The 429,023-nt window shown below is 39.1% G+C and overlaps 14 protein-coding genes and 5 non-coding genes across 25 annotated transcripts; 13 read left to right on the top strand and 6 right to left on the bottom strand.

Moving 5' to 3' along the window:
* Nucleotides 1–4,611: 4,611 nt before the first annotated feature.
* LOC134325704 (MFS-type transporter SLC18B1-like) lies at nt 4,612–10,886 on the top strand. The gene is made up of 14 exons (XM_063007946.1): nt 4,612–4,725; nt 5,268–5,363; nt 6,305–6,378; nt 6,515–6,662; nt 6,926–7,082; nt 7,292–7,428; nt 7,526–7,627; nt 7,905–7,996; nt 8,095–8,190; nt 8,417–8,491; nt 8,599–8,692; nt 8,785–8,834; nt 8,938–9,022; nt 10,773–10,886. The coding sequence occupies exons 1-14, from the start codon at nt 4,612–4,614 to the stop codon at nt 10,884–10,886; spliced, it is 1,434 nt and encodes a 477-aa protein (XP_062864016.1).
* A 1,817-nt stretch (nt 10,887–12,703) lies between these two features.
* On the top strand, nt 12,704–20,644 carry slc18b1 (solute carrier family 18 member B1). The gene is made up of 14 exons (XM_063008051.1): nt 12,704–12,782; nt 13,941–14,077; nt 14,191–14,286; nt 15,141–15,214; nt 15,366–15,513; nt 16,074–16,230; nt 17,257–17,393; nt 17,570–17,671; nt 17,769–17,860; nt 17,954–18,049; nt 18,168–18,242; nt 18,331–18,424; nt 18,507–18,556; nt 19,660–20,644. Exons 1-14 carry the CDS (start codon nt 12,749–12,751, stop codon nt 19,721–19,723), a joined length of 1,356 nt encoding a protein of 451 aa, XP_062864121.1. The 5' UTR covers nt 12,704–12,748; the 3' UTR covers nt 19,724–20,644.
* A 148-nt stretch (nt 20,645–20,792) lies between these two features.
* On the bottom strand, nt 20,793–42,107 carry ahi1 (Abelson helper integration site 1). 2 transcript variants are annotated; one of them, XM_063008050.1, is made up of 27 exons: nt 42,080–42,107; nt 40,187–40,240; nt 39,980–40,101; nt 39,053–39,597; nt 38,352–38,488; nt 38,065–38,254; nt 37,440–37,632; nt 37,236–37,328; nt 36,422–36,607; nt 35,927–36,079; nt 35,688–35,820; nt 34,647–34,770; nt 34,277–34,506; nt 34,075–34,181; nt 33,846–33,964; nt 33,081–33,211; nt 32,742–32,882; nt 32,461–32,639; nt 32,245–32,290; nt 32,051–32,088; nt 31,756–31,870; nt 24,999–25,054; nt 24,040–24,102; nt 23,781–23,943; nt 23,595–23,689; nt 22,930–23,009; nt 20,793–21,476 (listed from the first exon to the last, which is right to left on the bottom strand). In XM_063008050.1, exons 2-27 carry the CDS (start codon nt 40,194–40,196, stop codon nt 21,302–21,304), a joined length of 3,624 nt encoding a protein of 1,207 aa, XP_062864120.1. In that variant the 5' UTR covers nt 40,197–40,240; nt 42,080–42,107; the 3' UTR covers nt 20,793–21,301. The 2 variants fall into 2 exon arrangements, with proteins under 2 accessions (XP_062864120.1, XP_062864119.1); XM_063008049.1 differs by lacking the exon at nt 42,080–42,107 and adding an exon at nt 41,859–41,921.
* Nucleotides 42,108–43,714: 1,607 nt separating this feature from the next.
* Nucleotides 43,715–46,139, bottom strand: lft2 (lefty2). Its single transcript, XM_063008019.1, has 4 exons — nt 45,813–46,139; nt 44,612–44,846; nt 44,234–44,488; nt 43,715–44,135 (listed from the first exon to the last, which is right to left on the bottom strand). The coding sequence occupies exons 1-4, from the start codon at nt 46,075–46,077 to the stop codon at nt 43,805–43,807; spliced, it is 1,086 nt and encodes a 361-aa protein (XP_062864089.1). The 5' UTR covers nt 46,078–46,139; the 3' UTR covers nt 43,715–43,804.
* Nucleotides 46,140–51,837: 5,698 nt separating this feature from the next.
* cdc42bpaa (CDC42 binding protein kinase alpha (DMPK-like) a) lies at nt 51,838–94,246 on the top strand. Of its 2 annotated transcripts, XM_063008018.1 has the most exons (38): nt 51,838–52,322; nt 56,642–56,733; nt 57,817–57,900; nt 58,010–58,105; nt 59,629–59,777; nt 66,755–66,848; nt 69,146–69,346; nt 69,471–69,719; nt 70,122–70,201; nt 70,755–70,915; nt 72,899–73,021; nt 73,140–73,273; nt 73,661–73,903; nt 74,002–74,112; nt 74,834–75,081; nt 75,651–75,756; nt 77,525–77,649; nt 77,772–77,871; nt 78,045–78,193; nt 78,369–78,460; nt 79,025–79,101; nt 80,255–80,374; nt 80,455–80,535; nt 81,025–81,130; nt 81,226–81,362; nt 81,693–81,832; nt 81,924–82,005; nt 82,418–82,637; nt 83,266–83,328; nt 83,414–84,007; nt 84,392–84,489; nt 84,947–85,031; nt 87,425–87,548; nt 87,711–87,828; nt 88,100–88,279; nt 89,208–89,325; nt 89,478–89,641; nt 91,002–94,246. In XM_063008018.1, exons 1-38 carry the CDS (start codon nt 52,145–52,147, stop codon nt 91,131–91,133), a joined length of 5,454 nt encoding a protein of 1,817 aa, XP_062864088.1. In that variant the 5' UTR covers nt 51,838–52,144; the 3' UTR covers nt 91,134–94,246. The 2 variants fall into 2 exon arrangements, with proteins under 2 accessions (XP_062864088.1, XP_062864087.1); XM_063008017.1 differs by lacking the exon at nt 88,100–88,279.
* A 313-nt stretch (nt 94,247–94,559) lies between these two features.
* On the bottom strand, nt 94,560–116,983 carry fzd3b (frizzled class receptor 3b). The gene is made up of 6 exons (XM_063007468.1): nt 116,561–116,983; nt 103,108–103,304; nt 99,521–100,538; nt 97,821–97,969; nt 96,679–96,915; nt 94,560–96,535 (listed from the first exon to the last, which is right to left on the bottom strand). Exons 1-6 carry the CDS (start codon nt 116,810–116,812, stop codon nt 96,319–96,321), a joined length of 2,070 nt encoding a protein of 689 aa, XP_062863538.1. The 5' UTR covers nt 116,813–116,983; the 3' UTR covers nt 94,560–96,318.
* Nucleotides 116,984–121,000: 4,017 nt separating this feature from the next.
* On the bottom strand, nt 121,001–125,341 carry LOC134325414 (keratinocyte-associated protein 3). Its single transcript, XM_063007595.1, has 6 exons — nt 125,258–125,341; nt 123,517–123,701; nt 123,021–123,080; nt 122,681–122,878; nt 122,385–122,519; nt 121,001–122,222 (listed from the first exon to the last, which is right to left on the bottom strand). Exons 1-6 carry the CDS (start codon nt 125,268–125,270, stop codon nt 122,127–122,129), a joined length of 687 nt encoding a protein of 228 aa, XP_062863665.1. The 5' UTR covers nt 125,271–125,341; the 3' UTR covers nt 121,001–122,126.
* A 2,371-nt stretch (nt 125,342–127,712) lies between these two features.
* On the bottom strand, nt 127,713–176,658 carry ctbp2a (C-terminal binding protein 2a). Of its 3 annotated transcripts, none has more exons than XM_063007492.1 (11): nt 176,338–176,658; nt 160,613–160,758; nt 140,226–140,380; nt 138,860–139,004; nt 137,296–137,502; nt 135,841–136,055; nt 135,207–135,337; nt 132,449–132,576; nt 132,224–132,338; nt 131,049–131,119; nt 127,713–129,030 (listed from the first exon to the last, which is right to left on the bottom strand). In XM_063007492.1, exons 2-10 carry the CDS (start codon nt 160,668–160,670, stop codon nt 131,059–131,061), a joined length of 1,215 nt encoding a protein of 404 aa, XP_062863562.1. In that variant the 5' UTR covers nt 160,671–160,758; nt 176,338–176,658; the 3' UTR covers nt 127,713–129,030; nt 131,049–131,058. The 3 variants fall into 3 exon arrangements, with proteins under 3 accessions (XP_062863562.1, XP_062863563.1, XP_062863561.1); XM_063007493.1 differs by lacking the exon at nt 176,338–176,658 and adding an exon at nt 170,283–170,307; XM_063007491.1 differs by lacking the exons at nt 160,613–160,758; nt 176,338–176,658 and adding an exon at nt 154,084–156,232.
* Nucleotides 176,659–183,645: 6,987 nt separating this feature from the next.
* Nucleotides 183,646–191,207, top strand: adpgk2 (ADP-dependent glucokinase 2). Its single transcript, XM_063007352.1, has 6 exons — nt 183,646–183,880; nt 186,190–186,349; nt 186,826–187,016; nt 188,121–188,217; nt 188,352–188,488; nt 189,955–191,207. The coding sequence occupies exons 1-6, from the start codon at nt 183,682–183,684 to the stop codon at nt 190,623–190,625; spliced, it is 1,455 nt and encodes a 484-aa protein (XP_062863422.1). The 5' UTR covers nt 183,646–183,681; the 3' UTR covers nt 190,626–191,207.
* Nucleotides 191,208–194,354: 3,147 nt separating this feature from the next.
* psma3 (proteasome 20S subunit alpha 3) lies at nt 194,355–205,505 on the top strand. Its single transcript, XM_063006958.1, has 11 exons — nt 194,355–194,486; nt 195,466–195,548; nt 198,329–198,452; nt 200,494–200,595; nt 201,499–201,572; nt 201,698–201,770; nt 201,915–201,980; nt 202,078–202,124; nt 203,532–203,599; nt 204,945–205,009; nt 205,189–205,505. Exons 1-11 carry the CDS (start codon nt 194,466–194,468, stop codon nt 205,231–205,233), a joined length of 768 nt encoding a protein of 255 aa, XP_062863028.1. The 5' UTR covers nt 194,355–194,465; the 3' UTR covers nt 205,234–205,505.
* Nucleotides 205,506–213,170: 7,665 nt separating this feature from the next.
* arid4a (AT-rich interactive domain 4A) lies at nt 213,171–243,070 on the top strand. The gene is made up of 25 exons (XM_063007185.1): nt 213,171–213,212; nt 216,271–216,316; nt 217,500–217,610; nt 219,971–220,036; nt 220,340–220,430; nt 220,546–220,625; nt 220,708–220,802; nt 223,359–223,491; nt 223,605–223,684; nt 223,797–223,873; nt 223,971–224,119; nt 226,755–226,827; nt 227,032–227,126; nt 227,383–227,480; nt 228,672–228,948; nt 231,230–231,492; nt 235,311–235,490; nt 235,805–235,889; nt 237,524–237,710; nt 237,810–237,872; nt 238,379–239,587; nt 239,691–239,795; nt 239,905–240,111; nt 240,975–241,121; nt 241,219–243,070. The coding sequence occupies exons 2-25, from the start codon at nt 216,311–216,313 to the stop codon at nt 241,320–241,322; spliced, it is 3,981 nt and encodes a 1,326-aa protein (XP_062863255.1). The 5' UTR covers nt 213,171–213,212; nt 216,271–216,310; the 3' UTR covers nt 241,323–243,070.
* On the top strand, nt 226,369–226,450 carry LOC134325883 (small nucleolar RNA SNORD53/SNORD92). The gene has a single exon (XR_010014396.1). It is a non-coding gene; the product is annotated as a small nucleolar RNA SNORD53/SNORD92 (small nucleolar RNA).
* On the top strand, nt 227,222–227,302 carry LOC134325887 (small nucleolar RNA SNORD53/SNORD92). Its single transcript, XR_010014399.1, has one exon. It is a non-coding gene; the product is annotated as a small nucleolar RNA SNORD53/SNORD92 (small nucleolar RNA).
* LOC134325882 (small nucleolar RNA SNORD53/SNORD92) lies at nt 227,543–227,624 on the top strand. The gene has a single exon (XR_010014395.1). It is a non-coding gene; the product is annotated as a small nucleolar RNA SNORD53/SNORD92 (small nucleolar RNA).
* LOC134325884 (small nucleolar RNA SNORD53/SNORD92) lies at nt 231,674–231,755 on the top strand. Its single transcript, XR_010014397.1, has one exon. It is a non-coding gene; the product is annotated as a small nucleolar RNA SNORD53/SNORD92 (small nucleolar RNA).
* On the top strand, nt 235,540–235,621 carry LOC134325886 (small nucleolar RNA SNORD53/SNORD92). The gene has a single exon (XR_010014398.1). It is a non-coding gene; the product is annotated as a small nucleolar RNA SNORD53/SNORD92 (small nucleolar RNA).
* Nucleotides 243,071–243,475: 405 nt separating the features above from the next.
* Nucleotides 243,476–267,704, bottom strand: timm9 (translocase of inner mitochondrial membrane 9 homolog). 3 transcript variants are annotated; one of them, XM_063007188.1, is made up of 4 exons: nt 267,681–267,704; nt 247,882–247,937; nt 244,647–244,742; nt 243,476–244,519 (listed from the first exon to the last, which is right to left on the bottom strand). In XM_063007188.1, the coding sequence occupies exons 2-4, from the start codon at nt 247,918–247,920 to the stop codon at nt 244,385–244,387; spliced, it is 270 nt and encodes an 89-aa protein (XP_062863258.1). In that variant the 5' UTR covers nt 247,921–247,937; nt 267,681–267,704; the 3' UTR covers nt 243,476–244,384. The 3 variants fall into 3 exon arrangements, with proteins under 3 accessions (XP_062863258.1, XP_062863259.1, XP_062863257.1); XM_063007189.1 differs by lacking the exon at nt 267,681–267,704 and adding an exon at nt 250,894–250,917; XM_063007187.1 differs by lacking the exon at nt 267,681–267,704 and adding an exon at nt 248,555–248,625.
* On the top strand, nt 250,657–419,821 carry kiaa0586 (KIAA0586 ortholog). The gene is made up of 33 exons (XM_063007183.1): nt 250,657–250,774; nt 254,029–254,316; nt 254,408–254,469; nt 255,097–255,163; nt 255,250–255,319; nt 255,785–255,974; nt 256,736–256,945; nt 257,490–257,649; nt 257,828–257,992; nt 265,559–265,682; nt 315,574–315,805; nt 320,732–320,824; nt 323,242–323,465; nt 331,688–331,760; nt 333,567–333,827; nt 337,790–337,958; nt 339,637–339,825; nt 348,110–348,306; nt 352,615–352,713; nt 361,060–361,149; nt 364,132–364,316; nt 365,917–366,026; nt 366,961–367,145; nt 367,326–367,500; nt 370,264–370,435; nt 371,792–372,039; nt 372,246–372,322; nt 373,451–373,576; nt 373,841–374,027; nt 377,684–377,820; nt 378,227–378,299; nt 409,435–409,494; nt 419,393–419,821. Exons 2-33 carry the CDS (start codon nt 254,031–254,033, stop codon nt 419,527–419,529), a joined length of 4,833 nt encoding a protein of 1,610 aa, XP_062863253.1. The 5' UTR covers nt 250,657–250,774; nt 254,029–254,030; the 3' UTR covers nt 419,530–419,821.
* irf2bpl (interferon regulatory factor 2 binding protein-like) lies at nt 270,785–273,664 on the top strand. Its single transcript, XM_063007186.1, has one exon. It carries the CDS (start codon nt 271,036–271,038, stop codon nt 273,007–273,009), a length of 1,974 nt encoding a protein of 657 aa, XP_062863256.1. The 5' UTR covers nt 270,785–271,035; the 3' UTR covers nt 273,010–273,664.
* Nucleotides 419,822–429,023: the final 9,202 nt, after the last annotated feature.

Here is a 429,023-nt window from a genome sequence, read left to right as displayed (position 1 = left end):
TATCATCAATGACAGCTTGAAGTCTTTTGTGGTAGTTGTGGATAAGGCCCTAATTTTCTCAGATGGTAAAGCTGCACATTCTTCTTGGCAAAATGCCTCCAGTTCCTGTAAATTCTTGGGCTGTCTTGCATGAACTGCACAGTTGAGATCTCCCCAAAACTGTTCCATGATATTGAGGTCAGGGGACTGAGATGGCCACTCCAGAACCTTCACTTTTTTCTGCTGTAGCCAATGACAGGTCAACTCGGCCTTGTGTTTTGAATCATTGTCATGTAGGAGCATCCAAGTGCGTCCCATGCGCAGCTTCCGGGCTGATGAGTGCAAGTTTTCCTCCAATATTTTCTGATAAAATACTGCATTCATCGTGCCATCAATTTTGACCAAGTTCCCTGTGCCTGTGTAGCTCACACATCCCCAAAACATCAGCGATCCACCTCCGTGTTTCACAGTAGGGATGGTGCACTTTTCATCATAGGCTTTGTTGACTCCTCTCCAAATGTAGCATTTATGGTTGTGGCCAAAAAGTTCAATAACTGTTCCAGAAATGTTGAGGTTTGTCTCTGTGCTGTTTGGCATATTGTAAGCGGGCTGCTTTGTGGCATTGGTGTAGTAACGACTTTCTTCTGGCAACTCGAACATGCAGCCCATTTTTCTTCATGTGCCTCCTTATTTTGCATCTACACCACTTTTTTTTCAGAGAGTCCTGTATGTCAGCTGACATTATTTGTGGGTTTTTCTTTGCATCCCGAACAATTTTCCTGGCAGTTTTGGCTGAAATTTTTGTTGGTCTACCTGACCTTGGCTTGGTTTCAACAGAATCCCTCATTTTTCACCTACTTAATTAGAGTTTGAACACTGCTGATTGGCATTCTCAATTCCTTGGATATCTTTTTATATCCTTTTCCTGTTTTATAAAGTTCAACTATCTTCTCCTGTGAATACTTTGATAATTATTTTGCTTTCCCCAAGCTTGTAATCCAACAAAATCAGTGGCAGCACTGGATGAAACATGCAGGGGTCTGTCAGGAGCCCATAAACTCACTGACTTTTTATACACACACACGAATTACAAGCAAACAGATCACAGGTGAGAATTGGTACCTTTAGTAGCCATTTAAACCTGTGTGTGTCAGTTTGTGTGTATGTTATCATGCCAAAACTTCCAGGGTATGTAAACTTTTGATCAGGGTCATTTGGGTAGTTTTTGTTGTCATTATGATTTGTGTGTGTATATATATATACACACACTGGTGCTGGTCATAAAATTAGAATATCATGAAAAAGTTGCTTTATTTCAGTAATTCCATTCAAAAAGTGAAACTTGTATATTATATTCATTCATTACACACAGACTGATATATTTCAAATGTTTATTTCTTTTAATGTTGATGATTATAACTGAGAACTAATGAAAACCCCAAATTCAGTATCTCAGAAAATTAGAATAGTACTTAAGACCAATACAAAAAAAGGATTTTTAGAAATGTTGGCCAACTGAAAAGTATGAACATGAAAAGTATGAGCATGTACAGCACTCAATACTTAGTTGGGGCTCCTTTTGCCTGGATTACTGCAGCAATGCGGCGTGGCATGGAGTCCATCAGTCTGTGGCACTGCTCAGGTGTTATGAGAGCCCAGGTTGTTCTGATAGTGGCCTTCAGCTCTTCTGAATTGTTGGGTCTGGCGTATCGCATCTTCCTCTTCACAATACCCCATAGATTTTCTATGGGGTTAAGGTCAGGCGAGTTTGCTGGCCAATTAAGAACAGGGATACCATGGTCCTTAAACCAGGTACTGGTAGCTTTGGCACTGTGTGCAGGTGCCAAGTCCTGTTGGAAAATGAAATCTGCATCTCCATAAAGTTGGTCAGCAGCAGGAAGCATGAAGTGCTCTAAAACTTCTTGGTAGACGGCTGCGTTGACCTTGGACCTCAGAAAACACAGTGGACCAACACCAGCAGATGACATGGCACTCCAAACCATCACTGACTGTGGAAACGTGTTTATATAACATGCTGATAGAATCGACTCAGATGTGACCGGGTTGAATTATCTTTTTAAAGTAAATATTTCAATCAGCAAAATTACATCGTATGTATGATGCACAACGTTAATCATGTTATTTTAGGTCATGAAGAGCTTTCACGATGGTTTCTGTACGATTGTTGACGAATTTTGATGCGATGGTTGGTGCTTCGTAGCTCAAAGTCTGGATCAATCCACTGAGCTGTTAACTTAACGTGATCTTTTATATATCACACGATCGGATCGGCTACATTTAGGAAATATCGGCCGATCGCCGATAGCATATTTTGATTAAAAATCGGCCGATACCGATTCATAGCCGATCGATCGTTCCAACTCAAATTTGAAATATATCAGTCTGTGTGTAATGAATGAATATAATATACAAGTTTCACTTTTTGAATGGAATTACTGAAATAAATCAACTTTTTCATGATATTCTAATTTTATGACCAGCACCAGTATATCCTCCTGAGACCCAGCAATTCATTTTTGTCCTCTGTGGGGGACATGAGTCTGAGATCTCTAACTCAAGCACCATTAATGCAATCCATTTGATTACTAGTGTTCTGTATAACAGCAATTTTAACTCTTTCAAAACACAAATTTCTTTAATGTCCTTTGTAGTGGACAGCTGGACTTACCATCCCCTGTTTTTTGCCAATTTCTGAACAAGCAAGCATAGGGCTGGATAAGGCAAAGAGGATTTAATTAAGAATTTAATTAAGATTTAGAGCTGTCAGGAGATGAGGAAGAGGGCCAGACTGTAGAGCTGGGAGAAGATGAGGCCTGTTGAACCACAGTCCAATGACGAGGTCAAAAAATATGGGGCACTGCATTTGCCAAAATTGCTGATTGCAATACATGCATCACCATGCAGGAGAGTAGGAATCAAAGGAACAACATTTGTCAAATATATTAAATATAACATGTTTTTGTGTGTTTCAAAGACAAAATGCAGTTTAAAGAAAAAAACTCAGTATCCATTTTTAAAAAACTCTGAGATGTTTTTCTTTTCTTTCCAGTGTTTCAGGGTTTAGATGTGTTTCCTTTAGCAAACTGTTTTAATGTAGTTGAAATTAAATGAAATTTTAATTGAAATTTATACAAAAATAAATACAATATAATTACATTACACCATTTTTTGATCAAACAAGACCCGATGTCCACTACAAAGGACAGATGATAAAAAACAAATAACGTTGTTAAAAAATAAAGTTTTGTACTATGTTTCTTTCAACCACAATACTTAAATTATAAAAAAAAAATCGTAAATTTCAAAACCTTTTTTCTTCTGGGTCTCAGGAGGACATATAGACCATTTTCTCAGGTAAACCCACTACTTAAGGTGTCTATTTTTTTTTAAGAATATGTTTACGCAGTTTGTTTATCTGCATCTAGACATGTGGCATAATTCATTCAATAACAAAAAAATGGAAGAGGGATAAATACCTTCACCGTCACTGCATTGTACTGTACATTCATACATACATACCAAAAGAGCAGACGTGTTTTGTGAAGTAGTAAATTTACGTTTGTAAACTCATACTACTACACTTAGCATTCAGAACAATGTGAATCCTTCTTTTAACTACGCTAAAGCGACTCCTGAATGTTTGGGCTGAGATATCGGAGCATTATTGAAGAAAATCTTCCAGCTCTTTGAGAAACGTTATTTTAGCCAGGTGTAATAAAAAGAGGCAGGGTTTGTTGGAATACGGGTGGGAAACACGCCCACAGACCATACTTGCTGAAGTTGTTTGATTCCTGGTGTTGGGGAAACAGTGAATCGATTCTTCATAATTTCCTTTCAGACAGATTTTTAACAGCCATTATCTAGTTTTCAAATGAATTGTTGGCTTAGCCGGCCACTTACTCTTATTAACATAAAACTTGGGGATAAAACAACTGTATGGAACATTATGAGCTTACATGACCTGTTCTTAAAAACTAGCAATTCACTTTGTTTTTTGACTCAGAGCCTTGTCTGATTAGTTAGCAATGTAGTTTGAAGCGCTAATGATAGACAAGTTAACAATCTGGCTAGAAGTTTGAGGTATTGAGGGAGTTAGACTGCCATTGTGTCTGTTTTTTTTTCAATCTGTGCTCAAGTTTGAACAGAAGAATTTCAATATTTGGAATCGACTCCAAGGCTCACGTGTCGACTCTTTTTAACTATTAGTAAAACTGAAGAATCGACTCTTTGATTCCACTTCTGTGGATCTTGCTCTGGGTATTATTCGTCTGCTGTAAACTCTGACCGGCTGTTATTTTAAGAGGATCTCTTATTAGTTCCCCCAAAACAATACTGCGTTATGGATTTAGTAGCGGATAAGCTTACAGGTTTGTAGAATTCTCATTTCTTATTTTTAGCATGTTAAGTATTGTATTTTGTATTTTTGTTTTATTGCCTGGTACGTCTCCCTCTGATTTCAGGTTTGACAGTTAATCTTTTAATAATTTTACTTTCAGTAAATAATTAATTGACATTTTTACCTCCATAATAAAAATACCTAACATTTTTGCTTTCTTTTATTTGTGCATTGTGCGTATATTACACTTTTTAGATTGCTCCTCATCAGCTGACATGAGTATCTGGAAGATGAGCAGAAAACAGATATTAACTTTAATTGCAATGGCGTCCATAAACTTCAGCTCAATGATATGCTACTCAATATTGGCCCCATTCTTTCCACCTGAGGTAAAAACTATGTATTTTATTAATTCATGAATTCCTTTTTTATATTTATGATGGGTTTTAAATATGTAATTCCATCAAACCCTAGTAACGTTAAGAAATTGAAGATGGATGGGGGCATTATAAATAGACCTAAATTAAATCACAGTATTGCAAACGTGAACTATTTCCTAACATAGACATCTTAAATGTGTAAGAGCCAAAAAAAGGATGCCAATGCATTGCAGGGCATCACACACGCACATTTTTCCACTCACACCTTTTGTCATTTAAGAATAGTTAGTCCACCATCCTCATGTTTTAGAAGGTAAAAGGTAACTGAAGGACCTTGGGGCAGATGGAGAAAACACTTCTTACACACAGTGACCAAGGGCAAAGTGTATACCAGGTCCTCAGGATTCTGCTGTATCGTCCACACTACCTGTTATCCCATCCTACCTGTTTTTTTTTTTTTTGATTATGTAAAACAGAAATAATTAATTACTTAGCCTAAACTGTATGTTACATAATTAATCATTACTTTTTTATGCATTGTACTTGTGCAGGCTGAGAAGAAAGGAGTCAGTCAAGCAGTAATTGGTTTAATATTTGGATGCTATGCCTTGTGCACTTTGGTTGGATCGTTAATCCTTGGGAAATATGTAAGTTGTATTTAAAATGATTTGCTTATTTATCAGGTGCATCTACAAATGCACTTTGTAAGTAAACAGTTACAGAATATACACTGGTTATTTCACACAATGTCATCCACCATTCATCAATAAAAAGGAGCCAGCATAAGATTACTGCTTATTACAAACCTCATTTCTAGAATATTTGGGGCATTTTGTAAAGTGCAATATTACAGAAATCCGTGATATATTTTTCTTGAATCTTTATTTGAGTGATTGATTTACAACAAAAAGATTCCTAGTTTTTTTGCTAACCAACTAAATTATATATGTAAATATAAACAAATTTTAAAAAATGTTGAGGCAGAGACATGGTGAATCTTTTTAAACCCAATCATTTTTACAAAAAGCACATTTTTTTATTTGTTTGTAGATATTTTCATGGGTGAAAGATCATTCTCAGCACAGTACTGGCAATGATGTGGTAGTAGCTGGTTCACATATAATAGTTTTGGTCTGACTGCAAAATGTGCTCTAAACAAAAGAACCAGTGTTCTCTGGTCTGAAACTGATCTCTGATGATTAACATTAGGGTTATTCTTCAGCAGAACACCTGTGAGGTGTACCAACAGCCTAGCTGTGTCTAATATGGACCAGTAAATGGATACAATGTATAAGGCTTCAGCCAGCATTGCTTCACCTGATACACTTGAGTCATTGCAACAGGTCCAACTACCAGTGTTTATGTCACTGATGTAAACCACCAAAATGATATCTGGAAAGTGATAGTCCTACTGTGGTCAATTTACATTGATGGGTAGAGTAAAGTGGTTTTAAAAAACAGCAGTATACAGTCAGTTAATGTGTATCTACAAAATGCATGTGTATGGTAAGTGATTATTTAGGATCTTAAATTCTTCTTAACATTATGTAAAGGTATTCTGATATTCTGATCTTTCATTTGACTGTAGATTGTCCAAATTGGGGCCAAGTGTATGATAAATGCAGGACTGTTCATTTCAGGTGTATGTACTGTAATATTTGGGTAAGTAATAGCTTACTTTATCACTATCAGTGTATTTATTATTACTTAAATGAACATATATGGTTATTGTTAAATAGAATTGGGTAAAACTATTTTCTAAAAACTAGTCTCTGTTTTTCCCCCCTGTAATATACAGCTTTCTGGACAGAGCTCCAGAAGGAACCGTGTTTATAGTGCTTTGTCTTCTTATAAGATGTGTAAACGCAGTGGGCTTTGCTGCTGCTGTAACATCATCATTTGCTGTATCAGCAAAAGTCTTTCCCCACAATATAGCAACCATTCTGGTAAGTTTTAGTAACCACTTGGTTTCCAATATAGTCACGGTATTTAGAAGATAGCTGTGCTTTGTTTAGGGCAGACAATAGTGCCTTTAAGGCTTAAATGTTTTATTGTACACAGTAGTCCCCTAATCAAGCCTTCCACTGGTGCCTTATGCACCAAACCATGTGAGATTAAGAAAATGTCATGCTTTCCTTCATTATGATTTATGTTTACATTTTAAATAAAAAGTTTAAAAATAGATTCTGTTCAAAGTTCTTTTTTGCAGGGCTTTATGGAGGTTTTCACTGGAATTGGACTCATTTTGGGGCCTCCATTAGGTGGATGGATGTATGAGTCATTTGGATACGAAATTCCATTCATTGCTTTGGGAAGTCTTCTGTTTTTGGCTGTTCCATTAAACATGTGGATTCTACCGAATTTTGGTTGGTAAAGCATTTTATGAATACATAATGTTTAAAAGGTCTTACTCTGCTTAGAGAATTTAACTTTCTATGTCCTTTAATGAAATAGGCATTTATTAATGGCATGTTAACATACTACTAATAATAATTGTGGTTAGTAAGAAAATATCATTATTAAGTTTCATTAGTAATCATAAATACTATTTGTAATATTTATGTTCAATGGTCAGATGCTGTTGCCTCACAGGGCTCCTTTATTAGACTGTGTTCACGAGGGAAAATCATGCTCATCTGCTTTGTGGTGTTCACACTCAGCTCAGGTATAGGCTTCCTGGATGCAACACTGTCATTATATGCCATGGAAAAGGTAACATAATTTTACAACTTATTTTAGAAAGTGCTTTTATTTTGTATATATCCTCATCCTGTTGTAAAGTGTTTTTTTATTTTATTTCTGTAAACAGTTTAGCCTGAGCACTGGATCTGTGGGCCTGCTCATGATTGGTGTGTCATTACCTTATGGTGCTGCATCCCCAGTTTTTGGAATAATTAGTGATAAGTATCCAGTAAGCCAGTTTTATCTTTAAAGAGGGTGATTAGTGGTTAATAGTTTGTGCCAGTAATTTAACAATTTAACAGTGTCTCATGACTTCTAAAGGACCATTTCAGGCTCCTGGCCCTTTAATTAATTGCTTAGATACTGTACATGCCTTGTGGTTTAGGTGTACTAGTCTACCTACACTAACTTATATACACCAACTTCTTAGATTTGTGTATTTTTTTATTTTCAGTTAATTATTTTTACCTTAGTAAAATGTATTATGTTTTGTGTTTGTTTTGTAGTTTATAAGAAAATGGATGATGGTGTTTGGAGGAATTGCTACAGCAGTCAGCTTTTGTTTTCTTGGTCCAGTTCCTGTCTTGCATATTGAGAGGTCAGCTAAACACATTTTATTAAGCTTGGGACCATTTCGGTACTGGATTAAATAAAAAGTTATTTTACTTCATAACAAGCTTATTTGTTTTGTTCCAGTGATCTTTGGCTTACTGTTGTCATGCTGGTGGTCATTGGTTTTTCTCTGTGTATGACCTGCATCCCAACCTTCACTGAGATGCTCATTTGTGCACAGTAAGGGACCATAATATAGCACCAATACTGTTGCCTGCTGCAATATATACTGTAGTTTTAATAAGACAAGAAGAAGAAGTAATGTTACATTGAACCGGTTTTTAAAATTAAATTTAATTTACATCTATAACTTCATAATTAGCATTAATAAAACTATTATTTAAAATAAATTTCATGTAACCTAAAATAGACAGAGTGTAATTTAATGTGTCTTTTTTTATTGTAGTGAGAATGACTTTGAGGATGACTTGGGCACGCTTGGTTTGGTATCAGGACTGTTTTCAGCGGTGTGGTCTGCTGGGTATGTATCGAACAAGATCAATATTTTTAACCTTTGAAGACCATTCCAAAACTTTTTTAAAGGCTGTTTATTTTGTTCAAACTAAGATGCTCTTAATTTTGAAAAAGGATGTTCTTCGGCCCTACGTTTGGCGGCTTTATCACACAGAAACTAAGTTTTGAATGGGGTGCAAGACTTCAAGGAGTGCTCACATTAATTTCTGTAAGCAAAACTATTTAGCAAATAATTGCATCAGTTAAATAAATTCATTACATATGAGAATAACTTCTCTTTTTCCTTTATGCACTTTCTAGGCAGTCTTATTAACAGTACAATTAGCCAAAGAAGATATACCCAAGAAAAGGTTTATTTCTTTATTTAATTATTCTGTAATCAGTTATTACTGTAGATGTGTTAATATAATAATCTTAAAATGTTGATTCTGATGCTGTTGATGTTAATTCAAGGTTCCAGGAAATCAATGGGATTGAATTCAACTTGGCTACAGGAGAGAAATCTCCTCTTCTCAGTTCATCTTTATCATCCTCTGATGTATGATCTGCCAGCCAAAATGCCTGTCTGAACTTCTGATAAAATTTTATATTTTAAAAATGTCATGATCAAGACATTGAATTTTCAACTACTGTCGACAATAAGGTGCTTTTTTTTTTAGAATCTTTATTTATGTGATAAAAGTGTTCTTAGGTAGTTGTCTACTTGTACCAGAGTAAGGAAATGTTTACTAAGAAAACAGCTACTTAACAGTATGTGGCAGACTGTTGTCTGATTCTATTTATGATGTGCGCCATACAATTTCAGTAGGAGACAGATCTAGACTGCAGGCAGGTCAGTCAAGGCACTCTGTGTTTTCAAAGCCATGCTGTTGTAGTTTGTGCAGAATGAGGCTTGGCATAGGTTTGCTGAAATAACCACAGCATACAGTTTGGTTAATTTGAGATGAGCCTGACCCCAGAAAACTTGGTGGCATTTTTGCACAGAATGAATGTATGGCATTCTCTTGACAATTCTCTGAAGACGTTCGTCACAAAGTGATTTCTGACCACTCATTGATTGCAAAGACTGAGCCTTTGGTGGATCCTTTTACTGTATTTCAAATTATGATGCCCTCACCTGTTACCAATTCACCTGCTTATTGTGGAACATTTCAAAACTGTGTCGCTTAAATACTCTAAACTTTTCTTTATTTTGCTCTGTCCTTTTTAATGTGTGTTGCAGGTTTCAATTTCATCATTTGTTTATATTTGCAAAATACAATCAAGTTGTTTAACTAAAATGTTAACATATGTTTGTTTGTACATTTCTCTGTTAAGTAATGGTTCAGGAGAATGATTGAGAAAAATTTCTCAATTTTTTTCCAGAAATTGGGTTGGTAATTACTGTGTAGGTAGTTTCTGCAAGTTGTATGTGCTTAAGTACATGGGACAGATATATTACAGATTTTACAATATATTACTGATTTTTCTTTTTGCTGGAAGACAAAGTATATAATTTGTAAATATTACTTTATATACAGTATAAATATGTTTATATATTGTCTTACAGAATCATCTTTGGGTAAATTAAATATTTATGGTCTTCCTTAAATCATGTTGTCTACTGGTGTTCCATCGGCAAAATACACTTTATATCCAAAAGTATTCTGACCATTCAACTTTTTAATTAAAATCACGGGTGTTACAGTAATAAGGATTTCGTTTGTGATTTGCCACAATAGCATCACTCTTCTAGAAAGGATTTCCATCACGTGCTGCAACATTGCTCTTGGGGTTTTATTTCACTTAGCTGCATGATAATTAGCAAGATTAGGCAAAACTGTTGGGTCCAGTTGGCAAAAGGCTTGCCAGTTTATCCCCAAAGTAATTGTTTGTGCTGAGATCAGGACTTTTTACAGGCTACTTAAGTGTTTCTATTTTGCTCACGTTTTTGTTTGGAACAAGTATAATCCGTTTTGCGTCAACACACATTTTAGCGTCTTATGAAATATGTGTTTTCCCCAAACTGCAAAATTGCACATGTTGTGGAGGTAGTGGATATATAAGCTTTGTCTTACCTTGGAAAAACGTTTGAGGATAAGACCTTGTTATGCTTTAATTTGTAAAGCAAAAATGTGACTTGATTCACCACACACCTGTCTGGGTGCAAATAAACCTCTCTATCTCCTATGCAACTTGAGAGAAAGATTTGGGTAAATAATTTGAAATGAAAGTTTGGTACTAGATTACGTCTACCAAATGATATTAAAACCTGTCTCTGGCATTGATCACAAAATTTGTTGTTTCAGAAATTTAACAAGACTCTTAACAGACTATTCAGTCTGGCCCTAGAGGATGCCCCTCCAGACTTCCGGCACTTCAGTACAAAGGAGGTTCAATTGTTGCCTTTGGTTACTGCCTGAAGTTCAACTTCATGTTACACTCTTTTATCTCACCTAGTACACATTTTAATAACAAAAACAGAATTATCTAACGGAAAGGGTCTTCCCCAAATGTCTATCATTAATAAAATCATTTTGAATAACAGTATTTACTGTTGGTTTTGATATTGCAGTGCGTAGGTCGACAAAAATGTAATGTGTTGTTAGTAAATGCTTGTACATACTTATTGCTTAATGTGTAATTATATAAAGCAGCAAGCTGGTACCATGTGACAAAGATTATGAACTGTGCCCAGGCCTGATTAGGAAGTGTTGGACAGATTATGAGTAGGTAAATATTTCAAAAATACATTTCCAGTTCTTTTTTCCCCTGGTCTAACAAATACGAATCCTTTATTGTCATTGCACATTGTACTTGTACACTTTCACAACGAAATTGAAATACAACCCCCTTCTTGGTGCAAGAAAAACAACAGCAAACAATAATACTACTATATATAAATATAAAACAGCACTCAAACAAAACAGAAGCACATGTCCAATAAATGTCCAATTTAAATTTAAATTATAAGTTGCACATGTCTCATTAAAGTGAAATGAAATGGCACAAGACCCATTGAATGAAAGGAATGAAATGATGTGTCACATGTTTGTGTTTAACGGACCTATGGCCCTGTTGTAAAAACTGTCTCTCGGTCTATTAGTCCTTGTTTTGATTTGCCTGTCCCATTGGATTTTATTTGATGCACCCTTACTTGTGACAACGTTCTACAAAACAAAGAAGAGGTTTCACCAATAAATAATCTGGTTTCAGGATTACATCAGAAATTATACTAATTATTAGCAGATTAAAGTTCATTTCAGTAAGAGCTCTGGACTCCACAATTTTGGCAGCTAGCATCAGTTTACTTTTCTGTATTGATTAAGTAGACCACAATCTTAATGTCCTAGAAAATAAATCAAGAAGTGTGATGAAATGTCATACTTTACACTAAACATCAGTTGCTCATTTTTTTGTTAGATTATATGGAAACAGGTAAAGCAATCAGATTTCTAATCAGATTTTATCTAAAGTTTGTGTAGTGTACATGAACAATAATAATATGAAGCAAAAAAAAAACTAAAGAAAAATGAAATTGTGTACATTATTTGGATATTTAAAAGTATGAGAAAATACAGTATTTATGTAATTTACCAACTACTTGACATGCAGATAGGCAACAAATAAAGAAGGCATTTATTCTACATGTTTGATGAATTTTCTATTTTATTCTGATGTGCTGATGGTATGTCAGAATTTGGCATAAACAGCATGAATCCACAACCCCTACCTGCCTTGTGTTAACAGTTCCAACTGTTCCTGGTAGTGTAATAATGTGGGGAATATTTTTGACCCCCTAAATATTGTTGCTAACTATGAGCTTTCCTTTATGGACACGATTAGTTGATTTTCTATTAGCTACCTACAGCATTGATCATCTGCTGTGTCAAAAGTTATTATGAATTGGTTCTGTGAATATAGTATATATAATTCAGTGCACTTCACTAAAATCGAATAGAGCACATTTGGGATAATGTCGCAGCATTGATCAACATGAAGCTGACAAAGTTGTGTAATATATTCATGTCACCATGGTCCAAAATCTTAAAAGGGATGTTTGGGCACATTATGGAATCCATGCCTTAAATAATTGCATAAACAGGATTAAGCTGTTAATGAAGACACAAAAATGAATGTTCATATCCACTACAGTGTGTGGCGGTATAATTTCAACATGCTAACAATGAATCCACCGAACAAGAAAACAATACGTGTTTGTTTTAAATGGATAAGAAAACTTTTAGCCGAGTTTCTGACACGTTTTGACCTTTACTCTTTTATTATGACAGAAGAAAACATGGATTCAGTACCTACTGGTATGATTTTTAAAGAAATGATCTTTCATGTTTCTTTCTTAAAACGGACTACTTATAATAGTAGGGAATTACAATATACACTTAAAATCTCTCTTGGTTGTAAGAAGTTAGCATGTTTACCAACAGGAATTATTTATTTATTTTAAAATAGGAATTAGACCAGTCTAGGAAAGCAACGATTGTCAGTGTATCTGTCCGCGACATATAGTGCACTATTTACGGTTCTTACTATTTAATAAGTCTCATCTGAAAGTCTAATGAAGCATATTTAGAACTCTTATAAAATCTACAATGCATCGCTATAATGCACCGTTGGAATACTCGAAGCATGCATAATGGTTTTCAGTTTGAGAATGTCTGATAAAGGGAATTGTTTGTTTGACTTTAAGAACAACTCGCTGCGGAAAAGCAGCAGTATGCGCCTGGCCACGCAAGAAAGCAGCCATAGATACTGCAATATTAACGTTATTTTCGTGTCAAATGTCTGAAGAGCACAACTTGTTTAAACATGAGCTCACACGAGTTCACCTTGTTGGCGCACGGATATGTTGTGTTCGCACGCAAAATTCCTTGCGCACGCGCTGACGAAACTAACGCCATACTAATACTTTGGAGATACTAAAATAGTGAGACGAACATAGTCAAGTTACTTTTCTGGAACTTTTTGTTGTGTATTCCTTTTCTTTAACGGCTTAATCCCGGTCAGGGTCGTGGTGAGTTCGGCGGCACCAGGACATGGCCCTATGTGGTCTCACGCGCAGTGATAAACTGGCACCCTGCCCATTGTGTTTTACTGGCTTTAGCCTAACCTGGATACAGAGGGTAGTGACGTTAAATAAATGAATTAATGTATCAATGACTGAATGACTGCACTGGACATTTCATTAAAATAGTCCTTAAAACTGATAGAATAATAAAATAATAGAAGAAGTTAAACCAATCCTATTATTGCTTGTATCGATAGGTCAAAAGGCTTTGGGGGAAAACTGTCTTAATTCCCTTCCTGTCTTCTAACAACCTAAATTGGTTCAAAACAATGATTTGTATATAACCTTATAAGCTTACTTATTAAAGTACATTTAAAATAATTTTCAATATTAAATTATATTATGTGATAAGACATAGCTTATACCCCATAACTTTATCTTTTCCTCTTAGTTGACTCTTCTTTACCATCAAACACAAGTGCCTCAAAGATGAGCAGACACCAGATATTAACTTTAATTGCAATGGCATCTATAAACTTTAGCTCAATGATATGCTACTCAATACTGGGTCCATTTTTTCCATCCGAGGTAAGATTGTATTTGTTTGATATTACATTCACAGTATGCTATTCTTTAAAATTTGCTAAAATGTAAGGTTTCCTACTTAACCCTGATGGTCCTTTATAATCTACATTCAACAGGCAGAGAAAAAAGGAGTCAGCCAGGCAGTAATTGGTTTAATATTTGGCTGCTATGCCTTCTGCACATTGGTTGGATCGTTAATCCTGGGAAAATATGTAAGTTCTTTCCCATTTCTTTTTTGCAACAAGATTAATTGTTTGTTTGATTGCAGTGCTAGATTTGTATTTATAACATTTCCTGTGCATATATTTACTTCGAGTTTCTACAGTGTCTTCATACTTATAAATAAAAAGGATGTATTTATTAGTATAAAGTATAGAGAGATGTTTAAAAGATCACACATTCACTCATACATTTACTATTTAATCTACGAACTAATTGCCCATATTAAAGTAAAAAAATGCTTTAGAGTTATTTTATTAAAAAAATAAAATCTATAATTTTTAAAAATAGAGGTTTATTTATTACCTTGTCTTATTCACATATTCGGACCCTTTTGCGTCTACACTAAAATATTTGTCCATGTCTGAGTGGGCGATTGGGGATGGCCGAAGGAAGCCCTGTGGTTTATTGGCATTCTGTCCAGAGTATTCCTGCCTTGTGCCCACTGTTTCCCACTGGAACCAGACCCCCTTTGTCCTGGACCAGGATGATAAAAATGAAATGAATGTGCAATGACACTTGCTTTGGCAGACATAGTGCTTGCAGTTCTGTATAAAGAGTTTAGTTTTAGACGTATGACACTAGAGAATTTTTTTCATCATGTTTTTTCATCATGCCATTTAGCTCCAAGAAGGCTACCATATGCCTTTTACTTAACAATGGCTTCTGTCTTGCCACATGAAAGGCCTGATGAAAATAGTGTTTTGCTTAAGTTATTTAAGAAGCAGCACTCCTGTATCTGGGAAAGCATGGATGGATGGTAAAAGCTGTACTGCTGACATGCCAAACCAGATATTCGGATGAAAGATGGACATGAATTACCACAATTGATCTTTTTTGACTGTAGATTGTCCAAATTGGGGCCAAGTTTATGATAACTGCTGGACTGCTCATTTCAGGTGGATGTACAGTACTCTTTGGGTAAGTACTGGCATCCTCCTAATTAGGCTTTCTTTACATGTTGTGGCTTTATTATTACTCACATCAGCATTTGGGTGAAATGTTTTAGCTGTTACAATAATGATATTAAAATCATATAATCCTAATTTAAGTTTTTCTTTTTTTAATGTAGCTTTCTGGACAGAGCTCCAGACGGAACCATGTTTATAGTGCTCTGTTTGGTTATAAGATCAGTAAACGCAGTGGGCTTTGCTGCTGCTGTGACATCATCATTTGCTGTATCAGCCAGAGTGTTTCCCCACAATATAGCAACAATTTTGGTACGTATTTCTCAACACTTGTTTTTCAATGTAGCCATGGTGTCTAGAAAACAGACAATAGTGCTATTAAGTATATTTTATTATACATGTAAAACCACTTCAGTCCTGGAGGTCCAGTGTCAGTTTTAAGCTGTTTGTGCATACTAACAAATCTAGTTCAGCTTATAGATTGTTTTGTTATTAGCTTATGAGTTAAATAAGGTGGGGCAGCCCAGTAGTACTGCTGGTAGAGTGAATGTAACATGGTTCCTGGGGAACTTTTTAGTCTTTCTCACTCTGATTTGTTTTTGCATCACCTCTCAAATAATATAGAGGATAGATTGTCTGCTTTAAATTGTCCTTAGTGAGTGAGTGTATCAGGTGTATTTCTTCTTTGCACCAGCTTGTGTGCAGAAGCAGGAAAAACTTGAAACTCAGCAGGGCAGTGGGCCTCCAGCACTAAAGTCATGAAAAAGACTTACACCCTCCCATGTATTATACAGCCATGTGACATTTTAAAGTACATTCATTATAATCATTATCTTCGATGTACAAATATAGAATAAAATTGTTTTTTGCAGGGATTTATGGAGATTTTTACTGGAATTGGACTCATTTTGGGGCCTCCATTAGGTGGATGGATGTATCAGTCATTTGGATATGAAATTCCGTTCATTGTTTTGGGAAGTCTTCTGTTTTTGGCTGTTCCATTAAACATGTGGATTCTACCGAATTTTGGTGGGTAAAGCCTTTTATGCACAGTTGCAGTCAGAATATTTAACTTCCCTCCTTAAAAGGTGTTCTGATAGATTTGAATGAAAATACATAGCAAAAAGACTCAAGTGACCTTGGTGAAACATCCTTTTGTATTGATTATTTTGGTTAGTACTAACAAGCTTTAATTTTGTTTAATAGTTCCAGTTTTGATTTGTCACTTTATATAACCATGTATCAGAACTCTGCAGGCTTATGCAAAGTCTTTCTGAGTATTCCAGGTCAACGTATCTAACCTATCCTGTGGCGTGCATAGTGGCTTTAAGTTTGGTACTCTTGTGTTGTCTCAAGGTCTTGGAAATCTTCTTATACCCATAACCCTTTTGGTTCAGTCAAATTATCACCTCTTCCTTAGCTTTAGTGACAGCTTCTCAATTTGCCCTGGTTGCAACACACCCTAAACAATTGAATCTCTGGGTGGTGTTTATATAACACATCACAGCTAGCTAATTAATGGTGGTTATTGGGTTATTTAGTTTAACCAGAACAGCAACAGTTTAGTTTTAAGATCAGCAATATTATGTAGGGGTTGAATAATTGTGACATGACAGTAGTAACAAAATACCCTGGTACTCTAAAATACTACATAATTCATTTTCTTTGTTCATTTGTTGCTTTATTCAACTAAAACTCTGCTGAAAGGAGTTATAATTTTCTTTATAGAAATTTTCAATATTTTTGATTGCAACTGCATGTTTTCTTACTTTTAAACTTCTACTCTGCTGAGAGAATCTTGCTGACATACTTTACCTTAATCTCACAGCAACAGGGAACTTTCAGTAATAATAACTTCATCACCGCTTAAATATTTCTCTGTATAATATGAAGTGATTGCTTTATTTTCAATTTCAAGTGATTTAATTACTGCTGTAAATAAAATGATCATTTGTAACTTATTATCACCAGCTACAGTACATTACCACTATTACCAGTAAACTACTACCGTCTTATATGTAATGTGTGTAACTACATGTTATGTTTCTCTTTCAGATGAGGTTTCCTCTCAGGGCTCCTTCTTACGGCTTTGTTCACAAGTCAAGATCATTCTCATTTGCTTTGTGGTGTTCACACTTAGCTCAGGAATTAGTTTATTGGATGCAACACTCTCATTATTTGCTATTAAAAAGGTAATAAATGCTTCTTCAGTAAATGTTGATTTATGTGTACGTTAAAATAAGTGTATGCTTGTTTACATTTACATTTTGTCAACTGGCATTTGACTGCATTCTTATCAAGCCTTATATTGTAGCAAAACAAATCTAAAATGATCAATGTTCCATTTTTTTTTCATTTCTGTAAACAGTTTAACCTGAGCACTGGATCTGTGGGCCTGCTCATGATTGGTGTGTCATTACCTTATGGTGCTGCATCCCCAGTTTTCGGAATAATGAGTGATAAATATCCAGTAAGCCAATTTTATCTTTAAAGAGTGGCATCTTAGAGATTAATATTTTTGTTAATATTAAAATGTTACAATTGTCTAATTTGTGTTTGATTTGCAGTTCGTAAGAAAGTGGATGCTGGTGTTGGGAGGAATGGCTGCAGCAGTTAGTTTTTGTTTTCTTGGACCTGTTCCAGTTTTGCATATACAGAGGTATGGAATTTAACCTCATTTTAATAATTGTTTCAAGCTAAATAGTGTTAAATATGCAGTTGCACTGTTACAATACATTAATTGTTTCTTTAGTGAGCTTTGGCTGACTGTTGTCATGCTGGTGGTTATTGGCTTTTCTCTGTGTATGGCTGGAATTCCCACCTTTTCAGAGATGCTTACTTGTGCACAGTAAGAGACCATCATACTGCACCAATAGTATTGTTTTCTGGAATTTACTGAATATTTATTTTTGTTTTAATTAAGTTGTAATTGACCTTTAATTGTAATTGAAGTTTGTTTTTAATAGAGAGAATGGTTTTGAGGATGGCCTAAGCACTCTTGGTTTGGTATCAGGACTGTTTTCAGCGGTGTGGTCTGCTGGGTATGTATCGAACATGTTCAGTTTTCATGTCTTCTCAAATATTACCCAAACATTTTATTAAAGATGAGATGCACTTTTTTTGGAAAAGGATGTTCTTCGGGCCCACAGTTGGTGGCTTTATCACACAGAAGCTAAATTTTGAATGGGCTGCGGGAGCTCAAGGAGTGCTCACCTTTTTTTCTGTAAGCACAAACATCTCACAAATAACTACATTAGAAAAAGTTGTGCATTTCATATAATAATGCTTCACTTCTTACTCTCCAGGCATTCCTACTGATATCATATTTCATTAAAGAAGATATACACAAGAGAAGGTAATTAAAATGTTAACATACTTAGGTTTTTAACCATCATTTGAAAATAAAATATATTATTAGATTTACATATCCAGTTCATTCATAAAGTGGATTTGATTTTAAATGGATATATTTTCCATTTTAACCATCAATCTATGAATCATCCAAGTGAAAACATGTTATAGACTTTAATTAATTACAATTTAAAAACTGGAATCTCTCATTCACAAGTACTCAGATGTTTGCTGTGACACTTAGAATTGTGGTCAGGTGCATCCAATGAACTCCAAGGAACTGCCTGTGGGTCTTTGGGATTGAACTGTGACAAGGCATAGAACAGGACAAGAATATAAAACCGTTTCTAAGGCTTTGAGAGTTTCCAGGACCACAGTGGCCTGAATAATTTTTAAAGGGAAGAAGCTTGGCACAACTTAAACCTTCCTAAATGTGGCCATCTATCTGGACATTCAGGCAAGAAGGGCTTTGATCAGGTAGGATAAGAAAGAACCCAACTGTCACTCTAAAAGAGCTCTAAAAGTCCTGTGTGGGCAAGGGAGAAACTGTTGGATGGACAACCATCTCTGCAGCACTCCATAAATTAGGCCTTTATGGCAGAGTGGCAAGACTAAAACCACTGAAAAGACTGAAATTTGCTAAATGGCATGTAAAGGATTCTGGCAACATGGAAAAAGATTCTTTGGTCTGATGAGATTAGATTTAAAACAGGATTAAAAACAGGCACACAATTACAAGAGCCTGTGCACACTTATGCAACCACGTTATCGTGGTTGCATAAGTGTGCACAGGCTCTTGTAATTGTGTGCCTGTTTTTAATCCTGTTTTAAATCTAATCTCATCAGACCAAAGAATCTTCTTCCTTCTATACAATTTCACTTTGTTTTCAATTGAATTGCAGATTGTAGGTCACATTGAAGAAGTATATCTGAAATTATTTATTAGGTCTGATTTTTTTTACATTACAAAAACCTGGCATTTTACCAGTGGTGTAGCCTTTTCATACCCACTTTGTATGTATCGATGTATATAGTACAAGACATCTGACACACTTAATAATAATGAAGATCAAGTTGTCTCTGATACTATTTGTATTGTGTTTTAAGGTTACAAAAAACCACGATGACTGACGGCACTACAGGAGAAGACTCACCCCTACTTGGATCATAAAGAATGACAGTAACTCATCAAACTAGATGCAACACACATGCAATGATTCGTGAACATCACTTTGAGAAACCCAAAATATATGGTGTGCCATTAAAAACACAATTCAGGTGCCCAGGTGGCGCAGCGGGATATTCCGCTTCTGAACTCCTCTGTTCGAAACTCAGTGTTGCCACCTGTCGGCCGGGCGCCATCTAGCAGGCATAATTGGCAGTGTCTGCAGCACTCTAATTGGCTACTGTGTCTGCTAGGGGGGATGATCAGACTATGTGGGTGGGGGATGATCAGACTATGTGGGTGGGGCCTTCAAACGCTGTGCGAAAAGAAAGGGTCGGCTGGGATTGTGCACGTGTCGGAGGAGGCGTGAGCAGCAACATACCCTCCTCGAATGCAATTGGGGATCCCCAGCAGTAGAGAACAAATTGACTACACTAAATCGGGAGAAAATGGAAGAAAACGCATAAAAAAAAAAAAAAAAATAATAATAATAATTTATTTTTGAAATATTATATTTTGAATTTGATTGAAAAACAGACTAAAATTGTTTAACAGGGAAAAATAAAAAAGTAAAATAATGTGGTTGCACATGTGAGCACACCCTCTTATAATTGGGCATGTGGCTGTGTTCAGAATTAAACTATTTACAACTCATGTAGTAGTACTAGTAGTGGTCAGTGACACCCATCATCAATTACAGTGCACATTTTTCAGTGAAATTGTACAGATTATGATTCATCTTCATCTCTTTAAGTTAAGACTTTTGTGAACTGTGGGGGCTAACAGCAGGGTGCAAGCTTCACCTGTGAACATAGAGCTTTTGTCCTGGAATCCAGATCCCTTGGCACTGATTACTACCTGCTTGTTGCTATGGTGGAATGAATAAATGATGAATAAACTTGGAAAACTCTGACACTACAGAAGATACACATGATGTCATGCTTGACTTAATCATTTTCCTTGGTCTTACATACAGTCATGATGGTGTTACAGAGCAGTGAGGAAACTTTGGACATTGTAGAGTCTAAACGCTCAAAAATTAATGATCAAACAAGCAAATACTAGCAAACAAACATGAGTTTGAAGTTACATTTTAATGAGATGTTTCACAAGAGGACGTTTTGCGCATCAGATTCAGAACCAGTGGTGTTTTGCATCAATGTCACAGAGCATCTTTGTTTATAATAAATAAATAATAATCTAGGGCAGATGAAATGCCTTTATTTGTCATATATACATGAATACAGTACAATTAAATTCTTTTTCTGCATAACCCCCCTTGTTTGGAAGCTGGGGTCAGAGTTCAGTGTCAGCCATTGTACTGACTTTTCTTTTACTACAGTTTGGCATTATTCCTTTACGAACAATCTATGCTAATTATGAACACAAATAAAAAATCAAAATAAACAGGACAATAGACTTAAAAAATATAAAACTTACATTTGTAAAACTGATTATTAAAATATTAATTATTGAAAAAAAAAAAAAAAAACACCCTTGGCTAAAATTTACATTGAAGATATAAAAATAAGTATGCTGGTGACTACAATATGCATATCTTTTTCTTACCCTGAGCATTAAATATCACCCAGAATTCTGGTTTGTGGCATCCGGTTCAAAAGCATTGTTGGTTTGTCCTAATCTTGGAAGAGGCCTTTTCTTTCTTATAGATGGTACAGGAGTTTCAAGATCTGATGATGGATTCAGGGGCAAATCATGAGAGATCTCCTTTTTCTTCACCTTCTTTTTCTTTTTTATTCTTCAAATAAAAGTAGTGAAGACAGCAGGTCAAACAATGCAACTAAAGAGGCAATAGTTTATGGTTCTTATGACAAATAACATGGAAATATTTGCAGAAGATAAGAAAATTGCTGAAACATTTTGTTCTAAGCAAATGTCTTGATCCTCTAGGCACCTGAAGAATACAGATCTGGCCTATGCTCCATGCTTATTTTGTACATCAGACACATTATAAAAATGCCCCCAAATGCATTAAAATGCCAATATGGTACATATTGGTACATCTAACAAAATCCTAAAAAAACTTCAGTATATCCAGAATTCAGCTGCTCGCCTCCTTACTCATACTCGCTCCCGTGATCATATTACACCTGTTCTCCAAAAACTTCATTGGCTTCCCGTTGCTCAACGCATTCAATTCAAAATTCTTCTATTCACTCACAAAGCTCTCCATAATCAGGCCCCATCCTACCTCACCGACCTGCTCCATCAGCACATTCCCTCCCGTAGCCTTCGCTCTTCTGAGGCTAACCTACTGTCCATACCCTCTAGGACCAAGCACCGGACCTGGGGTGACAGGGCCTTTTCCATAGCTGCTCCATCTTTATGGAATGCTCTCCCCAAATACCTACGAGATTGTCCTGACCTGTCCAAATTCAAGTCACTTCTCAAAACTCATCTATTCAAAATGGCATTTAACTTGTAACAACACGAAATAAATGCTTTTATTTTTGCTATTCTTTTTAATAGTTTTTATACTTAGATCACGACAGAAATGTGAAGTCCTAGATCCTAAAACTTGTAAAGTTTTCAGTTTCCTGATTGCATGTGAATCTGTCCTGTTTCTGTCTAATTTTAAGAAATTGTTCTATATTTGTTGTTCTCTCTCATAATTTAGCTAATTTTTAATGAACTGTCTTATGCTGCTCTCTTTGTTTTTATCTTAATTATTCTTGATGTTGATGTACTATTTTGATTTTGTACTATGATTTGTATGGTGTATGTACGTATTTGTTTTGATTATTTGTCTTATGTAAAGCGTCTTTGAGTATCTTGAAAAGCGCTATATAAATAAAATGTATTATTATTATTAATATGGCAGGCTTGTATGCTAAACAGTAGGCATCATGAGTTTAGAAAGTAGAAATTAGGAAGTGCTTTGGTGGTGCAGTGGTCTAAAGTGTTAGCCCACCAGGCCAGTGTTACCAGTAAGATTGGCCCAGGTTAAGTGTTCAGTGGGCACAGGTGACTTTGTCTGAGGCAAGAAAGGCCAGATAAGAAGTAACCTCTTTCTGTTACACATACTGTGTGGTTGAGGCACAAGGATGAGTTGTGGAGAAATACAGAGAGCATAGCTGTGTCAAATCTGGCCACTGAAAAATGTCTGACTATCTTTATTTAACTTGCAAAAGTCTTTCATTTGTCATTTATACAAAAACAGGCCGTAGGCAGATTTAAGACTTAATTCCTACCTAGCAGAAGTTGCCTCAGCATCAGTGTCCTGCTCAGAAATGATCTTTAGCTCTCCAGATGCACTGATGGCTGCAGTCAGCTGCACAAATACAGGAAGAGACAGAGAGAGAATATAATTGTTTACATCCAATGTAACAAACCTGACTTGTTATAAAAGCTGTGGTAATTATGGTGAATTAAATTAGTGGTACAGCAAGGCATACAACATGCAGGGCTAACACAACAGTTGGTGCAGCGGGTAAACACAGGACCAAATCATAAGGATATCGCTAATTGGAAGAAATTTTATGACAAACTCTGATATAAACAACAAACATATTTTTGACTTCCTGTTATTGAGGAGGCCATGAAAAAAGTGTAATCTTATCCTGCTCCTGAACAATATCAAAGAATGTTTGAACTATGTAACCCTAGTCCGGTAAAACTGCCTCATATTTGTTGGCTATAATACAACCATGTTTGGTATTCTCCAAACATAAATCTGAATGGATAAAGAAAATATTGTAGAACCTTTGAAACCATAAGTTTTTTTTCCAGTGGTCCATCATTTGTGCTTGTTGTACCATGTTATCCATGTTTGTGCATTAAAACTTGGTACAAAACGTTTTGAAAGGTAGTTTATATACAAGGCAGTTTTGAGCAGCTAAAAGCAATGACTTTTTACCTTAGTTGGTATTGATTTGGTATGTTCTTGACTTATGTGCTCTGAGGGTCCAGGTTGTGTCTCGAAAGCCTGTGAGAGCTGTTCATCAAAATCCTCTGTGCAAAACAGGTCAATCACATGACAGATTAGAGCACATGAAACCTCATCTTCACCTGAAAATATTTCTAATAAAAAGGTTCAACACACTTTTATCAGCCACATAGGCAGCTGGAAAATAACCCTGCTCTCCTGTGATCAAACGTCCAAACCACCAGGTAATATTGTCTTTATACAACACAAGGATCACATCACCACGGCACATGGTCAGCTCATCAGAGCGCTCAGCACTGTAGTCATACAGAGACACAACCTACAGGAAAGAACACAGGGTTAAGTTTTAAATGCTTTACTTCAACGAAAATGAGGTCATTATAAAACATATTAAAGAAAGAGCTAGTATGTGTACCGTCTGCTGGACTTGTGTCCCACCAGTGTCGACTGGTAATGAAAAGTCATGATCCTGTAGGCTCTGGTAAAAACCAAAATTCCACATTAGGATGTTGCTAGCTTACATAATTAAAACAACTACAATTACCTTTAATGCAATAAATTTAAAACATTCAATCTAAAACATGGGTGTCAAACTTTTTCAAAAATATTTTAACATTAATAAAAATAAAGAAACCCAAAACATAATTATTTATGTACATCTCTTAAAGCTTCTATTTTCTTTTAGCACAGCAGAGAAACAGGACCAGTGCATATAAATACTGGATCTGTACACCAGACCATAAGTTAGGTGAATATCCCATTCCAAAACTGTGGACATTCACATAGAGTTGATTCATGCTTGTGACTAAACAAACTTTTACTCTTCTGGGAAGATTATGGACTGTAGTTGTGGAATTTAGTGTCAATTCATTTAAAGGCCTTGTGAGGTTGGGCACTAGACTTGAAATCCTAGCTAAAAATCAGTTACTTAATTTATCCCAAAAGGGTTCAGTTAAGTTGAGATCAGGTGTCTGTGCAGGCCACTGGAGTTCCTCCATACCAAACTTTTTAAACCCTGTCTTTATGGAACTTGCTTTGTACATGGTGGCAGTCATGCTTTAATAGGAGAAGGCCCTCACAATCTGTGCCACAATGTTTTAGTCCAACAGTTGATGATGTGATGTGTAGGATGTCACACAGGTGATGGTCTATCAGCCTCAACCTACAGAGCCTCCTTAATTTCATACTTGGTGTCCTAACAGATAAAGTGGATAAGAATAAGCTGATTCTCTAGTTTACAGTGTAGTACATATTGTGGTGTGTAAGTATTGCGGGGGACCTAGAAAGGTTTTGTAGGAAAAAAGCTGTGGGCCACATTTCACCCAAGCTGTACCTCAGACTAGATTAAATTAAACCAGAAAATTATCTTCTTACTTTTTGCTTCAGAGATGGAGCTCTTTTAATTGAATGACCAAAGGCAGCAGGGCCAACTGTGAAGATAAAAAAGTTAATTTGATGCAATCCCTAATAAAGAACATTTTAAAAAGCCAATTAAAATTTCATTAAAGGCTCCAGTCCCACTGAGGCCCAGCTGAAAAAAGGGGTAACTATTCATTTAGTTTTTCTTGTTTCCTTCTTCGGTCTATTCTTTTCTTAGACCTGGCCAATTGTGTCTATTAAGGCCATGGAAACCCATGCCATGAAGCTCACGTTTTTGTGATGATGTTAATGCCAGAGCAGGTTTGAAACTCTGCAGTTACTGAGTCAGCAGAAAACTGGAAACCTTTAAGAAACTGCTCTGTTACTTTCCATGGTCTGCCACTTCGTGGCCGAGTTGCTGTGGTTCCTAAATGCTTCCACTTTTCGATAATACCACTCACAGGTGATTGTGGAACATCTAAGATTATCTTGTTGTAATGGTAGCATCCTATTACAGTAACTCACTCGATTTTAGTGAGCTCTTTAGAAGGACCCATTCTTTCACAAATGTTTGTAAAGGCAGACTGCATTGCCAAGTGCTTGATTTTATAGACAAGTGTCCCAATACTTTTGTTCATATAGTGTAATCTGTATGGATAAACGTTTTATACATATTTTTATATATCTTCATGTTAGCTATGTGCTGTTTGTTTATTAGGATTTTAACGTCGTGTTTTACACTTTGGTTACATTCATGACAGAAACGGCAGTCACTCACAACACAAGGTTCATCAGTTCACAAGGTTATATTGAACACAGTCATGGACAATTTAGCATCTCCAGTTCACCTCACTTGCATGTCTTTGGTCTGTGGGAGGTAGGTAGCTGGGATTTATTGCCACGTCAGCACGATTACGGCTATATACGTGGCATATTGAGTTTTGGTTTCATATAAGGTTAAAAACGTTTGTAGAGGGCGTGGTGTGGCTTTGTACTCCCATCGTTTCTTTAATTATATAAGGTGTTCTAGTTTGACGTGTGTTAGGTAATTTTGTATTTTCCTTGGCGAGGTCTTTTCGAAGAGGTCTTTGATGTTGTCTGCACAGAAGTGTTGCTGTCTTTGTCGCTGCAGGCTAGGGCATTCAATAAGTATATGCTTAACTGTCAGGGTCATGTTGCAGTTCTGGCAGGTAGGGGGTTCATCTCCTGTAAGTAGATGTTTATGTGTCAATTTGGTGTGTCCTATGCGCAATCTTGTGTGGATAGCTTGATGGTATCGGTTCTCCATCCTGTAACCTATCGGTTTTATGTTAGGTTTGATTTCTTGTAGTTTGTTGTTGGTTTGACTGTCCCATTTCTCTTGCCATTTTGTGTTTATGAAGTCTTTTATTATTGGAAAGGTATCTGTGACTGGGATGGGGAGAAAGGTTATGTCCTTACTTCTGGCCGATCTGGCGATGTTATCCACTCTTTCGTTTCCCTGTATTCCACAGTGTCCTGGTATCCAACAGTATTTTATGTTGTATTGTTTATCTTCCAGTTCCTTGTCTTTGGTCACAATTTTGGTTATTATTGAGTTGTCTGTGTCCATAGAGTCTAGTGCCTGTAGGCAAGACTTTGAGTCACTGCATATAAGAAAGTCTTTGTGTTTCTCTTTCTGAATATATTCTAGGGCTATTAATATAGAATAGGCTTCGGCTGTGAAAATGGAGCAGAATGTTGGGAGACGGATGCTGTGGTTGTGTATTGCAGTAAAAAACGCTGCTGCGACGTGTGACTCTGTTTTGGATCCATCTGTATATATTGTTCTATGGTTTGGATGCTTTTCTCTTAGTTCAAGGAACTTTCCCTGATATTCCATTGGTTCTGTTCCTTTTTTCTTGTTTTCTGTGAGTGAGAGAATAACTTTTGGTTTTTGATGGTTCCACGGGGGGAGTGGTTCTTGGGATTTTGCAAGTGTATACATGTTTATTTTTAAATCTTTCAAATCCTTTTTCATGCGGATTCCTAAGGGTTGTATGAAGTTGGGTTTCGCCTCGTACATATGTTGAAACCTGTTTTCATAGATGGATTGATATGCCGGGTTTTGTTTGTTACAGTATGTTTTTATTGCATATTTTAAAGCAATTTGTTGCCATCTCATGTGGATCGGTGGTTCGTTTGCTTCAATGCATAGGCTGTCTGCTGGTGATGTCCTATAGGCCCCCAGGGCCAGCCTTAGCCCTTGATGGTGGACTGTTTTCAGTGGTTGCCAGTAGGACTTTCTTGTTGCTCCATAAATGTGACATCCATAGTCCAGTCTAGATTGTATTATTGCTTTGTAGAGTTGCATCAGTATGGAGAATGCAGCACCCCACTTCGTGTTTGCTAGTGTTCTCATTATGTTTAGACCTTTTTGACATTTGGTTTTCAGTTGTTGAATGTGGGATTTGAAATTCAATTTATTGTCCATTATTATCCCAAGGAACTTGGCCTCCGTTTGTACCTTGATTCCGTCCCCATCGAGGTAGAGTGCTGGGTCCGGGTGCATTGACCTTAGTTGGCAGAAATGAATGCTGGTGGTTTTAGTTTTGGATATTTTAAAGCCGTTTTGGACGGTCCACTTCTGTATGTTATCTATGGCGCATTGTAGTTTCCGTTCAATTGCTGGCATGTATCTTCCTCTGTAGCTTATGCATAGATCATCTACGTAAAGACTGCACATGATGCTGGGGTCAATACCTTGTGTGATATTATTGATCTTGATGTTAAAGAGTGTTACTGATAGTATGCTACCCTGGGGGACTCCCATCTCTTGTATTGTTGGTTTTGAAAGAGTGTGATTTACCCGGACACGAAAGCTTCTGTTTGTTAAAAAGTCTGATATTATTATAGGCAGTCTTCCTCGGAGGCCCATTTGGTGGATGTCTTCTAGTATTCCATGTCTCCAAGTTGTATCGTATGCCTTTTCCAAGTCGAAAAAAACCGCCACTATATGCTGTTTATTTATGAAACCATTCCTGATGTAGGTCTCCATCCTTGTGATATGGTCCATGGTGCTTCTACCTTTCCTGAAGCCACTCTGTAGACGATTAATGAGGCCGTTGTGTTCTAGGTGCCATACCAGGCGGTGATTAATCATTCTTTCCATCGTTTTGCATATGCAGCTAGTCAAGGCTATTGGCCGGTAATTTCCAGGGTCGGTATGGTTTTTCCCAGGTTTGGGAATCGGGATCACTATTGCTTCTCTCCAGGTGTGGGGTATTTTGCCTTCTGTCCAGATTCGATTTATGATTATGAGTAGGACTGTCAGTGATTTGTATGGTAGTTGTTTCAGAAATTGATAGTGGATGTTGTCTGGACCTGTGGCTGTGTCATGTGCTTTTTGAATTGCATTTTGAAGTTCTTCTATTATAAACAGTTTGTTGTAGGGTTCGTCATTTTCTGATTTAAAGGAGAGAAAATTGTTTTCTCGGGCAGTACGAATCTTTTGGAATTCTGGCATGCAGTTTTCCATGGAGGAATTTTTCTCGAAACTCCTTGCTAATGCATTTACTATGTCCTCTTCAGGAAGTAGTTGTTTGCCTTTTTCCCACAGATGGTGTATTTGAGGTCTGTTTTCTCTATTGTACATGCTATGTACCATTTTCCAGACTGCACCTATTGATGCTTTGGATTTAAGGTTAGACACGAAGTCTGTCCATGTTTTGGTTTTAGCCAGCCTTATGGTTCTGCGTGCTTGTGCCCGACTGATTTTAAATCTAGTGAGGTTTTCGGTTGTTGGGTGTTGGTTAAAAGTCCTGATGGCTTTTTTCCTGTGCTTGATGGCCATTTTGCATTCTTCCGTGAACCATGGGTTATGGTACTTCGATTTGTTTGCTTTGGATCGTGGTATTGCTTTTTTGGCTATTTCTGTCAGTGTTTCTGTGAACCATCTTACTGGAGCTGGTTCCTTGGATTCTAGTGTGTGGAGTCTTTCCTCACACAGATTTTTAAATAGTATCCAGTTTGCTTTTTTTAAGTTCCACTTGGGGATGCCCTGTTGTTTCTTTGGTGATTTTAGAGATATTATTATCGGGAAGTGGTCGCTGCCACATGTGTCTTCCCAGATTTTCCAGTCAGTGTATGGTAGTAGTTCTGGTGAGCTGAGTGTTAAGTCTATGGCTGTATAAACTCCATGTCCTGGATGTAGATATGTGTTTGAGCCATCATTTAATAAACAAAGGACTCTTGAGTTGATTAGTTCTTCAATTAACTTTCCTCTTTGTGTACTCTTTTTACTTCCCCAGATTGGATTGTGTGCATTAAAGTCCCCTACCAGGATGAAGGGAGAGGGGATTTGGTTTATCAGGGAGTTTACGTCTTGTTTTGTGACAATATCTCTTGGAGGGAGGTATATTGAGCAGATGGTTATTGGTCGTGATAGTGTCAGGCAGACCGCTGTAGCTTGTATGCTTGTTTGGATTGGAACGAGACTATGGATAATGTTGTGTCGTATTAAGATGGCTGTGCCCCCGGACTGTCTAAGTTTTGCCGGCCCAGGTGAGCTGTATGTAGTGTAGCCTTTAAGTTCTTTGTAGCTTGCTTGTTTTAATTGTGTCTCTTGAAGGCAGATGGTTGCTGGGTTGAGGGCTGCCGCTAGTCGTTGTACTTCTGCATAATTTGCTTTGAATCCTCTACAGTTCCACTGTATGATTAGGTCTTCATCTGTCATGTTGGGAGTATATGTACGTTTTGTTTTATTTTGGTCCTTGGTGATGGGCTCCGGGACCGTGATGTCATGGATTCTGACATCTCTATGTCTATTGGTGCTCTTTCCTTGGATTTATTACTTCCTTGGCTTGATTTCTGTGATGTACTTGTTTTCTTTTTCTGTTTGTGTTCTGTGTCTGTCTCTGTTGCTTTAGTGTCCTGATTGTTCATTTTTGGTCTGGGGTTGATTATTTCTTTTGTTTTTGTGAGTGGATGTGCTTTCTCGCCACATATCCATGTGAGGTCTGTCTGGGTCCCTTGGTTTACTGTGGCTTTGAGTGCTGCTGCGTAGGATTTAATGGGTTTGAATGCGGGTTGGTTTTCAACCATCTGTCTTGCTTCCGGGTATGTGATCTTTTTACTATGTTTCAACTTTTGGATTTCTTTTTCCCGTATCCATGTAGGGCATTCTTTTGATGATGCATTGTGTTGCCCCTGGCAGTTTGTGCATTTTGGAGTGTTTTCGCATCCTGGTCCATGTTCTGCCTCCCCACAGTTACTGCAAATAGCATTGCTTCTACAATTTGCTGCCCCATGTCCATACCTTTGACATTTGAAGCATCTTAAGGGGTTTGGTATATACATGTCCACTTTCACCTTTAGATATCCAATATCAATCTTTTCTGGGGGTTGTGGTTTGTTAAAGGTTAAGATGTAGGTGTTTGTTCGTATAGTTTGGTCTTGTTTTTTGAGTATTATTCTTTTAACGTTTATTATACCTTGATGCGTCAGTTCAGCTGTAATTTCAGCTTCTTCCATTTCTGCTAGTTCTCTTGTTCGGATTACACCCTTGCTGATGTTGAGGTATGGGTGTAGAGTTGCTTTGATTTTAATTCCTGCAATTTCATTTGCTCTGAGTAGATTTTCCATTTGAATTTTCTTGGTGCATTCTATTAAGATTTGCCCGGACCTCAGTTTCTTCACATTCTTGACGGTTCCTGCTATGCCCAAAATGCCTTTATTTATGGCAAAAGGGGAGAGTCTTGTCAAAGGAGGGTCTGTTTTTTCGGATTCCAACAGGACAAATCGCTGCCAACTGTCACTTGTTTCAGAGAACAATTCTGAACTTCTTTGATCCAAGTCGTTTTCTATCATCTTTCTCTTTGTAGTGTGTTTATCCATAGTGTCGTTTTTAAGATTCATCGTCCCTACTCCCCACCCTCCATGGAGCCCTACTAGGGGGTACATAGAGCCGCGGACTTCCAGCGGATGTGTACCAGGGATGTAGAGACGGTATACTCGAGTAGACTCTAGATGGTAATTTGCTACTCGATTGACCCTTCAGCCGACGCCTTCTGGGGCTCACGGATTACCTGACGGCATGTCCGGAGTCTCCCAGGGCAAGTCTCGACCAGCCGATTGATCAGAGTGGGCCACTCTGACCGCCTGTCTATGTGAAGTAGGAGCCAAAGTACTGTGTTGGGTTCTGGTAGCCGCAGCCACCAGTTCCCTCAAGCACCAGGATCTCTTCCTCCACAGACACAGGTCGCACCTCACGGCAAACAAGGCGTCCCATTTATTCGCCTCTTACGAAAAGCAAGGGAGTGCTGAGAACCTATTCTATTCCGGGATTCTCACGGAAGGGAAGGGGGTTGTCCTGCCTTTGAGGTGTCAGGATGTCTATGGTTGTAGATACCCTGTTGCCTTCAAATGGAGGATTAATCTAGGCTCCTCTTTGGTTGCACCTGCTATCAAGAAGCAGAGTAATCTCCGGGAGGGCCCGGTCTGTGGGAGGAAACCGAAGCACCCGGGGTAAACCCACACAGACACGGGGAGAACATGCAAACTCCACACAGAAAGGACCCGGACCACCCCACCTGGGGATCGAACCCAGGACCTTCTTGCTGTGAGGCGACAGTGCTACCCACTTAGCCACCGTGCCACCCAGCTATGTGCTGTAACATCAAAAAACACATTACATACATTACATTCATACAATCACATCTCTTGCATCAAAATAACTCAATTACCACTTGCATATAAAGCACATATAGTAAGACAAAACATTATAAACTATTTTGAAGGAGGTACATGAACATACAGGCTTGTGAGCTCAGTGAGGCCTGAGGAATGAGTTGGGCACCGAGCGAGCTGGAGAATTGCAGCTTGGAGTGAGGAGAAAGCAAAGATGGTGGAGGGAGAGACATTTGCAAGCTCTGAAACATAACAAGGTACATTAATTACATTTATGTTTTAGCTATGTTGTAAACTATTCATTCAGTACTTTTATCCATATAAGAGCAGTGGTAGCTCAGTGGAACATTTAAGTCATTTTGAATATAAGCATGAGCTTGGCAGAAATGTTAATGTAATGTAAATATAACAGTGCTACTTGCCTCCTGGGTTACTCCTCCTTTCAACTGAGACATGCTTCCTTAAATTAAAATAACACTTATGTCAATAATAAAAACAAATATGTTGCAAACACAGTAAATTACATGTACGTGATATAATTTAAAAGGATTTCGGAGACCATGATCATTTATTTTTCATATTCCTTACAATCAACATGAAATGTAGAACTACTTACCCTGATCATATGTGGTTTCCATGCCAACAGTATTGCGATATGGCTCCTAAAAGAGTGAAATACACAAAGTTTGTGTTTCAGTTAAACTCCCCATTGCTGCCTGCAGTTAATTCCACCACATAACCCCAGAGAGTATGTAGGTTAAATAAAAATCATCACATGGGTAAATCACCAAATGTACTTTGCAGAGGAAAGTCTTGCATTGTGTGATCTTACCAGGACTGAATCCAGTTTGTGTTTGACTCTCTGCATTTTTAAGGACATGCGAGCTACACTGGCGAAGCGGTCCATCCCAGAGGCAGAGGCATCCTGGAATGCTAAGAGCTCAGTCTGATTCCTCAATGTTGTGTCAGTCCTGTTTACCACCCTCATACTCTCAATCTCCAAATGGGCAACTACCAACAAACCAAACAATTAACAGATGTTTTGCCTTTTTCTTTAGATATAGTTCGTTGTTTAAATGAATGGTTTTTCAATTATTTACTAAAAAAACTCACCTTTTCGGTCATACTGATATAACTGAATTGGTTGACTTTGCCCAAATGCACAAAAGGCCACCATGTGTTCATGGGGATGAAAAGCCACTCCTCTGAGTGCAGTTGGGTAACACAGCTCAGAGTACACAGCCACTTGATCACCTGCATATGATCAGAAATCACAACCAGTCTTTTATGAACAGAATCAAACAACAGAATTACCTCATTTGCAGCCACAAGTACAGCACTACACAATCACACCATTCAAATCTCCACTTAATTCGCTGCTGAAAAAATCTCTTATTTTGGTTTAAGCTACAATCTGTGTGTTCATGCAACACCTCTGTAAAAGCTGCTTACCTGTCTCGGCATTCCACACATAGGCAAGCCCATCCTCACTGCCGGAGAAGATAAAACTTCCACATGGGGTAAAAGTGCTGCTGATTCTCTCCCTGTAGTTTGTGGCACCTATGTATTTCTTAACAGCAAGTCTATTAAAAAGAATTATAGTAATAACACAATAAGTAATAATAATAATGGCACAAATCAACAACAAATAGAGCAGCTATAACAAGGTATATGTATTCAACTTATTTTTAGCTATGCTCCAATAATCAGAATTGACTTATTTAGTACAGTACTTTTTTTACAGATAAGGGCAGTGGTAGCTCAGTAGTTAAAGTACTGGCATAGTAATCTGAAGGTTGCCACTGTTAACAACTTAAAAAGAGCAGATTTTACTACAAGCAAATCTTAAAAGTACACAAAAATTAAATAACATACTTTTTGTAACACAGTATATTTCCCTAACACTCACTATGCAAAAATAAATATCTTAATTCTCTGTACATTCTTAATATTTATAAACATTTGATATGTTTTTGATGGTGGTCAGTGCATTAGGAGGCTTTGGAGTAAGCAGACTTTTCAATTGCATGTGGAGCAACAAGGAATTTTAAAAAACTGGCCTTGTAATAAAGTGACAGGTAAACAAGCATGACTTATTCGGCAAATAAATTAGGCCTTGGCTCCTCATTTCATTTAGATAAACAAAGACGATAACTAAGTAAATGAGTAACACCCAAGGTGTCAGTGTAACCTTCCTAATAAAAAAAAATTAGTTACATTCTCAAATCCATCACTCTTAAAACGCTGTCCTTGGCATGGATCAGAAGACGCCTTCCATTTGGATGCACTTCTAATGAGTTAATAGGAACTCCATTCAGATCGCCTTCCTTTATTTCCTGTGGGAACAATACATTCGTCTTTATTGTGGTGGATACTTATATTACATAGTTAGGACAACACTGATTTAATCACTGAAGTAATCACTCTGTATTAAAGTAGATTTTACCCTCTCAAATCTCCAGAGACGTGTTGGCCCAAGCTGAGATCCATTTTCTACTTTAGTACTCCATACAATGATCAGACCAGCATTGTCTGCAGAAAACATCCTCAGACCTGTCTCAAAATTAACATAAATAATCAATTACTGATAGTAACTGATGATTTAATGATGCAATATTCATAAATTATGCCATTAAAGTAGACTCTACCTTCACTGTCAAAACAAAGTGCGTTTATGAAAGTCTTGTGTCCCTCAAACTCTTGAAGAAGCTGTCCATTCACATCTTTAGTGTCTAAGTTCCATACCCGAAGAAGACTATCATAACCCCCCGTGACCACCAGGTTCTGAGTACGAGGGTGATACTGGGCACAGTATACAAATGATGGGTGAGGAAGGATCTTCTGGGCCAGGCTTTGAAGTCTTTCAATGTCCCACACTCTGAGAGAAGAAAAAAGGATTAGATAATTACAATAATCCATTTGTTCACTGGTTATGTCTTTCAACACGTTTTTGTTGTTATTAACAAATCATTTCAAAGTTTCAAATTTTATCTTAAAAAGACTGAAGGAAGTGTTTACCTTACTGTTCCATCTGAGGATGCTGAGAGCAGAAATCTGTCATCTCTGGTCCAGCAGAGATCATAGACAATACTAAGGTGACCATTAAAAGACGCCTTGACTTTGCCTGAAGGGATCTCATATACTACAAAAAATATGCCATTAGCATTGCAGGTCCGAATAGTTACCCAGTAAAATGTCAGTGTTCAGTAAAAACATTAAATATCAGAGACTGTTTTTAGAATTACATTATTTGAATTTCTACCCAGGGCTTCTATAAAACTCAAATAACAATAAATGCAGCTATTGCAGCTAACCCTAACCCTACTTATTGCAGAATTCAATGAAGCAAATCAATTATTACCTCAAACAAAGATTTTTGTGAAGCAATCTTAAAAAAATAACTGTCCTCTTGGTTACTCAACCAGTTTGCCAAATCAACTGAAAACCAGTTTAGCTACTTGAACTGAATTACAATAGAACACTGAATGAACACACTGTAATGACACAGTCACAGCCATTATCTACAAATGAAAAAAACTCATAACAGTAGGTGGCCAGCAATGGTGGCAGGCTGTGCCAGGAACTGAACAAAGATCAATGTAAGGTGAACTAAAACTGAGCCATTTCATTGAGTTACGCAGCAAGAACACACAAACCGAGTTTACAGCTAAATGCTTGAAATGAAACAGAATTTCAAGTTTTCAAGTGATCTGGTCAAATTCCTGTCACAAGCAGCACTTTATGCTTCAAACTCAACCAAAGTGTCAGAAAAAGCAATTCTGCAAAAACACATATATAATATAATATAACATACATATACTGTATATTATACATTACATTATTTAATATAATGTGTTATACAAAGTGTTATGTTGCTACTAAAGGAGGTGCAAGCTGATTTTAAGTTAATGGGGGTATAACATTTTCCCTAAATGCAATATTGGTGTTAGATAACTTTGTTCCTTACATAACTAAAATTGTGTTCAAATATGCAATAACAGAGACAATCCCTTTCCACTGCACTCAATGGTAGATGTGAAGTGTGATACAGCTACTCACCTACTATAGGGAAAGCATCTCTGTCTGCACAAGCGGCAGCCAGAGCTCTGCCATCATTGGAAAACCGTAGAGTAAAACAACCCATATGACCTCCTCGAAATGACAACAAAGGTTTGTTTGGAATGCGACACACCTGAAGGCATAAAAAAATTTTAACAATCTAAAACATGATAAAATATAAAATATGAATAACATTTAACTTTGTAATTTAAGAATAGTGAATTATGACAACAAAATACCTGTCCCGGCATGCGACTCCATGTTACTGTTTCTGATTTGCCTTCCAATAATTGAGTGGAAGATTTTTGGGCAAGTTCAGTGTGGAGCTCACTGTAGGAGGTGCTGCCCCTCTCTTGTTGCAGAGCCATCATGGAGCGAATACTGGGGTCAACCTAGTCACAATAAACGTAATCTTAGGACCGGTTTGTTATTGGTACAAAATAGCAAACACTTAGGTAAAATCAATAGTGACAACAGTGATGCCTAAAGCAATTTAAAAAGCTGTAAATGGCAACAGTATCAATTCATAACACAACTTTTAAATCGTGTCACACCCATTTTATTCAGAATTAATACAAAGCTAAATCATAAGATGTTATGAAATCCATTCTAAAACTAATAAAACCGCCTTAAAATAAACACAAACAATTTTGTGCACACTTATTTCATCAGATGTTTTATACATATCATTAACAGCATGCAAATTTAGTAAGGCTTTAATGCTGTGCACTCACATGTTCAGGTAATTTGAGTCCTTTCACTGTGATGTAAAGTGTTGAGGCATATCTGTTTCTAGGAAACTTTGACCACCACTGAAACACTTCAACACTTTGGGGATTTTTCCTCACTCTGGGGGGAGGGCTGTACAGCTGGAGACGCAGTTTACTGTCAATGTTTAGCATGCCGTTGGTCCCTATGAGCTAAAATAAAAGTGAGAGATGTTTCAAAAAGGTTAGGATATGCCTATATTAAGGAACCATGAGACACAGTATATTGCAGGGCTATTCTACATTGTTGGCAGGTGGGCCACATTAAAAGCAAAGCATATGGCCCAGAAGGCAGACCTGAACACCAGCTTATTTATGCAATTATCCAATCAGGCAGTCATGTAGCCAGGCAGCAGCACAAAGCAAACAATAATTCAGACATGGGTGAGTACCTTCAGATAAAGATCAAATCAAAAAGCAGAATGAGGAAAAATGCAATTTGAATGACTTTGACAGTGCCATGGTTACCAAAAAGGGTGGATTGGGTATGGCATAAACTGTTAATTATTAGCACACTCTTGTTGTGTTGCATTTTATTGCATTACACTGCTGTTTCAGAAATGAGGTTCGTATGTTAAAGTAATCCACTATCAGTCTTTGTTTGTAACATTTTTTTTTTTAAAGTGAGCTGCATGGGTCAAAACGGGCTGCCTGTAGAATACCCCTGATTTACTGAAGATAGTGACAATAGCATTATCTATAAGCCCGACTTTCACTATTCAACTTGTAACCTCTAACAACTTGCAACTTGTAAGTTCTAATTACATTCAGTCAAAAGTACCTTTAAAAAAGCCCAGGCAATTGTGCGAAATCCTTGCACATGTGCATCAGACACGTTAGCTTTTGCTTCTTCCATGCTGATAAAATCAAGAACCTACAACAGAAGCTTTTTATTCATTTTCTATTTTGATGCAGCACAAACAACAGACAATACAGTAAACAGAACTAAAATGGTATTTAGGAAAAAACAATAACACTGGCTTACCTCAAAAAACAGAATCACTCGTGGAGCCTCATCATTACCATTGAGAAAATAATTAAAGCGCTCATTGAAGATGATTTGCTCCTCCCACTCTGGAACTGTTGATTTGTGTTTCTTAAAATCAAAAAGCTGAGTTATAATGGGAAGGATGTGCTCAACGTTCTCCTGCTCATAAAAAGATGAGACTCGACGATGGCTGGGTAAAAAGATTTGACAAAAGCACGAGTGCGTCAGTAAAACACTGTAGTAAACATCCAATAGTGAGGTGGTAGGTGATTTCTAAGGTAATGGTTTTGAAAGGCATACTGCTGAACTAAATAAAATGTCAAATTACCAAACCTACAATGCTGTATTTTAACACACTAGTGGGTATATAGTATATAGTACAGATCACAGTCAACCTTTTAGTTGGACTAATGCCTCAAATAGCTTAATCAAATGTCTTGCAATTCTTCTTGAAAATCAATAAAGCTTTTAGAGCGACTTATTGATTATATTATCTGACAATGAAAAAAAAGAGTTTGCTTATGTGTACACTTATAATTCAAACAGCCAAAACCAGGATAGAGTAATTAGTAGTTTTTAGATTTGTGTCATGCGAGTTAGCTAAAAAAAACAAAAGAGACACCTGTCTTCTTTCTTGACATACTGTCCAGTGAGCTCATCCACAACATGTACTTTAACCATGGGGTGAGACACCTGAAGGTCAGTCTTGAGTCTATCTGTCCGGTGAACGTAAACTCCAAGCACCAGGCTATCATCAAACACCTGCTTCGGTGACGCATCCGCCACCATCTGACTGTCCTCAACTGTCACTTCTGCAAAAGATAAATAAACACAATTCACTCACTCTATTAACTGAATCCAGTTGCATTAATTGCTGTAAACAGAATTTAATTGTGCTGAATTACATACCCTCTTTTCTTTTCTTTTTCCTTTTGCCTCTTGGTTTTACTGAATCTTCCTTCTCTTCTTTATTATCACCTTCATTCAATTTTGTTTTTATAGGAGATAATTCCCCCTGCCTTTGATGCTGTTCTGATGGTAGTTCCCTGTTAAGAGAAGCAAGGATCAGTATTATTATTATTATTATTATGAATAATAATAATAATAATAATACATTCCTCTATTATTTAATACTAACAATGAAATAGAAACACTGGGGAGGAATACTTGGTTAATTTTGTTGTGGGCTTGAATAATAGCTGACTGACTCCCTAATTTTCTGATTTGTTTGAGATTACAAGAAGATAATACACCTCTATATTATTGTTTTTTGTGTTATTTACAAACAGATCATGTTGGCACCTCTGGACTAACATTATGACACCGTAATAAAAAAACACTCATTAAAACTTTGAACATTACTTTTGCTCTTTTTGTTGAACTGCAATTGCTTGCATGGTATTCAGTCACAACTGTAACAGGTTTTGAATAAAAGCCTGCGCAGAAGCAATAGCAATTGTAGAAAGCAATATTTCAGTCAATATATCAAATGCAAATGTAATGATTTTGAGGCATTTAAAAAAATTGATTGCATGATGATTTCTCTTTACAGTTGATACAACAATTCCAGTTGTACTATCCTAATACAGACTTTCACACCTTATTCTTACCTTTCACCTCCTTCACACTCTTGTAGATTCTTCTTCTTTTTCTTTTTTTTCCCAAACTCATTGTTTAATACAATAATTTCTTGACTTTGAGACTCTGTTTCACATTTCTTTTGAGTGGACTTCTTCAGATGCCTTTCTTCTTCCTGAGTAATCTTTTGCTGATACTCCTGAAGAAGGTCATCTTCAGTCTCTCTCTCTCCTTTCTGTCCATGTGCATAATCCTTCTCTGTACTCTTCTCTTTTTTACTCTTTTTCTTCTGCTTCCCACCTACATCTACTTGTACATTAGTTTTAAATGTCTGATTATCCTCCTCTTCATTTGGAATGAGTGGAGGTAGGATCCTTTTACTCTTCTTTTTTCCAGAGGTCAGAGTGGTCTTGTCCTCATTCACATTACTACTTACGTTGACCTTCTCGGACACCTCCTCCTCCCTACGCCTATTTTTTGTGTACCTTGGGCTGCCCTGTGCTGGGTCATATGTGTTATTGAGAACGGTTTCATCTTCTTCAATATCTTTGGTAAGGTTTGTCCTCAAGGTCTGAAGCTAGAAAGGCACATAAAAGAGGAAAAAACTTAGAATTATAAAAGGTCCAAAGAGCTTTCAGAAAAATATATATGATTTCCACAGTGCTACAAAAATAAAACTTTATTTTTATGCATTTTGCACTATTATAGTTCACCTGTACTACTGCAGACCTCCAGCAGAAGATGTGCTTGCAGCAGTTATGAGAAATCCCTCAGGCCCACCCCTCCCCCAGGCAAGTCAATTATTGCAGAGTTGTGATGTCAGAACTAGTGAGTGAGCATGTTTTATCGCTGCGCTACCCGAGCGCCCATATAAAGCATTATTATATATTTATTTTATACACAGATTATACACAGATTTTTCTTCAGTGTACTATTTAATTATATGTATAACCACATACCACAACGTTCTCCTGTAACTCTTCAGCTTGTTTTGATTTCTTCTTTTCTGAAGGAGGGTTAGTATATCTTCTTAAAACCTCATCAAAACGGGTTCTCGTCCTTGCTCTCACTTCATTTTTACCTATTTGAACATGCTCTTAATTGTCAAATCAGTCACATATGCAAATAAAGAAGGTACAAGTAAATGTGAATTTCACAAGGCCTACCTGCCGGCATTCTTGAAGGTTATGCTGAAAATTCATGCTGTATCCGAAAGATTTCTAAAACAGACAATGTCACTTCTCAAATGATGCCGTTCCGAAATACTTATACCAAGCTATTATAAACATCATTAAATGTAAGCCAACAATTACGTTTAGGTAAATATTGACGGAAATATGTAAAATTTACTAACCTTTCTATATGCTCAATATCAATGTGAAAACTACCATAGCCAACATGAGATCACTACTGATCATATATTATTCTTCAGTTCACTATTCTCAGCACAGCCATGATGCTTACAGAATCAAGACATGAAAAAGTGTGGTGTTGGTAGGGATATATCAGGTGTAGCAGTGTGTTTATGGTTTTTGAACACCAGACTAATCTACTTTGTTAAAGCACATATAGCTAACTGTATTCCATTTACTATGCAAGGTAATATACAACTGTACTGTACAAGTCAACATTTCTCATGGGACAATGGCTAAATATTTATGTTTAGTGAAATAAAACGATCAGCCACAACATGAAAACCACTGACAGGTGAAATGAATAACATTGATTTTCTCCTTTATAATTTGTCATCAACACTGATTAACAGTGGCACCTGTCAGTGGATGGGACATAATAGTCAGCAAGTCAACAGTAAGTTTGGGCAGTATGACGGTACATTCGGTATACCGTCTTCGATTCCTCATACCGTACCATACCGTAGCATAGTTAATACAACAGCTGTAAGCTTTAATAGGCAGCAAATCATATAATATTTCTCTATAGACAGTCGAGAAAGAAGCTTTCAGAGCAATAATTAAAACAGTGAATTCCAGGTATGTCTTAAGGGGCGAAAATACTAAATAAATTTTATAAGCAAACTGGAAGCGGAGATTTTTAAAGTTGTCCACTTTTCTACAACAGACCTGTGGTCAAGTTGTACAGTGGAGTTTGCAAACGTCGTTTAATTTGTTAAAGGGAGAGCTAAGAGTAATTGTACAATACTTAAATAAACAATAAATATTGTATTTATTGCAACTGTTTCGTGAGTACTGATTCCATCATATATTGTCATTTTGTGGTGCCAAGCAAACCTTACAGTACTCAAAACCTTCATTATATACATGGTAAAATGAAAACTTTTTTATATTCTATGTACTTATGACAGTAGACTAAGCCACAGACATATAAAAAGTCCCAGTAATACAAAAAAAATATACCGTGATTTACTGTGAAACCGTCAGAACCTCACAAAATACCGTGATACAAATTTTTGGTCATACCGCGCAGCCATAGATTAATGTGTTAAAAGCAGGAACAACGAGCAAGCACAAACTGCTAAAAGAATGGGTCAGAATTAAACCTGCAATCAATAATGCTGCATTATTATTTCATGCTTTTGAACACACATTTTTTATTACAAGTCAAATGATATTGTGTGTACATCTGAAGCGGATAAATATGCTGAATGTATGTTAAATAACAAAAAATTTTTGCAATAAGGCTTGATCAATCTAAATACAATTAATTCTGACGTCATAACCAGAGCCAAGTCAAAGAAATCATGAGGTAAACTGGCTAATCAGCTATAAGTAATAAACAGTCAAATATTAAACAGTGGTTAGAACAGGTACCTATATTAGAAACTACGTATACACTTGCAAACTGTTTTACACAACAAACCTGATGTTTTATGAACGCGGTTTATTATCGCTAGAACTTCATCAGCTGCATGAATCACCGCTATCTCACTTCACGCTATTCATCTAACGGTAACGGACTAGCCAGCTAGCTACAAGTCAATTCAGTCCATTCTAATGAACTAATTGAATGTAACCGCCAGATTTCCATTATCAGTACATTTACAAACGAACAGGATCTGCTATTTTACCCACGTTGCTCACCTCAGAAAGAAAGCAAGTCTGTTTATAACATAGTAGCTGGGCTAACAGTTTATTAGCGACCAGGCTGTTGCGATGGTATCCAATAATAAACAAGTTTAAGTCCAGCCTCGTTGTGACGTCATCACCAGACAGTACCAATAAGATCGCAGCCTTTGATACACGTCACAGACGCGGAACCGTTTATTTATCCGACACATCGGTTCTCTCTGCTGGTTAAACCGCAATACTATTTGCATTTGCATTTTCAGCATTTAGCAGACGCCTTTATCCAAAGCGACTTACAACTGAGATTATACATTCCAAGCAATTGAGGGTTGAGGGCCTTGCTCAAGGGCCCAACAGTGGCAAGCTGGCAGATGCGGGGCTTGAACCAGCAACCTTCTGATTACTAGTCCTGTACCTTAACCGCTGAGCTACCACTGCCCGTCAATACTACACAGGCCAGATCCAACGTCCTGCAAACTTCTCTTTATTTTTTAATGATGGCATAAGTGGTTTTATTCCTTATTTTTGTTTATTTACTACACCTGGTATCCTTACTCACCCAGTTTATTTATAAACAAATGTTTTTTTTAATGATAAGTGGCCTATGGACATACTTTAAATCAGAAATCTCTACTACTTAACAAACCATTTTTGTTAATAAATGAATAGTGAACTTATTCTGCTAATTTTTCTGTAATTCTGTCAAATTATTCTGATAATTGCCGGTCCTAGCATCTAATTTATTAGTATCTATAAACCGTAAAGTAAGAGCTCTTTATTGGTCAGAAATAATAAAACTATAACTTAACTAGAGATTAACTGTTATACTGCTCACCATGAATGCAGTGGATGAACATACTTCTGTTTGTATGATTCATCTCTTATTCTCTCTAAACGGTTCATAATTAATATGGAGTCATAATCAGGTCCTTTGAAAAAGCAATTAACAAACAAATGTTCAGTAGCATACCTTGTTTAAAACATACTGTTATTATTGTCTCTAACAGTTTAAAGATTGAGCTCATGTATACCTACTCAGCAGCCCAATTATCCTGTCTTACCAGAAAAACAGAATGGTTTAAACACACACACATCTGAACTCAGAGGGGTGTCCATATACTGTACAGTCTGTAACCCTGTGCACAGTAAGATCCATTAAGACTTTGAGCTTAGCTTTGAGATTGACTGGTCAGTGGTCTGACCAGTCAATCTCAATATCAACCTCAATAAACACTTTTGGAATTATTAAAATGTTAATTGTAGCTTATAACATCCCAACACATCACATGCAGTGTTTTGTAGATTCCAAGACCTGGAGGATTTATGCAGTACTAACATCAAAGTAAAATGTTCTGTTTGAATCCGATCATGTGTTAATGGGTGGTTGACTGCAAATGTAAACATTAGTATGTCTATTGTAGTGGAGTGTTGTTAATTCACACCTAAATAATCTGAAGTGTTTCACTCATTTCTGAATTTAAAACTGCTTAACTTTATTCCTTTTTAAGCAACTGTACCTATTTGATTTAATTATGATGATGCTATCAAGGACATACAGGTGCTTCATGCTGTCAAAACTAAATAAATTTGATAATTCTATGAAAACATAAACTGCTTTATTTCCACAAAATATGTAGGTAAATCACACAGTGCTTCTTAACAATGCAAAATAAACAGGTGATTCAGGACAATATCATACATATTACTTTTCAAGTGCTTAGTTGATAAGTGAGAGCTCTTTCATGCTGTGGAAAGCATGTCCATAGAGCATCCACACTTTTCAACAATCATGTTGGGGAATTCAGCTACTTCGATTTGTGTATAGTCTCCTTTTTTCACCAGGTACATGACAGGCAATGGTGCACTTTCCACTACTGAACAGGTTCTTGGCCCATAACCATAACTGCGCTTTGGCTGCTTACATCCTCCTGCGCAGCGGAAAGCTTGGTATCCGGTAGGCTCCAAAATCCAGTACTGTGCCCATGACAGTTCCCGAAAGTTTATATAATACTCCTCCCGGCAGCATGTGGAACTTTCACCCTGAGATTGTCCTTTGCAGTCTCCCTGAGACCTGTTGAGATAAAGCTGTTAGTAAATGCACAGCTACACCAAAATATTTATACAGTAATTGCTATTGTTCAGTATTAATAACTGTTGAATACCACTTACCCATATTCATCTAAATTCAAGCTGTGTAGAATGAGCTCAGGTGCCCCAGCACTCTTGTCAAGGTTGTTTTCCACCATATTTTGCATTGTAAACTGGACTGTCTTTGCCATTTCAGCTGCGTACCTGCCAGGCCTTTCTCCTTCTATCCGGACCTCCAAATTCAGTGGGTTGTTTTTACTGTGTGACCTCGACCAGTAATGAACTGCTTGAGTAACATCAAAGCTCCTCCAGCCACCCTCGTTCAAAGGCACCAACCTGTCAAACATAAAAGTAGGAGAATTTTCTAAAGTTGTTCAAAGTATAAATTCGTGGTGGCACCACAGTTACTGTTTTTAATATTAAATAAGCTTGGTTGTTTGATAGAGCTGTTGTGCTTACCTTGAGTCTATCAGTGATGTGTGATTTGTGACACTGCACACCCAGTAGATGCTCACTCTGGCATGATGGATGGGTCTTTGTTTCTTTTTCTCTGCTAAAGGCAGTTTATGTGGGGCACTCTGGTAAAGTTTGAGCTCTGCCATGGCCACCTCACTGTTTTCCTGCAGCCTTGTCTCCATCTCAAACATCAGGCTCTGTCTGGTCATGTCAACATTTTCAGTATCGCCTGATATATCTGTGAAAATGTAGGAGCATACATTAAATATCTATAAGATTCCAGTTGTAAGATACACCTGCTTTGAGTACTTTGTTGTTGTTTTTTTTAAGTTTGTATTTTTATTTACTATTTTTCCCACTTCCCCCCCCCCCAATTTTATCCCCCAGTCTAGTCGTGTCCAATTTACCCTGAATGTATCCTCTATACTGATTCGACCCTTCACCGCTGACTGAGGACGCCTCCCAACCTACATGCGCCCCCTCCGGCACGCATAGTCAGTACAGATAGTGCATTTTTCACCTGCACGAGTCGAGTTCATACGCTTGACGGGCACTGTGCTCGGAGGCGTTATTCCCCCACCAGCGTTATTCCTCAGACCTGCGCAGGCGCCATCAGTCAGCCAGCAGGGGCCGCAGTTTCACCAGTTATGAGGACCTATGATCCGACTTTTCTTTACCCTCTAACCCTGAACAACAGCCAATCGTTGTTCTTGCCCAACCCAGTCGGAAAGGCAGAGCTGAGCTTCGATACGATTTATTCGAAACCCCAACTCTGGTGAGCTAGCGTACTTTATCGCTGCGCCACCTGAGCGGCTGAGTACTTTGTTTTAACCATTTTGTTTTACTGTAGCCCCCAGATAATTATATAAACGATTCAGTATTAACCAGTACACATTTCACTGAGAGAAAAAAATCTCCTTATCCCTAGGTAAAGCTTACAATAACTAATTGTGAAATGTTAACAAGGTGCCAACATTTTTACAAAAGATTGTCAACAACTGAACATGTCTAATTTAGTTAAATACAATTTTAAATCTTTTTGGTAATGTAAATTAAATGTTAAATTAATAAACTAATAAATTAATAAAGTGTTTCCTAATGCCAATATTTAAAGTAGATGACTAAAATATCGAATTTCCATATCTGTTTGTAAAAGACAAAGATCTTCATGACTACACACACTTGTTTAAAAGCATGAACTTACCTGCTTTACCACGGAGGCGCCTCAGGAGTCCCGCTAAACTGGGCATCGATCTGCGCCTTCTAGCGTGATGCACCCTCAGCATGGACACATACTTGTTTCTGATGTGAGAAGGCACAACCAGATTTTCCAGATCTCTCTTCTGGATGTTGGGCAGTTCTGTAAGTCCGAGTTTTTCAAGAATTGCGTCCTTCATGTTGTTAGTAGAGTAAGTGTGCGTCAGGCAGAAGAGAGTAGCGCACAGAAGCAGGTGGATGAGAAGCGGCATGTCGGAGTGCACTACAGGTTGACTGCTCGTTAACTGTAAATGTTTAAGACTCGCACCCGCCTTTTATACAGCGGGACCTTCTCTATCACGTCTAGACTACTTTACAGCCTCGGGGGTGGGGGTGGTCGAAGAGGGGGACATTAAAGATCTGATCCACTTCAAAGACGCTTCGCTAATTGTTACTTTGTTTTCTCACATGAAATATTGTAATATATTTTTTTATGCGCTGTATAGCTGCGTATCATGTGCAAATAACAACAGGTCCACAATGTATACTCTGTAGTTCTACGTTTTAACATAATCAGACTTATAAATCATTTCTTCTTTTTGCTTTTGTAGTTTTAATTGTATCTGTTGTTTTATCTGTCTCTGTTAAACAGATTCTGGTTAAACAAATTTACATGAACATAAATTAAAAAAATAAAATAAAATATGAAATATAAAAATAATAAAATAAAAATTAAAAAACGTAAAAATTCTGGAAGTATTTCACTTCTTATAAGGATCATGTTATTACTACAGAAGCATGCAGCGAGATTAAGCACTTGAGATGTGGATTGGAAAATATTTTTTAAAGGGGTGATTATCTTTTTCTGCTGTAAGATCAGTCAAACCTTTTTGGTCCCACAAAGGGGAGGCCTAAAGTTGGCTACAGTCTGCCTTGTGTATTCGCTTACAGGTTCACTGATAGCGTCCCAGGTCTCAGGATGGTCTGATGACAGATTTTCTGTCAGACAACTAACCAAATACACCACTGAACAGTTAATACTATTGACTAGACATGCAATTCATTACACAGACTGCACTGCCTGGTATGATTTCCCTGACTGATTCAAATCTAATTACACAAAAAGCCAGTGGTCTAACATTTTAATTGATTACAGAGGGCATATATTTTCTTATGTTGGCTACAAATTTTCCAATCTCCATACTTTAATTACTGCACATTTTAAAAGTTGTGTTAAAATTTTTCTTGGTACACTTATTTATAGAGTTTGCCATGTATCTGAACATAAAAAATACATCTCAGACTAAATGAATCATGGTGTTAATGTCAGGTGTAATCATTTGTTTAATTAACACATTTTAATGCCACTGTCACACCATGACATTAAACAGTGTACAAGGCACCAACATCAAACATATTTCCTGCTGCATCTGATAAATAAACCATTCTGATCCTGTGAAACAGTCCACTCCAAAGAGACTAGATGTGACTATAAACCAATTACTTACATTACTAATGTATGTAAAATGTGATGCATTATCACTAAACAATAATGTACTGTATGCAATACTGGCTTAGTATATCATTGTTGGGCCAGTGGTTTGTGAGGTATATACTTATATGCTTAAAAACATGCTTTTGAAAACAATTATAATAGTCTTAGGTGGAACATGATTTGTCTACATTCAGACAGACAGACAGACAGACAGATATTAGATTATTTAAATTCATAGTAAAAAGTATGCTTACTCAACTAAAGTATATCTAGTGTATCTAGTTTATTGGGTTTATATGTATTGCCTGGATGCTTAATGTGTTTTAAATGTGTTTTATATAGACTAATCTATAGGTTGTGGAATGCAATAGACTATTTAAATTTATGTAGCGTAATCTACACAACTCGATGATCAGTTAGATGATCTAGAAGAAAGGTGGGAATTGTCTGATTCTTCGTCAGGTGGAAAACAATAGCTCGGTGAGATAAAACAACGAAAACATAGCTCCTTTCTTATTTTTCTTTTAATCAAAACGCAATAAGTCCCAATAAACACATTAGACAATGTGTTAATGACGACTTGCATGAAGCTCATTAGCATTACAACATAGATCTATTAATAATAGGTCGACGATCAGGCCGTGACCATTTAAACCTGTGCAATCCCAATATTCACCTTCTGGATTAAACATATACTAGTCTATTCACTTTTTTCTTTTACACTGGGAATATTGATTGTCACCATTTAAATAAACAAATATTATTGCAAGCGAAAATTGCGTACCAGTTTTATGTTATGGTTTGCATTTAAAACAAACCGAACCAGGCGACCCCTGTAAATGTGCAATGTAACCAGCAGGTAGCGCTAATACACAACTAACAACGAACATGCGTGACAGCATGTCTATGTTATTGTCTTAACAAATTATAATATTTGCTTATTAAACAGTAGGGTTTGGGTGATTTGGATTCAGTCCTTGCTTTTCATTACTGACGCTTTGGCATGTTCTCTCTATGTTCCAAGTGTTTTTTTTCGCATATATAGACGACACAGGACCTGGGTTCGATTAGGTCACTGCCTCTGCTGAACTAATTATAATTTCAGTCTTTATATCATTTTATATTAATACATGCACGTATGCCATTATACAGAATCACAGTGTTTATAATCTTTACATACTGTTAATATAATGAATAATGTTATACAGTAATGTTAAAGTAACGATACACACCCAGTTGTTCGAAGATAGATAGGTGTAGGAACGGGTGGGTGATACTATAATATAAGATTTATAAGATGTACATGGCAGAATGTGCAAATTGTGCATAGGGGTACTTTAATGTACTGCTATGGGTTTTTACTCAGAGAGATATTATATCATTTGTTATAAACGCTAATTTTTTTAATAGAATTTAAACCAAATCCTTGTTTTGAATCAAAAAGTATAAATTAAGTTTGAATAAAGGAGTTTATTGATGGACAGCTAATTCACACGGATAGTTATGTACATGTGGCAGTTAACACCCTACCATGCTCCGTGGCATTTATAATCATCTTTGGCAGACCCAGTTAAACTCGATTTTGGATAATGAGTAGAGAAAAGATCCATGTGAGCTCAGATTAAAAGTAATATGGTCAGAAGAATCATGTATGGTCAGTGGACCTGTTATGCTTTGAAGAAGAAGGGGAATTCATTTTAAAAGCATGAAGTTAAATGAAGTATTACTTCAAATTCATATACAGGTCCTTCTCAAAAAATTAGCATATTGTGATAAAGTTCATTATTTTCCATAATGTAATGATAAAAATTAAACTTTCATATATTTTAGATTCATTGCACACCAACTGAAATATTTCAGGTCTTTTATTGTTTTAATACTGATGATTTTGGCATACAGCTCATGAAAACCCAAAATTCCTATCTCAAAAAATTAGCATATCATGAAAAGGTTCTCTAAACGAGCTATTAACCTAATCATCTGAATCAACGAATTAACTCTAAACACCTGCAAAAGATTCCTGAGGCTTTTAAAAACTCCCAGCCTGGTTCATTACTCAAAACTGCAATCATGGGTAAGACTGCTGACCTGACTGCTGTCCAGAAGGCCATCATTGACACCCTCAAGCAAGAGGGTAAGACACAGAAATAAATTTCTGAACGAATAGGCTGTTCCCAGAGTGCTGTATCAAGGCACCTCAGTGGGAAGTCTGTGGGAAGGAAAAAGTGTGGCAGAAAACGCTGCACAACGAGAAGAGGTGACCGGACCCTGAGGAAGATTGTGGAGAAGGGCCGATTCCAGACCTTGGGGGACCTGCGGAAGCAGTGGACTGAGTCTGGAGTAGAAACATCCAGAGCCACCGTGCACAGGCGTGTGCAGGAAATGGGCTACAGGTGCCGCATTCCCCAGGTCAAGCCACTTTTGAACCAGAAACAGCAGCACTGGACTGTTGCTCAGTGGTCCAAAGTACTGTTTTCGGATGAAAGCAAATTTTGCATGTCATTCGGAAATCAAGGTGCCAGAGTCTGGAGGAAGACTGGGGAGAAGGAAATGCCAAAATGCCTGAAGTCCAGTGTCAAGTACCCACAGTCAGTGATGGTCTGGGGTGCCATGTCAGCTGCTGGTGTTGGTCCACTGTGTTTTATCAAGGGCAGGGTCAATGCAGCTAGCTATCAGGAGATTTTGGAGCTTCCATCTGCTGAAAAGCTTTATGGAGATGAAGATTTCATTTTTCAGCACGACCTGGCACCTGCTCACAGTGCCAAAACCACTGGTGAATGATTTACTGACCATGGTATTACTGTGCTCAATTGGCCTGCCAACTCTCCTGACTTGAACCCCATAGAGAATCTGTGGGATATTGTGAAGAGAAAGTTGAGAGACACAAGACCCAACACTCTGGATGAGCTTAAGGCCGCTATCGAAGCATCCTGGGCCTCCATAACACCTCAGCAGTGCCACAGGCTGATTGCCTCCATGCCACGCCGCATTGAAGCAGTCATTTCTGCAAAAGGATTCCCGACCAAGTATTGAGTGCATAACTGAACATAATTATTTGAAGGTTGACTTTTTTTGTATTAAAAACACTTTTCTTTTATTGGTCGGATGAAATATGCTAATTTTTTGAGAATTTTGGGTTTTCATGAGCTGTATGCCAAAATCATCAGTATTAAAACAATAAAAGACCTGAAATATTTCAGTTGGTGTGCAATGAATCTAAAATATATGAAAGTTTAATTTTTATCATTACATTATGGAAAATAATGAACTTTATCACAATATGCTAATTTTTTGAGAAGGACCTGTATACTGTATATCAATCATCTACTCGAGCTTAGTGGCCACTTTCAGGATGACAAAGTAAGGATCACTAAATGGTTTATATATATATATATTTAAATAATATGCTATATTATATAGGTTACATTTCTATAACTCCAGTTTTTAGAAACTGTTTTGGTGACCCAGCGACTTTTTAGGTCACCTTGTTAATGTTTTTAATGTATTGGTCATCTTCATTGTACCTTAGTAGTAAATGGAAATGTAGTGAAATTATAGTATAAAGGCTTGTTTCTGTGTTTAAATAACCAATTAACTGGCATATAGAAGAAATCCTTGTTTCCTAACAAAATTCAAAATTATCAATAAAAGTACCCACGTTCAGCATCTCTGAATTTCCTCATAAAACAAAACAGCTGTTGTGCCTTTGTCGCCATGTTGGTGTGGAATTCTCTTTTGGCGGTATTTCAAATTACTCTCTACATCCTATATAAGTGCACTACATTAGCTGTGAAGTTTACACTCTATGTAGTGCACTATGTATCCAAAGGCGAGTGGAATGGGATTGAGCCTTTTCCTGCTGCAGCAGCATTCCCTGAATACAGTAGGACGGCTGCTGGGTTGGCGGAGGTCGCGGAGGGGAGAGGCTGGGATTTGGGGGAGCTTTCCTCTCCTATAGCGCGATGAGACACATGGACTATAATTAACATTGATTCCGGCGACATTTAACTGTGGAAAGAACGTGTGTATAAAGTCATTAGTATTATGGACTGTGCGTGCCGTCTGTCACAAAGAGGCAGCTGGAATTTTTTGAAGTTGTGTCAAGTTGGCTAGCTAACATGGATTGTAGTGCTATTGGCTAACTAACCTGTCTTTTTGTGTCAGTAGCTACTTAAGAAATTACTTCGGGGTTAGTCTAATATTCGCTAAAGTTGTTGTGAATATAGTTAAAGCAAATGATGGTGGTGTTGTAGTAACATGCGTCGCTATAGCAAGTTTTTTTAGTCAGCTAGTGCTTAGTTTACGAGTTAGCTACTTAGCATCGGACTCTGCAGGGTTTGCTAACGTTAGCTGGTTGTCATCACTGCAATTTTAATTCTTCCTGACCATACAGATTTCGAAACTGAATACATTATTATTTTAAACAATCACTGCTATTTTAACAAGCAATGACCTTTTATTGGTAAAGCGTGTTTACATTTCTCAGTTCAGCTCTTTGTAACGCGACTTCTTTCTACACGCTCTACGTTCAGTTGGTCTCATTTGCTTATAAACAAGCGTTTTTCTGTCGACTTGCGTGTCTTTAATTTAACGGTCAAAAGGAACAATGTAGTAAAAGTATTCACTTGGGGAAAAAACAAGCAAAGAAGTCTAATGTTAGCTGAAACTGCTAACAATCATAACACAATGATTTGGCTTTGTGGATAAATGGGATAATGAATTGTTTTATTATGGAACGTAGCTAACCGTTTAGACAGACGACCATCCGCTTTTAATGCCATAAGTTTTTAAGTATATTCTGCCAAATTTCGTTTGAGACAGGAATCACGATCCTCATTTAAATCATGTCGGGGGAAGTTCGTTTGAAAAAGCTTGAGACATTGTTCCTGGATGGCCCTGTCCAGTCCAATGGACAGTGTTTCAGCGTCGAAACGCTTTTGGATGTCCTCATCTGTCTTTTTGATGAGTGCAATAACTCACCTCTTCGCAGGGAGAAATATGTAATAGAGTTTCTGGACTGGGGTAAGTACATTGTTGACACTTTTGGAATTGTATGTGTTTATGTTTTAAGTTACCCTATTGAATGACTACACAATGTTAATCGTTAATGCAAAATATCCATTACAATACCTAAATTACGAGTGCTTGTAATATGCAAGGGATAATAATATCTGTATCGCAGCTTTACTTTAGTGTTTGTATATATAACAAAACCATTTGTTAAAAAAAATCTACCATCTACTATCTAGGATTTACCAGCACGAAGTTAGTCTGGAAAATGCAAAAAAAGTACAGTTTTATATAAACAACCTTTGTTTACTGGGCTGTACAACTGATCAGTAGACTTGACTCTTTTAGATAGTCTATATCTTGTCAGTTAATATAAAAGACTTTTACAGCATAAAAATGTCAGTAAGACATATTTCAATCAATACATTTGCAATAGATTTCTTTAAGCCATTTGGATATATAATATTTATGAGGTATGTTGTTGGTATATCCATCTTGTATCTGCAATGTGCTGCAAATTCAAAATACATATTTTTTATTTTATTACAGCAATAACATTGTCAATATTCTGCTGCACAAATGATCTTTGAGTTAATGCATATAGTGGATCAGTGGTTACACTTTTAAATTCTTTGAGCACCATTAGTCTGCATTTAAACCGAAGTCAAGTGACAACAAGCAAAAATGGAGCACATACAAAATATTAGCTTTGAAGGACTAAGTTTGTTTGCAATGAAGTTTTATTGTCAGTGTAGGAGCATAACAGCAAAGTGGTTAAAGAGAATATGATGTGTTGCTGTATATACCACCTGATTAAAGAAATGTGTCTGTTTCCTGAAAACAACTTAAAATATGTTGGATATTTCTCACAGCACTATTAACCTATAGCCTAAAATTAAGGAGTGTCCCGGTGCAAGCTGGAACATGCAGCCCATCTGTTAGCTAGATTTGGCATGACTGTCATGACTGTGATAGTCATGTGTTTTAGAGATAATTTGTCATGATTAACTAGACGTAGGTGATGCATTGTCTTGAGTTTAAAAGTGCTCAGAAACTTTCCAATTTGTTTATCTTAAAAAAATATGACTCCTTGGTAAAAGCCTACAGGTTATTGTCAGCGAAGTCATTTATGAAAAAGGCACTAGTATGTATTTTTTAAATACAAACTGACCGGTCATTTTAAATTTGTAAAATTAATTGATTTTTTTTTTATACAAAATAAAAATATAATTCCGATATAAACTTAAATGTCTTACATTCTTTGGTTATCACACAATTACTGATTGTGGATAGAGATTTATTTTAGACTTATTTTAAGTTATGTTTGTGTAGTTCTCACAGATGCATTGCAGACTATCTTTTTTTTATAGTATTTATAACTTGTTTTTTTTTTATTAACATTTGTTAAATGTAAAATTCTGACTTAGTGAACAGCCCCTGACATTATCTGGACTTTCAGGAAGGCACTGCAATGTCAACGCTCGTGTCATATTGCTGATCTTAAAACATGCTAGACTGTATGACCTAAATTTGGGTTGCAACCTGATTAAACCATTGTAATTTAATATTAACCCTTAATTTACTACAGCTGTGAGGTTATATAAAGACCACCCAGTGATTCAAGTGTTTGTGTGTTGCAACCATGGTAAAAAAAATAAGAAGCTATAACATGCACTGGGAGGAGAGCTCATTTCATTACACCCCAAAGTCGATTGGTATTTAAAGATTTCCACGACCTTAAACATTCTTAGAGACATGATTGAGAGTATTGTTTGGAACTTCTAAACTTATGGCACAGCTGCAAACCTGCCTGACTGTGGCAGAAAGCCCAAAAATTAATCCAGAGATCTTAGCAACCCCATTAGGACTTACAGCATGACTTGATGAAGGTTGAGACTAATATGCCAGTAGCAACCATAAGATGATTACTTAACAAGCAAAGCCAGACTTTACAAGGCCATATGCATTGTCTGCTTCAAGAAAGGCAGGCTTATGACCAGAAGAACACTATCTCTTCGGTCAAGCATGGAGTATTGATGTGGGGATGTTTTCTGCTGCAGCATGGATGGTGCCTGCCACCGCTGCTAAAAAAATTCTAGAGGAAACACTGCAAGCACACTAAAGTCAACCAAAACTTGTTTTAGGAATCAGTCCTGGAATAGCCTGGAGTGGTCTTCTCAGTTCCCAGGTAGGGCGGCTAAGTGGGTAACACGGTCACCTCACAGTAAGAAGGTCCTGGGTTCGATCCCCAGGTGGGGTGGTCCGGGTCCTTTCTGTGTGCAGTTTGCATGTTCTCCCCGTGTCCACATGGGTTTCCTCCGGGTGCTCCGGTATCCTCCCACAGTCCAAAGACATGCAAGTGAGGTGAATTGGAGATACAAAATTGTCCAGGACTGTGTTCGATATAACCTTGTGAACTGATGAACCTTGTGTAATGAGTAACTACCATTCCTGTCATGAATGTAACCAAAGTGTAAAACATGACGTTAAAATCCTAATAAACAAATGAACAAACAGTTCCCAGGTTTAAATCCCATAAATCTTTGGAAAGAAAGCAGCTGCAGCACAAAAACTTTAAAACCTTAATGAGCTGAAAGCTTTTGCTTGAGAAGAATGAATGACCATTTTACAAGAGAGCTGTCAGAAACTTGCTAGCATTTGCCATAATCACTTATTAGAGGTTATCAAGGCAGAATGATGTTCCACTGAGGGGTGAATGATGGTGCACATGGTTATTTGTTAACTCAAAATTGTCAACTTATGTGATCAAAATTGCTTTTATGCATCCATAAATGTTTTTCTTTAATTACCAAGACTTGTTATACATTTTTATTCAGTTATGTACCCATCACCATAATACCTTTTAAGGTGAGTGGGGTTGGGTTTACAGTACACTGCAACTGTATGCATTGATGCTGGTTTTTTTATACTTTGGTGTGAATGTTTATTTAAAGTGTGCAAATGTATTGGTATTAATAAAGAGAAATGAAAAATGAGCTGAAAGGGTTTAATTGTAGACTGACTTCTCTATTCAATTTTGTAACATTTGCATTTGTCACTCTGGCTTTTGAGAGATTTTTTTTACCCTCTGTGGAAGTTGTTTTACTCTTCCTATGTTCCTTTGACTTTATATGGTGTCATGTTGGATGGCAACCTAGGTGTATGTTTTCTTATTTTATATAAAATAACACAGTCTGACTACAAAGTGTTTAATGATATGCTTGATATGTATGTATGTATCCATGTATTTGCAGATCTGTAGCTAGCCATTGTGATTTGATTTGTTTTTAAACCTCAGGCTATACTGAATTCATTTCTCATGAATTTGTAATTTGCTGTATTTTAAGCCATGATTGTTTTTCATTAATTTAGTGCAATATTTTGAGTAAAGTATTTGCCAAGGAACTGTACTTTCTGGTCTCTAAATTGTCATGTTATTAGCATGTCATATTTTATCACCAGCACCAGTTTTAAGCAACTAATAATTTGAACATAAACGTTATAAATTACCTGGGCTCATGTACATTTTTCCAGGCAGAGGTAAAGGTTGAATCTTGCATTATTTTCTTGCACCTGTGAGGACTCATCCACTATAGATCCACAAATTAAACAAGTGTGCATTTGAAATAAAGTTAAGATGGGACAAAAATGATCATTGAAACAGTGCATATATATAGCCAATGATATTTTGACAAAAAGAAGCGTTGGTTAATACTAAACTGATAAAATACATTATTTAAGTTTCCTTAAGTATTAAGTATTTACGTTTTTTAAGTATCTCATTTACTAGACTTGTTTAAATATAAATATTCTGGCAATTATTTTAGATTAAAACCCAGTGAGCTAGCTTTCAAATGTTGTCCACCTCTGTGGTTCAACAGTAAATGTGCCAAAAGGAAATTCCATGTAACAATAGTTTTTTATTTGAGACTTTCCCCATACAGTTTTATCTGGATGCATAGGATATGGTAATTGTTTCATGTCCTCCGACTTCTACTCATAATTTTAAATTCTGTAGTAATACTGAGCCATATTCTTTAATACTTTATATGGCCAAAAGTATGTGGGTACCCCTTCTAATGATTAATTTCAGGTGTTTAAGTCATACCCATTGTTCTATTTGAATTCCCTTTTTGAATTTGGTGAAAAAATCATTATGCTTAACTTGCTTTTTGTCTGAAATTGATTATTTTTGCCATAATAACAATGGAATTACTTAAGAAATGTTTTACCCGTTATTGCTTAGTAAATGTAAATGCATAATATGGTAAAATGATGGGTGTTCGTCTTTTTACAATTAGCTACATGATAATTATTTTATCTCATTCTAGCTAAACCTTTTACATCTAAAGTAAAGCAGATGCGACTGCATAAGGAGGACTTTGAAATTTTAAAAGTAATTGGCCGAGGAGCATTCGGAGAGGTAAGCACACACTTTTTTTGTATACAAATGTAATCTGTCTTGGGCTAAGATGGGTAAATAACTTAAATGAATACACATTTCTTTTACTTTTTTCCACTTTATTAACCTATTTCAAGTTTTGCAATACAGATGGGCTGTTGGTGCGGCATCTTTTTTTCTAATGACTGTTGCAACAACGTTTTTGAGATGTTATGTTTTAGCAACTTTAATTTAATGATTTTTATTTCTGTGTATAAATCTAATCAATGTACCGCAGTGGACTACTATAACACAGGTATTTTCATGGCAGCCAAGCTTGCAAAATGTAGTTAACTAATTGGTAGAAAAAAAAGATGACATGTAGTCTGTTGTGCTTAAGCATAAAAAAAAACAGAAAAGGTTTTTGTTTGAAACTTCATTGTGGGTGTCCCAATTAATCTCTATTATACTTGTTATCCAATGCAAAATGTGTATAACGTCGCCTTTTGCATACCACACATCTTTTTATTTGCACTAAATTATAGCTCAACTGTAGCTGTTTTACTGTTTAAATAAACCTAATGTTAATCTTTTGCAGGATTCGTCGTTAAAACCCCCTACATGGATTTGTTCTTACATTTGTGCTTTGATTTATGTGTTGTCGTTTTCCCAACCACATCTGAAAGTCTTTTTGGGGTAACTTTAGGTCAAGTACCATTCCTAAATACTGACTCTACAGCTGTGAAACGCAATTAAATCTTTAAAAAAACGTTCCATCTTGTAATTTTTTTAATATATAAACATTTAACTAGCAACATTTTCTCTCCATCCAAATTTTATTGTTGTCTAAAGCCTTTTATAAAAATGAATGTATTTTGGACTGTAATGCTCCTTAAAATCAAATGCAATACAATGTGTTTAAAACTAGCATGACCTACTGTTTTTGCTCATTTGATGCTTTTTTGGATTTTATTTTTTTTTCATCAAAAAACTGGACACACAGGCTAATGTTTTTTTTGTATTGGGTTTCTTTTTAGTTAAAAAAAGGTAAGTAAATAAATTCTATGTTTAGATTTGTCTGGCTATAATGTACCAAGCTTTTTGCTCCCTGTTTGTATATTCCAGGTAGCAGTCGTGAAAGTGAAGAATGCAGACAAAGTGTTTGCCATGAAGATTCTTAATAAATGGGAGATGCTAAAAAGAGCTGAGGTAGATATCATTTGCTGCTATTGCAGCTGTATACTGAATGTGTTGGAATTTATAGGTCACATAGATTTCTCCAGAAATGATGCCTCTATACGCTCTGGTTTGTTTTTAGACTGCATGCTTCCGGGAGGAGCGAGATGTTCTGGTGAATGGGGACAGCCAGTGGATCACAACACTACACTATGCCTTTCAGGATGACAACTTTTTGGTGAGTTGAGAAATGGAGGCATTTTACAACAACATTGTTTATACAAGGATTTGTTGGTTGTGTTAACACCTTGGTGTAAGAAGATTTTATTCAAATCAGTACCATAATACAGGACTCTATAAAATGTGTATTCTTTTGTAAGTACAGTGATGTCTTGGACTGTTTAATTATAAAAACCATTGTTGAATGTTGTATAATCCTGTTTAAACACACAAGTTAATGCACAACTGTGTTTCCTGGTTGGAAACTAGAAAGAAAAACACAGTTTGACAGGAATGTCACTGCACTGTATTACATCCAGTAGTAAAAGCAGTCCAGGAAATGTCAGCATTGTAGTCATGCTTTGTAGCACCTGTAATAAAAAATTGCTCAGCTACCTCAAACTCAAACTACCATGCAAACTTCACTTCGAGTTTTTTTTTTTCTACTGGGCATTTATTTGATGAGTAAATTGTTGATCATTTAAATGTTTTCGTTTGTAAATGTGCCTAATTTCTTTAAAACAAAACATTTTATATGATTTTTAATACATATAATGATGTACATTACATGATTTTAATAATGGCAAAACTACATTTATTTATATGTAATCAAGCAAAAAATGAATGAAATTGCCTTTATCTTTGTTGCACTCTAGTTCAGTGGTAGCTCAATGGTTAGGGACTGGACTAGTAATCAAAAGGTTGGATCATAGCCAATAAAAATTATACGTTGCTTTGGATAAAAGCGTCTGCTAAATTTAACAAATGTTATGTAAATGTACTCTTTTTGAGTAAAGCAAAATTAACCTATAGAATAAAGACCCAACAGAATAACTTTTCTTTTTCATCAGTTTTATCATTAGTTTTGGCTGTGTTATTTTTGTTAATTTTATGCCTCAAGGTCAGCAAATGTGTCTTGTTAGTTAGTGGGTGTGCACATGCAGCTATATAAGACAAAAGCACTGCACAGATTAGCTCTGTTATTATAGTTGAACCATTAACTAAAATGACTAAAACTAAAATCACTTTAATATTATTACAACTGAAACCATGCCCATTGCAAACCTAGACAAATTTGCTGATGTAATTTGTGGTAGATACTTACAAAGGCCTGTTTTAAAAGGTGCCTCGACATTAATTCAGTAAAAAAATCATTGTCTTCTAAAAAAGTTTAAATAAATGAGAAGGATTGTAACTCTGCAAATGACTTGCATACCAATGCACACATCTGTCAGTTTTTAGACATTCAGACAAATTTCAGCCATTCTGTCTGCTGTTTTGAATAGTACAAGAATCATATGGCCCTAATAATATAAATACTAAAGTTTAAATATGACAAAATCTTGCTGTGTATGACCTGTCGTGCCGTAAGACCTGTGTGTTTTGTTATGTAAATCTTTTACTAATGCCACCTCTACTGCAAATAAGAGCAGGTGAGTGGGATATACAAGTACAGGTTGCTCAGTAACATGAACAATAGGTGTTAATTTTAATAGTCAGACACTAATATAATACAGCTCCTGGTATGCCTGTTTCTTTCAGTATCTGGTAATGGATTACTATGTGGGCGGTGATCTCCTGACATTGCTGAGTAAGTTCGAAGATCGCTTGCCTGAAGACATGGCCCGATTCTACTTGGCTGAGATGGTGCTGGCCATTGACTCTGTGCATCAGCTTCACTATGTCCACAGGTAAGACTTGTAGGTGGTTCTGACCAACCAAGGTAAATAGAAGTTACATGTAAACTTTACCTAGACATTGTAACATTTACAAATAACCACAAACATTGTGGCCTAAAGCAAGATTTTTTTCCCAGACAGCTGGGTGTAGTATTGTCTTTTGTAAGGTCCAGTTAGCTGCATTAACATAATTGTACACTAAAGCTTTAGTGTAATGTGGATTGTCTGAATCAGCTGAGATTTTATGGATCTACATAATCTAAGATGGATTAGCATTTCTGTGTGAAGATCTTTCATTTAGAGATTATGTTTTGAGGCACACAGATACTCAGATGTAACTTCAGTGCAGTTGATCTATTCTGGGCTGTTAATTGTATGCTGCTGCATCCAAGCAGATTTGTACTGTGTGGAGCTTGCACACTCTACGTCTCTAGAATTGTGCTAAACAGTCTTTTCCGGACAAGTCTGTTTACCAAAATGGTGATTACAATCTTAAATCGTGTAAAAGCTGGTTCATGCTTCGTCAGACAGGCTTCTGAGAATTGTCCAAAAAAACATGTTTGGAATTTTGTGGTTTTCTACAACAGGAATTTTTAGGAATTTAAAGCCTCAGGTTTATTTGAAGTCGCCAGTCACTGAAGAAGTGCGCAGCCCATTCTGACATTTCTGTTTAAGGGGATATTTTTTTCTAAAGTGCCTTGGAATAAGCTCAAGATACATTAGTAATCATACAGCTGTAGTATGTTCCCCAAGACGACATGTTCAGTTGGTGAGATGTAGTTATAAATAGCTTAATGTGAGGTTCTGATGTTTCCAATAACTTTACACACAATGCATTTGGTGCCCAAGTTCAAAGTTCAGAGCTTGTTTAACTAGTTAAATAATTCCTGAATAAATATTTCTGTGATGTTTGAGTAAACCTAAACTTGCATCACATTGTAAGTAATCCCTGTTACACAGTGCAATGAAGTCATTTTGTTATGAATGTTAAAGAGATTCAAAACTTTTTCATTTACAGAGGACCAAAAAACTCAATTAAAATGTACTTTCTTTTCCATTACTGACAGATATAGACACAGCAGATGTAAGCTCTTGTGTTAAGTGGTGCAATTGGCAACTTTATAGTCATTTCCAGTTTAAAATAGCAACTGGTTCATGGAGCTTGGTTTAAGTTTAAATGCATGGGCCAAAGGTTTTGGATAAATGTGTGAAAAAGCAACTTTGATTAAAGTGAGAAATGTTGTGAGAGAAACTGGAGGCAGTGAGAGGAATGCTGAGCTGGGGTGTGGTGAGCTGCAGCTGTGCAGGGTCTGTGAGTGTGTCCCCTGTCTTGAAATGCCGGGAGTTTTCTCAGGAATGAACAGTCCTTTAGCCCTAGTGTCTTTATGGGAGAGAAAGAGCACTCAAAGACTGTACCTCCCCAACCTGCACAGCTCACAGCCCTATAACCTCATTACACTGACCATCATGACCAAGTGGAGCCACGGTATTCTTTATATAGTTTATGCACAGCTTTTGTGCCAGATTAGCTTTGAGAAGCAGGATTGTGGGTAATGAAGAGATGAAATGCATTAAGGCTTAATGACCTGTCCAGAGGAAGTCATTTTTTGATTTGAAGTTGTGGCTTTATTGTACAGCTGTTTAATCTCTGTTGTTGTGACACATATGTGACATCAATATTGATTTAGCTGCACGTTTTCTAATAGAACCGTGGGGAGATGTTGTGGTAAGGACTCTGGTTGTTTTGGGTAATATTAAGCATTAACTGAAGTATGTTCCTTTTGCAACAAATAACTTTTACTCCTTATTTCGTTGTGTTAAAATTATATTTGTGTAGAATTTCTTGTTTGATGTATTTAGCTTAATATTGTTATTATTTAAGCTAATCATGATACTCTTCCACAATTAAACATTTTTTGAGCATATGCAAAGGTAACTTTTAGCATCAGTTTATTTCTTCAGTTTGTCCAGAATCAAATTACTTTGCTGTTGTATTGTAGCAAGGGTGGACAGGGTGATTTTGTATCCAGGTATTGTGTCCAGTTTTGTAAATATACTTGCCCAGAGGACAAGTTACTCAGTAAGCTGCTAAGGCAATCACTAGCATTTTGTCCTGTCAATCAACATTAACAAAGTCCTGCTCTGTATCGCTTTGCTTCTGCTAAACAAGTTTTTATTTAATATGCATGTTTAATGCGACGTCTCTGTTTGTCTCTTATAATAATTTCCATATATTTTTGTGGGAAATTTTCTCCCTTTTCCCCCAATCTAGTTGTTCCCATTCCCAATTGCAATTCCCTTGATGCATACACCACCCCTTACCTTGTCAAGGAGAACTGCACAGGCTTACTGCTTTTTTCCTTCTTCTTATTTATGATGATGTATTGTGGTTCTGTGCAACAGACACATTTTGCTTGCCCAGTGCCCCAGCTTATAAACCAATAACTTGTTCAAACCTGTAATAATTGTCAACCAAGACTTTCATCAGTAAGAATGATTTATAATTGTTTTGTTGGTAGCTCTATTATTTGTTGTATTTCCCAAAGAACCCTTTGTCTTTTAGTCATCATTCATTTTAATAATAGATATTAAGAATAATTTTTTGTCAAGTGTGTGTATATGGCATAATGTCAACAGGAAGGACATTTGATTCATTTTCATCAACCACTTTATTCTGGTTAGGGTCGCGGCAGGAATGAACAGGGTGCCAATCCATCCCTTCAGACAAAGCCAATCATGTCTGTGTAGACTCCACGCCAGCCAATACCGCTAAAATTTAATCCCGGGTCTTATTTGTTGTGGGCTAGTGTTATAGACCTCTGTGCCACCCCAGGAAGAATATATAAGGTTATATTCGTAAATGCAATTACTAATTAATCATCAGCTATCGAGCACTTTTAAAAGGCTTAATTTCTGGATTTGTAAAAATCACAGTTCAGTTATTTCTCAAAAACAAATTGAGTGTGTCATTCTCAAACCACATGTGTCAGAAGTGGTACACCACTTCCTCTTTTTTTTTTTTTTTTCAGGGGAAGTAATGCAGCATTTGCATGACATAAGCCTCCAAAGGTATTAGAGTTGGCTATTTCAACAGCTAGTTCTATTTAGATATATGCATTTTTAAATAAATAGTTTTTTCATACGTGAATAAGAAAAGAACTATAACACCAATTTAAGTAAGCAAGCATGAGTTTGAATATTCAAACATACAATAATAATGGAAATAACACGTGTTTTCATTGTGCGTGTCTGTGCAGCATTGGTAGTGTTGCTGGTTGTTCACTTCTGTTAGGGCATAGTTTTGCATTTGAGGCAGATGATCAATGCTGCTGTTCTAAGGGGAAATTAGTTACTTTTTTTCTGCTTCCTCTCTTGTTCTGTTTTCTTTACATTCATTGTGCTCCTACTGAAGTGGAATTACTGACCCTACATGTACAGAAACAGTCATTCTCACAAATGTTCTTTTATGACTATCTTGATCTATCTGTTTCCTATTTTTATTCTTTGTATTTCATACATCTGGCCCTTTATGGCATTGCAGTTATTGCTGCGCAATAGTCCAGGCTTAATTTGTCAGTGGGCTGATGTATTTGTGTTGATTCTGTGTTTAGAAAGCTGTAAATAAAGTAAAGGGAATGTGGTGGAAAATATTGTTCTGAGTTTTTGTAGAGTCTGTTGCGTACTTTATAAAGCAAAGGAAAAAAGGAAAAATTGTAGATAATCATAAGATTATTTTGAGAAAATAGAAGGAGATCAGGGTCATGCCAAAGAACAGAAGCATTTAGCTGATTTACTGCAAAAAATACATGGTTTAAAATAAACCAAGAACATTTTCCTCATAGGAATGTTGTTTCCTCTTAGTTGGTCATTTTGGGTTAAGTGCAGATTGGGAATGTGTGGCATATTCTTTTGCTCTCACACTCTTGGTCTCCTGCTCTAGGGACTGGTGAGAGAGTGGAGTGTCCTCATGCACAGTGCCCTGTCTGTGTAAACACTACTGTAAAGCTGATAAGGGCTTTGAGACACCTCCCATACATGCCACAATCCAGGAATCATACACACTCCTTAATTGGAAATCTTCAGAATTGCTCTCATTTCTTTGTTTTATTTTTGTCTTTAATATGAGACAGCAGATCTTACCTCAGCTTTTAGGCTACTGGCCATTTCATCCGTGCTAAGAATTCTTACACACAACACTACCTATTTTGTAGGTCTTTTTAAAAAGCTTCTTACTAATAAAACTGTACTGTGTGTGTTCTTCTGTTAGCTATGCCCTTGTTTACATGCTTCAGCATGCCGGACACTCTCATCCTGCTCTTTAGCCTGGCAGATGCTGCCAAATTTGGGAATGCCTGGCTGTGTGTGTTTTTTTGTGGTTGGCTCTTTCAGCCACCTCATTTATTCATCTTCTGTTATGAAGTTTGTAGGGTGTCCAAACTGTCCTCTTAAATTAATTTGGTTTCCTCCTCTGGGAAATGTCTATTGAATATAAAATTTGAAGAGACCTTTCTGACATTTAAAATATTTGTAAGCAACTATTCACCCCTTGAATAAATGTTATGGAAAAATATGTATAGCCGTATGCAAAGTATTTACGAAAAACTCTGTATAAGTAGAATTAAAAAAAAATCTAAATCTTATTGTAAAAAAATCTTTAATCTATGTAAGCCACAATTGTTGGCACACACAGAAATGATGTGCAGTTTAACATTTATATTTTATGTTTACCTGAATGATTAGATTTAGATTAGAATGCTTAAATGGTCAGCCTTTGGTATAAATGAGGTGAAACAGCGGTTCTCTGAGAGATCAGAGAATTCAGTTATATTTAATTAAAAAGTTAAATTGCACATTTCTAGAGAGATTCTGTATGGAGCAGTGGTCTTGAGTCACTTGCCATGTGTTCTCCAGTCTTACTAAGTATTCTTGGATAAGACTCTGAGGTGTTATTTTAGCAAAGGGATGCTGCACATAGTACTGAATGTAGGTACAATTATGGTGCAGACTTATGAAAATATGTTTTTTACCTGTGTAAGATTCAGTTTTTTAAAGTCAAATAAAGGATAGCTTTTAATTAATAAAAAATAAAATAAAATAATAAGCAACAAGTAATTTTTTGTATTGTTCATTTTGTTAATGTTTTGCAGAAGTCAGCCTGTGTCAATAAAATACCAATCTAGCATGTTTTGTTTTTTTATTGATCCTGTATTTGTATCATATTTATTGTTGTTAAACTATATCAGATGAAATAGTTTATTAGCAAAACTGTGGTTTGTGTGATGGCTAGTAGTGATGACATCTGCAGACACACGCTTTTCTTAGGATCACTGATCCTTGACCACACACACACACACTGAGTGACCCCGATTTGAGTACAAACACCTGCTCACCTGTGCCACCTGATCCCAGCCAGTCTTTCACCAGCTGCTTCACTGTGTTTCCTGCTGACACTAATGCACTCATGCACGTTTATCTTTCTGCTAATGAGCCCTTTGGTCTTTTTTACATTGCTAATTATAGGATCAACAGTGGACGATCAGTCACCCTTTGCTAATTTTGATGAATGTTTTTATGCCAATCTTAGGCACGTCATTATGATAGCAATAAATAATTTAACGATATCCTGCTCTATTACCTATTAATATTTGTTAGGTTTAGCACATGGCATGTAGGCTGTGTTAATTCCTAGCAGTGTATTGATTATTCAAATGTCACTGATTATTGTAGAGGCCTGCTGAAATGGAATTTATTCTGGGGTTGGAGGATGTTAAGTGGGTCTTTCCATTAACTTCTTTTGACTAAATGTGACCTTCCAATTAATTTCCTGTGATAGTTCAGTGGTTAAGGATTTGGACTAGTATTTAGAAGATCAATGGTTCAAGCCCTATTGCCGTCTGTTGCCGATTTTGAACAAATTGTAAACCATAAGGCTACAAAAAGCAAAGATTTATTTTTCCTACAGATGTCGTAAAACTTTGCGTTCCTTTGGAACTGGACATTGGAGTAATGAAAGATGGTTGATTTGTCTGATAAATCCTGTTTCCTTTAAGATCATGTGGACATGAATCGTTTACTTGTTGTCATATTGGTGTTCTAGAGTACTTTGTTTTTCATGTAGTTTATTTATTTCAGAATAATGTTATAATGTTCACTATTTTCAGTTCTGTAATTATTCAGTGGCCCACTACAGTATAGTTCAGTTTTTCTGTTTGTGTGTGAAATGCTAGTAATAATTAGAATTTGTCCTTTCACTGAATTGCATGTACACATGGCTCACTATTCTCTTGGGGTGGATCTCCATGGTCCATGTTCTAAAAAAAACTGAGGGAAAACCGACAAGGAGGGTAAAAGAAACAAACACCATATTTAAGCTTTAAGGCAATTTGATGTTTGCACAGCCTTTATAAAAATGTGGAAATAAATATAGTTACCATATAGTTACTCAATAAAAAAAATCAAAAATAGAAATGTATTCTGCCTTCTGATTTTAAGTTTTTTAACCTCGACAATGACGAGGAATATTATGTGGTACTGGTAAGTGTGTGTGATGGAGCAGGTCTATCAGGCATAGCAGTGTTGCTGGAATCATTATTTTTTGAAAACATAGTTTGGCAAACAAAAATCTATACCTAACAATGATGGTCGAAAGGTCAAGACTAAACCCACTCTGATAGAGCTAGAAGGTGAGAGAGGTGTCAACATACTTTTACCATAAATGTGTGTTACGGGTTTTTGAGTAGCACTAGAGCGTTTGCCATTAATTTAGAGGATTGTGAATCTCAGGTGAGACCATAGGCATCAGGGGCTTTAGGTTTGAGTCCCTTGCTGGTCCTGGCCATAGAACAAAGGTAATGTTTAACATGATTAAGCTTAGAGTACACAAAATACTAATATTGTGATTGTGCACCAGTAATGTTGCTATTGAGGTTGTAATTATATATAGTAATGAGTGGTCTTTTTTTTTTTTTTTTTTTTTTTTACTTTTGCAGAGACATCAAACCAGACAACATTTTATTGGATATGAATGGACACATTAGACTGGCTGATTTTGGCTCTTGTCTTAAACTCATGGCAGATGGAACGGTAAGAATGACGAATATGGTGGTAATTTGTTTGAATTTGAATTTGATTATGAATATTGTTTTGATAAATACACCTAACAATTCATACTCATGATACTTCTAAATTGTTTTTTTTTTTAATCTAAAATGAACTCTTTTTATAGTCTAATCAAGTAATCTGTTTTAACCTATTAGATTTTTATCAAAACTGTCTAAATAGTCTGTCCTGCTTTACATCCAGTGTGCATCATGGGTAAGGCTTGGCTCTACAGCTTTGTGGAGAAGCTTTACTTTCTTACCCTTACCCAATAGGCCTTTCTTTAAGGTCAGGGAGTCGTACCTGCTCTTAACATGTTGAAAGCAACATTCTGATTTATTAAATTACCTTTTTTTAAAGAAAATTAAACTTGAGATTTTAGGCAAGAATCAGTTTTGAAATACTTAATGTTTTAGTCAAAACTAAAACATTTCATTGTAATTTGCATTCACAATTCATCATACAATACTAGTTCAATTAAAAAAAGAGTATATAAAATCCTTTTACAATTACCTGACTCAGTATTAATGTATGTTTAGATTAATAGAGCTCACGGGTACATACAGTTTATATAAACAGTAAGTAGTTTTCTGATTAGGATTTGCTGTTGTTTTGTGATACATCACAGACAGCTCAGCAGGATATTCCTCTGTCCTCCGACAAGTCGAATGTGAGTGTGTACGTGTGGCTCAGCATGCTCACATGTGCGTGCTTGAAGCTGTTCACGTGTGTTGTACATGAAGACAGACATTAGAATTGACTCATTTGCTCACCACAAATTCTTCCACCTGCTCACATCTATCACAGGCTTCTCTTTAGCTGGCTTTTACTGAAGCTCAGACAGGGCCGCTTAAATTCAGAGCTTCCACTTTCTCTAGCTTGCAGCTCACAGGCCTGGCTGTTCTCAGTAAGAATACTTTGCTTTTCAGAAATACACATGAAGTGGAGTGAATGAACCAATAAGGATACATTTTATTGTTTTGACACTTGTATGTATGAAAATGTATTTATTAGCTCATATGGGCAGTGATGACTCAGCGGTTAAGGTACTTTTCTAGTAATTGGAAGTTCAGTGGTTCAAGTCCAGCCACCCTCAAGTTGCCACTGTTGGGCCTTTGAGCAAGGCCTTTAACCCTTGCAGTGTAATAAGCTACAATCATAAGTCACTTTGGACAATGGCATGTGCTAAATGTCATAAATATAAATGTAAATATGGTCCAGAGCTGAAATACAGCCAACTGTGGATATGATTAAGACAAGGGTATTGTTAAGATTGTTTGTTTTAACTAACAGCAGAAAGCTTTCTTGACACAAAACCAGATAGATGAAACAGATACTTTGTTTAATTATACATCACTTTATAACATCTGGCACTAAGCATATTATACTGTAAAATTACATAATCATGTAGCATAACTGTTGTTTTAGATTTTAGTCCTAAATATGCAGCTGTCAAATTTCCAGCAATTACATAATACAATAATGTCAATATGGATGCATGTCAATATGTTAACTTTGACATGCATCCTAACACATTGTGGAATCCATCTTACAAACAAATAAGGCAGCTTTGAAAGCATGGGGGAACTACCCAAATACTACCCAAAATGTAGTGGGAGAACTACCCAAAATATAGTGTTTTTATGATTGCGGTGTTTTTAGTAAAATTGTGTATGTTTTTTGATATTATCATTTTTTACTATGTTTTTTTTTAAATAAATTATTTATGCTTATAACTACATACTTTTGTTTATATTGTTAATCACACAATTAGGACACGATGTGTGTACATTTTAACTAAACATCATCCAGAAGTATTACATTTTTTTAAAAAAATTAATATTTCCACTTGTTGTGTATATATACGCACAAATACATATTTGTCCAGTCATTAGCCTCAGGATAAGCATTTCCAGTATGTCTACATAGTACAACTATTACTGATTTTTATTTGTAGTAGTATTTATAACAACTACAATATAATACAAAATGTTGGTCTTTACAAAGGTGTATGTTTCTGTTTTAATGCAAAGGACTTGCTACGATTTTAACAGCATAGTGAATAGTCTTTATGTCATGGGATGAGTCATACTGTCTCGTTTCTCATCTTTGCCAATATGGGCTGTAAAGTACCTTATTCCTCACTAGATCACGTTTATGGTCTTTGAAGACGTGTCACATTATTTTGTCTCTGGCTGTTATTTTACCGAGGTCCATCAAAGCTTTTGCATTTTTTTCTCTCTTTATTATGGTAATGATTTTGTCCTGTGTTATCTTCATAGGTGCAATCCTCTGTGGCAGTGGGCACTCCTGATTACATATCTCCAGAGATATTGCAGGCTATGGAGGATGGCAAGGGCAAATATGGCCCTGAGTGTGACTGGTGGTCACTGGGTGTTTGTATGTATGAAATGCTGTACGGAGAAACCCCCTTTTATGCAGAATCTCTGGTGGAGACCTATGGCAAGATAATGAACCACAAAGTAAGGAGTGTAATAAATGAAAAAATAAAATTGTTTGTTGAAGAGGTCATTATTGTGATCACTGAAAAAATACTTTATTAATATTGCCTAATTATTATTATTAACACAAATTATTTTTGAATAGGAGAGGTTCCAGTTCCCTGCTCATATCACAGAGGTGTCTGAAAATGCAAAAGACCTAATCCGTAGGCTCATCTGCGGCAGGGAGCACAGACTAGGCCAAAATGGCATTCAGGACTTCAAGCAACACCCTTTCTTTAGTGGAATTGACTGGGACAACATCCGAAACTGTGATGCTCCATACATCCCTGAAGTCAGCAGTCCTTCAGACACCTCCAACTTTGATGTTGAGGACGACTGCCTTAAAAACGCTGTAAGATCTGTTATATTTCCACCTTCATTCTTTCATTTTATTAATGAGAAAATTGTCATTATCGTTTAAATATGGGTATACTTGCATTGTAGGGACTTTTTAGCCATTTAATAAGCTACCTATAGATCAACTTTGTACATTCACAGTTATGGATTGTCTCTGTCATAAAGACCAAATTATGACAGGTGTATCAGTACCGCAAGTCACTAATACTACAAACTGCATCTGTGAATCTAATAAAATAGATTATACATACAAGATACCCAAAAATAGTGTAGAATGTTGGTGTGTCTATTTTGATATTTAAATAATGAGTCAGAGTGAGTCACATTTGTGTCATGTTAGAAATGTTACCAAATATTTTGCAGTGATTTATCGAAGCTAATATTTTTTTATGTTTAGGAGACAATGCCTCCCCCTTCATTAACAGCCTTCTCTGGACATCATCTCCCATTTGTAGGCTTTACCTACACCAGCCAGTGGTAAGCACTCCCTGCAGCTTTCTCCGGTGTTCTTTGTATTCGCCTTTGAGCTAAGAAATGCACTATAGCTAGACCTTTTTTCTAAACCAAAGAGCAAAGTTTCTTTTTTTAATTAGAGCTTTTAGTGGGGGCTTAACAAACCAATGTTGTCATGTGGTAAGTAAAGGTAAAGCAGATAAAGCCAAAAGTTGTAGAGATGTAGAGCCTGGGGCAGAGTTTCATGTTCCAGATGTTCTCCACTGTCTCCCTTAGTTTAAAGTTCCCCTGGGACATAAAATGCCTGACTGGATGAGCTACATTTTTAGTTAAATTTGTCCATATTACGCTATGGAAAAATTACTGTTGATGTACTGTGTTAATAAACAAGCACAGATTGTTATATAATCTTGATCATAACTCAGCATGCCTGGCCTAGAAAATATGCTATTTGTTGATAGGATATCAAAAAGCAATGTGAAGTTAGATGGCTTTAAATCCAGGTATATAGAGTACCAGATGTTGAGAGATTTGAGACAAAATAAGCCATGTTTGCCTGCTTGCCTTGTTTCTACAGCTCTCTGTCAGACCGTGGTTGTCTGCGTGAGTCTGCAGTGCCCATGCAGATGGATGTTTGTGTGCAGCGAAGCTTAGAAGAGAGCCTGGCCACTGAGGCATATGAGAGGAGAATCCGTCGTCTTGAGCAAGAGAAATTGGAGCTCAGCCGCAAACTGCAGGGTATGACTAAGAAGAAAAAGCACATCAGCTAACCTTGCATTTAAGCAACATACTACTGTTCATTTTAGTTTGCAAAATGAGTGATATAGCAACAGGGAGATGACCATTAAGATATTTCAAATTTTCTTGTAAAGCAGCAAATTCAAATGATTGGAATTGGACTGATGTTCACTGTGTCCACGGTTTGCCCAGTTCTCTGCTTTCGAAAACTCAGTTTCTTCTAGTGTTCTGGTTTACCATTACTGAAAGTATATAAAACCTTAACTGCATGATTAAATTTTAATTCAAGTTTTTTAAATAAATGTAGACGTGTGCTTGCGTGGTGCAGCGATCTAACGCGCTAGTACACCCCTGTAGAGTGTTCAAATCTCAGCAGATCATTGACAAGCTCCTCCCATGTAATTCTGGACTGACCTCACCTTTCTCAGAATCATTCTTACCCCACGAGGTGAGATATTGCATGGAGCTCCAGAGTGAGGGTGATTGACTGTGATCTTGTATTTCTTCCATTTTCGAATGATCGCACCAACAGTGGTCTCTTTCTCACCAAGCTTCTTGCTGATGGTCTTGTAGCCCATTCCAGCCTTGTGCAGGTCTACAATCTTGTCCCTGACATCCTTTGATAGCTCTTTGGTCTTGCCCATGGTGGTCGAGAGATTTGAACGGAAGAAACTGATTCTGTGACAGGAGTCTTTTATACAGGGACAGGACTAATTTGTGTGCCTCATGGGCACATAACCGGTCTGTGGGGGTCAGAATTCTTGCTGGTTGGTAGGGGATCAAATACTTATTTCCCTTAATTAAATACAAATTAATTTATAACTTTTATTTAATGTTTTTTTCTGGATTTTTTGTTGATATTCTGTCTCTCTCTGTTAAAATAAACCTTCCATAAAAATTATAGACTGTTCAAGTCTTTGTAAGGGGGTAAACTTACAAAATCAGCAGGGGATCAAATACTTATTTCCCCCACTGTATTAGTACATATTCTATCTATATTATTTTCATTAGTTATCTTTTATAATGAAATTAATAAAATTGACCAGTACTTGATTTATTTTTGTACAGCTTTCTTAAAAAAATTAACTATACAATTTAATAAAAACAACACGAAGTTTTTTATTAGGAAATTAATTATTTAGTATTAGTTCATGTGGGAAAACTACTGTGATCAGATGTAGTTGCAGCATTACGTACACCATGTACAAATAAGAACAATGGAATTATACTGTAATTACTTCTGCCAGTTTTTATTGCACAATTACAGATCATTAAAGTTGCAGGCATGCCCATATTAGACAAATCTGAAGCTGTTTCAGGCGGAGTGAAGCATTTTTCACCCAAGAAACTTTCTGCGCAAAGCACTGAGAGTAAAAGCAGTACTAAGCCAATGAAAAAAACTTTCCTTAACGCAAATAAGAATATTTTAAAAGGCAATGGCCTGCTGAATCTGGCGTAGTGGGCTTGCCTCAAGAGATACACTGCAATCAAGGCAGTCTGGGCTGTGTGTTTTGTCCTCCAGCAGCGCAAAGAGAAGATTTTATCTCTTGAAACTGATTCATGATTAAATCAGCACAATGACTGGAATTTAATTAAAAAGCCTGTAGCATGGTTCTTCAAAACAAACAGTAATCACTGGCTTGGTCTCAACATTTCAGTATATGTAGTCCAAGAACACACAATGTGAACAATAAATACAGTAGAAAACATTAAGCAGGATGGACATTCTAAGATTCTGTACAAACATGAACATAAGCATAAAAGCTTTATTTAATTTAACATTAGTTTAAGTGCTGTAAAGAACCAAGGTACAGCTATCCATTCAGTACACCTGATCTTGCTGGAAGTTTAGTGCCTTGCCCCTGAAGTGGCTAGTTACAGGAATAACTAGCATTTTATTTCTTTGTTGTTTGAGTGGATTAGATTATTCAGCTGAGTATATTAGACAGATTGTTTATATTCTGTACATGTGCTGCTTTTTAGAGTCCACCAAGACTGTGCAAGCTCTGCATTACACCAGTGGAGATTCGCCCATCTCCACAAACAAGGACACTGAGATCCGAGGCCTAAAAGAGGAGATTGAGAGTCTGAAAAAGCAGTTAGCAGGTAATCCAGCATTCTCAATGCTGTAGTGCTGTTACATAGGAATTTTCTTCTGCACTAATTTACAGCAGGAAAATGTGTCTACCTTTGGCTTTTTATCTTTATTTTTTTGTCTTTTTAGGTTCTGGCCAGTTGGAGCAAAAACTGGAGCAGACCAGTGTAGCCCGTCGAGATCTAGAGGAGTCCACCAAACAAATGTCCTCTCTTGAAAAACAGATTAAGACCTTAAAGCAGGACAAAGAAGACATGCAGAAGGTATAGCATTGTACAACAGAGGACAGTGTTAGCTTAGTGGTAAAGATACTAGACTTCAGAACTGCAGATTAGTGATCAGACGGCCCTTAACCCTTAGCTGCTTGCACTGTATTCAGTCACAATTCTATGCTCAAAAATAAAAGAATCTGGTAAATGCAGTAAATGTAAAAATTTGCCTTTTAGCCTTGCAATGTAATTTGGAGTATCCCTGGTTCTATAGTTTTAAACAAGCATTCTAACTGGCCCTATTGAGTTCTGTAAGTAAGAGCTGCATGTTTAGCTACGCTTTCACATATATCAGGACTGTATACAGTGCTCTATGTACTGATGTGATGGCTGTGTCTAAATACTAAGCCTAGCCTTTGACACACTGTGATGTTTGTGCAGGAGCTGTCGGATTCTGCAGAAAAGCTCAAAGCACAGGGGAAGGAGCTGAAGGAAGCAGAGAGCCAGAGGAAGCTAGCTATGCAAGAGTTTTCAGAGATGAGTGAGAAATTGACTGAACTCCGCTCTTACAAACAGCGTCTCACCCGCCAGCTCCGGGATAAGGAGGAGGAGATGGATGCACTCAACCAGAAGCTTGAGGCCCTGCGGCTGGATTTGCGTAAAACTGAAAGGACAAGGAAAGAGGTCGGTGGAACTCGCAGACGTTGTCACATCATAGTTTTATCAGATATTTAGAAATGCTATAAGGCTTGTCTGTGCGTTTGTGTGATTGTGTCTGTCAGATGGAAGCCCTGGCTGAAGAACGAGCTGCCGAAGCTCAGAAAGAAAAGAAACTGAGAAATCACAGTGAACAGTACAGCAGACAGCTGAAGGAGGAACTGGATGGAATAAAGGTTCTTTAACAATGTTCTCCCCACACACACTGATTTACCGCTTTAAATTGTCCATTCACTCATTTTTGTTAGGGGTGGGATATAAAACAGCAAACTTGTTTTGATTGTATTGTTTTAGGATTTAATGTCTTTTTAGTTTTTGGTTTGATATGTCTTTAGTACAATAATGTCATTATGCTCTATCTGGTATAAAAATAATGCAGATGTTAAAATGAAAATACAATTTTACATTTGTAGTCAAATGTTACACTGGCACTTTTTCTAACAACAGTCTTTCAAACAAAGGCAGTTAACAAAGAAAACCCAAAATTATTACTAACTGAACATATTTTGCAAATATCACACTGCTGTTGTCACTGATTTGCTTTTTTTAAACTTGAATGTAATGAGGTGAATAGGAGGCCCTTCGACTGCAACATTCCACTCACCATTTCAGCATTATAACAACAACTTAAATAACCAGCCCTGATGTATTATGTAATAAAATGTTACTGAACTTATTTAGAAACGAACTAGGCTTGTCTGTGGCCTGCGTCTTTTATTTAAATTACGTTTTGTTGTATGGTGCATATCAACAAAAAATCTAAATCAGGTGTTGTTGTGAACACAAGTGGCCAACCAGTCATTTTTTCCCTTGATCAATTTCATTCCTGTTTTTACATCCTTACATTACTTACTTGATTGATAACTGTATGTTGAATATATGTGTGTGTCGGAGCAGCAGAAGCAGGTCGGTCGCTCACCAGCTGCTGGGGTCCCAGATCAGCAGCAGGAGCTCAGTAAATTGCGTGCTGATCTAGAGAGGAAGGCAGTGTTCTATGAGGAGGAGCTATCTCGTCGGGATCTCCAACACAACAATGAGCTGAAAGCCTTGAAAAAGGATCTTCGTGACGCTGAGGCTCAGCAGCTGTCCTTACAAAAAGAAATTATGATGCTTAAAGACAAGTTAGAGAAGACTCGCAGAGAAAGGTACAGTTCTGCTAGTCTCAGAACTGAAAAATGTGTGCACATGCTTTACTTGCTTTACCATAGAGCAAAACAGGAAGGTTTCAAAATAATAATAAAAAATACTAATAAATAGAAAATTATATTTTATTCATATTTAAACCTGATAAAATTAGTAGGCCATGAACTGTTAAAGATTGTTTAGTGATAGTTGATGGTATGCACAGATAAAAACATTTTGCTTTTAATTCCTTGATTTAATTAAATTTTCAGTAGGGTTGTAAATTTCACACTCATTTAAATTCAATCCCACTAAAGACAGAGGTTACTTTATCCATGGAAATGAAGTTAAACACACTCTTCTTTTTACCAGCTTTTTTTTTTTTTTTTTTACCTTTTCATTTCCTGTTACAACAGCAATTTTCATAGCATGAGTAAATTAAACCCAAGTAAATTGAGTAGATTGACTGCTCGAACTATAACATTATTTTTTCTGCATTATTAAAATCTAACATTTAAATAACTTATTTTATTCATTATTGTGCATGTGTTGGTGTTTTTGAGCTTTAAAAAGGTTTTTTCACCCCCCACAGTCAAAGTGAACGGGAGGAATTTGAGACGGACTACAAACATAAGTACGAAAGGGAACGAGTGTTGCTTACTGAGGAGAACAAGAAACTTTCTAATGAACTTGAAAATGTGAGTATTCCTTTTCCCTCTATCTACCCCACTGTTTATGTTCTTATTCATTTATCGTTTATCTTGTTTGCATGCTTATTCACACATGTTCACTCAGTTATTTTTATTTTGTACTTACAGTCATTTGTTTCCCTGTTTCATCTTGCTTTACAATCTTGGTGCCCATATTACCAATGCCAGATAAAAGCTTCCTGTTCTTTTGATGTGGTCACAATAAATTTGGGTGAAATTAGAAGCATTTTCATTATCTTGGACTACTGGTATCAGCGGGTTTCTTTTTTGTGACATAAGTCAAATTCTATAATTGAACAAAGCACCTACAGTAAAACATTAAAAGTATATTAAAGGTCTCTAATGCTTGTCAACATCTATGACCATATTGAGACTTTTGCCAAATGTTTCAAAGATTTTTGGAACCTTTTAAAAATGATCTTAATAGTAACACTTTTACTAGTTTGTCCAGCTACTCGGGTTGATTCAGGAAAGTCTGTCAGTAGCTTCTGCTTGTGCAAGGCCAAGGAATATGTTAAACAAGAATTTGAAAAAAAAAAAAAACTTGTCCGTCATGCATCAAGGATGTAAACTGTTTGGAATAATTTGTTCATAATTACATTGTGTTGAAACGCTTCACTGGTTCATGACATAAACAAAAAATTCTCACAATTCCTAAGGCAGTAAAAGGTCCTACTTACATTGACAAACAGAACTGAGTCTTCATGTAGTAATTCATGTTTATGAATAAAAGCATGGATGACTGAGATCGGGGGTTTTAGGGAAAGGTTGGACACTATCAGGTGAAGTAAAATACTGCTGGTCTAACCTCCCATCCCATGTGAGAACAGTGCATTGCTTATACAAGCATTTTTTTCTTTTCTTATGGCTGACAGTTTTCTATATTACTGCAATCAAGAGCCATTACTAACAGTGTAGATTTACTAAATAAGAATACTTATTTCTTATACAGGATTTACAGGTCTTTTACCTAAAGGTAATATAAGCCATGCAGTCTGTAGTCAGTAGTTTATTCAGATGTGTGAGAGATGAGATGTGTGTTCTACATGTCTCATGTGGTTATAGAATTTATTTTGTGCTTACTGCCTTTTAGACATTTTACATTTTTAAATGGTGCCTCTGTAAAGGCTTTGCTAAGGCTGTAATAGTATTAAAGCTATTTCTAACTGATGACACTATGTTCAGATATCTCACACTCGCAGTCCTACCCCCCAGTTTTATTCAATACTTGGAGTGACTTACAAATGTAATTAAATACAATGCAAGCAATTTAGGGTTAAGGGCCAGGTTGGCAGCGATTGGAAATGACCTCGATGACCTGTGTAAATGAGTCATATGTCTTGCAAAGTAAACAAAAAAAAACCTGCGATTTTCATTCATTTCAAGTACAGTACCATCAAGAGCAGCAAAATAAGATTGGTTTTATTAGTGAATGTTTAATTGCACCACTAAGTGAGTAAACTGGTGTGCATAAGTATATTTGAACATGGCAAAAATGACAGGCTGGATGGGAAAATGACAAGGTATCTGGAAGATTTAAACCCTTTAAAGCATTAAGTTCTTTAAATATTTAAATATTCTGATAATGTGTACATATCCACAACTGCACGCTTTTTACTGCTGTAAAAATATAATAGTGATAATCAGATTTGATCATGTTGTTAAATACAATTAAAGGGATTAGTCAAAGTTGACTAAACTTTTGTGATGTCTCTAAATGTTGGTGCTAAATTCTTGGACCTGTCTGTGTCTACAGTTGATGAGCTCGTTCCAGAAGCTGAGCTGCAATCACAAGCAGCTAGAGGATGAAATGAAGGAGCTCGCTGATAAGAAAGAAAGTGTGGCTCACTGGGAAGCACAAATCACAGAGATCATACAGTGGTGAGTGAAAAACTGGTTTGTACACAGAAGCTGGGTGTAAAGCGTTGGGTAGTATGAAATTAAGCCATTCCGCCATCTAATTGTCATAAGAGGTAGTGCAGTTTTAAAACATTGTTTCACAGGGTCAGTGATGAGAAGGATGCACGAGGATACCTCCAGGCTTTGGCGTCAAAGATGGGTGAAGAGCTGGAGGGCCTGAGGAACACCAGTGCTCGCTCTATGGTATATTGATAATCTTTGAACTTTTGCCTGACCTAATATTTCTTTGTTGTAATGATTTATTATCTGAAAGCAGTTGAGGTAAGCTGGTTGGTGAAAATGAAGCTGCAGACCTGTTAAATTGTTAAGTATTATTATTTTAAATATATCATGATTGTATTTGTTTACTGTGCCAGGACATGCCGTGGAAAATGCGCCGTTTGGCTAAATTGGATATGTCTGCTCGTCTGGAGCTGCAGTCTGCATTGGATTCTGAAATCAAAGCCAAGCAAACCATTCAGGACGAGCTGAACAAAGTCAAGGCTGCCAACATGGCCACAGAATGGTAATGCTTTTCTGCTCTATACTGTAGGGCATAATGTTCTGCTTTCTGTGGGGTGACTTGATAGCAGTTAAAACAGTGCTAGTGTGCTAATGCTTAGTTAGTCATTAGAAATGTGAAATTATTATTTTTACCATTTATTAGTATACTATAATAAGACAGAGGTTTTCTTTTAAAGCAAACTCCAAGAGTCTGAGAAAAAGAACCAAGATCTACAGGCTGATGTCGAGAGACTGAAAAGAGAAACAGATGAACTGCGGTTGTCTAAGGGTAAAGTTACTTACCACAGTTTAACATTTAGGTTGTCTGTTTTTACTAAGGTTATTTACATACAAACAAATACATTTTTAATCTAACTAATTAAGTGCTTATGTAAGCTGCATTGTTTAATATCTTAGTCAACTAAGTAACTTCAACTGCTTTAAAAAATAAGAACTACACAAAATAGACCTCTGTTTTATCCAAAAGGTTACGTAAAAAAAAAAAAAAATAAATAAAAAAAACTGGCAGTGGTGGGGCTTGATCTAGCAACCTTTTGATTACTAGCCCGTTACCTTAACAACAAGTAAACAATAATCACATGATTATTGTTTACTGCACAAACTTGCAGAGCAAACAGCCAGGAACATGGTACTGCAATAATAAATAAAAGTGTAATGACCAATTTATGTTGACTTATGAGCATTATATAATCTTGGTGATCTGCTTATTGCCTGTTTAGGCATTGTTTTTTTAGTTTATTATAACCAAATCATACTATACGTTATACTGTACACATAACCCTTATTATTGTTTGATATGAATCTTTAGATGATCACATTCTTTGTCTTACAGGTATAAAGCATCAGGAATCACATAACTCCTTTCTTGCATTCCTCAATGCCCCAGCCTCTGCTGTGGATCACTTTGAGGTAAGTATTGAAACGGCACATTTGAACATAATAAAAGTGTAAAAGAGTTAGGTTTTTAAACTGTCAGCTTTTACTGCTTTTACCAGCTGTGCTTTGGGCTCCCAAATATTTTTTTCTTTTTATTTGTTTTGGGTTTCTGTGAACAACTGGTGCATAGAAGCTTCTAAAATGTTTTCAGAAAGAGTTTTTTGTAGATTTTCTTTTGCCCATAGTCTTTTTGTACTTACATGATCCACTTCTAATGTTTTTGTTTGTACTGAAGCGATCCCATGCCTGTGGCCAAGCCAGCAAAGGCAGACGTGTAAGCTCCAAGTTTGTATGGGTGGTTTATTGGGTGGTGGTGTTATTTTTTTTCTATTATTTTTGGTGTGTAGTCAGTGGCAGTGTGATATCTGGGTCATTTTTGTTGCTTTTTGTGTGCATGATTTTGCATTTCAATACTGCATGGGTGGGTTTGCATTAAAAGCACATCACCGTGGTCTGTCTTATTACCTGCATAGCAAAAAATACATTTATTGCATGTTGCTTATTTACCTGTATGCATTTTGTTGATACTGCTTTGTGAATGCTTATTTAAACTTGGACTCTTCCTAGTCAGTAATATATAACGTTATTTCACAGACAGAAAATGTATTTTTTCTTAAACCCTTGTTTGTAAGTTTGTAAAAGTGGAAACTTATTGCATGTACAAGCAAATACTTCTGCAGTCATTATTTTCATTTTACATTATAATGTGCAATTTTGCAGTACTTTTTAGTTCAAAGCTAAGAGTTAAATTTTTTGCTGTTTTTGTCATAATTTGGGTAGCAATTTTTATATAAATCAACAGCTTGGTTATTATGTGTGTGGTTGTGTGTGTTTCAGAGGGCAACATGCCTTTGAACACCCAATTTAGTTTTACATATGTAGAAATATGCAAATTTTAAGTTTCTGCTAAATGTTCTTGCTAGGGTTGTTCTTGTTCAGTGCTCGTTTAAATGCAGATTTTATATACATGTATTGGTTTTAAATGTATGAAAACATAAACTACTGGCTTAATGGTGTTTTAACATATATATTTATAAAATGTATTCGTAGGCAGGAATATTTAATATTTAAGGGAACTCTTAAATTTGAATAAAAGGGGTTTGTTTTGTTTTTATTGTTCTTTCAGGTTGACTCTATTGATACCTTTAGCCTGTCCAACACACCATCCCGAGATGGTGACCGAAAGTCCCAGGTTATGTCCCACTCTCGAAATTCTTCTGCCACCAGCGACATGGAGCCCCAAGAGGTGCCCCTCACACCCAAAATACAACCACAGCCAAATATGAGGTGTTATTGTGTAGTAATCGCTAACTTTTGCTCTTTCAGTGTGTAGATCCCCAGAGAGACACACAAACTCCTACCATGCGATCAGGAGGATATAGTCCCACTGGGCTAACCACCCTTAAGGTATGAAACTTTTATTGACAAAAGAAAAACATCCAGTTGGTTCACTCACGTTATACTGTATGTGTTTTGTAAATATAAACAAATTTAGAATGTGATGCCTTTAGCGCAGAAAGTTTGGACAGGGGCATGTTTAAATTGTACTATTTTGTATTAACTATATTGTTTTTGTTTGGGAATCGTGCATTATGAAATGTTCTTTTAGAACTAATTGACACTTCTCTCGTTAAGTTTAGTACAAAGTAGTGAGCCATGGCCCAAGTTTGCTTGCAAAGATTGAGCCTTTGGTGGATCTTCTTTTTGTACTTAATTATGATACCCTCATTTATTACCACTTTACCTGCTTACTTTGAAAAACATAAGCACTTAAGTATAAACTTTTCAACTTTTCTTATATGTGTTTCTTCTATGTTATTGAATTGAAAAGGAGTTTATACGTATAACATTTGTATTTTGTTTCTATTTACTGTCCCCACTTTCTATCCCTCACAGCCAAAAGCTCACCAGTTTGTGGTGAAGTCCTTCAATACTCCCACTAAGTGCAACCAGTGCACTTCTCTGATGGTGGGACTCATTCGACAAGGCTGCACATGTGAAGGTAGGGTCACTGTGACGAAGTACATAGAAGGAGTAGAAAACTGCTTGGCAAATTCAGTACCTACATACTTACATACTGTCTTTTGTTCCCTACAGTCTGTAATTTCTCGTGTCATGTAACGTGTGCGGACAAAGCCCCTGCAGTGTGTCCTATTCCTTCAGACCAAACTAAAGGACCTTTGGGTATTGACCCACAAAAGGGCATTGGAACAGCTTATGAGGGTCATGTTAGGGTAAGGATTTGTGCTGTCATGTGCTAAAAGTTGCTGTTGTACTACTGCCTGAATAAGTACATCAGCTGACTGAAATTAGTGTGTAAAGCTAGCAGGACTTAACTGATCAGTGAAATAAATAAAATGTTTAACCATTTTTCTATTAGCCTATTTATTTATTTTTATTCATTTTCTGTTAGCCTATTTATTTATTTTTAATATGTTGCTATTTCTTTGCTGGCACTTAATTAGCAAGCTTAATAATGTATTCTAAATGTATTGAAATGCTGTGATATTACCCACCTTTTGATTATATTGTGATGAATCCTATGATTTGCGGTTCCCTACCAGGTGCCAAAGCCATCAGGTGTGAAGAAAGGTTGGCAGAGGGCCCTTGCTGTTGTATGTGACTGCAAACTTTTTCTCTATGAGCTTCCAGAAGGCAAGGCAGCTCAGCCAAGTGTAGTGGTTAACCAAGTCATTGACATGAGGTCAGTCATTAGTGAGATGGGTTCAATGACCTCTTGCTCTCTTACTGCTTTCTAACATTGTTATATAACACACATTTTCTTCTTGCTGTAGGGATGAGGAATTTTCAGTCAGCTCAGTACTGGCATCTGATGTCATCCATGCTAATAGAAAGGACATTCCCTGCATTTTCAGAGTGAGTTTTGCTTTTTCAATAATTTTTTTATTTGAAATACATGGCCTGTTGGTCTGTCATAATTACAGTTCTGCTCTGGAATAGGAATGTTGGGTTTGATGATTCTTATGACTATAATGCTTTTACCTTAGGATTATTCTTTTTTTGGGGGGGGGGGGTTAGTTTGACTTTATGGTAGCACCAGCTTAAAATGAAATGGCAGGTTAATACAGAAAAAAACAAATGCATTTATGGTAATAAACTAAAATGAGTATTGTATTTACTAATTTATTTATTTATGTATTTATTTTTGGAGGGGGGTAGACAATGGTGTGTTAACAACTGTAAGAAACCTGTCCAGGAATTTTCCTGGAATTATAATGCACTGCTTGTTCTGGGGCTGAGTTTAATGCAGTATTTTTCTCTGCTCTAGGTCACGGCATCTCGGATGTCTACGTCTGGTGGTAAAAAGGGCTCTATCCTGATCCTTGCTGACAGTGATCAGGAGAAAAATAAGTGGGTGGGCTTGCTAAATGAGCTGCACCGTCTCCTAAAAAAGAACAAGCTGAAGGAGCGTTTTGTCTACATGCCTAAAGAAGCTTATGACAGCACCCTGCCTCTCATTAAAACCACCCAGTCTGCTGCTATTATAGGTACAGATTAAGTTAAAATACAGGAACCAAAAAAATTAATAAAAGCACTGACATTTTTATAGCGCTTTTTCACCAGCATGATGCCGGTGCTGCTTCCAAAATCCTGAACAGTGTGGTGCTTTTCCACCTTAGAATCACAGGTTTTTATTCTGACCCATAATTTTGCTGGTTTGGAACAAATCTCTGACGTAAGCAGCCAATAGGCTTGGGGCTATGAGGTTCTATCCCCGCCTTGCCGCCACTTACAACTAAAAGCAAGAGAACCACAGCAAAAACGGCAGTAATGAATCATCAGTGGTCATTTAGAAGCATAATTTTTAAAAGAAGAGTGTGCTCATGTTCATGCACTGTCCTCCGACTTCTGTTTCTGGAAATGTGATATAAGTAGTACTATATACAATGAATATTAGTAATACTGAAACTACTTACACTGAAATACAAAAAAAAAAACAAATATGTAAATAACTTTTACATATGTATAGATATGTTAATGTAATTAAGCTAGTTATATAGTTAAAGTAATTAACTAAATTAATAAAATTCCTTTACTAACCTATTTTTAATCTGCAGTTAAATTGTGCAAGGTAGAACTGGGTTTTGAATATTATTTGTATAATTGTTTTTACAGACCATGAGAGGATAGCCCTGGGCACTGAGGAAGGCCTATATATTGTTCATGTCACCAAAGATGGTAGGTTTAATAAGAAAGCTTTTTTACACTGCTGTACTGTACATTTTTCTCTTCATTCATGCATTTCCTTTACACTGTCTTACAGAGATTGTCAAGGTAGGCGATAGTAAAAAGGTCCACCTGATTGATCCGATTTCCTCTGAGCAGCTGCTGGCGGTCATCTCTGGCCGTAATCGCCATGTGCGCCTCTTTCCAATGGCAGCACTAGAAGACCGGGACACAGACTTCTTCAAGCTTCCAGAAACTAAGGGCTGTCAGGCTCTGGTCTCCGGCACAATGAATTATGGTGCTCGCACATGTCTTTGTGTGGCCATGAAGAGACAGGTCATTTGCTATGAGCTGAACAAGGGTAAAACACGGCACAGGAAACTGTGGGAGCTGCAGGTCCCTGGTGTGGTTCAGTGGATGGCATTGCAGGGCGATAAGCTATGTGTCGGCCACCAAGCTGGATTCTTACGCTACAGCTTGCAGGGTGACGGGCCTCCCATCAGCCTCCTTCACCCAGATGACCACACCCTGGCCTTCATAGGGCAGCTGGGTTTGGAAGCGCTGTGTGCTGTGGAAATATCCAACAAAGAGCTGCTTCTGTGCTTTAGCAGCATTGGCATTTATGTGGATTGCCAAGGCAGACGTTCACGCCAGCAGGAGTTAATGTGGCCAGCCGTGCCAACTGCCTGCTGTAAGTGCTGTCAATCCTAATAGCGTTATTCTCATTTTTTATTGGACAGAATTAAGATGGCAGCTGTGTATATTCTGCATGTGTTCTTTCAGTGTATGATGCTTATGTTTTAAATTATTGTAAGTGCATTTACATTTTAAACAGGATTTTCCCTCAAACAGCTTTTCTCTCCCATTTTTTTCAATGTGCATAATGGAGTCTGTGTTAGCAACAAAGTGAGCATTCGCTTATAAAGACTAGGTGTGGTGAATTATGGGATGGTGTGTTCTGCTGACAGAACATGCACTTTTCCCCGAGGTAGAATACAGGCTGTACTAAGCCAGATAAGTGTGGGCTATTAAATGATACTGTGTAAGTAATACTTTTTTGTTTTGTTTCTTGAAGGTTATAGTGCCCCCTACTTGTCTGTATATAGTGAGAATGCAGTGGATGTGTTCGATGTGAACACCATCGAGTGGATCCAGACCATTCCTATGAAAAAGGTAAACATTTATGGCTTGCATGGTAAACAAAAAATTTTAATTGAATTTGGTGGCCACAACACACTCCAAAAAGTTAGTTTGCCACTGTGTTCTTTAACCAATTGTAATAATTTGGGAACTGATTATACTAATTGTTGCAGTTTTGCAAGTGGATTGTTTGCCCATTGCCCATCAGCTGGTCGTGTCTGTTGTCTGATTCTCCTCTTCATGATGCCCACACTTTTTCAATGAGACATAGATCTGGACTGCAGGCAGGCCTGTCTAGCACACACACACACTTTAGCAAAAGTCTTACTGAGCCAACCAGGGAAATCCAAATATACACCTCTGCGTCAGTGCTACCTTGGTCACCCGTGCTGTGGCCACTGAAAAATGCTGAAACAATTGAACATAAAATTTCGTCTGCAATATCTAAATGCTAACGTCATGTACCTCTGTCTTGGTGATTTGGTTGCAGGTTCACCCGCTCAACACAGATGGCTCTTTGAACTTGCTAGGTCTGGAGACAGTACGGCTTATCTATTTTAAAAATAAGACTGCAGGTAAGAGCCCTAGCTGACAACTTAATGCTATTTTACTGAAACAGGATATGTACAGTGTATCACAAAAGTGAGTACACCCCTCACATTTCTGCAGATATTTAAGTATATCTTTTCATGGGACAACACTGACAAAATGACACTTTGACACAATGAAAAGTAGTCTGTGTGCAGCTTATATAACAGTGTAAATTTATTCTTCCCTCAAAATAACTCAATATACAGCCATTAATGTCTAAACCACCGGCAACAAAAGTGAGTACACCCCTTAGTGAAAGTTCCTGAAGTGTCAATATTTTGTGTGGCCACCATTATTTCCCAGAACTGCCTTAACTCTCCTGGGCATGGAGTTTACCAGAGCTTCACAGGTTGCCACTGGAATGCTTTTCCACTCCTCCATGACGACATCACGGAGCTGGCGGATATTCGAGACTTTGCGCTCCTCCACCTTCCGCTTGAGGATGCCCCAAAGATGTTCTATTGGGTTTAGGTCTGGAGACATGCTTGGCCAGTCCATCACCTTTACCCTCAGCCTCTTCAATAAAGCAGTGGTCGTCTTAGAGGTGTGTTTGGGGTCATTATCATGCTGGAACACTGCCCTGCGACCCAGTTTCCGGAGGGTGGGGATCATGCTCTGCTTCAGTATTTCACAATACATATTGGAGTTCATGTGTCCCTCAATGAAATGTAACTCCCCAACACCTGCTGCACTCATGCAGCCCCAGACCATGGCATTCCCACCACCATGCTTGACTGTAGGCATGACACACTTATCTTTGTACTCCCCACCTGATTGCCGCCACACATGCTTGAGACCATCTGAACCAAACAAATTAATCTTGGTCTCATCAGACCATAGGACATGGTTCCAGTAATCCATGTCCTTTGTTGCCTTGTCTTCAGCAAACTGTTTGCAGGCTTTCTTGTGTAGAGACTTCAGAAGAGGCTTCCTTCTGGGGTGACAGCCATGGAGACCAATTTGATGTAGTGTGCGGCGTATGGTCTGAGCACTGACAGGCTGACCCCCCACCTTTTCAATCTCTGCAGCAATGCTGACAGCACTCCTGCGCCTATCTTTCAAAGACAGCAGCTGGATGTGACGCTGAGCATGTGCACTCAGCTTCTTTGGACGACCAACGCGAGGTCTGTTCTGAGTGGACCCTGCTCTTTTAAAACGCTGGATGATCTTGGCCACTGTGCTGCAGCTCAGTTTCAGGGTGTTGGCAATCTTCTTGTAGCCTTGGCCATCTTCATGTAGCGCAAAAATTCGTCTTTTAAGATCCTCAGAGAGTTCTTTGCCATGAGGTGCCATGTTGGAACTTTCAGTGACCAGTATGAGAGAGTGTGAGAGCTGTACTACTAAATTGAACAAACCTGCTCCCTATGCACACCTGAGACCTAGTAACACTAACAAATCACATGACATTTTGGAGGGAAAATGATAAGCAGTGCTCAATTTGGACATTTAGGGGTGTAGTCTCTTAGGGGTGTACTCACTTTTGTTGCCGGTGGTTTAGACATTAATGGCTGTATATTGAGTTATTTTGAGGGAAGAATAAATTTACACTGTTATATAAGCTGCACACAGACTACTTTTTATTGTGTCAAAGTGTCATTTTGTCAGTGTTGTCCCATGAAAAGATATACTTAAATATCTGCAGAAATGTGAGGGGTGTACTCACTTTTGTGATACACTGTATATGGATTAAGTACTTATGATCAGATTCCAGTAGTTAGTTTAAGCAGTTTTGTGCTTTGAAGGTTCCTGCTCCTTTTTTAAAAGAGTGGGGTGGTAAAGTAAGCTTTAGATTTGTACAGCACTGAATTGTATTCCTCAGTAACTGAAAATTCACATGGTACATTTGGATTAATCATTAGTAACTGTTATTGCCATCTGTTAGAAGTGTGTTGCTGGCACTTGAGCTAAAGGTTTGGGAAGAATAGCTTTATTCCATATTAAAGTTTCAAAACAGGGGACAAAATGACTAACATAACATAATGATTTCAGGAAAACAACATAAACATGCTGCTTCTCTGTTATTTAATGAGCATGTGAAGTTAGTCCCATCTTGTAATGGACTGTTAGCTTTCAAATTTCTTTGTCTACAATCTACATTCTACGCACTGAAATAGTTCTGCTCATCGTGTGCACATTAATACTACTATTCCTCGTGTAACTACTGCCATTTTTGCCACATTAAGCTTTTTTTAACTTAGTGATTAAATAAAGTGCGAAATTTCCATCACAATGTATCATGTAGACATTGTTTACATGAATAAATTGCTTAAATTATCTCTTCTTTGTAAAAAGAAATTGTAATTTTGAATTTACCTTGAAACCTATTTAGAATAATTCACTATTAGAAAGTAAGGCTGTACTATGATCTCCTTTACAGAAGGAGATGAGCTGGTGGTTCCTGACACGTCCGATAACAGCAGAAAGCAGATGGTGCGCAGTATGACCAGCAAACGTCGCTTTTCCTTTAGAGTGCCAGAAGAAGAGAGGCTGCAGCAACGAAGGTAAAAAACCACCTACAGTATAAAACCAATCTACATATAGAACTCGCTACTAGATACAACTAATGAGACAATGCCACATCACTGCAGTACTTGCACATTACTCTTTCAAAATCTTGATATGCCATTTTTTCACCATTGTAACATTCTATAATTCTGCTTCAGAGAGATGCTCAGAGATCCTGAGATGAGGAGTAAGTTGATCTCAAACCCAACCAACTTTAACCACGTTGTTCATATGGGCCCAGGAGATGGAATCCAGATACTTAAAGATCTGCCAATGGTAAGATCATGGTAGCACTTGGGTCTGCATCTTTCTTATACCTTTCTTGCTTTCCCAAAATGCTCTGCAATTTATTTTTTAATTTTGGTATCAGGTCTGATCTTGGTGCTTATGGTTTACAAAAGCATGTTGGGTATATTTCCACACCTCCTTTCATTTTGTTTAGCTGTTATCACTGTGTAGTACATATGCATGCTTTGTTTTTCTCCATCTTTCTTTCTGTCACTCTTTTACTATTTGACTTCCATGCTTTCCTCACTCTCTGGTGTAGCCAGGTTCTCCTCTTCCCTCTCTCCGCCTGCGCCTCATCTCCATCCCCACCAGCTTTGAGCATGTCTATCACATGACGGTTACCTCTGCCGACAACTTCCTGTCCCAGGATTCCCCCCTCTCTTCCTACTCCCCATTACTAAGATCTGCTCCTGGGACCCCTGCCTCCATCTGCTCTCTGGTAGGACCAGGAAATGTCACATTTTATATGATTCCTCAAGTTCTAAATCCACTTAGGGTTTGGTTAACTTGGCAAAAATTATTTTCCCTTCTCCTGCTTTGAAAAAAGTGGTTATTGTCATATTTAGCATCATTAGCCCTGCTCTCTATGTAGAAGGGATAGTATTTCTATCTCCTCTCTCAATCAGCTAAGCAACTTAGCATTAGCAGCAGTGTAAAAATGTAGTGGCTGGCTTGTATCTTAAATGAAGGACATGTAAGCTTTAGAGCCAGGTTTACACTGTGAAAAGCAAGTGGTCTTACACCCACTACATGAGATTTTTCAAATATATCTTCTGGGTGTTCTGGGGCACTGCCATGTGCTGGCCTACCATTGCTGAGATCCAGGTTCCAATCTCATCTATGCTGTCTACTGATCTGGCACTTACCCAGACACATGGTTGGCTTTGTTTGTCCATTGGAGTAGGGACAGTGGCTAGCCTGAGATGACTCATCACTACTGCAATTACAGCCTCTGCTTGCCAGTAAAGGTGTCGTGCAGGGGGTGGTTGATCACAGATGGCAGTTGTTGGCTCTCCTTACACAATACTGCTGTTTGTGAGACCCTGCTTCTAGCAGATAAAGAAAAGCTGTCAATGGCCGTCCTCGGCCAGAGGTTTAAGGCGACAGCAGCAGGGAGCAAGGCTGCAAATTCCATTTGACTAGATTGGATGGAAAATAATGAATAATATAATATTATGGTGGCAATATTATGTCTTAATAAAACACGATTTTAAATGCAGAGAAATAAAGTTTGGAGGATTCAGAGATAAAAGTAAGATGTCCTTATTTGTATCTTTTGCAAGATAAGTTCAGCTTTTAAATGTATTTTTAATTGGATTATCTTGCTTGTATTGGAAATGTTTTTAATTCATGACTGTGCTCTGCAGAATGTGCGTACCCAGGAGAGCCGTGGAGTGCTAGGTGGATCTGTCAGCATCCCCACCATAAGCAAGGCTAGACCTGAAACTGGTCGCTCCATGAGTGCCAGCAGCGGCTTCGGTATACGTGAGTGCTGATGCTCTTGTATTCTAGTAAAAAAATTGGGAATGTCTAGAGCTATATGAGAAATATCTTGATAATAATGTATCTTATCTAAGAATAGTTACCAGTGCTAGTAAATTAAATCATTTTCAACCATTGGTATTTTTCCCTTTTAGGATCCGCTTCACAGAATGGCAGTGCTTTGAGACGGGAGTTCTCTAGTGGAAGCTATGGTTCCAATAAATGGCAGGCAATAAACTCACCTTCTGAAGGCTCGCTGTCTTCAGGTGGAGGCATGGACTGCGCAGGTGATGCCCCCCTCTCCCAGTTTGACAGAGAGGTGAGTAACACTATTGTGTTATAAATGATACAGATCTTATAAATGCCTTGCTATGAAAACACACTTCATCACTGTAGACTTTAGTTGCTGCAGAAGGCACTGACACAGTTAATGCACTTGTTCGTTTTAATCCATCTGCATAAGAAATCTTAGACTTTCAGAAAGCTGTTGAGAGGTAAAGTTTTCACATTAAATTTCTTTAGCTGTGTCCAAAATCGCATACTTCCATACTGAACAGTACCCGAAAGCAGTACGCGAGAGTGGTTAGTATGTCCGAATACGTAGTATACATTAAAAAGTACTCAAAAAGTCCCTGGATGACCTACTGCCTGGGCAGCCATTTTTGAGTATGCAAACGATGCACACTTACGGCCCGATAATCTATCCCACAATGCAACTGGAGCTGCAAAGGCGTTTGTAGCGAAGAACAAAGATGGCGAAAAGCAGAGTAAGACAAACATTAAACATGTTATGATTTAGTACAACCCTAAATTACATTATGAGTAGCTTTGTGGAGAACGACAAAACTAATTTTGAAATTGTTATAACTGTGGCGATGAGATGTCATGCATCATGTGACATTGGTAAGATGGCGGACGTAGTACGTACGAGGTTGCATGCATACTGTGCACTTGCGTACTGAAAGAGCTTACTGCTTTACCAGCCAAACGGTGTGCGCTGCCTCGAATCTAGTACGTACCTAGTAAGTATACGATTTCAGATGAAGCCTTTGTCTTGATCTAATCTGCACTTTGCAGCGGTGACAGGAAAGCAGTTAACACTGGTTACAGCTATAAAGCAGATAATTATTATTTTAAATTGGTATATTTTTGTAGAGAGTCTAAAGATACAATCAAAAATATGTGTAGGCACCAGTTTGCCAGTGTACACTGTCCCTCATTTGGCCTCAGTCCTATGGATTAGTTAATCTGTCTTGGGCAACATACCATTTGTCTTGGGTTGGGTGTTTTCTATACTTGTGAGGACCTCTGTTGAACAGTACTGACCCTGAGTTGCTTAACAGCTATCTGTAGGAGTGTGCTGTGCTGTGCTGTTCTGTTCTGTGTGTAGTTTCAGTCAACAGATGGAGCTAACTGACATTGCTATTGGTCCCAGTTCTCATTTTTTATGATTCTAGCAGCACCAGACACTGAAGCAGATGCTGAAGTCTCTCTGCTGTTGTGTTTGATTATTACTGTAAAGGCATGGCTAGCTTTCTTTAATAGGATTTAGGGCTTGTGTGCACATTCCTGGGCTCTCAGGTAATGAATGCTGGCAAGTTGTAATGTAAAACACGTCTGTTGTGAGAGGCAAGATTTGTAGCAAATTTTAAATCAAAATGTTTGTGCTCTTTTTATAGGACTCGGATTCCCCACGGCACTCCACAGCATCCAACAGTTCTAACCTGAGCAGCCCACCAAGTCCTTCATCCCCTCATAAGAGCAAGTGTCAGTCTCTGGAGCGCAGTACACAGCCAGGCTGGGAGACCTAAGACCAGCGTCAGCCATTTAACTTCCTCAGCTTGTCATCTGGACTATTATATAGGCCTCTGGATAGGCTCCTCATTCTCACTGGTAAAAGCTACTAGTAATAATGGCTTCATAGATAAGCAATAACGTAGAAGGCGTTTTACACACTGACTGCTGTAGAAGCAGTGTACACATGTGCATGTGTGTGAATGCACACACATCCATATCTATTGCAAAAGTAGAGCTGGTTTCTATAATGCACACAGGTTACTCAGCCTTTTTAAGCCATGCTTGGGTATCACTTTTATCAAGGCTCATGTTGCTTTATGAGAATTTTTTTTCGGTATTATTTGGCATTACTGTTTAAAAATTTACATATTAGGAATGATGTGATTTCTTATACTTCCATGACCCAGAAGAGGTAAAACACTAACTACGGTCAAATGCACCACTGACCACTTTCCTTTTGCTTATTAGGGGAAAATTATAAATCAAAGACACTTACAACCACTTCTACCAAGCTGCTAAAACAGTCAAGTGATCATCCCTAGCCTTAGCACAACAGTTAAACCAAACTTTGCACTCTGGTGCCACGCTTGTCTTTCACATGTAAAGCCTAAGTACACTAAAAGATGATTTAATAATGTACATAGACGTAAAGTATAATATATTATTAAAAAAAAAAACACTATTGTACAAAGTGTGACTTGGCTTTGAGAGTGTGAGTTTGACTTTGCGTGTTTAAGTTTTAATTACTGGTGCAGTCACTTCATTTAGCATGTTTAATGTTGTTTTATTAGCTAAGAATTGAATTAAATTCCTTGTGTGTGCCCTAGTGATCACAAATATCAGGTGGTGCAACGATGTAATGCACTAGCCAACTTTCACTGAAATCCGAGTTTGAGTCTCAGCTGTGCTATTACCAGCTGGCTCACACATGGGCACTATTGGTTGTGCCTGTATGGGAGGAAAAAGGTCAAAAATTGCTTGTCGCAATACAGTTGCAGCATCTGTGGTCTGGTTGCGCTAGCAATTGATGATCTGGAAAATGGATGATGTTGGGAAAATGCATGCATGTCCAAAGGGGCGTGTGATATTCTCAGCCCTCCACAGCTAGCAGCATAATTCCAATAATGAGGAATTGTAAAGGGCTGAAGAAATGCTAGTCGTGTATGCTTACATGGATGTGTATGATTACACATGAGAACATGTAAGAACATAGAAACACTCCCTTAGTCACCTTGTGGTGAATGTATTAAACTGTGTGGTTTTGGTTCCTTTACTGGAGCGGCAATGCCATTTCCAAAGATTTTTGTTGACTTATGTTTTGTCTATTTTTGTGTTATGTTCTGTTCGGTTTTATACTTGTTTTATGACCCACACAACAGAATACACACAAACCAAAGTTAGCCTGAAGTGTATGTACATGTAACATACAGTCTGTATGTTACCATTGGTCTGATGACACTAAAGTCACTGTTGTGTGACACTCAGAAAGCATGATAGAGTTAAACTTCTGCGTGTTTCTCCCTATTAGGAGGCAATTAAGGGCTTGAACTCACTCTCACTGGTGCATATATCTGCTGCCTCGACTGTTTCCTATTTCCTGTAGCTAGTTCTAACAGAAAGTAAAGGGTTGTACTTTATTTACTATGTCAATGGCAGGTTGTGAAATTAATTAATTATGAATAAAAATATTAAAGTGTTTAGGGAATGTATGGAGTGCAGAGTTAGGCTATCAAATACCTATTAAGTTTTGCATACCTCAAACTAGAGAGGCAAGCCATTAAATACAGTTTCAAACATTCATAAATATCTCTTTCATTCCATGCAATTATTAGATGTATCGTATTTGCAAGAGTTACGACTGTATTTTACAAAATTATTTGTAAAGCAATCAAGAGCTGATGATTCCTTTTGAGATATTTATAGGTTATGTTTACAGAGCAAATAATGTATGAGAGAAATGCTTCCAATCGCTAAATGTGCACCTTTAAGTATGAATTTAACTAAAGGATGTGTATTTACATATCAATATAGACTGCTCATGTTCTTAACAGCACAATGTCACATTTTAGACAAAACCTTTAACTGTACAATTAATAATTTGTTTTCTGTTAAAGTTCATTAAAAAAAAACTTTAGGATGCCTTTTAATCAAATTAGTATAACTCCAGATCTTTAAATAAACAAGGCCATTAAAAAAAAGCTCTGTGTACACTGGAGGTGCAAGTTTTCATGCAGTAGAAAGAGGATTTTCTATAACTGTTACACAAACATTATTGAATCGATTACTGTGGCACATTGTACTCAATGTTGATCTGCAATGTGACGTTTGGGGATCTCAGCGCTTTGCCTTTTTGGTATTACATTACCATATTTATTCCTACTGATATAAACTAATGCTCTCTCTGTGATGCAAGATGATGAGTGATTTTACCTTATGGAATTCAGGCTCTGATGGTATAGTATAACAGGACGCCTGTTAGAGATGTTACTCAGGTATGTTCAAACCAATGATTTCTTTTATTATGTTGAGGAATAGAAGGGGAGACAGAAACACAATCACAGACTTTCCCATGTTCGTCATTTTGTGTGTGTGTGTGTGTGTGTTTTTTTTTTTGTTTGTTGTTGTTTTTTAGGACTGTTAGCTACATATAGGCCAACAACAGCAGGAGGTGCCTTAATCGAACTCAGCAAAATGCTGGGTCAGTGTGGTAGGAATATGAAGTAGTCTCAAGGGAACCAAGGTCATGAAAAATTCACCTGCATTTCAGTATATTAACCTCTGTTTAATATGGCATATTTTAAGGGATTTTGTGTTATATTTTGTAAGAATATGTACAGTTTTGCATGTCAGGTATACTCACTTGTTTTAAAGTTTTCAAGGCTGGTTTGTTTTACATTATTGTATTGGTCTGTGTAGTGTGAAATCTTTGGATGTAAACGAAACGATGACCCCCACAGTGCGTTTGCTTTGTTTCTTTGATTTGTTTTATTTTTGGCCACACGCTTATTTAAGGTGAACTATTATTGAGTTTATATTTAACTAGCCACCACTCTTTTCACATTGAGATTTCATGCGCATTGACTGATGTATTTCAATAAAATGAGGAGCTTTTACAAACTTGAATTTACTTCTGATTTTGTTCTGAGTTTTGTTTTACCGATTGCACTTTAAGTAGAACATGTCAAGCCAAGACATGTTTAGTACAAATGGTTTAAATGATGTTTTCAGTGTGTATATAAAACAATGTGTGCTGGCTGGTTTTACACAACATTTCTAACGAGACATTTAGCTGAGATTTTTCGTATTAAACCGTTCTGTAGCTACCAGGCTAATCAGCTCTGTTTAAAATGAAATTAAATTAAAGTTTAAAATTTAATGTAAAAGTTTTTCCTCAAAGAAAAAAACAGCAAAACACATTTTGTAATTGTGAAATTCACCAGAAACTTTTATTTTAAAAAAAATAATAAAAACTTGCAAGACCATAAAACTAAAAGGATTTACTATATACATTCAACATCACAGCTAGCAACAATTAAAGTGCTAAAATTCTCTCTATAAACATAAAACAGAAGCATTACCATTAAGATTAGGCATAATTTACACATTCAAGGCAAGTAAACTGGAAAAGCAGTAATCAAACGTGGCCATGTTTTATAGCTTAGGTCCACAGTCACATTTTAGGCACTGAAAACCACAATAATAAATCTCTTTTTTTAAACGTAAACAAAAGCATTTGGGATATTAACCCCAACATCTGGATTAGCACAACTTGTTGCAGCTAAGAAATAAAAAAATAATTCAAACCAAACATTTATAAATAACTTTAGATTCGTTTTACGTATTCTTGTTCCAGATAAAATTATCTTAAAGAAAAGATGTTTTACTGTGTTGCACAAATACAAGCTTACAGTAGAAGCACATGTTGCATAATAAAGTGATCAACCAAAATATCAAGCAAAAAACAGTTTCCTAGGTGTTTACATATCGAGTGCTGCAAATGAACTGTCTCGTTTAAAACTACACTGCCCCATGCAAAACAGTCAGTTATTTTAGCGTTTTAAAATGTGAAGTGGGCTTAAAAAAAAGAAATGAACTGTATGTGCATGACATGCAGTAGTTTTAGGCAGTCGTATGTAGGAAATGGCATAAGCAGGTCACTGTTGAGGTAGCTGCAGCAGGGACTGTAGGGCTGTATTATGTATGCATGAGTGAGTATATGGGTTCACGTGCAACAACAAAGTGTGAGTTATTGTTATCACTAAATTTACTTAAACTGCTGGGTGCAGGAGTTCTTCTGAAATATTTCTGTCTAAACAACAAAACTGGTTCCAGGTTTGAAAAAAATCCTGTAGTGAACTTTTTTGGTGATTTTTGAGTTCTATTACACTAACCCACCAACACTGAGATTTGCACCCAGTGCTATCAGCCGGCCGAGCATCTATACAGACAAGGTTGGGGGTGGGGTGGGTGGCCGAAGCCTTGCGATGGACTGCCACAGTGTCCAGAGTATTCCTGTGTTGCACCCAGTGCTTCCCAGTTGAAACTGACCCACTGTGACCCTGACCATGATAAAGCAGTTGAGGGACATGAAGTGTACATGTTGAAAAAGCGAGTGTAAGATTAAAGCCCTCCAATGCTTAATAACATTTTTTATGTACTCATCAAATAATACAAGCATTCGCTTGTTAAGGTCACTTGTTTAGTTCCCTTCACTTGCATTACTTTATATTCTTGGCTTTGAGTATTGTAAGAACCCCTAAATAACAATCCTCTTTCACCTACCAGAATCTTTTGTTACTTTCAGGACCCCCTACAGATACTTCATCATCAGCACTTAAGACACTGCACTTCTAAATGTATGGATTTTGGTCCGTCTTTGCCACATTCCTACAGTCTGCCAGCAGGGGGCAGAGTACTACTGTACATTTGCTCACTTGAAAGTCTTTCACCCTTTATTCACAGTATCAAGAGAACCAGCTTTCACAAGTGTACTGTCAGATCTTCTGTCTGTCTTCACAGATCTCCTGTCTGTCTTCACAGATCTCCTGTGTTTCTCTCTGTTCTTAAAAAGTACTGCAATATGAGAATGTAGGAGATGACTCTTTAGCACCGTTTTTCTGTTTTAGCAGTACAGGAACTTTCTGCTTTGTAAGTAGTAGGTACAGTACAAGCCATCGCGTGTAAGCTAAGCTTTCTCGATCACACGCTCCTTCCATCCTCCTCCACTACACGGTTCATGCTAGAGCCGTGCGTTATGTTGGTGGGTGGAGCGCGGCTTAAGTCCCGCACACTACTGTGACGTGATTGAGTGTCGATCTGATGAAGGCTGCTGTGACGGGATAGCTGCTCGTTGAGGCGTGGCATGCTTCCGAATGCTGGGTGTTCTTCTATGCCTCTGTGACTGGTGGGAGTGTGCCTGTTGGAGGAAAACACAGGGGTAAGTTCAGTCCTCCCACACAGCACATGATCAATAGCTTTTGCAAGTCAGCACAACACATGAAATCAGATGTCATTTCTCAATGTCAGACATGCTTCGGTTGATTTTCTGTTGCGCCCTACCGGCCATCTCGTGAGCGGTGCAAGCTGCCATGGTAGCTGCTCATCTTGCTGTGAACGCTGCCTGCTTTGCTGCGTACATCGTCCAGCATGGCTAAGTGAGTGGAGGAGGCATGGGTGGAGGTGCCCTGCGTGGAGGTGCCGCGAGATTTGCGGATGATGGGCGTGTTGGGATCACGCAGCAAAGCCTGTGCAAAGTCGGGCTCCTGGAGAACCTGGCGACTGTCGTTTACCGCACTGCTGCAGAGGTAACAGAAAGACAACAGCTCATTTAGGTGAAAGAAATAGAAATTCTGTGTGTCAGTTATGAGGCTAACGTAAGGCATTTTTTCAGAGGACTGAGGAAAATTTGTTACAACATATGCATCATAATAGTCTGATGCTAATGCAGCCATACAGAACAATATGGGGCATGCACATTTTAATCACAATTTATGTGATTATTGACCTTCATTTACATAAGGCCTATAACAGACTGGCACCGTGTCTACAGTAATATATCTGTATATCTGTTCGGCTTTTATAGCTTCAAAGTTAAGTTTGTCTTGAGTGCATTCATACCTACATCTTTATGTGCACATCTGATATTTAGGGCACATAAGAAGTACATAATCTAAAGCCATGGCTGCAATATTTGCTATTTTCTTCTATTTTTGCTCATTTGTCACATTTGAATGTTTAGATCATCCAACTAATTTCATCGTAATAGAGATATAAAAGAGACAGTGAAAAAACCACCTCTAATGGTGGGAGCAAAAAAAAAACTACCCAACCAACATACTACCATAGTAAGGAGCAGACTGTCAAGTTAGTGCAAGATACATGGAGTCAATGCTGATTAACATGTAGCACTCAGGGATGCAAACCTGTCTTATTAGTCCAAAATGCTGTAATGTTTCTCTACTTTGGTGAATGTTTTCATTTGCTATGTCTTAAGACCGTTATGTCAGCAGCCTACTAATCAAATGCTATATGATTTATCTTGCACCATTTATTTTTGAAAACGCACAAACCCACCTACCAGCAAGTAAAAATCCAAGTTACTTGACTACAGCACTACTTGGTTTACAAGTTACTAATGTATGGAGTCGATGGAGTAACAAGTAAAGATCATAAAGAGCCTCTAAGTTGAAAGAAAAACGTACTCTTTGCGTTTGCGGCCCTGGAGAAAGCTGGCCCACTCGAAGCAGGTCTTCTTACTGCCTACCCAGAATACTGATGGGATGCCAACAACCAGCTCCATCAGGTACTTAATCAGGAAAAGAACCAGTTCAGGCCTACTGGTCTGCTCCACCTGCACACAGGAACATCCACAGAATTCCATTAAGTATCATCATTTAAGTGTTCTGATTTAGCCCAAGCTTATGTCCACCATCCACCTTACATGTAACCAAAGTCTGAAAAAAGAGCTGGTTTCATTTTCAATAGCCACTTTATCCTGATCAGGGTTGCAGCAGGTTTAGATTAACTGGGAAATACTCTCAAGCTGAAGCACCTCAGCCCTGCAAGTAACACCAGCAGAAATGGAAAAATAGCTAAATATTTTAATGCTCGTTGTCAGTTTTATCATGCACAATCTGTATTACAAGTAGGCACCAACAAAACAGCAGAAGTTAACATTACTATCTACTATCTATGGAATTTGGGTAATAAAAAGAGGTTCAATAACAAATTGTTACAGTAAAGTATTGCTTCATGGCAAATTGCATATGTCCAAAACTATATTCAGCCATAGTGTTTTATTGTAAAATGTACAAATAAAAAGCATTTCTAGCATTAATTTAGATCACTGTATTGCAATATGAAAATTTCAGTATTTCATACTGCAAGGGATGGAATTGTCACTCTGTAACTGTGACGTATTCTTTTTACAGCAAATAATAGTGTGTTTGTACATACACCCACACATATTGTATATAAAATATATACACATACATGTACATACATACAGTATTTTCATTTTCAATTTTATATATGCAAATTAAAATATTTCACACCAGCAGGACTTGAAGCTATCGCTAGGATGTTTATCACACACACTGTAGGGCATTCAGATATGTTGAGTCAACAAGAGGCTGAGATTAAATTCTCGAGCAGACATGCAGTGAGAGAGAGAAAAACCTCACAATGAGCAGTTCCTAAAATGTCTTACACACTGTAGTGAACTGACGCTCATGCATATAAGTGCTCATAATGCTGACTGAATTACACTATCACAGTTATTGTCTCTCTGAATGAATTGGAATCGTTGGAATCATTTGACCATGTACATCACCGTAAGGTTTTTCTGAGAGTAAATTGTTTCCTGTTTGCTGAGCACTAATGGATTAGTAGCTGTTGTGAGAAACCCTGTCTGACTACCGATAGTTCTTTCAGTATACAGATATACTAGAAATTCAATCTTTGGGCAGATGGATAAACATGGGCACATTATTTGTTAACCCAGCTTTAATGCCATCTCAAATTTAGGTGAGATATAAAACAAAAAGACATCTGCCACACAAGCTGAGAACTAGCGCTTACCAAGGCCAATTGATGTTTGTCTGTTATTTCTTGTTAAATAACACACTTGTAAACATGGTCAACACTACAGCTGACATACACACACAGTATGCTTTGCAACTGCATTACAGAAATAATTTGCTGTGATTGTAAATGGTATTATCTGGTACTGAACCCTGAATCACAGCTGCAATGGGCTAGTGTAAATTACTTCTGCACCACCCAAGCCCCCCTTGTTTCACATTATGAAGTTACTTTATTGACAATACTGTAGAAGTAACGATTAAGCTACTTTACTCTGAATACTTTAATTAGGAACCAACAGATGCAAGATGGTAGTTACCTGGTATGGACAGGGAATGTGATACTCTTTGCAGCGATCCTGTATCCAGGTGGTCTCCCAGACTGAGCGGTAGGCCTGCTCATACAGGTAGCATCCCAGCATCGTCAGAAGTGGCACCAGGTAAAGAACAGAAAATACTCCAATACGGATCATGAACTTCACCAACTTGTCCTGGTTCTCCTTCTCCAAAGGTATCTCCATTCGGATTCTGTTTAGAGCCACAATCCCCGCAAGAAGCAGAGTAACACCAACCAGCACATCCAAACATAGTGGAGCCAACACAAACCAGCGCAATGTGTGCACATCGTATAACCCCACGAAACAGACACCACTGATGTTATCCCCCTCAATCTTATTCATGGCCAGAAGAGCCACAGTCATCACACCCGGTATGCCCCAGGCACCGGCATGGAACAGCAGGGCTTTCTTTTCTATGGCCTCACTGCCCCACTTTGGTACAGCCGCCAGGAACCAGGTGATGGTGAGGATGACCCACCACACGCTGCCTGCCATAGTGAAGAAGTAGAGCACCATGAAAAGCAGTGTGCAGGCTTTATTATGTGAGCCTTGAGTCACAGTGGAGGCTTTATATTGGGCTGGACTGGCTGCATTACATGCCACATGCTCCTCCAGCAAAAACCCCAGAAAGAAAACCAGTGACACCATCATGTAGCACACCGCATAGAAGATAATGGGTCGTTCTGGGTAGCGGAAACGTGTCATGTCAATAAGGAACGTGAGAAAGGTGAAGAGTGTAGCGGAGAGGCAGATGATAGAGATGACCCCGATGAAGTAGCGAACAAAGGTGAGCTCTTCTCGTCTGAAGTACATGTTGGGGCAGGGTGGGGAGCAGTCCCGCACATCCAGGAATGTATAGCCCAGTTCAGGTTCAATTTTAAGCTCTCGAGGGCACCAGAAACCATAGTCTCTCTGCACTGTCATGGGTGATTCATCTGTAGCATTTGTAGTGGTCAGCAGGTCCACAGCACGAGGGTATGGCTGATCACAATCTGGAAACCTTGGAAATGGAGTACAAACATTACATTACAAACAGTGGTAGGGTAGGATTTCAGTTATTAGAATAAAAAAAATTATTTGTAAACTAGAAATATATAATTTTATAGAACATATATAGTTTTTTAGAAAGCATTCATGTCCATATAGAAGTAGCAACTAATTTAGAGACTTTTCTTTGGTTGATACTTACATTATTTAAAACAGCCACATAACAAATAAATTAATGTGACCATTGTATGAGATTGGTATAGACCAATGAGCCAAAACATCCTTACTACCTAATATGTACTGTCAAAACTGTATGGCCGAGACATGGACTGCACAAAGCATCTAAACAAAGACATCTGTGGTGTCTGGTACCAGGACATTCCTATCAGGTCCTTTCGACTTTTGTATGTTTTGAGGCGAATTGTCCTACAGTGTCAGTGACAGATTCACAAGTGCCCAGCCATCCACATGATCTTAGAGTTAACCAGCTTATGTTGTTTATTGCCACCATGGCACATATATGGCTACATACAGGGGTTGGACAAAATAACTGAAACACCTGTCATTTTAGTGTGGGAGGTTTCATGGCTAAATTGGACCAGTCTGGTGGGCAATCTTCATTAATTGCACATTGCACCAGTAAGAGCAGAGTGTGAAGGTTCAATTAGCAGGGTAAGAGCACAGTTTTGCTCAAAATATTGCAATGCACACAACATTATGGGTGACATACCAAAGTTCAAAAGAGGACAAATTGTTGGTGCACGTCTTGCTGGCGCATCTGTGACCAAGACAGCAAGTCTTTGTGATGTATCAAGAGCCACGGTATCCAGGGTAATGTCAGCATACCACCAAGAAGGACAAACCACATCCAACAGGATTAACTGTGGACGCAAGAGGAAGCTGTCTGAAAGGGATGTTCGGGTGCTAACCCGGATCGTATCCAAAAAACATAAAACCACGGCTGCCCAAATCATGGAAGAATTAAATGTGCACCTCAACTCTCCTGTTTCCACCAGAACTGTCCGTCGGGAGCTCCACAGGGTCGATATACACGGCCGGGCTGCTATAGCCAAACCTTTGGTCACTCGTGCCAATGCCAAACGTCGGTTTCAATGGTGCAAGGAGCGCAAATCTTGGGCTGTGGACAATGTGAAACATGTATTGTTCTCTGATGAGTCCACCTTCACTGTTTTCCCCACATCCGGGAGAGTTACGGTGTGGAGAAGCCCCAAAGAAGCGTACCACCCAGACTGTTGCATGCCCAGAGTGAAGCATGGGGGTGGATCAGTGATGGTTTCTGCTGCCATATCATGGCATTCCCTTGGCCCAATACTTGTGCTAGATGGGCGTGTCACTGCCAAGGACTACCGAACTATTCTGGAGGACCATGTGCATCCAATGGCGGTGCCGTGTATCAGGATGACAATGCACCAATACAGACAGCAAGACTGGTGAAAGATTGGTTTGATGAACATGAAAGTGAAGTTGAACATCTCCCATGGCCTGCACAGTCACCAGATCTAAATATTATTGAGCCACTTTGGGGTGTTTTGGAGAAGCGAGTCAGGAAACGTTTTCCTCCACCAGCATCACGTAGTGACCTGGCCACTATCCTGCAAGAAGAATGGCTTAAAATCCCTCTGACCACTGTGCAGGACTTGTATATGTCATTTCCAAGACGAATTGACGCTGTATTGGCCGCAAAAGGAGGCCCTACACCATACTAATAAATTATTGTGGTCTAAAACCAGGTGTTTCAGTTTCATTGTCCAACCCCTGTACATGGTATACACTTTTTGACAACAGAAAAACATTTTTAGATTATGTAAGGTTAAGGTGTTTTAGAAAGTCTACAATCTTTTTGGATGGGGTCTTTCCAAAGAGGTATGATCCTAGGATCCTAGTCAGCATGGGCACTTTGACTGGCCTGGGACTATGCAACCCCATACACCAAAGGCTGCGATGCACTTTGAACCACAGTAGCCCTTTCGTTGGTCCATACCAGATGTCATAGACTTTATTTCTTCTGGCATCCATACGTTTTGGCTATCCAACAACCTGTTCACGATTTGTGGCTTGTCCTTTCTCGACCTCTGTTGGTGGGTACTCACCATAGCTGCCTGTGACCACCCCTTGCAGTTTTGGAGATACTTCAACCAATTTGTCTGGCCATAACGATTATCAAAGTCACTAAAACCTTTATGCTGCCCATATTTGCTGCATTCAACATGTGTACTACGAGTAACTACCATAAGCTAAAATTGTGACGTGAACAATTGTTAAAAAAGGGTATTGCCATTTTTGGGAGAGCATCCTAATGTTTTGGCTCATTTGTGTAATTAATATAAACCCACTGTACAAGGTCTCCCTTGTTTAGAACAGATTAATAATATAATTGGGGAACTGGAAATAATTAGGGAATGGAAAACCATGCTTTAATAATGCTTTAATAATCATCATGATTTGGCTATAATCTGGTACCATGCATATTTCTTCCAAGATATCAAACTGTAATACTTTAGAGATTTTGGGTTTTGTCCAAACAGACAATTGATTGAAACTTTTAACATTAATTACATTACCTGCTGCACTCCATCTCATCAGGCCATGACACACCAAACATATCCATGAGCGTCTGACAGTCTTTCTTGGATTGGAGACACAGCTTACGGCATGGCAGAGACATTCGGCCATACTCGGTGCACACAGGGGCATAAAGCGCACACAGAAAAGACCTGAGGTCTGAGGAGCACTGTAGATTCACCATGGGGTGGAAGAGCTGCAAAGAAAAAAATGTACAGAGGGTCAAAATCTGCCAAGTACAGTGCGAAAGAATGACAGTTCTCATAAGACCTCACAGCATGACAGTGCCAGTTCAGCGAAACTAATGATGCCTGTCAGGCAAGTTTAGTGAGCTGATGCTTTGAAATGAAAATGATTGTCTAGATGCAGTTTTTGAAGCCCTGGCTGCAGAAGTGAATAGTGACTGACAGGAAGTTTCATCAGCACTGTTATCCAATGCCCATTCCTCTGGCTCACCACTCTGTGTTTGGCTCTGACTGTGCTTTTGTGTCGCCACGGAGGCCGGTGCACGCTGGGAGACAGAACAGCTGCAGAGCTGGGTATTAATATGTTAATCTCTCTAGGATGGAACAATGCCCTTCCACCTGGGGGCAGTCAGTACACATGCACTTCCTGCTGAGGTCTGGTTCTTTGTAAGTTGGCCTGCTAGCTGGGGTGACGGGGGCATGGAAACAATCCATTTCCATGTTTCTGGCCTGTGAGGACCATTACTTAAGGACCATTACCAATTCTTTCTGCAGTCTTTTAAACACTGGCACTATCTGCACATTTGCATTTTGTCTTCTTATTTTTAAATATCTCTTCTGCACTGTCCAATGTTAGTGCTATTGTAACACCAAAATTTCCTTTGGGGTCCATGATGGTTCAATTTATTTAACCCAGAAGACAATTTTATCATTCCTGGTACTATTTTTTTTAAATGAAGCCTTTCTGGTACTGCATTACCTATTAGGTTTGTGTAGGATTGTGCATTGATTCCACAAAATCTTAGGGAAAGTGAAAGTAGACCAGCTCCTGTGTTTGAAACAAACTATGAAACAGCAGCTCTGGTATGACATTTATTTTCTATTTTTACCCCAAACCACTATCGTTATAGTTGAAATTGTAAGTATAGGTGCTGATCTTTTGTTAAAATATTCAAATTTTAACTGACTGTTCTAACAAATGTGCATAAATGTTCACTATAATGTATGTTATATATGTATGTTGTAAGTGAACTTTGCACTTAAGAGTCCCAGGAAAACTCTTCAAAAGCCAAGAGTTCTAAAATACATTTGAACGTCACAGGATTGAAAAGAATTCTTTAATTATTAAAAGGTCATGAAATATTTATTTAGTCCCTGAAGTTACTAGATTAAAGCGAGATCAAAAGAATGACAAACTAATTCCTTTACAGAGCTACAAAAACCCCTCGGAAATGCAACAGTAATGGTCTATTGATTTGCTATTGTACTGCAATATAGAACTGCAGCTGGCATCATCTGTCTGCTCTGCAGACACATTATGTTGGCCGTGCCACATCTCTGGCCACTCAAGTTATACGGTCTGTAATTCTCTCCTTCTTGTCAGGTTGACAGGCTCATTTTACAGCAGTTTGCTGCTACTAAATGGTTTAGTGCAGCTAGGAACAGAATTACACACAACCTGCATTAGTTATGTCCAAGAAAGTGAGGTAGAGCTGCACAGATGGCTACACAAACAGCATGATACTTCACAAGACTGAACGTCCTTCTGTTTGACAAGTTCACTATAGTAAACACCCTTATCTATTCCAGCCAGCACTGGTCTATATAAAAATATATAATCTTGGTGTACTATCTAAACATAAATCTAATGTAATATATTTTACAGTCATGTACCCTCTTCCCTTACACACAACAACAAAGGATACAATATTGCATAAAAAAAGAGTTATGTTTTTATGTTTTACACTTTGGTTACATTCATGACAGGAACGGTCATTACACAAGGTTTATCAGTTCACAAGGTTATATCAAACACAGTCATGAACAATTTTGTATCTCCAATTCACCTCACTTGCATGTCTTTGGACTGTGGGAGGAAACCGGAGCACCTGGAGGAAACTTACACGGACATGGGGAGAACATGCAAACTCCACACAGAAAGGACCCGGACCGCCCCACCTGGGGACCTGGGACAGTGCTACCCACTTAGTCACCATGCCGCCCTTTTGTACAGTGGGGCCAAAAAGTATTTAGTCAGCCACTGATTGTGCAGGTTCTCCTACTTAGAAAGATGAGAGAGGTCTGTAAAAAATCCAGGAAATCACATTGTAGGATTTTTAAAGAATTTATTTGTAAATTATGGTGGAAAATAAGTATTTGGTCAATAACAAAAGTTCAACTCAATACTTTGTAACATAACCTTTGTTGGCAATGACAGAGGTCAAACGTTTCCTGTAAGTCTTCACCAGGTTTGCACACACTGTAGCTGGTATTTTGGCCCATTCCTCCATGCAGATCTCCTCTAGAGCAGTGATGTTTTGGGGCTGTCGCTGGGCAACACGGACTCCACAAATTTTCTATGGGATTGAGGTCTGGAGACTGGCTAGGCCACTCCAGGACCTTGAAATGCTTTTTACGGAGCCACTCCTTCGTTGCCCGAGCGGTGTGTTTGGGATCATTGTCATGCTGGAAGACCCAGCCACGTTCCATCTTCAATGCTCTCACTGATGGAAGGAGGTTTTGGCTTAAAATCTCACGATACATGGCCCCGTTCATTCTTCCCTTAACACGGATCCGTCGTCCTGTCCCCTTTGCAGAAAAACAGCCCCAAAGCATGATGTTTCCACCCCCATGCTTCACAGTAGGTATGGTGTTCTTGGGTTTTTCTTCTTCCTCCAAACACGACGAGTTGAGTTTTTACCAAAAAGTTCCATTTTGGTTTCATCTGACAACACATGATATTCTCCCAATCCTCTTCTGGATCATCCATATGCTCTCTGGCAAACTTCAGACGGGCCTGGACATGTACTGGCTTAAGCAGGGGGACACGCCTGGCACTGCAGGATTTGAGTCCCTCTCTGCGTAGTGTGTTACTGATGGTAGCCTTTGTTACTTTGGTCCCAGCTCTCTGCAGGTCATTCATCAGGTCCCTCCGTGTAGTTCTGGGATTTTTGCTCACCGTTCTCATGATCATTTTGACCCCACGGGATGAGATCTTGACCCCAAGGGAGATTATCAATGGTCTTGTATGTCTTCCATTTTCTTACAATTGCTCCCACAGTTGATTTATTCACACCAACCTGCTTGCCTATTGTAGATTCACTCTTCCCAGCCTGGTGCAGATCTACAATTTTCTTCCTGGTGTCCTTCGACAGCTCTTTGGTCTTGGCCATGGTTGAGTTTGGAGTCTGACTGTTTGAGGCTGTGGACAGGTGTCTTTTATACAGATAACGAGGTCAAACAGGTGCCATTAATACAGGTAACGAGTGGAGGACAGAAGAGCTTCTTAAAGAAGAAGTTACAGGTCTGTGAGAGCCAGAAATCTTGCTTGTTTGTTATTGACCAAATACTTATTTTACACCATAATTTACAAATAAATTCTTTAAAAATCCTACAATGTGATTTCCTGGATTTTTTTTTCTCATTTTGTCTCTCATAGTTGAAGTGTACCTATGATGAAAATTACAGACCTCTCTCATTTTTCTAAGTAGGAGAACCTGCACAATCAGTGGCTGACTAAATACTTTTTGACCCCACTGTACATATAATATTTTAAGATAAGATAATAAAAGGGGGCGGCATGGTGGCTAAGTGGGTAGCACTGTCGCCTCACAGCAAGAAGGTCCTGGGTTCGATCCCCAGGTGGGGTGGTCCGGGTCTTTTCTGTGTGGAGTTTGCATGTTCTCCCCATGTCTGCGTGGGTTTCCTCCGGGTGCTCCGGTTTCCTCCCACAGTCCAAAGACATGCAAGTGAGGTGAAATGGAGATACAAATTTGTTCATGACTGTGTTTGATATAACCTTGTGAACTGATGAACCTTGTGTAATGAGTAACTACCGTTTCTGTCATGAATGTAACCAGAGTGTTAAACGACGTTAAAATCCTAATAAACAAGCAAACAAGATCATAAAAGGTAGTACCAAACCATTAATCTTAAAACTTAGTCCTCTTTATCATATTCTTTAGCATTAAGGTTGATGTGTACCCCATTTTGGCAAACCAGGTTATATCTACTATCTAATACTGATTGAGTGTTTCGGTGCACTGCTGTTCTTTTTGTCTGCTTACTTGTGAATAACAGTACGGCACTAAGATGCTGCAGTCATAAAGATATGAACACTAGGACTTGCATTAAAGCTAATGGTTTTGCCAATCAATCATTCATTCTGACTGTCTGGGTTTAGCTTTAAATAACATAGTGAGATACATAGTGCTATTATCCACTTTCACTTCCATTATATAGATTTTTGTAATGCTACAGGACCGTCTGTATTAACTGAACACGTTGTGCAAAAGATACTATTTCATGGCATGTAATGTTTCCCCTTAACTGCTTTTTACTCTTTACTTAAGAGCTATGCTTTTAAGAGGCATCAAGTCAAGTCAAGTCAACTTTATTTATATAGCGCTTTTTACAATATACATTGTCTCAAAGCAACTTTACAAAATCCAGGACCAACAGATACAAAAACCCCTCAAATGGCTGATTAAATGCAAACCAAGTTCAGACCCTCCCTAATAAAACTTAATTACCACCGACCATTAAGACAATTCTCCAGATGTCTTATCTTGTTAGCTTTGCAACCTGGCCCCACAAGAACAACTCATCCCAATTACACAACTGCCACTGACACATGGCTTCTCTGGGACATGTGAAACTAGCCAACCTATACTCTCATGAAACTCTATGGTGCAGTTTAATGTGACTCCCACTTTATCATACACAGAACCATGAGACTCGTTACTTTTATTGATAAAGGGGACAAGGACATCATTCCTTTTACAAAGAGAGCCTCACCAATTATGCTCTCTTTGACTCCCAGTCGAAGGTGGCTTTGGGATACGACTTGATTTAAGCACTTGGATTAATTTAAATAGTTTTCTGATATGGTTCTAGTGTTTCAGCAATGCAAAACTGAATACTGCATATACAGCATATCACCATCAGTTTGTCTACCATTGCAACAAAAAATTTTCCCAATTTTAACCATTTAGAGAAAGCAGTTATATATTTATCTTGAGTAACTGATTTGTTTAAATCTTCATATCCACCTAAGCTACTGACATGATTTTAATTTTATAAACTATTACACTATAGTAGGTAAGTCATGCAGACACAGGGAGTATCTAAACACAGACAGTATCCAGAGTTTAGGATCAAACTCTGGCCCATGGAGCTTTGTGGCACCAATACTACCAGATGAGCGACTCTAAAGACCTTAAACACAATACTACAGTCCAAATTAAGACAAGTCTCATTTTTTTTTGTTTTGACAGTAATGTGTGAAATCCATGCTACCTTCATACTAGTCTGACCAGCAACAGAAAGCGGGTCAGAATGTAAACAAAAGCACTGAATGTCATTTTACATTCACATTGTGTAAATACACTTCCAGAGATAATGGATGGATTGAAAAGAACAAAGAACTCAAGTGGCTTTTATTTTTAGGCTGACACACTGCCATCTACAGTAATGTCACCGACGAATGAAAAATCACACGCCTGTGTTTTGTAAACAACGATTAAAGGTCTTAAAGTGCTAAATCAACAAAACAAGATTGCAACCAGAGAACTATTTACAGTGCTTAGATTAAGAGGCACTTTCACATCCATCAGCTTAAACCCAGGGGAGAAAACAATAAGGGCGCTACTTTTAGGAAACAGTAGCTGAGTAGACACTATAAACAAAATGCTACAGTAGCTCTAAATCTCAGAAACACACATCTCTAAGTGCTGTACTAGCATGAGTTTTAGTGATGCATGTTTTTCACCTTTCTCTTACAGGCTTTTAAAGCCCATGCCACTTGAATATTTCATGTGTGTTCTGGGTGCAGTAAATGCCTGTGTGCTAGTGTGTATGTCCACCATATTACTGGTTTGACAATTCGGCTTAGGCAGTAATGAGCAGAAACTGCCCCCCAGAGAAAAGAGTCAGTAGGGTTGATTCAGTCCTGATTCAGTCCAGTTCTGTTCTTTCTGTATATAGTAAAGGTTTGCCCATCAAATCTTTACTCTTTTAGTGAGATGCTTCGGTGAGTAAAATTACTCCTGCTTGAAAGGCAACCCCGTACAACTGCCATAGGCACGTGCATCACATTAAACCCTCTCTTATTCATCTGTCTTCACAAAGCTACAGTAGCTGACTGATTCTGTCAGTGCACTACACTACTGTGTGTGCAGAGGGCCTATTCGTAAAGTGGTACTAACCACAAGCCAAAACCCAGTGGGATTTCTACTGTTTTTACATTATGTTTGATTTATCTGTGTAATTTAAGTGTTTTTATATTTTATCACATGAATTGTGTCATCAAGTATTGGTTGGATGTTTTACTGATTAAATACGTTTTGAACTGATGTATTTACACTTGTTTAATATCTAATTACAATGTCTCAAAGCACATACTGTAGAGGTTTACATTATCAGATTTTTGGGTGCATTTACTTGCATTGTACATGTAGCATTTCCCCATCTAAAACAGGAGTTAATGAAGTACTTGATACAGTAAACATTGCTTATCTCTGGCACATATGGTGGTGCTGTGTATACTGTACTCTGCATTTACATTTGTAATACAGTATTTAAATACATCTTTTTCTTAAATACTGTTTTGCATTTACCAATTCTCCTCTTCTACAGTTTACATATTGCAGACAGTACTATTTATAACACTTAATATGATGCAGAGTTTTAGAAATAAACAGTTATTATAACTAAAGAACAGTGGCTTTGTTATAATGTCTTAAAGAACGGTCAGAAAATCACGGACAATTTACTCATATTCTATCCTGAAGTGCAGATGTAAGCACATCATTTAGTTTAATCTCTATGACTAAGATACTAACGGGTAATTAAACCTTTGCAGAGCCAAACCTGATTTTCTGCCTGCTATGCCCGGCATCGCAGACTAGAGAGGTGGTGCAGCGGGGGAAAGAGGGTGGCTTTTTGGCAAGCATGAAAAAGAACACGTTTGTCTTCTACAGATGCCAGCAGCCACTCCTCTTTAAACACTTCAATAGAGGGATTAAGTTCCTGCCTGTTTTTTTTTCTCTCTTTACCCCATGATTTACTCAAAGACTGAATAGGGGTTTACTCTTCAAGCTTTAAGAGTATGACTAAATGCTTTTAATGCTTCCAGGGCAACATAGACATGTTTTTGTGCATGATGTAAAATCTGAGCATTTATGCATCTATTTGTTCTAGTGGGAACCATGAAGTAGTGGAAAACATTCAGGTCAGATATCAGGTTACAGATGTGGCATTTGGTACTTCTAAGCCAGAAACTGGGAACGCAGAAAAAGAAAGGTCTGACTTTAAAATGCACCTAATCTATGAGTGCGACTACCATGGAGCTTGGCTCTAAATTGGGAATCTCTTTTCTTTCTCTTGGTTCTCACACACTGTCCCCCTTGAGCTCTGTAGGTGAAAAGTTGGCAGGATTAAACTGCTATTGGAAAACCAGTTTGCCAGCTTTTTCAGCGAGCGTATTTGCAGAAAAAGTAGGCTTCTCCAAGGATTAGATTTTCAAAAGAATCTGCATTTTCCCTACTGGGCAGTGCTTGTGTACCCCTGATTGGCATCTTTACATTTGTTTTATCTGTACACAACTGCACTCATGCTTTCTAAAGCTGTCAAGAGTGATATAATGATCCCCATGTACATGTCATAATGATTCTGAGCAGTGCGGGGGGTCCGATGATAGATTTTACAATAACTTAATCTTGTGAATCTGCAAAGAGTTCACACATTACCATGCTTAATTACAGAGCCAAATCCAAGACAATGAAAATTAGGTCATATTTTTTCAGTTTCAGACTTTTGTCCCTGATTTGGCATGGTGGCATGGCATCAACTAAGAGGAGCATTGCTTATAAAAAGCAATAAAAAAAAAAAACAAGAACGTTTTTCAATTCTCAGATTTTGAAAACTAATGTCTGACTTTTGTCTTTGCATAGTGATGTTTAGTGACAATGGTTCTCCCAAGTCCACAGGGTTATATTTATCTTAGCAGCATAGTGGTTTCTCATTTAGTCTTTTCTAACACATATTTAACAGTTGTTCTAGCCTTGCCCCCACACAGATTGAGATTTATCTGGATTATCTGGATTCACTATATCTTTTTACCATGTTATGTATGTCAGATGGTTAAACCTTAACTATTTACAATCTTGCATGTTAATTTTGCCAATTCTTTCATGAAATTTGATGCAAGGTGGACAGCCATCACCAATCTCTGCTTGCAATGACTAAGTCTTCACCTGTTACAAATTAATCTGCTTATTGTGGAATGTTTCAGTGTAACTCTTCTTTTGCTCCGTCCCAACATTGTGTTGCAGACATCAAATTTAAAATTATTTATATTTTAAATTGGTCAGCTAACCATCAGAAATCGTTAATTTGTACTTTTTCAGTTAAATAAGGGTTTAAGAAATTGAACAAATCACAGATTTAAATTTGTATTGCATTTTATGAAATGTCCCAGTTTGGGGGGTTCTGCGTTCTGGGTGTGGCACATGTGAATAGAGTTCCAGGCTTTGCTGGTATAGAGGGTGGATTATCTGGCAGAAAGCTGCAGATTGAGAAATAGCTCCTTAATGAAGGCGTGAAACAAGCAGGGACATAGCTATGTGAGGGACATGGCAACACTGAAGTAACTCTATTCAGGGTGGATGAAATGCAGCGTGCAGGGACACACAGAATAAAGCACAGCCTGTCTGTCCAACCAAGATAAACTCCATCTGCACCAACCGATTGGCTCCGCCTGTCCCTTTACACTCTCACACAATTGTGAAAAGATCTGCAGCCCTAGAAAGGTAGAATTGCCCAACGGGAAGTGATTTCCTTAATATTTGCTCTTTCTACATTCTTATAGAAAAAAAAGAAAGAGAGCAGGCAGCTCCCAGACCCCCTGCCTCATTCAGCAGTCTTTCAATCAGAAGCAGTCTCGCCTCTTTTTGACCAAGTCTTCCTGCACTCCACTTGCCTCAATGCAACATTTTCCTCCTGCCTTTCCACCAGTGCTGCCATGGCAACAACTGATGCAGGGAAAAGGCTGATTTAAAGAAGAGTCTTTGATGAGTCCTCATCCTCAGGGGTTGGAGGTCACTGGAAAAGACCACCTCCTGAGAGCACTACTGCATGTCCTTTTGTGTATGCACAATTAAGACCTGTTTCCATAGCTACACCCACAACAATGCCAGCTAAGAAGGGGAAGAGGGATCTTACATCTCATAAAGTGCTGAACTGTAAGCACAGCCAAGTTGAAATAGGAATCTCACGCAACATGTTTTAATTTGTGTTGCGTGAGATTCATGCATAAATACAATGAAAAACCCAGCCCAGCTTGTATGATTTCTACAGACTTTCTTGCTGCTTTACAAACCTAGCTGTACAGTGCTCACCATGCTGAACTTAATTTTTAAAGCAGGGTCACACACTATTCCTGCTGACTTAGATAAGTAACTTTCTAAACATTACAGAAATAAAAAGCATTGTGCAAAGATTATATACTGGCTAGGAAGACCCAGGGACCAAAAAATGCAGAATGGTTTATTATAAAATAAGTCTTATACGTAACCTTTTTTACTTTAGAAAGCATTATTTTTCATCTTTCAGAGCATGGTGCATTTGAATGTTTAGTCTTTGAATCATTAAAACTAAAAATGGAGTAAATGTAATACTGCAAAAAGGCAGAGATAGAGCATTAAAGGGCAACACAGTCAATCAAAATCATGTTATCCCTAGAAACAATGTAGAGTAGCCAGTCCACCTACTGGAATGCTTTAGAAGGTGCAAGATAACCACACATAGGCATACATATAAATGTCCAGTATTGCATACTGATCCTGGTAGATTAGGAGTATATCTATGCTTTAGGCCCTACTATATACACACATAACACATGGAGAACTATGTATACACATGTCAGTGTACCGATATATTAGATTTTTATCTAGTAAAAGCAAATTTAGCTCAAACTTAAACCCACACTTAAGGCCTACATATGAAACCATTTCTTGAGTGGTTGAGTTGCTTTATCTTCAGTAAATTCACGTATGTAATTAATTTCTTTCTTTCTTTTTTAACTAGGACGTGTTGGCACAAGTAAAATAGAAAATGAAAATACCCAATACAATGAAAGTTGTAAACATTACATTAATACCTGTTTGCAAACTTTTATGAGCACTTTTTCTCATGTAAAAGTAAGCCCAGCACCACCTAAAAACACAGGACGCAAGAGAGGAATACACTCCAAACAGGACACAAATCCACCACCAGGCACTACACACACAAACTCACCCAACTAACTTACACATTTAGAGCCAGTTTTGAGTAGTAGTATTTTGGGAGGTAAGAGGAAGCCAAACTACCTAGAGGAAATTCAAATGGAACATCTAAAATTTCTCACAGACAGCGACTTGAAGTGAATTTTAAAACCAACTCCTAAGGACACCGGTGCTTCACGGCACCCACACAATACACACCATGCTGCACCACTGTGTCAGCCCCTTATGAATACAGTAGGTGTTACTTCCTGTGAAAGAAGAACAGGCTATCAGAATAAAATCCAAATAGACAGATTCTCTAACTACTACTTTTTTTTATCAACAGAAGTTGAAGGAGTTAGTTATCAGTGCCTACAAGTCTATGCTTTGATTATCCCTGCTGTAATGTTACCCAAGAGCACACAAAGGCATGTCTTCCACACAAGTCTGTTATTACCAGTCAGTCAGAACTTATCTCTTTAAGCAGCAACTCAAAGTGACCTCATAGCTACCACAGTCCAGCTGCCCTGCTGCAACACCCTGCAATTAGCCAAACAAACACACTTTATTCTGCTGCTTAGCCATGCTTAAAAATGACTACTTGCTGTGTGACTAAAGGGCAGCAAGATATCAGTGGTCGATCTGTTATATAAAAAAAAAAAAAAAAAAAAAAAAAAAAAAAAAGTCACCATGTCAGCATCAAATTAGCTACGCAAATGACAAGCAGAACAAATACTCCAAAACCCTGATAACACCCATGTCCAGTCTTTTGAGGTCATTCTAAAGCACATAATCTTTTATCTTAGCTTTGTGCATGAAAAGGAAACTGTTCCACCAGTGATCCTTTGAGTTTGGATTTGTGGATCATGCACATACCTCAGCACAATCACAACAGATATGGTAACCTATTTATTCATATTTTAATACTAATTGTTGGGATTTGTGTAGTTACAAAATGGCAAAAAATATTTAAACAGTCCAAACATGGAAATGAGAAAAATCTAAATGTCTACCATGTTTGACAAAACAGAGATTTTGATTTTCTTCTTTTTAAGATTACTACTAATATTTTTAAATGCACCCTTTTACATGAAACAGTGACCTCATCCCAAGGTCTGGATAATTTATGTATGGTCAGATAATTCAAAAAGCAGCAACATGTCTGCTAGTAATAAAACAGCGGCTGAGCATTTTTCTTGCACAGCAGCCTCTAAGCCCATGGTGATGTAAAGCTAGTACGACTCTGAACAGCGTCATTCATGTCAGCTGATCTCGCCATTTGTATTCTGTTTAGTTAAACAGCATCAAAATGTTACCTGTGTTTTTGTGGAAGTTAAAATGACCTGATGCTGAGTGTAATTTCTATATTTTCTAGCTATTAAAAATTTCCATTCTCCAACTATTTAACAGCTATAAAAATCAATGGGCATCAGATAACCAAATGTATAACAACCCATTACTGGAAAGGCAATATCCATCTCTGATTGCATTTTCTGCACTGCCAGAGTGTGATATGGTATAGTGGTCCAGTGAAGTAGGGGGAGGGTTCATTTTCACAGGATCACCTTGGCCCTGGTTTCTCAGCATGCATAAAATCTCCAGGGTGATGTAATACAGATCCAGAGGGGATACTAAACCCTTGTGACAGATGGGCAGACGCGGGCCTCCTTGACACCCCATTCTACAGCAGGGCCCACATTACCATGAGCACAGCTATCGTCTGACAGTAGGCACTGTGTTGAGTCTTTAGAGGACAGCGCAGGCACCAGTGCTCTCTGCTGTGCTTAATTGACTGCTATAATGGCAGGAAGAGAATCACTCTGTACCTCCGATCAATCCAGCCATTGTGGGCCTAAGCACAGATTATCAGGCTGGTAGCAGTGGTGGAAAATGTTGGCTGGCACAATTTTCTCCTCCCACAATGCCCAGAATAAAACATCTTTTAATATTCAGGTCTTGAGCCAAGCACAAGATTGAAGGGAGAAAGCAGCACATTATGGTATACTGATGCCTGTAATTGTATTTATTTATAATAATTGTATTTATTTATTTATAAATACATCAGCATAAATTTTTTTAATGACATAAAAATATACATTTATTATGAGGCATATCTAAATAATCAGTAACATTTAACTTTCCCAACTTACTAGAAAAAAAAAGAAGCACATACTATAACTAGCAAACTCTTACATTTTTCCTTGGCCAAATACAAAGAAGAGGGGTATGTGTGCTACAAACCACTATTTTACAACTTCCTATGTTCTTTGAATTACCTATACATACATTATCTAAGTGTTTCGCAGCTTTTACCAGATGATCCACAACACTGATCAAAGCTGACCGCCCAGGCCACACACGTGCATGAATACATAGGAATAATAACCTAGTGCAAAGCCAAGAAAGGAATCACAATATTGAGAAAAAACTCATTTTTTTTTCTTAGCATATACACAGTGGGGGCCAAAGGTCAGAGACTGCTAGTAAAAAATATTTAGCATTTTTCCATCAAAGAATCTGCATAACAGTCTGAGTGAAAAGTAATATTTGTATTACGTGAACAGCAGCTGCAAACTGTATTAACTTAAATAAGATTCTGATGAGTAGATCAAATTCACATGCACAAAGACATCCGAGCATGTGCTTTAATGGAAAGGAAGGATAAGACCCTGACCTTTGTAAAAAGGAATTGACATTGTGTTACTAACTTGACACATTACTTAGTTTCCTTTGTGATATTTTGGATTTAGTCTAAAACAGGGTTACTGAGACTAAGGCTGCAACCCTAATCACATCCATCTGCACTAAACACAGTAAAACATTAGCGTTATGCATTGTTTAACCACATTGTCATTGCTTTTACCCACAGTATGCATTATTTAAGTGAGTCAGTGTAGAATGACAAGCTATAAGCCTACCCAACAACCAGCACCATGGCAACTGTTTTTCATCAACTGCTCACCCAGGACACTTGGCAGAGAATTAGATTAAAACAGATCACTTACTTCCATAGCAAGAGCGGCTGTCTGTTGGTCATAGTGGTTAAGTAGGTTGGGCATGAAGGTGGTGTTGTAGGGGAGATCCTGACACATGCGCAGTCCTATGGGCTCACAGGTAAACGTGCTGTGACTCTCCACCAAGTCCATAAGAATAGCTGAGGTGCAGGTGAACAGAGGGGCTAGCAGCATCCACAGAAGCCACATACTCCTGTACCATCCACCATGCACAGTCACCAGTAAATCCATTTTGAGTTCCATCCTTCATTCACAAAACCCAGCGTGGCGATACGGCCAGGGTGTGTAGAGTAGTCATGAGAGCTGATTTTTCTTCTGATCCACAACATCCACCACACCCAGTGACTCAGGGAGGTAGACTGGGCTGATCTGATGCTTCCATCCCCCTTGCCTGAACACTCAGGATGCTCTAATGAGCAACCTGTCTGTAACCTGCTGACTGGCTCACTTCACACTTTGATCAGCACTACAAGGAGCTCGCATTCATACAAGTGTTCAGCCTGAAAGAAGATATTGTCTGTCACTGCAGAGCTAATCAGGAACACAAGAAAAATTTATGAGACCAGCAGATCTCTTCTTTCGTTGCACCTGCAACATGAAAAAAACAAAACATGCAAAATATTAAAACTCAATTCAAAATTAAATAAATACATTCATACTACTACTGCTTTTGCAACTAATGTTTTTACTACTACTACTAACGACAACAATAATAATAATAGTAGTAATTATTATAACAAATTATTAATTATATTTTGCACTTTACAAAATTAAATGGTGAAAATAAAAAACAAAACAATGTTACTACTGCAATGTAATGTACTGTAAAAATAAAATAAAGGTAAATAAAGATACTTGGTAAAAAAAAACATTTGATCAATAACAGTAGAGACACAAAGATGAACATTAATAAATAGATATAAATATATAATATTATATAATAAATAGATGTTGATACAACAATCAAATAATTTTAATAAATAAGAGTTTGTTTATACATTATCCTTACATGATTTAACAGTATTAAATATTCCGCATTAATTAAATTAACTAAATAATAGCATAATACTAAATAATAAATATAATAAATACTAACATTGTTTAATATTATTTATACAAAAATTTTATACAGCTGTTTAAAGTGTTAAATAACAACTTAAAACTTAATTATTAATTAAAAGGATGTAATTTTATCATTTATTAGTGACAAAAACTAAATAAACTAAGACAGTGACAAAGTGCTAAGGTAGCTAAACTTAAAAGCTAAACACTGATAGTAAAAATAAAATAAATAAAATAATAAAAATCAATTGCCTAGATAATCGTCATTAATTAAAATGATGCTTCAGAGGCACTCATGGCACAGCGGTCTATTACACTAGCCCACCACCACTATCGGTCAGCCAGGCATCAACACAGACAGTTGGCTGGGCAAAAATGATTGGCGCCCTGTACGGGGTATTTCCCAAGTTAAACCAAGCCCTCTGCAACCCTGACCAGGTTAAAATGGTTGCTGAAAATGAAAACAATAAATCAAGCTTTGGCAAGCAAGGTTAACTGTCAAAGACTGACCATTTAGTTAAAATATGATGGCACAGTCACTTGCATTAAATTCATGATTGCATATTGTGCTGCATAATTATGTGTAAAACACTTATATAAAAACATTGACATACATTTCCATTACAGTTGTGTAAGTTATTGTTCATGTTAAAAATGCTGTTAAAATTATTTACAGTACAACAGGATTCTACAATGTTGTTCAGCAGTTGTGGTACATGCATCTGTACACACACACACACACACACACACACACGCACGCGCACACACACACACACACGCACGCGCACACACACACACACACACACACACAGAGAGAGAGTATCATCCCACTCGGTGCTTGTCATGTACGAGCTTAGTGAAACCCACCAACCCATCAACCACACCACCGCATCCCATCCCCCCCGCTACACGGTCATGCGCGCCCACACACACGTAACCCACCCTAAACAGCATTGCAGGGTGTCGCACAGCATACAGCCACATTTAAACTAAAAAATAAACGATGGGGGTGTCAGGAGGATATCTGCCATGAATATAAAATGTGCTTTTTTTTTTTTATTACACAATTTTTATTATACAGAAAATACTAAATACTAAGGTTGTCGTTATATTGTATGAACACACATGTTGTTTAGATCTAAATACATGCTAATTAATAACAATTATTATTATTATTATTAGTTTTCTCACGTCACTCTCTGACCGGCTGTTAAAAGCCCTCAATATTACCCCAACATGCACTTTCAAACATCAGCTCTCTCACCATGTACTAACATGTTCTCTTTATTTTACATTAAACACACAGTACACTCAGACAAGCTCATAATAACACGGTTATAAACGACAGCGAGAGACTTTACCTTTACTTGACATTATTTCTGAGTTTGTTGCTGTTATATGACAATACACCGCGTCTCCAGCAGCACCGCGGCAGCAGCTCCTCGTGCGCACGCGCGCGCACAGACTACAGGCAAATATAGCAGTCAGACCCGGTTCCAAACTCAACCGCAGCCATACAGCTTCACACACACGAAACCACTCATGAAATAATAAAAATAAATAACATTTAAATGTAACAGACTCGGTACATGAACAGCTACACACACAGCCACCGCTTGCTTTGCATACTCCTGCCGAAACTAGCCCTCCCCTATAGCGAAACCCTGCCCTCTGCTCACTGCGCATGCTCCCAAACAAGCGCTCGCAGGGGTAAGAGTTCATGCTCAGTGTTTAATGACTAACTTCATCTCTCTAATCAGCAATCCACCAAACAACGAACTGCACCTACAAGCAACGGTACTCTTCAATCTGAGTGTGAAGTGCATTAGTGAATAAAGGCCGGAATCTTGATCAGTCTTGTGAGTGAGGTTTAATAAAGATTGTGTCTAATTTAGAATATTTTTTATAAAACCAAGTTCCAAAAACAAGCCTATCCGCTGACACAAGGACACACAAGTTTTTCATTTAGTTCTGATCTTATCATACAAGGTTCTTTAAATATAGATGATTTCTTCAACTCTTCAAACACAATTTACAAAAAACAAATGTGAATTTAAAAAAATTATTTGTTTCGAACAATATACGTACGCAGTTTAGGGGATTTTTGATGCATTAAAGTTTCTTTTGCCATTTAACTTTGTGGCAAAGCATCCTGAAAACAATTGATTAATGGTGATTGACTTATTTTACAGTATCAGTTACAGTGAGCAACAAGCGTAACAAGTCTTGGAAGCTCTGTACACCTCTCAAAAAGCAATATCAAGCCCCAAATACATAAAATTGGTCATTGGTCATAAAAAAAACCCCTGCAACTTCACGCTGAAAAAATACAGGTCTGCCATAAATTTAAAGCTACTAGGACAGACATTAATAGCCAAATTAAATTATTATGCTTTAGTTTTGTTGTTTCTGGTTCATTGCAAAAATGACAAAATAAAAGAAATATTATTAGCTCAAAAGTCATCAGCACAACCTCAAAGCATCAACCAATAGGATGTTAAATCTTGGAGATAATTGAGTGTCCCAGCAGGACACTGACCCAAAACAATATGGGTTTTCTTTTTACCACTGACAAGTGATCACAGACTTATAGAACTTTTATTGGGTGCAGTTAAACTATCCCTATTGAGACCAGCACAAAAAAAGTTGCCTGCTTCAGTCAATTATAATCTATAACAAGAAATTAGCAGGGCATGCCACAAATTCAGTTACATGAGAGAACTTTCTACATATCAGAATTTTAATACAATAAGCTTTATGTATATTTTTAACATACACATTATCAGAAAATCTACCAAAACTTAATAAACAAGACAACCATGGGTTCCAGTCACAGAAAAGTACAGAAATAATGGAAAAATCCCTAAATACATGACAAGTCCACTACAAGAGTCTGCAAACCTTTGACTGTATTTTAATTACACATATAAGTTGTTACTTATAAATATTGGTCTTTGTTTTACTCGAAATGTCAAGAAGTTTAGACTGTTTTAATGATGAAATTTTTTCGAGCCAAGTCACACACAAAAGTCTAAGGAAAGTGTATGACTGAACAAATGAACCTTAACTATAAATGCATTCTCTAACACAAATGAACAGCAGATGGACATGAGTCAAGCAATACAACAGGTGCAGTGGAGTGAGTCAGGTCACTTCCATAACACCACTGAGAACTACACCCGTAGAGCAGTGGGAGGCAGATCTCTTTATACTTAAGTCGAGATTACTTACACACTTTTACATCTCAGGAGAACCAATCTGGTCTCTTAACCACAAATGAAACCAGTAATTAGAATCATTGTTAAGTTTTAATGAGAAATGTTAACAAACAAATATGTACTTTTAAGAATAAGTTAAACAAAGACAGCATACAGTAACAGAAACAGTAGAATTTATTGGAACAAAATCTGTTAATAAAGGAAATAAACAAAAAACAACAAGTGTAAACAATGAAATGTAAAAAAAACATGATTTCATTAAATTTAATATGGTCCACAATGCTATAACACAAACCTCTGACACAAACTTCACACTTTATTTTCACAGTATCAGTCATAGGTTGATGTCTGAACATTGAAAAACATCTGTAAGTATGCACTTTCATTATTAATTGCAACTTTCCTTTTACTCATTATTATTATTCTTAATACTTTAACACCTTGCACACCTACTCGATCTCTCATTTTGTCCCACTGTCAGAGAAATACTTGAAGTTAACTTTAAATTTATATTTTTTTACTATTATAAAATACATTTCTAAGTCTAATAGCTATATCCTTGGTATTTTAGCTTGTTTAAATACATTTAGGATAAAAACAATGCAATACAAGTCAGATTAATAATAAGCTATAAGTGATATTAGATGTCCCAAATCTTTTATTACACATGAGCAGATTGGGCAATACTGTACAGTGTTATGCAATGAGGGATTAGCAAGAAAACAAAACAGAATCAGAAATAATTTTATTAAAAAATGTACAAAACGTTTTGGACTAAAAAAAGGGGAAATTATAAAATATACTGTTAGAACAGATTATAATTTAGCAACTAATATAAAGACACATTAGCACACAGGAAGCTGACATGCTAATACTGAACTGAGTATTAGGCACAGTTACATACTTTTTAAATAATTATTAATTATTTTAAAACATTTAAATAATTATAATTATGCAAATTATAACAAAAGCTTCAGTCGACATGCAATCCAAGACAAAATGTATTAGTCCAGTCAAGGATCAACTAAAACAGTTAGTCTGCTACAAGCTTAGCTGCAGAGCTTTTCCAATCGTAAATGAAAGTATAAGTGTATTAGTAAATTCTGAGTCATTTAGAGTTTAATATAAACAGCTTGCCAAGCATTATCATCAGCTGACAATCATTATTTTTGTTTTACAATAGCTTTATTGATAGCCCACTAAAGAAAAAGGTCACAGGTATATTTCTATACCACAGATATGTTGGCAAACTCACCACAGCATTCTGATTGATTAATTTATGCCTGGTCAGAAGTGTGTTCAATGAGATGTTGGCTTGGAGCTGGAAATTCTGGACCTGCCTTTGATGTGGATGCCAAGGCATCCTCTTCCAGCTGTCACAAAATGCAATATCATAGGGCATTAAGAAAACAACAGCAAAAAAGCTATTTAACAAGCGAACAATAAAATAATCAAAACTATTTATCAGTACATGGGTTTAGCATTAGTCTAAAAATATTTTAAATGTATTCCTAAATCAGAGTATGCTAGTTTACCTGTTCTTTAAGATATGGGTGAGCACAAGGCCCAATGCCTCTCAAGGTAAGACCCACAATAAAGCACCACACAGACAGACCGGATTCCAATGCTGATAAAAGAGTACAAGGAAACCACAGAGCCAGAGTTGTATCCTAAAAGAGAAAACAAATCAGGTTAAAACTGTAACATTTCGTAAAACGTCTAATGCTAAGCATTGTATGAATTTGTTCTACAAATGTGTTAGTTGTTTCTTATTGCACAGAATTCTTATATGCATCAATACAGCTTATCAGTTACAAAAGATAAAACTCACATAGATGCGAGTGGTATCAAAAGGGCAGTTGGCAGAGATAGGAGAGCGAGCATTAATGGGCCCATTTGTGGAGTTGCATCCCTGCATAAGGACGTTACCATCGCCTTTAATAGTGAGGCTGATGGCCAGCAGCAGTCCAACACAGCAGGCAGCAGAGAGTAGTGCGTTTAAGCAGGAGCTTACCAACAGACCCACATGCTGGAGAAACAGCAAAGTTATTTTCACTGTAACATAATTCTTATACTGAACCAAGAACCACTGAATCACAATAGCAGTTGAGTAAATGTTCAAAACAAGAATGTGGACATGTACAGATTAAAATTAAACAAGAGATACTTACCAGTTTAAAATTGGTAATGTTCCTTGATACCAATATTGCAACAATTCCACTTGCAATGCTCTGAAAAATAAATTAAGATATTACATAGTATGATATTTTATACAACCAATTATCTTTTATAACCAGAGTGAATAGCACCCATTCAAAGAACAATAAGCACAAGTTGAAAGTAAACAACAAAATGACAGGCCATCACAAGACATTGCACTTACACTATCGCCTTAAGTGCACTACAGATACAGACTTGTTAGCATGGACAACCTTTCATTAAGCATACAGTGCATACAAAAACTGGAACTATATGAGCATGGTAACAGGGTAAGTAAAAAAAAAAAAAAAAACTGTAAGGGCAGTATAGAAGAATCCAATGTTTACAGATTCAGAATTGCATAGTTTTTGTTTTTTTGAGGTTGTCACTGAAGAGCAATCATGTTCATTTGCTAAAACACAACAAACAGATCTCACAGAGTACAACATATCTCAATATTAAACCTACCAGCAGTCCTGATGTCACAGCTATGATGTTGGACACTGTGTATTCTGTAGAGATTTTCCCACTGGGTTTAGAGATGTGCCGTAAAACACTGCCATGAACAATGGCACCCAGGATAAAATTGACATGACCCACAACGATCAGTGTTAGTCCTTTGGTCATGAGCCTCCCTGGGCCTTTCTGCTTGTCTACAACACATTCAGTAAAACATTTACTGTAAATCTGCATTTTAATTAAAACATTTAGCTTGTCAACATTTGTATGTGTGGTCCATGCAACACTACTTTACACATGTTACCTTTATACATTAACGCATGATAACTGTAAGATTGGGTTTATTATTTATTTACAGATATAATCTGAGCTGAATCAGATGGCGTTAGATTAAAAACATTAATGTATACATAAATATACATAAATATACAGTCAGCCCCATTTTAATGGGTACCCATGGTAAAAATGGGTAAAAAGTTAACAACATTTATATTAACAAATTAAATTACATACAACCATGTTTATAATTTACATTTTACTTAAGTGGCCATACATCATGATGTACTATTTTAATACATTTATAACTATTAGACAAAAGTGAGGTGATTATAATACCCATATCCCTGTAAGAGCAAGTTTAAAATAAACAGAGCTGTGATATACCTTTCCAGAAATTTAAAAAGCTGTTTTTTCCTGTCCACATTTTTAAACGTAAAATGTTTAGATTAACTGTAAAATAAAATATAAATTTTTGGAAGTGTCAATTCAGGCTTAGCTGTTTTAGTTGATTTAGTAGATTGAAATGAGTTACACAGGAACACGAACAGAGAACCACCTTTTTTCTCAACCCCAACAGATCGCCTGGCAGTTACACATCCAACATGAAACCTCAGTTTTAATATAATATAATTTATTTATGCACAGAAAAAAATTACAGTCATTAAATAGTATAAACAACATGGCAGTGAAGTTAGTAGAGCGGGTGCCACAAAACATGAGTCTGAAGGACCTAGTTTTGATCTTGCAGTCACTGTCTGTGAGGAGTTCGACATGTTCTTCCTGTCAGAGTTGAATTCTTTACAACTCCCAAAATGCAGAAGGTGGCATTTAAATTGACCAAAGATAAGTGAGCAACTGTGTTACCCTACTAAAATGTATTATTGTAACTCTCCTGAACTGTAATAAATGGATCATAATAGTGATCTACAGTCTTATACAAAAGTTTGGACACCCCAGGTTAACCCACCATCTAAAGGGATCAAACTTTCACATTTAATGCACAAGCATGGTTTCTTTGATAAACATATTGTTTAAAAATTATAATACAGAAAAATCACAATTTGCATCAAAATGTTATTTAAATCTGTTACCTGTAAATAATTCTCCTGAACATATTATTACTTAAAAAAATAAATAAAAAAACCTATTGCATAAGACTGCTTTACAGTGTTTTGTATTGTTGTGTCTATTATTGTAACGGTTTTGTAAAATATAAAACGATTTTTGTCTGCATTTGCTGTTAGAGACTAAACATTACACTAATAAGTACTGTTGTTAATAATATAAATAGTTATTAAACTGATTAATAAGCGCAGAAGAATGTTTTGTGCTAACAGTTTCTAATAACCGTTAAAAGCTGTAAACTTGTTAGCTCTAAAGTCCGACACTGCTAATGAACCTGAATTCTGACCTGCTGTTTGCTTGTAAACTTACTTATTATTTAGCTCAGAGTAAATGTATTTGTTCTTACCGAAGCCACACATCTTTTCCACCAAACTCAGGTATTTTAACTAAAACTTAAAATCTTCTCCTGTACCAGCTCCTCCTGTACCCGCCGTTTCCTACATCCGCCTACCGCCCATCTGCTCACCTGTAACCGGAAGTTGGCGGGGCCTGTGGTTAAAGGTGACCTGCTCGGTTACATTAACGATCAGACTGAAGATGAACAGTTCTGTAGTTTAGAGCTTCTGCTATAATCCACATTATCTATCAAAATACCCGGTCTATGTTATTATTTTATACAGACTTATATGCTTACCAAAAGAAGACACTTAACGGAACACTATGCAATCTTAACAACAAGCTCACAGAACACTATACAGCATTACTCTCAATTTATTTCATGTATAATAAGGGGAAAACACTTTTATTATTTAATATTAAATATACTTCCAGTACATATGTCCACTTTAAATGTCAGACAAAATGTCTTTAAATTTTGTACTTTACACATGTGAACAAAAATTTTGCATTTATAAGCACTAATAAAAATGTTTAAATACAGTTATTAAAAAAGGTATTTAGAAACTGTATAAAATTGTACTCATAGATATACACTGCCTGGCCAAAAAAAACCACCTGGATTTAACCAAGCAAATAGGTAAAAGCCTCCCATTGGATAATTACTGCATGGGTGATTATGTTTCAGCTGGCAACAAGTTATTTAATCCTAACTGATGCAGTGAGTAGCTTCTCATTTGTTAAACAACCATGTCGAAAGACACATCCTGTGGTCGTGAAAAAGATAGGGTCAAATTATTGGCATGCATATACTGAACGACCAGGTTATTCCATCAATGGATTTTCTCTTCCCTGATGGCACGGGCATATTCCAAGATGACAATGCCAGGATTCATTTAGGGAGCATGAGACATCATTTTCACACATGGATTGGCCACCACAGACCTGAACTCTCAATTTGAAGAAAAAAAAACTGTAAATGTATCACTTAGAAGATGAATTGTACATAGAAATCAATCATTCATTGTTTAGTGACACTCAAAATACTGAATGTGAGGCAGGAACACACTAGACCCCTGCACTAATCTACTAGCTTCATTTCACCTATGGGGCAATTAATCAAAACCAGTTAATACTTCAAACATGCACAAATCTTGAAAGACAGCAAGCAGAACAGAGGATTGAACCCAAGACTTCAGACTTCTGTGCCGCCCTAAAATATCTTTTTTTTTTTCTTTTTTTAATAAAAAAGTTACATAATCGCACTGCTGTTGTTGATTGATGTGACTCCATGTGACTCATATTTAAGTCTACATTGTAGTGTAGCTATAAAGAACCAAACCTGTACCACAGCGCCTCCTCATGGTTTTCACGTTACGTGTTGGAAAAGTCATCTGAAGGTCAGACCACAGCAGCAGAGAACAGGCGTTCTCATATCTGCTAGACTGAAATACATTAGGTTCTCAGTATTAAACATAATTACATAATTGCACTGCAATTAAACATGATCCTTTAATTATAAATGTTGATTCATTCATGCATCTACAGTAAATGCTCGATCTTGATCAATCGTCTACTTGGAAACACTAAAATAGCTAAAAATAAAATAACGCTAAAATAGAGAGCACCACACTCTCTCATTTACTCCCTTACATACAACAGGAAATAAAGTAAAACAACTTGTCCACCTACTAACATTTTTTAAGAGGTAGGAGAGGATCAATGCACTATATGTGGACACAGATAACACACCAAACCTCACACAGTACCAAGAGGTGAATATTGACTTCAGGTTTTAGGAACTGGACGCTATGGGTCACCCACACCTACCTGCTGCACCACTGTACTGCTTGCAAATGCAAGTGACCAAAACTTCAATAAACCCTCCCCAAAATACTTGTTTTATTTAAAATAGTTTTGATTTATTTGTGCAAAACTCACATCAGATACAATTTATAGCTCTCAATTTAAATATATACCATAACCCTCTAATTTCTCTACATTTAAATCACAATGATTTAGTGAATTAATAATTTAAATAAATGCAGCTAGAAATAATCATATTTATGTTTTTGTTCTGGAACTTGTACATTTTCTTATCCCATTTGATGGACTCCACCGACCTGGCTTATAACACGTGCTAATGGAAGTTTTTCCACAAGGGGGGAGCTCTGTAGTAGATTTTGTGTTAAAACTTGACCCTTTTCTACTCCACCGTACCGTATCTTCTTAAATCTAAGATCTAACATTTAGTGGTTGATTCCAATGGCAAGTAACCCGTACTGTACTCAAATGCTTGTACTAAATTTTGTTACCAAGTGTACCAACGTAGGCTGTAAGAAACAGTGCAGTTGATTGGTAAAATGCATTCGTCATAGAAACTACACAGAAAAGAGAGAATACAAGAACCCTCTCCAGAAATCCAGGAAAATCATCTCATGAAAGACAAACACCAACAGCCATGGTAAAGGTCGGAATGGCATTTTGTATTTTATTTAAATTGTTGTGGATGTTCGTAACAAGAAACAAACACTTACTGTTCAGTACACGTTCTGGCAAGAGGGCATAAGAACAACAAAATAAATTTAGGAAGTGTGTCACCACACTCCCAAAATGTAACCTAAAGACTATGCTTCATGAACTATCCAATACAACTCTAACAGCGACATCAAAATATTTTTAATGTTCGATCTATAAAAATATCAGAAGAACAGGTTAGAGAAACGGAAGTGAAAATAACCCAATGGTAATTTTATTTAATTTTTCATGTCAGCATCAAATTTATTTACTGAATTGTTATTTGATTCCTGAGACAGATGGCACTAGACATTTTTGTGAGCTGCCACTGATGATCTTTAAGAAATCAAACACACACAAAAATGTTTGCACTTAATTAAACTCAGCATGGGGCAAAATCTGACATGTTGAAACTGTCTAAACGCCTACATGAGTACATTTTGACAGCTTAAAGAGCTGGTGGGTGTTGAACTTGTGTGCTTAAGTACTCAAGGTACAGATGGGTCAATAGGTCAAGTAAAAATAAGAGCTAAAGTTCATGTTAAGGTTATCGTTTCCTTTAGACCACCCTTCCAATCTTCATTTTTTATGATAAACACATTGTATAACAATATAAGTACTCATTTTAACAAGGAAAGAAATGAGACAGGTACTAATTTGGTTTCAAGAAAGAGACAACATAAAAAAAAAAAACAAGAAAACAAACAAAAAGGCTGACAAACTAAACGCATCTATAGGTATACATAAAACAAGTGGTAAAAAACAAGAACTGACATGTGATGCCAAACCAGAGATGACCAGAAAAAAAGACTATAGACTCTGACCACCTGTATTTGACCAGAAATTTATGTTCCAAAGAGACCAAAAACATAAAAAACAACTTGTGGAAGAACAAAGGCCTGAAACAAAACACATAACTAAGATGAACAGTAAAAAAACCTCTCCATGGTGCATGTTCCCATTGTAGCTGCTGTAGCTGTAACTGCTGTCTAGTTCACTTCTTTTGCTCCTTGGTTTGTGGTTAAACCAGGGAACTGTGCTGTCATTTGGTCAGAAGCAGGAGCTATATGAACGCATCCCACAGTATGGCTACGGTCTGGTGGTGGGTTCTCTGTGCTCACATCGTGTGTGGGATTGGTTCGTGGAGAGTGTACGGTGGGGCTGGGAGCCTAGAGGCAAGGAGAGGGCTTTTGCACTGGACAACCCACCTGGGTTTCTTCCCTCCACTGGTCCTCCAGGAGTCATCCTCACCGGACTCTGGCGAGCCTAATGGAGAGGCAGGAAAACCCTCTCAGACATATATACATAGCCCTGAGAAACAATCTGAGCACTTTTTACTTTCTCTCCCCATTATCAATCAACCAAGACATATAGGATGAGTAAGTGAAGGTTATGGCTTTCTGTTTAACATCCTAAAATCATCCCACACTTTCCTTAAACCACATCAAAATGTTACATGACTTGCTTTTTGTGCTTACTGGCACTGTATGACAATTTTTTTCATTCAAATCAACAAAGTAAATCTCATACATTAGACCAGGGGTGTCAAACTCATTTTCACCGAGGGCCACATCAGCATTATGGTGGCCCTCAAAGGGCCGATTGTAACGTATCCTGCTGTGATTGCAGTCTGTTGTTTTTCTTGGAGGCTGAATTCTGCATTTATATTGTCCTCCTTTACCACAGACACGGCCTCATAACACAAGTGTCATTACACACCGGTTTTTCTTCCTGAAGTACAAACTTGTTTTCACTTTCATTACATTTCCTCCTTCTGCTTAATTTTCTTACTTATCTTCTTGTACATTTTGGGATTATGTGTAAATATTTCTTAACATCATCTACTGATGTGTCACTTTGCAGGTCACAAAATCAGCATTTATGTAGGATTTTACAGTGTATTTTAAGACAATCATTCTTCCCTCACTAATAGTTTATCCCCCTTGCTCAGCTAGACAGACAGACAGACAGCTCCCTTCAGAATACAGTCGGTTTTATTTGCTTCCCAGCTGTGTGATACACTGTGTGCATCAAAATGAAGTAAAAATACAAACAATAAACACAATAAAGAACTTAATACAGTACAAGCACACAGCTGTAGTCAAGTGTTACATCTGGTACAATATGAGCTTTAACCAAGCGTAAAATAGCACTAACGAGTTAGCATTTTGTGTAAAGATACTAATTGCTATAGTAACGGTAACAATTGTATTTAATTACGGTAAATTTGTAACTAAAACGCTGTGATATACTCACTAAACATTTACAAACAACTGAGAATGCCACTACTTACAGACGATGCTTCTGTATTATATTGCAAGATAATTATCTGTATTTATTTATTATTGTTTACATTACTGACTACGCTACTTCGCGTTCTCTTTGCCGTAAAAGTCACATGGCTTCTCAGCGAAGGTCAAAGTTAGTTGCCATGACTACGATGTCACCGGTTGTCTTTCAAAGGCGCAGGTGTCCCATTAAATTAAAAGTACGTCTCTGTAACTACTCGAACCATCACAACAATCGTACAGTCGTTTAAGCTCTCGGATATGGCCCGCGGGCCGTGAGTTTGACACCCCTGCATTAGACCGAGGTGACTACACCTCAATCTCTTCAGTAAATGTTTTAACTTGGCCAGGGTCACTGTGATCTGGTGCCAATGGTGGGGACACTAGGCACAAGGTGCTAATACACTATGGATGGAATGATCAAAGCAACACCAGCCTGTGAAAAGAAGCATCTGGGAGTATATTTGTAATAAAGGGGCTTGTTTGCTTGTATGGTTTTACTGAAAAACAAAAAGTGCAAGGAGGGAAAATCCTGGACAGCGCTGCTGACATTCAAACCCAGATCTGGTGATGAGCTGGCATGCTTTTTCAAACCCAGAGTCGCAACCCTTGGGTGGGTCGCAAGCCCAAAAAAAATGGGTCGCAGAGAAAAATAATAATAATTTAACAAAGGGATTTTATCAGGCATATAAACTGAACCTTGTATGAAACGCCCCTTTGTGGAGAGAATAAGATGCATTTTTTTGTGTTGCCTGGGTCACATAAAAAATCATGGACAAAATGTGGGTCACTTTAAAAATAGTGTTAACTGTGCTAGACCACTGCACTATGTTAACTTAGCTGCCAATAAGGGTTTTATCTGCCCACAGTGATAGAGGAACTATGCGGGGTAATAGGGAGGGAGTTTTGTCAGCAATGATCAAAAAAGTGGCAGCACAGAGGAACTGGTACAGAATGTTACCAGTTTGGCTCAATACTATTGACAGACTTATTTACCTGGTTAAGTTTAGGTATACATTTTGTCTTGCAGGCTGCCAGGAGATATCGCTGGTAGCGCTGGGGCAACTCTGTTGAGTGGAAAAAAAGAAATCTTAAATCAAATTAAGTCATCACAAAAAAATTAAATGGTAGGTCATTTATTGACATCGGTGTATTTTGGAAAGAAGGGTTTTATTTATTATAATTTACATTTGTATGTAAATGTAAATCTGTATCATGCGATTACCATGTAATTTCAATTGGATACCACAAATATGGCCAAAAATACCTGGTCGCCTGACCATCAGCTTAGTTGGGCATCACATTTCACCTCTATGTGATCTTTTCATCTATAACAACAGCCACTCTTCTGAAAAGGCTTTTCACATTGCTTTGAAGTATGTCTGTGGGAATTTGTGCCCAGAGCATTTGCATGATTGGGCACTGATATTGGTCAAGACAAACAGCCATGGTACACATTAAATGGGCAAAATAATGTGAACACCTTCATTATTACAGAATTCAGGAGTTTTAGTCACACCCACTGCAAACAACTTATTGTAAAGAAGCTCCTGTGGCCTACACAGAACCCTGACCTCAACCCCACTGATGAGTTGATTGTAAGCCAGGCCTTCTTGTTCAGCTTTAATGCCTGACCTCACAAACTTTCTCTTGACTGAATGAGCACAAATTCCCACAGACACGCTTAAAGTCTAGTAGAAAAATCTTTTTCAAGTGCTATGGTTGCCAAAAAAATTCACCTTCAATTCACCTCACTTGCATGTCTTTGGACTGTGGGAGGAAACCGGAGCACCCGGAGTAAACCCACGCAGACACGGGGAGAACATGCAAACTCCACACAGAAAGGACCCGGACCACCCCACCTGGGGTTCGAACCCAGGACCTTCTTGCTGTGAGGCGACAGTGCTACCCACTAAGCCACCGCCAGGTCATGCTCCCTACTTAGTGTATGTATATGTTTGACTTGAACTGTAATGTGTTTGGGTCAACAAATTTTGCACTAATTTTAGAGAAAGTGCTTAACTGATATTTATAAAATTCACTCTTGAGCTACATTTGAGGTAGCATGATTTCATTTCCATAAATCATAAAACATCAGCTTGGACAGAAAAAAGATCAGCAAGAGGAAAAAGGTAATAGTCCTCACTTTCTAATGTTTTGTACTTTGTTACCTGTATGCACCTCCGTTGAGCTCAGGGTGCACCTGTTGCTCCACTGCTCCCCATGGTGCACTGGGAATGAAGTACTCTTTGTTTACACAGTTTCTAAGGCTGTCTGGAATACGACCTGTGACCAGACAAAGGCACGGGCAATAAAAACGTGTCCAGGTGAGCCTATGAATCTTTTTATTGATGATTGGAAATGTATGCGTGTTAGTGTGTGAAGGAAGCAAATACCTGTAATAGCTCTTCTTATCTCAGTTGCGGCCGCTTCTCGCATCTCCAGCGAAGACTGCTCGCTGTACCAAGCTGTGTGAGGAGTGCAGATCAAATTGGGTGCATCTTTCAGTGGACCCTGATTAAAACTAATAGAAAAAGAGTTGGAGAGTTTATTTGGAAACATACTGATGTGTTTAAAAACGTGTTATTGTGTGGAGCTGGAGTCAGACGCAATATCAAAACCATTACCACCCTTGTATTCTTTCAGATAATTTCCCCCCAATGTCACTATCATTACAACTACTTTTCAGAGTTGTGGCAGGACCGGTTCTACCAGGAAACACATGAGGCGCAAGGCAGGATTAGCCTGGGCAGGGTGTGAATCAGTCGCAAGGCTTCAGCCATCACCCCCCGCATCCCAGACATAGTCTGCCAATCATGTATGTATAGACACAATAGCATTAATAAAATTCAAAACCAGATCTCAAAATTGGTTGGCTAGAGTACATTTACATTTTCGGCATTTAGCGGATGCTTTAATCCAAAGCGACTTACAGTTGTGACAGTATACAATCTAAGCAATTGAGGGTTAAGGGCCTTGCTCAAGGGCCCAACAGCAGCAACCTGGCAGTGGTGAGGCTTGAACCGGCAGCCTTCTGATTACTGGATCAGTACCCTAACCACTAGGCTACAGCTGCCCTAGTGTGCCCTAGAGTAATAGATCCCTGCATCACCCGAGCTTTATTGTTACTCAATCAATAAAGCAGAATTAATTGGTTAGCCAGTTTAACGTACTGAATAGAGCCAGGCTTGATTTACAACAGCCCTGTAGAATATAAATCTTACTTGATGTAGGCCTTACCATCAAAGCAGTTACCATGAACTTTCTACAGAATAACCATGCCAAAGTATGAGGAAAGTCCAAGAAAAAGGGGGTATCATTATCTCCAAACTGAGGACACTTGGAACAGTAGTGAATCTACCCAGCCGTGGCCAGTCTATTTTAACAAATAATAACAAATTATTTAAGAAGTCATAAAGTCTTCCACAAAAACATCTTAAGAAACATCAGTGATCATCTGACATATACAAAGAAAACCCTGTACAGCCCCAAAGATGAAAATAAACCAATTTCACAGTAAGAATACATTTTACAAACAGCCAAACATGGCAGTAGTGGTGTAATATCGTGGTGGTTCTTGGCAGCATCAGGAACTGGAAGACTTGCTGTTTATGATGAATACATAAAGAAAATGATAAATTCTAGTCTTTGGAAAGGACACTGGGGCATTTATCTGTAAAGCATAATTGCGCTATGCTGCAGTACAATGATTCACAACACAAAAGCGATTGAAAACAAACAGAACACAAGCTTCTTAGTGGTATAGTTAAAGTCCTGACATTAACCCAAATAAGAACTGGCTTGAATTAATCCACAAGGATGTAAAAGACTAAGATCCAATTTTTAGAAAGTGTAAAATTGCATTTTTTGCTGCTGAAGTTGGTGCAATCAGTTAACAAGCTAGGGAGCAATTTACTGGGAACAGCTTTTTTGATGTAATCCCACAGAAGAAACACCAAAGGACCGTGCAAGCAATTTGCTTTAAGGTTTCAGAAATAATTAGGTGACCTAAACTCCATCTATGTGTGTATAATTTGTAACAATAAAGCCATAAACTCTGTCGGCAACAAAGTTTAAATATTCCATGCAGTTCAAATTTTAATCAGTGTGTATCAGGGCCTTAATATGAGCAGAAAAACACTCCCCACACATGCAGTTTGTTTGGCTTTTAATTCCTTGTTTACTCTAATTAACTTTTTAAGCAGGGAAGGTATAGTCATGAGAGGCATGTATTAGACCAACAGTTTATGGTTTTACATACGAGTCCTCAATTTGACATTGTTCTGATTGAGGAATTCTCTCATTGAGTTGGTCATAGTTAGTCGCAGTGTTTCCCTGGTGTATTTAGGACATTCTGTCAGAACATGTCTTATGGTGATCGAAGGCTACAGAAGGAAGCCTCCTCTCCCTTTATCAGCTATGAGTGTGGGAGATGCAGCATCTTGTGTATAATACTTGGTTTCTACCTTTTTCTGGGGTTGAGAGGAAGGTGAAGATTTATTTCAGAGCATATTTCATGCAGCTTGTTGTTGGTTAGTGAGTCATATTCTACTTGCCACTCGTTTCGTATGTATGCTGTTATTAAAATGGAAATATATTTAGGTGGGAGTTTGAGATTTACTGTCTGCTCACTTGTTCTTCCTCTCGCTAGCTGATCAACTATTTCATTTACCGCTATCCCACAGTGCCCCACACATGCAGGCTGCAACGATTTGCCCAATACTCTCTACACCAAACAGCATGGCTCCAAGCATTCATTGCTCACCCAAATGGTGAAAAAGGTCATAAAAGGTTTAATGTGCAAGAAAGTAAGCAATTACATTTTATTTTAGATTTTTTTTCAAAGCCAGTACCAAAATACACTGTTTTAAGCAGTAGTATGACAGCCTAGTTCACCATGTATTTTAACTTATGTTTTATAAACAGGTAAGTCTTTTTTAGTAAGAGAGATTTTTAACATATACTAAAACCAGTACACCAAAGCTGCTAAGGTTACTCATTCTGCCCGCTCCCAAGCTGAAAGGTAACCACTGCTAGAAATGCTTGTCTGTCTTAATTTACACCACACACTGCAATCCTGCAACATTTGCAATTAACCTAGAAAGTTAAATAACACATCGCAGTAAGTATATGGGTAATGGAAACTAATCTCACCTGAATGGTTCTGACTCATGCACATCGAGAGCAGCTCCTCGAATTCTTCCTTCTTTCAGGGCCTGAGCCAGAGCTTTCTCATCCACTAGACCGCCACGTGCACAGTTCACCAGGAAAGCACCCTGGCGCATCTACAGCACAAAGTTTACATGATATCATCATCATCAACTAGGGTTTGACCAAGTACACTTATTGGCCACATTATTGGGAACTAGGACGTTTCAAAGTCACATAAATTCATATGTTTCATAAATAATAAATATATACTAAAATAAATACATATAATATATGGACATAATTAATATATAAATCATAGCAACTACTGATGCTTGCTGCTCCAGAGCATACGTAATAGTCTAACAGTTATTGTACTTTACAAATATTTTATTAAAAATATCAATTCTTATGTAAGATCTTTTAATTAAGCTTATTAAGCTGTTGGACAAGGATTTTATTATTCAGATGTTTAAGAAACTGCAAACTTGAGTTTTGCTCAAGAACTACCTTCCATGAGGCACACTAGAAATCAATAAATGATAATGAGGAGGGTTGATCAATCTTATTAGTGTATTGTGGCTGTCTGTAGTTTGTGTGTATTGTGTGTGCTTGTCTGTTATTGGTAATAGTACCCCACCTGTTTGATGGTAAAGTCATTAATGAGGTGGTGATTATGTTCGTTGAGGTTGCAGTGCAGAGATACACAGTCACTTTGGTAGAGCAGATCCTGCAGGGTGTACACTCTCTGTACACCCAGTGAGCGTTCTAACCCATCTTGTAGATAGGGATCATAAAAGATCACACTGAAGCCGAACACTTTTGCCCGAACTGCCACTGCCTGACCTGTTCTGCCTGTTCGACACAAAGACAAATACATAGAATTACTATTAGTAAAATTCATTTTAAAGTGTGTTAGGTTGGTTGGTTGGTTGGTTGAGTTTTATCGCCATTATAAGCTCTGTATTTAGAGCCATCTCTATGGCGTGCCATTTGTATGTTTTAAAACATTCTTATTAAAAAGGATGTTAAAACCATGAAAGGGGTTTTAGGAGATATATGTGCATCAAAACTGTGGAGGTTAAAATGACAACAAATGTTTCAATTTAATGCTTTTCAGAAATGTTAAAATCTTAAAATGAGTAGTTTTCCTAAAAATGACATTTATGTTCGATCCCATCAGGTACAGATTTCTGTCCTGGGTAAAAACTTTGCATTCACATAGAATATAGTTCATTGTTAGGGTAGTTGAGCAATAAAGGCACTTTGGGGCCTGTTCTCCTTTTAGTAGATGTCCATGTGTGAGTCCTGAATGTCCTATCTTGCATCGTGTGAGGGCTACTTGGTCCCCCCTCTTTTGGGTATAGTTCATTTTGTATGGTTGTACGCTTTGTTGAATTTTCCTGAGTTTGACATTGTCTTGTAAGTCCCAGTTCTCTTGCCATTTCTCATGTACATAACTCTTTATGAGGGGTCTTAGGTCTGTTGGTGGGATGTACATTGGTGTAAGTGTGTTAGGACACTTTCACACTGGTGTAGACCAGACCTGCGTGTGACATGTACACACTTCCTGAAACTTGTAACTAAGCTTTGGCAATACAAATGTCCTCATTTGTCATGCCAATAAAGCTACCTTCGAATGTACAGATGCTTTTGAATCCAGGTGCTTTGGACAGCAACAGACCACCTGTGGTCTACGGTTTGCACTAAAAAACTTTTGATTAAGTGCTAGCACTGAAGGCAGTAAGACAAGAACCTAACTTGCAACATATGCAACATGCTACCCATTCAGCAATAACCGTTTGGCATGGTTTAAATGTTAATAAAAGGACCAAAACAGCATTAATAAAATTAAAACCATTTCCCACTTTATAGTTGTCCATCAACCACCTCACTCAAAACAGCAGAAATATTAATTAGGATGCTATAAGAATGTAGGTACATCATATGACCAAGAGTGTATGGACCTGACCCTGAGTATGGTGGGCATCCTATCTGATAAGCAATAAAAACAAATCTGTAATGAAAATTTTCTCAACAAAACAAACTCAGATATTTATGGGTGCAGGAATCTGTCTCCGTCTAAGTCATATACCAAAGCCGATGAGTCCAAGCGTCTCTCCACGTATGCGTGCTGCTCCTGATGCCAGCTCTCTGATTTGCTCCACACTCTGAAACCGAGAACCATCCCGCAGAGCCTGGTACAGCCACGTGTTTCTTCGGTACAGGTTCAAGATGTGGCACAGCGTAGAGTCTGCCGTTTCCTCCACAGCCGCTGATGGGATATTACATACCGCAATGCCTGCAGGAACACACAAACAAACAAAAAAAGCATAAGCGTAGCTCAATGAGCAAAACATGTGAAAATGTGTGCAATCTTCGTGATGCAATGCCTTTTTTATGAAGCTGAACGTGTATCTGGAGTTCATTTAAATGCAATGGCTCATCATTTGCATTTTAGAGATACAAGACTTTTGGAAATGGAAATGCTGCACTTACAAATAGACTCGCTATTCAAAAATGCACAAGTCATTATTCAAATTGAATGTTACTTAGTATTGACAGTGAGAGGCAGTAGTGAGCCATCATCTGTTAACCCACAACAATGGATTCAGACTTCATTTACAAGATAAAATGGGGAAAAGCCTAATATTCCACCTATGCATACATTCTGTCCATGCAAAATCTAGGGTTTAATAAATTGCTTATCAGCTTATACACATGCATTCACCCAGCAGTAAAAAATAAAACCCATCAGTGGGGAAAAAAGCTATAGAAAATACAAAACATCTATATAAAAAGCTATATAAAACAGATTATGTTGATTTTTAACTGAAATTCAGAGCTTTGAAATTGATATTAAAGCAAGGATATGAAAATGGAACTATCCTTAATACAAAATGCACAGTCCCTATTTTGCATTGCATCATGCTGCAAATTTAATAATAATACAAAACTTAAAGAAAGGTAAAGAAACAAAATTCTTTATTGCTAATTAAACCAGCTGCACTTACTTTTTTGTAACACTTACTCACAAAACTTTGAAGTACAGTATGTCTGTGGGAATTTGTGCCCATTCAGTCAAAAGAACATTTGTATGACTGCGCACTGATTTTCAGCTAGAAAGCCTCAATTGATGTTCCGGTTCATTTCAAAGCTGTTCAGTTTGTCTGAGGTTTACTTTAAATCAAGCTTTTCTTCATTTCTTTATAGACCTTGCTTTGTGCACAGGTTCACAGTAAAGCTGGAACAGGAAAGAACCTTCCCTAAACTTGCTGCAAAGTTGGAAGTACATAATTTCCTTTATATAACTAATTTATTACACCTGTATAAATAAAAAGTGGTGTCCCAATACTTCTGTCTATACTGTAGTGTATTTGCACCTAGATTTTTTCACCATTTTTAAGCAGATGTTCATTTTTAGAAGGTGATAAGGTATTGTCAGCAACTTTAGGCAGAATGCCGTATCAAATCCATGATGAGTCATAGGCTGTAAAAGCCGTTTAAACCTTTCAAACCAAAAAGCTCCTTTCACTTTCTGTACTCCTACACAAAGCTTCTGAATAACGCAGCCTCAGAGCCGCACTATTCATACCCTGCTAAAGCTGTGCTTAAACTGAGCAAAACTTGACCTTGTCAAGATCTACAGATAGTCTCACCCATCTCTCCAGCCGCTTTAATATCAATGTTATCGTAGCCGCTGCCAATGCGGATGATAATTCGTAGTGCTTTGAACTTTTCCAGGTCCTCTCTTGTCAATGTGATGGTGTGATACATCAATGCTCCTACCGCCTCGTTTAGTACCTGCCAAAAAAAAATGCAAAACTTTATTATTAGAAACTCATACCCCATCATTATATGCTTCCTGAGGGAAAGAACATTCTGCTGGTCCTAATTAAGAAAACAAGGGAACAAAAGTGCGAGATAATGAAATTCTATATTCAAAATTTAGGGAAAGCTTACACAGAACATTTGTTAGTCTGCTTAATATAATATGAAACCATGGTTATTAAAAAGTAAAAAAAGAAGCTGCACACCAAGATGAATCATTTTAATGAACACACCCTTGATAGTCTGTGGAGAAATAAATATACCCAGTGCCATCTTAACACAGCATGTACATTTACGGCATTTACCATACGCCTTTGTCAAAATTGACTTACAATTATTACGGGGTTACAAGCCTTGCTTAAGGGCCCAACAATACCAACCTGGTACCTCAACCATTAAGCTACCACTGCCCAATAAATACAACAAAAATAAACAGAATAAATATGTATTTAATATCACTCTAGGGTGCTTGGGTCACACAGTGGTAAATTGCGCAGTTCATATCCCCAGTTATGCAGTCAGAACGTTTGTTAGTCTGGGTAATATGAAATGAAACAATGGTTATTAAAAAGTTTTTAAAAAGCTGCACACCAAGGTGAACCATTTTAATAAACACAGTCTTGATAGTGGTGAAAGTACATATACCCAGTGCTATCTTAACACAGCATAAAACGTATGTTATGTATGTTAATGTAAATACTGCCTTCTTGTAAAATTATGTGCAATATATAGACACTTGTTCTAAAATAAATGTCTGCTTTATTAGATCTAATGATTACATGCTTACTGAGGGAGAAAAGTTTCTACTGGTCATAATTAAGAATTCCTGAATTTTTTTTGATAGAAGAATAGTGTGCTGCTTGTAAAGACCAGACTGGTAAGTTTTATTCATGTAATGTTTATATTCAGAAAAGCTGGCAGTAATGAAGCTTGGCTTTGTCTAGTGTATTAGAACCTAATTATTAATTACAGGTAGTTTATTGGTTGATGTTTTAACCAATGGGATTTTTGCACAGGACCAGTTGTTTTTTTATTCATTAGAAAAAAAAATACTTTGTGTTGTACTTTGTTTATCTACACCATATTAAATATTAAATAATTTATTTTTGTTTGTGTCAGAATGAAAAACAATGACTTATATTGACCGATATTCCCCCCCCAAAAAAAGAGACATGACGTGTGTATACTGTGAACCTTCTCATGGATCTCTTGTGTGGACTGAGCATCACAGAAAGCAACGGTTGCTAGATCTTTAAGAATGGGCATCTCCACTGTGCAGTCTCGCCCATCCAGCAGAGCAATCAGCGGCCGGGGATGCATTAGGCCGTTCATGATCTGAGGCCTTATACCTGCAATAGAAAGACAAAAAAAAGAGATAGTTTTTAAATATTTGTACGTTTTTCAAAGGCACTTTACATATTAAACTGTATAAGAAAAAAAAAGACTAAGAACAGGAGAAACACTTAGCATGACTTTCCAGCTCGGCCTCTTGCCATGAAACTGGTCGTCATGGAGATTACTTGAAGAGAATTGTGAATATATTTAATTTAAGGGCATTTGCAAGAGTGACTTTATTTCCCTGTTCTTTCTCCAGTCTCTAAATGTCCATTCCTGAGCAGTCATTTACAATGCTATTACTAAAAAAGAATACTGTACCCTTTTAGATTAAGAAGCTGGCAGTAGATGTGGACCAAGTGGCACAATATTCCACAATAGAATCATCACACACTTAATGCTGCACACTCAACCATCAACATGTACATAAACACACAAATCACCAGATAAAACTCACAACCCAGTGTGGTGTAGATAGGTCCTGTAAATAAAAAATTGCCAACAAATTTGTCACTTGGTGGCCTTTATTGGAAATAATGTATAGTTTAATACTTCAAGTATTTTGGGGGGTGTGGGCTGGGCAAATAAAAAAGGTTGTAAAATGCCCCTTCAATATATATACAAGCTTACAGACACATGAGAATGGTTAGTGTTATTTTCATTTATATGGTGAAGATCTCTGTTACTACCACCAAGAAAGCAGGACCAATTATGCTCTATTAGGACTCCCGTCCATGCCTGGCAACAGATAACACCTAACTATTATTCTGCACATGAGCCCAGTCGAGCTTCTACATACAGACACAAGTGGCTATGTCTGGGGTGTCCTGTCTTGGGTGTGTTACTGCAATTCGCCCAGTGATTTCAGGGGAACAGGACTCACCATGACCATGACATAACTAGGATAAAGCGGTGGTAAAAAAAAATACAAGAAACTACAATGATACTTTAAATGACATGATAACATTATTTGAAAGTGTAGGGAAGATTCCCTTGCCTGCAATCACACTAACACAGTGCTCCCTCCAATGAGAACATTTTCCCTACTAAATGTGACTGAGCTGAAATACAGACATTTTTAACACTTTGTTAAACACTAATTAGCCCAATGCTGATTTATTATTAGCCTTAAATCTTTAACATAGGACAAGACATGGTACAACACTGAAGTTTAAAGAAATGACAGAACCTCACTATGATGGTAGAAGCATTTACAGACAGCTATGACTGTAAGTGTTCTTAATGCTGCAGGAGTGTGCTGTCAGAGCTAAAAGGTTTTTTGGACATGTGCTGCAGAGACAAATAGAGCCTTGAGTGGTTCGTTCTTAAACAAGCTAAGCTGAGCTGAGAGGGTACTCTTCACTAGTACCTAATCCAATCAAAAAGTATTACCTCCTCATGTGAAAGAGATCAAACTTCCAACGTCAAAAAAAAAAAAGAAGGAGCGGGAAAAAGAAGAGGATGGGTGATGAAGTACGCAATGCAATCGTATGCCCAAAACCACATGAACAATGAAGGAAATGAGCCGAAGTTTCCATGGCATGGACACGGGCTGACGTGTGTGTCTGATAGAGTGCATAAGCAAGATCTCGGCGGTGCAGGAGTGCTTTCGGCTCCAGCATACAAGAAGGCGAGAGAGAGTGAGAAGGAGCGAGCAGCTTGATTGAGAGCGGCAGCCAAGTGGCTTCACCTCACATCATATAGCCATTCCTGGTTACCTAGCAACCTAATTTCTTAGAGTATGCTGGTGGATGTCCTGGGAAAAAAAGTGCAGGAACTTGAACACACACACAAAAACATATCTGCCAGACTATATGACTTGCCAAGAGGTTGAAGGGGAATTAATATATACATTTAGTTACATGCCAAACCACCGTTATTCAAACCGTTTCTCATGCAGGATGGAAAGACTGCTGACAAACCTAAATCTACTCATATAAATAAGCTTGTACAAGTTTAAGATTAGATTATGTACTTTATTCAGTAAATGAATACCATCCATCCCATGCAGAAAGCGGGGTTCGTTATGCCATATTGGACTTGGCCAAGAGATGTTAGGTGATTGCTATGACATCAAATGGGCTTAAACTTTTTATTTCATTTGAGCAAATTGTAAGACTTTTTAGAATATCTGGTCTGTACTAAACTTGCTAACAAGGTTCCAATTCCCAACTGCAATTCCTCTGCCGCTTGCTTTGCTCCCGCTTTGACCAACGAGAGCCGTAGACTAGCACATGCCCTGACATGGCCACTACTTTTTGCCTGCCAGTGGTAGACTCTCCCATTGACCTGTACAGAGAGTCACACTATGCACTCTGCGAATAATCCCCCACTTGTTTTTGCATCGACAGTGCAGGACCTTGCCAACCTCTTTTCCTTAGGCAAGGCCAACTTGTCAAGATTAGACCAGTGCACCACCAAACTGTTTTTAAAAGGTAATGCAATTCATGCACATTATCATCTCAACATTGACAAGTCTTTTCTGGTAAGGCCTCCCATGTGTATTATTTTTTACCGCATTCCTTCCATTTACTCCTTGTAGTGGCCCAAATTAGATTATTAAAAACTAACAGATGCCTATTATGTGAAAGCCCCACTATCTACCTCATATACCTCAGGAAACAAACTTAAGGTTGATCTGATGTCCCACTAAGGATTCAGGGAAGACAAACATCAATGCGTCTCTCTGTACTGAGGTGGAATTAATAACTTCTAAATGTCCAAACAGCTTTAAATTTCTAAAAAAAAAAAAACACACAATCATTTTGGACACACTGTGCTTTTTTAACCTACTTAGTCCTGACCAGATTTTGCTAAACTGTGTTCTTACTGTTATATATTTTCACTACAGTAAGAAAATTTCTACCAAGTAAAAGACAATGCATAAGTCTAAGGCTAAATGCTTTAAGCGTAATGTCCAAAAAAATCCAATGTAAAGCTTAGTCTATTATGTTCTGATATTAAAGTAAATTTCTCCATTTTATTAAGAGAATTTTTTTGTTATCCACGTTTCCATCCAACACACATGGCAAAGCTAACATTGATTTATTGTTATGGTTATGTGTCAGCAGGATCTCTTTTTACCAGTCTATTTCAATTCAAATATTTTCTGCACTGTAGTCTATACAAAATCTATCTGAGCCTCATTCGTTTAAAATCATTACCAATTTGTAAAATAAAAAAGCATAGAAATAAACAAAGCCAAAGCTCATATCTTTTGTCACGGTCATGGTTTCATTGCAGCATGATTTAAAAGCAGTGACATAGCTCTATCTACAGCACAGCTAGTGGAGAATTTGCTGCACAGCAACACTGGTTTTTAGGGACCTGGGCTTGTTTCCTTTAAATTAACGGGCACCCTGGCCAGGGAATATTCATGCCTTGGGTTTAGTGTTACTGGGTGTTACCAAACTTGCCACAAACCTGACCAGGATGAAACATAGTGAAAATATGCTGATACGAAAATATACCATGTCCATCAGTTAAATTGGTCAGTTTTTTATTGCTGTTCATGATCATTTCAAACATATTTTGTCATATTTTACCAGACCTAGACAATAAGCATAATATCTTATACAAAATATTTAAGGTATTAAGATATTTAAGGTTTGTGGTTTTCACCTGATTTAGTCAAATGAGTTACCAATATTAAGTCATGCAGAAAAAGAAAAAAATCAGCATCTACATAATCTTCTATGACACTAGCGGGAAACATGCTCCTTGCCTGGAAACTGCTGCCTCCACATTCCTCCCATTAAGAGCTCAGTCGACCCCAACAAACGTGTCAAAAATGGAGGGTGGCGAGTGAGAAAAAGGAGACTCCTCTAAGTGACAGTGTCCTCAGGGAGATCTCTGCCCCATAAATCAGCCCCCTCCCCCTCTCACTGTCTTCACAGTTGTCCTCAATGGGTTTGGAGCTGCCCGCTTTTCCTGCTCTTCTACGCTCCCACCGCTCTGTTGCCTGGACCGACTCCCGACTTCCCCTCCTCTGTCTCTCTTTCTTTGTATCCAGTGTAACGTTGGAAAATAAAAAAAGGTACCACAGAAAAACCCACGGCTGGAAATAAAAAAAGCCTCCTAAAGCAGACGGAAGTCAAAACCAGGGCTTCTGCCACTCTCCTCTGGTCATGGCTGAAGTCACTCCTCCTCCTGCTGTTCTTCCCTATGGCCCTCCCCTCGCTCGCTTTCTCTTCAATTTAGGAGTTGCATTTAGAAGACCCCTCCTCTGTCTTTCTTTTCTTATTTAACCCTGATGTATCTTTTCTCGCTCACACACAGACGCCCCCCTTCTCATCTCCCAGTGGTACTTTCTGAGATCTGTTTCAATTCCCTTTATTGGCTAAACATGTTGCAAGCTATTACATGGTGTTACAATGCCGGCATTTATTAGAAGTGTATGTTTGTTTTCTGTGCACACTGTTTTAGGAGTTCACAAGAAATATGTAAATATTAGACATGCACATGCACACACACACACGAAGAAATCAGATTTTTAAGGCTTCAGTCATCTGATAATGGGAATACTTAACGTTTACATTAGATATCCTTTCCAGTAGAGAGGTGGTAGCACCTCCTTTTAAATGAACTGGATTTTACTGTAATATACACCAATCAGCCATAACATTAAAACCACCTCCTTCTTTCTACACTCACTGTCCATTTTATCAGCTCCACTTACCATATAGAAGCACTTTGTAGTTTTACAATTACTGACTGTAGTCCATCTGTTTCTCTGCATGCTTTGTTAGCCTGCTTTCACCCTGTTCTTCAATGGTCAGGACCCCCACAGGACCACCACAGAGCAGGTATTATTTGGGTGGTGGATCATTCTCAGCACTGCAGTGACAATGACATGGTGGTGGTGTGTTAGTGTGTGTTGTGCTGGTATGAGTGGATCAGACGCAGCAGCGCTTTTGGTGTTTTTAAACACCGTGTTCACTCACTGTCCACTCTATTAGACACTCCTACCTAGTTGGTTCACCTTGTAGATGTAAAGTCAGAGACGATCGCTCATCTATTGCTGCTGTTTGAGTTGGTCATCTTCTAGACCTTCATCAGTGGAGACAGGATGCTGCCCACAGGGCGCTGATGGCTGGATATGTTTTTGGTTGGTGGACTATTCTCAGTCCAGCAGTGACAGTGAGGTGTTTAAAAACTCCAGCAGCGATGCTGTGTCTTATCCACTCATACCAGCACAACACACACTAACACACCACCACCATGTCATTGTCACTGCAGTGCTGAGAATGATCCACCACCCAAATAATACCTACTCTGTAGTGGTCCTGGGAGAGTCCTGACCATTGAAGAACAGCATGAAAGGGGGCTAACAAAGCATGCAGAGAAACAGATGGACTACAGTCAGTAATTGTAGAACTACAAAGTGCTTCTATATGGTAAGTGGAGCTCATTAAATAGACAATGAGTGTAGAAACATGGACATTGACCTGATTATTACACCAAACTATGTTTTCTAAATTGGAGAACGACCAGTTATTAATTAATAATTGTTTAATAATCAGATATTTGCAGATATATGTTAATGAATAAATTAATAGTAAAACATTTGAAAGATTAAGGTCTTTGTAACAGGCACACTTGCAGTGGAGATTGGTACGTGGGTATGGTTACAGAACCATGCCATTCTACACTGCTATTTCGGGGGCATGGAAGCTCAGATGATTGACGTGTCAGTTTCTCTTAGACAGTCACCTGCACCTGTGTTTCTATTCATCATGGTTTCTTCCTCCTCATATGTCTTCAGCTGCTTCAGAAACTCTGCAACGAGTGCAAGAAGAGTGACTGAGGTGGCACCATCACCAACATCAGCATCCTGAGACCTGGCAAGTTTTAGATGCTGGGTGCACCATATGCAACAACTACAGAATGCATCTCCATCATTAGAGATTGTTGGCTTTGTCTCTGTTATTCATGCTTGTCCAATGCCACAGGGACCAAGTGTGGCATGCACTGTTTCAGTCACTAGTATTGCTGACAAGCTGAAGGACACCCTGGGATGTGTCTGTTCCCTCTTTCAGAAGAATTACTGGTGTGGGCATCAATTTAACTGGCTAAAGAGAAATCAACACGTCAGTCATCTGAAATTTTCATGCCCTCTCTGTCGACCATAAATTGCAAGGCAGAAGGGCATGGTTCTGTGACTGTTGCGCCACCCCCTGCAGGCTTCCATGGCAGGTGGGCCCATTACAGTCGTACAGCTTTGTCTTTCCCAGCATATGTTGCTGGCTTCTTCCTAAAATAGCTTAATGCTGCTAATTCTCTGTAGTAAACACTCAGCCCTCAAGTCACAAACCAGGATTTATAGCAAGGAGTATAGAAGTTACCACAGCTTTCAGATCCTTTATGGTATCGCTACTGGGGCCAATACTGACCTGAAAAATTGGAGCGGTATTGGATCGCATCAGGTATACATACACCTGACACCCAAAGTTCCCACTCTAATCTAGCTGCATAAATATGAAGCTTGACTCTGCAACAATCTATACTCTTTTTTTATTATTATTTATATTTTTTCCCCTCTTTTTCCCCCAATTTTTATCCCCCAGTCTAGTCGTGTCCAATTACCCCGAATGCGTCCTCTATACTGATTCGACCCTTCACCACTGACTGGGGACGCCTCTCAACTGACATGCACCCCCTGTTAGAGCAATGCACAGTCAGTACAGATAGTGCATTTTTCACCTGCACGAATCGAGTTCATACAATTGACGGGCACTGTGTACGGAGGGACACACCCCCATCAGCATTATTCCTCAGCCCTGTGCAGGCACCATCAGTCAGCCAGCATGGGCGGCAGTCGCACCAGTTATAAGGACCTATGATCCGACTTTCTTACCCTCTAACCCTGAACACAGCCAATAGTTGTTCATACTGCCACCCAGCCTAGTCGGAGAGGCAGAGCTGAGATTCGATACGATGTATTCGAAACCCCAACTCTGGTGAGCTAGCGTACTTTATCTATACTCTTAATGTTGTCCACTTGATTTTAAAACATAATGGGAATCACTTCCATTCAGCCACAAGAGCATTAAGGAGGATGAACCTGATGTTAGGCAATAAAGCCTGGCTTACATGCAGTGATGCAGTCAGTCAAGTCTATGCAAGCCAAAGTATTCCACATCAAACCTAACAAACCATTTTTTAAACCATAGACCTAAATCTGTGAATAGAGGAATTGACATGCTAAAACAGAAAAGAGCTTTACCATTACTGGTGGTTTAGAAACACACAATTTTCTTAAATGTTTCTGTTGATGTAGTATTAGGGTTTTCCATTTGCACATAGTTGGCACAATGGTCGCTAATCTCAGAGTTCTACTGGCATCTACCAAACTTGAATTTAAAGCATGGTTTGGTACTTTCAGAGCTCCAGGGTCTAATTATGTTGTGCTTTATGATGCTCAAGTCTTGTGTGTGGCTACTTGGCAATGGATTCCTAACACCATAAATATTTCAAAGAACAGTTCTGATGAAATTTGATTAACTTACTTGTTTGGTGCTACTCTGAAGATCACATTGCTCATCAGTATGATCCATTATAGGGCCATTGCATAACTATGATATCTTTACAGAGGTTTGCTTGATTTTAAGCATGTTCTAATAATGTGTTTTTTCAACATTCACTAAATATAATGCCTTTGTCATAGAGTATATACAGTACATACACATGTACAGTACAATTCAATTTTTTTTCTGCATATCCCAGCTTGTTTGGAAGCTGGGGTCAGAGCGCAGGGTCAGCCATTGTACGGCACCGCTGGAGCAGACAGGGTTAGGGGCCTTGCTCAAGGGTCTAACAGTGGCTGCATGGCAGAGCCGGGATTCAAACCCACTTTCTTCAAATTGATAGTCCAAAGCTCTACCCACTAGACTACCATTTGTCACAAAGGCTGTTACAGTAACAGGTACCAAACACCTGGAGCTTTTCCAATCTGTATTATTTAAAAAGTTTTTCTTGTGGTTTCGAAATGTAGCCTTCATCATTACAAGCTAGCTTTCAGCATGGTTAAATAATTTTATATATGCTGTATATGTGTGTGTGTCATAAACAGAATGAATGATCAGGACATGATAAGTGTACTCATATTTACACATACTTCCAATGTTACACACCATGGAGCTGCAGATGTGCATTCTCACATTATGAGCTGCTTCCTTCTGATTTTTTTGTTTTCCCTGCTTTAACCTCTGCTTAATTTTTTCATTCCCTCACTCATTCCTCCCATCCATGCTTACTGTGACAGGAGCCATCTGGCCTGGCAGACCAAAAGAGAACAAGAGCAATGCTAAAACACACATACACACACACAAAACACACGTACACGCAGCTGGACCTTGTTACCACGCAGCAGAGAAATCTGTGGGGAGGTGTTAAGAGAATAGCAGTGGGAAAGGAGTTACAGCAATAAGAAACACACACACACACACACACACACAAACACACAAACACACACACACACAGGGTTATGGCATGAGGAACAAGGAGAAACCAGCTGTGACGCTTCTAGATTACATTTCTTTTAAATGCCCCATAATGCCCAGAGGAAAACTCTTCAACAAAGTTTTTTAGCCTCAAAAGTTTTGGACTCATTAGTGCTCGGTGCTTTTGAGCAACTAACAGAAAACACCAGTTTTCACAAGCTTCTAAGTTGTTATGCTGGAAAATCATTTCTTGGGAGTTTTTTAAGGGCTGCATGTCAAATCACATAAAACCCACACTAAACAGCACATTCCAATTAGTACACTACCAATGGCATTGCTATTTTACAGACAAATTATATATTAGTCTAGTCTACCGTCTGGGACAGCCATTATTTGTCTGTAAAGAAATCTGCAAAGTAAAAATGTGCTAAATAACCTAATTAGTTGTCAGGCGTCTGTTAGATTTTAATGAGTGAGCATTTTAAAGTCTGCGTTATTGTGCGATGAATGTGTTAAACTCAGAGGTCTCGTCATCCATATGATTTATAATTTTTCAATTTATAATCACGAATATAAACCAATTTTAATAAGACTAGCATACAGAACATTATTTAATCACTGTACATTTACATTTAAATAGACTCAATTAGACATTGCTAGCATATCACAGATCCGAAACTTCAGTTCATGAAATCGTTTGATTGGCTGATTGAAATGGCTGCTGCTAAGGCAGGCTAAGAAGTCTACAATCGGCTCATGATGCCAGCTCTACCTTGCTAGGTGGAGCCGACCTCAATCTCCATGACACCATGACATTTTCTGACTATAAATAATTCACATCAGCCACTTGCCTACACAAGATGCCTGCATATGCATGCACCGTGTTGTGCTGCTCACTCAACATTTACATGTGCCACTGAGTCGCCAAATTCATTTCAAATTTCTGTTCAGAATACATGCAAAGTGGATTACCAGCAAGCACGGCATCCTACACTGATAGAGCATTCCTATTCAATAGCATTACACAAAAATGCAACTGGTTCACTGTGGATTCATGCTGTACATGTGTTTGTCACAGACAGAGAGAAAAATAAAAGGTCAGAAAGACAAAGAGGTAGCCCCGATTTCTGTGCGTTCAGGCGTCACGCTTTTTAACAATCCAGCAAACATAATTCCCAACTGGAGATTATATTTTGTTCATTCAGTTTGGCAGGATTATGTAGTGACCCACCTTTCGCACTTGGCCTTACCCGGCACAGATGGCTGGTGGGATTGTATGTCTATAATCCTTCTTCTCTCCATTTCTCACTCTTTCAGCTTTGGTTTTGAAACTCACAGCATTGAAGGAAGCCGTGGAGCTGAACATATGGCCAGTTGGCCACTGGATCTACTTTTACTGCCCGATTTTCCTTTCCATTCTCTTACTTTCTCCACTCTTTGTCTTCTATTGGAAATTTAATGTACTTCTATTTTTTTTAGATTGGATTAAGATGGAAAGAGTTGTAAATTTCCTCTAAGTTAAAGTTTACAGGCAGTAAGCATATGTGACTTTCCCTGCTACAACACAAATCACATGAAATCTTAATACAATTCTGGCTATGGAAGTTGAAGGCACTGTTTTTGTATTGCCATGTACAAGACCTGAATACAGCTATTTTTAGGAAAAGGGAGTAAATCAAAACATCCTATAAATAAGTAAAGTGTGTAAAGCAGTACAACTAAACCTCTATATTTACAAGCCACATTCACATGATATTAGATTTATTATATGGAACTGACTGGAGGGTCTTACTATATTTTCTAAAGCTTGACACAATCAAATGCACCATTTCATTAATTCAGACTACACACAATGTCAATCCACACAGACTCTTGGCATTACCCCCTGTAATCTAAAAGCCGTCAGTATGTGATAATCCCGTATCCCTCAAAGTAATGTACATGTACTGTACATACAGCACTGCAGGCCATACTGTGCAAATCAAACCAATATATGAAAACATTCAAACTGAATCTAAATCAGCAAGTATAATAAATAATACATACTTTAATAAAAAATAAAAAAAGCTCACGCACATACCCACACAAAGCTGTCATGGGGTACTCTGGTGTGGTCTGACTGCTACATGCATTGCCATGACTACATAATCCTTTCTTACTGGAAACACAAAGACTTTAGCCAAGGGCAGTCCCATGTGTCTATATATAAAGAATTAGTGCAAAAGGAAGTGGGAGGTATTTTAGATCATACTTAATGTTTTTACTGGTAAAGTGTGGGTTATTAAAATTCGAATTAATTAAAAAAGGGAAAGGGCACAACACAAAAATCCAGTAACAAGGTAAAAACGACTATTCTGTGTATTTCTGAATAATTACAACAGTTATTACAACATCAAAAGACTTTCCAAGAAGGATTTTTTGAAGCAGAACTGATTTTACTTGAAACTAAAATGTAATTTATTTTAGGGGAAACTTTTTTAAAGGAGAACTGTGACATTTGCCAGTGGAAAATGCTATAGGAAACCAAAATAGACTATCCTCAATCCAAAATAGAATATCCTTACCCTCATCAAAACCAGACCATTGACATCACTGTGTCAGTATCAAGCAGACACAATTACTTGACATCAAAGTATCAATGCTATTTATAGAAGAATATAAAAGTCTAACCTACATAATCAGAACTCATGGATGCAGTGAAGATAAAATGCAGTGAAGACAGAAGAAGGAAAATCTTATTACATTAGATAAAAGCTATATAAAGTCATTAAGTGGGGATGAGCCCAGACAGGGAGAGGACAGAAAATATAAGAGGTGTGAATAGAGAAACATAGACAGTAAAAAAAAAAAAAGAAACTTTAAACAGAAAATAATTTGAAAATTTGAAAAATTAGTTAGTGATTAATATGATGTTGCTTATTATGCAGATGAGGGAAAAAACAACTGCATCAAAGAGATCTAACAAAATGTTTCAGGCCCATGCATAGTGCATTTTGCCCACATAGTGATTTCATATTAGACACACATAGGCTGCATGGCTGGGAGAAGAGATCAACCCTGAAACTTCCACTGTAGCCGTCTACAAGTTCTATAACAGGCCTTGCATTCACTTCACATTCACTCTAAAAAATAATATACTGGATCTACTTAAAAAAATTATGGTAACAATTTGCATGCATTTTTCTATGTAATCTCAACTACAATGTTTTAAGTAAATGCAACAAGCCTCTCGCTGTTAAACTAGCTTAACTAAATTAGGTAATATCAACATGAAAATCTTTAAAACCATCACACAAAATTAATCTGAACCTACTTAATTTTAATTTCATTGTTTTGTTCCACAAACCCAAATAAATTAGGTTCCGCTGATATGAATATGCTGAATATTATTGTAATGTCGACACGATAGGAATCAGCTCTTTTACTGAATCATTGGACAGACACTTATTCATACACATATACATTCATACCACAATAGCACATGCTGATCCATTTCTCAGCATATCAGCAAAGTTGAATCAGTTTATCTGGACACAAATTTGTTGTAGAGAACAACAAACTCTACAACAAACTTGTGTCCAGATGAACTGACTCAACTTTGTGAATTTGTGTACCCGGATTATCCAGCATGCATCAAAGCATTTTTCAGCGTAGCCACACTGTTCCCAACGCTGGGCTGCACGGTCACGGTAGGTCTGGATACCACTGCCGCAAGTCCTTCTGGGTAAAGCTCCGCCCCTTCCCAGTATTTAAACATAATACATTCAGGCAACTCAGATATTTTAGTTGGCTCAACTCAAAATTGGTATGATGTTGTACTAAAGCAAAATAATGCGTTGAAAAGGTTAAAATTTTGAGTTAGTCTAAAATAATGTCTTTTAAAATTGCCCGAACTTAAAATTTTTAACAAATGTAACAAACTTATTTTTTTATGTTGAACTGACTTGTTATATTACGTTTAATTTACTAATGTGCTGAATAATTTTTTAGAGTGTTGAAAAGTCAGCAGATTTACTATAGCCATAAGACTCCAACTGTTTGTGTCTTATCTGTCCAAATGTTTGTGTCTTATTAAAGACAAACTTGTCAACTAAAAATTCCATTTAGGACTTTCAGAAGCAATTATGAAAACTATTTTGCTTTAACAGTTAACAGCACAAAACTGGATCTTAAAACATTTTAAAATATTACAGCTCTAAAACCTTGACGAGAGTAGGCATTCTACATTCAGCACAAGTATACCAACTGATGCTCTATATTTGTTAGTCTGGACCTACAGCGGTTCTTTACGTTTTTAACCTGTACATGTGTATGTAAATAAGATAAACATTTTCTAAGCATCCTAATTTACATAGTGATGTGCAAGTACTGAGGGCCACCTGAAAACATCTCTGACACAATTTGCATTTGTATACTTGGTCATATTTATATTTATTTATCGTTTATATAAACATGAAATTCCTATTTCCACATGACCTTACACAATCTTAATATACACTTTTCTGCATTGCTTAATAGCTTCTACATTTTTTTTTACTTTACTGTGCACTGTGGGTGATTAACATCCTCCCACCATCTAGCCAACATCAAGTGAAAATTGCTATGACATCAACGCCAAACACATTCAGAGAGAATTAAAGGCTGTATCCGAACCACATGCTACATACTAAATCATTTGTTTAAATAGTACTAGATGAAAGTACAAACTCTCTAACAAGAGCTCAGTGTGGTTTAGCAGGAACGATACTGTTAATCAGCTACCTAGCACTTTTGGCTGCATGTGTGATCAGTCAGTCCGACCTGATCTTTAACTTTTCAGTGTTACTGTAGTCATTTTGCAAGATCAAAACACAACCCAACAAAGGACGATCTGATCTTTCAGCACAATGTTCCCTCAAAGACTCAGTTTAAAACTTCTTGTTGACCAGTGCTAGAGGTTTTTAGATTTGACCATCCAGTCACATTCATCAGCCAGTGAAAAACATTGTAAGCTATGACTTTAAAGCTATTGCTGCAAATGGATCAAGTTTGTTTTTAAACAAAAAGCATTTCGCTAGCCTAAAGGTAAAAAAAATATAAAGTATAAAATGTATAGTGAACACATAAGCACATTTTAGTAACTATTCTGTAGCTTTTGTCTACATATTAAGAATCAAGAATGTAATTTATTATGTTTGAAAAAAAAATCAAGGATATAATTTACCATTAAAGAATTTATTTTAAAGAAGATGGGGAATAAAGGTTAGGGACAAGAGAAAACTAAAAGTTTGATTTACTTGTGTCTGGTGATGCCATAGTTGAAACAATAACTGGAGGTCCAGTGCGTCGAGAAAGCTTCTGATTGGAAAGGTTTGGGGTCTGTATGGTAGCTCCCGGCACAAGGGCACTCTCATGAGGTGCTGGTCTACTCTTCCGCATTACATGTGGGCTCTGGTGAGGATTGGGCACAGGTGACATTGTAGCCAGACTTCGATCCCTTTTCATAAGCTCCATAGGAACAGTGTAGTTGGTGGAATATGCCTTGGGGGCCTGCTGGAGTGGCAGAGGGTGCATGGAAGATGACTGGGGCACTCCAGTCAGTTTCGGTATTTGTTGAGGAATGCCATGGACAGTGGTTGACAATGCCTGCAATTGCATCCCTGGTATGTGAGATGGCATGGGTGGGCCAGCATGAGGGGTGTAAGGAGGCACTGGACTAGGCTGGACTGGCACCATTGCACTACTGAAAGCCCCTGGTGTCCTTGCTCCAAAATATCCACTAGACTCCAGAAGCTGCTGGGAGGGAGCGCTATTCGGTCTGTGAGAAATGACTTCACCCATCCTTGGAAAGATGGTCTGCATGGGGGTCAGGGGCTGCATATATTGAGAATCCATACTTGGAGTCATTGGTTGTTGGTGCATGTATAAATCACTGCGATGGGAAAAACTGTTGGATCTACCTCGCACTGGTGCACTAAAGTGCTGGGGGGTGGAAGGGGGGACGTCATGAGGACGTTTGCAACAGTTTGTCACGCGAGAAAGGACACGTGCCTGCCCTAGGTTAGGGGCAACAGAGCAGATATCATTCTCTTCCATGACATCCAACATAGCAGTGGAATCAAAGCCCTGTTGGAGCAATGATGTAATAGTACTCTCAGACAAACCTTCATTGCGTAGATATGCCAAAAACTCTGGGTCTACCATCTTTTTGGGGTCCACAGGAGCTTGAGGAGCAGTAGAAACAGAAGTGACTTGAGGTTGAGAAGGAAGCTGAGGAGGAGACAAAGCAGGAATAGTAGCTGTGCCTAAGGTAGTCACTGGGGCAGCAGTAGGTAAGGACTCATACACAGAATTTGTGGGTACCACAGGTTGCACATGCTGAACTGATGATGGAGGCTGTATTGGCTGTACTTGTTGCATTTGCTGAATCTGATGAGGTTGTTGAACTGGCTGCATTTGCTGAGGTTGTTGAACTGGTGGCATTTGCTGTGGTTGTTGAACTGGCTGTGGTTGATGGAATGACTGAACTTGCTGCATTTGTTGCTGTAGCTGCTGCTTAGCTTGTTCCTGTGTTTGTTGTTGTGCCTGTTGCTGCATAGCATATGGTGAAGAACCCTCCTGCTGCATACCTTGAGAAGCTGGATCCACCACCAGACAGGTGGCTGCAGGCTGATTAGGATCTACCGATGTCCCATTCAGGTCACTATACACTGAGTGCCCAGGAAGAGAGGAGGGTGGCTCGGAACCATAGCGCATAGTAGGTGGATCTATTCCATAGCAAGCAGATGATGTGTGGCTAGGAATTCGGTGCCCTTCCTGGACCATTTTTGCTACTGAATTGGAAGCCGGGGGGCCAGAGAGAGAGGGCTCTCTGTAAACACGAGCCATTTGAGCAGTAGGGGGTGGAGGAGGTAGTCCAGGACTAGGAGCAGGCAGTCCAGACCTGCCACCTTGATTCTGATCCCAGAGTGGTTGTGTCCCTGCCATTACTCCATAGTGAGAAGCTGACCGGTTAAGAGCGTGAGGCTGTTCTCGATAAAACCCATCAGGTGACCTGGGGATCACTGTAGAATCCTGCTGGTAAGGGTCCACTAGAGAACCACGATGACCCATGGGTGGACGGTCATAGAGGCTGTTCAGCTCAGGAACAGAATTCTTCCTCATGCCAGAAGGGTTTGGGCGCTCCAGACAGCTTGGGTTGTAAAAAGATTCCTGGTAAAAATACGGCTCCCGTTTTATATCCATGTCAGGTGGTCGCACGCTATATGATGGTTCATACCAGCCTCCTTCTGCATCCCCTCTGTAGGACAAAGAGTTCCGTCGATAAGTCATTCTGGCCTGTTGCTCAGAGATGCTCTCCCTACGCTCCCACTGACCCTCATTTCCACCCAGCCTGTCCCAGCTCTGGGAGCGGCCAATTGGCAGCTGCTTACTAGAGATCAACATGAGATATTGAGATGAACAGAACGATTGAAGCTTTTTGCTGTTCTCCTACCTTTATGTCAAACTGTAGAGGAAGGCAAAAAAGAACGCTTAAAAGTGTATCCTTTTTACTGCACGTTTAGCTGTCAGGTAGCTCCTCTTGGTAGGTGAAAGCTAAATAATTAATAAATGGGAAGTATTGCTTTTGGCAATACAAAGGTAAGAGGACACCAAACACTCCAACTGTAGATCAAGCAGCCTTGCTATTCCATTACGGATAACCAAAGTGACAAGCATAAACAGATGACGGGAAGAAAAAAGAGAACACAATGAGAAAGAGAAATTTTTCTGGGGGAGGATTGGTGCATGGTAGGCAGAGGATTGTGTTAATCCTGAAGAGATGATCCGCTTCTACTCTGGGACATTTTACTTGCTCTGATTGCTATGAGGGATTATAGACTAAATTAAGTCTGCTTAAATCCACTTCTGTGATTTCACATACACAAACACTTACACATTATGTAATTTTTACTTACACAGAGATGAAAATCATCCATGAAAATAATGCAGCTGATGCTACCCTTGACGACAGTACACACCTGGCTGTGGCGGATGATTAAGGATCCCCTTGGTACTGTATCCAGCAAGCATTAAGAAAGACAGCTTTTCCAGATTAGAGGGCGGGACAAAGAGATTGACTGAGGATTTAATACAAACATAATGCACCAATAACAAGCCCTTACGGAAAGATCAAATCCTGACTGAAAGTTAATCCAACAACCAGGCTAGCAAGGAAGTCAACAACTGTAAAGAATGACATGACTCCACATTCACACATCACAGCCCCCTAAAATATCCTGTTTTTTAGCAAAGTAACTGTTCCCAGCATCTCCCAAGCTATTCATATTAAAAAATGAGCACTATACTGCTGCTACTGCTTTCTTAGCAAATTAACTTGCTTAGATAAAGCTCACAGTTTTAAACCTAACAAAAGAACCATTTTATATGCTCAAAATACAGATGCACTCCACTGGTTTTAACAGCTGGTGGCTTTTAAAACAAAAGACTACAAGCAGATTTAAATATCAGGACATCATTTATTTACTAGGATTTTAACGTCATGTTTTACACACTTTGGTTACATTCATGACTGAACAGGTAGTTACTGGTTACACAAGATTTATCAGTTCAAGTCTTATGTCAAACACAGTCATGGACAATTTTGTATCTCCGATTCACCTCACTTGCATGTCAGTACATGCAAACTCCACACAGAAAGGACGCAGACCGCTCCATCCAGGAATCAAACCCAGGACCTTCTTGGTGTAAGGCAACAGTGCAACCCACCAAGCCACGGTGCCGCCCTATCAAGACATAAATGATGAAAATAGTATGGGTGTCCATGTTTGTTCCTGAAGTATATACATTAAATAGTTCATATTCAGTATACTCTACACTGATTAGGTTTGAGGTGGCTCCAAAACCTACCTGAAAACTGACCCGAACACAGAAAGAACATGACATATTTCTGTCAGTGACTGAAGACCTACAGTACTCACTGTTTCACCGCATTACTATAATTATTAATGATTTAAGGTCAAGTCAATTCCTGCTTCTGGCAACCATATGGATAGTGTATCTTAAATCCTGGCTTTACCATGCAGCCACTGTTGGGCCATTAAGCAGGGCCCCTAAACCTCTCGGCTTCAGGCATGCAATACAGTGGCTACCCCTGCAATCTGAACATAGCTTTTAGAAAAAGCTGGAATATGCGGATCACTGCTTGCTTTTATAAGTATAACAATTTTAATTCTTTGTGTGTAATGATCTGAATCCTTATGAGAAGTGAAATTAAAAGTAGGTCAGATTAGATCAAACAGCTTCAGAAGTTTTGATTCTACTGGAAAAATGTCCTGCTTCCCAACTGCTGAAATTATTTACCATTGATATGGGTTTATGAAACAAAAGACACTTTTTACTCATGTGCGTATAGGGGACAGTCATACTTAGAGACAGACCAACAAGCAATGTGCAAAACAAATTCTAAGGATAGGCATGAGTCCACACGTACACACACACTCACCCACTTAAGTGATTCCAGACCTCACACATGATTGCAAACTCTACTTATTTTAAAATGTTCTTTTTAATTATATTTATTTGTAATCTGATCAAATCAATAAAGCCTTGAACATATTTTATTTAATTCAATTTAAGACATTTCTGAGTTTCCTTCGCTTTGCTGGTTCTTGCTAAATGCACTGCAGACCTCATCAGGTGTTAATCAAACATTAAATCTGGTCAAATACTTTTACACCAAACATAGCAAACTATTTGTGAACAGGAAGTTGAAAGCACAGAGTTTTCTAAAATTGTCATTGCATGCTGTAGCCAAGGGGCCCAGCCTGGACACTAAAGGAATGGTAGTGTTCTCCTAAAATATGCTAAGGTTAGATTAATGTCAGAATGCCAGGTGTCTGTATTAGTCTTGTTTAGACCACCAGAAAACATATTCCCATGACATCTAAGTTAAATGGTAATGTTCCTCACACCGCTAATGCCAATGCTTGCACCTGAAACAGTTCTCGTGCTGAGTTTGCTTCTAGTTTGAGTTACAATGTTGGTAGTAAGTGTTGCAAGTCCTAAATTGTCCATACTTCACAATTTAGCACCTGGCAGACCTGTTCTGTAAGTTTGTGGCTTTTAACCTTTCAGCCAAGCTGATGCTGTTCCTTAACATTTCCACTCCACATCTTACAGCTGACCACAGTATGCCATTTCAATAAAATTTCCACCCAATGGAAGTTCTATGACAGTGCCACCTTAAATGTCTCTGGTAGTAGTATGGGTTATACTAAAAAGCTCAACGTTTGTCTATAATACTCAATGCTGACCAATACCGAACACTTCCTTTATGCACCTTGTAGTAACAGAAATTGCAAATTCACTAGTTATAATGGGTGTCTACTTACTTTTGACCATGTAGTTTATATATACAGATTATCATTGTAGACATTCTAATATGCAGGGCAGTAAAAGCAATGGTTTAAACAACATTCAGGAATGAGCTATTATAGTAAACAAGCCAGCATTGTGTTTTTCTGCTGAATAAAGCACACTGCTGATTTAATTGTCTCTGCAATTTTTTCTGGCCTGAACGCTTTGCCAACTGCAACGCCCTCTGGGTCTGTGTGCCACAGTCAAGTGGATGAGATCATTTTCCATTGTTATTATGCAGCAGTGAAAGTATATTTTAGAGAAAAGCCTGCCTTCTATCTGCAATTCTACCCCTTAGAAATCCATCTCTGAGGACAACATGAGGACAGATGTTTTCCCCACGGCCCATACTGCGACTACAGTTTCAAACTTATAGCTTTTTCATTTTGAGGATTACATCCAGATCCATTTTGCATTGAAACACTGTGTTTTGATAAAACCCTGTTGGTGCCTTACTTTGACGCACAATTCTTCAAACACGACAGCTTATTGTTTAATGTAGAATAACAACAGTTTGCAAAAACAGATCTCATTAGGAAGAATAAGGCGAGGGGATGAAAGGTATGCAGACAAGTGTATAATTCAATGCATGTCAAGCACCAAAAGACAACAATCATGTTTGGCTATTTTCTGTTTCACCGTCACACCAACCTATCTTCGTATGATCTATTGCTCTAGCATAACCAACCAAGTAGCATAAACGCTGGCCAATTTCCTAGACAGTCTATTAACACCTTAAGGAAACCAACATTTGTGACGTGAAGAAATAACTTCCCACTTTTCCACAAATTGCAACACATATGGAGAACTTTATAATCCATCATAGAAAAATGACATTCAAATTCTCCTCAATGAACTGTTTTGTTTCATTAGTCACAGTGGAGCTCAACTCTTTTTCATTTTTATGATGTACAGTGGCACACATTTTCCTTTCATGTGTTGGTAAATTATTAAGGTAAATCCTGTATGACAAAATTTTACTGCACAGTAAAGGGTTCATGAGCATGTACTGTTTGTAATAAAGCAGTGCAGTTCCTTTAAAACTACATTGAACGGTTCTATAGTTTTCCTTACAGAATTTCTTTTATTGAGTAACTAGCTGGTTAAACAAACATTTCATTGTATGAATGTACCGCTTTAGAGTTTTCTAATAGAGCAGATCATAGAGATAATCATCCCTGAGGTTCCCTGTGAGTGGATGTCATGTGGACACTATTACTGAGTAAACATGTTTTAAATTTCCTTCTTCTCACTCACATACATACACACACACACACACACACACACACACACACACACACACACACACACACACACACACACACACACACACACACCTGACATTGAAATGCAATGAGCCATACCTGCTAGCAAATACAAATGACTGAGAGTGCTCTCAAAACTTACCTTCACAAATACGGTCAAGCCTTTGGCGTTTTACTTTGTGTTTGTCAAGCAAAGCCATCACAGTGCTGCAACCTTCTCCAGCTGGACTAAGCCACAGAACACTAGTGCTCCCTCAGCCCTCCACAGGGCATGCCGTCCCCTTACACCTGCACACACCACATACAGGTCTATTTCAACAGAGTACTTCTTTGCTTAGTGTTCTGCTGTGTCTCACTCCCACACTCAGAAGAGGTCAATGTAGGACCTGCAATAATTAATATTCCCACAAGAGTGCGCTGTATACGTAATTAAGCATGGCATTAACTCCTGACCATCATCACTTCCTTTCTGTCATATTCACTAACAGAGAAGTGCCAGTGCCGACTTTCAGCTTTTTCAGTTTAATACTTCTAACATTCTAAAGGCCATTATTTGCTGACTGTTATTTTTGTCATGCTAAAGATGTCCTAGATTAAGAATGTTTGCAGGCAACTTGATTTTCATAAAATAATGAAAATAAGAGTCCAAGTTACACACATTTCACATTTTCCTGCTAATTACAGTGCCTTGAAAAAGTATTCATACCCCTTGAACTTTTCCACGTTACACCCACAAACTTAAATGTATTTTATTGGAATTTTATGTAATAGACCAACAAGTAATTGTGAAGTGAAAAGAAAATGACACATGGTTTTCGACATTTTTTACAAATAAAAATCTGGAAAGTGTGGCATGCATTTGTATTCAGCCCCCCCGAGTCAATACTTTGTAGAACCACCTTTCGCTGCAATTACAGCTGCAAGTCTTTTGGGGTATGTCTCTACCAGCTTTGAACATCTAGAGGCTGAAATCTTTGCCCATTCTTCTCTGCAAAATAGCTCAAGCTCAGTCAGACTGGATGGAGAGTGTATGTGAACAGCAATTTACAAGTCTTGCCACAGATTCTCAATGGGATTTAGGTCTGGACTTTGACTATTCATTCTAACACATGAATATGCTTTGATCTAAACCATTCCATTGTAGCTCTGGCTGTATGTTTAGGGTCGTTGTCCTGCTGGAAGGTGAACCTCTGCTCCAGTCTCAAGTCTTTTGCAGCCTCTAACAGGTTTTCCTCCAGGATTGCCCTGTATTTAGCTCCATCCATCTTCCCATCAACTCTGACCAGCTTCCCTGTCCCTGCTGAAGAAAAGCATCCCCACAGAATGATGCTGCCACCACCATGTTTCACGGTGGGGATGGTGTGTTCAGGGTGATGTGCGGTGTTAGTTTTACGCCACACATAGCATTTTGCATTAAGGCCAAAAAGTTCAACTTTGGTCTCATCTGACCAGAGCACCTTCTTCTACATGTTTGCTGTGTCCCCTACATGGCTTGTGGCAAACTGCAAACGGGACTTCTTATGGCTTGCTTTCAAAAACGGCTTTCATCTTGGCACTCTTCCACAAAGGCTAGATTTGTGGATTACACGACCAATAGTTGTCCTGTGGACAGATTCTCCAACCTGAGCTGTGGATCTCTGTAGCTCCTCCAGAGTGACCATGGGCCTCTTGGCTGCTTCTCTAATTAGTGTTCTACTTGTCCAGTTTAGGTGGACGGCCATGTCTTGGTAGGTTTGCAGTTGTGCCATACTCCTTCCAACAGTGCTCTGTGAGATGTTCATAGCTTGGGATATTTTTTTATAACCTAACCCTGCTTTACACTTCTCCACAACTTTATCCGTGACCTGTCTGGTGTGTTCCTTGGTCTTCATGCTGTTTGATCACTAATGTTCTTTAACAAACCTCTGAGGCCTTAACAGAACAGCTGTAGTTATTCTGAGGATAAATTACACACAGGTGAACTCTATTTACTAATTAGGTGACTTCTGAAGACAATTGGTCACACTGGATTTTATTTTAAAGTACAGGGGGGCTGAATACAAATGCACACCACACTTTTCAGATTTTTATTTATTGAAAACTAAGTATCATTTTCTTTTCACTTTACAATTAATTGCTACTTTGTGTTGGTCTATCACATAAAATACATTTAAGTTTGTGTTTGTAATGTGAAAAAATGTGGAAAAGTTCAAGGGGTATGAATACTTTTTCAAGGCACTGTAGATCAGAAACCACTCATGTAAAGACAAAATAAAAATGCCCCTTCCTAACGGTCTGTTATTGCATATACTGGTCACACTAAATAATTGTATTTATTTAACATAATATTACACAAATGGAACTATTTATTTATTTGGGTTTTTATGCCATGTTTAACACGTCATTTAATGGCAAAATAAGTATTATGTTTCTATTTTAACTTGTTTTTATATTTTGGTTCATTTTATATTTTACACAAAAGGAACTAAAATAAAAACACAGTATATTTTAGTAAACACTATTCTAATTATATTATCACCCATGAGAAATTACCTGCCTACCTGGTAACTCAATTGATCAGTTGCCCAAATTACTACGGCAAGCCAAGACAGGTTTATTTCAGCCACCCCTGTAGAACGCTCTATAAATTTTAAAATTAAATTGAAAATCTTTTCAAGCCAAGTTTCTACAGGAACACAACAATCTATGATACACTGAAACTTCAGAGCAATTCCTAAGGATCTAGGAGATCAGGACAGTAAACCATAGTCAAAGCCATTTTTATACCTTAAATCTATATCTAAATCTTCAATAAAATTCTAAACAACCCAGTCAGGCAGATTCCAGGAAAACCATCTAACGAACTGCAAACCTCACCATCCTCAGCTAAGGTCAGAAATGTCTTCTCAACATGAGAGACACTGGATCACATCAATCACATCAATGCTTGTCTTAACATAAAAAGCACACACCGATAATCCTAAAAGCTTTAAGGATCTCCTGACAAATCAACGTTTTAACAAATTAAAACTAGAGTCGTAATACATTTGGCAAAAAGCAAGTGAATCACCTCTCTGTTGTTTCACTGCATATGAAATCACATGAAATGAGTTTCTGTGCATATTTAGCAGTAAGAGAACCTACTTATGGGTCACTCTGAGGGAAAAAAAATCTTCCGATGGAAACATTCTCAAGCAAATAAGGATCTTGTACGCTTCAAGTGACCCTGAAAAATGATCAACGTGCAGCACACATGCACTCCGACACATTAAGCCATTTAAATGTGTCCCAATGTCAGCCATTATGCTGAAGGCCAAGTATCAGTCATACATAGCAGACAGCCCAGACATTCAGGCCACACTAATGGAGCCTTTTGTCATGACTCACTGACTGCAAGCTTCAAACTCATAACTTATCATTTTGACTCTGCATTGAATGTTTTATGCTTATTTGTATAACCAGAGCAAGTCATGTCACCAATGCGCACTAGACTATACAGAACCACATGTCAGACATAAATTTACATTCATGCCATTTAGCAAATCCTTTATTCCAAAGCAATTTACAAATGTGATGTGGTGCGAGAAATGCAAGCAATCAGAGATTAAATGCCTTGCGATAGTGGCAATTTGGTAGTGGTGGGGCTTGGACCAGCAACTATAACTACCACTGCACCTTCTTTATTGAAAGAGTGGGATGCATATAGAATAACAAATGCATTTATTTATTTATTTATTAGGATTTTAATGTTTGATTACATTCATGACAGGACAGGTAATTACTGGTTACACAAGATTTACCAGTTCAAGTCTTCAAAGTCAAACACAGTCGTGGACAATTTCATATCTTTAATTCACCTCACTTGCATGTCTTTGGACTGTGGGACAAAACCAGAGCTCCCGGAGGAAACCCACGCAATCAAGGAGAGAACATGCAAACTCCACACAGAAAGGACCCGGATCGCTCCACCTGGCAACTGAACCCAGGACCTTCTTGCTGTGAGGTGACAGTCCTACCCACTGAACCACCGTGCCGCCCTTTCTTTAAATAAATAAAATCACTTTTTACAAAATGTGTAGTGTTTGACTCTGCCATTTTACATTGCATAATGCTTTCTTTAAATATTTGATATATTGTAGTGCCACACTAGTCCCCTACATTAAAAAGAATATTTCACATACAGAACACTGCCTGAACACATCTTTGCCTCATAATACAGCTGCCAACACAGGGTTCATTGTATTGACATGTTTGGGAATGCATCCAAAAGTTGCTTTGACGGTAAAGTGGTGATATTTTGAGATCACAGCACAGAAGATAAAAATTATTAATGTCATTTCTATAGTTCAGTGAGAGGGGGGCAGAAAACACAAAGACATCACCTGTATCCGCTTCAAAGCGATCTCTGTGTTTTAAAGTGCTCTCACACAGCGCGTGAATTACAGCTGTCCCATTCACCAACATGCTGCTTTGATTTATCTGCACCTGTGAGCAGGTCTGTGAAAAACAATTACAGCATCATCGTATTTTTAGATTGACGTGTTCGCTTCAAGGCACTCGGGTGGCACAGCGGTCTATTACGCTAGCGCACCACCACTCGAACATTCCAGGTCTGAATCTCAGTGGTGCTATCGGCCAGCGGACATAGACAAGTGTTTCCCAGTGGAACCGGGCCTGTCGTGACCCTGACCAGAATAAAGAGGCTATTGAAAATGATATGACAGCGTTTGATTCACAGCTCCTACTGTGCCTAAGCATTACATTATTTTGAGGTTTATTCTAACTACTTTTGCAGTACATTTTTGCAGCTCTGCAACTTTGTGGGTCCTGATGTAGAGCACATTGTTTTCACAGTAAGTGCAGTCCTTCCACCTTAAGACCAACACATCTGTCAAAGTGATATCGATTCTTGAAGCTGTTTGGGGGATTTTTGTACTTGATTTTTTTTAATGAGCCAGCATGGATTTATAAATGTGTTAGAGTGAACATGCTGATCCTCCTTCTCTGTCAGATCATTCAACAGAGCCATACATCTTAAACAGATTTTATTCATGGAGCATTTGAAATGCCATCATCTCACCCACCATCTTCAATATGTGAGGAGTCAAAATGTCAGTCCTCCCTTTCCAACACTGAGAGGCTGAGAGATCAATTTATCCTACAGAATCAGCCAGCACTTTACAAAGATTGGTGCTTATTAATGCATTTATTTAAACAATTTAGTTAGTTTTTCCTTAATGTCTTCAGTTCTCTCAGAAATATTCACCATAAAAGCTAAGTAAAACACTTAATTGATCATCTTTATGCACAGTGTTTGTTAGTGTCTTTTAGATGGTCTTTCTTTTTCAACATGGGCCATTACACAAGACGAGCTGGACAGGGCCATGGAACAACATCAACCCAGCAGCAGGATTGATAACCTGCCAGAGTTGGCAGGTCCTCCACTGGCACCCCGTTCTCTTCGCAGATGAGAGTAAATTTACACTAAACACATGACAGATGTGAAAGATGGTGGTGAACGAATGCTGCCTGCAACATCATCCAGCATAAGCGATTTGGCGATGGGTCAGTGATGGTCTGGAGAAACTAGAAGGGATTCTCAGAGCTACTGTCAAACCTTATATTGGTGCTGGACAATGCCCAGGCTCATGTGACCAGAGTGTGTAGGCAGTTACTTGATGACAAAAGCATTGATGCCATTGACTGACCCTGACATTCGCAGAACCTAAATCCAATTGAGAACCTATGGGACGTTTTGTATCAGTCCATTAGATGCCACAAAATAACACCACAGACTCTCCAGGAGCTCACTCGTGCCCTGATCTAGGTTTGGGAGAAGTTCCCCCAGGACACCATCCAATGAGGAATCACCTCCTTGCAACAACCACTCCTACCGCTTGGTCTAGTGGTTGACACAAACAGCAGAAAATGAGTGTGTTCGATTTCCATTTAAGACTGCACGACTGGCCAGTGTTTATTTGTTTGATTAATTCCTTATATATATATATATTTTTTTTTTCCTTCCCCAATTTTTATCCCCCAGTCTAGTCGTGTCCAATTACCCTGAATGCGTCCTCTATACTGATTCGACCCTTCACCGCTGACTGAGGATGCCTCTCAACTGACATGCGCCCCCTCCGGTACGCACAGTCAGTACAGACTGCATTTTTCACCTGCATGAGTCGAGTTCATACACTTGACGAGCACTGTGCACGGAGGGCCACACCCCATCAGCATTATTCCTCAGCCCTGTGCAGGCCCCATCAGTCAGCCAGCATGGGCGGCAGTCGCACCAGTTATGAGGACCTATGATCTGACTTTCTTACCCTCTAACCCTGAACACAGCCAATCGTTTTTCATACTGCCGCCCAGCCTAGTCGGAAAGGCAGAGCTGAGGTTCGATACGATGTATTCGAAACCCCAACTCTGGTGAGCTAGCGTACTTTACCGCTGCGCCACCTAAGCGGCAGTTTGTTTAATTCTTAACGCCATGTCAGCTGCTTTGGCTATTATCATGGCTAAATAACAGATTCAGTCTTTAAATATCAAAGTAGGGGGTCGATTTGCTTTCTTTACTTGTGTGTATAGTGGTTAGAGTGTTTGTGTAACTATAAGAGTGTAGAGTTTATTTGTTTTTTCATAACTTGGATGGCGTTTAAGAGCTAGTGCTTCTAAGAATTTAAGCAGTTTTTGCGAGGGTGACTGACCAGTGTAAAAAAAAAAAGGCCAGCGGCTTCACACGTGTCGGAACATGCGGCAGAGAACTCCTGATATATTGCACTACTCAACATCCCAGTATTTACTGTTACCAGTTAGCTGTTTTCCTGATGGCAATCAATATATCCAATCAAAGTGTTTAATTAAGGCAACTATTGTAATGGTGAAACTAAGTGAGCAGTGTAAGCAAAGTATTTGAATACAAATAGAACAAATTAAACATTAGATCTTGTTTAGTCAGGCAACACTGAATATGTAAATTAAAGACAAGGCTTGTTAACCAAGTCAATTTGAGACTACAGCTGCGTGGAAACTACTGTATAGGAGTACAATAAAGATGCCACTACACAATGACCTCCTAGTGACATCCTGAGCTTAATATGTACTTAATTCCTTTTACCGTGAAAACTAAACCTCACAGATAAGATTCCTAATTCATTCTAATTTTATTATTTTAAAGCAAAACTAGGGGGGGGAAAAACCTGCTCCACTTAAGCATGCATGTTACATTTCCATTTCCTGATCCTCCCCTATTGTTTCAGTTATACAGAAAAAACAGTATTAACTATGAAAATGCTGAAGCATGGTTTGATGGCATCATTTTTCAAAGGAAGTGCTTCTACTTTCCAAAATAGAAAGAGCACATAAATAAATTTAGGACCACAGACTAAAATAAATGAGCATAGTTAAAATTTTATATTTCAATGACAACAGATCTGACCACTACTTAGTAACTGATGCTTAATTGCCAACCTTTTAAATAGCACGGAACAGACTGCTGCAAACTGGTTCTAAAGGGGAGGCAGGGTTTGTGTCATGGAGCGTTTTGTGCACCACTGATGCGCACATTTTTTTTAATTAAGGGGTTAATGATTTATACATCTTTTGTTCTATGATTACATTTTATATACAGCTCTGAATTTTCTTCACACTCCATCCATGACCTCTAAATTTTAGCTAAATTCAGTCCAGATCACTGGTTACCAACTCATCACTCATTCTCATTACTAGGACAAAGACTTAATTTTCCTTCTTTTTAAGCTCTGGGACTTTAAAACTGGAAGGGTTTCCAAACTTTTTAGTGCAGCATTACATAATACAAGAAAAAAAATCATGTAAGTCATTGGAAACAGCTATCTAACCAGTAATCACAATAATTTGTATTATAAGCTAAAGTTTAGGCCAAATGTTTTGTTCATTTTTCACCAAATGCACAGATCTTTTTAGGTGCAAATGTTTGTCAATAACATGAACTGTTGAGGCCTGTGTAAGTTAATACACCTGCTAAGAGTACATTTACATTTTCAGCATTTAGCACACGCCTTTATCCAAAGCGACTTACAATACAGTTACAGTATACAGTCTAAGCTATTGGGGGTAAAGGCTGTGCTCAAGGGCCCAACAGCAACAACCTGGTAGTGGTGGGGCTTAAACCAGCAACCTTCTGATTACCAGTGCCTTAACCACTAGGCTACTACTAGTATATGGAAAGATTTACTCCAACACGAATGAATTCATTCCAATTATAGATTGGGTACACTTAACAATCTGATGCAAATTTCAGTTTACATGCACACTACAAGTAATCGGATCCAAAACGATGTACTATCCAAAACAATGTACTACTTGGTGTATACGTTACCATGACAACAAGCAACATGTCTAGTCAGAGTAATTTGTTCTATAGTTTGTGTGAACCCACCGTCTCAAATACTTATTTACGCTTTACGCCCATCCATCCTGCTATTTTTTTAAGTTTGCAACATAAACTTCGGCTTTTTTGCAGACCAGTTTTTCCACTATGTTATGTTGAATTTTGTAAACCAACGCTATAATGCAAATGCACGTGCGCAGAACTGAAAATTAAACTTTCAGACTGGGAATGTAATCAGATACAGGTGTTTACTTGGCTATTATTCTTCTGTTTAACAGATTATTTCAAGAATTTCCCAACTCATTCAATCAGATAGAAATTGTATTCAGAATGGCCTTAATCAGACTAGTCTATTCCAATTGAGATGTATACATGGATGTATACTACTCTAATTGAGCTATTAGTTGGATTATTAACGGATTATGTACACGTGGCTACTGTTTTTTACCTTTTCAAGGTTCAGCATCTCACTTAGCCAGGTGATCAGAAAAGGCTACATACTTCAGTTCTTTGGTTGACCATGTAACCATGCAGACACCCTGCTGACTGGAATGCAGCCAGCAACCAGAAGGCCTGACTGCAAGCACAAGACTGCTGTGACTCAAATCTACATCCTTAATAAATGGTGTATTTGTACATAACAGGAATTTGGCCAAGAAAGTCATCTCTGGAATTTTAATGAAAAACACAATTTAAAAGAACAGACAGACGCTCAGAGAGACTGACAGCAGGGAGAAAGAACACTATTATGGAGGGCTTGAATCTCAGCCACAAAAGACATGTTGCTTCTCCTGAGCCTCCTGTGATTTACACTGTGCTTTTTCGACCCCTCCTTCGCTGAATGGAGCCAGCATGGCACTAAGAATCTCCATCTGTCTCCTACATGTAGGGGGCCGCTGACTCCGGCTGCTTCATTTTCTGTGTGTCAGAGTTATCAAAGAGATATTTAACTCTGTAACCCCAGATGCATCCCACCGCAAGCTAAAGAGCAAAAATCTGAGCTATAAAGACATTTTTGCAAAGCTACACATGGTATGTTGTCATTGAACCTGATGCCAAATGGGCCTGTGGTAGCCTAGTGGGTAGGGCTTTGGGCTATCAACCGGAAGATTGGCGGTTCAAATCCAGGCTCTGCTATGTAGCCACTGTTGGGTCCTTGAGCAAGGCCCTTAACCCTGTCTGCTCCAGGGGCGCCGTAAGTTGGCTGACCCTGCGCTCTGACTAGGGCTGCAACTATCGATTATTTTTGTAATCGAGTATTCTATCGATTATTCCAGCGATTAATCGAGTAATCGGATAAGAAATACTTTTGCTTTAATTAAGAGCAAACATAAATGGGTGATTCTTTAATTGGGGGAACTTCCCTAGGTTATAAATATGTGTTAAAAAAAATACTTTATTACAAAACAAATATTTTAGGTATTAAAAAGATCATTCATTGCATTACTAAAAAATTACATACCAAAATAATGATGATTTCCATTTTTTATGATGATTTAAACATCAATATTTCACTACTTTGGCCTTGTCCCCAACCCAGACTTTAATAACTTAAAAAGAAACCTTTTTTTTCATATTTGTACAACCTATGCATATTTTTGAGCAATATATTACTGTCCCCAGCATCATAATCATTACAGCAACAGTGTATGGTTTCTGTAGGGAATCTTTTATAGGTAACGCTCTCTCTCTCTCCATTCTGCAGTCCGCGCTATCAAATATCGGCTCCGTTTCAAATCGCTACTTTAATACTAAACAGTACACTGGTGCAGCGAGTGTGTACAAATAGGTGAAAAGTACCCGGATTAAGTACTGTTTAAGTGTGAGATTTGGGACGCAGCCCTCGGCTTCCTCACGTCACACAGCGTGAACGCGAGGTGAAAGTCCGTGCGGAACACCGTGAGCTGTATATCGGTGTATTAAAATAAACGATTTCTCGATGCTAAAAATTTGAATCGATGATTTTTAGTAATCGAATTACTCGAGTTACTCGAGGAATCGTTTCAGCCCTAGCTCTGACCCCAGCTTCCAACACCAGCTGGGATATGCGAAGAAAGAATTTTATTGTACTGTACATCTGTATATGTATATATGACAAATAAAGGATATATATATATAATTTCAAACTAATTACTGCACTGGAGGGCAATATTAAAAACAGTACACTGTAAGATACTGCCTTTCCAAACATTGATCTTATAGGACTACAGAAAGAGGATAAATTAACATGTACGAAATGAAAATAAGAAATTAGATAAATTACACTGTCAATTATGATACTTAAGTAGCTTAAAGATTCGCAAAATTCATCCTCCACTCAACCTTCTGCTCAATAAAGAGCACATTGCTAAATGATCTGAATACAAGCAGCCTGTAGTGCTAAATGGGCTTTTTAGTAACTGAAAAGAAACCACAGAATTTTAAGTGGCTTCTGCTTAAAATCCTTCAAACACATTCTGCTGCTGATAATCTGTCTTACTCAAATTTAGAATGCAAACAGCTCAAAAAAGCAAGTCCATCATGCTGCCCTCCCCCACCAACCTGCCGAAGAGGAAATCATAAATATTCAAGTGCCTGTGTTTACATTCTCCTAACTAAGCCATAATTTATGTCCATCTTCATGCTCTTGCTGTGTGTGCTGTGCCCCTGTGTGATGAGTTAGTGCCTAAGGGATGGCTAAAAAAAAAAGAGGCGTTCTGTTATCGGACAGGGACGGGGGATGGGGGGGGTTTAAAATCAAGGTCATGTCTTTTTTACCATGTGTTACCCATGTGATATTGTAAATAACACAGAAACCTACCATAGTACAATACTTTACACATATAAAGCTGTCTACTCCCCAGTCTATAAAAATAACAAATAACTGAACAGATCCTGCCATCCATTTACTTAATCTAGTAACTTGGGAACAGGCGTAATAGTGTGATGCGAATGCATTTTTCTAAAGCTTCAGTTATATTAATTATTCATTTTATGAAATGATCAATTTAAAAGATTGAATGAGCAGTGAAGAGCTTATCTGAACTGTGTGTTTTTTATATTATTTTTGTGAGGTGCCACTGGGATCCAGGGCTCAAACCCACAGCAATGCTGCTGGCTGGTCGGGAGTGTATACAGATATGACTGGCTATGTCTTGGGGGAAAGGGGGGTGATCATTTGTATGAAGTTAAACTGTTTTTGCATTTATTTAAGTTTTATGGGTTTTTTTTCTTTAACTTCGAAGCCTTTTTAAGATTAAAATAATTTAAGTGTCCATTAATTCAAAAACCAGACAGTATTAAGAACAAATGCATTTTATTTTTAATTGTCTAATTTTTATAATCTCAGCGAAATTTCTATTTTGATCTTTTCATTACTGTAATAGCACAGATGTGGTGCTGTTTGTAAGAAAGATGCTGCGTATGTTTTTACTGTTAATATACTCACTAAAAGTATAACAACTATTACTAGACTTAGGTGTAGCTTTTATTGTAAACTTAATTACAATAGGATTGATTGACTCGAAGTCATTTCAGATAAAACTGTGTGCAGATTAAAAGTGTGTACAGGTAAGTCCTGCTACCAGTAGTCTGTAAAATAAAACTAATAACCTAATACCTCAGTCTACTGCCATGACAACTGTTTGTGCAAACAATTCTGAACTGAACGTGTTGTGGATTGTTTAACTGTGTCCTAGTGATGCTGAGAGTATGCCGTTAAGCCCCGTCTAGTCCCACTCCCAATTCCCATTTCAACACCTCTATATAGTGCTGCAACAACTAATCGATTCCGTTATGGATTAGTCTGCCTATTGTTCATTCATAAATAACCTGGCTAAATATGAACATGCTGATCAATTTTCTTGGTAATGCACTTCAGTTGAGCAACGCAAGCAAGAAAAACTGATTGTAAATACAGAACAAATGAAAAGGATGAGTAGCATCACTGAGAGAATAACAGAGCTGAGATGAGCCATCATATCCCAAATAACACCCTATATTATAAACAGGGAGGTGACTTAGATTTTCACTAATAGTGCGGCTATTATTTAGAGCACACTGTATAGGATAATATGTGCAGACACAGCATATATATTCTGCTCCCTACAGCTCCAGAACAGCACTTACATGCATGTATACTTTGTGCTTATTACTGGCAGTCATTATTTATGGATTGATTATTTGTTGAGGAAGCATATTATTTAAACAGTATTTTAGCCAGTCAAGGTCGTTTGTGTTTTAAATGCCCAACAGCCTGCCAAATTTCTGACAGTGCTGCATCCACAACCCAGACTATGCTGTGTACAGAGGTTTATACAGCAATTTAAAACTTAGTTGTGAAGAATTACGATCCAAAACATTTTGTCACACCTTGCTGTACATTCTGCACAAATTGAATTGCCAGGTAGGACATGACAGAATTGATAACACTGCGGCTGTGCAGCAAGGGTTTCATTATTCAGCACCTGGAACACTTGGGATACAGTTAATAGTGTTGTCGGTTACACTGCTGCCACGCAGTTTGTGCTTGGTTATGCGTTTTGTTTTAGTCTGTATGTGTGTGCGCACCTTATTTGAATTGCATTGCTTTAGACGTTAACATTCAGTAGCCAGCCCCCCTGCATAAAACATCTTCCCACATGCCTGCATATGAATACAGTCGAACTGATGAACATTTTACCCCTTTAAAGCAAAACTAATGCCAAAACGCCAACCATTGTTTGTTTTATTTTAAGTTGTATATTTATTTAGGATGCCCTGTGTTAATTATGCAAGACATTTAGGGGCAGAAAAAAGTGCATGTTACAGTTGAATGAATAAACTTGTCTACACATGCTTTAAATGTTTGAGTGCAACATCTTTTAATATTTCAGTGCACAAAAATATATATTTTCAATGTAATTAAATTGATTAAAATAATTTTGTTAGAAAAATATCTTTTTTATAAAAAATAAACCAATTGCCGCTCAGGTGGCGCAGCGGTAAAAAGAAACACGCTGCAACCAGGGCTGGATTCTAAGAGCGTGGTATCGAATCCAGCCTTGCTTTACCGGTTCGAAGCTGAGTGGCTATATGAGCAACGATTGGCCGGTTGCTCATGTGGGGGGTGGGACAAAGAACCGGATGTGGGTCTCTCTCTGTCAGAATGCGATTGCGTTCTCTGCCGGCTGATTGGAGGCGCTTACACAGAGATGGGAGAGGGTGCCCTTAGGGTGTGTCTCTCCGCATGCAACGCTAGGTGGCGCCAAACTCGTCAATGTGTGGGTGGCAAAGATGCATCTGGCTGCTGTTCGTGTTTCGGAGGGGATACGGGTTAGCTTCAATCACCTCCGTCAGGGCAGGGTTCGGCATAGACAGAGAGGAAGCACGATGCTAATTGAACAATTGGATGCGCTAAAAAGGGGAGAAAAAGGGGTAAAAATGTAATAAAAATAAAAAAAATAAACCAATTGATGGATTCATCAAAAAAATAATTGACAGATTATCATTTTGCAACACTAACTGTATATGTAAAATGCAGAGCCTGCATACTCTTTCCTTAAGTATTTAATAATGATTCAATTAAAATTACATACTAACCCAAATCACTTATTAAATACATAAATAGAACATTGTAAACTGGCAGATTTAAAACAAGCATTGGTAATGATAAAATACAAAATATTTTTTTTAAAGTTGTACAGGCATAAATAAAGTTTTACTTCATCATACATGGTCCAGAATGTCAATCACATTCCAGATCAGTTAGCAATGCTGTAATGTTCCAATTTATTCGATGATGCCACAGAGCCAATGATTGAGCAATTAATACAATCCACTTTCTCAAACTCCCAAAACTTGCCAAAAAAGAGGGTCATTACCTCAATTAACCCTGAACACACACATGCATACACACACACACACACACAAGTAGTTTTAGATGGGAAATTACAATTGAAGATACAAATAAACAGTTTGCATTTGCAATTAATTGTTCTGATATTTGTTTAATAGCCTTTATAAATGTCTAAATAAATTGTGTACATCTTTTTACCATTTCTACCCATAAAATCCATTTTAAAAAAAATGAGAAAATCCTCGCACAAATAAAAAATATTTTCTTTTAAAAAATGTAAAACTATTGGCCACATATTTAAATTAATCTTGCAGTTTAGTTATAGAATAACAATGTAGTCTTGTTTTTTTTCTACAGCATGGATTAAGTTGAAACATTTTGCCAACTATATTTGGCAAACTTAACCTGCTTAAACTTGACTTAAAACTTAAGTGCAACACAAGGGTTTCCTTTCCAATCCAATATCCTGCTCACTTTTTTTTTTTAATGCAAACCAAAATAAAGATTTACAAACATTTAAGTCCCTGTAAAAATTTCTTGATTGCATAATTTTTCTGAGCCACATAAAGCATCAGAATTTTGCTGTTTAAGGTTTAAAGAAATATATGGAGCCATTTGCTCAGCGCAGTGGATCATGTACTTTCAGTTTTAGAAAGTCTATGAGCCGAATATGACACACCTATTAACTAGAGTTCCTGTGATTTACTGTAATTATGAGCAAAATATTTGTTGTTTAACACTGATGTTCACTGGTGTTCTTACCTTATTCAAGTACTACACAATAATTATTTAGGCTAATACAATACAAAAAACATGCAATGCAAAAAAATGAAAAGTCAGCTGAGAACAAACTAAAATCTGTTACTGGATTTTTTTTCATACAACAATTAATTATTAGCTGAAATGTCATAATCCCGACCTGCCCAAACATTAGGGCTCACAGCTGGGTAAAGCAAAGCATATCACCTCCTGCCTTCATGTTTAGCCTAATTAAACCTTTTGCAGTGGAATAAGTGGGGCCTGTAAGGGTGCATTGTATGGGGCACAAACAATCTGGGTCACTAAGTTTATTGGGCCACCAATATTGAAAATGGCTTCAGTTTACAACCATTGCAAATTTGTAGATCCAATAAATTCACCACATGCTTGTCCAGTCTCAATCATTCTTCAGAAACAGTCACAACGCATATGCAACTTTATAGTGATATTATAATCAATTGGGGCATTATTTTTGCACTGGTCATTATAGGATACTCAAAAAGAGCCTCACTGCACTGTTGTATTAAGTGTTATCTTTCACCAGCACATGGACACCTGAAACAACAAGATTTCTCCTCAAGCCACTTTCACATGCCTGCCACTACACTGAGGGACTTGCTTTAAGATTGGATAGTACTGCAAATCTGAGACATGATTCTTTGCCACTCATAGGTGACCGTGGACGGTACACACACACACACACACACACACACACACACACACACACACACACACACACACACACACACACACACACACACACACACACACACACACACAACTAATATCATGGGGGGGGGGAGAGGGGGAGGGGGGGAGAGGGGGGGGGAGGGGGGGAGAGGGGGAGGGGGGGGGGGAGAGGGGGAGAGAGAGAGAGAGAGAGAGAGAGAGAGCAAAAAAAGCGCGCTTCAAAAGCGGCCTGCAAACACAAACTTGTTCCTACCTCAGACAGAGATGCTTTTCCTGTCTTCTCTCCTTCTGAACCACAATTTCACGTCGTTTTTGTTTTTCAACCTGTTATTAAATCTGTCTCCAATACAAGGTTATGCAAACCTGGAAAATATGACAGAAATGTAACGCGCCGCGTATTAAAAACGCTCACAACTCCATTAGTTGGTCAGCAGGAGAGGTTAGTGGTCAGTGGTTTGGAGTGTAATGGCGACGCTGTGGTTTGAAGCTGCAGTGTTTGATGATATCCATTAGTAGCAGCAGTAGAACTGAATGTGTGGAGATTTGTTTCTGCTTTTCTTTCTGTCTGTGTGTGTGTGTGTGTGTGTTTGGAAGAGGAGGAGCTGTACACTTGAATGAGCTTCCCACCCTCGCGCCTCCTCATCTGCTTCGCTGCACAACAAACCAGTGGGCGGGGACTGTTCATGTGGGCGGGGACTGTTCATGTGGGCGGGACCAAACCGCTCTGCAGCCTTTCCACTGGCTGAATTTCCAATAGACTCCCCTATATTTGTACTGTACCCTATACATACAGTATCCCCTCATACACTCACATAATAGTTTTCCTTTTGAGTCTACAAAAACAATTCCTAATGCTTTTTTAACAGACAAAAAAGAAACATGTCTATTATGGAATGTTAAAGAAACATCCAACCAAATAAGAAAATTAAACCTCAATCCACAATACACAATAATGAAGTTATCTAGGTTAATTATAACCTGTTTTGTTTTTGGTCTGTTTATACTCTATGTATTTGGAGTTGATTATTTCTGGCCATCTAAACTGTATCTCCAAACTTTCTTTACTTCTTCACTTTACCTCCTTAACTGTTAGAGCAGCTTGTTTGTTTACACTGCTCACCCATTTGATACAGTGGCGGCTCCTGCGAAATCTCTCGGGGGGGGGGGGGCAATTGTTGCCATGATGGCCAAGGTGACCCATTCAATGGGTAAATTAAAGCTTAAAGAATTAACATCTTAAGTCATCTGCCAGTTTGCCCTCACAAATAGCTTTGAACATGGATAGAGACCAGCTTTACCATTAATCATAAAATGAAGTAAAGCCTTCACACTAACAATTTAATTCAGTCTTCATCAGATAGCATTTTATTTTAGGTGCAGCTGATCCAGAATAAAGATTGGCATCGGGGCTGATGTGCAATGAATAAAGAAGTACAATTAAACAATCACAATTCACACTTTAAAAATTATTTTACTTTTCTATGTAATTTACTTGTAACTTATATGATTCCCCCCCCTTTGTAGATACTTGCTTGATGTTTAAATTTGGTCTGGGTGGCCCTAATTCTTAATTTGCTAATTTATCCTGATTACTACGACGACTGAACGGCATTTCCCTTAATGACACGATGGAGTTGCTCCGAACTGAGGTAATGGTAGTCATGGTGACGAGATCGCAACACTAGGTTATGTGTGACGCAAGCACGTAAGGCGAGCCCTCCCGGAATCCATTCAGATTGAATTGCAGCGCCTGCAGTTCGAAGAAAAGAGCCTTAACATGAGAGTCTATGAGAGCAATCTGGGGGTGCTGTACGGAACACAACTCGACGCTGATTGGACTACGATATTCAGAGGCAAGACAGACTGTCCAGAACAGTCACAGCTGTGATAGAAAAATTTCTTCCCTATCACCCTTTGGTGGTGCGTCGCCCGATCGCCCTAAGGAACAAGCCGCCCCTGATTTGATTGTAGAGTTTATCTGTGTCCGATTGGTGTAAAGTTTGATTGGTGTAAACATTTCACTTTACCTCTTTAACTGTTAGAGCAGCTTGTTTGTTTACACTGCTCACTCATTTGATTGTAGAGTTTATTTGTGTCTGAGTGGTGTAAAGTTTGATTGGTGTAAACATTTCACTTAACCTCTTTAACTGTTAGAGCAGCTTGTTTGTTTATACCCCTCATCCATTTGAGCAGGGAGTTTATCTCTGTCTGATTGGTGTTTGATGTTGGCTGGCAGGGGCTGTGGATTACGTTAACTCAAAGAGGGCATGTACACACACTTTTGCCCTTTTCATGTTTAAAGCAGACGGCACAGTGGCAAGTGGGTAGCTCTGTCACCTTACATCAAGAAGGTTCTGGGTTGATTCCTAGGTGGAGCAGTTCAAGTCCTTTCTGTGTTGAGTTTGCATCTTCCTGTGTCTCCTCCCACAATCCAAAGACATGTAAGTTAGGTGAACTGAAGAAACAAAATTACTCATGACTGTGTTTGACATTAAACTTGAACTGATGAATCGTGTTACCTGGAACTACCTGTCCTGTCACGAATTACATTAAAATCCTAGTAAACAAACATGTTAACAGCGACATTTATAATTATTTATATTATTTTACTAAATGTTTGTCAAAAAATACATCTTTTTAAATAGCAATCATATGACATTAATACAATTTATAGCATATTTTACAATCTACAATCTGTTCAAACTTTTGTAAGGTGTACCAGGTATGCTCTCTATGATTATGATGTGCCCTCTAAAGCAAAAAATGCAATAATTTGTCATATTGAGCACCTTTCCAATATAAAAGGGTGTCGTTATGAAGTGCCCTCTATACTGTCCCAAAGGGTGCCTTTTCCATTATAGAAAATAGAATGTAGTGCTGTATAGGGTACTCCTACAGGTGGGAAAACATGATGAAGTGTCTAGTTAGGTGCTCCTTTAATTCAAAATCATTTCCAGTTTAAATGTTTATGGTGAAGGTGGTGTAAAGTAATCACAGTGATGTATTTTTCATCAATGGCTTTATCCTTGCCAGGGGACCAATCCATTGCAGGGCTTCGGCCACCCCCTACACTGACATAGCCAATCATGGCTGGCCGATAGCACTGAGTTTAAATCTCAGCGGTGGTGGACTACTGTAAAAGGCTGCTGTGTCACCCAATTGCCACAGATTGCTGTACTGATGGCAATCAACGTATCAAACAAAATTTCACCTTTAAACAAACCAATCATTGTTCTTCTATCTTACTGCCATAAAGATTATTTTAGCTAGAGACAATCATCATTTATTTACTTTAATTTAGCACTTATTCCTGGCCATCTCAGGTCTAATGCAACCAGGAAAATCTGGGCTCAAGGCAAAAACAAACCCTGCGCAGGCACCAATTAATCATAGGGCAACACACACTTACACAAAAACACACATAGGCAAATTAGAATAGGAAATTCACCCTCTGCATGTCTTTCCTTGCGGATTGAACTACTGTACATGGCCGAAACTCTAAATGATACACATTTGAAAATCATGTAATAAAAATACATAAAATGTTAACATTTAAAAACAAATATAAAATCTTTTAATTCATTAATTCATTTTTGAGAGGATGTCTGATATTAAATGGTTTTTTTTCTGTATGTTTCTGGTACTCATGGAGATTTAGAGTTGTGTACTGGATAGGTGTCACAATGAGATCTATCATATTATGGCATGCATAGAGCTGTACAGTTGAGAAGGTTGAAGAAAATACATGAATAGGTGATGAAGAGGTTAGCGACAAATTTATGTTAAAGAGAAAGAAGCAAAATTAAGAACATGATTATGAAATTCCATTTATTCAAGGATTCATTTATTTAAAGAGCCATAAATAAATATTTCTAAATATAAATAAATAATGAATAAATATTTCATTAAAATCGCATGTTTGTAACACACTCTTGTTTCTCTTCATATTGTATAAATCTTTCACCTTTTACTAAAATTGCATGTTTGTGTTTTTATTGTGTATTTTGCAGTCTGTGTGTTTTTGTAGACAGTAAAATGTTCAGTTCAGTAATTAATACAGTTAGTAAAACCTTTAAGAAAAGTCTTATCTTGTGTAAAGCCAATAAAAGCTTTATCTTTAAAAATGAACTATGATCTATTTCCAAGCCCTTTAACACTATTTTTCAACTTGTGGACTGACTGCATATGAACAGAAGAACTACATATTTAAAAGTGTAGCCTAAAAGGGGAAAAAGAATCCACTTAAATGAATGATAAATGTCAATGCTTGCAAAAATGCTTTTAAATAACCCAGATAAAATAAGAAAGGTCAGCTGGTATAAAAACTGTGCCAGATCCACTATGGTGACCTCACAGGAATAAAAAAAAAAAAATAATAAATAAATAAATAAAAAAAATAAAAAATAAAAAAAATAAAATAAAAAAAGTGAAGGACAGTGATTAAGTTGATAAGGCTAGGTTTATGTCTGATTGCTATTTTTGCTTATTTATCTATTCTAATGTGACTGCTCTAGATCTGCTCTTATTAGACATACACACGTTACTATTAATACCCCTGTCTAGGTCATTACAGGTCTTATTTTACAACCTTTCAACATTCTTACTTATTTAACATGCAACATGTTTAGCTTCAAGTACTAGATCTTTTACTAATTACAGCTAATCTGCTACTCTTTTATTATATTCTGTGCAATAACTTAAGTGTTTAACACCAGGCATTTTATTTATTTATTACACCGGTACCTCATCACTGCAAATTATGTGCAATATTTCCTACTAGTGTGTAGTGTATATATTTTTTACTTTACTTAACGTGTATTTTATGTCTGTTTACAATGTATGTGCAATAGTGCTTTTTTATTTTATTATTTTGTATTTTTTTTACTTAATGTATATCTTTTTTAAAACTTAATGTATATTTTGTCTTGAATATGCTCTTTTTCTTTCTTGTTTTATATTCTGCACATTGGAGCTTGGGAAACGCAATCTCGTTCAGCTGTGCACTCCTAGCTGTATAGTCTGAATGACAATAAAGTTCACTTTGACTTTGACTAATCTACTTTTGGACCTGAGGGAGGAACCCTATTTACACAACAGTGCAATAAAAATTTGAAAGATACTTTATTATTCAAATCTAATGAATGATTGTTGTTAATGTTAAATTAAATTAACATATATTTTTGCTAGACAAAATTGTATAAAATGGTTATTTGAAGCCTATTGTGAATAATATTTCATTGCCTCCTAGTGGAGATATATAGAAACTTCTCATGCAGCATATGTGTACAGTATTTAAGTCTCCATCTACTGTATATCTATTTATCTACATCTAGCCATATTTATCCATGCTGCGGTCTTTCTTTGTGTGTCTGCTTATGTTTCACTTTATTAATCCATCCATCTGTTTATGTTCATTCATTTTAGGTGTAAGTAAGGCCCCTGTTTTCTCAGTGTGGGGTATGTGTGTGAGATGTGAGGGTAACAGATTTGTGGATTATGCAATTATTTTATTAACTTACATTCAACATGTAATGTGACATTGATTTAAAACTTTCTCCAATAACAAAGCCATGTATCTATTAATTCTTACAACGAAAACGTTCAATGTATGATTTATAAATACTGAAAAAACATAATAATAATAATTTACTAATACAAAAGCAGAGAACACACTTTTCTTAAAGTCTATTAAGAAGCTTGTAGAGGCTTGCACCATGTTATAGCTGGTTTAGTGAGTGCTGCACAGCAACAAGAATGTGGACGTGGGTTCAGTTCTTACCTCTAGTCACAATATAAGAACTCCCTCAAGGTTTCTCGTGTCTGTGTGGGTTTATTTAGGGTACTTTTTACAACAATATTCAACATTCGTTTGACATTTAGCACTTCTATATCAGTGTTAGAAATACACCTAAGAAACACCTAATACCTACTCATTTTACAAATTCTTACACGGATAAAAATGGACAACACACTTCAATTACAATTTGTACAATGTTAAATTGTACATAACCATTGATCAGCCATAACATTAATACCACCTCCTGGTTTCTACACTCCCTGTTCATTTTATAAGCTCCACTTACCATATAGAAGCACTTTGTAGTTCTACAATTACTGACTGTAGTCCATCTACTTCTCTACATACCTTTTAAGCCTGCTTTCACCCTGTTTTCAATGGTCAGGACCCCCACAGGACCACCACAGAGCAGGTATTATTTAGGTGGTGGATCATTCTCAGCACTGCAGTGACACTGACATGGTGGTGGTGTGTTAGTGTGTGTTGTGCTGGTATGAGTGGATCAGACACAGCAGCACTGCGTGTCCACTCACTGTCCACTCTATTAGACACTCCTACCTAGTTGGTCCACCTTGTAGATGTAAAGTCAGAGACAATCTTTCATCTATTGCTGCTGTTTGAGTCGGTCATCTTCTAGACCTTCATCAGTGGTCACAGGTCGCTGCCCATGGGGCACCGCTGGCTGGATATTTTTGGTTGGAGGACTATTCTTAGTCCAGCAGGGACAGTGAGGTGTTTAAAAACTCCATCAGCGCTGCCGTGTCTGATCCACTCATACCAGCACAACACACACCAACACACCACCACCATGTCAGTGTCACTGCAGTGCTGAGAATCATCCACCACCTAAATAATATGTAGTGACCATTGACCATTGAAGAACAGGATGAAAGCAGGATAAAAAAGTATGCAGAGAAACAGATAGACTACAGTCAGTAATTGTAGAACTACAAAGTGCTCCTGTATGGTAAGTGGAGCTGATAAAATGGACAGTGAGTGTAGAAACAAGGAGGTGGTTTTAATGTTATGGCTGATGGGTGTACCTACTACAAACTGCATTGTTTATATTTATGTTATATGTGCTAATAAGTAAATCTATTAAAGTCTTATATGATTTGATTTGTTAATGTCAAAAATATTGTTATACACACATTAATGTTCCTTTATCTACTGCTAACCTTGTTTCTTTTGAAAAGTGTTTTTAATTTTTTATAATGATTGTATTGTGCAAGTCTCATTTGATTTCATTTATTGAAGGCAAACAATTTTGAATGTTTGAATATTAAACTAACTTTACCGCAGTTCATGTAAATAGACTGCCCTGAAAAACCATGGGTGGTAAAACATTAGAGTCCACAGTGTTGTGCACCCTGAGCAGAATTAAACGGTTAATCAAAACGAGTGAACGATACAAGCTTGTTGCTGTTTGGGTTTAACACTGTATGGAAACTACGGCTAACTCCATATTATTAGTCGTTGCCTACCGTCCAAGTATTAATTCAATTCAAAACGCTTTATTAGCATGACTGTTGAGGAGGTTACAGTATTGCTAAAGCATTGGAAAGATGTTTATATAATTATACAAAACTAAATAACTTTAGGAAAAATATTAAATTTTAAATAATAAAAAAAAGAACATAAAAAGAAAATTAGAATCAAGGCAATTATTATTAGCTCTTTTATTTTGACGGAGTTTGGACCGGATGTGACGTGTAACCACCCCTTAATCGGAGTGTTGTCCTGTCCAGCTGTCGGTTGGAGTTGGAGCTGGTTGGACTGGGTGCTGCTGCACTGTGGGTGATGTGTGTAATGGCGCTGGAGACGAGCTCTAGGCTGAAATATGGAACAGTTTTATCGTTCGCAGTGCTGCTATGTGCTTACTGGCTCCGCTCTCCACACTCAGTGCTGGATGAGAGACTGGGAGCTGTTCTCTCCTCTTTACTCCGAGCTGAACAGAAGGTGCACATGAACGACATCGCCAGACCCAGAGTCGCTATCGGTAACTATCATCTCTACTGCTGTCTGCTCATGCTGCACCATGCAGAAGTCTATACAGGAGCATTTCATCAACCGAAAACCTGAAACACTTATATACTATTGCTTTGCTCTCATTCATGTCGAGTCTCTACTCTTTAGATATACGGGTATTACCCTACCTTAATCCGATTAAAATTGCACTATGTGATTTAGTTGATTTGCAGACCTCTGGTAGAAACTAAATAGTAACCAAAACATTGACTTTGTGAATGACATGTCACTGCCTGGCTGGCCACCAAATTCCAAAGATCACTATCTACACTGCCTATCGATCAGGAGTCTGCTTACTGCGAAATACTTGTGTGGAACTAATTGTTGTTTGCTCTAAAACTACAGCAGTGTCATAGTAAACGAACATACAAGTGATTTAATGTTACAATTCCAGTTGTAATTTTACAGATCTTTCAAGACCAGTAATCAGTAACGTTGTAATTATCTGGACACTTTCATCTCTAACCATTTTATATATACACAAACCACAGTTAGGGATGCATTTTTCTGTTACAATTTCTTTTGACCAATAACCAGATGTAATTACTTAGTTAACTGATAACCAACAAGCTTACAGTGCCCCATCAAAGTGTTAAACAAAGTATCATTCATGCAGAACAGTAATGTGAACATAAACATCACGACTAGTTCAGCGTTATGAATGTTGATTTTAAACAAAGTCTATAGCAAACAGTTTATTCTTCTTCTTCTTGTTCCTTTTTCGATTACGGGGTCGGCATTTCCGGCTTCTCCCCGTTAGGGGTCGCAGGCGGGATTTGGCACATAACCCTCCCTATTTATCCGGGCTTGGGACCGGCACTACAATGCCCTGGTTTGTGCATCTAGAGGCTAGGTGTTTCCAATTAGCCTGGTGGCATGTTTTTGGACTGTGGGAGGAAACCGGAGCACCCGGAGGAAACCCACGCGGACACGGGGAGAACATGCAAACTCCGCACAGAAAGGACCCGGACCGCCCCACCTGGGGATCGAACCCAGGACCTTCTTGCTGTGAGGCGACAGTGCTACCCACTAAGCCACCGTATCGCCCCATAGCAAACAGTTTATTACAAGGGCTAATTAAACATACTGCTCAAATGATCCAGATATGGTCAGTATATTAAAGGACCTCCTGACAACATTATCGTAGTTATTGTGAATTAAGCAGAGTTATACTTTTATACTAGGGCATGATGCAAAATATCCAAATTCTTAAAGTTACACGCAGATCCACATGTGCAGAGATTAACATGCAGCTTGACTCAATACTGACCCTAAACCGGTTGTGATTTTAATATGCAACAGTTCCGTCCTTCAGATATAAATAATATAAAAAGTTTTGAAAAAGCCTGTTTTCCTATTTGAGTTAGAACTGTAGCACTAAGGGTGGATGAAGGTCTCGGTTCGGCAAGAAAACGTGCTCTAGCCCTGCTCTTAATTCAAATGAAGTGTTAGCCAATGCAAATGAATTTAAAGGAGAACCGACGGCATCAGCTGAACAATGCCTTGGAATGTAAATCATGGAGGACTTTACATGAATGGTCAATACCACCGACACAGTCAAGAAGGCTTAGCAGTGTCTCCACTTTCTGAGAAAGCATATCTAGCTCAACCTATCTTTACCACATTTTACACAAAGGGGTCATTGAATTAATCCTGATCACCTGCATCACCATCTGGTTCGAGTACTGCAAAGTTTCTGACTGTAAAGCACACAGTGCATAGAGAAGACATCTGAATAGTTTGTGGGCTTTTCTCTGCTGAACATGGAGGACTATATGAGGATCTATAAGAAACACTGCATTAGCAGAGTAAACAGTATTGCAGATGACTCCACTCACCTTTTTCATGGACTCTTTACCTTGCTGCCCTCTGGCCATAAAAACCGGAGCATCTGGCCCTGCGCTAACACATTGACTATAGCTTCTTTTCTCAGGCTATTAGACTACTTAACACCCATACAATCTAAGACTTCCCATACCCATAAGTTTTACATGCACTTAACATTTAGAGATATTTGCTACTAATGTCAACTTTCTGCTGTACTGTTTATTCCTTTGCTATAATTCAGTTTGCACATTCCTGTAATTCTTACAAAACGTTCTGTTCTGGTCTGTTTTGTCTAGCGTGTATCTACTGTGTTGTGTTCCTCGTGATTGTTGCACAGTGTATGGACTTCTTTGTCAGTTATCAGTTAATCATTAACATCGCCAGTTGGTCTAGAATATCAAAACACTATTATTGTAATCTCTCATTCCCTCGCTCTCTCTCTTTAATGATCAGGCTTTGGTGGCTGTGTGGACATTATTGTGGATGGTGTGACATTACTAAACAAGATCGGACTGAAGCCAGCTGATCAGCCTCTGCACCATGACTATATTGAAAATGCTGAACAGCTTTCCCAGAGCTTTGCCTACTTTTTTGCTCCTGGTGCAGCTTCAGAGTAAGTGAATGTAAAGCAGAGAATAAACTTTATCCTTATGTGATATTTAAAAAAATGTGTTTTTATAGTAATTTTAGAAAAAAACATCTTTATTACTTTGAGGATTTTAAGTGAACATTCTTTAGTCTTGTATAGGCATCATTTCTCTATATATAATTATACCTTAAGACTTCCAGTGTGTGTAGATAACTCATTCTATGACAGTAGTAATGTTTGCTTTACTAAGGCATGATTTTTATGTATTAATGTGTATGAAACACAGAGTTTTCAGCTGTAATTTAAATATGCTTGCACAGAAAAACAGGAACATTATAAATACACTGAGGAGTACCAGCAAGATAGGGCACTATACTCATACATTTTACAGTGATTTTAAACTGGTTTGTTTAAACACGAGTACCAGGACTTGAAGGTTGTGTTCCTTTTTGGTCTGCTTAATTGCTTAAGCTTCATTCTCTTTTCTGCCTGTCTTGCAGGAGGCTTGTGGTGAACGACACACTCTTCAGTCAGCTGGTGGAGGCCTCTCGAGAGTTGCCAGGGAACCGCTGGTCGGTTGGGGGCAACGCACCGGTAATGGCAGGTCGGATGGCCAGTGAAGGTTGTGATGTGCTGCTGGGGGGCAGCTTTAACACAGACTTCAATGAATACCTCTCCAAACATATAACAGGTCAGATAGATATCAGACCTCCTTTGTTTTTGGTCAAAATTCTACTATTAACATGAAACTTTAACTGTAACTATTATATGAGACTATATTGATTTTTAAGTGGGACTTAATTAGTGCAAAAAATGTTATAAATCATTTGTTTTAATAATGTTTAATGCAATGATGGGTCAATAATTACACAATATCCCAGTTTAGCTATATTAAAGGTCTTCCTGGCAACGTTATTGTAGTTAATGTGAAATAAGCAGAATTATAACATGCAGCCGGACTTTATACTGACCCTAAACAGGTTCATTGGTTCAGATTTTAATATGCAACAGTTCCCTTTTGAAAAGCCTTGTTTCCTATTTAAGTTAAAACAGTAGCACTGTACACGTTTGTACCCCAAAGTGGCGCATGTGCACTAAGGGTGGGTGGGGGTCTCAGTTAGCAATACCACCCACACAGTCAAGAATGCTTAGCACTAAGGACACTAAGGAAAGCACATCTACCTCAACCCATCTACAAAGGGGTCACTGAATTATTCCTGATCACCTGCATCACTATTTAGTTTGGGTACTGCAAACTTTCTGACCATAAAGCACAATGTGCTTTTAGTGAAGACAGCTAAAAACACTGCATCTGCAGAGTAAACAGTATTGCAAATGACCCCACTCACCTTGCTTGTATTTTATGTATTTTTTATGTGTTAATGTGTATGTATTTTTAGCTGTAATTTAAATATGCTGGAACACACCTCATTTGCCGAGTCAAATACTTGCCTTTCCTGCTTGCACAGAAAAACAGGAACATTATATACACACTAAGGAGTACAGGCAAGATAGGGAACTATAATCAACATTATACAGTGATTTCAGACTAGTTTATTTTAAAGGTCAAGAGTTTAATAGTTACACAATATTCCAGTTTAGGTATAATAATGAGATTATTAATTATCATTTTCTCCTGTTGGTTGACTCTTTTAAATGTAGACAAATAACATTAACATTTCTTAATAGAAATCTTTTGATATTGCTACTGTTGCTTCTGATCTTGCACCAGATTGATCTTTGTTGTACAAAGCTGTTTTTGTATTATATTACAGTATGTGTTTGTGCTTTGTAGTGGCTGGTAACACAGTGGAGGAACCAGATATACATCTAATCCTGGAGTATCCCTCTGGTTCTACTTGGGGACCATACATCTCTCGAAGGGCCAACAGGTTTGTAGCCCTTTACCTGTTAGGAATTAAATAAATTATGTTCATTTTAGGGCTTATGCCTGAAGACTTTAATCCAGGCAGTATTTAGTGCTGCTTAGCATCACTTATGTATTGATTTTGTTCACTGTTAACAGGTACATTGTCCACAGCGATGACCACAACCCGTACTTAGACTCTATGTATGAGTTTGAGAAGAAGCTCCATAGCTTTAAGCCTGACCTGCTGGTGGTGGGAGGCCTTCAAATGATGGACAACTTTCCTTTTAAGCAAGGTGAGCTTAGTAAGCTAGATGTTAACGAGATTGTTTTATGATGTGGATAGGGAAAAAGTCAGTATAAAAAACCTGTAAGATACATAAAATGAATGTGATCTCAGTCCTATCCACACAAAAGACATTTAATCATCTGTATCCCTACATGAATGTATTTGCATTAATTAATTAATTAATTAATTCATATTGATGAACTGCTTTATCAGGTCACAGTGAATCTGAAGCCTAATTGGAAACACTGAGCCCAAGACATGGATATACACTGGTCAGGGCTCCAGTTTATTGCAAAGCATAACACCCACTCACTGCCTTTATTGAGCATAAATTACCGATGGGCAGATTAGAGTAGCCAGTCCATCCGGCATGAAATTATGCCAAAAACCCACACAGTGACCAGAGGTGAAGTTTGAACCCAGGACTCCAGGACCTCAGAACCTTGAACTTTGTGGTACCAACACTGCCTGCTGGGCCACTGGCTGGCATATTTATTCACAAATGTGGAACACTTAAAAACAACAAAAAAAAAACCTTTTTTATAATCTTGAGACCCATGTGTAAATTAATGTATACTTTTACCTACTAATTATTAATTAATTATATTATACAAGGTTTTAGCATTGAACATAATAATGAATGGTTTTGTTTGGTAATGCTTTAGGTGTTAAAGATTAATGGTTGCGAAATGTAAAAACATTTAACAGAAACTGAAATAAGTTGGAGCAGCATGGTGGTGCAGTAAGTAGCGCTACTGTTTCATGGCAAGCAGTTCTTCTTTCTGTGTGGAGTTGGCATGTTCTCCCTGTGTTTGCGTGAGTTTCTTCCGGGTGCTCTGGTTTCCTCCCACAAGTCCAAAGACATGCAGTCAGGCCAATTGGAGCTACTAGAAATTGCCGAGTGTGTGTGTTTACCATGTAATGGACTGGCATCCTATCCTGTTGGCCAATGAATTGAACACACTACAGTCCTGACCAGGATAAAGCCATGTTAAAACAGACAGTGAATTAATGAAATAAGTTGGTAAAATATTGTAGCCATAGTGCTCAGACTTATTTCCCTGTGATCCTTTTGAAAAGTGCTTTTATTTGCTTTGGGAACAGAGTGATGCTTCATTACTTTGAGTACTTTCTGTTCGGTTGAAAACATCCCCTGAAGCAAAAGCCGGATTAACTGATCTTGCAAACATCTTTGTTTTTAAAAACAAGACAGTGTGCTTGATTTAGGAGGGTACTGAGCCAGATTTGTTCTCAATGAAAAACTTTCTATCAGTTACAGTAACAGCAGTTATATAACGATATATCTTATATCGTTATACAGTACCACTTTTGTAAAGTGGTAGGGAAAGTTACTTTCTCCCCTAGTATTGTACTATGTTTAAATCTGGAACAACATTTCTACATGGTGTTTCTTGTTATTTATAATGTAAGCTGTAGTTGAGACAATGAATAACTGCTAACAATATTTTTTAGGAGAACGTGCGGCTCTGTTGAATCACCTCGCTCGGTTACTGTCTTCAGCCTCTCCTCAGACCAGCGTGCACTTTGAAATGGCCAGCTTTGTGGATGAGGCCTTGATGTCAGACCTGTTGGAGCTTGTACTGCCTCAAGCTGACTCTCTGGGCATGAACGAGCAGGAGCTGCCCAACCTGCTGAGCCTTATGCATGGCAGCAGCGTGACTGTGCTGTCAGACCCCAACCCCCGTGTGGCTACCGTGTTAGATCAGATGCGAGAGCTGTACCGCCTTGTCAACCAGAGGCACAGAGAGGCTGGGAACGGCCGGCCCCTGACCAGACTCCATGTCCACACGCTGGCTTTCCAGGCCATAATAGTAAAACAAGGGTCCAAGTGGAAGAACACCATGTCAGCCACCGCTAAGGCCTCGCTCACCGCCAACAGGCACGTCTGTGGTTCAGCCGATATCGACCCCAGCAAGGCGCGCCTCATCATGGACGAGTCTTTCTCTGTGAGCAGGAGGGAAGGCAGCCAGAGGATTCCACTGGAAGAGTCGCGGCCTGTTTCCTGCTGGGTCGAGGAGAACTATGAGATCTGTGTGGCTCCTGTGCTTGTCTGCACAGAGGTGTATCAGACCGCTGGAGGAGGAGACAACATTTCCGCAGCTGGCCTTGTTCTACAGATCTAATTGAGAGCATGCAGCACAGTGCTTAAAACATCCTTTAAGATATGAAGTTGCAGTCTTAAAAAAAAATCTACATTTAGTTTTGGACTTCTGAAGTTTTTAGGGTTTTGGTTTTCTAATGCCATATAAAACCTTTAGATTTTTGTTTTAATCATGTATCATTTTATTTGCACATTTCTAGGGCCAGTCATCTCTATCAAAATGCTGGAAAGTTGGTAACTTTATTGTGTATTTGCTTACAGCTCATAAATGTGGTCAGACTTAAATAGCTGAACTGTCTAGGAAATCTATCATAATTTTACTTATTGCATGTCATCCTTTCAGTGAACTTTTTTATTTGTGACTAACATGCCAAATACAGACATTCAAACTGGTAGCAAATTGACGATTTACCCACTATTTTATTGTATCTTCCACCATTCCACCTCCTGCAAGAACATGTTCCTAACCTTTACTTGACTAAACACCTGTTTTCCGTTTTTAATTTATTTACCTTCTGTCATATCATGTGAACTATTTCTTTTCCTTTTGAATATAACTTGTTTTTAATTATGGCATAAAGAGCAATGTTTTTTTGAATATAAACTTGATCTTTCTTTTCTTTTTATGTAACTTTTTCTTTACATTTATGCAGTTATTTCTATTTTTGATGTGCCGTTATTACCAGCAATAATGACATTTACAAAATAAGTTTGTAAACCCTGTAGAATAATCTGATTCCTGCATAATTGCTGTTCATGTGACCCAATTTTTTTAGTCTTCTATTAATAGACACACCTTTTGCCTTAATTAATAACAAACAGTTGTCATTTTCTTTCTTTCTTTCTCAAACACATTGATTGGCACTCCAGTCCAGGTTGGAAACTATTGTATTTTAAAACTGGTAGCATCTTCTGTAGCAGTTATGTTTATTGTAGCTGCTGATTAAACTTGCAGGAGGAATTTAAAGACAATTCAAGCATTTCTTTAACCCTACATGGATTTACTTCTGTTGTTTATTTGCTCTTTTTTGGGTAATTATTTTGCGTCATTCAACCAGTCATCAGGTGGCTGTTACTCTGTTAATCGCCTCTAACATTTCTTATAAAATCAGAGTTTGGAATTTATTGTTCCATCTTTGCACTAATTTTTAAGACCTTAACACTAACAAAGCCTTGAAATGCTTCTTCCAACATGCTCCACATTTTCATTAGGTTTTAGTGTAGAGGTTTTTTTTTACATTTGTCAATCCACAGTACATTGATAAATTGACCAAACTGTAGATAGTTTGACTTGGAAAAAAACTTGCCTTTCAATGCTTTTGTAGCCTTTTCTGGCTTTGTGCAGCTTTTTAATTTTATCTTCAAATATACTCTGAAACAAATTCTTGTAGTTACCATTGAGGTTTTGGTGAACAGCAGAAATGGATTAGCCAAACATGTTGAGGTTTCTCATTTCCATACTCTCACTCATGCTTCTCACAACTTGCAAAACTAACTAAGCAAACTACCTCCTGTGCCTACAAAAGAATATCCTATGTCATATGTGTTGACGGCTATGTCAATGAATGTATTTTTACAGTCCGAGAGACTTTGGGAATATGCAACCCAGTCTGTGTGAACTATTGGGGGTGTGCTTAAATACTCAGCAGCTAACAGCACAGTGCATCTCAGGGATTAGCTGAGTCTGGGTAAACCAAGTAGTGGAGCAGCAGCCATGAGGATGTTTGTTGAACTTCCTAATTACTAATCACTCCGAAGAATATGTGAAGTGCATGAAGTAAAATGCAGTGGAAAAGTTGTGAGCCATATGTATGACTATGTACATATGTATATGGACATGGGTTATTGAGAAATGGCATCTCAAACTATATATCTAATTACAATGTTGTGAATAAGCCATGAGTAATTGAGGACATATGTTTTCTGTTTTTAAACTTGTGTAGTCTTTACTTCTAGGTGAATAACCTTGTCTAATCTTGGCTTTACGGTAAGACTTGTGGTTTTGAATTTTTTATCCTCATGTAATAAAATGTACATTCCAATCCTCATATTTTGCCATGTGTCTTTAGTCTGTAGAGTGAAAGAGAGCACATTAATATCATTATAAGACATTAAATTTAGGGTGGTGCTGAATTATGTACATTTGTTTAAAGTGGCTGCCATGAAACAAGCCATGTTGCACTAGGTTTTACTGGTAACTATCTTCTGTCAGGTCGTTATGATCCTGTTTGTTGTACATACAACTGTCAGATTATGTCCTTCAGCAATGAAAAGTTTAGTTAGTGTGCAAAATGTAGCATTAGCAGAAGTGCACATGTTACCTTTACATCTAAATGCTGCATAAATACATTGAATATACTGTATAAAACTATTAGACTTGTGGTGTTTAGAGAGCAATTTATTGTGCAGGCATATGAACATTGTGATTATTATACCACTGTTACTATTACCTTCTATACATTATACAGTTCTATAGATAGACATTTTGACTTAGGAACAGTTATTTGTCTGTATTGTTATCATTGGAAAAAGCTGTGGGTGCACAATGCAGCTGGTAAGAGTGGGGGCTGCACACCAGCATTGGTCTTGAGAGGATACTTACCATCTGTATAGTGTTTTGCATGTTCTCTTCTTGTCCCTTTGGATTTTCTCTGGTTTTCTTTCACTGCAAAAATCATGTAGAAGGTGAATTGGCTGCTTTAATTTGGTGCTAGGTGTGAGTGAATGAGTGAGTGTACATTGCCCTGCATTTAGTTGGATCTCTGTCCGGGGTATCCTTAGAATGCCAAAAGTCCTTCCTCCTAAAACCTTTGTTAAGAAATGCTATAGAAAACTGGACCAGTGACATTAGCATTTGTGTAGCAAGCAGTAACGCCGATGTCATGAGTATTAAAGGTTTTGAAACATGAACTGTCATTGGCTCAATTTTCTCTGGCTTCGTTTTATAAATGGTATTTGTCATAAATATGCACAAGGATAGGGCTTTTTTAATATTATACATTGTGTCCCACTGAGCTAATCTTAGTAGTTGTTTATTAGGATTTTAACGTCATGTTTTACACTTTTGGTTACATTCATGACAGAAACGGTAGTTATTCATTACACAAGGTTCATCAGTTCACAAGGTTATTTCGAACAGTCATGGACAATTTAGTATCTCCAATTCACCTCACTTGCATGTCTTTGGACTGTAGGAGGAAACCGGAGCACCCGGAGTAAACCCACGCAGGCACGGGGAGAACATGCAAACTCCACACAGAAAGGACCCGGACCGCCCCACCTGGGGATCGAACCCAGGACCTTCTCGCTGTGAGGCGACAGTGCTACCCACTTAGCCACCGTGCCACCCACTTAGCCACCGTGCCACCCAATCTTAGTAGTTAGCATTGTTCTTCAAAAATCTAAATAACTCACTTATATGTGTCATAATTATTAGAATATGTTTCCTGTTTGACAGGTCCATTGGAAAAAATGTACATTAATACAACTCAAATTTTACAAATGAATAAATTATAAAAACAGAATTATAATAAAGGAGCATAAAAATATGCGTATTTACCTAATTTCCTTAACGTTTAAAATTGATTTTATAAACTAAATCTACAAAGAAATAGGTCAAACTACACGTTTTAGAGTCAGTGGTTTAGTGTAATGAACATTCATTTTCACGTATAGGACTCGTGTAGCGAACAGCCTACGTCACAGCAGATGTTCATTTAGTGATTGGATGATATTGCGACCAATCAGAATGCTGGTTAGTGCGGAGTGACGGGTCAGGCGAAGCTTACCGCTAACATTAGCAGAGGCTGTTGCTATCCACTTCAGCCTTTTTGTTGTATAATAAAGCGGTAATAAAGTAAAAATGAGCTCTATCGGTACCGGAGTAAGTACATTATTTACACTTATTTCAGTAGTTTGAATGATTTAATTCATTATTAGACACACTGTTGGTTATTTAGTGAATGTTTTGGCGTGTCATTCTTGTAGCCATGACGGTTTCATATTGCTGTTAGCGGTGTTTAAGTTGGCAAGTTCAGTTCAAAACAATGTTTCACTGCAGTTTAATTCAATATCATTAACGGTTCATTTATGCAGATTTGATTTGATAGGTAATATGTGTGATTAGTGAGGTTTTTATCTCATTTTCAATTTTGCCTCTGCTGAGTCACTGCTTGCTAACAATGAAAAAGTGGCTGCAGTTATTGCACTTAAATGACACATTGGCCTCATGTCGAACACAACATAATACTAAATAGTGCAACAGAGCTGACCTTATATTTTACATGATTATTTTTATTATGTTAACATTTAGTTTAACATGCGTTCAGAGCTTCACATGGCTGTATTTTAAAAGTGAAAGTAAATCACCAATTATTTAAAATACTCTTACTTGGTGTGTCCTTATTCTGAGATTTGTTGCAAGACACCATAGAAAAGGTGTGTAGGGAAATACATTGTTACAAATCATCCATAAGGGCTTTCACTGTTGTTTACACTGTACTTTTGTGTTTGTTGTATTAATGTACAATAATTAATAAAATACTTACTAATGAACGCTCGATGCTACTGCAAAAAAGTAATTATATTAATAATAAAGTTGCTAATTAACGCTCTGCCAATGCATAAAAATAAAGTATTGTACCTATACATGCATTTGCTAAGTCTAAATGTCCTTTGAATTAAAATAAGTGTCTGACTGTAACTGTTTTGTTCGTTGTATAAGTTCAGTAAATAGCAATCCATGATGTGGTGATACTTTTTTACTTTGGTGTAAAAGAAGTTATAAATGCAAAACAATGACCACATGCCCTATGTAAATGCATATATTAACTATATATTTTTGTTTCTGAAATTGCATTTAGTATGATTTGTCTGCCTCCACCTTTTCACCCGATGGAAGGGTATTTCAAGTAGAGTATGCCATGAAAGCAGTGGAGAACAGCAGGTAAGTGTCTCTTTTGGCTAAGAAATTTTTATTTTTTATTTTTTTTAAGCCCTGGTCCTGTTGAACCCCCTTTTCCATTATGAAATTCTAATCCACTCTAATATGGTTAGTAAGTTTTCTGCTCCTAAAAACATCATGCTGGGGATACACACTAACTGGCCAAGTACTGATCCTTTTCATTTCTTTCACTTTTGTTGCTGTCTGTGTTAATGCTGCTGTCATGGATTAGGCCTAATCAGAAATGGTTTTCTACTTTCTACATTCAGCACCACATAGAGTACAACTTAATGGTTTTTAAATTCCATGTAGTGCAGGGTTTGAAAGTTTTTTCGGTACTTGCAACGATTGTTAGGAAGTTATTCTTCGAAATTCTTTTTTTACAATGTTTTTTTTTTTTTTTTTTTTTACCTTGGTTGAGGTTAAGGATAATCTTTGTGGATGGAAAGGCAATATGCAAAAAAGTAGTGTATTAGTCTGGAGTGGACTATGTCTTAGTTAAACCCAGTTAATTAGGTGAAATAAATTAGCAAAATTAAATATTTTGTTGAAGCAGCTGTATTGTTATTATTGGAAAAAGCTGTGGGTGCACAATGCAGCTGGTAAGAGTCGGGGTCTCACACCAGCATTGGTCTTGAGAAGATACTTACCATCTATATAGTGTTCGCCATGTTCTCTTCTTGTCTCTTTGGATTTTCTCTGGTTTTTTCCACTGCCAAAATCATGTACAACCCCTGGCAAAAATTATGGAATCACCACTCTTGGAAGATGTTCTTTCAATTGTTTAATTTTGTAGAAAAAAAATAAATCACAGACATGCCACAAAACTATCATTTCTCAAACTGTCAACCCTCTGGCATTAAGAAACAATAAAAAAAGAAACGAATATAATAGTTGTGGTCAGTCACAATTGCTTTTTTTTTAGATCAAGTAGAGGAAAAAAATATGGAATCACTCAAATCTGAGGAAAAAATTATGGAATCATTAGAAAACACTGCACCATTATTACTTTGTTGCACCACCTCTGGCTTTTATAATGGTTTAAACTCTCTGAGGCATGGAGTTAACTAATGACAAACAGTATTCTTCATCAATCTGCCTTCAACTGTCTCTTGCTGTTGCCAGATCAGCTTTGCAGGTTGGAACCTTGTCATTGACCATTTTCTTCAATTTCCACCAGAGATTTTCAAATGGATTGAGATCCGGACTATTTGCAGGCCATGCCATTGACATTATATGTTTTCTTGAAGGAAAGTTTTCACGTCCTTTGCCCTATGGCAAGATGCATTATCATCTTGAAAAATGAAGTCATCATCACCAAACATCCTTTCAACTGATGGAATAAGAAAAGCGTCCAAAATTTCAATGTGGACTTTGGCATTTATTGAAGACCATCTCCCCTGTGCCTTTACCCGACATGCAGACCCATATCATCAACAACTGTGGAAATTAACATGTTTTCTTTAGGCAGTTATCTTCATAAATTTCATTGGACAGACACCAAACAAAAGTTCCAGCATCATCACCTTGCCCAATGCAGATTCGCGATTAATCACTGAAGATCACTTTTATCCAGTCACCCACAGTCCACGATTGCTTTTCTTTAGCCTACTTTAACCTTGTTCTTTTCTTTTTAGGTGTTAATGATGGCTTTTGTTTGGCTTTTCTGTATGTAAATCCCATTTCTTTTAGGTGATTTCTTACAGTTCAGTCACAGACATTGACTCCACTTTCCGGCCACTTGTTTCTCATTTGTTTTGTTGTGCATTTTCTGTTTTCAAGACATATTGCTTTAAGTTTTCTATCTTGATGCTTTGATGTCTTACTTGGTCTATCAGTGCTTCCCTTTTACAACCTTCCCATTTTGTTTGTACTTGGTCCAGATTTTAAACACAGCTTACTGGGAACAACCAACATCTTTTGCGACATTCCACAATGATTTATCTTCTTGAAGGAGTTTTATAATCCTCTCATTTGTTTCAACTGACATATCTTGTGTTGGAACCATGATTCATGACAATCTGCTTTGTGCAACAGCTCTCCGAGGTGTAAGCACTCTTTTTAAACTGAAGAATAATTAGCAAATCTAATCTGCTGCAGATGTTTTGTTTTTAAACTGCAAATTACAGAGTGATTCCATAATTTTTTCCTCAGATTTGAGTGATTCCATATTTTTTTCCTCTACTTGATCTAAAAAAAGCAATTGTGACTGACCACAACTATTATATTTGTTTCTTTTTTTTATTGTTTCTTAATGCCAGAAGGTTGACATTTTGAAAAATGATAGTTTTGTGGCATGTCTGTGATTTATTTTTTTTCTACAAAATTAAACAATTGACAGAACATCTTCCAAGAGTGGTGATTCCATAATTTTTGCCAGGGGTTGTAGAAGGTGAATTGGCTGCTTTAATTTGGTGCTAGGTGTGAGTATTTAAATGGATCTCTGTCTGGGGTATCCTTAGAATGCCAAAAGTCCTTCCTCTTAAAACCTTTGTTAAAAAATGCAATAGAAAACTGGACCAGTGACATTAGCGTTTCTGTAGCAAGCAGAAACGCCGATGTCTCGAGTATTAAAAGTTTTGAAACATGAACTGTCATTGGCTCAATTTTCTCTGGCTTTCTGGCTCAATTTTCTCAGGACAAACATGCTTAGGGTTAGGGTTAAAATCACTTGCTTGAAGTACTAAGCTTTAAAATGATAAAGTTTAACCCTATTTAGACATCTCAGGTAAAGTTTAAAGTTTTTACAGATTCATCTGTAGCATGTTTGTTTATTGTTACAGCACAGCAATTGGAATCCGCTGTAAAGATGGAGTAGTTTTTGGTGTAGAGAAGTTGGTGCTGTCCAAACTGTATGAAGAGGGCTCCAACAAGCGCATCTTCAACATTGATCGTCATGTTGGCATGGTACGTATTTTTGATAAAGACGGGTACATGGCACTAGCTTTTTTTTTTTTATTATAGTTCAAAACAACCACTGACTACTTGCCTTTTACTAGAGATCCCAGATAATGATGGTATATACCTTGCTTATCTTAAAACTTGACTGACAATACTGTTTAAACAAATCAGGGTTAAGGGCCTTGTTCTGAGGCCCAACAGTGGCAACCGGGCTGTAGTGGGGCTTGAACTGGCAACCGACTTGAATCTTATCACTAATCCAGTACCTGCCCTGTTTAAACACAAAAATTGACTTTATATCTGAATTATTTGGGAAGAGCTGGTTTACACACCTGGGAATAAGGATCAATTTTAGAACAATCTGCCTATTAAAGCAGTTTTGCAGTGTTAGAAAAACCACAATTGTGGCATTCCAGGACCTTTTAATGACCAAAAATGATCAAAAGGCAGGACAAAAAGTGTTTAGAATATGTAATATCACAAGCACTTGAGCTTGAACTAAAGAGCCTTACAAAAGCTTAATAAAAACTTAAATAGAATATATCAAAATGTAAAGTTTGATTAAACATAGCTCTTCCTACATAGTTGTACTTCTGTATGCTATTCTGTATGCTATTCCTTGATGTAAAAAGGTAATTGTCCCATGCTAATGACCACTACTAAAAACTTTTATATTTTTTTTATATTATATTTTAATTTTATATACAGTGTTTTTAATTTTATAATTATTTAGCGAAAATTTATTATTAGTATTTTGTAAAATTTATTTTTATTAGATTAAGGAAAATATCCAGAAACACTAAGCGTCCAAATATTAAACCATTACCTACATAGTATTAAATTTGATGTTAGAACTCGCAGAACTTTTTTTTTTACTTATACACACAGCTAGTTTTTAGCTAGGAACTGCTTGTTTCTGGTCTTGCTACAGCATCTCAATTTTAAGTTCTGACTTTGATTGGGCCACTTTAAAACATGTAATAATGATTTCTTAGCTATTCAGATGTGAACTTGCTTGTTTAGTTTTGATTATAGTTCTATTGCACAACTTGATTTTACCTCAGTTTAAACTCATGGACAAAAAAAATTTACATTTACCTCTGAAATGTTTGCAGTAGTCAACCCCTTCTTTTCACCTGCAGGAGGCAGATTTACACAGGGATAAGTATAATTTTTGGAGAGTCTCCATTATTCCCTGTCTTATTATTAACCAGCCACAGAGGCCACATTTGCAGCAGCAAAAAGGATTCCTTTTGTCATCCTTCCTCAGACATAGTTGTGTTTGATAGCAGAGCTGAGATTCGAACTTGAGATGTTAGTAGTTAAGGTCTAGCATGTTTTACCACTGCACCAGCCGAGCGCTTGTTATTGGTAGTTTTTTTATTTGTCTTTGTAATTGAGTAATCCATGAGCCTTTGGAGAATTTGGCTGACTGATCCCATGTAGATTCCTTGTAGAAGCCTTTGAAATGTTGCACTATTTCAGGACTATGTTTAAATTTCTGTTTAGCACTTGTGAATTCTGGTTTATAGATGATGTCTTAGTGGTTCTGTAGAAACTTCAATGTAACAGCACATTTGCATCCTTGGACTGTTGTTTACTTAAACTACAGTAGAGTAGGGAAATGTTTAACTTGGAACTTTCCACAACAGCAATATTGGTGTTAGATAGTGTGTTACTTAAACTAATAAAATGATAGCAATAAAAAGTAATTTACTTAAATTACTTTTGTGTACTTTTTTTTTAAAATTGCTGTTAATGATGCATTTGTAAAGAGGGCAATTACTTTTTCCTTGCCACTGTTTATCAAATATGTTGCCATGTGTTTTACCTGGGATAAAAATATTAGCTAAATTTAATGTGAATGGTAACACTAGTAAAACTGCAAATGTGTAATCAGAAATGTGCATGCCATCCTTTGAATATTGTGATAAACTGGTGATTATCACAAGGACATGGAAGGAGTCCATGTTAGGTGGTCTTTTTTTTATTAAAAGTAGCTGAAATTTAAACAGTGAATACATTTTTTTTGTAATTTTTCCTTTAGGCTGTGGCAGGTCTTCTTGCAGATGCCAGATCACTTGCCGAGGTGTCAAGGGAAGAGGCGTCCAACTTCCGCTCCAACTATGGCTATGACATCCCGTTGAAGGTATTACAAGGCACCAACCAACTGCACTTATGTAGTAATTTTTTAAATACTATACTGATACAGTTATAACTGTTTTACTCTAGGTAAAATGGGTCTGAAAGTAATAAAATCATTGTTTGTGGGAGTGTCAAGGATTAATCAGTTATCCTAAACTTGAAAGACGTTTGAAAGTGTTTTTTGATTAATGCTGCCTGTTTAAAATGTCATTTAAATCCATTTGCATCAGTTGAGGGTTTATTTGCACTGAGAGTGAAGCTACAGAATCTCTGCTCTTGAGAGCTCAGACCTCCAAATTGAGATTTATTCACAGTTCTCTTCAGAGGAATTGCGCTACAATTGAAATAAAAAAACATGCATTTATATTATTTAAATCGTATAAGACAACTGTCACACATTAAAAAGCTTCTGTTTGTGATTGTAGCGTTAGTATAAAGTCACTGTAAATAACTGTAGCTATAGTAAAATGTTTAATGGTGGACTATAATTTCATTTCATTTTCATGTTTTACCGTTGCTCAATCCTGGTCAGGGTCATGGTGGGTAGCACACCCTGGACAGGACACCAGTTCACCGGGTCCACAATTATCCCCACCACCACAGCGCATCTGGTCCACAAACTTAAAGGCTTTGCTGTTTCGGCTATTCCCCGACCTCAGACATAACAAATCATGTCTGTATTTAGGCACACAATTTTAACCCTGGATCCCAGCGGTAGTGGGCTAGCGCACGACAGGATAAATAAAAAGCCAAATTATGTAAAGTAATGAAATATACTGAACATCTTGAGCAACCATTGTTTCTTGATGGCTTACACCAAGCTATAAAGGAAGATTTAGCTTCTAGAGGTTTTGTTCATGCTAAACATTTGATTCGTATGCGTTCTGTTCTTTTCTTTTTCAAACAGCATCTGGCAGACAGAGTCGCGATGTATGTTCATGCTTACACCTTATACAGTGCTGTACGTCCTTTTGGATGCAGGTAAGTTTGGGGCCATTGCCTGCATATTATTAAAGTACTGAATTAGAAAGGTTCCATGCTGTTATGGTTTACAGAGGAAGTTTGTGGGAGTAAAATGACAATTGCTTTGCGGTTTCTCCTTCTAGTTTCATCCTTGGATCTTATGATAAAGATGATGGTTCTCAGCTTTACATGGTGGACCCCTCAGGAATTTCATACGTAAGATTATGCAAACTGTAATCATTTACTCATAAATACATACTCATACATAAACTCTGAAATGTTTATTAAAGTTGAATTTATTCAGTATTTGTGGCATCTGTGTACATTTATAAAACCAAGGTTTTATTTTTGTATTTTTAGGGTTATTGGGGTTGTGCCATTGGAAAAGCCAAGCAAGCAGCAAAAACAGAAATTGAAAAACTCCAGGTAGGTTTTTTTTGGTTGTTTAACTGGGTACTGTGAGCTTGAGATTTTTTAGCTGCGCTCATTGTTTAACCTTTTTAATGTCTTTGTATTTCAACAGATGTCAGAGATGACCTGCAGAGAGCTGGTAAAAGAGGTCGCAAAGATGTACGTACTGTATATTTATTACAAGCTTACACAAATTATTAAAATAAAATTAAATGTTTTATTGCCAAGTCAGTTAGCAAGTTAGCAGTTAGACAAAGCAACCACTTTTACAGTAATCCCTCGCTATATCGCGCTTCGACTTTTGCGGCTTCACTCTATCGCGGATTTTATTTGCAAGCATGTCTAAATATAAATCGCGGATTTTTCGCTGGTTCGTGGATTTCTGCAGACAAGGGGTGTGTTCGAAAAGCTAGCTCTCTCTCTACATAGACGCATTTCACGTCATCCTGTGTGCGCTCCCGATAAGGAGGCTGTTCCAAATCCTAGATGCCTTAATATCCTCACTTCTTAACGTTTAACGTTATTTTCACTCAAAAACGAGTGAGCATCCGACGCTGCCTTATTAAGGTATTAGTGATCAAGGCAATTCCAGAATTCATTGCGGGTCGGGTGCTCTTCTCTCGCAGAAAAATAAACATGGCTGACGGTGCAGACAAACGAATGGAGTTCTTTTCAAACGTAAATAAAATATTACTGATTTTTAACTTGTATAAACTTGTACCGAGTGTTTTTATTTGCAAGTTCGGGCTTGTCAGGAAATGTAACCGTTATCGTTACATGAAGGGAGGTGTTATATTGACGTTAGCATGCTGTGCTACCTCAATCCATTGGTTTTAATGACAAGATGCTAAATACTAAAGCCGATGGAATCGGGTTATAAAAATAACCATATAAACACATGGTTTTTACTTCGCGGATTTTCACCTTTCGCGGAGGGTTCTGGAACGCAACCCCCACGATCGAGGAGGGATTACTGTATATTCTTCTATTTATGCATTTTCTAGTCTTATCTATTTACCCAGTTGGATCTCCTCCACTGGTGCACCTACCCTGACCAAGGAGGGCCGTACCTAACAGATGCCTCCTTCGACGTGTGCACTTTGCTAACTGCTTGTTTTCAATTACATTAGGCGGTTTTCATACAGTATCACTTGAGGATAATCACACAATGATCTCCATTATTCTCATTCGGCCAGCAGTGTCCATAATTGCAGCCCAGTCTTGTCTATGTAGGCACTGGCTGGTAGCTCTATGTACAAGACACATGCTCACTGCAATTTTGCTTTTTTTGGTGGGTGGTGACTGTGTCAATTAACACCAGGGGAAGTGCATACAATAGTGCTTCTACTTTTATAGAATGTAGATTCATTTTAAGAGTTTTCCCTACATGCGTGTTGTAGATAATAAATTACAGCTCATTACTTTGTGGAAAGGAACCACTTTTTTACTTCCAGTTGTAATAAAGACGTGAAAGAAATGCAGCATTTATAAGCACTTTATTATACAGTCGTTGTGTTTAAGCATAGATTATGTCTTCTAGCAGTGTTTCTGCTTTATTCCCTACAGAATCTACATTGTGCACGATGAGGTGAAAGACAAAGCTTTTGAACTGGAACTCAGCTGGGTTGGAGAAGGTAAGAAATAGACAAAATATTTATTCTAGTGTTGATATATCAATGCCATGGAGCTCATGAGTGGTCCTGGTTCCTCCAGAGCAGTGCAAATTATTTTCTTTAAATTAAAGGTGATGGAGAAACTTTTTTACTGTCTGTTCTCCAAATCATCTATAATAGTGTATTGACTCACTTGGTTGTAGTGGCCATGGAACAAGCATCCATCAACTGACATCAATTCAGAGCACCCATAGTCCGGGTCCTTTCTGTGTGGAGTTTGCATGTTCTCCCCGTGTCTGCGTGGGTTTACTCCGGGTGCTCCGGTTTCCTTCCACAGTCCAAAGACATGCAAGTGAAGTGAATTGGAGACACTAAATTGTCCATGACTGTTTGATATAACCTTGTGAACTGATGAACCATGTGTAATGAGTAACTACTGTTTGTCATGAATCTAACCAAAGTGTAAAACATGACATTAAAATCCTAAAAAAAAAAACTGTTTTTAGCCACACGCTTTAAAATCTCACATATGCAGCACTGTCAGTTAAAAGACAATCTAATACAGTTCATCTGTGAATGTAACTTTGACTTAGTTACTTGGTGTTCGATGGATTTGAGGCCAGGGCTCTGTGCAGGCCAGTCAGGTTCTTTCACACCAAACATGCCTTTATGGACCTTGCTTTGTGCACTTAAGCACAGCAATGCTGAAACAGAAAAGAGCCTTCCCCAAAGTGTTCCCACAAGTACAATTGCCCAAAATGTCTTGGTATGCTAAAGCATTAAGATTTCCCTTTATTGGAACTAAGGGGCCAGGACCAACCCCTGAAAAACACCAAACATTATGTTCTCCACCAAACATTACAGTTGGCACAATGCAGTCAGACATGTAACCTTTTCTTGGCATTCGCCAAACCCAGACCTGTCCATCAGACTGCCAGATAGAGAAGCGCGATTCATTACTCAACATAACACGTTTCCACTGCTTCAGAGACCAGTGGTGGTGAGCTATACACCTCTCTATCTGACACTTGACGTTGTGCTTTGTGATGCAAGGCTTGCACGCAGATGCTCGGCCATGGAAACTCATGCCATGAAGCTCCTGGTACACAGTGTGCTAAAGTTAAAGGCAGAGGAGGTTTGAAACTCTGCAGTTGAGTCAGTGCTGGTGACATTTATGCTCTGTGCACTTCAGTAACACTCCATCTGTGCTCTGTAATTTTATGTAGTCTGCCACTTCGTGGCTGAGTTGCTGTGGTTCCTAACTGCTGAAGTTTTAGAATTGAATTCAATTTTTTGTCCCAATACTTGTGTCCATATAGTGCGTTTGCCATCACATTTTAATAATACCAATATTATCTCTTAATAGTAACAAAAGGAAGACACGTGCTTGTACCCAAGGACATCAAAGAAGAGGCTGAGAAATATGCTAAAGTAAGCATTCTATTATTAATGTTCTGGATCTTGTTGTCGTCTCTAACACTGGTACTTGACCATAAAATCTACATTTGGTCCTTGATTGTCCAAATGTAAAGTTTATTGAACCTGAATCTGTGATTCGAACATCTCAGTTTATATTTTAGTTTACACTCTACATTGCTTTGTTTTTTAAGGAATCACTGGAGGAGGAAGATGACTCTGATGAAGACAACATGTGAACCACTTGACTTTCTTTTCACTTAATGCAGTGTTTTTCAATCCTGGTGAACCCCAACTATGCACATTTAAGTGGCATAAACTACAGCTTAAAAAGAACATTTTTAAACCTGGACTGTCAGGAAAAAATAAAAATATATAAAAACGTTCAGTTTCTTGACATTTGACCAAAATTGAGAAACACTGACAAAGTAATAACTGAGTGCATTTACATGGTTAATAAATGTTTGTTTCTTTTTATAACAATATGAAATTAAATTTAGAAAAAAAACTTTCCATTTGCCTGTTTGCATTTTTTAACTGCATGGGTTTGAACCCTCCTCGATATTAAACCACAAAAGTGCTACCTTCAGTAGTGTTGTGCTGTCCACTATCAATATTTTACAAATGGTTCTTGGACATTGAGAATGTGAAGAGTAAGTCACCCTATGCCCAGTCTTTCTGGATTGTCTCCAGACCCACAGTAACCCTGGTCAGGATAAAGTCTTTACTAAAGATGAACAAGGGACAATCTTAAGTAGTACACTGCAAGGACTTGAACCTCATGCTGAAAAACAGCAGTGCCAACCACCAGTGTAGGAAACTTAAGAACTGTTTACACTATTGGCTGATAGAAATGCCCATAATAAAACGTCGTTTGTAAAAACACAGCCAGTTTGAAAGCTGTTCTGACTTTATTCTCCACCTTCAGAAGCCATAGCTCTGCTTCTACAATTCAAACTGAGTCTGTTCTCAGACTTTTAAGCCAAAAATCACTCGTCAGTTTCTCTAGACCTGAATCTGGTTAAACACTCAGATGTTCCCACCAAGCAGTGTTCTGTTCTAACACTTTGTGGAACAGAACAATCATGCAACACGTTCAACCATGTATTTTTTGAGGTCATCATGCCAGAGCCTGGCAGCTGGGAATACACCTGAGAAACCATTTTCACACATGCACGAACAGACCCAGGTCTAGAACAAAAGTGAAAGACTGCCTGACTAAATACACAGAGGTGAAATTGTACTACACAGCTCTGGAAGTTGTCGACTTCGTAGTAAGCAGGCGTTATTGGCACAATACAGCTATAAAATAAAATTACACTTTTTAAGCAGAGTTAAAACCAACTTAAAGGCAAAAGTGTAATGTAGTCATGGGTTCTATCTTCATGCTGGGACATGGTGTAAATAAAATGACATTGCACACAAATCCACATCAGACTGTAGACTTCTCACTCCATACTAATGCAAAACTACATCAATGTGATTTTCATGTGTAAGAGTTCTACCATATATTAAATAATACAAATGCAAAAGGTTTTTTTTCTATTTGGGTTTAACTGAAGCACTCTTTCTGCAGCTGTAAAACAACTGGCATGTATCCACCAAGGGTGGGTCCGAAAGTGACACTGCTTCAGCATCTGTAGCACTGTTTTTAATTCAAATCAACTCCTAGCTGCTGATAATACATTTAAATGACAATTTTAACTGTCAGTGTTAATGGAACACTGCCTTTTTCAACACTATTTTCACATTAGCAGACTATTGTTAGAAGCTGTAATCAATAGACATAGCTTACCAGGATTAATGTTATATTTTAGTGCATGTAAAGCTTCCCTGAGTAAGCCAAATAATACACTGCCAACCAACATATTTACATTTAGAGCATTTAGCAGACACTCCTATTCAGAGACTTACAGAAGTGCTTCCTCAGTAAACATTTCCTTACTCTAGTACAAGCAGAATGATGCGAGAACACAAATCTGTTCAGACTCTGTTAGAACAAATGTTCAGACAGAATAATTATATTTGATAGATTAGTAAGTGCAGGGTAAGTTTCCAGTTAAGTGCTTGGTAAAGAGGTGTATTCAATCATCTTCTGAAGACAGCAAAAGACTCGGCTGTTTGATTAGACAGGTCTCTATCCTCCCTTACACCCAATTTTAGTTTAGATGGCTAATAACAAAGAAACAAACTGTAAAATCCACAATCTGAACAACACATGTGGATACCACATCTGTGCACCAGTTCATTCAGTGAATGTAATCTGGGTTAATAAGGGGGAGAAAGTGAAATGACTGTCATTGTTTGAAATAGAAAATAATCATGTTTGGAACTGATAAATTTAACAACTTTTGTAGATCACACTGTCAGGAATATGTATTTTTACATTTAAAACAGTATGCACTCATGTTCAGGTTTTATTTTGAAATACTACATACTAGTAAAATACTAATATGGTTTTGTATAGTACAATTTGCATAAAAATAATTACATTAAAAAATGAGAACTACATGGCCAAGAGTATGTTGGATGACATTGTTAATGCATGAGTATAAATATGGAATTTAAAAAAGTATTTTTAGGAATCTTATGTTTATTCAAGCTTCCTTCACTGTAATTTAACTTTAAATCAGCTTTTATGTCAATTAAAATTAGAATTGTAGATACATTTTCTAAAATATTCCTAGTATTTTATCATACAATGCCATGTTTGCAGTTGGAAAAAGCACTGCCTCCTTTCATTTGCATGTCGTGTTCTACAACTTTGCAACCTGTATTAGTTGGGCTGGGCTCAGGCACACAAGATGTGACAGCAGTAAGAAGTGAGCACAGTGCATGAACAACAATCCAATCTAACCGGATATGCCCCCAGTTTTAAAAAAAAGGTTGTTTTCAAAAATTTACTTTTGCCTTGCTAAAAAGTCCAATTTTATTTTATTTACATTTTCGGCATTTAGCAGACACCTTTATCCAAAGTGACTTACAGTCCTGTGACAGTATACAGTCTAAGCAATTGAGGGTTAATGGCCTTACTCAAGGGCCCAACAGCAGCAACCTGGCAGTGGTGGGGTTTGTACCAGCAATGTTCTGATTACTAGTCCAGTACCTTAACCACTAGGCTAAAACATCCCCATTTTATCACTCATATTTTTATATTTTTCTTTAGTTGTTTAGAATTGGTCCTGTTCATTGGCAGTGCTATTAATGACGTTTTTAAACTGTTTTGGCGTGAAAAAAATATTGTTTATATGTATAAATAGGGGTGGGTTTATAAAATCGATTTTTCGATTCAAATCAATCTTTATTTGAACGATCCAATATCGATTCATATAAACGCGAGATCGATCTTTTAAATACGCCCCTTTTTACGGTGCACACTGAAATCTGTTACCCCCTTTAATTTCACGTGACCAGCCAGTGTTTTTTCATGCAATGAGATCTGACCTGCACATCAGTTTAGCATGGCAGAAGCTTAAGTTATGACCACTACACAACTTTTTGCACTGATTTTTGCTCGGCGACGGGTCGGTGCTGGATTCGGGAGGAACTCGGTGTTCGCTCTGCGATCAAAACTCGGCTCTCAATCAATGTGAGAAACAGCGAGGGGAAACACAGGGGAGAGGTTGTAAACAGGTGGTGGAGCGCAATATAGTTTCTATCAGAATACATCAGCACACGCGAGATCGTTCTCTACAAAACAAAATATTTATTAACCTCCAACTCACTACAGAACGATCCATGCTGCTCGTGTTGCCAAATCCACTCAGATTCATTTATTTCATCAGCGCACAAACTTTGATCTCTCGCTACTTGTTGATGTGCATGTTTGGACGTGGTATCATTAAACCTTTCATCACTTCTCACGTGTGTTTTCGTGACAAAATGTAGTTTTGGAGAGCAGAGAAGCTCGCCTGGGATTCCCCCTGGTGATAGATGGTGTAGTGTAAAACTCCCCATCGCCGATCAGTCGTGTAGTGTGAACATTACAGCGACCAGGTGTTAATCAGAGTGTCGTGTAGTGTAACCTTGGCATAAGCTGTACAACAGCCAGGTGTATGTTTACATTACATTTACAATGTTGTAGCGTGTCAGACATATAAAATAATAATAAAAAATGAATGTTACCGTTTTCTGTTTTGGATTAATTATTTATGTAAACAAAATACACAAATATTTTTAATAATGAGTGTTCTTTGTACAATTATCCCATTCGTTCTCTGAACATCTGTACATATTTAAACAAAACCTGTTAATGTAACTCAAATATGCCTAAATGTGTTGAATCGAAAATCGAATCGATAATTGAAAATCGAAGATCGAATCGAATCGGGACCTTGTGAATCGGAATCGAATCGATCCAGGAAATTAGTGGCGATACCCAGCCCTAATAAAGACACTGTGTAAAAATGAAAAAGTGGATGAATAAACGTATATGGAATAAAAGACTAGTGGTTTAATACTTAAGTTGAAAACTGAGCACATGTAACCCTCTTCTTAACCTAATCAGTTAAAAAGTTAGCACAGTCACTGCAGAAAGCAAGTAAAACTTTTACTGTGGTTAATCCCGGGGTGTTTTTCTCTCGTTAGTCATGTTCAGTAATGAACAGGTAGCAGGAACAGTCATTATTCTGAACAGCTGTAAGCGCACAAACAAAACTGCAGAGTGAATAATACTGATCAAGTTAAAAAACACAAACCACTCAAACATAGATAAAGAGCAATATTAAGCATATGAAGAATTATTTTTACTTCCCCAAGAAAAAAAATCCCTCTGAACTTTGTTTAGTTTACCAGTGAAACTACTGATTAAATATTCCAGCAAAACTGCTGTGCCTGACAGATGAGAATTATCATAATACACGACTACCACCACACACAAACTACCCTAATGGGGCAGTGGTAGCTCAGTGGTTGAGGTACTGGATTAGTTATCAGAGGTTTATGGGTTACAGCCCCCACTGCAGGTCCTTAGCATTCAACTGGCTGGATTGTATTCAGTCAGAACTATAAGTGGCTTTGGATAAAAGCATCTGCTAAATGCTGTAAATGATACACACTATACACACAACCATGTCAATAACATGTTATTGTCATGAACAAAAAAACCTAACCATTAAAATACATTAAAGCAGATACCTTTGTTTATTTTTTATTTTTTTAAGTTTGTTAAATTCTATGTTGCTTGCTTCACAATTTGACAGCATGGGGTTAAATGATTGTAACACTAAGGCAATTCTGTAAAGCGTGTTTACGTACATTACACATTTTATACTAAAAGTAAAAGCACAAACGGTTCCACACTATTAAAAAAATCAGTATGAACCGAGAAAATGTGTATTTGTTTGGAAATTGTAGGGGTATATGTGGAAATAAATAACAGTGCTGGCCCAGTAAGCAGAAGATTGCTGGCACCACCACCTCTAAGCTGCTGCTGCTGCTGTTGGGCCCCTGAGCAAGACCAAAGTCACTTTGAATAAAAGTGTCTGCTAAATGTCAGAAATGTAATGTAAAATAACACTAGGCTGAGAAAGTGTAAAAAATATTATGATTGTTAAATATTTTGGAAGCTAATAACTAGTTTTTTTTCTAGGTTTTTCAGCACTTTGTGCAAGTGCTTAACCTGCTTGGAATGATCACTTGAGCTCTGGAGCAGGTGAAAATAAAATAAACACTAGTGGAAATGGCAATTTCACATCATTTTATTAAACATTTTTAATTTTAGCATGATTAACAAGTTGTGGTTTAAGAGACCTGTGTACAATCCTATTTAGTATGTCTACAAATCGAACTATCAAAAATTACAAATCAAATTTGTTCCCAATCTAGTTACCACTAATTCCCCCTTACTGCTAGTACAGCACGCCCCATGCTGACTGAGGAGGGCTGTGACACTATCACACAACTCCTCTGGCACATACACAGCTGCCAGTCACGACTTTTCACCTGCCTGTGGTCTCGTGGAGGGCTGCATCACATGCAAAGACACACATGATCCAGATCATCTGTTAAAGCAAAGGCCACAGTTGTATATCAGCAGAATTTTTACTTATCCCCTCCTCAGGTAAAGCCAATCACGCTTGCCAGGAGCTCAAAATTCTGGTGTTGGTGGGATAGCACATTAGGCGACTGCACTACCCAAGTGCCCAAATCGCTCTTTTCTATAAGAGAAAATATTCAACACAAAGTGAGAGAAATGCATTTTTTATTTATTAGGACTTTAGCGTCATGTTTTACACACTTTGGTTACATTCATGACAGAAATGGTAGTTACATGTTACACAAGTTTACAAGTTTATTATCAAACGCAGTCATGGACAATTTAGTATCTCCAATTCACCTCACTTGCATTTCTTTGGACTGTGGGAGGAAACTGGAGCTCCCGCAGGAAACCCACACAGACACAAGGAGAACATGTAAACTCCACACAGAAAGGACCCGGACCGCCCCACCTGGGGATCGAACCCAGGACCTTCTTACTGTGAGTCGACAGTGCTACCCACTGAGCCACCGCCAGAAAAAGGGTCCTTCTAATTGGTTATAGGCACATTGCTTTGCTTTTCACAGTCATACAGTTAAACCTTGCTCAACTTAAGCACATATTTAAAATACACAACTTATAGGCAACAAAAACTTCATATCAAAGCAACAAGTCTGTTGTCCATTTTTAATCAACTCTATATGTAAGGAGTGCAGGAATGCACATAATTTTGCCTAAAATGCTGCCAAAAATGAATTAAAGAAAACATTACAAAAGGATGATATGCCAAACAGAAAACAGTGTAACACACTAATGGAAATGAAAGGATTTCCAGAATGAAATGTGGCTCTTGTTAGTTTTATAACCTTGATTAAGCTTATAAATAATTTGTGAATTATGTGTGTGCAGATAATTCAATGTTATTTCAGCTTACTCTAAATCAGTACACTAAATCTGTCGTTCCGGGTATATGATGCCCAGCTTGCACATGACATTAGTCACATTTCCAGGTCTTACACTGTTTAAAAGTTACACCAGTCTAAACTCATGTCAAAGTAAATGCTGCTCTATTTATACCAAGTCATTCATGTTTTAGTAGCTTCTAATTTATAATACACCTCTGCTTTTTGTGGTTCTTGGATTACATGGCATAACATCATCTATATCATGGCAAAATTTGATTTGGCATAAGATAGTACTTTTAGGGTTCTTCTCGATCTTGGTTACATGTACCTTTAATAGGTGCAAATAAAATAGCTAGTTGAAATGGCAAGAGCAAAGTCAACAGCTATTAATGACTAACTATGCATAAAGAGGCCATACCCCACATTAACAACAACTAATTAGTAACACAAGTTGTCATATATATATATATGTGTGTGTGTGTGTGTGTGTATATGTATATATATATATGACATGTATGTATATGAATGGAAGCAGTGGGCTGTAGTAGTAATAGTATAGTATAGTATAGTATAGTATAGTACACTCTGTACAGCGTGAGTGTGTTTCTTCCGTTTACGTCAGAGGCTGATGACGCTTCGTTCAGACGCCATTACTCTCATAGCCTTCAACTGACCTTTTCTACACCGCCGTTATTAACCAACATTTTATCTGAAAATAGCTGCACTGAGTGAATAAGGGAACAAACAGCTTAAGTAGACTAATAACATGCTTAATACTCCCCTCTACTGTAGCCACACTGACTATAATATCGGACTTACCTTCAAAGCACAGCTGACAAGCGCAAAGCGAGAAAAGACCTGCGCTGGAACAAAATGGCGAACGCTAGCTCCAGTATGACATGCGCAATGAAAGGCTCAGCTTGATTTCTCCCTCTGAACGAAAGCGCTCACGTCCCTCAAGCCAATGAGCATAATGGGCGGGCTGTTTCAAAGAAGCATTATCCAATAAACACCAGGAACAGGCTTCGATCGAAAGCCGTCAGCCAATCCGATGCAAAATAGGAGCTGTTTTAATTGTACCGATTAGGCCGGAGAGTAAACCAATCCAAACGCGTTTTTCGTAGCGCCGCTTTCATATCGGCGAACCACGTCCGTCCGTCAGCTCTGTCCAATAGAATTAGCCGCACGGGGGAGCCAATCGTTATTGAAAGAATGCCACCACCGCTGCTGGAGTAACCAATCGGATTTCGAGAAACACAACCTTGGCTCAACAGCTTGTTATTTCGTTTATGCTGTGCAACCCAGACGAGTGGTGAGCAGACACAGAGGAGAGAATGTAAGTAGCCCTGAACACGACATTTCAGCACAACTAGTTTGACTGCCCGAGAATTCAGCATATTCTCCACTTTCAGCGCTTTAGAGAGCGGGTTGCTGAGTTTTCTGACTGGCTGTGTGTGAAGTGAGGGATTAACGCGACGGAGAATTGAATGGCAGGGACTAGCTGGTTAGCAGTGCTGCTTGCTAGGCGGCTTGTTTTCGCAGTGAAGGTAGAGCTAGCTCGCACGTTAACTGCATGTACACACTGAACAGCGCACAATAGCTCGTTACTAATCGCCTACTTCTGGATTTTTGTAGTTCGCTGTTTACATCACGGCTAGAGTTTTAGGAATCGAGCCGCCTGTGTTTCGACCTGCCCTTATATAGAAATCAAGCGAAAACTGTTCCATGTCCGGATCTAAATCTTCTCTACATTGTAATCAGTGATCGTGTGCGGTGTGTGGGTAAGTTCAGCGATGACGATGTGAGCATTTCAGTTCGATTATAAACTTCTAGATTGCCGATTGTTGTGTGAATGTTAGATCGTCGACTTCATTCCGGAACTAACGTTAGCTCGGCTTTGCTGAGCAACTTACTAGCCAGCCAGTCAGCCAGTTTAAACCACCGTGCTACAGACTAACAGGGTCAGTCAGCACCCACCATATTCAGATCATCCAGCGTGCAGCACGTCTGTAATCTGCTTTGTTTGCTTGTATCTGCGTTATGTTTGCAGTGACAGTTTGTTAAGGGGGAAATGCTGCTGGAGTTGTGAGGTAACGCGCTGAGCTTCTATGATGGCGACGTGACACACAGCTCAGCCGGAGTGAAGCGGGAACACAACACGCACTAACCTCACTCCCCTCCTTTCTCCTTCTCCTGTTTCCTCACTCATCTCATACCTCAGACACACCGAAAGTTCAGTAAAGCCGAATTTGTGTCTGATCGCCGCATTTGTGTGTTAAAAAGCACTTAGTTAAAGATCGCTTCACATTTAGTACTCTGAAGGGAGGGAGGGGGGAGGCGCTGCGTCGAGCTTGGAAAGAATGCGCGAGTAGTTGCTAGCCCGTTAGCATGATAGCATCTTCCTGTTGTGTGCTGCCATACCTGGCTAAGTATATCAGGATTATTGTAGGTTAAAATATTCAGGACATTTAAGTTTAATAAGGTTTGCTGACTAAGTTTTGGCAACATAACAGTGTAAAAAGTTCAGTGCTTTTTTGTAAACCTTCACAGAGGGGTTAAACATCTGGTTCAGATAGATTACATTCAGGCTACAATATATATATAATATAATATAAGTTCACAGTTTCACGTTTTTACAACTGCACATCAGTAAGATCACACACTACCTGCACTATCAGTTTAATCCCAGACCTGATGTATTGACTTTATTTTCAGGCCCTGTTTGTTAAAGTGCTTCATTTGAACAAAAAGTTAATGTACAGGCACTGTTCAGGGTTTGGGAATTGGTCATATGCTCAGGAGGTTCACTTTCTCTACTAGTAAATTGGCAGAAAAAAGTAGTTCGTTTATCTATCATTAATTTCATGATTGGGTAAGAATCAGTGGTTATTTAAACTTCCAACTTGCATACACATGTCATTGTGAAAGAGCGGACAGTGGTCAGAGGTATTATTTTTATTTAAGTTTAATTTTATTAACTTTCTAAGACATCAGCAACACATTTAGATCTAAAGTGAAATGTCATACATTAGTCATCTGCCCACATTTTTATCTTATCTTTAGCTTTAGCAATTACAACGACATTTCATGTACCAGGTGGCACGGTAGCACTGTCGCCTCACAGCAAGAAGGTCCTGGGTTCGATCCCCAGGCGGGGCGGTCCGGGTCCTTTCTGTGTGTGGAGTTTTCATGTTCTCCCCGTGTCTGCGTGGGTTTCTCCCGGGAGCTCCGGTTTCCTTCCACAGTCCAAAGACCTGCAAGTGAGGTGAATTGGAGATACAAAAATGTCAATGACTGTGTTTGACATTAAACCTGTGAACTGATGAATCTCGTGTTACGAGCAACTACCGTTTCTGTCATGAATGTAACCAAAGTGTGTAAAACATGACATTTTAAATAATAATAAATAATAACAGTTCATGTACCAGTCATCAATATGATATGGAATAGATTACTTTCCATGCCTGCTTACATAAAACGAGATCAGATGTAAACAAAAGAACCTGTGCTCAGAGCCTGACGAATTTGTACCACATTTATGTAAAAATTCCTCCACTTTTTCTCTTACTTTTATTTATGCACTTATTTAGTACCATTTCAGTGATGCTATACAAACAAAAATACACAGGGTTTGTTATGGTAATTATTTGTTTATTCATCTACACATAATTTATGTAAAATTCTTTGATAACGGCCTAGGAGATAGAACTCTAAACTTCTCAGAGTTTTGTTTTAAAATACTATGAACTTTTTTGTAAAGAGAGACAGCTGTGTGTTGACCCAGATTGCTCTAGAGCAATAAGCCCATGTTCAACTCTGCTTGGTTATGGGGCTTGTCAATTTGCTCCTTATTTACATAAACATGGCTCAATCACTGGTTGTTTCCACTTCGCCTCACCATTTTTCTTTTTTTTTTTGTTGTTGTAAATTGCCAACTCTGTATGAAAAATGGAGGACATCTGTGTGCTCTGTTGCATTGCTGCCAATGTGAATGTAGGGATAAGCACTTTTTGACTTGCATAAATTTGTATTGAATTGCTCCTTGCAGACATTAAGATGATTCACTCTGTTACACTCTGCAGATGTGATATTAATAACACTTTGATAATTGTTACAGTTAGTAGGATTGATGTCGTCCATTCTCCTAAAGTATTTAGACCAGGGTTCTCCACCTGCAGTACATGTAGTGACTTGCACTATTATGCTGGTGGCCTTTTATTTTTTATATTTAAATGCATCTGTGTGGACCACAAGACTGTTACAACCATGTAAAGGCTTGAGTGCACATTGTTTCTTGGTTGTTTTGCCAGTTATATACTCAAAGATGTGTTTGTTAAACTTTTGTAGATTCATTTTGCTTTATTAACATTTCCTATTCTTTCTTTCTTTTTCAGCTATCAAAACCAAGCTGGACTCCCTCAAATAACCATCACGATGAAGGTAAGTGGGTAAAGTCTTCAGATGAGGGCAGTTGTTTCAGACACCTCTGTTTAAACAACCAGGCAGCATTTGGGAACTTTTTTTATACCCATCATGAGATAAGGGAAAATTCATACTGCATGTTTGTTTAAAACCACATCATGTAATAAACAGGTTATAAATAAATGAGCTTGTTGTTTCTAAAACAAACACAACAGATTGAAATTAAAGTTTTTTCAGACATTGACAATTTCATTTACAGCGTTTAGGAGATGCCTTTTTAAAGGGACAATTGTTATTTATACAGCACAAGCAACTAAGTGTTAAGAATCTCGCTCAGAGGACCGACATTGGCAACTTGGCAGTTGTGGGAATTAAACCAGTGTTCTTCTGATCACTAGTCCATTACCTTAACCACTGAGTTACTACTGTAATTTGTGAAGATTTGTACATTATGTAAGATTTGGAAGATTTTATCACTTATTGTTTGAAAAAACATTGGCTTCAGTTAATTTCTCAGACTTATGAGTTGTACGGTGTCCCCATGAATATCCACCCCTGCAATTTCAGTTCCTACTTGCAGGTAGTTCCTGTTTATCAATTTAACATTTTTCTTTAAAGATTTATAACGCCTACTGTTTACATGTGCACACTTATGTATTAGATCAATTTAATGCTGAACACTTCATATACAGCAGTTTGAAACACGTAAACAGGAGACAAAGTTGCAAACAAACTTTGTTCAAACAAACACAATACATCACTACAGCTTAAGAAAAGTTTGTCTTCTTTTATGTCTGGCATAAAACAGGTTTGGGTCAAATACACAATCACTGGTTTATGCCAGTTTTAGTCTCTATGATTAGCTTTTCTAAAAAATTGTAAGGGATTTTGTCTCGATGGTTAGTTTAACAAAGTTTTATTAAGGCCGGACCAATCTTTGTTCGAAGTTTGTAAGCATATCTAGACCACTTACACGGTGTAATGATGAAAGGTGAATATAAAGCCTTGTTTGACATTTTGCTCGTAGTTAACTTTTGTAAAGACTTTTCCCAGCTGTTTAATCTTGTTTGAGACGATGGCTGTCCTTGCTAAACCAATTGGCGTTAATGCAGAGATTATTTCTAATTCTAAAATGAGACTTTAGCTGGTTTTCATGTTTTTTTTTTAATCTTCTGTTGTATTTTGTTTTCCTCCTCTATAGGTAGCAGATGAGCCTGCCTACCTTACTGTGGGGACGGATGTAAGCGCTAAATACCGTGGTGCCTTTTGTGAGGCAAAAATCAAGACTGTTAAACGCATGGTAAAAGTAAAGGTAAGTACTTAATATTGTACCTTACTTTGTAATCAAACAGCATTGTACAATTGAATCATATTTTATTATAATACACACCATATGGTCACAAGTATGTGCACAAGCATTCCAAACTTGAGGCAGTACTATAGAATTGCCCCCACCTGGCGGCTGTAAAAGCCTCCGCTCTTTTCAGAAGCCTGTCTGTGAGGGCATTTTTGTGAGGATAGGTACTAATGTTTAACAAACACCTGGCTTGCAATTGATTGTGTCAAATCTTTCCTAAAGATGTGCACTGGCACCGACATCTAAAATCTTCAGGTCACTGAAGTTTCTACACACCAAACTTGGCACAGCTTTGCCAGAAGCATATTATTTACTTGATGGAATGAACATCATACACCTGTTGGCGGTTGGTGGGGCTGAAACGCCTGAACTTAATCATTATATATAACATGTATATAACATGTTGGTTAAAATTGTTGCTAAATATGTCTTTTGATTGCTTGTTATTTAAAAAAGTGTGTCAGTAGGTTAAACAAACAGTGGAATGATTTGGTCTTGCTTAGCCTCCATCATGGTGGCTTAATGGTTAAATGTCACTGAATAACAGGTCTGTGTTTACTAGTGACAGCACTCGTGCAGACTTGTTCAGATAACAGCCGTGAATGTTTTCATTGATGCAAACATGCTGCACTTTGCTCTAGCGGTCTGTATGTGCGTAGTTGAATGTTGAATGTTTACAGTGTGTGCATGTTCAGATATGGTAATCATATCTGAACCTATATCTGAATCATCTATTTTGGTATGTGTACTATTTGATAACCATACATTGCTAGAGCTTACCTTGAGCAATGTATCAAAGTCGGCTTATTTTAGGAATGTTTTTATTCGATGGTCTGTTTGAGTGGATAAACTATGTTGTACACTTGCAAAGCCTCGTCTGACACTAGGGTTTTTATCTTCTATTTAATTCTAAGTAATTGCGATTAACTTTTGTGATTTTGGTTGTCTTTGTCACTTATGAAGAACTGTTATCAACATTAACATGAACACAATCTTTGTAAATTGAATTTCTGGTTCCTTGGTATAAGTTTACAAAGATGTGACCCAATTAAATAAAAAACAGTGCTGTTCAGTAATGTTGTGTATTTAAGTCAGTGTTGTAAAGAAGCATTACACAGACTGTGTACTTACCACGTAATAAAAAACTTTAAAGACCCTTTCTTTTTCATCTACCACTTTATCCTGTTCAGGGTTGTGGCAGGTCCTGTTCCACTGGGAAACACTGGGATCAAAGCAGGAATACCCTGAATTGGGTGCCAATCCATCACAGGGCTTCCTCCCCCCCAGACGTGGCGATTAAATCCAAAAATTCTGAAAGAGAAGCCCTTTCAGCACACTTCCAAATGTGCTCATTTGCCAGCACTGTTTGATTGCTAGGACAGACATACATGCTGTTACTTTCCCCCAGGAAGCCATCAATTTTAAAATGTTTCTAATTAAAATATATAGATTACCTGAAATAAGGGGGTGGCTCGGTGGGTAGCACTGTTGCCTCACAGCGAGAAGGTCCTGGGTATGATTCCCATGTGGAGCGATCTGGGTCCTTTCTGTGTGGAGTTTGCATGTTCTCCTTGTGCTTGCGTGGGTTTCCTCTGGAAGCTCTGGTTTCGTCCCACAGTTCAAAGACACAATTTAGGTGAACTGGAGATACAAACCTACATCGGGTCGTGAATGTAAACAAGGTGTAAAGCATGCCATTAAAATCCTAATGAATAAACAAACAAACCTGAAATAGGAATTCAGTCCTGTGTTGTTTTTTTTAAGCTCACTGTCTGATACAAGTGATTACCAACACCAGTTAAACAATTATGTATGACTCTCAAGCACAGTCTGATTTCCAGTGTTCTTTACAAAACAAACAGTATATATTTACCCTGACTATACACAGCTTTATCTACTAGCTGTTGTAGTAATAGTAGCTACAACACAGGGACAGCTGGTGTAAATGTGACTGAACATGCAAATCATCATACTGATGTCATTATTAAATCTTATATTGTTGTAGGACTGAATCTATATAAATTACCACAGATACTTGGTAGTGTATATGCAAAGCAATATTGTAATCATTGTGAAAATGCAGAGTTGAAACCAGACTGTGCATCTGTTGTTTAAAGCATGCTGGGCCTTCTGTTTAAAAAAAAAAAAAAAAAAGCCCTTTGGTGACAGATTATGAAGTGCCGAGTGTGACGGTTACACAATCCGATTACTTTAGCTTGACTGAACCTTGTTTCTCTCCTCTTCCATGCTCTCTGTTTTACCCACACCGCTTTTCCTCATGCTTTTCCTAATCCTGTGCGCTGTTACTGTTTTAGGTGGTTCTCAAAGGAGACAGTAGCTCACAAGTTGTGCAAGATGACCAGGTCAAAGGACCACTGAGGGTAAGATCAGCATCTTGTGATATTATTAATCATATTGTTGTGCATTGACTTAAAGTTCTGTAGTTCTGCTTGTATGTTCTGCTAGCTGTATCAACTTATTGTACATTTGAAATAGATATTTAGTGTAGTCTACTGGATGGAAATGTTCATAACTCAATCATCAGCCTTAAATTCTTTCTTTTGGCAGAGTACCTTACGCAGTTGCTTAACATTTATATTCATTACTTTTTTTCAAACATTTCTGCTTACTCTTCGTTTTTTGTGGACCAGATAATATGCATGCAGTATGTGTATTTCTATCAGGTTGGCTCTACAGTGGAAGTGAAGAGTGCAGAGGGGGTGATTAGCGAAGCCATCATCAGTAAACTCACTGATGCTAGCTGGTACACTGTGGGTAAGTACTGGCATGAGTACTTCTGTGCTTGCTTCTGTGGCTACTACTGCCATATGACTGCACCATCCTTATTTTCTTTTTTTTTTTGGTAAACAACTTGCACTTTTTCTCCTAGTGTTTGATGATGGAGATGAAAAAACGCTAAGAAGAACTTCACTCTGTCTAAAAGGGGAAAGGCATTTTGCAGAGAGCGAGGTACAGAACCACACTAGAGATTTGCTTTCAGCCATGTCAGCTATTTTTTATGACAAAAAACTGATGGATTTTTTTTATACAGACTTTGGACCAACTGCCCTTGACCAACCCAGAGCACTTTGGCACTCCTGTCATAGGAAAGAAGACTAACAGAGGGAGGAGGTCTTCACAGGCAGTGTGAGTATTCATCTCACTCAACCTTATGTGTCGGCCCTTCAGCAAGTTTTAGGAACTCTTGGAGGGAAAAAAAACAGTGGCCTTGCTGTAAATCACAGTAGGACAGATCACAGTTAGTTGGGTTGGAGTTCCACAGTTCTGTGGTTTTCTGGTTTCGGGACACTTTCTAAACCTCCTAATTAAGTTGTGGTGAATCAGATGTTATTGAGTGGGAAAATCAACAAACCATGAAGCCTGCTGGACCTTCAGGAATTACGTTGTGCACACTGACTGTATACGAAGGAACCTTTTCAGATTTAATGAACAAAATCTGGAAAACTGAATGCGTCCCAAGACCAGTAGTTAGCTAGCCAGCGCACGTTTCTCTGAGTGATAGGTTTTGTTTTGCCTGGAGGCTCTCTTTGTTCTCACCTTTTTCACTGTGTTTTATGCTTAATTTTTGCAAGTTCTAGTGCCTAGTTATGGCTTCGAAAGACAAGGGAAGTGGTAAGCAAAAGCTGGTGCATCTAGGTATTGCTGAAAAGTTTGAACTTATTAAGAAGGTGGAAGACGGTGTTTCTGTGGCTCACGTATGTGAGGAATATGGTGTGAAGAAACAGTAAGTGATATACGTAGGTCTAAGAAAAACTAAAGGAGTATGCAGTAAGCACATAAAAGTTCCATAGAGTCATACGTGCATGTTTATCACTTTTGTGGACCTTAGTGCTCTGTTTTCGTATGTTTTTGCACCCCCCCCTTGCTTTCACATCACTCACATTTTATTGACCAGTGCTCCCCCCTTTTAGTATCTGTAATGTACTTTGTTTTGTAATGACTGTCATGGTAAATGTATCATTATGAAGCCTTTATTTACTAATAGTTTTATTACTGTTAATCAGGCTTTCTTGTCAGTGCCTAATTATACAACGAAATAGGCAAAATCTTGTAAAAAGTCCTCCCAGATAAGTGAAAGCAGTTTTTTTGGCCTTTAATAAGCACACAGATTTTTGGGGCCACTGGTACTCCTTGGTTAGAATTGCACTGTGCATCCTTGTTCCTTAAAGTATCGAATTTTACAGATAACATCAGTATTCTTTTGTTTTTAGTGTGCCATTGTGTTTCTAAATTAAACTGAACATCCTAAAGGATCTCATGAAGACAATTATGTAATCAGGACAGTCCCATGTGTAGATTAAAATACAACAGGCTACAGTAGAAGGAATGTGTTAATACCAGCTTTAAATGCAGCAGTTTTGAATGACAGCTGAAAGTGCAGCAACTACTTTAATAGTACTCTGATGGGGGAGGGGTACAACAGGAAAAAAAGCTCAATGGGTGAGCAGGAGCAGTCACCCTCACCCACACATTTTGCTGGTTAAGGCAAAATAGTTTTGCCTCCACCACCTGTTGTGTATACACATGGTCAATACAATGTGCCCCTCCCGTAGAACAAATGGAACGGTGTACCTAACTGTAATGCACTGGTGTCCAACAAAGCAGGACGTGAAAGGACAGACAGCTGGTTTTTTTTTTTTTATTATTCTGTTTATGCATTCTCCCTTTTTTAGTCTAGTTGTATCCCATCACCTGGTTCTTTTTTTTCTACTGCTGCAGACCATTAACCTAAATAAAGAGGGCTGTATCTAATACACTCCTCTTCCAACACACGTGCAGTAATTATCTGCTTTCCACCTACATAGAGGCGGGTTCACACAGGGTTCAGAGACTGATCTCTGTATATCCCAGACTCTATGCAGGCGCTATCAACCAGCCAGCAGAGGCCGCAACTGCAGCAGCAATGAGGAATCCCTTTTGCCTACCCTCCCTCAGACACTGCCAATCATGTCTGTGTAGGCGCTTGGCTGGTTGATAGCAGAGCTGAGATTTAAACTCAAAAGCTTAAGACCAGAAGAAGCTGTTTGTTAGAATAGTGGTGGGCTTAGAGATTACCTGTAATGCCTGGCAATTTTCATTGTTGTGCTACATTCTGTAGTTTCATGAAGGTTCTTTCATATGTTCTGTCGGAGACTGCTTGTAATAACTGCTAGCTAAATAACAGTCAGTATTTAGACCTCTAGTCCAGTTATACTCTCAGAATGGACCACTTTACTGTATGACCATGTTTTATTTGAAATAGCTTCATGAACTACCTGATATTTTCCTAGGTTCAATAAGTGATAACTTTCAGCTTTTCACATATAATGCAGCAGACGATACAAATCACCTTATGTCATTTCAATCTATAGCAATTCCTAAGACTTTGAGTAAAATCTTTAATCAAACCAAAATGAAAACAATCCTCAAGTGTTCTGAAAGAGTTCTCAAGGGGTCTGAAAGAGTACATCTAACGAACAACACTTAACAAGGACTATAAACTGAAATATAAGAGTTACCTACCTTTCCTGCTGTGAATATAACCACTGTGTAAGCACGGCCTAAAACATCTAAATAATAAATGTCATTTTGGCGTTTTGTCCCAATAAGATTCTGGTGTTTTCATGGTACGTCAGGGTAACTCGGGGAAGGATTGAATTTCCAATTTAATGTGGTTTTTTTTTTTTTTTCTGGATTTCATAGTGTGGAGGATGAGAAGGAGTCTTCATCCAGTGAAGAAGAGGAGGAGGACAGACGGCGATTAAGTGATGATCTCTTGGGAAAGGTTGCTTGCATTCAGACAGGATCAGACGAAGCATCCTGGTATCATGCCCTGGTAAGCATCGACAGCCTTTAGGTCCTGCGTGTTTGTTGCACCAAATGCTTTGTAGTCTCCAGCTCTAGTCAGTAACTGATGTTTTGTATTTGACTTGTGTTTTTTCTCTCAAGGTGATCTCTCCCAGCTGCAACGATGACATAACCGTCAAAAAGGACCAGTGCTTAGTGCGATCATTTGTTGATTCCAAATTGTAAGCGAAACTTCCAGAAACTCACATGTGCCACAAAGCTGCAGCATTGTGAATTATCTAGCTCAGTTCTAACCATGCTTTTGTTTCACCTGCTGTTTTTTTTTTTTTGTAGTCACACCGTGGCTCGAAGTGAAATTTGTGAAGTGAGTGTGGATACCATCTCCAAGTCGGAGTTCTCAAACAAGAAAGGTACAGCTGTGCACCACCTCTGCATTGTGACCATTTAAGTGCTTCATGCGTGAAATCTAATTATGCAATTTATTATTATTATTTTTTTTTTACACAGGCTTTGAACAAGCGCTGCACTTCCTCCAGACCAAGCAGGTCCCTGATGCCTGGAAAATGGATATGAGTGAGATTCTAGAATCCTCCAGCAGTGATGACGAGGAAGGCAAGGAAAGCGAGGAAGAGGAGAAGGATCCAGAGCCGGAAGAAGTAAGTTGTTGGCTTCTTCGTAAATCATCCTTTGTCAAAGAGGACGATAAATAATTGAGTTTATTAATTGATTAAATAATTGATTATGTTGGGATTTTTCTTGGCTAATGGGACGAGTATAAGCAGAATGGTTTTGCTGTTGGTAGGTTGTTTGTGACCAACATTTTGTTTATATATATATATGATTGCCAAAGTGAATCACCATAAGCTAAAATAACTGATATCGTGATTTCAAAAATCGCATAACATGTAATAGCAGTCAAACAACCAGCAATTTATAATCTTTATAAAGTCAATATATGATTTAAATAAATAAATCTAAGCCTGTTGCCTGTGACTATAAGAATCTAAAGCTTCTGTTTCACAACCTGAGCTATCTGCTCCATTATTGTTGTGTTGTCTAAAAACATTTTTGCTGTATATTAATGTTTTTTGCCACAGTTCAGTTACTTTTATAACAAAATGCTTACTGAAGGGTGTTGGTGTTTTATCTGTATTTGTAAAATATAACATTAAGGTCTATTATACCAGCCTCAGTGGTGCTATTGCCCAGACATGATTTGGCTACGTCTGGGAGAATGACCAAAGCCTTGCGATGTATTGGCACCCTTTACAGGGTGCTCATTCCTTTTCTGCAGAGTTTCTCAGTGGAAAATGACCTGCCATGACCCTGACCAGGATAAAGCGGTTGCTAGAAATGAAGGGTGGCATTACATTTAATTGCAGTTTCCATTTTCTACATTGACATACATTTCATCACAGCTCAATTGTTCTTTATGTGTGATCTCTCAGAGGGATTCTGTTTACATTTTTCCTTCTCTCTGGTTGTTATTGTTGGAGTGCAGTAAGTGCACTTAAACAGTTGCAGTTACTTTTTTTAGCCTGTGTTCAAATATGTCTGCTAGTCAGCATTTGGCTGCACGTTGTAGACCAGTGCAGCGGATGGGTGTGTTGCATTTTGGCTAATGATTACTCTGGAGTTAAGTGACATTCTTAGGTAAAATTTTGCTGCAAGGCTGAGTGTGAGGCAATACTACAGAAGTGCTGAATTGTGCGGGTTGGACACGCTGTCCTGCAGTACCTTGAGTGAATCCAGTGAATAACCTCAGCATGCAGGACAACCCCCCAAAACCCCCCCTCCCCCCCTTTTCCCAAACTCGAGATGACAATGCTTCATTCTTCCTTCTCCCGGGCCTCTGCCTCCATGGCAACCTTCACTTCCTATGGTTAAGAAAGCTGTGGGGATTGGCTGAGGGCCAGTAGAGGTGTGGCAGCCGGGTTTGTGGGCAGGTCTGAGGCTCATCACAACAGCACTGCATGCGCTGCTGGTAATATGTGAAACTGATAGATCAGCTTGGTTTTGCATGAATTTAAATACAGTGAGAATAGTTGTTTCAGTTGTATTTCCACAGAAAGACTTTGTGGAGACGACTGATTGTTTAGGTTGCTGTCACTCTGTTATTTGTGAAATGGAAGCTTTAGTTTCTTATAGTCATAGGCAGTAAGCTTTAATTTATTTATTCAAATCATATCTTGCTCTCATAAAGATTATAAATTGTGCCGCCACCTTACAAAACTCTTACAAACTCTTACCCACCCTGACTGTGACGTGCATGCACCAGCTACATACAGCCACATTTGAAGTTTCTAATCTGGACTTTTTTTTAAATATGTACTTAAACACTGAAACTTTTATACATTAAAATTGCAACTGATTAAGATGTTTTGCATCACTTTGCACTCTGACTTTATGTAAACTCTCCTTATCTATAATAACAACACTAATAATAACACACTCAGGAAGAGCTTTAATATACCCACTTCTTCTTTATTCATTTTGATTAGCTTGTTTAGTTAGTGCTTGCAACAAACGGTCTCTTACTGACTCTGCTTAAAATCTACATTCTGATGTCTCAGCTGGTTCTCACTGTGTTCATTATTCTGTTCTACATTACTGCCATGTTCACTGTTATGCTCTGTTTATTAAATAATGTACAGTACAAAGACTTGTTGATATGAACATCAGTGATGTGTTTTACACTTTGATGGGATGCTGTAAGCCATAAGAAATTGGCATAATTTGATCAATTTACTGACTTTCTCTGTGAATGCATGTGATATAACAAAAACAGAGCTTTAATATTAGTAACGGTTATGGTTTATCACCTAAAGTAAGTGTTGTAATGCAGTCTGTTGATATATCAACATCTGACCTTATTTAAGCTGATGGATTAACTGGCATAATGGGTCAAACATGATGAGAGCAGAGAATGGTTTCGCTTACTTGACTGAAATCATGTGATGAAACATTTCTCTTGGCTGTCTGATTTACCCCTAAAAGTTGTTTGATCTTTTAAGTTTTGAGCTAAACTGTAAATGTTATTAACTGTAACTGTAATTTAATCCATTTACTGACATACTTTTACTGTGAATGCATGTGATATAACAAAAACAGAGCTTTAATACTAGTAATGGTTATGGTGCATCACCTGACTAGAATTTTTTTTTATCATTAAACTGGTGTTCTGTTTCTTTATCTTTTTGGCGTAACAGCAAATTTTCTATTTAGGTGTCCCACAGATGGTCAGCAGTTCATGTTTGAATAATACTTCTCAAACTTTTCTTGTGTCTCTAGCCTGATGATGAACCAGACCCAGAAGAGCGGGACCACTTTCTACAACAGCTCTATAAGTTCATGGAAGACAGAGGTACATACAGCCATCCACTCATTAATACTTCAACATATGACCATTTTGATTTTAACCCAGATCCCCACTCCAGAACTCAGTGTGTGCTTAGTCTTAACCTAGTAGTTATTGTGTAGTACAGTGCAGATCGAGTCACATTTTGCTTTTTATTAACATTGTGCTTCTTTATTGTAACGCTTTACTAAACCTCCACTCTCTCCATAGGAACACCTATTAACAAACCTCCTGTATTGGGCTACAAGGACTTAAACCTCTTTAAACTCTTCAGGCTGGTGTATCAGCAGGGGGGCTGTGACAGTGTGAGTGTCCTGTTTTTTTTTTTTTTTTCTTGTAAAACCTTCTGTTTGTATTTACATAATGTGACCATGTGTACCGAGCTGTCCCAGACTGGGGTTAAAAATGATGATCCTGAGAACGGTTTCGCTTATTCGACTGATGTTTAGTGAAGTCATGTTTCTCTTGGCTATCTGATTATCCCCCATGCATGAGCCATGAGTCTTAAGAATCTACAAATGACATTTTACGTTGCTAAAAATGTTACCTTATGTGTTACAGATTGAAAGTGGATCTGTATGGAAGCAGGTCTATATGGATTTGGGAATCCCTGTCCTGAATTCTGCAGCTTCTTACAATGTGAAGACAGCTTATAAAAAGTAAGTGTTGTAATGCAATTTGTTGATGTATTTAAGCTGATGGATTAACTGGCATAATGGGTCAAACATGATGAGAGCAGAGAATGGTTTCGCTTACTTGGCTGATATCATGTGATGAAACATTTCTCTTGGCTGTCTGATTTACCCCTAAAAGTTGTTTAATCTTTTAAATTATGAGCTAAACTGTAAATGTTATTAACTGTATTGTTTATTGTATTAACCTGGCTACCTGTGTATATGTTCTGTTTGTCTTTTATTTGCATAAATTACTTATTTTTATGCTTGGATTTCATATTTTATGTCTCGGACATGTCAATTTCAATGCCCCTGATCTGATCAGATCAAGGAAACCTGGATCACCACACTCCCCCCTCCAATCTGTGGTCGCTTCTTAATTAGCTGCCAGTGTTGAGTTGCCTAGCTCCATGTGACCCGGTTTGACCTTACCTTTCTCAGACACAGTTAGTTGTGTATGTTTGGAAGCCTGGCCAGGTCGGTGGTTCTGCTGCGATTCAATTTTCAGGTTCGAACACTGCAGTGGTGCACCAGCGTGTTTGACCATAATGCCACCCAAAGGCCCGGATCATTTAATAAGGCACTTTTCCATACATTACTGAATTGCAGGATTTATTAATAGAATTATGTCTTTGGCCCAAATGGCTAAAAACTGTTATGTTTGAGTCACTTCTGATTTGCAGGCACTTTTTCTGTTTGTCATAAGATTTACAGGAAGGGGTGGGCTAATCTAATTATTGGTAAAATCGGTCATTTTAATGGACTGGAAAAATAGTAGGAAAGGCTGTTCATGTCACTCGTTTGTGCTTTGCTTGTTTTAGTAGATTTGTCACTGAAACTTATACACAGTTAACTAGTATTTACATTTTATGTAAGTGAGTAGGCCAGTGTAATCCATAACAAAAGACAAAAATGTTTAGTCTCTTTGATTATTGTAGTCATTTGACTATATAAAATGCATTGATAACATTTTATGCACTTTCTGAACCAGTAAATGATCAGGTAATTTGGTAGTAAATGAATGCTAAAACATCAATTTGTGCAACTGCACTTTCTAATGCCTCCTTAACCAGGCAAGTTGTTTTAAGTGCCTGGCTGTGTTCTAGCCGATAAATGATGATGGACTGTATAAGTAAAAGAAAACACATTAAATAATTCCTGCTAACTTTTCTTTAGGTACCTGTATGGCTTTGAAGAGTATTGCCGATCAGCTCAGATCCAGTTCAGGACTGTGCACCATAACGAGCCTCGGCCAGCCTCTTTGTCAGTTGTAAAGAGTGCTGAACAGAAGGAGGAGGAGGAGGAGGAGCAGGAAGAAGAGGAGGAGGGTGAAGAAAAAGAGAACCAGTCTGAGCAGACTGAGGCTGAGCCTGAAGCGTGTAAGGACAAACCAGACGAAGATGACTCTGACGCAGAGGATGAGAAAAGCCACAGAGATATCTCTTCTTCCAGGGTAAGTGGTATGATGGTGCATTTCGGGTTTGTGGTGTTGCTGCTGTACTTTGTTAAGCATGGGTGGGACATTCAAAACACCTGGCAAAGGTTGTTTAGGTTATTAATTACAGAACAATATATCATTTAAAACAAAGTGGATCTGCATAATGCATGCTGCATGGTAATATTACTTGACAGTATGACAGTATTTTGTGATTAAGACTAAGCTTCAATATAGGGCATTCGAGGCACGGTGACTCAGTGGGTAGCACTGTCGCCTAACAGCAAGAAGGTCCGGGGTGGTCCGGGTCCTTTCTGTGTGGAGTTTGCATGTTCTCCCCGTGTGTGCATGTGTTTCCTCTGGGAGCTCCGGCTTCCTCCCACAGTCCAAAGACATGCAAGTGAGGTACAGTAGGGTCAAAAAGTATTTAGTCAGCCACTTATTGTGCAAGTTCTCCTACTTAGAAAGATGAGAGAGGTCTGTAATTTTCATCATAGGTACACTTCAACTATGAGAGACAAAATGAGGAAAAAAAATCCAGGAAATCACATTGTAGGATTTTTTAAGAATTTATTTGTAAATTATGGTGGAAAATAAGTATTTGGTCAATAACAAAAGTTCAACTCAATACTTTGTAACATAACCTTTGTTGGCAATGACAGAGGTCAAACGTTTCCTGTAAGTCTTCACCAGGTTTGCACACACTGTAGCTGGTATTTTGGCCCATTCCTCCATGCAGATCTCCTCTAGAGCAGTGATGTTTTGGGGCTGTCGCTGGGCAACACGGACTCCACAAATTTTCTATGGGGTTGAGGTCTGGAGACTGGCTTAGGCCACTCCAGGACCTTGAAATGCTTTTTACGGAGCCACTCCTTCGTTGCCCGAGCGGTGTGTTTGGGATCATTGTCATGCTGGAAGACCCAGCCACGTTCCATCTTCAATGCTCTCACTGATAGAAGGAGGTTTTGGCTTAAAATCTCACGATACATGGCCCCGTTCATTCTTCCCTTAACACGGATCAGTCGTCCTGTCCCCTTTGCAGAAAAACAGCCCCAAAGCATGATGTTTCCACCCCCATGCTTCACAGTAGGTATGGTGTTCTTGGGTTCTTCTTCTTCCTCCAAACACGACGAGTTGAGTTTTTACCAAAAAGTTCCATTTTGGTTTCATCTGACCACATGATATTCTCCCAATCCTCTTCTGGATCATCCATATGCTCTCTGGCAAACTTCAGACGGGCCTGGACATGTACAGGGGGACACGCCTGGCACTGCAGGATTTGAGTCCCTCTCGGCGTAGTGTGTATACTGATGGTAGCCTTTGTTACTTTGGTCCCAGCTCTCTGCAGGTCATTCATCAGGTCCCTCCGAGTAGTTCTGGAATTTTTGCTCACCGTTCTCATGATCATTTTGACCCCACGGGATGAGATCTTGACCCCAAGGGAGATTATCAATGGTCTTGTATGTCTTCCATTTTCTTACAATTGCTCCCACAGTTGATTTATTCACACCAACCTGCTTGCCTATTGTAGATTCACTCTTCCCAGCCTGGTGCAGGTCTACAATTTTCTTCCTGGTGTCCTTCGTCAGCTCTTTGGTCTTGGCCATGGTTGAGTTTGGAGTCTGACTGTTTGAGGCTGTGGACAGGTGTCTTTTATACAGATAACGAGGTCAAACAGGTGCCATTAATACAGGTAACGAGTGGAGGACAGAAGAGCTTCTTAAAGAAGAAGTTACAGGTCTGTGAGAGCCAGAAATCTTGCTTGTTTGTTATTGACCAAATACTTATTTTCCACCGTAATTTACAAATAAATTCTTTAAAAATCCTACAATGTGATTTCCTGGATTTTTTTTTTCTCATTTTGTCTCTCATAGTTGAAGTGTACCTATGATGAAAATTACAGACCTCTCTCATCTTTCTAAGTAGGAGAACCTGCACAATCAGTGGCTGACTAAATACTTTTTGACCCCACTGTAAATTAGAGATACAAAATTGTCCATGACTGTGTTTGACATTAACCAAAGTGTGTACATGACGTTAAAATCATAATAAATAAATATATAGGGCATTTGCTAGATTTGTACTAGCGGTATTTAAACACACCTGCTATGCATGCTACTCGCGCGTCCTTTTTAGACTTCATGCACACTTTGTGTTGTGGAATTGATTTTAAATACTATACTACTATGTTTGTATAGAACTACATAGTCGCATAGTAAAAAGAGAACTATGATTTTAATGCTAAGTAGTAAATCAGTTGCCGGGCTAATCATGTGATCTTTTGCCTCTCTGTGATTAGGGTCGACGGCGCTGTACAGTGACTCCTTCAAGAGCAGAGGTGAAGGAGTCCGTCAAGCCAGAAAAGGTAAAGGAGGAGAATAAGGGGGAAGAGCCACTTGTAGCAGAAGTCGTCGAAGAGGAGCAGAAGGAAAAAACAGAAGATCATTTTATCAAGCGGCGCAGCCGACGTCTTGAGGAGTCTGACAAGGACTCGGATGAAGAGGATCAGGAGGAAGAGGACGACGACGACGAAGAGAGTGAAAAATCCAGATTTAAAGAAAGGTAGATCATCTTTTGACATTACTTTGCTGGTGTTGCTGGATATAACGATAGATTTATGCTGCACATACCATAACCTGTGGGTTTAGCTTTAACTCCTAGTTAGATTTGAAAGTGATAATTTTTGTTAATGATTACACAAACTCCTCAGTTTATAGTAGCAGGACTATTTAAGCTCACCAGGTTCTCATGATGATACAAGAGAATGGTTTCGCTTATGTGACTGATGTCATGTGATGTCACATTTCTCTTGGCTGTCTGATTAACCTTGTTAATTTGAAGTATATCACCAATCATGATTAGAGGCAAATGCATTATTTTTAGAGCAGTGTAGAAAAATGGTTGTGAATGAAGAATGGGTTATGTGGCTATAAGCAAGGAGGTGGGGGGTAAGAATGTATAATGACATTGATAGCCTATAAAAGGCTGATGATATTTACACTATCTGCTAATACCACATATTTACATTGTCACACTAAATCACAGCGTTTTTTTTTATTGCAGTCTTACATGACTACACCATACGATACTGCCTTCTTACAAAGTATAGTTTTTGCATTTAAATTCCCCAATTTCATTTTTCTTTTTTTTAAAAATCATTTTTACCCCTTTTTTCTCCCACTTTAGCGCATCCAATTTCGTCCCATCAATCATCCTCTCACTAATGCTGGTCCCTGCTCCTGATTGGGGCTGACGAGGCTGCTCCACGCCTCCTCCGACACGTGCACAGCAATCGATTGTCTTTTTTTATCACCTACACTTGACGAGGATCACACATTCTGCCGCACTCCTTCCCATCTCCATGCAGGCGCCACCAACCAGCCAGCAGAGGGTGCAATTGCACCAGTTTGAGAGAGAGAGTCCCCCTCCGGCTTTAAGTCCCGCCCCCACCTGAACAACAGGCCAATCGTTCATGTAGCCACTCAGCCCAAGCCGGCAAGGCAGAGCCGAGATTCGATACCATGTATCCGAGATCTCAGCTCTGGTGAACAGCATGTGTTTTACTGCTGCACCACCTGAGCGGCCTAAATTCCCCAATTTCTAATATTTCTATAAGTCCAATATAGGGCTGTTGCGGTGAAAGAATTTCCCCTTGCGATATTCAACCTGTCTCAATATCGCGGTATGCGGTGATATCGGCATTTTTTTTTAGTTTTGTTTGTTTTTGAAAATTACTTAATTAATCTGGATTTTAGAGCTATATAAACAAGCTTTATTGTTAGGCTATGATTCGATATATTATTGCTTTATAATGACAAAGATGAGACAGCTTTAAGACCAATGAAATGCGTGTTTAATGTTAAATACAGAACAGAGCAGGGATGCGCGTCTTTTTCCTCTATTAAAAAAGGTTTAAATTTAGCTTCTAGCCTAGGCTAGATATACACTGTGAAACGAAAAAAAAAAGAGTTTAGGCTAAATATTTTAAACGCACATCTAATCAAAATATGGTAAAAAAAAAAAAAATAGAATAAAGAATAAAGTCTGTAAGAGTTTAAACCTGCGTTATCATGCACGCTAGAAGAATCAACATGTTCACCTGATGTGGTTTAGAGAGGATCTGAGTGGGGTAGTGATGTTCCCGGCGTTACCGATGTTACACTAATACACACGTGTACTTATCCTGCCTGGTTATTGCGCCACTATTAACTATCTATTTAGTAGGTATAATTAACATAACAATATATACTACATTTTAAGTTATTATTTGTTTCCATACATTTTTATTCAACGAAAAAATACATTTAAATCATTCCAGCAAGCCAGCAAGAGAATATTTGCAGGCTGCAATTCCATATTAACTGTCATTAAGTGTTTTAGTACACCACGGCTGTTTGAATATAGTCTAAATTACAAGTATTTTATTGAGTGTGAACTCAATTTAATCATTAATAAACTTGCCTATAATTCCTGTTGCGATTGTTTACATTTTAAAACACAAAGCCTGACACTCAGCAGCAACGCATGCGAACAGGTTGCGGGAAAATGATGCTCTTAGCTCATTTTCATTATGAATTCATTTAACATTTATTACGCCCGAATGTAAGCGTAAAAAACAAGATGGACCCTGCAACAATAAAAAAAAAAAGAGAAGAAAGAAAGAAAAAACGTGAATATCGCGGTGATGCGGTTGCTTGGCATGCCCTGCGGTTGGCTGGTCTATACCGCGATATTTCAAAATTGCGGTTAGCGCGACAGCCCTAGTCCAATATTACAGATTAAGTAGTGTTTATTTCCTGCTAGTTCAGATCTGTATTTGTGGTGTAGCTAGTATAAATAATCTAGTCATGATTGATGATGACACTCTTTGCATAATAACTTTAAACACTAGTGCTAGCGACTGTCAAAGTGAAATACTAGCATTATGATAAAACGCAAAAACAACAGTATTCTAAATGTTATGTTCTATATGTTACATGATTTCTTTTGGCTGCTCCCATTATGGGTTGCCACAGCGGATCATATGACTGCATATTTAATTTGACACGTTTTTACACTCAGTGCTCTTCCTGACACGCCTTCTATTTATCCAAGAATGAGACCAGCACTAAGGGTGCACTGATATGCCCTCCCTTTTCCCCAATAGCTAGGTTCATTGAACGCCACATGCCTTCTGTATTTGTGAGCACAGCCTGGGATACTAAACAGCTACTAAACTCAAGCACTCAGCATCATGGCTCTTACCACACATTACTCTTCGCCACACCAGCACACTTATGTTTTACACAGATAATAAAAAGTTATATTGAAACACTCTTATCGAAGAACAAAAATGTGACACTGGATTGTTGTTGTTGTTAGTAGTAGTAGTACTATTAACACTACCTTTGTATGACTAATTCACTACTACAGTGACTGTACAATAGACATTGCTTATCCAGTTACCACTGCCATGATAAGACTCTCTCCTAACAGCACATTGTAAATCTTATTAGTGTTGTATTATGGCCTTGCTAGTGGTTGTGTATGTTCTTAAATGAAGGCATCTGTAGCGTATCCATAGAGTATAACACAAAATGCTTTCTGGAGGTCGAGTGAAATAGTTAACATATCTGGGTTTTGTGTCTCTGCTGTGCAGCCTCTCTCAGTGGGTATTTATCAAACACAGCTGTATACATCTGAGCAAGGGCATCTTTTTATCTGCAACGACTTTTACTGTCTGGTTAAGGTGGTATCATGAGTGGTAAATGACTACATAGTGCACAGTTTGATCCTTTTAGGGAATCAGCAGAAGAAGTGTACAGATGTGCTAGTCTGTGGCCTTTTCTGGAAACATGGGTGTGGTGGATGCAGCAGGGAAATCTTAACAGGATTTGAACATGACTAATTCAGAGAAACAGAATATAAGGGGGTTATATTGTATTTTATATAATTTTTTTCTACATGTTTTACACAGTACCTGTGTACATTTCATAATCAAATACCGTCTGCACACACAGTGCAACAGTATTATGGGTACCAGAATTTTGCTTTAGCCCTCTCTTTACTGAGCTAAATTGTTTTACTTATTTGCTTTTTATATCCCAGGTTACATTTTGTTCACATAAATGGTGGGGGTTAAACTTAATAACCACATGGTTCATAGGGTTTGTGTCATAGGTGTGCCACCAACCATTTAAAAATCTTGCATCCCACCTTGAGAATAGCCTAAAAGCTTAAAACTCCTTCACCACCGTGGTCTTCCGGTGTGTTTTTCTCAGATCTAGACTCAACTAAACAGGATTGTGAAGTTCAGCATTCATTATTTGGCTGTCCGTTTTGTGAGCTGGGTTTGTTCTCTGGATTTGCTCCTGTTTGAGATTTCGTATTGTACTTAACAGAGATGAGAAGGAGGATGAAGACGGGGATGACGAGTCCGAGCACTCAGTTACTGGGACAAAAGTCAAAGTGAAATACGGCAAGGGAAAAGCACAGAAAATCTATGAAGCCAATATTAAGAACACAGAGAACGATGATGGTGAAGTCCTCTATCTGGTTCATTACTATGGGTGGAATGTGAGGTACGTCTTTTATGCAGTCTGACTTGCTTTAAAGTAACAGTGCTTGGGACTAACATGATGACATTAGAGAATGGTTTCGCTTACTTGGCTGATTTCATGTGAAGCAGCACTTCTCTTGGCTGTCTGATTGTCCTGGTGAATAGGTCAAATTTTAACTGGTTGCCATTATAACCCGTTGGTCACATAGAACACGTAAATGGCTCTTACTGCATTGACTTTGACTTTTGGATGTTTATTGTTACATAGCTGTTGATTGTAATGCTAATTTCTACTGCATTTCCACTACTTTTCTAATGTGAACCTCTGTTTGACAGATATGACGAGTGGGTTAAAGCAGATAGAATAATATGGCCTGTAGATAAAGGAGGAACAAAAAGAAAACAGAAAAAGAAGGTTAAGGTAAGTAAACAGAATTTAAAATCTTGTAGCTTTATGTGTAGCACACACGTGATTTTAAGGCTGTTTTTTCAAGTAGCTGAGTAGTTTGGGAGAGATGTTTGAGGTTTCACTCGATCAGAGACTAGTTATGTGTCCCTCACCAGCACAACTTAATTTCTATAGTAGTCATTCAAACCCCAATCTAATTTGGTTAGCCCAACCATTAGAAACAGCTAATGAGGGGGTGAGAACTGAGAACGGAAATATAAAGAATAATAAAAAGTTGGGGTAAGTGTCTCTTGCAGGTATCAAACCTGCTGTATACGGCTGTGCACAGAGTAGAAGACAGCTATTGTGTTCCATTTACTATAATTAATAAGCTCTAATTTGTTTTTCCATCACCTGTAATGTTACTCTATTAAGCACACTGTATGCTAAGAGTTGTGCCCTTTGAGACGGCCCTTTAGAGCTTGCTGTGTAAAGCAACCCTTTTCCCTCTTTTTTCTCCCCCTTTAGCTCATCCAATTGTTCAATTTGCATCGTGCTTCCTCTCCGTCTATGCCGAACCCCGCCCTGACAGAGGAGATCGAAGCTAACCCACATCCCCTCCGAAACATGAGCAGCAGCCAGATGCATCTTTGCCACCCACACATTGATGAGTTTGGCGCCACCTAGCGTTGCATGCGGAGAGACACACCCTAAGGGCACTCTCCCTCATCTCCTGTGCAAGCGCCTCCAAACAGCCGGCAGAGAACGCAATCGCATTCTGACGGAGAGAGACCCACATCCGGTTCTTTGTCCCACCCCCCCATATGAGCAACCGGCCAATCGTTGCTCATATAGCCACTCGGCTTCGAACCGGTGAAGCAAAGCTGGATTCGATACCACGTACTCAGAATCCAGCTCTGGTTGCAGCGTGTCTTTTTACCGCTGCGTGGCGAATGTCCAAATATTTGATGCTGAATTGTAGCATGCGGTCTTTAATGTGGTTCTGACATTTTTAGTATTTGGTTTAAATCCTTTGTAGACTGATAACTCTCAGCCTGATCCTGAGCTGTATGAAGCTCATTTTTTGCTCTGTACACCCTTATTTTAAGCAAAGGGGACCTCCACTAATGAGATGTTATTCTGGTAATTGTCCATTGTCATCACTGCAACAACACTAACAACTAGGAATGACCTGGAAGCGTGTTGTACTGATATGAGTGTATCAGGTGGAGCAGTGTTTTGGGTTTTTGTTGCTGGTAGCACCTTATTGTTAGTGCCTTAATGTTAATGTGTTCAACCCGAAATGCAAAGTTCACATCATCCAGTGATCAGAAAGTGTCTGAACCAGGTGGAGCGGTCCAGGTGCTTTCTGTGTGAAGTTTGCATTTTCTGTGTGGGTTTCTTCAGGGAGCTCCGGTTTGCTCCCACAGTCCAAAGACATGCAAGTGTAGTGAATTGCAGATAAATAGATACAAATAAACAAATTAAATAGTTCTAGTCCCCAACTGTACATGTCCCTGATTCACTCATACCTGGACAATCGAAGTGATAAATCTTGTCTACTCAGTATGGCGATCTTTTTCTAAGGTCTTTAAGTGTTTACTAAGCAGTAGCGAACACAGTGCTGTGGATACAGTGTTGTTAATCGGCTCTGGTGTTCCTAACAGAATAAAGATGATGACGAGAAAGAGGAGGACAAACTGACCAAAGCAGGTGTAAAACGTGGCCGACCTCCGCTGAAATCCACTCCTCCCAGCACTTCCCGCAGTGTATCCAAAACTCCCAGCAGTGAGGGCAGATCCAGCACAAAAAACTCACGTCTTTCAGAAACACCCACTCTGCCCAATGGCGAGGGTAAGTCATGGCATTGTGCTTCAACTGCCTTGTCATATAATCTTACAATAGCAACCTTTTGTTGTAAAATGATTCTAAATGTAAAATAATTCTTGACAGGAACTCCTCGGCGACGAACTCGGAGAACCTCGGAGATGTACGATTCTGACAGGCCTTCCAATAGTAAGACTGATAGCACTGTTTTTTTTTTTGCATTTTACAGTTTCCCAATTTAGTGTATCCAATCTGCTGCTGGGGACCCTGACAGTGTCCAAGGAGGGGGTGTCTTGACTGACACACACTCCCTCAGATGTGTGAGCAGTCTTACCAGTCTCCTCTTATTCACCCACACTTCGGTGAATTTGCGCATGAGGTCAGCTTTGCGTGCATAGAGCCACGCCACGATTTCTGCGTTCCTTCACTTCTGTGCATGCACCCTGGCGACCAAGGTCCTTCCACAGCCCCACCCTTTTTAGTCTGGTCTTTTCTCACACAGCAGACTGGAGACAAATTTTGTCAGCTGCAGGCATTAGCCTGTTATGCCCAGCCGACCGGTAGCAGAGCCGAGATTCGAACCTGGGAATTCAGAATCTCGGCACTGATGTGCTAGCGGACTAAGCTACCTTAGCGATATTGTGATTTTTGTGGGAAATGAAACAAATGCCTGTAAATCCTTACTCTCTTTGCAGATTCAGGGAACTCCTCAGACGACAGTGAGTGTGAGGATTCTCCTGAGAAGAAGTCTAAATGTGCGGAGATGACTGATCCTGCTACAGCACGAAAGCAGGAAGAGGAAGAAGAGCGACATGAGAAAAAAGAAAAGATGAAGGCTGCTCAAGCTAAGCTGGAATGTCCCACCAGCCCTCAGGAGAAACCTCACATTCCCCAGCTGAATGTCGAAGAGAGAAATGAAGAATGTGAGCCGGCCACGTCGCCGGAATCGGCAGACAAATCTCCCAAACCTAAATGGAAGAGGGCTCGTCCGAGGGAACCAGGGTCTGAGACTCCAGCTATGCTCTCTCCCTCTGCGGCTAACCACGTTCAGACCGAGGAGCCTGTCGCTTCTCCTCAGCAGCTTAAGAAGCCTCAGGAGAGTGAACACACCAGCCCCGCTGTGAACATGCCTGAGCCGACCGACTCGGACACTGACTCAGCCACTGAGGACATCACGCCTCCAGAAAGGAGCTCCATAGCCAAGCGCAAAGCCACTGAGCATCGGACACCAGACAAGAAAATTCGCCTGGATCACAAAGACGAAGCCAAAGTTCTCGCATCACAAAAGCAATCAGACATAGGGAGACTAGCAGAGGTTGCACTGGAAGCTGAAGACTCCTCTGCAAAACCAGTTCCACGATCTGCAGCCTTAGTTCCACCATCGGTAGAAGTTCCTACTGATGAACCGGAGGTCAAAACCGAAATGCCTTCTCTTACCAGAGAAATTCAGATAAGAGTAGAACCCCTTCCGGACCTGAGCACAATGAAGGAGGACGCGTCAGCTGTCGCGGAGCTGATGCCGCAGATAGGCTTAGAGGCACTGATGTGCCACGAGGTAGACCTAGATGACCCAGAAGAAAAGGAAAAACCATCAGAAGAGTTGCCAGTACTGAAAGAGGTAAAACCTCCTGCTCCCAATACTATTGTGACTCCTGTGCAGCCTCCGCAGCCCTCGTTCCATCTCCCTCCCAGCTTGGCAGCCACGGTACCGGTGCCTCGGCTATGCTCTCCTTCCTCTGCGCCCAGTCCAGACGAGTCCCACAGCACCAAAAGCGAGAGCGACGTCACCGTCGAGGCGGACAGCATGGCGGAGTCGCATGAGGGGCTGGGTGAGAATTTTGACGCCAGTGCCAGCTCAAGCAACTCCAGCATTTCCCTTCAGGAGAGAGATGCCAAGGACAGAGGTTGGTCACTGTACATGTTTCTTTGTGTTTACAGCCTGATACTGTTGGAGGTTGTGGAATGTAGTTTAACTGTTCACATTTAACACAGAATTTGTTGCTTTAGGTCAGAAAAGATTGTTGGATGGCAACAACACCTCGCCTGCTAAGAAGCAGAAACGCAACCAGAAACGGCTAAGCACTGCATCTGCTGCAGAAAAGAACGGCGCAGGTAAGGATACTGTTTACAATGGGTAACCAGAATCATAGATGGTACAGGGTTCATATGAAAGGACCAGTGCTGGATGCTGAACTGTCTTTTGTTCTTTGTTCATCTTTAGGTCACAGCAGTGACAGTGAAGACCTGCCTGGCATGGACACCTCTAATAAGCTGACTCCAGTAAAACACTCCAGCCTGGCCAAGGCTCATAAACACACTCGCTGTCCTGGCATTGCATCCCCCAGCAGTAAAGACATGGAGAAAGACAAGCACAAAGACAAGCAGTCCTTCCCCTCTCCACGCACACACAAATGGACGTTCCAGCTCAGTAAGTTGCACTAAACCTTTTACAGCTCACTGGAGGGATGTGCTCTTTTACATGGTTTATTTAGTTTAGGTAACTTTACTCAAATAGTACATAAATAATCACATAAATATTCATCTACCACCCTGGGTTTTAGGAGAACGGTTTGGATGTTTGAACTGTAAAGCAGCCAAAAGTCCAGCAAACTAAATGTCTCAAGACAACACAAGAACAGTTTTGACCTACCTTGCAGCCATGCAAATATGAAATAGACCAAAATATAAAGACAGATAAAGTAAACAGACAGAAACATAATATCTATTTTGCCATTAAATTTACACCATTTTCGGCATTTAGCAGACGCTTTTAACCAAAGTGACTTGTGTGACAGTATATTATCTAAGCACTTGAAGGTTAAGGGCCTTGTTTAGGGACCCAACAGCGACAACCTGGCAGTGGTGGGGCTTGAACCAGCGACTCTTTGATTACTAGTCCAGAACCTTAACCGCTAGGCTACATCTACATTAAATGACACACGTGTTAAACATGCCATTAAAACCCAATTAAATAAATAAATAAATAAATCTAAATGTGTCACAAAAACATGGTCCTGCATTGACAAATTTCAAGAACTTTAAAGTGACTTGGAGTATTGGAGTAAATTCAACATTCAACGAAGATTCTAAAATAATCACCAGTGCCATTCAAAGCAGTCTTGTGGTTCTTTGGTGCTATAAGCTATAATTTATGTAAGGTATAGTATAAAAGGCTTTTTTAGTGCATTTTGACCTTTACACAGCTGCTTCTTTAAAGCAGTTTGGCCTTTTGTTAGTAGCTGATTAGTAGCGGTTTTCTAGCTCCTAAACAATCGCTGTTTGATTTTGCAGATGAGCTGGAGAACATGTCGAGTGCTGACCGTATTTCCTTTCTGCAAGAGAAACTTCAGGAAATTAGGAAGTATTACATGTCCTTAAAATCAGAGGTGGCTTCCATAGACAGGAGGCGGAAGAGGTTAAAAAAGAAGGAGCGAGAAGGTAAGAATGTAGAAAAGATAAAAGTCTGTGGAGCTGATTTAATGCTTAATGATGAGTATGAACGAGCGCTTAACTAAACTTTCCGTCTGGTTTTTAGTGTCTCACACCACAGCATCTACGTCTTCTGGCTCATCAGACACGGGCATGAGTCCCTCCTCAGCCTCCCCCACCCAGAACACTGTCGCTGTGGAGTGCAGGTGATAAGACGGCACCCCCTGCCTTCTGTCTTTCTCCCTCCACTCTGCCCACCTCTGCCTTCTCAGCATCCTGCTGCCTCCATGGAGACGTGCATACTGACGAGCCAGAGCAAGCAGCCAAAAGCACTCGACTGCCCCGCCCCGTTGCCTCCTCCTTCTCCATCATCGTCATCCCTGATTCTGCCTTGTGGCCACTCCCACCTCCTGCACTTTGTAAACTGATCCTGCCTTGCGCTCTGTCTCGCTGCCACTTTCCAGGAAAACAAACTCCGCTCGAGAGAGGTGAATGTAATCAGAAAATGCTACACCCAACAACCGATATCCATCCAGACAGTTCAGCGGCACTTTCCTCTCTCAACAAGGCTCAAACAGAAAGCTCCTCGTGCAGCCGGGAGCACAGACTGGTTTGGCTGCAGTAATCAAATGGCTATCGAAGCATTTCTAAAATCTTAGATGAAGCTCCCTGTATAGGTATGGTCACTTAACCAGCTGGATATGGTTAGGAGAAGAAAAACAAACAAACAAAAAGGTCAATTTTGTGCGCTTGCTCCATCAGAACTGCCAAAGTACATGTTACAGCAGAGTGCTCTATTTTGGAAAAGTGGGACAAAGTCAATTGCAAAAGGGAATGTAGTTTACTGAAAACTGCAGCTGGTGTCTTCCACGTAGGTAGTGCGTGAAGTATGTGAGCACAGATGATTATGCAAAACTCTATTTTTGTTGTCTTTAAAAAAAAAAAAAAAAAAAACCCAAACAAATATGAAAGAAAATGTTTACAGTGGAACCCAAGACAAATGTTTTCAGTGGACTCATTTCCTTTGCGAGTGCATTTTGTCTTTTTATATGTAATTGCAGAGTTTTATTTTAGTATGAAAAATTTCGAAAGCTATATATCGCAGCCGTGAAATTATTTAATGAAATATTTCTAGGTCTAAAACTTTGTGTAAAATAAAGGTATTATCTTGCAACATGTTAAGTATATTTATTCAGTCAGTGGATGGAGTTTTCTTTTTCCAATATGAAAATCTTCCACTTTCTTTTTTTGTTTTTGGTCCATGGAATTACAGATAAATGAAAAAATGTTGTGGGAAGGTACGACTGTCAGGTCGTGATTGGATAACTACTGTGAGGTAAATTGTTCCCACTCTGTTTTCCACTCTTTACTATTTAGGCCCAAATGATCTCAACGTTTCTGAGACCTTTTTGGAACACTGTAACTTAGTGAGCCACTCTGTCTGTCTTCAGATTTTCTGTTACTTGTTGATTTGACCGGTTCATTCTCATGTTTCAACAAGTCAAGTTCTCAATCAATTGAATAAAATTTGCTAAATGGATGTGTGTTTAGCCCAGGGGTTTCTTACTAAGATGAATTCTTTTGTACATAGATCTTCCAAAACCATGTATTTGAAAAATACATTTTACACAAACTGTAAATGGTTTATATTATTTTTTAAACAATACATCTTTGTATATTACACTTTTTTCTATGTCAAGTTGGTAGAAGAATTAGCACACTTTACTGTACATAATAAACCACTGGTCATGAACAGGAGCCTAATCCAAGCCCTCTAGAAAAACCAACCCACTAGGATGTTAAAACTATTGGCAGTGATTCCTAAATAACGAGGACTTGCTTTATTTACAGATTCCTGGATGAAGGAATAAAGGTATTGGGTTCCTGAGCAAAGCCATTGTATCTTTATGTAAAATAAGCAGAGCTCTTTTCATTTCTAATAAAGCTTTGAAATATGATTGTCTTTTGTTTATTTGGAGCAAAATACTGGATCCTGACTCACAGGGTGATTATTATTGGTTCATGAGCAGCTAGGTAAGGGCACATCAAATGCCATAAATAAGGAGTTGTTGTGTTGTAATGGTCGGAAGTAAATTATTAAATCAGGTTATCACTCAAAGAAGTTGGCTAATGCCATTAATTAAATGTTTACATGACATTTTATGTTATTTTTAGTTTATAAACTATTGTTGTAGGTTTATAACTTTATGGTGAACTTTGGTGGAGTAAAACCAGTTAAGAGCCACTGCTATGAAGTAAAAAAAATCCCAGTTGGATTCCCAGATGTGCAGAAGTACAAAACTAACTGCATAAGCCAAACAGTCTTTACTGTCTAATATAAGAAGTTCAGACGTACTGCTTAGTGTCATTAAAGGGAGAAATACATAGACCTCATTCTATATGTAGCCAAAAGCATGTGGACACATGACCATAAACATTCGTTAGACATCCTATACCAAAACCATAGGCATTAATACAAAGATATCCACCCATGCTTTGTGAATATAGCATCCTGTACGTATTGATAAGGCTGTTTACAGGGTTTTCGAGTGTGGTTGTGTTTGATTAAATTTGTGCCCATTCAGTAAAAGTAGCATTTGTAATGTCAGGCACTGATTTTGTCTGACATTCAAATCTATCCCAAAGGTGATCAGTGGAGCTGAGGTCACAGCTCTGTGCAAGCCACACCAAACTTGTAAAACCATGTCTATATGGACCTCACATTGTGAACATAGGCACAGTCATGCTGGAACAGGAAAAAGCCTTCGTTTAAATGGCCCCCAGATCAACGACATTTATTTTATTTTATAGAATTGATGATTTTTCTACACCAGTTAGTAACAGGTGTGATTGAAATGGCCGAACTCATTAATATGAAGGATGTCTACATACGGTACATCAGGGTTTTTTAAGCCCTGGGTCGCAAGCCAAAAAAATGGGTTGCAGAGAAAAACAATAATTAAATAAATGAACTTTAACAGGCACATAAACACAAAATGAGCTTGTATGCCCCCATGTGGAGGCTTTACATTACACAGTGGGACCAGATTGCCACCATTTTTATTAATTGCATTGTTCGTGATGAATTGTTTGTGTTGCCTGGGTCGCAATAAAAATCATGGACAAAATGTGGGTCGCTTAAAAAACCTTCATCCGTTGCTGGAGCTGAAACAAACAGTAGGACGTCTTCCTCTGCCTCATCAGTTCAGTATGAAGCAGGTGCGGTGGAACTACAGCCTGAGGAGATCAGAGTCTGTACAACATAGGGGTTACTATCGAGGCTGAGCTAGTAATCCAGCTTTAGCTGCCAAAGCCTCATTCTGCTGGATGTGATACTCCTGGAAGCGCATGGAGATCCGCTGGGTCATTTTCAGGTACTTTTGTAGACAGCTTTCAGAGCATGTTGTCTTAAAAAAAGAAAAGAAAAGAGTATTTATTGCTAATTATATAACTGATAAAGATGGTCAGGGGAATACAAGTATACTTTGGTCATTTATTTGAAATATAAGTGATTAATTAAAAATATGTTCACACCTCCTCGGCTTTGACCTCTCTGGTGGTGAAGTCTTTCACACAGTCCATGAAGCAGTTTTCAGTCAGTTTGTTGTAGGTGCCAAGAAATTCCTTGAACTGCAAAATAAAACATGGCACATTGTTTTATAGCAACACTAGTGAGAGTCATGAAAAGCACTGCTGAATGTTTTATGTGTAGATAAAGTCTTTTTAAAAAGAAATATACACATTCACTTATGCCATCTTTTAATTTTACATTTACATTTTAGGGATTTGCAGATGCCTTTATCCAAAGCGACTTACAGTTCTGTGGCAGTATACAGTGTGAGCGATTAAGGGTTAAGGGCCCTGCTCAAGGGCCCTACGGCAGCAATGTTGTGGCAGTGGTGGGGCTTGAACCAGCAACATTCTGATTACTATTCCAGTATCTTAACCACTAGGTTCGGCTTGCCCCTAAACACAAACCGTTCAGAAATGCAGTTTATCCATGGTATGTTTATTATTATACAAGGGCCTTGCTCAAGGGGTTACCAGTGGCAACCTGGCAGTGGTGGGGCTTAAACCCGTGACCTTTCGATTACTAGTCCAGTGCCTTAACTGCTAGGCTACAACCAATAGTACAAGCACAATGTTTTCCTGTATTATGTAAGTGTAGGTGATTTGCACGGCAGGATCAGCTGATGTACATGCAAATAGGACATCAAAACCATAACTGATCTATTAAATAAAGAAAACATAGATTTAATGTGCTTGCTGTGTGTTAGACTACACATTTACACCATGCTAGATCAGAATAGGGAGGTGGAATAGACTCACTCTAAATTTACAAAAAAAAAAACTCTGGACTATGATGCCAAGTATACAGTTACTGCCTATATAGTAGTCTATTTGATGCCAAACACAATAAGCCCACTTCTACACAGCCATCAATGAAAAAAGCACTACTGCAAAACCACAGAAAATCTTTAGGTGTTGGACCATTTCAGAACAGCAGTGAGAGGGGTGCTAACCAATAAGAAACTAGAGAAGGATTAACACGAAATGTGTATGGACATAATTCACTGTCTACTGTCTACACACTTAGCAGGAAACAAATCAATAAAATAGTAAATGTATACAGTGTTTACAAATATCAGCAGCTCTTCTGTAGCAACTGCACTTCCCATTATAACATATACAGTTACTATTATGGATGCATTATGGCTTTGCTAAGGCTGGTCCACCATCCAAACAATGTACATGAGAGGAGCTGAGAAATCATGCATAGCAGCAGCTGGAATAATGGTTTCAATCACTGGTGTAATGCCTAATGAGTATTTCTCGATTTGTTAGGTTTTATCCAGTCAAATTCAGTCAAACAAATACAGATATTTACTGGTTAGTTTACTAACTGAATGAACACAGCACAGATGAATCTTTTCCTTTACACAAACACTTCTTGAAATTTTTTTTCACTGCTACTGTTCATAGACACTCCTGTAATTGCGGTAAGATTGACTAATTTAATTTACCCAGATACAATGAATACGATGCTTTAATGATGAAGGTTAATTAAATGGAATAAAGCACCATATGGAACACTGACCTTCAGGGAACGTATTTTTAAAAAACAACAGACTTGTTTGTTTACTTTCAAATTAAACTATATTAGATTAGATTCAACTTTATTGTCATTACACATGTACAAGTACAATGCAACGAAATGCAGTTTAGCATCTAACCAGAAGTGCAATAAGCAGAAAGTGCAGAATAAACAGTATTTATGATATACATTATTTACAGTGGGTAAATAGCAGTGGTATAAACAGGATCTATAAACTATACTATAAACAAGATATGTAGCTGAAAAACAATATACATATTAAGGTACAGATTAATATTAAGGTGCTATGCAGGTTAAAGTGATTAAGGTGCTATGGACACGATCAAGCAATGAGTATGTAAAAACATAACATAACATAATAAACAGATGTATACAGTATATATGAGATTTATGTACAAATGAAATATGTACCATTGAAATACAAAGCGGAAAAAGGATAAAAATGATAATGTTTGTAGTGCGGGGGGTGGGGGGGGGTGGGGGTTTAACGGGGGACAGAGTTCAATATGGAGACAGCTCTGGGGAAAAAGCTGTTCCTCAATCTGGTAGTCCTTGTCCGGAGGCTCCTGAAGCGCCTTCTTCAGAATAGATATATTATGTCTTCTCAACTTTTTACAAACCTCACATGTCCTTGTTTTTCACTAAATCCTTTTCTAGAACATGTAATTAAAGCTACATAAAAACTCAGTTTCACTGTTCAGACTCCCACCACACACCTCCACTTTTTGTTTATAACTACTTAATTCGTCATTAACTTATAATTTCCAACTTCCAGATATAATGCTTCCTCAACTTGTAATATTTACTAGCAAAGTCCAACAGCCGTCTGTTAGCCTGAGTTATGCAAATGACGCCATATCAACATGGCCGTTCACACCGTCAACAAAGTATCAATTCTCAACTTTTCAGTAAGTGTGCTGCAGTTTTTTTTCTTTAGATCACAGGCAGAATAGATTGTTACATCTACAACGTGATCACTGCAAATGGGTTAATAAAGCTGTGGTGCTTGAACAGACCCAACTCAAAGAAAGCTTTTTAAAAGCGTTTGTATTTTCCAACTTAGTAGTTTGAACCCACAGAGGTCGTAAATGATGATTAATTTCCAGTTTCTTTACTTTGGGTATATCGAGCTCCATGGATCTATAAATCCCACAGTTTACTGAGACCCAGTTTAAACCATAATGGGGCGGCACGGTGGCTAAGTGGGTAGCACTGTTGCCTCACAGCAAGAAGGTCCTGGGTTCTATCCCCAGGTGGGGCGGTCTGGGTCCTTTCCGTGTCTGCATGGGTTTCCTCCCACAGTCCAAAGACATGCAAGTGAGGTGAATTGAAGATACAAAATTGTCCATGACTGTGTTTGACATTAAACATGTAAACTGATGAATCTTGTGTAATGAGTAACTACCATTTCTGTGATTAATGTAAACAAGTGTGTAAAACATGACGTTAAAATCCTAATAAATAAATGAATAAATAAATCACAATGGTCTACAGTGCCACACAGTGGTCAGAGAAACACACTGACTATCATACCTGCCAAATGGTTAAATAAGAAACATTATATTTGCAGAAAAAGGATCTGATGTTTTCTTGTTATTTTCTCATGCTGTGTAGAAGACATTTATGACTTAAACCAGCATTATCGTACAGTACCTGTTTAATCTGATCCGATTCTGACACCTGAGCAGCCATAGTCCACCACTTTAAATCTGCAGATCAGAAATAGGCATGGATAATATTGCTTACATGACATGTAAACAGACACGACAAAAACAAAAACAAACATTCAATTTGAAACGGGTTATGCAGTCTGGTTCATATCACCAATTAGATTAACACAATCGGTCCTGTTTTAGCTGTTTCCTTTTCTTATAAATGCATTGAAGGAAAACAGTGCAATTAATCAAAGCTTTGGCTGTGCACTGCAACTTCTATAATAAAAAGAAAAACACATTGTATTTATATTTTATGCTAGATGACCCTAATAAGCTATTCACTTCACATCCATGTTGTACATCACTGTGTTTTGTACATCAGACAGTTCTTTACAACATTCAGGACATAAATCAAATAAATCGTTCACTATAAAAACATGAGAAGAAATATTGTACTCTGATTCCATTGAACTAAAATGATCATGTATAGAACACATCCAGCTGTCTGATGAGGAGCTCCTGTATGTAGCATAAAAGCTAAGCAGCAGCGGCAGCTCACATGTACAACACACAACTACCCATTATACATCATCTGATTGAGAATATCATTAATATTCGTTTATATGAGACACAGCACATCATTAGTATCAGTATCAGTACTAATAATGTACCTGTTAGGTGATCTGAGGATGAGACACAGTATAGCTTGCAGGTCTCTGAAGGACATGTGACGGTAAGTGTGAAGAATCTACCACTGCGATTGCGCAAGAAACACAGTGCTTTTTAAAATAACAGTCTTATGTTGTAAACATATTGAGGAATAAAAAATATGGTTGCAAACGCTACATACCTTTGTGATGGATATGTAGGTAAGTCATGGTTTTTGTGACCAAGTAATTGAAACACTTACTACTCTATCCAACAATTGTCTAAGATTGTCCAAATATCAAGCACTTACAAATTGTTTTGTTAGGGTAAAAGTTTTATACTTCATTTATCTTAATGCACGACCTCCTAATTCCTTGTTAATTCCTTTCTTGTTAACAACAACTTGATATACAGAGATGGAACTGGTTTGACTGCTCCTTTTAAAAACTGAACAATACTTTCTTGCCAAGCAAGGAATGAAAACCTAAACTGCAACCTAAATGACTAGATAATATTTGCCCAGGTAGTTAAATATAATTCACCCAACAGACACACAACTTTTATAAGTTTAAAGCTGATAGATTATGACTGAGCATGATCATATTCTTCACAGTGAAGCAAGCAGAAGAGAGAAAGAGAAAAAGAGAGAGAGAGAGAGAGAGAGAGAGAGAGAGAGAGAGAGAGAGAGTGTGTACATTGGTACACTGAGTTACACAGCAGTATCACACACACAAACTGCCCTACATACTGGGAGAGAAGAGCGGACTGATCACACACGCTGCACAATTTGTAGCAGCTTGTCACAATCTGAGGGACAACCAGTGAGGCCGACCACAAATTATTATTGATTTTTATTGATATTAGTGTTTTTTTTTTTATTTTGATTTATTTTATTTATTTTTCTTTGATCTTCTTTATTGATCATTAATAATCCTGTAAAGAACTTAAATTCTAGAGTTGTATTCTAATCTGTTTTATTTATTTATTTATTTATTTATTTATTTATTTATTTATTTATTTATTTATTTATTTATTTATTTATTTATTTATTCATTTTTTCTGTTTACTGTTTATTGTTTACCACTTTGGCAACAGTGTATCTAATTACAGTCATGCCAATAAAGCACCACTGAACTTGAACTGAACTTGAACTTGAGAGAGAGAGAGAGAGAGAGAGAGAGAGAGAGATGATATACATACTGTACAGTACAACGAAAATCTTTCTTTGCGTATCCCAGCTTGTTTGGAAGCTGGGGTCAGAATGCAGGGTCAGAGCGCAGGGTCAGCCATTGAACGGCGCCCCTAGAGCAGAGAGGATCTTGCTCAAGGGTCCAACAGTGGCTGCGTGGCAGAGCTGGGATTCGAACTCTCAACCTTTCAGTTGATGTCCCAAAGCTCTACTCTGCCATTTAGGGAAAATATACACCTCTTATCTTATGCTGCTACAGTATTTCTTGGGAGCTGCAGACAGCAGAATTTCAGTGGTCCATTTTTCTAACATTTAGATTTACATTTTCAGCATTTAGCAGACTTGCAGTACTGTGACTATATTGTCTAACTAATTGAGGGTTAAGGGCCTTGCTCAAGGGTCCAACAGTGGCAACCTGGCAGTGGTGGGGCTTGAACCAGCGACCTTTGGATTACTAGTCCAGCACCTTATCCGCTAGGCCACAACCGTCCCGTCTAACAAATATTTATAAGAATTATATGAGTTATGCAAACGAAGCGGTGGTTATTAATCCACACGAATGACTTTTGCGTTGTTAAATGGCCATCTTAAGAGAAATGTTGCTGGATCATAATGATGTGTTTCATTCTTTAACTGTTTATACAGAAAAGCTATTCTTAAGCTAACAGACCAAAGGTGTGACTGTGTACTTTTATTATGAAATCGCTGCAGTGGCAGAGCTGTTGTGGTGTTTAATTTCAGTTGTGTTGAACATTGTTGTCAGTAACAGTTGTTGTGGATGGAGCAGTACAGAGCAGTTTAACAGAGCTACAGACTGGAATACTGTAGTTGTACTAATACTGAATTATGTTCTGTTCTATTATACAGCTGGACACACTTAGCTCTCTCTCTGTGCTAGCACTAGCGTGTTTACTTCATGTACTAGTTTAAACAGACGCTGAGGAGCAGCGGGCTGTGGCGCCAAATTCAAAACAAATCCTGGACAAACCTGAATTAAAGCAGAGTATAAATGTTACTGACTGTGTAACTTGTAGCTTTTTACTGTGAAAATTGGGTAAGTTTAAACATTCTACTAACTATCTAATTATCTACCACAACATGTTATTGTTAGCAAGCTAGCCAACCTGGTAATTCTCCTCACCAGACATGTTACATACTCACAAAACACCTTACCTCATATAAAGAGTCAAACTGTGTATTTGTTCTAAACTTAATGTTTCTCATTTTTATTTTAATACTTGATAAAGAAGCTCTATTTATAAGGTCATGTTGTATCGAGTTTATGTGAGAACTTATAAAGTAATATTGTATACAGACACAAAACCTAGCTAACCTAAAAGTTCTTAGTAAAAGTTTAATAATGTGTGCATTGGAATCTTTGCTTGAACTATTTTAATGTAAACAATTTGTATTCCTTAAGCATATAAACTAAAGCTCTGTAAAATCATTAATGTGTAAAATAAAAAAAATGTATGATTAACCATATACCTCTAGGTCTATACATGCTGTGAACATTAATGCTGTTAAAATGCAACAATCCAATGTAATTATTTGTTAATGCCAGGGATTAAAACCTAATTACATTCCCCCCCAAAAAAAACACTAACGAGGACATATGCAGTGGTAGCTCAGTGTTGACGGTACTACAACCCCTGGCAAAAATTATGGAATCACCACTCTTGGAAGATGTTCTGTCAATTGTTTAATTTTGTAGAAAAAAAAAAAATCACAGACATGCCACAAAACTATCATTTTTCAAAATGTCAACCTTCTGGCATTAAGAAACAATAAAAAAAAAGAAACAAATATAATAGTTGTGGTCAGTCACAATTGCTTTTTTTAGATCAAGTAGAGGAAAAAAATATGGAATCACTCAAATCTGAGGAAAAAATTATGGAATCACTCTGTAATTTGCAGTTTAAAAACAAAACATCTGCAGCAGATTAGATTTGCTAATTATTCTTCAGTTTAAAAAGAGTGCTTACACCTCGGAGAGCTGTTGCACAAAGCAGATTGTCATGAATCATGGTTCCAACACAAGATATGTCAGTTGAAACAAATGAGAGGATTATAAAACTCCTTCAAGAAGATAAATCATTGTGGAATGTCGCAAAAGATGTTGGTTGTTCCCAGTAAGCTGTGTTTAAAATCTGGACCAAGTACAAACAAAATGGGAAGGTTGTAAAAGGGAAGCATACTGGTAGACCAAGTAAGACATCAAAGCATCAAGATAGAAAACTTAAAGCAATATGTCTTGAAAACAGAAAATGCACAACAAAACAAATGAGAAACAAGTGGCCGGAAAGTGGAGTCAATGTCTGTGACTGAACTGTAAGAAATCACCTAAAAGAAATGGGATTTACATACAGAAAAGCCAAACAAAAGCCACCATTAACACCTAAAAAGAAAAGAACAAGGTTAAAGTAGGCTAAAGAAAAGCAATCGTGGACTGTGGGTGACTGGATAAAAGTGATCTTCAGTGATGAATCGCGAATCTGCATTGGGCAAGGTGATGATGCTGGAACTTTTGTTTGGTGTCTGTCCAATGAAATTTATGAAGATAACTGCCTAAAGAAAACATGTTAATTTCCACAGTTGTTGATGATATGGGTCTGCATGTCAGGTAAAGGCACAGGGGAGATGGTCTTCAATAAATGCCAAAGTCCACATTGAAATTTTAGACGCTTTTCTTATTCCATCAGTTGAAAGGATGTTTGGTGATGATGACTTCATTTTTCAAGATGATAATGCATCTTGCCATAGGGCAAAGGACGTGATAACTTTCCTTCAAGAAAACATATAATGTCAATGGCATGGCCTGCAAATAGTCCGGATCTCAATCCATTTGAAAATCTCTGGTGGAAATTAAAGAAAATGGTCAATGACAAGGTTCCAACCTGCAAAGCTGATCTGGCAACAGCAAGAGACAGTTGAAGGCAGATTGATGAAGAATACTGTTTGTCATTAGTTAACTCCATGCCTCAGAGAGTTTAAACCATTATAAAAGCCAGAGGTGGTGCAACAAAGTAATAATGGTGCAGTGTTTTCTAATGATTTCATAATTTTTTTCTCAGATTTGAGTGATTCCATATTTTTTTCCTCTACTTGATCTAAAAAAAAGCAATTGTGACTGACCACAACTATTATATTCGTTTCTTTTTTTATTGTTTCTTAATGCCAGAGGGTTGACATTTTGAGAAATGATAGTTTTGTGGCATGTCTGTGATTTATTTTTTTTCTACAAAATTAAACAATTGAAAGAACATCTTCCAAGAGTGGTGATTCCATAATTTTTGCCAGGGGTTGTAGACTAGACTGGTGATCTGAAGGTTGCTGGTTCATGCCCCCCACCACCACCACCACCCAAGACCATAAAACCTTAACTGCTTGCATTGCATTCAGTCACAATTTAAAGTTGCTTTGGATAGAAGTGTCTGATAAATGCCATAAATGTAAAATAAACTAAAGTTCACAATTTTTTAGTGAATGGAATCCTGGTGAATATAGTTAGCTCTTCCCTTGCTTGATGCATACGTGAAGACATCACTGGTCCTGTATTTGTTTACATTTACATTTTCGACATTTAGCAGACCAAAGCGACTTACAGTATACAGTCTAAGCAATTGAAGGTTAAGGGACTTGCTCAAGGGCCCAACAGTGGCAACTTGGCATTGGTAGGGCTTGAACCAGCGATCTTCTGATTACTAGTCTGTTACCTTAACGCTAGGCCATGTCTGCCCCTAGTTTCCCTGTTTTCTGTGAGCCTGTTTTCTTTGCCTTTCCCCCCCCAAATGTTTACTGGGGGTAAATGTATCCATATTTTTCAATGTGCTGGTATCACACTTCTAAGATTCCTAAGATTGAAATTACAAATCAAGTGTTAACCTACCTGACAAAGATGAGTAAGCTACTAGTAGAAAGTATACATGTATTACTGCACTGTCGCCTCACAGTAAGAAGGTCCTGGGTTCGATCCCCAGGTGGGGCGGTCCGGGTCCTTTCTGTGTGGAGTTTGCATGTTCTCCCCGTGCCTGCGTGGGTTTCCTCCGGGAGCTCTGGTTTCCTCACACAGTCCAAAGACATGCAAGCGAGGTAAATTGGAGATACAAAATTGTCCAAGACTGTGTTCGATATAACCTTGTGAACTGATGAACCTACCGTTCCTGTCATGAATGTAACCAAAGTGTGAAACATGACGTTAAAATCCTAATAAACAAACAAACTTTGGCAAGCATTTTTATAAGACACATTTTCTATGTCTGACACTAAAAGGAACATATAACTAACATTCTATTGTTATATCTTTAGCAATGCACTCTGGCCCATCTGCACTAAATACAACCAACTTGGATGAGTCCACCTCCAGTTCTGATGCAGCAGATGTTTTAATACGCTCAACTAAGGTGGCTTTGGAGCAGGACAGACAGACAGACGAGCATAAAGGCATGGAGTCAGCGTTATCCTGCCGCAGTAATGTTAATATTCATGTCAGGAGACTGTCAGATTCTGCGCATAGTCCATGTTTGTTTGAAACCTCTGAACAAGGAATAACAAAGCAAGTGGTTCCACCTGTACTTCATGTAAATTTATCTACAGGTAAATGTTTTACTTTTTGTAGCTCTTCTGTAAATTCTGAGATTTATGTCTGTGGATCAAGCAAAACACATACAATGTCTTTCTTTTATAGGATCAGAAAAGCAACATCATATGAAATCCGATCAAGATCTTGGGTTTTCCAGGAGAAGTGATGTAAGCTGCACAATCAGCATGATATTTAAGCACTACTTTTATTAGTGAACTGTGTAGTTAGGGGCACTCCAGCTTTTTATAACCTAATCTTTATCTACTGTGTGTATGGACAGTTTCCACAGTCAATCATATTGACCTGTTTTTGTCCACTGAGAAAAAGAAAAATTGAATTCCTGTTTACTCAAAACACAACACTTAAAATGAAGAGCTATGAGCGATTAAGGATTCCATCAATAAACATTTAAATGTGTGACTTTATTACCACCAGTATCTCCAAACTAGACCTACTAAAGCTCTTAGTATGTCACAGCCATGAAGTAATGTTTATGCTGTTATGTAGTTATTCTTCTTTTAAACATTAATTCACCATCTCACGGCTGTACGGCTTCCACAAAGTCCATACTTTCATGGAGTGTCTAAACATCTCCTTGTAGACTTTTATAAGCGTGTTGTGTTGAAATGTATTTATTTTTTGGTCTGTGGCAACTGTATGTGCACTTTAGCTGTGTCAGATTAGGTTGAAAAGCGCTAGAGTGTTGTTTTTGTGTTACTGTGTATAGTCTAGTTTTGCATGGTTTATATGGATTAAATAACATGACTACAAAGGAGCAATGCTGGCTGTTTCAGGTTTCTAGAGGAGGCAGAAATGAAGTCAAAACACCAGGTATCCGAACACTGGACAGTAAACAAAAAGGTAATTTCAATTGCAGTTTATCTGAGACATGTAAGCACGGTGTTTGTCACATGGTTTGATTTTCTAACCTATTATAAACATTTCAGATCAAGATGTGTTCATATCGAGATACTCTGGTCACGGGAGAGGTGCTGTTGCTGCTGCGCTAAAGCAGAGGTATGCTTTACTCACATTCTCATCTGTAAGTAATTGTGATTATTACATTGATAAATATGAGTAGTTTTTGATGTAGAATTGTACGTATAGATTTGTAATAATAATTTTGATACATTTTAGTTTGTATATTTACATTTGCTGCATTTAGCAGATGATTTTTTCCAAAGCGCTGGTGTAGCGGCATGTATCTGAACCCCAGCCTGTCCTTCCTTCCCTCAGACATAGCGAGTTGTGTTTGTCAGTGACTTGAATCAGGTCTGTGCAGTGACGGGCTAGTTGTCTAGACCGCTGCACCACCTGAGTGCCCCTTGGAAACAATGGCCTTTTTGCACTACACTGAGCACCCAAGCATCAAACTTATTCTTGCATTGTCACAAAAGAGCTCACTTCTGAGTGTCAGTAACTGAAAATAAAATGATGTGTGTACAAAGCAGTTCAGCAATGTTTTTTCACTTCACCAAATAGATCTCACAGTGTAGCAGCAAGACGAGAGGTGAAGGTTCATTTGCTGGATTCAGGGCTTTCACAGAGCAGCCAATTGCAAGTTCCTGATGTGCAGCCGAACACTGCTTCACTATCAGGAGACGCTGGCACTGCTACAAATGTGGCAGCTATTACAGCTGCTGCCATTGCTGCCACAGCTCCACTGATTAAGGTAACGTACATTAGAATACAGATTATATTCTCTATCTACCAACTACAACATGTACTTACAATCTGTTCCTGCATATTTGTCACCTTGAATTCTTTTTTAAACCAACTGCTTCATTATGGCTAAGGTTAAGGGTGCCACCTTAAAACATTGGGCTTAAGGCAGGAACACATCCTGGACAGGATGCTGGTTCATTGCAGAGCAACACAGTAAATCACACATAATACTCTCTCAATTAATCTTAACTTTCTGCACATTCTGCACCTTTAAATCATTTTATGTAACAGACCTTACACACAGCAACCAAAATAGGAAATTAAACCCAGAACAGTATGAACCACATTGTGGGCTCTTGTGCAACCCTACTAAATGATTTTAGATAAGTGAACAAAACAGGATATAATAAATTAAGATAAAACGCAATATGATTTGTGTTTATTTAAAGGGATGAAGGTAATACATTTTACCCAGCCCCACTAAACTTAAAAGCCACCAGGATCTAATATTAGATGAGAAAAGAAGTCAGGAAATGTAAGGTGACAATCCAGATACTTTTTCCCCCTCCTTTTGGCTGCTCCTGTATATATTAGTCACCACAGCAGATCATTTTGGTCCGTATGCCTGATTTGGCTCGGCGTTTACACCTGATGCTCTTTTTTATTCTTGCTTGTGACCTGCACCGAGAGCTCATCCCCAAATTGTAGAGAGTAAAAATTGTGAAGAGAGTGTAGTAATTGTTTCTGTATCTGTTTTATGATTACCAGGCTCAAAGTGAGATAGAGGCTCGAGTGGCTCAGGTGGCATCTGAGTTACGGCGCCTCCAGGAGGCTGAGGGCAGAATGAACAGAGCATCAGAAAGCAGGTTGGGAGGTGCCCCAGACAGAGTGGCACAGCTGGAGGAGCAGCTGACTGTGCTGACCCAGCAGAGACTTCAGCATCTGGAAAGAATCCAAGGCCAGCAACTTGATCTGCAGGTGCAGTCTTGCCCATAATCTCCCACCTAAACTTCTTAGGCTTAACTTGTTTATTTGTGTTTCTATATAGATTGTTATCTCCCAATCGAATCGTATCCAGCCCATCATTTTACCTGCATGAGGCGAGTTCATATGGGGATCTGTTTTGTGCACACAGAGTCACGCACCTATCCTTTTATATCACATCTCATTGCGTTGGTGCCATTGATCAGCCTGCAGAGGCCACAAGTGCAGCAGTTATGAGGAAGCCTATTTGGCCATTGTCCTGCCCCTCACAGACACACAGCCAGTCATGTGTCTGTGTAAACACCTGGCCGGCTGATATCAGATTTGAACTTGAGAGTTTGAGATCCCAGAAATGGTGGGCTGGCGTATATGTGGCAGATTCTTACATATAGGTTTATCATGTACATATAGGACTATGCCATTCTCTATTTCTCTGGTGCTCTTACCAAGCTAGCACAGGTTAGCATATTAGACTGCCACCCTACTCGAGTGGCATGTTAATTATTTTTGCTTTGTGTATTATTTTTTTTTTAATTAGAATCGTCTCCTGGGGTCTGCACTGAATGTTGTGACATCACACAGCAACCCACCGAGACAATCCACACTTCATGGCGACTCCATTCCGACTGAGTCTGTACAGAAACCAGGTGTTAAGCTCACTGTTGTGGACAAAGCTGCTGGAGATGCTGGTTCTACAGGTATAATTGTATGATTGCAAAGACACTTTTCAATCAAAAGAAGTTCAAATCTTAGGGAACACGGTGTGAACCAAGTGATTGTCTCCTATACGTCTTGTGTAAGTTGTGTATGTGTCAGCTATTTAATAACCTAACTGGCCGTTCTGTTTTTTTTTTTTTTTACATTTCCATCAACAAGGTGTTCAAGAACAGAGGAAAGATACACCAAGAGGAAGAGAAAAATGTCCACTGGAGACACCAGCACCCCGTAGAGTCATTCCCAAGCCCACCTGTTGGAATTGTACAGCCCACAGCAGCCAGCAGAGCAGCACCAAGGCACACAAAGCTCCCAAGAAATACCACGGTAATTTGGGTTTTTCAATCTTTGGTTTTGAACGATGAGTAAGTGGCTAATTATTCCAAAGGGAAAGGGTTGTTGTAGTTAACTCAAACTAATGTACTGTTAGTGTAGTGTAGTTCCATATGGAAAGTATTTCTCCACAATATCCTGTCTGGGTCTTCAGGATTCTTTATGGTTATTAATCCATCTTTTGCTGACCATCCTCTTCCTCCTTCACTTTCAACACTTGTGGAAAAATATTTACATTTACATTTTCGGCATTTAACAGACGGCTTTATCCAAAGCTAAAGCTAAGTTAAGGGCCTTGCTCAAGGACCCAACAGCAGCAACCTAGCAGTGGTGAGGCTTGAACCAGTGACCTTTTAATTACTAGTCCAGTACCTTAACCTCTAGGCTACAACTGCCCTGTGTATGATAATGATCATACACATAAATGTCATTAAATTTTCATCAACCAATTTATCCTGGTCAGGGTTGCAGTGGGTTTGGTTTCACAGAGAAACACAGGGCAAATGGCAAGAATAATCTGAACAGGGAACCAGTCCATTGCAAGGCTCCCCACTCAAACATAGCCAATTATGTTTGTGTAGATGCCTGGCTGGCTAATAGCACTGTTGAGTTTCAAACCTGGATTTCAGTGGTGATGGGTCAGAGCAATAGACCATTGCGCCACCCAAAATAAATTGGTAATATACCAAAGAACTATACAAGAACAATCGATAAGATAATGAAACATTTAGTATTTAATGTTTGCTTGTTGAATATAATTTATTGCGATCATCTTAAAAGACAGAAAGACTGAAATTCTTTAATGAAAACAGTATACAAAACCTGCTTAAGACAACAGCACCAGGGAAAATACTACTTTTTTGATGCATTTAAATCTAAAACATCTTCTATAATTAGTTTTAAATGACTACGCAATCTATGTACCGCCGTATAAATAGCCTCAATGTGCTGATACGGCGATAAAATAAAACAAACAAATCATCTTAATAGAAGCCAATTGGCTAAAATAAAGTGTAATTATACAATAGTGTAATGTCGTGAGAAGCCTCATTGTGATCAGATTAACCAGCCAGTGAATCCAAGTGTAACTGAGATTCTAAACCTGGTTTGCTAATTCCAGGTTTGTTAAACCTGACAAATACACCACACAGCTGTTTCTACAGCTAACCTTTCTAAAACTAAAACATATATATGTAATTTAAATGTATATAAATAGTTCAAAATCACTGAAAAAACACAGTAAACCACAATAATTACCCTAATAACGTTCAACTACATTTAAACTGAAATCAAAACGTAAACTATCCAACAACTTAAACACTGAAAATACTGTGTGTAGGATTACAGTATGATCACTGTTACATAATGAAGCCATGCTGGATCACTGTTGCAGCTATTGCGTGTCACTGTGCTGTAACAGAACGGTTAAAATGCAGTGGTTACATTAGCGGGTTATTACCACGTTCTGCCGCAAACTTAAATGTGCTGTAGCGCCACTTGATGGCAGTAGCACCACCTCCAAATTCTAATCCCTGAAAAAACGAGCACAGAACCTGCAGTCTGAGATTTACTATTGCTTTTACTGTAAGCAAAAGTAATAACCATTCATAAGTGATTCATGCATTTCAGTATCTTTATGACTGTCTTGGTTATTGTCTAGAAAATACATTTTTGTTAGGTCTAAAACAGTCATAAACACTCAATTTATTCATTATGTATTAAATATATAAATTGTTTTAGTGCTCTTTTTTACATGTGAGTCATGTTTTAAACAAAACACAAACAATAACATGCCCATTGTGTGAAAAAGCTAGTTTATTATTATTATTATTATTATTATTAATAGTTTCCAATATACTTGTGTTGGAAATATTTCTGCTTGTGTTTGGACAAAAAAGGAAGTCATGCTCTTCAGTTTGTCACAAATTGCTTATTAACCCATAAAATAAGCTACTAAAAATAGCCCCTGGAGCTGATCTGGAACAGCTTTGTTTGATTGAAGGTGTGTGGTTGTCTCCTCTGAAGTAAACCTAATTAAGGGTAAAACATTTGTGTTGAACTAGGGCTGCTTAGCAGCTGTGTAAATACGGACAGTTGGTGCAGCTCATCTCAGCCCCGTTGTTTAGCTTCATGGCAGCTTCCTTTGAAAGCCTTGAGTGTTTACTCAAAACGTCTAAGACATGCTACTGCAGGCTGACCACAGGACACCGCCTGTATGCTTTCAGTTTTAGGCTTTAAACAAGCCCTGTCAAACCTGCACGTCTCAGGTCCACTGGAATGAGACTAGTGAAGGATTCATGGCAGCTTCTCAACCCACAGGCATTCTGTCAGGCTATATTCTTAGCAAATGTCCATTTCTTTTACCACCTCCAGTTCTATTCAATATGGAGGTAACAAGGATGCCAGTTGCATGCTCAGGGAGCACGAGTCATCGGCTGTGTCTCCCACATGCTTGTCTGGTTGAAGGCTGGAACAATTCTCTGTCTGAATCCAATATTCCTGTCTTCACAGCCTCCACACTCTCATTCTAGCACTGGATTGATTTTTAGAAGCAGCGGGTGTTGTTTTTTTCTAGCAGTTGGGATTGTGTGGGTTTGCAGAGAACTAATTGAACAAACGTGATTTGCTTGCTACATTGTAAAAAAAATCTTTAATTACACACTGAATGGTTCAAATACTCGGTTCTGTGACTGTCCGAGATGTCACATATGTGTGTACATTAAACAGAACAAAATAAATGCAGCCAGCAACTGAACACATGTTGGAGGGAACATGTGATGGTCTGATCTCTCTCTGGCCAGTGTGGAGGCCTGGCAAAATTAGATTAGAAAAAATATTAGTCTTCTATTTAACGTTTTTAGATGATGATTTTGTAACTCTTTTGTAACTCTGTTTGATTAACTAATGATTATTTGAGCAGCTGTTGTGGCATCACTTGTAGGTAGGCTTGTGTAATCTCTTTGACTGTAGTCAGTACGCTTACGCGTACGTGTGTGTGTGCATGTTGAGTCAGGAGAGAAATTCAGCATAAGATGTCTGTTGGTAGTGACTCCATTTTGTGACTGGTCTGCATCTGCCTGGTTGTCTTGGCAACCCTGCTATTTCAGCGGCTGGGTCGCTCGCTCATCGGCCCCGGCTGTCAGACTGCTCTCTGTTAGGGGACGGGGCTATTTTTAGTCCCGCTGCCTTTTGTTTCTCATACACCACCAAGAGCCACATTAAATCTGTGCTGCTTGAGTTATTATACGGGAATGATGGGTGAGGCAGGCATATAATAACTGAAGTGCATCTCAAGGATCTTTTAATATCTATATGTTATTAAGCATTGCCACCAACTTGGGAAATCACATGGTGGGAAATTACAACTGTTGCACTGGTTTAATTACTTTTTCACACTTTATTGTGTTGGGGATTTGATTTTGAATGGATATAATTGCTATTTTACCCTTTCATTTACACTCAATCACCCATAATGATGCAGTGAAAACATTGTTTTCCAAAATTTATTAAAAATCAAAACTGAAATCTCTTATTCACAAAAGTATTCAGAACATATACTGTGGCACTCCAGATTGTGGTAAGGTGCATCCTGTTTGCTTTAATTATCCTGCAAATGTGTCAAGAACTCAATTGCAGTCCACCTGTTGCAATCTGAAATGATTGAACATACCTAAGTCTTTAAGGGCCCACAATTTACACTGCATTGTACACCAGAAAACAAGCCCAAGAAACTGTGTGGATCTCAGTGATCAGATTGTGACAAGGAAACTGTTCAACCAACTTCGAGTGTTTCCAGGACTACAAAGACTTCGGTCGTTTTAAAATGAAAGCAGCTTGTCACAACCTATGTAAAGCTGTCTGCCTAGCCAAGCTGGGCATCTGGGCAGGAAGATTCTTGATCAGGGATGTAAGAAAGCAACCAAAGAGACAGCATGGTGGCTCGGTGTGTAGCACAGTTGCCTCACCCACAGAGAAGCAAGAAGGTCCTGGGTTTGATTCCCAGGTGGAGTGTTCCGGGTCCTTTCTGTGTGGAGTTGTCTGCCTGGCTTTCCTCCAGGAGCTCCGGTTTCCTTCCGAAGTCCAAAAACATACAAGTGAGGTGAATTGGAGATACAAAATTGTCCATAACTGTGTTTTACAATAAACTTGTGAACTGATGAATCTTGTGTAATCAGCGATTACCTGTTCTGTCAAGAATGTAAACAGAGTGTGTAAAACATTACGTTAAAATCATAATAAATAAAGCAAACCATAAAAGAACTCCATGAATCACGCCCTTATCCCAGAGTGGCAAGACTGAAGTGGAGTTTGCTAAATAGTATGTCAAGCCTTGCCTTTGGGAGGTGCCTGTGTCAGTGCACTCTTATGCTGGTTCCAGGTCCAGACAAAATAAGGAGGGTTTGCATCAGGATAGGGTAATCAGACCAAAAATGATCCACTGTGGTGACCCTTAAATAAAGAAGCAGCTGAAAGAAAGAGAGAAAGTAGTGACAGCAATAAAATAGCTGTATTTTATTTATTTATTTATTAGGATTTTAATGTCATGTTTTACACACTTTGGTTACATTCATGACAGAAACGGTGGTTACTCGTTACACAAGACTCATCAGTTCACAAGTCATGGACAATTTAGTATCTCAATTCACCTCACTTGAATGTCTTTGGACTGTGGGAGGAAACCAGAGCACCCGGAGGAAACCCACACAGACATGGGGAGAACATGCAAACTCCACACAGAAAGGATCCGGACTGCCCCACCTGGTGATTGAACCCAGGACCTTTTTGCTGTGAGGCGACTGTGCTACCCACTGACCCACTGAGCCACTGTGCCACCTGACAATAGCTGTATTTTAATGAAATAAAGATACATTATCTGGAAAGTATAACGTCATCTTTCATAATCCGTTATTTTTGCTTGTTTATTAATCTCCCACTGTGAATTTACACACCTACAAATACATGTGTCGGGAGCGTAACCATGTAATATTCGATCACACTTATTGTGTGATCAACACTAGGGATGCCCAGATGTGCTGATAATGAAAATGTCTTTAGTTTGATTCACTACTATGCACAGGAGCATCAGAAACAAAGTAATAAACTTTTTATCATACACTGCCTAAAAAAATGAATTATGTTTTAAATAACTCGGCATTACAGGAACTGGTTCAGTGCTGGCATGGTTACTGTGAGGATTTCAGTGTAGCGGCTGGTAGGGCCGGGCAGTGCAGTGACATAAACACTGTATGTAGAAATTTTTCTCCAGGAGGAGATTTATGTCTTTTTATAAACAGAGCTGTACTGGAAGCTGTCACATAACACTTTTGCTGATCCAATTTGCAGGACTGCTTTGTGTTGTTTTCATGTGTATGAAATAAGGAAGCCAGGCAGAAGAGGAAAAAACAAAAGATTTCATTCACTCAGGACTCCAACTAAACATCGCTTTGGTAATAAAAGGCACACCAGACACTGCTAAAAAAAAAAATCTAGCCTGAGCGATATTTGCTACTGTTTGTTTCTCCTGGCAGCAGCAGGCTGAGCAGGTCATCTACTGCCACAAATTCCAGCTCGTTTTGGGGGATCCCTTTGGCATTTCCAGCCCTGATCGGATCCAAATCTGAATGTCTCCTTTTTACACTAAATCCATGCACCTCTTTAACATTGTGAATGAAAAAAAGGGTGGAGGGCCTTTTTTTAAATTCTCAGCTTCCATGTCTCCCGGTAGGTGCCAGAGGGACTTTTTTACTCTCCACTGAGATGCCCTTTGTAAGGTAAATGGCAGGCTTTATTATTAGCATGTTTTCTTACCTGCCAGGACCTCTAGCATTGCCGTTTCGCCCCGGGGGGTGATGCTGTGCCGTGCATTGCACCACACTTGCACAAAAAGGCTTTTCAGCTTCTCGGCACAATCATGCACAGCTGGTTACTTAAGAGCTTTGCAGGAGAAAAATTGTCAATTGGATTGCTTTTGTTTATTGTATTTTGCCTTAAACCTGTAATATGGCTAAACTTTGTGCTAGCTGGTGTTATTCAGCTGTGTTTCCTCTGGGGAGGATCATTTTGCAGGCCTGTTATAGTGTTCCTTTTAACCCTGTGGTCTTGCTATGAGCTTCCACCTCTTGGGGAGGTGCCAGCTTTGTGCTAATCGCTCTCCATTGTTTACCCGTCTGTGTTTGGAATAATTGTAAAGGCAGTATAAAAGACAGCCTCTCGCTGTTGCTATGTGTCTGCCAAATTCCAGCTGATGTTTTGCAGCTGTAAACACTGTTCAAGTTTGTTCTCACCCAGCTGCTGGGAAAAGGGGGCTGAAATCCGTGTGGTAACGGCAGCAGCCATTTCAAAAGCTTAAGCAGCCGATGGAGTCTGTGTTAAACTCAAAAATGACTTTTTTTTTTTCTATTGGTTTTGTTTAAAACCGAAATATTATCGAATAGGGGTCATTTCCCTGCTTCTTTTGACCTGCCTCATCACTCATACAAGGGAAACGCAGTACAGTACAGGACAGAAACGGTCTTTGTGAGAAGAGCATTAGCGTGACATGTTCCACACATTGTTAAACATAGTAATCATTAAGCTTCCAGGCCTCCGGTTTCCTTTCTGGCTTTTCCTCGTCTGGCCTTACTGATTGTCAGACGCTGAGGTGTGGTGCCGAAGCCTGGCATGACGCTGTTGTTTTTGTAGGAGGAGTCTCATTTTTAGCCATCCTTTCGACCTTGAGGAAAGGATTATGGTCAGGATCTCCTTGGGAGCTGGGATAATGTTTTTGGAGCACTGAACAAGCCTTGTCCCATGTATTTATATAGTTTAGTTTTTTTTTCATCTGCATTCCAGAGTGCTGCAGGGGAACATTCTTCTTACAAATCCCTTTGGGCTTTAATGAACTCTGGAAACTGACCGGGGATATATTTTGCGCTGCCTTTAAAAACATCTGGGTTAAGGCTTTTCTCCTTAGACAAAAGCATTTTTTTTTTACCATTTACAGTCATCTACTGGCCGGCAGTAAGAATAATAACAGCTTTCACTGCCCTTTATCTAGCCTGACGTGTATGGCTGCACTAATCCTGTTTTATTTTCCTCCTTTTTTGATATGATGCTGATATCAGAGCTCTATTGTTTAACAACCTCACCACCACCAAACTGACTATAAACACTTTTGTTGCCAAGATTGCAGCAGGCGATGACACAATTTGTCTTTGTTCACAGGCAGGATTTATATTTTATTGCTTAATATTATTACATGTGTACAGCCTAATATAAGGTATAATATGTAATATAATACTAAAACCTGAATTCTTGCCGATCCTGTTTTTAAAGCCGGTACCTGCCCTGATATCTACGTATGTGTAAGATTAGTGCAACCCTACATCAGACGCACAGCAATCTGCATAAAACAAATGATTGACACATGTGGTCTGATTGCTAGAACCGGTGATCAGTGGAAACACATTTTACATTTGGTCAAGTTTGAATCCATGTTCATTCAGTGTGTATGTGTGCTCAGACTGGGTAAAATGCTTAGTGAGATGTGTTTTAGACGCTGTGTTTTTTCTTGCTTGGCAGGAAATGGCAGGCTCTGGGACCAGATCTCTAACAACCAGAAATCTACAAGATGGCCAGCACGGTCCGATGGAGTAAAGAGGGTTGCCATAGCAACAGTCAATGACAGCCAACCAGAGCATTTCAGGTAATGATAAATCTTTAAGGGAAAGAACTATACAGAGCGTTTATATGTTTTCTGCAACCACACTGCACATTTGTGTTATTTCAATAGATATTTTAGATGCAACAGCAAATTTGACCTGGTGATTGTCAAATTAATAATTGCAGGTGATATTTGACATTTGAATTGTTATTTCTATTAGTGTCAAGCAACTCATTTATGCTCACTGACCTGGCTAGGACCCTTGTTTCTTTTTAGAATAGCCTTCATTCTTTGTGGCATGGATTCCACAAGGTGTTGGAATAGTTATTTGAGGTTTTGGTCCCTGGTGACGTAATTTCATCATGTACAGATCTGTCAGGTGCATGTTCATGCTTCAGATCTTGTCGCCATCCCAAAGGTGTTCCATTTAATTTAGAGTTTGTGACCAGGGAGACCACTAAGGTTCACTTAACACAATGTCCTGTCCATGGAACCAATTTTAGATGACTTTTGCTTTGTGACATGGTGCATTACATGCTGAAAATAGACATGATAGGATGGGTCAATTGTGGCCATGCTCAGACAGTGTGTAGCAGCCAAGCAATGTTGGATTGGTATTATTAGCCCCATTGTGTACCAGGAAAACATTCCCCACAGTATAGCACTACCGATATGAACTGTCGATACAAAGCATATTAAGTAGCTTTTAAATATATAAATGCTACAGCTTATACACAAAGAGTATATGTGTGATTAGCACAAAATAATGATAGTGATTATGTAATCGGTTTAACAACATCTTCTCTGAGAGCCGACTTCACCCCACCCCCATTTCCGACACGTGTGCAGTAGCTGACTACCAGTGACGGAGTCTTACAGAGAGCCATATCACATTCTGAGACACACTATGTGCACCGCAAAACATTGTCTAAACCCACCCTCAGACACAGCCAGTTGTTTCTGTTTTGATGCTCGGCCAGGTCTCATAATCATATCATACGATAATTATATTATATTATTATTTTATACCATAATGAGCATAAAAATGGAGTGAAAAGTTACATCTTTTAAAAATTTACATGAATTTCTAAATTTCTTTGATGTAATGACAGCATGCACTCAAGCTGGTATGGACTTTACAACATCTGTTCATCCAAGTATGAGACCAGCATGATTTCACATCAGCATTTTAGGATGTTACTGATGCTAGGCTTACCCTGTTAAGTGCCCCTAAATATAAATGCTTGATGAGGTTTAGGTCAGATTACTGCAGAGTAAAGTCCGAGATAGTCAGTACGCCTTGATCTTTTTTGGTTGTCAAGTAGTTGTTACAAGGCTTTGAGGTCTGAGATTTGCTGTGGCTCTGCCTGATAAGAGGTTTAGAGATACAGCACCATGTCTAGAGTATAAATAACTACAATGCGTGTGCTAGTGTCTAAACTATCACACAGTCAGGGTGACAATCTGCCACCAGACTAAAATATTGATGTTCCTGGCTGATGTTGCAGGGCTGCCTGTGTTACACAGGGGTGAATAATTTCTTGGTGTTATTTAAATGTCTGTTTTTGCTTGGCAATTCCACCAATTCTCCCATGGCTTTATGTGCATCATGGCATGACCTGGGTTCAGACGAGCACGTCGTTAAAAAAAGCAGAAAAAGCTGCGGCCCAACATTTACCAAACATGGACATTCAGCAGAATGTGGTTGTTACTTAACGTAGGTTAGCTTGTTGCATGATTTTTTAAACAGTGTGAAAGGCTATAAACATTAAATAATTAGCAATACTAGATTGTGTTTTTATTTTGGATAGTATGGCATGACATTCAGCGTGCTTTTAAATATAACATGCAAACGGATTGTTGCTTATGCACTTCACGCCAAAGCACCCAACTGCCTCAGCACGATGCTTAGGGTGAAATATTTTCCAATAGCACTACAAATAAAGGCAACGTGATGGAAAGTCATGCATATGCAGTTTACTAAGCAATCTGTGTACTAGATACACACATATAAGGAGCCCAAGGGAGGCAGTAACTCACCGAGCTGCTCCAGCAGCCTCTAGTCCCCATGGCAACGGCAGGCGGTCTCTATCAGCTCCATCTGAGAATAGGTAAAGTAAATCTGTATGCGTTTGGCCGTCCGCCAGCGTCTCAAATGAAAGAGCACTTTGAATGGCTGCCAGGCTCGGAGGAGGAGAGGGGGCCTGTCAGGCCTGCTTAATGTTGGCAGTTTGTACTTGGCAGAGTTCGCCTTTTCCCAGAATCCCTTACTCTGGCAAGCTGCCAGCTGCTTAGCGGAAGCTGAAAGTTAACCCCTGCGACAGGCCTGGGGAAAGCAAAACAGTGAAAACTTTCTGCTGTGTATGTAAGCGAGAGAGAGAGAGGCAGTGAGGCACGGTGTGATCTACATGCTCGAGAGCGCTGCAGGGATACCAGAGAATCTCTCGGGGAAGGCAAGGGAAAGCAAAGTATCTTGTGCTGTCTGCACACAGAATCGCACTGCATGCTACTGCAGTGTTTTTCTTTCTTCCCTGGATGGGAACGAATATTTTTTGACTTGCATAATATATTTATTTAATCGTTCGTTTTCATTATTAGTGTTTTAAATGTGAAGCACCTCATTCACCTGGCCTGTAACCTACTCACACATACGCTCACATAATCACATTTGGCAGGCAATAGCTTCTTATCTAATCTGAGCTCTTGGCACTGTAGTTGTTTATTTTGTTGTAGTTGTTTATTGCTTTGAATCATTGCCACTGTGTCCTTGTTATGTACAACAAATTCGAACTCGCATTTCTTGACCTTAAATGGCAGTGGGTGGCACCATTATTCAATGCCTGCAAGACCCATTTTTCGTGCTGCATTTAACTAATATCTTGTGCGATTCATCATAACGTTCTGCTGCTGTGAATGTGTACAAGCTTCATTGCCTTACTCCTGCTATAGATTTTATTTACATTTATCATCCCTAGTAATGTCCATATATTGTTGATTTTGCTCATGCATCTCTAAGGTCTTGCATTTGGCCCAAAGTGCAGCTGAAGGATATGGCTTCATATGGATGTAAACCAACTCATTGCACATTGTCTGCCGTAGATATATAGTTAGAACATTAGATCTGTGATAAATGAGATAATGAGCTCAGTTCTTTAAAGCACGTTTCTTTAAATTTTTATAAGCTACACCTACCATACAGATTATATTTGTGGGTACACAATTACTGACTAGCCCTTCTGCTGCTCTGTATCAATCAGCACTGCAGTCATGGTTATGACATAGTGGTGAGTGTTGTACTTCTATGACTGTATCAGGTACAACAGTGTTGTTGGAGTTTTTTAAAACCGTTTAAGAACACATACCCTGTTAAGGCTTGTTGTAGGTGCATGGTCCTTTTTTGTCCACAGTGTGGGATAATCTTCCTCTGGTCTGTTATCAGTGACCGTTTATATATTTGGTTGGGGCACTATTATCTGCTTCACCTGATAAGCTCATACCAGAACAACACACACTACCATGCAATTATCCTGTTAGACTAACTGCAGTGCTGAGAATGGTCCCTTTGAAATAATAAATGGGGTACTGAGAGGGGGGGGCAAGTGTTCAGAACACCAGATCAGATACATCAGATACAGTCAGTAACTGTATATCCACAAAATTCAGCTTATCAATGAATGTACATACCAGATGGGTGTACCTAAGTGCTTGGTAAGTGTATATTTAAGTGTCGTCTGCAGTATGTGAACTCCTTTGATTGATAATGTGTGCAATGCTTTATTTTTTTTCCCACAATCGTGCTTTATTGTCACAATTTATTGTCAAACTGTATGTAGAATTGTATTAAATTTTTTCCTGATTTTGATCAAGGACTGCTAAGGCCATGTGTGGTAGCATTTTGCTCAGACTGGGCATCGCATTTGCTGCACTAATAGGTGTGGTTGACTTTGTAAACTCTTCTTTTCTGTCATGTTAAGCACTTTTATTGTCATATTTAGTGCAATGTATCATGTTTTGCGATGTAGAGCCTGATGTGGTTTTAGACGTGGATGTTGTCAGATGAGTGAGTTTAATGAGTTTAATGATATTATTGTTGTTGTCGTTGTTGTTTTGTTATTCGAAGCCAGTTGTTCTTACGTGGCCAGTCACAATATCATAGTAAATGGAAAATAGCATAAACATTAGAGCTAATAGTTTAGATGAAGGGTTTCAGCATTTTTACTTGTAGACTTTTATAACATTTACATTTTTTTCCAAAGCGACTTACAGTATACAGTCCAAGCAATTGAGGGTTAAGGGCCTTGCTCAGGGGCCCAACAGTGGCAACCTGGCATTGGTGGGGTTTGAACCAGTGACTTTCTGCTTACTAGTCCAGTATATTAACCACTAGGCTATAACTGCCCTTATAAATTAGTAGTAATGAGAACTTGAACTTTGACGTGTAAGTTGAAAGATCCCTGCCTTACGAAAAAGTGCTTTATTTATTTATAGATTTATTTTTAACCCCTGTGTAGTATTGACATTGTCCAAAGGGTCAAAAATGACCTGCCTTCACTAACCCCATAAACTAAAGCACTTTGATTAAATGTTATACCTTAAATCTATCTTTGTGTGTATACATTTTAGGTTGGAAAAAAGAGATAATTCAGGGGGTCTGCTGTTAGACCTAGTGTGGGTCATTTTCAGGTGGCCTTATTTATTTATTTATTTATTCCAGGACTTTGGTGCAACACTACACGAGTGCAAACTAAATAAAATAGAACAGTGCAAAAAAGACAAAGATTTATTATTTTAAAGCATTAAGACAGCACAAGGGACTGGTGAGTGAAAATACACGTGTAAACAAGGCGCACTGTAGTGGGAAATCAAAGCTGTAATCTGCTGAGGTCAGCACTTTTGTCTGCTTTCAATATGAAACGAAATGCGTGAATTACGAGCAGGTAACTCGTGCCGGGTGTGCTCGTGTGTACAGTGTGCTCCGGGATAAAAGGACCAGCCTGTTCTTCTCTACAAACGGCGCGTCTCGTATAAGTGAAACTGTGGGTCAGTGTGGCGTGTGTTGCTCGGTCCATTGAGAAGATTTGTGGGGAGTGGTTGGAGCATGCGCCGTCCGACAGCAACAAGTGGCACGTCGATTCGTAACGGAAAGGAACTGCGGAACGTGGTGCTGACGTCACCAGCGCAGCCAGGTGGCATTCCGAGTGAAGAGCGCGCGGACGTGGAGGCACAATCAAAATTCCAACTCCGCACGCGAGGCAGAATGTGAGGCGCGCCCGCAGATCCCGCTATCAAACTAACCCAGCTGCACTAACAAACCAGCCTGACCCAGACACACAGCGAGAGAGAGAGAGAGAGAGAGCTCCGCCGAAACATCCTAGACGGAGCTGCGTAAAGCAACATGTCTACTGCACAAGTCTCCTCGTCGAGGAGGCAGTCGTGTTATCTGTGCGATTTGCCCCGCATGCCCTGGGCTATGATTTGGGATTTTACGGAACCGGTGTGCAGAGGCTGCGTGAACTATGAAGGCGCCGATCGGATCGAGTTTGTCATCGAGACCGCGCGGCACCTTAAGCGAGCGCACGGCTTCCAAGAAGGGAGATCCCCTGGTCCAGCACCGCCGCCCACAGTGAAAGCACAGGCGGCTATGGCAGCTAAAGAGACCGTACAGATGAACCATGTGGACGCCTCGGCTAAACAGCAGCAGCAGCAGCAGCCCGGGCTGGAGCGCTATTCCCTGAGCACGGACAGATCGCGCTACGACTACTCAGCCATCGCCGCGCATTCTGGACGCCTCCCGAACGGCTTTCCGAAATCAGACGATGGGCCTCCCGAGCTGAACAGACAGAGCCCGAATTCTCGGCGCGGCCACGGTCTGGTGACAGTACCCGGACAGATGAACGTCCCACCCAACCTGCTTCCACAGACCATGCTGAACGGCCCTCCATCAGCAGCGGGCATCTCGCAGCACAGCCTGGCCGGTCGAGCCCCTCCAACAGCCAGCATGAGCACGGCTCTGTCGCTAGAGCAAGGTAAGCGACCTGGCTCTGTGTCCAGCACTGATCAAGAACGCGATCTGAAAGAGAAGCAGCGGAACGCCGAAGCTTTGGCGGAACTCAGTGAGAGTTTGCGAAGTAGATCTGAGGACTGGGGGAGCAAGCCCAAAATAGTAAGGGACACTTTAATTACACTTTCGAACTGCACGCCGTTCGATGTCAGGTTCAAGAAAGACCACTCGCTTTCTGGGAGAGTGTTTGCATTCGATGCCATCTCCAAACCTGGCATGGACTACGAGCTAAAAATCTTCGTCGAATACCCGAGCGGATCTGGGAACGTGTTTTCCAGCGCATCCGGGGTGGCCAAACAGATGTACCAAGACTGCATGAAAGATTATGGCAGAGGGCTATCATCTGGGTTTAAGTATCTCGAATATGAGAAAAAGCACGCTTCGGGTGACTGGAGACTCTTGGGTGATTTGCTACCTGAGTCGGTGCGTTTCTTTAAAGAAGGACTGGGATCTGAAATGCTCCCGCATTCCTACATTGACGCTAGCTGCCCGTTATTGCCCTCCTCGGCTCTGGTAAACATGCCACGCTCCATGCCGTCCGCCAGCGCGCTGAGATCGGGCATGCGCAAACGCAAAGCATCGCCGGAGCCCGACTCGGCTGACGGTGCGCTGAAGTTAACCGATGAGCAGCAAAGACAGCAATGGATCGCCAGTCAAAGCGAGACTATGAAACTAACCATGGCATCGGGCTCGTTTGTGGCCTCGCACGGAGGCCCTCCGCCCCTCGGGCCCGTTCACTCCAGCCGAGCCACTCCGCCTGAATCGGCTCCTCAGAACGGACAGTCTCCTATGGCAGCGCTCATGTCTGTAGCGGACACGTTGGGCAACGCGCACTCGCCGAAGGACGGTAACTCCGTGCACTCCACCACATCCACCAGACACAACAGCAGCAGCCCCGTGTCACCCGCGTCCGTGTCAGGACAGCGGCGCCTGGCATCCCGAAACGGGGATCTAAACATGGCCGGAACGCCCTCTCAATCCGCTTCACATCAAAACATGGAGCCTGCGCACCCGCAAAACATTCCCGACTCGCCCATGGCAAACAACGGACCCCTGTGTTGCACCATTTGTCACGAACGATTAGAAGACACGCACTTCGTGCAGTGTCCCTCCGTCACCAATCACAAATTTTGCTTCCCCTGTTCGCGAGAGAGCATCAAAGCGCAGGGAGCCACCGGTGAAGTGTATTGCCCCAGCGGAGAGAAATGCCCCCTGGTAGGTTCTAACGTGCCTTGGGCTTTCATGCAAGGCGAAATCGCGACTATTTTGGCAGGAGACGTCAAAGTGAAAAAGGAAAGAGACCCTTAAAGTGACCGTGCTTCCCAAACTCAAACCGACTCGAGTATATTATATACATGTATACATGTTGTGAATATTCAACTGACAAAGTAGTCCTATGTACAGACACCCCTCTCTTTTCTTCATATATTCAGTGTTTTGAAACATGGGTACAGTGGGCAGTGTGATGTCATAGCTAATGTGAAGGAGGAGGCTGTTTGGGCATGTCAACTGATAGCGTGTTATTTTGATGGCAGTGTTATAAAGGTACAGCTGGGAAGCACTTAGCACTCACAGTTTTATTTGGGCTCATGCACTTCTTTTAGAGTGATTCCCTCACCATCCCCTATCAAGTCAGACCTGTTTCCGAACATCATTTTGTCCTCATTCAAAAACGTTCAGCAGGATTGAGCAGATATGGTTAGATTTACACTGACAGTGGGTCTTTTTGTCTCTTTATATTTTGACAACAATGTCTCACTTTTATCTTGTGTTTTCAAAGTACAATATAGTTTCTTACGTGTTTCTCCAACATTTTGATTTAAAGGTGCACGGATGCTTATGAGTAGAGCAAAATACTGTACATTGACTTTAATGCTCTGTTTGTTTATACGTTTCTGTAGTAACAGAAGACTTGTAACGTGCCTTGGAGCTAAGTAAATTGTAATAAATTCATTGATATTAATATTTTGTCTAGTGTCCGTTTGTTTAGTTTGAGCTTTTACAGCATAAATATGGTTTTTAAAGACAGCAGTAGTAGACAGGAGTGAGTTTGTGCTTTGGTAAATGGTGCAGGTTTTAGCAGAAAAGCCTTTTTTATTTTTTATGTTTGGTGTATGGCTTATGTTCTAGTAAAAGAGGTGATACTGTACCTTACATTATTTTTAAAACCATTTTGACTAAAAGCAGATCATTGTTTGCTGTAGAAGCACAGTTTGAATTTTTAAGCATAACATTTATTTTTTTTGAGTACACACACAAATTAAGGGGTCAGAAATAAGCTGTTTACTTCTCTAACTAAACCCTTTCATTCTCTGTACTTAATTTTTTGGTGGTGCTACAATAAAGTAATTATTTTGCTAAAAATCTCTTTTAAATGTTTATATTAATGAAATGATTCAGCAGTTTTATCTGGCACTATCAAAAACGTACAAGAAAAAAACATTTGGTACAGAACATGGTTTTCTGCTTCAACATATTTCTAGCTCCTATATTTTGCTGTCCTATTTCCTATATTTTGAAAAAGTAATTGCACCCTAACTTGCTGAGCTGTTGATATTATTAATGATTTTTATCTCGCACATTTCACATCTCGAAATTACCAAAAGAAGTGTACACTTAAATGCAGTACACCGAGTTCAGTTTTCACATATCTGACAGTATCCGAAGCTAGTCCGTGTACAGAGCTAACATGACTGTGGTTGTCCTTTGGGGAAAATCAGTCTTTCGTGGCAACGGGCAACCAATCTAGTTTGGTATCTGTAGCATCGTTATAAGTGTGCACGCTTTCTCTGTCATGTGTGCTATTACTGCCTGCTTAATAATCAGTCCGATTCAAATATTAAAATGCAGGATGAATTATTTACATGCGTAATTTGTTTTGTTACAGTATTGCCAGAGCTAAATGCTTTAGTCTGTGAGTGTAGGCTTGTGAGTGAGGGGGGTGTGTGAGAGGGAGAAAAAGAGGGAAAGTGCTTGCACATGCCTGAGATGCCCCTGGGGAAACATTTCTCATTTAGAATTCAGCTGGTAGTCACGTGAGCCGTCAGTGTTCCTCTTGCATTGGCTGCCATTAGCACGGAAACCAGTTGGTGCGTGGCTGTTGCCATGACTCAAGCTAATGCTCTTTTTTTCACTCCCTCCTAACAGTGCCTAGTACAAACTGTAAGTAGCACAGTTTCATCATGGTAACTAGCCATGAACAGGCCTGCAGACTCAATCAGCAGGGACTTTTAAGGTTAGAACAGTACATATGCCATGATATATGATATGTTAACCACAGCGTTTTCTGCTTTAGCTTTACTAGGACTGTAAGCTTATAGTAATGGAGTAAAACAATTTTTTCACTTAATCATCCTTGTGCTAAATTATTCAGTAAATTAAATGTACTCCCCCCTTTCATTAAGTAGCCAAAACATGATTGCTTTTCTGGAGCTGCAAGGTCAGTGTTCCTAACAAGAAAGAAACTACCAGGTTAGTGATGTGCAGATTGCATACATAAATCATCTAGCTTCAAACAGTATTGCAATGCTAGCTTGGACTGGCTTGTTTATCTGGTTTCTGACTATATGTACTATGTATGTGTATGTATGTGAACATTCAGTCATATATATATATATATATGAGTTTTCTGCACAGACAGGGACGGAAAGCAGGACTAGCAGTCAGAACAATGTTCCCTGCATAAAAACAGACTTGTGCAGACATGTTTACACATTAAAGGTGATATATTGAATAGTGGTTGCTAATAATATTCCAATTTAATGTGTGTAATTACAAATGATTTAATATTCTGTGAGTGTACATTTCTAAAAGGCGAAAATGTAGTCCTAGGGTGAGCTGTCATACATTTTGCATGTTAGCAATCTATTATTAGGCATTATACCATCATACCAACGTATTGATGTCTTGACTGAATGTTCATACATAGAGAAAGAAAAAGGGGTGATTTATTAAAGCCAATTTAACTAAAGGCCTGCAGATCGTTCTTTGTTTGGGAAGCACAGTTTGAATTTTTATATCTGAAGCATAAAAAAATCATGTTTTTTTGAGTACACACAAAAATAAAGGGGTCAGAAATAAGCGTTTTGGTTTTCTAACTAAACCCTTTAGTTCTTTGTACCTTATCTTTTTAGGCGGTGCTACAATAAAGTAATTATTTTGCATTAAAAATTCATGTCGTTCACAATTGCATTTGATATATTATTTTCTGGTGTGCCATCTGCTGTTTGGAATGGTTATTCTCCTAGATTAAGGTCATTTTTGAATAAAAAGTTAAAGTGGTTAAAAATGTACATTAGGATTTCTAGACTGTTTTTGCATATTATGCCAATCCAGTCCATTCATGCTCTTACTTCATGTTGCATGTGCATTCATGTTTTCATTCAGCAGAAATTAGTTCAGGTAACTTCAGAATTCGTTTTTTCTAAATTGCAGTCTCAGTACATGATGATTTTTTTCTCCTGCTGTGCTTACAGACGTACAGACTGAAGAGTCATGTGGAGTGGTGCATTGCAGAGAGGGCACCAGCTGCTTTCAGTTGGATCTAAGATATGGTGACTCGGTCAGGAAAGACTGCTTTCTATTGTCATGCTGAAACATACGCGGATTAGAGGGCCACTGTCTGTAGCAACAATATCCTGGGTTTCGGCTTGCACTACGCATAGTCAAGAGAAACACAAACATCCCCAAGCAACCCTGTTAAGGGGGTGGGAGGGGGTCTTGCTTTCAGTTTGCAGTCTGTACAACTCCTTAGAAATTGGAATTTGTGTATGTTTTGTGTTTGAATGTTTTCCGTTTTCAACCGTTTTGCCATTTGTAACAAAGAGTTGTGTATTCCAGTACACGTATGATTAGGCTCTGTTTAGTTCTAGCCAGTGAAACCTGATAGGCACGCTCTCTGTACTCGGTACACGTCCGAACTTGTTGTCACTTTGGGAATGACCAATACATGGCAGGAACAACAGCACTGTGTCACTGATTTTTCTTGGAAAACATGCACCCAGTTCTCAATGGCGAACTGTTTCATACGTTTGAATCATAGTAACCCAATTTGTGATGTCTGTCTTCTTTCGTAATCCGGATCGCTCTCACCCAGCCTGACCCTAGCCGGTCTGTTTGGCTCGTTAGATCTCTGCTTGCGTTGTGAAATCACTGCAGTCTGTTCCTCTTTACTGGCCAGCAAAGCTCCCTGAGTACACATATACTCTCTCACACACACACAGCCCTGTTTTGAATGTTTTTCTCTTATTCGCTCTCCCTCCCCCTCTCCAAGCGAGGCTAAAGTTTGTTCCAGCGGATAAAAATACAGCCACTCCAAAGGTTACTCTGCAGTGCTATCCTGCACGGTTGCCCATGGTAACCAGCCTTGTTCACATCATTTATTCAGGAATGTGCGGACACCAAGAGGGGGGGGGAGATGGTGGCTCATGGTTAACTCTTTGAGTCCTGGACTGTTTCTGCTTCCAGTATATTAGCTTATGCGTGTCGTCGTACCTTTTATTTAGGCCTTGTAACATAAAAATATGGTTAGAAATGTTTAATAGGACATCTAGTCTCTGAGAAAAGCATTTAAAAACCTTTGCAACATTTAGCAATGAACAAGCCTGCAGATTCAATCACCAGGGACTTTTAAGGTTAGAACGGTGCATATGCCATGATATGATATCTTAACCACAACTTTTTTGGCTTTAGCTTTACTAGGACTGTAAGATTATAGTAATAGTGATAAAGAATTCTGTTTTTTTTCACTGTTTGCTTTTTTAAAACATGAAAAATCTACCACTCAACAATGCTTTATTGTTGGTGCCATGTTTATGTTTTTTAAATAATGCTTCTTCTTTTTCCAGTGATGGCACATTTTATTTATTGTGATGGCACATTTATTCATGTTACAATCTGGTTATTAAAAATAATGCACATTCTCTCTGTTCCCTCCCATTTCTTCAGCATTTCCCAGTCTCCTTTTCTCTCCGCAGACATGTTGTTTTGTACAGTCTGAAAAGGGTTCTTCCCATATTCTGTTTTTATTCATTGTGCCTCTGAGCACAGCCATTTATAGACAGTGATGTCAGCACTATCTTTCATGGCCCAGGGCCCCCTTGGCATATAATGTATGCAGTCTCAGATATTCCATTCCATCCCAGCAAATAAGACGGCAGCTGCTGCAGGCGTGTGCTTCCTGCCTCCGTCTGCAGATATTAAACCTGCAGAGACGAATTGATTTACTGTCTCACCCTACCGCCTTCCTTTTTTTTTTTTTTTTTTAAATGGGGGGTGTTCGGCTTTCGGTTGGCGCAGAGAAGATGGATGGTATGCTCCCTTCAGGTCGCTGCAAATCTAAATTTATAGCATTATTGTGAGAGTGTTTGTATTGCACAGCCTCATTGATTACTCTCTGAAAATATTAAATTAGATACTAACCATCAGGGGAGTTCACGATGGGGCTGTTTTTCTTTTTTTTAAAGAACGCTACACTACTGCATTTTAATTAGGTATGATGTGTAAGTCCTTCTTATATAACAAATTGTTGGCTCACGAGATGGTGCTTGGTTTTGTGTTTGACTAATGACAGCGGGTTGTTAGAAAGGGGGGGACGTTTTGGCTGCATTCCAGCCTGATGTTTTTCATTTGCTTGTAAAGGACTGCAGTTTCCACTGGAATCCCTATTTGCATTTCAAGGCCAGTCCCCCCTCAAGGGCCAGCCTGTTAGAGCTTCCTGTAGTTTCCCGCCCAGGTTGGATCGGGGTTGGGGTGGGGGGTTGCTGCTTTTTGAGTTTGGTAAAGGGGGAGTTGTTTTCAAGACATGGAAGCAGACTATAGGGCACCATGGTGACTGTCCTTTCTAAAAAGCAGCCACGCTGGATTGTTCAAGCCTGGTTTCACTGGACTAATCCAAGCTATTGATCCAAGGTCAGACGAAGTACCTGTCAAAGCATAGAATAGGCTTTGTATTAAATATCTGAACAACTGATGTGTCCATTTTCAATGTTTGAATGTAATAATGAATAACATTAGTGGCATTAATGGTTATTTATGTCGATAGTGATATCTGTGGTTGGTTAAACTGGATGCTGTATTTGGAGGACTTTGTTAGGTTGTTGATTTGTGTAAAGTGAGTAAGGAAGGGGTTAACTGTTCAGCTGGGGGCTGTACAGTTCCTGGCATCTAGGCTGGAGAAATGTAGCCTCTTTCATTCCTCTGGGTTGTTTACACTACTCTCTGGCAGCCATTTTAGACTCGAGTTTGGCTACCACTGGACGCAGAAGTGGACTCAAGTTTCAAAAGCTCCCGCAGTGCACCGAGTTCAGTTCAGCAGCTTGTCCTCTCATCAGTTCTTTTTTTTTTTTTGGATGGGTGGGGGGTGGTTGTTTTTTCCTTTACACAGAGCCTCCTTCATTCCACGAGCTGGCCTCGACCCACTATATCTGGCGAGCTTTATATCACCGCATTGTTGATCACGTTTCTCTTGCTCTGCATTTAAATGACTAAACAGCGATGAATCTTTTTGTGTTTTAGATTTACCTCGCCTAAAAAGGCTTCTTGTTCTTCTGCAAAGGTTCCTGCCCCTCTTTTTGTCTGTCTGTTTCAATCGATGAAGCCTGCAAGCCTGTTTAAAATTAGGAGCTGTTCACCACGCTACAAAGATCTCGTGAAAGCTGCTCTAGCTCTGTCGTACACTTTTGCTCAAATAAGAACTGAGGAGCTTACTGAGTTAAATCCATCAGTGTAAACAGGCTTAAAGCTGCCATAAACAGAAAACCTCCATCGACCATGTAAAAACGATCTCTGACAGAAAACAAAGCATCGTTCGTAATTTATGCTTTAGCTGACAAGATTATTATCAGCTGTTTTGGTGTTAATTAGTCAGGCCTTTGAAATGTTATTTTATTAAGCCGCCAGAGGAATCTGCTGGACCTTTTGAATAGCTGTAACTATATAAAACATACGAACCTTTATGCCAGTTCCAGGAATTTTACACTCATTACAAACATTCATTTACTTTTTTTTCCGTATTACTGCGATCATTACTTGCAATGTAGTAAAAAAATACAAATGAACCCTCATCAGTTCAGCAGATCTGATTGACCTTTCCCTAAATCAATAAGCTATTTATGCTTCTGTATTGCTAGCACGTATTTGTTAAAAAAGAATCTGTGAGCCCAAAGACATTATTGACGTTTCTTCTGCTATGATGAAAGCCGCAGGCGATTTATTCACAGCTTTAACTATCACTGCAAATTGTTTCCAACCTTATCAAACTGATTTTATCTCTGCGTTTCAGACCCGAGTTTATCTCTGATCGACCTTTGAAATCAAACCAGCAGTTTATAAGAAATTTATAAGCAATTTTATTTACTGAAATGTGTCAATGGACATAAAGGTAACCTTAGCAGTTGTTAAATAAGGTTGTAAAAAGGTTGTCTTCATTTAGAAAATTGAATGAAAAATATTTTGTCATGATGCGACTGGTTTAACACTTAGTTCTTGAAAAAAACCCTACCTGAACTGGGTGCTTGGGTGGAGCAGTAGTAAATTATGCTAGCAGTAAATTATGTAACTTGGATCCAGGGCCAATTGGGCATCTACATAGATACACGACATTGACTGTCTGAGAGGGAGATAACTGAGACATCCTGTCCACAGTGTGTCCCTGCATTGTGCCTAGTAATCATACTGCTCCGTATACTTGCTTACTGTTTTATTTTGTTGCTGCACCTGTGCAGCACAGACGTCTAGTCAGAGAGGTCTGGGTTCAAATCTCAGTGGTGGTATCAACTGGCCTAACCTTTACATATAGGCATGATTGGCTGTGTCTGAGAGGGGGAGGTGGGCAAAGCTCGTGATAGATTGGCATCCAGTTATTCCTGTCTAGTGCCCAGTGTTTCCGGGTGGAACTGAACCAGCCACGTCACTGACAAGGATAAGTGGTTGATTAAAATGAATAAATGCTGCTGAAAATGATGTCTTTGATTGAGATGTTTAATTGGTGGCTGTTTCAGATGTTTTTGTACCCTGCGAAGAAAGAGAAACGTGTCTTATTGACAGTAAACTGTTATTGTGAGTGGGAACAATATAAGACTTCATCTTATAAATTAAAGGCAATTTCTAAACTTTGATACGTTCCTTATTCTGTTTGCTTGTAAAAATGATCGTGTTGATGCAATATGAACACACACGTCTGCTTGTCTGGTGTCGGTATGAAATTACAGGCTGATTTATACCCAATTTATTCTTTTTTAAGTAATTAAAATTGAATGCAGTTTTAGGGAAAGATTTTGGCACTGCTCAGAGGAGTATTAGACTTCTGTAAACTGTAAAATACTGTATTGCTATCAAGTGTTGTTTGGTTACAGTAATTTATCAAAAAGATGAATATGTGGATGATTGGTGTTTGGGACACTGGATACAGAGCATCACCACAGAGAGAAGGCCTTCAAGCTGTTCTAGTAAGAACTCTACTTCTCTGTTCAAATAACCGTAAAGACTTCTTTTAAAACATGTTTTAAAAGAACAATCATAATTGCAGAGTCACAACCTGGAATCTTAAAAGATGTTAAAATGATTTGCCTTGTATTGCATTAGTGGTGGAACAGAGGTAATTTGGTTAGTCCCTAAATAATATTGTCTTAAACTGAGATATACACACACCTAGGAACTACCGGCGACTGCACACACATTGCCACCTCTGCTGCTGAGTGAGCGATGGCTTCACTGGTAAGATGACGATGGCGTACAAACAGACGTCGTCGCTCGACTTAGTTCAGACAAGATTCAGCAATCAGCAAGGTGCAGTCATACTTGCCTCCCCCCATCACCTGGGCTAAGTGTAAACGCCCTTTCCGACCCCCGGGCCCATCTGTGGCGTGAATGGTTGCTAAGATGGTGCTTCATTAAGAAGTGTTAGATGTGCCTCGGCTGTTACCGGATGTGCCAGACTTCCCCTCACACATCCATCTTTAACTTCAAACATTCAAATAACTTAAAACGGCTGGGAATTGCTTTTGGGATGTTTTTCTGCCGCATCTCAGCTGTGAGCCGTCATTCAGCGTGCTGAATACATTTAAATACCTGGAGCCATTTGATGCATCACTTGAAAACCATTGCTGAAAAAATTTTCTGTGCATCAGTGGTTTCTTCCTGTGTGAGAACTGTCAGTCTTTGTTTTGCGTTCATGCAAACGTGTGAGTTTTCATTAATTTAGCCCATTAAGACTCCTTTTAACTGCTTATGTGTTGTGACTTTTTAACTGGTAGTTACGTCAGTGAATACAAAAGGCAAGTGAAGTGGTTTAATTTCTGTCTAGAGATTTAACACATGGTGTTCTTGTGCTACTGTGAGGTGTCTAAAAATCGGTCATTACCAGTGCTGATGGGTTGAGTTTTTTTTTTTTAAACCTCAAATCTAAGCTGCTTTATCACAGTTTAACAGCAAAAAACTTAAATTCGTATTGGCTTGCCGCCTTCTGCTCTCTGTATCTCGGCATCTGTATGGTAGGTGGAGCAAAATCTACATTTTAATTTTTTCGTAAATCTTTACCTTAAAGAACCTTAGCATTTTCCTATCTTACGGCCAGCCTTGCTGTCCGAACTGTCATTACAATCTTCTAGCCAGCACGGCTGATTTGTGGGTGTGAAAACTCTATATGTTTGAACATTTACATTTTACATTTACATTTACATTTTCAGCATTTAGCAGACGCTTTTATCCAAAGCGACTTACAGTACTGTGACAGTATACAATCTAAGCAATTGAGGGTTTAGGGCCTTGCTCAAGGACCCAACAGTGGCAACCTGGCAGTAGTGGGGCTTGAACTGGCAACCTTCTGATTACTGGACCAGTACCTTAACCACATAGGTATGAGCCAGCAGCAAAGGCCTATCAATAATGATAAATGATGTCTATGGCAGTGTGTCCTCTCTGTAGTCATTTGTAGACTGCCTTTTGCTATTTTATTGGGATTTCTGTGAATAGGCGTAACATTTATACTGAATGGATAAAGGTTAAGTATTAATCTTTTACTATCTTACTGTAGACACCTTAAAACTTGTCATTGCCTGTACAGCAATTTGAAAACTCTACAAGTCTCCAGCCCAGAAAGTCACCCAACTGCTCACAAGATAAAGTACAATATCGGTGTCTTCATCTGTGTCCGGAAAAAACAAGGACGCTCTGGTGGCGTAGTGGCATAGTAAATCATGCTAGCCCACTACCGCTGAGACCCAGGGTTCAAATAAGTCGACTGGGCAAGGACACACACATAATTGGATGTCTTCCTTTCATTGTAGTTTTAAAAGATTGAACATTTTCTTATAAATATCATAGTTTAAGGACATTAATACATTTCAGCTTGCCTTAGCCCTTGGTGGAAAGTTCAGAAGTTACTGGACACCGCGTTATCTTAATGATGAGGGCGGCTCGGTGGGTAGCACTGCTGCCTCACAGCAAGAAGGTCTTGAGTTCAATTCTCAAGTGGAGTGGTCCGGGTCTTTTCAGTGTTGTTTGCATGTTCTCCCCGTGTCTGCGTGGTTTTCCTTGGGAGCTTCAGCTTCCTCCCACAGTCCAAAGACATGTAAATTTGTCCATGACTGTGTTTGACATTAAAGACTTGAACTGATGAATCTTGTGTAACCAGTAACTACCTGTCCTGTCATGAATGTAACCAAATTGTGTAAAATATGACGTTAAAATCCCAATAAATAAATAAAAAATTTAATTATTTTAATTTTTTTAATAATGTTGAAAGGAAAAATGTATAAAACATTACCACATTACCAATATGTAACTCATGGAATTTAAACATGTCTATTATTGAAGCTCAGGAGCACTTCAGTTTCAATCATCGGGGCTTTCCTTGCATGTTTGAGTGAGATGTTTAACGATGTGTGTTGTAATCATAATTACCAGCACCTTTTCTGACATTTCCTGTAAATGTCATGGCAATCTGGCGGAGAGTGCGGCTTGTACCTGGATGTTATCATTCAGCGAGTGTTTGGAGGACCGGTTGGTACTTTAAATAGAACGGCAACGAGAGAGCGCATGGCTTGATTGGCACTAGCAATATATAATTCAGCCTCAGCCCCCAGGATACGGGGCGACTCTGTGATCTGATTACTAATCAGCTGACATGGCAACCTCTCCCACTCCTCCTGCTGCTTTGTCCTCTAGAAGGGAAGAGCAGCTCACAGCTGTAGCACACAACCTGGACTATTCAGAGAGTAAAAAGAAAAGAAAGACTGTGAGTGTGCGAGAGAGTGATGGAGAGAGAGAGACCGGGAGAAGAGCCTGTTGCCATGGAAACGGCAGCATAGGGTTATGCTGATTGGATGCTAGGGTTCTATCGCTCACTCGCTCCTTTCTCAATACTCTAAAGATTTATATTTTTCTATTTCTGTCCGCTTGAATGACTGATTAATTTATACATTCTGTGCTCTGCGGTCCAAGGGAACACGGGGGCGTAGACATTCAATGTCTGATTATTGCAGCATATATGACTGAGGAGAACAGATTGGTAAATTTTTCTGTTTGATGTATGCTGTCAGCAGAAATGTAAAAGATGAGGTGCTCGTGTGCCATACATCAAAAGTTACAGTCGTGGTAGAATCCTGTTTACTGGCGCCACCACCAGCTTTTGTATTTGTATCAGAAATTTTTGGTGACGATCAATATTTTAAACTGCCCCCCTTCTTCCCTCTACAAACACCAAAACACAATATCTTCCAAAATATAAGAACAAAAATTCTAAATTAGCTCTTAAAATGCTTAGTTCATATACTCCGATCAGCCATAACGTTAAAACCACCTCCTTGTTTCTACACACATTGTCCATTTTATCAGCTCCACTTAACATATAGAAGCACTTTGTAGTTCTACAATTACTGACTGTAGTCCATCTGTATATCTCTGCATGCTTTGTTTGCTCTCTTTCATGCTGTTCTTCAATGGTCAGGACTCCTTCAGGACCACTACAGAGCAGGTATTATTTGTGTGGTGGGTCATTCTCAGCACTGCAGTGACACTGACATGGTGGTGGTGTGTTAGTGTGTTAGTGTGTGTTGTGCTGGTATCAGAGTGGATCAGACACAGCAGCGCTGCTGCAGTTTTTAAACACCTCACTGTCACTGCTGGACTGAGAATAGTCCACCAACCAAAAATATCCAGCGTCCTGGGACCACTGATGAAGGTCTAGAAGATGACCAACTCAAACAGCAGCAACAGATGAGCGATCGTCTCTGACTTTGCATCTACAAGGTAGACCAACTAGGTAGGAGTGTTTAATAGAGTGGACAGTGAGTGGACACGGTATTTAAAAACTCCAGCAGCGCTGCTGTGTCTGATCCACTCATATCAGCACAACACACACTAACACACCATCACCATGTCATTGTCACTGCAGTGCTGAGAATGATCCACCATCTAAATAATACCTGCTCTGTGGTGGACTTTTGGAAGTCCTGACCATTGGAGAACAGCATGAAAGGGGGATAACAAAGCATGCAGAGAAACAGATAGGCTTCAGTCAGTAATTGTAGAACTACAAAGTGCTTCTATATGGTAAGTGGAGCTGATAAAATGGACAGTGAGTGTAGAAACAAGGAGGTGGTTTTAATGTTATGGCTGATCGGTGTATATACATGCTATTCTGTATGATCTATAGTTTGGTTACAACATTTTTTAACCATTGGGACTCAGTAATGACTAAATTAGCTTCAGCTAATCAAGTGTTCAAGGTGTGTTGCAGCCATGGTGAAAACTAAGGAGCTGTGACAAAAGCTGAGAATTGTACCAAAAAAAGCAATGGGTATAAGAAGGTTTCCAAGACCTTGAACATTCCTAGAGACACCACTGGGGGTATTGTCTGGAGGTTCCAGCAAGCAGCAAACCTGCCTGGCTGTGAGAGAAAACCCTAAATTTCATCCAGAGGTCTCAGCAACCTCATCAGGGCAGCAAAGAAAAAATACAGTGTTACTGTGAAAGATTTGCAAGAGGACCCGATGAAGCTCAGTGACAAATGTGTCAAATGTGACAAGATTAATTAACATCAAAGGACTTTATGGCCAGACTCCACACCATCCCACTTTTGTCCAAAAAGAACAGCAGGGGTCAACTGGAATACTCCAAAATGAATCTGGTAGACCTGCAGAGTTCTGAGACATATGGATCAGCTGTTTGTCTGGTGCAAGAAAGGCGAGGCTTATGACCAGAAGAATATCCCAACTGTCAAGCATGAAGGTGGGTCAGTGGTGTGGATAATTTTCTGCTGCAGGAACATTCTTGACCATGTCACTGGCATTATGGATTCACATTTTAAGGAGGAATGTTTTGCCTTCTGTGGTGAAATTGAACCTTGGTAGTATTTTCACTTTCCAGTAACACTATGATCCCAAACAAACTCCCAAATCAACCTAAGCCTGGTTAAAAAATCAGTCCTAGAATATTCTGAATAGTCTCCAGATTTAAATCCCATTGAAAATCTTTGGTGAGATAAAGAAAGCAGTCGCAGCAGGAAAGCCTCCATGAGCTGGAAGCGTTTGCTTGACGAGAATTGATGAAGGTTCCACCAGAGAGGTGTCAGAAGATTGTTAGCACTTACTAAAATTGCTTATTAGAGGTTATCAAGGCAAAAGGATGTTCCACTGGTGTGGAGTGATGAGACTGGGGGTTTACCTTTTAAAGTGAGGGGGTTGAATATTTCCAATTGCAATTATATACCTGCCGGCCACTTTATTAGAAAAAATTATTCCATTAGCCATCCATGTAGTGGCAGGACAGTCAATAAAATCCTACAGGGGTCACGAACTTTAGTTAATGTTCACATCTACCGTTAGAAAAGGAGAAAATTCTGAACATACTGAATGCACTATTCTAAATTTACCTTTCTGACTTTATTTCACTTGTAGATATAAATACTAATGAGAATTCTTGTTGAATTAGTGTTATAGGTAGGGCCCTACAGAATCAGCTTTTAACTGCTTTACAGTTACATCTTGGACATTTTGACTAACCGATTGCTAACTGAATTGCCGTAGGATTACTAGGACCGCCTCATAGGGAAAATTAACCAGTAAACATGAGATACTTGAATGCCATCTTTTCCACAGCTGTGTATTAGGTACGGCCTTATTTATAGTATATTATATAGTGTCTTAGATAGTATAGTATATATTTTATCTAACCTACCTATCCCACCAGGCATTCTTGTATGCACCACATTGCCTCTGGACTCACCACATTCAGCAACCTTTAACTCACCTGGTCTTTTTATGCTGCAGCCAAACCGATGCGTTTTATCACTCACCCATGAACATTTGTGGTAATAGGAACCAGAGCTGTTTTGGACCTGAAATGACCCACAAGTCCAGGAAGGAATAGCCCAGGGTTAAGTCTGCTCATTAGAATTTAGATCCCACAGTGTATTTGTTCAAGATCATGTTCAAATTTGAGCCAGACAGTACACTCATACACTGCTTCATTCCTCAAGCTCATTTTCTCTCTCCGGGGCCACAGCACAAACAGCACAGACTCCATCATTTATCAGGTTCAAAATTTCTTCAGTTCAAAACACTGGACTGCAGCCAGTGACTGCATGTATGGGATGTTTACATGTCTAAGGAATTCGTCATTTCAGTAATACACAAGTACATTTATTCATCTTTAGCAACAGCTTTATCCTGAGCGGGGTCATGATTGGTCAACAGCCTATTCCGGAAACTTCCACAACGCAGGAATGCACCCTGAACAGGATGACTGTGTAGAACATCACACACTCACCAACATACTTAATGCATACTTGAAAGCTGCCAAATTTTAGAATAGGCAATCCACCTACTGGTATACTTTTGGGATGTTGGTAGAAACCAAAGTATTCAGCGGTGACTCAAGATAAAATAAAGACTAAGGTAATGTAACAATACACACAGATACTGGTGCTCAGGATCATACAGGGGTCAGTGAAGCTGTGTGGCATCAACGGTACTTCTTGTGTCACTGTTTGGCCATTTTCTTTCTCTGAGTACTTGTGGAGTGGGTCAGCAGGTAGTGACACACAGTGCAGTACAGTTTGTACTTGTTCTTAGCTTGGTTGTAAATCCAATTTAACATCCCACAAATAACTTGGAGGAGTGTAGATACGACTCAGCCTGCGTCATCTGTCCAAATTACTGTTAGTCCCTGTAAGTAATGAAAATCACAAGCATTAAAGACATTTACACATTCTAATCCATCTAATTCAGCCCTCTGACAATGCTGTTAAACGTTTGGCAAATAAATCTGGTTATAGTTTTTTAATTTCATTTAAATTTTTTACCACTGCTTTATCCTGGTCAGGGTCATGGTGGGCCCGGAATCACTGATATGCAGTAATACTCCCAGACAGTACATCAATCCATCACAGCCATGACTCCCCTTCCGAAGACATAGCCAATCATGTCCATATGTAGGCGCCTGGCTGGTCAATAGCACACTTGGGTATCCCATCCTGGTCAGGGTCGCAGTGGGTCCGGCTTATATTTATATATCACTGCGACCCTGACCAGGATGGGATACCCAAGTGTGCTATTGACCAGCCAGGCGCCTACATATGGACATGATTAGCCATATATATATATATATGTAGTGCATACTTGAATTAAAATTCTTACTTTTGAAATATTATTGCAGAGTCCAAAGACATTAGGTCAGGTTATGTGGAAATGGTAAAGTACCCCTAGGTATGAGTGTGTGTGAAGTGTGATTGCCCTGTGATGGACTGGCAAGCTGTCCAGTGTGTTTTCTACCTTTTGCCTAGTGAATTGTACCCACCACAATCCTAAATAGGATAAAACGGTGGCAAAACGGACAATGAATAAATGTTTATTTCGGATGGTGAAAGCTCATCAGTGGGGACAAACACTAAAAACCTGCAGAAGCACCTGGACACCATTTCCACTGAATGGTACTGCACTCTATCCAATAATTCTAAGTCTACCCTTGTGTACCTGACTCTACATCTGGTATTGTTTTTAATAATATGGCTCGTACAGATTAGCTCTTCTGTAGAACATATTTTACCGGACAAGCTAGGGTTGTGACCTGCAACATCAGTGCACAATGAATAAAATGGTGTTTGATGGATAGTCCATCACTAGGAGCACCACAGCAGGAGATGTCTGATCTGAAGCAGTGTAGGAAATCTGCAAAATTTGAACCTTAGCTCTTAATTCATGCTGGCAAAGTCAGCAGTTCATGTTTATGATTTGCTTGTTAAGATTCAAACTTTGAACTACTGTCAGGAGGACTCCTGCTGGTCACTATGCGATAGTACACACAGCCTTTTAGATTTGACATTTTACTGACATCATTTCTTCCAGGTATGGATGAGATTGTAATAGCAGGTTGCTTTTTATAGAAAATGACTTTTGCATAAACGCTTATTAAAGGCATAATCAACCAAGACTCATGTGGAATCTGATGTATACGTCTTCAGTATTTTAAAAGAAGTGTTTTTTATAAGCTGCAACATCATAATAAAAATCATCAGACTGGAAATGAAGTGTATATAATCTGCTATAATTACCTTAATGTATTTATGTTCCATAGCCTCTGAAATAATACATATGAAAATGAAAAATCTCTATAATGTTTAAGGATTAAGGCAGGTGGGATTTTTATTGCTCAGCTCCTGTACTTTTATCAGATTTCTTCATTTGTAGAATTTGGCATCTTCTCCTCATGGCAACACTTGTTACCATTGGATACTTAAGTTTGTCCTCTCATCTTTCAAAAACACGCTATCTGTGATTCTGTTGCTCGGTATTTGCTCCTGTGAGTAAGTGATTGTCAGTGAGAATGTGTTGGATGTCCTTTGATGAACTGGAGCCTGACCTCTGTGACCTTTTCAACTGTAACAACAGCCACTCTTCTGAGAAGGCTTCTCACAAGACTTTGAAGTATGTTTGTAGGAATTTGTGTCCATCTGATCAAAAGAGTATTCGTGTAGCTGGGCACTGATGGTCAAGAAATTGAAAATAAAAATTGATGGTCCAGTTCATTCCAAACTGTTCAGTGGGACTGAGGTCAGGGCTCTGTGCAGGCCACTGGAGTTTCTTTAAATCAAGCTTTTCTTTATGTCTTTATAGACCTTGCTTTGTGCACAGGGGCAAAGTCATGCTGGAACAGTCAGCTTATGGCTTGTGACCATCCATCATCATCATCATCATTTGGAACACATTCCAGGATTTAGGTCTAGAGATTGTGCTGGCATAACATGAGCTGCGTCCGAATGTACAGTGTATCACAAAAGTGAGTACACCCCTCACATTTCTGCAGATATTTAAGTATATCTTTTCATGGGACAACACTGACAAAATGACACTTTGACACAATGAAAAGTAGTCTGTGTGCAGCTTATATAACAGTGTAAATTTATTCTTCCCTCAAAATAACTCAATATCCAGCCATTAATGTCTAAACCACCGGCAACAAAAGTGAGTACACCCCTAAGAGACTACACCCCTAAATGTCCAAATTGAGCACTGCTTGTCATTTTCCCTCCAAAATGTCATGTGACTCGTTAGTGTTACTAGGTCTCAGGTGTGCATAGGGAGCAGGTGTGTTCAATTTAGTAGTACAGCTCTCACACTCTCTCATACTGGTCACTGAAAGTTCCAACATGGCACCTCATGGCAAAGAACTCTCTGAGGATCTTAAAAGACGAATTGTTGCGCTACATGAAGATGGCCAAGGCTACAAGAAGATTGCCAACACCCTGAAACTGAGCTACAGCACAGTGGCCAAGATCATCCAGCATTTTAAAAGAGCAGGGTCCACTCAGAACAGACCTCGCGTTGGTCGTCCAAAGAAGCTGAGTGCACGTGCTCAGCGTCACATCCAACTGCTGTCTTTGAAAGATAGGCGCAGGAGTGCTGTCAGCATTGCTGCAGAGATTGAAAAGGTGGGGGGTCAGCCTGTCAGTGCTCAGACCATACGCCGCACACTACATCAAATTGGTCTGCATGGCTGTCACCCCAGAAGGAAGCCTCTTCTGAAGTCTCTACACAAGAAAGCCCGCAAACAGTTTGCTGAAGACATGTCAACAAAGGACATGGATTACTGGAACCATGTCCTATGGTCTGATGAGACCAAGATTAATTTGTTTGGTTCAGATGGTCTCAAGCATGTGTGGCGGCAATCAGGTGAGGAGTACAAAGATAAGTGTGTCATGCCTACAGTCAAGCATGGTGGTGGGAATGCCATGGTCTGGGGCTGCATGAGTGCAGCAGGTGTTGGGGAGTTACATTTCATTGAGGGACACATGAACTCCAATATGTACTGTGAAATACTGAAGCAGAGCATGATCCCCTCCCTCCGGAAACTGGGTCGCAGGGCAGTGTTCCAGCATGATAATGACCCCAAACACACCTCTAAGACGACCACTGCTTTATTGAAGAGGCTGAGGGTAAAGGTGATGGACTAGCCAAGCATGTCTCCAGACCTAAACCCAATAGAACATCTTTGGGGCATCCTCAAGCGGAAGGTGGAGGAGCGCAAAGTCTCGAATATCCGCCAGCTCCGTGATGTCGTCATGGAGGAGTGGAAAAGCATTCTAGTGGCAACCTGTGAAGCTCTGGTAAACTCCATGCCCAGGAGAGTTAAGGCAGTTCTGGGAAATAATGGTGGCCACACAAAATATTGACACTTCAGGAACTTTCACTAAGGGGTGTACTCACTTTTGTTGCCGGTGGTTTAGACATTAATGGCTGTATATTGAGTTATTTTGAGGGAAGAATAAATTTACACTGGTATATAAGCTGCACACAGACTACTTTTCATTGTGTCAAAGTGTCATTTTGTCAGTGTTGTCCCGTGAAAAGATATACTTAAATATCTGCAGAAATGTGAGGGGTGTACTCACTTTTGTGATACACTGTACTTTCAGTACAGAAGTATGCAGTATGCACACAACACCGCTACGTACTACATGCGCCATCTTGCGAACGACAAGTGATGACGTAAGGACGTGATGACGTAATATCACCATAGTTACAGACTCATTACAAACCCCACTCGCCAAAATTTTGGATATTTATCGTGTTTTTGTTATTTATTCGTCTTTAAAATGTTTTATTTTATTTATCTTACTTACACGTGTGAACAGAGGACTCCGTTTTCCACTATCTTTTTTGTTTCTTATTCCGCTTTGAACTAGAGCTTAGAGTTAAGCCATACATCTATGTCTCGACATGTTCTTGTCACCTGGCCTTGATAATGTCATGGATCATTTTTTCTAGCATAGTTATATGCCCTAACATTGACAGTCACACAGGTTATTAAAGTTATCCGACCCAGTGATCACCAATAGCTAGGTGGCTGGCCTAATGTCCATAATTCCTGGTTGTAAATGTCATTTCCAGTCCTGGCACAGATGCTGCACTGTAGAGGGTGGCTATGCTGCCCCAACTCCCTCCTCCTTCACTGTGATTAATGAAGCTTCAGTGAACCCAGCTCTTCAGTCTGCCTCTGCAGGCTGCCTCCCGTCTTCCAGGCCCCAGCAGTATTTACTTCATCCAGCCAGATTTATATTAAGCTGCAGTGCATATTTATGAAGTGGACTCTACATTTTCACTTACAGGCTGGCTTTTCCATCCATTAAATGTCCGGTGCCTCTATATTAATCAAACGCCACCTTTTCCCAGTAGGAATCGACCCTACCATGCTGCAGTGAGTATTGGAATATGATTAAATGGCAGGGTGCTGGGGTTTTTCAGGACGTAATGACTGTAGTAGGAACCTCGTCTAGTACTGTGAATGAATGAGGCCATTCTAGCTGCTAGGTCTCCACAGTGGCCTGTTTGCTCTCTGAACTCTAACTTATTAGGTATATGGCTATTAGCCATGAGTGCTGGGCAGCATGATGTTCTAATTACAATGGTGCACTGTATTAATAATGTGATGCATGTTTAAAAAAAATGATGGTTCTCATTAAGTATCAGTGCTTTTATCCTTGAATTGGTGTCAACTAAAACAGTAGCTAAACAGTGATGTTAAAAACTCTTCTTGGACATGTTGTTTGATGTTCCTTCATCTTCAGCATCTCTCCAATAATGTGCAATCTTGCATTTGACAAAATCTACCCACCTTCAAGCAATCCTTGCCTGCACTATTTTCTGATGAAACATGTATGTCAGCTAGAAATTATTTGACAGTTATCATGCCGGAAAGCCTTAATAACATAAAGAAAAGATTGCATTAATCAAGAAATGAAACATTCTTTCTTTTCAAGGTTTTTTCACGAACATGGCTGTGGCTTGAACCCCATTTCTCTTGTCCTTATATAGTATGACTATAGTAAGACTTAAAAAATAGCAGTCTGAATATTTAGACAAATAGTCCTGCTATATCTCTAGGCTATGAACAACTGTCCTGGACAAAACCGTGCATCATGTTGAGATGAAAACAAACCCCCTCCTCTTAAAAACATTAACTATGTTTTACCAGTGACGGAAAGCGTCAGTCAGTAAACATTTATGCAAAATGTACAATATTCTTTGGATGCTCTAAACTATATTTCTGTCCAAATGCTGTGTAAGAAGGAAAATAAATACTACTCTAACAGCAAAACATCACTCCACCTATGAAACATGATGGAGGTAGCATGGTGATTTGGATGTGGCTTTACTACTCATAGTCTGGACACTTTTCACGAAAGTGAGTAAATGATTCCCACTGTTCTAGAGTAAAACAAAGCAATGTGTGTAATATCTTAGCCTAAACAAAGTTTTTTAAGACAAAACAGATGATCTTGAGAAGGACAGTGATTTACACGCTCACGCTTTTTTGGAGATTAAACCTCCTCACTTGCAATCCTAACTTGTACAGTTGACATGTATTATTTATGAACTGTGTTGTTGTTTGCACTGTGTTGATTGCTGAAATGTCAAAGAGTCAGATATTGCTAATGGATTAAAAACAATGCAATGGTTTTATTGTATCGTTTCTCCCCAAAAAGAAAAATATGCAAAAGAAAGTAATCGGAAAATCAACTCTTTTTGTCTTAAACCATTCATAGAAGAAGCTGTGTAATTCTGCTGAGACTGTACATTAATTCTGTTTAGTTTTGTACTCATTCATTCAGTCATTCATTCATTTTAGTAACTGTGTTGTTCTGAACAAGGTTGTGGTGTGCACACACTGGACGTGGTCAGTACATTGCATGGCAACCAACTCTCTTATTCACATGCACCTACAGGTATTTAAGAGTAGCCAGTCCAAGTAAGGGCATTTGCAGGGTATATGAAGAAAACCCACAAGGCTTCTCCTAAATAAGGAGTTCAGGACTGTGGGTGTACGGCACCCACACTGTCTGCTAGTTTATATAAAATGGCTTTGCATTCTAGGCACTGGTTTGTTAGCAAAAACCTCAGTAAGCTTAAGTATCTTTATATTTGAAACTTGATATACTGACAGGTTGGAACTGTGGTGCAGCAGGAAGAGCGTCATGGATCCAGGTTTTTTAAAATTTTCTTTATGCATTTTCTCCCCCTTTTCTCCTTTTTTAGTGCGTCCAATTGCGTCATGCTTCCTCGCCACCAATGCTGATCCCTGCTCTGATTGAGGAGAGCGAAGCTAACCCATGCCCCCTTCAACACGTGGGCAGCATGCCGTATGCATTTTATCACCTACACTTTGACGAGTGCAGTGCAGCTCAGCGTTGTGTACGGAGAGACACACCCTGAGAGCACTCTTTTCTCATCAATCAGCCAGCAGAGGTTGTAATTGCACCAGTCATGAGAGAGAGAGAGAGAGACCCCATCCGGCTTAGTCCCGTCCATATCTGAACAACAGGCCAATCGTTGTTTATGTGGCCGCTCAGCCTTTGCCGGCAGGTAGAGCTGAGATTCGATACGATGTATTCGAGATCCCAGCTCTGGTTCCAGCAAGTGTTTTTACCGCTGCGCCACCTGAGCGGCCATGGATCCAGGTTTAATTCTAGCCTCCAGTTACTGTCTGTGTGTCTGTCTGTACTGTTTTTTGTGTGTGTTTTTATGCATTTTCTCCCCACTTTCCTCCCGTGCACAGTGCACAGCCCTCCTCTTCTCGCCTATGCATTCTGCACAGGTGTCTCTTCTGCCAATCAGGGTCCTTAGGTTACACAGCGTATGAAGACCCACCCACCCACCCACCCACCCACACATTGTCCGGTCCCCACCCTGCAGATACTGTGGCCAATTAGTATTTGCTGCAGGCACTGCCAATTATGCCCGCCAGATGGCGCCCAGCTGACCGGTGGCAACATCGAGTTTCAAACCCTGGGTGCCAACATTTGTTTTTGAACTACAAAGTTTGTTACACTACTAAATTGGTGCCTCATCCAGAGTCACAGTCTTCTATTGTCTCCTAAATAGACTCTGGACTCAGTTCAACCCTGAGTTAGGTAAAAATTACCTTTCTCTGCTCTGTGTCCATGGGGATCATGTCAGGACATTGTGGATTCTTCTTATCTTTTAAACACAGTAGATGCAGAATAAGTCAGCTAATGCGTATTGCTTATTATTAGAAATGATCAGGATTATAACTAGAAATGTATATGGATGTCTGGCCATATTTTGGTCTGTTTACCCAGTCCCCACAAACACAGTCTATGTGGGAAACTGTTTATAATATATACAGTGTATCACAAAAGTGAGTACACCCCTCACATTTCTGCAGATATTTAAGTATATCTTTTCATGGGACAACACTGACAAAATGACACTTTGACACAATGAAAAGCAGTCTGTGTGCAGCTTATATAACAGTGTAAATTTATTCTTCCCTCAAAATAACTCAATTTACAGCCATTAATGTCTAAACCACCGGCAACAAAAGTGAGTACACCCCTAAGAGACTACACCCCTAAATGTCCAAATTGAGCACTGCTTGTCATTTTCCCTCAAAAATGTCATGTGACTTGTTAGTGTTACTAGGTCTCAGGTGTGCATAGGGAGCAGGTGTGTTCAATTTAGTAGTACAGCTCTCACACTCTCTTATACTGGTCACTGAAAGTTCCAACATGGCACCTCATGGCAAAGAACTCTCTGAGGATCTTAAAAGACGAATTGTTGCGCTACATGAAGATGGCCAAGGCTACAAGAAGATTGCCAACACCCTGAAACTGAGCTGCAGCACAGTGGCCAAGATCATCCAGCGTTTTAAAAGAGCAGGGTCCACTCAGAAACGACCTCGCGTTGGTCGTCCAAAGAAGCTGAGTGCACGTGCTCAGCGTCACATCCAACTGCTGTCTTTGAAAGATAGGCGCAGGAGCGCTGTCAGCATTGCTGCAGAGATTGAAAAGGTGGGGGGTCAGCCTGTCAGTGCTCAGACCATACGCCGCACACTACATCAAATTGGTCTGCATGGCTGTCACCCCAGAAGGAAGCCTCTTCTGAAGTCTCTACACAAGAAAGCCCGCAAACAGTTTGCTGAAGACATGTCAACAAAGGACATGGATTACTGGAACCATGTCCTATGGTCTGATGAGACCAAGATTAATTTGTTTGGTTCAGATGGTCTCAAGCATGTGTGGCGGCAATCAGGTGAGGAGTACAAAGATAAGTGTGTCATGCCTACAGTCAAGCATGGTGGTGGGAATGCCATGGTCTGGGGCTGCATGAGTGCAGCAGGTGTTGGGGAGTTACATTTCATTGAGGGACACATGAACTCCAATATGTACTGTGAAATACTGAAGCAGAGCATGATCCCCTCCCTCCGGAAACTGGGTCGCAGGGCAGTGTTCCAGCATGATAATGACCCCAAACACACCTCTAAGACGACCACTGCTTTATTGAAGAGGCTGAGGGTAAAGGTGATGGACTGGCCAAGCATGTCTCCAGACCTAAACCCAATAGAACATCTTTGGGGCATCCTCAAGCGAAAGGTGGAGGAGTGCAAAGTCTCGAATATCCGCCAGCTCCGTGATGTCATCATGGAGGAGTGGAAAAGCATTCCAGTGGCAACCTGTGAAGTTCTGGTAAACTCCATGCCCAGGAGAGTTAAGGCAGTTCTGGGAAATAATGGTGGCCACACAAAATATTGACACTTCAGGAACTTTCACTAAGGGGTGTACTCACTTTTGTTGCCGGTGGTTTAGACATTAATGGCTGTATATTGAGTTATTTTGAGGGAAGAATAAATTTACACTGTTATATAAGCTGCACACAGACTACTTTTCATTGTGTCAAAGTGTCATTTTGTCAGTGTTGTCCCATGAAAAGATATACTTAAATATCTGCAGAAATGTGAGGGGTGTACTCACTTTTGTGATACACTGTACATAGCACTTGATATTGGGACCTAGATGTGGCAGAAGCTGAGTACACAGATATAAATACACGTTTCTTTGGCCTAGACTGTTAAGCCTGACAAAGGTGCAACATTGTGCCTATAGATGAGGCTATATAAGGGATTGCTGGTGCTTGCCATGAGGATTATCACCTCTACTGTCAACCTTGTTGACCTGTCGCTTGAACCTCATTTCTTTTGTCCTTATATAGTATGACTGTAGTAAGACTGACCAAGGAAAAATGGCTTGAGGTTAAAAAATTAGCAGTCTGAATACACTGCCTGGCCAAAAAAATTTCACTACCTGGATTTAACTAAGCAAACAGGTAAGATTTAAATTTTCAGCATTTAGCAGATGCCTTTATTCAAAAAAATCTTACATTACAGTCTGAGCAACTGAGGGTTAAGGGCCTTGCTCAAGGGCCCAACAGCAGCAACCTAGCAGTGGTGGGGCTTGAACCAGCAACCTTTGGATTACTAGTCCTGTGCCTTAACCACTAGGCTACGGCTTGCCCTAAGAGCCTACCATTGGATAATTACTGCATGGGTGATTGTTTCAGCCGGCAAAAAGTTATTTAACCCTAACTGATGCAGTGAGTAGCTTCTCATTTGTTAAACAACCATGTTGAAAGACACATCCTGTGGTCATGGAAAAGATGTTAATCTGTTTCAGAAGGATCAAATTATTGGCATGCATCAAGCAAAGAAAACATCTAAGGAGATTGCTGAAAGTACTAAATCGGGTTAAGAACTGTCCAACGCATTATTAAAAAGTGGAAGGACAGTGAAGAAACATCATCTTCGAGGAAGGAATGTGGTCGGAAAAAAATCTTGAATGATCGTGATCGGCGATCACTTAAACGTTTGGTGAAATCAAATCGTAGAAAAACAACAGTAGATATGTAGGATATGTTTAATAGTGAAAGTAAGAGCATTTCCACACGCACAATGTGAAGGGAACTCAAGGGATTGGGACTAAACAGCTGTGTAGCCTTAAGAAAACCACTCGTCAGTGAGGTTAACCGGCAAAAACGGCTTCAATTTGCTAGGGAGCATAAAGATAGGACTCTGGAGCAATGGAAGAAGGTCATGTGGTCTGATGAGTCCAGATTTACCCTGTTCCAGAGTGATGGGCGCATCAGGGTAAGAAGAGAGGCGGCTGAAGTGATGCACCCATCATGCCTAGTGCCTACCTGGGTGCAGTGCTATGATCTGGGGTTGCTGCAGTTGGTCAGGTCTAGGTTCAGCAACGTTATGTGCCCAAAGAATGAGGTCAGCTGACTACCTGAATGTACTGAACGAGCAGGTTATTCCATCAATGGAGAAGAAAACTGAGAAGAAAACAAACCCCCCTAATCCCAAAAACATTACCACATTTTTACCAGTCATGGAAGTCGTCAATCAGTAAACATTTATGCAAAACGTACAATATTTTTGGACGCTCTAAACTATACTTTGGTCCAAAATGCACAATGCTGTGTAAGGAGGACAATAAATAACTGCACCAACAGCAAAACGTGACTACAATTATGAAACATGATGGAGGGAGCATGGTGGTTCGGGCGTGGCTTCACTACTACTACTACTATGGGTCTGGTCAGACACTGTACACTGCAGCATTACCCAAATATTAGCTGTATGGTCTTCTTCTTGTCTTGTAACGTCTTACGTATGGCTGCAGTGGGTTCTCTTACAGCGGAAGGTTCTGGTCTGCTACCCTTTCAGTCAATGGCTAGGCCATGTGGGAGGAGCAAGGCAAAATGTCGTTTCGGTGCGATGAGCTGACAGATGACACGGATAGAAAATAGCCCCTCGTCTGACTCAGTCTTTAAGCCCCTGACCGAACCTACTTTGCTGCTTCAGGAAAGCAGCCAATCACGGAGCACTCTGTTGCTATGTAATGGCTGGCTGCACCCATGCCTGAGTATGCTAATACGGTGTGGTTACGTCTCCTCCGTGAGACGAGCCCTGCTCGTCTCACGGAGGAGACGTAACCACACCGTATTAGCATACTCAGGCATGGGTGTAGCCAACGTGTAGCGAGCTTCCGTCGGACGAGAGAGATAGAAAGAGCAGGCAGGCAGGCTCTGAGGTAAAGCAGAGATGGAGAAGACAAATGAGAAGAGACAGGCAGATGGGAAGAGCAAATCAGAATGGATGGCACACTGACTGTTTCCCCAAGGCGAACGTTTAGCGCCACCGAATAAATCATCTCGGCCAAATAAGCCGGCGTCGATGGGCTTTTCCTCGCTGGCTTGACATACATATACAACCTGTTTGTCATTTAGAGGACAGGCTCTGTCTCCAACCGGCTCTCTTTTCTTGCCCTACTTCTCCGTCTGCTCTCAGCTCTGACCTTCATCTCTAAACAAGCTGTTAAATAAATGCTGTTTTTAGATTAGACCTACTCCTCCCTGATGAAACGCTTTCTACGGCTGTTAGGTCAGTCTGTCTGCATGTTAGGGTTCTCTGAAAAAGAAAGAAAAACAGTAGGTGTCATTTTTGGGTGTCATGTATGCATGGGGGTTGCTAGTGCAAAAGGGAATTGAACATGAAATTGAGTGTCTGTGTGTGTCTAGACTTGTCCGGGGTGTTCGCCTGCTCTGTGTCCAGGGAATCCACCACAATCCCGACCAGGATAAAGTGTTTGGTGCTGCACTGGTGGAAAATATTCCATCAGTTGGTGTTTTGATGATGGTGCTTGGAAAACATTGACGTTCAAACGTTGATTGATGATTTATTTGAGTTTGAGTGACTGCAAAAGCGTATGATTTAAGTACTCATCACAACCATGGGAGTCTTGTCATTCTGGAAAAGACTACTCTCATTAGGATAGAAATAATTCATCATATTGATCAGGTGATCAGTCAAAACAACTTGCATTAACCTGCGTTGACTCCATCTAAGGCACAAGTGTACCTACATACTAGCCATACGTCAGCCCTCCTCCAGCATTTAGGCCTGTGCACTTGTAGCAGAAAAGTACTGTGGTCAGATCATCCTTTGGTCATCCTTTACCCTTCCCTTGACATGTCTGTAGAGCGGTGTCTATTGCTTTTGCTCTACTGGACTTACACATATTGATCCAAAACCATCAATGGCTCCTCATCATTTTTTGCATAGGCCCTAGATCATGGTGTGATCAAGCAAGCTGCTTGTCTGTACCATGCAGTAAACCTCTCTTGAAGCATCTACACTTATGTTTCTTGATTTGGTCGGGTTTTCCTTTTATTTGTAACCCATCTGTATGTATTCTATGTAAGGCCAAAAGTGTGCGGGCATCCGATCATATGTTTGGTGGACATCTCATTACAAAAGCAGGGTGTCTTCACTGGCTAGAATATTTTACTGTCTTGTAGGTTGGGCTTCCACAAGATTATACGTAGAGCACACCTGAGCATTGTATGGCCCCTGGGCCACATGGGGTTCTTTGGCTGTCCCCATCCAGGTGGCACAGTGGGATATTCCGCTAGCACACCAGCGGCGAGTTTATGAAGTCCTCGGTTTGAAACTCGGCGTTGCCACCGGTCAGCTTGGCGCCATCTAGTTGGCATAATTGGCAGTGCCTGCAGCAGACTCTAATTGCCTATTGTGTCTGCTAGGGTGGGATGACCGGACTCTGTGGGTGGGGGCTTCTAAAGCTGTGCAAGGACCTTGATTAGCTGAAAGAGGTGCCTGTGCAGAGTGCATGGGTCAAAAAGAAAGGGTCCGTTAAGGACTGGCCATGGGTCGGAGGAGGCGTGAGCAGGAAATATACCTTCCTCGAATGTGATTAGGGATCCCCAGCAGTGGAAGACAAATTGAATACTTTAAATCGGTTGAAAAATGGCAGACAATGCATTAATAAATTTAGTAAAAAAAGAAATAAAATGTAAATAAATATACATCCTACATTTTTTTATTTTAAACGGACTGTTAATCTCAATTTACGTTTGTGCATGTGTGCGAGTGTATCCAACTTCACCGTAATGTGTTGGTGAACAGAACTGTGAGTGCGATTGATAGAGACGGTAAAGTTTTTAACAAGACATGGACCTCTAAGTATGTGTTTACTGAAGTCAGATGTAAAGCCGTGTGTTTAGGTTATACAGAACAGACTGTTGTGTTTAAGGATTACAATTTAAATCACCGTTACGGTACTAAACACATAGAGAAATACAAAAACTTAAACGATGTGAAGCGGTCAGATCTGAAGCTTAGCTAATTAAGTTATACACATGCAGGACTCCAGCAGTCAAGACCAGCTTTGTGATATTCAAAAAAATATATATCCAACAATAACAAATATAGATATAAAACCACATAGGCGCCCAGGTGGCACAGCGGGATATTCCGCTAGCACACTAGCGCCGATTCTGAACTCCTCGGTTCAAAACTCGGCGTTGCCACCGTTCGGCTGGGCACCATCTAGCGGGCATAATTGGCAGTGCCTGACGCAGACACGTTTCTGCTAGGGCGGGATGACCGGACTATGTGGGTGGGGTCTTCAAATGCTTGGTAAGGACCTTGATTAGCAGATAGAGAGGTGTCTGTGGGGTTCCACTAAGGGCTGCGCGCAGGTCAACTGCAGTCAGGGATCCCCCAGCACCGGAAGACAAATTGACTATGCTAAATTGGGAGAAAATGGGAGAAAATGCATAAATAAAAATAGAAAAAAACTGCACATTTTGTGCACACCTGTTTTCATGAAATTGAATTGAATAATGATGTTTTCTCCGCCTGCTTCTTATTTTCATTGCCTGATTGTAACATCTACTCTTAAAAGTAACAGCCTATCAGAACTGTACAATTTACTGCTTTTTATAAGGAGATACAATTAATATTGAGCAGAATTAAGTTCAGCCTAGGGCCGGCCTTCCACAACAGTCTCAGTTTCTCATGTATCCCTTGGAAAATGTAATCGCCCACCTCTGTTATAGAGTGTGTGTGGATATTTGTGCTCACTTTGTCAAAAGAGCATTGATGAGGACAGCCAGTGATGTTGGATCAGTCAGCGTTGCACTTCATCCCAAAGATGTTTAATAGGGTTGGGGTCAGGGGTTTGTGCTGGATTTCCAAACTTGCCAAACCATGACTTAATGAAGCCTACATGGTACACTGGTGCACAGTCATTCAAGGACAGTTAAGAGCCTTTTTTCGTTTGCCTGCTCCCACATGTGAGGGTCGCCACAGTGGAGCATTCTGGTTTCAGTGCGCTGGCTCTTCTGGAGGCTTGTGGTTTCAGTGCGCTGAGCTGTCATATTTAATGAACTAATGTAATACCATGGTGACTGACAGGAATAGGCAGCATGTTTGAGTAACAGCCTTCACAGAAAGCTCAAAACATGAGCCCACATCAGCATGTGCAGCATATTTGCATGGCCTCAGTCTTTACTGGAGAAGAACCTTTACATTAATGAAAAAAATGCATGAGCTTTGTAATAAGAGGAATAAATATTAATGAGGGTGCATGGTCTGGGACAAGCGGATGTGTTTTAATAAGAAGCGTATGTGGCAGCGTTGGGAGGAGAGGATGCTGCCTGGCCGCCGGGGCACAGGACAGTGAGCAGAATACTAATGCTGCTCCTTAGTTCGGTTCCTCTTCAGTCACTCATGCACATAAAGCCACGCTTGATGGTAAATCAGGATGACAAGCTGATTGATTTTCTTTCTGCGGTTGATGGAGACGGCACAAAGACACAGTTTGTGTCTGCAATTATTTAGTCAACTCTGAAGGATCTGAATAGTGTTTGGGTTGAGGATGGAAGTGTGTGATGGTCTTTTCAGATTGTGCTTGTGTTGTGTAGTTGTTGTTTGCTGTAGCGTGCAGACATACAAGGGCCCTATTCTTTCATTTTCATGCTAATATATTTGCAATGTTAACCTGTAGACCATAAATCCTGCCTATCTGGGCTGTCAGTAAGGTGCCAGCTCCAATAATTGTGCCCCATATCTAATCTGAAACTGTCTAGCACAGGGGTGTCAAACTCATTTTCACCAAGGGCCACATCAGCATTATGGTGGCCCTCAAAGGGCCGATTGTAACGTATCCTGCTGTGATTGCAGTCTGTTGTTTTTCTTGGAGGCTGAATTCTGCATTTATATTGTCCTACTTTACCACAAACACGGCCTCATAACACAAGACACGCACCGGTTTCTCTTCCTGAAGCACAAACTTGTTTTCACTTTCATAAAATTTCCTCCTGCTTAATTTTCTTACTTATCTTCTTGTACATTTTGGGATTATGTGTAAATATTTCTTAACATCATCTACTGGCGGGCTGTGTCACTCTGTAGGTCACAAAATCAGCATGCATTTTGAGAGATGCAGTTTATGTAGGATTTTACAGTTTATTTTAAGACAATTGTTTTGCCCTCGCTAATAGTTTATCCCCCTTTCTCAGCTAGACAGACAGACAGACAGACAGACAGACAGACAGACAGACAGACAGACAGACAGACAGACAGACAGACAGACAGACAGCTCCCTTCAGAATACAGTCGGTTTTATTTGCTTCCCGGCTGTTTGACACTGTGTGCACCAGAATAAGTAAAAATACAAACAATAAAAACAATAAAGAACTTAATACAGTACAAGCACACAGCTGTAGTCAAGTGTTACATCTGGTACAATATGAGATTTAACCAAACGTAAAATAGCGCTAACGAGTTAGCATTTTGTGTAAAGATACTAATTGCTATAGTAACGGTAACAATAGTATTTAATTACGGTAAATTTGTTACTAAAACGCTGTGCTATACTCACTAAACATTTACAAACAACTGAGAATATAAACGCCACTACTTACAGACGATGCTTTGGTATTATACTGCAAGATAATTATTTATATTTATTATTATTGTTTACATTACTACCCCGCGTTCTTTTGCCGTAAAAGTCACATGGCTTCTCAGCGAAGGTCAAAGTTAGTTGCCATGACTACGATGTCACGGTTGTCTCTTAAAGGCGCAGGACTCCCATTAAATTATAAGTGCGTCTCTGTAACGACTCGAACCATCACAACTATCGTACAGTCGTTTAAGCTCTCGCGGGCCACATCAAATGACGTGGCGGGCCGGATCTGGCCCGCGGGCCGTGAGTTTGACACCCCTGGTGTAGCACATGTCTATCCCAAAATAATATCTACTGTCTGTCTGTCTGTCTGTCTGTCTGTCTGTCTGTCTGTCTGTCTGTCTGTGTCTCTGTCTGTCTATCTATCTATATGTCTGTCTCTCTGTGTGTCTGTCTGTGTCTTTGTCTGTCTGTCTATCTATCTATATGTCTGTCTCTCTGTCTTTCTATCTATCTGTCTGTCTGTGTCTCTGTCTGTCTATCTATCTATATGTCTGTCTCTCTGTCTACCTATCTGTCTGTCTATCTGTCTGTCTGTCTGTCTGTGTCTGTCTGTCTATCTATCTATATATCTGTCTATCTATCTGTCTGTCTCTCTGTCTCTCTGTCTCTCTGTCTGTCTGTCTGTCTGTCTGTGTCTGTCTGTCTGTCTATCTATCTATATATCTGTCTATCTATCTGTCTCTGTCTTTCTGTCTGTCTCTATCTGTCTGTCTGTCTGTCTGTCTGTCTGTTGGTCGTTTGGTCTGTCTATCTATATGTTCTTTGATGGGTTGGAAACTGGACTACTATGATACTTATTGTTGCAGTGTTGTTAGGGAAGACTTCAGCTGCTCAACAGTCCGTTGTTGCCGTTGTCTAAATCGCTTCATGATGCGCCATATATTTTCAATAAAAGATAGATCTGGACTGCAGACGGGCCAGTCAAGCACACACACCTTTATGTCTACAAAGCCACTCTGTTGTAACTTTTGCAGAATGAGGCCTGGCATTAAATTGCTGAAGTAACAATAAACTTCCCAACAAAAGACGTCACCTTGATGGCAGACATGTCTTTATATACGCCTTTGCGTCAGTGGTACCTTCACATATGCAAGTCGGGCGGCACGGTGGCTAAGTGGATATCACTGTCGCCTCACAGCAAGAATGTCCTGGGTTCGATCCCCAGGTGGGGCGGTCCGGGTCCTTTCTGTGTGGAGTTTGCATGTTCTCCCCATGTCTGCGTGGGTTTACTCCCGGTACTCCGGTTTCCCCCCACAGTCCAGAGAAATGCATGTGAGGTAAATTGGAGATACTAAATTATCCATGACTGTGTTCGATCTAACCTTGTGAACTGATGAATCTTGTGTAATGAGTAACCACCGTTCCTGTCATGACAAACATATGCAAGTCACCTATGCTGTGGACACTAATGCATTAGTTTTTTCCCTAAATTAAGCTAAATGGGGGCACATCTGACAACAGCACACTGTCTTTCGGGCTATTTGAGATTAGCTTGGGTCAAAGAACTAGTTGGCTTTTATGCATAGAATTAATTATGACTTTCTCTTTCAGGTTTCAGGTTGCATTGCACTTTTTTTGCCTGTTATAGTGGTATGAAGGTTTCTCATACAATGCCTGAAAGCTTGAATCTTCCGAACAGTGAGATTAAAATTTTTTTTTTACAATGTTATTATTTTTAAGACAATTGTCTGTTGTATGTTGGAAAACTCACTAGTCTAATTATTTAATGATTTGGCTCTTAAACTATTTAAAACAAACTGGTCCTTGAAAAAATGAAATGAAAAAATAACCAAAACAATGGAAAAAAACTAAACAAACTCTAAAACTGTTCATTTAAATAGGTTCATGTTGTGAACAGCATATTAAACATGAGTATGTGCAAGTGCTCTCTGTCCTCTGTGAACGATTCAGTGTCTGACTCCTCTGAGGCTCTGATCTCGCCGTTTGGGGTTCAGATTAAATGTCAGCACTGCTCCCAGATTTTGTTGACTCACCGACCTTGACTTGCTGAAATGTCACTCTGTCTACCTCACTTTGACACAGGATTCAGGGAAACGAACAGTATTTACACATGAAGGCAGCCACAAAGCTGGGTGTTGAAATGAATTACTGTGGATTAGTCTGCATTTGCATTCTATTGCCCGTCGGTCGTATAAGTATTTTATTAATACAGTGTCATGTTCATTCAAAACCTCCAGTTATTACAAACATTAATGTTACATATTATATCATGTATATGTGTTTTGCAACGTGAGCATTTGCCATATGGAAGGTATGCAATATGTAAACTGTTCACACAGTATGTTCATGAAACAAAGAGGGAGGAGGCATGGTGGCTCGGTGGGTAGCACTGTCGCCTCATGTACATTACATTCTCATCCCTTAGCAGACGCTTGTATCTAAGGCGACTTACAGAACTGTGTCAGTATATTGTCTAAGCAATTGCTGGTTAAGTTCCGTGCTCACTGGCCCAACAGTGGCAACCTGGCAGTTGTGGGGCTTGAACCAGCGACCTTTCCATCACTAGTCCAGTACCTTAACCACTAGGCTACAACTACCAGACTGTCACAGATTCCCAGGTGGAGCGACCGGGTCCTTTCTGTGTAAGTTTGCATGTTCTCCCCGCGTCTGCGTGGGTTTCCTCCAGGCGCTCCCTGATCCGGGTGATGCTGTACTGAATGAATAGCTTCCCATTTTTATCCACATTATGCAGCCCTTACATCCTATATAGCAAGCTACATGAAGAGTGGCAGTATGAGTACAGGTCACAGAGTGCTCTGTGTATTCTCATTGTGTAATGCTATTGATGTCTTGGTGCGATTTAAGATCTTCAGGGACCGTGAATGCTATGATGGACTGTAGGTTCTATAACTCAGATATTGAAGTCAGTAGTAGTTTTCTCTCCTGTCTGCTGCACACCTGCTCTGTCCTGCTAAATTGCTTTTAAATTACATTTGTAGGATTCTTCCCCTCTCCACCAGTGAGGCCGAAAAAGGAATATCCATTTGGAATATCCACTTACAGCCGGTCTGGAGCTGTGGTGCTTTGCTACGGAGGAGTACAATGTGCTCTTTGCTTTACTTTTGCCCTTTTACTCCCCCGTTCTCTAAAAAACAGCTGCAAATTCTGCAGTGCTGTCTACTATTCATTGTGGTTTAAGACCTCTGTACTTTCATCTTGTCTAGAGACCAATTTGTCTCTGTCTTGTCATGGACTAGACCATATTTTTTAATAATACTGTAGATTTAAATAAATGTTCATTTTTAATATTTGTGTTTTATGAAAATAATTGAAATGAGGTTGGTCCTTGTGCAGTCTACTTGGTGCAAAGAACTGCATCTACAGTACGCATTGGTGAACATAAAAAGATAATCCAGGCTAACCAAGAACAAGTGTGTTGGTCTCTTGCAGGAACACACTCACTGCAACTGTTTAGAATAGAATAGAACAGAATGCCTTTATTTGTCATATATACATATACAGGTGTACAGTACAATTACATTATTTTTTTGCATATCCCAGAGCGCAGGGTCAGCCATTGTACAGCTCCCTTGGAGGGAGGTCAAGGGCCCAAGAGTGGCTGAATGACAGAGCTGGTATTTAAACTCTCAACCTTTCGGTTGATAGCCCAGAGCTCTACCCACTAGGCTACCACTGTCCACTGTTTACAACTGCTTATGCCTTTATTAGTGTTAAGCTGAATTTAAGAGGTCATCTTTACTATTCGTCTCAAGTATTTTAGTTTTTTGTCTTGCTATATTCGCCTTTTTTAGTGTTACGCGTTAATAGTTATGTCAGCTTTTTTATTTAGCAACATTTTAATATGATATTGCCAGCACACATTGTGATGAAGTAAGCTACCCTTACCCATCACCAAAAAGATTAATGTATGTATATATCTTAAATGTATTAACTGTTTTATCTGTGGTTAACAAAAAGTCTAACTAAAGACCAATACTGGGTTTTACTCACCTTGGCTGGTCCATCCTCTGGGAAGGAGAGGGGGAGAAAAGATCTGTTAAAACAAAGAAAGTGTACACTATAAATAATGTGAATGATTAGATTTATTGAATGTGCCATGGCCACGAGTGTGTATAAGTAGACTGTATATTGCTTCTATTACCCATTGGAAGTAGTGAAGTGTGTGTATATTCAGTGCTCTAGACTTACCTGTAATAATATCGGTTCAGCTAGGGGGAGGAGTTACTGATATATAAGCAGAATGCAGGTAAAGATGGGGCAGTCTGTGACGAGAGAGAGAGGGAATGAGGCAGCCTTTATGACTCTGCAGTGGTTGTGTATAGGTTGTCAGAAGTGATCGTTACTTGTTTGTATATTTATCCGTTTTGTCCGTGTGCGTGCGTGTATTTATGTAAATAGCGGGTATATTGGTGTATAAATAAAGAAAGCGGGAAAAACAAGAACATCTGTGTCCTCACTGTCCATTTCAGTCCCTCAGACCGGTCGCCCGACACTACCCACGGGGTTCGCCCCGTCACACACATGGATTGTTTAATATTAAAAGTAGTTTAATGATCTTAAAAACATAGGTGTGACAAATATGTAAAAATAAAAGAAATTGGAAAGGGGGCAAATACTTTTTCCACAGCTTTGCAAAATCATTGAAAATCTGAGCACTCAAATAAAAAGTTCTATGCTAAAATGATAAAGCCTGAGAGGCAATAGCGATACATGTTGGCAAGTCTAGTGTGGCGCCTTTTGTTGAACTGCAGCTCCAGACATCAGGTGGTCAGTTTTAGCGGTAGATCCCGAGGCCTCTTGTGTCACAGCTGGGCTTTTCCAGAATTGCTTACACGTGTGTGTGTGTGTGTGTGTGTTTGTGTGTGTGTTTGTAAGATGGCATTTAGATGACAGAGGGTGTCGTGATGGATGATGGCTCTTCCCACCTAATATAAAAAACAAACAGCAGCTGTGTGACCTAAAGGACAGTTACAGGGGCATTCGGCTTCTTTCCAAGAGCACTGCTTCTGAACCAGTGAGCTTTAATAAACAAGCTATAACATATACTGTACAGAATTTAACAATCAGTACAAAATGGGTAGAGTTGTGGTCTATCAGTTGGAAGGTTGTGGGTTGGAATCCCGGCTCTGCAATGCAGCCAGTGTTGGGAGCTTGAGCAAGGCCCTTACCCTTCTGGTCTTTAGTGGCGCCATACAATGGCTGACCCTGCACTTTGACCCCAGCTTCCAAAGAAGCTCCAAAATACAAATAAGAATGTCATTGTGCTGTACATGTGTATATGTATATATGACAAATAAAGGCGTTCCATCTAGCCTAGATTATGTAGAATATGATACACAAATCTAGTCCTAGTCTTAACTGATCTGTGTTGGGTGGCACGGTGGCTCGGTGGGTAGCACTGTCACCTCACAGCAAGAAGGTCCTGGGTTCGATTTCCAGGTGGAGCGGTCTGGGTCCTTTCTGTGTGGAGTTTGCATGTTCTCCCTGTGTCTGCGTCTCCCACAGTCCAAAGACGTGCAAGTGAGGTGAACTGGAGATCCAAAATTGTCCATGACTGTTTGACATAAAACTTGAAATTATGAATCTTGTGTAACCTGTAATTACCTGTCCTGTCATGAATGTAACCAAAGTGTGACGGTAAAATTCTAATAAAATAAAATAATTATTCAAACGATCCAAGTGCAATAAGTCTTCCTGTATTCTAATGCTTAGAATCTGCCGTCCCTACAATGTTCCTCCTGTATATCAACTTCCACTGACTCAGCCTCAGTAAAACTGTCACTACCATGGCTTTTTATTAAATGGATCGGTTTTATGTCCCTTTTCCAAATTACGGCAGCAGACAGACCCTGCCGTTCTTTTGTTCCTGCTGTCTCCATCACTGTACGTGTGGTACCCGCGAATGTCAATGACTTCCCTCGCTGACATTTACACCCCGGCACATGAATGGAATGTGAACTGGCAGCATCTCCGCACACACATGAACCGTTAAAGCTCTGTCTGTGTGCCATGGTAACCGAATCCATTTTGCACCTCGTGTGGGGATGCGGCAGCTCAGAGAATAGACTGGTGGGATGCCCTGCCCTTCCATCTCTCCTTTCTGCCCGTCTCCTTTCACAGAGCGATTCGCTTCTCTTTTCTGCTCCACGTACGCCGCGGAGTACAAAAGGAGGTGAGGAGAATTGGTAAACAGGGGAGGGGAATTGTGTTTCTCTGTCCTGGTTTTGCTTTGGGATTTGGGATTGCACAGTGTTGTTTGTGCTGTGCTCGGAGGAACTGCAAGTTTCAGCAAAGCAATCGCTCATGCCCTTGTGTGTCTTTTCAAGGTCGTTTGTGCTTTATGGTTAAACCTTAGGTGGCATCCTGATTATTATCTTAAGGGGGAACTGAACACTGTGCAGCACACTGATAAGGTTCGGCGTCCTGCTAAGGAGAAAAAATCAATAGAGAAATGTAAAATGAGGACAATCTGGCCCATAAATACAATCATTCAAGTCACAGTTATGCTATTTGCGCGAGCAGCTCAACTATAATTGCTATAAAAGTCCACAGAGTCTGTGCCACACCATTAAAGGCCACCTGTACTCCCATTATTTTTAGTGACCCCGACTTGCCGGCAGGAGCACAGACACTCATTAATGACAGTCTCTGTGAGAGATGAGCTTGGAAATGCTGTCTGTCCCTGTTGAAGGAGACATTAGCATAGCCTGACCTCTGCGAGGGCAGTTAGCTCTCCTGCCAGCCTGTATCTACACCCTAATCAGTTTTGTTTGAGATCAAAAAGCTTGGCTGCTCCTCTGTCGCTCGCCCTCTTCAAACGGATTAGCTGCTTTTGTGGCATCTTAAAGCCGACCGAAGGCTGCACGCGGTGTGGAATACAACGTGATGTACAGGAATGCCTCTCTGGGCTTCATGTTTATTTATCGCAGAGCTCCTAGAAGCAGAAACAGCTGCTTCCTTTTAGTGCTTCCAGTCAGCGGAGGAAACCTGAGGACATAATGGAGATCCGACGAGACGATTGCCTAATGTGTAAAGCTCTAGAACTGTCTGGCTGAAAAACACCGATCACACACAAGCCGGGCTTGGTTCATTCTGTTTATCAGACACTTAACCTTGGGAGAATTCTTGTGTATTCTCTCTAATTCATATCTTTCACATGCAGACAGTTGGGAAGATCAGATTCGATTATAGCAGCGGGATGAAAAAACTACTCCTTGTCCTTCGAGAGCTTAAGGGCTTTAATAGTTCAACTCATGTCACGCCATTCTGTCATTAAAATGATTTACCAGCCATGTTCAGCCACCAGGGACAAAAGTAATACTGTGTAGCATTGACTTGTTCAACACAGGCGAGAATTTCCGATTAATTTGCTCGAGTAATTCACAGATTTCCAGGGTGTCAACCGAATTCCGTATTCATGTCTTGTCCGAAGCTTCCAGAAATACAAGGCACGGAAATTCAATACACTCCTGCAGGGCTTTGATGTTTTTCTCCTTCTGCTCGTCTTACGAAGGACAGGACTATTCCCTTTGCTCTCCACACCTTCTCATCTTCTGTTCACCTTCAGTCTTTTCTGCTTGATTTCACTGAGATTGTTCTGACTGCTCTCAGACTGAAAGCAGGGCTCTGTGTGGAGCTTTGCGGGATGAATAGACACAGGCCTGTGTGTGTGGAGGCAGGATTAAAGTGCGGTGCTGCACTGAACATCAGAAGCAGCTGACATGGTGAATGGTGTGTCATCATGCTCAGTAGAAGCTGGGGGGATGAAGCCCTGAGGATAGGCTCTTTGTTTGGTGCACACTTTTGACCTTTAGAAGTAGAGGAAGAGCACTAGGGAGGAAATTCAGGTTAGCTGCACTCGTACTTTATATACCCGTGTTCCATTTGATACATTTTTTACACTTTTGAATCCGTGCTTGTTCTACTTCAACTTTGAGAATTCGATACAGTAGCTTTTAATGTTTGGTTAAATAGAGGATTTTGGTTTTTTTAAAATAAATTTATTTATGAAATACAATGAAGTTGATTTTATTATTCTAATTTTAATGATTAACATTTACATTTTACATTTCCAGCATTTAGCAGACACTTTTATCCAAAGCGACTTACATTACAGTTACAGTATACAGTCTGAGTAATTGAGGGTTAAGGACCTTGCTCAAGTGCCCAAAAGCAGCAACCTAGTAGTGGTGGGGCTTGAACCAGCAACCTTCTGATTACTAGTTCAGTAGCTTAACCACTAGGCTACAGCTTGCCCTAGCTTAAGGTTCAAGGGTGGCACCGTGGCTCGGTGGGTAGCACTGTCGCCTCACAGCAAGAAGGTCCCGGGTTTGATTCCCAGGTGGAGTGGTCTGGGTTCTTTCTGTGTGGAGTTTGCATGTTCTCCCTGTGTCTGCATGGGTTTCCTCCTACAGTCTGAAGACATGCAAGTAAGGTTAATTGTAGATACAAAATTGTCCATGACTGTTTGACATTAAAGCCTTGAAGTGATGAATCTTGTGTAACCAGTAACTATCTGTCCTGTCATGAATGTAACCAAAGTGTGTAAACATGACGTTAAAATCCTAATAAATAAATACATTTTTAAGGTTCACAAAAATGAACAAATCCCAGATTTTTTTTTTGCATTTGACTAAACGTCCCAGCGTTTTGTGTGCTGAGTAAGCTGGACTTGCAATAACTTGTTTTGCAAGGGCCTGTAAATTAGGGAGACAGGCGGTTTAGCATACAAATGAAGGGCTGTTCAAAAGAAGTTCCATGTCAAGGGTTGCTAAACCACCCTTAAAACCCTATTCACTGACACCAGCAGTTGTTATGGTATGATAGTAAGACTTAAATCTAATTTTGTGTGCGAAAATTTTTTCTAGGTCAGTTAAATCAGTCACCAAAAAGGGCCACTGGGTGGAGGACACAGAAAGCGCATGCCAAACTTTCCAGTAGTTGGTGGTTTTAAACCGAGGTTCACAGGTCCTAAACAGCTATTCTAATTCTGACCTGAATGTAGAAACTCTCAAAGCCTTGTAGTCCAATTTTGGGCCTAATTTTACACTCATGTCACTTTAATATAGTCACCTGTACATAAAATGTCAATCCAAAATATTTTATTTTGAGTGCACTGCCTTAAGTTGTGGAGAGTGTGGATGTATTGGTAAGTTTGAGATGCTCTGTGATGGACTGTTACCCTGTTCCATGCATTCTTGCCTGGTATGTCCTGTTTTTGGGATCCAGACCCACCAAAACCCTACTTAGACTGAAGCTTTTACTAAAGATGAATGAGTGACTAAATAAAAGAAGATACAAGTATATTTGTTTGATAATATAGTTAAATAACACTGTATGTGTACGCAGATACCGCTTGCTATAAGCTAAATGCGTGTTTTTTTTTTTCCTTTTAATCCAAGCATTGTCCAATTCTCCAGTTGTTACAACCTCTGCCACTTGCATCACCCCCACCCTGACCTGGAAGAGTCTCAGATTATCATGTGCCTCCTCCAACACAGATGGAGTTGACAGCTACTTCATTTCCACCTGATGGCACCTTAACTAGCTGGCAGAAGTCGCATTTGCGTCAGCAATAAAAAAACCCTGTTAACCTCCCTCTATCAGACACTGCCAATTGTTTCTGTTGGGTGCCCAGCCCGGTTGATAGCACAGTTAAGATTTGAACTCAAGAACCTGAGATCTCTAAACCCCTGTGCTACTAGAAATCCACCTAAGCTGAAAGCTGTCTTAGTATATTTAGTGTAGTGACCCTGCTGCACCAACTATATGTAATTACTCCATCACTTTTGCCCTATGAGTGACATATTTGGAAATCATTTCTAAATGTTGGCTTTTTCAGCATTTCCTGTGAGGCTGAATTAGCCATCTGCCTTGAAAGTGTCTTTGTATCGTTTTGAAACGGTTAGCAGGATGTCGATGAACGGAAAGGGTCTTGTGATTAATTGGCACAGTGAAAGACAACCATGGCAGTGTTATACAGTCAGAGTTCACAGTCATGTTTGATGAATTGGCAAACCTACACTATAAAAACAGTTTTCACTGAAGGCCTTTAGTCAGGACCTGTCAAACACTCTCACTATGGGCTCTGAACAGTGCACTGCCAAGCTGGAATCAATGCATAATGTAACTGTAATAGTAGCTGATTTGAGTTTTGCACCTTATACTGTACTGCAATGAGCTATTTAGCTAGATTTTGGAGGGTGCTTGCAGAAACCGGTTCCAGTTGCTGCACTGTTTAAGGGAGTAGAATGTACATTAGAATTTCTTACTTCTGCATAGCCATGTTGTCCTTCAGCTGACCTTATATATTCATTTGCAACTCCCCCACCATGAACAAGATCGGTGTAGACTTGGCAATCTGCATTTTTACTGCTTGAGTGCGTTTTAAGGTGCTGATGATTAGATAACTGGTAATGACTAATCACTGGTTCCTTTCCAGCCAAAGGTAATGAGAAGCTTCACTGGTCTTTGTAGATCTGAAAATCTATGTATTAGTAACCATGTAGCTTTTAGCCATTGTAATACAACCCGCTTTTCCTGAGAAAAGCTAGGACAATTTGTAAAATGCAGTAAAAACAAGAATCTGTGATCTTTTAATTTTCTTTAAACCTTTACTTACCTAACAAAAGTGCAAAGAAATGCCTTTTAATGTATTGGCTTACATTAAAGTAACTTCACTGTACTTGTAAACAACAACAAAAAAGTTGGGACCAAGGGAATGGGAGCAAAAGTATAGATAGTATAAGATCAAGGTGTACTGTTTTGAAACATTCTGTCTCGGGATTGGGTAAAAAAGGAGGATCCACCAAAAGCTCAGTATTTGCAGGCGTAGGTGAGTCAAGGTCAACCATTTTGAGCCAACTTTCATGAGAGAACTGTCAATAAGTTTAAGAAAAACATTTCTAATTTAGGTCTTGTACCATCTACCATATATAATATTGTGAAAATGTTAAGGGAATTCAGAGAAACCTTAGTCAGGGTAAGGCCAGAACTACTGTTAAATGTGTGTGACCTTCGAGCCCTGAGATTACATTCTAGGGGTCTGCATGGTACTTTGGAGCACTGTTGACACTTAACCCAGTCTGACATTGTATCAAAAAATGCAATCTGAACCTCTGTTACACAAAGAGAAGGCCAAACATTAATTTTATGCCAAAACACTCATCTCAGATGGACTGAAAGACAGTGGAAACAAACTGTGGCCTTTTATTTATTTTTTTTAAAAAGCAAATGTTCTCTGTGCCAGAGATGAAAATACCATCAGACTATGATCAGTGAAAGGTGCAAAAGAACAACATCTGTCATGATTTAGAGGTTCATCATTGCTCAGGGCATTGGTGACTTGCATAGGTGTGAAGGTATCATTAATGCAGAGTTGGGGTTTTAGAGACATTTGCTGCCATCAAGGCGATGACATTTCTAGGATGTCTGTGGTTATTTCAGCAAGATGATGACAGGCCTCATGTTGAACTTCATCAAGACCGTGGTCATTTCTTTGTACTTTTCTCAATTAAATAAAAGTTAAATAAAAATAAAAATAATTAAATCAATTATTCTTTTTTTATTGCATTTAACAAAATGCCCCAACCTTTTCAGAAACTGGGTTTGTATATCATGTTAAACATCAGGTACAGAACCTCTAGATGCAAAGTCTGGAGATGATCCATCTTTGTGCTAAGTGTCTCAGGATATTTCCAGAACCTGCATATGTTGCGTATGTTGCGCTCAGGCATGACTCAGCTTAATTGTTCTTCTTTCAGAGAAAACCCTGAAGAAATCTCCAGCGTTCCCACTGGAAGGGGTAAAGCAGAGAGCCCAGCTGGATTGTCTACTGAACTCGCCAGCAAGCAGCATAGCCAAGGAAGCCTAAAGGATGGACCAACGTCTCTGACCAATGGGTCTCCAGACAGCTTGAGCTCAGCTGTGCATCAGGCTAATGCAATGCTGCAGGATCTGAGCAGACTTAAAGATGAAATGAAAACCTTGATCCAGGTAAGTAGAAAGTACAAGCCTAGAGAAGTTGTGTTACCAAGAGATCTGTTATGATTGATAGGTTTGGATAGGATAGGAGATATAAATGATGTGTAACGTGTAGTATGTATCTCTACAACCTTACTCGGCAATAAAAGGTAATAGCGCAAGTCAACATTTTGGCATTTTTGAGATTCTTTTGAAATTGCTGTTAATAGAATCATATATTTTTTTTAATATTCTTTTAAACACTTTTTTATGGACTATGTTTAGACCACAGTGAGTGTGGTGTCAAGCTCCAGCCAATGATAGCGCATATACTGTATATTATATAGATATATACCTAGCATGTATATACACTGATCAGCCATAACAATAAAACCACCTCCATGTTTCTACACTCACTGTCCATTTTATCAGCTCCACTTACCATATAGAAGCACTTTTCAGTTCTACAATTACTGACTGTAGTCCATCTGTTTCTCTGCATGCTTTGTTAGCCTGCTTTTACTCTGTTCTTCAATGGTCAGAACTCTCCCAGGACCACCACAGAGTAGGTATTATTTAGATGGTGGATCATTCTCAGCACTGCAGTGACACTGACATGGTGGTGGTGTGTTAGTGTGTGTTGTGCTGGTATGAGTGGATCAGACACAGCAGCGCTGCTGGAGTTTTTAAATACCGTGTCCACTCTATTAGACACTCCTACCTAGTTGGTCCACCTTGTAGATGTAAAGTCAGAGACGATCGCTCATCTATTGCTGCTGTTTGAGTTGGTCATCTTTGAGACCACATCAGTGGTCACAGGACGCTGCCTACAGGGTGCTGTTGGCTGGATATATTTTTGGTTAGTGGACTATTCTCAGTCCAGCAGTGACAGTGAAGTGTTTAAAAACTCCAGCAGCGCTACTGTGTCTGATCCACTTATACCAGCACAACACACACTAACACACCACCACCATGTCAGTGTCACTGCAGTGCTGAGAATGATCCACCACCCAAATAATACCTGCTATGTGGTGGTCCTGGGCCATTAAAAAACAGCATGAAAAGGGGCTAACAAAGCATGCAGAGAAACAGATGGACTACAGTCAGTAATTGTAGAACTACAAAGTGCTCCTATATGGTAAGTGGAGCTGATAAAATGGACAGTGTGTGTAGGTATGTATGTATGTATGGATACAGGAATTATATAAAGTGGTTATTTGGTAGTATGTAAAATGCTTGCTCATTTTTAGGCTTTGAAATCATAAATCATACAAATGGAAAAAGTGACATGGTGAATTTGTACAGCACTAGAATCACACAGACACTTTGGGAATCGTTACATTCCCCAGGTTAGTTTTTACGTAAAACTAACGTGGTCATAATATCAGAATAAGGCTGGAATCTTTGTATGAATGTATTTTATTGCTTATGTTCTCGTGATAATGTGTTGTCCTTATTCTGAAGTCTTGAAAGACATTAGAAAGATCATTTTTATAGATCATTCATTGTTTGATTTGGCCAGGTCACTCAGCACAATCTATCCAAAGTCTGTCCTCTCATTAGCACGTTCAATGCTATGTTGATTCGTCTCCTCACATTGATCAGCAGGTTGCTTGTCTCCTAAAGCAGGCCAATGTCATTTGCAGCGCCGGGCATCAGGAAGTGCTAATCTAATTGGAGCAGAGCCCTGATGAAATCCAGCCGAGACTTCAACCCCGCATCTTGTGTCTCGATGACTGTGACTCGACAGCAATTTTCCAATCGTTTTTTTTTTCCTCTTCCACCCTTACTAATAAATTACAGCACTTCTTAGGTCTCCTGCCTGTTTCCATCTATTACAGTCTGACACCCCCCCACCCCTCCACCCCACCTCCTCACTGAAGCATTGGGTTTCGAGGCACGCCTCGGCTGCGGCTGAAAAATTCCATCAGCCAAGAATAATGTAACACAAGGCAAATGACACATTAGCATGTAATTGAGGATGCAAGATTCGAACGCCGCGATAGAAAGACCCAGGAGTGAGTGTGTATCTGTCTCTGCCGCTCGAGTGGAAAGAGCCTAGTCACTCCGAGCTGTCAGTGTGGCCTGTTTTTATGGAACGTCACTCGTATGTATGCGCTGCACAGATAACTGACATTTACTTTGTTTAATTCTCTTTGAAAACCAAATAGTATTTACAGTATAGATTAATTCTGACTTCCACCTGAGATTGGATCTAAATTTCTTTTTTTTTGGTTGTTCCTTATTATAGCAAGCCTAGGGCAGGAATGATTTATTGGATAATTGCGTCAAGCAAATAACAAGTGAATAAATAACGTAAATCTGGTCTAGCGCTGTTCTGACAGATCAAGTGGAAACTGGTTCCATTTATTGCTGATTGACTGCGCTATTTTATAAATCTGTGTAATTTTATTCATTTGATATGGTTAATTTAATAAAGAAGCTTTGAGCACATCAAATTTCTTGTTTGTGACAAGAAACCTGGATTATTCAGTAAACAACATTTTACATAAGAAAAATGTATTTATCATTTTAACATAAGTATTATTGAGGTACCTGAGTATGGGGGGGGGGGGGATTATTCAACACTACAAAATTCCTATAACACAAACAAATTCCACAGTAGTATTAAAAAATGTTCTCTGACATTCATGTTTTCATTCCCATTTTCTACCACCACTTATTTATTTGCTGGGTACGAGGCAGGGATACACTCCTAACAAGGTGTCCGGCGGTTGGTAGCATCTGCTGAGATTTTAACCCACATCTCAGCAGTGGTGGGCTGTTGTAATAGACCGCTGTGCCACACCAACACAGCAGCACTAGAAAAACTGGCATTGAAATTAGGGATGACAGATTTGAGCCCCGAGCATCTGTACAGTGCCGCTGTTAACAGACTTCATAATTAAAATGCTTTTATTTAAACAACAATGTAGGTGTTTAGTCTTTACAGTCAGTAATCATTACTGTTAATGTGAGCTGATGTGAAAACAGATTAAAGCAGCTCCAACATGTTTAACCCTGCTCTTCTAGACTAGATTCAAGAACGGGAAGGTTTTTGATGGTCCTTCGACCAGATGTTTATGTCTGAGTATTAGTTACAACCTATATTGATCCGACACAGTGTTGGGTTGGAAGTTACATTTTATGCCGTGACAAATTCTGTGTAAAATCTGTGACTGAATTATTTAAATTCTTACTTGCATTAAATATTGAACTGATATTGGTTCTGTGTTTTAATGAAATGATAATTCACCGATCAGCTCAACATTATTTCGGAAGTGAGCCTATTTAAATTACCATACAACTTTAACTAGGAAAAATAGTTGCAAATGGTAGTGACTCACAGTAGAGTCTAAAGGTCTAAAGGAGTTTAAAGGTAGTAACCCATAGTTTAAAGTTTGGTATTTTCTCCCTGTGCCTGTGTGGGTTTTCTCATCCTTCGAAAACAAGCCACTATTTGTAGATTCTTTGTGTAGATGAGTGAGTGAGTTTATGATGAATGTGTGTGTGTTATTTATTTATATGGATTTTAACGTCATGTTTTACACACTTTGGTTACATTCATGACAGAGCAGGTAGTTACTGGTTACACAAGATTCATTTGACGAGTTTGGCGCCACCTAGAGTTGCGTGCGGAGAGACACACCCTAAGAGCACTTCTTCCTCATCTCTGTGTAGGCGCCTCTAATCAGCCAGCAGAGGTCGTAACCACATCATTCTGACAAAGAGATACCGACTTCCGACCTTAGTCCCGCCCATCTGAACAACAGGCCAATCGTTGTCCATATAGCCGGTCGGTGAGGCAGAGCTGGATTCGATACGAGGTACTCGAGATCCAGCTCCGGTTGCAGCGTGTGTTTTTACCACTGCACCACCTAAGTGGCTAAGGTTTTTGTTTTTTTATGCATTTTCTCCCTTTTTTTCCTCTGATGTTTTAGCGCATCCAATTTTTTACTTAACTGCATTATGGCTCCTCTCTATTGGTGCTGACCCCCCGCCCCGATTGAGGAGAGTGAACTGACACACGCCCCCTCCGACACGTATGCGGTAGCTGACTGCATCTTTTCACCCTCATGAGGCAAGTTCATATGCGAATCAGCCTTGTGTACGGAGAGCCACACCCTGATCGCATTATTCCTCAACTCTTTGCAGACGCCATCAATCAGCCACCAGAGGTCGCAATTGCATCAGTTATGAGGTACCTATTCGGCTCTCTCCCTGTATGAACAACAGCCAAACGTTGTTTATATAGCCACCCAGCCCAGCCGGATGGCAGAGCTGAGATAATATGCATTCGAAATGTCAGCTCTGGTGTGCTAGCGTATTTTACCACTGTGCCACCTGAGCACCGTTCATCAGTTGATGTTTAATGTCAAACACAGTCACAGACAATTTTGTATCTCCAGTTTATCTCACTTGCATGTCTTTGAACTGTGGGAGGAAAGCCATGCAGACACGGGGAGAACATGCAAACTCCACACAGAAAGTACTCGGACCACTCAACCTGGGCATCGAACCCAGGACCTTCTTGCTGTGAGGTGACAGTGCTACCCACCGAGCCACCGTGGTGCCCATGTGTGTGTTTATTCATTACAGTGTGTGATTCCATGTGATGGACTGGCCCCTGTCCAGTGTGTATTTCTTGTATTGCTTTGCAGTGAGTGTTTTCGGGAATAGCTTCAGTTCCTCTATAAGCCTGATGAGAGTAACGTGGTTACTGAAGATAAATGAAGGGATGTATGATCACTGCACCCAGTGGATGGATGGATTAAATAATAACATTTAATGTGCTGTACTATAAAACTGTAATGCAATAAGAACTGCTCTGATATGCAGGCGCCTTTAATACATCGGCGCTATTGTTTCTGTGTTCTCAGTCGAACCCAGACGTTACGTTGCTCAGTAATGACTGTCGTTGGCTCTCTCCTAATCCGACCTCTCTGTGCTCTGTGGCAGACTGCTGATGCGTTTCCTGTAAGGCGTGCCGAGCCGAGCCACTTCACACCCCCCGAACCTGTCTCTGCTCCATCGCCACCCCCGGTCTCCATGGTAGGTTTCCATAGCAACTTCAGCCTCTGCAGTGCTCACATTACCAGCCGCTTTCTTTACGCTGGTCAGAACTTGCTTCAGACACAATGTACGCTGCAGTTTCAGCCGCACTGCTATTCACAGACTTTACTGATAAATCAGTGCTGTTATCTAGGTTTTACACCTGGACTGAGAGAATGAACAAACCCATGCTGTGTCACAGCACTCCGAACACAGTAGAAGCCATTTTGTCGACTGTGTACTGAGGTCTATAATTATCTTGCATTAATTGTACTAGACTTTTTATGAATGCAGATATAAAATGAGCAAATTCTAATACGACACTTATCAAAAACAGTGATGTACGTATAGAAGTAGCAGAACATTCACCGCTTCGAAATGTGACCGTGTAAATGACAGAATTCTCCATTCTGAGTGTGGAATTGCATCAGAAATTCAGAGATGACTATTTGCATGCTTAATTCTCGATCGGAAGGATTGAGGTTGGAGAGATTTGTGTCAAGGTGAGAAGGACGTGCCCGTCTCCTTAATGGATTTAGGAAAGTCAGATTTATATTCAGGAGAGAATGAGTAAGAGAGACAGCCAAGGTCCCGCAGCTCCACACACGTACTTACTGAAAAGGAACGTGACAGTTTTAATGGGGAGGGGGGACAAGCGTGGCACACGACTAACAGGGGACTTTTTTCAATGTAGTGCTACATTTACAATGTAGCTATTTGATTCTATACTTTTTTAATCTTGCTGCTCGCTGCTTGATTATATACTAAACCTAATCTCCATTTGCCTTATCTTGATTATTACCGTGACCAGTCATTTTCCCCATTTATCTGTATTGAGAGGAGAATTTCTGCAAGACTCAGCTATATTGAAAAATGGTATTTTAAGGGTTAGAACAGAAGCCCCTATGTCTACCTCTCATTTTGCATAACACATTACAAATGAATCAGCCTAAATTTTCTCCATTTCAGATTGCAGAGTTTGCATTATAATACCATCCATTTCTGTTTGCTTGCAAATAATAATTTAAAACAACATGAGAAGTGTGAGTAATTCAATACAGACATTCTTAGTAAGCATTACCCTGCATTCACACAATGTAACACAATGTCAAAAAGATTCCCAGATGTAGAAACCGTGTCCAACATCCAAAAAACTTCTGCTGGCGCCCAGGTAGCTTAGCGGGATATTCCACTAGCACACCAGCACCGAGTTTCTGAACTCCTCGGTTTGAAACTCTGTGTTGCCACCGGTTGGCTGAGTGCCATCTGGCGGGCATAATTGGCAGTGCCTGCAGCAGATACTAATTGGCCACCGTATCTGCAGGGTTGGGACCGGACTATGTGTGGGTGGGATCTTTATACGCTGTGTAGGGACCCTGATTTGCGAAAGAGACGCCTGTGCAAGAATGCAGGAGAGGAGAGGAGGGCTGTACACGTGTCGGAAGAGGCGTGTACAGCGACGTGCTCTTCTTGGATGCAATCTGGTATCTCTCAGCAGCAGAAGACAAAAATTGAGTGTGCTAAATTGGGAGGAAAATGGGAAGAAAATGCATAAAAAAAAGCCTTCTGCTAAGCTGGAGACATCTAGAGTGATGGTTTAAATCTATACCTGAATGCTCCCAGAATGAAACAGATGAAACCAAACTAGCGCTACGTCAATACATTCCAATGTTTTGTTTATAGACAACAAAATGAAGCCTATCAAATATAAGGCATCCTTCCTACAGTGAAACATGGTGGAGGATCCATGATGTTATAGTGCTGATAAAGAAATCAGAGCATTTTAGAATGGAATGTGCTCAAAAATGTAAGAATACTAGGTTTAAAGCCAGGTATTTGATGTGTTTTAACTTGTTAGGTTTATTGCGAACAGGTGAAATTTTGTATATATTGCTAATAAACCTAATTTGCAATGGCAGTTGAATGATTTTGATTATTAAATATAATGTGTACTATATATTAAAAAAGCAATTACGGCGTGTCTGAGGGGAAGTGTGACAACCACGGCCCTCCTCAAACGAGTGCGGGGGTGGTGGCATCGACGAGAGAGAGAATGAATTGTGTGAAAAAGAGAATAAATAAATAGAAGGTTTTACAAAAGACAATAGCAAGTGATTCTTTCTTCCTTAATAACACAAAATAATATCTCATTTATACTCCTGCTTTATGTTCATTGTTGCAGTGTTTTTATTTCTTATTCAGCTGTCGGTTTCCTGTCAGATTATAGCCGTCTCTGTGACAGATTCATTTGAATTTCTTGGATGGATTCATTTGAGTTCTATTGTTTATTTGTCAAATTCAAAATAAATAGTCTAGTCACAAAAACTGTCATCTTCCTTTTTTAAGCTACATATAAAATCTATTCTAAAATCATGGCAATAAAAAGCTTATTTTTTATTCCTAATTTTCTCTCCTAGCCATCAAAGCAGGGTGATGAGGCTGTTTCCAAGGCTATTCCTCAGTCCACACATAACACTCTTCAGAAGACACATCCACCTGCCTCCATGTTTGAGGATGCAGAGCACGTCCTGAGGCAGGTCCGACATAACCGGCAGGTTCTGGAGGAAAACCTGCAGACCATTTTGAGAGCCAAGGATGGAGAGGTGCTTCATATACAATTAGAAGCACTGGCTAACAACAGGTAAGCTGTCTGACTGGGCGTTAATATGTAATGAGAACGACATTCATCTGACTAAACACGCTTTTGGGAGTTTAGTTTAGGAACTAGTAACTATACTAAGAGAATGAGACACCAAACCAGCTTAAAATTTGCTGGATCCTGATAATAAAGTGTCCATGCATTTCAGTAGAACTCAGTGGGCAGTTTTGCTGAAATGGACATGCACTTCTAAAGCTCACCAATGCAAATCACTTGCTGAACCTTGGTGCTGAGTCCTGAATGTGATGGACTGCTTGCCTTAGCGCACACCCCAGGCTGGAAAGGCTCAAGCCAAACAAAACCATCAGTGTGATTGGGGGCTGTCACTGTAGTACCTTCCAGCTCAGGACAATCCTGAAGTGTTCCTCCAGAGACATAAACCTATACATGTAGGGCCCTGTCAGGGTCACCTGAGGTCAAGGACATTTTAACATAGCTCTACGTGTTCATCACAAAAGGCTGTTTTAATTATATATATTGTAAAGTGGTACCTTGAAACTCGATTGGTTCTGGGAGGGGCATTATGTCTTAAAGGCATTGAGGTATTTTTCCTGTAAGGATGTATGGGAAATTTGACTAAATTGCTGTTTGTGGTGATTACACACATACACCCTTTCCGGGGTGTGTCAGTGCATTGTGCCCAATCATTCTAGGGAAATCAGACCTGCCATGACCCTGACCAGGATGAAGCAGTGGTAAAACATGAAAATGAAATGAAATCAACAGGTAGTACAATTATTTCTGTGCATTTATTAGTTCATAATAACCATTAACTGATAAAGAATGCATTGCCTGTGTCAATGTCTCTTGTACAAGTCCAAGTCTTAAGTCAGCATTTATGTACATTTACACAAATTAACTTTCAATACTTAATAGCTGACTTGTGTTACTATAATGGGAAAAAAATGCACTTCTGTTTTTTAATGACCCTGAGGGTACAGAAACTCCTGTTCCTGTGCCACATGCACTATGTAATTATGTAATTTTATTATGTAAGGGAAAAAACTATTACTTGGAAAGACTGGAAACAGTACAATTATATAACACGGTTAAAATGCATCCCAGACCACCTCCTGAAATGGTTTGAGCAGGTTTAGATCTAGAGTGAAGTCAGAACATGTTTTCTGAGGGCCAGGGTATATGTATTACCTATGATCATTGTTTGTGAGTAGTTTAACATGTTCTTTACATTTTGCTTAGGTACTTAGGTGATTTGTTCTTGTCTGTTGAAACGTGGAGATGCACCTGCAGCAATTGGCGAGTGAATGAGTGTGTGAGTTATTAAAATGAATGAATAAATGATGAATACAATCATGGGAAATGTGCAAAAAACTGGTACCTTGCTTTCAAGCTGCTTGACTTGATTTTTTAAGGCTCTAACACTGGCCTTTGTGGACCACAATGTTTTGGCAGGGGGTTTGGGTGTCTTATACTTATTGGAGAAAAAAGTACACTTACATTCATTTATTCATTCTCACTTCAGTGTTTACTACAGTTTAGAAATAACCCTAGGTAGTGGACCAGGATGGTTGTGGGGTTGCTGGTTCTAGTGATACCTGGAGGGTGTGAGATTTAGTACATTTTATATATACATACCAATCACATTATTAGGTACACCTATCTGGCACATACATTGATTATAAAAGCTATACATAACCATACATTGTGGGTATGCAATTACGGACTGTAGGCAGTTGTAGCCTAGTGGTTAAGGTACTGGACTAGTAATTGAAAGGTTGCTGGTTCAAGCCCCACCACTGCCAGGTTGCCACCGTTGGGCCCTTAAGCAAGGCCCTTTAACCCTCAATTGCTTAGACAATATAATGTCAAAGCATCTGCTAAATGCCAAAAATGTAAATGTGATTGGCTGAAGCCATGCGATGGATTGGTACTTTGTCCAGGGTGTGTTCATGCCTTGAGAGAGAGACTGTACCATGTCTGTAGTATACTATGCAAAGGTAGATGATGAGAGAGTAGCTTTAGTAGCTCTCTTACAGCAGGAAGTCAGACACACTCTCAGCACTCTGCCCGCTCTCAATATGACATGCCCCCCTGAGCACGTAGCCTCCAACAGTTTGCAAAGCAGCGAGAGGTGGATGGAATGTGTGAACGGGATGAGTTGCTGATGAAGAGATGGGGCAGGTGGAGGAGTGCTAAAGCAGCAGTTTAAAAGTGCTCTGAAGAAGGCAGCCCCGGGACTGCTGTCTGCTCGAAGAGGAGGGGCAGCAGTAATAGCATCCACCGGCTTTCCTCCAGCTTACAGATTTATCAGTGTGTAGCTCGGGGAAGATCACAGCAAAGCAGGATTTTAATCTACTACAGTAAATCTTTACTTACTAGGTGCCAGCTCATCAAAGAGCATTTTCTATGCAAATGATGAAATATTTGATGCTGAGCTATAAGATTTATAGACTGTTAATATTTTAGTCGGTTGGTGTGCTCAGAGCAGAAACCAGAGCGTTTCAGCATGACTGATCATTTGCAGGGTCTCATTTTGGCTCAGTGACACCTCTCTGACACTTCTCAAGCCAATCCCGGTATCTGAACCCTCAGTTAAAAATGTCAGCCCCTCTGGTAATTGTCTTCCAAATGGCATCTGCAATCAGCTCCGCTTCTATTGTGTAGGAAGGAAAACACAAACACGTCAGTTGATGCGGCTGCTTCTCCCTGCTGTAATGGCTTTGATCTTTTTCTCCACCGAAAGGTCGAAAGGATGGAAGTGCCAGCTGCTGCCCCTTTGTCCCCGCTCCTCTCCTCATGACTTCCACCTGCCGTCATCCTCGCTGTAGGGAAGGTGCCGCTCGACAAGCCATCCTTGATGGATTCGCTCGTTCGAGTTTCTGACATTGCAAAACGAGGCTGAAGTAGGATTTTATCCTCGCCATCCATTCCTCTGAATTATTAATGAAGCCATTTGCGAATGCGAAACTCGCTCTTCATTAATGCACCCTTCCTAAAAAGTTCTTGCCTGCCATCCTCCGAGGTAGAAATGAACCCTGTCCAAGTTTGAATTACTTTGCAATAATTGTCGTCGCCTGCGCTGAAAATCGCACGAAGCATTCTGCATAATTCAGCAGATGGTTGAGACCACCTTTCACCTACGTTACTATGTTTTAAACCATCGTCTCTGAGACTCTCGGTTCTCGGCATTATTTAGTTTTACGCTGAATGACATCTAATGATATTTAATTTGTATTTAACCTGGTTCTTTTTGAAGATAAAAGAAGCCTTTGATTATTCTGCTATGAGTCAACTCTTCTCTTTAGTTCTTTGTTGTCCAGGCCAGACCTGCTGTTGACTTCACAGCTTATGTACTAATGCTAAATACTTAACTGCTTTATAAAACACTGACTCTATAGTAAATACACACAATGATGCTGCAAACACATGTGGGACCAGATTCACATCCATATATTCATCATGTACTTGAAAGTTTGTGAACCCTTTGGAATTTTCTCTAGTTCTGCATAAATATGAGCTTAAATATCATCAGATATCATCACACAAGGGCTAAAAGTAGACAAAGGAAAGCCAATTAAACACAAAACAAAAAATTGTTTTTATTGATCATTTCTTTGAGGAAATCAATCCAGTATTACATAATCTGTAAATGGAAAAAGTATTCAACCCTCTTGAAGTTAAAAGTTCAGTGTTGTCAATCAGTGGGATAGCATCAGTTGTGAGTGGATGATGTATTAAAAAAACTAAAGATAAATAAGTCTGATTTTACAACATGTTTGCAGAATTTTTACATGACACGAACAAAGAATATTTTACAGGGTCTCAATATTTTATAAGAGTTGCCGACTGATAGATTATCAGTCTAGAAGGGCTTACAGAACCAGCTCTAAGCATCTCTGAACTTCACCAACGAACATTCAGACTAACTGTGTACAAATAGAGGAAATTCAAAACCATTGTTACCCTTCTCAGGAGTGTTCAACCACCCAAGATCCCTCCCAGAGCAAAGTGTATCATAGTCTGCGAGGTCACAGTGAAACATCTGAAGTAACTAAAGGCCCCGCTCGCATTGGCTAATGTTAGTGTTCAGGAGTCCATTATGGAGAACACTGAACCACAGTGGTGTGTGTGGAAGGGGTTGCAAGGGGACAACTACTTTTCTCCCAAAAGAACATTGCTGCCTGTCCACAGTTTTAGAAACGGTTGCTTTGACAAGCCATAGCTTTTTGATTTAGTTTTTTGGTTTAAATGAGAAGCATTAAGTCTGGAGAAATTAAAACACTGTGTTCCAGCATAAGTATCCTTATGCTGTCTGTAATATATGGTGGTGGTAGTATCATGGTTTGGGCTTGTTTTGCTGCATCTGGACCAAAACGACCTACCATCATTAATGGAGAAATGAACTGCACTTTCCTGCAATTGACTATACATTACATACTACACACATATGTGCATTTATAGTACAAACAGTGTTTTCCTGTATAGTTGTAATTTGTCATACTGCTGTATAATAATAATTTGCATTACATAGTCAATATTTATTTTATTCTATTGACTCCAACTGTATTTACTCTGTGCTGGAGCTGCTGTCATACTCGAATTTTCCCCATGGGGATCAAGAAAGGAATCTTGTCTTATGTCCAGCAAAGCATTGTCCATAGACTTCATCTGTGCACAAGGTTATACTGAAGGAAAGGAGAGAAAATGATCTACCCCATACTGTTGTCAAAAACATTGAACGTTCACAATGCTTAAAACTGTCATTGTTCCTCCTCCACCATACTTTACAGTTGGCAGTATGCATATAGCCATGGTGCTCTGTGAATAATCACTCCAAAATACATTTAATTGCTCTCAAGCCCAATTGTGATTTGCTTTATACCATTCCAGAGGACACTTGACACTGCATATCAGTGGACGAACAGTACACTTGAACCTGACAAACAGTACTTGTGCTAATAATGCATGCAGGTAGTAGCGAGTATTGCAGCCAGAGGCAGATTTAGTTTTTTGTATAATTTCTTTCTGCTTCAATCCTTAGCCTAGCCATTCTGTGAGCCAATTACTTTATGGCAGTGGTGTTGTTGCCTCAGTCCACTTAGTAGCAACACTTAAAGCTGACCAGTGCAGAGAATTGATGAGCTGACTGATTCTGTTCTACTGCCAGTACTTTTCATTTAAATTGTATGCATATTTTGATTTTAGCAGAGGGCGGCACAGTGGCTCAGTGGGTAGCACTGTCACCTCACAGCAAGAAGGTCCTGGGTTCGATCCCCAGGTGGGGCGGTCAGGGTCCTTTCTGTGTGATGTTTGCATGTTCTCATCGTGTCTGCATGGGTTTCCTCCGGGAGCCCCGGTTTCCTCCCACAGTCCAAAGACGTTCAAGTGAGGGGAATTGGAGATACTAAATTGTCCATGACTGTGTTTGACATTTAACTTGTGATCTGATGAATCTTGTGTAATGAGTAACTACCGTTCCTGTCATGAATGTAGCCAAAGTGTAAAACATGACGTTAAAGTAGGTAAGAGCTGCTGCAACAGGCTGCCAAGGTGTGAATTCCTAATAAATAAATTAATTTATAATTATTTTAGCAGTTGCTAGTCTGAAATAGCCAAACCCTTGAATTAGCATCTTGTTTATTAAAACAGACTACTTCTGTTTTTAAATGAAACTTACTAAAGAGCAGAGAGCAAACCAATACGGAGTTCTACTATTAATAATTTATTGCAATTCATAATAGATTGACGCATTCTAACAAATCTTGATGTCTCCTTTATTTCCTCTAACTTTGGACATATTTGGTCAATAATTCTAAAACGTCTGTCTTTTCTGGAAAATGCTTCTCTGTTGGATCACATTGTTTTTCCTTATTTGTGCAGTTATTTTGCATTTCATCGTTGTGAATAAAAAGTGAAGATGGTGTTGTGCTGAATACACTTGATAGCTCATTTTTCTTCTCTTATTTCTCCCATCTCGGTCTAAGTAGCTCAAACGTTCAGCATAATAAAAACTTTAAAAGGCCTCAGGTGGAAAGCGCTGGTGTAAATGTCGAGCAGCCTGTGGGAGGTTAATTGAAGGTCATTCCGAGCGCTTGGATCAATTGTGCTCCATTTGAAATCACGAGTGTCTCCAAGCATCATCTGATTAGGCAAATCCATCACGCTGCAGACGCTTGACAAGAACAGAAGAAGCATGCAATAAATAAAAAAAAAGACATGCCGTTAACGGGGAGTCGGGATTGTTTCAGGAATATGTATGCATATGTTTATAGGTGTGGAGGGCTTAACCTTGCATTGAGGAGCAAACGTATTCATAGAATGGAAAATGTAAAACGCTCAGCAGGCAGTGTGTGTTTCACACTGCAGGAGGATCCTGAAGAACAGGTTTCAATCACTGTCTTTGAGGAGTTGCACATGTTCACCCTATGTCCATGCTGGAGTCCTTTATGTGCTCCAGTTTCTTTCTATTTTCCCAGTACATGCTAATGGTTAATTGACTGTGTAAATTGAGTGTGTAAATACTGAATTCATTTCTGATACTGGTGACATAATGAACATAAATGGGGCGATGTTTTTTAAACAAATAAGTAGATGTGATGGAACACATCAGGCTTCCATTTCATAAAAATTTATCTCAGGTAGTGTGGCTGACACATAGTAACGTGGTTCGATCAGAATTTTTTTCTGTGGGTACATCAACATGCAGAACATAAATCACCTCTAGATATGCTAATTATGTGTTTAAATGAGTGATATTCATTTGCTCAAATGGTGTGTACACGCCTGACCACCCCGACCTGAAAAAAGGATGATAGTTACTAAAAATAAATAAATGAATGAATATAAGTCCATCTTCAAAATCATCACTGACTTCAAAAGACGATTAAAAACCCACCTCTTTATAGGCACTTAAGCTGAGAACTAACATGCTTACTAACGCTCTTAATCATTTCTTTGTTCTAATTTTTTGTTCTATCAGGATTTCAGTAGATTTGTGTTCTTGGACTGCTGTCTACTTAAACTAGAGTAGGGAAATGTTCACTGTAGAAGTTCTTCTGTATGTCACTCTGGATAAGAGCGTCTGCTAACTCTTGACTCTGTGCAGGTGCCATCAATCAGCCAGCAGAGGTCGTAATTGCATCAGTTATGAGGTCCTTATCCGACTTCCCACCCTGTATGAACAACAAGCCATTCGTTGTTCATGTAGCCGCCCAGTCGGATGGCAGGGCTGAGTTTCGAACTGATGAGTTGAAAATGTCAGCTATGGCTAGGGTAGGATAGGGTGGATCCATGCCAGGCTGTTTTCCAGTGCATGCTTTTTGGCTACTAGAACAGATGTTTGTTTTCCCTATTCTGCCGTATAGGGGCTGAAGTTGTCTGCTGTGCCCAGAAACAGCTGTGCTCTCCTGGTACCCGAATGAGCCACTGCCACTCTGGTCCAAAGTTCTTAGTGGTGCTCGTGTGCATTTGTATGACATGCATGTCTTGTCTAATAGATCCTACATGTATGTAAAATTGCACACACAATCCAGTTTTCTGTCCTATTTCTTCTTGTTTGATTTCTAAAACAGCACAGAAACAGAAGAAGAAATTATTAAAAAGAAAGGAAACATAATGCCTGCTGACTGGCGTAGTCTCCTCCACATGCAGAGTAAGTGGGAGTGCGGCATTTGGATTGAGCGGATTGAGCATGTCACTCTTCCCCCCATCTCTCTGATTTATACACTGCAATAAGTGATGCAGAGCCAGGCTAACAGGCCAAGAGACAGCAGGGCATTAGCATAATTTGTGCTGTAAAGGGGTGCTAGAGCATTCGAAGTGTCTCTGAAAGAAATATGGCACATTTAGATCGGCTCTGCCCGAAGATATCACTGCTCATTGTGATTGATACAGTCGTCATTTTATCCTCCTGCGAACTGATTATTTAAAGAACCCAAAGCTGGGAAGCTAATTGGCTGTAGTATATGTTGTGATTATGCACAAAAAAGTGCTTGGTCCTTGGGTTTGTGGGTTTTTTTAAGAACTTGTTTTTGGCCTCAAACAGAAAAGTAAATACGCAGTAAAAGAGTGCCTGGAGTAACGCATCGCTGGTTTGATAAATGTTTTACTAACCAAGGCAATTGTTCTGCTGAGGATGGTTTTTACCTGAATGCACAGTGTAGTGAAATATGAAGCCTTGTGAACTGGGATATGTGAGAGCTGCCAATGAATATTAAGAGCCTGGCTTGTGTCTTTCTTTGCAGGGACATCAGTAAGGAGCTGAGAATAAAGAAGACCGTTGATGCTTGGATAAACACACTGAGCAAGGAGATTCAGGTGACGCTCCCCACACACAATGTCTTTAGTATCACCACAGTTTTACACTGGGGCTGAGTTACACTAGCGTCATGATACAGTGTTTGGAGTACTGTCAGTTGTCCGTCCTTTTTCCCACTGCATCAAGAAGCTATATGCTCAAATCTCAAATGGGTAAGAGAGATGCCATTCCTATCTGCCCATCCAGAGCAAATCTAGACAATTACAGGCACAGTGATTCAATGTTCTCATTTCATTTCAACTTGTCTTCCATGAAATTACAGACCAAAGATAAGAAAGGTGTTAAAATGTGGTTAATTATATCAAGGGACAACAAATGCAGAGCATTTATACATAACATTTGCACATTTTTATTTGTACTGGTACTAAAGACTGCACACCAATAATCCACAGAGCTGTACTCTGTAGGTTGTTTTCACTTATTCATGGTATGTAAAGACAAAACAATAACCATGACTTCAGCCTGGCACAAACACAGTAATAGATTATTTTGGTAGGGTTGCCAGATTTCATTTAGGGCAAAATTTGACATTGGCTTATTTATACTTTGCTTAGCTTTTCATCAAAAACACATAATAGTGTTTCATAATTAGGCATTTGCACATGTGTGGCCTATCTGGAATAAAACCACATAAATAGACTGATTGCTGGACTGAACCACTTGCCAGTCCTGTTTTTTGAGTGATTCTTCCATTTATATGGTGTGTAGTAATAATAAGTTTAATTCATAGAGCACCTTTCACATACCCAAGGACACTTTACAATGTGAATATTAAGGGGAAAGGGCATATAACATCATTATAACACACACAAAAAAGGAAAAATGGCAAAACTAACATGTAGAGAAAGAAGAATAAAGTGCAGTAAATAGGAAGGTTTTAGGTTGACCTTCGAAGAAGGAAGGAACAGTCACGAAGCGATTGTGTGAGTTCTTGAGTTTGGGGGCTGAGGAACTAAACGACCCTAGTAGCATCATGGATAACTGCATTTTTTCCTCAAAGTTTTATATCTTAAAAATAATAATAATAAACATTCATTAAAATAGTTAATAATTGTGGTTAAGTGCATCCCGATTGCTTTAATTTTTCTCAATTTGAGTTCACCAGTTGCAATCTGAATTGATTGGACATTAAAACACATGGGTCTATAACTATAACTATTTACACTGGATCGTTAGGACAAATACCAAGCAATGAAGTCAACTAGACTGTTTTTTTGTGATTAGATAATATGCACTGGGTTTATCATTGCAAGAATATAAAACAGAATCTATGGTTTAGAGTTTCCAGTACCACAGTGGTCCCAATAATTTTTAAATAAAAGAAGCTTGCACAAGAACCATAGTTGGCTATCCAGCCAAACTGGGCATCCGGGCCAGAAGAGCTTTGCTCAGGTAGGTAAAAAAAACCAATAATTAGTGTAAAAGAGCTCCAAAAGTCCAGAAAACAGACAACCATCTGTGCAGCACTCAATAAATCAGACCTTTATGGAAGTGGCAAGACAGAACCACGGCTGAGTTAAAGGGTGTGTGACAACCGGCTTGAAGTATAATATGAAGGTATGATAAGGAAGCTGCAAAAGGAAGAAAGTTCTCTTGTCAGATGAGATGAAAAGGTGCAGGAGTGGCTTTGGGGCAAATTTCTAAATGTCCTTGAGTGGACAAAACTACTCAAGGACAAAACCACTGGATGCTATAATTGCTGCCAAAGGGGCTCCACAACATAAGAAATTGTGCAAAAAGTCATGGGGTCTGAGTACTTTCTGTAATACTTTCTGTCTCTAATCAGTTTTTTGTGTGTGTGCCAGGCTGAGCTGGCTGAACAGGCCTCCACTGTTCAGACAAAGACTGTGGAGAGAGATAGCGTAGTAGCAGGCAGCTCAGCGCAGCAGGACCTGAGCAGCAGGAACCGGAGCACAGCTGGGAAAGAGCAAAAAGGAGCCAGTGCAGCAGCAAAAAGAAAGCCTTCTCAAAAAGACTCCAGTAGACGTCAGACACTGAGCACACAGGCAGCCAGCCAGAAGCTTGTGCCATCTTTCAGAAGCAGCACTGAGCAGAACCCACAGGCGGTGAGTGTGATGGCACCATCGCTCACAAGGTGATGGCCGCATAGTGCTTCAAATGTGTTCAACAACATGAATCATTACTGTTTTCAACTAAAAAGGAAAAGATAATAGTCACGTCAGGGTTTCTCGGGCATGCTTTATAACTGATATGCAGCCCAAACTGTGCCATGAAGTATTTAGTTGGCACTCCATTCTTAAACTCAAGTAGAAGTTTTTAAATATTTTACTCCTTTTAAAGATGTTATTCTGATTTAAACATGAAAATGACTGTGATGTGAGGGGCGTGTGATGTTTTAACTTAAGTTTAATACCACTCTGATTTCTTTATATTCAAAACCTGGAAGGTACTTTATTGGTTGTTTGAATTCTTGATACACTCATGATTGTCTGTAGATAACAGTCACAAACTTGAGTAAGTGTATGAGCAGTTAGCTTTCCAGACTATCTGCTACCTGTTAGTTGACTAATTTGGCTACTATTGAACTTAGTAGCAAGAATACACAGTCAAGTCACATTATTGTGACCACTTTGGATGGCGGCAGTGTGTAGCTCATGAAGAAAGTTTTGTGAGCTGGCTTGATGGTGTAGTATAGGAGTATATAAGGAGTAGTATAATGAGTGCGATAGGCTGTCTGCACATATATCCCTTGTTGCTGTCATGGGTAAAAGTACCATGGGTAAAATTGTCTTCCCCCGGGGCGGATGGGATCTTTCAGCAAGACAATGCGACATGTCACACAGCTAGAAATGTCCGACATTGGTTGGAAGAGCATGACCAATACTTCCAAGTACTACCTTGGCCCTCTAATTCCCCAGACTTGAACTCAATTGAGCATCTGTGGAAACACCTTGATTGTTGTGTTCGCTTTATGGATCCTCCCCCACGCAGCCTCCAGCAGCTGTGGGATGCACTACAGTCAGCATGGCTCCAGATACCTGTGACAACCTACGAGGACCTTTTTGAGTCACTCCCAGCTCGTCTAACTGCTGTCCGTGCTGCACACGGCGGTGCTCTGGATATTAGCTGGTGGTCATAATAATGTGACTCGACTGTGTATAATGTCATTTGAGATTTCAATCAAGTTAATGTACTAGCAACTTGCAGCCTGGCAGTCATCAAAAAAAGTATGTGTTTTACATGTCATACTGTAGACTACAGTGTTGGAATAAGAAGTCTACCACAAAAGCATGCTGTCTGGAATGAAGCCAAAATTGTGGCTGTTCTTTTTTTTCTTTTTTGTTGCTGCTGTTCTTTTTTTTCTTTTTTGTTGCTGCTTTGGAAAAGTCTATCAAAATTGAAAGTATATTTTAACATTAACATAGCAGATCATTCTTGTTCACATACCTGATTTGGCACAATTTTTCATGCTGAATGCCGAGAGAGCCCTTACTGATGCCCTTCTTATTTTATATAATCTTGGCTTGGGACCAGCACTGACAAGTACACCTTCCAGTTGCTAGGCTAATTGGTCACCCCCACCTCTCCTCTCAGACATAGCCAGTCATGTCTGTGTAGATGCCTGACCAACCAATAGATAGTGGGCTAACATGATTTACAACTGTGCCAACCGAGCGCCCTGTTTAACACGAATGAGTGCCGGTTAATAAATCATGGGCATGTGGATATGACTGTGCAAATTAGGACTGAAATGCTTCTCTCTCTCTGTTTCTACATATGACAAGTAGAAGCTAGTGTAGTATATTAGCAGTTAGCTTGTCAGCCTGATATGATGGTATCAACAAAGGACATAGAGGGTGTTTTTATATTTCTAGATTATGGTATTTAATGAAGTTAATGTCATGTTCTTTATCTGTTAGGCATTATAAATGCTAAATTTTTTATCAAAGCAAATTACAATTAAGACAGAATACAGTTCGCGCAGTTGAGAGTTAGGGGCCTTTTGGCAATTTGGCAGTGATGGGGCTTGAACCAGCAGCTTTCTGATTACTAGTCCCAGTACCTTAACCACTGAGATTTACATTTGTACATTTTCAGCATTTAGCAGACACCTTTATCCGAAGTGACTTACAACTGAGACAGTATACATTGCAAGCAATTGAAGGTTAAGGGACTTGCTCAAGGACCCAACAGTGACAAGCTGACAGATGTGGGGCTTGAACCAGTGACCTTTTGATTACTAGTCCTGTACCTTATCCGCTTTGCTGCCCCTGCGCTATTGATATACCACTGAATTAAAAACGTTTACATTTATTAGACTAAACAGAGTAATTTTACTGGTGAACAATTTGACTGATTTTCAGTACCTGTGGTTGTATCATTTCTCTCCCAATGTTTTAATCAGTAAGCTGCTGATTCATACGTCTCTGTACATATGCTTTAGTTATCGACACATCCAGACATCAAGCTCACAACACTCTGTAATCTGGCCATCTGGATGCAAACACAATAGCTCAGGACCCTGCTCTGTTTCTGTTGTGCCTTAAATAAATGAGGTGTTCTCAGTGTCCATATGCTTTCCTGCACATTGATTTGCTGTAAATAAGAGCGAGCACACAAGGGCACTGCTGTTTATCTGTGGTTGGCTTGGGTCTGCTCTGCGGTAACGCCTGCTGGACACGTCTCCTAGTTTCAGTTAAAACACAGCAGCCTAGCAACAGCTCCATGGCTGACTGCGTGGTTACTGCGAAAAACGCTGGGCTGCTTTTTATTGCCTTCTATCACAGAGACTGACAACAAGTCAAAACAGCTGATTATTCTAACAAAGAGAATTAGAGAGTAATTTGAGTGTCGACACTAGGAGCTTGATATAAAAGGACATATTTTACATCTGTAAAATTTTACCAAATGGAAGACCTGTTATTATTATGTAGTCTTCCACATTGGTGTGCAAAATTGGCTTTTTTACTAAGATTTTCAACAATCCAAATGAATATAGATGTGGATGATAGGCAGCTTAAGACGTACACTGAGCAGACAGTGAGAGACATTTAACCATTAAAGAAAGGCATTTAACCATTAATTTAAATAAATGTATGTATAGAAAACACAGTCTTATCATGTTTTTAACAAAACCCCACCACATATAGTGGCACTTTATAAATGACTACTTTGTAGGACTTTGTCAGTATAGCAGCATTAAGTCTTGTCCTATAATGCTAGAAAATATTGGAGAGAATACAGAGCTCCAGGCTTCTAGGCTTTTTCATGATTTCCTCTTCAGCTCACTCAACAGCTTTTTAAATGTGGTTTAGGTCATAGGACTAAACCAGCCACAGCAAAAGCTTTATTCTGTAATTATCTATCAATTTGTGTGTCTTTTTAGACATGTGTTATTAAATACTGTAATAGTGGAAGGTCCAACCACAGCTCAGTCGCAAATTCTTATTTAAAAACTATTGGTTACATGGTCCCCAAGGCTGCTGGAATATAAACAACATTAAAGCATTACAGATCCACTTAACAATCATAAATGATTCCTCTCAGCTGCTCATGTTAGGGCCACCACAGTGGATCCTTTGGCTGCATGTTTGGTTTGACACACCGGATGCCCTTCCTGACTCAACCTTACTATTTATCTGGACTTGGGCTTGGTCAGTGTAGCAGGAGTGTAGCCCCTCATGGTGCCATAGATGCAAAATGTACTTCAAATGTCATTGCTGACCACAAGGTAGAAACAAACATTTATATTCTTGCTTCAATTCTGGGTGGATTTACTTTTGACCCCATCCAACCTTGACAGTATTATGAGATCTTTTAAAATGTCCAACATAAACTTGGTTACCGGTCGCTGAACCGGTATTTTCAGCATGATATGAGACGAATACATATCTACAGAATGAATGCACAGATTGTGATTGGAGAGGTAGTAAAATTTGAATCTTTGCATGGTGATTATTCTTTGATTATTTGTAGGTTTGTGTCTTTCCTTGTGTGTGTATACAATTAGTTGTTTTGAACAGATCATTAAGCTGCATCTTTTTTGTCATGCTTTTTTCCATCCTAGTCGGTAGTTTTGAAGTCTGAGGATGATGAGGCTTACCTGGCGAAGGTTTACGGGAAGGCTCTGTATGAGGGCCAACGACGTACAATGAAGAAAGGCCCTTACCTCAGATTCGGCTCTCCCACACCAAAGTCCAAAGTTCAGCGTCCTAAAGTGATTGAGAGTGTTAAAGGTAATAGAAATATAGCCTTTCTACTGATTCCACATTGCCATGCACTAGAATTTCATTTCCACTACACAGCCTTGTCTCATGAATCTTGATTGTGCCCAAGTTAGCTGCACCATTTATTTTATGATAGTTGCGGGATGCCTTAAGGGCGCATTCATGTGAGAAGCAGCAAAACTTCGAACCTCGATGCAAATTGCCGCTTTTCTCAGCGTCTGGCTGGAGCGGTGCCGTAAAACGTCATCAAAGTGCGCCATGAGATGAATCTGCATTTGTGTGAAATAACCATCAAATCCACTCTGAAAGCATCCACATACATCTATGTTTAGCTGGATTTTCCTTAGTTTCACTTTTAAACTTGTGTTATAGCTCGGGGTGCTGAGAAATTGTGAGAATCAGCTTTTCAGAGAGTCTAAAACGCTTATTGTAAGAAAACCTTAATGTGATTTAATGTACTAAAAGAATGACACAGTAATACTAAACTTTTCTTAGTTATTTATTACTGGTCATAGGTTCTCTCAACTAATTGAATAAGTCATGTTAAGTTTTGTTCATGTTAAGCATTGTTCGTACTGCCTGTGTTGCTTTTACCATGTCATATGAAACAGTTCGTCTCATTGGAGGTGCTTTGAAAAGGTCAGCGGCAAACTGGGCAAAAGTTCAATCATGTGAACCTTGAGCACCACGGCAAAAAACACAAGCCCAATGCAGCAAAAGGTCACAGCAAAAATGCCCCACTCCATAGAAAACAGCGGCACAGCCGGCGCAAAAATCGGTTTTGCCGCTTCTCATGTGAATGCACCCTAATAATCTGATCTTGAGAAATATGTTGCTCATTTTCACTTTCACAAATATCTGCTTGATCCAAATAGTCTATTTATAACTTCTTTATTGCATATTGCTACAGGTAGTGTTTAAGCTAATTAGATGAGTAACAAAACATGAAGGGGGCATGCAACAGGGGGTGCTAGTACATGTTTCTGACAGGACTCAAATATATATACTTATTTAAAAATCTGTTTTATAAATGACAATATGCTTAATTTACACAAAAAATGTTTGTCAAGGGAAAAATGAGGTATAAATCATTCAGTGGCAATAGCTACGACTTTGACAATAATCTGTTCTGATGAATTAGATCTTAACTGCTATTGGATATAAAAAAAATGCTATAACATCTCCCTAAAATATATACATGCCACCTTCCATTATGTGTGATATCGTGCAAAAATATTGCTGAAATCTAAATTATGCAGTGACAGTCAGAACTCAGAAGCAACAACTAGAAAGAATGCTGAAAAAAGCCACACGATTTAATCTGATTCAAGGTTGCTAGCTTTTCTTTTTAGACTTCATGTAGCATTCCTTTCTGCCTGCTGTGTGGCATTTAAAACACTGGAGAGAATTTAGCTGAATAAACAGGACACTCACTAGAAGTTAAGGGTTATTCGCTTCCTGTAGAACATTCCGCTAAAAGTAATCAAACATTTGCTCAGTAAAGGTCTAAAATCAGTGTTCCTTAAACACAGAGATCACAGGACCAATGTTCTTACTCATTCCAGCTGTTTACCCACCATACCCAGGTGCCACTTCCTTGATGAACCCACTCTTCTCTAGTATGAAAGTGGTGCATTATTGTTTCCATTGCTTTACTCATTAATGTTCATTCTTTTTTGTGCTCTAGGTGTAAAGGTTAAGTCCTGCAAGACCCAGACCTATGATTCTGCTGGATGTGCTGCGACCTCACTGCAGCAGCCTTCAGTTTCTAAACCTCAGTATCTGTTCAGTCCTAGTGACCCTGTCCTGCAGCAGCAGCAGCAGCAGCCAGGTCTCCCATTACAGGGTTACCTCATCCCCATGGCTATACCTCTGGGTAAGTTACAACTTCTCTACTAACATCACAACCCAGTTACATTCTGACTTCTTATCAAATGCATGCTATACAACAAAGTGAAACATCTGAGAGCATTTGTACTGAGTTCAGTCTATAAATGTAGCCACTTTTCTGATAACGTAGCTGTTTTTTCAAAATACTTTTCGGTGAATACATTTAGAACTGCAATGCAGTGTTTATTTAACTAAGTGCACTTCAGAGGGTTAAAATGGTGTTTTAGCCAAAAGCAGAGGTCCAGTAACCTTTCAACTAAAACATTTAGATACTTACATTTCTTTTTGATTGGGTATTTGATTACCCTATTGTTGTAGACTCATCAAATTAGAGTTTTTTTTTCATTATTAAGGCCATAATTGAGAATTGGATGTCGTGGTGTGACAGGTTCTATCCCAGCTGTTCGGGTCAAACCAAACTCTTGGAAAAAAGACAATTAGGGATGTTTCTGTACCTCTTGGTTCCAACCCACAGGCGAATCCGACTCAGGAACAGGGATGTCACAGCGCCTCTGGGGCAGTCCGCTCTGCCAGAGCGGTTCCCATGTGAGGCCCTACAAACCGTGGCACCGAGGCGAGTTCCAAGAAGTAAACAAAATGCTGATGAATCAAGTGGTCCGGCATCACGGTTTCAGAGAAATGCAAGTATGACAACCAAGGAGCTGGCAAAGAGGACAGTGAATAGCTGTGATATATATAGGAAACCTTCCATGTGAAGCAAATGAACTCTTATGAGGTGCAGGTGTCTATCAATCAGGAGAGATTGACATAAAAAAACGCAACTGAGCCTCTGTACCTCATCATCCGGCCAGACTAGGCAGTGCAGAGGGATAAAAAGCGCACGTCAAGAGCATGCTACTACGCCTCTTTGTCACCAGCTGCGTTTCGAACTAGACCATACAGATGGACACGAATCCAAAGTTGGTGCTGCTCTTAACAGCTTCCACCATGTTACAATTGTGCATGCTGAAGATTACAGAAGAATACAGTAATTGGCTGTATATTTCTTCAAATTAATGATTGCATATGCTTGATAGCTCCTTTAAATGTTAAACATACATTGGGCCAGTGCTCAATATGCCTTTTGCCTTAATGATGCTGACATAACTGTGTAGGCGCATGTATCACTGTGTCCTAATGACCTCACGTCCCCCACTACCCTAGCAGCACTGTCGTCTGCTGTCTACTCTGCAGTAAAGCATTGAGCTTATGCCCAGACTGTCTGCACACATCGCTGCTGTAAAGCTTCACTTCTAATAGCCAACACTGAGCACGTAGCAGCATTAATATATGTGTGCAACTGTACATTGTGCTGTGTGAGCTCTTCATTAGGATGCCCCTTTGCTCCTTCCCTGCTATTTTAATTTGAAACACCCTTGATTGCACTCTTTTCCCCCAGTTTACATCAGCCTAAGCTACGGTCTCCTGACCAACCTTGTCGCCTAATCAACCACAAGGAAAAGAATGTAAGCATTTAAACACATTCATGTGGTTTGATAGTGATCTTTTCTTTTTTTCACTTCAAGCATTGTTACCTGTGGCATTACAAAGGAGCACTAGTTTAAATCTGACGGAATTGAAGCCATTAATCACTCCTCTAATGGTCTGAACATGTGATTAGATGTGGCCACATCACCACACACTCTTTGTTAAACCTCAGGAATTCGGTGGCGTTTGTAACGACGTGTTGATGCAGCGTTCCTAATGAACTAGAGCATAAATGGAATCAGATTGCAGGGACTGAAGTAATGACGTTTAAACAGTCGGAGGCCATTTTTGATACCGCCTGCTTGCTTAGCTGACCTCTGCTCTGGGCTGCGGCAAGGCGAACAAAGCCTCCTCTAATCACATCTGCAATGCAGTGGCTGTCACCAGCATGAGAGAGACACAACTTCCTCCTCCCTTGAATAAAGGAGCGCTTGTTTTTTTATATTTAAAATAGCTGTGCACTTATTCAAATGCATTATTGGATTTGTACGAGCAAGAGCTGAAGCTTTTAGAACTATTTTGCAGTTAGGAAAAAGGAATTAGAGCACAGCCATACACAAATCAGTCGGTTATTGGCCCTGCTGTAGTTGCATGTATGGATAATATATTATTGGGCCTTGTTTATTTTACAGAAATGTATAAATTTGCTAAAAGATTTTAATTTTATGTATTTATATTAATCTATTTAAACAGGGGTTCAAATCTGTCCAAGTCATCAGGTTGCTGTACAGTTCACACTACACAACTGGATCTCTTGTAATCGGGAGTCTTTCAAGTCGGTGTGGCTTTCACACTACACGACTGATCAGCGATAGGGGGTATCACACTACACCATCTATCACCAACTGGAATCGCAGGCGAGCTTTTTTGGTCTCCCAAACTACGTTTTGTCATGCAAGAAGTGACGAGGGGTTAAATGGACACCATGTCCAAAAATGCACGTCAACAAGTAGCGAGAATCAAGGAGAAAAAGTAAATGAATCTGAGTGGATTTGGCTATGCGAGCAGCATGGATTGTTTGTTCTATAGTGAGTCGTAGGTTAATAAATATTTTTGGCAATGCACCGTTGGCGTTATGTTTTGTAGAGAACGATAAGGTCAGAAATACTGTAAAACTTGTGTGTGTCAATGTGTTCTGATATAAACTATATTAATCACCTGTCCCACCTTTTTACACTCCTACCCTGCGTTTTCCCTCACACCGTATCTTGCGTTCTCATTGGCTGGTCGACATAGCACTCATTGCCAGTTGGGCAACTCGAATCCAGATTTTTGACAAGCTAGATATCTCTCTTCACTCGACGAGCCACTCGGATCGTGTTGTTGAGTAGTTCACACATAGCGATTGAGAACCGAGTTTCGATCGCCGAGCAAACACCGAGTTTCTCCCGACCAGTCGGCGAACGAAAATCAGGGCGAAAATCGAGTAGTGTGAACTAGGCATAATCTGTGATATTGGCCACTTGTCTGTATACAGACATGATTGGCTACACTACATTGACAAAAGTATTAAGAGACCCCTTCTATTGAATTCACGTGTTTCAGCCACACCGGGTGTAATAAATCAGTTATATTTTGGAAATGATATGATTTCACCTTTGTTTCAACAGTTTATGGAAGGGCCCATGAGTGTGCCCCTGTACACTAAGCAAGGTCAGTAAAGACATGAAGAAGCTTGGTTTAAAGAAACTCCAGTAGCCTGCACAGAGCCCTGACTTCAGCCCCACTTAACAGCTTTGGAATGACATGGAACATCAATTGCCCAGCCATACAAATGCTATTTTGACTGAATGAGCACAAATTCCTACAGACATACATCATACTGGTAAGAAGCCTTCTCAAAAGAGTGGCTGTTGTTATAGATGAAAAGATCACAGATCTAAAAGGTCCCTCTATTTTAATACCATTTGTTTTTGAAACGATGTCCAACAAGCCCAAGGTCAGGTGTCCAAACACTTGGAGACTTGGAATATCTGAGCTTAGAAGTCCAATGCGCTACAATGTGCACAGCGCCACACAGCCTATGTAAAGATTATGTACATGTGAAAAGCTTAGTCATTGCATTAACCTGCACAGGAAATATTCATATTAAGGAAAAAATTGTGTAAATGTAATTAAAGGAACGCTTTATGTTGCAGTTTAAATCAAATAATTGCTAAACCTTTAGAAGCAAAGAAGGCCTTCTTTGTCTTTAAGTCGTATACAGAATCTTTTTCTTTTGGCTGCTCCCATATTTAGGTTTCACCAGAGCAGATCATGTTGGTCTGCATGTCAGCACAGTTTTTATGTTGGATGCCCTTTCTGACGCAACCCTCCTTTTTCATCCGCCTCAGTACTGGTGGCTATTGAATTTTACATCACTGTTTGTAGGCCTGCTGTGAGTGCGAGTTTGTGTGTGTGTGTGTGTGTGTGTGTGTGTGTGTGTGTGTGTGTGTGTGTGTGTGTGTGTGTGTGTGTGTGTGTGTGTGTGTGTGTGTGTGTGTGTGTGTGTGCGCGTGGAAAGTTCCAGACTTGTTAATAACTTCCCAGACTGCTGTGGTGCTGTGAAGAGTGTCTGTAAGAGGGCTGGAGGGAGGGAGGGAGGAGGGGGGGGGGTTTGGTCAGATCCCTCTTTCCTTCAGTGACACTCTGCAGGACTGGAGCTTTGAGCTGCCCTATTTTCCCGTCTCCATGGTTCCCCGGAGAGGACAGTGGGATTGGCAGAAGGCCCCAGGGAAGCACAGGGAGTCTTTCATCTGCAGCAGCTGTTCAGGCAGACACATCCGTGAACTGCCTCTGAGTTTCAGATGCTGGCTAAGTATGGCAGGCTGCTCCCCACAAATCAGCTTATAAAGTTCTGCATGCCAGACTGTAGATCGTGCCTATCAGCCCAGTCAGCCCTGGTGTACAGGATCTGGCTGATGGTTGGGATACTGTGTGCATATTTGGTTTCATGTTTGAATGTTTGATTCTCAGTCAAGCTATAAAAACTAACTTGCCAGGTCTTTTTTTCGTGCTGGGTTAAATTTGATACTTCTCTCTAATTTGAACATACTTATTGGTCTGGTCAAATGTTATGCTTTTCATTTAATGTTTTTTTAATCCACTGAATGTTCACAAAGGAAAGACAAGTACACATGCTTAAAACCACAAAAGAAATTGTTAGACAAGAACCATCCCCCCCCCCCCCCCCCCCCTTTTTTATGCATTTTCTCCGTTTTCTCCCAACTTAGCATAGCCAATTAGTCTTCCGCTGCAAATTGTGTTCGAGCAGGGTATATTTGCCTGTTCCATGCCCCTTCTGACACGTGCACAGTCCTCAATCCCTTCTTTTTCACCTGTGCTTCGGTGGATTTGTATGAGGCTCATCCACTTCTGCACAGGTCTGCTAACCAGGGTCCTTACACAGCGTTTGAACATCCGGCCTTTTTCCACCCAGCAGACTCGGTGGCCAATTTTGTCTGCTGCAGTCACTGCCAGTTGTGCCTAACTGTGCCAACTGCACACAGCCGACCGGTAGCAGAGCCGAGATTCGTACCGGGGTGTTCAGAATCTCAGCACTGGTGTGCTAGCAGAATATACTTTTGCGCCACCTGGGTACTCACAAGAACAGTTTAAACCTATCGTAGCCGTTAAATAAAAAAATAAGATGGACCCACAATATACAACAACAACATACAATAAGCAGACTTAAACAAAATATCGATCATGCCATAAAATGACACAAATTTATGAAACATTGTGTTAAAATCCAAACAAACAATCCACTAAATGTTCCAGTTGAATCAGGACTAATTCCCAGTGTAATGTAGGAGGCTTGTTACATATTAAACTAACAAATTGGGATGCATAAATGCTTCACTCTTCCTTACTGCAGTATTGCCAAGCATCTCTGCATGAGAGCACACTAACCACTCGACACATGACCCACAATTGCCTGGTTTGTCTCTACTGGGAGGCAGAAAGACTAAAATGTCTGTCCAAGTTAATCCAGATTTTTTTTTGTGGTGAGAGCACATGGCACAAATTAGTTTTGTATTTCATATACTGTTACCAGGGATGGGTGAGACAGAGAGAGAGTCAGAGAGACAGACAGACAAAGAAACATATAAAATACATTTTAGAAAAAAATACACTCCTAAAAATACACACTTTAAAACAAATACACCCAGTGTAAACATTTAGATCTAGGTCTTAGGTCTTTTAAATTCACTGTGGCTCCAAAATATGGTTTTAAAACTAGCCAACAAACTTCATGTTGAAAAATGGTTCTGTAACTGCTGCTTTCTGAACATCCTTACTTTTAAGAGTGAAAGTCACACAGTCCTGTTGATCAGTATGGGCAGTTCTGGGGTTCTTAACTGGGACAATGCCACTGTGTCAAAGAAGAAGGCTGATTTTTTTACACTTCAAGTGACATAATTGTAATAGAAAAGATTGTCGATTTTTAGAGGCAGCGTTTTAAAGTTCTGTGTGAAACAATCAGCCCTGTGTTCATTTGAAACAAGTGCAATGAAAAAACATTTTTAAATGATGCAGTTCTTTAAAATCCATCTCTCATCAAGGCTTACAATGGTTGTGCATTATTACAGATACTGTTATGAATATTGAATAGCTATTGGAATGCACCGACTGGTTTATTAGAGCACAACATTATGCATTCATATTGTTTATACCTAAAGAAAGAGTAAACAAATCACCAGCCCAGGCACCCAACCAGGACAAACTAATTATATGCTCAGACATTTTCAGTCCTAGTAGTATGAATAAAACTTGCTGCTAATTTCTGACTCCTTACTTGCTTTAATTATTTGTTAATATATTTGGGTTCAATTACATTTAAAAGTATCTTATAGCCAGCTTACTTATCAATCTGTGCAACCGAAGTATGGGACTAGCCATGCACATTGATGCATTTATCTACAGTGGGCAAGCTATTGGGTGGTCTATCAATAGTCCATCTCAGTGAGGTTAAGATAATTGTAAATGCTTAATGACAAAGGTACCAACATTGTTTTTATAACACATTTATTGGTAATAGAACAATGCATCGGTGCTGAAGGGTTTATTAAGGGTTCCTGTCAAACATTGTGGGTGTCAGGAATGTACACTATGTATAGCATCAAATACATTCCAAAATACCTTTACAGAATTTGTCACTTTAAAACTCTATAAAATCATTTATTTTATAACCAATACATATTGATAGCATTTCATATAGTTTTATCAATAAAAGAACCTGAACCTCACTTTAATTTAAATGCTTTAATAGGATTAAATCAGCTAGTGCACTGGCTTTACCAACATGTAAAGCTATCATAAATTACCACTTGGGTTTGAGGACAATCGTGGACTTCCTCCAGGTGCTCTGGTCCCTTCCACAGTCCAAAAACATGCATTTTTACTGGAGATATAATAAGTCCTTTTAGGTGTGAAGGTGTGTGTGAATGTGTGTAGGTGTGTTTGCCTTGTGATGGACTGGTGATCTGTCCAGGGTGTTTCCTATCTTTCGCCAAGTGAATTGTACCCACCTCAAAAACAGACAATGAATAAATGAAGTATTTATTCATTGTCAGTATTCTACAAGTGTTCTCCCAAAATGATGGGCATTGTGTTGAATGCTCTTTTTAGTTATGTTGAATTAAACGTAGTTCCTTTTTTATTTTGAATAGTTGTTTCTTGATTGGCTCATTGTTTAATTGCATCTACTGTCATTAGTATACAATTACGATTATTTATTGCTCGTTCCGTTTTTTAAAGTACGAGTGTCTGTGTGCTCAGGTTTATTTCATTTTAAGAAACCACTAACATTTTTCTTTTTATTATTTCTGCACTTTTATTGCTCTCTCTTATGATTATCTGTCTGTTCCAGGTTTACTTTTCTCTTACCTTCCACTCTGGAGTCGAAGGAGTGCAAATGAGTCTCTTCCTTTCTAACATTTTACTGGCAGTTATACAACTCAGCCCACATGTTTCCTATCACATTTTTTTGCATTTCACATGAGTCAGACCCTTTTGCTTCTGCACCACTGTTTGGATGCCCTTCAGGCAAATTATGGAAATCATAAAACTACTCTGCATTTGCCCTGCTCTCTACAGAGGTCTGGAAAAAATAGATTTCGGTGCCTGCAGCAGATTTACACAAATGTGTAACTATATTGGCCGTTAATGTGGCATTGGCGAGCTCACATCCCTCCGCGATGGAGCGGATACACGACCATTATGAGAGCCAGCTTCTTGGCACTCTGGCTGAACTTCTTTGTCTCCCGGGCCACCTCTACAATGGATGCCAGTCGTGACACTGTGCTGCCCACCCAGCCTGGCAAATATATGTGCGGGGGCTGAAACTGAAAGAGTGTCTGAGTCTTGTCGGTGTCTTTTATGACCTCTCTGGAGTAAAAGAATTGATAGGTGTGCTTCAGCTCCGGCTGCTGCAGGGAAGGACTGTCTTTAATATCCCGTTCACGTGAGAGCACGGCTTGCTGCGTGCCCTGGCGTGTAAATAGCGTTACGATGCTATCTCCCTCGTGTTAGGAGGAACAGATACGAGCAGAGCTTTAGGGGTTCTCTACAGGAACACATTTATAGTGCCAGATTGCATCGATAGTGCACTCACGTATTAGAGCTCTCATTCCGGAACAATGCGTCTGACTGCTGAGGTGAGAGACGGAGGATGTGAGGTAGAGATTGATTGCTTTCGATAAGTCAAGCTTTGCCTCCTCTTTGCGGCTTTGTTTAGAGCCGATGACTGCAAGCACACTGTGTTCTTATACTGATGTGCTCTGTTGTGTGCTCTCCTCCAGGTAAGCCCAGAGTTGACAGCCAGGCTCCTTTGCCCTCCCGGGTCATCATTAGTGACAAGCCTGCGATCGTGACAACTTCATACCCTTCAGCCCCATATTCTGCCACAAAAATTACTCCTGGCATCCGTAAACCCAACACTGTTCTGCTGGAAGTGCACTGTGAGCAGGAGCGACCGGCCCCAAACCTCCAAATACAGGTAAATTATGTATGTAAAGACAACATTGTGCCCTAATTGCAGATGAACGCAAGAGTTTGGTATTTAAAAACACAATTGTCATACAACATCCACATATTCTTCTAGTTTATATCATAAAAAGCTGAAAGTAACCCTTTGCCACAAAATAAGTTGGCGCAATAATGGTGTTTTAAAAAAAAAAAAATATTAATTATGCTTATGTTTTAGAGGTACACCTGGTAGCATTTTGGCTCCAGTGGTTACAAGGTCACCTACAACAACAAGCAAATATAGGGTCTGTTGGAAAAACCTAGTGAGATGCCTTGCTGTCTACTGCCTATCTAGGCAGCTGCCTAAGTAAAGAGGATTCTAATAAGACATCGACTTATAAGACAGGTTATTTAGAGAGTGATTACCATCATTACGTCACCACAGTTTTGCTTACTAAGCTGACACAGTTAGCCTCATGCCATTCAAACCAATGGGTTGAGGCGGCACAACCTGCTAGCATGCCAGCTAACATCTCCCTCTGTGTACCGAAAACGGTTAAACTGTCACTGACAAGTCCAAATTTGCAAATAAATTACACTTGTACACCTTTATACAAATTATAAATCAATGAGAATTTATTTACATTTAAAAAGAACTCCATTCGTTGCTCCGCATCGTCAACCATATTTGTCGTTTTTTGTGAGAAAAGTGCCGCACTGAATGCTGGGATTGCCTTCACCAGTAAGGAAGCGTTGGATGCTCCCTTTTTATTCAGTCAGATTATCACTTCGAAATAAGGCCCCTCATAAGGCAGAATTTTAAGGTATCTAAGAATTCGAATTGAGACTTCTTCTCAAATGCTGTCTATGTAGAGAGCTCACTTGGTTTTCGAACAGACCCATTGTTTTCCTCTTGCATCTGTAGTTTCTTGAGATGCTAGCTATTTAACCTGAAAACCTTCACTCCATGACAAATTTCATTATCTGTCATGGTGACGTTTTATTATCATGCGGTTTATTAACATGGCATTATCAACACAGTTGCTTACAGCAATATCAGTGATAAAGCAACATTTATCTATTCTTAAATAATATTACTGTCATCTTTAGTTTTCATCATCTAACTCAGAGCTACATAGTTAGTGGGTAGAGCCTTGGGTTGCCAAGTAGTAGGTTCGAATCCCGGCCCTTTAACCTTGGTCCAGGCATTCTGTTCTTTCCCCAGCTATATGTATGACAAATAAAGGCATTCTATCTAGCCTAGGTTATCATTATCCTTAATATTGGCTATATTAACAACATGTGGTGTGCAAATATAGTTTATGACCTGTTGGTGCTAGGACAGACCAAACTTTAGTGGAGGCATTTTTGTTTTCTCACCTTGTAGCTTATATATGTGAAGGCCATAACTGAGGTAAGTCAAACTGTTCAGTGACAAGTGAAATGAGGCATAATGAGACTGGCAGGATGAATATAAACAAGCCAGTCCAGCTCTGTGTTTTCAGATGCTGTTTTTCAAGCTTATTATGCGCTTGTTTTGTTCATGCCGCTTCACCAATTTTGTTTGGTGAAAAGTAAGGTAAATGAAATTCTGAACAGTGCACCTTTATAGAAAACAAACGGGACCTCATACTGTGCTTGTTTTACACCTCATTACTGTTTTATTTCACTCACAGGAGTGACAGGAGAGGTAAACTCTAATGAATTTTGATTTCCATGCACATGCATTTACTCAAAACATTCTGAAATATTGAAATATTTCTTTACTAGTGGATACAGAAATTCTCCAAGGTTATCTAATGATTTACCTGGGAGAGCTTCAAATATCACCAGTAATACTAGTACCACAGTTTGGGAATCACTACCCTAATGCATGCTGGGTGTTGTAGTGACAGTACATAATTGCACATAATTTATGTATTCATTAATTTAGTCATAGGATTGCAGATCATGTTTTCACTTAGTCAGACAATAACAAACTCATTGACTATCTATTGCATTGCAGCTAAGGAGACATTCTGACTCCACCCACTGATGGCCACTTTTGGTGATGAGCCTTCAAAATACCAAGCAGATTAAGTTGTAGAGGGCAGAGCGAATGCCAAAGTTGTATTTCAATCCTGAGATATAGTAAAACTTGGGCATGTACAAGTAGCATGCAGTTTTTCAGATCTGTGTTTATGATACTAAAGATGAATTCAATTCTGGCCAATAAGAGTAGTCTGTGCTACAAAAAGTACATTCCAGTAGGTGTGCTGCTCTAATTATATATAAGTTTTGTAAAATATAAGTCAAATAATAAATATATATAGAGGTATAAATACTTTCATAAAGGCATAGTCTGTACTTCCCATGGTTTCAGGCTTTAGTAAGCTAATTGTCTTGATTGCCTGAGCTGGTCCTGTGACTGCCTTGCCACACCAGGAGGGGCAAAATAAACATGGCACTGTATCTAGTCTGTTAGTATTTTATTTTTTTATTTATTTTTGCTTGTCACTTTTGTTAAAGAGCAGCCAGCTGTACCTGTTTCTGACTGCTTTTCCGGATAGCTTACTTTATTATTGTGTGTGTATATATAGTTTTTTATTTAATGTTTGTGCTGTTTATTAATCTGTTATTTATGTTAACATGCTGCTTTATGTTCTGTGGTTGCACTGTGTCTCTGAGTATTTTGAAAAGCGCTTATAAATAAATTATTATTATTGTTTTATTAGTGGTATTAGGGGTCGACACAGTGGATCTGGTTCGCGTACCAGATTTGGCACAGTTTTTATGCCAGATGTCCTTCCTGATCCAACCCTCCTATGTCAGTATATTGTATATTGTCAGTATATATTACAAAAATAGTGTATCATGGGAAAACATTGCTAAGTGCCGCATTAACTTAACGAACAAAAGCAGATGACCCAAATCATAACTCGATAATTACAATTCACTAATAATATGTAGTTTAAAATTGTTTAATAGCTTTGAAATAATATGTAAATTATACGGGGGGAAAAGTTTTCAGTCTTTTTCAGCAGCACCAGCAAGCAATCCATGCTTGACTGAAAATACTATGTTGTTTATTTAGGTTTTACTGACAGCTATTTTTCTTTTTTGGCTGCTATCATATACACCGATCAGCCATAACATTAAAACCACCTCCTTGTTTCTGCACTCACTGTCCATTTTATCAGCTATACTCACCATATAGAAGCACTTTGTAGTCCTACAATTACTGACTGTAGTCCATCTATTTCTCTACATACTTTTTAACCTGCTTTCACTCTGTTCTTCAATGGTCAGGACCCCCACAGGACCACCACAGAGTAAGTATCATGTAGGTGGTGGATCATTTTCAGCACTGCAGTTACACTGACATGGTGGTGGTGTGTTAGTGTGTGTTGCGCTGGTATGAGTGGATGAGACACAGCAGCACTGCTGGAGTTTTTAAATACTGTGTCCACTCACTGTCCACTCTATTAGACACTCCTACCTAATTGGTTCACCTTGTAGATGTAAAGTCAGAGATGATCGCTCAACTATTGCTGCTGTTTGAGTTGGTCATCTTCTAGACCTTCATCAGTGGTCACAAGACGCTTCCCACAGGACACTGTTGGCTGGATATTTTTGGTTGGTGGACTATTCTCAGTCCAGCAGTGATAGTGAGGTGTTTAAAAAAAAAACATCAGCATTGCTGTGTCTTATCCACTCATACCAGCACAACACACACTAACACACCACCACCATGTCAGTGTCACTGCAGTGTTGAGAATCATCCACCTCCCAAATAATACCTACTCTGTAGTGGTCCTGTGGGGGTCCTGACCATTGAAGAACAGGGTGAAAGCAGGTTAAAAACTATGTGGAGAAACAGATGGACTACAGTCAGTAATTGTAGAACTACAAAGTGCTTCTATATGGTGAGTATAGCTGATAAAATGGACAGTGAGTGTAGAAACAAGGAGGTGGTCATAATGTTATCCCTGATCGGTGTATATTAGTGGTTGCCACAGCACATCATTTTAGTCTGCATAGTTGAATTGGCACTGTTCTCATGCCTGACGCAACCTTCAGTATTTTATCCCCCCCCCCATCAAATCCCCACCCCGGCAAGCACCTCTGAGATTCACCCCAGATCTCAAAGGTAGTGGGTTAATATGATTTACCGCTGTGCCAGACGAGCTTTACATAAGAAATGAATGTTGGACATTTGTACTATTTTAGCTTAATACATTAAGCTATGTGTGTAATATTAAATTTGACACTGAGCCTTTCATCACACTTCTGTCTTAATTCTGTCAAAGGACTGTGTTTGTTTCTGTGCGTATATCTTAAAGATTCTCTCTGTAAACAGGTTCAGCCCAGCGTGAACATTGACAGTATAACAGCCCCGGGCTCGTCTCCTCCTCCATCTCCATCCACATCTCCCGTCCTTCCTCCTGCATCCTTTCAGGTAATCAGCTTCCACCAGACATAAACACACTTCTCATGTGTTTTCCATGTGTGCCAGCTGCCAAACAGTCCTGCACCACACATGACTCTCATCACACTCAGCTATGTGATGACGTCATGTACTCCACATTCAGGTTCATCCACCTGCAGTCATTATGCTGCACCGCTGTGTGCCAGGATTTTAACACGAGCTATTTTTGTTCACCTTTCCTCTCCTGTAAAAAGAGTAGAAGGATGGTTCTCTTTCAGATCTACTGTGCCCCCTGATATTCACCCAAATTCTAGTTCCAGCCACAAATCAACTGAAACTCTAATGCTTTCTTTTTGCTTGATGTGCTCAATACATAGGGTTAAATATAGCATTCATTTAGCTTTTGTTTACTGTGTATTGAAGATCATTTCATATAAACAATTGCTGTGCAGCTTTAATTTTCCCAGGTTTGATCCTGGTTCCTATCTGTGTGTGTGTGTGTGTGTTTGTGTGTGTGTGTGTGTGTGTGTTTGTGTGTGTGTGTTTGTGTGTGTGTGTGTGTGTGTTTGTGTGTGTGTGTTTGTGTGTGTGTGTTTGTGTGTGTGTGTGTTTGTGTGTGTGTGTGTGTTTGTGTGTGTGTGTGTGTGTGTGTGTTTGTGTGTGTGTGTGTGTGTGTGTGTATATGTGTGTGTGTGTGTGTGTGTGTGCACAAGCTTACATTCAGCGTCTACTGTATCAGGTTTATAAACTTACATACACTCACTGTCCATTTTATCAGCTCCACTTACCATATAGAAGCACTTTGTAGTTCTACAATTACTGACTGTAGTCCATCTGTTTCTCTACATGCTTTGTAATCCCCCTTTCATGCTGTTCTTCAATGGTCAGGACTCTCCCAGGACCACTACAGAGCAGGTATTATTTGGGTGGTGGATCATTTTCAGCACTGCAGTGACACTGACATGGTGGTGGTGTGTTAGTGTGTGTTGTGCTGGTATGAGTAGAGTAGAGCTTTTAAACACCTCACTGTCACTGCTGGACTGAGAATAGTCCACCAACCTAAAATATCCAGTGCCTCGTGGGCAGCGTCCTGTGACCATTGATGAAGGTCTAGAAGATGACCGACTCAAACAGCAGCAATATATGAGCGATCGTCTCTGACTTTACATCTACAAGGTGAACCAACTAGGTAGGAGTGTTTAATACAGTGGACAGTGAGTGGACACGGTATTTTAAAACTCCAGCAGCACTGATGTGTCTGATCCACTTGTACCAGCACAACACACACTAACACACCACCACCATGTCAGTGTCACTGCAATGCTAAGAATGATCCACCACCCAAATAATACCTGCTCTGAGGTGGTCCTGTGGGGGTCCTGACCATTGAAGAACAGGGTGATGGCAACTAAAAAAGCATGCAGAGAAACAGATGGACTACAGTCAGTAATTGTAGAACTACAAAGTGCTTCTATATGGTAAGTGGAGCTGATAAAATGGACAGTGAGTGTAAAAACAAGGAGGTGATTTTAATGTTATGGCTGAAGGATGGATATATATACGTATATATACAGTATATATACACATGAATACATATATACATACATACATATATACACACACTGTGTGTGAGAGAGCGAGCGAGCAAAAAGTGTATTAGGGCAGAATGGCTTTAGTGCTCTCCCAATTACGCTTCAGGCTTCAGTAATCTCAACCCCTGTCGTGCACATCCGGTTGCTAGGCAACTCATGCGGAATGGCAGGGGTGTTGGTTCGACGAGCTGAAGCACGAGTGCCAAGAGGACGAAGCAGCAGTGTAGCTGGCTAGCAAATCAGCTCTGTTCTGGAAGCACTAATATCCCTAGATCATCTATACACCACTGCTCATGCACTGTAAGAGCTTTGGAAATGAGTTCTGGGTACTGAACCGTTTCAGAGCTCTCAGCTTGTGTTGAGCCACTTATAAGGCCCTTTAACACATTTTAATATGTATCAACAGTCGGTTAGCTACAAACTCTCACACGCCAATTCTGGGATGTATGAGCTTATCTTTAATAGTAATGTGTGTAAAGTAATTTACTCCTTTATTTCTAAATGTCTTAAAATTTCTCCTATCTATCTTTAGATTTATTCTTTTTAGCTGACGCTCTTTTCCAAAGTGACTTACGGCTCTGACTGAATTCAATGCAAGCAATTACGGGTTAAGGGTCTCTCTCAGGGCATTTTGGTGCTAATGGGGCTTGAACCAGTGACCTTCTGATCATTAGCCCAGTACATTAACCGCTGAGCTACCGCTGCCGAGCTCCTACTGCTGTCCCTTCACGGTGCTGATGTTTTAAATCGCTGCCTTAAACAGTACTGTTTCATAATCAACAAGTATTGACATGTTTACACATTTGAACCAGTAATTACCCAATAATTGTAATAAATTGCTATTAAATGTCCATGTAAAACTGGATTGTAGGAGGTGGGTACAGAGTTCACAGTCATCTAAAGTTAGCTTAATGACTTTTTTCTGGTGAAATAGTAAATAGGGATGTGCTAAATAATTACATTAGACGTTTCATTATCCGTGAGATGGATTTTTGGTTAACAAGAACAGTAAAAGATCTGAAGTGTATTGTTATATTGAAATACTGTTTTTTTTTTAATTAATTGCATTTAACTTGGCTGCTCCATATGACACAGACACTCGCCAAGCACTTTATTAGGTACACTTGTGTGGTACGTACATTCATTCATTATTTTAGCCTCAATATCTTTTATGCAGATGAACTTTGTTAGTGTAGTATTGCTCTGTCACTCCCTTGTACCCCATTTATTAATGAAAATGGCCCCCATAGGACCTCCACTAAGCAGATCATTTTGGCTGGTGGGCCATTCTCTGCACTGTAATGACACTAACATGGTAATGACATGTAACTGTGTGTCGTTCATGATTTGACATGGTAAAGTATCAGGTGTTGTTGGGATTTCTAAATTCCATTCAAACTTACTTGATTCTTTATTCGGAACACATGGTATGAAAGTTAATCGCTGTACCACCACTGCCTTGGGAATACTTTTTGAGAAATAAAACGTTATGTTTCATGCCATCAGTGGAAGCTCAGTGGTAGAGTTGGACTAGTAATCAGCAGGTTGCCGTTTCAATTCCCACCTTTGCCACTGTTACCACTGTTGACCCCCTGAGCAATGTCCTTAACACTTAGTTGGGTTACCCTGCAATCCATTTTCTTGAACCAGGGACTTTCTGATTCCCACCATTGCCATTGTTACCACTGTTGGCCCCCTGAACAATGTCATTAACCCTCAGTTGCTTGAACTGTATTTATCAGAGTTTCATCAGATTTGTATCCTTGGACTGTTGTCTACATAAACTAAAGTAGTGGGATGTTTACTGTGTTAGCACTTCCGTAAGTCGCTCTGGATAAAAGCGTCTGCTAAATGCTGAAAATGTAAATGTAAATAGATTTACAGAAATACTGAGGCATTTTGAGGAGGAATGTTATGGTAGTGGTAGCTCAGTGGTTAAGGTACTGGACTAGTAATCAGAAGGCTGTATTCAGTCATGATTATAAGTCGCTTTGAATAAAAGCGTCTGCTAAATGGCACAAATGTAAATGTAAATGCACCTTATTCAAGTGCACATTTGTCCAAAACTGTCTGCTGCTGCATTTGTGCATAAAGAACTGTTTATTAACATATTATAACATTCTTACAAACATGACTGCTGTTTTTTCATCATATTGTTGTCACTGATTTATTGACATTAAAACTGCTTTAATTCTGATAGATTTTTTATTAAACAATAAATCATTATATTTGCCAAAATAGAACAACCTTTAAGCAACTTACTCATGATGTACTTTTTCTTTTTTCTGTCTGTTTTCTTGTGGATAACCTAGAAAAAATCAGTAAAAAAATAAGACCTGCATTAAAATAAGGAAGAAATTAGCATATGCGTGGGTGTGTTTGATTCAGATGCATCGCTTGCAAGCTTGGCTAGTAAAGATAATGGAGCTTGTAACAGTCTGATCCACAGCCCAGCCTTGAGAAAGTGTTTCGGCTTACTGAAAGTACGCTCACAGAAAGGCTGCCCTAATTTCTCTCCAGTTTCTCTCTTTCTGTCTCTTTGCATCAAGCTTCCAAGCTGCTTCTCATGTTCCATCAGCCTGGCAGCCATCAACTTCACAAATACACACCCACTCACACATCTTCCATTTACACACAGAAAGAAGCTTTGATTTGTGTACATGCTTTCAGGCCAATGGCTTCTTTGCTTTCTCTTCTCTCTGGCTTCTGCTCTGTCTAACAGAGGGAATTAAATATGACCACACCTCACTCTCACTAAGCATGCTGCGATGACACCCGAAAAATAGACGAGCTCATCTGCCTGGCTCGTCTGTGAGCACATTTCTTGGTCTCCCAGTGTCTAGTGCAACTGACCTGGAATTTATTCTGAAGGCTTTTTCACAGCAGTGTGTGTTTGTATCAGATACAGATTTGATACATAAATCAGTGTAATGGCGTGTGTGTACAGTGTTTATGGCGTGTGTACATTTGCATGTGTGTGTGTTGTGCAGGGTGGAGGAGTTCATATGTTACCGTTTTTTCAATAACACTGAATGAAGTGCTTATTGACCTGCTCGTCTCCCTCAGCTTATTTCAATGCTGAACGTGTGTTGGGTGTTTGTGTTTGTGTGAGTGGAATAGTAATGAAGAGTGTAACTCCTGGGTTCCCTGCAGGAGGATGCTGCTCTGCAGTGGATCTGTTTCTGCAGCACAGCTTCACTGTCGACACATGCATTTATGCAGTAGTCTTCTATATTGTATCTATATGTAGGAGAAAATAGGCTCGCTACTGATTGCAACTGCACATACTGAACACAAAATTAATGTTTCATTAATGAAAATAACAGAGCATCCGTCCATCCATAAAAGTATATACATCCATCGCATATCATCCATCTAATCCATCCATCTAATCCATCCATCTAATCCATCCATCCTTCCATCTAATCCATCCATCCATCCATCCTACCATCCTTCCATCCATCCATCCATCCTACCATCCATCCATCCATCCATCCATCCAATCCATCCATCCAGGTTGTTTTTCCATTCATTCCTATAGTTTTTTATTCATCCATCCATCCATCCATCCATCCATCTCTATCGATCTCTGTATCCATCTCTATCCATCCATCCATCTCTATCTATCCGTCTATTCATCTCTATCTATCCATCCAATCCATCCAATCCATCCAATCCATCCAATCCATCCATCCATCCATCCATCCATCCAATCCATCCATCCATCCATCCATCCATCCATCCAATCCATCCATCCATCCAATCCATCCATCCATCCATCCATCCATCTCTATCTATCCATCTATCCATTTCTATCTATCCATCTTTGTCTATCCATCTATCCATCCATCCATTTCTATCTATCCATCTTTGTCTATCCATCTATCCATCCATCTCTATCTATCCATCTATCCATTTCTATCTATCCATCTTTGTCTATCCATCTATCCATCCATACATACATATCAATCTATTTATCTCTGTCTATCCATCTCTATCTATCCATCTATCTATCCATCTATCTATCCATCCATTTACCTACGTTGTTTTTTCCATCCGTCTATCCATCCATCCATCCATCCATCCAATCCACCATCCATCCATCCTACCATCCATCCTACCATCCATCCATCCTTCCATCCATCCATCCATCCAATCCATCCATCCATCCATCCATCCAATCCATCCATCCATCCTTCCATCCATCCATCCATCCATCCTTCCATCCATTCATCTATCCATCTATCTATCCATCCACATACTTTTTTCCCATCCATCCATTTACCCACATTGTTTTTTCTATCCATCTATCTACTCATCTAGGTTGTTTTTCTCCTTTACTCTAATACTGAGTTAAACCATGTATTTGTTTAATCTAAAGTCATTCAGACATACAAAACAGACACAACAAATAATAAAAGAAAACATGACACTTGTGTTTTAGAGTTTGGTATGTTCCCCCATGGCTGCATGGATTTTTCTTGATATATCGTTGTTGCTCTCACAACTCTCCCTACTTTAAATAGCTGTTAGAGAATAAACAGATTAGTTTGTAATGCACTGCAATGAACTGCTCTCATATCCAGGGTGCTCTTCTGCATTGTGTCCAGTGCTCCTGGGATAGTATCTGAACACCCACTGCAGCTCTTATCAAGATAAAGCAGTTATTAATTAACAGAAAGTGCCGTCAACACTATTCTGACTCCTGGCGACTATATGGATAGTGCTGCTTTAGTACATCTTATGTTTGGGTCTTCAGGCTTTTTAATGGCTGGTTCATTATTCCTCTAATACCATATACACTTAGTGAAGTATTTTGTTACAGTATATAAATGTAGCATATTCAGATTACATTAAGAAGGCATTTTGAAATGTTAAAAAATATATCTTTGTATAAACTTTGTAATGTGATCTCATGCTAAACTAGCATGAGATTTTTTTCTGGAGCACTGTACAAAAACAACCGCATTGTGTGATTTTAGGCTCTCATTATTCACCACATCAGCCCGTTATAATGCTCAGTTCAATGAAGACAGACATAAGCTCCAAAAATGCAACCAAAGGAATAGTTTTTAAAAGCATCCAAAACTAAAACAGTGCGCAGTCATGTCTGTATGGCAAAGGATGCATTTCTTTATTAAATATCTGTATTTTATATACTGCATATTCATATAGTCATAGACATGGCCCATATATCTTGGACTAAAACATATGTGTTTGTATTTTATATTGTTTTTTTTCCATTTAATTTTTATCAAACGTTTTATCCTGGTCAGGGACATGTCGGGATCGGGTGAAAGACAGGATTATCTTGGTCATCACACCCCCTTTCTCCACCCTTTCAGACATAGCCAGTTTTGTAGCACTTCTGAGAATCACACCTGGATCTCAGCTGTGTTGGGTTAGTATAATTGAACAGTGCACCAATCAAACGCTTTTATGTATTATGTAATTAAAGTACTTACATATTATAATATGTATTCTGTTACATGGTGCTACACCCTGTGTTACCATGCGAGTATGTTTCCAATTTAGTTTTTTTAATTCTTTTTGTTCCCCCTCCTCTATCCTGATTTCTTTCTCTGTAAAATCCATGACAATTGTTCTGTTGGTTATCCAATAATACCTCTCATGATTTGTACTCTTCAGTCAAATTACATGCTTTATATACTGTTTTTTTTCATATAGTAAAGCATTTGAATAAACAGATTCTGCTCATTCCAGTGATATGATGGTGATGAAATGGGCAAACAGATTAAAAACCAGGATTCAGGGCCTACTTTAGAGGAGCCTTGATATAAAAAATGTATGCAACCTTGCCAGTCTTCCATGACCGTAGTTTCAAATCATTAAAACATGCAACACTCTCAAAATAGCATGTTGTGATGTCATTTGGGGCAATATTAATATTGTATCATCTTGTTTTGATCTATCTGCAGTGTGTGTTTCTCTCTGCCTCTCTATGTGATGCTCTGTCAGGGTTTGCTTGACTTTGGCTTCGTCTCATGCGCAGCACACACTGAGCGAACGTGAGTGGAGGAGCTCTTTCGGTTACCATAGAGATGAAGGCGAGCAGTCTGAGACAGCGGAGACAGCGTTTGTAATCCCTCGGGGAAAGACTTGTGATTCTCTCACATATAAAGCTGAAGAGCTGGACAGAGCATGACCTTTGCAATCAGGGAGAAATCGAGTCCTCTCCAAATGAGTGTGTGTGTATTCCCAGTGGATACACTCTCCCTTTTAATGTAATGTAACATGCTTAAAATGAATGAGTGAGGCTGAGGGAAGCGTAATCGTTGGTCAGAATTGTGGTTCTGACCAGATACAGTACAGGTTTGTGGAAGGAGCTTCAGGAGGAAGCTGCTACATCGTTTTTTCAAGCGACCCACATTATGTCCATAATTTATTACATGACCCAGGCAACACAAACAATTCAACTTACTCTCTCTGTTTTGCTCTGTACAATCTGGTCCCACTGTGGATTACAAGAGGTAACATAAAGCCTCCACAAGGGGTGATCGCCTACAAATTCATTTTGTGTTTTTGTGCTGTTAAAATTCGTTTATTTAGTTTTGGGGTTTTTTGGCTCACGAGTCGTCCCAGGGTTTGAAAAATGCTGTGCTACATGATAAGTGAATTTTTCTTACCATCATGCTATGATGATTTAAACTATAATCACATAGTTTAATCATACACTTAATAATACACACTAAATTGTTTTGGCTGGGGAAGATTTTACTTGTTACTGACTGTTTTGTTGACATTTTTCCTTTCTACCATATAGACTGGAGCAGATGCCCACACACTCAATGAAGTGGTTGAGGACAATGCCCTTCCTGGAACCAGTTTCTTGGAGGCGACAGACACTAACCAGGTAACCAGAAGTGCAAAGAGATTATTTAAATATATTACAATTAAAGTGCAGGATTGATAAATAACATTAAGGATAAATTTGTACAGAAGTAGTAAACAAAAATAGCTGATTGTGCAGTGTATAGGATTTATACCACCAACCAAAAATATCCAGCCAACAGCGTCCTGTGACCACTGATAAAGGTCTAGAAGATGACCAACTCAAACAGCAGCAATAGATGAGTGATCGTCTCTGACTTTACATCTACAAGATGGACCAACTAGGTAGGAGTGTTTAATAGAGTGGACAGTGAGTGGACACCGTATTTAAAAACTCCATCAGCATTGCTGTGTCTGATCCACTCATACCAGCACAACACACACTAACACACCATCACCATGTCATTGTCACTGCAGTGCTGAGAATGATCCACTACCTAAATAATACCTGCTCTGAGGTGGTCCTGTGGGGGTCCTGACCATTGAAGAACAGGGTGAAAGCAGGCTAAAAAGATATGTAGAGAAATAGATGGACTACAGTCAGTAATTGTAGAACTACAAAGTGCTTCTATATGGTAAGTGGAGCTGATAAAATGCAAATATTAATGTGCAAATTTGCAAATATAGTTGGTATATACAGATGAAATGGTACACTTGTAAAAAGTAGAGTATCATATCAACATATCACTGACTTTATATTCCAGACTTCATTACACTGCAGTGTTTATCCTTACCAATAAGAAAATATATACCTCCTGACCCTATACAACTAAAATATTGTAGATGTACGTCACTAGTTAACCAGTGAGTTTAGTTAGAAATGGAATGTGTGACATGTGACATGTTTAACACGAGACAATCAACACTATATTCTGTGATTGATAATTGATTATCCCTCATAGTGGCTGGGTGCAGCGAGGTCATAAAAATTTACTGCACTGTCAGGCTGTTCATCTGTAACATGTGGAAAACAGGCTAACACACCTGCTAAGGCATAGGCTGGGAGGCTGTTTACCACATTGCATGCTAGGAAAGTGGCTTGGGTGTAAACATTACCTCATCAGCTCACGTTTCACCAACTGGCTTTGGTGGTAATAAACTGGCATTATATAAAAATTCTACAACTAAATACTGCTAGATGTAATGGTTCACCTGTAAGATTTCTGTTCACAGAAAAACCTCTCCAGACCGTTATTTCTTCCCCACCAAACTCACAGTGTGCATTATTTATTTGGATAGGCAGCATTCTACTGGCGTACTTTAAACCCAGACTACCAGAATATAAAGTGATTTACAGAGGTGCAGGCAATGGCCAGTCAGGTGTAGCCAACTAGCTGTAATTGGAGAAAGGCAGGAAATTAAGAAACACTTCTTTTCAAATAGAATTTCTTTGGTGGACGTCTGTGAAGGCATTATGTTTAAAGTTACTGAGCTCCTTAGTACTCCTGAGTAGTTCCACTGCCAGTCCTTCTCTAGACGTTATTTTCTGCTCCAGTCAGTGTTTGCAACTTAATGAACCAAAGTTTAGTAACATAGCATTTGTTGTGTTTGACATGCGCTTATAAAGATAATGCATTAAGCATGAATGAGATTTTCAGATAAATAAAAGCCTTTCGATATTGACCGAACCAACAAAACCAAGCAGATTAAATAAAAAACTATTATTCTGTGGAGGTCGTCGAAATAGACGATTGGTATTGGCAGGGCGTGGTGCGTGTGCACGGCCCGTAACCCTCTTTTGTTCAGTGCCATCCTGACGCTGGCTGTTCAGGAATTCGTCTCACATCACAGTCCACTCAACCATACACCCAAAGCCATAAGCCCCCCGTATTTATGGCTCACAGACAATGCAAGCTGCTTTGGCATATCAGACTGTAGCCTGATTGCAGCTCGGTCAAGGGCAAGCTGTCAGTTCACACAGAAATAGCACAGCCGTCATTAGACTGAGAGGAGGGCAGATCTGTGTTGTTCTCACGTACTTTTGTATCAACTGGAGGGGAACGAATAGTGAAGATGATGAAAAAACACAGGGCTGAGGGTTTCATGCTGGAAATAACATGGGCTATTCCACATTGCCCCCTTTTGGTTCTTCAAGCAAACTTCATGCAAAGTCAACTCATCCTCTTTTTTTCTCTCCATGGTAGCAGAAGATTATTTATTAGTGCTGGATTTGTCTTAGACCAGTACGTGTGTTATACTAGCTGTAGTTTAATTGTTTCCACTAAAAACCAAACCTATTTAAAATAATGCATTGTTCATTTTATTTACAGTGCTGGAAAAGTCATTAGTCACATTAGAGTTGTTGATGTGGTTTGATGCTTTTGGCAACAATGATATTAATATTAAATGTTTATTAAAAGTGGCGTCACACACAAAATTAAACTCCCTCTGTAATTGTTTTCATGGCAATTAAGGTCCTAATTATTGCTTCAGCAATGTAAACATACCAGACTAAACAGACCATAAAAGAATTTAAGTGCTACACACAAAATTGCCTTTAATTAAGCTAAAAATCCAATTACGACTGGCACTATTTTTGGCCACTTAATCTTTAGCTCCCCCAGCCGCCAAATAAAAGGTGCACGCTTTTCAGTCCAAACCCCATCAAACAAGCCCTGTCTCTAAGAGCAACCAGGGCCAGATTCCCACTCCTAAAATGTCATTGCTCTAAGCTTTCCGTGTCTCCACTTTGGCAGGCTGGACTGCTATGGAGCCCAAAACTTCAAACCAACACAGCTACTGGCGCAAACAGCCAATTTTCTCTCTCTTTTTACCCTGCGTGTTATTTTCTTTCTCTCCCCATTGTTTACACTCACGTTTCATCTTTCTCTGGAGCCTGACTACTGGGAATGTGGTGATTGGTCCAGTCTTACCTAGAGATTTTTCAGTCGAAACCTCTCACTTCTGCTCATGTAATCAGGGCTAATCTGAAGGTGCACACTGTCTTAACAGTATTTTTTATTAAATGCATACTTTATTCTTTATTTGTCTTGTATTAAAACAGGAGCCTGAATTAGAAGAAGAATTTCCTGCTGCTCTTATAGAGCTGAATGGGGTGCCGTCACCTCCAGCCACTCTTTATCATGGCCCTGCATTTCCAACACAGCCAAAACACCCTGAACCCCTGACCCAGCCTGTCCTTAATACCATCCAGCAGAGAGAGACCCTGGAGAACAGGCTCGTTGACTGGTGAGAACGCACTTCAGTCATAATTCAATCTATTTGTTTAGCTTCAGTATCAATTAATCTTGTTCCAATCCCTGAATCAGCCCCTGTGCTTCACTGTCAGTAGAATGCCAAGTGCTCAGGATTTTTTTTATCCATTTAGGATTGTGATTGGAAAGTGAGCTTTTAACAGGAGTCTTACTACATACAGAAAAACCATGTTATACCCTGCGTGTACCTCCACTCTTTATTCCAGCACCTTCAACAGACAGTAGGGGCCGCTCTTGCAGTGGCAATGAGATAAAATCCTATTCAACTTTTTCTCTCAAACAAATCCAATAGTAGGGTGACCATATTTTGGCAGGATGGGAGCATGGGCCAGATGGACACCTGCACTGGGTTAAAAATTTGGTTTGCAGGGCGTGGGTGGGGTGGGTTGGCAAAGTAATATCATGTAATTGGTGGCACCATGGCAATGTGTAAAAAGTAGGGTTTAAATATTTGACAAATGCATAAATAACCAAAAGGAGATCGGGCCTTTACAATTGCGGCCCCAAGATTGTGGAACAGTTTGCCGCTAGATATTAGTGCTATATAAATAAAATGAACTTGAACTTGAAAATGAACTTGAGCCATGCAACTATGTTATTAAACTTAAATATATAAACAGCTACCTTTTAACAAGACAACTAACAAATGCATTTATGGTCAGATAATCTATAATCTTATTTCTTTCAATTCAGCGTTTGGCCCTAAACAACATCATCATTATTATTCATCAAATTCATCAGTAGAGCTATTTCGACAGAATGTGGCACTATCATGGCTATCACATCAGCTTTGCAGGTCATGTGTTCTGCTTCCCAAAGATCCAGGTCGAGATAAAAACACAGATTTTTTTTCCCTTTTTCTCCCACTTTAGCGCATCCAATTTCTGCCCGTCAATCATCCTCTCACTAATGCTGGTCCCTGCTCCTGATTGGGGAGGACGAGGCTGTTCCACGCCCCCTCCGACACGTTCACAGCAATCGATCATCTTATCATCAGGTCGTAATCGCACTAGTCTGAGAGAGAGTCCCCATACGGCTTAATCCCGCCCCTATGTGAACAACAGGCCAATTGTTGTTCATGTGGCTGCTCAGCCTCAGCTGGCAGGCAGAGCCAAGATTCGATACGATGTATTCGAGATCTCAGCTCTGGTGAACAGCGTGTGTTTTTACCGCTGCGCCACCTGAGCGGTGCTAAACGCAGATTTTTTATTGTAATTCATCTGTGAATTTTCATTTGCACTTGGGCAGAAGGCGGGACCTAAAGAGAAAGGTGAACTAAGTGCAAAAACCCGTAAAGAACAGCACACACAGACTACCAAATCCTGGAAATTTTTTGTGATTTAGAAATGCCAGCTGGACGCATTTTTTACGTCCAAAAAAGAGGACATGTCCGGGAAAAAGAGGATGTATGGTCACCCTATCCAATAGTTTCTGTTGTGGATCAGGTGTTTTCTTTTTTTATTTTGGAACTCATTGCTTACAATTGCACCCCTTATTATTACTTACTGTTCTGATTTTATAACAGACTAAGTGTTATCACATTTCTTGGGTGAATGTGTTTTGCTTTTATGCAGGGTGGAGCAGCAGCTCATGGCACGAGTGATCAACGGGATGTTGCCTCAGCCACTCCAGACTGATCCAGCAAACGAATCAGAACCAGAGAACAGTGTGACCTCAGATATAGGTAAACCTTGTCAATCAGATAATATGATATAATAATAACAATGCAGGTGAAAAAAGCACTCAGGATGAATTAAATAACCACTGTGCTATCAGACAGCCGGACGTCTACACAGACATGATTGGCTATGCCTTGTGATAAATTGTTATTCCTTTCTGGGGTATTCCTGCTTTACAGTCAAAGTTGTAGCCCAATGTAGCCTAAGCCTCCTGTGCAGCAACAGTTCGGTCAGTTCAGTCATTTCTAGATTTACAGATCAATCACCTCTTTTAATTGATTCTCTGTAATGCAGCAAAGTGTACTCAGAATAATAAGTGATTTAAAGCAACCAGCACAAGCGATCAGAAAAGTGGCATGTCACATAACACGGCTTATTCCTCTTTGCACTCGTAATTTCATTTCATCGTCATACGAAACCAGGCAGTGCGTTTGTCACAGCTGCTGTAGTGACGCGGTGCTTCCTCATTGCAGTAAGATTGCTCTTCCTCATCCCATCCACTCCTCCTCTCCTTCATTTTACTTAGCTCACTTTAATTCAGCCCACGCGCTCTTTCCTTGCCTCATTAATCCCCACTTTGGTTTAATAGAAAGATCAATGATGTATCAAATTTGCAGAGGAGGCTACAAGTCTGTGAATAGCAAACCATAGTCAGCACATTTACAGACTGAGTGAAGTCTGCTCTGATAAAAAGACCACTCTACAGACCCAGCATTGGGCTGGGGTGTATTCCTGTGTTTCAAGGTGGCACCAGACTCACCGTAACCCAGACCAGGATAATGGTTAGTAAAAATGATGATGATAAATTAAGAAATGATGACAGGACACAAATGTCTTTCCAGTGTTCATAAAAATAGTATAACTAGTAATCCTGCAATACGACATTACAAACAGGAATGTGTGTGTGTGTGATCAGGATGTCTGTTGTGTGTTGAACAGTGGAGGCGGCAGGAGGTGGAGGCCTGCAGCTGTTTGTGGACGCTGGGACGCCAGTGGACTCTGAGCTCATCAGGCAGTGTGTGAATGAGGTGCTGGCTGACATCATCGCTGTAACGCTGGGTCAGAGAGAGGCGCCAAGAGAGAATTCTGCTCCAGTCCCAAAACAGATTACACATACTCAGGAGGTTAATGAGCCCACACATGACGTAGAGTGCACAAACACACCCCGTTTCAATTTATTAGACCATTTCTTTCTGTTCTCATTAGTGCTAATAGACCAAAGTTGATGAGATGATGAGGTGTTAATGGCAATTTATAATGCACAGACACCTGTGTGATTTTATGCTTTGTTAACATCGTGGCAGGAGAGTCCAGTGCCGACGCCAGTGCCCACTCCCGAGCCCAGTGAGAAAGGGAGTCCTCTAGCACAGAGAGAGGCGCCGTCTCCGGTCAGCACTCCTGATATCTCAGAGCATCCGTCTCCCGCTCAGTCACCCAGAGACGCTCAGCCTGCACAACCTCAGCTGCCAACTCTTCCAGGTCTTACATTATTTTCTCAAAGCACATGCTATATAAAATAGAATAGAATTTGTCATATACATGTACAGTACAGTGAAATTCTTTTTCTGCATAACCCAGCTTGTCTGAAAGCTGGGGTCAGAGTGCAGGGTCAGCCATTGTACGGTGCCACTGGAGCTGAGAGGGTTAAGGGCCTTGCTCAAGGATCCAACAGTGGCTGCATGGCAGAGCTGGGATTCTAACTCTTCAAACCTTTCAGTCGATAGGCTACCACTGTCCCTAAATACACCGATCAGCCAAAACATTAGGGTCACCCACCAAATATGCAACCAAGACATGGACTCCTCAAGCCTGAGTGAGGGAGTCAACAAGACTGAAGAGGTATCAGATCTGAGGTATCCTGGTACCAGGACATTACCTGCACGTTCGTCTGTTTCTGTATGTTGCCAGGAGGATTGTCATAAAGTGCAACCTGGTGCTTAGTCTCTTTTACATGGAAACAATGCACACACACCCAGCTGCCCACATGTTTTGTAGAAAACTGGATTTGTCACGACCAGTCAACCTTCTTTTTTCTGCTCTGATGTCCACTTCCTATGCCTACATGCCCATTGTAGGTGCTGTCAATGGTGGACAACAATTATCATGGGCACTTTAACTGGCCTGTGACTATGTACCTCCTTACACAGAAGGGTTGGTGGCCCAGCTGCCACCAAGTTGCCACTGTCGGACTGCTGATCAAGACCCTTAACCCTCAATTGCTCGAATTGTATTTAGTGATAACTGTAAGTCTCTTTGAATAAAAGTTCCTGCTAAATACTGCCAAAGTAAATGTGTTGTACACACATCCCCCTCATCACCTGTATTAAAGCTATGAGCCACAGTAGCCCTTCTGTTCTCTGCCATCAATGAGTCCTGGATACCCAACAACCTATTGCTGGTTTGTGGCTTGTCCCTCCTCGGACCACTGTCAGTGGGTACTCACCATGACTGACTGTGAGCACCCCTTTTGCCAATACTTTAACCCTTTTGTCTGGCCTTTATGATTTGGCTGTTATCCATGTCTTGATGTCTGCCTATATCTACTGCATTTAGCTTGTGTACTATGAGTAACTGCTATCAGCCTAACATTTAACATGTAACTGACCATGACAAAACATTTTTGAGTGGTGGTCCTAATGTTTTGGCTCATCAGTGTACATGGTGCGCAGTTAGCTTTCTATCATAAAGCAATTTTTCTTCAAATTAGCTAAATATTGTTTCCCTTTAGCCTGTTTGCCTAAATAGTCTTGTACTGTAGGGCTGCTTTCACATATTAAGTGTTTTGTGCTATGTTCACAATGAGACTGGGTGTATAGTACAGCTTACTGCGGTGTTTACACCTTTTATATAATATACAGCAAAACCGCTGCCGCTGTGTGTGCCATTGACCAGCAAGCTTAAAAACAATACACAATATTGACAGATAATACTGACGGTTTATTCAGATGCACTTTAGTATGACATGTATTTTACTTTAAAACAGGAAAGCTCTGCAAACATGAAGTGGATGCTTCAATCTAAGGGTGCATTAAATCTTATTAAAGAGCTAATAAGATTGCCACACCAGGCAATTCCAGGATTAGTAAACATGGGATTGCAATCTGTAACTCAAACCCAGTCTTCCCATTTCACAGCTCACTAGTCACCGTGCTGTAGTTTTCTCACAGTGCCTTGATTGTAATTTAAGGTGGAATAAAACAGTTCAGCGTTTTATGAGATGGTGAGAATCAGTTTCTCTCTGCCGTGTCTGTGCTTCACTTATTATTACGTAATATAAACAATCTGTCTTATTGGCGGTGCTTATGAAAGTTGCAAAGTGGATCAAAGTTCAATCGGATGGAATGGTGAAAGCAGTAAATCTGCACAGTGTGCAACACTTAAGGTAGCACAGTGGAAAGGGAAAGTGGCACCTCCTCACCCCATAGGCACAGTAACATTGGCACAGTTAATACAAAAGTGGTTCAAAACTACATAGTTTTTATTAATCTTACAAAACAATAGACTTCAATCATTTGCTTGGTTGCCTAGCACCCAGTGTTTTCACTTGGTCCTGGATCCACCATGACTCTGGCAGTGGCACTGTCATCTCACAGCAAGAAGGTCCTGGGTTTGATTCCCAGCTGGAGCAGTCCGGGTCCTTTCTGTGTGGAGTTTGCATGTTCTTCCCATGTCTGCGTGGGTTTCCTCTGGGAGATTGCAAGTGAGGTGAATTGAAGATACAAAATTGTCCATGACTGTGTCTGACATTAAACTTGAACTGATGAATCTTGTGTAACCAGTAACTATCTGTCCTGTCGTGAATATAACCAAAGTGCTGTAACATGATAACATGATGTTAAAATCATAATAAATAACCAACCAATAAATAAAAATCCACCATGACCCTGACCTAAAAGAACTTCCTCTCCCATACTCAACTACATACATACCTACATACAGTATTTCAAGTACTGCTTAAATAGGGTAACTTTCTTCCAAACCAACCAAATTCATATGTTTATTGGGGCAATGGTGGACCCCTCAACCCTTATTTGCTTGCACTGTGATTAGCTACAATTGTCACATCTGCTAAATGCCATAAATGTAAACTTTTGATACTTTGGACCATTTTGATTTAGAGGCAAGGAGTTAATACCTTGTTGAACATGCTGTCATTGTGTGGATGTTTAAGGAGCCATTGTAAAAATGTCAGTCATTATGTGGACAGGATTTCCTCTGCCAACAACTCTCTTTTTGTGTCAGAACCAGAGAAAGATCCAGTGGAAACACCTATATCCACCCCTCTTTCATCCCCCGTTCGGATAGTGACACCAGAGCCGACAAGCCTGCACAACAACCCGTGGGGAGATGCTGAACTTCCTCTTAATGAGGAGAAACCACACAGTGAGGAAGAGGTGCAGCAACCACTACCAGTGTAAGTCATTTTTTAATCAAACTCTGATCAGGGTTGCGGCAGGTTCGGCTCTACTGAAAAACACAGGGGGGAAATACAATATTAAGCAGGTTGACCAGTCGTGCATATAACAGTATGTGCACTTGATCTTGAGACATGAAGTCATTTCAGTTAATTCAAACAAGTGTTCAGTTGGGTTGAGGTCAGGGGAATGTGCAGGCCACTGAGGTTTCTTCACACCAAACTTATCAGACCATGTTTTTATTGACCACGCTTTGTGCACAGGGACACAGTCATGATGAAACAGGAAAAGGCCTTCCCCAAACTGTTTTTTTTTCTGGTGTTGACTTTCTGGCTTTCAAATTTTGTTGACAAACTAAAGTAGCTATAAGAGCTGAGCATAGACAAAACAGCTGGGTATTTATGCAGTTTTACATTATTTTTATCCTGGAGGTCTTGATGGTCTTACAGTTTGTCTTGGAATAACTGGGCATAAGTTGGCCAGTTTATTACAGACCTTACATAGTTGCACATGATGTTTACAACAAAAAGAAAAAAAACTATAAGGAATAAAAACACATTTAATTACCTTCTAAGAAAACATTTAAGAGCTGGATTTAACCCTTGGGTTGTTAATTATTGATAATTGATTGATAATTCTGCTTTTCAGAAATAAAATAAAAAAATAGAATTTTTTTACACAGTTCATGCAAACAAAATGCTGGAAATATCGGGCATCTATTTGCATGTGTTTAGTTGGCAGCAGGTATAATCATAGCCTAAAGAGCATGTTTCATTTTTACCTTTTACCTATGCTTTATCCTGGTCACGATCGTGGCAGGTCCTGTTTTCTCAGAATCAGTTGGCACAGTGCAGTCACAGGGTAACCCTGCACCCCAGTGGTGGTAGGCCAATTTACTACTGTGCCAGCTGAGAGCCATCTAGAGGGTATCTTGTTTAAATAAATTTTTTTAAAGGTGGGGGTCAGAAATTCCTTATGAATAATTCCGCAAAATTCATATTTCTTATGTCAGTCAATTTATGCTCAGAATAATAATAACCAATTTTTTTGGATTAGCCAAAAAAAAAATGAAAAAGTGTACCACCAACATGGTCCTATTCAAGCAAGCAGAAGAAGTGTCTACTATTGGTGGTGTTGTGTTTTTGAAATATGATTTACAAAACAACTAGTTTTAATATCTTAAAAAAAAAAAAAACAGACATACAAAGGACTCTTTATAAACCTTTTTGGATCAAGCAGTGCAGTGTTGCTTTTTTGGTGTATATTATACTGGATACTGTACTCATATAAGCTATATTTAAACCCTAATCTGCTGAACAGAATGTGCAAATAATGCGATAAAAAATCTCCCTCAGTGTATTCTCAGTAGCCTGTGTGGAGGAGGAGGAGGAAGAGGAAGTGGCAGCCATCTCTCCAGTTCCATCCAAAACACAGAACCCACCAACTGGTGCGGAAGAGTCTAAACCTCTTCCTCCTGAGTCTCCGTCTGGGAGGGAAAGCAGCACTCAGTCCAGCTCCACCATCACAGAGACGGAGACAGCAGCCAGACACATCTCTGAGGGAGAACTGCTTCTCAGCTGCGGCCAGATGGCTGCAGTCAGAGGTACTCGCCAGCTTCTCAGCCATTTCCATTCATAACACACACACACACACACACACACACACACACACACACACACACACACGAGTCCATCCAGGTGGTCAATTCAGATTCTGGTCATGTCACTATACAGACACACTCTTGTATGAACCACTTGCTCTTTATGTCTAAATTCATAAGTAACACATCATTTATGTTTTTTTCTGCAGCTTTGGAAGAAGAGGGCTTCACTCTGCCCAACATGATGATGAGTTTTAACAGTTCACTTCATGGAGTCCAAGATATGGTGAATATCATACACTCAAATCAAATCAAATCAAATCTTTACAACACATGTCAAGTATACTCTGTCGCATGTTGCCTTGCATGTAATGAAGTGCTGTTAAATAAGAATTACGATGTAAGAATTATGATGGGTTCCAACAGGGCTGAAAATTCTTTACTCGATTTATTCTTTATGGATTTGTTTTACTGTGTCAATAAAAGGAAGTGTTACCAAAATGCTTTATACTGCCAAACCAATGACTTGCTTTTTATTTTATTGTATTGTAGTACAGTGCAGCCAATATCTGTGTAATGCCAGAAAATACATGTTTACAAAATATATGTACAATGAGAGGGAAAAAGAAAACATATTAAACAACATACTAAAACAATGCTTGACAAGGACTATAGACTTAAAAATGACCTACGCTTTCCTGCCGTGAATATAACCATTGTGTAAACACAGATGTTGACACCAATAGAATGGATCTTCTGTGACCTGTAGCAGTTCTGGTGAGCGTGAATAAAAAATCCAATTCTTGATGTTTTAACAAGACAACAACCCCAAACATAAGGACAAATAATTATTTGTAATAAAGATGGTGCAGTGCCTGCATAGCCTAGCCAATCTACTGACCTGTGTCCTATAAAAAATTTTGCAAGGTTTTTCGAAATTGCTCACTCACTGGGTTTCTTAACAATTCAGGTTTATGGAGGTGCTTAAAAACCACTATCACAGAAGAGAGAAGGACTTTTTTTTACACAAGCAGTGATTAAAAATGTCTGCATTCTTATACTTGTATACATTTTCTGTGGTAATGATGATAATGATTACATTGTCATCCCAACCTAAAACACAAAGACATGAAGTGAGTGAATATTGCCCTTCAGAACCTACAGAACTTGCGGCTACAATATCTGTGCCTTGTTATCCAACTACTGTCCGGACCTGAGACAGGCATGGAACCTCAATATCAACTAATATTACTGGGCTGCTAATATATTGTACACTAAGCTGTCACTCATGAGTGTTATTTGCATGATTTCATTACAGGTAGCAAAAAAAGATCTGCAATTCTTATTAATAACGATGATGTAATTTGGGTTATCAGTGCTTTACATGCCTAAACAGATTTAATGTGATTATCAGGACTATGACCCACCTAGTGAGGGTGAGGTGATTAGAAGAGGTCTTGTCCCTGCCCATCGTGACCCAATCCTCTCCCTGCTGGCCAGGATGGAACAGAGTCCAGTCAGCCAAATACAGCAACCAGAGGTATAGCCTTTACATGACTCTTTATTTGAGATCTATGTTCTTGGTACTTAGATGTGTTTTAATACCAATTATAAAATGATTTAGTAATTTACATTTAAGAGGGAATTCTTTTTCACATTCTGTATAGCTGTTTTTTGCAGTATCGTCACATGACAGTAGGGGTCACTGGAACAACACGGTTGAATCCAAGGACACGCACTAAGCTGCTTGTAACGCTGAGGTGTGATGTACTGTGCAGTAACTGGGGTTATTGTGTTTGGACAGAGATGGTGGGATGAGGACAGCAGTGGCGAGCTAAGCGAGGGACAGCGGCCAGTTCTGACTGAAGCACAGGAGAGAGTGGTGGTTGGACATTCTCGCATCCTGCAGCATCTGTCCAACCAGCCCACTGTAGAACCATCATCTTACACTGATTTGAGTTCGCCTGGGCAAATACCCACTAAACACACAGGTACATGCTAGTATATAAAGCAGCTGCACTCATCAGGCTTCAAATTCAGCATTGTTTATTACGCCTCAGACCCATCAACTGTATCTGTAGTGCATAAGCTACAGCCAACATTTTGATTATTTCTTTTTACATGGTAATTCAAAATTTACTCATTTGGCATCATATAATCTATAAGATTTTTATTCATTTTGTTTTTTAATTATTTACTCAAACAGCTGTTTTTTGAACTTTCATTACTGAAAATTGTAAGTGCAGTGAGTGCCAAAACTGTCCATAGTAATCAAACATGCATTGTACTGTAGATCAAATTAATCAACAAGAGGTTTTTTTAATACTGGGTTTCTCAACCCCTTGGCTATGTACCAATGGTTCCCTGTGTAGCACCCTCTAGGGGGCCTATACAGGAAAAGCCAGGGGCTCAGGTTTAATGTTCATATCTTATATCATGAAATCTAACAGAAATAGGGAGAAGATATTATTATTGTGTTTAAACTGAAGTTTAAAATCATAACACATTTTAGGATGCTTGGGTTGCACAGTGGTCTATTATGCTAGCACACCACCGGGTTCAAATCTCAGCCCTGCTATCAACCGGCTCGTTGTTTACAAAGACATGATTGGCTATTTCTTAGGGGTGGAGGTGGCTAAAGCCCTGGATTGGCACCCTGTACAGGGTGTTTCTGCTTTGACCAGACCTGCCGCAGCCAGGATAAAGTGGTTGGTGAAAAAACACTTTTTTTTTGTTAAAGTTTCATAATCTATTCTTTGTTCACACCATATTTCTCAAGTAGGCAAGTAGAGCCAAAGTGGAAAAATGGGGGCAGTGAGATGGAAAAAGTTAAGAATCCCTGCTTTGATGCACACTATTGAAAGAAACAATACGCCACTCGTAGTAGATGCTCATGATGATGATTCAAATGGAAAGTATAAACGGTACATTTGGCTGACCGCACACGGGCCTGTTAAAGTTTTCCTCGTTTTCATGATGTTATTACTGTGGCCAAAAGCGGTGTTTGTACAGTTTGTGGCCAGTGCGGGGTGGTCTTCACTTTCTTTCGGTTATGTATTTGTGGCCCTCGTTGGTTCCAGATCTAATGGGGCATGCCTCACACTTATGGTGTTATATGAACAGAGGGAGTAGTGATGTTTAAACTGCAGTGTATGAGTTTATTCAGGGAGCTAGGAGAGAGCCAGGCCTGGCCCAGGGGAAGCCAAGCTTTCTGGATAGCTCATCAGGATGCGGACTGGGGGAGCACAGAGGAAGCGATTTCTGTTTTTGCTCCCAGCATCCTTTTGTTGGCTGTGTGAATGTCGGTTAGCTTCCCTCCAGCTGCTAACATTCTTTGTTTAACCCTTCGTCAGCGTTTTCGACAAGGAGAAATAAAGGAGTCTAATAAATTAGCTCACTAAGCTTTCCATGTGATATTCTAGTTCAGTTTTAAACAGCACAGTACACAGAGAACAGTAGGTTCATGTCTTTCTACAGGTTTTTATGCTATTATGCGGGCAGCACAGTGGCTCAGTGGGTAGCACTGTCACCTGACAGCAATAAGGTCCTGGGTTTGATTCCCAGGTGCAGCGGTCTGGGTCCCTTCTGTGTGGAGTTTGCATGTTCTTTCCGTGTCTGCGTGGGTTTCCTCCAGGAGCTCCAGTTTCTGAACTGATGAATCTTGTGTAACCAGTAACTACCTGTTCACTCATGAATGTTTGTTTGTTTATTAGGATTTTAATGTCATGTTTTACACTTTGGTTACATTCATGACAGGAACGGTGGTTACTCATTACACAAGATTTGTTAGTTCATAAGGTTATATTGAACACAGTCATGGACAATTAAGTCTCCAATTCACCTCACTTGCATGTCTTTGGACTGTGGGAGGAAACTGGAGCACCCGGAGGAAACCCACGTGGACACGGGGAGAACATGCAAGCACCACACAGAAAGGACTCGGACTGCCCCACCTGGGAATTGAACCCAGGACCTTCTTGCTGTGAGGCGACAGTGCTACCAACTTAGCCACCGTGCCGCCCCACTCATGAATGTAACCAAAGAATAAATAAATGAATAAATATGCTATTATGTGAAGTATATTTCTAAGCTCAGTTAATAAGTCCTTGGACTGTATGTGTGAGATATGACTGCACACAGACAGAACTCATGCCGGATTTCTAGCGTCTTCCTGTGTTCACCTAAACCAATATTTACCTAACAGTGAGGCTGCTCTACTTAAAAAGAACCTCAGTGTTGCTTAGAGACCGGTGGTGCCGATGCAGAAAAAAAACATGCTTCAACACAGACAAGAGTGTGTTATTGCCTGGGGAAGAATTTAAAGCTATTTTCATTTTTGTCTTGACTGGCTACTAGGGTCACACAATGTACAGCTTGTTAATGATTTTCATAGTAGTGACGTCTGCATACCAAAAATGATGAATTTATTACATTTATTTTTAGTAACTCCTTTATTCTGAATACTGTTATGGTGGGTCTGGTGCCAACCAGGTAGAATGAGCATGTAGTTAGTGGGCATGTTTCTTACACTTTTTTTATTTCAATAAATTGCACATGAACTCCAAGAACTCAGAAACAGTATTGAAATGAGGTTGTCATAACGATGAATTCTGATATTAAAGAAAAATATGAAAAAAGGAAATGTTGACAAATGCAGCAAACATAAAACCGAATAATGAATAAATTGCAATAATGACAGCAATATAGTTCCAACCTTACAATCTGATTGTAAGCGTTGAGAAGCGTTCTTTTCACACCACAATGGTATTACTCAGCTGACGCGTTGCCAGTAACGACAAGCTTCATGCACACACGCGCATGCAGGCGACACAGACTTTTTTCCCGATCACGTTTTAAATCCGTTATCTGATATACAATCTAGCGCACTGTGTAGGGAACATAAATCAACTGTCTTATATATTGTCTAGTGCACTATGTAGTGAACATAAATCCGTTATCTGATATACAATCTAGCGCACTGTGTAGGGAACATAAATCAACTGTCTAATATATTGTCTAGTGCACTATGTAGTGAACATGAATGCGTTATCTGATACACAATCTAGTGCACTATGTAGGGAACATTAATGTGTTTGTAACGCGAACAGTTAGCTTAATAGCCCAGTTAGCAGCTCCTAAGAGTTCTGTTCTCACCAATATCCTTTGGTGTGTGCAAGATGTTTTTTGTTTCTTTTTTTCTCTTCGGAGGTTCTTGACTTTTTCTTCTTGTTGTTCTTACCTCCCTAAAATGAGTTTTTGCAACTGAGTTTTTCTGCTTTGTATATAAACGAATATTAAGTGTTAAACTTTATATTCGTTGTATAAAGTATGTATACATATGTATATATTATATATTTATATTTATACATATGGAAAATATTCATTTTTTTCCCTTTTTGTTAACCACTTTATCCTGGTCACCAGGTAACACTGGACTCAAGGCAGGTATACTCCTCACAGGGCACAATCCATCACAAATCTGGTGCATAACAGTCTGCCGCTCTCCTAGATCAGGGTGCAGCAGTGAAGAATTTTTTTACATCAACACTGGGGTGAAAAGGCGACACACCTTGATGGCGTGTTGTTGTATTTTTTTCTACTTTCTCACTTGGTATTTACTAGGCTGTTGTGTTTCTATGGTAACCAGGTGTGAGCAGTGCAGTGGTTAATGAGGCTGGGCTGTCAATAAAATCCCGACTGCCGGAGGAACGAACAGAGACTTCACGTGTTCTTCACTCATTTACTGCATCTCCCTCTCAGCCGGGAGAGTCTGCACCACAACAGGCATGTAACGCTTCCTCTGTTTATGGCCAGGTGCCAGTTTTCCATTACAAGATTCCATCTGTATGTGGTTGGATCAGAGTGCGATATAAGTCTCATATGACTGGTCAGTGTGAGGTGCTTGGTGTGTTACTGTTAGGAAAGAAAGCCTTTATGTATGGTGTGTGTGTATATATATATGTGTCTCAATCACATGGTTCCAGTCTATTTTGCTGTGCATTGACACATATGGACTGTCAACCAGTAAGCTGTTTTTTCTTGTTATTCACATTTCGGTATTTACCCCTGACCAAGGTTAAACTTAAATGTTTGCTGTTCCATTCCTTATTCCTATGTCTCATGTAAAGCCTTTTGAACACAAAGTCTCTTCTCTCTTCATCATTGTTTTCTCTCATGTTGTGTTTTACAGGCTGAGGAGACTCCACAGTTAATAGACAGAGCAGCTCCAATACTGGTGAAGCAATATCAAGACATAAAGCCAGGTATACACATCACACCTATCGTAAACACATGTCATGTACAGATGTCACCACAGATCTTATCTTGTTCCATTGTTTCAGCTAAACATGGTGTAGTATTTAGGTCACCACAATTATGACCTATTACGGTATATTATGCATAAATAATTGAGATTCTTTATATGAACTGGGGAGGCACGGTGGCTCGGTGGGTAGCACTGTCGCATCACAGCAAGAAGGTCCTGGGTTTGATCCCCAGGTGAAGCGGTCCGGATTCTTTCTGTGTGGAGTTTGCATGTTCTCGCCGTGTCTGCGTGGGTTTCCCCCGGGAGCTCCGATTTCCTCCAACAGCCCAAAGACATGCAAGTGAGGAGAATAGGAGATACAAAATAGTCCATGACTGTGTTTGGCATTAAACTTGAACTGACGAATCTTGTGTGACCAGTAACTACCTGTCCTGTCATGAATGTAAGCAAAGTGTGTAAAGCATGACATTAAAATCATAATAAAATGAACACATTATATGAACTGTGGAGGCACAGAATGACTGGTGGTAATACAATCAAATTTAAACTAAAGTATAAGATAATTTAAGATTCATATACAGTATACAGTAGATTCTACAGTATGTAGATTTATAGCATATACAGTAGATTTAGAAAGAATTCTGACCTCTTGACTCCTGCACACTTGAATATGTTGTAAATTTGAAATTGAGGGTATATAATCGCCATTTTACACATATATCTACAGACACTTTCTCAATTTCTTGCACTTCATGGCTTGGTTTTTGTCCTGACAATGCAGTGTAAATCATGGGAAATAATAGACCCGACTGTGCTCTGATTCAAATTATGTCGAACAGGGGGCACATAAAGACAAATACAGCAATACAGAGTGTCACAGCAAAGGGTCTAAATACTGTTGTGATTTTTTTAAAATGCATTTTCTCCCCTTTTTCTCCCTTTTTTAACACGTCCAATTGCCCGATTGCGTCATGCTTCCTCTCCACCAATGCCGATCCCTGCTCTGATTGAGGAGAATGAAGCTAACCCACGCCCCCTTCGACATGTGGGCAGCATGCCGTATGCATCTTATCGCCTTCACTTTTGATGAGTGCAGTGCAGCTCAGCATTGTGTACAGAGAGACACCCTGAGAGCACTCTTTTCTCATCTCTGATGCAGGCGCCATCAATCAGCCAGCAGAGGTCGTAATTGCACCAGTCATGGGAGAGAGACCCCATCCGGCTTAGTCCCGCCCATATCTGAACAATAGGCCAATCATTGTTCATGTGGTCGCTCAGTCTTAGCCGGCAGACAGAGCTGATATTCAATACGATGTATTCGAGATCCCAGCTCTGGTTCCAGCGTGTGTTTTTACCGCTGCACCACCTGAGCAGCAATACTTTTGTGATTGAGATGTCAGATTTTGTTTTTGAATTACAGTGGGGTCAAAAAGTATTTAGTCAGCCACTGATTGTGCAAGTTCTCCTACTTAGAAAGATGAGAGAGGTCTGAAATTTACATCATAGGTACACTTCAACTATGAGAGACAAAATGAGAAAAAAAAAAATCCAGGAAATCACATTGTAGGATTTTTAAAGAATTTATTTGTAAATTATGGTAGAAAATAAGTATTTGGTCAATAACAAAAGTTCAACTCAATAACATCTGTAACATAACCTTTGTTGGCAATGACAGAGGTGAAACGTTTCCTGTAAGTCTTCACCAGGTTTGCACACACTGTAGCTGGTATTTTGGTCCATTCCTCCATGCAGATCTCCTCTAGAGCAGTGATGTTTTGGGGCTGTCGCTGGGCAACACGGACTCCACAAATTTTCTATGGGGTTGAGGTCTGGAGACTGGCTAGGCCACTCCAGGACCTTGAGCGGTGTGTTTGGGATCATTGTCATGCTGGAAGACACAGCCACATTCCATCTTCAATGCTCTCACTGATGGAAGGAGGTTTTGGCTTAAAATCTCACGATACATGGCCCCGTTCATTCTTCCCTTAACACGGATCAGTCGTCCTGTCCCCTTTGCAGAAAAACAGCCCCCAAGCATGATGTTTCCACCCCCATGCTTCACAGTAGGTATGGTGTAACTCAGCATTCTTCTTCCTCTTCTTTACCAAAAAGTTCCATTTTGGTTTCATCTGACCACATGATATTCTCCCAATCCTCTTCTGGATCGTCCATATGCTCTCTGGCAAACTTCAGACGGGCCTGGACATGTACTGGCTTAAGCAGGGGGACACGCCTGGCACTGCAGGATTTGAGTCCCTCTCGGCGTAGTGTGTTACTGATGGTAGCCTTTGTTACTTTGGTCCCAGCTCTCTGCAGGTCATTCATCAGGTCCCTCCGAGTAGTTCTGGAATTTTTGCTCTGGAATGAGATCTTGACCCCAAGGGAGATTATCAATGGTCTTGTATGTCTTCCATTTTCTTACAATTGCTCCCACAGTTGATTTATTCACACCAACCTGCTTGCCTATTGTAGATTCACTCTTCCCAGCCTGGTGCAAGTCTACAATTTTCTTCCTGGTGTCCTTCGACAGCTCTTTGGTCTTGTCCATGGTTGAGTTTGGAGTCTGACTGTTTGAGACTGTGGACAGGTGTCTTTTATACAGATAACGAGGTCAAACAGGTGCCATTAATACAGGTAACGAGTGGAGGACAGAAGAGCTTCTTAAAGAAGAAGTTACAGGTCTGTGAGAGCCAGAAATCTTGCTTGTTTGTTATTGACCAAATACTTATTTTCCACCGTAATTTACAAATAAATTCTTTAAAAATCCTACAATGTGATTTCCTGGATTTTTTTTCCTCATTTTGTCTCTCATAGTTGAAGTGTACCTATGATGAAAATTACAGACCTCTCTCATCTTTCTAAGTAGGAGAACCTGCACAATCAGTGGCTGACTAAATACTTTTTGACCCCACTGTACGTTGGAAAAACTCTAAAACTTTATGGTTGTAGATTTATGGGAAAAATGACAATTATGTCTAATTAGAACAAATCCCTGTGTACAAAAAGTCAAGTGGTCTAAATACATCTACTACTGAATTAGGTGTAAATGTGTGACTAAAGTTGTGGTCAATGATTTTAGGTTTAGGTCAGTTTTGTGTTGGGTGCAGTACTTCTTTTCTTCACAATAGCTTTTCATAAATTATCTTATTAAATGACAATGAAAGGCCTCTGTGATTGCACCATGGATCATAAATATTTTGGATCACCACCATCCCATCAATCGGGACTTCCATATCATTAACTCTCTGTTGTTTGTCAATTTAGAAAGCCCCCATCTTGCACTAGCATGTAGATCTTATAGCCTAAGCACTGGTTTGTACCTGTGTTTCGAGGTGTGACTTCAGAGGAAACATTGAAATAATTTTGAATATCAAAACCGCCAGTTTTAGAACATTTGCACCAAAATATTTTACTCAGCCTTTCAGAAAGTCTACTTCAAACCTCATTAATTAAAGCATGACTGTTTAAAGCACAATTCTTGCTGGTGACAAGTAGATGGCAGTGTGTTTGTGTGGCAGTAGACCAGACGTCTCTGTTGTTTTGACTGTCAGTACAATCACTGGAGGTCAGTACAGTCCCCTGTTGGACATTTGTGATTCAGAAGAGCTTAGATCAGCTTCAAAAAATCAATCGGGTGTGAAGGCAATCTGCACCTCGGTGTCAGCGAGGCAGAGGCTGTCAGTGTAGGGTGATAGAGAGTCCAGGGCTTTCAATGTGCATAAATATCTTCATTTTGTATTGACATGTTGATATTTTTGGTAAGTAAGAAATATTGCTGCTGTGTTACTAAATCTGTCAAGGAGAGGCAGGTGGTTATTAGTACACTAGATGAAGAATGTGAGTGAGGTGGCACCTCTCAAGGTTCTTCTCAAGGTTCCTTCCTGAGTTTTTATTTGCCACTGTCACCCTTGGCTTGCTTAACGGGGTTTTTTGCTTTGAGACAATGTCTATTGTAAAAAAAAAAAAGCGCTATATATAAATAAACTTGACTTTACATTTGCAGCATTTAGCAGACGCTTTTATCCACAACGACTTACATTTACAGTTGAAGAAAATGGTGATGGTGGGGCCTTAACAACTGAGCTATCACTGCCCTTGGAGATACAAAATTGGTGATTGGTGATGACTTGGCACAGCAGTTTGATTGCAAGTTTGAATCTCTGCAGATCCACCGACACTATCAATGCCTGTCAGAGGCCCGACAAGGTTAATAGCACAGCTGAGATTCAAACTTGAGATCTCAGCAGTGGTGGGCTACCGCTTTCTGATTGGCCCTTATTATGGTAATAATGATGTCATTACCATACCAACGCTGCTTTGCAAATGTAGACCAACATAATAATGGCAACTTTGTCCTGGTTATAATTTGAAACTATAGGTTCACAATGTATAGACAGAGAGGAGCTTATGCTTTACAGAAGTAAAATAAAAATAACATTTTATAGAGTTATCGTGGGATGTTAAAAATGAAAGCAGATATATTCTTTCAAATGAATGACTAAAAAGCTTTGAAAAACGTAACCATCATACCCCACCTCCAAGCTTATAGAGCCTATACTTACACCCACAATTCATTATTATTTTCTCAGTGCTGCTTTTCCCTGCAAACCCATAACCCCCCTGTCATGAGTGACATTTTACAGCCAAAATGTACAATCATTTACAAGTATTTATTTTTACTGGGGTTAGTGCTAATGGTAAGCGTGTGCTGGTGGCACACTGGGCTCGGCTTAGTTTCTATACGGTGGCTTTGTGAATGTCAAAGCTTTCAGTGTGTAGCAGAATTTGCTCTTAGTCGTTTTTTTCCTTCCCTTTCTCTCTTTCTGTGTAATTTAATGCACCAGTGAAAAGGGCAGGAAGACCAGACTTCCACCTGCATTTCAATACCGCCGTTTATTTATTAATTAACCCAGGCTACTGGGCTGCTCTCTTTCTCTCTCAGTGTCGTGTGAGTGTGGGGAGCACTTGCTTGCACTTAAGCGAATGTAAAGCAGGACACACTGTGCTTTTGTATGGCTCATTATTAGGTTTCTACTTAATTAGCTTGATGTCCTGGATAGCCAACAGAGATAACCATGATAAATGCTATATTTAGCATTCTATGGAGCTTTGCTATTTAAAGTGGATCATTTGCATCATGTTTTGCATAGCTGTGATCAAATAGGACTGAGCATCTGGTTTTATTTACTGTGTATTGGCACACTGGCTTTAGCTCAATTTCACGGTCATATCCCATACTGTAAATACACCGGTTTGAATCTGTTTAGTCACGCACCCAGTTTATACAAAAGCCTCCTGGACAATCTGACTTTGTCTCTCGGCGGTCGTCTGCTTATTCTTCAGATGGGTCGATTGTGCTGTGTAAGAAAGGGTACAGTGTGCTACCGTGCGTTTAAATCAATGCACACATGATTTAGCCAGTGTGTGCCAGTCACCCAGCTGTGCTCTCAGATAGATATTTGTCTGTTTACTACTCAGAGAGCAGGAACGCATAGAATGGCCCCACTGTTCAGCCGGCCCAGTTTGGCTTGAAGCCGTGACATTGGGGTGGAAAAGTAAATCAAAGGTACTTAAATAATGGCGGGTGGTTCTCACATATAGATCAGGGCTGGGCACATTTAGATAGCATAAGCATGGTTAGTATCAGTAAGTTACTCGAGGTACATGAGGTACAGCTGTTTAAAATATGTATTTAGAATACATGAGTGGTTATTATTGATGATTTAGAATACTGTAAATGTTCATATTTTGAGGTGCTGAGGTGGTAAAATACACTAGCCCACTACTGCTGGGATCCAGGGTTTGAATCTCCAGTGTTGCTATCAGCCCATTGGTTGTTTGCACAAAAATATGATTGGCTATGTCTGATAGGTGTGGGGCTGTGACTGCCCCACACAGAGGTTTTGAGTTTGATGTGCTGAGTGACTCATTGACCTCATTACCAGTATTAAAATGATCTGCAATTTTAGCCACCGTGGCCAGAAATGCTTTCTTGAAGAATTTTGCCCAATCCTACTTAAAAACTTGTTGATTTGTGGCTATGTGCATACAATGAAACATAAAAATGTACTTTTACAGTCTAAAAATTTTGGGGCTTGGCTGCCCAGTGAAACACAAGGCTGCTCTGTATAGAAGAGTGAAATATGGGCCTTCATGTGGGGAACAGGAAACGGGGGAATATGGGGTGGGCATAGTACAAACACGCATGTATGTACAGACTCAGACAGATACACAAATCCACATTTACTGCCGTAGGACCACATGAACAGAAACGCTTTCCAGGCAGTTGACTTTTACTAGCATGCTCAGTTGAACCAGCTGTTTTGATGGGCTTGGCATTCAATTCAATTTAATTCACTTCTACTGTGTATCTTTATTAAGATTTGCTGTCACACCAGCACTGCTGTGACTGCAGTTGATTCCATGGGCATCAACACATAGGGTAACTTCTTCACTGCTCTTGACAATTACAGCTTGCCTGTTATTTTTAGCTAGATTTACCTATACAAAATGCAGTCTGTCTAGATTTTGATAGATTACGTATATTACAGCTAAAATTATGTCATTTCATTTATGTGTTACTCGTTATAAAGTCAGACATTATTTTGCATTAGCTAGAAATTGCAGCAAAAGCCAGGCTAGGTTTGTCTGGAAATTCTGGAAAGCTCTTCTCTAAGCATTTGGACAATCTTATGGGTGGCACCTTGGGTGGGAGATGATTGGTTAGAAAAGATATGTTATTGCAGGCAAAACTTAGACTGTCCTGTTGAACCAAAATAACAGTAACAAATGTCCTACCGGACTGAGTATGTCAAATAAATACATCAGTTTTTATTCAAATGTGGAGCCTCCCAGACAAAAATCAGGACCTGAAAGTGAAAATGATGTTCACTTTAAGAAATATAGCATAAAAATACTACTTGTAGGTTAGACTGAGGAGTTTTGTCACAGAGTGGCAAAGATTTGTCAAGCACATTGCTGTATTTGTGTTACAAATGACTGTTATGCAGATCTATAAACAAAAGTCAACAGCCAAATGAACATGATTTGTGGAAGTAAGTGTGGCTGGAAGCCACTGCTTAATGTAACACGTCAGGAATGACTGCTAGCAGTTGATTAAGGTCAGCAGAGACTGATTTCTACACGGCTGGTGATGTCTGCTGCTGCCCAAACAAGCCTTTTGTTAGCACCTTTACACAAAACAACTTAGCTACTCTGGGTTACTAGATCCATTTCTGCTTTTAGATAAAAGAAAAACATGGAAAACAATGACATGGTTAAGTGATTTTATTGTACTTTTTGCATTTCTTAGATTACAGCAAGCTAAACTCAGATATTCTACAGTTGAAATTACAATTATTTAACCCTCATTGCAAATAGGTTTACAAATGTACAAACAGCAATGACCATATCAAACACGGAACAATTTAAATAGCTTAACACAAGTAATATAAAAAGTAGTTTCTCCAAATTGCCAAAATATGCCATTTTTAATGACTACTACAGTTTCAGAATTATTCAACCCCTTCATGACAAGCGTCCTTAGTACTTAGTAGAGCATCTTTATGCTGTTATGATCAGCTGCAAACATGACACAGCTTCTGTCAGCATTCCTGAGGAATCTTAGCCCATTCCTCTTGAGCAATAGCATCCAGTTCACTAATATTCCTGGGTTTACATGCTGCAAGCACCTTCCTCAAATCCCACCAAAGATTTTCTAAGAGGTTCAAGTCAGGTGACTGGGACATCCACTCCAGACTTCTATGAAACCCTTGCCTTGGTTGACTTTGAAGTATACTCGGGATCATTGTCCTGTTGGAAGGTCCAATAATGCCCAATTTGACGCTTCATCCTAGGCTTTCTTGATATCTGATTGAATGCATCCTGCCCTCCTCATGCTGCAGGTTTCCAGTACCAAAAGAAGCAAAACAACCCCAGAGCATCAACAAGCCCCTGCCATGCTTCACCGTAGCCAGGATGTTTTTTTTCAGCGTATGCTTCATTCTTCATCCTCCAAACATACTGCTGATCCATAGCCCGAAAAGTTCCAGTTTTGTTTCATCACTCCACAGAACAGAATTCCATGTCTTCCTTCTGAATTAGTGTTTTTTGTAGTAATTTCAGTCATCTACTTAAGAGTGAGAGATCATCCTCAATACATGTGCTTTAAACCCAGTACTACTGCCTGTATAATACCTACCATGTTAGCTCAATTACAGCTTTTAGCTTTCTGAATTTGTCTTATGCGCCTCTCCACTTCTGATTTCACATTTCACGGGCGTAATGCCTTTCAACATTGAAATGACACAATAGCATAAATCTAAAGGATTTTATTTAGCTGGCCCTGGCTGTGGAAAGTGCTCTGTGGTTTTTTCATCAGCAGCAGTGGTGCTTTACAAATGAGGGGGCCTGCAGCCCAAGCTGGGACAGTGTCTCCTAGCACTCGACTTCTTTCAGGGAGGTCCTTTTAAACAAAGATGAAAGAATATTATTTGCACAGTCCAAACTGGATGCCAGCTCACCAGCTTATGGTGAAAGATGATTAACTCTTTCTAAAGCTGAGGGTTAATGTGATTTGTGATTTTTATACATGGTTTTAAAAACAACAACCCTCACTGCTGCCTATTTGTACTGTTAACACACAAATGTTCACTGAGGAAAACACAAAGCACTTAAGACACTCCAGATAAAAGCGTCTGCTTAGTGCTGTAAATGTACAATGTACAATTTAACATAACATAAATCTACAGTGGTTAAATTAGTATTAGATGTAGAATTGTTGATCAACATTGCAAGGACTTGGTTACTATGATTAAACGTATAGTGACTCTCATGATTGGATCCATATTTAAAGTACTGGAGTACAAACAGGATCTGTTGCATTGTGGTTCAGTCTGGACAGAGCTGTTGACAGCATTGGCACATGTTTGTCAGCACTGGTTGGTAATCCTGTGCTCCGTAGACAGAACGAGACAAAGCCTGACATTTAAGCCTGGATTTTACTGTTTTCTCCAATAAAGTCAGGAAGTAAAGAAACAATAATCAAACCTACTGAAACAACAAACGGAGCTAAAGCAAAGTAAAGCTGGACTCTTGCTTTGCTAGCCAACACTGACTAATTTCCCAACCAGCATCAGTGTTTGGGTCGGAATTCATGGTTCTGATAGTCTGAGAGTATAAACCAGCCCAGAGATGATCCAGTCTCGGCCCACCAGCACCTCTTTTTTGCATTTGGCCCAGAATAATATGTTTAGAAAGAGTTATTGATCAGAGGAAGGAACATGCTTGTATTACCACTATGGCATGAAATGTCTCCTTCTTTAGTAGTTATGGCCTCACTTAAAACAACAGAGAAAACGATGGGCTGGGTCTTCTCACTCTAAACACTACAGTCAACAAATCCAGGCTTATCTGCAATTACTTCTGACCATGGCTATTAAAAAATATTTTCTTTAGTCCAGTTTGGAAAAAAATACATGGAAGGCAAAATTGGCGGGAACAAACAACTCTTAATTTCCAGTTGTGCCTGTGGATTTTCCCAGTACCATGACCAGGATCATCCCCATTTAAGGTGTTTTAATAGATGATACTCTACTGCCAGATATTTTTTACCTCCTGTTGTATTAATGTGCACAGTGGTTCTACACTCTATAGCTTCCAATAATTCATCAGTAGTCTCCTGCAGCCAGACATCATCTTGCAGCAAGTAAACACATCTGTTGGGTGAAAATGTAAACTCTTAGCTTGCACATAGTTTTCTTTATAAGCCAGTGCATACCAACATGAATGTGAGCATATGCTGGCCAAGAATGTAGCTGTACATACAGTAAAGCACTGTTTCATTCAATTAGACTGCACTGTAGCCTTAGAATGAAGCTCTGAACAGGTGGTGCGTTGTCTACACCATTCTATATTCATTTATTTTTAGTATCTGCCCTACCCTGATCAGGGGCTTGGTGGGGGTGGAACCTATTTTACAGACACAATGTTCTAGAAAACATCCTGTACAGATGTCTGTCATGTTTTGAAAGTAAAGACGTGCCAGTAATTGAAAACTTGCACCGGCTTGTTTTATAATTCTGATACTGCAGCAGTCATTAAAAGTGGCATTTTGTATTGATTTTGGAGAAACTACCTGTTATATTAGTTGTGTTGAACTATTTAAAGTGTTTTTTGTTTGATTGGTTTATTGTGAACAGCTGAGAGTTTGCTAATAAACCTAATTTGCAATGGGGGGTTGAATCCTTTGGATTGCACCTTTATGAGAAAGGCTACTATAGACCCCAATGTATTAAACACATCTGAGAGAGCTAAATTTGAATGACCGATTTAGGCCTATTTTTGAAAAGTTTGCTTTTGAACATTGGCTTGAATTAATTTATAAGGGGTTCTCAGGTGGTGCAGCAGTCTAATGGGCTAGCACACTTCAGCTGATTATTTGAACTAGCTTGTTCAACCTCAGCAGATTGACCTGGCATCCACACACACACACACACACACACACAATTGAACATATTACATCAAAACACAGACAAGTATTTTCGTCTTTCAACTATTAAGTTAGGCTGTGCTGTGTATTGTTGCTTCCATTGATTCTATCATGCCATTAATGAGTGTAATTTAATGACTGCCGTGAAATGTGGCACTTTTCTGTAAAAATCTGTGAAATATGTGATTTTTGATAAACGAGGTGTGTAATTTTAAGCTAACTTTCTTGTGAATTTAGTAGGGCCCTAGTTATGGCATTATTATATAACCATAATGCATTATTAAAAACTAATGGATTTTTTGTGGACATTATGTGGGTAGTTAATGTTCAGAGCCTGGTACATAGTCAAAAACAGACATGCAAAAGTGTTTGTATTCTCTAAATTGTGATTTGGCAAAATCCTTCATCCCAAGATTAGGGACGTCATGTGGTAAAAGTATGTTCCACTTTGTTCAGTTCTTTAGTTTCTTTAGTTCTTTAGTTTTATTCCTGTACACATTCACTCACAGAAAAAAGCTTGTTTATAATTCTGTCTTTGTCCTGAACCTCAAATGATTGCTATCTTGTTAAATGCTTGTTTTGACAGGATGTTAGAAGGATCACTTAATTTTAAAGTCTCTGTCCGTGAGTGAGTAATCATTTGTGTGTAATATGTGTGGAATGAAGTTCTTTGTTTATTGTTAGGCTCAGTTAAGTTTTCCGTCTCTAATCTTTGATTTGATTGCATGCCTAATTTTTGGTTTTCAGGTGAACCGCAGTGCACTGACCATAGCACAACCCTGAGATTCAAGGGGTTTAAATATTTTCCTTTCAAACTCCTCACAAAATCAGAAATGCTTGGTAGCAGCAGCTGTTGCTTAGAGTGATCAGCAAATAAATGAAATTGGACACAAATGTTTTTCCAAAAGTTCATTCCAAGTGGCTTTCTGAATTGTTTATAATAATAAGCGTACAGTCAGATGAAGTGAGGTCATTGTTTAACAATGGAGTGTCACGTGGAGCAGGGGAGATGTTGTCTCAGTCCCCTACTGATGTACGTGGATTAGGTTTTAGTGTTTAAATGTAACAGCAATGCTCTGCTCACTTGTTTTGGTTTTAATAATCCCATTGCGGTCATATGTTGTGTGCTGAAGATCCGTGAGAAGCTGATGTCAGCCTACCCAGCTGTACTACCCTGTCCATTTTTGAACAGCTGCAGAGGGGTGAGCAAACAAAAATCCGAGCATTAAGCATTCCACATCGCTCTTCCAGACCATGTATATCATTTTGTTGTGTCTGTTTGGAACGTTTGAAGATTATAAGCGCGGTCCTCTGAGAGGCAAATTGCATGTGCGCCAACAAACCAGAAGGAACCATGTAGTGTAATGGATTTAGCACAACCATGGAAAAGGTGGAATTATAGAATAAATTAGAATAGAATAAAATAGAATAAAATAAAATAAAATAGAATGGCTTTATTTGTCATATATACATATACAGGTGTACAGTACAATGAAATTCTGTTTTCCGCATAGCCTAGCTTGTTTGGAAGTTGGAATCAGAGCGCAGGGTCAGCCATTGTATGGTGCACCTGGAGCCGAGAGGGTTAAGGGCCCAAAAGTGGCTGCATGGCAGAGCTGGGATTCAAACTCTCAGCATTTTCATTAGAAAGCCTAAAGCTCTACCCACTAGGCTACCACTGTTCCCCAGGTAGGATAATGCTTCTAAAATGGGGATATTAAACCCTTTAAAAAGAATCTATGTTGAGTAATAACTAGCATAGCTTGCTAAAAATGATGTAGGAACATAATTATGGAGGGCAGTTGTAGCATAGTGGTTAAGGTACTGGACTAGTAATCAAAAGGTTGCTGGTTCATGCCCCACCACTGCCAGGTTGTCATTGGTTGGCCCCTTGAGCAAGGCCCTTAACCTTCAATTGCTTAGACAGCAAAGTGTCACAGTACTGTAAGTCACTTTGAATAGAAGTGTCTGCTAAATGCAGAAAATGTAAATGTAAATATATTTATCCTTATTACAAATATCAGGATCTGTGAACATTCATGAATATGCACATTATAAAAAGCTTTGAAATCCCTCTAATAACCCATAAGAGAAAGCTGTGTGACATGTCCAGTCTCCTCAAATACATTTAAGATAATGGACACTTGGAATATTGTTCTGTTTTAAATTGTTGCTTTACTTCTATATGTATGCCTCTGAGGGAAGCACTGTTTCTAGTGGATCTGTGTGTCATTCAGCCAGGCCTGAGATTAGTTGTACAGATATGCGTCTCCACACATATGACATATGGATGGAGGGGGGGTAGAAGGATGTCCTCTGAAACTGCTCTATGATTGTTCATGGAGGCTTTAATTGATTCACCTCTTCACCCAGAAAGATGGAAAAGAGAGAATCATCCGGAAAGCAAGATGCTTTGATCTGCAGATCCAGGCTGGCGTGCTAAGCCACACACCAGAAGGGCCTGGCTTTGCTTTCCCAGGTGGAGAAGCACAGCTTTAATGGAAGATCTCCAGTTACAGTCAGGCCACGGTTGGTGAAGCTGCACCCTGATCCGTGTTTGAAGATGAGCCGCTCTGAGACTAGACTCCTTCTGCCTACATATGCTGACAGATGTGCGTTATGGTTTTTGACAGTGGGGGCTTTTTAAAACTTAGGGCTTTGATGGTGAGGAGCAACTTCACTGTTTTCTTCTGCTACTGTTATTGACCATGTGCCTCTTCAGTTTGATGTAAAGCAAGTTTCACAACTAGCAAAAAACATGATTTCTTTTAGGGTTAAAGTATTTCATTAAAACTTTTAACACACAAACATTTTGGTAAAGTAAACTAAACTAATATTGCTTAAATGTCTAACTTTATTATTTAATGATTAAACTTCATAATTTACTTGTAATTAACCTTATTAGATGGATGGATGGATGGATGGATGGATGGATGGATGGATAGATAGATAGATAGATAGGTACTTTATTGATCCCGAAGGAAATGTAAGCCCCAGTAGCATTATACATCAAAGAATTAACAGTACAGTACAAAACAAAAGCAAACAGAAAAACTAGAACTAAGTATAATTGGATAACTGACTATGCAGGAGGTATAGTTTCAGTATAAAGTTAGACCTACTAGTAATTAAATTATTAAATAGTAAAGTGACGTGACAATATTGGGACGAGTTGGGCCAATATAGCCATATATATATATATGGCACAATTTGGACATGTTCACTGTGGGGTGTACTCACTTATGTTGCCAGCCATTTAGACATTAATGGCTGTGTGTTGAGTTATTTTCAGAAGACAGTAAATCTACACTGCTATACAAGTTGTACACTGACTCTAAGTTATATCCAAGTTTTAGTTCTATAGTGTTGTCCCATGAAAAGATATAATAAAATATTTGCAGAAATGTGAGGGGTGTACTCACTTTTGTGATACACTATATATATATATATAGTGTATCACAAAAGTGAGTACACCCCTCACATTTCTGCAAATATTTTATTATATCTTTTCATGGGACAACACTATAGAACTAAAACTTGGATATAACTTAGAGTCAGTGTACAACTTGTATAGCAGTGTAGATTTACTGTCTTCTGAAAATAACTCAACACACAGCCATTAATGTCTAAATGGCTGGCAACATAAGTGAGTACACCCCACAGTGAACATGTCCAAATTGTGCCCAAAGTGTAAATATTTTGTGTGATCACCATTATTATCCAGCACTGCCTTAACCCTCCTGGGCATGGAGTTCACCAGAGCTGCACAGGCTGCTACTGGAATCCTCTTCCACTCCTCCATGATGACATCACGGAGCTGGTGGATGTTAGACACCTTGAACTCCTCCACCTTCCACTTGAGGCTGCGCCACAGGTGCTCAATTGGGTTTAGTCCATCACCTTTACCTTCAGCTTCCTCAGCAAGGCAGTTGTCATCTTGGAGGTTGTGTTTGGGGTCGTTATCCTGTTGGAAAACTGCCATGAGGCCCAGTTTTCGAAGGGAGGGGATCATGCTCTGTTTCAGAATGTCACAGTACATGTTGAAATTCATGTTTCCCTCAATGAACTGCAGCTCCCCAGTGCCAGCAACACTCATGCAGCCCAAGACCATGATGCTACCACCACCATGCTTGACTGTAGGCAAGATACAGTTGTCTTGGTACTTCTCACCAGGGTGCCGCCACACATGCTGGACACCATCTGAGCCAAACAAGTTTATCTTGGTCTCGTCAGACCACAGGGCATTCCAGTAATCCATGTTCTTGGACTGCTTGTCTTCAGCAAACTGTTTGTGGGCTTTCTTGTGAGTCAGCTTCCTTCTGGGATGACGACCATGCAGATCGAGTTGATGCAGTGTGCGGCGTATGGTCTGAGCACTGACAGGCTGACCTCCCACGTCTTCAACCTCTGCAGCAATGCTGGCAGCACTCATGTGTCTATTTTTTAAAGCCAACCTCTGGATATGACGCCGAACACGTGGACTCAACTTCTTTGGTCGACCCTAGCGAAGCCTGTTCCGAGTGGAACCTGTCCTGGAAAACCGCTGTATGACCTTGGCCACCATGCTGTAGCTCAGTTTCAGGGTGTTAGCAATCTTCTTATAGCCCAGGCCATCTTTGTGGAGAGCAACAATTCTATTTCTCACATCCTCAGAGGGTTCTTTGCCATGAGGTGCCATGTTGAATATTTAGTGGCCAGTATGAGAGAATTGTACCCAAAACACCAAATTTAACAGCCCTGCTCCCCATTCACACCTGGGACCTTGACACATGACACCAGGGAGGGATAACGACACATTTGGGCACAATTTGGACATGTTCACTGTGGGGTGTACTCACTTATGTTGCCAGCTATTTAGACATTAATGGCTGTGTGTTGTTATTTTCAGAAGACAGTAAATCTACACTGCTATACAAGCTGTACACTGACTACTCTAAGTTATATCCAAGTTTCATTTCTATAGTGTTGTCCCATGAAAAGATATAATGAAATATTTGCAGAAATGTGAGGGGTGTACTCACTTTTGTGATACACTGTATATAAACAAGGAGGTGATTTTAATGTTATGGCAGTGTATATGGCTGATCAGTATACACTGATCAGCCATATACACTGCCATAACATTAAAACCACCTCCTTGTTTCTACACTCACTGTCCATTTTATCAGCTCACTTACCATATAGAAGCACTTTGTAGTTTTACAATTACTGACTGTAGTCCATCTGTTTCTCTACATACTTTTTTAGCCTGCTTTCACCCTGTTCTTCAATGGTCAGGACCCCCAGAGGACCACCACAGAGCAGGTATTATTTAGGTGGTGGATCATTCTCAGCACTGCAGTGACAATGACATGGTGGTGGTGTGTTAGTGTGTGTTGTGCTGGTATGAGTGGATCAGACACAGCAGCGCTGCTGGAGTTTTTAAATACTGTGTCCACTTACTGTCAAGTCAAGTCAACTTTATTTATATAGCGCTTTTTACAATATACATTGTCTCAAAGCAACTTTACAAAATCCAGGACCAACAGATACAAAAACCCCTGTTGAGCAAGCCGAGGGCTACTGTCCACTCTATTAGACACTCCTACCTAGTTGGTCCACCTTGTAGATGTAAAGTCAGAGACGATCGCTCATCTTTTGCTGCTGTTTGAGTTGGTCATCTTCTAGACCTTCATCAGTGGTCACAGGACGCTGCCCACGGGGCGCTGTTGGCTGGATATATTTGGTTGGTGGACTATTTTCAGTCCAGCTGTGACAGGGAAGTGTTTAAAAACTCCATCAGTGCTGCTGTGTCTGATCCACTCATACCAGCACAACACACACTAACACACCACCACCACGTTATTGTCACTGCAGTGCTGAGAATCATCCACCATCCAAATAATACCTGCTCTGTAGTGGTCCTGGGAGAGTCCTGACCATTGAAGAACAGCATGAAAGGAGGCTAACAAAGCATGTACAGAAACAGATGGACTACAGTAGAACTACAACTACGTGCTTCTACAGTATATGGTAAGTGGAGCTGATTAAATGGACAGTTAGTGTAGAAACAAGGAGGTGGTTTTAATGTTATGGCTGATCAGTGTATAGGACCCTCATTTTAGACAATTCTTAAATTTCTCAACTGCCTTTTCCAGGTCATCACACAGAAACTCATTTTGTCGTTGTTTTACCCTTTTCTTGTTGCATCATCTTACTTTTATTAAGCTTTAGGATAGGAAGCTGCCCTGACAATGTTATTTTATACAATATATTTACGATTTGTTGTTTCCTCAAGCCTTGATGCTTTCTCCACCATGCTTTATAGTTAAAATGAGGCTTTGTTGTTACATTAATTTCATTCTTAAATTAAAATATTACACACCTGCCATCAGGTGAGGGACAGTGGGTGACCCTGTCACACACACACAACCACACACACACACACCAAGTTTTATTCATTACATTACCTACATAAAATATTAGTCACTGTTACCATTTTTATTGTCAGTACTATTTGCAGTTTTTTTATTAGTTTGTTTTATATATACCTGTCTATAACTAATTTGTATATATTGCACTATTTTATTGTTTTTTTTTTTTCTTTTTAATCTCTTTCCTAAAACTGTAATTAAGGCAATACAAATGTCCTTTGTCATGCCAGTACAGCTACCTTTGAGTTTGAGTTTTAAAAAGACTATAAAACTGCCATAAGTGCTATCAGGTATTTAAAGTTACATACAGAGCATCATTTAAAACCTAACCCTGCTTTTTATAACAACACTAATATGATTGTTAAACATGCTTGACTTGGCTAATCCAACCTAAAGCATCTTTCAACACATTGTGAGCTTTTCCATTACACATAAAGCAGTGTGTGTTCACAATATCTATATTTAGTCAGTGTTGGGTTTAAGATGTAGGCTAGATGAGGTACTTTCTCATTATTTCAGTTTAAAGCATTGATTGAGCATAAGCAGCTTACTGCTCCCTCTCTACCCCCACCCTCCTTAACCTCCTATTATTATGCATGATAAACGTAGGTCACTGCCATATGCTGCTCTAATTGGTTTGTTCCTCTGTTCTGTCATGTCTTGGTAGACTTGTGCTAAGCTTTAAGGACAGTAGCACGAGTTAGATGTGTGTTTACCAGTAGAGGAACGAAAGCCTCCTTTAGTTAAACCTGTGCTGTGTTTGTCTTTTGTCCCAAACAGCTCTGTTTCTCTCATTTCTCTCCCCGCTCATCTGGTTTCTATCAGACCTGCTCTCACTGCCAACCAACCTTCCCGATCACTCTCATGCTTTCTCTAACACACACACATTCTCTCTTTCATACACACATATATTCTCACTAACCCCCATTCTCACAGAAACAGGCTCCAGCCCCCCTGTCAGAGTCCTGGCTCTGCTTTAATTCCCCACATTTCATACCAGCATCTTGTATCCATCAGGGTTGTCACTTGTACCCAGCTCTCCAGCATGACCTGAGGAGCACCCCCCATCCCCCGTCTCCAACCAGAAAGATTCTCTACTGTCTCTGACCTACTGACATCACTCTTTCAACATGGCTCACTTTTTAAAAATTTGACATGGATTTTGGCGGGGTTTCCATCAGATGGAAATGTTAGAAAACACGTTCTAGAGAGATTATGTCCATTCTGCTTTCTTTATATTTGAATGTATTTGGCTGACACAGCCGTGGTCACATAAGCATTTTTGTTCCTTCTTTAGCATTTAGCAATGTGCTATCCAGTGTTACTTACAATTGTGTTTTAAACCAGCGCAAGCAATTAAGGGTGAACTGTGGCAACTTGTCTGTGGTGGAGTTCTAACCAGCAATCATTTATTTACTTGTCCAATACCTTAACCGCTGAGCTACCACTGACCAAAATGATCATGATTATAAATTACATTTTTACATTTACTGTGTTTTGCAGACACTTTTATTCAAAGCAACTTACAATTGTGACCATAAACAGTCCAAGCAATTGAGTTTAGGTTAGGGACCTTGCTTAATACACCAACAGTGGCGGTCTGCCAGCGGTGTGGCTTAAACCAGAGACCTTGCAAATTACTAGTTTAGTACTTTAACTGCTGAGCTGCTATTGCCCACACGTAAACAGCATACTATAATGCTACTCTAATATTAATGAATTCAGTCAATAAACCACCTAGATTTTAGCCAAGTAATCAGGTTGTTTAGTCTGTTAGCCGTTACTCTGAACTTTCACTACAGGAAAATCCTAGATGTGTTTCAGATAGCATACTACTTGCCACACTTGGTGTAAAAATAGAATTTAATTATGGGTTTTGTACTAAAAAAAGGTCTCACATTTATACAAAATCAGAATCTTTATTATTCGCCAAGTACCAGATGTACAAGGAATTTCTTTTGGTGCAGGTGTCAACATACATACATCAAGTTAAATAAAAAAAAGAAAACAACATCTAAACGTATAATAAACAATATAGCAGCAGCATGAACAGTACAACATCAGGCAAGTGTGCAATGAGGATGTACAGTACGGTACACCGACAGACAGTAAAAAATAGAAAGGTATATTATATATTAACATAGAATAAAATGGACAATATAGCAGCGATAAAATTGTGTGCAATAGAGATTATTTACAAGTAGGTAATGTGCATTAACTGTATAAGGGAAAAATGCAGGAAGCTCGTGTAAAAACCATGTGCATTTATTAAAACGGAGGGATGTATAGAATTGCTTATTATTTATCTCAGTGCAGAAAGAAAGTTTTAGTGTCGGGGTAACATCACCTAATAGGTGCAACAGTTAGGATCAGTGTGATTTAATCACAGACACAGAGACTATAATGTGTTACTGACCTGACTTTATAAAGTCAAACATCTGGCTCAAAATTTAATTAAGCTCCTCACAAGGGATAACAATATATTAGTTTACTTTATATATAAAACAGTTGTCAGCTAATAAAGTGATTTAAATGCATCTAGTGCAGCAAGTGACTTTCTGTATTAATAATATTGCTGTTAATAACAACAGTTATTGTTGTCATTATTATTATTTCAAAAATAATGAAATACTTAAACCCAGGTTAAAAATGAACTTGTTCAGTCTGGCCTATTACTGTCATTCACTGCACCAGCAAATGTTTGTAGTAAAAGCCTGCATTCCTAAAATCCTCTGGGACTTTATGTTAGCAGATAAACATATTCCTCCACCTGAGCTACAAATTGTTCAAAGGATTAACAGAAGTTTTGCATAGACTAAGCTAAATGCTCAGGATGGGCTATTTTGCTTTAAGAGATTAGCAAAACATGATGAGCTAAACCATGTAGGGCTTTAAAGATAATAAGCAGGACTTTGTAGTTAATGCTGAATATAACAGCCAACCTGTATAAGCTTATTTAGAGAAACTGCAGCAGCCAGACAGCAACCTGTTGCAATACTCAAATCTAGAGGTTATAAAATAATGTACCAGTTTTCCAGCATAGTGTAGGGATACCACAGATCCTTGTTTTGCTGTATTTATCAAATCGATGTATTTATCAAAGGCAGCATCAAGCTTCTGATGGTTTATCTACTCCATGTATCCATGAAAAGTGCTTCACTTATGTTTCTATGTTTCTTGTTTAGTATTATCTTATTATCTTTATTAAAAAGCCATGCATCTCTACATATGTAGATGGCTGACCTGTGTGTATTGTGTGTGGGATTTTGCTGGCAACTGCTGTTACTTTTTAAACAGAAGCTTCCATTCAGAATGTTTTCTGCAGTACGTCTTATCTTACCGGGTGTCTCATTTTGACCCTAATAACTCTGAAAGAAATATTCTGTAACCAACATCAAAACCATATATCTTGTGTAATGCTTGGTGATTATTTCTGGATCTTCCTCCTACTTCTTATTTTCGCTGATAATTAGAGCCCCACTGACAGATATATGTCTTGTCACAGATGGTTGAGAGGCTGGGCAGCTTGCCCACAGGGTCCTCCCTGCCCCTTTTCTCCTCCACTTATTACTTATTACAGCTTACTTACCCAGCAGGACATCATTCCCTCCTCATATCTGAGCTGCAATTATCACTGAACAACTGTTGAATGCTACAGAGAGAATCTAAAGAAGCTATTATATACTATTATATATAGTGAAGAGAAACACGTATTCATTTATATTTTGCTTCCGGGCAATTGACAGACATTTTTATTCAAAGCAACTTACAACATTGACAGGTTAGCAGTAACTGGGCTTGAACCCCTAATGAATACTTCAAAACATTGACCACTGACCCACCCATGCCCAATTATGATTTCATTTTTAGAATTTTAAATTATGTCTACTTCAAATGAACACAATGTCTTTGTTGTTTTTATATGTATTTTTATTGTGTTATATTAGCTTATGGTATGTAGAATCATAAACAAACACATTGTTTTATTTTGGCTTATTTTTCCTGGCAAACCAGAATTATGAGGGTCCTTCTGATGGCCTTCAATTTCAAAACTCACCATACATTTTTAATGGTATTCTAGTCAGAGGATTCCAGTCTTACCAGTCATACCAGCATCTTTACCTTCTTTTAGTTAAACTACTTATTTTGACTTTGGCTGGTGTTGTTCCTGAAATGTGAAATGTCTATCCTCTCTCCAGATTTAGTTTCATTATCGTCTGGGGACAAATTGTGGTTCCATGTACTTAATACTTGCAGATTATCAAATCATATTATTTATTACTTTTAGCACATTTAATATTAAATGCATATATCACATGCCATGTTAAATTGTACATTAAATCTGCAGAAGTCTGTAACCTGTAGATGATGTGGTAATTTGTTTTGCAAAACTCTTGTCTGTCTGGTAAAAAATTTTTCCAAAACCACCTGCAACTGCCGACATCGCAGGGGAGTGGTTGCTAGCTCCTCTCGTCCAGCATAAGGTCACGTAATCGCCAGAGAAAGTGCAATAGGGAAATGTAATTTCCAACAGCCTCAAATGGTCAACTGGTAAACACATATTACGCTTGTAGCAACACTACAGTGAAAAGATGCACCTTGTTAATTATGACTGTGGGGACACAACGTTAAAAGCCGGTGAGACATGTTTAATTACATATCTGTATTAAATGTTGGCACCATCCACCATTCCAAGATTTCTGTCTCAAATCCTCCTGTTTAAAAGCTTTTCTCTTTTTTTTAATATCATCTTTCAATGTCTGGTTAACTTGTTCATTGAAGGCTCCTAGTTGGACACCAGCCAAGCATGCAGTGAATAAGATTTGTGTGTAATGCCGTTTAAGTGGAACTCATTAAAACAGATCAACTCGGCTTGTGTGTGGTCCGCTCATATGGTGAGTTATTTTTTATTCCCCTCAGTTGTTCGCTTAAATTATTCACAAATCAGATGATTTCAGGCAGTTTTTCCACTTTCCATCTCCAAATGTAGTCAACCATAATGCAAAATGAAGAACCTGCCAAGTCTTTTTAGCCTGACATTTAAAAAATACAGTACAGTTGTGGAGGCTTTGTCCTCAGCTAAGGATTGTGCGTTTAAAGATTGGAGGTGATCCCCCAAACAGACTTTGACCTCTAGTTTAAAGCGTTTCTTTAAGAGATTTTCTTTTAAGTCGCTTTGTGCCTCATTTCTGGAGCTGAGTCAGTTTCACAATCGTTTCACCTCTGAGGTTGACCTCACTGAAACTGGTCCATGTGAAGTCTTTTTTTCTCTCCATCCATTTTTGAAGCATAGTCTCTGAAGGTCCCTCATGTTCTCTTGGGACAAATAACCCACTTCTCTAAAAATAACCATTAGTCCTTGGCAGTGGGTCACATTAGCACACGGTGAGTGCACCTATTTTGGCAGGCTTCTCTAAGCTGTGATCGATTTCACCTCTGCTAAATGCATCGGACTGCCTATAAAACAAAAACATGCTGAGTATTAATGCTGGGGGATTTTAGATTTAAATATCCAGTTTCACTCCATAGCCAGATCTATAACTCAAAAGAGCAGAGCTAGGATCTTTGTTTCTGTGCCAGGTAGGTGTATGAGTGTTAGAACTGATTTCTGTAGCCTCTTTTTAAATCTCACTGTTAAGGCTGACATTACTGACTGCTGCAACATTAGCATCATTAATAAGTTTGTATTGTGAATTGTATAGTGAATGTTTTTAAACCTATGCAGGGATGTGTGACCTAACTTTTCAGAACTAGTATGGCTGGCAGACCTGACATAAGGAGATTGAGCCTACCTGTGTGATGACTTTAAAGAGAGCCCTGTTTAAGAGCCTTTGGCATATTTCCCCCTAAAGAAGATGGATAAGATATCTGCCTTAACTGTCTCTGACCCTAAGCAGTGGCCTTGCTGACCCTCTCCCCCTCCACTCCTTGACCTCGATTTATGAGGGCACGGCCTCAGCCACTCTGCTCTTTACGTACTAGACCTGCGCCTTCACGCACTGCTTACAATCTCTCTAAGGCTAACTCTACCAGTACCCCCCCTTCACCAGCACCAGATAAAAGGAGCATTGAGGGACAGTATCCCATCTTCCCCAGCCCACCCCTCCTTAGCCCTCCCTGGATGTGAAGGAGCTGGATTTATGAGAAGGGAAGGGGTGGATGAAAGATCTCTTTGGCTAAATGCAAATCCCCTTTCCTCCTGATGCTGGGCTTTTCCACTCACACAGCTGCCCCCATTCCCTCGATCAGTGGGAGCTCTGCTGGACAGAAGGGACTTTCCACGAGATTCGGGCTCTAAGCCGAACCCCAAGCCCCTCACCCTGAGCCTGGATGTAGCCTCTTTCCTCTCCGGGGTGCTGGGTGGGGTCGTGTGGCCTTACACATAAAGGTCATAACCCCTGACTTTCAATTAGCACTCTTGGTATTGTGCCCCCTCTGGTTTTCGAGGTTGGGTCTGGTTAAAAAGCAAAGAGGGTGGTTACTTTGCAACACAATGCCTCAATAAGCATGCCATACACTTTTGCCCATCAGTGGTGTAAACAAGTAAGGAGAAAAGGATTAGTTAAGAGAGCCATTGATGTCTTTGATTGACTTAATCTGTCTTTAGGGAAGGGGAAGTTTGATGGGTTTTCAATACTCCAGGGATGACCTCTTCTTTCTGTGTTCCAACCACATGTTTCCTTCGCATGTGTTGGCTGTAGAAGCACGAGAGATACTGTATGTATGTAGGTAATACTAATACAGTCCACTTATTTTTTGGCAGTTATTTAGTTGAGAATTAAGAATAAATTTTTTTTCTTGATGTGTAACTATTCTCCACAATGACATAAACGTTATTAAGCTTTTACCAAAAAAAGCTAATAAAAACCTAATCATCTAAACGAATAATTTCCCAGCTTTCATTTCTCTCACTCGCAGTCTTCACTACATTAGCGTAAGTGAAGTAAATGAGAATCCCATTCTTTGAATAAATCATGGCTGATTTGCTTGTAAATTACTCCTCATACCCAGACTATGCCATTTGTTTAGGCTGCAGTTTAAACTATAATAAGGAAAAGCGTTTACCCTAAAGGGTCATTCAAAACAGTCATTCATTCATCAACTGTTGTATACTCCAGACCTAGTCTCCCAAGACTTTATGCCGTGCTTTTTACTTAAACAGTGGAATTACTTCCAAATGCAATTTATGTATCAAATGTTGCATTTTAAATATTATCCCAGGAATAATAATAAAAAATAATGCCTTAAAAATAAGTTGAAAGTGGGTTCAAATAATCTTTCAGTTAAATGTACAGCTGTTGGAGGGATTAGGGCATAGTGATAATTTTGCATAGTGAAAAATTGCAGACAGCTTTTTGCTGTTTGAATCTGTCCTGATCTGGTTAGTTCAACATACAGTGTATCACAAAAGTGAGTACACCCCTCACATTTCTGCAAATATTTCATTATATCTTTTCATGGGACAACACTATAGACATGAAACTTGGATATAACTTAGAGTAGTCAGTGTACAACTTGTATAGCAGTGTAGATTTACTGTCTTCTGAAAATAACTCAACACACAGCCATTAATGTCTAAATAGCTGGCAACATAAGTGAGTACACCCCACAGTGAAGATGTCCAAATTGTGCCCAAATGTGTCGTTGTCCCTCCCTGGTGTCATGTGTCAAGGTCCCAGGTGTAAATGGGGAGCAGGGCTGTTAAATTTGGTGTTTTGGGTACAATTCTCTCATACTGGCCACTGGATATTCAACATGGCACCTCATGGCAAAGAACCCTCTGAGGATGTGAGAAATAGAATTGTTGCTCTCCACAAAGATGGCCTGGGCTATAAGAAGATTGCTAACACCCTGAAACTGAGCTACAGCGTGGTGGCCAAGGTCATACAGCGGTTTTCCAGGACAGGTTCCACTCGGAACAGGCTTCGCTAGGGTCGACCAAAGAAGTTGAGTCCACGTGTTCGGCATCATATCCAGAGGTTGGCTTTAAAAAATAGACACATGAGTGCTGCCAGCATTGCTGCAGAGGTTGAAGACGTGGGAGGTCAGCCTGTCAGTGCTCAGACCATACGCCGCACACTGCATCAACTCGGTCTGCATGGTCGTCATCCCAGAAGGAAGCTGACGCACAAGAAAGCCCGCAAACAGTTTGCTGAAAACAAGCAGTCCAAGAACATGGATTACTGGAATGCCCTGTGGTCTGACGAGACCAAGATAAACTTGTTTGGCTCAGATGGTGTCCAGCATGTGTGGCGGCGCCCTGGTGAGAAGTACCAAGACAACTGTATCTTGCCTACAGTCAAGCATTGTGGTGGTAGCATCATGGTCTTGGGCTGCATGAGTGTTGCTGGCACTGGGGAGCTGCAGTTCATTGAGGGAAACATGAATTCCAACATGTACTGTGACATTCTGAAACAGAGCATGATCCCCTCCCTTCGAAAACTGGGCCTCATGGCAGTTTTCCAACAGGATAACGACCCCAAACACAACCTCCAAGATGACAACTGCCTTGCTGAGGAAGCTGAAGGTAAAGGTGATGGACTAAACCCAATTGAGCACCTGTGGCGCATCCTCAAGTGGAAGGTGGAGGAGTTTAAGGTGTCTAACATCCACCAGCTCCGTGATGTCATCATGGAGGAGTGGAAGAGGATTCCAGTAGCAACCTGTGCAGCTCTGGTGAATTCCATGCCCAGGAGGGTTAAGGCAGTGCTGGATAATAATGGCAGTCACACAAAATATTGACACTTTGGGCACAATTTGGACATGTTCACTGTGGGGTGTACTCACTTATATTGCCAGCTATTTAGACATTAATGGCTGTGTGTTGAGTTATTTTCAGAAGACAGTAAATCTACACTGCTATACAAGTTGTACACTGACTACTCTAAGTTATATCCAAGTTTCATGTCTATAGTGTTGTCCCATGAAAAGATATAATGAAATATTTGCAGAAATGTGAGGGGTGTACTCACTTTTGTGATACACTGTATATGGTTGTGGCAATGTTATTAATTGCCTGTGTATTTTAAATACAATTATTTTAAATTGTATTTTAAAGTTACATCTTTTTTTTACCCACTAAATTATGCTTCACTTTTAAATGTTAAATGTCAAATGTCAAATTTAAATGTTGATAGAGATTGGAACATGTCCAATTGTAGGCGGTTTTGTCAGGTAAAGAAACTATCTGTCAAATGCTATTTGTACTGTCTTCCAGCCATCCTGATCAAAAATAAATATACACAGTTTTAAATGCTGAATAAAATACAGATAAAATTAAAAAAGAACTGTCATGTTAACTGTATTGTTTCTACATCGATTTGTTCTAGTCATGGGATAGAGTGGTGCCCTGGCATATTGTTCATATCTCGCACTAATGATTCTGAGTGATGCCATACTCTCCGTGATCCTAATACATTTACATTTTCAGCATTTACCAGACACTTTTATCCAAAGTGACTTACAGTATTTATTGTCTAAGCAATTGAGGGTTAAGGGCCTTGCTCAAGGGCCCAACAGTGGCACCCTGGCAGTGGTGGGGCTTGAACCAGCAACCTTTTGATTACTAGTTCAGTACCTTAACCACTAGGCTACAACTGCCCTGACATTCATGGCATTCAACACACACTTTTATACAAAGCGACTTGCAATTGGTACCAGATACAATTCAACAAACTGCAGGTTAAGAGCCTTGATCAAGTGTTCAACATTGGCCACCTGGTGAACCAGTGACCTTCCAAATATCCAGTAAAGTCCAGTAAATATAAGTAGCAGTACCAGCTACCACCTCCTCCCAGTAAGAAAGATGTGTTTACTGAAGATAAATAAATAAATGAATGAACTTATTATCACAGATGTACTAACAGTGACAGAGTTTCAAGAAAATTCATCCCATCTGAATGGATGTTGACTTTCAGCTTTTTTATTGTTTACTCTGCTCAACTAATTAGCCATTAGTGCATCTTTGCTGGCAATAAATCAGCTTTCATTCATATTTGAACCAGCCCAGTAATCAGAAATTAAACTAGCAGTTTACCAGAATTTAAACTATTGGGTGCCCTCACATTTAATCACTACCCAGTCTTTTTGGAGGGAAAATTTTTGAGTATAATATGGGAACAGGGTTTAACAGGGTTTAACAGGGTTCAATCTGACATGTTGACTTCTATTATATTTAAACTCTGATACTGTCTGTGTGTTCTAATCTACACTGCACCTTTTGTGAATGTACAAAAAAGGGAAATGCATTGAACCAAAGAACTAAAGGCTTTTGAAGCAGCTCAGATTTGTTTAGACAGCTAAGCAGTGGTCACTTCCTGTAGAATATTCCAATCCTTTATTTGTAATGCTGCCAGCTGGTCAAGCTCTGGCTCCTTTGTTGGACTCTGAATCAATAAGCACTCTGGTACCTTTCTTTCACTGGATGCAATCTACCATTTTTCATAACAGCACATCCTTTCATTTTTGTATTTTTTATGGGATTGTAAATATTAATGCATTACACACCACTTTGGTCGCAGAATAAGGCCAAAACAGAATGTTGCCGTTGTCCCTGATAGTGGTGTGTTTCATTGTTGTAGAAATTTAGAAAACCATATAAACAAATTCACTATTTACTTTGTATAGTGTACTTTGTAGGCGTTTTGAGTGTTTGTATTGTTTAATACACCTTAATACCTTTAGGGGAGATGAAATCAGCTGTGTGTGTGTGTGTGTGTGTGTGCAGCTGTATAAATGCCAAGTTGTGCTTATCTACAGGCTTTGTTTTTCACCCCATGCTGTAAGAAACTGGTGCACGAAACAATCTTTCCAGAGGTACCTTTTCCTCAGATTATTATTTGATAAACCTTAGAAGAACTTGACATTTTGCTGAAGGACTTGTACTTTGGTGTCAGTATCCTGGAGATCTGTTTAGTAATTCAGGGAGTGTTGAGTTCAGTTCAGGTCAGACCTGTTTTTCTTTTCATGAAAGATGGAACTTGGCACTGCTTTACTCCAAATATTTGAAAGTTCTTTTTTAACTGAAAGGTGCTGGTGCTGGTACTGCATTTTATAGAAGTCAGCCTTTTATGAGCTAGTGTTTTCATTTGTGCAGGTTTTGGCCAATGTATTATTTAATCACACATGGAAGTTTGAAAATGAAGTGTAAAAATAGTAATCATCCTGGATTTTGTGGTCCATTATTAAAATAATAAATAGTGTTTGTACAAAAATATTTTAACAGTTGAGGCAGAGGGTAAAATACAAATCAACAGAAAGTAGTAAATTGTTTAGAGGTACAGTGCCTTGCAAAAGTATTCAGCCCCCTTGAACTTTTCAACCTTTTGCCATATTTCAGGCTTCAAACATAACGATATGAAATTGTAATTTTTTGTGAAGAATCAACAACAAGTGGGACACAATCGTGAAGTGGAACGAAATGTATTGGATATTTAAAACTTTTTTTAGAAATAAAAAACTAAAAAGTGGGGCGTGCAATATTATTCAGCCCCTTTACTTTCAGTGCAGCAAACTCACTCCAGAAGTTCAGTGAGGATCTCTGAATGATCCAATGTTGACCTAAATGACTGATGGTGATAAATAGAATCCACCTGTGTGTAATCAAGTCTCCGTATAAATGCACCTGCTCTGTGACAGTCTCAGAGTTCGGTTTAAAGCGCAGAGAGCATCATGAAGACCAAGGAACACACCAGGCAGGTCCGAGATACTGTTGTGGAGAAGTTTAAAGCCGGATTTGGATACAAAAAGATTTCCCAAGCTTTAAACATCTCAAGGAGCACTGTGCAAGCGATCATATTGAAATGGAAGGAGTATCAGACCACTGCAAATCTACCAAGACCCGGCCGTCCCTCTAAACTTTCAGCTCAAACAAGGAGAAGACTGATCAGAGATGCAGCCAAGAGGCCCATGATCACTCTGAATGAACTGCAGAGATCTACAGCTGAGGTGGGAGATTCTGTCCATAGGACACAATCAGTCGTACACTGCACAAATCTGGCCTTTATGGAAGAGTGGCAAGAAGAAAGCCATTTCTCAAAGATATCTATAAAAAGTCACCTGGGAGACACACCAAACATGTGGAAGAAGGTGCTCTGGTCAGATGAAACCAAAATCGAACTTTTTGGCCACGATGCAAAACGTTATGTTTGGCGTAAAAGCAACACAGCTCATCACCCTGAACACACCATCCCCACTGTCAAACATGGTGGTGGCAGCATCATGGTTTGGGCCTGCTTTTCTTCAGCAGGGACAGGGAAGATGGTTAAAATTGATGGGAAGATGGATGGAGCCAAATACAGGACCATTCTGGAAGAAAACCTGTTGCAGTCTGCAAAAGACCTGAGACTGGGACGGAGATTTATCTTCCAACAAGACAATGATCCAAAACATAAAGCAAAATCTACAGTGGAATGGTTCACAAATAAAGGTATCCAGGTGTTAGAATGGCCAAGTCAAAGTCCAGACCTGAATCCCATCGAGAATCTGTGGAAAGAGCTGAAAACTGCTGTTCACAAACGCTCTCCATCCAACCTCACTGAGCTCGAGCTGTTTTGCAAGGAAGAATGGGCATAAATTTCTGTCTCTCGATGTGCAAAACTGATAGAGACATACCCCAAGCGACTTGCAGCTGTAATCGCAGCAAAAGGTGGCGCTACAAAGTATTAACGCAAGGGGGCTGAATAATATTGCACGCCCCACTTTTCAGTTTTTTATTTCTAAAAAAAGTTTAAAATATCCAATAAATTTCGTTCCACTTCACGATTGTGTCCCACTTGTTGTTGATTCTTCACAAAAAATTACAATTTCATATCGTTATGTTTGAAGCCTGAAATGTGGCAAAAGGTTGAAAAGTTCAAGGGGGCTGAATACTTTTGCAAGGCACTGTATTTAATGAAAAACAGCAGAAAAGAGATTTCCTGATTTTCGTAAATATGTACTTTATTCCATTCTGTTTTGATAGCTGCGAATTATTTCATTTAGGACAGTGGCGATGCAAGACTGGGAAGTTAGTAGAACTATCAGAAACACCTTGTACTACTTTCCATATGTAAATAGCTAACAGGTAATGCTATTATAATTGGTTGTAAAAAAAAAGTGTTAAAAAAGACTGAGACATGGAATCTAGTGATTTTACCATCTACAGTTTACCTCAGTACACCAAAAAAAACATTTAAAACACCATATAAGTTATGAAAAAACAATTTAACTCTACACCCTCAAAGTCACACAAACACTGTAACCACTATACACACAAGTAAAGAAAGCAAATTGACCTCCTACTTTCATGTTTGAAGACTGCATCTATTATTCAGCCATGATAATAGCCATATCAGCTGACATGGCATTAAGAATTAAACAAACAAACCACCTACAGTTCATAACAATATTAAAAGATTCAGAGAATTTAGAGAAACAATATTGAATGCCAGTGCACCTTTAATTCCCTAAGATGATAATCATGATGGTAATCATGTGATTGGGAAAACACTTGTCAATAAATACAATTCATTGGTGCATGTAAACAAACATTCTTAGGAACAAAGAGATGAGAAATATTCATGTTGTGCTGTACTTTCCTTTTAGCAAACAGTTCGGTTCGCTATTTTTTGAAAAGAGAGTTTCAAGCTGTTCTTAATAAAAAAAATAAAAATAAAAACATCTGGATATCAATATTTTTCACGAACCAGTTGTCTAACAATTGTCTAGACTTTGTATGATAGAAATTACACTGAATTCTAGTAATGGTAAGTTTATGTATAAAGTGTCTGGAATAAACCAGCACAGAGACTCTAAAACCACCATGTGGTTGTTTTTTATAAGGTATAAAATGTATTTAATGAGTTGGACAGTTATGAATATTTAAGTCCCCTTTAACTCTGGCCTTTCTTTAGGGTTAAAAAATAATAATAAAATTATGCACGATTCTGCATGTGAATATGGTTAACACATTTTAGCATTGTAGCTCATGGTTTGTTCATGTAACTGCCACTAACATATTTCTTTGCTGTATATTTATATTTATATATAGTTGCAATAATAATGTCAGTATTTCTCATAACCGATCACATTTTGCTGCTGTAACAAAGGCCCATCCAGCGCTTTGTGATGGAAAAATCGTGAACAGTATGAGATTACATGTGCTGTACATATGTAAGAAGGAAGAAAATCCACTTGTTTTACTGGTGTCAGCAGGTCGTCAAGTTTATTTGTTCTCTGTTTATCTTCCTCAGCATTCCTCCACCAGAGAAGGTCCTCAGATGACACAGATGCATTCTTTGACATGGATAAAGGTATTTTCTAAATACTTTGGTATGTCTTGATTGTTTTCATATGTTTTTTTCTAGCCGAAGTCGTTCTGTTAGTGACTTCATGCTCATTTTATTGTTCAGTGCAGCTTGCGCCTGCCGTTATTTAGGCTTCTCTCAGCTCTGGTAAAAATAGTCTATAAAATGCCACCTAAAGATGAACTTTCCTGAAGCAGTCACATGCCTGAGTCTCACCCACATACTCCCTCCAATCTCACAATCTAGAGAACAGAGAGAAAAAACAGAAGACCAAGTAGATAGGGGGAAAGTGAGGGGGGGGCTGAGGTCAGCTCATCTGTCAGCTCTTAAAGGTTGGATCAGAGTGGAGAACGTGCTTAACTGTTTGCAGGTGTCATTGGTGAGAAGATGTGAGAACACTTTGTTATGTGTGGGTGGATCAGATATGAAATACTTTTGAACACTGGACTCAGACCTTCCTCTGCTCTACCACTTCAGAACATCTCCAGCTGTTTCTGATTTTTATTAATCTGTTTTTATCATTTTCTTAGCCACTGCTGCACCTGGTCCCTTTCACATCAAGGTCATCCAGTAGTTAGACTCTTTGACCCAGATTATCTTTGTCTGAAGTGTGACATTTGAAAGTTATGCCCAAAGACAAAAACATCCCTCACCACCTGAGGCTCTGTGTAAAATCCCAGTGCCCTCTGACCCAGCCAGCTTAGCATATTTCATCTTGGTTGTTTGTGCAGTCTTGGTGAAAACATGTGTCTTCAGGTGTGTCAGGGGCCTGTCGTGAGTAAAAAAAGCCCTGAAAAAAATCATTCGTGTCTATCCAGGAAAATATTGTTCTTTATAATCTGTTGCACACATGGTCTGTTTATTCATCTCAAATGATTTCAAAATCCATGTTGGCCAAGATTTAGTACAACAAGTAGAAAAGCTTTTAGTTGAACTATTTGCTCAGTAAAGCAGCATTAAAGTAGTAAATTTTTTAAACATGAATGTTCAAATTAGCTTGAAGTCAACAACTACATTAAGCTAGATACATTATCTTAGAGCTCTGTTATTCTGGTGAGTCTTTTATATCCACAATGTACATGTATTTTGGGTGTCTGCTTTATCCACAGTTGTCAATATAAGCCCTGAATGGATTGGTGTCCCATGAAGAAAGATTTTTTTTTCTTCATGCCCAGTGTTTCAAGCTAGGTTCAGAATTGGTGTTGACTCACGTCTAGTTTGAATTCCATTAGTTTGTCACATCGTTGTTCATCTTAATTTGTAGGAATGTACTGTACTAATACCTTGCTTAATAAATATAAAACAGGATGCTCGGTAGTGCGGCAGCCTATTGTGCTAGCCCACCACCTCTGAGATCTGGGTTTGAATCTGAGCTGTGCTACTTGCAGGCTGGGAGGCTGTACAGACGACCCTGACCTGGATAAAGCTGTTGCTGAAATGAAATTATTTGAATAAATCAGTGACTGCTATTTTTGCAGAAAACATCAAGGGTTCAAACATTGTGTTGAAATTTGAATACACTGTGTTTAATGTAAAATCAAGTATTTTAATAATGGTTACAAGAATCACTGTAATATTAATTACTTACCTGTTTACTAAAAGACATCAGTTAAATACTAAATATATGATCAAAAGAAATACAGTGCCTTGCAAAAGTATTCAGCCCCCTTGAACTTTTCAACCTTTTGCCACATTTCAGGCTTCAAACATAACGATATGAAATTGTAATTTTTTGTGAAGAATCAACAACAAGTGGGACACAATCGTGAAGTGGAACGAAATTTATTGGATATTTTAAACTTTTTTTAGAAATAAAAAACTGAAAAGTGGGGCGTGCAATATTATTCAGCCCCCTTGCGTTAATACTTTGTAGCGCCACCTTTTGCTGCGATTACAGCTGCAAGTCGCTTGGGGTATGTCTCTATCAGTTTTGCACATCGAGAGAGAGAACTTTTTGCCCATTCTTCCTTGCAAAACAGCTCGAGCTCAGTGAGGTTGGATGGAGAGCGTTTGTGAACAGCAGTTTTCAGCTCTTTCCACAGATTCTCGATGGGATTCAGGTCTGGACTTTGACTTGGCCATTCTAACACCTGGATACGTTTATTTGTGAACCATTCCATTGTAGATTTTGCTTTATGTTTTGGATCATTGTCTTGTTGGAAGATAAATCTCCGTCCCAGTCTCAGGTCTTTTGCAGACTGCAACAGGTTTTCTTCCAGAATGGTCCTGTATTTGGCTCCATCCATCTTCCCATCAATTTTAACCATCTTCCCTGTCCCTGCTGAAGAAAAGCAGGCCCAAACCATGATGCTGCCACCACCATGTTTGACAGTGGGGATGGTGTGTTCAGGGTGATGAGCTGTGTTGCTTTTACGCCAAACATAACGTTTTGCATTGTGGCCAAAAAGTTCGATTTTGGTTTCATCTGACCAGAGCACCTTCTTCCACATGTTTGGTGTGTCTCCCAGGTGACTTTTTATAGATATCTTTGAGAAATGGCTTTCTTCTTGCCACTCTTCCATAAAGGCCAGATTTGTGCAGTGTACGACTGATTGTGTCCTATGGACAGAGTCTCCCACCTCAGCTGTAGATCTCTGCAGTTCATTCAGAGTGATCATGGGCCTCTTGGCTGCATCTCTGATCAGTCTTCTCCTTGTTTGAGCTGAAAGTTTAGAGGGACGGCCGGGTCTTGGTAGATTTGCAGTGGTCTGATACTCCTTCCATTTCAATATGATCGCTTGCACAGTGCTCCTTGAGATGTTTAAAGCTTGGGAAATCTTTTTGTATCCAAATCCGGCTTTAAACTTCTCCACAACAGTATCTCGGACCTGCCTGGTGTGTTCCTTGGTCTTCATGATGCTCTCTGCGCTTTAAACAGAACTCTGAGACTGTCACAGAGCAGGTGCATTTATACGGAGACTTGATTACACACAGGTGGATTCTATTTATCACCATCAGTCATTTAGGTCAACATTGGATCATTCAGAGATCCTCACTGAACTTCTGGAGTGAGTTTGCTGCACTGAAAGTAAAGGGGCTGAATAATATTGCACGCCCCACTTTTTAGTTTTTTATTTCTAAAAAAAGTTTAAAATATCCAATAAATTTCGTTCCACTTCACGATTGTGTCCCACTTGTTGTTGATTCTTCACAAAAAATTACAATTTCATATCGTTATGTTTGAAGCCTGAAATGTGGCAAAAGGTTGAAAAGTTCAAGGGGGCTGAATACTTTTGCAAGGCACTGTATATAATGATCCGACCCCTGAAATCGTTTCTGTTGGAACCTCAGATAGATTTTCAATAATAATTGTTTTTTTTTTTTTATATGTTTAACATAACATCTAATCTGACGAGAAGCACAACTCTTTTGATTGTAATCCTTTTCTGGTTGGGCAGTGTAATGTGAGACTGCATTACAGATTCTGAGTACTTTTAATAAATCATTTTTAATTTGTTGATTAAAGATCTGTCATATCACTTTTTTTTGTTCTGGCTGTTACCAGATTTAAAATGAAGTGCCATTGATATGAGTCTGAATTTGCCCAGCCACTTCAAAGTGACCCTTGAGTTTCCTAGTATGTGTAAGGGCACAGGAACATGTTTAACACTAAGCCTATCATGTACAGTGTATCACAAAAGTGAGTACACCCCTCACATTTCTGCAGATATTTAAGTATATCTTTTCATGGGACAACACTGACAAAATGACACTGACACAATGAAAAGTAGTCTGTGTGCAGCTTATATAACAGTGTAAATTTATTCTTCCCTCAAAATAACTCAATATACAGCCATTAATGTCTGAACCACCGGCAACAAAAGTGAGTACACCCCTTAGTGAAAGTTCCTGAAGTGTCAATATTTTGTGTGGCCACCATTATTTCCCAGAACTGCCTTAACTCTCCTGGGCATGGAGTTTACCAGAGCTTCACAGGTTGCCACTGGAATGCTTTTCCACTCCTCCATGACGACATCACGGAGCTGGCGGATATTCGAGACTTTGCGCTCCTCCACCTTCCGCTTGAGGATGCCCCAAAGATGTTCTATTGGGTTTAGGTCTGGAGACATGCTTGGCCAGTCCATCACCTTTACCCTCAGCCTCTTCAATAAAGCAGTGGTCGTCTTAGAGGTGTGTTTGGGGTCATTATCATGCTGGAACACTGCCCTGCGACCCAGTTTCCGGAGGGAGGGGATCATGCTCTGCTTCAGTATTTCACAGTACATATTGGAGTTCATGTGTCCCTCAATTAAATGTAACTTCCCAACACCTGCTGCACTCATGCAGCCCCAGACCATGGCATTCCCACCACCATGCTTGACGGTAGGCATGACACACTTATCTTTGTACTCCTCACCTGATTGCCGCCACACATGCTTGAGACCATTTGAACCAAACAAATTAATCTTGGTCTCATCAGACCATAGGACATGGTTCCAGTAATCCATGTCCTTTGTTGACATGTCTTCAGCAAACTGTTTGCAGGCTTTCTTGTGTAGAGACTTCAGAAGAGGCTTCCTTCTGGGGTGACAGCCATGCAGACCAATTTGATGTAGTGTGCGGCGTATGGTCTGAGCACTGACAGGCTGACCCCCCACCTTTTCAATCTCTGCAGCAATGCTGACAGCACTCCTGCGCCTATCTTTCAAAGACAGCAGTTGGATGTGACGCTGAGCACGTGCACTCAGCTTCTCTGGACGACCAACGCGAGGTCTGTTCTGAGTGGACCCTGCTCTTTTAAAATGCTGGATGATCTTGGCCACTGTGCTGCAGCTCAGTTTCAGGGTGTTGGCAATCTTCTTGTAGCCTTGGCCATCTTCATGTAGCGCAACAATTCGTCTTTTAAGATCCTCAGAGAGTTCTTTGCCATGAGGTGCCATGTTGGAACTTTCAGTGACCAGTATGAGAGAGTGTGAGAGCTGTATTACTAAATTGAACACACCTGCTCCCTATGCACACCTGAGACCTAGTAACACTAACAAATCACATGACATTTTGGAGGGAAAATGACAAGCAGTGCTCAATTTGGACATTTAGGGGTGTAGTCTCTTAGGGGTGTACTCACTTTTGTTGCTGGTGGTTTAGACATTAATGGCTGTATATTGAGTTATTTTGAGGAAAGAATAAATTTACACTGTTATATAAGCTGCACACAGACTACTTTTCATTGTGTCAAAGTGTCATTTTGTCAGTGTTGTCCCATGAAAAGATATACTTAAATATCTGCAGAAATGTAAGGGGTGTACTCACTTTTGTGATACACTGTATTTCCTGTAACGAGACTATTTCTCATCTCCAGACACAAGCTTATCTTGAAAAGTAAATCTCATATCTTATCCACATTATTTCTTCTATGCCTAAACCAATCTCTATGCTATACATATACAGCAGTATTTAGGTAAGTTTTGTTTAGTTTTATTTGTTTAATTTTTCATAGACATTAATTTTATAGATCCATTTAGACATCTGGCCCAAGTGTTAACTGACTGCAGGTCCAGTCTTTTAATTAAACTGAGAGACCTAACTTATTATTCTAAATTAAAGAAGCATATTTTAACATACAAAAGTTATTGATAACACTTGCAAAAATATTGACCAACATGTTTATATCATAATAAAAAAAAGTATTTAGCATTAGCTTCTTTTTATTTTCTCAGTGGGTTTATCTCAGTGGGTCAGTAAAGCACAGGGAGTATGGCTCACATTCTAGTTCCGAGACACACATTTCCCTTTCAAATTAATTCAAGCTAAATGACCAAAGTTGTAAATGTTACTCATGACTCACGCTCCAAATGCTGACAGGAAGATTTCACCATATGACTTTTTGATGTTTTCCCAAAAACCATCACTGGAAATGTTATTACTGTAATAAATGAAGCATAGCTGACTGAAAGTCAGTAATAAAAAGCATATTTTTCAGAGGTCACTTACAGTTTGGCCACTAGGGCTGACCATGCTTTAGACTGACAAGGTGCTGGAGCTGGTTCATGTTTCCAGAATTAATTAAATTTGAGTGTTTAGTAATGCATGTTTGTATGCTGTTTTGGAAGCATTACTTTGGGCTTTAGCCATGCAGATGTAAAGCCTTCAGAACCTGTGATTAGCACAAAGATAACGTCATAGTTTATCGTAACCAACAATCCATACTGGAAGAGGTGAAAGAGTGTGTGAACTCTTGTATTGACATTTATGCACAGAAAATAGTTAAAGGAGTGTTGTGGAGTTTAAGCCAAATGTAGACTTTTCACTGTTAAGAGGAACCAACTCTTTAGGAGTTACGGCTGCCCTAACAGGACTGGACACAATGTGTTGGTGTATTATTATGTCTTAAATAAAAATCAGGACATGTTTTAGAGTAGTAATGCAGAAACCTAGGTAACTCCAAATGGTTTCCAAACCACCTCTTGCCATGTAAAGGCTCATGGTTTATTTCTTTTTCTATTTTTATGTCACATTTTTAATGGCTTCTAAAGCCACTGAACTTGTTGCTTTTAACATAAAAACATTGATCAGAGCCCCTGATATCATGGGTTTTATATTCCAGAACATGATCCTTTTGTTGCTGAAATTAAACAAATTTGCTGTCTAATAACTACAGTGATAAACTACTGGCCCAAAAATAACATTGTTTACTTTTTCATTGTCAGCTATGGCTTCAAACCACACATAAGGTGTTTTTTAACTGTAGATGCCCTTTTCATAGCAGCAGTGTATACAAGCTTTTGAAGGGGTTTGGCCATTCAGTTTGGAGCCTTTTACACAGCAGTGAATTTTCCTGAATCCCATATAAAAAATAAAATCATTGCTTGTGCACACATACTTCAAAGACTTGGCAGGCCATTGAGCAAATGGCATTCTCAAGACGCAGCAGAAAGTCCAGCTAGCACGAGAGGCGAGCAGCTGTCTGGGGAGAGGCGCCTTTTTGAAGCAGTTATACTCAGAAATCTTTTTAACTGTCTCTTACCACCCTTTTTATTTTAAGCATATCAGTCTCCTCCAGAGCCTTTATTACTTTGTTACTTTAGAAACACATTTATAGCAGTTTTACTGAATGCTGCTTAGTGTTGCTCACCACCGTTACCAAGCATTGGTTTGGCTCTGTATAGCCGAGGGCTGTTTACATCCAGTCCAGACTTAAAAGAAATTTGTTTTTCAAAAGTCCCACTCCTGCTCACTCCATCACTCTTACACACAAACACCCCCTAACCTTAGTTTTATCTCACTGCATTCGCCTTGTTCTATGGTTCTGTAGTCAGATCAGATTGTAGGCCTTGGGGTGCTTACATGGCAGGCAGGCAGCCGTGAACTTTGTCTATTTTCTTGTAAGAAACAGCCCCCAGTTTGCAGCTTACGGATGTTAAGCGGCAAAAGCATGCAGAGAAGTGGGCCAGCAGGTTCTGCTGGTCCTGCTCTTCAGTAAAACTCCTGTCAGAACCTCTGCACACATTCTCTTCTCGTTTATCTGTATAAAAGATAAACTCTGTGATGAATCAGGAATTGTATGCATTAGTATTTCTGAACTTGCCTTACCATAGCATTTGGATACAGTTAGAGTTTGTAATTTAGATTTTATTATGCACTACAAAGCCTTTTATATTAATTTCTTCGATCATAATTTATGATTTATTCATATTATAGACAAATTATGTTTCAGTTGTTTTAAAAGCATAAGAGAACCCCTGTGGTGCAGCAGTCTAATGCACTAACCCACCATCCCCACTGAGTGTCTTGAGTGTTAGCAGTGCCGCCAGCCTGGTCACTCGCTCCATAGACACAATCTCAAGTAAACATCATGTAATGTCACCCATTGTCAGAAAAGTCAACAAGTGTTATCAGTTAGAATGTGCAATTCTAATTCTAAAACAATGCATCTTACACCAGTGTCTAGAGTGCTGTAGGGAAAACAGTTCCTCTATGAGGACAAAGTGTGACTGTGCATTAATATACTACACTGATAGATAATATTTTAACTTCATTTACTTTGTTTATAACATTTAGGCATAAAGTATTCTCCTAAAATAAAAAATGAAGTACCTAAAACAGTCGTTTAAACATGTTGTCATGTTTCAAAAATGACAAAGCGTCTTTTATGAGTTTACTGTAACTCTTCTACTCCTAAATATATTTTCATACAGCCTGTTAAGAAATTGTTAGGCCTCATGCTTGGTGCCCGAAATGTCGTGCTTCATTTTGGACTAGAACCTTATTTTACAGTGGGAAGTCTATGAGGGTATTTCATCCATATCTTATATAAGAATTTTACAAATGTACCTAAGATGAATTGAAATTCCAGATAAATAATTTAGTCATACAAATTTATCATAAATGCAATGCACAAAATAATGAAGAAAACATGATTTTAATAAAGTATGAAAGTATGAGATAGAGTAAGCTATTATGAATTCAGTTCATTAATTCTGAACACATGACTGCTGATGAAAAATAGAAATACGTGTACTATCATGGTCAGCGTGTACTATATGTGACACGCTTGCTTTACACACCACATGATTGTTTTGCCTCCACCACAACATGTAATACAATGTACCATAACTTATTTTTCAGCTTGGCACACAGCATGTATACGATTCTAAACTGTTTTTGCTTTGATTTACCCAATATCATACTCATCACATTACTGTAATTTTTTACTGGTAATTGTTACTGCATCCGCAGTTTTTATGTGACCGCATTTAATGGAAACAGATTCATTTGCATTGAACCATTAAGCCATCTAAGAAGTTTGCTTAAAATGAACTGAAACGTTTAACATGGAGCCCCAAACTATGTCACTCAAACTATTTATTTCTTATTTCTTGTCATGCTGTGGTGATAGTGATATAAAGAAGATGTTTCTGCCTAGTATTTATCACAGTGTGTTTCCACCTCACGCTGAGCTGCCAGAGCTGATATCAGTCAGACAGTTTCTCGCTGGACTTTCCCTCCCAACCCTGTACGCTCCATTGATCAGGCTAAGTGCCTGCGTGGCCTCTGGGTTCGGCCTCCTCCCACTACCAGACACTTACTCATGTCTGTTTGTTTAGCCACTTGAATGAGTCGTTGTACGGCTTACATTGCAGTGGTGTAAAGATGTTAGAGGAGGTGCCATAAACTGCCACAAATGCTTGTTTGGGCAAAACAAACATGATAAACTGCATTGAAAATGTTATAGTACATTATAATTCAGATATTCCATAAAATGTCAAGAATTTTATGGTCATTTTAAACCTTTCTAATATGTCATTGTCGTGTTAACAATTCACATTAAACAGATTAATTAACTTTGCCATGGCAGTGATGTAACTGATCTTCAAAAAGTCACTATATTTAAAGCATATATTAAAAAACTACTTAAAAACAAATACATATTTTAATATAATGACATGCAACACAATACCTGATGACCTGAAAACAGCAGGAACAACAGCTACAAAATAAAATAAAAACAATAAAGTGAACCACAATTATCTGTTTATACACTTTAAACCCCTTTTTTTAGTTTAGTCCTATTAAATTAATTTGCCAAAAAACTGTAAACCTGCCAAAAGCTAGTTATTAAGCTATAAACCAATCATAACATGGTTAAATAATTCTCCATCCCCACTGTTTACATTCCAGTGTAATGTGGCAGATTATAAATAAATACTAAACATTGTACATAGTTTAATACAATAATGTAAATTATTTTGTCCCCAGTTGTTTATTTTAATGGTCCTTATCACACGTATTTATGTAATGAAATGTAATTAAATCCTGGTTAAAGTAAACAAAGTAAAAGAATAGTAAGATGCATATTGATATTGTAATTAATATCTATTCCTGTTTCTATCTTAATATAAGTCTGATACACTTATGAACTGGAGCTTAACCCTTATTTATCAACTTTTTGGTGTTAATCCCACAGGATCTGAAGTTCCCACCCACGCTGGAGGAAACTTGAGTCAGATGTCAGTCCAATTGCTTCCTGTCCAAAACGATGGTCAGTCTCTCTCTCTCAGCACTATAGAAGGAGATTCAGACTCAGTCAGTGATGTGTTCTAGTGTCTGTGGAGCTGTGCTTCATCTTTGCAGATTTTAGTGGACAAGACCCAGGTAAATCTTGGTCTACCTGGCGGATGAGGTGAATTATTTATAAAGGAATCAGATTGTCTTGTGGTTAGAATGAGTGATTTTATTGTTAATTGTAGTGCCTTATCAGCTTAAATTAGTGAAATCAACATTGTCTACCTGAATGTAGGGTTTTATACATTTAGACAGGTTTAACTGTGTGCTAATAGACTATTCATGAATTGTAAACACTGAATTCAGGGAGTATATGTGTTGTTTTGCCTGATTTTGCACTTTTATACAAATAAATATTTTATCACAAAACAATCATCCTGGGGTCTTTTAAAGCTTTATATTTAGCCTCATATTTAGTTTGATGTCACAGTAAATAAATAGTAGCTGTTTGGGTTGGCTGTTAGAATCGTGCCTGCATGGCATTGTACCCTGTCATGGTAATGGCAGTGCAGATCATTACCTCATTTGGTTTAGTTTCACCTCATTAATGCCAGACCACTATTCCTCAGGAAAAGCAGTGCAATCAGATGTTGCGTTGCAGTGATGATGTCTGTCTAATGAGCATCCTGTTTACTTTCCATCAGCTTAGCCAAGATAAAGAAATCCTAAAGTCAGCACCATCACTCCCAACAACAGTCCTGACACTGATGCAATAAAACTACAAGTTAAACTTTGTTTTATTACGATGTGGAGAGCACTTCCATACAGATAAAAAAAATACCTTAAAACTGCAGTCGTTTACTAAACTATGAGTGTTTTTATCTAAAGGTAGAGGGTCATAAATCACCACCTTCTATTTGGAGAAACCTGTGGGAACAACTCACAACTTGCAGCTTCACAAAAGCCTCTAGCCTAATAAAGGATCTGATATGGTGAGACAGAACAGGCCTGGATGTGGAAAGATAAACTGGACAAAGTAAGACTGACCACCCACCCATAGTGTTTAGTGTCAGCCTGTCTGATATTTAAAATACATCGTAAATCTGAAAAAGTTGGGACAGTATGAGACAGAAGAATGGGACAAGATAACACTTGAAACATTTCATTGCTCTGTGCCAAAACACATTTTAAGTGTTGTGAAACAGAATGGAAACATTACAAAGTGGTAAATGCTTTACTGTCCCAACCTTTTTTGCAAGGTGTGCCTGTATGAAATGCAGGTATTGATCTATATTAACAAATAAATTAAAGATAAATATCTTGCATTCATACTGTCTGCAATAAAATAAAAGTAGGTGTGTTTAAAGCAGTAACTAAAGATGAGTTTTTTTCTAATAAAACACCACAAAAATTAAAGCTCATGCAGAACCGAGACACCAGAAGCACAGCATGGGAAATGATTGATAAATTAATGCCTCATGAGTGTGACTATAAGTATACAAAAGCATCAGCCTTCTAATAAAAAGTCAGCCCAGCCCTGTTCAATTACATTATAATATACGAGTGGTGGTAAAAGGGGGTGAACCAGACGGGTCTACAGAAAAGTGGGGAGCCTCTTTGGAAGAACCCGAACGCTGGCCTGATATCACACACACTTTCTTAAGTGTTTTATAAAGACTAGGTTGTGAGCCAAGAGTGCAGTTAATTCATATCCAACTCCTTCCTTTAGCTTCCCCTAAGAAAGCCCTTTCACTTCCAGTTAGCTAGCTGTTTATCAAAGCCAGATGTTTCAGGCAGGAAGCTGGTGGAAATCAAGCGAGACATTGACCACTTTTATCCTGTTAGGCATGATGGAACAGTCGGAAGACACCAAAAAATGACACCCCCCTCCCCCCCTTGTTCTTTACCTGTATTACTACAGACAGCTTGGTTGGCCAAAGTAAGCGTATACAGTCGTTGTAGAAGCCTGTCCCAATGTTAAATGTAAAGGTCTATGTCCTTTAACTGAATCATGAGCTTTCCTTGCCAAAGAGATGAGCAGAATTTGCATTTAATCAAGAAAAAGGTCGGAGGGATTATGCATGTTGGAAGGCTGTGCAAATCTTTTCCTTTATTTAATCAAAGCTGGAGGAAAAGTGCAAAATAAATGAGTCTGTCAGCCATCTCCTGAATACATTATAGATTCATCTGTGCAGAGAAATGTTGTGCCAGATTAAATATTGCAAATTAATGAAGGTTTTTCTTTTTAAATACCTGCTATGTGTGTTTCAGTTCTGCATGAATAGTCAATACTTAATTTATGCTGAAGCACCTGTTATTTATTTATTTAACCAGAGCATGTGGTTTCATGAATAAATACACACTTGTACAGATGCGCCAAGCAGCATTGGTATCAACAGCCAGAGCATCATGAAGCTGAGAGTGTAATGATACATGATTGAGAGATGAAAAGCATCGTGTCACACCATCGTGTCACACCAGTTTGGTTTTCTTAAAGGATTTTCAGGGACGTTTGGAAATGTGTTGTTGCTTTGACTAGGTTTAAGCCTTCTTTTAGAAAGAAAAAAACTAAAGCACTGATAAATGACTTGGCACAGGGCAGTTACTGTTTCAAATACAGTTTTAACAGTTCTTTTGCAACAGTAGTGCATGTGACATTAATAGTAATAATAGTAATTTGGTGTAAAACATTCTGTGTGCCATGTTCAAACACCTTTACTGTTTAGGTGTAATAGTTTTAGTTTAAGAATTAAAACTGTAATGTGGCATGTTTTAAATGATTATTATAAGAATCTAGAAATCGCTGGAGTTTTGTTTTGCATTAGAAATGCTAGAGAGTTCATAGTATAATGCTGATGTAGAAGAACAGATTTTTTATAGTCAAAACTAAATGTGCTGGAGCTGATATCATTTAACTGGTGTATTTATATATTTTTTAACCCACATCAATCTAAAATTGCAGCGTCATACTGCCAAGCAAGACCCCCTCTCTTTATGTAAACGCAATTCCACAATCATAATTTTTTGACCATAAATACAGGCTTAAAAGTCTTTTCATTCTGTATTGTTTGGTTAAAATAAATAGGCCACTACAGCAAAAAGCGATAGGCATAAAAGGCATAAAAAAGCGATTGGACTTGCATAAAAATATCTCTATGATTAATTTGTGTAACTAATTATTCTTTAATCTTTTAAATTTGTTTTGGTTATTGGAAATCAGTGCATACAAATGTACTGATTACCCATCCTGCTCTGTGTAAGTAAAATAAAAATACAAACCCATTCAAACCACACACTCCCAACTTCTCTAATTAATCTGTGTATATTGATTAAGCGTTGGGATTTCTGTAGCAACCTGCCATTAATATCTTACATTATTTGTCTGCATTTTAACAATGATTGGGGTTTTAGGTCTGTTTTTTATTGTGTACATGACACTACTGCTAATATGAATGAATAAAACCGTACAGCTGATCTCGTGCTTTCTGTGGTTTTGTGCCCATTCTGGGATTGAAACCCTCATGCACTGCTTTTGACAGCAGAGTGACTCTTACCATTACACCACACACTACCACTTATATACTGGTTCTAGTGATAGAAAAGACAGTTAAACAAATAAGTTATATTTCAAACCCCTTTGACAACTGTGCTATTTTGTACCACTCTTGTTATTTTTATGTTTGAGTTATAATAATGGAAAAGTGCTTTTATAAAGAATGTTTTAAGGAAACTTATATATTATAGTAAAATATTTGCCTTTGAAATATTTGCATTTTATGAAAGTAATTCCCTGTCACTACATCCCTTCTCTGCAAGGCTCATCTCCAAATTCTTCAATCCAAAAAAACATGGGGCAGCAATATTGAATTCCCAGAGCCCATTAGAAATGTAAATAAAATGCATCTAATGCATCTTTTAATGAAGAAGCAGTTGGTGTTTTTCTGGTACCAGCACAGAGAAGTCAGAGCACAGTGGGGGAGAATAGGAACTTATCTCTTTTAATGAGACTGTTAAAGTTTCAGTGTTGGATGTAAGTTTGTTTGTACACATGCAGCAGATTTGATTGCCATGCTTGGACGATGAGGTTTTGGGCTGAGCGCTTGTTAATTGGTGCTTGGGAGGCGTCTGATTATCTGGCTCAGTGTTTTAATGAAGGCCTACTGGGGATGTGAGCAGCAGGAAAGAAGAATACTGGCCATGAGCCAGTCACACTCAGTGCTTTGTTTTAAACCATAACGCCAGCATGTGGAGCATGTCGAGTGTCTCTTCTCGGCAGACAGACATCATTGTTTGTGTAGTCGTAGCCACAAACACCCAAACAAGGAGAAGCATTTATCTTCCTGCATGTAGCATGATGTTAATAATGATGAGCAGGGCTTGGCGGCAGACGTGGAGGCTGTCTGGGTGTTTTTAGAGCTCTGAGTTTTCTCTCCAAGCTACTCTGATGGATGGGTGCTGATAAAGATCATGGGTACATAACTAAATCGTACTGCCTGAGAGTGAAATGGAATGGAGCAGAGAGATTATACTGTACAGTAGACATTTGTTTAACCTTAAGGTAAGACCAAGACCTAGTTAAGAAGAATGAACAAGACAGAGTGGGGCTGTGTATGCTTTGAAGCAGATTACTTTAGTCATCCTTTCTTTTGCGTTGGTCATTCTCTGTCTGGTTTGTCTGGTTGGGGTGCTTATAACACCCCCCCCCCCCCCCCCCCCCCCCTTTCCCTGGTACCTCTGGGGGTATTTCCTTGGTGCTTTTTTCTAGCTTGCTTGGGTTCTTCCTTTTAGAAGATGCAAGTTGGGTTGCTAGCCCACACTCTCTCCAGTTGTCACTGTCCTATTCATGGTCATGTCTATTCCTGGTTGTCGCTGGCTTACCCGAGCAAACATTTGATATATATAAATCTTTTGATGTTCTTAGAAACATCATTACTGATGTACCCTGGATGTCTTTGGGTGTTTCAGGCTTTTTAACATCAGACACCCTCACTCAGGTGACCCAGGCCGCTACTTGTGTCCAAGTGGCACTTGGTTTGCCTCTCCTGATCCACAACCATCTAGGCCTTTTCAGCTGGCTTTCCCTTTTGTTGTGTTACAAATACAGAGCAATGTAAAGACCTTGTAGAGGGATTGTGTTGCATTGTGTGCTTCATTTTCCCTACAGCTTTACACTGCGATTTGAAATATGACCTTGGGAATTCACTTCCATTCAGCCATTAATGAGGTTGTACAATAATGTTGGCTTGCGGTTGGCGTTTTAATTTAGCTGGAATCTGTATGATGGGCTTAGGTCACGGCCCTATGCAGGCCAGCCAAGTTTTTCCAACCTTGCTTTGTGCATTAAGACGTTGTCTACCTGACAGGGCTTCCACAAAAGGTTGCCACATAGTTGGAAGTAAACAATTCTTAAAATGTCATCATATGCTGTAGCATTGACGTTTCTCCTAGAACTGAAGAGACCAGTCTAAGCCACCAAAAACAATTGGGCAGATTAAATTCCTCTAGAAACCAGATGTGCCAGGCAGACAATGGCTGGCATAATGAATTGCTTCAGAGAACACATTTCTACTGCTTCACTTGAGTTAAATTTAATCAGTGCTTGGAATTGAACATGATGACCCTAGGATTGTGTGTGGCTACTCAGTCATGGAAAATTAAACCTGAAGCTTCTGACAGATTGAGCAGAGAAATAAACACAGGGTCAACATGAAGGCAAACTTTAAAAATAGATTACTGTTTTCTGAGGCCGCATGATAGCACATAAGATAGTGTTGATGTAGCATGGGACAGGGACCTAGTGCCGTTTTCCCTGTGTCTGGATGAGTTTTTCCTCGTACTCCAGTCCTCTTCCCTGATCCCAGCAACATGGCACTAGGTAAACTGAGGACTGAATATTGCTTCTAAGGGAAAGTGTATGTCAATGAGTAAGTATGTGACGGACTAGCACCCTACCAGAGTCGATTTTTTGATTTACAGCATGGTTTGTTAATAATTATAACTATCCTATCCTAAATGAATGAACAAATACATAAATAAAGATATACTTCAAGTGTGGGCATTTGTGGCCTTTGATCCTTTATGTTTTCCATGTAAAATAAAGACATGAAAAGATCAAGAAAGTGCATATTTGTATATAGACACCCAGAGACAGTTTTTACTGTATGAAATGATTTGCCCCCCACAGACAGATTATTTTTCTGATTTCCATGATATTGTAGCTTGTGTTTGCAAACCACAGCTTTAAGCAATCCATGTTTTTCTCCACTCCTTTATCCCTTGCAACAACACTTCAGTATCCGGGTTTTCCCATATGTACTGTAGATAAAAGCAAGGGAACGAAGTGGAGAGGGTGCAGCTGTCTCCAGATGTCTATTTTAAGTGTAGTCAGTGACCCTTAACAAACTTCTCTGAGTAGAATTCAGAAAGGCAGGCATGCTGAGAGGAAAGGAAGTAAGACAGTTTTTATTTTTCCCTTCTTCAAACCAACACACAGCTGTTTCAGCAGCTGGATGCAGAGAGAGAGAGTGCTGGACACCACCTCCTCTAACACAATGACCCTTTGTCATAGTCATAGACTTTTACTATCGCTTTAAGCTTGGTGCTGATGAAGAGGCCTACACAAGGAAAGAAAAGAGATCTTTGAAAGAGGCCCTTTATACTGAAGCAACTTTGGTCTTGTTCAGCCTGTTTTATAGATAATTCAAAAGCATAAAATTTAAATAATTCCTAACCAAAATGGAAATTAAATGCATTTTGTAGCTGCAATAACCTGTTTAACTTTCAAGCAATGCAATCTAACAAATATGTAAAACATATATACATATGTACAGTGAGGAAAATAAGTATTTGATCCCCTGCTGATTTTGTAAGTTTACCCCCTTACAAAGACTTGAACAGTCTATAATTTTTATGGAAGGTTTATTTTAACAGAGAGAGACAGAATATCAACAAAAAATCCAGAAAAAAAACATTAAATAAAAGTTATAAATTAATTTGTATTTAATTAAGGGAAATAAGTATTTGATCCCCTACCAACCAGCAAGAATTCTGACCCCCACAGACCGGTTATGTGCCCATGAGGCACACAAATTAGTCCTGTCCCTGTATAAAAGACTCCTGTCACAGAATCAGTTTCTTCCGTTCAAATCTCTCGACCACCATGGGCAAGACCAAAGAGCTATCAAAGGACGTCAGGGACAAGATTGTAGACCTGCACAAGGCTGGAATGGGCTACAAGACCATCAGCAAGAAGCTTGTTGACAAAAAGACCACTGTTGGTGCGATAATTCGAAAATGGAAGAAATACAAGATCACAGTCAATCGCCCTCACTCTGGAGCTCCATGCAAGATCTCACCTCGTGGGGTAAGAAAGATTCTGAGAAAGGTGAGGTCAGCCCAGAATTACACGGGAGGAGCTTGTCAATGATCTCAGGGGAGCTGGGAGCAGAGAAATGCTGGATATGACCCCAAGAACACCATCCCCACTGGGCATTTCTCTGCCTCCAAACACGGTGAGTGGAGTTGATGCCAAAGAGCTCAATTTTGGTCTCATCTGACCATATCACATTCTCCCAAGCTTTCTCTGAATCATTCAGGTGTTCATTGGCAAACTTCAGACGGGCCTGTACATGAGCCTTCTTGAGCAAAGGGACTTTGCGGGCACTGCAGGATCTCAATCCATTACGGCGAAGTGTGTTACTAATGGTTTTCTTGGTGACTGTGCTCCCAGCTCCCTTGAGATCATTGACAAGCTCCTCCAGTGTAATTCTGGACTGACCTCACCTTTCTCAGAATCATTCTTACCCCACCAGGTGAGATCTTGCATGGAGCTCCAGAGCGAGGGTGATTGACTGTGATCACTTTTATTTAATGGTTTTTTTCTGGATTTTTTGTTGATAATCTGTCTCTCTCTGTTAAAATAAACCTTCCATAAAAATTATAGACTGTTCAAGTCTTTGTAAGGGGGTAAACTTACGAAATCAGCAGGGGGTCAAATACTTATTTTCCCCACTGTATATATGTGTGTGTTTGTGTACACACTGTGTATACTGTAATGTGGCTCAGCTGCTAAATGAATTCGGCACTGCGTCACGTTGATATGTTTTCTTCTGCGTTGCCATTTTGGCTGACAGAGAGGGCACAGATGCGCAGATGATTGATGTGTCAGTTTCTCTTGATTGACAATCACCTGCCCCTCGTACGCTAATTCACTTCAGGTGGGAGTTTTTCTCAGATTTACAAGCTCCTTTGTCTGGCAAACCTGCTTTTGTCTGAAATCTAGGTGCTGGGCTGCTTATTCTGGTCCGATTTTCTGCCTCCGTCCAATACCAGCATTCTGTGTCTTTCTAGAACTCACGCTGGCCCCCAGACCATCCAGACTCTTATCAAAGAAAGGTCAAAAAAACTCTGTCATGGTATGTGGGTACATCAGAGCCCACCTCATATGTTTGAATACACAATTAATGCATAGACGTATATTGGTATTTTAGAGAGACATATTTGGTCATTAAGACAATGACTTTTCCATAGTTACTTTAGCAAGATACACACACTACAACTACAGTGTTTCGTTGTTGACACTGATTGTGTGTGCTTAACTGGTCTGTCTGAAATCCATATACGAATACCTTTATTGTCATTGTACAACGAGATTTAGTGTGCTCTACTTAGGAAATAGAATATATATACAAAGTAGTCCAATAAATAGAGTAGATATACAGTGGGGCCAAAAAGTATTTAGTCAGCCACTTATTGTGCAAGTTCTCCTACTTAGAAAGATGAGAGAGGTCTGTAATTTTCATCATAGGTACACTTCAACTATGAGAGACAAAATGAGAAACAAAAATCCAGGAAATCACATTGTAGGATTTTTAAAGAATTTATTTGTAAATTATGGTGGAAAATAAGTATTTGGTCAATAACAAAAGTTCAACTCAATAACATCTGTAACATAACCTTTGTTGTCAATGACAGAGGTGAAACGTTTCCTGTAAGTCTTTACCAGGTTTGCACACACTGTAGCTGGTATTTTGGCCCATTCCTCCATGCAGATCTCCTCTAGAGCAGTGATGTTTTGGGGCTGTCGCTGGGCAACACGGACTCCACAAATTTTCTATGGGGTTGAGGTCTGGAGACTGGCTAGGCCACTCCAGGACCTTAAAATGCTTTTTATGGAGCCACTCCTTCGTTGCCCGAGCGGTGTGTTTGGGATCATTGTCATGCTGGAAGACCCAGCCACGTTCCATCTTCAATGCTCTCACTGATGGAAGGAGGTTTTGGCTTAAAATCTCACGATACATGGCCCCGTTCATTCTTCCCTTAACACGGATCAGTCGTCCTGTCCCCTTTGCAGAAAAACAGCCCCAAAGCATGATGTTTCCACCCCCATGCTTCACAGTAGGTATGGTGTTCTTGGGTTTTTCTTCTTCCTCCACGACGAGTTGAGTTTTTACCAAAAAGTTCCATTTTGGTTTCATCTGACCACATGATATTCTCCCAATCCTCTTCTGGATCATCCATATGCTCTCTGGCAAACGGGCCTGGACATGTACTGGCTTAAGCAGGGGGACACGCCTGGCACTGCAGGATTTGAG

Source organism: Trichomycterus rosablanca, chromosome 13, assembly GCF_030014385.1.
Source record: "Trichomycterus rosablanca isolate fTriRos1 chromosome 13, fTriRos1.hap1, whole genome shotgun sequence".
Lineage (NCBI taxonomy): Eukaryota > Metazoa > Chordata > Actinopteri > Siluriformes > Trichomycteridae > Trichomycterus > Trichomycterus rosablanca.
This window is presented reverse-complemented; position numbering and strand designations above follow the sequence as displayed.

What these genes read in the sequence shown, in the direction of transcription:
- cdc42bpaa (XM_063008018.1), top strand. Translation starts at nt 52,145, where the DNA reads ATGTCGGGGGAAGTTCGTTTGAAAAAGCTTGAGACATTGTTCCTGGAT. An exon ending in ACAAGGCTGCACATGTGAAG is followed by an intron (nt 81,131 to 81,225) that starts GTAGGGTCACTG and finishes TGTTCCCTACAG; the next exon opens with TCTGTAATTTCTCGTGTCAT. An exon ending in AGACCATTCCTATGAAAAAG is followed by an intron (nt 84,490 to 84,946) that starts GTAAACATTTAT and finishes ATTTGGTTGCAG; the next exon opens with GTTCACCCGCTCAACACAGA.
- adpgk2 (XM_063007352.1), top strand. Translation starts at nt 183,682, where the DNA reads ATGTGTGTAATGGCGCTGGAGACGAGCTCTAGGCTGAAATATGGAACA. An exon ending in GCTCCTGGTGCAGCTTCAGA is followed by an intron (nt 186,350 to 186,825) that starts GTAAGTGAATGT and finishes CCTGTCTTGCAG; the next exon opens with GAGGCTTGTGGTGAACGACA. An exon ending in CAACTTTCCTTTTAAGCAAG is followed by an intron (nt 188,489 to 189,954) that starts GTGAGCTTAGTA and finishes AATATTTTTTAG; the next exon opens with GAGAACGTGCGGCTCTGTTG.
- kiaa0586 (XM_063007183.1), top strand. Translation starts at nt 254,031, where the DNA reads ATGCACTCTGGCCCATCTGCACTAAATACAACCAACTTGGATGAGTCC. An exon ending in ACTGGACAGTAAACAAAAAG is followed by an intron (nt 255,164 to 255,249) that starts GTAATTTCAATT and finishes TAAACATTTCAG; the next exon opens with ATCAAGATGTGTTCATATCG. An exon ending in CTGAGCAGAACCCACAGGCG is followed by an intron (nt 333,828 to 337,789) that starts GTGAGTGTGATG and finishes TTTCCATCCTAG; the next exon opens with TCGGTAGTTTTGAAGTCTGA.
- slc18b1 (XM_063008051.1), top strand. Translation starts at nt 12,749, where the DNA reads ATGACAGAAGAAAACATGGATTCAGTACCTACTG. An exon ending in CCAGTTTTGCATATACAGAG is followed by an intron (nt 17,861 to 17,953) that starts GTATGGAATTTA and finishes TTGTTTCTTTAG; the next exon opens with TGAGCTTTGGCTGACTGTTG. An exon ending in GAGTGCTCACCTTTTTTTCT is followed by an intron (nt 18,425 to 18,506) that starts GTAAGCACAAAC and finishes CTTACTCTCCAG; the next exon opens with GCATTCCTACTGATATCATA.
- fzd3b (XM_063007468.1), bottom strand. Translation starts at nt 116,812, where the DNA reads ATGGAACTCAAAATGGATTTACTGGTGACTGTGCATGGTGGATGGTAC. An exon ending in GATGAGATGGAGTGCAGCAG is followed by an intron (nt 100,539 to 103,107) that starts GTAATGTAATTA and finishes TCCATTTCCAAG; the next exon opens with GTTTCCAGATTGTGATCAGC. An exon ending in CACCGCTCACGAGATGGCCG is followed by an intron (nt 96,536 to 96,678) that starts GTAGGGCGCAAC and finishes TTCCTCCAACAG; the next exon opens with GCACACTCCCACCAGTCACA.
- irf2bpl (XM_063007186.1), top strand. Translation starts at nt 271,036, where the DNA reads ATGTCTACTGCACAAGTCTCCTCGTCGAGGAGGCAGTCGTGTTATCTG.
- LOC134325414 (XM_063007595.1), bottom strand. An exon ending in ACATTACCAATTTTAAACTG is followed by an intron (nt 122,879 to 123,020) that starts GTAAGTATCTCT and finishes CTGTTTCTCCAG; the next exon opens with CATGTGGGTCTGTTGGTAAG. An exon ending in TTGATACCACTCGCATCTAT is followed by an intron (nt 122,520 to 122,680) that starts GTGAGTTTTATC and finishes TTTCTCTTTTAG; the next exon opens with GATACAACTCTGGCTCTGTG.
- psma3 (XM_063006958.1), top strand. Translation starts at nt 194,466, where the DNA reads ATGAGCTCTATCGGTACCGGA. An exon ending in GTACGTCCTTTTGGATGCAG is followed by an intron (nt 201,573 to 201,697) that starts GTAAGTTTGGGG and finishes TTCTCCTTCTAG; the next exon opens with TTTCATCCTTGGATCTTATG. An exon ending in ACCCCTCAGGAATTTCATAC is followed by an intron (nt 201,771 to 201,914) that starts GTAAGATTATGC and finishes TTGTATTTTTAG; the next exon opens with GGTTATTGGGGTTGTGCCAT.
- ctbp2a (XM_063007491.1), bottom strand. Translation starts at nt 156,232, where the DNA reads ATGTTGATCTCTAGTAAGCAGCTGCCAATTGGCCGCTCCCAGAGCTGG. An exon ending in ATGACTTTACCATCAAACAG is followed by an intron (nt 135,338 to 135,840) that starts GTGGGGTACTAT and finishes TTTGTGCTGTAG; the next exon opens with ATGCGCCAGGGTGCTTTCCT. An exon ending in CTCAACGGAGGTGCATACAG is followed by an intron (nt 131,120 to 132,223) that starts GTAACAAAGTAC and finishes TCCACTCAACAG; the next exon opens with AGTTGCCCCAGCGCTACCAG.
- lft2 (XM_063008019.1), bottom strand. Translation starts at nt 46,077, where the DNA reads ATGCCGCTTCTCATCCACCTGCTTCTGTGCGCTACTCTCTTCTGCCTG. An exon ending in GCGCCTCCGTGGTAAAGCAG is followed by an intron (nt 44,847 to 45,812) that starts GTAAGTTCATGC and finishes ACATTTTCACAG; the next exon opens with ATATATCAGGCGATACTGAA. An exon ending in ACATCACTGATAGACTCAAG is followed by an intron (nt 44,489 to 44,611) that starts GTAAGCACAACA and finishes TATGTTTGACAG; the next exon opens with GTTGGTGCCTTTGAACGAGG.
- arid4a (XM_063007185.1), top strand. An exon ending in AGCAGGGGGGCTGTGACAGT is followed by an intron (nt 227,127 to 227,382) that starts GTGAGTGTCCTG and finishes TATGTGTTACAG; the next exon opens with ATTGAAAGTGGATCTGTATG. An exon ending in CACTCTGCCCAATGGCGAGG is followed by an intron (nt 237,711 to 237,809) that starts GTAAGTCATGGC and finishes AATTCTTGACAG; the next exon opens with GAACTCCTCGGCGACGAACT.
- LOC134325704 (XM_063007946.1), top strand. Translation starts at nt 4,612, where the DNA reads ATGAGTATCTGGAAGATGAGCAGAAAACAGATATTAACTTTAATTGCA. An exon ending in CGTTAATCCTTGGGAAATAT is followed by an intron (nt 5,364 to 6,304) that starts GTAAGTTGTATT and finishes ATTTGACTGTAG; the next exon opens with ATTGTCCAAATTGGGGCCAA. An exon ending in CATTATATGCCATGGAAAAG is followed by an intron (nt 7,429 to 7,525) that starts GTAACATAATTT and finishes TTCTGTAAACAG; the next exon opens with TTTAGCCTGAGCACTGGATC.
- timm9 (XM_063007188.1), bottom strand. Translation starts at nt 247,920, where the DNA reads ATGGCTGCTCAGGTGTCAGAATCGGATCAGATTAAACAG. An exon ending in AATCGGATCAGATTAAACAG is followed by an intron (nt 244,743 to 247,881) that starts GTACTGTACGAT and finishes TTTATTTTGCAG; the next exon opens with TTCAAGGAATTTCTTGGCAC. An exon ending in GAGAGGTCAAAGCCGAGGAG is followed by an intron (nt 244,520 to 244,646) that starts GTGTGAACATAT and finishes TCTTTTTTTAAG; the next exon opens with ACAACATGCTCTGAAAGCTG.
- ahi1 (XM_063008050.1), bottom strand. An exon ending in ACTTTGTTTTGACAGTGAAG is followed by an intron (nt 34,182 to 34,276) that starts GTAGAGTCTACT and finishes ATTTTGAGACAG; the next exon opens with GTCTGAGGATGTTTTCTGCA. An exon ending in ATATCAGTATGACCGAAAAG is followed by an intron (nt 32,640 to 32,741) that starts GTGAGTTTTTTT and finishes GTTTGTTGGTAG; the next exon opens with TTGCCCATTTGGAGATTGAG.